The 559505-nt window shown below is 41.1% G+C and overlaps 16 protein-coding genes across 75 annotated transcripts; 8 read left to right on the top strand and 8 right to left on the bottom strand.

The window, feature by feature from the left end:
- Positions 1 to 1218: 1218 nt before the first annotated feature.
- sar1aa (secretion associated, Ras related GTPase 1Aa) lies at positions 1219 to 5890 on the bottom strand. Of its 2 annotated transcripts, none has more exons than XM_034212153.1 (7): positions 5784 to 5890; positions 4851 to 4923; positions 4541 to 4660; positions 4345 to 4410; positions 3400 to 3503; positions 3175 to 3306; positions 1219 to 3083 (listed from the first exon to the last, which is right to left on the bottom strand). In XM_034212153.1, exons 2-7 carry the CDS (start codon positions 4906 to 4908, stop codon positions 2967 to 2969), a joined length of 597 nt encoding a protein of 198 aa, XP_034068044.1. In that variant the 5' UTR covers positions 4909 to 4923; positions 5784 to 5890; the 3' UTR covers positions 1219 to 2966. The 2 variants fall into 2 exon arrangements, with proteins under 2 accessions (XP_034068044.1, XP_034068053.1); XM_034212162.1 differs by having other exon boundaries at positions 5798 to 5881.
- A 1328-nt stretch (positions 5891 to 7218) lies between these two features.
- On the bottom strand, positions 7219 to 11514 carry ppa1a (inorganic pyrophosphatase 1a). The gene is made up of 11 exons (XM_034214467.1): positions 11371 to 11514; positions 11124 to 11188; positions 10564 to 10617; positions 10334 to 10453; positions 10169 to 10255; positions 9955 to 10081; positions 9735 to 9862; positions 9315 to 9400; positions 9037 to 9106; positions 7552 to 7591; positions 7219 to 7458 (listed from the first exon to the last, which is right to left on the bottom strand). Exons 1-11 carry the CDS (start codon positions 11504 to 11506, stop codon positions 7430 to 7432), a joined length of 942 nt encoding a protein of 313 aa, XP_034070358.1. The 5' UTR covers positions 11507 to 11514; the 3' UTR covers positions 7219 to 7429.
- Positions 11515 to 13473: 1959 nt separating this feature from the next.
- On the bottom strand, positions 13474 to 17437 carry lrrc20 (leucine rich repeat containing 20). Of its 3 annotated transcripts, none has more exons than XM_034214241.1 (5): positions 17395 to 17437; positions 15117 to 15205; positions 14725 to 14874; positions 14072 to 14239; positions 13474 to 13986 (listed from the first exon to the last, which is right to left on the bottom strand). In XM_034214241.1, exons 2-5 carry the CDS (start codon positions 15184 to 15186, stop codon positions 13862 to 13864), a joined length of 513 nt encoding a protein of 170 aa, XP_034070132.1. In that variant the 5' UTR covers positions 15187 to 15205; positions 17395 to 17437; the 3' UTR covers positions 13474 to 13861. The 3 variants fall into 3 exon arrangements, with proteins under 3 accessions (XP_034070132.1, XP_034070117.1, XP_034070125.1); XM_034214226.1 differs by lacking the exon at positions 17395 to 17437 and adding an exon at positions 16285 to 16548; XM_034214234.1 differs by lacking the exon at positions 17395 to 17437 and adding an exon at positions 16285 to 16548 and having other exon boundaries at positions 15117 to 15199.
- Positions 17438 to 17944: 507 nt separating this feature from the next.
- Positions 17945 to 21604, bottom strand: ndr2 (nodal-related 2). The gene is made up of 3 exons (XM_034214479.1): positions 21331 to 21604; positions 18996 to 19780; positions 17945 to 18463 (listed from the first exon to the last, which is right to left on the bottom strand). Exons 1-3 carry the CDS (start codon positions 21593 to 21595, stop codon positions 18311 to 18313), a joined length of 1203 nt encoding a protein of 400 aa, XP_034070370.1. The 5' UTR covers positions 21596 to 21604; the 3' UTR covers positions 17945 to 18310.
- Positions 21605 to 22668: 1064 nt separating this feature from the next.
- Positions 22669 to 87109, top strand: pald1a (phosphatase domain containing paladin 1a). 9 transcript variants are annotated; one of them, XM_034212088.1, is made up of 21 exons: positions 22669 to 22868; positions 26425 to 26470; positions 33799 to 33987; positions 34175 to 34277; positions 35676 to 35855; positions 36276 to 36440; positions 36533 to 36693; positions 37268 to 37343; positions 38302 to 38450; positions 38589 to 38685; positions 39032 to 39136; positions 39478 to 39573; positions 39671 to 39805; positions 40067 to 40183; positions 40620 to 40799; positions 40904 to 41101; positions 41581 to 41721; positions 41844 to 41915; positions 49246 to 49386; positions 76588 to 76743; positions 85455 to 85604. In XM_034212088.1, exons 3-21 carry the CDS (start codon positions 33812 to 33814, stop codon positions 85602 to 85604), a joined length of 2598 nt encoding a protein of 865 aa, XP_034067979.1. In that variant the 5' UTR covers positions 22669 to 22868; positions 26425 to 26470; positions 33799 to 33811. The 9 variants fall into 9 exon arrangements, with proteins under 9 accessions (XP_034067979.1, XP_034068006.1, XP_034067988.1 ...); XM_034212106.1 differs by lacking the exon at positions 22669 to 22868 and adding an exon at positions 26068 to 26310; XM_034212115.1 differs by lacking the exon at positions 26425 to 26470.
- Positions 87110 to 102736: 15627 nt separating this feature from the next.
- On the top strand, positions 102737 to 160369 carry LOC117543637 (A disintegrin and metalloproteinase with thrombospondin motifs 14). The gene is given in 23 exon segments (XM_034212034.1): positions 102737 to 102815; positions 103244 to 103671; positions 122585 to 122741; positions 125882 to 126078; positions 136036 to 136119; positions 139701 to 139857; positions 142614 to 142719; positions 148110 to 148253; positions 148424 to 148556; positions 149028 to 149141; positions 149332 to 149480; positions 150626 to 150798; positions 151451 to 151584; positions 152359 to 152482; positions 152689 to 152769; positions 153805 to 153968; positions 154062 to 154227; positions 154793 to 154925; positions 155073 to 155280; positions 155906 to 156035; positions 157852 to 157959; positions 158104 to 158381; positions 158383 to 160369. Coding segments are annotated over 23 exon segments (3708 nt in total). The 3' UTR covers positions 158644 to 160369.
- Positions 160370 to 160581: 212 nt separating this feature from the next.
- On the bottom strand, positions 160582 to 167268 carry star2 (steroidogenic acute regulatory protein 2). 2 transcript variants are annotated; one of them, XM_034212045.1, is made up of 7 exons: positions 167193 to 167268; positions 166969 to 167076; positions 166761 to 166891; positions 166499 to 166657; positions 165349 to 165533; positions 164554 to 164647; positions 160582 to 160947 (listed from the first exon to the last, which is right to left on the bottom strand). In XM_034212045.1, exons 1-7 carry the CDS (start codon positions 167254 to 167256, stop codon positions 160843 to 160845), a joined length of 846 nt encoding a protein of 281 aa, XP_034067936.1. In that variant the 5' UTR covers positions 167257 to 167268; the 3' UTR covers positions 160582 to 160842. The 2 variants fall into 2 exon arrangements, with proteins under 2 accessions (XP_034067936.1, XP_034067945.1); XM_034212054.1 differs by lacking the exon at positions 164554 to 164647.
- A 15593-nt stretch (positions 167269 to 182861) lies between these two features.
- tbata (thymus, brain and testes associated) lies at positions 182862 to 196270 on the bottom strand. Of its 3 annotated transcripts, none has more exons than XM_034214433.1 (8): positions 195846 to 196270; positions 190562 to 190732; positions 190132 to 190220; positions 189805 to 189945; positions 189449 to 189530; positions 184766 to 184931; positions 184646 to 184686; positions 182862 to 184086 (listed from the first exon to the last, which is right to left on the bottom strand). In XM_034214433.1, the coding sequence occupies exons 1-8, from the start codon at positions 196030 to 196032 to the stop codon at positions 183995 to 183997; spliced, it is 969 nt and encodes a 322-aa protein (XP_034070324.1). In that variant the 5' UTR covers positions 196033 to 196270; the 3' UTR covers positions 182862 to 183994. The 3 variants fall into 3 exon arrangements, with proteins under 3 accessions (XP_034070324.1, XP_034070316.1, XP_034070332.1); XM_034214425.1 differs by having other exon boundaries at positions 183945 to 184440; XM_034214441.1 differs by lacking the exon at positions 195846 to 196270 and adding an exon at positions 191625 to 191641 and having other exon boundaries at positions 183945 to 184440.
- Positions 196271 to 201097: 4827 nt separating this feature from the next.
- LOC117543630 (pyroglutamylated RF-amide peptide receptor) lies at positions 201098 to 216515 on the top strand. Its single transcript, XM_034212021.1, has 6 exons — positions 201098 to 201509; positions 202736 to 202894; positions 208473 to 208534; positions 209898 to 210133; positions 213757 to 213854; positions 214390 to 216515. Exons 1-6 carry the CDS (start codon positions 201143 to 201145, stop codon positions 214782 to 214784), a joined length of 1317 nt encoding a protein of 438 aa, XP_034067912.1. The 5' UTR covers positions 201098 to 201142; the 3' UTR covers positions 214785 to 216515.
- On the bottom strand, positions 216506 to 246529 carry polr3a (polymerase (RNA) III (DNA directed) polypeptide A). Of its 2 annotated transcripts, none has more exons than XM_034212007.1 (31): positions 246490 to 246529; positions 244404 to 244539; positions 244099 to 244236; positions 242867 to 243038; positions 242613 to 242767; positions 241910 to 242149; positions 241325 to 241487; positions 240735 to 240871; positions 240558 to 240661; positions 240314 to 240455; positions 239298 to 239438; positions 238187 to 238256; positions 237779 to 237906; positions 237565 to 237703; positions 236165 to 236329; positions 235799 to 235971; positions 233395 to 233506; positions 230973 to 231091; positions 230343 to 230480; positions 229336 to 229506; positions 223606 to 223719; positions 221597 to 221683; positions 221417 to 221499; positions 220188 to 220358; positions 219871 to 219964; positions 219670 to 219762; positions 218589 to 218753; positions 218235 to 218399; positions 217614 to 217745; positions 217397 to 217529; positions 216506 to 217310 (listed from the first exon to the last, which is right to left on the bottom strand). In XM_034212007.1, exons 2-31 carry the CDS (start codon positions 244518 to 244520, stop codon positions 217162 to 217164), a joined length of 4110 nt encoding a protein of 1369 aa, XP_034067898.1. In that variant the 5' UTR covers positions 244521 to 244539; positions 246490 to 246529; the 3' UTR covers positions 216506 to 217161. The 2 variants fall into 2 exon arrangements, with proteins under 2 accessions (XP_034067898.1, XP_034067889.1); XM_034211998.1 differs by lacking the exon at positions 246490 to 246529 and adding an exon at positions 244999 to 245042.
- A 44568-nt stretch (positions 246530 to 291097) lies between these two features.
- LOC117543566 (zinc finger MIZ domain-containing protein 1-like) lies at positions 291098 to 406643 on the top strand. Of its 10 annotated transcripts, XM_034211923.1 has the most exons (25): positions 291098 to 291388; positions 320580 to 320678; positions 322753 to 322787; positions 361976 to 362095; positions 367853 to 367966; positions 371071 to 371176; positions 382724 to 382759; positions 391514 to 391649; positions 392047 to 392164; positions 392255 to 392469; positions 392583 to 392784; positions 393061 to 393336; positions 393429 to 393611; positions 393785 to 393862; positions 393977 to 394145; positions 394233 to 394371; positions 395138 to 395348; positions 395486 to 395591; positions 395689 to 395849; positions 395968 to 396035; positions 396130 to 396198; positions 396283 to 396527; positions 396659 to 396816; positions 402866 to 403156; positions 403239 to 406643. In XM_034211923.1, the coding sequence occupies exons 4-25, from the start codon at positions 362027 to 362029 to the stop codon at positions 403308 to 403310; spliced, it is 3222 nt and encodes a 1073-aa protein (XP_034067814.1). In that variant the 5' UTR covers positions 291098 to 291388; positions 320580 to 320678; positions 322753 to 322787; positions 361976 to 362026; the 3' UTR covers positions 403311 to 406643. The 10 variants fall into 10 exon arrangements, with proteins under 10 accessions (XP_034067814.1, XP_034067807.1, XP_034067831.1 ...); XM_034211916.1 differs by lacking the exon at positions 322753 to 322787; XM_034211940.1 differs by lacking the exon at positions 322753 to 322787 and having other exon boundaries at positions 291099 to 291388; positions 392050 to 392164.
- A 355-nt stretch (positions 406644 to 406998) lies between these two features.
- LOC117543549 (peptidyl-prolyl cis-trans isomerase A-like) lies at positions 406999 to 411229 on the top strand. The gene is made up of 6 exons (XM_034211915.1): positions 406999 to 407240; positions 407444 to 407474; positions 408218 to 408306; positions 408394 to 408490; positions 409944 to 410019; positions 410863 to 411229. The coding sequence occupies exons 1-6, from the start codon at positions 407088 to 407090 to the stop codon at positions 410996 to 410998; spliced, it is 582 nt and encodes a 193-aa protein (XP_034067806.1). The 5' UTR covers positions 406999 to 407087; the 3' UTR covers positions 410999 to 411229.
- Positions 411230 to 411913: 684 nt separating this feature from the next.
- LOC117543541 (zinc finger CCHC domain-containing protein 24-like) lies at positions 411914 to 433614 on the bottom strand. Its single transcript, XM_034211909.1, has 4 exons — positions 433157 to 433614; positions 431966 to 432166; positions 414129 to 414293; positions 411914 to 413022 (listed from the first exon to the last, which is right to left on the bottom strand). The coding sequence occupies exons 1-4, from the start codon at positions 433367 to 433369 to the stop codon at positions 412909 to 412911; spliced, it is 693 nt and encodes a 230-aa protein (XP_034067800.1). The 5' UTR covers positions 433370 to 433614; the 3' UTR covers positions 411914 to 412908.
- Positions 433615 to 434453: 839 nt separating this feature from the next.
- On the top strand, positions 434454 to 443633 carry anxa11b (annexin A11b). The gene is made up of 15 exons (XM_034211898.1): positions 434454 to 434605; positions 436999 to 437425; positions 437629 to 437666; positions 437852 to 437995; positions 438113 to 438200; positions 438291 to 438385; positions 438509 to 438622; positions 438830 to 438920; positions 439667 to 439746; positions 439873 to 439929; positions 440032 to 440125; positions 441046 to 441141; positions 441928 to 441986; positions 442117 to 442239; positions 442345 to 443633. Exons 2-15 carry the CDS (start codon positions 437008 to 437010, stop codon positions 442402 to 442404), a joined length of 1557 nt encoding a protein of 518 aa, XP_034067789.1. The 5' UTR covers positions 434454 to 434605; positions 436999 to 437007; the 3' UTR covers positions 442405 to 443633.
- Positions 443634 to 449982: 6349 nt separating this feature from the next.
- Positions 449983 to 480628, top strand: LOC117543498 (disks large homolog 5-like). Of its 6 annotated transcripts, none has more exons than XM_034211880.1 (33): positions 449983 to 450637; positions 455761 to 455829; positions 456669 to 456822; positions 457149 to 457292; positions 459924 to 460107; positions 461086 to 461342; positions 461669 to 461981; positions 462687 to 462917; positions 463888 to 464072; positions 464225 to 464350; positions 464618 to 464750; positions 464861 to 464985; positions 465156 to 465331; positions 465456 to 465559; positions 466614 to 466706; positions 466824 to 467792; positions 467887 to 468010; positions 468206 to 468350; positions 468790 to 468911; positions 469318 to 469401; positions 469497 to 469656; positions 470516 to 470678; positions 470754 to 470887; positions 471683 to 471847; positions 472093 to 472276; positions 472930 to 473078; positions 473267 to 473437; positions 473619 to 473815; positions 474142 to 474285; positions 474483 to 474610; positions 474886 to 474995; positions 476818 to 476927; positions 479587 to 480628. In XM_034211880.1, the coding sequence occupies exons 1-33, from the start codon at positions 450448 to 450450 to the stop codon at positions 479688 to 479690; spliced, it is 5847 nt and encodes a 1948-aa protein (XP_034067771.1). In that variant the 5' UTR covers positions 449983 to 450447; the 3' UTR covers positions 479691 to 480628. The 6 variants fall into 6 exon arrangements, with proteins under 6 accessions (XP_034067771.1, XP_034067763.1, XP_034067754.1 ...); XM_034211872.1 differs by having other exon boundaries at positions 456654 to 456822; XM_034211863.1 differs by having other exon boundaries at positions 449983 to 450745.
- A 608-nt stretch (positions 480629 to 481236) lies between these two features.
- Positions 481237 to 558890, top strand: LOC117543371 (calcium-activated potassium channel subunit alpha-1). Of its 31 annotated transcripts, none has more exons than XM_034211611.1 (34): positions 481237 to 482149; positions 493180 to 493323; positions 513756 to 513817; positions 518137 to 518230; positions 518334 to 518445; positions 523034 to 523109; positions 524641 to 524716; positions 524882 to 525052; positions 526685 to 526776; positions 529640 to 529750; positions 529852 to 529957; positions 530065 to 530147; positions 530476 to 530545; positions 530693 to 530848; positions 531087 to 531196; positions 531495 to 531563; positions 532026 to 532112; positions 532609 to 532685; positions 536176 to 536187; positions 536518 to 536526; positions 537584 to 537757; positions 540191 to 540223; positions 543429 to 543522; positions 548885 to 549008; positions 549392 to 549616; positions 550123 to 550315; positions 551219 to 551332; positions 551547 to 551639; positions 552591 to 552721; positions 553459 to 553653; positions 554294 to 554412; positions 554519 to 554740; positions 555901 to 555929; positions 556705 to 558890. In XM_034211611.1, the coding sequence occupies exons 1-34, from the start codon at positions 481919 to 481921 to the stop codon at positions 556854 to 556856; spliced, it is 3846 nt and encodes a 1281-aa protein (XP_034067502.1). In that variant the 5' UTR covers positions 481237 to 481918; the 3' UTR covers positions 556857 to 558890. The 31 variants fall into 31 exon arrangements, with proteins under 31 accessions (XP_034067502.1, XP_034067494.1, XP_034067507.1 ...); XM_034211603.1 differs by lacking the exon at positions 526685 to 526776 and adding an exon at positions 526508 to 526599 and having other exon boundaries at positions 481238 to 482149; XM_034211616.1 differs by lacking the exons at positions 526685 to 526776; positions 536518 to 536526 and adding an exon at positions 526508 to 526599 and having other exon boundaries at positions 481238 to 482149.
- The last annotated feature ends 615 nt before the right edge of the window (positions 558891 to 559505 follow it).

Genomic DNA, 559505 nt, shown 5'->3' with positions numbered 1-559505 from the left:
TTCAAAGAATGGATATGTGCCAGTTTACCTAAGTGCAATCGTACAGTCACAGTACAAGTCCTGGGGATATTTCCAGCAGTAAGAGCCTAAAAGTAATTTCTACACTGACAGGAAGCCAGTGAAGGACAGCAGGGATTTTGAGTAATGAGGTCACTTCTCATGGAGGGTGTTAAAAGCCTGGAAGCAGCCCTCTGTGATAACTGCTGTTGGTTGATATTGCAATAAAACAAATTATAATCAAGCCTGGAGATAAAAGCATCAACGACTAAGAATGAAAGTAACATTTTAGCCAAAAAGACTCCAACATTACTGAAGAGCCATCCTGACTGACTTTAAATATGTATTTAACGTTTAATCACAGTCAATGTTAACATATTTTTGTACTTTAATGTCAACGTGAAAAAAAACATACCAGTAACATAGAACTGGAATGTATCAGTATCTATCAAATGTTTGAGTTTTTCTTGCTATTTTAACCAATATACCAACATAATTATTCTGTGTTTATGGTTGTCCTTTGGAGAGATTTGTTTACACGATGACATTTTAGTCAAAAGGAAAACCTGATTAAATGCATTCCGTGACAGATTAAACATGAAAAGGTGAAACGGATGAATTATCTTTATAGTCTCTGTAACAAAGTGTTGGCGTTAAAGAGTGACTATAAGGTGGAACTTAAAGGTCACCTATTATGTAAAATTCACCTTTTCATGTCTGTGTTGAGAGATAGGGAAAGTTTCAGGAAAAAATATTCTCTCTTTTCGTCCTGATCCATTTATATAAAACCTGTCTGAAAATGAGCTCATCTGATTTTGGCCCCTTTGTGATGTCAGAATGTATTTGTTGGCTTGTGCAACCAAAGCAATAACAAACCAAGGTAACACCCGCCCACCTTATCACTTGAATCTCCTCCTAAAGCAACATTTTCTGTGTTTTTTCAAACCAATCACTTGGCAGAGGGGCGTGGCCAGCAGCAGCTCATTAGCATTTAAAGCTACAGACACAGAATCGGCACTTTTGAAACAGAGGGGTTTATGGGATGCTACAATGATCTGTTTGGTATTTTGAGCCAAACACCTCAGAGACATGTTTTGTATATATCTGAGACCTATAATATATTGTTGAAAAAGATAATAATAATAATAATAATATGGGACCTTTAAATGAAAATATACATATCTTAACAAGTGTTATAATACAAAATGACACATGGCCAGATGAGTCCAAAACAAGGTCTGTTTTATTACAACATGTAAACCACTCCTCACTATATATGCATGTATGCATTATGTCATTCAAACTATTTGCACAGATAATTGCAGCAAATATAATTTTGAATTAATCTGCTATAAATAAATCCAGTGCTTTGTTAGTGTCGGCTAATATGCAGCTACTGTACAAACATTTACATCTGTATTATACATCATTTACAGGAGTATAGCAACGGGTACAGAACACTGTTCAAAGGGAAAGCTGTTTGTTTACATGCATTCTATACACATTAAAGATTCCCAGTAAACAAAAAAGTTGTTCTTATTATCTTAGCCACAAACATCCCTGCATAAATAAATAAGCAGATCATTCAAAACGTTACTCTGTAAACATGATGCAGGAAACGGTTCATGCGAATCAAACGTTTGTTCCACATAATCCATTTCCAGCTTTTCATGTGGATACACATTTACACAGGGTGTTGTAAAGGTGTATGCATGTTTACAAAGACTCAAACATCCAGAATAAGAATATTAATTTAGCACGTTAGCAAATGCACTCTCATATCTTTTCAGATAGTCAAAAAGTACATTCCCTGCAGCACTGCTGAACCGCCTACATGCTGATTACATGCAGATCAACTGCTCAGGCTGTGGATTCAAAGGAATAAATAATAATAAATCGTTACAATTAATGGGCTCAAAATGACTTTCCTACTCTCAAATACAGGAGGAGTAAGATTGTCTCTGCGACAGTACACTTAATCATTCTACTTTATTGCTTCCAGACATTTTAAAGCAATATGTCATGACAGACTTAATCATATTAAAGCAAGGGTAGCCACGGAACGTCATAAAAGCTCGGTGTGAACGTTTTATCTTCGAGTCAAAGATAATGAAGACTTATCTCAGTCCGACTAACACATTTCAAATTAGCTGCCTTCAACATGTAGCGTCCCTCTGGGTCAACGCGTTTAGGAAAAGATGCAAAAAATAAACGAGCTATTTCCATCGAGAGAGTGAAAGTGAGAAGCACATTTTCACAGCACGCTCATCAGTGAGCTGTTCAGTTTGACTCTGTTGATTCCTCATCCTTGCCTTTATTTATGGCATGGGCTGTCTCTTCTGCTTTTGGGGGATTTGATGTTATTTTGGCTCAGTGCTCAGCGGGGAAGATATCTTTTGTTGAAGTCCAATCTCTCTCCCTGCTTATCCCAAAGTTATTAGCATACATCTTTGGCTATGTGCTTTGAAGGCAGTGGCTGCATATCATTAGTTGAAACATCCTAAAACTTCTGCTTTAATTAGTTATGTATTTTAGATTCTAAACACAACCATCTTAATCTGATAGCAGATGAGCATTAATCTACCAAACTCAATCACCACTGAGTCCTTAATACCAATCACTTCCTAATAAATACCATTAGATCTGTTGGTCTATTCCTCATTAAATAATGCAACACTAATGTGTCTGTATCTACATTCTTGCATAATGTATGTCTGCTAATTAACATGCCATAGAGTTCGACAACTCACATTAATAACAACACAGGTGGGACAGTTCACCGTGAGCCACTTTTAAAAGTTTTTGCATAGAAACCTTTAAATCCTGAATAAAGTATTATAACGAATAAGCATTTAACATGATCTAAGTTTGGGATGTGGTCTGATTGGCAAAGACACAAAGTCTTTGTCGTGCTTTGTGAAAAAAATGTGTCAAGAAAACCCCTCCTGGGTAAGCTTCAGTGCTGCGTGTCAGTCGATGTACTGTGATAACCATCTGAAACCTTCCCCGTAGCCTTGTCTCTTCAACACACTGCACATGAAAATCTCCAGCGGCCGCGCGTTCAGCTCCTTCATAGAGACACTTCCCTGTGGAGACACACATGAAGGAGGAAGACGTCCATCAGGACACAGGAGAGATCCTAGGATTTCTGAGAATTCAAATCTATGACACGCCTACCTTTCCAGTGACCTGACCATCAAGAGCAAAAGCCCCTCTCAGTGCTCCCTCACTGATGGCTTCAGGGCGGTCGATTTTGTTCCCCAGCACCAACACTGGAGCACTGGAGATGGTTTCGTCTCCGAGAAGAGCCTGGAGAAAAGAGAGCAGCACAATCAACGCCAGTGAACAGTTAGCAGACAGTCAGGTGGAACACAGCTTGGAAGCGTGAAGTTAAAATCTCACATCAAGCTCAGTCTTAGATTCTGAGAGCCTGTCGTGATCCGCACAGTCGACAAGAAAGACGACTCCATTCACGGCCGGCAGGTAGTTCTTCCACACTCTTCGAGCTGTCAGCAAAGACAAAACTGCTTGTGAAATAACTCTCCTTGCAGCAATTGAATACGTGAGTGAATGCCCTTCACAGCTTGTAATGCAGCACTGTCATTATGAACTGGTGGAATTGAGCTGTGTCCTTGTATTGCCTCTGTGTACCATCTTAAAGTGTATGAGGGTTATAAAGTGAATAGCTTTGAGTAAATGAACACACACAGAAGGTCTTTTTTATGATTTTTATATATTTCTATCTTGACTACGATACAGGGAAACTATTGGTTTACAATTTTACTGTAACATATCAGAAACAGTGATTAACCGTGTAAAATAATGTATTCATCAATATCATAATCTAATAGGTAAGTACATTCTTTTTTGTATGCAGCACTGGTTCAACCTCTGTACGCTTTATTTTAGGTTCAGTTATTCCATCAGAGCTGGTTTGAAAGCCTCAAAAGATCACATGTCAGAGCTGCAGGGGCTACAGACAGAGACACCCTGTGGCAGCCATGAGAACTGTGATTGGTCAACTTGCTTCTGTTTACTCCCAATTGTTTCTGATGGCCGTACAGATTATTGATAGTTAAGGCAACAATTGATTAAAAGACTCAGTAATCTTATGGTCTTTAACTGACAATAACTTGTATTATTTGATATTTCCACTACCTCACATTAATATAGTCAAGAGCTGGGACTAACAATAACAACATATACAAATTAATTCTAAAATGAATCTTAAATTACTATCAGAAAACCACCAGCTTTACGGTTTGATGTTATATTCCACCAAAATCTATTGGAGAGGTAAAATAGTACTATTTCTATATTGTGTGATCAAGTGTATGAAGATCTCACCTTGTACATGTCCGCCTAGATCAAATGTAGTAAATGTCATCCCACCAATTGACAGCTCTTCAGAAGCTTTAAGAAAAAGGAGATACAGATGTTATTACAGTGATTGTTACAGTGAGAACAAAATGGCTGTAAATTACAGTAAGACTCATTTTACAACATTGTCACATGGCTCACTACTATCTGAATGTCTCCTTACTTGGATGCAGGGTTGGCACGTGTTGGCCAAGCCGGTCATCTTTCAACATGTGTAGGAGCGTTGTTTTGCCAGCATTGTCCAGGCCCAGGAAAACCAGCTTCCCAGACTTTTTGTACAGACCTGGAAGAAATGACCCACAAATGTAAGCAATGAAATTCAACTCTACCCTGAAAGCAGCATTTTAGAAAGAAAGCCTCATGGTTATAGATAACATTGGTTTATGATTTAGGGTTGTATTGATCAAGCCCTTACTGTACTTTGCACTTTACCACCAATTGTAAACGTTTGCAAAACTGCAGACAGTACTTACCTAAGAACTGTAAAACATGACTAAACCCCCTGTAGATCCAGTCAAATAAAAACGACATCTTGACAGTGTTCGACTGAAACAAGAGAAAAGTCAGATTAGAATCGCATAACACTCCAAAAAAAATTAGATCTACTTTATCATTGAGGTATTTATTGATTTTGGTAGCTAATTCTTGAGTGCATAGTTTGCGATGCTGTATTAAAAACCCAATATTGTGAGGTTTTCTAAAATCATTGTGAGCATAAAACACAGTGTATTGTATGTTAGTAGTTAGTATACAGATATATTATTTTGTCCCGTGACAGCAGAAAAAGGCACAGGTGTGATTGATCACATTCATTAGGACAGTGCTCCATTAGGTAGGCCGGTCCCACCTGTGTTCTTCCTGGTAGAACAAGTCAACATGTCTGCCATGAGAACGGTATGTTTTCCCACACCATTACATCACACCGAGATAACGTTATATGACGACACAAAAGCTGCACTCACATAGGCTAAATGTAAGATTCACATGACTTCATATATCGTTCAGATCAAACTAAGCATCCAAACACCTGTGTTTATCGACATCCAAGTTAGCTAACTATAACCTACATTATTTAACAGCGATACTTTCCACTATATTATAAAATGGCATTTACAACCAGCAACAGTGTAATGTCCTAACTACCCTGAACACTGAATGAGTTAAAGACATGTGTGTTTGTATTTAGCTTATTTCAGTGTGCACGGTATTGACGCTTTTTAGCTAGGTAGCCATTAGCGTTAGCTTAACGTTAAACCTCTGGTCTGTTCTCCTGTGGGCCAGGTTGCCGTTCAGGGCACTAGAGACTCCTCGCAGAGCCACAGCGAACTGATGTCAAGCGCAAAATATGTTGTATTGTGTGTTAACATCTAAATAATGTTATTTTACTCTAACGTTAGCTGACTTACCCCTCAGTACTGACCGTAGTATTGGTGGTCTCCTTGGAAACAGTCAGAGTTCCGCTTCTGATTCTTCTTCCTCCTCTTCTTCTATGGTGTTTATGCGGTTGTTTGCAACCTTAGTTTTGGGTTTCTGCCATCTCCTGGTGTCAGGTAACTCCTACAGTGTCCAGCATGCTCTCTGGTGTGTTTTTCCCTATTATACATCCATGGTTTTTCCTTTAACAAAGATACATGTTCTAATGTTTCTGGTACTTGGTAGGCCTACTGATCACCAAAACCTGTTCGAAATGTATCTATAAGCTAATATTACAATATGTTTTTTAAGGCACAGTCGATATTGTCCTTTTCTTTACCTATTCATGATTGTCATTGATCCTCTTTTCTTTATCCTCTCAGATTTCTAATAACACCAACTATATTTTTGAATGGCACGTAAATGTCTTCCCGCTTATTTCCTGCCAATCTATTAATTTCCTTCCTTTGATTCTGATTTGTAGAGACTAATATATATTTAGTTTTTAACATCTTTTTTGGCTGGTTTGTCCTCTCTTTAATGCCAAGGAAAGCCTGAATGAGCAGGAATCCAAATTAATATTCTTAATACTTATATTGTGTTTATTATTAGTAATGTTGTATTGTAGTCATTCGTGGAGATTACTGGATGAGCCAGGCATGAAACCTTTAGATAAGAACAACATTTTAATACCACACTGTAAAAAAATAAGCCTACTGTTAAAAAAAGTGAAATGAAAATGTTACTTGTCTGAAAGGAAGTATGAGCAAAATCTACCTAAAGTATTACAAGTACTAGATGTAGAAACAACCCCTGTAACTTTTATATTATTATTATATATTATACTCATGCATACACAAATCAGGATGTTACTGTTGTCAGTTGAATTGGAGGTCATTTTTAGCACCACACTAACAAGTAACATGTAATGTAACTAGTTTACTTTTCAGAAAGACTCCATTCAAGCATTGAACCACATTTTACTTCAGGTACATTTAGAACTGAACACTTTGATCTCGGGTAGGAAATTAAAAAGAGCATCAGGCAATCACAGCAGGTATGATTTCAGGTATTGGTTGTAATACTGGCTGTAACCATTTGAGCTGTTGTTGCCATAGTTATTAACACAACTAAGGTCTCTAGTGCTTATTGAAGTGTAGTGTTTAATTGCAACCTACAGAAGCACCCGATGGTGTTTATCCACTTACAGCCACAGACTTACAAAAACATTTATTTATACTGTTAAGAGGCCAAAATTGCCAGCAGGCAGTATTGTGTTTTTTTTTTTTCAACAATCACAAGCAGAGCATTACTTATTGCTACTATCTATTTTAGATCCTTATTCTGTAGGTAACCGTACATCATGGTGACATCGACAATATGTAGAAGGTGCAATAAATACAAAATAAAATAGACAATATAGTGGGATTTATTGTGTCAAGCTTGAAACTAGATATTGAGTTACAAACACACAAAGCTTTTTTGACGTCATCAGAAATATGAACAAACAAAAAAGCAAGAAAATGTGACATGAAACATAAATTCAATCCATCCAGTTACCGCGCTGCTCTGTTGTGTTGAAATCAGATGAAGAAAGAAGTGAAGTAAGGAATGATGTTTTCTGCTCAGAAGTTTCCTCTTAGTTCTCATAGTAGAACCATTGGTCGACTGGAAAACATAAATAAAAGAAACGTATGCTATTTCCATCAAGTTAAAACATCGAGTATCTGCAATAAAACAAATAAACGTACAATCACCCACCTGAACTTGGAATGGGATCTTCAGCTCCAAAAGCACATGCCTGTAAAAGAAAGTAGTCATCAAAGAGTGTTATTTTGAGAAATGGATTTTTTTTTTTTGGATACATTTATGAAATCATTTTGTACGGAGCCCTGGAGGGTTCATAGAGAGAAAAATAAATAAAACGTGGCCACGTTTTACTTTCTCGTGCGCACGCTTTAGTAACTCGTGCGCACGAGTTACTAAAGCGTGCGCACGAGTTAATAAAGCGTGCGCACGAGTTAATAAAGCGTGGCCTCGTTTTATTTAAATTGAGGGATTCCTGTCCGTGACTCACAGTATCTGCTGCCCACAGCTGTTTTATAGAAGGAAAACCTCCTTCACTTTATGAAATCTCTGCAGCACCAGTGGCCTGTACTACGAAGCAGGATTTGCTATTTACACTATTCATTCATGAAGTATGACGCTGCGCTGTCAGCACGCGTCTCCATGTTTGTGATTGGTCAAATGTTGCTAACCCCGTCCCTTTCATGTGAACGCGCTCTCAGCCGGACAGAGAAACCCTGGTTGATTTACTGAGTTGATAACCAGCTTCGTAGGACCACTTATCGACATCGCGTTTGTTAGGGTTAGTTAAGCCGGGTAAATCGAACATGTCCAAGTCCAGGGTCTGTTGAACTGGCTTCGTCGTACAGGGCACTGGAGGCAGTAACGTGTAACTCAGCAGAATCTGAGAAGAGCAGCACCAGCTGCAAAGAGCTGTGCCTTTTACTGTTTACTGCACTGCGTTTCCCTTCATTAGAACCGCTGAATAGAGATCGAGGCTGCTACGTTTAACCACACACACCTATACACACATCGAACTACCAGAGTATTCTCCCTCGTTTTATGAAGGAGATGTCCTGTCACCGGGGCACATGATGTGTGTGTGTGCTCAGCTCCGCTCTGTGTGCGTGTTCGTGTGTATCCGACACCACCGGCATTTGTTTTCAAATTACCACGAACAGTACTTTAAACAAATCTGGTTCCCCATAGTTAAGTGTATTCCCAAGTGAAAGAAATGTGTTTAATCTTAATCTCGATGTGCTATAGTCCTGCCGGAGTGCACCGGAACAAACGATACTATCATAAACAAATGCCCCCCCCCCCCCACACACACACACACACACAAAACGAGGCCATGCTTTATTAACTCGTGCGCACGCTTTAGTAACTGGTGCGCACGCTTTAGTAACTCGTGCGCACGAGTTACTAAAGCGTGCGCACGAGAAAGTGAAACGTGGCCACGTTTTATTTATTTTTCTCTCTATGAACCCTCCAGGGCTCCGTAATTTTGGGTGTGTTTTTAGAGTTTCTTTTTTTCATTTTCAAGAAATCAAATGGTAACCATATTTAATAAAAATTGGCAAGCATTTAAGTATTTGTGGGTATTTTTGTTTTATCATATTTATATTAGAATGTCAGTAACGAAAGGAGGTGGTATACATTTGAAAATGACGAACTTACAGATTTAACCACGGCCTCTGCATCCCCAGCAGAGCAGCAGAACGGACTATCTGAGACACCGGTGTTCGTGCTGAATTCAAGGAATAAAAAGAAAGGAATTATTTACAGAAAGTCACAAAATCATTACTTTATCTGTAGTAAAAAGGTGTTAAACAGAGAGAGAGATTTGCTGCTACTTTAAAGATCAACAGATTGTCAAAATGTTCCGGTTGATGGATTTGTTGTTTAGTCTATTCATTGTAGCTCTACTTCATAGACTTTCTGCGTTAAGCACTCACCAGTTTAACTCTCCAGCGCTGGAATTCTTAGAAATCAGTGCCTTCCAAAACTCATGGGTGTCCTTGATTGTTTTAATGGCAAAGTCCTGGAAACATTTTTTTTTTTCTCACAACAATCAATAGACATCATTTCCCCCTCCCCCTTCAATATAACGGGTACAAATAAAATTGATGTGTGTAACCAAAGAGGTTGGGCTATAGAAAAAACATTTCATAACAATTTTGCCTCCGAAAATGTTTTACGTTTGTAAATTGTTTTCGGTTGTAAGTTTCTTATTAATTTGAGCACACCTGATACAGAAATAATGTTACATGTATTTAAACAACATACTGTTATCAGTCATTTAAATAAAAAAAACATTTATAACAGTTTTAAAACACAGCATACTGTAAGTACTGTGACAACTTAAAAAGGCGTACCCTGTCCTTGAACTCCCCGTTGAAAGCAAACTGGTTTTCAGGCTTCCCATCTGGGACTTTGTATCTTTTGAACCAATCAAAAGTTGCCTCCAGGTATCCAGGCTTAAGTCGTCTTACATCATCAATATCTGCAACAAATCGATAACAAAGCAAAACCCTGAATATTCAGAAAACCTTATTAAACTGCATATGTCCTTCTTTAATTGTTGGTTGTTCATACCGTTAAAGTCTGCAGACTCGGGGTCCTCAGTATTGATCACAATGACCTTCCAGTCTGTTTCGCCCTCATCGATCAAAGCCAGAGTTCCCAACACTTTCACTTTGATAATTTCTCCTCGAGAACACACCTGAGAATCAAAGGCACTCTTAATAAGAAACGCTACAAACGGTTCAATATAACTCTGTCTCTTCAAAGCCCCTAATGACAGTTGTACCTTATTTCCTATGTCACATATGTCAATAGGATCGTTGTCTCCACAGCATCCTGTGTCGCTGTCCTTGTGGTTGGGATCTTCCCATGTCTGTGATCAAAGAAAGCTCAGGTTAGAAGAGCGGCGATATGGTCGGTTTTCCTGTTGTCTGAACATCATCTTAGTTACCTGAGGAATAGCTCCATAGTTCCAGATGTAGCCTTTGTGAGGGAACACATTTGCTACATAACGGAGGTTCCCCTTCTTTATATCTTGTTTCAGTGGATTAAGAGGATCTTTGGTGGCAATCTGATTTTAGAAAAGAAAAGAGAACATTTAATATTAGTTCCACAACGACAACAAAGTATTAGGAGGGACTTAACATCAACTTAAGTGTACCCATTTGCAAATATGCATACCTCCATTTTTGCATTTGTCCATCTTGGAACCTCCACAACAGCATGGAAGATATTCTGCAGGATTATAAGTAATACTGTTACATCAGGACGAATCCTTCTAAATGTTTTAAATTCATTTCAATGCCATTTTTATAGTTATGTAGGGCCTACATAATTGTGATTATACGTATTGGCAAAGTGATCTTTTTTTTCAACAAGGCCCCAATGTCTGCCTGAACTAAAGTTACCTGAGGTCATTTAAGGTAGCACACTGATTATGGCCCCCAGGTGGCACTGGGAAGCCAACTGGCCATTACTGATTACTAATTACTACTAATTCAGAATAAAAGTTGAATTGTAAAATCTCAATATGACTCATTTTGGTCATCTGGGGTATAATGATACTTTTAAACTACAAATGGTACGTGTACAACATTTGACTTGCAACACAAGTTGATTTAATAAACATTTAAAGGCTACATTACAGCCCCAGCAACAGTTATATAATACAAATGCTACAAATACAGCTCTACTTTTTAAAATAAAAACCTGCAGCATTACGTTTGACACTGGATGCTCACCTCTACTTCATTTGCGTAGATGGGTATGTCATGGAAGGGAGAGATGTATTTTCCCTCAGAGTTTTCTAAGGAAAAGAGTAATGCATTTTTAGCAGAAATACAAATTCTGATGAGCTACAAATGGCCAGATCTCTTCATAAAGCTCTACTGGCTAATGCAGCCATAATAGTTTCCAGATAGCTGGCAACTATTACACTAAAAGTTTTCAACAACACAAATACTAGATGTATAAAAAAGCTGTTCTTACTGAAATACACTCTGTAGTCCAGGGTGTTGGGCCGGCCCCTCTCCTCGACAGTAACGCTCATTTCTGCTGCTGCTTTCAGAACACTGTGGTCTGCACTAATCCAGGAGTAAGAAGCTCCTGACTGACAGGCAGTCATTCAGCAGACATGCGCATAAACCAAGAGCCCTGGCATGCATGTGACACCAGGAAGTGTACGGGCCAGCTGACAGACATGAATGTTCCTGAATTCTTATCCCATCCATTATTGGCATCTGTAGCTAACAAGCGTGGAGAGAATTACTCAGAACAATCAGCAGCTAATCCTTAGTTGTTAGCACTTCTCCATGGCTACCACATATATTCTGCCGCCTGGATGTGAAGTTTCTTTACCTTCTCTGTGTGTAAAGTGATTTGTTTTTAATTTCCCTCCTGTAAGCTGTGGCTCTTGAGAGCTCTTTTCAGACATAAACAGATGGAGCTGACTGCTAGCTGTAAACCAATTAACAAGGCAGGATTAGGTGTTGTGCCTACGTTGTGACTTCTTGCTTCTGGAGTATCCCCGTAACTATTTGATAACATACTTGTGGGCCTATTTTTAGAAACATAATAAAAAATAATATTTACCTTTTTAAAAAACTGGAGAGATGGTATTTTGCTGGTTTTGAATTACATTTTTTACATCAGATAAAGTGCACATATTGGAGGTAATTTACATATCCGTTGTTACAGATCTTGGTAAATGAGAAATGTGTTAAAACATTCTAAACGCTCCGCAGTCTTTGCTGTAATTAACACTTTAAAATTGTGTCTGTACAGTTTTTTTCAGAGTGACACAATCATCACATTGCAGCCAGGCCTGAGAAACTACTAATTATGTTAATGTTTTGAAACCACATATACTCGAATCAATCATAATGTGTTACATTTAATTTTATTCAAGCTACTTTTTTTAATTTTTAAATCAATTATGAAAATAGTCTAAGTATAGTGTATATGTATTCCAATTATAGCTTATAATTGGAGACAATTTAATACATTTGTGTAACCAAAACCCACACAATCCAGTTCACAGAGAAGATGCCTCCTGCTTTAAGCATAATACAACTCCAAGGACTGTAGTTCTCCTCTGGTGTAGCCTATAGATGATTAAAGCTCAGAGTCAGAGGGCAACATGAACAATACAAGGTCACAGCAGAGGAGTCACATGACGCTGTAATCTTCCCACCTTGCTAAATATTTCTCTTGGCTTGAAGAGTAGTCATCCTCTACTTGCATTAGAATATGTTTATTTAATTGTCTTGTATGTACTCATTTCTGTATCCCTCTAATATCGTTATACTTCCTCCCTTATCCTTTTCTTTTGTGCCACAACACACTCAACACAGCGAGCCCAAACATCAGATTAAAGGTGATCCCGACTAGGCAGAGTTGCTATTTAAGGAATTCTTCAAAAGCCTAAGCAGAATACTTTAATACTGTGGATCAGGTCTGTCACCTGTAGCCTCTCTCAAAGATAGAGCTTGATCACTGTTTATCTACTTTTCGTTGAACTTAAATCAAGTCTGCGTTGCCTCCTGCCTACAACTTGATAAAATAGTGTCCGAATATTTGTATTGTCTCTTCAATTGATTTAGTTCCGTTTTATAAGTATAGATCCCTGTGAAGGAGACTACGGGGAGGAATGTATGAGCATGTTGTTGCTGTTTTCTTTATATCTCTACAAAGAGTGGAAATAGAAGTATTGTTATTTTTCCTGCCGTTATTTTGCCAAATGTCTGCCTTTTTTTCTTTAAAAAGACTAACTAGCTTCACAAAATGAGTTGTTTTGATTATTGTTATTATTTGTATTAAAGTATCTATCCATCGTATACGTTGTTATATCATTGTATGTGGATCATGTTTTGGACTGTTGGTTCCATCAAAATAAATAATGTACTGAATAATACTTCATTTTTTACCATTCTTTTTTCTTTTTTTTTTTACTATTTTTGGAAATTGGTTTATTTCCGGAAACAACTGCCAGATATATCAAAATTAAGTTTTAAATCAGGGAACACTTCCGTGATTTAACAACATTCATAAGTCTCAGAATCTGTCATCAATTGCACAATTATAATCAGTCTGTTTTCAGTGCATATTTTTAATTGAACAAACCTTTTATACTATAAAAAGTAATAAATATGTCCTTATTCAGAAGTAAACATGACAAATGGTGTATAAATATGGATTGATTTCATCTCCAAACATCAACTCCAGGTCTTTGTAGCTCACAGAGGAAAAAGTAAAGGCTTCTTGGTGTGGTCGCACTGATAAAGGTCAATCAAGGAGGACGCCATGTTTAATCGCACATCTCCCTTTGTTTCCTGTGAACCCATTGTGCTATATTCAGATCAATTTCATCAAGTATAATGTTTTTCATCTCCCAAGCCCAACAAAGCATCCAAATGAGGAAGTTAAAAGGCACGCAGCATGCAGTCCATAGGTGAGTAAATACTGTATGATCTATGACATATTAGGACTCTGTTTCAATATTGTTCAGAGATTGCAGAGCTGACTGAGTGTTCGAGTCCAAAGGGTTTGACTTGACGTTCAGCCACTTCATTGCTGGCATGTTGGACAACTTCTCCACTGGTATTTCTGTGGGACAAAAAAACACAGATAAAACGTAAGCTCAAACCATTTAATAATTACACAACTCATGGCTTTAATATATTTGTATTACCTGTGATGCTGTTTCCCTCCAGGTTAATCCTCTCCAGTGTGGCTATTTCAGTAAGCTTATCAGGGAAGATGGAGAAGCTGTTATAAGCCAGATTGATGCTGGTCAAATGCTCCATCTCTAAAAAGGCGTCGGGCAGTTTGGAGATGATATTTCCTCGCAGGTCAAGTTCTGCAAAATATTTGAAGACACAAGTAAATGAAGGGGTTGCTTGTCTGATCTCCTGTCACAAAATGAAGACACTCAGTCAATTTCTGAGTTTAACCAAAAAAATAACTAAGGGGTGAATTGTTATATCAAAATGTGATTCAACATGTATTCTTGCACTTGGACAACAACACTTTCTAGGAATTCAAGAATGGTTCCTTCCTGTTACATAAATAAAACTGGTAAGCTTAGGCTCGCTGCCTCTTTATTCCTAAAAAAGTTGCTACATAAAAAAGAAATAATGTTACACAAAATAACACTGCAAAATGGTTTGAAAATTGATAACAACTTCAACTTTATTCGTAGGATAACTGCCTAACAGTAGCAATGTCTATAAAGCTTTTAGAAATAATTTTCTGGAAGTTGTGAATAGATCCAGAATCTAAGAAGCAAAAATTACCCCCGTAAATTGAATCATGAATGAAATAGTTGTAGTGTATATCCATTACCTCTCAGTTGCGTGAAGTTTAAAAATAACTTGCTGGAAATGGACTTCATCTCATTTTCAGCCAGTAAGACAACGCGGATGTTGTCTGAGACGCCCTTCAGGACCCTGAACACACCATCGGGGAATGTAATGAGCTTGCAGTTTGACAGGTCTGCAGAGAAGAAGATGATGATTGTGAGAGTACGACAGATTTACACAGCAGGAGGATGGTAACAATCTATAATTTACACACACTATGGGGTTCAACGTTTTTGAAGCAGACAAATCTAAACCTCTGTCACCACCTGCTGGTGAAAATCCCAAAATAGGCATCCACTCAAATTGGGAATCAAAGCTGTTCATTTAAACAGCATAAAGACTGAGTGAGAGAAAGAGATATGTTAGGAGTCTTACCCAATGTATCGCCGCCATCCTCAACGATTGCATTAACCCTCCGGGCCACATTTGCGACTGCTTCAGCCATTTTTCTGCCGTAACTGTTCCTGAAGGAAATCATGCAACATTATACTTGCACTTTATGCATTGGATGTATGATGGACAAATTGTGATTACAGTAACTAATAATGACAGTTTATCATTCCAAATGAATCCAGCTTCATGCAGTTATATTAAGCGAGTATTATGATCGTGTCTTTATGTGACAGAATGTAGCCCTATTTCATCATGTCCATTTATCACTGTAGAATCTATTAACACACAAAAGTAAGTCAAAATCCTTTACTCTGAGAACATATTTTCTGTAAATCTACAATAATATTTCCTGAGAGCGATATCATATCATGCATGTAGCAATACAATAATGCAAACGTAGCCTACCCTTCATTGTACAAGCCTTTTTTTAATTCTGAGTTTTTCAAAAAGTGAAGTAAAGTTGAATAGAATAAATTGCATAGCATTACCAACTAATACTCTAATTCAGAGGTAAAGACTGTATTCAAGTAAAAGTGACTACTACAGTGTAAACATGCTCAGGTACAAGGCACAACAGTATTATCATTAAGTATTATAGTATCATCACAAATTATATTTTAAGTAGGCCTACCAATACATGCCTTTATTAGGCTTATCTTAACCCATGATAATATCACGTTTTATTGTGGTGTCAAATGTGTAACTTAAGCTGTCAGATACATTTAGGAGGGTAAACGTAGATTATTGCCCACAAACTGTAGAAGTAATGTAAACCAAGTAAACCTCGAAAGTGTAGGCTACTTACCTACAGAATGAAAGTAAAAACATTTAGTTACCAACACAATACAATTGGACCCTATGACATCTAATGAAAAAGCAGTATCTACTAGTCAGTGTAGTAGTTATACAAATGTAATGAAGATAGAAAGTATCCCGAACATGACACAGCCTACTTAAAAAGGAAGTATTTTCATATGACGTTATATAACCTTTCAATTAACTTGTGGCTGAATAATGCTATCTTTTGCAAACTGGACCTAGTCATGCACTACCTGACTGTGCGGGATGCAACTAGAATCTGTTTAGTTGTAAAATCACAGTTTGTTTCATTTCTCGTTCATTAAAGCCACACCAGGAAGAAGCCACTTACCCAGACTAGAAGAGCTACTGTTACTGAGCCTGGCAGCTGCCTCAGCTAGCTAGCGTTAGCCACAGCAGCTAGCCCTCAGTCTAATTTGGTGAGTGTGTATTTTTAGCCCCGGAAAGGGCAATTCACCTGGATGTTGCGCTATACGCTGGAAAAAGCTTTTATAAACCAAACCTCATATAGTGACGTTAAACACACATTGTAAAAGGCATTGTTGCTTTGACTTAACGTTAGTAACGTAAGGAATTTGCAAACTTGCTACTAGCAAACAGCCGGCAAGGAAATACTGTATTCATGAGTGTCAGTGCTGCTCTAATAGGGTGCAGCAGACATGTAGCCGAGGCATGACTGTGAATGCTGATAGGGGACACAATAAGCAACACATAAGAGCAATAACTCTGCTCAATTGCAGTCGTGGATATGAACTCAGTAGACCACATTGTTTTAAGTACTTTACGTTTGATTTATTTTAAAGTATTCTACTTGAGAATTTCCAGTTTCTGTTTGTAGCCTATTATAGTATACGCCCACGTATACCGGTAGGCCTACTCCTACATTCAAGTCAAGTCAAACTTTGTAAGATACATTGTATCTTGTATATTTCATTAAAACTTTAGTTACCAGTTACTTGAGGGATTTAGATGAAATATAAGAATAGTTGGATCCCTCTGTGAAATCCAGCAGTAAACATAATATTAAAAATATTAAAGTTAAACCACTATTAGCACAACATTGACACATTTTTGCTACATAGTGATGCATCAAAAATGAAGGCTGTAATTAAATAATATAACATAATTGAAAATAGATTACATTCTTAGAGTATGTATTGCTACTTTAACACAAACAATAATTCAAGATTATTACTTCCACCAATTATGAAGTAATAGTAACTAGTAATACCTATAAATAGTCATTATTACATTTTTCAGTTGGCCAATATTGCTATATTGTTAATTGTCACTTGTCACCATATTGAAAGAAAATCCTGCTTTTTTTTATGAGAATATTTTAGATTGAGGCATAACATGAAGAAAATGAATTAAAACTGAATTACAATTTTTCCTGAGATTAGGAAGATTAAGAAGATTAGAAAGGTAAATGTTGTCTTACCTCTGAATCCAGGTCAACAATTCCCAGGTTAGACCCCTGTTATTGTCATCATGACTCTGGCAAATTCCTGGTAAGTCAGTGTGTTTCCAAAGGATTTGAATACAATGTGCTCATTGGCTTTGGATGAATGGTTCAACATTCTAACCACTTAAAGCCACTTTACAGTATTTGCTGGAAATCCCTCTCCTATACAATGCCGTATTTTGCATGGCTATGACTTGCTGTTGATGACTGAAAAAACTAGAAATATCAACGTCTTCTGGAGTATGCATTGACACATAGTGACAGGTTAAAATAGCAGTGATGACAGGTATTGTTGATATCAGGCACCTCTGAGAAAGCCGTGCTTTTAGACTATGATATTGTATCCTAAAACATGATTTTTTTTCACGATACGTAAGAAATATATATTTTTCTACAAAACCCCTTTCTTCACTTAACAAATGAAGCAAGTTAGGTCTAAAAAAGCAACCGGATAAAATACATAATCCATGTGCAAAATGTACATAAATACAATTTCTTTAATATTTACAATAAATATACATTAATTTACAGTTACACAAATGGTAGTGTACAATAAAAACAGTGCTGAAATATTTAACTACATTGCCATTTCATGTTTACATAGAGGAAATTGATAAGGGAAATACAAATGTACATTACATTGTAACATCTGCACACAGCTGGAAGGCTGGATACTAATGAGTTTTTATTTCAGCACATCTTAAAATGACAATGACAAACCAGAGCTCACATCATAAATTAAAATCCCTTATCTGCACATTGATCAGCTACAATCTTACAGTGCACAGTGACAAATATCAAAGAGCTTTTTCCTTCTAGCTAAGTGTTTTCTTTCGTTTTGAGACATTGTCCGTTCAGCTTCACAGGTCATGTTCAGAGGTGGTTGTAGCTCTCACTGGCATCCACATTCTTCCACGATCATGTCTTCATGGTGTCGAAGGAGCATTTCTCCATTTTCATAGTACAGCATGCTTAATGGGCTCATTTTGGTCGGGGCACAGCAGGGGGATCCCACTTTGTCAGGGTGGTAATGTTTCAGTAAACTCTGGAAAAAGAAAACACAATTTAATTATATTATTCTGGTCTCAAAATAATGATTTTAACTTCATAAAGATACTAACTAATCGTTTTTATTCAGTTTAATTGTTCAGGTGTATACCTGTGAGGGTTTTGTGATGGCAGCTATCATTGTATAAGTCCCTTTTTATGACTGCAACTAATGGTTGTTTCCATTGTTAATTAAAACCAGAAAATGTTACAGCTCATCTTTTTTTTTAAATCTTACTGACGATACTGATCACTTACTGTTTTCTTGTCTTGTTGTCTAAAGCCTAATGCTGCACTTGTCTTGTCAGATTTACTGTTAATGTGACCTTCTAAACAGCAAAACCAGTTCCCCTTGATCTATCAGTTATCATTGCAAACACTGTAGGGCATGTAAGGGACATTTTCTGGGTGATCCAGTATCTCCCATTTCAGGTCCCAAAAGGGGGGAACATGTCAAAACAAGCAGTACACATCAATGTAAATCTGAGTCTAAGACAATGAATGAGAAATATTCATGGTAACACCAGCACCTGCATGTAAGCATGATTTGTTGGATTCAGGTGTTCTCCCAGGGGACCAGGGCAGGGACCCTCACAGCGGTAGGCATTATATCGTTTAGGAAAAACGATCCAGGACCCCCAGCCAATTTGATTAAAGTCTACATGCATTTCCACTCTGCGACAGAGAGATGTGTCACTCCCTCTTTTGGACGCCTGCAGGCTTCTCACAGACTGTTCTCTCTGGCCCCGTTTGCTCCTGCGCCTCTTTGGCCGGCGGGCCCTTTTGATTTCAGCAGGGGACAAGAACTTGGATTGTTCAGCTGTGTGACGTAAGCTCGCTTTGGCCTTCGGGTTTTCACCAGAGCCAGTTTGTGAGAATATGACCAACAGGGCCCGGTCACTCACGTCTGGCTCTCTTTTCAGGCTCGCCACAAACCCAGGCACATCAGGAAGCGCCAGGCCTGTCTTTGTTTTTAACACTCTCCTTCTTCTCAACACTCTTCTGTTTCGACTTTTCACTGTTGATTTTTTCCTCAGCCAGCTCAAGAGAGGTTTTGTAATGTTGAACACTTTCCAGTTCTGTGATGAAGTGACCAGTGATGATTCAGAGAGCAGGCCCACCAGCTGCTGCTCCTGGCAGCTTATGTGAGAATGGCACGCCTTGCCATGCTGGTGATAGACCTCCACCGTGATGTTGGAGATATTCTGTTGCCGAGGAAGCCGGATCCTCAGCTCTGCCGCCTGAATCTGCTTGTCAGATAGAAGCGGATGGAGGTCAAAGGTCGCAACCCAGCACTTCTCCCTGAGTGTCAAACCTGATGTAGAAAAAAAGAGAGAAAGATTTGCATAATTATCATAAGGTCATCATTAGCAGACTTTATACAACAATCCCACCGTCATTTGACAACACACAAATGAATGTGCCAGTGTGCAAAATCCACCTGTTGAAGATATAAAATACAACACAGGCACGTTTCATGATGAACGTTTTGAACTATTAAATGCTATATTTAAATAAAGGGCAGTGATTATCTCCTTCAGTTTAAGTATTTATAATAACTCAGGAAATCAGTTTTTAAATTGGTCTATTTATTCCAACTAGATCAACTGCAGCATTTATTTTGAAAATAATAAAATGAATACTTATTTCCCTAAACTGTTAATTCCAAGGTAGCCATCTTTGGTATTTAATTTAGTAGTTAATCTATTTTAATAGAGTAATAGATTAGATTAGATCAGATATACTTTATTGATTCCATTTTGGGAAATTGTTTGAAACTCTAATATCCCTTGTTATATAAGAAGTTTGGAATAAAAATATTTTGCATTACTTTCATTAACTTTCTACCATCAGTTTCTATAATTACTGCATTGTGGCCATTAATTACGGGATGTTATGCTATTTCTATATACCAATCCAACTCTTTTGTTTTGCAAAGTAAGTTGTAGGGAGAATAGCAAATGCTGAGTTTAATTCCCCTTGATAACCTGTACCATGACCTCGTGATTAATGCGTGTATTGATCGAGATTCAGCCAATCAAAGCTGCTTCTTAAAAAATAATCCAGTCATTGTTCTGCTGGAGGAGAACATGTGCTGCGCCCTCATCTGTAATGGGGCTCATTGTGATTCAATGAACAGGTGTGGTTCAAATTAATCTAAAGGATTAAAGAATTTTAAACATTTAACTTGTGTATTGTCCAGTGCATTGGCCAATTTAGCTAGACTGTTGATCAAAAGTGCCAACCACTTTCATTCATCCATTCAAACCAAACCCCGAGCCGAAACCAATCATTTAACACATCCCTATCCTGGCTTCTGCATATCCTCAGTCAAACAAATAGGTAATAACTCTAACACCTAGCAGCGATGTGAAATTAGATTCAGCAGCAGGGAGGGCTGTCCTCTGTTGGCTGTGCCATTAAATCCCGAGCTCTAATCTAATCAAGCCAAGTGTGAAAAAAGAACTGAGGGAAGTTGTTGATTTGACTTAACAAGAGATTTGTATAGGGGGATGTCTGGCGAGATATCTAATCAACATCACCTATTTAAGAAAAAAGAGGTTTGCTTTGAGAATTAGACAGAAAACCGGCCTTTTCACACGCTGATCCCTGCATGGTTATTCACCCCCCGAGTGGGATGTGGATTGAAAGCCTCAGAGGTCGTCTGGCTCGCAGCTTTGACAGGACAAACCTTGAGTTGAGCCAAAAAACACTAACATCCAGAGCGTCTTTAAGCCTATATAAGAAACATCTGATTTCTACCACATATACAAAACCCTAGGAAACACATTTTGTGTATACATGACCTATCATTTGATCTCCCTGATCCATGTTATGCCTGCACAATAATCAACCAAATCTTACTTTTAGCCATCACACTCTTCACGGTGTCCGCTTGCTTTGCTGCGTCTTGCTCCATAATATCCAAAGGCCTGGAAAAGTTAGCCTTGAAATTCCTGTAGAGGTGCATCATGTAGGTTGGCAGGTGAAACCCGGTTGTTCTATCCGTGAGGGGAAAACGCTGCAAAGGCCGCAAAAAAACGTCATCTCTGTTTCTTGGAATCCCCTGAGCCAGCAGCACCAGCAGAGATGCGTGCAGCGCGACGGCCAGAGCTCCCAATGAACGCATGTTTTGCGCCGGTTAATGACAAATTCCTCTACTCGGAGATTAGGGGTGTCTTATATACCCTCACCCACCCCCTTTCATGTTTAACAAGTAGCTGAGAACATTAAAGGAAATTGACATGCGTCCTCAAGACTTGTTACCTGACAGCTCATCATCCATTCTGTTGGTAATGAGGCGCCTGGGTGCGTGATGTTTACAAGGAGAGGGGCTCTTTGTTTGCGCCATGTTATTTGGGCTTCTGCAGCCTGATTCCCCATCCTTGGATTAATTGTTTCAGCTATTTGCCCTTACACTAATTGTTAGGCTTTAGTGAATACCGTCTGAAATGGACTATGCCAGAGAACGATTGGGCTGTTATGAGACACAGATTAATGAAACATCACAAACATTAATCAATTTTCAGGTACAATATGACCTTGTGAAGAAATAGAGACATCAGTATATTTATAATGTATATACAACAAGCCTATGGGGAAAGGTTTATACTTTTAGGTAACATGATGTACAATGTACATCACTTTATTTATCTCTATTCTAATTTACCGAGGCTTTACTAGCCCTTGCAGTATGCTAATATTGGAACACTGCATTGGTTTGAACAGAAATGGGAAGTAAGTACCTTTACTCAAGTACAATTTTTAGGTATTTGTACCTAACTTGAGTATTTCCATGTTATGCTACTTTGTACTTCTAGTCCCCAATCAGAGGTAAATCATGTACTTTTACTCCACTACATTTATTTTGTAACTTTAGTTACTTTACAGATTGGGATTAATGATATGAAATATAATCAACTCTTAAATCAGACTTTAGTTACACCTGGAATAAATTCACCAGCTACAAAGCCATTAAAACTAGCTGCACCTTTACCAGCTTTGATAACACTCTAATGCATCAATAATTATAATCAAAACATATAATATATATTATTCTGAAATTGACCAATCTGCAGAATGAGTACTTTTACTTTTGGTACTTTAAGTATATTGTGATGCTAATACTTTTGTACTTATCCTGAATAACATTTTCACAGAGCATCCGAGGATGACCGCAGACTGCGCATGCGCTGTCCCTTCTTGTATCCACATAGCGAAATCCTTTTCCTCGTACATTTTCCGAGAAAGGACCACACAAAAAAATCATTGGATTTTGTTTTTTTCAGTAGTATAAACAGACAGACGTGCTGCTCGGTTACTTCATCCACCCCGGACAAATACTGAAAACATGTTGTCTTAAAAGCCACACGCATTTTTGTTAACCACCGTGTGCTGAAATGGTGAGTAGCTTAAACGTTTACGACTTGTTGCAAGAGCCACGGCAGCCGAAAAGTTAACATTCATTAATATGAGTTAACATTTGTGCATGCTAGGACTCTCACAGTTTGTTTATACCTTTGTTTATTGTGTTATATTTAGTGAATATTTGCAGCTGAGCACTTTGCTAAGCGAAGAGTATCTTGAGAAGTGTTTGTGTGGTTGATGGGGGCATACATGTGCTTGGCACCCCCCACCCTCCATGCCTGTATTGTGCTCTGCATCTTGCCAATGATTTGTTCCCAGGAAGTCATCAATGATACAACGTTGGATCATCTATAACCCTCCATTTGTATCTTATATCAGGCATACTCAGAGACACACTCATTTTTTAGATACAAGTGTGGATATGTTTTTATTTTATTTTCAAACACACATTTCCTCACCAATGTGATGTATACACAGTTTTGGTATGCACCACATAACTATACTTTACCTTTGTTATTTGTAAAACATTCACAACCTAGTGCAAGCTATATGAATTTACCACTAATAATAAGGAATTTTATGGCAGCTTTTTATAAAACTGCCAAAACAACAACTTCCACACATGTATAACATTTTGCTATGCATGTTGATCCCAAACATGATTTTAAATGCTCCAAATATACAAAATAATAGCCAACAGATATGTTGTTATCCGCAGAAAAATATAAGATAAGATGGACCTTTATTTCAAATCAAATCAAATGTTATTTATATAGCACATTTATAAACGATTTTTGGTCGAGCCAATGTGCTGTACATATAATAAAAATAGCCTACAGTAGAGACACTTTACAGCAAATACAACAGCACAGATTGTTCATAATTTATCCCTGTGGGAACCTCAAAAGCACTTTTAGTGTGAATTTCCTTTGAATGCAATGCCAAAAAGGTATATTCTTCTTTGAATATGTTCTGTCACTGCAAAAATAATGCCTATAGACTTGGTCAAAGTTCATAATAAGTACCAAGACAGCCTCCCGTAAGGTGTTATGTGGAATATGAAAAGTCCACAGCACACAGTTAGACAAAACAGTATCTTCTTTGATGTATTGTAGTCCCGGCTGTTGTTTGGTTTAGCCTGGGCAGCTGGAATCTCTTCTGTTCATATCACCTTACCTCACATCCTGGGGGAAGACAGAAACTGGTTCTTGTCAACCCAGAGTAGAGATAAACCCGGGAACATCACAATTAATCAAGAGTGAGGGCATGACACTGAATGAATGATGAATGGACACCTGGATCATAAATGATTGAGCTATTCATGTTTGGCTTAATGATAAGAGGCTTAACTTCAAAATATTTCCTGGTATGGCTTATCTTTTATTAAACTATTCATGGGCAGTTGTTTGGGAATATTCAGAATCAGATACAGGTTTATTACCAGGTAGGTTGACGCGTACGAGGAATTTGATTTGGTATTGTGGTGCATACATAAAAGTAAAACAAAAATGTAAAACACAGATAGAAAACTATTTTCCACTGGAAGCGGAGGTTAAGTCAGATTTAGTTTTTTTTTCAGTCATGTTTAAACAGCAAATATAAAATATGTTTCTTCTTTTTTAAGTCCCATACAATTATTATAGTCTAAATTGTCAAACACCTGTTTAGAATTGAAGTAGTTGTCATGAAATAAGGCCAACATCTGCGACAGGAGAAATCTTGTTTTCTGTGTGCAATGGAAAAGTTTTACCACAAGGTGTCACAAGGTTGTTGCACACGAGTGGATATGTAATATCCCCAAATGTTGTTTCTTTGGGTGATCTCATTGTCATTTCATCTTCCTAGGAGCATTAGTGATGGTGGTGTACTTAAACTTGTCCCTATACTTAAAGAAAAATACAGATATAATCGAAAATAAGATTTAAAAATCGTAATGTATGATTTTCATACTACTGCTAGGAGCTGAACTATAGCCGAGGGGAAATATTTTCCTTATATCCTTCCTTCCTGTTACTTTTACAAGGCTTTCAGCAAATTGGCTTTTTTTGGGGTGAGACAGACACCAGACCTGAGAAGGATTAAGACAAGACAGGTGATATTAGCCGTATGCTCTTTTTTCCATTGAGGGCATTAAGCAGAAAGGAAGTGTTTCATAATCTGTCACAGAACATCCTTTTCCTGCAAATCTGCTTTATCGCCATCTAATAAAAAAAAACGGAAGGAAATAATAGGTTGGACTAAGATGATGTGTCACTTTGGAGCTTTATTTAATATCATTTTAAATATTTGTTGACATCTACTAGACTGCTTCTGGTCTCTTGATATTTGATTTTGATCTCACAAAATCCCACTAGAAAGGGCCAGTTTATGATTTCTCATTTTCCGGATTGATTCATGTTCTGCTGTTTGTGGGCCATGGGAGGGGTTTGTTTCACATTCATCGTGTTGCAAGAACATCAGAGACTTGGTGTGCGCTTCTGCAGCAGGAAGGAAGGAACAGGTGTGGCAGCTGTAGATTTAACATCCATATCTAAAAAAAAACACTCACCACTTTTGCAAATCAAGATTCAAAATACGCTTCATTTGGACGTTATCGTGTGACAGAATGTTGATTGCACATTCTTTTGTTAGAACATATTCTCACACGCAGCCAGTCAGACGATAAGATCGGTTTTCTGTTTACTTATTTTGATTAATAGTTGTTGTGATGTTCAGATTTTTGTGTGTTTTTCTTGCTTAATAACCCACAGGATGAAACGGGACACTTATTGCATGATGGGATGGTCTCACCTCAGGGTTGCGACTACAAGAAACAGAGCACACAGCCCTTTGCAGCTGAACCTCAAGCTTAAATCTAAGTGTTTGCCCAGCTGTAAGCCTGTTTGCCTTCAACATTGTATGTGTTAACCGCTAATGAATGGAGTAATTAGAGCATCGTAGTGAATTAGGCTTACGTGATGTCATCTGTGTGCAGTTGTTACTGATTGTCAGCCTGCTGGCAGCTCTACATTACATCAGTGATGGTCAACTGCTGCAGCTGATTGTAATCATTTCAATAAGTGAACGTTTCATTTATGTGTTTGAGACGGTTGTTAAAAGGTGAGTGGGAGGCATTGTGCTGCCAGGAGGCTCCGGTAGTGATTGGATGGTGAAATGCATGAGTAAGCCTCTGTGGGTCCGCCCCCACATCCTCTTTACACATACACACACAGTTGCGCACACAAATACTGGCATGCATGACAGCACCTCATGCACAAGGGATGCAGGCAAAAAAAGTTACACAAAAAAACAAGGGTGCATGCCATCACCCCTCTAAATCTCCGCAGACATAGAGCTGTGTCCCCCCTCCTCTGGCTTCTCTGCAGACTGTCTAGGATCTGTCCTCACTGGACACGTTCACTGACTCGCTCTTTAGTGACGCCTTTATGTTTTGAGACCGCCGCCTGCTGTAGTGTGATCAACGGGAGACTGCCTCAGGTCAGAGAGAGCGATGCCAGCAGGGATGTCTGACTGAGGCTGGTGCCTGCCAGAGAGCTGTTATTTTAGTTTATTTTTAACCCACTATTTTTGTCTTTTAACTGTGTTCCTCAGAGACTTGAGCATCTTTTGGATGGTGGACTGATCAGCTGAATGTCAGGTATAGTTGTGATACTTCTCTGTGGCTCATGGTTGCTATTACTTAGACTGAAATGTAAACTGCTACCATGTGCAATTAAAAAAAGGATCTAAATCCTTGAAGGAATATCAAAGCTACTTTCCTCTTTGCAGAGAGGTATCCTTTCATTTAGCACTAGTTCCACCAGTAACACTAGTCATGTTTGATGTCCACAGAGCTACATGGATTACATTCTTATGGCATGTGATGCCTGCTCTCTCCTCTGAAGTGTTTACCGGCTCTCATTCCTTTACAAGAGGACCAGCGCTTGTTTGACAGGATTCTGGCTTCCAACGCCGACTTAGAAAATGCTTCTGCTCAGTCGGGATGTATTTGCCTATACAGAAGTTTACCACTTCAGTCTGAGTGAAACATATATACTAAAATGTGTGTACACTCTGTCCAGGGAAAGGTTCTCTGAGGCAGTGACTAATACAAAATGCAGTCGGTGGGTGGTGCTGACAGAATATTGTGGTCAAGACGTTGGGGTTACAAAAAAATGTAAGCCACAGTACTTCAGCCTTGAAATCATAGGGGGATAAAATTGCCAACTTGGAAGAAATAAATTACAGACAGGGTTTTAAAGATAGATTTGCACACTCCTTTTAGCAGCTCAATGTCAAGCTGTGATGAAAACAAAAATGTAGAAGGCTAAAGGTCATTCATGTGATGTATGTCCTATTCACTGCAGTAGCATGGTTTGTTGTTGTGTCACTCACAGTCCCAGTAGCTGCTTTTACTCTGGGAAAAAAATAGCTTTTCAGTCAAATGTTTTCAAGTCAGTGTGTGCGATTTGTTTATCTGGACTATCTTTCTCTCACTGTGAAAGCTATTTGTGTGTAGTTTGATCAGATTTGGAACTTGCATCCTTGAACAATGCATCACATGGCTTCCTTTTTGTCACAATCTCCTTTTGAACAGACTGTTAGTGTTGGGCGATTTATTTTGGAGAGAAAAAACAAACATCAGAGCTCTAAGTTGACACACATTCACAATGAGGTCTTTGGAACAGTTGAAGGAAAACAATAAAAAGATTTTCTGCAGAGGAAGAACTGAGCTCATATCCGCGCCGCACTGATATATAGCTCAGGAACTAGCGATGTCCTGTGGAATCACGCCTGCATGTAACCCTTAACCTCATTGGTGGAATATGTGTACAGCTGCAGGGAGGAAGTTTCAGAGAGTACAACTAAGCATTTCCTATCAAGGTGTGCTGACACTTCCTCGCTCTGGGTTGTGTGACTGGGCTTAATTGAATGGTTTGGTGGTTCAGTATCCTGTGATGAGTGAGAAACTGAGACATTGTGTCATTGTTATAAATAAGACAAGGATTGGATTACACCAAACCTTGTATTGGCGTTTATTAGATTAGGTTCTTGAGTAACGCCGAACAGTCTTTTGCACATTCTTGCATAGGCAGTTTTCCGAAGCAACACAAGCTGATGTTTCTTATGTTGAATGCATTTCATTCTGTCCTTTTTTTTTTAATGCGGTTTTGTGCGGCCAGCAGGCTTTCAGACTTTAACATTGGCAGACTGATCAAGTGGCTACAGTGGAGACCAGAAAAACCCAGGATCCTTGAATAAGATGAGCAAAGTTGCCAAGGAAATTGCATTGGATTTGGACTTTATTTGTGGTCCATGCGGCCACGCTTGTGAATCTCTCCTCCATCTTGATATTGGAGGATGTGCTGAAAGATCGCCTGGGCAAAGTGATACCCATCTCCCTTGAACCCCTGCATCTCTTGTGAATGAAGAGTGCTCTGCATCCTTCCTCGGGGCCACCAACAGATGCATCCTGCAGCTGCACGCTCCTTCCTGTCTGCTCTCAGGCCCTTTTGTCTGAAGACGTTGCTAAAGCAAACTTGGGACACCGGCAGAATTTAAATGGGGCAGCCCTGAATGGAGCAAAGCTGGCTGGCTGGCAGGAGGTTCCAGTTTCCATGGTTGTTCTTTTCCCTGTGCAATCAGTGAATTTAAATATTAGTGCACTTGAATTGCTTCGACCAGCTGTTAAGGGCTTGGCTATCAGAAAAAAGCAAAGTTGAACTCAAGATCGGCTTGTTTTAGTTTGGTCCAGTTTCTCTTGTCGTTTTATTGGTTTCACATGCAGTGCGACACTTCTGTTGTTGACATGTGGGGTAAACAGCGTCTCTGATGAGTTGCCTTGATTGGATCTCCAGTAGGATGTTTATGACTGAGGGCTATTTCTACTCGGGCCTCCGCCCCGGCTGCCCGCCCGCCCGTTCACTAGAGCACGCCTGCCCATGCTGAAATCAGTGTTGCTGACAGGCTGAGCTTGGGTGAAGCAGAAACGTCCGTATCTGAGTGTGTGTGTGTGCCATGGCCACGCAGCAGAGGTGACAGGCTGTTAAGGTAAGTCCACGGAGGGTTTTTCTAATAGATCAGTTTCAGTGAGCAAGCTACTGTGTGTGCTGCAGCATTTACTTTGGACGTTAAACCAAACCTTCTTTCAGGATGTTTCCGCTTTGTTTAACTCTTACAAAGAGAACTACCACATGTGTTCAGAAATGGGAAGCTCTGGAGTGGATGAGGAGAATGGGAGAGTTTGAGTGTTTATAGCCTTCGACCGAGCCACATGAGCATGCATATTACCATGCATGACTGTGGTGGTGGCCGGGTAAAGGAAACCTACTGATTAAATGTCCTTAAAGTGACAGAGGGATACATAAGGAACGCACAGACTCTAAGCTCTGTTTTCAGTACCAATAGGAAGTCAACGAGACACAGATGTAATCTTTTATCTATAATGTTTCATTTTATACATAAACATGATACAACTGTTCATGATTGATACTTTTAAATCAGATCAGTTTTATTTTAATAGCTCAAAATGACACACTATTTTCTTAGGGCTTTACTGTCTGTATAGCATACAACACCCCCATCATTAGATTCTTGGTAAATTGAATAAGGAGAAACTACCCAAAAATACTATTTCAAAGCGGAAAAAGGGAAGAAACCTCAGGAAAAGCAATCCCTCCCAGAAAAACAGTTGTGCCCTCTCCTTTTGCAGAGGGTTAACAAACTAAGTTTAGTGGATAAATGTGTCTTCATTCACATTTTATTTTTACTGATTTTGTTGTTGTTGGAGGATCTGTCTGATCTGCTTGAAAGTTAACTAAATGACAGTCAGATTTTTATGAGCGAAAACAGATGAACTATATATTTTTGTTGAAGCTATAAATTGCAAAAAACAGTAAAAAATTACACATGTTCTCGTCATCACATGTTCTGACGGTTCAAGGTAACATATTGGAAACTTTTTGAGAAGCTGTAAACAGTGAATGTTTGGTATTTTTGTTTGATAAATGATAGATCTTCTGTTGACAGTTTAATAGTGATCATTCCTTTGTACTGCTTTGCTATACAGTACAAGAGTCAACTGTGTCGTCTTTGCGCGCAGCCTGTCCCTGTGGAAGGGAGCTGAACTTTGGCCATCTGGCAGCCAGATGTACCACTACTTCCTTTGGTCCCCTCCGTAGAGACTTGAGGCTCTTGCATGAATGTATTCCCAACATCATAGGAGGGAGGACGAGGAGGACGCTGTCTGAGAGCTGCAACTCCTGAAGTTTTTGCCCAATGCCAAGCGACTGGGCACTTTGAGCTCCCACAAGGGGTGTTTCCCACCGACTGGGGGTGGGCAAAAGGGCTTCAAAAGAGAAAGATTTCTTTTTGAATGTGATGCCAACTGCTCACACTCTTTTTCTCACACACCATGGCGGAAAACAAGCAGCAAAGAAAAGGATCTGGGAGTACAGATCGCTCCTCATCTCACACGTAAGATGTCAAATTTAAATGGATTGTGGCGGTGTGAAAGATAATTTTGGTGTTGTTTTTCTTCGGGAAGTCGCACAATCTTTGGAAAACAGAGATGCGTCTGGTATGTGGCGAGGACTCAAATAGATTTGGGCAGCTTCAGGGAGCACGGTATCCTCGAAAACCTTCCTTTTATGGGAATTGGTTAGAGATTCTACCTCTTTTTACACTGGGCTTTTTTAACTCTGCAGTTATTAGTAAGGTTGTTTTTTTAAAACCATGCCTGACAAAGTAACAAGCAAATCAATACATTGTAGCCTGTTGTGAGGAGAGAAGAGAATCTGTAGCGATTCAATAGGTCTGTGAGTGCAAGGTTGACCTGCCCACTCAGCTCCAGACGCAACAAAGAGGAGAGTAGCGGTGACTCACCCGGCACTTCTCTCCACTGAGCCTCTCTGCACAATGAGAGTCCGCTCTATTCAAAGCTGGAGATCTCACAGAGGTGCTTTGAGGCTGTCTGTCGCATCAAATACATTTTGATGTTGGATTGATTCTGAGCTTTTGGTCTGCAGCGTTACAGTATCTGTGAGTTTGTGTTTGTGGTGACATACAGTACTGTGTTTTCCTGTGTATTCCTTCTGTGTCTTCCTCTGTTTGTTTGCCCTGTGGCTGGAGGTTCCTGAGCAGCTACATGTTATAAGTGATGTTGAGGAGCAGTGTTACTTACTGATTGCTAGCATGCCGGAAGAGTCGTTTGTTTATCTGCAGAGCTCCCTGCAAAGCTCATTGTTTATTCAGAGGAGAGGAGGATTGCTTGAAGTCTGTGGCTGGCTCGCGTGGGGGTCTGAGTGCTCAGTATCAAGCTGTATGATTAAAATAAAAATACTGTCACACTCGACTCCAATCCCAAGGGTCTATAATGGAGTTGGTGAGATATGAAATGAATGATGGTTGTAATTTGAGTGCTGACAAAACCTTAAATGGGGACCATGAGTCATTGGATTAATGTCTGCATGTTCTATATTTCTCTAAAGACACATTTTTGATATTTTTTTAATTGCGCAATTCACATGTGTATGATGGCCCATGACCTAAACTCTTCGTCAGATATAAAAGCATCACTTGGGTCCAGTTTGATTGTGTAGAAAACAATATCTCAACATCTGGATAAGATACCTGTGTGCTGCTTACACATTTCAAACGTCATGAATGTGCATCATGAATGCAACAATATATTTTTTAAAAGGACAATATCAAATATTTGTTATCGCTCATTTACTGAGACAGACTTAAACGAGAAGATTAATACCACTCATGTCTGACCACTGAATATGAAGCTATTTGTTAGCTTAGCTTAGCTCAGACTGTAAACAGGGTAAGAGCTAGTCTTGCTCTGTCTAAATATAAAACAAATCTGCCTACTGACACCTGGGCTCCTTAAAAGGTCACTCAAAATATATATGTTTAATCTATAGAATGGTTGAAGTCATACAAATAAGTTTTTCCTCTTTATAACAACTTAAGCTAACCGGCTGCTAGCTGTAGATAATTAGCCCTTTCATGCATGAATTATGAAAGCCTCAGTCAGGATTTCATAGTGTTATTATTGCTCTTGGGGCATGAAAAACAAGATTTGAACTTTTTTTTTTTTATCTAGTTTTTTCAAATAGATTTTTATATGTCCACTCAGGTGGACAGTATGCGTTCAGGGTTTGAACTGAAGAGATGTACATTTTGAAAAAATTATAAATAAAGATGTGCAAACTTAAAATTACATTATAATAACATAAGTATATTGATTTACGGCCCAAAAAGATATTGCAGATGAAGTATTTTCAAGAATAGCCAGGGCCAGGGGCCAATTTGAGGCCCCACGCACAGTTATTTGATGAGTGCTAGTGGAGCCTCGCAGCGACAAAACCGTGCCGCGCCACCCTAATTGCGCCACTTAAGCACATAGGTGCGCCTTAGATGAGGCCCCCCACCGCAAGGTGTGGCCCCCTCCACAAGGTGAGGCCCCACACAGTCTGCATGATCTGCCTGTAGGGAGGGACGGCCCTGGGAACAACAACAGCAGCAGTACCAGTATGAATTGTAGTTGAAATATAGCCAGTGATGCATGACGTCCACTGTGGTGGACAGGTGGTTAATCACGATTTCCTGCAAACATAAAATCAATACTTTGATAATTTATGAATTATATGATTCCTTAGTTGTTACTTGATGTCACCACATGTTTTATACCTGCAGGGGACGCTTTCCATAAAAGGATTGGCAAGATATAGATGGGTGACTTGGTCCATGTGGCTTTCTGTCGTCCATCTTGGTTTAGAGACATGTATCATGCACTTACACTGACTTGGCACTGAGTGGCAGTGTATGGGATGATGCAATAGGGTCCTATGTAGTGGCTGATGGTGCAACTATGCAAAAAAAACAATGCATATACAAGAAAACACCTTTTGAATAGCTGTCCACTGTAGTGACCTCTATGCATGAACGGGTTAAGACTACAGATATGAAAGTGAGTTAGTGTATTACTATTACCCAAATTATTGTGGACTGACAGATAATAATAATAATAATAATACATTGCATTTCAAAGCGCTTTTCCAGGTGCTCAAAGACGCTTTACAGTGGTGATAAAACATGATAAAATAGAATTTAAAAGTTATTAAAACAAGATAAAATAACACTTAAAAGTTATTAAAACAGCAATACAGCATAATTCACAGATTAAAAGCCAGTCTGAAGAGGTGTGTTTTGGTCAGTGTTTTGAAAGTGGGGGGGTCGGTGCGGTCTCTGATGTGTTGTGGGAGGGAGTTCCAGAGGGTGGGGGCAGCGATGGAGAAGGCTCTATCCCCCCAGGTTCGGAGCTTGGTTTTCTTGGGGATAGAGAGGAGGTTCGCTTCTGATGAGCGAAGGCTGCGGGAAGGGGTGTAGTGGTGGATCAGGTCGGTGAGGTAGGGGGGGGGGCCTGGTTATTGAGAGCTTTGTGTGTTAGCAGAAGGATTTTGAAGTGTATTCGTTGACGAACAGGGAGCCAGTGCAGGTTTTGAAGGACGGGGGTGATGTGGTCTCTGGAGCGTGTGTGGGTGAGGAGGTGGGCAGCGCAGTTCTGGATGTATTGTAGTTTATTTAGGATTTTGGATGATGAACCATACAGGATGCTGTTGCAGTAGTCCTGTCTTGAAGTGACAAATGCATGATGGATGGACATGGACTGTTTCAAACCTTAAAATGGAAAAGAAAACTGTATTTCACTTGAAAACGTGTAAAAATGTACCTCCTCCATTATGCTGTAACAATGTAAATGTCCTCTGTGGGAGTAAAAAATGTATTCTGATTCTGATATTTAAAAAAAATTAAATATCAGTGGCAAATCAATGCTTTAAATAATTTCAGTGTGAGACATGTGAGTGTCGTCACTCCCCAAATATACTGTATGTGTTGCCTCTGTGTGCGGGGTTTTTCTGTGTGTGTGAGTGTGTTGGCTTCCTGTTTCTGAGTCCGCTGCGATGTCATTCACAGCTGCTTGTGGAGCATGGGTACAACTGCCAGCGCCGCACCACAGCCTGTTTCTCCAATTGAGTGTGTCCATGGCAACGGGATGGCCGACAGCAGGCAGTCTCTTAGCATGAGCCCCTTTCAGACAGTCAACATCCACAACAACAAGGCCAAGTCCATTATCACCAACAAAGTCGCACCTGTCGTCATCACGTAAGTCCCTCCCCGAATCCGCGTTGTCACAATTGGGTGTTAATCCTCTTTGATCACTGTGGAGACATCCCCCTGTGTTTGCCCCCGTTATCATCTCATTTGTCAATCCGGGCCTGGCAAATAGTAGCTGATAATTGAATTGACCTCCATTTACCATCCAGACCTGCTGTTGTTTGCTGTTTTACAGGTATAATTGCAGACAGGAATTTCAGATTCACAATGAGATCATCAAGACCAACTACAAACTGGGCCGGGTATCAGCCGCTCTGCCCGAGCACTACCTGGTGCAGGTAAGGACAATTTTTACCGCTCTGTTTCTGAAAGCGAAGATGTGGAGTCATCTCACTTGTCTTTGTGTCTGCTCTTTTCACATTCACATATCCGAATTGCAGAGTGGCACAGGACAATTGTCATGCGCTGTTTTATGATCAGGGGCAGCCATTGATACAGGAATGTTGTCACCCTGCTATCAGGGCTTTGATCTGCTCCGTCACCTCTGCTGTGTCTGTTCAGGCATGAAGTGTTTTGTCACTGTTAGTCCACCGCTTCTGTTTACATGTGTATTTAGTGTGTTGGCCAGTAGTTACATCAGTAGGACCATGTCTGCATTGATTGGACATGTTTTCTTATCCGTCTTGCTACACAGGAAAATGTGTTTTCCTGTAAGAAATAAATATGTCTATTACATTTTTTTTAAAATAATAATTTATCGAATCCCTTATCAACCCTTTTAAGTCATGTTTTCTTTGTGGGAAAGAAAGACATTTTTCCTTTTATATAGTCTTGAGTGATTGCTCTTTTTAAAATGTCTCTCTATAGTCGATATGGTGGTTAAGTAGAACAAAACATTAGAAATAATATTTGTTCTACTTAACCACCATATCGGCTATAGATATCAAAGATGTCTTTTATCACTATTCACTTAATATTGTGCTATAGAGTAATATTTAAGCAAAGGGCTTATTTTTCTATTTTTCTTTTTCAAATACCCTCCTGCATGCATATTTTAATGCAATACCCTATTGCATTAAAATATATTGCATTTTATAAGTAGTCATTTTGTGGTCTGTCTCTTTCAAGAAAGTGGTACAAGTAACTGTGAATGGAAGATTCAAATATAGGATTATTTGCCAGCACTTCTTTACCAATCCAGCCATTTAACCAACCTGCAACAGGATCCAAAAGCAGACAGGCTATTCAAAACCCAGTTATCAGTGATGTGTATTTGTGTTTATTCAGTTATGGCAACCTTGAGAATATTTGAATTGCTAGCACCTTTGAATCATTACTTTATTCTTGACACCAACAACTAAAGCTGAAGTCAATATTTTGGAGGGATTCTGACCTACTAATCTCTCAGAGATGCAGGTGACAGGGCGGAGGTTTAACCTGTTGAGACAACAGAGTAACCAGACTGTGTCTGATTTGTTATTTGCCAACAAAAAAAAGAAGGAAATAGATTTTGGCCACTTGTTGTTGTTTTCAGTTTGTGTAAAGGACTTAAGTAATGGGTGGAGAGGATGCAAGTCGTTTTCTCAAGTAAACACTATTTTCAGATTTATCCAACCACTTCAGTGTTGATATATTTGCTCTGCAGGATTTACAAATGCTAGTGCATACTCGAGTGGAAGCTGAAGAAATGTTGTGTATGAGTCATGTGCTAAGATGAAAAATGCATTGCTTTCCAGGGGGAGTATTTCATGGTCCAGGATGTGTTCAGCAAGGCAGATGTCCTCAATACCACGGGCAGCTACGGAGCGCCCAACTTCCGCCAAGTCAAGGGATCCTACCCTCTGTATGGGATGGGTCAGCCCAGCGTGAACGGCTTCAAACAAGTTCTCCAGACGCTGCAGGCGCAAGGACACGAGGTCACTGGTTTTTACTTTTATAAACACAAGCTCACATTAATTTGTTGACTGGTAGATTTTATGCCCTTAACTCTCCTGAGTCGGTGCCTGTGTAGCTCTGCCTGGCCTTATTTTGAGTAATGTTGTCAGTAAATATTTGAGGAGTCAAGTGCTCAGTGGAGCCTGTGGCTGAACTGCAGACCTGAGCAAACAGAAAGTTGCGGTGATGTGTACCAGTGGAAAATGAATCTCCGCTTACAGCAGCTACAAAACTCACTATAATTAATAAAAATGGACAGAAATGATACGTCAGACTTCCCTAACTCCTGATTTATGTGCTGCGTGTCATATGGCCACTGATTGTTTCCAGTTGCTCTTGGAAGTGTTACATTTTAGAAAGCCTTTATTTGATCTTTATCGTGTTGGGCTTTTTTCAAACAGGAGGTTATATTCTTCTGTGTAAGAGAAGAGCCGGTGGTTTTCCTGCACAAGGAAGACAACTTTGTGCCGTACACCCCCAGGAGGAAGGAAAACCTGCACGAGAACCTCCATGGCCTGGAAAAGGAAGAGCTGGTGGAGAGCCTGGAGCTCACTATCAGGAAGGAGGTGACATACTCAGCATCTGCATGAGTTTTTTTTTTTGGCAATAAAACAGTTTATAGCAGTATTAAAAACAGCCCTCTCTCCATTCCTTACAGCTCCACGACTTCTCCCAGCTTAACGAAAACATCTTCTACGTGTACAACGACATCGAGTACTTTAAAGACGAGCCCCAGAAGATCTCCATCATGAGCGAGGAGGACATCCATGTGACGGAAGAGGTCTATAAGAGGCCCATGTTCACCATGCCGACCTACAGGTTGTTTACATTGTTCCTTTATTGGCCCTTAGCTCCTCCGCTCACCCGTCAGTTAAAATGTGTGTGGCTGCCTGCAGTAGAATATACAAGGCGGTTTATAAATAGCGCCGCTTGTTTGTGCAGAGGCTGGTTGCCCTTCTTTTTCATAAAGAAAGGGGGGCGGTGAAAAAAGTTAAAGATTGCAGCATCCTGTTTGCAATCAGATTTGTAGCATCAGCTTTATTAAGATATCTACAGCTGCACATATTTCCAGAGCAAGAGAATATATAATCCCCCAAGGAGAGCGACTTGTTGCAGTCCAAAGAAAACAGCAGAATGTTTTATTATACATAGTTTAAATTGCAGGTGGTGTATATTTCAATGGGAACTTTAATGATCCCATGATTTTGATCTCTCCCTTCATCCCTTGTGGATTGTGAAATGAAGTTTCCCGTATGATTTGTGAGCACTAAATGAGGGAGCTCAGCTGTTGATTCTTACTTTAGGTCGGATGTGTGTTATGGCCTACACAAGGGCAATATTGACACAACACAGGCGCAGGTTCAACTCCCGGTACCAATCTGTTGTGTTGCAGGTACTACAGATTACCACTACCAATGGAGGGAGCCCCTTTGGAAGAAGACTTTGACGCGTTTGTTAACATACTCCGGGTAAGATCGCGTAAAAACGTCAATCATGATACACCAATTAAAACATCCTTTTTTGGTCCTGCTCCTCTTGAGAGGTTCTTGTTTTGATGTGCCGTTAAAGTAATTTATGACTGGAATATTGGAGAGCATCTGGAATTTCTCACTGAGGTAAGGAGAAGGTCACAGTTACTTTTTTTAATCCACATAAATCCTTTTGAATCTGGCCTCTCTGTGCCATTAATCACCAATAGCTGTGATGGGTAATACAAAAATGGCAGAAAACCTGCAGTATGGTCATCCGCTCTGTCTGGTTTCCGTCCTGCGCTACACTCACACAGGATGTTCCTTTTCGTTTTCTTTTGCCCTTTTTTGGACTCCCTGGCAGCAGCCGGTCCAGTTCCCTGTGGTTGGAAAGTGGCTCCTTTTTTAAACCAGTGTTTGGATCAGAGCTTCACCGAGTGGCCTTATTTTTCCTTTTACTTGTCCTTCGAGAAGTTTTTATGTTGAAAGATTTCTGGCATGGCAATCCTTCATATGTATTTTGTATATTATTATTATCTCATCAATTATAACTTTAAGGATGTTCCCTCACTATTTTGGTGGTTTAAACAGACTTTTAATGTAGACATACCTGAACTCTTATATTTCCATTGTGTTGCGTAGCATTTTTGTGACATTTACACCTCAGGAGAAAAACTATGCTAAATTATGTTAATAATTTGGCCTTTTTTTTTACGTCCCTTTTGGCGTTATGCCGACTTTCTTTCTCTCTTTTTTTTTTTCTTTCTTCATGTCCCTGTAGGGGCTCCGTAATGTTCTTTTCAATTACTTTATGTAGCAGGTTATATGTAACCATTTGGTCCTAAAAACGTCCTCTTTCCAGCCAGATTCAAGCCAGTTTAACCTCCCTAACAACCTTAATGATATACCACAGTGCATCTGAGTTAGTGACAGTATTCTGTATGTGCTCTGCTTCCAGGAAAGCCCCAGCCTGTCTCTGGGACACGATGCGTCCCGGCCGCTCCCCGCTCTGCTCTTCAGCTGCCAGGTGGGCGTCGGCAGGACCAACCTCGCCATGATCCTGGGCACGCTGGTCATGAACCGCCTGAGGGGTGACTCACAGCCGCAGTAAGAGCTTAACCATATTTGGAAAAAACTTAGAATGACATCACATAAAACCTCATCACAAATGTTTTGCTGCAGCATAATGGACATGTTCTAATGCCAGGTTAGATAGGAATTGACCTTGTTTGTCTCATTTTGCAGAGTTGAGAATACAGCAGCTTCAGAACCCAAACCACTGTTCAAGGTCATCGAGTCTCTGATCAACAAGCTGCCCAATGGACAGCAGGTCATGGAAGAGGTAAAGCAGAAAATCAACACCACCACAACAAAGAAATGAGGACAACGCATCTTCTGGTTCTTAACAACAAGTCTCACACTCCTCTTTTCAGTGATATACGAGACATCTTATGTTCGGCAGTTAAGCGATTGAAAGTCATTTGTAAATACATAGATTAAGGATATTCCAAAGGTGGAGGAGTGAAAGTTGGAAAACCTTATCAAATGCATGTTTATTTATATATCTTAAAACATTTCCGGAGAGGGTCTGTTAATTAAAGAGATTTAAAGGTAGAAAGTTGGTTATTTTCATTCTATTTCTCTTTTAATTAATTTGAAGTTGTTAATGTCTTGTTTTCATCTTACAGGTTGACCAGGCTATCAACCTGTGTTCAGAAATGCACAACATAAAAGAGGCAATATATGAAAACAAGAGTAAGCTGGAAGGAATCGGAGAAGATTATCAAATTCAGGTTAGTAATGATCCCTTTTCTTGTGATTTAGCATTGCCTACATCAACCAGGAATTTATTTTTTAAAGTACCTTTTGCAGTAGATGTTCATTGATTTCCAACTGCTCCTGCTGCTCCATTTATATGCTGCTGAATAAAGCCTGGGTGAAGTAGAATTATGATCATTACGTTGATGACGGAAAGAAGGCCTTATCAAGGTGGGCCCTTGAGCTGTTGAAGGACTTTAAAGAACACCATTTTCTCTCATCTGGAAATCATAGGGTTGCAACAAATAAAAAAGAGCCTTCATAGAAATAACAGTAGCAACTTTGAACAGATAATAACACTTGTGTTTGTTTTCAGGGAAGCAGTACCAAAGACTACTTTCTCTTCAGAACCATGCAGAGCTTGGAGCGCTACTTCTACTTGATTGTATTTAATGCATACCTTCATGAACAGGTACTATTTTTTTCCTAAATATCCTTATTGATATGAGTAACAAAATGTACAAGCCATTAAAATAATCTGAGTTGTAACTATATGTTGCATTTGGCAGTATCCTCTAGCCTTCATGTCCAACTTCAGCCATTGGATGTGCCGCCATGCGTGGCTCTACAGGTTACTGGCCTGCATGGACCTATCACAGCTGTCTGCTTCGGCCGAGCTGGTCACCAGAGGAGCTCGCGTCCTGGTGAGGAAATCAGGCGCACACATAGAAGATTTACTATTGATTATATCTGTGTCTCTTCTCTGAATCCAAAACCAATATTGTGCATTTATCTTCAGTGTTTCTGCATACAAATGCTACTGCTACTTAAATACTGATAGAGCTTGTCACATCTCAATCTTTACTTCTCAGATCTCTCACAGTCTTCCCACGCAGTTATGTAATCATCTGTATCTTCAAATGCACTATATTAAATGTGATGTATAACTGCTTGTTTGTGCACAGGTTGCTGATGAGTGTTTGGCTCCCGACGTGCTCAGCACAGTGAAGGAGATGAAGGCGGTCAACTTCAGACGAGTGCCCAAGATGCCGGTTTATGGAATGGCTCAGCCAACATCGGAGGTGCAGCATCTAATTTTATCATCACATTAATAGAAAAACTCTTATTTATTTGAGACTATATTGAATCAAACACATCCTTAACATCCTTTTGAGAGGTTTACTTGAAATGCTTGTCTTTCTAAGTGGATTGTTTTTTGGCTTATTAGGATCAAAACAAGTGAACACTGATGGAGGAGCACTAGCAAGAGATATTCTTTGATACAATGTGAAGAAATCAGGCTTTACAATTCCCATTTATCTCAGAAAACTGAAGCTTTGAACACACAAGTTTGTAAAATGCAACCTAGCATTCAGTAATATCCATTAGATTATAAATAGACCTAGGAGGAGAGACTCATCATGATTTTAACTTGCACGTTCACCTCAGGATACTGGAGCCGGACATTCAGCTCTAATCATAAACTTGCTGTGTGTGTGCGTGTGTGTGTGTGTGCAGGCTACCGGAGTAGTGTTGGCCCATCTGACGGATGAGAAAAGGAAGCACGGCCACGTGTTGTGGGTCAACCTGCAGGAGGAGCTGGTGCTGGAAGCAAACGGTCAGATCTTCACACCAAGGGAGCCCTCGTGCCTAGACCAGCACATTCCTGTCCCATCGTCTGACCCACAGCTGATAGAGGTACAGTGATGCTTTTTGGGAGCTTTTAAGGGCAGTTTCAATCGGAAATTGGCCTAGCAGAAGTGAAAATACTCAAATGTCCGATCCCCCCCCCCTGTGTGTAGAAACTGGAGACGTCTCTGAAGGAGGAGATCCTGCGAGCTCAGAAGTGGCTCGAGGTGACGCTGGAGCGGGAGAAACAGATGAAGATGTTTAAAAGTTGCCTGACGGTCCAGGAGATCTTCAACCAGCACAAGAGCTCCTACCAGGGCCTCGTCAGCAAACGCATCCCCCTGCCGGACTGCAGCCCCCCAAAGGAGGAGGTAATGATGTGAAGGAGGTGCATGATAATAACACGTGTGCTCACAAACATGCAGGCATGAGGAGCAGAAGTAGCTCATAGGTTCCCTTTAACGCTAAATAGATGTGACAATGAATAGGCTTTGTGCTCCCTCTAGTGGTGAATAATCTTAATGTGGGCCTTTTAAAATATGATGATGTACAGGTCAAGTTATTTTTCACAACAGCATATTATGTTTTCTTTTCTTTATTTGATGTATTAAGTTTAGATTTCTACTAGAATGGATGGGTTTGAGTCAAATCAATCAGTTTCAGTCATGTCAATGTATTCTATGTTCACACAAATACATTTAAGACTTTCAGTCATGAATGTACTTTTTAATATGTTGTAGCTTTGTATTGATTTCCCTATGAAACCTAGATAAATGTCAGCCAAATAAATGCTTTGCTAGAGTTTGTATGTGTTTTTTAATACATGAACTCTGTGTGTTCTCATCCTCAGGACTTTGATAAGCTGTTGGAGGCCATGAAGAGTGCCTTGGCTGAAGACTCACATTCAGCCTTCGTTTTTAACTGCTCCAACGGCAAAGGCAGGACCACGACCGCCATGGTCATCTCTGTTCTCACTCTGTGGCACTTTAATGTAAGACGCTTCATTGAGTTTTCCTCAGTATGTTAATACAGTTTTCCTTAAAACATCTTGAAGGAAAAAAATATGTTTTCATGGTCAACAGTAACATGAAAAACTGTTTTCGTGACCTGCAGGGTTTCCCAGATTTTGGTGATGATGAGTTTGTGAGTGTTCCTGACGCCAAGTACACAAAAGGAGAATTTGAGGTATGTACACAAAAAAACAACGCCTTCTCAAGCTTGAAACACGTATTAACAATTTACTGCTGACCTCAAAGACTGTTTCAGTCAACAAGTTAATTCCTATTGACGATAACCCATAAATGAATTGGTCAATCAACACCATTTTGGAAATCATCTTAGTCGTTTGTATTCAAATATTCCATTGTCCTTAATTTCACGATTTATTGCTATTCTTTTTCATACACGTTAGTGAATTTGATATCTTTGGCTTTAAATGAGGATCAAACCAATAAACGGCGTTATATTATAGTAGAAGCAGTAGTGTTAGTAGATTGTCCTGTATTATTTTGTAACTTCTCTGTTGATAAGGCTTGAATTTCTTTAGTTTACTCTTATTTCTTGTTTGTTCAACTTAAATGTGCATGCTGTTGCTGTGAGCTCAGTCATTAGAAATGAAAACTTTAATATTTTATTAACTTAGTGTGGCTGATAGGGGTGCAACGGTTCACAAACATTTCGGTTCGGTACGTACCTCGGTTTTTTGGTTACGGTTCGGTACGTTTTCGGTACAGCAGAAAAGATTATCACAAAACATAACATATTTTTTAAATTATTATTAAACTGTGAATAATGTATTCACCCAAATAAATACAAAATATAATAAAATAAACATTAAAGGGATAGTGGAAATCCGCAAATTTTGGGTTTAACTTGTGTATTTTTATAAAAAATAAGCATAATAAACAATTTTTTTTTATTTCATGCGCCTAGTTTCATTTTATTTTCAATTTTACTGCGCCCTCTCAATGAAACGAAATACTTCGGGAATCGTCGGGAATCTTCGGGTGATGACGAGAGCATAGGAAGACGGGCAAAAGCAATGGCGGACATTCAATAGCATTTGCATGTGAATAGCCGAGTATATTGCCATAAATATGATGATTGATTATCAGTAAAAAATTCTACGTGACACAACGACATTGGATTAACCTTGAGATGCGTTTTTATTCCGTTGAACACAACTTTTGATCACAAATCAAAAAAGGTAAGACGTAATTATTGTAATATTTTTGGAACCGGATGTTGTTTACTTTCTCTTTTCTGGCTGATAGCTATAGGAATTCGAGGTCTTACAGTGATGACATTACATGTGTGGAATCTGTGGAGTCTCAGCTTTAAATCGTATATCTTGTTTGTGCAGTTAAGATAGTAATAAGGGCATTTCTACCGTGTGCTGTGTGTAAAAAAGCGTTAGCATTAGTTAGCATTGTTTCGCTCAATGCTAATTCAAAGGCTTGGTATTACGCTTGTGTTTTTTCTAGCTAACAATTGTTCTTATTGTCAGTTAGCGGAGTTTCTTACCTTTAAAAGGGTATGAAACATTAATAGTTTCATAAATGTTAAGAAGCCCTGAGACATGTGAGAGAAAAAAAACTGTGGGAGGGGTCCACTGGGGGGACCTTCGGGATTAACTGGTTAACAATGATTAATATTTGTAAAGGCTACAGGTGATCTTAAGATGCGTGAGCTATGCTTAGGGACCTACCAGTCAAGATTATTTGTGCGTAGGGGTGCATCATCTGGCGCCTGGTCCTGGTCATCCTCGCCATTGCCCATGCCGTGAACCATCACCTCGGGCTCGAACAAATAAGGACGTAATGGTCCATCGTCTGGCTCAATATTGTCACCATCGTCGCTTACTGAACCGGATTCAGATTCAGTTCCTAAAACGACATTTTCGTAGGAAAGCCGAGAGGATGTTTCTGACTCGCTATCATCACTGGATACCTCGTACAATCCTTCTTCTTTGTCTGGTATATTTGCCCTTCCACGTTCATTCTGCATAGACACCATGGTTTGTTATCGTATCGTCTTCCTAAGTTTTCGTCACTTCCGGTTTGGCTCAGTCGAACATTTCGTTTCTAAAAAACTTCGGGGAAGCTGCAATAAAGTGCTTCTAACATGCGTAAGGCAATTATTATATTTTTTTAATCAGGTGTGATTGTTTTGGTACGTAATGATGCTTGTATATAAGTTAAAACGAAACTATTTGAGGTTCCATTTCCACTATCCCTTTAAGGTGCAGCATTTCGATGAACTGAAATAATCTGTAGGCTATTTGAACTTTACTGTACTCACAAAACATAAACTATTATTTTTGGGTTTTTAATTATTATTAAACTGTGAATATTCACTCAAATACAAAATAAAATAAACATTAAGGTGCTAACTGTACTGTAGCCTACTAGTACATAAGCAGCCAGTTTGACATTATGACTTGCTTGTCATTGTATTTTCATGTTTTTTAAAAAGAAAAATTAACTTGTCCACATTGCTTGCCGAAAGGGCAGATCTGCTGGCACTAACAATGTCTCCTGCTGTGGAGAACACCCTCTCGCTAGGGACAGAGGTAGCAGATACAGCCAGGTAGCGCTTTGCTAACATGGCAATAAGGATATATTTTGGCGTTTGTAATAGCTTTGGCTCGGTCTGAACTGTGGTGGAGGCTTAAATGCTAGCGGGAGTTGGGTTTGCACTTCAGTCTTTTTTCTTTTGGTACCGGTGATATTCACGTTCGGGTGATGCCTTTTCAAATGAGTGTGCAAGTTTGATGTATTGCCAGCCGCGTAACCAATTTTAGTTGAACAATGCCGACAAACAGCTTTGGTTCGGTCCACCTGTCTTTGTCCGTCATCCTTGTACGTAACTGCGAAACCAAAATGTTCCCAAACCGGAGACTTCAATGATGCTGGAGGATTTTCGAGCTCAACTTTATCTGCGTTCACCATTTCGACAGTTCCTCAAATTACTGACTACATTTGAACGCATCCCTCTGACCAGCTCTCATAGTATGCCTCTCGTCCAATGAAATGACTTGCTCGCTCTATGGCGCGTTGAACCCAATGTGAGCAAAGAAATTACTCTGAATGCTGCGACGCAGCACCTGATGCCCCGGCCACACGAGGACGAAAACGGCTAAACGCATAGGATTAACGCAAACGCAATCGCAAAAAAGCTTCCGTCCACACGCAATAGTCATCCGGATAGTGTCTGTCCACACGAGACAGCTCCGTTTAGCTCCAACCGCTGGAGAAGCTGCAGTACATATGCAGGAGCCTGTACGTGGCGCTGTAACTTCCTCCACAAAAGCCGCGAAGAAGCATGGTTGTCATGGTTGCCCTTCTGTTTATTCTCCGCGGTGGGGGCCGAGGGAAGCGGGCAGAGTTTCTCGCCAGTCAACGTGTATTAAAGTTTAAATCTTCCGACAAAATTATAAAAGTGCCGGTCAAAGGTCTTCTTTGTTATGTATTGAGCTTTAAAACAAATGAATAACGACTCTATATAATATAATAATAAAATACACGGAGCCTCTCTTTTTCCTCCCTCTCTTTGGACAGTGTCTGTTTCATGCAGCAGCTGATCCAGTAATGAGTGACCTGGCCGACAGTAAAAATAAACATATTTATAACTAGTTTAGGTAGTTTGAGAAGTGTCTCCGTCCTGTCAGATTAGACTTCACTCGCGTTTATGTCCATATCGAGAGAAAGATAAATAATCTGAATTCAGTGTGCTTTTTACTTTGACGTGGGGGTGAGCAGCAGAGGTGGGGAGAGGCGGGGCTATTGCCTCATCATTATCAGAAAATGATCGTATAGGGCGTACACACGGAGCCGTTGGACCCCCCAGAGCGTTGCGTATGCCGTTCTATCCACCTTGGGACCCGTTATCGTTTCCGCAGTCGTTTAGTGCCGTATTCGGTCGTCCTCGTGTGGCCGAACGGTCTATATGACACTAAACAGTAACGCAAACGACCGTTTTCGTCCTCGTGTGGCCGGGGCATGAGATTACTTCCAAGATGTTGTTCACGTTCTCAATTTTTTACGTTTAACGTTATATTCAACCGAAGGGCCCATACCGAATAATTTCGGTACGTATACCGTTACACCCCTAGTGGCTGAGAATGAGAGTTTTCTGAAACCTGTTGCTTTTTCTTGTACTCAGAGGAGATTATTAGCAGGGCAGCTATTGTAACGCTCAGTGTTCCCCCAGTACACCATACAACTTTATATTAAAGGGGAAATGTTCAGCGTTTTTTCCACTCTGCACCTGTGATTGAAAGCTTTGGCCAAACAAAGCGAGAAGCCAAAGCCTTTCTGCTCCGGTCTGAATAGTGTCTGTGAATTAGAGCCGCCTGGTGTTTTTCTTGGTTCAGAGTTGTGTCTGTGAATCTGTGTTTGGCCCCTGCTGGCCGTGTCCTCGGCTCCATAAAAATGGACACACACAGCCCTCTGCGGGCTCACAATGCCGCATGCCAATCACAGCAGAGCGGCCACCCGAGTTTCTGGGATACACAGAGTGGTCGCCGTGGAAACCTGGTCTGCCTCCAGTTTAACCTCTAATGGATTTGTGATGTTGCCACCCCCAGTGCATTATGTGCCAAAAGCGTGTTGCCATGGCTGTGAAGTCCAAAGCACCACGTGATGGGGTGGGGGGGGCTGCTGTGGTGTGATGTAATCCTCTCCTGGTGTGATGTTGTTGCATTGTCGATCCCAGTCATTGCCCTGGTTGATGGAGTATCTGCAGCACTGTTACAAAGTCCATAACGGGGCTTTAAATAATACTTATTTTAGTTGGTTACTAACTAGTGAAAAAGTTAAGGATTTCTATTGAAGTTTAAGATGTATTTTTTCTGAGGTCTTGGTAGAAACCAAATACAGAGATAAAAGAGAGATTGTTCTATAATACTTAAATTCATCAGGTAGTCAGGTGGACAGCTTCCAACAAAGACAATGTTGCTCTTTGCTGCTTGTCGTGTGAATAAACAACTGTTTGCCATCAACACATTTGCCATTTCAGCTTCAACATAAAATAATTGAGTGTTTGCAACTTGTTTCTGCTGCCTCCAAGTGGCCAGAAAAAAAAAGGGTTTTCAATCAATCCATCCGTTTGACTTTAGGCTTCATTCAAACAAATCAGGCGTTGTGGTAATCAGGTCAGTGTTGTGCAGATTTGTGGAAATGTCACATGAATGGCCTATTTGATTGACCCATTTGATTTGAATGCCTCATTGATTGCTCAATACATGATTGGCAATGGCAACAGCGTTACAAACACCGTGATACCTATATGTTCCCCACTGCCATAGCCCAAATTCAATACCCACATTCAGTTGAATTGAATGAATGGGAAGTTCTACTCAACCACTTACTCGTCCAGTTTATGTCAGGATTAGCCTTAATATGTTTGTTTTTTTATCTTTGTGTATTTGAAGCCCAAGACATTTTCTTAAAATCTTAAAAGTAAATGTCCTTATATCCCTTATTATTCATTTAAAACCATATACATTTAAAGTGCACACGAAATATACCGAAGAGTTAGGATTGTCAACAAACTTTTTTTTCATTGACTTATGTCGTATTAAATATTCAAAATGTAAAGGTTTTATGCCATAACCATTACAACAGTTATTAGGTCTGCATACTATCACCTGAAGAATATATCAAGGATTAACAAACTAATGTCGCAACAGGATTTAGAAAAACTTGTCCATGCTTTTATTTTCAGTACTCGACTACTGCAATAGTGTATTCACAGGGCTCACTAAAACATCTATCAGAAAGGTTCTGAGATTTCATTTCATTTCATTTTTATTTGTCCCGCTCATGGTACGCAAAACCAAATGTACAGTAATTGCCACAAAACATGAGATCATTACACTGGCTTCCAGTCTGCCAAATAATTGATTTTAAAATACTACTGCTAGTTTTTAAATCACTAAATGGCTTAGGACCGAGGTATATAGACGACCTCCTCCATCACTATGAACCATCCAGGAGTCTCAGGTCTTCTGGGTCGGGTCTGCTCTCTGTTCCGAGAATAACAACTAAACATGGAAAAGCAGCTTTTAGTTATTATGCCCCGACAATCTGGAACAAGCTGCCCGAATCGTGCACATCCACTGAAACACTTCCTATTTTTAAATCCCAACTAAAAACGCACCTATTTGCCGCTGCTTTTAATTGAGCTGCCCATACTCACACTACAGTATGCCTTTTTAGTCATGTATTCTGTACCTGCTGCTGTGTTTATTATTTAATTTATTTCATTATCTTTGCTTTTTATGCCTGTTTTTAAATGCCATTTAATAATGTATTTATGCTGTATTTGTTCTTAAATGTCTTTTGTTTTTATTTTGTAAAGCACTTTGAATCGCCACGTGCTGAAAAGTGCTATATAAATCAAATTGCCTTGCCTTATGCAATCTGAAAAAGGTTGTTTTTCAGAAGGACAGTGGTCAGGCTGCACTCTCATGCTGCAAGCCTGTAACACACAGCATAAGTTAATAAGGTTTTTTCCCTACAGGCATGTTCTGTCCTCTGATCCTCTCTTTGGTGTTCCTCCCTCGGTGCCTCCTGCTGCCCCTTCTGATCTTTGTTACCATCAGTATCCAAAGAAAACCGGCTGTAGAGGGACTAACAAGCAGGTCCAGTAAATTAGCCTGCCTCAGTAGACTGCCACACAGTGCTGATGGAAACATTCCCTGTGTTAGCTGGGTCACCACTGTTAATGAACGTGCTGATACATACTCACACCAATATCTCAGTTAGGTCATTAGGTAATCAACCCAGCAGAGCATTGCACAATAAACCGTTATCAAAAGAGCTCACAGGATGTACACTTGCCTGGTTGTTTTGAGCCGTTTTCACAGTACTTTGATGAATATAATTCTATCATAAGTGGAAAAATTATATATTTTGGCATGGCATGATGATGCCAGATGCTGCTGTTGCTTTAAGCCAAGGCAATAAGCAACTGCCTTTTGCCTATTGCATAGTTTCATACGTGAAGATAATACATCTCTTTAATAATTCACAAATGAATATAACATACAGTACAAGAATAGAAACAAACATTCTATGCAGGCCATGTAATTATACTTATATTGCATATTTATTAACTGTTAAAAACAACATTTCAAGTTTGATCTCCCCACATACAAAAGCAAGATCAATTAGAAACCTGCCAAAAGCGTAGACACATGGACATTTTACGATTTACAGGACCATTACGTTTTTCAGCTTTTTTCATTACATTTCGATTGGAGAGTTCAACAGATGTAAAAGAAACTTGAATCTTGTAATGTGCTTTCTTCGGAGTGTATAACTGGCAAACAATGGTGTTGCTGCACCTGCTTCTTCCCTACATCAATCACTACACTGACATTAGGTGTTAGGCTACGTGGGAGGCAGATGTACAAGTGTTGGTGATGTTTTTTGAAATAGTCATATCCCAACTTTTGAAACAATCTTGAAACCTTTGTAACACACTATAACAACGTGTGTCTGCTGCGCAGGTCGTGATGCAGCTGGTGCGTCTACTCCCTGATGGCCACAGGATGAAAAGGGAGGTGGACATGGCCCTGGACTCCGTCAGCGAGACCATGACCCCCATGCACTACCATCTGCGAGAAATCATCATCTGCACGTACAGACAGGTACAGAACATCTCCCTGGAGTATTCACCACCTGGTACATTCATAGGGAAAGCGATGAACAGATATTCAGCATGTGAACAAATATAATAGTGAACTTTCAGAGATCACGGTAGACAAAGAAAGTAGAGCATTTATAGATAAAAATACAAACTTCAGTGTCCATCTTTGTGATGAATATATAATGCAATGTGATGCATTCCTTTGAACTTTTCTAGATGATGTCTTAAATGTTTAATTAGAAGAATAACAAACACTGCATATTTATGAATCATCCCCCTTATAGTGTGACTCAATCAGCATGTTAATGAGGATTTGGGTGCAGTTACGCTTGAGCCCGATAGATGGCATCATGAACTTGTTGAGGTGTTTTTGTTGGATCCCAGAGACATGAATGAGGGAGATTCACTGAGCTTGGAAGTGATTGTGGTGCAACATAACTTATCTCTAAAACTCAATGGAATTCCTCTGGGTCTAAATTGTAAAGAGAGAGGGGGGGGGGGGGGGGGGGGAAAGGCAGGAGAAGACTTTAAGTTTTATTAAGTGTGCCTGCTGTACAAAGTATCACTGAATCTTTATTGGTTGAATCAGCTTTCTAATAGCTCATCCTGCTTTTACAACATTGCTGTTTCTTTAAGAATTTTCTAAGGACATTTCAGATTTTTAAATACATGTGTAATGCATGGAACTCACTCTAAGGCCTATACCAAAAAACCTCTTAAATCCCCCCAATTTCTGCTCTTCTTGCACAATTTCTTTGTCAAAACAGTAGACAGATTTGTCTTCTCCTGCCCAATGTTACCCCATTGTGACATAACTATAGTTTTTTTAATATAAAGTTTGAAAGCACTGAGAATGTTGAACAAAAGTATACTTGAGCTTTTCATTAAAGAGCTACAGTAATGAAAGCATACTGCAACAGCTCCTATACAGTAACACTTGGTACGTTTATACATAGATGTCTTAATTCAAGCTTTTATGTCTTTATAGCAAATAACATAAGGAGAGAAAAAGCTAGTATTTTGAATCTTTGCATGAGGGAAAAAAGAATGAATGGCATATCTAAAAGATTATCCAGGACAAAAGAGAACAAAATGAGTAGTGGGGCTTTGAAGACTTATCTGGACAAGGTCTCTCCTGATGCTGTGGCCTCTGCAGGACCACGGCTCTGTTTTAGCCATTTGTAATGCAGACTGTAATCATTGTGCCTCTGTGCACCGTCAGCCGTTCTCAGCGCGCTGGAGGCACCCGGTCCTGTCTCCACCGTATCAATGGGCCTCATTGTCCCAGGGACCTTGTCTTTCGCCTCGATTCTCTCTCCGTCTGTCACTCTCTGATGCCAGGCTCCAAGAAAAGGCTCGCGCTGGGCTCACTTTCAAATCAATCAAGTCATTTGTATGGTCATTGCATCTATTTTAACAAAAGTTTTAAAACAAATTAAAGTTTTCTTTTTTTAATATTCCTAGGTTAAAGTGCCTGAGCTTTATTCAAATTATTTAATTGATTTGAAGAATGGGTTCCTATGTTTGTATTTATGCCCATTTCTAACAGTAATAACAACATCGGTACACGTTTGTATCATGAACTCCGATGAGGACACAATGCAAGTTTTTTGCAATTCGATGGTTGGAGGCTGTAACACAAAAAGCAGCGTGTCGATGAGGAAACAGACGGCATTTAAAACCGTAACAAAAACAAAAACAGCTTGGAATGTGTTTTTACAAAGATGGAAATGTGAATGTTTGAAAGACCTCAAGGACACGCACATGTTTTGGTGACAATACTTTAACTTCTGAGATCTGTAAACAACATCGCTTATCCATTTTAAACAAACTCCACAGTTCTCAAGAGTTATTTGAAAGAGAAAAAAAATATGGTGAAAAAGGACATTATCATCCAAACAGTCTGTTGTAAACATCCGTTAAAGTCTACGGACTGAAGTTATGGTTCAAAATGAGCTTTTAACCATTTTAATTACAATAATGAACCTATTGGTTGTTTTTTTGTTTATTTGCCTCATTAGACTTCATCTTTGCGATGTTGTTGTTTCCATATTTACTTATCATAACCAATAGAAACAAAGGACCCACATTCGTAATAACCCAAAATGATGGTATAATCCTGCTATAGCGGACCCCCGGTTGGCACTTCAGTCCCCTTTCAGCCTTTTCCTTTCTGCTAGAACCGGCAGGCCAGGTGATAAACAAATCCAGATGTTGCTAGAACCCGGCAGGCCAGAGAGGGGGGAGAAAAAAGTTGGGGAAGAAGAGGGGGAAAAGTTTTACCCCCAAACTCCCTCCCTCTCTTCTCGTAGCCCTCCCTCTTCCATAGACCCTCCTCCCCTTAGACAGTGGTTGGAAAATGTGTCTTTGATAGAGAAAAAATATATTTACACTGGGACCCGAACCATCCACCAGCTCCCAGAAGGGCCTGGGAAGGGGGGAAGGTAGGGGGGTGGGGATGGGTTCTTCTTGAAGGGCCTGTAAATCCCTGCTGCCAACCAGGCGTGACCTCGCGTGGCAGATGCGTCCTCCAACATCAAGGCCTACGCACTGGAGAGGCTTTTTCTTCTCCTCCTCCTCCTCCTCCTCCTCCTCCTCCTCCTCCTCCTCCTCCTCCTCCTCCTCCTCCTCCTCCTCCTCCTCTTCCTCCTCCTCCTCTGGAATCAGCTGTGGGGGCCTTTCTTTCCAACATCAAGCTGATTTGAGACTGAAAATCGCCTTTAGCAATCTACACACTGGCATATACTTTGATATTTTTCGTCCCTTTCTTTGTGGGGCTTTACTGGTGTAAATGCGACACAGGCTGAATTTGTTGTGGAAGTGGAAATTATATCGAGTTCAGCAGGGAATCTGATATTCTTTTCAGCCGATACACCAACATCATCACAATCTCTCATATTTCACCTCCTACCCCTCTTGTTCTTAGTTTTTTTTCAAATAGGGGTGACCAGGGGCCTCATTTATAACGCCGTGCGTAGGATTCACGTGGGAAGGTTACGTAGTAGAAATCCAAAAAATAGGTACAGACATTTTCCGACATTTTCCGATTCACAAAACATTGCGTACCGGCGAGGAAAGTGCGTACGGCACTTCCTACGCCGGTTTCCCTTTATAAATCACAATCGACTCGAAATGCAGTGCAGCTTTTGCGGGCTTCACGTAAACCCATATTTGCCTATAAATAGTCAAAGAAACGCCCATTCATTCATTTTGACTGACTTCATGAAGAAGATCGCAGGAAATTACGACAGAACAGCTAAAAAAGACACCGTGGTTGCGTTCCAAAAATCAGCTCCTAAGTTCTAACCCTATCTCCTATTCCTTGACCTCTGAGTGAAACGTTAAGGGATAGTGGATAGGAGAATTCAAAAGGACTTAGGACTTATAAATGTGCGTCTGCTGCTGTGGAGAAACTATAGAAACTACAGTTTTCTATACAGCGGACTACAACATGGATGTTTAATAAGAACGAGGGACTCATCTAGAGACTCTGCACCGTGCTCTGATGCTGTTGCTTTATGCTTTATGAACGTGGACAACAGAGAAACATATTCTTCATGACCAAAGTTGGAATTGAAATAAAAAAGGAAAGTGAAACTTATGCTCGTCACCCTCTCCCTCCGGTCCACATTAATACAAATGATCCCAATACGTATGATTGTATGAACTATGAAAATATCTTAAAATCAATACAAATGTATTTATTATAAACGTTAGTCCTTAACATCTATCAGTGTGTATATCACCATTCAAACATCTTTTAAAAGTTGAACAAACCCCACACAGCTCAGTAAACACTGAAATGTTGACTTTATTTGATCATTTCAGTAAAAACTAATGTTCATATTTCTCTTTGATTATAATACTGATGAACGTTCAGAACAAAGCACTTTGGCAACTTACCACATACGTTTTAAAAATGCTTAATAAGCACCGTAACTTTCATGATATCATTTCTCCGTCATAATCGGTTGTTTCCGTGAACGGCCGACTGTTGAGTGACGGCAAATGCTGCGGCTGCAATGCATTGTGGGGCAGCATTTTCTCCTCTCCTTTCGGTAAGGGACGTCCAGTGGTTCCTAAGTTAAAGGAGGTTATAAAGGAAGTTTGAAACCTCCTTTCCTTTCATTTAGAGAATTGGAACGGCACTTATCATGGCTGCCACTGAGGGACTTCCGGGTCATTTCACTTGGTTAGGAAGGTTCCTAAGCTAAATGGACTATTGGAACGCAACCCGTGTCAGATTTTGGCTATTTTGGGGAGGTCGAGATAAATCATATTGTTTGGTGGATGCAGTTTGAACCAGAGTAGCAGCATGGAGGTCGGATCGTCACCAAAATAAATAAATAAGTGGTCCGAAAAAGGTTAATGACAAAAAGAATACACATCCTTCCTCAGACAGTGTGTTTGTACCGGGGACAGGAGACCCCACTTGATGAGAAACTGTAAGAAATGATCGGGGAATCCCTCCGGAGTGGAGTCATGACGACTGGATCTGAATTATGTTTTTGTATTTGGTGGTTTGTGTCCCAGCTGTCGATCAGCTGTGCGCAGCGTCTCCACTGCAGCCTGTGCATCTCAACCCCCCCCCCAGCAACTCTATATCCACCAGTTAAAGGAAATACAACTAATGTGTTGTGTTATATTAGCTGTACAATGTACCACATATGGTGTTCTTAGTTTCCATACCTCCTGTGTTTTACGAGCGACTTATCAAGTCTTGGCAAACGGCATAAAACACGATTAAACATGATAGTATAAAACCATGCTCGTATCTACAACCTATAGAAATGCAAAACGGCGTCAGTTTAGACGTAATTCTGTCCTCCTGCTTACCGCATCATTTATGAGAAAACATTTCATAACATTAACACAACATATTCGAGGTGGTTTTAAATAACATATCCGTGTTTATTTATTTCTCCAAGTTATGTTTTTGTGTGCACTGAGGAGTCTCAAACAGGCGTTTGTTAAATCATTTTAAGATTGTCTTTAATCAATGTTTGAAAACGAATTCTTCATATATGATAAATGAGAGGTAACATTTTGTTTATGGTATTATTTCCACATATTTCTCTCCATTCTTCCTTCTGCCAACGGTGTCGCAGTTTCTCGTCTCTCCCGTTTTTGTGCTTAGTGCGTACGCATGGGTCAGAGTTTGCGTGGAGGACCGCACATTTTCCCATCAAGTTAGTATTTTATAAATCGGAAACATTGCGTAGAAACTGGCGTATGCCATTTTTTTGAGCGTATATCCCTTTATAAATGAGGCCCCAGGTGTGCATCCAACAACCAGAACCATCCAGTAAAATAGACAGCTCCATCATACCTACCATTGCATTTTACACCACCAGGAAGTAAATAGCACGGCCTTATCTGATTCATCCTGACTTCTCACAGGCCTGTAGCGAAAATGTGATCACTGCAGATCGCTGTCTTCCAGCTAGTCCATCAAGAGAGTAGTAATAGCAAAGAGTGCTGAGTTGTAGAAGTAGAGATTGTCACAACCGACAAACTCAGAAACCCAACGCCTAATCCCTTGTGTACGTTGAGAGTTTCATCAACTTTACTGTCACCTCTGTTTTCAAAATTGAATGCTATTTCTCCCAGGTGGTGAGAAAACTGAATCACACTGAGCCAGAGTGAATGAGCTGCAAAATGTACTGTGTGTGTGTGTCCAAAGAAAGGCCCTCATGGTTTGGACGGGGCAGTGGAAAAATATTTTCAGAAAGGGGAGAATACTGTGAGCAGGTTTTGTTGAGGAAAGGTAGTTGACGTCTTGAGGGGGAGGTACCGCAGAGGGGGAACGACCCAGCACTGACAGCCAGATTAATTTGACTAACGAAGAAGAGCATTCTTAAACCTCACACTTTAATCTTAGCTACCTTCTAAGTATTCCCTTAGCTCGAGAGTCTATGTGTCAACACGTTTCTTCTCAATTAGGATGGTCACTTGACATAAGTGGTCCAATTACGAGGTGGAGTTGGTAACAGCCAAGAGAAATATTGGCAGGAAAATGAGCCCACCTGAAGGAGAGGCAGGTTCTTCTTCATGGCTCAAGTGCGTGTTGACTCCTGAAAAGAGGCTCTCATTAAGGTCCAGTGGGAGGGAGCAAAGTGGGAGAGCCAGAGGTTGTTGTTTTTATTCATCATTTCCAGCCTCTCACATGCCAATGGCAATAGCAGTATTTGCTGTGGCTGTCTACAAATGGCTTATTTTGACCGAATACCATCTGAGCAGGTGCAAGCAGCTGAGCTATGTGGACACCGTCTCTCTGTGCAATATTAGTCCAGGGAGTTGTTCCATGTATGTTTGTGTGAGTGTGTGTGTGTAGCAGTACGCGTAAAGGTAAATAAAGCGTCCCTGGGGACTTTCTTGGGGGGTGTGGTCAGCGGGAGGGGTTATACACAGCTGCTTCTAGTCAGCTGCTTTTCGACATCACGTTTATCTTAAGGCAAGTTTAAATGATTTCCAATCATATTCTAAAATGTAGTGAGAGTTTGATGTGCACGCTGATGTCTGACATGATGCTTAAATTCCTTGTAATGCTCATTCTTACCTCATATATTACGATATGATGATTGATATGCCTTGGTTATGAAGTGTGAAGAATAGGTTTCACATGCAGCAGATACCAATGGCCCCAAGATCCTTGTGACTATTGAAATGATCTTTACTTACGTTTCCTATTCTCTATTATCAGGCCAATCAGAGTCCTTTTCAAAATGATGATTCAACTGTATCAATGGACCCTAATATCCAGTGGAAGGTAAAGAGAGGGCAGGTTTTTTCTTCAAACCTGACGATTTCACTGATTAGCACATCGTCCCCCATAGCCGGGGACTAATCAGTGAAACCAACAGGTGCACTGCAATATTACAACAATTACACACACCCCTGAATCATAATCAAGTTCAGACTTCTTAGTGCTCTAACAAATGTTTAACAACCACGGCTGTGTTCAAAGTTTCAATGGCTTTGTCACTTTATACTGTAAAGCGGCACTTTGCTGCTATATACAGCTGTCTGAAGTGCTATTCACACAGTAGGCTTTTCAACAGCCCATGAGATTTAAAATAATATTCCCACCTAACTCTTAACAATCAGAACTTGTGTACTGCGTACTTTTGGTAAACAACTTTCAATTTGGATTTAGTCATAACCTGAAACCTCCATATCAATTCTTGCAGCCCTTTATCTATATTCCAGGTTTATGGTACAGCTAACTAAGAAGGGAAAATATATGCAATACAATTCAACAAAATAACTATCAATTGAGTCAACACTGAAACAATAACCTACATGAAAATAGAATTCATGCAAGACTGCGTTAGTAAGGCAAACATATTCACAAGTATTGAATATTCTTAGGCCAATTATAAAGCTTACCCACATGTAATATGCAGTATGTGGGAATCTGATTATAAAGTGTTGCTTCTTGCTTCATCTAAACAAATTGAAACTGCATCAAGTGATTTTCAGTTGCCTCATTTCACATTCAGCATGAAGCAACATCCCATAGGGTCTCCTGCTCTCACCAGCTGTTGTTTTTGAGTCCAGAATTCATATTCTTTTACATTTTTGTATCCAACTTGATCTACACATCTGTGGTCAAATGTGCCGGTGTGGTCAAATGGTGTTTTTTTCCTGTTACGAGCCACCTGTTAACATCAGCTTTCGTTTCACACCGGGCAGGTAGTGTTTTGAAACGTTGTGGGATCTGTTTATACGATACAGCAGGGTTTATGTTTATTCTCAGTCCAGCTCATAAAAACAATGAACAACAAGCTGCTGAGGGCTGTGAAAGCGCTGCAAGGTATCATTTAATTATAGGGAGCCATTAAATTCATGTTTTTAAAAGCATCACCGCTGCAACTTTATTCTGAAAATGTGAACAACGTGTCTAGGTCATTAGCATTAACTAGATACCTTGTTAACATTCTTCATAATTAACTCTTAATAGTAACCATGACACTTTTGAAATCCTTTTACAAACAAAAAAGCCTTTTTCTATCTGCAGCTTGACTTTGTCTGATATAATACATGTCTATAAAACAAATCTGTCTACTTTCATCTCATTACGTGTTTAACTTAACTCCAACACATTTTTACTTATTAATTTATTGATCAATCATGAGTTAAATGTCAACTATTTTTAATGAGCATAGAGCATTTATACAACAGCACATTCAATTCCAACAAATAACAAAAATACAAGGAAGTCTTGCATTCATACATTTGCTTATGAATTAAAAGCCTTTTATTACTGCATTTTTATTTCTAGTCGAGTAACTAGATGACAGCATAGATCGAAAATCACTTCCTGTGTAGTTTTATTTAATTAGTGTTTAATTATCTTGCATCATTATGTTGTCATTCATTAGAACTAACTGGCTAATCTCTGCCAAATGCCTGTACAGTTATTCATAAGTGTTTATTTCACACTTTCCATGCAAAGGATCAACCTCTCATGCTTCACTCTACATGCTGACCACTTTATAAAGATATGTGTTTTTTTTCTCCCCACCTATCCTCTTTTACCCTGAATAACTGAGCTGCCCCTTGCCCGCCCTTTGCTCTGACCTCCCTCATGGCCCCCACCCCCTCTTAACCACTGGCCCCACTGGTGCTTCAGACCTCACTGAGCACAGCACAGAAGGGTTGTCATTTTCTGCCCCCTCGCACTAAACCTGTCATTCCCCCAGCCCCAAAGACCAGAATAACTACCTCCAAAACCATGCATGAGTGTTTTAACATGCCCCCAGTAGCATGGTGTTCCACGTATCCTGTTGAGCCCGAAATCATTTCACCAGGAAAAGGTCCACCTTTTCTTGTCTAGGTTTTCACACTAGCTAGTCACGGGCACTGAACAAATAATTACGGGAATACAATCCCACCTGTGAAACCAGTTAAATGCCAACCATGTGCGATATGCAGGAGTCGTGACTGGGATGTGTTGCACTTTCACAAAGCCCCACCAGGGAAGCGGTGTTTCGTACGTGAGGACAGTTGAGCAACATATGAATCCGGTGTTAACGACGGGGTAACTGCTCCTTAAGTGCAAAAAACTCAGCAATGAACATTCAGAACCATGTTGTCAAATGAGTTTTTCACTGCCACAGAGACACCTCGCAACACAAAACCCTGGACCTAATGCGGCAACATTCTCAAAAATGTCTGACGAAAGTCAGCCACACCTAACATTCAAAGACACCCACATCTGCTATTACCCAGGTGTGAGTAATGAATCCCTCTTGATCATATATTCGAGGCATGTGGTTGATTGTTTATAATTAGCCTGGGTAATACCCCCTAAACGCTGTATAAGGGCAGGTGTTGTGTGTGCAAATACTCTGGCAAATTCCCAAGAATAGGAACGATGTACCAAAAAACTTCAGCAAGAGTGGAATTGAGATATTGTCAAATAATTAAAAGAAATATGTGATACTTCCTGTGCTTCATACTGCTGTTAGGGGAAATCCCAAACCCTCCCAGAGCAGTATGTGAGCTACTCGGCACACAATATCATTCTCCAAGGGTTTTTATTGTATATTTACAATATTATTTATTTTTTGAATAAAATAATCACTGTACTCTTAAAATTATAATAATCATTTTGATTATATGATATAGTTGCATTTTCCCTCAAATGTCACCCATTTGTTTCTTAACAAATATATAAATATAGATTTTCATATATTGCCTTCTGCATCAGGCCCATTGCTCTTCTTCTTTCTTGGAAATACTCGTTCTAATGACACAGGTTTGATATGTGCTGGTATCAAAACGGGTGCGTATAAATAGATTCATGGCCTTCACACATTCCAAAGATTGACAGGTGCTCAGGTGGTGAAACCCATATGTTGCGCTCTTTATGACTTGCCCTTAGACTGGCATATCCAGAGATCACACTGCGATAGAAATAAAGTCTAGAGTCATGCCATCAGACCTGGGAGGATAATGACAATTGGCAAAATGAAACAATATCTTGGATGGGCAGAGAGACAGCTTCTGCTATTTAAAGACAAATGACTCATAGTGCAAAACTCAGTTCAAGACCCTTGATTTGCTGCCCACATGTCGGATTGTTACAGTGAGTCAGGGACATCTCACTGTAAAAAAAAACTCGTCAAAGTACTGGCAGCAGCGGCTGCCAAACAAAAACCCTTAAATTAAAGTAAAATACTTTAACTGAAATAAAGTGAATAAGCCATTAATTTATGGGAATTGTCCTTAAAGACTTTACAGGAAAACACTGTATTTATCTGATTTATCTGCTCTTTTTACAGTCAATAACCTTTAATAAAAGTACAGCACTAAAACTTCTACGGGCAAAAAACCCGTAAAAAAATGGTCAAATGACTGGCAGCAGCGGCTGCCAAACAAAAACCATAAAAATACTTTAACTGAAATAAAGTGCAAAAGCAATTAGTATACAGAAATTGTCCTTAAAGATTTTAGAGGAAACGTTCCTCTCTTTTCAAAATCCATTGTCTTAAAACGTTACATTAAAATACCTTAAATAAAGTTCTGATGAGAAAAACAGTTTTTTACATTTTTTTTAATTAGATTTGTATGATCAAACACTAAAATAAATACAGAACCTAAAGTTCTAATGGGAGAATACTGTTATTTTACAGCTTTTTTCTAACATTTTCCAATCAAACAGGTTCAATAAAAAGACATCACAAAATGTTACTCTGAAAACTTAAAATATAAAAATATTTGTAGAATTATAGTACAACTAATGAATACAGCATTTAATATTTAAACATCATACTTATAAACAGTAAAAACTAAAAGTAAGTTGAATTTTTTAAGATTACTTTGAAACATTCTCAACTGAAAATAACAGAAATTACAAAATGGCGACATATGTTCACATTGTCAATTTGAAGGAGCAGTGTGCAGGATTTAGTACGTCTAACAATGGGGATGTAGGTTCCAACCAATGGATAACTTGTTCACTCACCCTCCTATCCCAAGTTTGTAGGAGAATTTATATTGGCTGCAAAAAACTTGAGGCCCAATCATGTTTCCTCTGTCCATTCTGCGCTACTGTAGACGTGGCAGTGCAACCAGAGGACAAACGGGTCAGAATCAGAAACGGGTTTATTGCCATAGGCAGGTTCACACGTAGGAGAAATTTGACTAGGTGTCGTACATACAAATAAAAAATCAAAAAAAGTACACAGATAGCGAACTATATTAAGAACACTGTAGTAAAAATATAGAAAGATAGAAATAAAATAAAGCAGTAATTTACATCGAAATAGAATGCAATACATTATAGAATATAAAATATGTGCAGTAAGCAATATTTAAACATTGCATTATTTACCATCCTGTGATCTCCATTATGTAATGCATAGAGTCTGCGTTGTGGCAAGGGGGGGTGGGCCTTGTTGAGGTGGCGAGAGGTTTTGGTCCTGATGGATAGAGGTTCTGGTCCTGATGGAGAGAGGTTCTGGTCCTGATGGAGAGAGGTTCTGGTCCTGATGGAGAGAGGTCCTGGTCCTGATGGAGAGAGGTCCTGGTCCTGATGGAGAGAGGTTCTGGTCCTGATGGAGAGAGGTTCTGGTCCTGATGGAGCGCAGCCTCCAGCCAGAGGGTTGTGTTGAAGGCAGAGCTGAAGTCCACAAACAGGATCCTGGCGTAAGTTCCTGCTGTGTCCAGGTGCTGGAGGAGGAAGTGAAGTGACAACTATTAGTAAACCATAATGATGGATGTTATTATCAGCAGCTGCCAATAGATCCCCTAAATCTTGTATGATGGACCTTTGGCACACACACACACACACACACACACACACACACACACACACACACACACACACACACACACACACACACACACACACACACACACACACACACACACACACCACACACACACACACACACACACACACACACACACACACACACACACACACACACACACACACACTATTGAGAGCATCCCAAGGGCATTGATTATTTCATATAGACAGGGTCAATTTTCACAAAATCAGAACCCCGAATGCATTTTGTGTTTATTTATGCTATACAACATTTCTAGGGGTATTAAGGGGTGCTGAATCCAAATCTGCTGTATACGAAGCTCCAAAATGCCTCTAAATTGAGAAATCCAACATGGCCGCCACCACCAGCTTGAAATCTATTTTAAGTATATCTTTTTAACTAAACAAGGTACAAACTTGAATTAAAAGTGCTTTTGTAAGTTCTCCTACATGGGCAATCTGATGCCATATTCAGATTTGAGATATAATGTGAATAAACTGCTTAGATCTCATATATATTGCAAAAATAGTAGTTTTTAACTATGAATAATTACTCGGCTATTATTATTATTATCAGGCTACTTTTACTTACGTTGTATATTGTTTTGAGGTTAAATGTTTCAAATGTGCTGTGATGGAACCTTTGCCTTCCCCACTATTGCCCCCCCCCCACAAAAACAAATAACCAAACCAAAAAGAGGAATCACAGAGCGCCCATTCAGCGGTGTATTAGCAGAAGACTGTTTCACACAGTCATCTGAACAATGTCCTGCAGCACAGAAAGCACAAGCTACAGACATGGCCTTCTTCATGTCCAGGACATCTAAAAAACCAATGCCTTCCTGGATATTGTACAATCAAAAGGCAAGCACAGTCAACCCAGAGAAAACAACAGTAGGCTACCTACCTATCATCCAGGCTCCTGCATCTGAACTCGATACACTGAACACAGTTGTCAAGCGAATGCTTCATATCTCCAAATCAATGGAACAACAGCATGTCATTCTGACAGTGGACGAGGCACTTTATCCGAAGTTGCTAGAACTGAAGTGGTCAGTAGAAGAATACAAGGACATGCTTATCCCTTGCCTTGGAGGCCTTCACATTGCCATGAACTTCCTGGGTGTGATCGGATAACACATGGTTGATTCTGGCCTGAGCGAGCTATGGGTCAAGTGTGATCTACTGGGAGCAAATGCTGCTCAGCATGTCATGGCAGGAAAGGGGTATGCACGTGCCATAAGGACCCACAAACTTACCCTACAGGCTCTTTGGCAGCTACTGCTCCCACGGCTTTACACATATCTGGATGAGGTTGATGTTTCACTGAGAGTTGAACTCTCAGATCTCTGCCAATCCGTAGATGCTGACCACATCTCGCAGATGGTCGACAAACTGACTACAGACAGATTCCAGCAGCCCATGAAAGAGTTTGCTGCATCGCTTGCAGTTGATGACCCGAATGCCGCATTCTGGTGGGACTACGTGTCAGCATCGTACTCTGCTTCACAAGAGCGCAACGTGATGGATTGTGGGATCTCCACCTGTATGCTTTCAAACGTATGCTGCCCTTCTTCTTCAGGTACGATCATATAAACGACGGCAGATGGGGTACTGTGTACCTGGCTGAGATGTCTGCTCTCCCACCAGAAATCCTCCTCGAGTTTCAGAAAGGCAACTTCGTGGTGAAATACAGTGATCGACGCTTCAATAAGGTTTCAGCGGATCAAAGTACTGAGTGGCTAAACGCTACAGGAAAAAAGAGTGGTGGTTTAGTGGGCATCACCAGGATAGCAACATCCCTCAGTAGATGGACATTGTCGTATAATCTGAGAACTACTAACGGCAGTCTACATTCCACCAACAAGTCTGTTTTAGCAAATATACTGACAAAACATGTCCAAACGCCTGCAGATGTGCCCCTTCAGGAACCCAGCTGCCTGGCTATTGATGGCCAAGCACTTGTAATGGCACTTGGGAAGCCGCCTGACACTACAATATTTGGCGACTATGCCAACAAGTTTGCTGAGACGGTGTTGAAGATGGGAGAGAAGTACCAGAGGGTTGATGTAGTCTTTGACAGGTACCGTGACGAATCCATCAAAACGGGCACAAGGAGGAAACGTAAACAGCGTCACCGACCAGTACGCAGAGAAATCGTTAATGACTCCGTTCCACTTCCAGCAGACTGGTCAAGCTTCATGGCACTGGAAGAGAACAAAGCAGATCTCGCTCGAATACTCTCAAACCATCTGATAGAACACAGCCCAGAAGATGAGCCTGTGGTTGTAGTATCGGGTGGGTTTGCTGAAGCAACCACTGTCAAGTCATCAGATCCAGATCTTGATGTCTCCTCTTTAATGGCTGACCACGAGGAGGCTGATACACGTCTGATTTTACACTGCATCCAATGGACACAATAATTGTGTCAGCGCGTGACACAGACGTGCTTCTTCTACTTTTAGCACACCATGACAGAATCGGATGTACCCATCTCTACATTAAAGCCGGGACATCAAAGGATCCAAAGTATTTTCCAGTACATGACATTCGCAAGTTATTATCTGATGATCAAGTGGACACACTCCTTGCCTTCCATGCCATCACTGGCTGTGATGGTGTGTCTCAGTTCAGCGGTCACGGAAAGAAAACAGCCTGGCAGGTGTTCGAGCAACATCACACCGATCTTACTGGCCTTGGGAAGGGCCCTCTCACTGAAGGTATTGTGACATCAACAGATAAATGTATCTGTAAGATGTATGGTGTGCCAGAGGTTGATACATGCAACAAAGCAAGAATGAAGTTGTTTTGCAAAGGTCGTCCACAAGAGACTCCACCAACCTCAGATGCAGTGAAGTTTCATATCATGCGTTCACACTATCAATCGACAATCTGGAACCAAGCTCACCTGCCACATCCTGATCTTCCTCCAGTGGATGAAATGGGATGGATGCACAAGGAAGGTCAGTTAGTGCCACGGCTACTGTCTTTGCCACCTATGCCTAAAGCCTGCAGGGAGTTCACTTCATGTGGGTGTACCAAGGGATGCCTCAGCCAACGCTGCAGCTGCAGGTATGTGTATAGAGGATTAACTGATCAATGTGTACAAGATCGTAAAAATATGATAGACTGGTTGAGAATATCAGCCTGCCAGACTGCATACTGCTGACTGTTTGTTGTTAACAGATTGTTGAAACCATAACCGGATAATTGTGAACCTATAACTGAGAAAAAAAGTAACAAAGGAACACAATAAGTGTAAGGATAACTGTAACGTGTATTCCAATGTACCTGTACTTGTACTGGTCATAATCTGTCTATTCTATTCTATTCAGAAAGAGTCACATGGAATGTATAGAGGCATGCAACAGCAGGAAACATGACAACACCTGCCGGAACACTGAAGAAGACGCTGCTTTTTAAAAGTGCCTGCCTTTTGGCAATTTCCCATAGGGTTTGATGTAAAAAAGGCAGTGTGAACAGGCCCACTCCTTCTTCTTCATTGCGTTAACACTGGATGGCCTGGAGACACTGATGAGGGACACAGGCTGGCGTCAGCAGCTTTCCACACAAAGCCATCACATCTTATCTTCCATAGTCCTCACTGTCCAATAGTCAAAAGAGTGAACATCACAGCTGTCATGTTAACCCTTTGTTACACAACATACAACCAACATGTGTCTAAAGTGACCCAAATTAGTTTTAATTGTAAATATCTTTGCAATAAATTACTTTAACCATTCAGGATTCCAGGTATTCCTGGATCAAAACCAATTTTAGTTTTAGTTTTTCCCTTTCTTACTTTTTGAATAAAAATCATGTTTTTATCACTACACTTCTAAGGCACAACATGGGTCAAACATTACCTGTATTATTTTGCTATGTTATTTCATGCACGGCTGAGTGTTTCTTTACTATACATCAGGGGTGCTCAAACTCTTTTATTAAAGGTCCACTTGTGAACTTCATACAAGGTCACTGGTAAATGACTTTACTGGCATTGATCCCCCCCCCCCGGAGCGGAGAAACAAAACTGAATATAGAAGCAGTTTCTTACTGCGCGCTATGCATGGGGCTCCGACATGTCGTTGCAGTAAATTAAAGGGTGTTTCATGTTGTCGTTGCTGTGGACCTTCTTAATCTACCTTCTTTGGGGGCCCCCCTTCTGGTCCATGCACTTGCCTGCCTTGCCTGTCGGCAAACGCCACCCCTGTATACACACACACACATTCAATACAGTATGGTGGCTTGAACTAGTGGGAGAAATGGCACAGTTTGTCTGTAGCCAATGCCTTGAACCTCTGCAAAAAAGGCATTAGAAGCATTAGAAAGTTAAGGTAAACTTGCGGTCTGCAATGCGTGTCACGCTCGCGCACACAAGTAAATATATATGCACGATCATTCTCACAACGCGTCAGACACAAGAAAATATACATTAATTTACATCAGAATCAGATTTTCTTTTTTATTTAGTATAATTTTTTTTTTTTATAATGGGGTTCGGTCCGGATTGATTTGCAGTTCGGTCCGGAGTTTGAGAAGCCCTGGGCTATAGCAAGACAAGATAGAAAGCAACACTCCCCGGGCGCCGTACATAATGCTAGCCCACTGCTCCTAACACTAGGATGGGTCAAATGCAGAGAAACCGTTTCGTTACATAGTACCTGTACTACGAAATGACAATAAGTTGAATCTTCTTCTTCTTCTTCTTCTTCTTCTTCTTTTTTTATTATAAACAACGGATCACATGACTATATGTGAGAGATGTTATTCATAGTGGTTAATTCAAAGAGAATCCAATGTTCAAATAGGGAAGGTTTAGCATGTTTGCCCAGGACTGTTAGCATGGTAACCCGTTTAGCATATTGGAAATTTATTAATGGAGATTTTGTCCTGTTTGTGATGCTAAATAGAGCAAGTCATTAAATTCCAGAGGACATTTCCAGTGGGATCCACGAATGTCTAATTTCCCTCCAGGGGCAAAGTATTGGACCACACTGGTCCAGTATGTGGCAACAAAACAGCATGGTTGCCCCGGCAGCAGCTTTGTGACTCCCTCACCAGGAAAAAAAGTCCACCATCAATACATTTGTTTTCCATTAACCCCCTGCATCAATACAAAAGGACATTTGTGGCCAAGAGTACACATTTTATTTGAAGTACTCTGGGGGGTTTTGATTTATTTGATGAGTTGTAGCTCGCAGTCATACCATTGTAATGTCCCAGTGTTGGGTTTGCATGCACAAGATATTTTGATAGCTCAGTAACTGATTGATTCACAGAATCTCCATGTGCTCTGTTGCCAGGCATGTGCATGTACATAATGTACCATAATGTGTGTGGTTAATGTGGGCAGATATTCCAGTCAGTAGGCTAAGTTGATGAGCCCTTTCTCGTCTTGTGGTTTTGTAATCTTTGCTCACCAGACACGTGATGCTTTTCGGCATGGGAATTGAGCCTTTTCTAGTCAATAGCCTATTGACTGTTGATTATACAGTGCAAGTTCCCCATGTTTTAGGGTTAATATAAATTAGATGAACCTTAGATGTAGGGTTAATCTAAATCTAGATGTTAGATTCTTCACTAGAGCTGTTAAATATGCATCTAAAATATGAAAGAAAAGTTAAAATCATTATTCTGATGGAGATCACACCCTAGACTTGTTATGAGAATGTATCTGAACTCTATGTCCAAACCAAGTTACATTTTCACATTATTTTCAAGCCCTTGGCTAGATAGATATATCACGATATACAGTATGCAGATTGCCGCAGCTTGCCCCTTAAATCCACCTCAACCTCGGCTTCTTGATTTAATCAGCGTAGTGTGGCTGAGCGACTGGAAAAAGACAGACAGAGGATTGGAATCTGTAGAAACCATTAACATAAAGGCATCTCCGTCCCCTCCTCTCACTGGCTGCTACATGGCTTCTCTGCTCCCTTTTTCCTTTTTTAAAAGAATGAGTTTTGGGCACCATCTTGATCCATAAAGATCAGTTCTGCAGCTTGAAGCCAGATGATATATAACTAAGATTGCTTTGTTACTGGCCAACCTGGCAGGCTGGGTGAGTGGATGGTTCTCAAAATAATGGCAGTGCATATAAAAAAAAGCATACACACAGTATGCTGGATCATTCAACCCAGAAGAATATATAAGAAATATGTTCATAAACTTCTCTCACATATTCAAGCATCTTGCGGATGAACACACATAGGAGGATTTTCTAACACTTGATAATATATATCACCTTTCTAATGGAAGCAACATTGTTTTAGGAAATTCAGTTTTATAGAAGCATACGCAATTAAAGACTAATGATAAAAGCTTTCACCTGCAAAGATGGATAGAGATTCAACAATACCAGGGCTAAAAATAAGCTTTTTAAAATGTTTTGAATTACCAGCTGTGAAAAATGCTGAAAATGAGCCAATTTGAAGTTGCATGGAAAATGAGAGCATTTTGGCTTAATCTGGTGTCCCATTTAGCATCCGTGTGAAGGCAGTACGGTTCTTTTGATGTGTTTGGAGACTGGATGTTATAAAGGCTGGTAAAAGCAGTCGGTGTTAATTAATGTTATTACCCAGATGTAAGTCCCGTATGTTGATATTATTATGTGGCAGGCGGCTAGCAAGACGCGTGGAAGAATTAATGATTCTTTTCATGTTTAGAGTAGGACTGTAAAATAATTGTGTTCATTTTGAGGGGGGAAAATAAAGTAGTTTCATGTTTTTGCCAAATGTTTGTGGTGTTCTTTGGCGTTGTTGACCTCTAGAAGCGCTATGGAGCCGTACTCATTGAGCGGCTTGCTGTTAAGCTTGTGCAAGAACATCAGAACGCACAAGCCACGAAAATGTGGGCGACGCAATATAAAATCTAGACAACAGTTTTTCAATTATTCCACCGATCAAAGACGAGGAAGAAGACTGCTGGCAAGTAAACATTGTTTACTAATAAAACAACAGGGTGCCTTAAGGATTCAATCACTTTTAAACATGCAGCATAACATCTTGGCAACATACCATAACATGCATGTTACTATTTGTGAGTGTTCAAAAGTTGCAGTTTAGCTTAAAGGGGACCTATCATGCAAAATGCACTTTTGTACGTCTTTTATACATGAATATGTGTCCCCGGTGTTCCAGGGAACTCACCAAGTGTCAGAAAACACAACCCTCTCTCTTTTCCTCCATACCCAAATCTCTAAAAAAGGGGCTGCAACGGATCTGATAAAAACTGATCCAGATTTGAACACTGTCCTGACGTCAGGACAGTGGCGCTACGGCTATTGGGCCAACTCTCCACCTATCAGGGGAATGTGGGGCAAGCGTTTGCTCCCGCTGCTGTAATTCAATGCAATCCCTCCCCGTCGAGGCAAGTGTTACCTTTGACCTTTGTTAATGTAGTTTAATTGTAGGATGTTTGGAAAGGATGAGAAGGTATTCTGTCTGCGCTTGTTTGTATTTGTTTTGGAGACGTGTGATCTGTTAAACTGTGATCGACTAGATGGCCTTGATCTGGGAGACGGAGATCGATTGCTCTTGTCTCCGCCCACATATCTGGGGGGTTTCGCGGTACTTTCCTCACTCGAGTAAAGTACCGGAGAATTAAACCTAACTTTGACTCTTGTCAAAATTCTTCCCTTTTATCAGGTATGTAGATAGTACAAAAACATAGCAAATTGGGCCAAACTATAACATAACATGTGTAAGGAGTGTTTTAAAGCGGTTGTGTGAAATAGTGAGTGTGTTATTATTACGTTTTATCAGCTTGGGCTGATGTGTGTGATAGCTGAGAATGTGTAGTAACGTCTACATGGTTACATGAACAAACTGCGTAGCGCGCATTTGCCGCCATCTTGTGTATTGTGTATGCACACAGTTATATGTAATATGTTGTTAATCATATAATCTTATCAATGATATTGTTGTAATTAAGAAGTTTCATGATTGAAATACAGTGTTAATAGCCAAGTTGTATGTGCTATTGAAAGGTGTTGCATTTGTTGACTCACTCGAGTAAAGTACCGGAGAATGAAACCTAACTTTGACTCTTGTCAAAATTCTTCCCTTTTATCAGGGGCGTAACACAAGCACTGTAATTCTCTCCGGTTAGTCCACCAGCAGATGACAAACACCCACCTCTCCGCCTCTTCCAAGGAACGAGGGGACTATGCGGCAGAGTTTCAGTTTTCTTTCGCCGGTCAAGATGTTCGTTAAAGTTTCAATCTTCCGGACAAAATTAGAAAAGTGCCGGTCAAAGGTCTTTGTTATTTATTGAGCTTTAAAACAAATGAATAACGACTCTATATAATCATATAATAAAACACGGAGGACGGAGATCTATTTTTCTCCCCCTCTTCTGACTTGATCAGAGCACGCGCCCCTCTCCTGCAGGGGGGCGTGGTCAGCTGCAGCTCACAGAATCAGCCCCCTGCAAAAACAGGGCTGGAGAACAGCAAATAGAGCGAAATGAGGCATGGCTAAAATGCATGATCTGTTTGGTATTTTGAAAACAGAAACTTATAAATATACCTTATATAGGTATGGCCCTATAATATATCATTTAAATATAGCATGATAGGTGTCCTTTAAGTGAACTGAGTATAAGTGAGGTTTAAAGGTCACCTATTGTGCAAAACCACTTTCTCATGTCTTTTATCATAAACATGTGTCCCCTCTGTGTAAAGAGATCTGAAAGTTTCAGGAAAAAAGATTCACTCACTTTTTGTCCTGATCCATTTCTATAAAAACCTGTCTGAAAATGAGCTGATCAGATTTTGGCCACTTTATGATGTCATAACGGTTTTTTGGCTTGTGTAACCATTAGCCAATCACCAACCAAGGTAACACCCCCCACCTTATCACCTGAATCTCCTCCTAGAGCACCATTGTGTTCTTTTTAACCAAATATCTCTCAGAGGGGCGTGGGGAGTGGCTCCTTATTTTCATCTGAAGTAACAGACAAAGAATCAGCACTTTTGAAACAGGGCTGAAACAGAGGGGATTATGGGATGCTACAATACACGATCTGTTTGGTATTTCAGCCAAACACTTCAGAGACATATTTTGTATATATCTGAGACCTATAATATATTTATGAAAAACAGTATAATAGGGGACCTTTAAACTAATGAGAGTTTAGCCAAGTTTGACAGTAAAGAGTTGAGCCTGAGCAGGGACTGTGATGCCCCAAATTGGGAGTTGTACGGTTCAATAACCTTTTTTGATGCCACTCCCGACATGTGGCATCAAAGAAAAAGCCAGAGTCTGAGTGAAGTTTGTCGCTAATGAAATCCATTGTAAGTATTTGTGAGCTTTTATGTGCAATTTAGACAAAGATCTACAGAAAGAAACTAATGGTAAAGGAAGAATTTGAATTGATATGATTTTACTTTTCAATTTAATTTATTCAAAAATATCTTGTATATAACATCTCTTTAATATGTTAGCTTTGGCATGAAAAGTAATCCTGGACGGAAAGTATTTTCGGTAATCCCAGCTGGGCCCTGGTTTGTAATGAACTTAACCTGAAAATGTATACTTGACTTTGAATTCTCTGTACATTGAGTGTAGGAGCCATGTGTAGGCTGCCTGTCCCTCTAGACAGGTCGGGGTTTGGTTTAGGATTTGGGTGGGAGGTGTTCTCGCAGGATCTGATGAATGGCTGCTTGTGCAAACCTGGGTGGGAAGGGCCAATATGGATTGGCCTTTTTACCTCCGCAACCCCATCAGATGGTAATTGGCACCATATGTCAAGCAGACGGTCCTCTCTATAATGTGCACTTCTCAGTTCAGTCCTCACCCACATGAGCCCACAGAAAGGCCGACCCTCAATCTGCTACCATTCAGGGAATAAACTTTGGTGCCCCCTCCAAAAGCCATGCATGACTTTTCTTTACAGATGAACCATTATTTTATAAAACACATCAGTAGAGTACATTTAAACACCTAGAACAAAATCATACAAGTGTGTGCTGATGTTAAGTTGGTGCAAAATATGTAAGGTCCAATATTTTCTCTTATACTGATGAAAAATACCCAAATTATTCTCATTGCATTTTATGTTGACCCAACGGTGACCTGCTACAAATAAACCCTTTATATAAATTAGCAATTTACATGTGGATGTCCTCCGTTATCTGTATTTTAATACAATAAACGATATCCCAGATCTGAGGAAAGACAAATTTGCCTTTTTTTAACACCAGTTGGCTTCTTAATTTCTTTCATTTATCAGTTGATTTATGAACAACTGCCTCCAATTCTAATTCAACATGTTCAGTCAGCTAAATGGCTTTAAGTAAGAGTGTGTAATGTAAACAGTGCCCGTCCCAACAACTATACTGATTATGTTTTTCTCACATTTTATGTAAGAGGCAAAATGATTTCTCAATAGGAAACTGATGCTGTCAATGTTTGTCGCACAAATGGAGAACGGTTTCTGAGAATTTCACTGCAGGACAGAAATCTTTGTTGCCCACACACCCTGGTGAGCATAATGTCAGGAATGTCAGTCATGTCAGTCAATCGCCCAAAAGCTGTTGATCGAATCACTGTCAGTCAGCGTGTGTGTGTGTGTGTGTTCAGATTTCAAATTAGACTGTTTGTATGAATGCACTTGTCATTGTTGCCTGTTCTTTGAGTGTGTGCTGTAATGACATCAGATTGCGCTGTTAACCCTTTTACATCAAGGACTTGAGATTTCCCAACATGTGGAACCCTTTTAAACCAAACCTTATGACACTCAGGATCCCTGTTTACACAAGATGTGGGCACGGGTCAGGCAGTCTCATAAGTGTCTGGTGTTTATCTTTAATACACCTCCACCTGTAGGCTGCAGGCTATGACGCTTATCCTGGGATTATTGGGAATTTTTGTCTGAACGTGGGCTGACGTGTTTCGATGAAATGGCTGGGATTGAAACAGTTGCCTGTGGTACTTTTTGCATAACTGACAAACAGATATCGAGTGAATTTAGGGTGTTTTGCAAAATACTATTGATATTTCTATTCAAAAAACTATTTTGTTTTATGGAAAGAGATGTTAGATAGAACTGAAGTTTTGATTTTGAAGTTTTGACCTCAGACCTTTTTCTCACTTACTTACCAAAAAGAAAAGTTTTGCTCTATAAGACAAAGTCAGTAACACCTTAAATACATCATTAGGTATATTTTAAGTATAGGGATATAACTATAAATATTTAAATGAATAGGTTGACATCTTAGTCAAAACACACATATGTGCGCTCCATATAAAGCCACAGGGCGATTAGCTTAGCACAAAGTCAGGCGGCAGAGGTAAAACAACAACTCTGACTGTTTTGTGACTAAATGTGCCTATTAGTAATTTTTAGGATTTTTAGTTAAAGGTGGGGTATGTAATTTATTTCAGAAACACTTTTTGTTATATTCCATGGAATGCACTTAACATTTAATAGCAATGAATATAGTAAATGCTTTGACAATAAATACATTAAAAAATGTCATCTGTGGAATCCGCAGTACTGTAAAAAGCACGACCAATCATTTTAGCCATCTCTAAAATAACTGGATGGCCTACCTGCCTGTCAGCCTTCCATCTCGTGCACAAACTTATCTCGTGGTCATGTGCACGTCCGTGTGTGTTGGAGGAGAGGCTCTGTAAGGAAGTAGCAGATTTTTCCCGGTTGTGTACTTTCAAATTCTAGCGCACTCGAGCTGGTTTCTCCAAAATTACCTACCCCACCTTTAAATCTTTTTGTCAAACTCCTACCAAAAAAATGGTCACTGCTGTCCAAGAAATAGTCCAGCATATATCCACCTGTTGAATTGAAACTTGTTGATTTAATAGTATGTTTTTTTTGCCCATCATCAAATTAGATGTAACATGTTAATTATTGAACTTTATAGATGCTACTATGTATTTAGATTCTTAAACCGATCAGTTAGCGGTTTCCCCTTGCTTTCAGTCTGATGGCTAAGCTAATCATTTCCAGCTTTGATCCAGTTTAACATTAAAAGGGTAGATATGAAATATTGCATTTTTACTTTTAACAGAAAGCTGTCGACTGTCCACTTCTCTCACTTTCACATTGTCCTTGCTCAGAGCTCTGCTCAGACACCCAGCATTCCTGGACTCTCAGCAGCGGTATGTGGTTTGTGTTTGGCCAGACTCTCATCTCACTCGGAGCCGAGGGGCGTTAATCATCACACCTTAGCGGTCGGCTGAATAATGCCTTTCACCTTTAAAAGCACACAAGGAATGACCACTCATCTCTTTACGAAAGGCCAGACAAGGATGCTGTAGTTCCCACTTTTATTTTCTCTTTACAAATTACAAAATGCTTATGCCTATAAAATCAGATGGTATGTTGATTCAAAAATGTAATCCAAGCAAATCCAAAGCTTTCAAGGCAAGTCTTTTAACATGGAATCAAAGTTTCCCAGTTTCTTCACCACGTCTTTTCTTTTTGAAGGAATTTCTGAGAGTACAACGAGAGGCTGCTCTACCACACATGGCGCAGTCACTTGATTTAGACAGACAGATGGCAGCCACAGAATTATGGTTCTGCAGATTGTAGAGGTGTGAATTATGTAATCGTTTCAAAGTGATCTGAACTGTGTGTTATGCGCTCAGTATGTGCGCTGACAGCTGCCAGGCTATGGCACTGTGTATTTCCAGGCTGGGGGATGAAATGCTGAAAGCCCCCTGGGGTCGCAGGGCGCACAGGGTAACCGGGTTCACCAGTGTTCACCTGCTCTGCCACTATAGTCAATATAAACTGAGAAAGTATAAGCTTTTTTCTTCTTCCCCTTCCTGTGAGGGTTGATAGACAACAGACAGCACATCCTTTGTTTGCATAGGTGTATTTTCTCCTCCGCTCTGCTGCAGATGCTTGGAAAACTGGGCTCCGACCACGTCTGTTTGGGAATGAACAGGAAACCCCACTCATTCCCCCTCTCTCTCTGTTGCGTCATTCAGCTCAGGAATGATCGTATTATGGAGCACTGTGCATATTTCAAATTACCCTGAGTGCTAGCCCACCTACTTGGTAAACTCTCATTATTCTCTGTGCAGCCCCCACAGTGTCCTTAATATACTTCCCTGATATGTGAGCAGATATTCAGTTTAATCCATCCAAAACAAGGCCAGTCATCAGGATGCAGACAACACACTGCTGGGGAGAAAGTGTCTGAATAAATGCTGACAGTTTTTTGAGCTACACTACACCTCAGCCCCGCTTGTTACTTTCCCTTAACCCCGATTGACATGTTATCGAGTCCTGCACAAACCCCACACTCGGCCACGCAGGCAGCTGGATGGCAGGCCTTTTCACTTAATTTCTGGAGTTGCTCAAGGCTCTAAAGCAATCAGAACAAAAAGGAGGAGGAAAAATAAAAAAGGGAAAACATCTTGACAAGACTCGCCACATTGATGAAAGCCTGTCTGAGTTTTCATCGGTGCTGCTCACAGTGGGTAATTGAAGAGCAACCCCAATAACCAGCCATACTCCTAGAGAAGTGGCACGGTATAGTGCCGTGGCAGAGCTGCTTCACCCCGACTTTCCATGAGCTACATTTTAGTTTGCAGAACACATTTTTTGTTGACTAGCATTTCATAATACTTTTGAATGACTGTGTTCACAAGCTTGACAAGCAGAGGAGCTTTCCCTTCCCTCCTGTTCTGTATACAGTGAATTAGTCCTGTGAGCGTGCTATTATCCTGTCTTGAATAATAATCAACGGGATTATAAACTCAACGGATAATTGCACTCTTCTAGTGTTTCTGACTATAGGGTGCTACCATGAATTCCAGTTATTTTGTGATTATCATAAGAATAGCTGTGTAACTATAGTGTTTAGTGATTCAAAAGAGTTAAAGGGTTTTGGGAGACAGAGGGAGTAAACAACTGATATATGTAATGATGTAATGTATATGGCTTTCCGACTCAGCTGATAATAGAGAAGAGATGAATGAATATGATAAGAGACCGTGTTCAAGACAAGGACAGGAATGAATGAGCAGGATAGATGTAATTCATCTCAAAAGGTGATTTCAACAAATGTCGCTGTTGAAAGGTAGTAATCACTTTAAGTTAATTCATGGTTTATTACCAAACAACACGTTCTCTGATGGATGGAGCAGAGGAAAATATTTTATGACATGTTTGGAGTCCACAAGGGACACAATTATGTTGAAAATCCAGGATAAAGTGCATTTTGCATTAAACTTCCCCTTTTTAAGATATATCTTTTCTCAAAATACAGATTTTACTAATAGTCTAAATCCTCTTTATGCATGGTTCCTCTATACAATAGAAACACTAGACATTAATTAAGATGCATATTGACATCAAGTAGCCTGAGAAAACTAACCAATATAATTACATGTTCAAATGTTTGGAGTTCTTTGTTGTGATTTTCAAATTAACATTCATTTTACAGAGCTAACTCATTTTACCAAAAAAATCCATCGGAGTTGATGTTTGGAACGACAAAACTCAGTTTTTATCCTCACGATCAAATGCAAGATTTGATTCCATTTGTTAAATAAATGAAGCATGCTGAGCAATGTGCTATGGCAGCTTGTCACTCCTTTGAAAAAATTATGTAAAACTTGCAAAGAGGAGGAAATGCTGTTTGGCCTCGGGCGACTTTGAAAGCTTCTCAGAAGTGTTAGCAATGCTGTCCCACGTCTACATATTCAGGCATTATTGACATTTAATTAAAAATGCGTAACCCCTGAGCTTTGTTTTTTAAATGACTGTTGCTTTTAAAATTATGCTTTTCAACATGGTTGGAGAGTGGCAATGTGAATTGGTATTGATTTTTTTTGTTTACTACTGGGCCTTCAGTTTAGAGGACACAGTTGGTGGAGCTGACGGCCACAGCCAGACCAAGATAAACAATGTTATGTTGGAGCCAAGCGGAAATAATGTCCATGCAGGCGGGGAGGGGGTGGGGGCATTGAGGGGATATAGGAGAAACACAGGGTAGGAATGGGGATGTTATATAAGATGAAAACACATCTGTTTGGCCATGTACTTCAGCACGTATGTCCTCCGCTTCCTCTCACAGTATGATTCACCTAGGAATAATACAAAAAATATATTGATTGTTGTCCATAATATAAGTACACATTAAGATAAAAAACACAACAATCAATATATACTAAATAATATATACAAAATAACAGTCACTTCAATATAAATATCTTTATTGCAGATTGTCCATAGCAGCGTAAAAAAAAGACGGCGAAAGCCTAGCTTTTCACATTACAAATCTAGAACACAGAAGCTTATTCTTATTCTTTATTATGAACCCCACTAGCACTAGCATGAGCATTGGCTATTCTTCCTACCGTAAGTTACTTAGGACTTTTGTTTCCATATGGGGGAAGGAAATTGATGTACTTTAAGAACTTTCTTTACCTCTTTTCTCAGATCAAAAGTGGTAAGACGGAGAAGGAGTGTCAGCAGCTGGTGCTGATGAGCCTGCAGTACCTGGAGCGCTACATTTACCTCATCCTCTTCAACACGTACCTGCATCTGGAGAAAAAAGACTCCTGGCAGCGCTCATTCACTCTCTGGATGGAACAGGTACATGATCTCTGCCCTAACTGTCTATTATACTCCATCCCACATTGATTTAAAAAAATAAATAAAAATATGTGAAACACTTTCATATATGTTGATATAATACAGACAAAAGAACTGGGAATATTATTGACAACTAAGCAGGAGATCAAATTAATAATGTGTCTTCTATTAAACCACAAATTGAATTAGCGTGTGCCGCAATTACAATTCAATCAGATAGAAGTGTCATATTGCTGCTGCTGGAGTTTCTTTAATTGCCCTTGAAAGAAAAAAGAGCTGTGCACGTTGGATCCTTCTGTATTAAATAAATCAGGAGTTTCATTGAGGTGCAAAAATATCTCCTGGTGCTCCAGGACTAATTTGACACCTTGTCCTTTGCTGCTGAACACGTTGAAGACTTGCTGATAATTCACCGCTTAATTAATTTAGTCACAGGAACAAACTGTTAATTCCCAAAAGCTCGAAGTGTTAATAACGTATTGGAAGACAAACACGTTTTTCTTTATTATTATTTTGTAATGAACCAGTTTACCAGAGTTTCATATGGATCTCCCAGCAAGAATGTACAAGTTGTTTCTGGTTCTATTGTGGCCTGGTTCTTCACACACTGAACTTCACAATGTCTCGGCTCTGTGTTTTTGTTGGTACATTAATCGCTTGGCCAGCTGTAACCCTACAGTAAAGTGGAGAATTGATGTGCATTCCAAACAAATGAGTAGTCAGTAAGTGGTACCCAAAGCGCGCACACACACACACACACACACACACACACACACACACACACACACACACACACACACACACACACACACACACACACACACACACACACACACACACACGCACACGCACACTGAAATTGTTGGTTGCAATATTTAAAACTCACATGGTGGTAGAAGTTTGGCAGGTTGACAGAATACATTGAGTTTGATAACATAAAACTGCAGCTCAACAGATTTACTTTAAATGTCATTGAATAATATCCATTATCTGGTTTTGTTTAATATTTGTGTGCATTTGGTTTTAATTAAAAGGTTTTTTCTGTCCCTTTGTTATGCAGACCTTAGCCCTGAGGCTAAGCAACATTTCTTTAACATGTGTTTTCTTTCATATCTTTATCATAGCAGCATCTTTGCGATGTGTTTTTTCTATAGGCTGAATGATGACATTTGGATGTTTGACGTCTCAAAATGACAAACTGGAGTCGGTAAAACTTTTGCTAAAAGCAGTTCTAGTTCACAAATGTTCTCATGTTATGTGCGAGGAGCCGGCGGCCTGGAGATATGGTGCCAAATGCCTGAAATATTTGAAAATCATTGGTTGGAAATCTCTTCCTTCTTTGTCCTTATTGAGGTGGAATAAACTCTCTAAAGAAAAATGGGAATTCCAAAATAGACTGGAACAATAGCTGTGAAAACAATTGTCACAGAAGTATGCACGGTCAATCAGGGCATATTCTTCCTGTTATGAATAGCAAATATATGCGGTGCACCAGAGTGACTCTAATGGACCAGTTATGCAGTGAGAAAATACAAGCGTGCACACAGGGTGCTCTACTGTAGGGCAGGCAACAGAAAACACTGTAATTACAAGATAGATTTAAATATCACTCTCATAATAAAAAGCAAGCCAATAAAATGCAATAAAAGCAGTGCATACAAACCAAACACTTGCCCATCTTCAAGAAATTGCTTTGAAACATGCAAATAATTAGGTCCACTTCTCTGACTTGTATGGCACTTGACGATATAAACGCCATGAAGGAAAGGTTCAGGCCATTAGCAGCCAGCGCTCCAATAGCCCTGAAGGGCCATTTACTAGCCATTATAGTTGAGATGTGCTCAGAGTATTTCAGGGCTAAATGTTCTTGTCCTCTCCATGAAATGATGAGACAGCCACTTCCAGTCAGCACTTCCGGCTCTTCAGTTGTTAAGAGGATATTATTGAGACAGGAAGTAAAAACTCCTTGCGTTTGGAGATGATGCTAAGCTGCATATAGCTATCTGTACGTTTGTGGGTGTTGATCCGATTTACTTTGCATGTTGTCACTTTGTATGGACACAAGAAAACACAGTGTCGATTGTCAAGCAATTTCACTATAATTGCGTTCTAACATCAAACTTTACATTATGTTCATTTGGAATTATAAATATTATGTTTGTCCAGATGAATCTTAGCTTACACATCCATTTGTATCTAGATAGATATCACAGCATTTTGAATTGTGTCCATATTTCAGTTTTCACTACTCCTCCCGACACATTTTGAGAAATAGTCTCCGAATTTGGTACAAAACATCCGTAGAACAAGCTGAAAAAATGTGTGTATGCTGTTGGTGTGTGAGAGAGAAATTCCCTCACTAAGGAACCTTTTGGAATGTAGCCCTTGCAGACCATTTACATGCTCAAAAACCTTTATAACACACGACAGGAAAACGGAAAACTTCAAAATGCATAATATTGCTGCTTTAAATTATGGTTTTCTTTAGTTTTGAGAATAGTGTGGGAGTTATGTTTGATTCTGTATGTAAGGGCAGAGGACCAATTGAAACCAATAGATTTGGAAATGTCTATGTTCTGTTTCAGATACATATTTGTTGTGGAAGAGTCTCTCATGGGAACAGAAACCAATCAGAAATAATAGCTCTTTAAAATGACACCTATTCTGACCCTAAGCCAATGACGGTGGTTGCCACAGCGACTGTCTCCCCTCTCAAAAACTGACCAGTTCAAGTCAATTTCTCAATTTTTTGGGGTTAACCTTTTGCTTGAATTGCTCCCTATTGCTTGTAGGAATAAATTGTATTTATTTGAATGGTTGGCAACATCTTTTGTGCTCAACAGTTTTGTTCCAACAGATCTCCTGTCAATCAAAAGTGTCTGCTCTGTGACAGGTTGACATGGTTTGTTTCCTTTCACTGCAGACAAACCACCACCTCTGCCCAACATTAAATAAATCTGTATGTAATTATAGAAGTAGACTTTTTATCATTGTGGACTTCAGCTGTATTGATTTGTTGAAATATTGTGAAAGTCATCTACAGGCATGTATATTATATATTCTTAATATTCATTTTCAGCAGCAGCAGTGGTTTTCACTGAATAGAAAGAAACACTCTGTACAGTGAAACCTGTCACTGCAGAGACACTTGTTTGATTGACAGCACATCTCCGGGAACACAGTGAAGTGTTGAGCACAAAAGATCTCCCCAAACATACCATTAAAATAAATAGAATTTCTTCCTACAGGCAAAATGTCCTACAGTTAACCCAACTTTTTTTTTTAATTAACTTGAACCTGTCAGATTCTGTGAGGGGGGGGACAGTCGCTGTGGTAACTACCGTCTTTGGCTTAGGGTCAGCATTAGGTGTCATTTTAATGAGCTCTGTATTCTGATTGAGAGATGGAACACATTTAGACATTACATTACATTTAGCTGAAGCTATTATCCAAAACGACAGAAAATGCACTAAACCAAAAGGATAAAAACAGAACAGCAAGAAACCTGCTGGTACATTAGTTTCAAATAAGCCAAACTATTTTGAAGTGCTGGTGCATTAGTTTCAAATGAGCTTAACCTTTTCAAGTACTACCATTTTCTTTTTTCTTTTTCTTTTGTTAGGCCTAATTACCAATGTGCGGTCGAAACAGGTGGATTTTCAGTCTGCAAAGGAAGACTTTCAGAAGTCCTGATATCTAAGAGTAGATTGTTCCATTTAAAAAAAGCAATATACAATTTTGAAAGGGCACCAAGCATGGAAATCATTCTGCCTGTTTTTGTTTATTTAATGCCACGTCTTTAAGAAATAGCCAAACATAAATATGGTGCCAGAAAGTTTGACCCACATGCTACAGTCAGTGTTGTGATGTGTTCAGTGGTTTCAGTTGAATCTGGCAGCGGCTCAACCAATCTGACCCTAGCAACCCTGAAGGCACAATCATTAGCCTATCACCATTGACCGCGGCAGGATCATTAATGACCCACTGCGACGCCAGGGGCGGCAGTTGGGGGGTCATCGCCAGCACTGGTGATGCATTTGAAGTCATGATTACACAACCTGCCAGATCTGAGCGGTACAGTCTGTCCTGCATCCTGTCCAGTGTGCATGTGTGTGTGCATGGACTCATTTGATCTCTGCAGCGACTAAAAGCAGGAGCACAGTGTTCCCAGTCATGCGGAGCAGCAGCCTGTGCCAGCTGATACAGAGCCTCTGACCCGTTTGGTCTGTTCAGTCTGATTGTTTGACCACAGTGGCTGTTGTGTTGTTTTACTGCAGGATCAAAACCATGCAGCAATACGTCTTTGAATTAAATGCTTAAAGCCACATGTGTGCACATTAAGTAAATATTGTCCCTAGCGTCATTAGCCCACGTTGCCTCGTGGCCATGTAGTGAGATCAGAGAAGAAACATCAGAGGAGCTATTGGAATTGAAATCCATGTTTGCTAATCCAAAACGTGGCCCTTTTTACACAATGGCCAGACTTGTGTACAGTGCATACCAGGGATGCCTGCAGGAGAGGTACCCTATCAGTCACTCCAGCTGTTTTTGATGTGTGGCACAGAGGCCTCCCTGTCCCCCTGCACAGGCCCGGTATGTGCTGCCTTTGAGATAGCCGACTGTGGGAAAGACCAGCGCCCCCTCGTTACGCTGCGCCTCCCCAGCCGCTGCAGCAGCTAATGAGTATTGGCGTTTGTGATCTCTTCAATTCAGCATTAAAGGCATCTCTCCAACTAGAAATGTTGTCACTGCACACAAATAACTTCAAGGCCTCGTGCGATTTACCATCAAAGATCTGATCTGTTCTAATTTGTGTACAGATATATCAATTTGCTGCTTTACCATATATTGTCACCACAGCAGCACCCTGGGTAAGAACATGCCCCCGACAGTGATGTTATTCATTTTATTCAAGCAAGTTTAAAGTGAAGACGAATTAAGGTTAAAACATTTTAAACAGGTAAACGTAAAGAATTAAGTAATAAACATTCAAATCATTCCTGTTACAATGTACAAGTGAGGGTTTCTGACATCATGCCAGTGGCGAACCGTGTCTATCACAACTGGACCTTCTGTAGACATTCACACCTGATTGGTTGAAAAATATCTGATTGGTTGCATTTCTTTTCCAACACAAAACCACTGAAATGCGTAGTTCATGGACCGAGAAAGACAAACAAATCAACGTAACACTGTAATATTACAGATCAACGACACAGATACGATTCTCATTTATTTATTTTATTTACATTTTATTTATATAATTGAGTTTGTTTTATCTGAGTGTTCCAGGGTATTCTCTGAATACCTTGAAGGCCCTGACGGTTCGCCACTGCATCATACCGGTACTCTGTTTTTAGTGTTAATTTGTAAATGTTAGCATGCTAATGTGTTACACTTAAATAGTGAGAAAGGTTTATAATAATACCTGCTAAACATAAGTATGTTTGCATCACTGTTTGTATGTTAGCATGCTGACATTAGCGTTAGCTCAAAGCATTAAGTAAACAGTAAGTAAATAATAAATGGCATGCATTTTTATAGCGCTTTTCCAGTCATAGAGACCCCTCAAAGCGCTTTAACATCAACAAGTTTAAGTGTGTGTATTTAGCGGTTGTAGAACTTTGAGGTTTAAAGGATTAATTAGTTGTGTAATCATATAATGGTCCTCACTTTAGATCTTGATGATCAGTATATTGTAAAGAGTCATAGTTTTACAAGAAAACTATTTATTTCGGCGGAAATCCAAGGTCGCATTAGCATGTCATGGCATTAGTGTATTACCACTGTGATGGATAATGTTTAAAATATACTGATCAAAAAGATGGATGGCATCGAAAAACATGTCGGGGTCACTTTCTTTTCAGTATTTAATAAACAAAAGAAAGATTTTATGCTGGAGTCTTCCTTTTATATGTGAACGCCCTCTGCTCTGTTCCTGAGAGATATCTTTCCCTCTCCATCTCAACCTCCCCAACATCCTGTTTTCACCATGTCACATTTGTCTCATGTTTTTTGAGACCGCTGTGCTGTGGAGTAGATGAGTCAGGTTAAATATCCTGGTTAATAGCTCCAGCCTTAGTGGGAGTCCCATTCACTGACTAATGGTTCAGCTGATCCCACTCAGTTGTTCCCAGAGAGCGGTCGTACTGTACAGCAGTCATGCTGGCAGCCATCCAGGAAAACATCAAAAGCAAACATGTTGTGCTGAAAGGTACATCAGTGCATGTGTTTGTGTTCATTAAACTGAACTAAGACGCCAAAATAAAAGCTGGATGATTATTTGATCTTAGTTAGACCGCTGACAGGACTGAGGCCAGCTTTAAACTTGTTACGTGATATCTGTTGTGCTTTTTGAATTTGCCTTGTCAGCAAGTAGCCAATCTGGAGCGCACTCTGCGGTGCCTTGTGTTTATTTCTGCACCAGGCTAGCCAGCTAAGCAATAATCATTGTTAGTGAAAGGGATATCTTGATACTATTATTCCTGTTCATTGTTCCATTATGTCCTTCTCAGCATTAAACATGACATGAAAGTGCATTTTAAAATGAACATAACCACGATCCTTTAGTGTAAAATTAAACATCCACCAATAATGCCCTTATTTAAACATTCCTTCACTTGCTGAATTTTCTCACAACATGTTTCAGACTTCTTGTCAGCCTGAGACGAAGAGAGGGAGGGTGAATTGGCAATTTGTCTGAGGCCACGTTACGCTGAGTCATGCCTTGAATGTCTTCTGGGTTCTTACAAACCAGCCAACAGCTGCTGTTTCCTTTTTAAATGGGTTGTGATGAGAAAGTCAATACACAGATCGATGGATTTGACCTTACACTGTATAAGTGTTTCATATGCTCTTCTATCAAATGTATTGTCTGGAAACACCAGGCAAGCAGGATTTCTCCATGTCCTGTCCTCCAGAGTAAACTGTGCAAGCTGTGGCACTTCTAATGGGGTATTCAATCTTTAAAGATTTTGCTGGGAAGTCAGTGTTCCAGACTTTTCCCCTCTATTTGTTTGTATTGTTTGGCTTTATGGCCAGATGTTTCTGGTTGTCCGTGGTGCTTCCCATCAGTCCTATGGTGTTTGAAAACCTGAGCAGAGCATTAGTCAGTGTGACATGCTCCGAACTCTCTCTCTCTCTGGAGGGAGGGACATCTTGCCGTTTCCACTCTCTCCTCATTCATTCAGCAATGACTGAAACAAAGACAAACAGAATAACATATACAGTTTCCATGGTGTTGTTCCCAAGTGGGCACAGAAGTACAATATTCAGGTAGTGTGGTAAATTTGTAGACGTAGTTCCCTATATTTCAGTGGTAAACACTTAACTTGGGTCGTACATATGGATGTTCTCATGAATATTCTTCAATTTTGTTTGTACATTCACTGCACCGCTGCTACCATAAAGACAAATTGTTGATTCTTAAGGTCGCTATGACACATGTACAAAACATGTGTACAGCTGCTCCTTAAATAACTCATAATGATGCAAATGTCCCTATTATGGGACTACTAAACAAGTATCTTTTGTAATCATATTATTTTATTGTGCAAACAACATGCTATGACACACTCTTCGTGCTTGCATCTGCAATAAAACAATTAACATGAACTATGGAAGAATATTTCTTGTACCCTACTGCTGAGGGATAATGTTATCGCTCCTGCTTATTGCAGCACAGGGTAACCTATGTATCCTGTGCAAATACTAAATGGCAATTGTCCTTTTTTTCTTTATATCCTACTTGTTTTTCTGAAAGTAAAATAAAATGCATTTCTTTAGATTTCTTATTGGAAAAGAGCTGTAGTTGGTCGACTTTTTGCCACTAAACTTAAATAGAGCTGTGATTCCACTGTTCAAGTGCTCTGTTGCAATTTCTAGATTAGCACCCCAACACCTTACGGGTGAAAGATTTTTGATTAAAAAAAATGAATGATAAACCATAGAACCAGACAGTAAAAATGCATCATGTGACCTACAAACCTGGCATGGTGGAGGGCGCTAATTTCATTCCCTGGGTGCTGCCAATACATGTATAGTATTTTAATCAAGGAAAACATTGGGGAATTGTGAGCAACTGATGTAACCAAATTGGAAGCATCAGAGCCCGATATTTCCAGATTTGATCAGTTATAGGTTTTTTTCCCCAAAATGCTAGATCCTACATTTTCCACGATGCAATTCAGTAGGATCTTTTGCTTAGTAAAAGTCTTTCTCCCCGGCATAACCAGTTTGTAATGCAAGTGTTCTGATTACTTGAACCTGAGCTGAGATGACCTTGATGAGATCTCCATGAACTCAACATTATTTCTGAGTCTTTAGAAAGCTTGCTCCGAACTCACAGAAGACAAACATTCATTTGTAAAGAAGTCATTTTTGTTACCAGTAGATCAAATTGATGTGTAAAATCAGAGGAGAGCTCCTGTACATAAAACTGGGTCACAATATCGTTGTTTTTTCACATGGTGTTGATATTTTTACTAAATTCAATGCTCTCAATACTTCTACCCCTTCTTGTTGTTTCCAAACCCTGCAGTAGCTTCCTTTTGTTCCACTGTAACAGCTGCACGTCTTGGAAACCATCAGATAACATGCTTTACCTCTGAAGAAGTGGTGGTCAGAGTGTTTGTGTGGCCATGACTAACAAATAAAAAAGCCTGGCTGGCTGTGCTGCCCGTTCATTAACATTTCGTGTGTTTCTGTGGTAGGTGGCCGCCAGAGCCGGAGTTTATGACATCCTCAACCAGCTGGGCTTCTCAGAGTTTGAAAACCCGAGGGACACGCCGCTGGCCAGGCTGCGCTGCCGCTGGCAACAGCAGAACATTCAGTCACTTCCTTTCCGAGGGGAGTTTGTCTGAGGGAGGATCACTGTGAACGCACCAAAACAGTACTGTGCTTTTCAGAATAAAAGACATTGACAATAGTATGCCTTTTATATTTACCCCTGTATCATGCATATATTCACCTTATCTATTGTTTGTTTTATTGTTTTTTTTTTCTATCAACCAAACCTGCAATGTTAAAAACATTTTAGCCATTTCAATTTTGAGTTTAGCAGAATGTTGCTCCTATATTAGAAGTTGATATTTGTGCCTTTGCCTTTTTTCTTAATAAATGGTAGACCATAGAGTTTCTATGTACTAATATTTAGTTATCTTTTTTCAAATGAAATAATTTTTTTTTTTAACATGTATTCACTTTTGAAGTTGAAACAGCCCTCAAAGACTCTTGTTGGAACAAGGAGAGTTAAATGCTGTTATGGTGGAGAGGAGCAAATTCCACTGTGTTGTCAGCCAACAATTTTGGTTGTAAGTCACTGTTTGCTGTCGTGTGACCTGATATCTTTCTTGAGCCCTGTCCTTTTTGTCGAAGCACAGCTGTCATCAGGGGCTGTGCAATTGTTCTATTCGAGGTTTTCCAATTTTGAGAGGGCTCCCTGTGTACATATGAAAGCTGTTATTTAAAAGTGTCTTTGAGTTTTCCTTTATCGGAGCTTTGCAAGTTTTTTTTAGCAAGAGCAAAACACCAGAAATGTGTCAATATAATTATTTGTATGTTTATATACTGTACACGTGTCATGATACAGGTACTAACAGTACATCGTGTCAGGATTTTAATGTTAGTTTCATTTTTACTTTACAGCTGTTAATGTGTCTATGTATTAACTTTTTTTATGACGTAAGAAGAGATATTGTCTTTTTATTCCACGCATTCTTCTTCCCTGTTCAAATCTGGCGCCTACATTAGCCATAATGCTACCTGACCACTGACCGTTTTCCCAGAGATTCATGTGTGTTATGCTTGGTAAATATTCCCTTTAACAACTGTAGCTCATTTAAGTGGCATCAATGGAATGAGACAACTGCTCAACGATTCACTGAATTCACAGGACAATAAGGTATAATTGCATTGCAAGCCAATCAGGGTAGCATTAGACCATCGTTTTCTTCACGTTCCAATTTTTGTTTAAAAGTCCTAAAACCTTTTTGTATTATTGTTTTGATATTGTTTAATGTGTGTTTGATTGTAAAGGAGCTCACAGTGTGCTTTAAAAAAACATGAATCTGGCCTTAAAACCAGAAAGATAAGCCAGAAAATAAATGTAAAACATATTTCTTCCAGATGCCTCTTATTAATACTTTTCTTTTGTCAATGTATCAAACATTTGCACTGTATATAATTGATTTAGACTAATTGAGCAATTTGCTAATGAAATGGAAATTGTGCAGGTTTTCATACCTTAACATAGTAGCTATGCTGTCAATTTAATGTTTTTTAAATAGAAGAAATGCATTTGCCATCTTTCACTGCATGTTCCGATTATTTTCTTTTTTGGGGGTTAAAATAAAAAAATTCAAATAGATTTAACAGCCTTTGCCTGTTTTTGTTATCATTTTATTATTGGCCTTATGGAAGAGTGGATGGATTTTCTGACCATGCACAAAACTGTCCACTAAGCAATGTTTCATTGAAGTTTCCGATACAGCAACGGAGCCAAATAATTGTCTCTTCCCTCCTTGGCTTCCTGTCTTTTTCCTTCTTATCTCGGCATCATCTTTTGCTCTAGATACGCACTGCTAAGAACCCGCTCGTATATCCGGGCGGCCTCTTTGTTTTATGTCAGCGCCAGCCTCAGAGATCAGACCAGGTTATGAGCATCAGGCAGCACGCCTTTACACTAAACAGATGATTCATTGTTGGGCTGAAATCTTAACATATTCCATATACAGTAATAAAGAGCTTAGGCAGATCAAAAGACTAATCTGAGTTACCTTTTGATGTGGACAGGTAGGGTCTTAATTAAAAAAAAAAATATGGTCAACCTCACAAGAATGGAAGGCTGTGTTGGGATTAAAAGCCACCGCACGGCACATCAGTGAAGCTCACTTGGCTTTGCTGGCCTGCTTTGAAAGGCTGATATCCCAGATCACTTCCCGTCTTGTAAGTGCATAGCAGGCTTATCTTTGGGAGCACGGAAGTTGTTAGGATTTTATCACACCACAGCCTATCCTGGATTATTGTAAATGGAAACCAAGTGGTCAGGATTGAAACGCTTCTTTTTATAGTTTGTTACACTTGTTTCCTTCCCACATCATCTCAGTTTATGGGGTTGCTTTATCCTTCTTTGTTAGGTGTCTGGGAGATTTATTAGATAAATGCTCTGCAACACACACTTGTATACTGTTTCTCCACCAACAGACAAATTGGTTAAAACAACATTGGGCTATGGAGAGGGGCTATTCAGTTGCAGCATGTGGCCAACTTGACTCCGGGTCAAGATAAGCTTAGGACATGAGGACCATGCTTGGATGATATAGCGGCCCCTTGCCTTTGAAATGCTTTCCAGACTCATTGAGATACTCCCCAATGTGAAACTCAAGCTAGCGGTTCTGAAGGATCCCGAGATTACGCTGGACAAAGAGTGGCATTGAGAGGTGAGCAGCGAGAGGGGATGTAATGAACTTCATGTTAAAAGCTTCCCTCTGGAGATGAGAGAGCTGCTCAGGAGAGGAGGCATGGTGCTGGTGTGAGGGGTGCATGTGTGCACCGCCGTCCTCTTTGATTGTTCTTGTGTGGATAAAGGCACCATTACAAACACCTCTGAGACTCATACATGCTCTCCGGGATTAAACATTATTAGCAATACGGTGAAAAATCTTTAAAGGGATGTTCTTAAATCTAATATACATCCCTAGGCCTCAATCGGCTGTGGGCAATAATAGGCAATTCCTGATAGGCCAGGTATTACACACCCGACTGAGCAAGATAATGAAAAGGCTCAACTAGCAGGATAGAAAATACTGATTGAATCGATAGAGCTTTTTAATGCTTTTTTTTTTTTTTACCTCCTCCAATTGGAGGAAAAGTATATCCAATCAAATATTCCTATTTCGAGGCCCTTGTATGAAGAAAACGTGATTAATTATTTTGTATGAGCTGAAGCTGATGAGGATAGCAGAGGCCCAATGCAGAGCCACTATGAGTGAGTCATAAAAGTTGCAATGCCTGAACTCTGGTTGTAAATAGGGGTTTGTGTCCAGACATTGTGACGGACAACCATTATGATGGCATGCTGTAGCAGGTGTCACAGATTGTTACCATGGAAACATCACTATTTTGGTGGTTGACCTTGAGGTCTTATAAATAGGTCTGTATTTATTTTTTGCCTAGCTTGCATTCCACTAACCTAAGGCCCTTGGTCTCTGGCTATTTGAACAGCATTGTTGAGGAAAAAAAGGAATACTCATTTAAAACTCGAAAACTTATAACTTCCTAAAGACCTCTGACTTAACTTGAACTTGCTCTGACAGACATTAGATTTGCCTTGGACTTGGACCCTCAAAAACCAACCCAGAGTCAGACTTATGACCACCCAGTTGTATATGTATTTAAGGTAAAACAAAAAGTGAATAACAATCTTGTATTGCACATCACATTTTGCAGCAGAGTCTTACAATCTATAAATCAATTTAAGTGGTGATTGTGTTCAATCAACACTGGTCACGGGGTTCTGACAGATATTGTCAAAAATATCTCCCCTGCAAAACCTGGTAGCCAACTGTAGGATACATCTTAATTTTTGTATGAATTACAACATTTGATTTTACCAAATGGTGATAATGGGTAAAATATGTTAAAGGGTGAGTGAAAAGTAAAAAAAGGATAACTTTTGTTGCTATAACATCTGTCTTGAACTCCAAAATCCAGGGTGAATATAATCTACAATTTGTGGATCAAGATGAGGCCTAAGGCTTTATGTTGTATATAAATGACCACATGGTGGCGATACTCCTGTGGGCCTATAACAATATATATTTAATTGTGTATTAGCCTAAAGTAAACAAGGCCACATTTACGAACAACTGGAGTAGATAGTATGAATGGTCGACAGCTCGGCTCGGTGTGTTGTATCCAATTTAAGAATCTTAAGTCCTAAAACTATTAACATCTACAAGACAGCCACACGTAAGTATGATTTGCCTTAAGTTTTATTGTATTTAAAAGTGTAAATATAAATATAGCAAGTAAGCTCAACACTATAATAAATATGTGTGCAAAACTAAAATCATAAACTTCCACAGCAAAGCACTTAACTTAGACTAGCGATTAGCGGGATGCTAACGTAACATCAACATATTTATTAAGGTGGTCAATTAGCGTTATGGTGTTTTTCATGATTTTTATTTAAACTTTAGAGGAAAATGTAGGTTACGTAAATAACTGTTGTTACTCCGTTTTCACGTTTGTGTTTTCTTTATTTAAATAATTGACAGTTAGCTCGTTATATCTCTCACAGGCTCCGCCCTCTACTGGACTCTATGGGTACTACCCTCTATGCAAGCATTCACCTACTGAGACTTCTATATAGTGGCGAAGTCCCTCCCCTTCCGGGGGAGCTCCATGGGACCTTATTTTGGAAAAATCATGTATTGAAGTCAATGGAGACGAGAGAGAAAGATTATCTTTTGATCCCGTTTGAATTGTGCCACGAATTACACATATGATGTTTGTCAATTTAAAAGATAATTTTGCAAGTCAAAACAATTAAAATGTGTCGTAAAACTGTGAAGTAACACATTTGTTTGTGTGAAACGCTCAATGAACTACAACTCTGGTCTTGCATACGTCACCAACACCAAGATGGCCGTCACGTTAGCACATTTCACCTCTTTCTTTCAGAATGAAGTGAAAAGTATTAAAAGAGGTGAAAATCACTACAAGTCTGGGCATGTTGAGAGCTGTACATACACATACAAGGGGAGTTAGTCGGTTCCGTAAGAGCCAGCATGCGGGACCGGCTTTACAAGGTTTCGGTGAGCAACACGAGTGTAATGTGTAACGGTAATGTACGCGACTCTGGGATTTGTAGTCTTTTTAGTTGCATATTTTTCATAGCCTTATATTTCAACAGTTTTAAGACAAACTGTGACTTTTTTGACATGGAAATTATTTTTTAAGATTGACAAACATCATATGATTCAACAATTCAAACGGGATCGAAAGATACGTTTTCTCTCTCCATTGACTTCAATACATTATTTTTTTGAAATGTGCCATGAATCACACATATGATGTTTGTCAATCTTAAAAAATAATTTCCATGTCAAAAAAGTCACAGTTTGTCGTAAAACTGTTGAAATATAAGACTATGAAAAATACGCAACTAGAAAGATTACAAATCCCAGAGTCGCGTAAGTGATGTCACAATTGTTTTCCTCCACTAAGAGATCGCTAAAATCAGCGCCATATAGATATAATCTATCTATATATAGATATAATCTATCTATATGGCGCTGGCTAAGATAAGATAACTTTAACAAGATGCCTGTGTGCTTAGTACCAGGTTGTTATCATACCAGCAATGGGTCTTGCTCGTTCTTTCGCTTCCCGTCTGATGAAAGGACCAGGAGTGGCTGGATCAAGTTAGCTACCTAGCTAGTAGCTAGCACGTTAGTTAGCATTACAGCCTTGTCATTTTTATTAGCCTTAATATGAAGTAACATTAAGTAACTGAAAATGTTAAACAGTAAGAGTAGTAATTTAAGCCCGGGGAAGAAATGCTAACTCTAGCATCGGTGAGCGCCGATCTTTTATACTTCATGCTATCTGCACAAATGATTGACATTAAACATTAAAAAGACCAGGCAGTTCAGAGAGAATCAAAGGCAGGCAGGCAGGAAGCTTTGCATGACATTCTTCTGGACGTATTTCATTGTGGTGATAGTGAGGGTAGTCAATCGTTTTGTTGACAAGACAGTAGTGACGGCCATCTTGGTGACGTGTGTTGTTTTGCGAGACCAGAGATGTAGTTCATTGAGCGTTTCACACAAACAAATGTGTTACTTCACAGTTTTACAACACATTTTTTTTTTTTTACTTGCAAAATTATCTTTTAAATTGACAAACATCATATGTGTAATTCGTGGCACAATTCAAATTCATTGACTGCAATACATATTTTTTTCTAAATAAGGTCCCATGGAGGTCCACCGGAAGGGGAAGGACTTCGCCACTCTATAGACGTAGCCGGCCCCGGGGCAGGCCTTCCTGAATACGTGCGCATCTCACCGTATAAAACGAGGCCTCACCTCCTGACTATCATCCCTTTCTCTTCAGCGAGCGGGCAACAACTGAAGCAGAGATAAGACGTTTGAAAGAAGAAGAAAGAGTTATCATACCTCCAGGAGACCAGGGCCTGTCCTTCGTGCCCTGGCTTAAATAGCGGGCGCCGATCCCCACCACCCCTTCGAGTGTTTGGGGGACCAGGATATGGCCGAGGCGGTGCCATTCACATTCGCCATTCCTTTCGGGTCCGGCGTCCATGGAAGTCCACCGCCCAGGGCTGTTCTCTCCCTGGATGAGAGCGGGTGTGTGGGCTACTCGTGCTAGAGATGCCCCCCGATCTGCTACTATATGGTTACGGCTCTGAGTCCGCACAAGTCTGCTGTGTTTTGCACAGTGGGTCAGGATTTACGAATCTCTGAGTCTGCTGTTGACTCGTGCATGACGACGAGTCTGCTGGATCTCTGGATCTGCTGTTATACGGTTACGGCTCTGAGTCCGCACAAGTCTGCTGTGTTTTGCACAGTGAGTCAGGATTTGCGAATCTCTGAGTCTGCTGTTGACTCGTGCCGGGAGCTGGAGGAGGGGCTGCAACATGTTACTGTTAATCTCTCCCCACTTTTGGCCACACCCCCTAAGTAAAATGTCTTCCCGGCCGCAGCTATGCTCGTGCACATGACGAGTATGGATCTGCTATGCTATTACGGTTAGGAGCCGTAACTTATGGCTCCTCTGAGTCCCCACAAGTCTGCAGGAAGTTTCACTGATCCGTGTCCCCTCCCCTGAGCCAAACGATAACTTCTGGAAGCTATCCTACTTGCTAAAGGGTAGGCAGATGGACTGGGGTACGTTGTAATGTTATTTTACATGTTATAAGGAGAGTAGCGAGTGACGCAATTTATAGTTTTAATTTGTACGTCACACCAGGTGTAGGACTCAAAGGACTCGGGTTAATGGAGAGGGGAGACTCGTCACGACCAGCTCATTTCTAGGATCCGGGTTAATGATCCGGATGAATCAGGACTTGCCCATCTCTAATTCACTCCAGTTTTGCAGCGTCCCACTGTACCACATGTCTATACACTGTACCACTGTATCACATGGACCACTGTGTTGTGGGTGTCCCACACCCACCTCTTTTTCTGGGCATGCAAGAGGTAAATCTGTCCTCCCGGGAGGAGATGTGTTTCCTCTCAGCAGAGATTCAGGCTCTGGTGCAGAAACAGGCTGTGTCTGTTGTGCACCCTCAGCACAGAGAAAAGGGTCTTTATTCCATGTACTTCCTGGTTCTCAGGAAGACAGGGGAATTCATACCTATTCTAGATCTCCGCGGCCTGAATCGCCACATTTCCTGCAGGAAATTCCGCATGTTAACTATGAAACAGTTACTGGGGCTTGTGCAGCCAGGTGATTGGTTCACCACCATCGACCTGAAAGATGCGTACTTTCATGTAGAAATTGCTCCAGAGCACAGAAAGTGTCTGCATTTTGCCTTCCAGGGGATAGCCTACGAGTACAACAGGCTGCCGTTCGGCTATTCCCTATCCACACGCACATTCAGCAAATGTGTGGCCACAGCGCTTCACGCCCACGGCATGAGTTTTCTTTTACTAGACGACCTCATAGTCATGGCTGGGTCCTGGGAACAGGCAATGTTTTGCACAGCACAATTGATCACACACCTAACCAAATTAGGTTTTGCGATCAATTGAAAAAAGAGCACCCCCATACCTCACCAACAGGCGTTGTAGTTGGGAGTGGTGCTCGATGCAGGTGCGCTACGTGCCACCCTGTCAGAGAGCAGAAGTGCATCCCTTCTCCGGGCGGTTCACAGGCTGCGACAGGCTGCGACAGTGACAGCTTTAACTGTCATGCAGACTTTGAGTCTCATGGCGGCTGCTCACATTGTGGTCCCGCTGGGGTTACTGCATATGCGCCGCCTGCAGAGGTGGTTCTCCAGCCTGCGTTTGGATCCCAAGAGGCACAAACGGCGGCTGGTGACCATCCCCCCCCAGTGGAGGGCAACCTCTGGTTTTGGGGGTCCCCGGATCACCTCCGGAGGGGGTCTCCACTGGGACGGATGACCTCCTACATCACAGTGTTCACGGACGCATCCAGAACAGGATGGGGAGGGACCTGCCTGAAGAGGGCTATAGGTGGGCGCTGGGCTCTAACAGAGTCTCGACACAGCAACCTCCTAGAGCTACGAGCGGTAGTGTTAGTCCTCCAGCATTTCATGCCCCTAATTCAAGGGAGACATGTAATGGTCAGGAGCGACAAAAGCACCACAGTGGCTTATATCAACAGGCAGGGCGGAGTCCGCTCCGCCACCTTGTTGACCACAGCGGAGAAGCTGTGGTTATGGGCTTCAGAGGTGGTGTTGTCTCTGAGAGCCCTCCATATCCCGGGACTGGAGTACAGGGGGGCCGACCTCATGTCGAGGGGCGGCCCCCTGCCAGGCGAATGGACGCTTCACCCGGAGGTGGTGAAGCAGATCTGTGCCAGTTCGGGAGAGTGGAAGTGGATCTGTTCGCCAGCCGGCGCAACAACCACTGTGCCCTGTGGTTCTCCATGGCCCTGAGCGACGACCCGCCCTTGGGGGTGGACGCGTTTGCACACGAGCCATGGCCAAGGAAGCTGCTATATGCCTTTCCACCGCTGCGTTTCTTTCTCCCTCTCCTGGGGAGAGTGAGGCGAGAACGTCTGTCAGTCATCCTAGTGGCTCTGGACCGCGTTGGGGCGCCGTGGTACTCAGAGATGACACAGATGAAGGTGGGCCAGCCCTGGGCGGTTCCCCAGTTCTGGGGGGCGATGTCTCAAGAGGCAGGTGCAATCGGGGCGTTACCCACTCTCGGACAACCTCTCCAGGCTTGGCTCCTGAGAGGGACAGGCTGAGACAGAGTGGATTGTCTGACAGTGTTATTCAGTCTATCCAGGCAGCTAGATCTGGATCCACCACAGCCTGTTACAGGCCAAAGTGGCTAGGATTCCAGCGATGGTGTGAGGAGCGGAGAATAGAGCCCCTATCTTGTGAGTTAGGCTCTATTTTATCCTTCTTACAGTTACTGGTGGACAGAGGGCTTGCGCATTCAACAGTGAAAGTGTATGCAGCAGCCATCTCGTCCTGCCATAAAGGGATTTGGCGGAAGGTCAAACTTTAGTCAACCACTGATGTCGCGGTTTTTACAGGGGGTCAGGAGGCTGCGCCCAGTAGTCCACACCTCCACCCCGCAGTGGGACCTGCCCCTAGTGCTCGAGGCTCTGGTCTCAGAACCATTTGAGCCTCTGGAGCTCTCCTCCCTAAAAGCACTGCCGTGGAAGACAGCTTTGCTTCTTGCCTTAACGTCAGCCAAAAAAGTGTCCGAGTTAACCACTCTGTCGGTGCACCCGAGCTGTTTACTGATTCGGGGTGACCGGAACGGCGCAACACTCAGACCGAACCCCTCCTTTGTGCCCAAGAGCCTAAGGAGGGTGTTCAGGTCGAGGGCTATTCAGTTAGGGGGTTTTAGTCTTCCCCCCCATGGTGGGAACAGGGAAGCTAAACTGCACCTCGTCTGCCCGGTGCGTGCGCTAGCATGTTATGTGGAGCGCACAGCTGCCCTTAGACGCACCGAACAGCTGTTCGTGTGCTTCGGGGGCTGGGTGATCGGGAAAGCTCTGTCCAAGAAACACCTGGCAGGCTGGCTCTGCGAGTGCATTGCACATGCCTACGGACAGGCAGGGAGTGCCTGCCCCACGGGGATTCGTGCACACTCCACACGGGCTGTAGCTGTGTCAATAGCCTTATTCAACGGTGTGAGTGTGGAGGATATACGCACAGCGGCGTCTTGGTCAACGCCAGGCCCCTTCATAAAGTTAAAGTTTTATCTCTTGGACATGTCTGGCTCTTTCTCCGCGTCTGTGCTTGCTGGGGAAACACAGGACTGGTGAGGAGGGGGGGGGGGGGGGGGCTGTGGGTCAGTAGGCATCTGACCCCGACGTAATGCGCCTTCGCTTTCCCGGGCCCTCTGAGGTCCCGGGATGGGCGAGGTGCGCACTGGCCAATTACGGGGGGTAGCCCTCCACACTTTAGTCCACACACATTCTGCACGGGGTCAGTGTTTGAGTGTGGGGCATGGGCACTTGCACTCTCCCTGTGATCCTTAGGGACTCGGAAGGGTGTGTGCACAGTGAGCCCATAGGGCTGGGGATTCTCCCCATCTGCCTATGGGCGGAGTGGGGGGGCCCCCAGCACTGTTTTTTGAGCACACTGCGAGGTAAGCGCAACAGAGTGTGCTCTGTCAGCCGCAGCCCAGAATGTGGGGCAGCAGCTGCTGACCAGGAAAGCCGGTCAGGGGCAGTAGGGTGGAATGATGTTGTTGGACGACAGTGCGCGTATACATCAGGGCTCCACCCACTGTACCCATAGAGTCCAGTAGAGGGCGGAGCCTGTGAGATATAATGTTGGGTTACGTATTGTAACCCTTGTTATATTACCACAGTCGGAGCCCTCAGGGCACTGTCCAGGGGCGGACTGGCCATCGGGACGTTCGGGACGAATCCCGATGGGCCGGTACTGAAGTGGGCCGGTCGGACGATGTGGGCCGGCCAGTCACCGGCAGGGCTCGACATTAAATGGCCCGCTGGCCCGGAAGCATTATTTAGACACCCCGGGCCAGCATAACGTAGCCTACTTTCCACTTGCCCACTCCTGCCACTAAAAATATTGCTTTACATTTTTTTTTTCTGTGGTATTGGTATTTTGACTAGCAATTTAGTTCACTTGTTTCGTTTATCAACGCTACAACATAGCGTTTTGTGAGTCGGTTGTCGTTGTTGGGTGAAAAGCAAACAGCTGTTTGAGAGTGACAGGGAACATGAGAAGAAGAGGGAGAGAAAGTTTCAGCTTGATGGATGGAGTTGGCTTCTAGTGGTACAGTGACGCATCCCAAAACCCTTTTATAATCTATCGATTAGATTTATGATTTGAAAATTATAAAAGTAGGGTAGACATGTGGAGATTATCCGGCTGAACAAAACGTGCTGACAAGTAAGTGAAGAGTAGACAATATAAAGGTATTGGCGAAATGTCCCAGCAGTTTAGGATAATGAAGATTCTAATCTAATCTAATTTACATAGCCATTACATGACAGGAAGGCAGAAAGTGCATTATACAAATAATAATACTCATAATAATAGCATCATTTTTTTAACAATGACCACAATATCATTATTTTAATAAACCAAATATGAACAATTGAGGAAAATGAGGAATAACTGATTATTCAAATGTTGTAGTACAAGTAGTAATGTAGTTAGTGCATAAATTATTATTGCAACAAATGTGTTCATTTTCTTCATTATTAGTCGATTTCTTTTAATGCTCCGGGCCAGTGGTTACAATGGTGGGGCCAGTGATAATACAAGTCCATTTTACCCTTTTGCGTGGTTGGCAGGGGTACAAATGGTAATAGATTGGTATGGGCTATCTTCACAACTTACATTTTAAAGGTTTATCAGAAAGATGGGTGTTTCAAATGCAAAATTCAGCCATCCACTTTAAATATATATCAATGTCTAAAATCAAGAAAGCCGTCTTTCCGGCAAAATTAGGGATGTATCTTTTAAGGACTATAACATCAGTTGGCTATAAACTATAGGTGGGGGATATCGACATATTAACACAGGCAAAAGTACATTTTCCATTTGACCTAAAGAAAAAAACATTGCTGAGAACATATCATCCTCTTTAAGGTCCCATGTCATGGCCATTTCTACTGATCATAATTCCATAGTTGAGGTTTAGTAGAATAGATTTACATTGTTCAATGTGCCAAAATGATATTGGTTTCTCATACAGCATCTCTGTATAGTATGTGTATTCACTCTCTGTCCTAAACGGCTTGTTGGAGCTCCTGCCCCCCCCCCCCCTCCCTATGAGCCCACTGTGCTCTGATTGGTCAGCTCGCCCACTCTGTTCTGATGAGTCCACCGTTACAGCGGAACATCAGTGATTATATGTTACAATGGCGTTAGCAACCAAAAAAGGACACCAGTAATGACAAACAGATGAGAATGCTGCGTGACTCGCTGCTGTGAGGAGGGGACAGTGTGAGCTGTATTACTGGTGTTGTTTGCTGCTTGGGGTCTGCGAGACAGCGAGACATCGCGAAACTCAGCCTGAGCACCATGGACGCGGGAAGGGGGGGTATTGAGCGGGCTGCAGCACCCCCATCTGCGAGGCTCCACTAGCACCCGCACCCCCAAACGCGGGGCACCTGTGTAACGGAGCTTACACACTGTGGCGTGCGTTGAAGCTTCAACGCTTCTGCCCATTCACTTTGAATGGGGTGACGTCACGCTTCACCGAACTGCATTGTGGGAGCAAAGCTCGCGTTGCTCGCTTCAAAAGTAGAGCAATGTTCTACTTTTGAAGCTTCGACGGAAGCGTCAGCCAATCGAATCATATGCCAGTACAAGCTCTAGCCAATCAAACCGCGTGCTTGTGTGTCCGGGGCGGGAGATTCATGTGATTGGTTGTTGGTCGAGCGTCAGACACGCATGCCGGCAAGCATGCCGGCAAGCTTCAACGCACGCCGCCGTGTGTAAGCTCCGCAAGCGCGCCACAGTTTCGCCGCCGAGAGAGAGTGTGTGTGTATGACAGGGCAGCGACAGGTATTTTCTGGGTTACGGCCCCTACACACGGCGGCGTGCGTTACCGCTTGGCGGTGGGCGTGTCTGAAGCTTGGGGATTTTTTACGAACAACGCGACCAACAACCAATCACATGAATGTCCCGCCCCGGACATGCAAAGCTCATGCTACATCCATGCTGGCTAAATATACTGTCTATGCTTGCTAGCTGTCCATTCAAACGAAGTACACTGGATATAAACTCCCCAAACAGGCGAAAACCTACCAGTTTCACCCACTGTCTCTGCCACCTCCCCCCATGCCTGGCTCCTCCGGTTTGTATCCCTGTATGTAAAGAGGGACTGGTGGTCATATAGTACCGCCATGATAATTTTCTCCTCCATTTTTTGACATATGGGAAATAACTGCTGTCTGGCTTTCCCAACATACACGCGGTTTGATTGGCTAGCGCTTGTAATGTCAGATTTGCATACGCGGGATTTGATTGGCTGACGCCTCCATCGAGGCGGCAAAAGTAGAACATTGCTCTACTTTTGCAGCAAGTACCGCGAGAGAAGCTACGCTTTGCTCCCACAATGCAGTTCGGCGAATCGTGACGTCACCCCATTCAAAGTGAATGGGCAGAAGCGTTGAAGCGGCAACGCACGCCGCCGTGTGTAGGGGCCGTTAGAGTTTTACTCGCTACAGGGTGTACTTTGAGGGTTTGTGACTTTGCAGACCGTTTACATGTAGAAAAAGCTACATAACACACAGGGGGATGGGTAAGTCTTAACCACATGTTTATTATTGTAACTATAGTGACAAAGGTCACCTTACTTTGAACACTGATTTAAATATTGAAACCATAATCTTCCCCTAAATCATAACTGAACCTTAATCATAGCGTCATCACATCTCATGTGTTTATTTTCCATCAGTGATTTGTTACAGTTTTAAAAGGCACAGAGAAATTATGATTTCCTATCAAACAGCAGTCAGATCTTTTATATTTTATGCTAGGGCATAGTCAAAGCAAATATTTTGTTTTTAGTAACATCTATCTCTTGGCAGGAAAGTGAATGTGTTTTTCCTAAAATGTAAAGCTATTCCTTTAGCATTACCCCAAATAAATATTAAAAACTATAGTGTTTGTGATATGAGAAAACAAACAGACATACAACTCTTTGGTGGATGTGAAAAAACAAAAAAATATTTTGAGACATATTACAGTGCTGTTGCAGCTGCATTTACAGTAAAGGCTCCCACACTCATTACAGTAATCACAATTCTAAGGAAGGTCAAGTGAGTCAAAATCCCTCCATTACCACGGGGTGGAGGACGATAATAACAACTTCTTTAAGTCGCTGGTTCTTAAGTTGGCAGACGTTTCTCTCTTCCTTCAAGCTGCCGGGCAGACTTGCAGCTGCTTTGCATCTCCCTGCATCTCGAGAGATGAACAGTCACATATTTTCTCAGCACGCTGGCATGGCTAGACCGCATTACAGCACACACTGAGGCTTCCACAACTCATGCACACTTCTTTAACTTCTCCCCATTGCTGGAAACAGGAGGGAAGACACTTTTTTTTCCTGCCGCTCTACCCTCAAAGACTGGCCCAACTACTGTATAGCAGATTAAAAAGTGTCAGTTTCATTCAGACGAGTACAGTTGAAAGTAGTTTGAAGCGTCTGTGGAGTAAGGAATGGAAAATAAAGTGTTTATTGTTGAATAAATCACATTTCTGTTAGGACTGGCTGTCTCAAGTGGATATTGTTCAGCTAAGTTAAAGTACTTAACAGTTGGGTTGTTTCTAAGAGTGTATTCAAGTTTTTATTTTACACCCCTGTTGTGAGGAACAACAAGTTCTAATGCGAGCACTGTAGTAGAAAATTGTTCTTGTGTGTGTATGTAACCACAGCCTGCAGTGAAGCGATTCATTTTTTAAAGGGAAAAAAATACTTATAATTGAATACTAGATGCCATATTGTGGATTGTCGCCCTGGCATTTTAGACACAAACGAAACAAAAACAACAAAAAACACTCCAAACAGTTTGCATGGAAAAATAGCATAAAACTTCTTACAAGGCCGTTAATGGTTTCCATCTCTTAATGCTGTGGTTAGTTTCCATGGCTTATTAATGCACAACTCTGGACCAGCATCCAATCCTCTCATTGCGGCCCTGGGGGGATCATGACTGCATAAAAACCCACACCTGCTCTACATTGACCATCCTGGGAGCATGGAGCTAATTAGCCACAGAATGAGAGTATGGCGCTGCATGGGGGAGGTCGCGCAAATCAACATAGCCCAGACACAGTCGAGGAACTGTGGAAGCAAAATAATGTCCTGTCTAGACACCTTTTCCCTAAAAAAAAGAAGTACCTTAAAGTCAAAACTCATTTCAACCCAACCCCCTTCTCTTCCTCTGAGAAGGATTCAAGAGTTGTTGGTTCAGTCTCTGCGTGGTCATGTCTAACAAAGTCTGGACTCCAGCAGGGTGAGCCGAGGCCAAAAAAAAAAGTCCTGGTTGCTTGAGTAGTCATCCAAAGTTTTAACAGGCTGTCATTCCTCTGATGAAATCTACTGGAGAGTTTTCACACCTTTTCAAACTCCAATGATGGTGTTGGATTTGTTCCCTTTCTGCAAATGGAACATATGCTCACAGTGACATCTGCAGGATTAGCCCAGATTATGAATATTTGAGATGAAAACGGCAACATGTCATTAATTAGGATCATGCAAGGCTTGCTTTTGTTTATACTAGACTGTATTCAATCGACATAGAACATGATTAGTTCGTAAAAATCACATTACCTTACCTTTGAAAGCACTTAATTTGGCTGTAAATGGATGGGTTGGATTTTTTTCATGTCTATGTTCAAATAAATATGTACGTTGCACAGTGTTTTGGTAGATTTAAATTGTCCTCCACTGGCTCATATAAAAAGTAAAAGCAGTGTAGGTGATCTTCCAAGTCTTTAGTGTACATTTCTCTCTTGATGTATTAACATTCACTAAGCTGCAGTTGACAGTATACATTAAGTGACACAAGTGGCAGTTTACTGAAAAAAAGACTTTGAAAACTCCCTTCACCTCCATTGTCTAAATGGCTTGGCTTCAAATATTATAGTCTATAATAGCACAAAACGAATACAAGGAATAATAACAGCTACCAATAACTGTTTAATTGCACTCATGAGCATTATTTTTAAGGTTCACTTGGGAAACAAAAATGCATTTGATCTCCTGTTTCTTCTTTAATATTGATTTGTTTTTAAGTAATGTTCTTAATATTTAATATTTAGGGATTTTGTCAAGTAAATTACATATCCCTTTGAGTTTTTTGACTGGGTTGTTGTTAGGTGTTATCAATATCTGTGATTCTCAACAAGTGTCTAATTCCCGTTTTCAAACCAACACGAGATAATAATGTATTTGATTTTCTCCAAACAAGTCAAAGTCACGTGCATTGGAACGTTTTGACCTCTGTCATTCCTGATTTATTGCAGCGTTATCACTGACGTGTTTGTGGCCTCATGTAAACATATATGAGTTATAACTATGCATCTGGCATACATTTCACCCGTTTTAAGAGGGACTTTGTGTAAGATATTAGCTGTGGAGGTGGACAGGATGATATAACGTCTCCAGTTACTTTTCGTTTCTTTTCGTTTTTGAGCTGAGAAAAAAATCGCTTGGCTTAATATGTGGTTGTCTGGTGGAGAGAAGGCGCTCCCACTGTTGGCTGGTAGTGGCTTCAAGTTGAGCAGTGGAGAGTCCCGCAGCCGAACCATTGGTGCGTAATGGTGCACGACTGGACGGCAGATGTTTCACCACCGGGACACTCTGTCTCTGCACACTTTATCTGAACTCTTCCGACTTTTTTTCTCAGCGTAGGCGTGCGTTAACTTGCACTCCTGCCTTTATAAAAAAAGTTATCTGGGGAAGGAAAGGGACGGAGACGGGTTGGGAAAAAAAGTGGGCTACCTCTTCAAACCGTCCTGGTTTTTACCGGGGAGAGTTGTCGTCATCAGCACCCCAGATATCCCCCCGTAACTCCCTAAATGGATGGGACAGTCTTGGTCTATGCAGTTCAGCACAGGCCAAAAGATTGGAAACAACTTTTGAGTATCCGTCAGTTTGGCGTCTAGAGGGAAACGCTCAGAAATGCCCGGCTGCTTCGCTGCAGCTCAACTCTGAGGACCTCTCCTGCATTTGCGCTTTTTGTTCACAAGGAAGGACTTTGCTCAAAGTTTACAACAGAAAGGAAAACTCAGCGCTGAAGTGGCAGCTTTCACACTATAGCCCTCGCTATGGATTGTACGTATTTATTGATGTGCTTTTCACTCTGTCAACTTTTTTTGGATCATATTTTCGCTGCAGAAACACATGGTGAGTTATCCACTTACTTTTTTTGCAATCTGTATCAATAATCTGTGCACTCAAAAGTCTAAATGTGGAGGGGCAATTATCTAAAATGATGGCCTAATTCCATTAATAGGTCCACATAATAAATCTGACAGCCTAACTGTTATGGATGAAGTCAATGCAGTGTGTTGAACTTGACTCCCCTTTTTGTCTGCAGAATTATTACTCATAGCCTTCTACTTCAGTGTTTTAAAGACAAACATCATTTCATTGTACAGCTTTTAAATGCTTAATATAAAAATAAGCATGTAATAGTGTTTAGTTCTGGCCTCTATAATTCAATATGCCTTTTTAGTCATTCAGCCAACTTTCCCTTATAGTCTTTTTTTTCCATAAGAGCTTGCCATAGGTCTGTGAATGTGATTCTCACTTGACACTATTTGTCCCATCAGAAAAACTCTCTGGAAAGTTAAGTGAATATGGTCTTATCGTGCCATTCAGCACAGACTCCCAGGGCCGGTACATTTCTCACGTGGTCTCTGCTGGAAGTGGAAGTAATGGTGATGGTGATGCTGATGCTGATGCCGCCTCAGCCTTCAGCAGCAGCAGCAGCAGGAGGGTGGCCCGCAGTGCCCCCGAGATGCCCCCGGTCACCCCCGCCTCTACGCAGCACTTGTTTTTCAATGTCACTGTGTTTGGAAAAGAACTGCACCTCCGCCTGAGGGCCAACAGGAGGCTGGTGGCCCCGGGGGCTTTTGTGGAATGGCATGAGGACTTTGTGGAAAAGGCCAAGGAACATATCCACAGGGACTGTGTTTTCACTGGAGACGTCAGCGACATGCCGGAGGCCTCTGTGGCTATCAGCAACTGTGACGGACTGGTAAGTCAATGCATACTTGAAATATTAGTCTGATTGAGATAGACGTAGCTGGGAGAAAATATGCTTTCCCTTCTTTTGCAGTGCCACTTAGAATTTGGAATATGTGCACCACATCTTCATATAAAACATTCTTTAAAGTCTTTCTTTTAATCTACCCTTCTTTGAAGGAACAACCATTTACACCTGTGATGGCTTAAGAGGGACTCCATGATTGTTGTTTGGTGTTTTAATGAGAGACTACTCAAACTCAAAGCCCTGCAGCATCATTTATATTGTCATCAGTATGCACAGTTTCTTTCAAACACTCGTATTCTTCCCAAAATATTTCTCTGTACACCAGCAAGCATATGTGGCAGTTTGCGTGTCCAGATCCTGCTCCATTGCTTAGGAGTTCCTCAGGCAGCAGATGATTGGGCTAGAATCGAGCCGGTCTAACTGATGAAAGAGCAGAAGAAAAACGCTTAAAAACTTGCAAGCTTGAAAGGTTGTTGATGAGACAGGAGCAGTAGGGTTGGGATATTGAATACAATGGATATAGAATCCGAGAAGTAAATCTGAATCCTTTCATTTTTCTTTCTCTACGAGATAAATAGCCGAGCACATATATTTGCCAATGCATAGCATGTTGCAAGACTACAAAACGGTTCCATTTAGGTTTTGTAAGTGCAAGAAGCCGCCAAACAAACATTGAGATTAATAACAATATTATCCATCATTTGGAGTTTCTGGCCTACTTACTAATATTAGCCCAATAGTCAGATGCTTTTTAGCTCTGTTTTTGGTCTCCACAAACTCCTGAGAAAAAAATGGCTCTATTTTGATTAAGAGCTATTTTTACTGAAGCTAGCTGTGGGTGTTTGAAGCCTGAAAACTGCTGCAGCTCGATCTGACAATGGTGTTAATGAGATCAGCAAGAGAGCCACAACCATAAAGTTGCCAGCTTTTAAACCTAAGCTATGAGAACAATATGCTAGAGTGCTCTGTAAAGCAAAGAGGAACGACAGTCAAGTGATACTTTTCTGCAGGTTAATCACAATGAGCAACCTCTTTCAAATTACACATAGAAATTTCACCCAAGTTATTATTGAATTATTGACCAGAGAAGCTTTAAGGGTCTTTAAAGTTGTTGTTAGTTTTGTAGGGGGTTTGCCTTTAGTGATAGTAGCAGAAGTCAAGAAAGTGGGAAAAGGAAGGACAGGGTAACATGAATTAAAGGAAGGTGGGACGGTTTGTATACTTTGCTAAGCCTTAGTACATAGGGCTATTAACATAAATGAGCTAGAACAGATCTCTGAAGAGCTTGGAGTTTAGTATTTTGTTGACCTGTATACCAAATGGCTTTTGAGGCTCTTTATTTAGCCTAAATTGAAATCAATTCCAAATTATTTGACACAATTCCAGCTCACTTCGTCTTCCAGAGCATTGTATGTCCCCACCATACCCACCAATCTATGTATTTGTCACCTTTTGTGCTCACTGTCGCTGATGGGACAGGGCAGAGCCATTTGGAGGTGAGCCGAGCCGCTAATGGATGTTTGCAGTCGAGCAAATTAGAGTGAACTTTCAAACCCTGCACGTGACATTTGAAGTGGCAGGTTGACCGAAGCAAGGCTACTCCTAAACTTTTCTGAGTCAGCTCTCTTTATGTTTCTGACAGAAATGACAAGTTAAGAATGGGGTTGACGATAACCCTCTGATCCTGGAGCTTTTGTACATGAGAAAGAAACACTTTGAGTTAGAAGTCCTTTTCTAAGTTATCACACACTCGACACCTCAAGGCAAAAAAAACGATGTATTTGAATGAAGTCTATTGTTTGCAAATAGAGTTTCCACAAGCCAACAATTTCATGCTTTCTGATGCATTTGAAAGGACAGCCAAGCATTTGATGTGGCATCAGCACAACACAATGAAAACAATAGACCTCTCAACACTTGTACTGTGTTTCGACATTGCTGTATTTTCTCGCCCTTCATACAGTAATTTCAGTGTCAACACAACAACCCATTCTGAAGCTGAGAATAACTAGATAAAAAACGTTGTCACAAAGTCATTTCTTTCTTTCTAAATGCAATGACAGTGGGTGGTGTAAAATGTTGTGCCGTGTTCTGTAATTACAATGTGAATTCTTGAAAGGCAACTGTTTGTTTATTGAAAGGCAACAGTATGTGACCTTCCAGGAATCAAGGCAAGAATGCTGCACAAGGCGTTATTATAAAGGTTGTGTTAGATATCGCTAGATCTAAAAAACAAAAAAGTTCAGATGTATCCGCTTAATGCACCTTATAAATTGAAGTGCCTGTCAAACCAAAGAAAAATGTATGCCTTTTAGTAAGCCAAACCTGTCATTCAAGGTATTTAAACCTACAAATAAATCAACAGTGATACATTTTCATTGTGAAGTATTTTTATACTCACACAGCCATCAAACCATTTTCTTGAGTTTTCTGAAAACAGTAGAACATGGTAATGCTTGCCTTCTCTAAAGACATACGATTTGATGTGAACAGCATGGTGTGAGGTTCAAGGCTGGCAATACAATTGTTTTATCTCTAACATCTTTTAACTGTACTTGTAATACAATCAGCATACAGAAACTGCAGTGTCATAATTCAGATTTTTAGAAATACCAATGAAAGAGGAGGGTCTTTATGCAGCACTCAGGTCATAAGATGAATGATTGATTACATGCAAATTCATAACATGCACCTTTTATTGTCATGGATATATGATTTCAGAATTGGAAGAGATCAGGTTAAAAATACCATACATATTTACCTACTCAAATAGTTTTGGCTGACGTGAAGCCTCCTTTATCCGGATTTCGGGCAATAAAGGCAACAAAGACAATATCGATGCAAGGAGACAGTAGATCAATGACCAGCAAATAATCAAAGAATGTAAATGTAAATCCCAGATAACATATAAGGCCCTTTTCTTCATTGTTAACTTAGCATATTGTACACCTGGGACAAATGTGGAAACAGCATCATGATACAGTCAAGGGTCTCAAAACATTTGGACTACAGATAAGACCAAAGTCTGAGATCCTTTTCTATACATTTGTACAGTAGGTAAGATAAGGTATGTTCTTCCTCTGAAGCACATGTTATCTGGTATTTCTGGAGTGTTGCTCCCTCATGGCCCTCAGTGTGTTGTGTCTCGTATAGTTTGATTGGATTTTATTTGATTCTTTCCTGTAAATTAAATATTTTCCAATTAATATTGGTGACATTGAGGTCTGAGTTTCTATTCAGTTTGTCGGTAATTGTGCCTTTTCAGATGTCAATTGTCAAAGCTTTTAGAATCAGGACATGTCAGCCTTCATGTGTGGGATGGCAGCAGTAATACATAGACAGATACTGCATTTGGAAAAATATGTTTTTCTTTTTTTTGTGATTTGGCTTTAGAATGAATAGTCTCCATGCATCAAAACAACATAAACATGTCTGTGCATGCAGGCGTGTTCTGGAGGCATTTGGAGATGAACAGAGTTTGCGGTGCCTGCTTGATGTCGAGAGACTTGAAGGAGTTTGATGAAAGAAGTGGTTTGTAAGGAGAAAGAGCATGCAGTGAGGTCACCACATACGGGACAAATCGCTTAGATAAACTGTGCCTAGACCTTTACGTGCCAACAGCAATTCATCTTTAAAATGTTTGATGTGTTTCCTTAAAGAGAACACACGCATGCTGTATTGAAAAATATGCATATCACAGTTGCCTAGAATTGTTTTGCATTCCTGCAAACAAAGTGTTCAGGGTGGAAGAACACACAAGCAGTCACAATGCCTAACCCTGCGATTTTAGCAACTATTTAAATACTTAAATTCTTCTTATATTACATGATAAGGTTTGTTATCAGTGTGTGCTCTAATCTGTTGACATTTTCACCAAGATGGGTCACGTATAGCCAGGCATGACATCATCATTAACAGATTACGGGTTCCTGCCATGTGCCAGGAGGTGCAAGATTTATGGTATTCCAAGCTCATGACAGATAAGACAGTCATACAGTAACGCTGCAAATGAATCTGATATCGTCTGGACTTATTTAGCCTCACAGCATTATTGTGTCACAGACTGTCAGCTGAGTTTGCAGATAAAGTGAATGAAAAATAACTCCAAAACAAAACACTTTCAGATGTACTCTCAAACAGTTTGTGTTTGATTGACCAACAAGTCAGCGTCTGCGCTATCTTCCCCTCCGACTGTAACTCCAGTTAGATCGCAACAGCTGTGCAAGCCAGGCGAGCATGAACTATTGTTGTGTAGCGATGAGTGATGGCTATGATTATTCCGGTGCTGCTCATGTGTTGGGTATTAGCGCAGATGACGGGCTGATTGAATTACATGTGTGATGGAAACACGAGTGCCGGGTGACCGCAGTAGGAAGAGTGCTATTTCTGTGTCCATCAGTTAAAAAGAGAGAGAGACACCTAGCAACAGTCAGCAGGCTTACTTTTTTCGGGGTGGTGGTGGGGCAGTTTTCCATCCAATTGGAGACGGAAAGTGCTTTTATAAATTGTTCTATTCATGCATGTTTGCAGAATTTCTGGTCCCAGTCCAGTATTCCAGTATCCTCTGGTGTTCCAGTTCTCCGCTGGCACCAAGGTAAAGGCACTAAATTAGGAGCTCCATCAGTGGAAGCCCAACGACTCAGCCAGTTATGTGATTTATTTCCTCTAAATCCAATCCCTATTTGTAGCAGTTACCGCATGTCTGTCTGAACATGTGTTAGTGTGTGTGCTTATTGAAATACATACTGTGATACAGGATACCTGCAAATACCCACACACACATCACAAATACCAACAACGAGAAGCAATCTATCTTTACTGCTACTACAACAACTACTTGTACTGTCTTGTTCAAGGACGATGACATAATGGAATGGTTATTTTATTGTTCATTATTTGGACTACTTTTTTTTTAAAGCTTAAAATGTCAGGAGGATTTATTATTTGATTGTTGTTAATCTTGTTTTGGTCTCTTTTTTGAAATAATGGTGTTGTAAGCCTGTTGGAGGCTGGGAAAAATGTTATTTATGCTTGACACAATGACAACCTTCATTACTTCCACTACATTTACTACTGCTGCTACTTCTACCAATACTACTACTAATTGATGCAAGAAAGAAAGGGAGAATTCGTCTTTCCAGGAAGACTGAGATAGCTCAAGCATTTATTTTTCTTAAGGTTTTCTTTGTCTCTCACTCACTGAGGAGGACGAGGTGCAAGGCCAGCCCGAAACTTAGTGATAGCCAAAAAGAAAAAGGTGTTAAAATGTGTAAAAATATGGGAGATTGAGATATGACTATGTATTATATGACCACTACTTCTAGACATTATTACTAGTACTTCTACTACTTCTGCTTTACGGCTACAACTGTTCATTCTTCTTCTAGTACTACTACCACTTCTTCTAGTGTCATTCTACTTCTACTAATGCTACAACAACCTCGTCTTGTAATAATAATACACCCATTGCTGCTGCTACACTGCCTCCCTCCTCCCATTCCTCCCCCTAATCCCTCTCCTAATAATAATAATAATAATAATAATAACAATAATAACATTAATTTTCCTTTTAAACAGTCTAGCTTTTCTTTTAAAACCAATTAACCGCTAACGGCAGCCATGTCATTTTCGACTTCTTTCAAGTAATTCAATGGAATGGCAAAATTATTATATTTTTCTAATCTTTGATATTAGTCTCATGCAGATGAGTGACGATAATTATAAGCCAAATTATCTCTTCATAATCCTTGCCGTGATCACCAGCTATGCTTGCCCTTTGTGGCCTTGCACAGTTAGATGTGAAAGCTGATGAAAAGGAACCAAGTAGTAATCCTCTGCTCCCGCAAGCTGTCTCATACGATTATTTCAAACCCGCAACTCTGTGTCCAGCACCACTCAGCATTGATTACCTCCTGGTTTACTGATCCTCTTGGTTGTAACACAGCATCACCATAACCTCGGCTATTTTATGAATTTTGGATTAAGGTCAGATTTCGCATTGATTTTGTGACTTCAATTTGTACAGATAACCGTGTGACGTTAGCATTCATACCTGGATCTCAATGCATGAAAGTGGATTACCTGTACTCTACCCTCTCTGTGTCTCGCTTTGGGATCAACAAAGAGCGTGCCTGGAACCGAAATTACATATTACTGAACAATGTGCCACAAATTACAGGTTAAGCTCCTGGAATGACGACTGGACTTTGATTTCCTTGCACGTTGCAGCTCAAGCAGGGCCTGAGGGACTTGTTCCATTTATATATTGTGTTTGTCGTTAATGCACCTTACGGGGTATCTGCGTTAAATCACACCAATTTAACACTAGCAGTGTGTTTATGACTGCGTTTTTCTAGTGATGGCTTTAAAACAAAAAAACTCATTATTATAATGATGAAACTTATTGACCTTGTATTTGCCAGCAAAAAATGCATGAGATTGAAGGGCAGTGTGCACACTAGATATTGAGAAGAAATATTAAGAGCATTACGTCAAGAAGGCACAAACTAAAGTCTAAAGTAGAATATTTCTTAAGTGGAGGTGCTTCTGCAGGAAGTGAGCAGCAAACAAGCAGATGGAAATATCACATTGTGGGCGCAGAATAAGACCTACAGTACTTTGGGCCTATACATAGCCGGATCAATCACAAATTATTGGCTGGCATGGATCCCACTTGTGCTTTTGAGTGTATGAGCAATCTGTTGCAGAAACCACAGTGTAGATGACAGAAGACCTGCATTGGTAAAACATGTTGACTCACACCTCTGACACGCCTTTGAATATCACTATAGGCTGAAAGAAACAAGCCTCCCAGGCTAAACACAGGTTGTTAGGCTGTATTCAGTCAGAAATGAACACCTGTGACACTACTCAGGCCTTTATGACGGTAGTACAAACTAGGTTTTTTAGATTGAAAAGAAATCGTAGGTTGGTTTGTTGAAACCACTTTACAATAAGACTACCCTTATAAAGGATTCATAAAGGGTTTATAATTAGGTTATGAATTAGGTTGTAAACACTTTATTAATTATTAAGAACCATTTATAAACCAGTTCTAACATGTTTTCATACATCAACACAGGCTCACTATTTGGCAAGATGACTAAGCCTTACATTGGCTACTTAGCGAGAATCAACTCAGTGAGCAACAGATACCAAGGATGCTGGCTGATGAAGAAGACGAAGTAAGCTAAGTAGCCAATATAAGGCTTAGCAGTACAGATAAATGTGGGCTCACTATTGGCAAGCAACCGGTCACAGTTGCCCTGTTTATCTCAGGTCTTATAAAAGCTTATTAATGATTTATAAAGTGATCACAAACTAATTAATAAATGAATTACAAACTATTCATAAACCCTTTATAGTCTTATTGTAAAGTGGTACCGGTTTGTTTTACTTACATTCATTGTAAATGTTCTTTTTTCAACTACTCTGTGTTCGCTCATCTGAAACCAAAGCTTTGTCTGTAAGCATATTCATGCCAACATATTTCTTTTAAATAGACACATTAACAGCGGCAACTTTTTTTCACACGGCACAGCTTTCGCCTCATTTGTTACTTGCCTCAGTGTGCATGCTGCTCTGAGCAGGTGTCAGACTCCAACTGCTATTTTGCACAGCTGAAAGAAGTCTCTCTGAAATTACATTTTCAAAGATGCTCTTACTGATGTGTGCATTGTAGTGCCCCGGTGAAGAGTTAGCTTTATTTGCTTTTTGTGCGTTGTCAGTCAAATTGCAGGATGCTTCACTGCCTCGAGTTTCTTTTGGGGAAATGTTTTCTCCACCGAAGTTGCAAATCTTCTAATAATCCCAGGTGTCTCACATCACATGGAGCAACCGGATGACGTATGCATCACTTCACTTGTTTTTTCCAAGAAAAGCTAATCATTCTGTATGTGTGCGTCACAGCGTGCAATCTGAAACAGAAAATTAAATGTTTTGTGATGGGTCATTAGGAGTTTTTTTTTGCACATGCTAATTGGTATCACTGAATCCCAAAAATGTTTTTTAATTAGTTCCGTGTGATGTGAAGGGAGATTTCGGCTTTGACTTTTGTTATTTATGACTCAAGGCACCGGTGAGGCGTAGACGCAGGATGTAATCTGACAAAGACAAAGTACGGTGTTAATGACCGATCAACTTGCATTACATCCCAAAAAATACAGATATGTTTATGTACAAGCCTTCTGCTGCCTTGGTTACTTTGCTTCCCTGGGTTTCGCCTCCCAGGCTACACATAGGCTTGCTAAACTGATTGAATGGTTGAATGACTTGTGAATATCCCTAATAGCAGAATTCAGAGTTACTGTTCTTTATGTGCTGGGCCTTTCCCTTAACGCTGTCTTGTGTTGTCTTTATGAATCAATATTGATTGATATACTTTAAGACCTGTTTGTAACACTGCTGAGGGCTGAAAATACCCCAATTGCGAAGTTTTACGATGAATGTTCTATTTAAAACTAAAGATGCTATTCTTATTTATATAAGAATAGTTTAGAGTGATAAGAAACTCAGAAAAGAGGCCAGTTTTCAGATTTCCAAATCCTTTCCATATCTTAATTTCCAGTGGAATGAAGCCACAAAGACATTAACTGAAAATCCAATAGTTTTTCGTCCCCTTGTAACTTCTGACAGCAAACCTACACCCTCTCAGACCCCAGCCTTCAGCATGCAGTGTACACATGTTTACATTTGGTTCCTCTGTAGGCCCTTCCAGATGCTGCTGCTCTCTCCCCTCACAGACCCGGCTTCTCTTTCCACCCTCTGCTGAAATAAGAGACCACAGAGGAAGTATTCGAGCATGTCTTACTTGGCATTTCCTGGTCAGGGGCTGGACAGATTCTTTCACTCCTCTTTGCCCTCACTGTCAAATGTCCAAACTTAAAGAGTTCACAGCGTTGGGGTTGTTAGTGCCGAGCAACAGCATGCTGAGGATTTTGAAGGGTGTTTTTTTTAGACACAATGTTCTATTTACTGCACTGTATTTAGATTTCTTTTTGCAGCTGTAAATACACACACTGTTGCCAACGTCTTGTTGGTGTGCCTGCTGTATGAGTATAATGATAGGCTGCATAGATGTATCTTTTTCTTAGGAATATGTGAAATGAAATAAACTGCACTGTGCAGTGTACTCAGGAAGAACAGTTTACTTATAAAGCTTAATGGAAACAACATTGGAAACAGAGAGAAGAAATATGTCAGCTATTTATATGTTCATTAGAGAATGTAACAGAGTATATACCTTGCCTTGGTCACACTTGGGATGTGTGTTCTTGCCTAATCAACTATTATAAACTGTAACTTTAAAATGTTTTGTATATATGTATTTTTCTATTGGACTAAGCTCTTGGTAGAGTGTGCAGGAAACATGAGGGAACAATGTTCTGTTAACATATGTTGTTGCACAATTTGAGCAGGGATAGTCTCTATCCTCTCATGACCCAAAGTCGAAATGAGGACACATTATGGATCGAAGTAAAAGTTCTTTACAAAATTGTCCGATATTAAATCCACATACAGTAAAGGCTTTAAAAATGAGCCAAGATTGTTTTTGGTAAACAACAAAACCCTTTGGTTAACTCTCATCTTGGTTGAATGTGTGATATTTCAACAACACAGCAAAGAAGGCCGTCTTTTAGCGTCCCACTCGCACTCTCACTTATTTAAGCAAGTTTGGTGTACAAGCATGAAACCTTGCAGCTTTTTCTGTCCACAAAAGCTGATACTTACACATCTAGCATGTTAAGGAGCAACATTATGATTCATGTGGAGTCCTGTCTCTGGCCACCTGAAGAGCGAAAGTCCAGTAATCACCCTTTTGTATCTGTTTTTGTCCTCAGCTGCTATATGCTTGACTATGTTCGCTAAATATTTAGTTTAGTGATGAGCATGTAGGCACAGGGGATCTAAACACTAAAAAGCATTTTTAGCATACGGCACAAGCGGCGGAGTAAGAAGTATTAGTGAACTTAAAGAGTAATGTTGCATGCCTGAAAGCTAAACAAATCACAGCAGTGTGGCTGGCTGCCATGCATTGTCTATGGGAAGCTGTGTCGGCCACTCTGAGCACAACAAACTGCAGCCGTTAAGCAACATCTGGGTAATCAACATACCCGGATAGTTTTACTTTTAGCAGCAAATGATGGCCATAGAACACATGCAGCCAATCAGTAAATAAAGTGAGAGACAGCAAGCGCATTTCGTGGCATCTGCAGGCAGTGGCAAGTACTTCCGGCATATGCCACAGAGGCCGCTACTCTGTGGTATCTGTGGCAAGTACTTCCGGCATATGCCACAGATGCCACAACTTGCCGAGGCATCTGCCGCTGCTCAATGGGAGTTGCCACAAAATGCCAGAGTAAGAGAAGGTTTACTGTAGCTGCCACTCGCCTTCCGTGGCAAATGCTGCCATTTAAACCCGTATTTATCGTGTAAAATGTCGCTGTTTAGGCATGACTTTATCGAACTGATCTGTACACAGGACTGATGATCTGTACACAGGGTTGGGTTGTAACCGTTGTAACCAGGTTGTAACGGAATATGTAACGGCGTTACGTAATCAGAATACAAAAATCAAGTAGCCTAACTGTATTCAGCTCGCGTTACATTTGAAAAACAACTAATCTGATTACAGTTACTTTCGTAAACCTGAAGTGAATACATTTTGGAATACGTATTGGAATTATTGGTGGAAAAGTTTCCTCACAAAATGTATCCTAATATTCATTACCGGCAGAACTGTGTGCACAGCGCAGCAGCATGTCTGTGAGGCCCCGCCCCCGCACACAGATGAGAGAGAGATCTCTTTTTAAATATATTGAAAGTTAGAAACGGAGATGGTTCGATAAAACGTGCAAGATAACGTTTATGTAGCATTTCTTTATTGTCGAAATGATGACATTTCATAACGGGATAAAATCAAAGTGAATGGCCTGCTGCTGCTGAAGGCATGGAGCAAATATAACTGTCCTTTGGCTCATTTATAAAGTAAACCTAGCATCTCACTAGCAGTGGCAACTGCAATCAGTTACAGCTGCCCTAAGTCTGTAGCCAAGTCTAATAACACCAGTGTACACCAGGGTTGCCAACTTTGGGTACCTGGCTGGAGTGAGATTTTGATATCATGGGTTTAATTACACATAGGCGCACGAAATGACTGCTATCGTGTCAGCAGCGGGACCTTAGTATATATATATAGGATATATATACAATATATACAAATAGACAATATTGGACACAGACTATAAAGGGCACAAAGTTTCATTCACTAATGAAAGTCAAACACATGTTTGTTTCCACTGTTTTATTGTGTGCCTGTCGCGATAAGCAATTAATTGACTTATCGTACGATAAATAAAAATGAACTCGATACATTTCCATTTACATGAGGATGTGACTAGCAGTTTGAAAGGATGTACTTGAATTATTATTATATATTATCCTTATGTCATTGGTCTAAAATAATACAACGGTGCCGACAATATTATCGTTTATCGCAATAATTTCCGGGAAAATGTATCCAATGTAGTGCCGTGAAAAGAGAGTCGGAGGCGGTGTATTAAGAATGGAGTTCCAATCTTTATTATCCATTACTTTCAGAGAGGTTAACACATGCACTGCTCTGCCTGATGAGCTAGCAGGAATGGCAGCTAAAGCTACAGGTGTTCCCCACTAAAGGGTCCGTGTGGCAACACAATAAGCAAGGTGAATTATGTCCAATAACGTGTCACCACACAAGCCCCCCCAGAATTCACACATAAACAAAATCAGCATGGCGGGGAGGAACGACACGCCGACCCCCACGACTCCTGAGCACGGGAGTCGGAAAAGTGACTCCCGCCTGTGCGGCCCCCGGAAGGGGAGGGACCGGAACAACAGGTCTTAAATCCGTGACAGGGGACGAGGCCGGGGGGCAGCCCCGTCGCGGAGGTCGAGCCAGCACCACAGGCTGGTCCAAGTCCAGGCGAGCAGCCTTCACCCGGTCCACCGAGACGTGCTCGGCCTTGCCACCCAGGTCGACCACCAGGTGCTTGTCCCCGTGCTCCAAGACCCAGAAAGGCCCATCATAAGGGGGCTGCAGGGGGCCTCTGTGCGCATCGTGCCGGATGAACACGTGCTCCGCCGAGCGGAGCTCTGCGGGAACCTGGGACACCTGAGTACCGTGCTGAGTAGTAGGGATCGGAGCAAAGGCCTCAGCGGCGTCACGCAGGAAAGCCCGCTGGGCCGACGCCGACCAGGGAGCCGATGCATTTGGGAGGAAATCTCCCGGAACTCTCAGCGGCTGACCGTAGACCATCTCCGCTGTAGAACACTGCAGATCTTCCTTAGGTGCGGTCCTCAGGCCCAACATCACCCAGGGCAGCTTGTCGACCCAGTTACCGTCCGTAAGGCCGGCCTTGAGGGCCGCCTTCATGGAGCGATGAAAGCGCTCGCAGAGGCCGTTAGCCTGAGGGTGGTAAGCGGTAGTCCTGTGCAGCTTAACCCCCAAACCGCCTGCCACAGCGTTCCAGAGCTCGGACGTGAACTGAGAGCCCCTGTCTGAGGAAATGTCTGACGGGGTGCCAAAACGACACACCCACGTTGCAATGAAGGCCCGGGCAACGTCTGCGGCTGATGTCGAAACGAGCGGAACCGCCTCCGGCCAACGGGTCTTTCTGTCCACCATGGTGAGGAGGTAGGAAAACCCCTGAGAGGAAGGCAACGGACCAACCAGGTCAATGTTGACGTGATCAAACCTCCTCTCAGGCACCAGGAAACGCTCCAACGGGGCCTTCGTGTGGCGGTGCACCTTAGCGCGTTGACAAGCCACGCACTCCCTGGCCCAAGTCCTCACGTCCCTTTTCAGTCCTTGCCAAACCAACTTCGCCGCTACCAAACGCACCGAAGGTTTAACGCCGGGGTGTGACAGTGCACAGCCTCGAATACAGGACGCCTCCAGCTGGCAGGGACGACAGGCCGCGCCAGGCCCGTAGAGACGTCACACAGGAGAGTAATGCCCGCGTCGCCGAACACCACGTCCTCCAAGCGCAGCCCCGCGCTCTCCACCTTCAGGGCCTGGACGCCGGAATCTGTGACCTGGTCTGCCGCCATGCGAGTATAGTCCAGGCCCAACTGGACGGCACCGATGACGACCCTGGAGAGGCAATCAGCAACCAGGTTCGATTTGCCAGCCACGTGCTTAATGTCCGTAGTGAACTCCGATATGTAGGACAGCTGCCGCTGCTGACGTGCCGACCAAGGCTCCGCCACTTTTGACATGGCGAAGGTGAGCGGCTTGTGGTCGACAAACGCCGTAAATTCACGGCCTTCCAGTATGAAACGGAAGTGCCGCACGGCCAAATAAAGTCCGAGGAGCTCCCGGTCAAAGGCGCTGTATTTGCGTTCTCTAGGCGTCAGCTGGTGGCTGAAAAAGGCGAGCGGCTGCCAAGCGCCCTCCACCCACTGCTCGTGCACTGCGCCGACCGCGTAGTCTGACGCGTCCGTGGTGATGGAGATGGGAGCCGTAGATGATGGGTGTGCCAGCAAAGCCGCCTGAGCCAACGCGGTCTTGACCTCAGCAAAAGCGCCGTCCGCCTCTGCTGTCCAGTCGATCTCCTGGACGGGGGTCTTGCCTTTCAACGCTTCATACAGCGGCCGCATGATGTGTGCGGCCCGGGCGATGAAACGGTGGTAGAAAGTCACCATCCCCAGAAACTCACGGAGCGACCGGGCTGTGAGCGGGCGAGGAAACGCCGCAACAGCCTCCACCTTCGCTGGCAGAGGTGTCGCACCGCCCTTGGTGACGCGGTGCCCCAGGAAATCGATGTCCGACACCCCGAACTGGCACTTTGCAGGATTGATGATTAATCCGTGTTCGTTGAGCCGTGTGAAAAGGGCTCGGAGGTGGGACAGGTGCTCCTGCACTGAAGCGCTGGCGACGAGTATGTCGTCGAGGTAAACAAACACAAACGACAGGTCCCGCAGCACCGAATCCATCAGGCGCTGGAACGTCTGAGCGGCATTCTTGAGTCCAAAAGGCATCCGCAGGAACTCAAAAAGTCCAAAAGGCTTTATCACTGCTGTCTTGGGAATGTCCAGGGGGTGCATGGGCACCTGGTGGTATCCACGCACCAGGTCCACCTTGGAAAACAACCCCGTACCGGCCAGATGCGCCGAAAAGTCCTGAATGTGCGGCACCGGATAGCGGTCAGGCGTAGTGGCGTCGTTGAGTCGGCGGTAATCCCCGCACGGGCGGAACCCGCCGTTCGATTTGGGAATGACGTGCAGGGGTAAACAAACACTGTCGGAGCGGCGGACAATGCCCAGGCGCTCCATGGTTGCGAACTCCGCCCTCGCTACAGCCAGCTTAGAAGGGTTCAACCGCCGGGCCCTGGCGTAGACAGGAGGCCCCCCGGTAGTGACGTGGTGTTCCACGCCATGCTTAGTGGTAAGCGCAGAGAAGGTGGGTAGCGACAGGTCTGGAAACTCGGCCAACAGTCTGAGAAACGTGTCTGCACCTGACAGCGAGCCTGACAGCCGCTGTGCTGCCAAGTGTGCACACGAGGGAAGAAAACGTTAAGGCATCAACTAAACGCCTATTCTTAACGTCCACTAAGAGTCCATGAGCACACAAAAAATCCGCTCCGAGGAGGGGAAAAGAAATGTCCGCTGTCACAAAATCCCAGCTGAAACGCTGTCCTCCGATGCACAAACACATAGGCCTCACGCCGTACGTGCGAATGGGACTGCCGTTAGCCGTCGTCAATCGCGGTCCGTGCCCCCCACGGGCGACGTCTTCACTCGACGCTGGAACTACGCTCCGTTGAGCGCCCGTGTCACACAGAAACAAGCTCCCCGAAACGCTGTCGCTGACGAAGAGGAGCCTGCACGTGCCGCCGACGCTCAGAGCCACTACTGAGCGCCGGCCCCTCCGTTTCCCGGGGGTTTGTAGCTGCACGGAGCGATGCATCTCTTCGCCCTTGTCCCGAAACGTGCGTGGTAAACGCACTCTCCGGCGTCTCCACGCCGGCTAGCCACAGCCGTGTCCGGCCTCCGCCACGCTTTCTTGACTGCTGGTGGGCCGCTGAGCGTCGCGGCTAACGTCTCTGCCCCGGGCTGTTGCGTAGCCAGGAAAAAACGATCCGCTTCCTCAGCCAAAGCACGGGGCTCCGTGACAGGCGTGTTGGCCAGCGCCGTCTGTACCCGGGGAGGCAAGTGACGCAGGAAAATCTCCGTGAATAAAATCCGGGGATCTTCCCCCCCTAGCAGATTTAGCATTTTCTCCATTAGCTTGGATGGCTTGCTGTCTCCTAGGCCTTGAATGTCAAGTATCTGGCGGGCCCTCTCCTTAGCAGATAAGCTAAATGTCTTAAGGAGAAGGGCCTTAATCGCCTCATATTTGCCATGATGTGGGGGGGCTGCGATGAATCCCACCAACCTGGACGACGTGGAGCTCCCCAGCGCTGCTACCACATGGTAGTATTTTAGGTCCCCGTCACGGACCTGTCGGCAGGCGAAATGTGCCTCCACGTGTGCGAACCATGCCTCCGCGGCGTGCTCCCAGAATTCCGGCAGCTTTATGAAAACATCGCGCTCAGCCATGTTCGTTAATTTTCCGGAAACTTTCTCGGAAAAGTCAGGGTCACCAGTGTAGTGCCGTGAAAAGAGAGTCGGAGGCGGTGTATTAAGAATGGAGTTCCAATCTTTATTATCCATTACTTTCAGAGAGGTTAACACATGCACTGCTCTGCCTGATGAGCTAGCAGGAATGGCAGCTAAAGCTACAGGTGTTCCCCACTAAAGGGTCCGTGTGGCAACACAATAAGCAAGGTGAATTATGTCCAATAACGTGTCACTTCACCAACAAAATTAATTATCGTGAGAGGCCTATATATGAAACACACACACACAAACAAATCTACAGACTTACTCCAAACTGCCAAACATATTAATTAACACACTCTCACTCTATTTTGGCCTAGTAGAACAATAAGCACCAGACTTTTACTTTTTTATAATTTCTTCTGGATCTTAGATCTGCGCATGCGCAATACGAGTATTTGTGTTGGGTAATCTATGGTAGGGCTAACCCATACAGTGGTGGGGCTCAAGTCAGTATTTGCAATGTAATTACATATTTCCCCTTGACAGTGAAACGCCACTCGTGAGGTTTAGATTATTTCCCTGTCTCAATCCAAATTGAACTGTATGAAATAAAAAGGCACATTTGTCTTGTAGTAAATAAAAAGGGCGACCTGGAGCCAATCCTGCAATTTCCCCACAGGTGAAAGAGTTAACGTGCTGAAAACCCAACCCCTGCAGGGGGGTCTGGGAGGATTCTCCCCCAGGAGATTTTTTGAAATACTAACATAAAATACACATTCTGGTACTCTCTTGAGAAGAAAAATAAATAAATCTATTACTACACGACATATTTAAAAAAATGAATGCCATTTTAGTTTTGTGTTACTTTGTTCTGAAAGCTGAACCTGCTGCTCCTCACAGAGAGAAGAGGGAAGAGACTGTGAATTACTTTACATTGTGGATAAGGGTGGATAGCCCGCATTGTTCTGTGTGTCAAGATGAAAGACAGCCCACACACCTATCAGTCATCAAACCGTGGGGTCTTATTTCATTACGTGTTGATTTCTATCAACACGTAATGTTGTATCGATGTAGATGTAGTACTACAGTAAAAGTATTCTCCGTCAGGACTTCCTGCAACAACACCTCGCCGTTATCTTGATTCTGATTGGCCAGAAGACATTATCAAATATGTTCTATTGAGAAGACGATCACTACGTGACAACAGTTTTCAAACCCGTTTCTAGTCTTCGCTATTTTTGTTTTTGGCGTGAGAATAGTTTGGGCAGTGTGAGAGCGTGAGATTGAGAGTGAAAGCGTGTGTCACATGCCAGATGCGTGAGAGTTGGCAACCCTGCCGTTGCTGTGTCAATACAGATATTTATTTGTTAATTATTTGTCTTTACTAGTCATACACCTGGTTTATCGTAGCAAGCAGTGGAAACTCCCCTCAAGAAGCGACAATTGCCAAGGGCGTTGCAACCCTCACTTGCCAATATTTCATCATAAATATAGCACGTTTGTTTATTTTAGCCAACCATGCTCCAAGTAAAATTGAATAGAAATGATAATGTATCATCTTTTTGAAAAATAGAGATCGCACATCAGTCCTGTGTACAGATCAGTTCGATAAAGTCATGCCTAAACAGCGACATTTTACACGATAAATACGGGTTTAAATAGCAGCATTTGCCACGGAAGGCGAGTGGCAGCTACCGTAAACCTTCTCCTACGTTACTCTGGCATCTTGTGGCAACTCCCGTTGAGCAGCGGCAGATGCCTCGGCAAGTTGTGGCATCAGTGGCATATGCCGGAAGTACTTGCCACAGATACCACAGAGTACTGGCATCTGTGGCAGACGCCGGAAGTACTTGCCACTGCCTGCAGATGCCACGAAATGAACCAGGCCCTACTGAATAAAGTACTGAACCTGTTGCATATTGACAGAAGGAACCATGAATTTCTCACCTCCTGAAACACATGAACACACCTCCCAGCGGCCAACATTTTTTACATTGGAAAGCTGCAGTTTGGTGCTGCTAATACAGGTGATAATTCTCCGTAGGTCCATTACTATAAGCAACCCCTTCCACATTGCAATTTGATACATTGCTATTTAAATATATATGGCTGCCATCTCTTTTTTTTGGTAGGGGGCAGTGTTCAAAATAAGTGATTCTCAGTGAAATGTCACCCATTAGGTGACTTGCAAACTCGTGGATGAGGTAATCAACGTCAACAAATTTGACCATTCAAATTTGTATAGACAGAAATAACTGTGAGAGAAAGGTAATGGTGTGACGTAATGGTTATTTTGGAACAATATGTGATTTAATTACATGTGTATTATGTATGGCTCTTCAAAGTTTGTGTTTACATTCAAAGCAGAGCTGGATGATGACTTCCCTATGAGTCCATTTCAATATTTATCTTCAGTTCAGTCACAGGTATACAACAAAGAGGAAGTTTACTTTATGGAAATGAGTGCATCCAAATGTTTGCCTTCTCTTAAAGTGTTCTGACCATGCCACTTAACACAGAGCTGTATCACTGCTCAGATACTGTAAAGGAGGATACAGGGAAAGCTTGTGCAGTTTATGAAAAAAAGCATCCTGCAAAGAAATCACTTTTTTCTTATGCCTTTGTCACATGGGATTTAAAGTGTCAACGCATGTGGTGTCATTACAGCATAACTACTGTCCTTTTGTGAATCATCTGTAAATGTCAACTCATGACAGCTGTCCCTCTGAATGAAAGAGCAGGGTATTCTCCTCTAGCAATGACATTCAACAAGCAGCCGGGGAGAAATCCACCGCAGAAGACGCAGGCATGACTATTTTATCCCAACCCATAATTCGGTGCTAATAAAAGAATGTTGAGCTTTGAATAAGGACCCTATGTACATTGTCCCTGCTGTATACTTTGAATGGAAACAGAAAGATCACGGTTGCTGTCTGTTGGGAGTTGAAAGAAGAGTTGTAAGAAATTGCACATCAGGCCAGTTGAGAGGAAGATAGTACTTAAAATAAATTGTAAAACTTTAATGCAGCGTTGTCGGAGCTCCAGCTGAGCTTTGAATTATTTGAACAAACAAACAACATAAAGCAGAATGGAGATATTGCCACTCATTATCTGTTGCAGTGTGAAATCATGGTGACACTCGAAAAATCTTTGCAAAGGTCTCGTTGGTGGAGGGCCCCAAATTGTGTCATTGCCCATATCCAGCCCTTCTCAAAATCTTTGAATTGATCAGACACACTGTAATTACTGGCTCCAGGGAAATTACCGTCCGTTTGAAGAAAGAAGGGAGCACTAATTTGAAAACCTCTTTTTCCAGGCAGGTCTGATCCGGACTGATAATGGGGAGTTTTTCATCGAGCCCCTCGAGAAAGGCCAACAGGACGTGGAAGTGAAGGGGCGGGTCCACGTGGTTTACCGCAGGTCCGCCATCAAGCGGGAGACGGGCCCTCGGAGGGAGGACCTTCACAATGAAGGTAGGCGAGGGGAAGGTCTGACGTCAGTGGAAACAGAAAGCACTGTGTGCGCCTGTGTGTGATTTGACTGTCTGGGAGCATGTGGGTGTGCACGTGTGAGTAGGTGCACACGTGTAAGCACAGCGGAGGCTCACTGTTGATTTGGTTGCATACCGGAGAATAGAATAAAACACCATTCTTTTAAGTGGTTTACCTGCATTTCAAGCCCCAGTGGTTTTAGCCCATTCAATAACAGTTAACTTTGAATGTGTTTCTTACCTGCTGATTCAGGCAGCCATTGGTTTTAGTTCATATCCATATGATGTGAAATTCTATTAGCATAATCCTCAAACCAACTTTGTGAAAATCAAGTATTTGAAATGTAGCAATGATACCCAAATGTAAACTATCCTTGCTTCTTTACTTTGCCTTCCTTTTTTGATGCATTATGTTTTCTGGGTTGTCTGACCGTACAGACATCCGTGTCTAATTCTTGTAAACACGGTATCTAAATAACACCTGCAAGAAATGTTCTTCAAGTTTGGCATAAACATCCACCCTTGGATACATTCCTTGAATGTGGTGGTCAAAGGTCACTGTGACCTCAGAGTATACATTTATGACCATAACTCACAAACCATTATGCTAATTTTAACAATTTCCCACAAAGTAAAGGACCCAATTCAAAATATATGCTTGTGTAGCTTCATGTGTGCTAGTTTCATAAACAGGCAAACGATTTGTAACACCATCACCATAACAACCAGGTAAAGGGTAAAACAATTAGTACTAGCTTTAACAAAAACATGGTTAATCTCACAAAAGTTTAGCACTAACCCTTATAATGACAACAACAAATGTAAAATTGAAAAGAAAAAAGGTATTCTGGTGCCTGCTGATTTATTTATCTTCTGAAGTTAAGTAAATGAAAGTGTGTACAATTGCACTTTAATCAGAAAAGCAAGATCACATTATTTGCATTTACAGGAAGTTGCAAACTGATTTGGTCACTTAACCCAACTTTTGGTACTGTCCTTAAACTCTGCAGCTTTTAAACTCCTATGACTGCTCTGTATTTATTAGGCAGATGTAGTGCTCCTAAAACCAGCTGGTAAAGTGAGGAATTCTGGGCTCCAGTGGTAGTAGTGGGGACAGGGGAGGATGGGGGAGCCAATGAGAGAGACCCAACCCGATGCCATCATGAATTCCTTTTCTATTCCTTCCTTTGTGCAACAATAGCTTGAGCATCTGGAGGATAAGTCTCACTCACTGATTCATTCAGTATCCCAGCATCTTTTCATTTTCCTCTTTGAGCTCAATTTTAAACAAGTCACTCTTTCACATTTTTCTAAACCTAATTCTATTTTACCACTCCCGTGAAATGCTTTTCATTATAACTTTATAGACTGCATTATTCTATAAATGTATGAATTTGCTTATAATAATAATAATAACTTGGATTTCTATAGCGCCTTTCATAATACCCAAGGTCGCTTTACAAGGAATAAAGTATAAACAAACATAACAAACATAACAAAACAAAAGGCAGTCAGACGAACAGTTAGACAAAACAAAAATAGATTTGGGGCCATTGGCAGACAGATGGGACTTGAGGGCCCTTTTGAAGGCGTCAAGTGTGGGGATGTTGCAGACCTCTGCAGGGAGAGCGTTCCAGAGAGTGGGGGCTGCCATACTGAAGGCTCTATCCCCGAAGGTTCACAGGTTGGTGCGGGGGGCCAGAGTCTGAAGACCGCAGGTTCCGGGGTAGGGCATGTGGGAAGAACAGCGAGCCAGCTAGCAACTAGCACCATTAGCTAGAAAGTTGCTGCCATTTTAACCTTTTCCATGACAGCTTCTATACCTGCGCAAAGCACTTTCAGTCGCCAGCCATCTCTGCCCACTGTTATTAATGGAAGAAAGCATTGATGGCTGCTGTTTGTAGCATTTTTTGAACAAATTCTCACTGTTATGAAATCTTTTTTTACACATGTTTTATTTGTCAGATTATTGTCCTGCTTAGAAAGCCAATGTCTCAAGTGAGCTCTCATTTTATTTTTCTCTCTCCATGCTAAATTGTGTGGTATTACTTAGCTGAACTGCGCTGGAAATAATTATTTTGTTTAAAGCTTTTAAAAAACAGTTTTTCAGTTATTGAACTCTTCTACAACTGGTATAAATGTGTTGCTCTTTCATTTGCATGTATCTGTTCACCTTTTAGTTATTTAGAATAAATTGCTTCTGAAAATACTTGCACAAGATAATGTTTCATGACTCTATTTGCATCTGGCAGGCTTGAACTACAAATGTCTTATAGATTATAATAATGTATAGCTTCAAGCAACATCACAAGCCTTTAAGATTCATGAGCCAAGTTTACTGGGTTGACACATTATTTCAATTTTGAATAAAAGTTCAGTGTTACTGAGGAATGTAACGGTTTGATTATTGTTTGCCAAGAGGCCATCCAAAATGAGAATTTCTACATAATATTGCTTCAGAGATGTGGCTTTTTTAATGAATATCTTCCAAAGAAAATTCTATTTATATGTTGAACCTGTGGATCATTGCATCTCACTTATTACTTTTCCCATCTGATGTTATTGACACTTCATTTCCAGCGATCTTGGCCATCTCACACTTTCTGCCCCATCCTGAATCTATGAAATCCAAGTTCACACATTTCCTTGTTTCTCTGACGAGCGTTTCAACTCTGATGAACCATTACAGACAGCATACTGTGTGCATGGATATCACCACGACAGAAAAACAGCTGAAGTGCTTTATGACATGGATTAATGTTGTTTGGAATTGGTGCGACTCAGCTGGGATTGGTGCTACTGTATGAATGCTCATATTATAGTTAGGCTTAATGTGGGGCTTTGAGGAAATACACTTATCACTCTGTAGGCCAACGATTTACGAGTCTGAGGGGAGTATTTTGACTAGAGATCAAGGGATTTAGAAAATATAAAGTCCTCAGGCCTGTAGATAACCCCAAAGGATTCCTCCTGCGCATCCTGAGACTCAAAGACAGAAGTTTGTTTTATTTCACAGACATAAATCACACCACAGAAGCTGAAGTTAGAGTAGACGTATCATAAATGCCTCGGATTCCAAAAGTCTGTTCACTGACTTGTTTATGTGCTGCTCATATTTTTCAGTGACAGACTTCGGGATTGCAGACCTTCCTGTGGCTCTGGATCTCGTCGAACATAAACTGTCTGAGTCCGAGCGAAAGAGGAGGCATGCGAAGAAAGACGACTACAACATAGAGGTGCTGCTGGCTGTGGACGACTCGGTGGTGCGTTTCCACGGCAAGGAGCACGTGCAGAATTACGTTCTCACTCTCATGAATATAGTAAGTCTATTGTGGCGTTTGTATAAGATACTGATCAAACTCTCACCAACGACTTTGTGTTTATGCCTATTCCCAACATGAAATATCCAGGCCAGCAACTAACCATCCAAACTTTCCTTTCAATCCAAACTTCATAGATATGTAAATCACTTTTTACATAAAATAAAGCAAGAAAAGCTGCAGAAAAATGACTGACACAATTAATCTGTTCTCAAAACTGTTGCAGCTCTATAAATATCCCTTCTTGATGTAAAAATGCTGCTTATTTTGGTGATCTTCTACCTATGGAAGTTTTCTTTCCTCTTATAGCTGTCTGAGATCAGACCTTGCTACACTGCTCTCTCCGGACGTTTATGGATTACTGATGAGAGGTGAAAAAATAATTCTCAGCTCATTCATTACGGGTTCCACCAGCTCCTACCACCATAATCTGCTTAATGGGACCAAATCCCTCAAGTCAGATTTTCACAGGGTGCTGGTTTCACTCTGTAACAGTTACCATTTGGACCCTGCATGGTGGTCTGATTAGCTGCCCTAGACCAATTAGAAAGTTGAGTGTGCGAGCCAGTCATGGAAACAAGCACCAGGAGTTCCAAGCTGCTGAAATAAAATTATGTGTTTATTTAATTGGGATATAATATACACATTCTATGACCAAATGTCTTTGGCAGGGAGAAATGTCTAATTTTAATGACCTTGACTGATTATAATTGTGAAGTGGCTGCAAAAGTGTAGTCATCAGTCCTTGGTGTGTAGTGCTCTCTGATAAGCACTTCAGATCTGGCAAGGAGGATCAGTTCATGGAAGACCTTTGGATGAAATTGTGTTATTAAGGGAGAGTAAAGTTCCAGGAATAAACGAGCAGTTTTAAACAAACGAGGGGTCAAAACTCTTTAGTTCCACTCGTAAGCCACAAGCTTGCTGTGTCTGAAAGAGCTCTGCCCACTCAAATCCCTCTGAATCCCTGCTCCGTGGCTGCAGAATGTGTAGTACCACCTGGAGAAACTCTCCCTGAGGGATTGATTACTGGACATCCTGTCTCCACAAAGCCAAGGTGACTGCTGAGGTGCCTGCCGCACAATGGCTGTGTTGTTTGAGCGTGGACCCAGTTTTGTCCACGTCGATGTGATGCTGTACACAAGCCAGGGACACCTAGCGCCTGTAGCTCACAGCTGCTACTCTCATTTTCAACCACAACAGTCCGATCCCAGCCCTCTGTGTGCTCCTCCTGGCCTTGTAATTATCCCAGTATAGGTGGGACTCTCCAAAAAGGAAAATATGCAATTTCAGTAATTACAAAAGTTATCATGGAACTTTTTATCATGCTATTATTTGATGCTCTTCTCATTTTTCAAAGGCATCTGTGTTTCAGGTCCAACACAAACATGTGTATATAGGTCAGAATATACCAGTCTAGGAATTTGAGCTTGTAACAAATCTGGGAGAATTTAAGGTCACTTGAGTGTTCTTTAGAGCATTTATTGACCTGAATGGGCTTCTGTGAATGGAATATTTGCTTAAATGCCTTGGGTGTAACCCCGCATCCCAGTGAAAATTTGGACTTAAGCCAAGATAGCATTTCTTCAGTGACAGAGATTTTGTTCTGTAAGGTCATACTTTTTAAGCGGAAAAAGCTAAGGGGCACATACCTGTTAGTGTATTAGCAAAAAGTAGCATTCTATTATTCAGTGTGCAATATCTGAATTTTAATGAGCAAGGACAAATATACAAAAAAAGACTGAAAGATTACATCTCTGGGTTTGGAGGCTGGAGAACCTCGCAGTTAAGATACAAATCAAAGTCAAAAACTGAATGTAGGTGTTGCTTTAGCTATCATATCTCTTTTTAAATCTAAAAATACAAGGCACGATTTTGACATAAAACTTCAGTAAAAAAGAAAATAAATTAAACTCAAACTGCTGCTTTGACATGAAAAATAACCTTTGCAATGTCTGCATGTCTAAGGGAGACCAACAAATCCATGATCGGTCTATTTTTACTATCATTGCACAACATTAAATATTCATTTTTGGTGCCGTTAGACGCTTTTATAGTCATTTTTGGGGTATACAAGCAGAGGAGCTATTTAGAAAGAAAGAGTTTTTTGTTACTTAGTGCTGGCCATTTCCTCAACTTTGTTTTTGTTCACATCATTCTAATATTGAAAAATATTTCTGAATTGTAGAATCCAGGATTGGGACAAGAATCTTATTTTTATACCAGAGCTTTTTGTCAGTATTCTTAAGAAAATAAGAAGCCACAGAGTCTTTAAAAGAAGGATGGCATACTTGTTGTTAAAACATTTAGGTTTAAATTCTTTATTAAAACATTTTGTTTCAAATCATCTTGAATAAAATGAATGGAAATACATTTTAGGCAGTTCCATTTATGCGCACTTCATCTCTTAAGTAAAATGGCCTCAGGGTATCAAAGCCTGCTTTTAAACCCAGTGACATAATTCTAGTGTGACAACCACGAGCTGTTCTCATAAGGTTGGGGCTAACTCTGTTGGTGAAAACCGGAAAGATATAATAATATTTTTAACAGTTTCTGAAGAGATATGGTGGTATCCAGGGAAAGCTTGCTTAAGAAAGAGATGGATAGATACCTGTCATGGACCAAACCAAAAGAAAGACTCATTAACACTGATAGGAAGGACATGACTCAGAGATCTCAGAAGGATTTTGATTGTAAAAAGTTAAGATCAGAAGTGGACAGATGGATGAGACACAAGGCACCGGGGGAAACAGGCTTGGTGTTTTTCTTCTATTTTATAAAGCCATATTAAAACATACACACACTTCCAAAGATGAGTCTTGGGCTCCAGGGGGGGAATTCGTTCCTTTGTTTTTTAGTTCTCAAATCTCTCAGTGTACCTTTTTAACTACTACATCAATAAGAAAAAAAGTTTGTTTCACTAAAATGATTGCCTATTACAGTTCTCAGTGGGGCTAGCATCTGGGAAAGTTATGTTTTAAAATATGTTTTTGTAGGAGGATGCAGATCCACAGAAGAGCTGATGTAGGAAGTAATTAAAGCCCTAGAGAATTGTTGAGATTTTTAGTTCAGATATTTTGAAAAGCCATTGTGTAACTTATGATACTAATAATTGATGTTCCATGCTGCTATATTTCAGCTAATGTTTTCCACTTATTGCAAAGTGCACAGGTTTTTTAAAGGTATTTATGGGCGAGAGGGCCTTTATTAGAGTTGAAAGGGGAAAACAGAGGGGTGGACATTGCCTGAAATGTTCTGCCAGTTTGGGATTGGAAAACCGTCTTACTCGGCAGTGGTAAACCACTGAGCTACCTGGCGGTACAGTTATGTTATCAGGCATAACAAAAGCATCAAAAATGCATTACAGGCTAATAGTGGTTATGTGTCACTCGGAAGCCCAATTGAGAAATGAAAGCAAAACTATAGGTTACTTACGTAACCCCAGTTCTTAGAGTAACATGAAGTGAGATGTCTCACTATGGGATGCGCCTCATCGCGGAGCAAACAGAAGCATCAATCTCATTACGCCAATCCTGATTGGCTAGTGATCTTGACGTCAACGTCAGGGAATCACCCCCTATAAGTAGCTTGCGCCACGACGCATGCATCATTCAAAATAAGCACCTCTTCTCGCTTCACCATAGCAAGGAGGGCCGTCTGGTGAGACATCTCACTTCATGTTACTCTGAGAACTGGGGTTACATAAGTAACCTATAGTTCTCATTCATAACACTCCGTTCGATGTCTCACTATGGGAAATTGTAGCTCCCGTATTGCCAGACGAGCTTATCTCGAAAATCACCAACCAACCAGAACTTAACAGGTAGAGTCCCGACTCAACAAGGTGCCCAGCACTGCTCGGGCCACACTTGGAGCGGAGACGTCTAGCCTGTAAAAGCGGACAAAAGTGAGCGGTGAGGACCAGCTCGCCGCTGCACAGATGTCTTGGATGGAAACACCCTTGAACAAAGCCCAGGATGTAGCCAGGCCCCGAGTCGAGTGAGCCCGCAGACCCGAAGGTGCTTGCAAACTCTGACTCGTATAGGCCAAAGCAATTGACTCCACAATCCAGTGGGAGAGCCGTTGCTTAGTAACAGGCTTGCCCTTGTGAGGGTTAGCCCAGGACACAAAGAGTTGGTCATTAAGACGAAGCTCCTTTGATCTGTCCATATATGTGCGTAAAGCACGGACTGGACACAACAGATCCTGCTGCTGTTCTCCGGAGGAAACCAGCGGCGGAGGAAATGCCTCAATGTCAATTGGGGTACACGAACCAACCACCTTTGGTGTAAAGGCAGGGTTGGGCTTCAACAACACTCTCGTTTGCCCTGGGGCGAACTGAGTGCATGAAGGATGTACAGACAGCGCATGAATATCACTGACCCGCTTGGTGGATGCCAGGGCCAGTAACAGCACTGTCTTGAGTGACAGATGTTTCATGTCAGCTCCTTCCAGGGGTTCAAATGGGGTCATTCTGAGCCCATTTAAAACCACTGCCAAGTCCCATAAGGGCACCAGTGACCTGGAGACAGGGAGGAGCCTGCAAGCTCCCTTCATAAAACGGCAGACCAAAGAATGTTGGCTAGCCGTCTTACCCTCAAAGCCCACATGGCATGCAGCAATAGCAGCCAGGTACACCTTGATCGTGGAGAAAGCTCTGTGTTTATCGATCAAGTCCTGTAGAAATGATAAAATCACCCCGACAGGACATTGAAAGAAGATGTGTCCTTCTTGAAGGCACCACTCATCAAACACCCTCCACTTACAGTCATAAAGAGACCTGGTGGAGGAAGCTCTCGCACTCTGAATAGTGTTTATCACCTTCTGAGGGAGTCCCACTGTATTCAGATTGTACCACTCACGGGTCAGGCCCATAGTGCCCCGTGCTTTGTGTGCCAGTGTGTGTGACTGGAGACAACGCAACCTCCCTTGGCGGTTCATACACGATACTGTGGTCGTGTTGTCTGTCCTCACGAGGACATGGTGTCCTCTGAGAGAAGGCAGAAAGCGTTTTAGGGTGGGGAACACCGCTAAAAGCTCCGGGTGATTTACGTGCCCGCTGGAGGTCTCTGCTCCAGAGACCCCTCACCGGGCGACCTTCGTAAATACCCTATCAGCCTGTCAGACATGCGTCCGTGGTGACCACCTTCCGTGAAAGGACAGCACCCGTAGGCACGTCCCGTACTAGAAAAGTCGGGTGCGGCCAGTGGCGTAGTGCCACTACGCATTTCATAATAACCAATACTCTCCGCACACCGTGGCGCGCAGGGTTTAGTTTTATTATGAGACCCATGTTGAGCAGGTGCTTTACGAGGACATTTGTCTGCGTAATCTGACTCTGCTCGGCGGGCATTATAGATAAAACCCTCCTTTCTAGGAGAGAGAGAATCTCTCTCTCCAGAATATGGGTTGACTCTCCCCGGGCTTGTGGATACAGATAGCCCGAGAAGCGAGGGGGGGTGACGGTGACTTGGAGTCTGTAGCTCCGTGTAACTGTCTTGAGAAACCCAAGCAGATGTCGTGAGCATCTCCCGCTGTATGCTCCTTAGAGCCAGCTGAGATGTCACGTCTCTTCCCCTCTGAGTCTCTATTTGTTGTGTTATGGGGCCCTCCAGTGTCTGAGCACTGTGGTGCCCCATTTCGACAATCCCCACCGACACAGCGCATGCGTGTGGCGGTGGTGCCCTTACGGCCCCAGCCGGCACTGCGCATGCGCGTGACGGTGGTGCCTTCACGACCCCAGCCGGCACTGCGCATGCGCCTGATGGTGGTGCCTTTACGGCTCCAGCCGGCACTGCGCATGCGCGTGACGGTGGTGCCTTCACGGCCCCAGCCGGCACTGCGCATGCGCGTGACGGTGGTGCCTTTACGGCCCCAGCCGGCACTGCGCATGCGCGTGACGGTGGTGCCTTCACGGCCCAGCCGGCACTGCGCATGCGCGTGACGGTGGTGCCTTCACGGCCCAGCCGGCACTGCGCATGCGCGTGACGGTGGTGCCTTCACGGCCCAGCCGGCACTGCGCATGCGCGTGACGGTGGTGCCTTTACGGCCCCAGCCGGCACTGCGCATGCGCGTGACGGTGGTGCCTTTACGGCCCCAGCCGGCACTGCGCATGCGCGTGACGGTGGTGCCTTCACAGACCCGTCAATTGTCCGCCCTTTGAGAGAGGCCGTAGCTGCTCTCAGAAGGGGAACAGTTGACGGACTGTTTATTGTTTTTACTGTTTTGCTTTTCATTTTTTCGAGCTGCGCCCTTGGCTCGAAGCCTGGATGCGTCAGCGGAAAATGTTTTATGACAGAAAAATCAATAAGTGTGTGACATGTGTTTATGCGGACTTGAGGATGGTGTTGAGGCATCTCTCGAGGCGGCGGGAACACATTTAGAGCTGGGGAACCGTAGACTTCCAGCTCTGTCACAGAGGGGAGAAGGAGGGGCTGTCACGCCGCTCGCTTCTTCTTCCTCGACTGCTGGCCGAAATTCTGGGTTGGCTGCGCCTGGGCTGCAGCCGGAACCGGAGATGTTCTAGGCCAGCTCGCCCTCGTCCCCTGCCTGGGCTGGGGACTCGGGGCGGACTGCGACCTCTGCGTTTCCGGTATTTTGAACCGAGCAGGGTTCGGGGCAGCTTGGATGAAGGGCTGCCGCTGCGAAGGCAGCGGCTGGGCCCTTCGAGGGAGGCAGAGGTGGAGGGCCTCGTCCTCCTTCTTTTTCGACTCGCATCTCCTCTGCATGGAGGCAAGAGCGGAGCCGAAAATCCCCTCTGGAACGATGGGCATGTCAAGCACATCTTCCTTTTCCCGGTCTGGGAGGTTGGTGAGGTTGAGCCATCTAGCTCTTTCCTGCACCACCATGATCCCCATTGTTTTGCCCGTGGCCTGGACGGCGCAGCGTTGGACACGGAGACAAATGTCTGTGACCGCGGCCAACTCGTCCAGAACGGCCGGTCCAGGATTACTCGACATATCCTCACAGAGCTCCGCTTGGTATGCGGTTAGCAGTGAGGAAACGTTCAGAGCCCTGGCGGACAACGCTGCGGCTCTGTAGGACCGTTTAGTCATGGTCGACTGGAAACGGTCCACCTTCGCTGGCAGCGTGGGGTTCCTGCTTGGTGACGGGCCCATCCTCGGTAGGAGGTGGGCTGCCACCAGCAGTTCCATCGGCGGTATGCGGAGCAGGCCGAGCCTCTCCATACCGTCGCAGTCTAGGGAGGAGGCACCCTGGATTGGGGCCTTGTTGCTAAAGGGTCGGTCCCTCCACGAGACCGACACCTCATCCAACATCTCCGGGAAGACCGGGAGGAGTTGCCTCCTGGTTCTCGTTGCTTGGGGAGAATGTTTCCCCTCGTAACGGGACCTGGCGGTCTCCTTGGCCATTTCGGGCCACGGGATGTCTAGCCTAGACGCAGCGCGCTGACACACGGCCTGCAGGTCCATGCTGGTGTGCTATCGCCCGGGAGAGCAGCCATCGCTCCCGGCTTTGCCGTTTGAGCCGATGACATGAAGATATCTTCTTCTTGCTCATCCGAATCAGACAAGAGGGACTCAGAGGTGTCCTGTTCGTCCTCCATGTAGTCTAATTCCAGGACATCCTCCGCGGGCGAGACCATGGTGAGGTCTCGCCGGGAGCTCCCGCCTGGTGAGGCGTGGGGCTCCGTTCCCGCGTCTCTTGCCGCCACCGGGTCCCGGCCTGACACGGCGTGGGATCCCGGTTCCGCAGCTGCCACTGTTAGTGAGCCCCAGACCGACACAGTGAGGGGCTCAGTCTCTGCGGCGGACGCCCCCGTGTCTTGATTGCCAAACGGCGAATCAGTGGACATGAGGGAGTCCTGTTCCAACAAGCTAGCTTGGTGTGCTAGCCGTCGGTGGAGGCTCTTTCGGATGAAACGGGCACAAGCCGGGGTTGTCGATAGCCTCCTGGGCGTGTTCCAGCCCGAGGCAGGACGAGCAGACCTGGTGTGAGTCTGTGCCTGCTATCTTCAACCCGCAGCCGCATGACCGAGCCTCCGAGTCCCTGACTTTGTGGTGTGAGGGGGAGAGGCGTCCATCTTGTTCGCCTTGTGGCGTGGAGAGGACCCGCTCGTAACAGGTACGTCGTTGAGAGAAAAGTGTTACCAACCCGTCCTTAATCCGGAGAAAAAGGGACGGTGTGGGTCCTTTGTTCTCAAAGAATATTTACTGGTGTGTCAATATACTTCTAATCCTTTTCTCCTCCGTGAGAGAGAAAAAGAAAAGCGTCCTCGCTACCGTGGTGTCGGTAGTAAGGGGAAGCTAGCTAGCAACAGGTGCGTAGCTAGCTTGAGAAAAATCAAAACCTTACCTTACTTTCCGGGGAAAGAAACGGCGAGGTCGATTTTAATACTAACTGGTGTTAGTATTACCGTCTTCTTGCGAAGCAGAAGGAGTAGCCGGCGAGCGCCCGTCGACCGAAATGTTTTGGATTTGGGTTCAGTCTGTGGACTGTTAAGCTTGTCCGGCTACTGTAGAGATGTGCTCTGAAGCGAGAAGAGGTGTTTGAATGACGCATGCGTCGTGGGGCAAGCTACTTATAGGGGGTGATTCCTTGACGTTGACGTCAAGATCACCAGCCAATCAGGATTGGCGTAATGAGATTGATGCTTCTGTTTGCTCCGCGATGAGGCGCATCCCATAGTGAGACATCGAACGGAGTGTTATGAATGAGAACAGTTTAATTCACAACATGGCAGAAACATTTTGAGAGTCTTTAGTCCTCAGGCATGTGTGTAAAATGAAAATCACATGAAATCAAAAATAGCTGATCTCCTGTTGGCCAGGGGAAAAAATAAATCGAAAATGTTTGGTATGTCCTTAAAGATGAGAGCAATTACACTTTATTTTGTGCTTGGGCCCTGCATATTGCACACATGATGAACAATATGATAAATTATACACAGATTTTGAATGAACTATTTTTCGAGGTTGTAACATAACATATCATTTTTATTTATGAGTGTGTCATAAGCAGTGTTGATCCACGTGCCTTAAAACACCCGTCGTAAACATGTGTTTCCTCTTAGTAACAAGTTCAGTTGAGAAATGTGTGGGTGCTTTGTGAAGCTAAATGTTAATTACAATCCATAACCAACTAAATGACTTTTAAAAATTCACTCTTTATTTTCCTCTTAACTTTATTTATAAACCGCAAAGCGAAGCAGTTGATTGACTTTACGGGGCCCTGGATGAGTGACGACATTTGGCGAAAACACACTCAAAAGGAAATTAGACTTGAATGGGATCCTAGCTTAGCCCTGGGTTAAATATTACATTCCACAGCATTATAATAAAAGCCATATAGCAGTCGACACATTTCAGGGTCAGGCTTCTTTGCCACTGCATAACAACACTGGTTTTATTGGATGGTTGTCAATGTCTTAATTTATGTCATCATGATGCCAATTTTGTAGTAAGAGAGGGAAAAAAAACATCTTCTTTGTTTGAATAGGCTGACGATGGATGCTTTACCTCAAACACTAAATGTTTAGAAAAGGCAACTTATAAGCATCAAGTGTGTTTTTACTTGCCACTAAGCAGATATCTGATCAAAAAAGTCTGACTTCCCAAAGAGAGGTGAATCAGTTATCTTTGTACTGTGTTTCTGATGAAGACTTAATTCATCCATGCAGCACAGACTACAAAGAGCGTGACTTGTTCTTCTGTGTGTTTTTGATTACGCCTGGTATAAAGCACACACAGTATCCGAGCCACATGGGCTCACTGTGTGCAGTTTGGTAATATCCGTAGACAGATATTTGACAACACTATTTATTTCCAACCTTTTGATGCCAGTTGATGCCTTTGATTTGCCCCCATAATTTTCTTCTTCAGTCCTTTTACAAATGTCAAAAACGATGAACCAAAATGGCCTGTAAATGGTCTGCAGGCTCTTAATTGTTATTGGTCACCTTATCCCTCAGGTCAGTGACAGAACATGTCTCTTTTCTTTCAGGTTGATGAAATCTACCATGATGAATCTTTGGGAACCAACATCAATGTTGTTCTTGTTCGCATGATAATGGTCGGGTACCGACAGGTGAGCTACGTCACACATCAATCATAAATGTACATTCCCAGTAGGTTATTAATAACTTACAGAAACATCACATGAAATAGTCTACCTTCCCATACTCTTCCCATCCGTCTCTATTCAATGGCTTTATCTTCTTTCTGTGACAAAAGATAGCTTAATACATTGAGGTCATGTTTATTTCTTATAACCAAAAAGAAACAGTTTTGCCTTTTTGCCCAGAGTTACATAAGAAGATCAATGCCACTCTCATGTATGTACAGCAGGTGTGTAGTTGGAGCCAACAGGCGGTTAGCTTAGCTTAACACAACAACTAATAAATGGAGTTAAAAATAGCTAGCTTGAATCTCCAAAGGCTAATATGGATACAACATATGAATTAGTTAGCTTTAGGGTTGCTGGTAGGCCGTTTTGTTTACTGTTAATTGGAGCCAGGCTAACTATTTCCCCATATTTCAAGAGTTTTGCCAAGCTAAGCTAACCAAAATAGCTGTTTCTCTGTTTTGAATGTGTGTGTGCTGCTGCTCATGTGGATTTATAGTGGATTTATAGTGACCAATTACTTTGAGTACTGCAAAAGCTGGTCTCTCTGTTTTTTGTGTGCTTGTTAATGCAGTTATTTTATCTGTCATAGCTCTCTACCAAAAAAATGTGTAATTGAGAGCCCTAACATAATTAGGGGAGTCTATCTGGGCATAGTTCAAATTTGACACCGAAAGAAAAAAAAGAGAGACAGAAAAAAGGGAAAGATCACATTTTGGATTTATTTTGGGGCCCTCTGGCTGGTTTGGGGCTCTTAGCAGCGTGTGATCTGATTATGCCTCAGGCCACTGTTTGATTGACAGATGAACACTTGTGAATAACACAACAGCAATTGCGTCAAACACTGAAGGGGATGCAAAAAAACATGTAAACACATTTTAACTCAGCGCCTAAGTTAAATTAGGGTTAGAGTTAGAGCCACTGCTCAGCACTGTATATTGCAAATTAGCCAGCAGGGATCTGAATGAGATCCATGATATTATGTGTTAGTAATAATAGATGCAGAGCTGAGAGCACACACATGTTGAGAAGTCACATCTGGCTTTTATTACTGTAATTAAATATTAATTAGATGCTGGCTGTTTTGACAACAGAAGAACTATAAAGCAGTATTTTCGAATTCATTTTTGGTATGTAGATGCACGTAGAGAATGGGTTTTACATAGAAGTTACAAAGATAAACAAACAAATGTATCCATATGAATGGATTTATTTGTCTGTTGCTATTGTATGAAACCTTTTATATATTGGGTTGTAGGCTGGATGCATAAATATAGTAAGGAGTCAAGATGGAAAATAAATTATGAGCAGCGTGACCAGGGCCGCCCCTGGCCAACTTGGGGCCCCAAGTGACATTGTGAGATGAGGCCCCGCCCCCCAACCGACAGGAGTGGAAGAAAAAAAATGTTTGGAAACAAAGTAGGCTACTTTGCAAATATAATTCCTGTTTATTATTATTATCAACACTTTTTTATGCAGTGAGGTAAATGGTTGTGCATGTATGTCGTTCAGTATGCGTTTACAGGTGAATACGTCTGCATTTCCTGCCAAATACTAGCCTCAAAAAGATTAAAATATAATTAATGCAAATAAACAACTTCTAATAATAATAATAATAATAATAATAATCATAATCAATTCAATAATATAAATACTATATTATTTTATTATAATATAGTTGTATAGTCAAGACAAAACATGCTTATGACATGCTCAAAAACTGATATTTCTTAAATCTGTATTCAAATGTAGTTCCCTCTGTCAGCAATGTATCAACAACTACACACACCTTTCTATCAGTATTTCTCTGTGTTGTGGTTGACATGATGATGACTGTTAGGAGTTAAGGGGAGAGGCTGAGCGTCACCATGACGATGACTGTTAGGAGTTAAGGGGAGAGGCTGAGCATCACCATGAAATGTGCAAATTGACATAAAAATGAATATAAGGGGGAAAAATGCTCCATGTTTTTTAGGCTGCAAACTTTAACTGTTATGTAAGCCAACTAGACAGACAGTGTATCACTCTTCCTTCTGTACATTAGCAGATAAAAGGCATCACATACTTGAATGAATGGTAAATAAAGAATGCTGGAAATAACTGCATCTCCATTAGCCTGTATGCTCTGCAGAGACTGCTTTCTTCATGTCGTGAATTGCAGCTGATGTTTTAATATGGCAATTGGCAATTTGACTTATACAACATTCGCAAGTTGTACATTTGACTCATACAATAACCCACCTTCGAGTGATGCTCTAGTTTCTTCAAGTTTAGTTGTTTTCCCCTCTTGCTTGCGCCGGACTGAAACTGTCTTTTCACCAACATCTCTTCACCTGCACTAGTGGCCGTATCAAAGCCGTGATTGGTCAGATGTCGATTCATTGCAACGGTGTCGGATTACAGACGTGCTCCCCTTGTCACCTCTCACTCTCGCGTGTCAGCCGGGGTTCGCGGAGAACTGAGTGGAGAACTGCGCACAGCAGCTGAGGCCCTCTGGGCGGGGCCCCCTGCGCAAGGCGGGGCCCCATGCAGCCTGCGTGATTGGCCTGTAGGGCGGCCCTGAGCGTGACTCCAGTGAGTTTATATCCTGTCGTGCATTTTAATCTACATTACTGAACGACTGCCTGGAGATTTGGCATTTTTCATATTAGTTCTCTTGTCTGGTTGCCAAAGCAGAGATATTGTTTACACAGCACCAATTAGATGAACTCAATGTGTTGAATGTGTCACAATGGCAGAAGAAAGACAAATGTTTTTCTGGACCTACCCTCTGGTATAAGCTATGTTGTTGTCACACTATTTCATCCTTGACTTGTTTTTAATTTGGCTGCATCTTCAGAACATAGAAAACTATTTCCACATTTTATGCTATTTCAGTTTCCAACAGCAGTTTCCACTTGGAAATCATTCGCCTGCAGTCGTTCTTCAAGGCCACAAATGGCTGTTTTTATGTTCAATGCATTTTCTGCGCTATTTGAGATATTTCCTGCTGAGTAAAAACATTACTATCTCTCTATGTCCATTAGGAAGATAAATGTGGACCCTATTTCACCTCCTATGCTGCTTAGCAGTATCACAAAAGATGGAAGTTTTTTATAACTCTCTATTATTCTACAATGGGTAGAAAAGGTAGAGTGACATTGAGCTGAAAAATATGTTATACTGACAGTAATTATATGAAATAATTGAGCCAACACATTTTCTCATATAACAAACGTCATGACTAATTAAACACAAGCTTTCATTAGAAGTAATACCTATAATCCCAATGTAAAAACCTGCAGTCTGTGAACTATTGCCCCAGCTTTTGCTTTGAGTCTGATCTTTTATCACGGTTAAGAGTACCTGAGAAGTAGCATGGGGTAACCTTTCATCATATTCAAAGTAAAAGTACATGCACATCCGAACAAATGTGCAATAGTGAGAAGTGTATTCCTTTCATCAAAAGAGCTGTGTGCTTTAGAGGGAATTGATCATTTGAGCAATTATTTATTTTCATAGTTGGAGTGGTAAAACTTTGTTCCTGCTCTTTGTATTTCTTGCAGTCTATAAGCCTGATTGAGCGTGGCAACCCATCCCGCAGCCTGGAGCAGGTTTGTCGGTGGGCCAACACGCAGCAGCGTCGGGACCCCGACGACGACGAGTACCACGACCACGCCATCTTCCTCACAAGGCAAGATTTTGGTCCCGCAGGTATGCAAGGTACTGTATTTTTCTCGATCGAGGACTGTGCAGACTGAGTGCTGATATCTGCTTCCATTCACAAAAGGGGTTGGCTTCAAGTCTTGCCCAGGTAAGGTCAAAGGAAACATAGACGCGAAGGCTGCAGATAAGGTCAAAAACCCAACTCTGCTTAGGGCAAGCTCGCAGGAAAATAAATACTCATTATCTTTCCAACACCTTGCTGACCTTGACATTGATGCCACCCTGGATATGAACAATTGAGATTAATTTTCTTCAAGAAGGTTTTTTTTGGCATGTAGAGAAAAACGGAAATGATTATTAGTTTCTGATTTATGTAAACTAACTGTTTTTTTTAATATTTAGTTGTGTGAAGTTCAGTGTGAACTCATCTCTACTTACTCCTAATACCCCATGTATGCAATCGTTTGGAGGAGTTTCTTAACATACATGTTCAGCGTTTGTCTCATGCTGTATTTCTTCTTTTCAGCCCTTCAAAACAATATTTGAAGCGAGCAGCAAAACTGCCAGAGAATCTTGGTCCCGAATGAACAAACATCCTCTGTGCTCAAGTTCAATATTTAGCATTGACCTGTGTGTATTTTTAACTTTTAAAGCTCACGTGTCATGTTTAGAGGATAATCTGAGGCTACCTGGTTTGCTTGTCACACCTCCAGATGTTGCCATAGCTGCTGTTGTGTTATGTTCATAACAAGCGCGGTTTCTATGGCACCTTGCGCTGTGTTGGGCTGGGTCCGACGCTGTGTCTCAGGGTCACGAGCAGACATCACACTCTCTTGTCAAAGTTTAGCTGTAAGATGATAGATTCTATATCCAAATACTGACATTGTGGCGTTGGGATAAGGAGATGATAAATCTGTTCAGTTTGTGGAGAAGCTGCAAAGCAAATAAACTGAATAAAGGTTTGTACACAGATAATGAAACAAATACACTGTGATCAATTCTTGTGAATGACGTCAAGTGTTTTTGAAATGCTCTCTTTGCCAAGGACTTAATTGCCCATCAGTTGCTTTAGTAGTTTATCAACCAGATGACAGAGAGCACCTCTCTCCTCACTCATGACATCAGCAGTAGAAACACATTTTTGACCCCTAGCTGTTGCTGCTGCACCTTAACGCTTCAATGTGCAAAGCCTCCCTTGATGGGAACCCATTCTGCATTGTATTGAGTTTCTTTTATCTGCCTTTCAGATAAAGGTCCACACTGCTTTCATGTTTTGCTTCATTGCAGCATCAAATATGCCTATTTTGTTGTCATTTAGAAAAAAGCAGCTGGATCAGAAACTGGCCTTCATAAACATCATCATATCACACTGTAGCAAAAAAAGAAAAGCTCTGCTATGGCTGACCAGCTGCAGACATTTCTCTTTTTCAACACCATCAAAATATCCTGATGCTTTTTAAGACTGTTCATCGCTGGCTGTCTGTCTGCTGAATTTCTGCTTTTTACCTGCATGCCAAAAAAAGGTCTTCAGACGGTCAGAAAGCATGAAAATTATCTGTAAAGCCGCCAAAAGGAGGCCAGAACAAGGGTGCTTCTGAACCAAACCAAAATGCTGAGCTGAATCGCTGCACACCTCTTGATCGGGTCATGTTTAATGTTTGTGCTTTGCTTAAAAGTTTGGTGAACTGTGTGAAAAGTTGTGATGCTGGGCTGGATGCCAGCTGGGTAATGATGACAGGCTTCTGAGCTTGCTGTTTACTTGGGGATTTTTTTAATGCACAGTGAAAAGGTGTTCATCCTAAAAGCTGTAAGACAGAAGCTTCACATCCTTCACAGCCCTATTGGAGTCTATGCTACATAATGCAGACTGTTAATTAGTGCCACGCTTATTCATGATGAGGCTGCCATTAAGGGTACATTCTTTATAAAGAAGTATTTTATAATAATTGAATGGCATCTTGACTTACTGCCAAAATCCTTCACTCTGTATAACTTCACATTGTACAGCTACCTCATTTAGTTCAACTTTAGTTTGAGAGCTTGTTGAAAAAGCCTTAACACAACCTTTTGTATCAGATTAAAGCAGTCCAACTTAAAGGTGGGGTAGGTAAGTTTCAGAAACCGGCTCGAGATACACTTTTTGTTATATTCCATGGAATGCTCTTAACATCCCGATAGCAATGAATATCTTAAGTGCTTTGACAAAAAATCCATAAAAAAATGTCATCTGTGGAAGCCGTAGTACTGTAAAAAGTACAACCAATCCGTTTAGCCAGGCAGGCTAAACGGATTGGATTGCCGCCCTGTCGGTCAGTCTTCCATCTCTAGCACGCACAAATGTATCTCGTGCACTCATTGGGCGTGCTGTCATTGGGCGTGCATTGCAGCAGTACTTCAATGACTCGCCAGCAACAGGCGGCCACTTTCACCAGTCTGCTGACGTCATGTGCGCGTTCATGTGTGTTGGAGGAGGTGCTCTGTAAGGAAGTCTGAAGGAAGGGGCGGATTCTTTTCGGCTGTGTACTTTCAAATTTTAGTGCACTCGAGCCGGTTTCTGAAACTTACCTACCCCACCTTTAATAGACAAGTGGGTTTATCATTGAAAGACGCATTCAAAGCCATCATCACAGCCTCTTGACATGTATTTGTTGTGTATGTAGCCTACCAAAGAACGATTAAAACCATCACAGTGCCTGCGATCACATCTCACATAGCTCCAATCTTCCACCATGATAAAAACACCCCACGAGAATGTCACAACCTTCATCCTGGTACTTGATTATTAGGGCTGTGTGGTCTTTTCTGTTGCCCAGGTTACGCTCCAGTGACAGGGATGTGCCACCCACTGAGGAGCTGCACTCTGAACCACGAGGACGGCTTCTCCTCCGCCTTTGTGGTTGCTCACGAAACCGGCCATGTGTGAGTAATGGAATAAGGATGAAAGGACCAGAAGGGTCTCGCTGCTCTAACTGCGTCCAATTATGGCGGTAGATATGCATGGTAGTCTGTAATCAAAGTTGGAGCCCTTTAAGGACGCTGTTGTTTGATGAAAATAAAGCATATGCTTGCCTCAGCATTAGCATTAGCATCAGTCAGTCAAGATGCTGTCAAAACAACTAACTTATTAAATGTATAAATATTCATATGAACTTGTGTACGTAGGTATGTACTTAAACTGCATGTTTAAACCATAGACTGTATATAGGCCTATAAAGGTTTGGTTTAAACCTATTGCCTGTTAGTCTAATGCAGGGGTGTCAAGCTCAATTTCATCGCGGGCGACATTAGCATTATTGTTGCACTCAAAGGGCCGGTTGTAACTATATAAAATATATATAAATATATCATATAGATAAAATAATGTATTATATTACATTATTGCCTCTGCATTGGATTATTATCGAATAGGGTAATAACTTCATAATTAACTATGTTTGAAAGTAGAAGTCTAGGGCAAATAATTGCAAGTCTCTTCAGTGCGCATGACACAAAATGAGATGCATTGTGGAACATGTAGTTTATGGGCAACGTGCTTCTGTAAAGCTGCATGTAACCGTATGATAAACCTATTATATTCTTTGCAAGCTCTTGGGCCTTGAGTTTCACACCCCTGGTCTAATGCAATTCCATATGTTAAGCCATGAAGTCTATTTTTATTATGCCTATAATACTAATTTGTTGTTGTTATAGAAATGATATGTTTAAGTATTAGGCCTAGGGCGATAGTAAGTGGTGTTGTACCGCATTTTGTTGAGTGATGATTCTTTTGTTTTGTCCCCTCCTGATATGATAGGAAACACCTTTCAATATAATGTAGTCCTACTGCACCAGGTAGTGTCCATGGATAGAGAATATAAATTAAATGAAAACCCTAAATTATTCACGTTTGCATATGAAATGCAATTCATGACTTCAACATGATTAAATCTTTCCTCAGTTCTGGTTCAGTCTTGCGCACAAGAGTCTCCGTGAATCATGAAATGCCCCTGCTTCAACTATCAGTAACTCCAAATGATCATATTGCCAACAATATAATCTACAAACTGTCAAGTTCCAAATTAAAGATGATTTGATAACTCATTCCCAAGCTGAAGTAAAACGAAACAGGGGCCTTGAGCAGGTGGAGGCTCAAAGTAATGCCTTGTCCATGTGAACTGCCATAGTTACTTAATTCGTGCAATCAAAACATAGGAAATATATAAATAAAGATAAACTGGAAACAGGAAGAAAACAGCTATGGCTTGCTCTGAACAAGGTAACACATTTCAACTACTAGCCACTTATCATCACATAACTGCCAAAAAACCCACAATGATCATTTGTAGACTTTAGATTAATCAAACAAGATACTACTTGTGCTAATGCGGACTAATGTGCTTCAGAAGTACAGGCTGATTTAGTTTATTGTGGACAGACTAGCTTTTTCCACTCTTTATGCTAAGCTAACTAGCTACATGCTGATAACTTTCAATTGACCGACAAGGAATTTGATTGATTTCCCCATTCTCACACTCCTGACAAGAAAGCATATGTGGATTCACCAGAGTATCAGACCATTTCTTGAAGTCCATTACTACATCACAGTATCTAGTTACAGCTCTGTGGCATCAGTTGAAGGTAGCAGCAGGGTGTATCCACTGTCTGTGAAGTGGTGGAGCTTCAGTTGGATTTATTAGCATCTTCTGCCTGTGCTCAAAAAGTACTTCATGTTGATCTTTTGGTCCATTTCACAGATTTTCTCTCCTCTTATTAGTCTCTAAGGCTTGTTAGCTAATGTCTGTGAACTGTGCGACCAAACATTGAGTAAGTGCCAGGCAGACTTGAATGACAATAAATCAGAGGGACAGGGCAGAAATCCAACCCGCTAGCAGGGGTAAATTGGACGGACTCCATGCTGAGCCTGTCAGTGAATGACTAACTCTGTGATTGATTGTGTGACTTTGACAAAACTGGATGACATTAACATTGTAATGGTGATGTGGTTCAGTGCTTTTAGAGAACTGAATTGTTTCCCTCAGGCTTACTGAGAGACACAGTTGAAATGCACATGTAATGTCAGCTTCACTGTAATATTAGATGGAAAATGTCCTCCACATAATTAATTTAATGTGAAGTTATTGGCCTATGGAAGGTAAGGGATCCAATCATTACAAAAGCATAAGATTTGATTAAAACATTTAATTTTCATTTTAAAAGAAACCAAACAAACAAAATAAAGTACAATTTAGTAAGTAACTTCACTTATTAATCATAATTCTTCTTATTTTTTAAACGATTATTGATATATAATAGGGGACCTTTTTTGGTTTCTAACCTCTCCCGAATTTGTCCTTAAATTCTTACTGTCTTTTACAAAAGTGTATATGTGCAAATAAACTAAATGAATCAGCATAATAATCAGATTGTATTCACATATTTTCCCCCCTTTCCTTCCGTTTAAATTATCACTACTATGCTAAACAGTAAGAAATAAAACGTTTTTTATGATGCATGTGAACAACAATCTGATTAAAATGTATTTTTAATAAAATGTAACCTTTATTAGTGCTAGTCTCAGCCAAACATGCCAAAATATTGAAATAGACTTAAAATAATGAGGAGAGAATGGTCATTAGCTTGAAAAATAACCAACGACCTATGAATCACGCCGGTTTTGCTTATTAAAGCCGTATTCTTCCTTAGAGAGAAATACATGTATGAAAGAAAAATGCCATATTTAATAATCCTATTATCCAGAAAGGATGTCTAAGATTTTTAAATGTAATGTGGTGCAATTAAATGAGAAATCTTTGCTGATTTAGAGTACTTTCTTTGGAATCCACTGCCTCCATCAGCCTGTTGGATGTTTTATCTGTAAGATTAGCACATAGAGGCACATAGAGGCAGCCATATCGGAGCAGCTGTTCATCTGAATAATCGTATTTAATTTGGAATGTTTCCCATTAAGAGGCATATATTTCATGGATCAAATCATCGCACAAACTCTGAGAGGGGTCTGCCTGCAGACCTCCACTCTCAGGACAGTTCCGGTGCAGACCTCCACTCTCAGGACACCTCCACTCTCAGGACAGTTCCGGTGCAGACCTCCACTCTCAGGACACCTCCACTCTCAGGACAGTTCCGGTGCAGACCTCCACTCTCAGGACACCTCCACTCTCAGGACAGGAAGTGCACGCTAAGAATTCCAAAATAAAATCACCACTATCAGTACAGTGCCACTTTCCAAACAGGAAATGCACGCAAATACAAAATAAAATCGGATCGTGACCATAGATCTTGACACTTATTATATACATATGTTGGACACAGGCCGTGGGGGGACACCCGAGGGCAATGTCCCCGGTAGAAACCGGGTGAAATAGCCAAAAAAAATTAAAATAATAAAACCGGGGAAAAGTGAAAAAAGTGTCCGAAAATAGGCACTCGTGAGGCGGGCAGAGTCCCCTGTCATCTCCCGTTACATTCCTCCATGGTGTCATTTGAGCAAAAAACTTTTACGAGAACCAGGCTGGGGGGGTCAAAAGGGCTTGACCAAGGCCGACCCAAAGTGCACGGTGGGCGGACTCATCACCTTCGTGATGAGTCTCCATTGTGATTTTAAAACTTCCATCAAACGAGTCCTTCGGTGGGCGGGGAAAAAAACGCGTCAGAATCGTCACTTCCTGTACTGACAGTGGAGGTGTCCTGAGAGTGGAGGTCTGCACCGGAACTGTCCTGAGAGTGGAGGTCTGCAGGCAGGCTCCCATGCAAACTCTACGCTTGAATTAATAAATGTAGCAAAACAACTCTTTCATTCCACATAAGAACATAGTTTTTCTCCCAATAAAATAAGCATATTCTAATGCATTGCTTTCAATAAAAAAGATTCTAAAGAAAAAAAGATTCTGAGGTACTTGAAGATCGTCTCAATAGATTTTAGAGACAATTCAAGCCAAGGTTCACATCCATAAGGAAATAGCGAAGAAGCAATAGCTTCATACACATAGAGCATTTAGTCTAATAAAACTTTTTTCTTTCTCCTCGAAATCAACTTTCGATAAGGTCAGAGTACTTCAGAGGTTTATATATAATAACGAGTACAAGAACCCACACACGTCAGGAAGAAAAGAAGGAAATCTACGATAAAAACGAAGCAAAATAAACACAATATCATAACTTATTTCTGCAGATGCATTGAGTGTCCTATTTATTCATTTATCAGGGATCACATAACAAAAACATGACTTTCAATACTTGAAGTTCTATGCATGAAACAGCATTGTATCATCCCGATCCATGGGCAGGTTTCCAAAAGCAAACCAGTACATCACATTTTACTAAGATGATTGCAACACTGCTCACTATCTAGTAGTCACATGCTGCATATGATATTTACAATACAGGTGTTTGATTAAGCAAAGATGGTTATTCATTTGACAATATTGATTGCATTCTTATTTGAAATTGGCCGATTTAACCAACATGATTTATGTGAACTCTGAGAAATCAGATCCCACAAGGAATGATTCATGACATATTACAGGATGTTATTTAATGAACTCCTGTATACATCATGTTAGTTATTGGTCAGTACAAAGAACAAAACAGATTCCCTCCTTTGTCACTGCCAGTAAGAAGAAAATATGAATTATTATGTTGGCATTTATTAACAGCTTCCCCTCAGCGGGCTGTGTCACTGCGTCAATGACTTATAACATAATGTTCAGACCTCAAGCTGAATTTTGAAAACAATTAATTAATAATAATAATAATGAAATGAAACAAGAGAATTATGATACTGTACCATCTTAAGCAATATCAAATTGATAAACAAAAATATTATTGACGTACAAATGATGACGTACAAATGATATATAAACAAATGATCTACCTAATTACACATCCCACCCCTTCTCCCAAAAAGACCTTGGAAATGTCAGCATGTTACGAGGGATTCAACCAACAGAACTGTTAGTGGTGGACTCTATGCAGCTAACAGACATCATATATTAAAATCTTCATCATGTACCTGAAGGTCTTTTTGTAAAAATAGACATTATGTAGTTTGGATTTCTTTCATCTACAGAACTTCTCGAAGCACAATATATTGATGCAGCTGCTAAACTTGATATAAAAAAAAGAGAGAATACAGTATAAATACATGGTTTTAGATAAGAACATATCTGATCAGTGAAAAAGTATTGAGGATTTGAGGCCAACTGACAGACAATACTTCATTCTATGGACCCACTTCTATCTGTACTCAATAAGTATAGTTTTGTTCCCTTTAACCTTGCTGTACAATAAACCTTCCCCCTCCCCCCCACTAGGCTCGGCATGGAGCATGACGGACAGGGGAATCGCTGTGCTGATGAGACCAGTATGGGCAGCATTATGGCGCCACTCGTCCAAGCAGCGTTCCACCGCTATCACTGGTCACGTTGCAGCAAGCAGGAGCTCAATCGATACATCCAGTATGTTCTGTGTCTCCCACTCCATCACTTCTTCACTGCACATATTGCTTTTTACGCTGCACAGTTTATGTGTGAAGCAGCCCTATGTAATTTTTTATTTTTTTTTTACTTACTCCATATCTCTCCAAAGGTCTCTATATATGACACTGTTGCTCTTGTCTTCTCTTCAGCTCATATGACTGCCTGCTGGATGATCCCTTCAAACACAAGTGGCCCAAGCTTCCTGAGCTCCCCGGAATAAATTATTCAATGGACGAGCAATGCCGCTTTGATTTTGGTGTTGGTTATAAAATGTGCACCGCTGTAAGTCCTTTATACCTGTGTCATCCCTAAATTATTGATTGATTGTTTTGATTTATGTACCCCTTTAATCAGCAGAAATCCCATGAAAGTCTATTACATGACCAGAAAAGCTGTGAATGCATTACAAGAGATAATGGTATGATACTACAATACAAATACCGACTATATAGACACATTAACTGTTTTGAGGTTTTACATTTAAGAGACAGTTGTGCTCCAATAGAAAGGCAGGAAACTTCTTCTCAGTGGAAGTCAACACGGACACCCAGTTTGTAATATATACATGTTGCAATACTCTCATGAATAGGCTGAATCACAATTGTGTAACCTCAGTCTGCAATTTAGGTGACCTTTATTTTAATGAAAACCTTTCATTTCTTTAAATTATTCAAACCAATGGAAATGTTCAAGGGCTGAGTCTGTTAACATTTCCAATAAGAATAACTGAAGCTCATAATCTCTGTTCTTTAGTTTCGAACCTACGATCCTTGCAAGCAATTGTGGTGCAGTCACCCCGACAATCAGTACTTTTGTAAAACCAAAAAAGGTCCTCCGGTGGATGGAACCGAGTGTGCCCCCGGAAAGGTGAGAAATATCTAAATCAGCTTTCAATTATTCTTTTATTTCCCTACAATGGAGCTCTCTGAAGAGGGGAAATTATGAGAAGTACTGAAATGGTTTCAAATGTCACTGATGATTAGTCTGGACTTTTTTTTGACGTTTCTGTCTTTATTTTCGAACGCTGGCTTTTCTCCCGTCTTTGTGATATTCTTAGTGGTGCTTCAAGGGCCATTGCATCTGGAGGTTCAGCCAGCAGCCTCAGGGCCACGACGGGAGTTGGGGTTCCTGGTCAGATTTCGGTTTCTGCTCCAGGACATGTGGAGGTGGAGTCCGCTCCCGCAGCAGACAATGCAACAACCCACCGTGAGTTCTGCTGAAAAAGAGAACGCACTGAAACGAAAATCAGCTACGTTTTCGGGGGCCAAATAGTTTATATGCTCCCGGTACGTTCATCCAACAGATGGTGGCGTGCTGTTAAAGTATGAATGCGGAGCTGGAGAGCAGAGGGAGTTTTTGATCCAGCGCTGGCTTTGATTAAGTTGGCTGAAACAAAAACTTTACTTCAAAGTGTTAAACCAGTCCGCTACTGTTTTGTATATATGCCAACCTGTTCGTGTTTATATTAATACTTGATGAAATCTTATTTTTGTTTTAGTTCACTCCAACTGATTATACAGCCTTAACCATTGTTATCCATGGTCGACTGTAAGTAGGCCTACGTGGGCGCATAATTATAACGGAAAGTTAGATTAGATTTTTACTAGAATCAAAGACAAATTATGAACGTTTTTAATCATTCAGTGTGAGTTATTCAGTTCACTGTGATCGGCAGGTTCCTGGTTTGTTTAATAGGCCACGGCAGAGCTGTTTTACACTAAGAAATGTGTCTCCTGTTTCAAAACAACCATAATATAAGGCAGACTCGCTTGTCCGAGACCAACTTTGTTAAACTTTCCCCTAGCAGATGTGCACGGATAGGCATCAGAACCAGTGATGTTCAGAAATGGTGAAATCATTACGCTAGGGGTGTATGATCAACATTACAATACCACAGTACAAACTAGCATTGCTCCCACACACAGTTGTGATTGCTATGGTTTATTCATAACCAGTATCAGATTGACTGACCATTCGAGTAGAATTATAATACAGTTTGACTTTTTAAAGTTTTGTCCAGTTTTCAGCTGCCTATACAATTCCCAAGAACCAAAGAATATTATCAATATTACGTCTCATAAGGACAATAAGTGATCATTACTGTAAAATGTATGACGTACGAGTAGAGAAAAATATATAGAATTAATTGAAAGGGTCACTGCAGGTATCTATCTTTTTATATATTTGTGCTTTGGAGCTGTTGTGCACATAATATTTGTTCCATCTCATAAAGCTCCCATAGTTTTCAAATCCAGCCAAACCTCCTGGACTCACACCAGGAAGGACAATCTTTGGATCTCTGGGCACATCATGATGAAAAACATCTTTATTTTCTTGTTGTCATCCATCAGGCCTGCCTATGGAGGTCGAGATTGTCCCGGTTCTGCTTTCGACTACAAGATGTGCAACATGGAGGAGTGTGCTGGCCCTTATGAAGACTTCCGAGCTCGGCAGTGCATCCAGAGGAGCAACAAATACCACAAAAACATCAAGCACACCTGGCTGCCGTACGAGCACCCAGATGGTAAGCCTGTACAGAGCGAAGCAGAGCTGGCTCTCTCTCTTTCGGAGGTTTGCTTTAGAGCCACAACAAGTGGACAGATTACATTTGCAGGAGGGACTGCTCTCACGCATATTTAGATTCAGGTCCTGCTGATGTCTTTCTCCGAGTCTCAAAGGTCCCCTATTATACTGTTTTTCATCAATATATTATAGGCCTCAGATATATACAAACTCGTCTCGAAATGTATTGTGTACATCCCATAATCCCCTCTGTTTCAGCCCTGTTTCAAAAGTGCTGATTCTCTGTCTGCTACTTTAGATGAAAATAAGGAGCCCCTCCCCTCTGAGAGATATTTGGTTAAAAAGAACACAATGGTGCTCTAGGAGGAGATTCAGGTGATAAGGGGGGGGGGGGGGGGGGGGGGGTTACCTTGGTTGGTGATTGGCTAACGGTTACACAAGCCAAAAAATCATAATCATATAGTGGACAAAATCCGATCAGCTCATTTTCAGACAGGTTTTTATATAAATGGATCAGGACAAAAAGTGAGCGAATCTTTTTTCCTGAAACTTGCAGAATCTCTTTACACAGAGGGACAGGGGAGTGGATTTTGTATAACAGGGGACCTTTAAGATTTTTGCAGGAACCAAGGTTTGTGTTTTTGTCTTTTCAGACGCCCGTAAGTGTGAGCTCAGCTGCAAGTCAAAGGAGACCGGAGAGGTGGTGTTCATGAACCAGGTGATGCATGATGGGACCCGCTGCAGCTACTCGGAGCCCTACAGCGTGTGCGCCCGAGGAGAGTGTCTGGTACGTAGAAACTCAAATGACATGCACTCAGACACACACCAACTTAGTGGCACATTAAAGGCCTTATAATACATTTGTATGAATGCAAAATACATTGTTTAAGATGCTTAGTAAAAACCATAAAATGAATATGAATTTATAAAACATGCAGTTCTGTCTTCTATACATGTTCTATGGCCAAGATCAGATTTCTAATGCATGAAATAATATATAAAGTTTAGATATTGAACTTGCCCTTATTGCCTTTACTAGAGTGTCTTTTTATGATTAAAATAGTGTCGTTTGATGAGTGCACACCTCAGAATGCTGCTCCAAACACACAGACAAGATTTTGTCTCAGAATTCCCCTTGGACATAAAGTGGAGACTTATATTGTTGCTGCTTGGCACGCTTCTTAAAACCCACCTCTTCTCCTTAGCGTTTTAACATTTGGCGTTTCAACATCTTTCAGAGTGTTGCTTTTTTGCATTTAAATTGTTTTTTGTTTTAACTTGTACTTGTTTTATGGTGTGTGAGCTGAGCTGTGTTACTTTTTTGTATGCTTTGTTGTATCTATTTGCCTGTACAGCACTTTGGTCTGGAGGTTTAAAGTGCTTTATAAATACAATTGTATTGTATTGTTATGTCTGGATGTGTTTCCAATTTCCATCATCTTAAACCTCCAAACACAGATGCGTACAGCGTTTGCACATGGCATCATTTTCCCTATGAAATATCTCAGTTTGCATGAAAGTGTTGCCCCTGTTTGATTGCTTTCGCCTTTCCCCCTCGCAGCATGTAGGCTGCGACAAGGAGGTCGGCTCTTACAAACAAGAGGACAAATGTGGAGTGTGTGAGGGGGACAACTCACACTGTCGCACCGTGAAGCTGACTCTCACTAAGACCCCCAAAAAGAACGGTAATTATCATCATTTACATTCAGAAAAAAACAATCCAGTAGCCTGAAACATATCTCCTCAATCCTCTGTGTTTGCCTGTCTTTAAACAAGGAAACAAAAGGTTCTGCTCCAAGTCTTGATTCAGAAATAATTGGCTGCTAATACAGAAAATGAGCCTGCTGTTTTAGGCTCCCTGCTAATCAGTGTCGTGTCTCTTTCTTATTAGGAATGCTGAAAATGTTCGATATCCCAATGGGAGCTCGCCACATTGTTATCGAAGAAAACGAAACTTCCCCTCATATAGTTGGTGAGTATGTTCTTTTTCGCCAAACCAGATTCTTAGTAACACAATTGGTTTGTGACAAGAACTCAATAATATAAAACCCAAGTTTTTCCAAGGGTTCTTTTATTTGTCTGTATGTGATTGTGTGTGTGTTTGATAACACATCAAATGTTTGTTATTACTGCGTCAGGGTGAGGCTGGCTGTACAATGTCATTACAGACCAGAGCGCAGGGTCAGCGAGTTCAATGTCTTTACTCTATACAAAAGGACATAAAGGTCCTGTCCACCCAAAACACGCAAAAACATGAACAGCTTCAGATTTTAAGATTTCTATCTTTGTCATTTTCTTTCACTAGTCCAAAAAAATGCATTCAAAAATGATATTTGGAAAACAGCACATTTTTTTACCAAAGTTTTGAAACAAAAGGCTCAGTCCAATAAAGGTGTTTATACAAAGAACAAAGAAATATAATTACAATTTGTTTTCCCAAGAAGCTGCTTTCTATATTATTCATTCCAACAGATTATCAGAGACATTTGTGTATTCATCACAGGTGCTATTCTAATGTAATAAAAGGAAGACAAGCTTTTAGATTTCAGCTGCACTGCTGCACTAATGGCTTTCATGAAGGCGTTTTGCATATTGGAGTACAAAGCAATGTGTGAAATGAGACTCCATAATGTTGAGAAATTGCAACCTTTCAACTTACAATAGCTCTCTGTATGGCCGACGATGGTGAGTCAGGATCTCGTGACATTCAGCCCTTTTCTCTCCGCTCTCCTCTGCTCCTTTCCTCTGGCTTTTATTAGCTCATGGGAATTAGAGATGACATACAACTTGGAGAAATTACTGTTGGCTAACCACAGCGGCAAACATCTCAAAATGCATACTTACACGTTCCCTGCTCAAGGGAAAATCTCAGAGTTGTTCTGCGGGGGAGAGATTGATCCCAAATGACTGTTTGATCGTGGAGATTTGTAACGAATGAAACTATAACTTCACCATGTGAACCCTCTCTTTCTCACAACACGTTATATCTTTCACTCATCATCAACAGCCGTGAAGAATCAAGTTACTGGAATCTTTATACTGAATTCAAAAAGTGAAGAAGCGGAAACAAAGACCTTCATCGAAAACGGTTTACAGTGGGAGTATTCCCTCGATGGTGAGAAGGAGACGGTGAAAACAACTGGTCCTCTGCATGAAGGCATCGTAGTGCTGGTGAGTGGGACTGGAACACGCTCATTCTTTTTCCCTTGAGCTTTTTTCTGAGTTTAATTGTTTTTCTAATAACTGTCCTTCACTTTGTTGCAGGTAATTCCTCAGGAAGAAGACACCAAGATTAGCCTGACGTATAAGTATATCATACATGAGGACCTGTTACCGCTTATCACCAACAACAATGTTCTCTTGGCTGAACTGGACACCTATGAGTGGGCACTGAAGAGCTGGTCTCAGTGCTCCAAACCCTGCGGGGGAGGTCAGTGAAAGCCTGTGTGGAAAATGAAGCGATTACAGCTGTGTATTTGGAGTATATGTGTGTTCAGAAAACAGAACACATAATGTTAATTCTGGAGTTCGTGAGGTTTTTTCACCATGTTATCGTCCAAAGTGGCGAAAAGTCTAATTAAGATCTATTCATCAATCTACTGTTGCAACAAAAATGGTTCCCAAATTGGGATTCATAAAGTACATCTTATCTTATTTTATTATCTTATTAATGGATTGATGAAAAATTATAGATTTCTCTGTTTATGCATTATATGTAAAATTATTTTTGTTTCTTTTGGACAGTCAAAAGAAATTCAAATAGAACTTTAGGCACTTGCAATGGGTATTTCTTTCACTTTTTTTCTAACATATTAAACAATAAACAGTATATGGAATACATATTGAAATGATCAATCGATAAGGCAAATAATAATTACTTGAGTACTAGATGATGAACGTTAAACATCTGGATTTCAGCTGTATGTAGGTAACTTATCTTCATGTATGTCTCACCTTGCTGTTAGATTAACTTTGTACACTTTTCCATCCTTCAGGCATACAGTACACAAAATATGGATGCAGGAGGAAGAGTGACAGTCGTTTGGTTCATCGAAACCTTTGCGAGACCAGCAAGAAGCCCAAACCCATCCGAAAACGCTGCAACGTCCAAGAGTGCAGCCAGCCCTTGTAAGTGCCCACCTGCTATAGATGCTTATATATTTGAATAGCTGGTGCAGCAATAACGTGGTAATAGTAATGTTACACTGACAAATATAAATAGGGAGAACATGTAATTGCTTGGATGATTTTCAAAAGATCCTGCTGTGTTGACAGGTGGGTGGTGGAAGAGTGGAGTCCCTGCAGTAAGACCTGCGGGAAGCTGGGCTACCAGACCAGGGGGGTGCAGTGCATGCAGGAGCTCCACAACGGCACCAACAGAGCGGTCCACAGCAAACACTGCACCGAGGACCGGCCGGACACCAGGAAGACCTGCAACCACACCACCTGCCCCGCCCAGTGGAGGACAGGGGCCTGGTCTCAGGTGAGCAAGTTCAACCTTAGTCTAGTTGCAAGGAAAGTGTTGACAAAGTGACTTTAAGCATTACTAAATCAAAGCTCACAAACTAATAATTATTCAACTAAAGCTACGATTTGATTTCAAGCATGAAGGGCTGATTTTTGGGGGGAGATTTGATTTGTTGCAATAATTCCACTTTGTAATTCATTTGTTTAACTTACCTAGGGATACAGTTAGCTCGGTAGAATTTATATTACTCATTTTTTAAAAGCTTGCATCAGCATAGCAACTAAAAACAAAAGCAATCTAGAGTTTTTTGACCATGATCCTATGCCAAGTCTTAAAATATATATGGATAAACGAACTGGATACAGTTTCTGGCATAACATTAAAAAGTGCCAAAAATGACTGAGGAATGAATAAAGGAATATAACTGTTGTTTTAACGGCATCATTATCTCCGCTCACAAGGGTGTTGTCCTTGCTCACATCCTGTCGGAAAAATATCACGGCATTCTTAATTTAGTCAGCTATTTAAATCATGACACATGCATCATTTTCCCGCACTAAAGTCAAATGTAAATCAGTTTCCTATCTCTCCGTGTGTGTGTGTGTGTGTGTGTGTGTGTGTGTGTGTTTGGGTGTGACAGTGTTCAGTCACCTGTGGGGAAGGCATTCAGCAAAGGCAGGTCGTTTGCAAGGCCAGCGACAACACCATTGGAGAATGTGAGGGCGAGAAGCCGGAGACCGTCCTCATTTGCAAACTCAATTCATGTCCAGGTGAGACGCGCATAATGTTCTCCGGCAACAAGATTCACCAATTTAGCAGTTTCCTGTCTGTGATACATACACTGTTGGACAAACTGCCTGTGCATGTTATAGTAATCTCCTTTTCATCATTAATGCTAATGGACTCTTTCTGAATAACCGAAAAAACATATGATTCCGCGTCAGGCACATTTAGTCTTAATAACATTGTGACGCCAGCTATACAAATATTATGTGAGGGATTACATCTTTCTAGATGGAACTGTATGATAAATCAATAATGTTTCAAATATATTCTAACGACAAGTTGTTATACTAGAGTGAAGACACTGGTACAGGGTGTCCGCGGGGTCTTGAAAAGTATTAAAAGTTGATAAATCAGTTTAGCGAAAATTAAGGCTATTAAAAAGTATTAAAAAGTATTAAAAAGTATTAAAAAGTATTAAAGGGCATTTTCCAAGGTATTACATTTTGTAGCTTGTTTTCAATAAGTATATAAATTGTCCAAAGAGGTTGTATTCTACAGTGTGCCTGAATGTAATCATTGCGTAGGTGTGTAGTGTGATTCTGTGTAGTTTATTTATGGCATCCCGTTGGATTTGACGTCATCTGAACAGGACATCGTACGCTCACTGCTTGATAGCGCGAAGGTCCGTTTACGCCGGTTGTTAAACAACATCGTTATGGGGAAATGCAAGTTTGCGTCCAAATGGTTGGAAGATAAGGAGGAAGGACAATCAATACTGTATATAGTCAATGTGAGGTAAAGTGTGTCGCCAATGTAACCGGTTAAAACTCGAAGTGGCGATGAGGTCTTAAAATGTATGGAAAGGGTCTTAAAAAAGGTTTTAAAATGTATTATATTTGACTTCAGGATTCCTGCATATACCCTGTGGTATGAGATAAACTAAAAAACCTTAGGATCCATTGGTACCAGAAATGTTATGCTAGCTTGTAGAAAGGAAGGAGCCTAAATTATGCTTGTCACTACCCCGATCTGCCGCCCTGCCCTATCTGCAGTGTGCATGTGCGAGATGGTCCGCCATATTTGACAACTACATACAGCAACCCAAGTAGGACACTTGACACAGTGGCTTTTGGCAAAACACAAAAAGAAAACTCGAGAGAGATGAGTTATTGTTATTACAACCTGACTTCACTATTATTTAACAACTCTTTTTATTGGGTTCTTTTATTTGGGGTTAAGTACATTGTCAGAATAAGTCAGAAATTGATTTAACTTCTGTTAGACAGCTATATGCCATACATTTTTGCATACATTCACAGTAAATATGTATTCAGTATGATAGCTGTCTAACAGAAGTTAAATTCATTGGTACCTAAAGTGGTACAAAATTGTATAAAATTCAAGGAATTGCTTATGAACATCGTAGATAATAGGGGACAGATGATGGAAAACGTTTATTTTCGTCAAATACTCTTCACTTTTTATCACCCCCTGGATAACCCTTGTTCCCTGCCCCTTTAAAAATGAAGGGACAGAAAGCTAAGAGGTTACAGACAAAGAAGCTTTTAGATACTTAATGGGAACAGTCTATACTCAAAGAAATGTCAACTTATTTTTCAAATCATTTCTGCACTAATGCCCTCCGTCAGTTCTCTTCAATGTTCCTCTGTCACAAACAGAAAGAAGAAGTACAGGTCGTGCCCTGTGGAGTTGTAAATAGATCCAATATTTATTATACGTTTCTAAAAAGATGTCTCCATCTCCTTTCAGCAGCAAGAGGTTGTCAAGAGCTTCTCTTTGATTCCATGGTTGCTTTTTTGTTAAGAATATTTTTTCGCACACATTTGTTCCCCACTCCAGGTCAGCCAGTGTCTCCTCTCACAGTTGAAACGATGGAAAACTTCACAATAAAAGATGAAGCAGTACACCAAAGGGCTCCTGAGAACCCAGTCCACAAAATCTCTTCAAGTAAGTCAATATGTAATTTCTTTCAGAAATGGATAACTCCCTATTAGAGCTTTTTACTTAAGTGATCCTAAAGTAAGAAATCTACTGTGAAATCTTATTTTCTTTCATTCATATCAGTAATATCCTCTCCTCTCTAACCACTAGATGAGCCGTGTCTGGGGGACAAATCGATTTTCTGTCAAATGGAGGTTCTTGCTCGATATTGTTCCATCCCTGGATATAATAAGCTTTGCTGTGAGTCTTGCAACAAGAAAGAACACTTCGCCACACATTCTCCAGACCGCCAAAACAGCCCAGTGGCCTCGGCTGAACCTGAGACCTCCGCTCCTTTTCACCCTGCGTCCCCCAAGGCTCCGCAGCCCGCCACCACCCAGAGCCCGCCGCAAACCACTAAAGCTGTCGGCAGACGGCTTCGCTCGACCCCCCCCGGTGCCAACCACCGCTGCAGCTTCTGAAGCCCCCCCGCCCACAGGTGCCGCTCCGCCCCGGGGACCCTCCAGCGACTCAGACCCGGGGCCTCTTCTACCTCCAGGGCCCACACGGCCCACAGCAGACTCCAGTGGAGGTGCCGCTAAAGAGCACAGTCCAAACAGCACTTTAGGCCCAGTTGCTGCCAGGTCAAGAAGGGACGCTTTAGGATCCGAGAGGGACTCGAGTCACAGAACCCTGTCAGCTCAGAAATGAACAGTGAGTGATGTTGTGAACATGCTGCTCAGTGAGACGCTCTCATACATCAGCTCGCCCTTCTGCAGCATCTGATAGACTTGCAGTCTTGCTGCAGATATTTTCTTTCTTTTTTTTTTTACAAAGGTTTTTTTTCTCCTACGCCAGTGAACATAGACCAGACCAGCGATGGTTACCTCATCAACACGTTGGCGGGATCTGTGTGCAGCGCCACTCACCCTCTGTGCTTCAAATATGAATAAAGAAGGAAAAAAAAGTTGTCAGGTGCTGAACTAAAACGACTACAAGATGTGTTCAAAATGTGATGACTGCATTGCTACATTCATGTTTTTATCTGTGTACAGTTGTGTAATCCTGTTTTTTCAAGTGCATTAGAACTACTATTGAACTTGTATTGTGAACATGTGAGGAGAGGTCAGAGGCCATGGTTTTGAAGGTACACGTGTCAGCTGTGAAGAACAGAGTGTGCCACTGAAATGATAATAGACCATGCCAGTGTGAAATTATAATCAATTAATACATTGCTATGCGATTAAGTCATTAAATTAGCATTTGCATGACACTCAATCTAAAGTAATTTAACAGATGACAGGGGAAGAATTTAAATTGCAAATGTTCTGAACTTCCCTTCACTAATGTCTGCCACGAATCAATATTAACAGCAAAATGCAGGTGTATCTTATTCCATTCCGCTACATGAAAAACAAAACAGTAGTAGTAGTAGTGATTTTATGTAGTGCGTTTAAAAAGAATTGCTAAAGGATGAGATAATCAAACAAAACAACACTTATTTTTCTGGACGAATAATATGGCTGGCATCTTCCTTTTAATGACTCCTGAATTTAAAAACAGTTTTCCCAGTTTAGAACAACATGTGGCACCTAAAATTCCATCCAACACTGTAGAGCAGAAACATGTGTCACTGTCTTTAGCAGACACTCCGTGCTCCTGTCGCTGTAGCACATTTTAATATTGCATTTTTTTTTTAAAGAAAAATGCTCTTATGCAAATGAGTGGCAACTAACCCTTGGCAAACAGCTAGGACTTTCTGGAGTCTTGTCGTCGCCATGAGGTTGCTAACAAACCTAACTAACTCTTCATAGATGCCAGGCATTTTTTTAATAAATCATTCAGATGCAAATAAATTGATAATGGCTCAAATGTAACTGATTATAATAAGACACCTGTTACATCTATAATTATTCCTATGGCACACTCCAGACTCAATAACCATCTCTCCTGGCAGGGAGCCTCATGGCTTCCTGTCCCCGGTGCTCTTTTTTTTCATGGTTTTGTTCCCAAATCCAACGTACTGGTGATTATCTTCACTGGTAAAAAATAAATCATGACTGTCTGCAAGCCAACCCCACTGTAGCATGCCCAGGTCTGCCTTTGGGAGTCAGTCACTTAACGCTTTAAAAAACTCATTGTTATCTTTTTGTAACTGATATATTTTTCAGATAATAATGTATATAGTGTAAATTTCAAGTTATGAAAAGAAATAAGCAACCAGGAATCGACCATAAAGTATGTTGAAAGCATATGTAAAAATAAGTCTACAGACTGGTTGGTCATACTGCTACACCATTCCTGCATTGCAGTTCATAACTTCATTATGTGTATTGTATAGTTATTGTATATACGTACGTGAATGAAAGCTTTAAATGTTAATATTTATTGAATTTTTAAGTGGTATGGAGAACAAAGTAAAACCTGTTTGAAAGAACTCAGATTCCTGTAATTTCCTTTTTCTTCTACATACTTTTTGTAGCTGTTCCTTGCTTTACTTTAGAGTTTGAACTACTGCACTATCTTAAGAAAGGTTTGTAAAAGCTACGGAACACAGGTCTCCTTGGTCTGAAAGGAGGCATCTGCCGTTCAGCGTTGCTATTAATGTTGTATTCCAAATATGTGTACAAGGTGGCGGATGAAAATGAATCAGGCAAAAAACACTTTATTAATGTTGTCCATTCAAGTGCAGGCACTCATTCAGTTAGTCGGTGTCAACAGACAATGGATGAATCCTAAGCAGGAAATGTTGAGGTTTGAGTGGCACACGCTGACATTATTTCCTATTATAAGCCAGCGGCACCAGTTACTTTCTGTCATGCTCTGGAGGCTGTCACTGTGCCTCCATCTCCCAACCGTCCCCAGAGAGTGATAGGAGTGCTCCTGCGGTGCGGTGTCACACAAGCTCAGCTAGCCCAGGGTGGCCCTCGCTGTGAGACGTCTGCGAAGGTGTCTGGTGAAATCCAGCTGTGCCCGGGGCAAAGCCTGATTGACAATGGACTTTGGCAGCCAGCCCTGAGAACAAAATAAACCATTGTGAGACCATTGAATTGTACTTTTTGACTGTCAGAGAATAATTGACAGCTACAAATATTAATCAATTACACATTTTGTTGTTGTCAGCACACACTGAAGAAAAGCAAAGCAGTAGGCTACCACAAACAAAACAGTAACGTCAAAAAGTATAATTAAAAAGAAGTAATACATAAAAATGAAAGAGGTAAAATATTGTTTCTAACATTTCCCCAAGCTTTCAACCACAGGGAAGGATCTGTATGTGAATGGAGTTAGCTTAGTTGTCACTCGTAAGACAGCAAGAGCTAACTGCTAAGACTGAGTGGCACCTCAAAAAAGCTACTGGACTTTGGGTTTCAATCGATGACATGTTTTACTTTTATAAAGTCAGAGGACACAAAACAGACAGATAAAAGAAAACCATTGTCAAAATTGAATCGGCAGATGGAGAGATGTTACTTTAAAATGTTGTATAAGGTATAGGATGATGACATCATTAGGGTTATTTTGTCAATTCACTGTTTTAAGGATAACAAATCTACTTTACCAATACATATTTACAGACCTAATGTAGGCTATAACATCTGGAATGTTACAATTGTCGAATTAAACGTTAAAGGTCCGATGTCATGCTTTTCCGGTTATTACCCGTCCCCTTGTGTGTTATCAAGGTTTTTATGCATAGTCACAAACCCTCAAAGTAAACCCTGTAGCGAGTAAAAATCGAACACAGAAAAGACCTGTCTATGCTGCCCCAGAACGCCTCGTTGGAGATTTCTCTTTTTCCATTGTTTTCTTCCTGGGTACAGTGACATGCCCATACCCAAATGGACTGAAATGGACCCATTGGACCAATCCGTGGAGCTCCTCACACACACACACACACACACACACACACACACACACACACACACACACACACACACACACACACACACACACACACACACACACACACACACACACACACACACACACCACACACACACGCGCGCGCACACACACGCGCACACACACACACACACACACACACACACACACACACACACACACTCTCAGCGGTGAAACTGTGACGCGCTGGGGGGATGCTAGTGGAATGGAATTATGATCAGTAGAAATGGCCATGACATGGGACCTTTAAATTAGGCATCTTCTCTAATCCACCAGTAATGGAAAGTAACTAAGTAGTCTACCATGGCTGAAGGTAACAAATTACATTAAGGGCATTACAGTCTAACCATCAAAAAGTTCTGATACTGTACACTGTGAGAATGCACAAAAGAAAGATGATCATTAGCTCTGCAGCATGAAATAACGCTGCTGGTGTGTTTACGGTCGCAGGAGGGCAGAGCAGAGCACCCAAGACGAGACACTCTGCACGCTGAGAGCACTCGAATTTTTTTTTTAAGTTTACGACTGTCGGTTGGGTGCAGTTGCCATTGGGGATGGCAGCTTTTTAATAGTATCCTTAAAACAATGCAAAAAGTATTATAATGCACGCGATAGTTGGTTAAGGTTACCATTAATGTACTGTATGCAGAGTTGAAAAGAGTTCCATCTATCTTATTTGAGCAGTGATTGAATGCACCACAAACCACCGAGCACTTTAAATGACACACCCACCCATGCTGTCTCTAGGCTAGCTAACATGCTAACCTGCTGAGCAAATTATACATGTAGTTCTGTAAAGACTTACTGCTGCTTTGATATTTATTCGATTTCAAGTAATCTTTCAGCTCAACATTGGTAGAAAATGTACCTGAAAAAGATTAAGGAGGATTTGCAGTTCTCAAGACTAGCACGCTCTTTACACAGGTGAGTACAACAACACACCTGTCCTGACGTAGGCTCACTGTGTAGGCTACAAAGCATGTTTTGCTAATCAAAGATATAAAAACAGAACTAATACTGTGCATCTTAATTTCTGTGTAATATATCTGTTTAAACCAAGCAGCTGTGGTGTTTATATTGTGTTGTCTGTATGATTTGGTGACTTTTTCTTCTGCTTTTATTCTGTAAGTAATGTTAGTTTATTTATTTCTGTGGCTTTATAATGGTTCTTACATCCGCCGCTGCTCATACATCTTTAATATTGAAATTGTTATTCATTTTTGTACAATTGTCTGAGTTCTGTCTATTTTTAATCCTACAGTGATGGGCAATTGTACATTTTTGATGTAAAACCGTGAAATCTAACAGAATTTTGTATATTGTGATAATAATAATTAGTTTTCTATTATTATTAGATTCTCTATAGGAGTCTATGAGCGGATTTTTTATAAATGTGACACAATGTTATACATTTCATTGGTGTCTGGCCATTTTGATTTAAGACCCTATATAAAAAGCGTTGTGTAGTTGGGACTCTGCCAACTTTCCCCTCTTAACTTTTAAGATGATGTAATAACAATCTATATTTGAGGTCAAAATACCTCTTGATCCTTAAAATACCAGTATTTTTCCACTGGAATTTTCACCTAAGTTAACAATATGAGAACTCTTTCCAACTCTTGAATCCACTAAGCACCAGCTCTATCTAATTCCACGAACTGGGCAGTTTATCTTCGTTATAAAATTAGCTCTTCAGTTCTCACTTGACCTGCTATTGTTGATTTAGTTTTCTGTCCATCGCCCTCCGCTTCTCTGATCTGGTTCCTCATCTCAGTTGCCAACAAACGTTGTTGTTATAATTTCCGCCAAGAGATTTTGCATGCAGTCGACTGTGAGTGTTTTTTGTGATAGTATTTGTGTGCGGCATAGTGTGACATCTGTCTGTTTGTCCTGGTCCGTTTTTGTTTGCCTGTCTATTCGTTCATTTAATGAACAGAATATGCATTGATGCATTAGGGCTTTACCAACATTGGTAATAGTTGGAACAGTGTGTGTAAATGGGTTTGTATTTGTCTGTGTAATATGGAAGATTTAGTGTTTAGCCAGCTGGAGCTTCGCAACCAGGGGCGGTTCTAGGGGGGGACAACAGGGGCCGGTGCCCCGTAAAAACTGACCTGTGGCCCCCCTGTGGCCCCCCTCCATAAAAAAGGTTACAATATTACGATTTATTGGAACTAAATTAAATCAGAGACCTGGATGTACAGTGGAGATTAAACTGTGCATTACCTTATATGCAAGCAAATACTGTTTATGTTTTTAATTCAATTGTCACTTAAAGTAAACAAATACTCTAAATTTTAAAAAAACTGAAACACAGGACTGTAACTTAAATTGACTAAAACAAATACCTTTACAAAAACAAATACCAATTACTGTATTTTATGTTTATGTAACCGTGGCCGTGCACACAACAGCTAAACTTTACTTTACTTTACACTGTCTTTGTCTTTGTAACCCGGTTTTATTGTGCCCCTCTCATGAAATAACCGGCCCCAGCCTGGCCCCCCCCAGTAAAATTGGTCTAGAACCAGCACTGTTTGCAACAATGTGAAGAAATGGAAAAAGCATCTTCAAGTTAATATACACAGTTGCACTCCCATCTGTGCAATATGTATTAACACTCTTATTGCAGTCAATGGATATTGTAAGTACTTGAGTCTGTATATAGTTTCTAATTATCTCTTACAATGGAACAGGCAGTACATATGAATTTACCTTGACGTCCATATTAAGAAGCCATGTGAAGCGGCTTTTTCCTGTTTCATCGCCCAAAGCCTGAATGATTATGCAGGTTGGTCCATCCTCAGCTCTGTAAGCATGCAAACAAAGTCAATAACTCTTTGTTTTCAATTAGGAGCGCCTCCTCGACTCAAAATGCGTTTTTTTGGCCTTGGTGTTTCTAGTGATGTTAAAGTCACTAATCATTAGTATTCAAACATGGTTTATTATAGATAATGGGATTACAGAAATTAATTAAATCGGTTGTGCTCATTACAGTTAAATGCTAATGCTTATGCTTGTTCTACTCGCTAATCATTACCATGGTGGTATTGTGTTTGTGAGCTATAAGGCATTTATCTCAAAGCTACATGTTGCCATCTGTACGAGCCTCAAAGAACTGCCTGCATTAAACTTGTTTATAGTGAAAACTGCAACATTTACTCAGCTGAGTACTTTACATATAATGGATATACAGATTTGCTTTTTTCCACCTTTTGTTCTATTCCTCTACCCTCACATTCATCAAAATCCTCTGACCCCCATCTGAATATTTGCCTTTTGCGGTGCTGAGCATTCCAGCTCAAATGTAAATGTTAGAACAAATAAAACTCTACGCTAGTTTATTACTGTAGAGTTGAAGACATTTTTATGCTTTCTACTGACATCTGGAAGACCGAGATTACTCTACTCCTATGCTGTATATTATGGGAGAAAGTTAAATCACATTCAAGTGAATTCCAACATGTAATGATTGATGCCAACTGAAATGGAGTCTGCGTATGATCCTACCTCACAAAGCCTGCCTGAGGTGGGAAGGACGCCAGCTGAATCGCTGCTCCTCCAAGATAAACGCTGGACTTCTGTTTGCGACTGTGTCTGACACTCAGGAAATCCCTTTGGCCAATACGATTTCCCGCTGTCTCGGCTGAAACCTCGTGAGTGATTATTGTTTCAGGCCCAACATGCTTCAGAACCTACAAGAGACACAAATATCACATTTAGTTTGCAAAACACTATGTGGACAGCAACAATTACAATGGGATGTGTGCATTGTTAGAATACTTTTATTTTTTCAAAGATATAGCATAAAGCCAAAGAATTATGGCTTAGAAAATAGAAATGTAGTCTATAAATAAAGCCCTTCAGATAACGTTTTAAATTAGGTACAGATCTTCAAACCTGTGATGCTTAAAGGTACCCTATTATACTGTTTTACATCAATATATTCTAGGTCTCAGATACAGTATATACAAAACATGTCTCTGAAGTGTTTGGCTCGAAATACCAAACAGATCATGCATTGTAGCATCCCATAACCCCCTCTGTTTCAGCCCAGTTTCAAAAGTACTGATTCTGTGTCTTTTACTTTAGATGAAAATAAGGAGCTACTCCACTCCCTCTGTGAGATATTTGGTTAAAAAGAACACAATGGTGCTCTAGGAGGAGATCCAGGCGATAAGGTGGGGGGGGGGGGGTTACCTTTGGTGGTTATTGGCTAATGTTTACACACGCCAAAAAATCGTTATGACATAAAGTGGCTAAAATCTGATCAGCTCATTTTCAGACCGGTTTTGATATAAATGGAGAATCCTTTTACACAGAGGGGACACATGTTTATGTATAGAATTCATGAAAAAGTGGATTTTGCTTAATAGGTGACCTTTAAATGGTACTGTTATGGTATTTTAGGTCATAGTTTCACAGTAGGGCAGGCAATATGGAGACAATACAATATCACACTATTTCTGATCAAATGCCTCTTGGATATTGCGACAATATTCCATGGTTTAGCATTGGTGCTTTACAAAATATTCACACTATGCATTTTTAGATGAATAACCAACAGTTATTATAGAAAGACGATATCTAGTCTCATATCACAAAATGTATATACTATTGACTATCACAGTTGATCAAATATTTAATGTCAGCGACTCACTTTGATCTGCTGTATGCTCGGGTTCCACTGGTGCATCTCCTCCACTCTGACAAACAGGAGGTCGTAGAGCTCCTCCACGCTGGCTTCCAGCACCGCCTCCAGCCTGAAGACCTTCCCGGCCCCCGCCACTACTTTGCTGCAAATAACTTCTCCTTCGCTCTACAAAGGAGCAACAAAACAAGCAGACATATTCAATCGTTACATGATGCACATGTATTAGATGTGGAGAAGAAACACAAAACTTGAATCCGATGGATGTTACCTCTGTGAACTCGACCTTCCATCCTTTTGTGTCTTCCAGCATGCAGAGAGCTTTCCTCATTGCTTCTTGGCCTTGTTTTACACAAAAGTCTTGATCTTCTTTCAAAGGCTTTACATCTTCGGGTCCAGGCGCTGTAAAATATTCTTCTTAGCAATCTCAAGAGAACACTGATAACAGAACTGACTTTTTTTGTTTGTATTTTTCTTACCATTATACTTGATTCCACCATGTGTGCTCATGTGAGGTTGGACCCGTCCCCATCTCTGCAGGTGTGTGAGCTCCTTGCCTATCACTGCCACAGCTGTGCGTTGAAGTCCTGCAGGATTGAACAGTTAAGAGAAACAAAAGCTCAGTTGTCCTTCCCAGAATGCAGTATTTGCGTGAAATGATATAAAGATAAACATCTTTTATCAGATTACTGTGAGTGACAACCTGCCAGACTCCTCAGATGGGGGTAGGAGATTCCACAGCAGAGCTTTACAACAGCAGGCAGCATGGTGTCAGTCTGTGGCAGTGACAGCAAAGCAGCTGTGTGTGTGTCTGCTCTTTATATGGCCCGTGAAGGTCTCCCCACAGAGATAAGGGCCAGAGAAGAAGATAAGACCTGGTCTGAAATCTGTTTGAAGGCCACACTTGACAGGAGTTTTATTTACTAAAACTCAGTATTAAAGGAAAGGGAGGAAGACCTATCAGTAACAGTTTTGGGAATTTTGAATCACCGTTATAAAACCTAAACCATGTGGGAGAAAAATACCTTCTTGGCATCTTACTTTTAAATGTGCATAATAAAGATTTTTCCATGTTACTTAACCATTTTTTCCTATATCTGGGAAATCCTGTTAAATGTTTTACCTTTTTGAAAAATAAAGTTATGGACATGTCATTGGAATAAAATATAATGCCTAAAACAATTAGTTTTCTACAGAGCCCTGGAGGGTTCATAGAGAGAAAAATAAATAAAACGTGGCCACGTTTTACTTTCTCGTGCGCACGCTTTAGTAACTAGTGCGCACGAGTTGCTAAAGCGTGCGCACGAGTTACTAAAGCGTGCGCACGAGTTACTAAAGCATGCGCACGAGTTACTAAAGCGTGCGCACGAGTTACTAAAGCGTGCGCACGAGTTAATAAAGCGTGCGCACGAGTTACTAAAGCGTGCGCACGAGTTACTAAAGCGTGCGCACGAGTTACTAAAGCGTGCGCACGAGTTACTAAAGCGTGCGCACGAGTTAATAAAGCATGGCCTCGTTTTGTGTGTGTGGGGGGGGGGGGCATTTGTTTATGATAGTATAGTTTGTTCCGGTGCACTCCGGCAGGACTATAGCACATCGAGATTAAGATTAAACACATTTCTTTCACTTGGGAATACACTTAACTATGGGGAACCAGATTTGTTTAAAGTACTGTTCGTGGTAATTTGAAAACAAATGCCGGTGGTGTCGGATACACACGAACACGCACACAGAGCGGAGCTGAGCACACACACACACATCATGCGCCCCGGTGACAGGACATCTCCTTCATAAAACGAGGGAGAATACTCTGGTAGTTCGATGTGTGTATAGGTGTGTGTGGTTAAACGTAGCAGCCTCGATCTCTATTCAGCGGTTCTAATGAAGGGAAACGCAGTGAAGTAAACAGTAAAAGGCACAGCTCTTTGCAGCTGGTGCTGCTCTTCTCAGATTCTGCTGAGTTTCATGTTACTGCCTCCAGTGCCCTGTACGACGAAGCCAGTTCAACAGACCCTGGACCTGGACATGTTCGATTTACCCGGCTTAACTAACCCTAACAAACGCGATGTCGATAAGTGGTCCTATGAAGCTGGTTATCAACTCAGTAAATCAACCAGGGTTTCTCTGTCCGGCTGAGAGCGCGTTCACGTGAAAGGGACGGGGTTAGCAACATTTGACCAATCACAAACATGGAGACGCGTGCTGACAGCGCAGCGTCATACTTCATGAATGAATAGTGTAAATAGCAAATCCTGCTTCGTAGTACAGGCCACTGGTGCCGCAGAGATTTCATAAAGTGAAGGAGGTTTTCCTTCTATAAAACAGCTGTGGGCAGCAGATACTGTGAGTCACGGACAGGAATCCCTCAATTTTAATAAAACGAGGCCACGCTTTATTAACTCGTGCGCACGCTTTAGTAACTCGTGCGCACGAGTTACTAAAGCGTGCGCACGAGAAAGTAAAACGTGGCCACGTTTTATTTATTTTTCTCTCTATGAACCCTCCAGGGCTCCGTAGTTTTCCCCCAAAAAACATTATAAACATCTTTTCACCTGTTTATGAACAAAACCACTTTTACTGGGTTTTTATTCATTTTCTTTTGAATCTGTAATCTCTGCAGAAAGCCTATAACCAAGGGACATAAACAAATATTTTTCATACAAAGTTGTCATTACTTCTAAGTAGTTGTGTGACACCGACTAATGTTATGTGTTTTCCGCCTGCTTGAGAGCACAATTAAGTGTTTTAGTGCTAAAATCTGGAGTCTATTAACATATCTCTATAGAAAGATGAAAATAGAATCCTGTCACCTCCCAGCGTTGTGTAGGATAAACACAATACACTAATGGCATGAAGGTGACAAGCCATGCAAGTGAGAGTAAATAGGAAAACCTTGGCAGCATGATTATTTCTCAACGGATGAGTCATCTTTAATCAATCATCCTCTGAATCCCCAAATTATTTTGAATGAGGTTTATATGAAAGAGACAACAAGCTGTAGCTCATTAGCAAAGGAAGTCCTTGCCCACCAATCAGGCAAAATGGTAATAAATGGATGTCAAAGATTGTATAATGAAACTAGAAACAGCATTGAGGCTCCACCACTCAGACATTTGTGCTATATGTGACGCATACATACGTGGGTGATCGAGGGAGAGGGGGAGGTTAATCCTCCAGCGTGACTTATTCTAATGACTTTTATTTTGTGGAGTGAAAAGCCAGGATTCAATATTCTCATGCAGGAATGTAAGGCCAGCGTGATTTGCATAAGTGGCTCATAGAGTTCGGAGACAATTATTTTTGCGTGAATAATAATGACTGGACCCAGCTTTATAGTTCAATTTTATTATAATGATATATGTTTCAATGTATCCGTCCATTCATTCCTGACTCTTTTTTTTTTTCAAAGTAAAGGCTGGTTACAATGTAATTTAATTGAATGTATTCAATAATTAATTAATTAATCTGTACTGTCTCTAGTACATGGTAGGGGCTCATCACTGCACCTGTGTGAATTATGACCCCAGACAGTATAGTTTTTCATAAATTCATTGATTCATTATTAACTCATTCATCTCATAGCATATCATTTTTTTAATGCCAGTAACAATTTCTGTGTAAAGAATCTTATGATTTCTAGGTACAATAAGGCTTTATGATTTCATTATTCCTATTTCCATTTTTCCATTCAACCATCCAACAGTCGTTGCTAGTTACCATGTCTTTGTGGATTACAATTACTGATACTATGGTTTATGTTTTTATTTAATTTCAATAATTCCCCATCTCTGAACTGATTCCTTTTCTTGGTAAACTGAGAATCTTCCATATGCCCGACTTCAGACAACTATATACTTTCAACTCCACCCGCTCACTTTAGAGGGGCTCCACCTCTCTCTCATCATATGATATGAGTGTGGTCTGTGTGTGTGACGAGTTGTTGGATCTGGAAAATATTTGGGAAAGAGCCCGGTGCCGCCCTCTCTTCCCAATGCTGCCTTGCAGCTGTCTCTTATCGCCCCGAGCCAACAGGTGTCCTTGTGAGAAGGATTTGTGACGTCAATGCTGACCAGGCCTCAAACTGAAGTCACCAGGGAAGAGCCATGGCAAGGACTTGTTTCATTGCCAAAATAGGCCTTCATTATGATTTGTGTGATAATTTGCAGTTTGAGCACAACATCTGAGCTATGTGTCAGAACACTAGGCGGCACAATCCTGGATATGCATCCATTGGATAACACCAAATGCTTCTGTGGCATTAAAGGCAACACTTAAAGGCCACTCTGAAACGTGCAGTTTTGCTTTATTGGGGGGGTCTGGGGGGGTCCGAAAACCAGTCAGTATCTGGTGTGACCACCATTTGCCTCACGCAGTGCAACACATCTCCTTCGCATAGAGTTGATCAGGTTGTTGTTTGTGGCCTGTGGAATGTTGGTCCACTCCTCTTCAATGGCTGTGCGAAGTTGCTGGATATTGGCAGGAACTGGAACACGCTGTCGTATACGCCGATCCAGAGCATCCCAAACATGCTCAATGGGTGACATGTCCGGTGAGTATGCTGGCCATGCAAGAACTGGGATGTTTTCAGCCTCCAGGAATTGTGTACAGATCCTTGCAACATGGGGCCGTGCATTATCATGCTGCAACACGAGGTGATGGTTGTGGATGAATGGCACAACAATGGGCCTCAGGATCTCGTCACGGTATCTCTGTGCATTCACAATGCCATCAATAAAATGCACCTGTGTTCGTCGTCCATAACATACGCCTGCCCATACCATAACCCCACCACCACCATGGGCCACTCGATTCACAACATTGACATCAGAAAACCACTCACCCACACGACGCCACACACGCTGTCTGCCATCTGCCCTGAACAGTGAAAACCGGGATTCATCCGTGAAGAGAACACCTCTCCAACGTGCCAGACGCCATCGAATGTGAGCATATGCCCACTCAAGTCGGTTACGACGACGAACCGGAGTCAGGTCGAGACCCCGATGAGGACGACGAGCATGCAGATGAGCTTCCCTGAGACGGTTTCTGACAGTTTGTGCAGAAATTCTTTGGTTATGCAAACCGATTGTTGCAGCAGCTGTCCGAGTGGCTGGTCTCAGACGATCTTGGAGGTGAACATGCTGGATGTGGAGGTCCTGGGCTGGTGTGGTTACACGTGGTCTGCGGTTGTGAGGCCAGTTGGATGTACTGCCAAATTCTCTGAAGCGCCTTTGGAGACGGCTTATGGTAGAGAAATGAACATTCAATTCACGGGCAACAGCTCTGGTGGACATTCCTGCTGTCAGCATGCCAATTGCACGCTCCCTCAAAACTTGCGACATCTGTGGCATTGTGCTGTGTGATAAAACTGAACATTTTAGAGTGGCCTTTTATTGTGGCCAGCCTAAGGCACACCTGTGCAATAATCATGCTGTCTAATCAGCATCTTGATATGCCACACCTGTGAGGTGGGATGGATTATCTCAGCAAAGGAGAAGTGCTCACTATCACAGATTTTTTTTCAGATTTGTGAACAATATTTGAGAGAAATGGTTATCTTGTGTATATAGAAAATGTTTTAGATCTTTGAGTTCATCTCATGAAAAATGGGAGCAAAAACAAAAGTGTTGCATTTATATTTTTGTTCAGTGTATAATGTGCCCACGGCACACACAAGCAAGCCACATAATCCACAAAAAAACATAACCATGACAAAGAAAGGACATATAAATGGTAGAAAGGTTTGTTGGTGCTACAGTAATTTTGGAAAGCAAAACAAGACAGAGAACAGCATCAGGAGAGTTTTCTGATGGTGTGATCCAAATATCCCCCCCTCAAACTTTACACCCCTGGCTCATTTTGGCATTACTGCGCATGTGATTTATTTACTCTTGTGTTTGACTTTGCAGCTACAGTTGGATGCATTTGCTTTTCAGTCTGTCTCTGAAGTAATTCTGGCAATTGCAATAGAACATTTGGGATAAGATAAATTGTGAAAAGCTGTTTGAAGGTGTTGGAAATAGAATATTGAAATTAAATGCATCAATGTCTCCAGAGAAAACACAGTGATTCCTCTGTGGGCTGAAATCCTGCCTGCGTTGACACTGACACAATGTGTTCAAACAGTCTCGGTATTGTTATGGTCTGTCTCATATGGCTTTGTCACAGTTGATGATAATTATTGTGTAACGTGAGCAAATGTGTTTCCTACTTCAGTTGAGGGTTTAATTAAACCACTCCAGAAATGATGATCAATGTATGATTGTGATGATGGCTAATATAACTGATGAGATTGCACATAGTGTAAAATGTAGTCCTGTGTTTTAATTGATTTCAAAATCGCCAAGATCAGTCATATAGCATTTCTTTTAACAATGGTGAAAACAGATGTGTAGAGCCACCATAAAAATCTCTAGCTGTAGCAGCTCTGGGAGGTGCATCGAGTTTAATGTTAGCATGATGACATGATCATGATGACAATGCTAACATTCTTATTTTAGGTTCAACATGTTTGCCATCTTAGTTTCATATTATTTTGTCATAAACTGAATTATTGTACAACGTAACTTTTGATCAGATGATTTTGCTAAATGTATCATTGCATCCCAAGACAAACGTGAATGATTAAACCAATTTCACGGCAAATAATTAAAAGGGCTAATAGGAAATCCATCCATGTCCTTTTGTGAAGACATTTTACTTAAACACAAAAATGTAAACCTTATGGCGCCAACGACTGTCATAAAAACAAGTTGGCATTTAATGTGTTATCAAAATAATGTTATAGTGAAAATGTTGACCTCAAAAGTTATTACATTTCAACCTCTTTGATTTAATGATGATTCTCTTTCCATTTAGTAGTTGTTGAGATGATTCAGTGTTGTTGCCAACACCAGAAATAAAAAAATATGATTTCCCCCTCTACAAACATCCCTATCGGATGAAGCACAATATGTTTTATAACTGATTGCAAAATGTAGAATTGGGTTTAATTGGTTTTGAAATATAATTTGAATTTAAAAGTCATAAAACGCCTCTCCAATCTTCCCTTTTAGTTTTGTCCCTGAAAGACCCAGATAATTGTAGGAGTGGTCATTGACTATATTTAATTAGGAAGTTCTGACGATAACGTCTTGCCTCATTCGACATCCTTGTTAAAAAAGTGATATCTTACCTCACATATCACTTTTGGTTCATTTATATAAAAGCCAAAGTGTTTGGGGAAGCAGGAGTCATTTTTTAACTTGTTTACATGATCAGGATTTGCGTATTTCTAATTAAAGCGTCAGACGTTTTGCATAATTTGCTATGAAGCATCAAGATTCTCTTTTAGATATAGTCTTGTATAGATATAGACTTCTGTGGTTTATGCTGGGTCCCTGGGAAGTGTTAGTGTGGTTCAGTGTTGAAGTGATTCATTTATATATTATATGATATTATCTAATTTTGAAGGATCTGAACATATTTACATAGTGACTATGAGCGACCCTAGACAAAGGGTTGGAGTGTATGCATGGAGTCTTAAATCAGATCCTGTTCAGGTTGTTTCTTGAAATAAATATTTTGGTATGTTACGCATTAAGTGCATTATGCATGTGATATCATAAGAGGCATATTACTCATGTGCTGGCTGCCTGTTCCTGAACTGAAACAGTTTTTTTATTTTATGTTCCAGATATTTGACAGTCTGTTGAAAACAGCAGCTTTGTTAAATATGCCATTGTTATGTTTGGTTTCACTATAAAACAGTTTTGGTATTATTATTATTATTATAATATTGCTATTGAAATTCCTATTACTGTCAAGATACCTTATTAAATGATGGTATCTAACCTCTGGACTAACTTTTTGATGTGGCTTTTGAGTTAATGAGCTCTACCATTTTAAACTTGTATTTAATCAAATGTGTTTTGAGGGAAAAGTAATGCTGCTCAGACGACATTATTTGAATTGAAGTCAGTCAGTTGTTCGACACTTTGTTGTCAAATATCGAAACAACTACAGGATACTTTACCATGAGCTTTTAGATTGATTAAGTGATACATTTATTTGCCATCAGGAGTGCTATGTTAATCATTTGGTTCTGCTATAAACAACACCGTAGGGCTGGGTTTACCCGTCCCTCTGACAGACCCATGCTCCCACAGAGCTTTAGCGGTCCCTCCTTGTGTTGTTTAGTCAACCACACTGTCACAACTATTTTTGTGCAAGAGAGGGGAAATATGTGGTATAATTTTGTTCTTGGCTATCACACAAGAAAATAAAGCTTATGTTTTATCGAGCCTCGCCTTTTATGAAATTTGCAAAAAATGAGGAAACCCTCTGGTTTTGAGTGACAGGATCCACTTCATGATAATTCAGGGACTCTGTGTTCTCAACTCCAATTTGAACCAGGAATGATGGCAATTACACACCCGTGGTTATGTGGTGCCAAATCCGGCCATGAGCTTGAAGGCTTTAGCACCTGGTGACATCCACTTAAAGTCCTGAATGCCTATTTAAAGGCCCAATTGTTGAATACGGCTCTAGGCACTTGGACTGAACATTTAAATACTTGAATAGATTATATAAAACTTTTAACAAATGCAAAGGCTTTCAAATATTTTACCCAAAATGGAAAGGACTGAGAGAGAGAGGCAAATTGCACCTTCGTCATACAGAATGATGCCGATATGGGTCATGCTATATTTATGAATTTAAGTTAAACTCGTTTTTTAGGCCAACTCTGTCTTCAAAGTCATATAAGTAGGCCCTTGGGCACCAGTGTTATCAACCCTTTACAAAGGAGGGAAGCTAATCTTGTCTGCTGGTCATTTAATGCAGTTAGTAAGGCTGGCTAATACACCAACCGCCAACAGCACCATTTGGTGCTAAGTGTGAAGAAAACTTCTGCAGCAATATAGAGGAAATGATGGAAGCTGGATCGTCTTTAGTCAAACACTGTTATTTATTGAGAGTATATGGCCGGAGAGATCACAAAGTATATCACAGTTTACATGTGAAACCACCTAGCGAACTCTGAAGACAAAGGCAGAAACACAGATTTATACAGAGAAAAAAGGAGGGACCTATATTCCCGCCTTTCCTACCATAATCATTACCAGACATCGGAACAAAGGCACCTTTGTATTGCAACTCCTCATGTGCCCAAACCCCTCACCCCCAGGAAGTCAGAGGACCTCTTGACCTTTGTCCTCCTCATATTCCAAGCAGGAGTATATGTGACTTAACGAAAAGCATATCTTTGTGATTAACAGTTTCTCAGAAACGCTGAGAAACTCAAGACACAAAGAGATCGGATTAAAATATTCTCTCACAGTTTCATTCTTTTTATCAATTTATGATAACCCATTAACATTAGTCTAAGAATATTTCAGTCAATACTTAAATCAATAAGCGTCTTCAGAGTTGTGTGGGCCCACATACATCAATAACATCAAAAAGTAAAACAAGATTGAAAACACTTCAATCACCATGATTGAACACAGTCAATCATAACAGAAAAATCATCTCTCTTCAGTGTTTGGCATCATTTGTCAAAAGCACAATAATAAACACAAATGAAATACAAAAATATAATAGGAAAATATATGTTTCAAAAATAAGATATTTTATCATTTATCACTCAGTTAATCTCATTCATCAAACACAAATTCAAAATCAGTTTACATCTCAAAGATTTACTTCAAGGCAATTACTTATTAAAAACACAATTAGAATTTAGGATTATAAGAAATCCAATTGAGGTATAAAATCAGAATCATGAGAGATCCAGCTAAATTTCCCAGTTAAGGTATAAATTCACAGTGATGAATCGATCAATCTGTAATCTGTAAAGTTGCAGTGTCCTCAATCTTTAACATTACTTTACGTTTACTTCATTACGCTTTAATCAAAAGACTATGGCATGATAACATAATTACATTACTTCAACTATCAATCATTATGTCATTTCAAAATCTGAAGGGAAAACTAAACAATTCTCAAAATGTTTAACAATCTGAAAAGGAAAAGTTAGGCAAATATTCAAAGACTTTTGTAAAACCTGGAAAGGAAGGTTTAAATGTTTGAAACTTGAAACATCATTGTAGGTCTTTCTGTGCATGGATATACATTGAAGAGTAGTGTTGTTAAACCTGATTGCTGGACAATTAAGGATATTAACATTATCTGTTATAATATTAGAAATATCTTATTGTTCAATACCTTTATAATCTGAAAATATCAATTTATTTATTTGTTTAGTGTGAAAGTGTAATCTGATCTGACAAAATATATTTATCACCACTATTTAACACATGTCTGTTCATCGGAAATATAAGAACAATCATTAATTGTACATCTGTAAACATCTGGTCATTCAATTCAACTGTTATCTTTGTACAAGAGCTGGAAGAACCTGTCCTCCTGACTCGTTCTCCTCCTCTCTTTATGACACAGAATGTCTGGTGTGTAAAGGCATCCTGATACTGTAGATTAGCACTGAGGTGCTGCTCAAAACTCTTCTTCATCAGAGCGCCATATTTCACCTCCCCAATTGCTCTGCTTTTGTGGCTCATTCAGTGAGCACTGTATAATCCCCAAGTGAAACGGAGGCTCATCTGCCTGTATTCCTTCTGCTATCTGCTTGAGAGCAGAGCCTATTCCATGTGGCACATCCAGATGCCCCCCCCCCCCCCGTGATGGGAGAGGTTATGAAAACATCTGCTCCTCCAAGAAACATGGAACCTTGTATGAAGCCTCTGAAGCCATCGCTCGTCCTGCAGAGTTGTCTGTTTGGCCCCCCCCCCCCCGAGCAGAAAGATGAAGAAGCATCCCATCTCATCAGAAAGTTGAAGATTAGAATCCTCTCATCTCGATCGACCTCGTGCCTCCTTGGGGGTGCTCTCTGCAGCCGGAGAGTGTGATCCTCTCTCTCTGACCCTTGGCCTTCAGAGCTGTCCTAGTTATTGGGTTAACACTTGATAGGGATGTTTTCCTGAGTGCAGACAACTCAAAGTAATGGATTAGCACATTATCATTCAATTACAAAAATAGGATAGGCCCCTCAGAATTATTTGGGAGCCTTCCTGACCCATGCACATGCATAAATGTAAGGTTTGTGTTAGTCATTTAACATGCAAGAATCATATACTCATCAGTCCAAAGCAGAGAAATGTTATTTTAAGTTAAATGTGAGCTAGTTCCTGTAGATATAACCCTTTCTCAATGATTCTAAATGTTATATTAATTCACCATTTACCGTTTAAACATATATTATGCAGGAAATGCACACCGTTGTTGAAAACACAAAGCATAGCTGATTTGGGAGGAAAAGCTTCAACCCCCTTAACATCTGAGTTACCACTGAAGGCATAGCATGAAAGATAGTGGGCGTCTGAGGGTGTCATTACTGAGAAATGTCAAACAAATTCAAAACCTTACATTTGAAAACAGGTTTGCATTCCTCCACTTAAGGTGACGTTATCATTGGAAACAATAAAAACGAACTATTTTGATGTAGAATCTATAAATTGAATCGTTAGAGCAGAACAAGATGGTTGTATTGTAGCCTGATTTCCGTGCAGCCTCTAGTTTCACCAGGTGGAAACATGGTCCATATAATGTGAATACATGCAGAAGTAGACAGTAAGAGGCCCCTGACATTAGGCCTATACTAAAAATAGTAGGGGCTTTTCACTCTGCATAGCAGTATGAATAGCCTTAAAAAACAAACAACCCACTCTGTGGTAACGAGAGTCATACTTCTGACCCATATGCCCCAAGTGAAGCCGTTAGTCTCATCTAACTGACCCAAGGGTTGGTGCTGGTGTGACAGTTCCAAGTGTTCAAAGCAGATGTCAAGCTTTCAGTTCATGGCTCGGTGGGGGGGGAGAAAACCCTTGTGAGACAGTATCAACGGCTGTAAAGTCCAGTTTGAGGATCGTCATTCTCTCTGGGAGCAGGAAATGGTGCCCATTCTCGGACCAGACCATTAATGTCATGTAGAGCAGCCATAGCATCTCTGTGACTGCACTCAGCCGGACTGCAGCAGAGCAGAACTGGGTGACTCTTAGTGAAGCCGTCCAAGGCCATAGACAAAATGGAACCACGTACTAACAAAAAAGACACAGGGTCATCAATGTCTCTCTTTACCATTGGCCTAATCATAAAACAAATTAGTGGGAAAAATGTGGAACACTAATCCATCATGTGAAATGTAGAGTTAATTTAAATAATTACTTATGGGTTGAAATCAAATTAACATTAACATTAGAACTAAAGTCAGTTAAAATTGGACATGCACGGATCAGTAATCAATACACCCTTTTCCCAGCTCTGTGATGAAAAGGATAACAAGCAGGGATGCAAACTTGTCACCTTTTGGCGAAATTCGCCGTTTTGAATCCAAAATAGGTCATTTGTGTCATTCATGTAGATCTGCAATACAAATATTATTGGGGTATGGGGGGGGTCTGGGAACCGGAGTAATCTGCAGCCGCGAGCTGTTATGTGCCATCATGACACGCATGGTGTACTTTTTTTATATTATAATGAATGCTCGAGTCTTCCTGCCCGTCGGCTCTGCTTTTGGATGTATAATAAGGCTCTGCTTTTCCGCTAAGATTGTCTAGCTTCAGCAGCTATATTACCTACGGATGCGTTCGTTAATATTAACTGTGTGGTCCGGAGTGACTGTGGCACAGACTGGACCGCTGGTGAACAATTGTTAGAACGGGGCGTTCAGGTGTTCAGAGCAGAGCTCCCTGTCGGAGCGGCAGAGCGTGAAGTGAACTGAAAAATGTTTCTGGCTAACGTTAGCTTTAGTACTCAGATCTTGTTCTTGAGCAAAAGTAGAAGTACCAGAGTGTCGGAATACTATGTTACAGTAAAAGTACTGCATTCAAAATGTTACTCAAGTAAAAGTATAAAAGTATTCTCATCAAAATATAGTGGAAATAGCGACAGTAAAGGTAGTCGTTGTGCAGATTGGTCCATTTCAGAATAATATATATGATGTGTTTGATCATGAGTGTTCTCAAAGCTGGTAAAGGTGCAGCTAGTTCGAATGACTTTGTATACTGCAGGGTAGCTTGCGGATTTACTCCAGGTGGAACTAAAGTCTGATTTAACACTTGATTATATTTCACATCATTCATCCAGATCTGTAAAGTAACTAAAAGGTATTAAATACATGTAGTGGAGTAGAAGTACACCATGTACCTCTGAACTGTAGTGGAGTAGAAGAACAAAGTAGCAAAGCATTTAAATACTTAAATAAAGTACAAGTATCTCAAAATTGTGCCCAAGTATAGTACTTGTTGAGTTTATGAACTTAGTTACTTAACACCAGTGGCTATACAGATAGAAAGACTAAGCCTTGCAGAGGCATGAAAATACATTTTCAAAATGCTCAACAGTGCTGCCAAAATTATAAACTGACTGCTACACAACCAAAATAAATGCTTCCGTATATTTCTACCAGATGTAGCGTTTCTGTTGTTATTACCACTGCTGCTTTTAGTTGTTCTGACTGCTAAAATCATCTGTTATTCCTCATTTTAAAACCGATATTCCGTGGGGTCGGGGGGCTCGGATCCTTATCACCTTTTTTCTTTCATACCTGATACCCTGACATACCCTGACAAGACTAGGTACATTACAGGAGTGTTAAAACACCCAAACATGCACACGTATCTTATTTTAGTAGAGATGAGAGGACAAGGTCTAATGTTGTGACCGAAATTATCAAGTCAAAGCTTCAGTATTCTATCTTATGTAGCACATTTAATTCAATAATTAATCTTGAATTACTAATAACTCTAAAGAAGGCAAAAGTGGATAAGGCAAATACTCATCCAAAGTGTGTGTGTGTGTGTGTGTGTGTGTGTGTGTGTGTGTGTGTGTGTGTGTGTGTGTGTGTGTGTGTGTGTGTGTGTGTGTGTGTGTGTGTGTGTGTGTGTGTGTGTGTGTGTGTGTGTGTGTGTGTGTGTGTGTGTGTGTGTGTGTGTGTGTGTGTGTGTGTGTGTGTGTGTGTGCACGCACGTGTAGCTTGTCTGCTCAAGGTTTAAAACCAGCGGTGCGAATGTTTATGAGAAACAATTCGTAGCTTAGACTGAACTCGAAGGAAACTGGACTAAAAATGTTTTTAAGAAATCAAAACAGCTGGGTGAATACTCTCTTTATGGTATTTAAATTGGGCCCACTAGAATCCCTTCATGGATTTGTAATACTGATCTCTGTCTGTTCAGATTTGGAAGTCTCATGATTTATTGTGTGGGCTTGTGAAGGAGAGGCCCAGGGAAAACAACATCTATCTTGGAACTGCAATTACTTATCTTAAAGAGATTGCAACATTTTACTCCTTTTAAAAATTGCTCAATTCATTTAAACACATTTATTATGTACACAATAAAAACCTCAACAAATATATTGATCCTGGCTTAACCAGCGACCTTTACTCTATTGTTCATAAGCTCAGTAGTTTAACAACTATTAGAATTGTAGTAATGTCTGTAGACCAATTGTACTAGAAATAATTTGAAACAGTTTAATAAAGAATGTTAAACTATATTTAAAACTGTAATTGAACTTCAACTTATATCAATTATCCTATTCCAGTGGCCAGTTGGAACAGACAATCAACAAAGTTTTCATTTTTCAGCAAAAGGTTTCAATCACAATTATGTCTGAGTCTAGTTCTGTCTTATCTGCTTTGTTTCGGAATGTGTTCAATACATTACGTTTTTTTTTAAATTCATTATTACCATACAATACATAGATTTAAGAATAAATGAAACAAATAATACAACATTGACATATTTGAGCAGACAGATTTTTTTTTTGCAACCCTGATTTCCTCAGGCCGGTATTTATGAGCAGTGATGCCTCTGAGGGTCTCGGTTGTAAGACAGATGCAGGACATAAGAACACTCTTTTGCTATTTATTTTCCTTTTGCAGCACATTTATATTACAATGTATAATTTTGCTTTACATCATTTATTTATTTTTCTCAAGTCATTTACTTTTGGTGAGATAACTAAAGTTTAGTTCATTTTACCCTGGCTATGGACTGATTTGTTGTTAGTTGTTACAAAACATACACAAGACGGCGGGTAGACAAACCAATATAGAAACAATTAGACAAACAAACATGAACTCGCAACAAACATCAGCGTGACTGCGATGCTCATCCAACTTAATTTAATCCGAATTAGGGAGATTCCAGTGGGGGTAGGGAAATATCTGTTTAATATGAGTGCCTTCTTACTCATATATACTTGTACAAGTGCTAAGAACGGAATCTGTTGAAGAGCAATAACTAATTTATTCTCAATCAACAACCCACTATGCTAATTTAGTGGTGCTTTGCCCGTCCCGTCCGGAGAGCAGAGACTTTTAATTTATCCAGTACCCTTTCTTCCAACAATAGCCAAATTCAACAACCCATCTGTTAAAACACAGCGCTATGTCACATACTCGCGTACCACCCTTCCCATTAATGACCAATTAACCTATTCTGATGTGTGCATCCTGGGAAAGCGCCCAGTTTCTACAGCAAGTAGGAAACTGCGGCGTGCCAGGCGACGCACGCACTTAGTTGTCTGCCCCAGTCTTGCCAGCAAAATAGTAGAAGACGGTCGTAGACAAAAATAAATGCTTTTAGACCGTTTTGTTTAGTTCCAAATCGGCAATGGTGTGAGGAAAATATATATGACACTCTGTGCTTTTTTTTTTTCTCTTTGCCTGCGGCTCCCCGCAGTGGGGGTTGTAATCACACACACACCCGTGCAGCAGCAACAGGCAGATTCGAGGCGAGTTGATTTAACCAGCTGACCGCTGAAATCTCCAGAATTCGGCGATTCGTTTCAATACAAATCTATCACATTGGTCCTAATGCAGAAGTACACTTTACTGATGCTCTCTTTAAGGTCTCTCCGAATATTTGCTGTGTGTGATTTGTCTGGTAATTTAATTCCAAGAAACACACACAGAGGACATCAGTCAAAATCGGTATTCCTAGGTTATTATTACCCCCAAATATTCTTATTGTTTTTTACATGAGCTGTGCTTGCTCTGAGGGCACATGCCCCAGCAGCAATCACAGGGAAAATCGGCCAGGACAGAATCCCCATTGGACACCGATTCCCCAGGTTATTATTAAAACCCCCAAATGTAAAGATTAGAGAAACCAAAAAAAAAATGCAGCCGCTCAGTTTCACAGGTAATTTTATGATACCGTCAATCACAGATTCTGGTAAGGCAATGTCCAAATATAGATTTGAAATTACACTTACCAGTTCTGAAGATATTTTGGTATCCTGTTGTGACGCAAATTTGTGAAGAAAACTTCTGCAGCAATATAGAGGAAATGATGGAAGCTGGATCGTCTTTAGTCAAACACTGTTATTTATTGAGAGTATACGGCCGGAGAGATCACAAAGTATATCACAGTTTACATGTGAAACCACCTAGCGAACTCTGAAGACAAAGGCAGAAACACAGATCTATACAGAGAAAAGAGGAGGGACCTATATTCCCGCCTTTCCTACCATAATCATTACCAGACATCGGAACAAAGGCACCTTTGTATTGCAACTCCTCATGTGCCCAAACCCCTCACCCCCAGGAAGTCAGAGGACCTCTTGACCTTTGTCCTCCTCATATTCCAAGCTGGAGTATATGCGACTTAACGAAAAGTACATCTTTGTGATCAACAGTTTCTCAGAAACGCTGAGAAACTCAAGACACAAAGAGATCGGATTAAAATATTCTCTCACACTAAGTATGTTGCATTTTAGGAACTTAGAGGACTTTCTCTGACCAAGGTGAAACGATGTGTGTATTGTGTTCCTTTTTTCACACTTAAAGCCAGGAATATACTTACTATCAACGTTCAAGTTTTATATCCCTACACTGAACAGGTTACACTTGATCCACCTGACAACTGATATATAATTAAAACAAATCAAACCTACAGCATTATGTAATACTATCTCCCCTATCGTACAGTATATTCGTTATTCATTTGTAAAATAAGTCTGAAACTTCTCAATAAAGCAGCTCGCATTCTGAGAAACATCAGCAAAACAAAAACAAATACGCAAAGGAAAACATAATTCACCAAGATAACACTAAACAAGCTAACCACTCAATTCTCATAATAATGAAACCATAATACAGAACACTACAATAAAAGATTGAGAAAACAAAAACTATACTGCGTTCAGAAGTGGATGATCTTGAAAATTATTCTCAGTATTACCAGATGATGATACAATTATGAAACATCCTCCACAGTACTATGTTACACTATCCTTCCTATTGTACAGTATGTTGTATAATTAAATTACAAAATACATCTGGAGAACTCATTACATTGTCCATGGTTTCAAGTAACAAAGCAAAAATGAAAAATGAGAGCCTATTATATATTTTTCCATAAACATAAAAACAAAGAAACCAAACAATACTCATTATAAGGAAACCAGAATTAAGTTATCAGTACGGTGAAAATCAGGAAACTAAACACTCCCTGTGTGCTCAAGTGGAGGATCTTGAAGATTATTTTGAGTTTCAGCGTGGACTTCAAGGACCTCTGCTTCTCCAATCCTCTCTGGAAAATAATATTTAAGTCAAGAGTCACACAAAGCCAGTATTTTCATTAACCACATCTGTTCTCTTTAGAAATAAAAGAAAAAGGGTATCGAATACAAAAAAATACTGTACGTTGCAATACAGTTTTATATCATATTGTCAAGCGCATTTCCTTTAATATTGCATTTAAATAGCATACTTAACAGTCTTCTGTTAAAAAATAAAATATTCTAAGAAGTACGAATCATGGAAGACACAACAGATAATTTCAGTGGAGGATAATTGCACTTTTCAAACAGGAAGATTTGAAAAAGGAGGACTTTGATGACTTCCAGGACCTCCTGCAGTGCCTGTAAGATGACTGCCACTGAGTCTATGTTGCATCAGAGTAGAGAAAGAACTGTCATTTAATGCAAGGACACACGCAAACTCAGTTAGTGGTTCAGCTTTATTTAAATGTTGAAGCATATGGCAAGACACATGCATTAAGAAGACTACAGCAGATAGGAGAGAGAGAAGAAAATGTTCCAGTACAATAAATCTCAACAACCTATGAAAAAGAATAAGAAAGTAGTCACCTGGTTTCTCCACGCTGAAGGTTTGGTTCCTTCTGTATGAGCTGTGGAGGTGAATAAACAATGTTAAACATGCTGAGCTTTGAAAGAAATAACCACCAGAACCTTTGAGATCCTCCTGACCTCGTTCTCTGAGGTTTTCTCCACGACTGATCACACGATGGACCGTACACCACCGGAGATGCACCAGGATGAAAAGCCTGGAGCTGCTGGAAGCTCCTTTGTGGGTGGGCCGAGAGGTCGACTCCGTCCAGAGCCTGCCTGATCATCCCCATCACCAGGTCCTTCTCTGAGGGTACGCCACATCACATAATGCCAGGAAATATCCATTGAGAGGTTTAGTGACTCTTCCATCAGCAGAGCAATTAAACACTCTATTATGGTTAATGTAATTTACTGTGTTAACTCGTGAATAAAAATTAAAGTGGACCTATTATGCTATATTTGAACCTATACAAAACATGTCAGTGAAGTTTTTTGCTTAAAATACCAAACAGATCACCCATTGTAGCCATGCCTCATACCCCTCTATTCCAGCCCTGTTCCAAAAAGACTGATTCTGTGACTGTAGCTTTAAACGGAAGAGCTGCTGTTAGCCACGCCCCTTTGTAGCGTTGCAGCTTTCCCCTGCTAAGAGAGTTTTCTACTGGGAGAAACTCAGCTAAGTGCTGCCGTGATTAAATGCCATTATGTTCCAAACCACTTCAAGCATTATTTCTGAAACAGTATGGAGCTCAAACGTTTCTCTCTCGCAGGGTCTACTGACATTACGTTACACATATTCTCTCCAGTGCAGCGTTAGCTCTGAGTGTTAGCGATGCTTGCTAATGTAAAAACAGACCATATTACTCCCAAAACACGCCGCGCATTGTTTCTGATACAGCACCAGGGTCGGCTCTAGAACAAATCGAATGGGGGGGAAATCATTTACCAAGGGGGGGCACACACTGCCGTCAACAACCAACACACAAACACCAACGCAACTTCAATTTAAAACAACATGCTGTAAAGTCTATTGTCTTTCACACACATTGCAGGGGTGTAGTGCTATTGTATAGCGCACCTATGACTTGTGCAGACATGCACGGTTGTGGCACGACCACCAAAACAGAAACATATGGACATAGGCCACCATATAAAAGTGTGCAAATGTATTTAGTATCCTATCCATGTGAACATGTTTTAGGTGGGGGTGGACCTAACCTCCTCTAGGAGGGTCTGGGGGCATGCTCCTCCGGGAAGATTATTTTTTAAATATTGAAGTTAAAAGCATCAATCTGGTGCACTTTGAGAGCAACATGAAGAGATCTATGGATAGCCTATCTCTCAGCATCCATATGAAACAGAACTGTACACAGATTTACTTTTTCTGTATGGATATTTTTACTAATCACTCCCCTTTTCAACTGTATTCTTGTGTTACTGTCCTATAGTATTTCATACCTGTTTTTCATTTATTCTCTTATTTTTTAATAACTATAATGATCATATAAAAGGTGTTCCTCGCAAATACTTGTTTACATAAATGGTGACCAAACCGTTTGAGACCCACTGAGATAACCTACACTGAAGTGAACTATCTAAACACTGAGAGAGTCCTTACCTCACTGAGCTGACGTTATAAGATCCTCTCAGTCTGACAGGAGAGGACTCTCCTCCACCTTGGTGTAGAAACAGCTCTTTATATCCGTTAGCATAGCTAGCTAACCAGATGCTAACAACAATATTCCACATTACCGCTCGCGCACTCACAAAATGTGCTCGTGCCACACACACACAGAACCGAGCTTGAATGAAACACAGAGACCCAGAAGTAGGCTACTTGTAGTACTGTACTGTATATTGTATTATTTTCGATGGCTTTACTGTATAATCAGTTTAACAGATCGCCACTGGGCTTTCATCTAAACACACAGCCACGTAATGATAACAAAACAAAGGTCGGGGGTCATTGGTCAAGCAACACACACCAATCAGAGAGCAGCAGTGAGCACACCTCAGGCTGTGTTTTATATTTGTATTCTTTATTTCTGATGTATTTCACACAAAAAACCTTTAAGGGAAACGTTTTCACTTATATGATTTAAAAAAAAAAAAACCTGCAAAGTGGCAAGGCTTGCCCACCCTGCGTTGGGGGGGCACAGTGATTCATTTGGGGGAGGCATGGCCCGCAAATGACCCCCCATGACGCCGACCCTGTACAGCACATAGTTCGACATTCTTTCTTAAGTGTTTACCGCTAGAACAGTGCCATTATATGTACTATAACAAGTGCCTCCTGCAGACATTCAGAATTTTCAAAAGCTAAAAAGACACCAGAGCCTGTTTTGGATATTGTTACTATGCAAGGACAAGTACTTGAAGTGGTTACCTGTTACAAATACCTAGGTATCTGGCTTGATGATTGTCTTACTTTTAAACTTCAGGTAATTCATCTGCTTAAAAAGCTGAGGGTTAGACTAGGTTTCTTTTTCAGAAACAAGTCCTGTTTCTCTTTTGAAGCCAGGAAAAGGCTAGTCACTGTGACCTTTTTACCTGTGCTATGGTGATTTGATCTATATGAATGCACCTGCCCATTGCCTGAACAAGTTAGATGCCGCCTATCACAGTGCCCTGAGATTTGTTACTAACTGTAAAGCACTTACTCATCACTGTACCCTGTATGCCAAGGCAGGTCTGCCTTCACTAACTGTACGGAGGCTCAGTCATTGGTACATGTTCATCTATAAAGCCATGTTGGGTAAACTACCTTTTTATATCTCTCTGCTCTCTGATCTCTCGACGAATTGAAAGTACGTATTGCCTGAGATCTCATGATGTTGTTTTATTAAATGTGCCAAGTGCTAGGACTGTCTTAGGGAAGAAAGCTTTTAGTTGTGCAGCTCCACTAAATTGGAACAGTCTGCAAACATGTTTAAAACTGAGCACTTTGGTTCCCCTGCATCATTTTAAAACTCGGCTGGGTGACATGCTGTTTGATACTCATGGTACCTGTCACTGTAAATAGAGTTTGTAAACTGTACCCTGTACATTATGTTGTATGTCATCCTTATTGTTGTTCTGTTGTTTTTATGTTACATGTGTAACTAATATCCTGCAGGTCACCCTTGAATAAGAGATCTTTTGATCTCAAGGGGCTTCACCTGGTTAAATAAAGGCTACAAACAAACATCCTACTGAATACACAGACACACAGCTGCGAGAGGGGATTCAGCTTGAACTATATGGGTAAGCAGGAAAAGAGAGAGGGTTGTATTTTCTGAAACTTTGTGAGTCTCCTTACACACCGGGGACACATATTTATGTATAAAAGACATTAAAAAAAAGCATTTTGCATAATAGGTCCCCTTTAAGTTAAAATACAGTAATAATTGGAAAAGACAAAGATTATCTTCACAAACTAGGGCCGGGACTTTAACGCGTTAATTAAGATTAATTAATTACACAAAAATTAACGCGTTAAAAAAAATTAACGCATTTTAATCGCACTTATTTTTGCACCGCGGAACGTTTCTCACTGGATGAGTTTCAGGCGTACCGATTATACTGGAGCACCAACTAACGTTCATGACTTCAGACAACAACAAACCACAGTGAACAACAGTGGGATATGTTGTTTTAAAAAACGGACGGATGGAAGCGTCGATAAGAGCACGGTTGTGTGCAAATTATGCAAAAAGGAATTCGCATATCACCGCAGCACATCAAGCCTCAAGTACCACCTCAATGCAAAACATATAGCAGCTAGCTTGATGTAAACAAGACGAAAGTCTTTCTCTGGTCTGCATCCCCTTAACAATTGTATGTTTTGAGTTGTACTGTACTGTACCCAATATACAAGCTGTTAATAAACTTTTCAATCAATCAATCAATAGCGTGGAAGCTAGCGTGGACGTTAGCCTCTTTTATCGCGTTCACACCAAAAAGAGCCGGTACTAAAATTAATTCATGAGAACCTTTTTACCCCCACGAAAGTCCCTGCTAGAGAGCAGAGAGCTGCTAGAGAGCAGGGACTTTCGCACGGCTCTCTTGTGAGAAAAGAGCTATATTTCTGATTGGCTGGGCGGATTGCAAACCACGCCCCGTAAAACTCCCAAAAAGTTTTGTGAATTTTATTATCCTCGCATTAGCATTATTAGCATTAGCCCAGCGCAGAAACGCAGAGAGACTAACTTATGGCAACACAAAATAAAACATGGGAGCGGTGGAGATGAGGAGGTGTCGGCGTTTTGGCGATTTACTCGGAAGGCTGCTGGGACTCCCAGCAGCTTCTACTGAAGCCAGTCCCCAACTCCGGGGACTTTGGGCGGCAGTATACGACGTGAAGTGGTTTGCTGCCTGCCAGTAAACCCAATGCAGAAGAAGAAGAAGTGACGTCAGCGACTTCATTTGCCTAATCCCCAGGTTCAAAGAGTTCTCATGAACTAAATTCTCATGAACCTTTGTGGGAAAAGTACTGCGGTGTGAATGCGCCTAATGGTATACTAAAATCCATGTGAAAAAAATTGCTTCTCACTGTTCTCAGGTCAAATATTTATATGTGATTAAAAATGCGATTAATTTCGATTAATTAATTACAAAGCCTCTAATTAATTAGATTAATTTTTTTAATCGAGTCCCGGCCCTATCACAAACATAAACTTTTTTAAGATTACATTCACATGTAGATCCACAACTTAATTAACTGAGTGCGTCATTACACACTATGCCCTTATCTACTAATCTGCTAATTTGACCTTTTAAAAAAATATATGTAAAATATGATCAATTTACTTGTAGTGTACAGACTATACTAAGCATTTGTACCTCTTTGTCCTGCAAGCAGAAGCCACTGCTGGACCGTGGACAGGGAGTCTGTCTGCAGGATCTGACAGAGCAGCTCAAACACCTGAAACAGAGCAGTATCATTTTATATTCAAGTGATTACTAGTGATTTTTTCACAAGCCAGGTGACAAGCCTGTGTTCGGAGCTATTTTCTAACAACCTTGGCCTAAGGCTATGTGCTATAACTATTATCTATGGTTTTGGATACCTCCTTTTGATCTGTGGCTAACCCTACTTCTCCCAGAGGAAAGTATTATTACATTGCTATGCCCCATTTTATCCCCAAACTACCCCTAATGACACTTTTGACAGGAAGAACATCAAGGGAGTATTTCACCATGAGTTCTTGATCATGGAGAGGCTGAGGATACATCATGCGCTGGGAATGGGTTCTGCGTTGGTAAGAGTTAGTGGATGGAGGGACAATTCTCCCGGTTTCAGCTGAATATTGGGTCTTTCGGCGGACAAATTCTTCCTCCTGCAATACATCCTCAAAATCATCCTGCTCTTCACCGGAAACATCAAATACCAATGCTTGACCAATTATAATATGGCATTGCTTGAAATGGCAAACAAATCATAATTTTCTGAATAAGATGAAATCATGCAGTGTGTTCAAAAGTGTTGAGGTGCCAGATTACAACAATAACAGCAATACACATACCGGTTTTTTGTCTTTTCCCGCTTCGGAAGACAAGCTGACTTTTGCAGCAAGGTCTTTAAGTTCATCCCTCCAGGCCTCTGAAAATTGTGCTGTGAAAAAAAGAGGGAAATTATTGGAGCTAAATTGTAATATTTGAAGGCAGAGCTTTGATTTTGATATACTTTATTAATCCCCCCGTGGGGAAATTGTTTCTCTGCATTTGACCCATCCTAGTGTTAGGAGCAGTGTGTTGCCATTTTTTAACGGTGCCCGGGGAGCAGTGTATAGGAACGGTGCCTTGCTCAGGGACACCTCGGTAGCACTTGGTCTTGCCGGGACTTGAACTGGTGACCTTCCAGTTGCAGTTCCAAGTCTCTATCGACTTTGCCACCACCGCCCAGCTTTTTAAAAAGTAATGAGAAAATGTAGGCGGCGTGTGTGAGTGAAATACCTGATTTGATTTTGTTACTACTGACTACATTAAGGTTGTGTGCGAGTGGAAAATCAAGTGATGGACCAGTGGCTTTCTTGAAGACGTGGCTTTTGAGAAGTGGATGAGGAAATAATGATGAGGTGACAAACCAATCATCTCTCACCATGCAAACAGGTCTACCATTGAGTCCTGTGGGAAAGAGAGAGGCACAATATTCACAGTTCACACACATAACGTAAAGTGCTTCAAAAGTGTGAGACTGTCAAAGGCAACTCCCTGCTGAGAGTTTTGACTACATAAGGACCTCAGGGTGTAGAAAAGGCCCCAAAGTTATAGTTATTGATATATATATAATTTTATTATACAGAGTTGATACCTGTTAAGTTGTGCCTTCATAGTGGGGAGGGGCTAACCCACGTGTTTTGGGTGACGTCACACATCAGAGGGTAACGTGCGTCAGTAGGCCTAGTTGCAGGAAAGTTATGCCGTCTTAAATGTCGTATTGTGTGCTTAAATGAACGTGCACAGTGCTGCCTGTTATGTTGTTCTACACTTTATTATTGTGATAACTTCTGTGCCGATGTGGCTTAATGCAGTCTCCGTGCTCATGTGATCTGTGCATGCTGCGTGCATGTGAGTGCAAGTGAGTCGGCACTCCTGTCTCAAAGTTAGGGGTATATACACCGTGTTGAGTGGCACAGGTCCATTATTAATGTAATAGGATGTAGTTTATGTGGATACATGTTTATGTGGCGTTAAAGGTGAGATATTATGTGTTTACAGTTAATGTATTGCTCCGCTACTCGGCTACCGAAAGTAGTATTGTGAAACGTAGCGTTTCACAATAAGAGCATCGGCTGCCGCTTTCCGTCAACCGGAAGTGGAACGTTACTCTTTAGCGGTAGCTTAACTTTGAATCTCTGCGTGTCCCTGGTAAAGAGTGTTTGACATATGTTAAAGTGTTTATGATTATAAGAGAAGGGAGACATGCTGTATTATAAATCCGTGTATCTACCGTCCAATTGTTTTTCTTTATTAAACACGTAAACGGAAGAGCGTCTGAGAGGCCTTTTTGCCTTACCAACTGGTCAAATGGTCATTGGAGCGAGGGGCGGGGCGAAACTCACGGAAGTGCTTTCAAAACAAAAGCACTCGTTTGCTAAAATCACACTTTGAATCGCTACAGTATCCTGCTGAAGGACCGGTGATTATTATAAACACGGGGAAATTAGCGATCACAACGAAAACGTCCAAGACAGATATTGAGCCCAGAAAATTGATTTTATTAAGGGCTGTAAATATAATAAGCCTATGTCTAAAATTGACAACATTGTTAGGAGATTTAAACTATACAGCGGTTCTGCACTGCGGTCACTCAGCCGCCTCTCGCGTTTGTTTTTTCAAATCAGCTGCTCTTCATTTTTTCTGCTATATTTGACGAGTGATACAAATATTTGTTAACACAAGTTCTTAAGGAAACTGACACTGTTGGACTCGGTTCTAGTTTGACTTCTACCAGAAATAAAAGGAAGTACTTTTACTGTGTAGGCTACTTTGTGAGTAATCCTCTGTCAAAGTACCCTCCATAGTAGCCTATAATGCATGTTTTTCTGCTATCTTTGATGAATGATAAAAATATAATTTTGCCATTAGTTCTTAATGAAATTGATACTGTTTGACTTTGTATTAGTTAGCCTACTACTTACAATACATTGAAGTACTTTTACTGTGTATTTTTTGAGAAATACTCCGTCAAAGTCCCCTGCTGAGAACAAAATCAAGCCACTTCTGCTAAGTTTGATGAGGGAATTCTTTTTTGTTGCCATTAGTTCTTCGTGAGATTGTACTAGTGAAACTACCCCCACAAGTAGCTACTATGAAGTACTTACTGTGTACTTTTCCAACAATCCTCTGTCAATGTCCCCTCCTGAGTACAAGAATGCATGTTTCTCTGCTATTTTGAATAAGCGTTAAAAAACCTTTCTTCATGAGCCTGATATTGTTGGACAGAGTATTTTAAGAATATGGTAGACGGCACACTGACACACTCTGTCACTCTTGTTGCCTTCTTATGATGCTGCTGTCTTTTAATATATGATTATTCCGCCGCCGCTAGTTCGTACCTCGCAGATTCTTCAGTCTCATCCTTCCATCAGTCCCAGTCAACGCATCAGCCTCCAGCACACTTCCAGTGTCTGACTCCATATGATATTGTCCTGATGCTGTAAGGGTGATGCCCCATGGTGATGCCCCATGATCACACAATGACCCCTCTAGAGTCTGAGTGCCAAGGACCTCATATTATGTATGTCATTAATGTTACATCACCCATTATAACAATTTGCTTTCCTTTTTTCTCTTCTCTTAACTAAATAGTCCTGTCTATAAGTATAACCCAATGTAAAGTCCTTTTCCTGCATCATTTTAAGGCTTCAAAACAGGCATTTTTACTGTATGTGTTTGGAGAAATGACACAATCAATGGCCCAGAATTGTACTTTATAAACTCTGAATCTTGTGGTGCTTGAAAAAATACACACTGGCTAAGCCGGCCAGGTTATATATATGCCTTTTTTGGAGCCCTTTTTTGCAATATTTATAAAATGTCATTAGTTATTTAAACAAACCACTATCTGAGGATAACACAAGCAACCATAAAACACCCTTTACTTGAGAGCTATTGAAGCCCATGAATAATGTATCCTTTCAAAAATATTTTCATCTGCTGTATTAATAAAGTTGCCACGTGTTTTCAAATTCAAGTTAAGGCACTATCTGTGCAGAACATTACAAATATTCTTCATTTGCAGTATTTTATTTTAAAAGTGTTCAGAAAGACTGCATCAATGATATGCTATACATCTATATATCTATATAATATAAATATTGTTAACTTCAACCAAAGTCAATTTAAATAGTGGGCAAAATGGGTTAATTGCCATGCATGTGGTGTTTGATATAGTTTATGTTGAATTTCAACTACTTTAGGCAGAAAAACGTATATTGACTACAACTTTTTTTGCAATTTAGGCTACTATAATTTTGAAAAGTTTTCGTGAGAAATCATTTCAGAGTAAACTTTCTTTTCATTTTATATTTAAATTCAAAATGTTGGCACATTTTTATTATTTTTTTAAAATTATGAATCCATTTATTGTGTTTCCTTGTGGCTGGGGAAGATATCCAGCAGTTCAACATGCAAATGTTCTATTACAAGTAAGTATAAGTATAACATGGAGAAGGAAATAAAATACGTTCCACGACTGATGGAAGAATCTGCGAGGAATGAACTAGGAGTAGAGAAATAGTCCTTAAAAGACAGCATTGTCATAAGAAGCCAACAAGAGTCAGGGTGTGTCACTTTGCTGAAGGCCAGTCTCTAAAGACTTTCCAATGTGTAAAAATGCTGCTGCCAGAGTACTGACTGGAAGTATTGCTGATAATATGTCCAGCATATCCTCTTAAAATACTCTGTCCAACAATATCAGTCTCATGAAGAAAGGTTTTTTTTAACGCTTATTCAAAATAGCAGAGAAACATGCATTCTTGTTCTCAGGAGGGGACATTGACAGAGGATTGTTGGAAAAGTACACAGTAAGTACTTCATAGTACTTCTGGGGGTAGTTTCACTAGTACTGAGTCCAACAGGATCAATCTCACGAATAACTAATGGAAACAAAAAATAATTCCCTCATCAAACTTAGCAGAAGTGGCTAGATGTTGTTCTCAGCAGGGGACTTTGACAGAGTATTCCTCAAACAATACATAGTAAAAGTACTTCAATGTATTGTTAGTAGTAGGCTAACTAATACAAAGTCAAACAGTATACATTTCATTAAGAACTAATGGTAACATTATATTGTTATCATTCATCAAAGATAGCAGAAAAACATGCATTATGTAGCCTACTAAGGAGGGGACTCTGACAGAGGATTACTCACAAAGTACACAGCAAAAGTAATTCATTTTATTTCTGGTAGAAGTCAAACTAGAACCGAGTCCAACAGTGTCAGTTTCCTTAAGAACATGTGGTAAAACATATTTGCATCACTCGTCAAATATAGCAGGAATGAAGAGCAGCTGATTTGAAAAAACTCGAGAGGCGGCGGAGTTAACCGCAGTGCAGAATCGCTGTAGCCTATAGTTTAAATCTCCTAACAACGTTGTCCATTTTAGACAGAGGCTTATTATATTTACAGCCCTTAATAACATCCATTTTCTGGGCTCAATATGTGTCTTGGCCGTTTTCGTTGTGATCGCTAAATTCACCTTGTTTCCCTTTGTTTATAATATTATCACCGCTTTGTTTTGAAATCACTTCCGTGAGTTTGGCCCCGCCCCTCGCTCCAATGACCATTAGACCATTTAGTAAGGTAAAAAGCAAAAAGGCCTCTCAAACGCTCTTCCGTTTACGTGTTTAAGAAAAACAACTGGACGGTAGATACACGGATTAACAACACATATATGTATCACCTTTAACACCTTTGTATACCCTTTTTAAAGGGGATGACATATTGTATGTCTCAGCAGCTGGTCTATCTGTGTGTTCAGTGGGTTTATCAGAGTATGGAGCCTCGATGTCTACATCTACATTCAAAGTTCCAGGTAAATCAGTTCTAATTACTTTGTTACACTCTTATATAAATTCCTTTTTTAGGTTTTTTTTTGTAAAACATTTGAAAATTCATTGAATAGACTGGCTTGAAATTCAGTTCGGAAATCCATAGTAACCAGATGATTAATCCTACTGACTTTGTTCCTTTATGCCACCAGCAGGTCGACATTTCTGGTTGTTAGAGTAATATTTGTGAACTTTCATTATGCATCACCATCAGGTCAAATATTACATTTGTCATAAAGTCTACTTAGCCTAGCTTTGTGTTTAGTGCTTATAAGCAAATGTCAACTGCTAAAAATGCTAAAGTAAGCAGCTTTAATAACAAACGACTCTTCATTCGAGCAGATTACTAATAGGTGTCAGGAGAATACCATAATATGCTACATAATTGCTGAATTGAATTGTGCATTATGATAATGTGCACATAAACACAGTTCCTATACATTGTAAATTGTCTTTCCTTTATCCAATTTGATTAACCTAGATTGGAACAGGAGCGATCTGCTGACTTTATTCAGGTTTCTCAGGCAAATAACAATTCATTTTCAAAACACCAACTGATGTCCGTTCTGCACAAATGAGAAAACTCATCCATTGTCTCTAAGAGGGGAGCATATGGCAAAGCATGATTCAACCTCCAAATAAATTGCTGTAAGAAGAGAGAAATAATAAGGCACACTCTCACCTTGAATATGTCTGACCCTGTGTGGATGAGGGTTGTGCCGGGAGAAGAATGAGTGATGACTCAAAGCACCAAAGTGCGGACTGCTTTTTGTCAGCATCTTGGTGAATTCAGGAGTAAATGACACCTGATTTGTTTGACTCCTTTCTCCGGTCGTCCCACAGGAGTCTGTTCTCTGTGCCATCGACATATCTTGAACGGTCAGCTGGAAGTTTTGTCTAAATCTGTCTTTAGTGCTGAAAACTAAAACCTAACTAGACACTTACATTTAATTTGCTCCAAAGACAATTTTGCATTTAGAATTAGACCAAGACATTTTGGTTTTTGTGTTCTACCAGGTTGAAGTAATTCTATTTTTAGAAGAAAATACATTTGAATAATCACTTTACCTCAGAAAACATCCTGCAGCTCGAAACCTTTGGTGTTTCATGAACTGTGTTGCTTTTGTTGCTAAGAAACCCTAAACAAAAGACAATGGCACAATGGGAAACAGGCATTCCAGTTCATTTAAACTGGATTTTCAAATGCAAAGCAGCAGAAATAAGCTATTATGTGATAGTTAATTAAATAAACATTATTTGATTAAAGCCTACTTTAGCTGTCAATGTGAACTTCCTGATTGAGTCACCTAACACCTCACAATGCTGTATGTGTAAATTAACCATAGACTGTATATACAAATTAACCCATTTTGTGCTGCAAATATTGTGGCTTATGAGTGTGAATTTACTTTGATGAACCTAATGATTAATTCCACTAATGATAATGCTGCGTCTCGCTTGTGTCATTCATAGTTCTCAGTTACATTACATGTTACTTGTTAGACGCTTTTATCCAAAGCGACTTACATACTCAATACTGTGGGCAATCCCCACAGGAGGTGAAGTGTCTTGCCCAGGGACACAACGACATGCTGACTGCAGTGGGAATCGAACTTGCTATCCTCTGATTCGAAGATCAGCGCATTGATCCACTGCGCCACACGCCTCCCTGTTACTCAGTAGATAATTGTAAAATGTTGATTCTTTACTTTTTATGAGGTAAGCTGCATACTGTACTGTATTGCAATATGTATGATTATTTTCTATCAATTTACTGTATGATCCAAAGCAGTTGGAGTTCATTATTTTTTTCCCCAGGAGAATGTCTGCATGCATTTTTCCGAGTAAATAGGATCTGAAAAGTAAGGGGCTTAACTAAGAGTGAAAACGAACAATGATTTTGTTTTTTTCAAACCACATGTTGGACTGACTGTTGAGAAGAATTGATACGGCCTATCCAAAACAATTAATCACTTGGCTAAAGGGGAGTTGATAAATGCCAGACAGCAACAATGTTTGAATCATACCAGACACATGGAGCAAGAACTCCTCCACATCTGCTGGGAGATAATGTTGACAGGAGTTCTGAGAACAATTTGCTGCTGGTGATAGCAGCAGATCTTAACATTGAAATATGTAAAATGTTATTTATGCTTCTGGGTTTGACTACACATTAGGAAAACATCAAGACTGCTGATTGTTTTTCCTTGCATAAAAACAATAAAAATGAATATAAAATGACAGTTTATGCCAAGTGAAAAGTGCCTCTCATGGTCTTGTTGTTACAGCAGTTACCAAGCAACCAATGTGAGTTTGTTGTCAAGAAAATGTTGGACTTTAATTGCACTATTGGGCAACTTTCGGTATTCAAACATTATCAAAAATATTTGTGTCTAAGACTTGAATAAAAAATGAAATTATAATCTGAGACGCTGTGGGCCCGATGGTGCCCTAAACGCAAAGGCTTACAATTTAATAAATACTGTGTTGGTTATTTGTGAACATTAGTAGTCATAAGTAATCTGAATCTGCTCTTTTGAGTTATGAGATATGATTTTACAGGGCAAACAATAATAACAGTTGGAGGCTGTGATATGTGTAAATAATAAATGATAGTTTTACTAAAGCAAGCTTTGTCTTAAAGCAATCATGGTAAACATAATGGTGCATGGTTCTGACTCAACCTTGCATCGTTTTGATTAAAAAAAAAGTCTGATACCCGGGGTCTTCCCCAAAGTAATATAAAGTTGACCCTGTGTATTCCAGCTGTTTTGCTGCATACTCTGTCACTGATCAATACCAACGTTTTATCGCCTTTGGGACTGTTTACTACTCTGTTGTTTTTATTTTTTAGACATGCTGTTACATCAGTTTGGTCCTGGGCTCTTCAACTATTGGATGGATTGCTATGAAATTGGCCACAGGCATTCATATTTCCCTCAGGAGGAATTGTGATAATTGGTGCCCCGATAACTTTTCACCTAGAGCTAAATACACACAGACACCGAAAATTGGATTGGTAGATTTTGACCACATAGCCCAAATACCACTAAAATGTATCTATAGCATTTACCCATAGAGGACAAATGCACACAATACATAGTGTTTCAAATCAGAGTGAAGAACCTGACAATTAGTCAGAACACAAAACAGCTGAATGAGCTCATCAGTTTTCTCTTGTAGCAAGAGAACATTTGTGATTTCCCTGCAGTTCTGTCTAAATAAAACACAATACAGGTTGAATGATTTTGGGCTCATCAGTCTCTGTGAACCATTTTTCTTTTACCCAGTTCTCTAAAGCCACATCTGCAAAATGTTATGTGTTTCTTACTTTTAACTAAATTGCTGTCAAGTTTAGGAAACTGCAAGATTGACAGCAATAGGAAAAGCCAGGGATCACAAAGGTATTATTCTCTATGAACATGAATGAAGCCACCGAGCCTTTCAGTCTAAAGGGGTCTTTCAAAAGACTAACATTGGCAAAAAACTGTAAGCACTTAACACCATTGATTTTCTCCTTTCACAATTCAATCCAATTTATTATGCCATAGTTAAGAATACGTCTTCACATTAGACCGTGTTGTTTAAAATGAGTGTAATCTGACAACAGATTATGAGCCTTTTGGGTTGCAGGTACTTTAAGGCTAATTTGAAAGCTTTACTTTCTATCAAAGAGTAATCTTTTTTTCCCCCCCTAATTTTGGTGCCCTTGTTCGTCCACACCCATCTTTAAACTGAGCCTTCATTTTGATCTTGATTAAACAAAAAAAATATGAACCTGGAAACGTTTTCAAAATGGTAGAACCTGCTGCAGTAGCTGTCTCCAGGTCGACATTTTCCCATGAGGACACACAATCTGTCATGGGTGGTTATAAAGTTTGGCACACTGTGTCGACAATCTGATATCTGTAATTGACATGTACGCTGAGGCGAAATGAGGAGTATTAAGGTGGGAAGGTGACGAAACAGGGGCAGGAAACTCAGCAGTTGGGGGTGGGGATGAATGATAGAAGAGGCTTTTATGCAGATTGATCGTACAGAGCCAGATTCATGGGTGGGTGGAGCAGAGGATGGAGCAGTTCCCACCATGTAACAACGCCTTGAGGACCTCACACAATATGTTTATACAGCATAGATTGAAATCAGAGGCAGCATAAAAATACCATCACATTGCTCCATTTTAGTGTTAGCAGAGTAAGCTCAACGTTCCTTGCTATTAGCATCCAAATAAATCAATAAGTGTTGCGGAGAAATAACAAAACATCCGAAACAGCACTACTTCATTTAACGAGCACTCCCATTGGAGGCGTGGCTTTATTTTTTAACTTTAACCTTGCCTGTTATTGGCTGTCAGCCATGCACAACAAAATCACAACACAGATTGGTAGCACATTTACATGAATGTTAACACTACGTTTTTAAGAAAGGAAATGGTGGGTTGAGTTACATTAATGTGCATCTAGATAAAAAAAATGCAAATAACGTGGTGTCACTGGAAAGTGCACTGTAGAAATAATGCTCTACTGTAACCTATAACTGTATTGAAACATATTGTACAATATGTAAAAGCTTTGGACATCAAACAAAATATGCTGAGAGCATTAACTCGGGTGCTGCATTGTGACATTTTGTTAAAGAAAAACATTTGATCATTAAAGATATTTTTGGTTGTAGGGGTTTTAAACGGCACATTTGGGGATTTTCTAGTGCATTTTAAATTATTCCACTGTAATATTGTTCTTTTTTTCATCATTGGTAAATTGTGCTCTACATTTATTTGTTTACTTTACTTGTACGTGTTTCTTGATTCCTGTTTTCTATTTCTGAATAATTTCTTAAAAACTTTCTGGGAGGACATTTATCATTTGGTTCTTATTACAGGACAAGTCTTTTAGAAAGATATTGGATTTGGTGGTTAATTTCTAGAGGAATTTCCTTGAAATAAAATCAAATGTAAACCAAATTAAATATTCATTATATGCAACCATTTTCTTTGTACATACAAAGAAAATGGTTGCAAATAATGAATATTTAATTATGCATGTCACTACTACATGTCCAACTGTCCTGAACCCCTGACAAAAGACTGGTTGCATCCGCTTGTATAATAACACTTAATGAAGTCGAAATATATAACAATTGAATCCTGTCTCTCTTTGAAACCTAATTAGTGCAAAGCTCATTTTTTCCCCTAGGGAAATTAGGATATGGCCCCTTAATTAGAGATTAAATGAATAAATCTATGACAACAAAGAAGTCAAATAATTAAATTTTATCTGCAGACTCACTATATTTTAAGCTGGGACCCACAGATGGTCATGTGACTGTGTCCCACATTGGAAACACACATCATTTTAAGTGTGTGTTTCATTGTTCATTTGTAAGAGAAATACTGTGCTATTTCCAGCTGAAAAGTGAACTAATTGGACTATAAAGCATAACAATTGCCCCATGTCTACACCTCGTTTGTCATTTGGATTTATTATAGCTCTGCAATAAAGGTGTTTGTAAAGTGTAATGGTTTCTTTTTTTATTACACAGGATGTTGTTTACATGGTTATAACATGTCTTGTTGTATACATTGAAAGACTCGCCCACAATGTGCCTTGTTCAAGCCAATACAGCCTCTTTTTTTTTTTAATTGCATTTATAGTAAACAGTGAAATACCATTTTAATGATTTGCATAATGCATTTCCCGTTTGTGTACCATAAAAAGATTCAACGCTAAAAGTAATCATATCATTACCGACCATAAAGGATAATATATTCACACACACACACACACACACACACACACACACACACACACACACACACACACACACTTCACAGAGCCACAGCAGCATGTGGAGCTACAGGATGAAGGAGGCAGCTTCCGGACGCATTTGTGGGTTATTGAAAAGCTTTCGGCTGTGCACCATCAGTGTTTTTTGTCCTGCCTTGAAGCAAGTTGTTCTCGGGGTTGATGAAGACTAAGAATGGCCGCATCTTCAACAGATTCCGGGCAAGGCTCCACCAAGATAACTCCAGAAGTGTTGCAGGAGATGCTCCAGCTGTACAACCTGAGTCGCCAGGAGTTTATCAACACTTACAACATCCAGCCGCTCGTCTACATCCCAGAGTTACCGTACAGCGCCAAGACCACCTTTGTGATCATGTACATGCTCATCTTCCTGCTGGCTCTGGCTGGGAATAGTTTTGTGATCTACATAGTTTTGAAGAAGCGTGCGATCCAGACTGCCACGGATATTTTCATCTGTTCTCTGGCGGTCAGCGACCTGCTCATCACTTTCTTCTGCATCCCTTTCACTTTGCTGCAGAACATCTCCTCTGAATGGTTCGGAGGTGAGTTTGAAAACTTTCACACTTTTAAACACAATGATGATAATTAGAGTAGCCTAATTAAGACGCATCAGACCAATACGCGTATCCACTCTTGGAAATCAACTTAATTGAAAGTGGACGAATGCACCATCAGGTTTTACAACGACGCACCTGCGTCGCAAATTAGCTGGATTCGAATTGAAACCAAACACAGCGTGTCTGTACGACAAACAAACAGAGTAAATCGAGCTAATTGCTTTGGTCAGCACACAGGCTCAGATCCCTTGGAGGAATGGAGCTGGCCACAGCAGGAGATAATGGATTTAGATGACAAATTATGTGTCCTCAATGATGAAAGAGAAATACATAAAAACAGACCATGCAGGTGACTATTTAGCCCAGGAACCGTGTAAGTGATGTGGAAGATATATTCAAACAGGTGGGAACTGAAGTAACTAATATATAAGTACATTCACTCGCTTCCATTTTATGCTACTTTGTACTTCTACTCCACTACAATTCAGAGGTAAATCATGTAGTCTACTTTTACTCCACTACATTTATTTGTATAACTTTAGTTACTTTACAGCTTTGGATTCATAATGTGAAATACAATTTAAAAAATACTTTAGTTACACCTGGAGTAAATTCACAAGCTACCCCGCAGTATACAACGTCATTAAAACTATAGCTGCACCTTTACATGCTTTGATAAGACTGAAGGTGCTGTCACAGTACAATCCAATACATTGTTGCTGACAATAAACAACACTTCTCCTACAGCATTGACCTAAAATGTTTGATTCATAACACCTGGGGATTATCAGATTACAGATGTAATATATTTTCTTAATTGGATTTCATTACATTTTACAGTTGGCATTATGTGATACCAACAAGGACCCTTTATCGAAGTCTAGAGACATTGAGCGTATCATAGCAATAGTAGGCCAGCTCAAAGCATGTGCTCCCATTAAAATGCATTCACAATTAGTTGAAGGTGAATCACTGTAGACATAACATGTGGGTCTTACTACAGTGCACAGTTTCTCCTGGGTTTCTGCTCAGAGCTTCATTATCGAAGGCAAATATGTGTGTTCAAGATACGATCGTTGTGTCATTTCATCGATGACCCAACAGGAAGATGAAAAGATCGAGGGGGAGCTCGCCTCAAGTCTCTGATAAAACAACACCACACAATGTTTTTGGCTGCTTCACTGAACTTCATGTCTGTTTCTTTCTTGCAGGTGTTCTGGTTTGCAAGACAGTTCCCTTTGTACAGACTACAGCCATAGTGACAGGCATCCTCACTATGACTTGTATTGCCATTGAGAGATACCAGGGCATTGTCTTCCCGCTGAAAATGAGGAGACAGTACTCATCCAAAAGAGCATACAAGATGCTAGGTATTACATGTGTGCACGGCTGCCGTATTGTGCTTTATTGATGTTTGTGTGTGTTCAGACACCCTTTTCTGTCAGTAAGAAAAAGACTGCCATTATTTCAAAGATAGTGTGTTAACCCAACATGCCCTAAGCTAAATTGGATGATCCAACTTTCTGGCATGGGGTTTGAAATAGAGACGCTAAGACTTTACCCAAAAAAACAAGCAAGGAAAATGTATCCAAACAAAACCCAGAACATCTCTCTAGTGCAGTGTTTCTCAAACTGTTTCATACCAAGGACCACTTAACCAATAAATAAACACTCGCGGACCACCTAACTCCACAAATGTAAAAAAACACATCATTTTTCTAGAACAGATTACAAATCGCCTGAAAATGGTACAAACAAGTGGCAACATGTGTGATGAAGGTGTTGCGCTGGGCTATTTCATGCAATCGAACGTGAAACTTAAGCTCGCTCCATTGCGGAGATATTCCCGCGAGTGTGCGGAAAACTTAAATATATTTATTTATTTCAAATATGAAATGTTACCAATATACTCACGGACCACTAGGGGGCGCTCACGGCGCGGACCACACTTTGAGAAGCACTGCTCTAGTGCAGAAGGATTAACCTGTTCTAGCTTTTATCCCTGGCAAGGAGGGGGCAGTGAAGCAGCAGACAAGAAATTACACAACAACAACAGAAAGTTTGGAAAGCGCTGCTGAAAATCCATGATTACAACAGTAACATATCATTAAAAAAGTTTTTTTAAGGGCTTATATTTCAGATAAATTATTAACAAAACACTGAAAAGATGTCTACTCACACAGTTTTCTATTTGGAAACAAAGTAATGTGGAAGATTATTTCAGACTTAATTGGCAGCTTTAGCGTGTCACATGCATGAAAGAGGAACTAAATGTACAGCAGCTGTGGCTAATGTTATGTGTTGCTCTCATTGAACCCGCAGAGGTGCCCAATACGTCGACCGCGGGGGCAATGCTGGTAGATCGCGAGTCATTCATAAAATAAAATAAATCCAGCTCCGTTAAAATAGACAAAACAGGTTTTGATCCTTTCTCCCTTGGCCTCTCTGCCACTTAATTCAGGAGTTTACTTGATTGACAGAAAAAGCGACCTATCGCTTTCCAGTCTGTTAACCCAGAATGCAAAGCGATACAAAATCAGTCAAGTGCCGGTGTTGCAGTATAACTTGAGTCATGACAACTGGCGACATTCTATTATTTTCGTCATAGGAATCCGGGGCGTGTACATTGAGGACCCATTGTTGACTTACCATGTCGATCGCCTCGTTTGTCGTTTACGTTCATCTTTTGCTATATCTGCCTTCCTAAGATCACTTTGATGCACATTCAGTATTCGTATGTGAGGTTGTGGGTGAGAGGTGGATATCGTGACGCTTACAGGGAGGTATCGAACATTACAACGTAGGTGACTGTGTGGATGCCTGTTCAAAATATTGCAAACTTGAATAAATCATTTAAATTATATATTTGTGTCCGACTTTCATTTGTACATCGTTCTTAATGTGATGTATAGTAGCTTTGATAGCTGTCCATACCTTCAGACAGCCTAAAAGTAAAACACAAGTTGTTTATTCACAGCCCGAACGCTCATCGACATGACTGGATCACTCATGACAAGTTGTGATCAGCTCCGATTAAATTGTGATATGAAATACCTGTATCCCTCTCATCACAACAAGACTCTACACTGTGCAGGAAAAACAATTACATACATGAAAATAACCACGATGCATGGGAATGAAACACACAAACTATCTTCCGTGGCTATACTGATATGTCACAGTAACGTAAACTACAGAAAAGTAAGTCCAGCGGGGCACACGTTGAATACATATAATACAGTAGTTCTATTATGCCTTTAATCCTATACGTTTAACCCATAAGAACCCGGACCCATTTCTACTTTTGGGGAAATTAAGGGGGACGTCATTTAGACTAAATAGACCACCTAGAACACATTTCTGACAAGTAACCCCCCCTAGTGTCAAATATCTGAAATGTGACATATATGTCACATTGGGCTTTAATGGTAAAGTAACTCTTATTTATAACTTCATTAATGAGGATGATTTTTTGGTTTACATTTGTTTGAACATACTTTGAATTGAATAATAAAGAATATGTTAACTAAATATAATTGAATCAGCTAAATTAACTGAGCAGATCATAATCATATGTGTAATTGTGCATATATGTCACTCCGGGTTTACTGTGAATGTTTAGGGTTAATGTCCCGATGTGACATCAGTGTCACAGCAATATTTATGGCATTTGTTTCATATCAATTTCATCAATAAATGTTTCTACAACAGGTTATATGTAATCAGAATCAGAAAAGAGCCGAAGACAGCTTAATGTTTAACAAATGTTGTAATGTCATGTAAGCATTTTTATTCTTAAATGGCTTGAATGTTAACTTTAGCAACAAAAAACCTTTCCAAATGGAGCTAGTTCTGTCACATGTGTTAGCCTGGCACATGGACATCTTGGACATGTTGTTATGGGAACACAAAAGCAAATGACAAGGACCATAACCCACCAGACTGTTCAGTGTGTGTCACTTAGGGACTTCATGAGATAAAAAAGGCTAAAGCTGTATAAGGAACTTTCCAGAACATTTAAAGTGCATGTGACACCTGTGTCTAAGCAATTCTGTCTGCCTTCCGTGTTGCACCATGAGGACCCACTGATATAAAATGTTTAACTGTCTAAGTTGCAACCATGCATTTTTTGGAGGGCTAAGCGCCAGCTTGACATATTTTTGGCTTCATTTATAGAAGGAAAGACAACAGTGATAGTTATGTTTCAGAATAACATTTATTGGAAATTGTTAGAACACTCTCACTGGTCACCGGCTTGAGCTTCAATCTCAGGATCCATGTATTTGTGATCAAAAGTAGGCTAATATAAAAGTAGTGTAAGACAAGTCATTACATTTCAGAGACAGTAATATTGTAATGTAACGTAGCCTATTACTTAAAAAAGACAGTAATAAGTAATGGACTGTATTACATTTTGGAAGTAACTTGCCCAACACTGCAGATGATCCAGTCATCTCGATGCTGCTTTCGGGCTGTGAATAAACAACTTGTGTTTTACTTTTAGGCTGTCTGAAGCTATGGACAGCTATCAAAGCTACTATACATCACATTAAGAACGATGTACAAATGAAAGTCGGACACATACGGAAGAGGATTAGGGCCACATAAAAACAATTTTTGTGAGGATTTGAAAAAAAAAAATTTTTTTTTTTTTTTGGGAGAAAAAAAGTCAGAATTCTGACTTTAATCTCAGAATTCTGACTTTAATCTCAGAATTCTGACTTTTTTCTCAGAACAAAAAAATAATATTTTTTTTGGGAGAAAAAAGTCAGAAATACCGGTAACTGTAGAACCAGCTTCACTACGATTTACACATTGCAGATGGTTGTAAAATGACTTATTATGGTTTCCTCTTGGACCCCTCTGGCGCGCAGAAATGCACTCACGTCCTCCATTGTTGCCTACTGCAATGTGTAAATCGCAGTGAAGCTGGTTCTACAGTTACCGGTATTTCTGAGAAAAAAGTCAGAATTCTGAGATTAAAGTCAGAATTCTGATCTTTTTTCTCCCAAAAAAAAAATGTTTTTTTGTTCTGAGAAAAAAGTCAGAATTCTGAGATTAAAGTCAGAATTCTGAGATTAAAGTCAGAATTCTGACTTTTTTCTCCCAAAAAAAAAAAAGTTTTTTTGTTCTGAGATTAAAGTCAGAATTCTGACTTTTTTCTCAGAACAAAAAAAAAATTTTTTTTTTTTCAAATCCTCACAAATTTTTTTTTTATGTGGCCCTAATCCTCTTCCGTAGACACAAATATATAATTTAAATGATTTATTCAAGTTTGCAATATTTTGAACAGGCATCCACACAGTCACCTACTCTGTAATGTTCGATACCTCCCTGTACGCGTCACGATATCCACCTCTCACCCACAACCTCACATACGAGTACTGAATGTGCATCAAAGTGATTTTAGGAAGGCAGATATAGCCAAAGATGAACGTAAACGACAAACGAGGCGATCGACATGGTAAATCAACAATGGGTCCTCAATGTACACGCCCCGGATTCCTATGACGAAAATAATAGAATGTCGCCAGTTGTCATGACTCAAGTTATACTGCAACACCGGGAAAACTCTAATTAAGTTAAAGAGACAAACAAGAGACAAACAAGAAAATGAGTGCGGGACCGAGCAAAAAGCTAAAAACATACCACTTCCACCCAGAATGGGAGGAAGAATATTTTGTTGTGATGTCACATTCAAAGGTTATTTGCCTTTTGTAAAGCGAGCCTCGCTCTGCCAAAGAAAGGTAACGTGGAGAGGCATTATCGGAGTGTTCACAAGGCATATGACAGCGACTTCCCTCCGAGTAGCGAGTTGAGAAAGAGAAAGGTCATGTATTATTGCTACAAAAACATTATCTCGCAGTCTTAGTGTCGCCAACTCGTTTCTAACATGCAAAAAGACAAAAAAAAATGCGTCTATGGTCGGTGTATTTTCGATCTTTCTAATCCAGACGAGATCTCTCTCTCTCCCCCGTCTGTGTGCGAGGGGGGCGGGGCAGTTTACACACACGCAGCTGCTACATGCAGCAACACACGGCTGGGATGGCGGAGAGAAGCGCTCCAAGGTGTGGTTAAATGTTACCCGTCTTGAGGTGGACAATGCTCGTTGTCAAGAGTGTTTAGCATGTAAGGGCGGTAACACGAGCAATTTATCTAAACATTTAGCAAAGGTGCTCCACATTCAGACGGAGGAATGCACCGGGTTCGACTGTCTTTCTAGTAGCTCTGTAGCCCCATCCACGAGTAACGTTTCCACGTCAGGTGTTATGTATGCTAGCAGCAACACACAGAGTTAACTCAATTATACAAACACGAGTTAATGATTAGAGGAAACTGAGTTATTTATTTTGTTAAAGTTTCAGCTATTCTGTTTACAGTTCTGTCATCAGTTTATTTAATACCATTTGTTAAAACACTGTTGTTTCTTTTGATGTGAAATATTATTTATTTAATTTAAATAAAAAGCAATGTTAATTTTGTTTACAATTTGTTTAGTTAATAATAGATGTATTTTTGAATCAAGTAGGCCTATTCATCTTTATTGTCTTCATTGTTAGTTTCCACATGCCTAAAACAACCTCAAGCTACATCTAAAAGTTGATGGCTAAATAAGAGCGTTTGAGAAATTGTACAAGGCATACAGTAATAGTCGATTAATCGTTTCATTAATCGATAGATTAATCGATTATCAAATTAGTTGTTTGTCGCAGCCCTATTGTAGTTATCCCATGTATAAATAAAACGTGTTATTCAGCAACCCTTGCAATTTGGGATTTTATTTTTGGTTGGTAGACCTCGGTGAGCTGGTCATTTCAAAAGTAGCTCACCAGCCAAAAATGTGTGGGCACCCCTGCCTCACAGTATCAACATGTTGAAATATTGAAAAAAAAATGTATATGCTGATTGCATCTATTTCCAAATGTTTTATTTTTCTGTATCCCACAGGACTGGTTTGGCTCGCTTCAGTAATTGTGGGTTCACCAATGCTGTTTGTGCAACAGCTAGAGGTAAGTGGGTGGCACTCAAAGCAATCTATCACAAAATGTAACCAATTCCTTTGTATTTTAAAAGAAAAAATGGAAAAAAGAACAGCAATCATGATGACTGTCCTCTCCAGCACCACAGATGCTTTGCTTCTGGGAAGCATTACTTATGCAGACCAAAAAACATTAAAAAAGACACCTATTGATTGTGATTAACTTTTTAAGCTGAGCTGCAGTTTTTTACTCATTTAAAACACTAACTGCTCTAATCTTTCAGGCATACAATTAATACCGTACATGAAAATATGTATTAACATGCAGTGGGAGCTGTATCCGCCCGTGACCTGCACCCTTCACCGTTATTTAACTTTCGGGTGGAAGTTTAATTCGTAATTGTTAGTTTTGCCCAGTGAAACTTTGTTTATTGATTTATTCAGAATTTTGTCTTGGGCACTCCTTGGTACTAAAATGATATCTGTCTGAATTATTGCCATGCATGTTCTCTTGTTTCTCGAGGTTAAAACAGTAGTAAAGGTCAGTACAGTGGGATGATCCTTATGTGGGTGTTTAGGATTGCTCTGCCAACTTCTTGCAGCTTCTCTGCAGAAGCATCATCTGTGGATTGTTATCCGACTGGACATTACGCGCAAATTGACTGCCAAAATAATATCAAACCGATTAAAAAAAAATATATATCAGAAACTCATAGTTGAGTAGCTACTAAATATTTCTTTTTATTATATGGTATGATTAATTTGACTAAACTAAAGTTGTGTACATCAGTCGTGTACTATTACAAGTTCTTATATGATAGTCTTATAGGGATATTAAACAAGGACATGCTAGAATGGGGTCTTTCCATTTTTACTTTGATTTATCTTATTTTAAGTTAATAATGATACATATTATCTTAGTCTCAGAAAGGATAGAGTAGGAATATTACGTTGATAATATAAATGTTTTTTAAAAGTTTCAAAATTTGAGAACTAGTGTTTTGATACTTGTGACAATTTCTGCACTGAGTTTATGAGGTATTGTTCTTATTATATTAGTCAGTGACATGGGAAGAGCAACAAAGCTCTGCCCCTATTCTGTCAGTAGAAAGAATACCTTAATACCTTAGGGAAGCCGATCAAAGCCCCTTCAATAAAAAGGTTTTCAGCTGCTCTGCTCAGGACAGCTGGAGGATTAGCAGTGACTGCTGTCAGTAGAGAATTGGGCACTTCAAAATTGAGAAATGATGGTGTGAAAAACAGTAAGAAAATGAATATGTAAATAAACAGCAATCTAAGAGTTACCACCTATATACCACCCTGTCAGTCAGATCAACTTTATCTGCCTCGCTCATTCCTCCAGGACTAACAACCTTTCTTACTCTGTCTCAAAGGTGAAGTACGACTTCCTGTATGATCACTACCACGTGTGCTGTCAGGAGAGTTGGCGCTCTCACACTCACAGGCAGGTGTACACCACCTTCATCATGGTAGCGCTGTTCCTGCTCCCGTTGGCGGCCATGCTTTTCCTCTACACGCGTATTGGCATCGAATTGTGGATCCGCAAGAGGGTCGGCGATTCCTCCGTCCTCAACACCATGAACCACAGGGAGATGGTTAAGATCACAAGGTGGGTGTTAAGTTAAAAACATTCTACTTTTGGTTATTCAAATGACTATTTTGAGTGTAAAAGAGCTCAGAGGAAATTATGGAATTATTATTTCAAGACTCTGTTGAATACTCAATTCAAAATGGTCAATTCGGACATTGTACTATGTTTAACAGACCGTTGCTATGGATGCTCTGACCATAGACTCTGAAGGACCACGTCCAATCATATCGTACCATACCCCAAAAAGCAGTTTGAGGTTTTTTTTTTCAAACCTGAACTTTAATACATGGAGAGCATGACTGTTTGGATCCATGAACCCTCTATGGTACGCACTATGATGCCATTTGGGGGAAAAAAAATGTGGAGTGTTTTTTTGTCATAGACCAAATAAACATAATCTAAAGACATTTTAAATAAATAATTATTTGGGGGTACTTTTTGGGGTGCGTTGACTTGAGGCAACACTGTACCATAATGGTAAGTTATGAAAAAAGAGAGTTATTGTTTCAAATTTGAACAACATTTATTTAAAAACACATGGAAAATACTAAATAGCCTCAACAGGTTAAATTGCATGCCAATTAAAATGTGAAAATCGTTATTTTTTATATTTTAACAAGATTACATGTCTGAATGTTGCCTGCAGGCCACATTGTACCATTGTGAAACAACCTTCAGGAATAAATACGCGAAGAGCCTAGGCATCTTTCATTAAACAGGCCAATGGTCAGTGTGGTCTTGATGCACAGGTGTTGATGGCACTGATGAGGAAGAACCTCTGTGCTTCTTCTCAGCCAGGTCTCTGTCAACATTATGAGATGGTCTCCCCCTCTTCTTCAAGAGTTTCCTCTCGTTGCAAAGGCAACTTGCAACTTCAACTTTGAATTTCAGCAGGCTGTACACTTCTTTCTTGGGGATGCCGCAGTCCTTGCACTCCCTGCGGTACAAGAGCCACGCATTCACTAGAGTGAAATCCATCATGTGCAACACGATCTTGTGATACCACTTCCTTGACCTTTGTTCTGTAGAGAGCAATCAGCGAGTCTAGAAGATCCACTCCTCCCATACTTTTATTGTATGCATGCACGACACTTGGGCCGGTAACCTGCAATGTTTCTTTATTTTTCTTATCCCACCTTTGCACACAGATCGTTGGGTTAGCTTTAACATCAAATGTATCTTGGTTCAATTGTAGAGATCTATGATGAATGGTATGCTTTTTAACAGTTTATACCTAAACACACATGTTTACCCCAATATCATGGTGAATCCATAATGGTACGGTGTTGCCTCAAGGCAACATTTGCATTTTAACAAGTTTCCATTATTAGCAAATTAAGTATATTAAACTATTAAAAATTAAGGTTTACTCACCTATTATTGTGAATAAAAAAAATTCCAGACAAGAAGGAAATGACGTTTTTAGACACATTTATTGGAGAGAAATGGCTGAGCTGATCCTTGTGGAAAAGGCGGCAAACAGGGTCTTCAAATTGGCCGCCAGAGAGTCATGGGACAAATTCAAACACTACCATTGGTTCCTTATGGTCCTGCCTCTTTTTTAAAGAGGCAACATCATACCATAGAGAGGGTTAAAGGAAAAATTGCACCCAGTGAATGAAAGATTAACAGAACAAGAACAGCACTGAAAAAAGCAGAAGAGGAAGAAATGCCCATGGTTGAAGGCGTCAGGCATGAAGTACAAGGTTAACTGATCTGTTGCCATTTTTTAAAGTTTTTTTTATCCCTTTGCCTTCCTGACACTAAAGCTGTTTACCTCCAGCTACTAAAAATAAACCAACAGCTCCTGACCAGACAATCAGGGTGGTTCTCTATGGGGCCAGGCTGTCTGGCTTCCAATGTGAAACACAAATGACAGTGTGAAGAGCACAGCTGTCTCAGTCTTCACAGGCTGGTAATGTCTGTGACCCGGCAGGCTGTGAGATGTGATGGCAGCCAGAGGAGCATCTGGGCTCCGAGCATTAAAGGAGTCAAAATAATAGTTTCTTTAGTAAGTAGCCGTGTTAGAAGCAGGGTTATGTACAGTACGCCGGACATTATTTTGATATAGACACCCCAAAGGGTACATCGATGGCTATTCCCATGCTGTAATATATCTTAGTATTTAAGTTTACAAGCATCTTTTTGTTCATTCAATGTGTTGCTAATATTTAACCATTTTAAACCACTCAAAAATTGGTTAAAATTGTCATAAACTCCTCCAAAAGATACAAAATAATACACTTAGACCTTGAGGAACACCGTAGAAAGTTCACGCTATGGTTTGGTTCATTTTTCAGCAATTAGAAGGAAAACAATTCTGCTGTGGAAAGTTTTAAGAAAGCTACTTATTTTCATTATTTATATATAATAATAATAATAATAATACATTACATTTATAAAGCGCTTTTCCTGGTGCTCAAAGTGCTTATATGACAGCCATTTATCCTCTGAATGCAGTTTGAGGTTGTGAAATCGATGCTGTGATTTCCCCAGAGCTACACACAGGTCATTCAATAGATTAAGGTCAAAAAAGATCATTAGCCTTAAAAGCGGAGACTGCTACAAAGAGTATCTGTCTGTGGCTCTGGTAAAGACAGTTTATTGATTGGGTATGCCTGGGGTTCTTTTGGATGTTAAGGAAAATATATATGTTGTAGGTTGTTACCAACTAATGTTTACATCCCGTAGTAAATCAAGAAGGAGCTAAATTCTCAAGGTGGATCGATTGGAGTTTAAATTGTTACCAAAAGTCCTTATAACTTGTCAGTCTACGGAGACTTGAAGTAGGGAAAGATTGTGATGATGCTGAATAAATGATGGTTATGTTTAGGGAAGAAGAAGAAAGTCAAACACGGACACTCTGTACATCCATTGCTACTTTATAATGTTCTACTAAGTGTAGAGTAAACATCTTTAGTTTTAGACTGTTGGAAGCAATTGTAATGATGTACTTATTGTAAGTCGCTTTGGATAAAAGCGTCAGCTAAATGCAATGTAATGTAATGTAATGTAATGGGAATGTTCTGGATAGACAAACAGGGATTTAAAATGTCATGTTAGCACGTTAATGTCAACAGGTAAAGGGCAACACACACATACACAGCATCTTGCCATTAAAGCACATTACCTATTAAAAAAAGCTGTGATTGTATCTTGATTTATTCCCTATACTGCTAATGCCAGATATTTAATTAAATGCTACAACTCAAAACAGCAAATGTGGTTTGTAATTAAAGTCCACTTTTAACTCAAAACGTGTTTTGCTTCTTTGCTGGAAGTTTAACAATAGAAAGTTATGTATGTTCACGTTCACCTGCTGAAAGAGGAACATTTCTGCTTTTTTTTACGTTGAAGACTCAACATGATGTGGACAATTGGAACCTCAGGGGCATAAACATCGGATATGGACTCTCCAGTGTCGCAGAACATATCTGAAATGAAAAATGAAAAACAAATTGCATATATGAATGGGTGTCATTTAGAGATTGCTGCGGGTTATTCAGGTGCCAGGGTCCTTACATTTTACATGCTGATCAGTGGCGCATTTTAATGGAAGAGTGCTGTTATAGGTGTAAGTCATTTTACTTCAATTATTTCTTGCTATAACAAGTCAACATGTCTGCTGTGATTTTCTGCAGGAAAAAGAAACGAGCGGTAAAAATGATGATCACCATCGTCCTGCTTTTCACCATTTGCTGGGCCCCATTCCACACGGTCCACATGTTGTTTGAATACAGTGAGTAGGACGTTTCAATGTGATAAGGAAATAGGAACACAAATTGCTTAACGGTCACCTATTATGCAAAATCCACTTCTTCGTGTCTCTTCTTCATCAACATGTGTCCCCTCTGTGTAAAGAGATTCTGAACGTTTCAGGAACAAAGATTCCCTCTCTTTTTGTACTGATCCATTTCTATAAAAACCTGTCTGAAAATGAGCTGATCAGATTTTGGCCACTTTATGATGTCATAACGATGTTTTGGCTTGTGTAACCATTAGCCAATCAGCAACCACCTTATCACCTGAATCTCCTCCTAAAGCACCATTGTGTTCTTTTTAACCAAATATCTCTGAGGTCTCAGGTATATACAAACATGTCTCTGAAGTGTTTGGCTCCAAATACCAAACACTTCAGAGACATGTTTGTATATACCTGAGACCTATAATATATTGATGAAAAACAGTATAATAGGGGACCTTTAAATGCAAATCCTATCTGTCTGTGAAGCTTTACAGTTTGTGTTCAACCATGTCTGTGTTTCATTCACCAGATGACTTGGAGAACAAATATGATGGAGTTACAGTCAGTATGATACTCGCCATCGTTCAGGCCATGGGGTTCTTCAACAGCTTCAACAACCCCATCGTGTACGCCTTCATGAACGAGAACTTCAAGAAGAGCTGCGTCTCCACCCTGTCCCACTGCATCAAGAAGCCTGACCAGCAGATCGCAGCGGTGGCGCCCAAACTGACCGTGCAGTTCATCAAACCTCAGAGCAGAGAAGCCTTCCTGAGGACAGATGAAGGCGATAGCTCCAAGCAGAACTTGGCAGCGAAAGGACCTTCAAGTTCCTCTCTTCGAGAGAGCTTGATGGAAATAATCGGGGAAAAAGATCTCGACCATCCAACAGATCTCCCGGCAAATGGCTCCTCTGAAGTCAAATGAGAACTGGCTCAAAGTTCTGGTGAGCGACCGTTGAACACCATGAGTCAGATGTGGTTTCATGCCTCACAGTTATGGTTCGAAGACCCAAAAACGTCCAATAGCTTGGGAAAGGTGCAAGAGGCAATAGAATATTCTTTTTGTTGTGGTGGAGAAAAAGTAGGAAGGAATACCAATGACAGCAATTTTGCGATAAAGAGGACTGTCCTTGGAGCCATCCGTACCAGCGGTCTGACAATGAAATTGTCATTTTTTTTCTAAATGGAGATAAATGTCTAAAGTCTGCAGGAAATTCATCCCCTCTTAGTGGGAACTTATTCAGTGATATGTTGGAGGGAACCACAATGTTATCCCATGTTATGGTACACAGGGAACTGTTGAGAAAACTGCAAATAAAGCACTCACTTTACTGAGCCATATGCCTTTTAGCCGTGCAGGATGCTCAGAGACACTGCTCTCACTTATCTTTCAGTTGAACAATTTATAATTGAATGTAATGTTCTCCTATATGAGCAGTTGGGGTCAATAGACTGCCCTGAAAACACAGCCCTTGTACAGTTCTCTTTAAAATGTGCCCCTTAATCACCATTAAGGATTTAGTCAGCCATAACGTTTTATAGTTAACTGGAGAATAAAACAGATGTATTTATATGTGCATTGAAATTGTGCAACCTTATACGACACGTATTTAATTTGATCAGAATCTCCTATCACTTTATACAATCTTTTTGAACAAATTCAAACAAAAAGCATAAATAATATGCCCTGAAAGGATTGTGGCATTACACAGACACAGGGACACAATTCGTTTTTATGTTGTTTGCTCAATGGTGCTGTGGAATACTTTTGTATTGTTGATATATATAAATGTAACTTAAGTGAATGTTATCACTTTGGTGTGTCTCCAAAGTTAGCTACACGTCCTGTGATGATTTGTTTGGTAACAACAGCTTGGCTTTTAGCTTCTATACAGGGCTCTATGCAGATCGTCTTATTAAAGCTGTCGCTTTGTTTTTAAATGCAGATCGCTAGACTAGAATGCCAGTAGCTTTAGTTCTTGGCTTGTGTCACACAAGTCCTTGAACAACTGTGTCAGTGGCATTTTATACCGTGTGCTCAGTCTCTTATGCAAGAAACTAATTTATTAGATGACTTATTGTAACTTGTTTCTTTCTTTGCGGCATAAATAAAAATGGGGTATTTTAATATTATATTTATTTTAAATAAAGGACTGTATGAACATGACTTGAGTAGGGAGGGGGTGAACCCTAATGTTTCACTGTTTAATAAACCAAGGCATTCCCCGGGGCAATTAGTATTTTGAATTGTATTTGTTGTGACATTTCGACATACACTACAATATTTTTGCTGATATTTTGAAATAGTATACCATTACTTTTTCCCCCCCGATATATTATAGGCTATTTTTCCCTGAAATGTTCAACATACTGTAACATGGTTTTTTCGGCATATTTTTTGACACATACTATAAACATTTGGACGAAATACTATACTTCTACTTCTACTATATATTTCAGACATACAAATAAATCTTTTTTTATATTTGAAACTTTGTTAGCAAACATTGAGTCAATGTCCGGTAATGATCTGACCTCACCGAACCTCACAGGGTTACAACAGTGTCTTGAAACGTTATGTTACTAGCTTTAGAACTAGATTGGTAAACAACTATTCCTGATCACTTGATCCACAAATAAAAATACTTTCCCATGATTCTGTTTATTTTATTGGATTATATACATTATTTAATTACTTGGATTCACACAGGATGAAACATTTATACTCCAATTAACTGCTGCCTATCGAATATTCTGTGAAAAATATTAGTTTTTTAGAAAAGGAAACCTGTAAGGTTACATCTCTGAAAACAAGCATTTTATTATACAATGCCAACATAAATGCCAAACCAGAAGAGACCAAATCTTCTTTATGATTAAGAGGTACACTTTTTGTCTGCTGCACACTTGTTCAGAGGCATTACATTGAAAGATCATGTGATTTTCATAACATCTTAATAAACACAGGAAACACACAAGTAAAGAAAAGAAAGCCAAAAAGTTACATCAAATCTACAGTTAACTGAAAGAAGCAATTTCACTGCCTCTTACATGCTTACAAATGTGTTGTGTAAATGCAATGCTGACTCCTCACAGTCTGTGGCAACTTGGACAATATCCTTCCCCTCAAAAGAGACTTCATAATCATATTTTCTGAAGATCTCCACAGAGGAAATGTCAAATCTTTGCCAGGCACTTCTGTATTTGCTGAAGATAATCTCAAGATGTCTGTAGACAGCAGGAGGAGGGGGGGGGGGGGGACAAACAACTTCAAAACATCTTTGCTGCTTCTTTCCCCACTGCTATGTGATCAGCGGTATATGGAAGTCTGCATTGTCAAAGAGGAGAGGCCTTTTGACTGGAGAGGGATCCTTCTCAGCCTTGTGGAGCAGTTTGAACAGTCCTGTTCCGATGTTCATTGGGATCCCCATGATGATACACTCAGACACACCTGAAACAAGAACACAGGAAATATCAAGACCTACGACAACAAAGAGTGAAGCTCTATTTCCACACAGAGATGAAGCATGTCTTTACCACAGACTGAGTCCTTTTGTCCGAAGTACGCGGCATCGAAGAGATGATCAGCTGTTTTCTCGAAGGAGGCCAGCATGAGGACACTCTCCTTCATTTTGGCTAAACCAAACCTGGTGATTCCCAGTATCTCCCCCTGAATGGATAGAAAAACAGATTGCACACATTTGAAAAGGCTTCTTACACTAGGAAGATATATCAGTATTTGGACTGGTCATACCTTGTAGGACATGAGATCTCCTAGAAGCATGACGTGGCGCCGGTCAATGCTCATTCCATGGTTCGACATAGTGTACTGAATCTCATTTATGATGGTGGATCTGGCCGCCTCAATACCCAAAGTCTTCTCCACCTAGAATGAATACAAATGCAAATATAAGCTTGTAAGCACAAGATAAATGACCCCAGTCAGTTTAGTGAAGGCCATTTAACATTCTGCTTCAAAGACTGACTCGACCATTTACATAGAGATGAGGATACGCTTTTAAAATGCATCTTTTTTTTTATCTCATACATTCCGAGCCACAAACTTCCATCCACAAGAATACGGATTATTACACCGGTCTTACACCGCAAAGATAGAATATCAGCAGCCGCATCAGCCAAACATTCTGCCTCAGACTTTAAGAGGTTATTTATTTCATTTATCAGTAGAGCCACTGAGCGAGGCAGCCCCAGGAGAAAGTGTTAGCTCAGCTTTGCTTTGCAGGCTACATGTTTTTGTTTATATTCCATTTTTCATCTGACAGGGAAACAGAATAGCAATGAGCAGGAGGGCAGATGTGGAACCAAACAAAGGACTCTTAACCACCTCTGGCTCTACATCTCTGTTTGCAGATACCTCATATGTGTTGTTTGAAGTAGTCTTGCTTCCTTTCACTCCATGCGTTGCCATGACAGCCCTCAGGTTGTCCCCCTCCACCAGGAGCTTGTACATGGTCTTGGTGCTCTGTTCGTCGATGTGAATCACAGCTCGGGAAACTTCAGGTATCCCTTGAACCACCACCTTTCCAATTGAGAAATAAAAAACATGAACTCTACTTTTCAACACATTTAGGAGCACCACGTGAATTAAGATCCAGCACAAAACATAAATAAGCCTTCAGTGTGTGGAGTGAGTACTAATCAGGGCTTTGGAAACTGATTTCTAGGTCAAGAAATCTAATTGAGAATGTGGAGAAAAGCAGATTATCACCTTAGGAAGTTCCCCTTTTAATTGCTGCAGCACGTAGTACATGGAGCTTTTGTTGTTTTCTCGCGGAGACACACACACCACCGCCTCGCCGTGCACAGCGATGTCTCCCGGCTTCACCCGGAGTTTGGACATGCAGATGGAGTAACGCACTGTTTCTGCATTTACCTGGAAGAAAAACACGAGAAATCTGAGGCAAAGCATCCATTTGTTATTCTTTAAACAAAACACAAAAGCACTTTGGATAATGTGACACTCCAAAACAGAAAGCCATCAAACAGTGAGAGGAAGAAAGACTTTGGTGCTTCATCACAGGCTCTTTGTTTTAACTCCAAAATCAATACAATTGAAATGTGTCTTTAGGGTGACTTATAAAATCTGTCCAGGGACTACAGATGAAAAATAGCCTCTTGAATAACTCTGGCACATTTACAGAAATGTTGATTAATGTGCACTGTCCCTGTTGATAGGGTTCACTATTCTCTCTCTGGACCCAAATGATTGTGTCACTATGACAACAGTATTCAAAAATAAATGAATACCCACATAAAAAGGTGCATTTCCCCTTGTAAATGTGTCCTCCCCCTTGTGTTTCCATAGATATCCAATTGTTCCTTCAAGAGATCCCCCTTAGGTGGCCCCGAAAGAGTAGAATTGTCAGGAGACATCAAGCATGTCCCCTGGTGAGGTATATGTCCTGTTTAACTTTAAAATATGTATCTGTGGCATGCTCAGATGTAGAAGTGAACAAATACATCTTGAAAAGTTGCGAAAACCAACCCTGCAATATCAGTTACACTCCAATATCTATATTTGGATTGTCAACATTTTCTTATTCAATAACTTAACTCAATTTCCAAATGTTATCATCTTAACAATAACAACATGGTTCATTACTGGAGAATAAAAGGTCTAGCAGGGCGAGTTGTGATGTCTCCATGGTCCCAGATTAAGCAATTACTGTGGTAAACACTGTAATCATGGGTAGATAAACTCGAGCTGTTTTTAATCAGTGTGGAAGTGGGCATGTATTTGGAATATTGTGACACTGTGCTACTAAAAATAAAAAGATAATGGGTGGTACCTCCAGGCGCAGCAGCCTTATTCTCTCAAGGGACAGTTTCACCAGGATGAAGCAGTCGTCGGGTAGAAAAACCTCTTCTATGTACTCCGAAATCTAAACAGAACAGGAAGAGACCGTGGCTTCATTACAGCACTTCAACATGTTCGCACACGATGACCTGTGGACAAAATGGTGTATAAAATATGCATGCGGTTGGAATACCTCTCCTAGAAGTGTTTTCTCGATTCTCCCCTTCACCAGCCGGGCAAAATCAGCGTCTTCGTCCACATCCAAATGAGCCGTGATTATAGGGGTGCTGAGTGGTGAGGAGAGGACTAAATTAGGGATGTGTATACATTACTGTGACACAGAGATGATGCTGTAGCCCCGCACAGCTTATTCTGCTAAGTGCCCTAATTCAGTTTCTAAACCATTGACTGAAGAAGGAACTGCTTAATTAAAATTGGCTTAAAGCAGCAGGAAATGTCAGACAAAAGATCTGCTTCCTCTCTCTTCTCTGCCGTTATTATCTCTCAAACCTGATGTTCTTTGATGCATTGATGATCTCTTTGATGCGAGGCACCCCCAGAGTGATGTTCATGGACGCCACACCGGCGAAGTGGAAGGTCTTCAGGGTCATCTGAGTGCCGGGCTCTCCGATGCTCTGGGCACAAAGAGCTCCCACCGCGGAGCCCGGCTCCATCTGAGCTCTGCACGGGGGAAAAAACACAAGAAAAGGAAACGTTACCAAAGCTAATGAATGAACTGTGTGAATGCACATTAATCATAGAATATCTTTTAATTGTAAAACACATTTTTTGATTTAACTAAGAAATCAGATTTTTAAAACTTTAACAAAAAGAATTATCAAGTGAAAATGTGGTTTCAAATGTAGCATTAGCAGTGTCAGCACAGTTTAACATAGCAATGGCTTTCTCTCAACAACTACAGGAGGGTTTGACATTAGATCCGTGTAAAATCCTCCATGGTTACCAAAGAAACCATCTGGAAGCCTGGTGACGTTAGTGATCAAATTATTTCCCGTCAGGACCTTGAAGGTTGACATTTGTGGTGGAATGGAAGGATGGTCGCTGATTTTGATACAGACCTTTAAGGATGATTGAACAGCTTTCGGGAAATGTTTCCAGCATAATTTGTAACGTTGAATTTGGGGTGGATTTGATTATAAGAAGAAGAAGAAGAAGAAGAATTGGGAGGGATGAAACCCTCTTTAATGGTCACACATGCAGAAATGTGTGCTCTGCTTTTAACCCACCCTAGTACCAGGAGTCTAGCACTAGGAGCAGTAGGCAGCTATTGTACAGCGCCCAGGGAGCAATGGGAGTGAGGGGGGAAGGGGTTGTCCGGTGCCTTGCTCAAGGGCACCAAGGCAGGGCAGGAGGTGAACTGGGACCTCTCCAAGTAGCAGTCCACACTCCATATTTAGGTCTGGTCGGGACTTGAACCGGCGACTCTACGGCTCACAGTCCAAGCCCCTACTGACTGAGCCACTGCCGGACCTGTAGCTAAACTATACTGTACTAAATACTGTTGTAACTTTAATCAAACCCACATCTTTATTCTTGACCACTTTATGCAGTGACTGGCAAGGTGTGCGCAGTGAGAAAATAAGCAGCGTTTTAGTCTTTGCAGTCTATTTCAGTCACTGTAAAAGCGTCACTTTTAATGCGTTCCAGGAAAAACTGACTGGAAATGTTTGCCATTAACTTCTTATTTCAATGAACCACAGAAAACAGGAGTCTTGTACCTCATGTACTTGTTCCTGCAGGTTTCAAGGAACTTCTCCAGCTGGGTGGGGGTTATGCGGTCCAGCTGATAAAGCACTTTTGGCTGCACAACAAAGGTGGGAAGACAAGCAATGAAATACAGATGTAGTTGAAGGACATTGCTGTATTAAACACATTCACTAACAGTGTGTGATGCCAACCTCGCTGGTGCCATTGTCGTTGATGCCGTATTTGTCTCTGGTCTTTTTGATCCGTTCTGAGATGTTCTTCACAAATTTCCTTATCTCCTACAGTTCAGGGAAGACAATTCAGCAATTTCAGAGGATAATCTCTCAATAAAAACAATTACCCAAGTGTGTGCTGCTTGAAACGATACACTGTCATGCAGTTGTTAGAAATGACAGTAAATCAAATGCAAACACCCAGTAGTTCACATTGAACCATCTCTTTAAAAATAAAACATCAGCAGTGTTTTAAAGCGAGCACTCAAAGCTTACAAATCAGCAGAAAAAAGGCAACAGTGGGGTAATTAAATTATTATCAATCTGTTTGAGTTCTTGTTGACACGCCATTCCTCGGGTCGTTAAAGCACACTCCATCATGCTCGGTCACTATACCTCCAGGTACTTCTTTGAGCCTGTGTCAGTTAACTCCTTCACGAAAGGGGGGAAAGGTTCACATGAATTACTCCCAGCTCACAATTATCTGCATGTAACTGACTTTGACTTCACATGATTAAATGTTGACGCTAAGAATTTAACCCAAGGCAACCGTTTTTCTAAAGGCCGCCTAATAACCTTTCACAAGCCGTCCTCATTAAAGCACACGGTCAAAAGCAAACACTTTAATTTATGTTGTTGTGCTTATGAATGTTTGCTGACCGAGGGAGGTGTAATGATTATTTCTCTGCTTCGTCTACTAGAGATGTAATGATCCATCTTAGCTAAATGAAGTATCGATTTAAAATCAATAATCTATTATCATTGTGAAATGTGGCACTTTATAGTGAACAGAAGGTTTATTTTGAGTCTTTCAAATACCGTTTTTAAATAGACAAATCCTATTTAAATTGCTTTTGGGAGTTGATATAAATGTAACTGAATCTGTTAAAAGACATGATAGACAGCAGCCCCGAATTAAATTGAAATATTTGTCAACCTTTATAGTTCCAGAAAATAGTATTTTTAAAAGAATCGTTAAAATACTATATTATGATGAAACTTGTGCTTAATCCAGTCATCACTTCAGAAAACAAATATACAAAAAAAACCTAAAAAGGACCGGTAAAAAACCTAAAAAGCACATGAGTTGAAGGTTGCATCACTGTTAGGATACACCCGACATCCTGTGCCCTTGTACAATAAACCCTGTAAGATTTATTCTAACAACATTGATTCTTTATTGTCAATTCCTTAAGTATCCTTGTGTTGTATTTGCTGAAATAATTGTTGTGTTTCCTGCAGCAGGAAGGTCTTCTTTTGCATGGCATGTTTATCGAGGAACAGGAAATGCTATATTATCACAATATTTTCTAAAACAGCAAGCAAGATTAATCAATCCTTGTGAATTTAAAAGCATAACATCACAGCTTTATCCTTAATTCCTGCACACTGAAAGTTCAACATGTTAAAGTTCTCCTTTCACTTTATGAGTGACTGCTCTGGAGGAAGCACATTGTGCTAAAGGTATTCATCATTATCTTCTCTAAGGAGGTAGTCATCTCGGCATTGTACATTTTTAAGTGAATCGGTCAAAAACCTTCACTTAGAATAGATGGTTTAGAATCACTAAATGGAAAAGAAAACCTCGGAGAATTGTTGATGCAGATGCAAATCTTTGATTGAATTTCTTAACTTTCTCACAAATGTTGAACATTTGCGCATTTCCTCATGAAGTCGTAAGCTTAGAATATTAAGATTGCTGAAATAAACATTTGGGAGATTGTTTATCATTGAAATAAGCTGTGAGCTCTAACAAAGAGTGCTTTGTATTTCTAACGTTCCTGCTACTCTACACTTCTAAGAAGGGAACCACTTTACCTTGGGAGTTTAGCTACTTTCATTTGGCAAACTGTGTGTCCAATTAACCGCTTATCCACGATGGAAGTGAAGGTGAACAGAATTCTAAAGTTTAGATCACTGAGTGCTTTTCAGAAATATAAAAGAAAAATAGAACTTTGAAAGAGAGCACACTACTGTGATGAGGTTACCTCCAGGAAGACGTCTTTGCAGCACAGGAAGTCGGTTCTCTTCATGATGGCGTCAGCTGTGAGGACCAACTCGTTCTGACTGAGCGCGGGCTCCTTTGGACACGCATAGATTGCCTGAGGGGAACAGCAGGGGGTCGTTAGGAGGAAAATGCACTCAACAGTTCCTGATAGCTTCCCCACTCGAGCTCTTGAAAGCATCGGAGACCACTCCGACTCCCAGCACAATCTCTTGGTTATGAGTGTGTGTTACGAGTTGCAGTAGTTCTGATTACATCTTCAAATAATCATTATGATCTCAATTCACTGGAGCTGTTTTCTTTAAAAAGGTATATAGGCAGGGGTGCACATAACTGGTACGCAAGGTATGCATGCGCGGCAAAAATCTGAATTGCGTAACGTCACACCTTTGCGTACCTCAAAACATCTAAACAAAACATATATTTAGTCTACACGTGTTTCTTGTCAACAGTCAATGGAGTAAACTACGAGACATGTAAAAAAAAAACAAAGACATTAAGCAGCTACGTTGCCGTTTCGCTCCCTGCAAAAACTCTTCGAACTGGGTGCCGGCCGAGCCGCGCAGGACATAACCGACGGACCTGTGAAGCTTACAGGAAGCAGAGGCTTAGATCACCGGACGACAGAGTTGGTCGCCGTGTGCACAGACAGGGTTAACGTCGGTATGAACAACAGAATTGTGCCTAAACTCTGCCAACTGGCTGCAGTGGGAGACTCCCCTGTGCACACTCTGTGCCCCGCGCACACACTGGAGAACTGCGCAAAATCAGCTGATCACAACGTTCACGCTCTGTGGTCAATCTGCTGCAGTTCTATTTACAACAAAGTGGAGTAAAACACACAGTTGCAAACTTACTCAGGGTGTTAAAGGAAGAGTTTGAAATCAGACAGAGGTGGAAGAAGTACTCAGATATTGTACTTGAGTAAAAGTAGAAGTACCAGAGTGTTACTCTGTTACAATAAAAGTCCTGCATTCAAAATGTTACTCAAGTAAAATTAGAAATGTATTATCATCAAAATATAGTTAAAGTACAAAAAGTAAAAGTAGTCATTGTGCAGATTGGTCCATTTCAGAATAATATATATGATATGTTTTGTAATGATTGATCATTAAAGTGTTCTCAAAGCTGGTAAAGGTGCAGCTAATTTTACAAATTAGATCAAAGTCAAGTACAAATATCTCAAAATTGTACTTAAGTAGAGTACTTGAAGTGTACTTAGTAACTTCCCACATCTGAAATCAGATATGACTTCAAGTCATGTGATAATTTCTTAGTATTTGATCCTTCCACTTGGCCTCAGGAAATGCAACAACTTCACAGTTTTGGCAACAAGTTTTGGAGAAAGCAAATCGGAGGCTTAAAAAGTGACAGGGAGGTGCATTTGCATCATCTAGCATGCAAGAAGTGTAAATAGAGGACAGTGAAGGAGACACTGAGGAGGACCACGCTTCGTGTGGGGTGAGTACCAAACGCTGTCTCCTGGTACTCATCTGAGTAACTCTCTAAAAAAGTTATGTGCACCCCTGTATATAGGGCTACAAGCAGTGGCGACTGGTCATTAGGGGCAGATGGGGCACAGCCCCACCTAGTGTCAGCAGAAAGTATTAAAAATAATGATTACAAAAAAAATATATATATATAAAATATATTTGAAGATCATGTTTAATCATCTGATTCGTCTGTACATTGCTGTTTTAGTATGTGTTATTCTAATTAGTGTCTACAGTGTGTGCCTATTGAGCTGTTTAGAGCCATGTGGGACAAAACCCGATCCTGCCCCTCCCTCTCACTGTCTAAGTGAACGGTGACTGTAAAAACTACACTGCGCATGCTCAGAGTATTTTCCTATTTAATGTGTGTGGCAAAAAAATAATGACCATAGGGGCACTGAGCTGCCATCCCCACCATACGTCATCTCACATCATTCAGAGCTGATTGGCTGTAAGTACGTGTGCCGCGAAAAGTGTGGTGTATGAACAGGAGACGAGAGACGCGTCCTAAAACCAGGAAGTAAGCTGCGCATGGCTTCCCTCCACAAAAAAAGCAATGAGATTTTTTTATAGGATTTTAGAAAATAGCTCGAAATAAGATCTGTGGGAAACGTACCTGTTAGATAAATGTACGTTTTGTTCAGCCGGATAATATCCACATGTCTACCCTACTTTTATCATTTTTTAATCATAAATCTATCGATTAGATTTATGATTTTTGAAACTACAAGAAGATAAGGAGGACTTTTACAAAAAAGTAATAGAGATTTGTGTCCAGAAGGATAGGCAAATGGACTTCATCTTCAAGTCAAAGTAAGACCACCATTTTATTGAAAATGGGATCTTACTAAGAGAGAACAATTCAATATTTAAATGATAATAATTTTTTTTGGGTATCCTTTTGTTGAACTGTGTTTAAAATTAATCGAAGCATCAGACTAAAAATGCTTTTGAAAATAATATTATATTTAGATTTAGGTCCAAATATAATATTTGTAAACCTGAAGAGTCAGAGCCAGTGCCTCACCAGCCATGAACCTTATTGCAGGAGCTTATATATAGACATCTACGTTTTTTGTGCCCCACCACTTTTGTACATATAAAAACGCCACTGGCTACAAGTGCTTGTACCATTACATGCAACCCAGTCTCACTAGTCATGAAATGTAATCTATTGATTCGTGTTCACCAACACGATTTTCTCATTTTTTTTGTGTCACACAGAACGATTTTAAAAGCAATGTATTTATATTGGTAGTATGTTTCGTGCCTGCTCCAAATAATAACAAATTAGAAGGAATTTTTTTTTAAATAAATAAAGATTTCAGTATTCTGAGCCCCATTTCTTTTCCTCACCGACTGCAAAAGAAGTCCGACATTATACAATTTAAAATAAAAACAATAATCGTGGCTTGATATTGAGTAAGAAAATGTTTTTATGAACCACACAGCTTCCGGTCTTCCAAGACCCGACCGGACAAAAAGACGTGGTGCAGGCACGAAACATACTACCAATAGAAATACATTGCTTTTAAAATCGTTCTGTGTGACACGAAAACAATTGGAAAATCGTGTGGGTAAACACGAATCAATAGATTACATTTATTTCGTGACTATAACACGAAATTCTGGGGTTGTTACATGTCATCAAGGATAGATGGATGGTAACTGCCTTACTATAAATGGATACATTATAGACAGATGGAGGACAGACAGAAATGCATACACATTTAGGCCTGTCGCGATAATCGATAAATTGACTTATCGTACGATAAATCAAAATGGACTCGATAACTTTTCTGAGCTCGATAAATTGCCCTTTACATGCTTGTTTGTTTACATAAGGATGTGACCAGCATTTTAGCCAGGAGCGCTGTGGCTGCCGGCCCGGTGCGCTGTGAGGGGCGGGGCTCACACACAGCCCATGACACAGCCAGGTCAGGACACTCCGCGTGCAGCAGTCAAATGAATAATATAGAGACAAGCAGGAGACAACGTGTGACTTACTCGAGGGGAATTTGAAGTTAAATGTAATTGGTTGCAAAACCTAATACCACATCTCCGGTGTGGGAATATTTTTGGATTTAAGCCAAATCAACGAGGCGAACCTACGGACTTGAATGAGCCGGGCGGTGTGTCGCATTTGTTTTAAAAAGGTAGCAACAAAAGCTAGCAATACGACCAACCTTAAACTGCACCTGAAAAACAACCTACCCATTCCGTTTTCCCAGCTGGGAGCAAACACGGCAGCTGGAGATGGAGAGCCCCCACCTTCCCTACAGTTTGCAATCAAAGATGCATTTGCCCGACAATGCAAACATGTTGGTGTTCCTAGCTCGAAATCTTTGAAATACAGATTTGGATATGGCCTGTTGAGGCATCTGGGTCTTTGTATGGACAGTGGACTGTACACTTGACTGTTGTTTTAAGGAGGTTTTTTTTGCTTGTGACATATATATATATGAGAGAGAGCTCTGTTTTCCAGCCTGAGTCTATTTAATTGATTGTGTTGGTTGTGTGTGATTTTAATGAATTTGTTATAATTAAATGTATTTGTTTTATTTATTATATATAATTTATATATTTGAATATTATTTCACATTTCATTTTTAATGTTGAATGTTCAATACAAAGTTCTGTTTGAAAGGATGTACTTGAATTATTATTATCTATTATCATTATGTCAGTGGTCTAAAATGGTCTTACAACGGTGCCGACAATATTATCGTTTATCGCAATGATTTCTGGGAAAATGTATCGTCCAACAAAATGTATTATCGTGACAGGCCTATACACACTCATTTATTATTCTTTTATTGTACAACACAAGTAGCATTGTGTCAGAAGTAGGGTTGCAAAATTCCAGGAATTTTCAAAGATGGAAACTTTCCATGGGAATAAACTGGGAATTTTCAAAATTGAAGGTTGGCTCTTCATAGGGAACTTAAATATAGTTGCTATATTTTAGCATAATCTTGACTAAAACAAACAGATGCCATTCAAGTACACTTGAATATCCATGCCATAGCACACTGCATGGCTATTGAGACCACACCCCCTACAGGCACTGTGCATTCCTCCATCACATGCACAGATGAGTAATATTTAACTCAACATTCCTGTTTACATTCTTCAATGAAACAAATAATTGTTCAATAAAATAATTAAAACTTGTTCTGTTCTACTTTAAAAAAAAGAAAAAAATCTGTTGAAATGTCATGTTTTTTGTTTAATTTTGCATCGAATATTTCCAAAAATCCCCAGCTTAACTTCCCATGGAAACTTTCCGCCCCTTTGCAACCCTAGTCTGAAGTATGCTCCGTATAGAAATGGCTTGTCAATAACAAAATGACATGCAGCAGATGGCTTTCCTTCAGAGCTCATCATTAGAGCCATGTGGGACAAAACATAACCTTGCCATTCATTACCTCTCACTGCGGTAAACACAGGTGTCTTTTGACACTGATTGCTGACTGAAAGTCACACAGAAACACAAGGGAACTACAGTATATCTTCCTGAATAGTTATAAAAGGCCAAGTTCTTACATATAAATGGGTGTTCACTTTAAGCTTTTTTAACAGCTTTCTGTTGTATTTTTTATAACTGTTTATAATTGAACGTATGGGTTTTATACTGCCTTGTTTAAAACTTTTACTGATGTAAATAAACCCAAACAGCTCCATACAACATTTATAACACAGTTTGTAATAGTCTGCTGTGAAGCCCAGGAGTTTATATAATGATATAATCGTTTAAAGATCCTGACCATTTGTGTTGCCTGGGGTCTGAAATGATGAAAGGTTTTTCAGTAAAAAAAGAAACATGAGAATGTTTTAGACTCCAACCGTGACCTTCTGGTTTTGAGAAGCCCCATAGACTTTTATGTTTTATTACAAATAAAACAGACTAATCATTCAAAGTGAAGTAGTTTGCAGAGCACATTCATCGACCATGATCTCGAGATACAGACATATGAGATCAAACGAAAAATGAATGAAGGACCATTGTTAGCGTTTTATGTCTGCACCATGAACAGGGATTAATGTCAAGGTTATGTGAGAAAACATGTATGGGTTTGCGCATGTGTTTGTGTACAGTTTGTGGGGGTGTGTGTGCAGGGAGGCAGGGACGCATCAGACGTGGAGGATCTAAGGTTGAGGAAGATAAGAAACAGCAGATGAAAGAGATGAAAATGCCAAGTCGAGCGAGGAAAGCTCACCCGGATGTTGTCTAGGACTCTCTGAAACTCCAGCGGCTCGTCTTTCCCCTCCATGTCGGTTGGGTCGAGACCATCGCCGCCATAAATAAACTGGATGATGTCGCCGGTGGAGCTGCGTACCGTCAGGTCGTACTGTGAGCACAGATCCTCCAGGGACTTCACCAGACGCCTCTGTCCAAGCACAGGCAGGAACACAAAAATAAATCATGGTGACATATCCCAGAGACATGAAAGAAAGGCACCATCTGCACCGACGTACAAGTATATTTACATTTCAGACAAACGTGTGAAAATAAACGAGATGCAAACTTCTTCTAAAAGTGTTCAAGCATTCTGTTATCTTATTTGCATGTTTGGAGACAAACCTGGATTCATTGAATGAAAATGCAAAATATTCACAAACTCCAGCTTCCAGGTGTGCTGCTTTTCAGTGTTTTGTATTATTTTAAATGTAATATCTTTGGGTTTTGGACAGCTGGATAGACCATTATTCTTTGGAGGTCATTCCTTTTTTAAATTTAGACCAACATTGGTAAAATGGTTATGACCGCAGTGATGATCGCATACAAAACGTATGTTTAGAGCCAATTAATGCTATCTTGGCTCAACACTACAAGTGGCCCCTTTCACATTGTTTTATTTAAGACCCTGAAGACAGCTTGTGCATCTTGTGATTGCCATTTTCCTCTATTTTTGCTACTTTCCAATACTACAGACTAAATGGTAAGACAATATTACCATGGCAATGTAAGATGAATACAACCATAAGTTCCAGCCCAATGACTCATTTTAATTGTCAAGAACCCTTTTTCTTTTCACAAATATACTTGCATCACATAACAGTTATGAATATATGTTGGAGAAGTGAATTACGCCCCACTATTTACCGCCCCCATACATACGCTTGTAATACGTTTTTGCGAGACATTTCTTTTATTCAAAGAATCATTTGTGAATAGGTGCTACTACTTGCAGGATTTAATTGGAAATAAATCATCAGGCGTTACCTGCATATATCCGGTCTCTGCAGTCTTCACAGCAGTGTCCACCAGACCCTCTCGGCCAGCCATGGTGTGGAAGAAAAACTCTGTGGGGGTCAGGCCGGAGTAGAAGCTGTCGGCCACAAAGCCTTTAGCAGCAGGCAGCTGTGGAGAAATGATTGTGAAGCCTTAATATTCCAGAAAATGGTAAGTGTATCTACAGTTGTTATTTCTCTTATCCAGTTTCCATACATTTTGTTTTTACTCTTCTAAATTACAGAGAAACAAAAAGTATAAATAGAGACAAAACAGTGATTACTGTCAGTGCACTGAGGATTTTTGATTTAGCCAATCAGTGGCTGTGATTATATAATAACAAACCAAACTACCAAAAGAAAAATCAATGTCAAGGCCCTTCAAAGCCTGTGTGAGAGCTGGAAGAGGCCCCCTGTTGTTGTAATCACATTTCAGAATATTAATAATTCAATGGAAAAAACACATAACAAAGCCTCAAATAACAGCCATTCATTCAAAGAAAAAAAGAAACCATTGTATATAACAGCAGAATAATTCAGAATACAACGTCTATAACACCTTTGAGTATCAATCATAGGTATCAATTAGCACAGTCATTTAAATAAAGAAATTGGATCTTACTTTGGAGTGCTTTTCAAAGTGAGGTAGGGAGCGATTCTCAAAACCGTCAGGGACTCGAGAGCCACTTATGGCCTGCTGGCCCACACAGGCAATCATCTGAGAGATATTAATGAAAGACCCTGAACGTATACAGAGAGGAAATGTTACATATAGAACACAAACAAATGAATAATAATCTAAATAAGAGTAACAGAACACAGGCAGATATTCCTAGTTATGCATCTACTTGCACAAAAGACTATTGTTGACATTGCACATGTTTACCTCAGTTTTCAAGAGCCTCTTGGCCCCTTTATGGGTCACGTCTTTGTTTAAATCACAGGATTGGAACATGTAGGAGAATAATGCGCTCGCTTGTGAATAGACTACAGCAAAGGACACACTGTTTGGCCTTTAATAGAAAACAGTTTTCCCTGATGAAGAGCTCTTTAACTCTACACTGTTGTTTTCCCTCAGCCACAGCTAAAAGGGATACATATTTTATTGCAGCTCATTACTTTGAATCTTACATAAAGGACACAGTCATCTGAATAAAGACTTGTTTTAATATTCTAATACCCACTGCTCACTGAAAATGTTTTGGATAAACCTCCCTGTGGATATTTCTCAAAATAAATTCAGTGTTTACATTATTAAGAGGCTGAGCATTATTCTGCTGGGAGTTTGTTATTAGAGAAACAAGGCTTTGACAGGTTAAGAGTTTCCTTTCTTCATTGACTGAAGAAAGGTTTCTTCTTCAGGTTTGGTCTACCTATGTTGTAAATGTATTATCTTTTCGATTTACACACGGCATCTATTGCACGTCTGTCCGTCCTGGGAGAGGGATCCTTCCTCTGTTGCTCTCCCTGAGGTTTCTCCCATTTTCCCCTTTAAACTGTGGGGTTTTCTCTAGAAGTTTTGCCTTGTACGATGTGAGGGTCTAAGGACAGTAGGGCTGTCCCGAATACCATTTTTCGGGCTCCGGATATTCGGTAGTAATCAGCAGCGAATATTCGGCCCGCGCGAACCACTTCAACACGTGTATTTCGGTGTATTCACGGGATTCATTTTGTTATTCTACAGTATTGTTGTTTTATAGTTATTTGTTAATGTAACCCAATTTGTGTTCTTTGAAATTGAAAAGGATATCGCATTGTGTTTGTTACTTTCGTTGCAGTTGTATATGTCTTAAGTGTAATTTGGCTTGGCTTCCTATTTATGGACATGCTTTTATTTTTGAAGGAAAGTTAGCGCAGTTGACAGGAAGTTGTTTTGCTTTGGAAACAACGTGATGGAGATTAACGGAGAAAAGTCATATCTACATATAAAGACGAAGAAAGTAAACAATAACGTTTATGGTTAAGTGTTAGCACCCCCCGAAGAGGAACAAGCTCTTACGTTGATATTGGAGATTTCAATAAATTCAATTTGAAAAAAAACACGGGGGAAAAACGAACAAAACAAATAACTAAATTTAAACCCGAATAGTACTCCAACGAACAAATATTCGGGTACAGCCCTAAAGGACAGAAGGTGTCGTATTGTCATACTGATATTCTGTACAAACTGTGAAGTCCACTAGGACAAATGTAACATTTGTGATATTGGGCTATATAAATAAACATTGATTGATTGATTGATTGATTGACTGATACTGAAAGAATTTGATCCAAAGAATCCTAAAAGATAGACTGGGGGAATTTGAAAGGATGTGGGGTCCAATGGTGTCATTCATAAGGGGGACGGTCGGCTGAGATGCATTACACAAACAATCGTTTTTTTTAATGGCTTGGGTGGCACTGCTCGGGGAGGGAAGGGTGGGGGGGTAGTCTGGGCTCATTGGCACCCTTTAAGTTTATTTATTTGTATTATATATACTATTTTGTATGTTCTTTCCCAGAATTCTATTCTATGTATAGAATAGAATCGGAGGGATGAAACCCTCTTTAATGGTCACACATGCAGAGCACACAGTGAAATGTGTTCTGTTTTTAACCCATCCTAGTACCAGGAGTCTAGTACTAGGAGCAGTGGGCAGCTATTGCACAGCGCATGGGGAGCAATGAGAGTGAGGGGGGAAGGGGGATGTCCGGTGTCTTGCTCAAGGGCACCACGGCAGGGCAGGAGGTGAACTGGGACCTCTTCAAGTAGCAGTCCACACTCCATATTTAGGTCTGGTCGAGGATTTGAACCGGCGAACCTACGGCTCTCAGTCCAAGCCCCTACTGACTGAGCCACTGCCGGACAATGTATGTCATTAAGTATGGTATTCCTGTCATGTTTTTTCTTTATTATTGCTTGTTGGCTGTTCTGTTTGTCTTGTCTATGTTGAAAAAGAGAAGCATGATTTCCACCCCAAAGAAGTCTGTACTATTGCTTACACTTGTGTGCTTCTTCTCAATCAAAGTACTTGAAACAAGAGTTTCCTTTCTAGGCAGCTTACCTTTGGAGCCGCAGAGAGCCATGACCAGAGGGCTGTTGCTCTTGTCGAGCTCCCTGAGGCAGGCGCTGCCCGCTCGGTCTCTGATGACGGACAGCTCTTTCAAAATGAGAGCCTATTGAGAAGGACACACAATTAATCATCTTTGTTGGCTGAAAAACTAAAACTTTTATCAAGCCATCATAAATTAAGATCAACAAACAGACAAAAAACTGTGTTGTGAATTATGATTGGAGCCTTTAGAACAGGCTCTACAAATGTTTCCCTTCAGACAGATACTTCCTGTCTTTTCATGTCTGCTAGTGAAAGCATCAGTGTTTGGGTTGATCAAGGGTCGGCCTTCAGACACTAAAGCATTTTCCATTGGCAAGTAGACAAGGTCGAACCGATTATAACTTGTTTTAATGAACAAGTTTATTTATTTTGTATTATCAGTGTCATAGCACCTGTTGCTTTTTAGGAAAGTGTTTGTTCAGTGTTCATACAGTGAAATACATAACATTTTGTAAATGTTTTTTAAAAAATAGCAGGGGGAGAGAAGAGGAAAGTCAGAAGTGTTGACAAGCAGGGGAGGCATTTTTTTTACGATAAATGGCAATCAAATCAATGATATATAATAGATAATATAATATAATAGACCCTCCGGTATCATTCGTTTGGAATACGCAAATTAGTCATTCGAGACAAATTTCCACTGCAAAAGACTTTGAGAAAAACATTATATTAAAAGATTTTTTTCACAACTCTTTTGGGTTCAATCTTTAAAGCAACTTCCGCCCCAATAGAAAATACCAAGAATGTAATCATTTTCAGGATTTTAACCCTTTAAATGTCATTTTGAATACATGAAACCGCTGTTTTTTTCATGATGAAAAAAAAGCACACTTAGTCCTGTCTCATTCTCACACACAATCACTCACACCCAGGTTTAATGTTTAATATGTACGAGTGTGTATGAGTTTGAGAATGAGACAGGACTAAGTGTGCTCTCATGGCGTTTTGTTTTTCATTTGTGCCGTTTCATGTGTCTTAGAGGTAAACAGATGTATGATCTTGACCCAGCTTGACCTCGATGTTTTGAATTGTTTGGAACTTCAAAGTCCTTTGATAATGTCTCTTTAGCAAACAGACATACACAGTGATACATACACTCCTTCAAGTAAATAAAAACACCTGGCTGCAAAGCCAAAGCTTCAAATATGTGTAGTTTGGCTGGCTGGTCATTTCATTCCTGTGATACGCAACAACCAGTAAGATGAAGAGGAGCTTCTCTGTGGGACAAGAGGTCTCATGCAGCCCGTAACTTCAGCTGCAGGACTCATCAACAGAAACACCCTGAGAAGGAGAATCTGGTGTGGATCTGGCTGAACTGTGCTTGAAAGGAGTCAGCACAAAGATAATACACTTTTTTACACCCCCCCAACATTTATTATATGGAAAATAACTGCCTTTTTGTGCATGTTTTTCATAGAAAACGCTAATTCATGTTTTCAAACTGGCAGTTAAAGGGTTAAAATCCTGAACATAATTTAACATTTGGTATTTTTGATCAGGACTGAAGTTGATTGAAAGCCCCAAAAAGTAAAAAAAAATATTAATCTGTTCATTAATCATTTTAGAGCAGTTTTTGGAAGTGGACATTTTTGTCCCGAATGACTAATGTGTGAGTTTTTTGTTTAATCTGATTTTGTGCAAAAACTAATAATGCAAACAAATCAATTTTGTTGCTAATCTTTGACATATCCAAGTCTGTTGTAAAAAAAAAAAAAGAGCCAGTCCCCAGATATGTATTTATGGAAAATAGCTAATTTTCTCTGTTTCCATCAGTCTTTTGCAGTGGACATTTTTGTCTCGAATGGTCAATAAGCGTAGTCGATTTGTTACACAGTGAATTAAAGACCGATTTGGAATTCCAAAATAGATTGAGAAAATAGCCTTGTTACAAAAAATCAAGCCATTTGCACAAACATAACCAAAGTTATTGCAAAATTAAAAGTGAAAAATGACCCATATGGACAAAAACGTCCACAGTGATACCGGAGGGTTAAGATAGCGAGCTGATGTCCAAAATGTGTTGACATGGGTCCCAAAAGAGCACAGGCGTCTCTTATCCAAAGAAGAAGTGTGAATTGGGCTTGGTGGACTAAAAGGGGGCAGCTCTACAGTCTTGTTGGCATCTCCATTATTAGCCAGTGACCATGCTCAGCCTTTGCTGAAAGGATATTATGAAACTGCCTGGCCAACGATTCATATCTAATTCACTTAGAAATGTTCACCGGTAATTTGTCAAACCTCTGATGACTCAGCCCTGGTGTGAGCATTCAACAATTGCCATGGGGTGAGAGGCTATCGGTGGCAAATAAACGTGTTGAATTGATGATTTTAATTGTGATGAATATACACCTACCTCCAGAGTCTCCTCTGCTGTGCAGCCGGGCTGCTGCTGCAGTTTGCCCGTGGATAGGGCCTGGATGTATTCGTCACACTTCTTGTACCCATCATCCAGCAGGTCCTGTTTGGCCTTCAGCAGACCCTGGCCAGGTGTCACATCACCAATACCAATAGAGAAGCCTCGGTTGGCTAAAGAAAAAACAACAACAAAATCAACTGAAGTTACAATCAATATCTCTATAGATTACCCAGTTTGCAGGATCATTTAGTCTTGAAAATGTATTAATCAACTTATATGTACCAATAGGTTTATTTCTGTTGATACTGATATATATCAATTCAAATATCAGAGAGAGTTGTTATAACCCTGGAGGCCACCTACAGAGATACGCCGGAGTGAGTCTGGCCAGGCGGGACATGGCGTTCGCCGCCTCCAGCTGTCCCCAGTCTCTCAGCAGGATGTAGAAGATGTTCTTCTTGGAGCCAGACCCCAAGGTACCCTTGTCCAGGCTGCCACACATTAGCTCACTGTTGTGGATCACCACGACTAAAAATGTGACAAGAGAATGTGACAGGAATTGTAGTCATTAAGTCCCAGAATAGAAAGACAGGACCATGGTGAATAAATCACAGCGTGATGCTCGCCCTGAGACACCTGGTGCCGTGTGAAGCGGCTGATGAAGCTGAAAGACATTCAGACTGGCAGAATTATTCATGGAGGTCATTTCAGGAGAAGTTATTTTGGGATATTTAAAAAATTATATTTTCAGTAAATGATATGGTTTAGCTCATGGAAAAAGTAGCTTGGCTTTCTCAGGTAAGGCAAGGAAAGGCAAGTTTATTTATATAGCACCTTTCAACACAAGGCCATTCAAAGTGCTTTACAACAATGAACGACATTAAGAATATGGCATTTAAAAACAGTCATTAAAAATCAACGATAATCAAATGAAGAAATACATGGATACAAGTTAAGAAGAAAATGTTTCCTTTTCATTTACTGTCTCCTAGAGAAAATCTATAATGCAATACTATTATCAATATATTATTCCTAAATTGATTATTCCATTAGAACTGATCAAAAACTATCCAAGTTGTTACTTGACATGAGGACACACTTTTCTTTACATTAACGCATCTCTTTCTAACACATCTCAATGCACTGAACATTCTTCTGTTTGTTTGATATGGGATTTTGCATTCATTTTTCAAACCAAATATGTTTGTATTGTTATGTTGCTTTCAATTATATCCCCAATCGCTTCTCCTCTGAAACTTCATTAATAAGGTTGTTGATTGTTTATAAAGTAAGCTCTTGGATGTACATCATTGTATTGTGATTATACAAAAAAACACCAAGATGGCTGTTATTTATTGTTAAAAACTAATTCCGGCTTTACTCAGGTGTCTCTAAACCTCTTGTATATTAATAAATCGGATTAACCGACTGAAAACTGTGATAATAAAATAATCACATATAATAAAGTCAGACTGAAGCACTCCTTTGTGCATCAGTCAATCCTCACAGTAAATACAGAGCTGAATCCCAGATCAAATGCACGCTAAAGGGTCTTTGAGCATGCTTTCTCTCAGCGATTGTGCTGTTATGTTAAATGTTTGTTTTTCATGTATTGTGTCTTGATATTTGTCTATGTTGATGTTATACATATAGCTGCATTACAGACTTGATCTGACCATTTAAGTATTATCGTATAATACATTTCATCACTTAGCCAAATAACACATTTTAATTTGAAATGTTTAGAGCAGATTCTGACTCACATGAGTCGTTGTAACAGAGATCCTCTCCCTTGCCGCAGTACTGCTTGCCCCTGGTCCGCAGGTTGGCCTTCACTGGACATTCCTTATTGGGCTTCAGAATGAGGCTGAAGATCTGCTTGCCCGTCCACAGAGCCATGGGCTGATGGACACACAGCAAAGTGTTAGTGCCGGGTCAAAGACATGGAGTTATGTAACAAGCCCACCAGTGTAGTACCTTCATGATAGCAGGGCGGGGGAGAGTGATTTTTACTTTCTCGTCATGCCCCACGAGCATCGATGCCACAAGCTGGCAGGTCTTTGATCTCTCAAAGAAGGTGTCCTTCAGCGTCAAGAGGTAGGCCCCTAGGAGGTAGAAATAAGCTAATAAATTAATGGGAATTAAATAGTGGTTTTTCGTATTTTCTGGCTTAAGTGCACCCCCATTAGGTACAAATGGTTATTGAATGCCTACGGATTACTCAAATATTCAAAGGAAAAAAAGAATGAACATTTTCTTATACCATCATAGCCAGTTTGCCCTTGTTGCAGTGATAAATGATCCTCCACCTGTATCTCAAAGCAGCAGGACTCACATCACATAAAGAGCACAGAGAGAAAGAGTGTACCACGTCAGCGCACTGACCTGTCAGAAAGTCCTGAATAGCAGCAATCAGAGGTTCGCCATTTCTTGGAGTGACAAAATTTGCTTTCGTCTGGAAGAAAGATAAAAACATGGGTTTAATCGCTGAATGTAAACACTCATATTTGAGACTTTTTAAGACCACTTTGAATAGAATGTAAGCCCTATTTCACAGCAAGACAGTATGAAGGAAAATTGCTATGAAAGAAGAAATACGTCCCATAATACTTACAAAATAAATGTATTCATGTTGAACATAAGAACAATGACTGAACATAACAGCATAACAGTACACAGAACTGTGTTAGCGTGTTAGACAAAAAGTGTGTATGTGTGTGTGTCTCTGTCGGTGTGTGTGTCTCTGTATGTGTGAGGGTGTGTGTGTGACAAGAGATATCTTCTGAGCTCTGCTGCCTTGGCTACAATCTTTCATCGTTGCTGTTGTAGGATTGGTGTTTAACTACAGTATGGTATTTAGCGTCCACAACACCTCTGTTTTTAGGGTTGACGTAGAGCCAAACGTCCCCCGATGTTGTTGTGGGAGCTGCTGCACTAGCTAACGCTACATTTGCAAAAAAGAACGCTAATTCTTTTTGCAAACGGTGCAGCGGGCTTCAAACACATTTCCCTCCACTGGTTTCAACCAAGCACTAAATTCGATGTTTTCCAACCAAATACGGTTGAACTTACACTTCCCCATATTTATTTGTAGCCTAAGTAGATTAGAAGCTGAAGCTTGGTTGCTAGGTTACTGGGGGAAACAAAGTTAGTGATTACTGGTTCCATGTTGATTTATTTCAATACAAATTGTTGGGGGGAACTGAAAGGCTATTACCGTACTGGTTACTTTGCAGCCCGGACATTTTCCCCAAAACACATTTAGACGTGATCGCAACACAGAAGTAGGCTACCTTTCAAATCCGATCATTTTTAAGACCTTCTAAAATCATATTTAAGACCTTTCTTATTTTTTTGATCATATTTAAGACTTTTTAAGGCCTTAAATTCTGAATATCAAATTTAAGACTTTTTAACGACTTTTTAAGACCCCGCAGGAACCCTCTGTTAGGTGACGTGTGTGTTGTGAATGGAGCCGCGTGGTGATGAAACGTACCCCCATCAGGACGAGGGCCTCGGCTTTGGCTTCTTCAGTCTGAGGTAGATGAAGGTTCATCTCATCACCGTCAAAATCGGCATTGTACGGGGTGCACACGCACTCGTTGAACCGAAACGTCCTGTGAGGTTTGATTCTGGCCTGGGAGGTTGGGGACAGTAAAAATAGAGACATTCATAATGAAGACTTACTGCATGTGTAACCCGGCGTCTTCTTTAGCAGTGAAATTATTCTTAATATTGTGAACATGTTCAACATATCTTGGCCCATTCCATCCATTTGTTTTAAATACTGTACAGCTTTTTTCATTTTTTAAAACAGATGTTTATAAATTCATACTTCTTACTTAGACATATTACATTACATGTTACTTATTAGACGCTTTTATCCAAAGCGACTTACATACTCAATACTGTGGGCAATCCCCACAGGAGCAATTTGGGGTGAAGTGTCTCAGGGACACAACGACATGCTGAGTGCAGTGGGGTTTGCACCTGTGCTCCCCTGATCCGAACACCAACGCACAACCCCCTGCACCACGCGCCTCCCTACATATAGAAGCAGTTTCAGGCACCGCCGATAATTACTAAAGTTCTATTTTCTTAACTGCCAAAAATACCTGTCAAGCCTGCCAGCCTAATTAATCTGAAGTAGATAATCATTTTTGTTCAGTAGATAATTGTAAAAGATGCTTCAATTATACTGTTGCTAACATTATAGGGCATTTTAATTTATAGTGTTTATGCCAGCAACTGTAGAAAATTAAACATTTCACAGATAAATGTAGCAGCTTTTAGCTTTGCACTGACCTTAAATAACTGTTTTGGCAAGTTAACTGTGGAGGATTCATCATGAGTTATCAAGAAAAAGAAAACAAGCACTGACGCTATTTTAGACAGAAGAGGAGAATGGTAACGACCCTGATAATAGCATAAATGTTAAGTGATGAAAGCACGGTGTACTGAAACAAGGTTGTTTTTTTTCTTTCATTTGTTCTTTTAAAAAACCAAGCTTACGATGTGGGCCATGATGCTGAGTTTGTGCAGGGAAGGCTGTCGATTGAAGAGGACGATGTCTCCATCGATCATGTGTCTTTCCACCACATCTCCGAACCTCAGCTCCTGAGCTATCTTCTCACGGTTTCCATACTTTAAAAACCTGGCAGAAGATACAAATACAAAAATATATATTTGTTTTAAAATGTGAACTACGTCAGGTAAGGAATGTTTTTTAATTTGCCAAAGACGTAGCCAGCCTTACCTTTTCATCTGTGTGCTACGATTCTGGATGAAGTTGGCTCCGGGATGAACTTCAGGCCCGTTGCGGACCAGTTTCCTCAATAGCTCCAGATTGGCTTTGTTCACCTATAATAAAGAATCACATTTAGATGACTTTAGTCCTGGCATGGAAGTGGTTGTTTAGTGTAGGGAGGCTTACCTTCTCTGGGTATGTCAGGATTTTAGCCACGTGCACAGGGACGGCCACCTCATCTATCCTCAGGTTTGGGTCGGGAGAAATGACGGTTCTGCCAGAGAAGTCCACTCTTTTTCCCGAGAGGTTTCCTCTGAATCGACCTGAATTTTTCACAGTAAATGAATCAGTTAGTCTGCAATTTCAAATGTGCAGTTCCTTTTCTACACCGAGTTGCACACGCAGAGTACGAAATACATACCTGCTAAGTGCCACATTTCTGTAAAGTACTTCTTGGGTTGTTAAACCCATTATACCGACATAAAAAGCTCACTCAAATGTGAGTGCAAGAGTGAGAAAGCTAGGATAGGTACCCACATCTGCTCTGCTTTATGTGTTACACTGTACCCGACTACTTTAATCTCTTTAAAAAATTGACAAATCTGAAACAAAATGTTCAGGTTCAACTTTTGGCATTACCAAGTGTTTTTTATTTACTTGATAATGGCATTTAGTGTGAAGAGTTGAATAAATACACTGTGTCCACATTACAGAGTTTATTTAAAACATTAAAAATTGGCAAAATAAGATCTCACATGTTTTTATATTCACTTTACCTTGCTTTCCCTTGAGTCTCTGCACAAAGCCTCGGGTCCATTTCTTCGGTGCCATGTTGAGGGGAATGCCCGAGAGCTCGCTGTTGATGTACAGCGCACACTGCAGCTGGAGGAAGTCCCAGTCCTCCATGATCATCTGGGTCTTCGCCCCTGTCATACGGTGCTAAATGATCAAATACTTTGTTAATGAGGACCGTCTACAATGAAATGATGAAAGGTTATTACTGCATTCAGGACGTTTTTTGTTGTAAAGATCATAATGGGTTAGCTTTGTTATAATGTGTTAGTCCATTTTACAAACAATAAAACTCTAAATAAAAAACTAGGTTTGAAGTCATAGAAAATAGATTTCTACACTTAAAGACAATATTAGACCCAGAGTTCGGCCGCCGGATTTATATTTCAGAGGCTGTGTGCTCAGCAAAAAAACAAGATGGTTTTTTTCTCTTTGCTAAAAGCCACCACAGCTCAATACTTTGAAATGAGGTCAATCATCTAGTGTCTTCTGTCTTCAAAACTAGAGGCTAAAGTCCTACAAGTCCCTGCAGACATCCAGCCCTATCATCTTCAATAACAGATACCAACCTTTTTGATGACATCGTTGAGGAAGATTATCTCTGTGAGCTTCATGGTGAGGTCGTCCTCGTTGGTGCCGGACTTCAGGTCGCTGACCACAGAGGGCCGGATGCAGAGGGGGGGCACCAGGAGGCGGGTGAGAATGAGGTCCGCGGGTTTCCCTGCCTCAGGGTTCATCAGCAGCAGGGGAATGTCTTCTTGGGGGATCCTCTTGAACATGTTCAGCACCACCAGAGGGTTCAGGTTTTCCTGAAGAGGAAATAATAATCAAGGCAAAATACAGGAATGTGCAGGACCTCCATATAGGGCTCAGTGTTGCTTGAAATGCTTTTGATGACACTAAAAGACTTATTTCTAAACAGTTGTTTGAGTAATATACCAATGATTTATAAAAACACGTTTTCATTTTAGTAAATTACTGGAATGTAATGGAACATTTTTTGCTTTAAAAGCGACCTTTGGTCCCCTGAAAGGCGCTATATACATTTAAGTTATTATTTTATTATTAATAAATCAATACTTGGTGTTAAACATTTGCTTTTCCTGATTTACATGATGAAATATATTATCGACAAATAATAGAATAAGAATATAACCAACAAGTAGAATCACTAAATTCAACAGTAGGTAAAAAACATCAAGGTTTGACACTGCTGTAACCTTTCACCCTCTGCATGGGAACACTAATGAGACCAACTGTGAAACATTGTACCTGTGCTCTGGTCAGCAGAGGTTCCACCACTTTGTTGTGCTCAATGGCAGTGTCGAAGGACTGCAGGAAATCTGTCACAAAGACATCCACCACCTTCTTGTTGGTTTTGTACTTCTCATGGATGATCTTTAGCAGGCCACACTTTTTCACTGGTCCTGAAAAGTATAAGAGACACACGACTCAGCTTCTCCAATTATTGAATCAGAATGAAACGTATGTGGCAAAAAGTAAAACTAAACAATTTCTCTTATTACCATTGAAAGCAGCACAACTCATACAGATCGTCTTTTTGCGGCATTTATCAGAGATCTTCTTCTTCAACCCTCGTTTCTGGAGATAGGCCAGGTTGGGCCTTTTTAACATATCCATGAACAGCAGTTTGTCCTCTTTTGTCAGCATTATGCTCGAGCATGTCTTGCAGATCATCTGGAAACATGACAAATTACAATGATCACAATGAGGGTGGTAAAACATTGTCTCACATAGGTGCTTGAATCATTTACAGAAATGTACAAACTATTATTATTGGAGAGGTATAAACATATTTGCTTGTTTTCATATTTCACATATTTACTTGAGATAAATGGTAAATGAAATGAATTTATTTAGCGCTTATTTGATCCCTGATTTCACTACAACAAGTTAGCATTCGCCCATTGACACACATTCATATAGAGGCAGGGGCTGCTGTACAAGGTGTCACCTGCTCAGGGGAGAGTAACATTCACACACCATTGGCCATGCCATCACGAGCAATTAGGGGTTCATTCTCTTGCCCAATGGCACTTTGAAATGTTATCTGCAGCAGCTGGGCTCAAACCACCAACCCTACAGCTGACCCAATGCCACAAGATTAGCTCAGTAACTTTGCCAAAAACAATCCATTTCCTACAGTTATAATTGTGATACTCTAGTGACATCTAGAGGAAATATACAATAATAATACATTACATTTATAAAGCGCTTTTCCTGGTGCTCAAAGCGCTTACAAGCAAGTAAAACAAAATAACAACAAAAGTACTAAGCTAGGTGGAATAAGGGCGATATATATATATTTCTGTTTGCTTTATTCCCGATGGAGGTATCTTTAACTTTGGTTGTATCAATGCTTCTTCTTGCAGTGTGGAACATAGGCTCTCTGAATGTTGGTCTCACTATTGTTTAAGCTGACCAAATAATACAGCCTTGCACAAATGTGTAAGTGCCCAAGTTGTAAACAAAATAAATACTATATACACCGTCTAAAAACTCTCCTGTTTGTTTGTTGTCAGAAGGCTTAAAGAAAAATGAACGGCCCATTAGTCATGAAACTTGGTAAAATGGTGAGGCAGGGACCGAGGAAGAACCCATTAGATTTGAGTAGATCTGGATCACATGGCGCAAACACAACATATTTACTTTTGGTTAACTTTTCGAGAAAGGGCAATTGTCCTTGGCTGAGGTCTGCGCTCTTAAAGTGCTGTATTTGATTAGACTGTGAACTCACCTGTAAGATTCCTATGATGGCTTTAAAATAGCCGACATGAAAACATGGCAGCTCCAGATCCAGGTAGCCATAATGTCCCAAGCAGTCTGCCAGATTCTTCCCACATGTCAAACACGGTCTGTCTTTCTCACTGGTGCCCTGCAAAAACACATGAGCAGAGGGATGAGCCTATAGCGTGATGTTGGCCTAAGGTACGTGGTAAATATTTGAAATGAGTGACAACAGTGACATGTTTTGCATGTTGGTGTATTGACAATGATTATCTTCTTTCCCTGCAAACAAGAGAGTTTCTGAGCAAGTCATACCATACGATGGTCCAACACTCCATAGGCCAGTGGAGTGTGTTTGGTGTCTTGGCTGTACAGATTCTTACTGACCACCTGGATGTGGGCCTGCTTCCGCATCTGTTCAGCAGATTTCATGCCAAAGCAAATGTGGCTTCTGCAAATAAGCACAAAAAGTAACGATTAAGCAAGGAATATCTCACAGTGCAAGATCAGCTGCATTTAAACCTTGACAAACTGTTGATACATTGTTGCATGAGAAGTGAACAGGAACAGATTCTAACAACATTTATTGAATGCAAATTGTGGTTAATGCATGTTTACCGTTGATTTAACACTTAAATACGTTCATAATTACAACATGTGCTCAATCGTCACATTTTAACTGAGTTTGACAGAATGGCACGTTGTCTTTTCCACAATGCATTCGTGAGCTGGCGTTAACTTGTTTATCAGAACAACTAGCTAACGGCGATAAACGTAATTATAAGTATCCTTTTAATATTAACCCAACTTTAAGTTAACACTGTCAATATAAGCTTCATAGCAAACTGTCTGACACTGGCTAACAGGTGAGCTAGTTAGCTAGCAGTGTTTCTCAGTCTGTTTGACTTACATTTTTTTGGCCACATCTGTCTCTCTGAACTGTTCCTTCACCATTTTGGCAACTTCTCCAAACCAAGCTACAGCGAAACTACTGTAATTGTTATGTTGTCCTCATTCCAGCAGGCCAGGCTTTACTGCAACCAGCACGCTGTCATATCATTTTCATATGTTGTGAAAATGCTAGCAGTCAGCATCATGCAATGTGTTGATAGCATGCGTAACACTGCCTTCAGGGTTCATCTGAAATCTAGCGACTTTAATCGTAAATGGTGAAAAAGCACATTTTATACTGAGTTTAGTGCTATGAAATTGTTCTTTATTTTCATTAAGAGATAACTTAGAGTACGTTTATTCTAAAATCTATGATTTTAAGCCCATAAAAATGCTTGTTTATGATTGATTTTCTTGAAGTATGCATATTACAAGAAGTGCCTGAAAGCAGCACACGCGTCTGGACAACAACAGCAAGAAAAAGAAGGCACGGGAGCACGAGCACGATCAGCCTCAAATCAGTGCTGACACCTAGCGGCTAACATTTGTAAACACTTGTAATGGGAATGGTGAATAGGTTTTATCTACTAAAAGTCAATGAAATTATACTAACTGAAATAACTTACAGGAAGTTATTTAGTTTAGTAAAATGTGAATTTATTGTTAATTTAAAGGAATAGTTTGACATTTCAAAATATTTGCTCGCTTACTTTTTGCAATATCCAAGATAAGGAGATAGTTTCCGTTTGTAAATGGCAAAATAATAAATAAATAAATACAAATAAACACAATGTCTTTTTATTTATGATTTTTCTTAAACAATTGTAGCCTATCTATATTTTGGCAGTGTTCTCACCCCAGGAAATGTTCCTCATTCATATATTTAAACAAAATGTAACTGTGTTGTTTTGATTCTTTGACAATTCAACAAAAGAAGACCATTTTCTTTCTATACTGAATAAGATGGCAAAAGAGTGGATATTTTTCGGCTACCTAAATATTATAATAGTATTAAAGAACGTTCTTTCAATTAACTCATCAGAAGCCAACCTCCTGTCTATCCCCCCACAAACCAAGCACCGAAACTGGGGGGACAGAGCTTTCTCCATCGCTGCCCCCTCCCTCTGGAACTCACTCCCATTAAACATCAGAGACTGCACCGACCCCCCCACCTTCAAAACACACCTCTTCAGACTGTCTTTTAATGTGGGAATAATGTTGTGTTGCTGTTTTAATATTTTAATTCAACTTTTTACATTTCATTTCCTTTTTATCACCGCATCGCATTTGCGGCTCAGTTGAGGCCCCCTCCACGAGATGAGGGCGTGAGACCCCACCCAGTCTGTGTGATCTGCGTGTAGGGAGGGGCGTCCCGGTTCTATACTATAACTATATTATGTCAAGAGTTACATTTAGGTGCACAATGGCTCTTGCAAACTCTTTGATCAAACACGCTAACGCTAGCTACGTAAATATGACGCTCTATGTATAAAAACAAAACAAAACTTACCTTCTTATTTCTTTCTCCACTTAAATGAACTTTATTTCTTCTTGTTCGTTCTCTCTATGTCTGGTCATATATCAATCTGTTCCACGTAGCGCGCCCCCTAGAGGCCTGAAGCACTTCCGGAATGTTTTTTTTTGTAATGTCTTTTTTTTTTGTAACGTTATTCGGTTGTATGTGCTTTTGACTTTGCATATCGTTTTTGTATTTGCAGTGTTTTTCTGTTGCGTTTGTTTTCGGGGTTTGTGTGTTGTAGGTTTAGCTTGCATCATTTCTGTAAATGCAGCGTTTTTCTGTTGTATGTGTTTTCAGGGTTTGTTGGTTTTTCATTTCATTATTTGCAGGTGTTTCCTGCTTATGTGTGTGTTTTTGGCCGTTGTTTAGCGTTTGCACCTGCCGGCCACCGTAAAGTTGGCATCAGGAAAGCAAATAAATGCCTATATGCATGTTATCATACATTTGTGTGCCTATATTTGCATTCATATTATTCAGTGGTGAAGTTGAACTAATGTATGGAGGACGGAACATGACTTAAGTATAAATAAATAAATGTATGAAGAAATACAGGAATAAATAAATAAATACGTAAATAAATAAAGGAATAAATAAATACAGGAATAAATAAATGACGAAATAAATACAGAAATAAATAAATGTTGAAATGAATACACAAATAAATAAATAAAAGAATAAATGCATAAATAAATATTTATTTATTTATTTACGTATTTATTTATTTATTCCTGTATTTCTTCATACATTTATTTATTTATACTTAAGTCATGTTCCGTCCTCCATACTAATGAGGTGGTTAGTCTGAAATCCTGCCTCTAGATGGCACCAAATGCATTTCTAACAGGTGGTAATGTAAAGACATAGGAGGTGCAGAGACTAAACAAACCTGTTATACATGTCTTGTTTGATACATATGAGAGGGAGCACTGAGGGAGACTGATGACTTCCTGATGAGTTTCCTTCCACAACGCTGCTTGAGCTGATGAATTGTTCCATCAACTGATAACCACCAACAGGGAAAATTGCCTGCATGAATCTGATTTTCCAATGTTTTACTCTGCTGCCACTTGCATCACGAAGGGCCTTTAATTATACCTCTAATAACACATTTACCATGGTCTGGGATTCCTGAATCAGTCTCTCAAGGCAAGGCATCCCCAAAGAGCTATGTCTCTCTAAATGTTAACATCTGGGGACATATAATGTTTTTTACACACACATTGAAATCCCTTTTGGAGGAATTTAATACCTCAGATCACTTTGGATGAAGAACACTTGGTGTCTCTCAGGACTGTGTATCCAGGGATTTGATCACTGTCCTTACGCATCAATACTCATTGATTCAGAGAAATGATCTAAGGAAAATTATGCAAAACTCACCTTTGCTCACTTGTATGTACTGAAGCTCTGACGGTATGTGATGAACCACTGACAATTTCCACCAAATATGAATATGAATTGATGCATTTATCTCCAGATTGTTAACTAATCAAGAAGTCCATTAAGCCAGAAAATAGTTCCCAGAGCCCAACATGACATCCTTCAATTGATTGTATTGTTTGACCTACAATTAATCTAAAAGTACTCAATTTACAGTGAAATAAAAAAGACACAACATGTCTAATGCTCTCATTTGAGAAGCTGGCACAAGGGAATATTTGGCATGCTAGCTTAATAAATGTTTAATCAATCATACAAATTGTTTATTCTGTTAATTGACAAATCGATAACTAATGGTTTCAGCACTAGCCTGCAGAATAAATAAATGATTAGAAACCCTTCAGAGCCGGGAGGAGTGCTGCTCTCTGCCTCTCATCTGATGAGTGTGGGTCTGTTTAAATACTCAAGTGCAACCCAGTGTTTACTCATCATACCATTTACATTATGCAACACGTATTTGTAGATCAATGTGACCACCATCTTTGTGTAATTAACATGAGTAATTACTGTGCTTAATTTACAGAGCCACCCAAGGTTCATAATGGGGCTGCAAAACATTGACCCATGACAATTGATTGATCCCTCCCTCCTTTAAAACCATGCCCCTGCTAATGACTTGATAGTGTATAGCTAGGGTGGCTAATACTGTTTTTCGCTCTCCATATCCAGATTGGATGATCCCTCCCCCCTCTTCCTCCTCCTCCTCCTCTACCATGTTTTCTGCAATGGTGTCAGCTCCTCGCTTAGAGGCCCCTCTCCCTTTTTGCTCTGTGTGTGTGTTTGTCTGCATGCATGTTGTGCGTACTGCTCGGTAATCAGCCACACATACTCGCCTTTGGTGGCTGGAGACTGATTCAATATTCCACCGGGTAATTTATGCAGAACTAATTCTCTACAGGAATGGAAGGGCTTGGAGGAAGGCAGAAAGAGAGAGGAAGAAATCTGTGGTGAAATAATTATCCCCGGTGTCACTGCAGCTACATTTTGTGAAGTTGATGTCAATAAAATATTGAACTACACAATCCATTTCAATTTCACCTCAAAAAGATGCTGCAGAGGGTCGGGCGGCTGCAGGAATAAGGGGCACTGTGCACGTGGAAAAAAGCTTGCACATCAACACACACAGGTTTCTGTTTAAGCGCACAGCGAGGCGGTGGCTGGCGACGTGTGCTGCTTACAGACTGGCTGGGAAGCACATCATTGCCTTCAGTCATTTAACTTGTCAAAACAGCAGGGCTCTGTGTCTCGTCACATTTGGATTTAGTGGGTTTGAATTACTGGAAATAAAGTGAAAGAGGATGAGATGAAAAATGAAATGAGGGGAGCTTCCCAGGAGAGCCATTGGGAGCACAGTATAGATTATGGTCATTTGTGAGGAACGGGTTTGTAATAAGAGCTCAGCGTCAGAGTGCATTTGTGTGTATGGGTATGTGTTCTGAGGGCGGGGGTGGAGATGGGCTTCATTGTATTCTTCTCACAACTTGTTTTGATCAGCACAATGCATATTGAGTTGTATACCATCGGTCTCACAAGAGCAATAATGTTTGATCTATGAGATGTTCTTGGTTTTCAATCAGCTTTTTTTACAAAACAAAGAGAGAATACAGGTTGTGGAATATCACATGATACACATTGTTCACTTTGAAGGCTTTAGAATTTATTTTGAGAATAATAGATCACTCAAAGGATAATTACTCAACCTTTTTTTATTATGTCTTAAAACGAAACTCATGTGTCCCTATGCCCGTTAAACTTGTTCTTGCCTCGTACCAAAAATACATTTTCCTTACACATTTTTAGTGGAGGACATGGGTGACAAAATAAATCCTAACAGTCTTCGTTGGGAGTTCATCAAAAGGCAATCGGCTTTCAGGCTGATGACAATTCCAATATTTATGGTGTTCCCGACGATTCGAATATTCGTGCCAAGACTTCATCCTCTGTGAACTGGCCATTGTTTACCAGTGGTTTAGAATTCACTAGAATAGAGTTGGAGGTTCCCAAACATATTGTTTCACAAGTAGACACTCAGCTGTTTAATTTCTTTTGGCTGGTAGTTATTGGATTATTTGATGGAATTTTAGCCAATGCTTTCCGCCTCTTTTGTCCTCCACACAGACTTTTAACTTGCATGCCACCAAATCCCGCTCAAATGTAAATGTTCAATTCGCCTCTGACCACAAATCGTAACCAGAACGCTTCTGATACAAAACTCTTGTCAGGCTGCCTAGAGATGCTGCATTGTTGTGCAAATATTGTTGAGAGAGAATAAGCCAAATCTAATATGAGTATTCTGCGGTCTGTTTGACAAATCAATCTTCCAAACGTGTTTTTTGGCGCAACATTCACTATAAATGTGCTAACCACACTGTGATAAACACAAACAAACAAAGAAGACATGTGTAAAGGAAAGTTAAGAAAGGGTATAGCTTTGCCACCACCTTGCCTCATCCTTGTGACACCGAGAAAAACCTTAAGCGTTAAAGATAGCATAGACCTAAGAAGAAGGCTATCCTTAACATTCCAGCTAAGAGAATTCCAGCTCAATGTGAAACATAAATACCTTGTTTGAATAATATATGTAACTGACTTATGATCTGACAAACATATTGAATAATCATACGTCAGTCTGTTTTTCAAGTATGTGAAATAATACTCTTAGACTTAGAGTAGTCCCTGACAGTTTTAAAAGCATCATGACTTTGATTGATCCCTGAGTGCATGTATGGCTGCTGTAGAAATATACATAGTGATTTATGTTAAACATAAAATATTTTCATCATGTCACCACAAAGTCCCTATATGCCAATCTGGTTGACTGTGAACATTTAAAGATTTAAACAGTTATAGTTTTACAAATCCATACACGTGTAAGGGTGTGCATCACTTGGTATTCATAAAGGTGTAACAATGTGGTAGAATCTGCTTAACAGACACATAAGTCGACATGCTGAGGAATAATGTTCTCGTTTCTCTCACTCTCTCCGCGGACACCCCGGCGCTCCCCTCCCAGACATCTCATTATTTTGCATCTTCGTCACTCTTATTAAAGCCATATATCTTAACTTGAGGCCAGTGCCCATTGAGTGGAATACATACATGTAAAAACATTAGCAACGTGTGTGAAACCGCGCTCTGTCCTGCACTCAGGAGAGCCATGTGCAAAATGAATAATTTATCCAAATGAATTATAATACCAGCATCTCCCCAGCAAGCTTTTGTCTGAGTAAAATTCCTCCTCACAATTCAGTTCATACAGTTTGCCTTGCATAAACTAGATACCTCTCTGGACAGATTTGCATAGAAACACCCTGCAATATGGTGAAAAGGGAGCAATTAGGATTCATGACGGCACCTCCCCTCCGGATGCTCTGCTGCCATGTGAGACGGCAGCAGCTGATTGAAATGGAGGAGCATGGCCTTGTTCATGCGCCTCTGTCTTCCTCCTTTTTCTGTCCTCCTGAGGGGGAAGCAGGGTCGACTCCAGCCTCCAGGTCCGACCCTCTCTCTCTCTTCCTCCATCAACCTTTCTCATTGTCGTCCTCCTCCGAAGTACAGATTAGCAGTGGCTCAGGGCTGGTTGGAACTTTTGTAAGGGAGCCTGAGGGAAGGAACCTCTCAACCAGTGGGTTAACAACATCATCAAACACACTGTGATTAGTAGCTAACGGATGCAGCGGGTCACATTGTGCAGTTGTTTGAAACAGGTGATGAAGTCCTTGCTGTTGGTGTTGGGCTGCTCGGAGCATGTGGGAGGTGTTAGACACAAACGAGGCTTCCAGCAAGCAGAACCATGAACAGATGGTGCTGGAAAATGAGGCACCTCTGATAAGCATTGAAACCCCCTTCAATGACCAACGATACACTTCGCTCTCTCCTCATAACAGCACTGTGTTTTTCCCTCCTGCACTCTATTTCCTCTGAAAATAAACCTCTTCTGTGATTGTTTAAAAGCACTTGATATTACTCATACTAGTCTCTTGTTTTTAAAATCAAACTCAAAGCTGCTGGAGGACGTCTGACATATTTTCCAAACAGTAGGAACGCAGCGTGCTCTGGGTCATCTGCCATCATGAGTTTTTGTTCACCTGGATGGAGCCAGCAGATGGCAGGGTTCGGTCTGGGCCCTTTAGGGGAAAGACAGCAGAAAGCCAAGAAAACAGTCACTTTTCTTGAAGCACTCACTGTGCTCCTTTAATCCATCACAGAAAAATGGCAGCATTATATAAGAAGATCTATTTACAGTTATTTTATTTTACTGTATGTGGACTATTCAACAGTGCCGAGTGCAACTGTTATGGAAATCTTTCCAGTTCTTTGTCATGATGAAGGTATTCATCACAGAGCTATCCAGTCGTTTTAGGGCATAATGTGCACTCATTTCAGCCAAGTTTAAGAGAGAAAAAAGGTGTGAGTCCTCTGAGAATTGATGGACAGTTTGTACTTTGTAGGCTTATAGCTTACTTGATAGGGTTGATAACAGAGAGGATCTAAATAATAGTACTCTAAAATTATATAAAATCATGGTTGATTTATATATCACACTATGTGTTAGCCACCTCTCTGAATAACCAGCACCTTACCGTGGTGGAGAGGTTTGTGTGCCCTGATGGACCTGGGGGGGCTGTGTTGTCTGGAACCTTGTGTTCCTGGTAGGGTCTCCCATGGCAAATTGGTCTCAGGCAAGGGGCCAGACTAAGATTGGTTCAAAGACCTCATGAAAGACGACACACAGAAGTGAGGATACTCGGCCCGGAGGAAGCCCGGGGTCCCCTTCTTGAGCCAGGCCCAGAAGGAGGACTCGTCGGCGAGCGTCTGGTGGCCGGGCTTGCCACGGAGCCCAGCCGGGCACAGCCTGAAAAGGCAACGTGGGCAACACCTCTGCTTCTCCGTCCCGCGGGCCCACCACCTACGGGAAACAGCGATGGGGTCGGGTGCGCTGCCAGAAGGGTGGCAGTGAAAGCAGAGGGTCTCGACGGACCAGACCCAGGCGAAGCTGGCTTTGGGGACGTGGAATGTCACCTCTCTGGGGGGGAAGGAGCTGGAGCTTGTGCGGGGGAGGTGGAGCGTTACCAGTTGGATCTGGTTGGGCTCACCTCTATGCACAGCGTAGGCTCTGGAACCTTACTTCTGGATAGGGGTTGGACTCTATTCTTCTCTGGAGTTGCCCAAGGTGTGAGGAGCCGGGCGGGTGTGGGGATACTCACAAGCCCCCGGTTGGGTGCTTCGTTGTTGGAGTTTACCCCAGTGGACGAGAGGGTTGCCTCCCTACGCCTGCGGGTTATGGGGGGGAAAACTCTGACTGTTGTGTGTGCTTATGCACCAAACAGCAGTTCAGAGTATTCGGCTTTCTTGGAGACCCTGAAAAGAGTCCTGTATGGGACTTTTTCTCTTTAATCTTGCTGGGAGACTTCAATGCACATGTGGGCAATGATGGAGACACTTGGAGGGGCGTGATTGGGAGGAACAGCCCCCTGATCCGAACCAGAGTGGTGGTTTGTTACTGGACTTATGTGCTAGTCATGGATTGGCCATAACAAACACCATGTTCGAACATAAGGATGCTCATAAGTGTACGTGGTACCAGAGCACCCTAGACACCGGTGGTCAGGGCAGCCATCCGACTGAAGAAGGAGGCCTTCAGGGATATGTTATCCCGGGGGAGTCCCGAGGCAGGTTCAAGGTACCGACAGGCCCGAAGGGCAGCAGCCGAGGCAAAGCAGCGGGTGTGGGAGAAGTTAGGAGAAGCCATGGATAAGGACTTTCGGGCGGCACCAAAGTTGTTAAAAAAAACTGTCCGACACCTCAGGAGGGGGAAGCAGGGAACCATCCAAGCTGTGTACAGTAAGGATGGGACGCTGTTGACCTCAACTGATGGAGTGTTAGGGAGTTGGAAGGAACACTTTGAGGAACTCCTGAACCCGACAACTCCGCCCTCTGTGGTAGAGGCAGAGCTGGAGTATGACGGGGGATCAACACCAATCTCCCGGGGGGAGGTCACTGAGGTAGTCAAACACCTCCACAGTGGCAAAGCCCCGGGGGTGGATGAGATCCGCCCAGAAATGCTGAAGGCTCTTGGTGTTGAGGGACTGTCATGGTTGACACATCTCATCAACGTTGCGTGGAAGTCGGAAACTGTACCGAAGGAGTGACAGACCGGGGTGGTGGTTCCCCTTTTCAAAAAGGGGGATCAGAGGGTGTGTGCCAATTATAGAGGCATCACACTACTCAGCCTTCCCAGGAAAGTTTACTCTAAGGTACTCGAAAGGAGGGTCAGGGCGTTTGTCGAACCTCAGATTGAGGAGGAACAATGCGGATTCCGTCCTGGTCGTGGAACGACGGATCAGCTTTTTACCCTCGCAAGGATCCTGGAGGGAAGTACGCTTATCCGGTCTACATGTGTTTTGTAGATTTGGAGTAGGCGTATGACCGGGTTCCCAGGGAGTTACTGTGGGAGGTGATGCAGGATTATGGGGTGAGGGGGTCTCTACCCAGGGCTATCCAATCTCTGTACTCCCAAAGCGAGAGCTGTGTCCGGTTCCTCTGCAGTAAGTCAGACCCATTTCCGGTGAGGGTTGGCCTTCGCCAGAACTGCGCTTTGTCACCAATCCTGTTTGTAATCTCCTCTCACTCATCCCTGAAACTGGCCCTCCCGCTGTACTTCTCGGAGACTTCAACCTCCAGACGGGGAAGATAGACGAAACTAACATCTATGTTAACCGCCTTTGCTTTCTCACTGTCTCAGTCCCCACCGACTCATAAAGCTGGCAATGTCCTTGATCTCATATTCTCAAGGAACTGCTCTACTTCTAACCTCTCTGTAAACCCGCTCCACACATCCGATCACTTCTTCATTTCATTCTCTCTATCCCTTTCCAAACATAACAAACTAATCTCTTCCCATCCTGCACTTGTCCGCCGTAACCTTCGCTCCCTCTCCCCCTCTACCTTTGCCTCGTCGGTGCTCTCAGCCCTCCCTTCCTCTGATTCGTTCCATCTCCTGCCTCCAAACTCTGCTGCAGAAACTCTCCTCTCTACTCTCTCATCCACTCTGGACTCGCTCTGTCCTCTCACATCTCGGCAGGCTCGTCAGTCCCCTCCTGCTCCCTGACTAAATGATGCACTGCGTGCTAATATAACCGTCCTTAGGGCAGCAGAGCGGAAATGGTGGAAATCCAAACACCGTAACGACCTCCTAACCTATCAAGCTCTCCTCTCCTCTTTCTCTGCTTCGATCTCTCAGGCAAAAAGCACTTTCTTTCAAGATAAGATCCAATCTTCCTATTCCAATCCTAAAAAACTATTTTCCATCTTCTCCACCCTCTTGGACCCTCCAAAAGCTCCTCCCCCCTCCTCACTTCTGTCAAGCGACTTTGTTACCCACTTTGAAAAACAGGTTGATGATATTCGCTCTTCTTTTTCTGACTCACCTTTACTCACCGCTGGGTCACCAGACCCTCCTTCCACCAACACACTTACCTCCTTTTACCCTCTCTCTCCAAGTGAGGTTCTTACCCTCATTACCTCTGCCCGCCCTACCACCTGTCCTCTGGACCCTATCCCTTCAAACCTCCTTCAGACTATCGCTCCTGATATTTTACCGTTTCTCACCCATTTCATCAACACTTCTCTAACTTCTGGTCACTTTCCAAACAGTCTCAAGGAGGCAAGAGTAAACCCTCTCCTAAAGAAACCCACTCTCAACACGTCTGATGTTATAAACTACAGGCCTGTCTCTCTCCTCCCGTTCCTATCTAAATCACTTGAACGCGCTGTCTTTAAACAACTCTCCTGTTATCTCAATCAGAACAACCTTCTGGATCCGCACCAGTCTGGTTTCAAGGCAGGTCACTCCACAGAAACTGCTCTCATTGCTGTCACGGAGGAACTGCACACTGCCAAAACTGCATCCCTCTCCTCTGTCATCATCCTATTGGACCTGTCTGCCGCATTCGACACGGTGAATCATCAGATCCTCCTTCGCACTCTCCAAAAACTTGGAGTTTCAGGCTCTGCACTTTCCCTCCTCACCTCATACCTGAAAGACCGTACCTACAGGGTGACTTGGAGAGGGTCTGAGTCCGACCCTTGTCAATTAACTACGGGGGTCCCTCAGGGCTCTGTTCTTGGTCCCCTCCTCTTCTCCGTGTACACAAACTCGCTCGGATCAGTCATTAGCCCGCATGGTTTTTCTTACCTCTGCTACGCTGATGACACCCAATTAATTCTGTCCTTTCCCCGCTCAGAGACCCAGGTCGTTGCACGCATCTCTGCTTGTCTAGCTGACATCTCTCAGTGGATGTCTGCTCACCACCTCAAGCTCAACCTTGACAAGACTGAGCTGCTCTTCCTCCCGGGAAAAGATTGTCCCACTCTTGACCTAACAATCAACATCGGCACCTCAGTTGTTTCCCCGACTCAGACTGCAAGGAATCTGGGTGTGACCCTAGATAACAACCTGTCCTTCACTGCAAACATCGCTGCTACAACCCGTTGCTGCAGATACACGCTTTACAACATCAGGAAGATACGTCCCCAGCTGACTCAGAAAGCGACTCAGGTTCTGGTCCAGGCTCTCGTCATCTCACGCCTAGACTACTGCAACTCCCTCCTGGCTGGTCTACCTGCATGTGCTATCCGACCTCTGCAGCTCATCCAGAATGCAGCGGCTCGTCTGGTCTTCAACTTTCCTAAATTCTCCCACACCACTCCGCTCCTCCGCTCCCTTCACTGGCTTCCGGTAACTGCTAGAATCCACTTCAAGACACTGGTACTTGCTTACCATGCTGCGAATGGATCTGGCCCTTCCTACATCCAGGACATGGTTAAACCGTACACCCAGCACGTGCACTACGCTCTGCATCAGCCAAACGACTCGTTGCGCCCTCGCTGCGAGGGGGACCCAAGTTCCCATCGGCGAAAACACGTGGGTTTGCTGTCCTGGCTCCAAGATGGTGGAATGAGCTCCCCATTGACATCAGGACGGCAGATAGCTTGCACATCTTCCGGCGCAAACTGAAAGCTCATCTCTTTCGACTCCACTTCGAGCATTAGAACTATTAACGAAGCACTTTTATACTAATAAAGGACTGGCTTACCTAAAGCCAGTTGAGTAGCACTTGAAATGTTTGGCTCTATGAAACCTGATGTACTTATATGATTCTGTTTTCTTCAAGGTTGTGTCTTCCTGGTCGAATGTACTTATTGTAAGTCGCTTTGGATAAAAGCGTCAGCTAAATGCAATGTAATGTAATGTAATGTAATGTAATATTCATGGATCAGCACCTCCAAATCTGAGGCCATGGTTCTCAGCAGAAAACTGATGGACTGTCCACTCCAAGTAGGGAATGAGTCCCTACCCCAAGTGAAGGAGTTCAAGAATCTCGGGGTCTTGTTCTTGTTCTGGAGAATCGGAGCAGCGGGAGCGGTACTGCAGTCGCTTTACCGCACCGTTGTGACGAAAAGAGAGCCGAGCCAGAAGGCAAAGCTCTCTGTCTACCGGGCCATTTTCGTTCCTACCCTCACCTATTGTCATGAAGGATGGGTCATGACCGAAAGAACGAGATTGCGGATACAAGCGGCCGAGATGGGTTTTCTCCGCAGGGTGGCTGGTGTCTCCCTTAGGGATAAGGTGAGAAGTCCAGTCATCCGGGAAGGACTCGGAGTTGAACCGCTCCTCCTTTGCGTCGAAAGGTGCCAGTTGAGGTGGTTCGGGCACCTAGTAAGGATGCCACCTGGGCGCTTCCCTAGGGAGGTGTTCCAGGCACGTCCAGCTGGGAGGAGGCCGAGGGGTAGACCTAGGACCAGGTGGAGGGATTATATCTCTTCGCTGGCCTGGGAGCGCCTTGGAACCCCCCAGTCAGAGCTGGTTGATGTGGCCAGGGAAAGGAAAGTTTGGGGCTCTCTGCTGGAACTGCTACCTCCGCGACTCGACCACGGATAAGCGGGAGAAAATGGATGGATGGATGGACTATGTGTAAGGCCACTATTGTTACAGCAATAGTTATTTTTGAAACCATGAGTCATTGACTTGATTCAAAAGTAGGCTTCTCTTTTGGCGATGTTAGCTGTTTTTTTCTGCGTAAACTAATGCTAACACTCAAACTGGCGCTAAATAAAGATTGAGACTAAAGAAGTGCTGCAACAATGCATTTATCTGTTTACATCATGTTAGACTGAATATCTTTAGGTTTAAAACAATGCATTTAAACATATCCCCCTCAGATTTGGACACGTTTTATTACTTGTATCATTTAATGTGATAATATCATCTTTCAATTCTTCAGATTTCTGTCTGTCTGTGTGTAGTTGTCAGCTCTTCAAATCAAATCCGTGACAGTGGTATTAGCATGCAAGGTTTTGCGATGCATTGTCACTGCACATTTGTCCAGTATTTATAGTTAAAACATAAATCTGTAGAAATCTGAAACTTTGTTCATTTACTGATAAAGAAAGAACAGCACAGTTCAAATCAATGGTGTACAATGTGTTTATTCTATAATTGGTTGAATAATGTATCCAATAAATGAACAAGTATTGCATGTTCATTTGTGTGAATGAGCATCATGAAACAGCCAAATCAGTTATGCTTATGAGAATAAAATGTTAAAATGTTCTTGTGATTTCCTGCCCACCTAAAAAGCTTTATTCAGAGATGTAAAAGATTTATCGAACATGTTATTTTGGCTCTGCAAAAATGTGAGATGAATACAGCACTCTTTACAGCCAGCACTGTGGTTGACTTCATTCAGCAGACTATGGCTTGTGTTTCATTCCAGTCGTGTTTGCTTCCCTCCTGAGCTCCTGTCTCCTGCAGCAATCTGTCTGAAAAATGCATACATAACATCCTGTGAAAATAGCTTTCTGCAGGGACTCCACTAAAAATCCGCGCTGCATCAAATGTTCCTGTCATTCTCCGCTAGGCTGAGTTGATGGCACAACATTTGCATACTGCACAATCTGAGAGATCAGAGCTGCATGAAACTGTATGTGTGTGTGTCGACTATAACGGTGTGTATCAATGCCCATCCCTGTTATCACCTTGTTTTTCATCTACAGGGGCAATTAATCGCAAATAAATGTGGTTTTAAACTGTTAATACCTTTGTTGAAACTAGTTTATTCTAAAGAAATAGTCCTGGCAGGCTGACAGTGAGATGTGTGGATTATTCAGTGTAACCAAGTAGTTGTTTATGGAAAAGCACATTGCTGTTGAGTTTTTGAAAGCCCTTCAGCTTTATTGCATTAGCATTGGCAGAACATTCTCAAAATCTCTGCACCGAAAGCCAAGGCTATTTGCATGCCTGGATACCACAAGTATAGGAGACAATATGTGTTTATAATTTGGGAAGTGACCCTTAAAATATATCACTGGGTAGGCCATTTTATGTGATTGACGAAATAAAAGCCTGCATATTTATCAGAAACGTAATAATACAAGCTCTAATTAAATATTTTTGTTCTAATTCCACCAGAGGAAAAAAACAACAACAACAACGCAACTGCTGAATCTTTATGCCATTGGCCAAAAAGACAATTAAGGTTGAGAGGAGGGTTATTTCATTACAGAGTCCTTTCCCTGGTGGAACAGGAGTGTGGTAGATTCGATTCTCTGGCTGTGATTACCCAGCCCTCGGCTATGAGATAGATGACTATGAATCAATTGTTTTCAAGGGGACTCTCACTGGGGTGCTGTAGTAGTTAAAGACGAGAGGGAGTCTACTGAAAAAGCAGCTGGCCTTGCTTAAACAGACCAGGTAGTCTCATCGACTGCATGCAGCACCTTAAATATTCATACATACTTAAGGGAGAAATGAAACCAGTCGCGGTGCTCAAACAAACGCCCCCTTTGCCTCGATATCTGCCATGGTTAAATGAGCAGTCACCATGACTGGATGGGAAATGTTTAGTCTTGCTCTGTGTCATCCTATCAGGCTTTAATATGTGCCCAAGACAATACTAATCACGCCAGGCTGCTCTCATTATGGCTTTACATAAGGTCTGCTGTAAAACACAAGGTGTGGCAGCAGGGATTAAAGTGTTGGGGTACTTCATATACAGTGTCATGTAATTGAGAGCCATGCTTTGGAGGCATTTTTGTGTGATTTAGAAGTGTTTGACATTCTTGAAAGGTGCTTTTATAGGCAGACCTACAAGTGGATTTTACCAGTAGAATGACTCTATAGATCTGATGCTCAGACTTGACCCATCTATTCTCTTGACATATCCCTACTCTGTGTTACCCAGCTGATTACGGCATGTTTTTTTTTCTTTCTCTGCAGTCTTGGAATGGATCTGATCGACTTCAGAAGACCTGCATGCTACAGGCCCCCTCCCCTGCCGCCACAAGCACCAACCCACCTCCTCCAGTTAAGTTATTTTCTCTGACACATTCAATACCACCCAACACTATTGACCTGACATATTGATGTGAAGGGGCATGGCTGCTAAGAGGCATCTGGCCGCAGCATATTGAACAAGCAGTCTGTTAGAGGAGAGGATTTTCAAGAGAGAAACTGTAGGACAAATAAAAAGCAGCATGATGGATTTCATTTCAGAGTCAGACAACACAAGATGTAACACTTGCAGTAGGTCAGGAAGTCAGTCAGTATGTGAGTTTTAACAAGAGGTGGCGCTAGCTCACCAGTCAACGTGTTCAAATCAGGCCTCAAAGCTGACACACTCAATAGCATCAGTGTGTTACGATGACACAGAGTGAATGAAAACATGGGCCGCTACACTGGGTGCAGTGAGAAATTACATATTTTCCCCCTTGCTGACGTACAGAGGCTGACACGGAAATTAGCCATACCACCCCCTACACACACAGACAGACAGACAGACAGACAGACAGACACCCACACCCACACCACACACACACACACACACACACACACACACACACACACACACACACACACACACACACACACACACACACACACACACACACACACACACCACACACACACACACACACACACACACAATCCCATCATGCTCTCTCCCTCCCCCATCCCCTTGAGGAATAAAAGGGGATTATGTCAATGCAATACAATTGTATGAGTGGAGGTAATGAACTCTTCCTTTTAACCATTCATTTGTTTATTAAAGTATTTATTTTATGCCTTTTATCTGTATATATTATTCCGGAACATTCAGATTCAAGGAGAGGCACATAAATTTGAGATCAAAAAGCTTTTCTGCTGAGAAGAAAAAAGGATTTTAGACTGAATGATGTATTGGAGGTTAATTTACAGTAAAGTATTTTAATTGTCCGTACACATTGCCCACATATTTTCCACTCCAACGATAAGACAGCCGCTCCTTGTTTAGAGTTGGCCTTTTTCCATTTAGGTCAGTGGTCTCCAGTCCATTTCATGTTCTGTTGCCTCTACAGTGTCTAAATTGCCCAGCAGGCAGGTGCCATTAGAGCAGTTTGTTTGCAAGGTAAGCAGCTATGAGAAGTGACAGCAGTAGAATTACTAATGCACTTTGGCTGTCATTTCTCTCTGAAAGCCCCTGCAGGGAGGGCCTTATTAAATTGATATTCAACCTCCTGCATGTTGTGTGCCCAGGCCTCATTAGCATAGGGTTTAGATGACACAGAGAGAGGGATGGCATTAGTGTTGTAGGAAGCAGTTAGACACTGTGCTGTAACTAATTTTCCAATTATAATGGGTGCCTACAATGTAGCGTATTAATGATTCAAATCACATTATTACCAGGGCATGTATGTTTAGGAATCAAGAGAGAATGTGTGAGGAAAAAGGAGGCTTTTCACACAGTGGTGGTTCACAGGAAATGTCAGTGCACATTAAAAGGGATCAAAACAAGAGTAAGCTTTGTGCAAGCCATGTGACAAATAGAAATAGAAAGAAAGAATACAAAATAGCATCCGTCAATTTTGAAAATGTATTATGCAGCACAGGTGAGACACTTATGCAAAGGTTGCAGTGAAGGCACAGTCAAACTAGAAAGGTAGCCTAGCTAAATTCTGTGTATTGTCATGACATAAAGGTGCCCTCTGCAGTCAGGCTAAATGAATGACAAAATGAAATATGGGGAAACACAGCACCACATCTTTTTCACAGTACAATGACCAATTTGAACCTCTAATGCTTAACAGACAAATTATACTTACTTCCCTCACCAATCAGAGCAGACTGGGCTCTGGTTTCAGACAGAGGGTGAAAAGAGGTGCTGCAGCAAAAGCAGTAGGAGACAAATAAAGAACCTTTTTAAACATTAAAGCATGTAGTAGAACCACACAACAGAAATATGATGCCACTAATCAGCTATATTGTAATCCTCTGTGTGAGATGTAGCAGTTGGGAAATTGTTGTCTGTTTATGAAAAAACAAACATCATATTCACTTACTTTATTATAAGCACTTTTCACTAAAATCTTTATTAGAGTTTATGCTGATTTTTCAACTTAAAGAAAGGGAGTCCCCCTTTCATGCCCCTCTATTTGTACTATCCAAAAATATAACTAAAAAACAATCTTAATAAAAGAATAATCTGAACCAGCTTTGTTTATTGAATGTGGGCGTATCGCTTCCCCTAGTCAATGAACACGTAAGTCCTTTAACTTGAAGCTTGTCGTACAGCCTTGCAGTACAGTAATGCAAAGGGGAACCCATTGCTCACTGACCTGCCTTTAACCTCGTAGCTGTTTCAGCAGCCACACGCTGGGACAAGCTGTCCATCAAGTGTGCATTGAGTGAGGACAAATGCAGTCTGACCCAAGCTGCTTCCATCAGGATGGACATATTGCAGGTAAGAGTGATGTTGTTGACAGAAGATTTAGTGATCTGTTTATCCAGTTTCCTAGCAGCAAGGATGTACAGATTAGAGGATTTACAACAAACAGAAGCAGATAAAGTACACACTTGGGGCGATCATTTGCATTATGATTTGATATTTCATGTATGAGCTTGCATTCTGTTAGTTTTGTTGATGTTTGTTATGTTGCGTGACATGTAAATAGTCTTTTTGACAGCATCCTTCTTCAAACACATCCATTCAATCCTTAAAGAATCCTGAGCGGTCCCTCCAGCATTAGCTGCGTGTTAACATCACAAAACTGTGGTGAAGGCGTGGTTAGCGCTGAGCAAATATTTAAAGTCACTGCTAAAGACATCATCACCATTGCAAATAAATGAATTGAATTCTGCTTATAGCCTCCCCCTTCCTTTCACCTAAATGGATATTTGATCCCTGGGGAACACCAAGTGCTTTGCAATCTGCGGCAGCTTCCTGGTGGCGCTTCCCCATCTCTCTGAGAAGCAAGCACTGACTTTGAAGACTGTGAAGCTGATGATAAATATGCTAATATGTCTGGAGGTGACTCGACGTAGCAGATAACGCTGTGAGGGGAAAGTGCCACCCGTCGTTTAATATATGGAGAGAAGGAAGGAGAGAGAGGCAGGGAGGGTGGAGGAGGAGGCATCACTCTGCTGATAAGGCGTAACAAGGATAAACAATGGGAGTAAAAGAGCACTTAAATTGTTGTTTTGTCTGATCCAGGGCAGTGATCTGTGGATATATGACTGCACTGTGATGTCATAAACTTCATGTGATTTGTGTCTTTGGTGTCTATAGCAATATAGCATTTTGTGCTCAACCTTTTTTGACACCTTTGATAAAGCTTTGTCAAATGAGTATTCTTTTTTTACATTACCTTTTTATATAATGTTGGCCATCATTTCTATCTGTTGTGAAAACATTGTAATCACCAAAATAACTGTTGGAATTTTGGAACATGTTGACATTGCTAAACAAGGCGAGCATTAAACAGATGCTTTCACAAATTGTATATAAGCCAACAGTTTAGTGAAATCATCTAGAACAAGTAAAAAAAGACATTGAGCATCCCGAAAAGTAAGTATTCATTTGAGTAATTAGACGGAACCTACCATTTTGCCAAACATGAATTTCAATAATTTACTTTTTTTTTCGCAGAACCCTGCGGGAAATCGGATAAATTAAAGAAGAAAGAACAAATCTAAGCTTACCAGACCTTTGCAACTAATAATTTCAGCTTGAAGCTAGCGACTTGAAGCTACGTTAGCTTCTATTAGCATAACAGCTAATTGGGGGTTGAGCTGCAGTGTGGGGAATGTAGGCACCAGGTTTTGACAGTGAAGAATCATTTATGGAGTAAAGAAGACAACATTTTTCTGCTTCTCTAAATGTTTAGACTCTTTGTCATGGGTCCGACTTGTCATAGGAGTGCAATGCTAAAGCTGCTCTTATAACCCCCCCTGTCGAAAATCACTGAACCACAAAACTATGTTTTTATTAACTATTGAGCGCAAAGAATATAAAACTAGATCATTCCTAAAGTCATATAAGCGTGACATCAGCTCTCAGACTGGCATGCATTATTTAAGAGTGTAAGTAAACCTGATAATAGCATATTTTGAAATAGAAAACTTTGACATGAGGCCTAGAGAAGTACATGTGCCAGTTAATGGCATTCTGCAATTCTTACGTGTTATGCCTCTGGGCTTTTTTTGCTATTCTGTGTGCTCTGTTTACTACTGTGAGTGAGACCTTATACCTGGCTTTCTTCTAATGTCCTTATGTCTGTTCTCCTTATGTCTGTATTGCGGGACGTGCCGTGCTGCCTTCTCTGAGTCTGAACACAGGTTTGATACCCTGAAGGTGACAGCGGCAGATCTGTGGCTGGTGTCGAAGGCAACATCAGGGTTGTCAGAAAGCATCTTTGAGCAGCTCAGACATATTTAGGATACAGAAAAACTGGTAAACACTCAAAATTCTCTGCACATTTCTGTATAAAATGTTTGGTATGAAGTTAGAAAAACTGCCTATTTTGGTGTAAACAAAAATACTGTCATCCATATTGCAGAGAGAGCTCATATCCCTTATCAGCTTGTGTATCTCGAGGCGGTCTGTGATATTAATGCCTCATGAGCAGCTTTCCACTTCAACTGTGTGTGGACAAGCTGTAGGTGTCACTGTCGACGTGGCTTTGAGCTCCACCAGCCGTGGCTGTTGGAGTCCAGAGCGCCACCCAGCCCCCTTTGTAGGAGACGTCGTAAGTCAGATGTTCAGAATGCATGGGGCATTGTCTGCCTGGATGTTCGATGGGCTGGCAGCAAAAGGTGACATCTGGTGACTAATGTGCTCAGATGTGAATGCTGCTCCCTCAGTTCTCTGGGCAGCAGCTGCTCCGCAAAGGCATAAATGAGACAGGGAAAGGGAGAGAGAGACAGCCAGGGAGAGATAGGGGAAGAGGGGGTGGTCGCCGGGACCGAGGTGGGGGGTAGGGCTCCGGGTTTGAGGAGCATGTTTGTATGTGAGATGGTGTGCATGTTCCCCACGCCAGCCGTCTGAATCCGAAGGGGTGTGTTTTGGGGGGTTGGGTATGTCATGGGAAAATCAATGACTTTCTGTCTGATTTTCAAGGAGGTGAAACACGCGTCCTCCCCCCTTCGCTCCATGCTACCTCCCAATGTCCGCCATACCACAAAGAGACCACACAGATTTACCAGAGCCTGTTTTGATCTGCTTTGTGTTTCCTGCAGCCGAGTGCCTTCTAGTCACTGTGTTGAGTCACAGCATCTCCTAGTATACTCACTGCATGTGTGTTCGAGTCATAAGCCTCATCATAAAGAGGTAAAGGATGTGATAGCTGCTGGGAAAGTGACACATTTCAACTGGACACCTCACAGAAATGACAAAAATACATATTTCTCCTCTTACCTGTAGTGCTATTTGTTAGTCTTGATAATTTGTCTACTACTGAAGAATCTAAAAAACGTGTCCTCCCACTAACAACTTCTGAGAAATCTCCTATCGTCAGTCAACAAGATTTTGGAAATGCTGAAAGTGCTATTCCATTTATCTTCATTACATGTAAACAGTAGAAAAGGATTTCTCATTGCCCTGACATATAACACCAAAACTATCTACAGGGCCAGACAGCTCTGAGGTTGAGTAATAAAATACGTTCTGACAAGTTTGTTGAATGGCCCCTTTAAAGAAACTCAAAGAAATGTTTCAAAGGGATACACACCACAGATAAAAACAACAACATCCTAGTAACAAGACCTCACCGCATCCATCACTCTGCAGAGATTTCCCATGATCCAATTGGATTTGTATTGGGGTTAAACAAATCAACCACTGTAACGGTTTCATCCTTCTCCCTGTCAATGAAGCATCCATCTTTGTTGAGCTGCATCAAGTAGCATCACTACTCAAAACAGTGTTTGGATGACGGACAGCTGTATGAGACGAGTTTTCCTTTTGGTATCCATGTGTATGTTTGCCTGTGTTTGTGTGTGCTTCGACCCCAGAGGTCCCTTTAGCGTAAGGGTCCTCATGACCTCTGGGATCTTTCACTGTTCATAATTAAGACAGGACTCTCTACCTCTACTCTGGAAATAAAGGGTTAAAACATGGGAAAGGGAACAAGATATAAAAGCTATAAAAAGAAAAAAAATGACAAAAATTATAACTGATGTTCTGTTTTGATACAAGATCAGTTTGTTATTTCTGCATTGCTGATATTGCGGCACACGTTTACGTCGTTTCTGTCCCATAATCTTGCCAAAATGATTTGTATCCTTTCTTTAGCGAGGGGATCACACCCTCAAACATGTGGTCATTTGTGGCATTCATATGGACATGCTGCTTCTTTAGAAGACACTTGAGCCCCACTTAAAAGGCGTCATGGGCTGCTTTCGATTAGAGAGGCGGTAGGCTGCTTTAGATTTGATGAACAAGAAGTGCATATGCATTCCTCAAAGAATGTTAATGAAACACATTCCTTCCAGTTTCTCATGGAAACCAGCCTGGATTTAGGGATAAGGAGGTAGAGAGAAATGGGGTCCCCTTTATTCCCCTCCTCAGGAAGAAAAGAAAAGCTTACAAGATGCAGGAGGGAATGACTCTTCTGAGGAAAAGGGAAGGAAAATTGTGTGGGATGAGAGTGTATTGAGAGGTTGTCAATGTGTGATCTAGTGGGGTGTCGCAGGTCATCTTGAATAGTGTATTTGTTGTGACAATAAGGAAAATATAAAGAGTAGTATAAGAAAACCCTGAAAAAGAGTAGTCACTCAAATAACACAGCAACCTCCTTATCATAGGCTAATTACAATATATAGATACAAAGTGGTTCTAGCATTAAGTGCATTTGCAGCTACCTCTTTAATTGTGTTGTATTGCCTTGCCAATTAAAGTCTCACAACAAGGAAGCCTAAAAGACGTATTAATGGCTGCTCCAACACTTTATGCCACTCTCTTCTTCAGTGTTACTGTCATTGATGTGTTTTTGTGTAATTGATGTTTTGCTAACCCTTTGTCCCTGTCACTTGGTGGTAAAGGGTCAGGTGTTGCTCCTAATGGGCTCCAACATGACGTGTGGAGCCTTGAGTGACATGTGCAGGCTTGTGCTTTTACTTGATTCAAAACTGTCATTGTACAAGTGTATCAATACAGTTTTATTGACCATTAGATAGACGCATAGAAAATCCTGTTTCTGTTTTGAAATATCTTAAAATTATAAGATCTATATTATATCTTTTGTCAAGTTAAAACGTACCATTTCTAAATGTTTTAAGCCTAGAGAAATGTGTAATTTAAATCTAGTTAATGATCCGTGTCATATTATCTTTGCACATGTATCAGCATTGTGGTTCTCAGAAATGATTAATTCAATGTATTATTACATTACATTTTAAGCCACACTTTTACTCTTAGGCAATTTTACCTAAATGTTTTAATTGGATGAGGGAAATTAATTATCAGAATTATGGATCTTAAGTTTTCAGAGAAACACCATAAACGACTGCTACCACCCCACGCTACTTCATGACAGCTCCAAACTCCATCTCTTGTTATTGTTTGATTTTGAGACCCCTTGGGCCAGCAAATATAACATATTGTACCTTAAAAAGTTGTTTCAAAAACTGCAATTTTTTTACTTTGTTGGGTGCCGACTTGACTCCTGAACAACATCTGCAAATCAATTCAAAGGAAGAACTGACAGTCTGCTGCTCGTCAAAGTGGCCGGCACACATCGTATTTTGCCGTTGGAGACATGTTAAGATTAGAATAACAAGGCATTTACTATCTAGACGGGAAATATATGAGAGACTCCCTTCATGTATGTGAACTGCAGTACCTCTCTCAATTAGAACATCATTAATTCGTCTGAGTTTGCTTTAGAGAGAATCTTTTCAGTCATTAAATATTGTTAGTCATGCATTTCAAGTTGTGCCTCCAAGCCAAAGTCAGAATTTAAATGGAGTCTCTCTCTCTCTCTCTCTTTCTCTCGCACACGCACACTCACACTCGCGCACACACACACACAAATGTACACTGTCTCTCTATCAGTTCTATGTAAATGCTTTCTGTATATGTCCGTATGCACGACAGGGGTTTCGGTAGAACCAAATTGAGGATTATTCAGCCACACCTGCTATGAATTTCCTTTTCAATATATGTACGCATCATGTTTGAATAATGGCGCCGGTATTTGGAATGAAAAAACTGCTCTGCATTCATTTTGCTGAACACAGAAGAAGTGTGTTTTCATTACAGAGGCTTCTATCCCATTGCAAATGAAACACTTTGCCAATTAATGAATAATGCTACTGGTAAAAAAAAAAAACACTATTGACAAATACGATGTTATACCAGGATTATTGACCCAGTCTGATTATTTTCTTTCCATATCACTGACCTCTTCTTTGTGCTGAATATACAGTCAAGACATAATGTGCTGCTTTAACACATCAATCATGTGATCATTTATACAGTGTGTCCGGATCATAATTCTATTTACCGGGGGTACTGTAATGCTGTATTGATTGCCAAACCATTAGCATTTATACAACCATCAATAGTGAAAAGTACTTATCCTTCTGCTCTATGCTTTACTGTGCCAATGCCATGTGGTAGCAGCTATAAATGGCCATGTTATTGAAAATTCCTTTTTCCTTTCAGTGCAGAGAGGGGAAGAGGCCGACCAGATCTCTATTAGCAGACTGGGATTTTCTCCCATGTGTCACTGTGAGTGTAATTGCAATGTCACACTTCAAGGACTTCATGTGGGTGGACTGGTGGTCTACCACAAGAGAGAGGACTGTAGTCAAAATACCAATTAATGAAGGCCAGAGAAATATGACCTGAACTGCTTCAGGTCTGTACCTACCAATGGCTGAGCCTGTCGATTGAAATTGTATCCCATCAGCCCTTGGTCGTGGGTCAGCGCTCTGTGTCCGTGCTGGCAGATTACACTTTCCTCTCGCTGGATCCTGGCTCATGCCCTTGAGCGCACATTGGAGTTCATCCTATACTTACTTCAGAATGATGAATTCACAACTTTAGACAGAAAATGAACTCCAACTCTTCAGAAAATCCTCTGTAATATCATCAAGCAAACCACCAAGTCAAGCTTTTTGACTGTTACTGAGGTCACTCAAGGAAATACATTCCTCTGCTACTACTACTTCAGCTCTTTGCACAGGGACAAACATACCACTTATAGTGAAGCTGCCCAAAGAGTACAGTATGTGTCTTCTGATGGTCAGCTGCACCATTATATTGGTCTTGTAGTTTAGGACTGTAAAAGGTGTCGTAGTCTTGGAGTGTGTGGGCACATCCCAACCTTTGTGAGCATACAATTTTGCCCTTACAGTTCCACTGATTATCTTTTTATTGTTCTGGTTTTACATCACATTTTCAATCTTTAGTCCAGCCCCCCTTGCCCTTATTAATTCCAGAAGCAAAACGAAACAGATGTTTTCAATTTAAAAGCTCTGATCATCCTTCTGCACGCTACAGTATATGCCCAGTGCCAAATGGCAGACTGAAAGAGTTAGTGGCTATAGATGTTTAACACACTTATATAACACGGTTATTTTTTCTCAGGGGTTGGTGGAGACCAATTCAGAGCTAAAATGGGATCAAAATTGGAAATTACATTCAATAGGTCAGTAGAAAGTCATGAAGAAATAATAATGGTGTCTGCTGGATGTGTACTGTGACTAGAAAAACATTACTGTGGTTTGTGTGTCTGTTATGGCTTCTTCTATTGTTGCAAAAGGCTCATGGTTTCATAATATTCTTGTAGAATTATTTTAGTATTATTGTGTGTTGTGCGCCAAACCATTTGTCAAAATAGCAGGTAGTTAAATCTGCAAATGTAGGAAATACACAATGCTTTCGATATTATGAGTTACACCAAATTACGATTAAGACAAGCAAATGCAACATTCACCTAAAGATGTCACAGGTTATTATCATACATTTTTTTCTTATTTATCCAAGATGACACCTACTTAAACTGAACTTTACAAGCCAATTATCCAATGTATTTACCAATTAGCCCAATTGTACATTTAGCACTCACTGATGTGACTTACGGTGGAACCGAGATGAAAAAAACATTTGTTAACAAAGACTCTGGTTTCTGTTTCTGACAGCTGGGTCTCATTATGACATGAAATCAGAGCCTCCTCAGGGTCCACTGTGCGGACTCTCGCACTGCCCAGTTATCAAAACACAGCGAGGATTCCACTTAAGCCTCGACGCTGGCTGCGTTTCAAGTCAAGACGTGTAAAATAAATGGATATAAAATGTAAAAATAGTGGGAGGTGTTGAAACCTTTTCCACTGTAGCCTACAACAGTAATTATACAGGTTATAAAAGGAACAGGATAATAAAAGGTGAGGCGTACATTCACACTTACAACCATTATAACGCTTTTATTGCGCAATGCTTCCTTGACATTTCAATGTGATTTATTTTATCATAATAATCATGTGCAAATACACTTAATACATGTCCCCTGAGATCACAACACATAAATTAAGGGCAAACAGCACGTGTCCTAAACAAACAAGGTTACAGATTCTGTAATGCTGTGGATTTCTCTGCACAAATCCACATATCCAGGTCGTGGCTGCGACTCACAAGAATGCGCCATCCCATGATTATGTCTAATTAAATTAAATGTCACTTACAGGCAGCATGGAGTATTTCTACCACACACACGCTATGCTGCAGTGACTGCACCAGTATGGCGGCAGCATCTGAAAATACAAACTAGAAAGCTTCTTTAATGATGTTGAGACAAAGAGGATTCCACTTCATCAGAGCAAAAAATAAGCTTGTCTCTGCTTTGCGAGATGCTGAATATTTCATGACACCACGGGCCGACCCCGGGTCATCCTGTGTAGAGGCCAAGATACTCAGACATATAAATGATGCATTGACAACAGCTATAACTGTGCACGACATTAAGGGGCCTCTTGGAGTGACTCGTCGAGTGTGTGTGTTTGTGAGAAAGCAACGGGGACTTTTCTTTGGAGGATTATCCACGATTGGATGATTCATTGAGGCCAGTGACAATCCGAGTGTGTGGGATGAGAACTGGTGCTATCTTTACCCTTCCCTCCACCTCTGCCCATCCCTCACTCTCCTCTATTTATGGAGCACTGCAGTGTATATGGCGCTTCAGTACTGGACTGCAGCCCACGGGGGACCCTTCTCCATCTGTACAATCTGCACCTTTTCGGCACAGAGGCAGCATGAGAGAAGAAAGGGATATGGCTGTTTCACCCTCCCAATTGGTGGCAAATGACTACAAACACTCACATGTACAACACAAATTCAAATGTGCACACAGAGTATAAAATGACGCCCGACTCCCAGCGTCTTTGTTTTCTTCCCCTAGCAGAAAGCTCTGCAGCCGTGAGACAAATTGCTGCGTTACATTAGCACTACAGTGAAGGATGAAAGTGCACCGAGCAAGGCAAACAAGCATCCCATTACAACCGCCACTTAGCAACAAACACATCTATTACAGCGGCTGAGCAAGGCTGGAGGTGAGCCTGAACACACCTCCGACAAGCTGCAATCCAGGGCAATGAGATTCAGGATGCACTACACTGGGAATTTCAACAAGAATGAGGAAAAAATCAAACAAATGGCCCTCCCACTTTCTCTCAACGCTGAGGAATCAAGGGCCACAGCCGCTGTTTACATACTTGAAAGAAAGAGTCTCTTCATCAGATGATATTTTATGATTTTTTTTTGCAGCCCTGCTGAAACTGGGAGCAGCCCCTTTTCCACCATCATTTGTAACTACGGACATGACATCACTTCCATAGAGACGTGGCTGCTCTATTCATCGGTTCCACTGTATCATAGTGATTAATGGAGATCTTAATACACTGACCTGATACAGCTAGCCTTTTTTCTTTTCTCTTTGTGTGCCACCACCATATTTTTTACCTCCTCGTTTCCCCCCACAGGTTCATCCCCAGGGCTGCACCTTACACTCTGATGTGTGTCATATCATTTCTCAGACAAAAACGCATAATTCCCTTTTTAACCACACTAATTACTGTGGTGCAAATCCTGACTGCTGTTGTCATGGTAATTGCCTTTCGGGGGGTTATGGCGCCACTAAAGCTCAAGTGAGTGAGAGTGAGAGAAAATGAGCAGAAGTGAGGGGAAGATTGCGAAGGAGACACACACTGCTCATTGTGTGCCAACATATTTCATGTTTCATCTTGTTTCATGGCGTGTACTATTGGCAGTTTACCTTGACTCTAAATGATCTGACCACGGTGCTGCTCCGCGTCAATGCCAGAAAATGAATTTGATCTGGGTGAGTGGGGATAAGTGTTCTTTCAGCACTGAGCCGAGTGCCAAGAGGTCCCAGAGCTGAGACTCACTCTCCGCCATTTATCCACTGCATTAAATGGATGTATTGAGTTCAAGGAGGGGTCAGTGAAATATAGGGGACAACATATGTCAAACAATACATATAGGAAGAGAAAAGTAGGATCATAAAAAAGCCTTTTATCAATTGGTAAACAGGGCTCCCGGCAGGGGGAAAAAAAGAGAAAAATCCTCACGGATTGAAGCGCTTGATCATCATTATGGAACAGCAAGAGACACCTCTGACAGTTGGCACCAACGTAACGCTGAAATGAGGATAGTTTAGCTTCTCCAAGGTCTTAAGGTTTGGATCATCATTGCGTGTGAGCATATTTCTGTGTGTGTGTGTGTGTGTGTGTGTGTGTTTGGGTTGACGCAGTGCCCTTAGGATGTCCTTGTGTGGTGTCAGGTGTCCTGCTGGACCTCAAGCATGAATGGCTTTCTGCTGTTCACACTTGTTATTTAGACACTTCATCAAAATGCTTCTTCTAATGTCACTTTAATTAACTGCTGTCGTCCCTGTTTTTTTATGTTTGGTAAGTTTGTCGTTTTATGCTCATTGGTCATGTGTCTCTTCTTCTGTCATTATACACAAACTTCAGAAATATGACCCAAAAATGTAATAGGATTAAATAGAATTGTTCCAAATTGTTGGAAAATTGATAAAAGAAACTGTGCGTATATGTTGTATTCATGACATTGAAGCATGACAGAATACAATTAATATATTTTCCCACTTACCTCTACTCATATCTTGGTTGTTTTGTTTTGCAGTTTCGCCCCTTTAACAAAAGTTGTTTTCATGATTGGTAAGGAGATGTTTTTTTACCTCTCAGTGAAGGACACTGCGAATAAAAACTGAATTCTAACACACATGACAGTAATAGCTGCTATTGATGCACACACACACACACACACACACACACACACACACACACACACACACACACACACACACACACACACACACACACACACACACACACACACACACACACACACACACACACACACACACACACACACACACACACACACACACACACACACACACACACACACACACACACACACAGAGGCTAATTCAATGTTCCAGCCCCTGTTTGTTTAGTCATGGACAAACAAAGGGCTGTGCCAGCAGCTTGTTGGTGTGAATGAGATTTATTTCACAGAGTTTGAAAGGAATTGTCAAGAATTTATTTAAAAATCAATTATGTGCACAGTAGATCTACTCTGCGATAACACCCGCACACACATACAGTACACACACTCGGCTCTAATACATCCATCCATCTTCTCCCGCTTATCCGTGGTCGGGTCGCGGGGGTAGCAGTTCCAGCAGAGAGCCCCAAACTTTCCTATCCCTGGCCACATCAACCAGCTCTGACTGGAGGATCCCAAGGCGCTCCCAGGCCAGCGAAGAGATATAATCCCTCCACCTGGTCCTAGGTCTACCCCTTGGTCTCTTCCTAACTAGGTGCCCGAACCACCTCAACTAGCTCCTTTCGACGCGAAGGAGGAGCGGTTCAACTCCGAGTCCCTGCCGGATGACCGAACTTCTCACCTTATCCCTAAGGGAGACACCAGCCACCCTGCGGAGAAAACCCATCTCGACCGCTTGTATCCGTGATCTCGTTCTTTCGGTCATGACCCATCCTTCATGACCATAGGTGAGGGTAGGAACGAAAATGGCCAGGTAGACAGAGAGCTTTGCCTTCTGGCTCAGCTCCCTTGTCGTCACAACGGTGCGGTAAAGCGACTGCAGTACCGCTCCCGCTGCACCGATTCTCCGGCCCATCTCACGCTCCATTGTTCCCTCACTCGAGAACAAGACCCCGAGATACTTGAACTCCTTCACTTGGGGTAAGGACTCATTCCCTACTTGGAGTGGACAGTCCATCGGTTTCCTGCTGAGAACCATGGCCTCAGATTTGGAGGTGCTGATCCTCATCCCAGCCGCTTCACACTCGGTTGCTAACCGATTCAGTGAGTGCTGAAGGTCGCAGACCGATGAAGCCATTAGAACCACATCATCTGCAAAAAGCAGTGGTGCAATCCTTAGTCCACCGAACTGCAGACCCCCTCCCCCATGACTACGCCTCGAAATCCGATCCATGTATATTACAAACAGGATTGGTGACAAAGCGCAGCCCTGGCGGAGGCCAACCCTCACCGGAAATGGGTCCGACTTACTGCCGAGGACTCGGACACAGCTCTCGCTTTGGGAGTACAGAGATTGAATGGTCCTGAGTAGAGACCCCCTCACCCCATACTCCCGCAGCACCTCCCACAGTAACTCCCTGGGAACTCGGTCATACGCCTTCTCCAAGTCTACAAAACACATGTAGACCGGATAAGCGTACTCCCAGGCCCCCTCCAGGATCCTTGCGAGAGTAAAAAGCTGATCCATCGTTCCACGACCAGGACGGAATCCGCATTGTTCCTCCTCAATCTGAGGTTCGACAATCGGCCTGACCCTCCTTTCGAGTACCTTAGAGTAAACTTTCCCGGGGAGGCTGAGTAGTGTGATGCCTCTGTAATGTTGCACTCTGAATCTCGTTATACTCTGTGTATAAATGACAATAAAAGGCTTTAACTTTAACTGGCACACACCCTCTGATCCCCCTTTTTGAAAAGGGTAACCACCACCCCGGTCTGCCACTCCTTCGGTACTGTTTCCGACTTCCACGCAACGTTGATGAGACGTGTCAACCATGACAGTCCCTCAACACCCAGAGCCTTCAGCATTTCTGGGCAGATCTCATCCACCCCCGGGGCTTTGCCACTGTGGAGTTGTTTGACGACCTCAGTGACCTCCCCCCGGGAGATTGGTGTTGATCCCCCGTCATACTCCAGCTCTGCCTCTAACATAGAGGGCGGAGTTGTCGGGTTCAGGAGTTCCTCAAAGTGTTCCTTCCAACGCCCTAACACTCCATCAGTTGAGGTCAACAACGTCCCATCCTTACTGTACACAGCTTGGATGGTTCCCTGCTTCCCCCTCCTGAGGTGTCGGACAGTTTTCCAGAACAACTTTGGTGCCGTCCGAAAGTCCTTTTCCATGTCTTCTCCGAACTCCTCCCACACCCGCTGCTTTGCCTCGGCCACGGCTGAGGCTGCTGCCCTTCGGGCCTGTCGGTACCTTGCAACTGCCTCGGGAGTCCCCCGGGATAACAAATCCCTGAAGGCCTCCTTCTTCAGTCGGACGGCTTCCCTGACCACCGGTGTCCACCAGGAGGTTCGAGGGGTGCCGCCCCTTGAGGCACCTAAGACCTTGAGACCACAGCTCCCCGCCGCGGCTTCGGCAATAGAGGCTTTGAACACCGACCACTCTGGTTCAATGTCCCCAACCTCCACAGGAATGCTCGAAAAGCTCCGCCGGAGGTGTGAGTTGAAGGCCTCCTGAACTTGGGCCTCCTCCAGACGTCCCCAGTTCACCCGAACTACACGTTTGGGCTTACCAGGTCTATCCAGAGGCTTCCCCCGCCACTCGACCCAACTCACCACCAGATGGTGATCAGTTGACAACTCCGCCCCTCTCTTTACCCGAGTGTCCAAAACATACGGCCTCAGGTCCGATGATACGATAACGAAATCGATCATGGACCTTCTGCCTAGGGTGCTCTGGTACCACGTACACTTATGAGCATCCTTATGTTCGAACATGGTGTTTGTTATGGCCAATCCATGACTAGCACAGAAGTCCAGTAACAAACCACCACTCCGGTTCAGATCAGGGGGAACGTTCCTCCCAATCACGCCCCTCCAAGTGTCTCCATCATTGCCCACATGTGCAGTTGAAGTCTCCCAGCAAGATTAAAGAGTCCCCTTCAGGAGCCCCATACAGGACTCTTTCCAGGGTCTCCAAGAAGGCTGTATACTCTGAACTGCTGTTTGGTGCATAAGCACATACAACAGTCAGAGTTTTCCCCCCCATAACCCGCAGGCGTAGGGAGGCAACCCTCACGTCCACTGGGGTAAACTACAACAACGAAGCACCCAACCGGGGATTTGTGAGTATCCCCACACCCGCCCGGCGCCTCACACCTTGAGCAACTCCGGAGAAGAATAGAGTCCAACCCCTATCCAGAAGTAAGGTTCCAGAGGCGACGCTGTGCGTAGAGGCGAGCCCAACCAGATCCAGCTGGTAACGCTCCACCTCCCGCACAAGCTCCGGCTCCTCCCCCCCAGAGAGGTGACGTTCCACGTCCCCAAAGCCAGCTTCTGTCGCCCAGGTCTGGTCCGTCGAGACCCTCTGCTTTCACTGCCACCCTTCTGGCAGTGCACCCGACCCCATCGCTGTTTCCCGTAGGTGGTGGGCCCGCGGGACGGAGAAGCGGAGGTGTTGCCCACGTTACCTTTTCGGGTTGTGCCCGGCCGGGCTCCGTGGCAAGCCCGGCCACCAGACGCTCGCTGACGAGTCCTCCTTCTGGGCCTGGCTCCAGAAGGGGACCCCGGGCTTCCTCCGGGCCGGGTATCCTCACTTCTTTGTTGTTCTTTCATGAGGTCTTTTGAACCAATCTTAGTCTGGCCCCTTGCCTGAGACCAATTTGCCATGGGAGACCCTACCAGGAACACAAGGTTCCAGACAACACAGCCCCCAGGTTCATCAGGGCACACAAACCTCTCTACCACGGTAAGGTGCTGGTTCTTCAGAGAGGGGCTCTAATACAGAATAATCTTTCATGACTGGCGCAACTTCAGCTAAATCACTGCAATTCTTTTTCATGCCAGATGCTGCATGATGTAATAATATGTTCTTAGAAATAGCATTCATCTTATCAATAACATGGTGTGCTGTAGAGTTTGAAAATGAAAGTCGAACATTGTATGACATTTTAGATCATAAAATAAGTAATCATAAGATTTGCAGAATGATGTTTGATGTTGAATTGTTACAAAGTACATATAATCCCTTATTAAGAGGGCATGCTTGAACAGAAAACTATTATAAACTGCAAAGTTAACATATTATCTTCCACCCTAAGGCAAATCACTGCTAAACTTTCTGGGACTAAACTAAAACTGTTCTTTTACCTATGTAGTTCCTTAATTAAATCAAGTGTTCTACATTTTGACATGTAGGCTTTTATCTTATTTGATTACGACACATTTTAGATGATCTATTATGAGCACTGTTGAGAAAGCTTTCAAATACTGGCAGAAATGTGTCTACATTCATGTGGAAGTTAAATGTTACGCTTTAATGTTTTGCAGATATACTCTGCCTTTCCAAGCGATGCCTGAAATGAAGAAAATACTTGATCACCTTCAATATATATTAAATACCATTAAAAACTAAACACATAATGGCAAAATTCAAGCAATGTGCATACATACTTTATATTATACGTCATAAATGCCTATAACACTGCATCTGTTATTCTCATTTCAAATTAAGATTACATGACATTTCGTCAGGGGTTCATCTACAGGTAATCTGTCAAAACAGAATAATCACTACTGTTACTCTATTCATATGTGAAATTCTATAAATGCATTTAGACCTTGTGAATGTTTCGACAATGTGTCATAAATTGAGGCCAAGAGGAGTTTCAGTCCTCACAACTGCCGGAGCTATCTCTCGCTCCGTGTTTTTCAGATTAATTCAAAGCATCCCACTGCCTGAGAAATGACAACACTGCAGAGAGAGCCTGAAGTTTCCCTTTGATGGACTCAGCGGTCTATCTCTGCCGTGGACTTCAGTGGGGGAATTGTGACCCCCAGGTCATTTCGGCAGGGCCTTATCAGCACGGGCCAAATGCAAGGAGTCAGATAGAAGGACTATAAGGAGATGATTTGTGGACAGTCTGGCACACTAATGGTGCTAACGCTGCATGCTGTCCACATTGTGGCTGAAGAATATATGGTGGGATGGTGGACTCACATCCAATTTGATCAGGCTGCAATGGAAAACATAGAAGACAAATCCTGCTGAATATTAAAAGGATTTTCATATTTACTCACCTGAGACGGAATAACAAATTAGCACAATGATCAAGTGTTGGAAAACAGGATTTCAAGGGTACCACAAAGATAAATGTCAGCTTAAAGTTTATACAGTACAATGCAACCTTTTAGTCTGTGATCCTAGTGAGCAGAGAAATCCACTGGGTGCGACCTTTAGAGGTAGAGGATCCTCAGCCCGACCTTACTCCTGGAATCAGTGGCAGAAAACCTATATCCTCTTAAGAGGAGGGAGTCACATCAAATAATAGATATATGAAATCCATCTTGTTTCTGAACTCGTGTCTTTTGTAGGCAACAGATCAATGTAAAAGCTTCTGTTTGAGTTGCCCACAGTGACACAAAAATCAGAGAAAAAAAGATTTTTTGAAACACACAATGAAAATGCATACCACAGCAACATTATTGGAGCTGAAGTGGACGACTGAAAAGGCAAAGATCCATGGGAATAATCGTTACGGAGGACTTCATGTTGACTGTATAGTTAACCTTCTGTTCAACTGTGTATAACTGCCTTACATTTTCAATGTAGGTCTTTACAGGTGCTACCTGTTAAGTTGTAGTTTAAATAGAGGTGGAATAAATCTGCAGAGCAGCGTTTCAAACATCATAAAAGTCGAGACGCCAGAGAAATGCATTACTGGATAAGCTCTCAAGCATTTTCATAAACTGAGGGATTTGAAAATGCTTTTTGACTTTTGGTACTGATAGTGTTAAAGGTGGGGTAGGTACTTCACTTCAGAAATACTTTTTGTTATATTCCATGGAATGCTCTTAACATCCCGATAGCAATGAATACATTAAATGCTTTGATAATAAATACATTTAAAAAAAAATCATCTGTGGAAGCCGTGGCGCTGTAAAAAGCACGACCAATCATCTGAGCCGGCCCGGCTACTATAACTGGATGGCCTACCTGCCTGTCAGCCTTCCATCTGTGCACACATTTATCTCGTGCCCTCATTGGTCATGTGCGCGTTCGTGTGTGTTGGAGGATGTGCTCTGTAAGGAAGTGGCAGATTTTTTTCGGCTGCATACTTTCAGATTCTAGCGCACTCGAGCTGGTTTCTACATTCTTACCTACCCCACCTTAAGGCATGTTCATACAGACCACAATGTGAAACTTCACCACGCAAATGTGACCGCAGTTTATGCTTTTTTGTCTAAAGCCTTTATTTCTCCAAACTTTGGCTGTCATGTGCGAGCAAAACACAAACCAACGTGTCTTTGTTTGTGTGTGTGTTTATGGGACAGCTCAGATTACAGAACTGCTAATGTCAGCATGATATCATGCTCACAATGATGGTGATAACATGTTGACATTCAGCAGATATAATGTTTACCAAGGTCACCATGTTCTTTTGGTGCCATTCCAACTAAACGTTATCCCTAAAACAAAGACATATTGCTCCAGAACTCTGCCTGAAACAAACAGCAACTATTATTCATAATGACATATTCTGACCTTCATAGTTTTTCCGTACTTTGGTTTAGGAAAAAACGTTTGATGATAATAAGTCATGTGCGGTTGTTATTTGCAGAAAGTGATTGGATTTTTGGAGCAATGGACTTTGGCGGTGTTTGTTTTCTGATTACGGGTCCAGTGGGACATGTTTCGTACTATTGGGTTTTTTCAGGGTAAATGGGCAATTTTAAGATTTGACGCATCACTATAATATAATGATGTATAATGTAAGGATTTAAAAGATGCTAAAATCATGTCAAAATCCAATGTCACACATAATGAGTGTACTTAACCTTAAAGGTAGGGTAGGTAATTTTGGAGAAACCAGCTCGAGTGCGCTAGAATTTGAAAATACACAACCGGAAAAAATCTGCCACTTCCTTACAGAGCCCCTCCTCCAACACACACGAACGCGCACATGACCAATGAGGGCAGGAGATAAGTTTGTGCACAGATGGAAGGCTGACAGGCAGGTAGGCCATCCAGTTATTTTAGCCGGGCCGGCTAAAATGATTGTTCGTGCTTTTTACAGCGCCACGGCTTCCACAGATGAATTTTTTTAATGTATTTATTATCAAAGCATTTCATGTATTCATTGCTATCGGGATGTTAAGAGCATTCCATGGAATATAACAAAAAGTGTATCTCGAGCCGGTTTCTCAAACGTACCTACCCCACCTTTAAGCTATTAATTATTCCAGATCTCATACAATTCTAGAATCGAAGCATCCTAAAAGGTTCCATGACAACCTGGCATGGCACTTGGCAAACCGAGGATGAAGGTTTACATCATAAGCACCTCAGACAGGGTTTAAGGTCAGCTGCCTGTTCACCATGCTGCCATCCATCTGTAAGGTATCTTTTTGGGCTTCTTGCCTCAGGCTCTTAAACTCCTTGTAAACTCTTTCACAACAACACAAACAAGGTCTCCAACATCACTTATCTCAACCATCCTTCTGCTCTACACAATGCACTGTAAACACTGAGCTATTTACTTATTCCCTTGTGGCCTCTGTGAAATCACACATAAACACAAAGCCCTGTCGTTTAGTGCAATATCTTTAAACAGCAAAGGTCTGTTGGAGATGTCTTTATTATCTGCTATTGCTCATCCAGTGCAGAATACCAGAATAGGCGTTATAATGAAAGCTTTAGCGCAAGTTCAATAAGGAAGACCTAACTCGAGTCACTCACATGTCACTCTATGGCTCCCTTCCCCCCTCATTAAATATGAGGGCGTCACCCCTCAGCAGCCAATCGCTGCACATGCTAAATGCCTTAAATGCCTGCTCTTCCTCCCTGTCAGTTGTCATTGCAGATGATCACAGGCAACCCGCCTCCACCCCTCTCGCCTCCTGTCTCCTTCAGGACAAAGCTAAACCTTCCTCCTTCAGACCGGTCTCACCTACTCATCACCACCACCAGTGTCTAGACCCCGGGGATTTCATCGGAGCGGTGCTTTCCCTCCTGAATGATTATCCTGCAAACCGGGGCCTAATCGCCAAACACCATTACATTCTCCTGTTGTATTATCATGGCAATCATTCATATGACGTGTAAACAATAAATATGTAATTCTTACATCACGTCTCTCCAGTTTGAACTGTAATATGTGACAACTGCACAACAAAGCAGTCATAGTTTGTATCTGTTTTCTTTATTTGATTGTTTTTTATTGCAATATCTCTCAAAAAAACGGCATACTTTATTGTATGTTTCTCATGCTTATTCTTGTGCTTTTATCTCTTTCTAAAATACAGTAAATTGCATCAGTGTGGGGGCTACAACTGAATTGTGCTTCTCTATCTTGCACTGTTTACATGATAATAAAGCTGCCCTTGACCTTGATGCTGAAAGCATTTGACCCGGTAAAAACAGTGGAGGAAATATAGCAGACAAACCACTCACTGAAAACACAAGCAAGCCTTAAACACACATTATATCTAAGCTGCACATTATTGTATAGGTTTTTTCACAAATTCCCTGACATTTTGACTGTCATCTGTATTCAAGTCATAACAAGCGTTCTTTTTGAAGCAGTCATATGCATAATGACAATTCAGATGCTCTCCTGATAAAGTCCTTGTATTTAAACAGTCATTTATTGTTAAACGCGGTTCTTTTATCCACTCTATGCTAATTTCAATGCTTATTAATACTGTAGATTGTATCTCCAAAGAGACCCAAAAATACAATTTGGAATTGTGCTTTTATTTCTAGGAGGATTAAATGATTGTGTGCACACATGCAGGAGTGTGCTTTTATTTGCTGCATGATAAGTGCATGTTTGTAGTGGAATCGCAAAGCTATGCAGACAAGTGCCTGAGCGCCTGGTTGCTCTCTCTTTCGACATGTCAGGTGCCGTGTTTACGCAGCCTGTTGCCCGGCAACCCCTGCCAAACAGACTGGTGGATGAGGGACACTGTGAAGCAACAGAAGTACATGTTGTCATGAGGGCGTCTGTACAAGAGTGTGTGTTTGCATGAGTCTGTTAGCAGGTACTGCTGCCCTCAATGGGGCTTAACAGGTTGTTACAACTTTCCCATGTTTAACCCCCCATTGTCTAATATGGCAATGACTGATTCTATGGATAATTAATTAAGAGAGGGGCATCAAAAGGTCACATGGTTTAGTAGTATTTTTAGATGCTCTTGTTCCATAATGTACTTATAAAGTAGTTGAGGGATAAATAAAATCTAGGCTGTTGCAAGGTCAGATCTTTTTGTGGGGTCTTTGAGGATTTACAAACTATGGCATATTATTTAAAAGGTTATACATTGAATCTCTTGTGCACTTTTCCTCAAGAGTCATATTCCTCAGATTGACTTGCCGTTTTCCAGAGGTGGAAAAATCTATTTGTTTTGTAGCGATTAATTATACTCATTTTCATAACTGCACAGGGAAGAAGAACACTTTGGGCTTTAAAATAAAGGAGGGTTGCTGCATTATGATATGAGGCAATTGATATTCATTAGGAAATGAAGACCAACACCCTTGATGATTTATTGTTATTTTCAAAAACCTGGCACAAACCACAACGAAAACTCAACCTTCAATTTCAAAATGTTATCTCTGTCACTTTTTTTTAAAGGTCATCAAGTAACAAACAAAAAAAGAAAAACTAAACACATGGTATATCCTCCCTTTAAAAAAAAACAACAGTTATTGCATCTTCTATTGCTAGTCCTACTTTGTTGTTTGCTAGTCTCTCTTTTTCATTCCTGTGAGTAAATGGCCCAACTCTGGTGTGAACGTCGGGCAGCTAAAGTGGACAGGCCAGCCGAAAAATGTTTTAGTGCTTCAAAACATCAGAGGAAAACCCCACCTTGAGTGTTTTGCACCAACAACAAAAAAGCGGCATCCGGAAAGGAGTTATCAGTGCACCATAATGCAATAAAGCACCATGTTTTTACGTAAAATGCAACAGTTACAGCAAAAAGTAGAAATACGGAGAAACTGTAATCGCTGAAAACCTGTTGATATCATGGCACGCAAGGTTATGTTATATGTAGATATCTGTCATTTTGATGTAAAATTATCACAAGAGGGAATCACTAAACTAAGCTCCTTTGATGAAAAATAACCGAAGAGATCCAACCTGACCTTAAAAAACCATGTGACATTTCCCAGTTGAGGAGTTGGAACCCATCCTCTATGATAACGGAAAGAAGAGCATCTTACTTAAATGTCAAGCGCTGGATGGACTAGCTCTGATATTGTTGAGGAACTGCCATCCTGGTAAGGTGCGCTTCTTTTTTTATGAGCGAATCTGAAACCACAATGCAATTTACTGTGGTATCTCATTAAGCCCTATAATGTCTTGCTAATAATTAAACACTCACATTTAGTAGAAAATTATTCGGGGAGATCACAAGCCTGGGATTCTGACAAACACAGTATGCTTTGACTATAATTGACTTTTCACTCTGCCCTGGAGTTACAGAAGAATAATGGGGCTGGAAATAGCTAGTTAACCTCCTGTCAGGTAATACATAAAAGGAAAACAAAAAAGTCTCCGCAGTAGTGCATTATACCTACACTTTCTCCTCTGAGAGGGAACAGAGGGATGTCAAGGTGGGAATTGTTACACTAAGTGATTTTATTAAGTGGAACACCCACTGTGAGCTCAATCTGCCACGCAGAGATTGTTTGAGGCAAATTATACATAATTCCCAGTGCATGACAAAACATCTATAACCCACACATACAGTACAGCAGTGCAGCTGCCATTAAGATAACAAATAACGAAGAAAAAATAAGTGGTTTTTATTTTGTATTAAGTATATGGTGAAAAGAATAGCTGATCAATTGTTGCAAAGAAATAGAAGTTGAGTATATTGTGTTAAAAAACAGATATTAAACTTTTTTACCGAGAAAGTAAAGATTTACTAAAGAAAATATTGTAAAGATGGATGTAATATTACATGTTTTTTAATGGTACAGTATATTTTTCTTGGGTACGCAGCAAGGTAAAGTATTCTTTAAGTATTTATAAGTTAATGAGAATGTTTGTACAAAATGTAATTTGTTCAACATGTTTTAATTTTGATGAATCATTTAATAATATAAGTAAATTCGTAAGTGACAACCATTTTGTTGTTTTCCTATTAGTTAGTCTAAAGGCAGACAATTAAGAAAGTGTGAAACAATTACTCTTTAGACAATTTATAAACCAACAGTGCTGCTTTATTCTGCTCTATATTTTATAAAATGTTATTCAGTGCATGCAAAATTGATTAAGAGAGCACTCTACGGAGATTTCGCACATTAAATTCACTTTTTTAAGTTTTCAAAACATGGGACTTTAACAATGAAGAGCACTGTTTCCTACCAACAGTCAACTTGTTTTAAATCCAACCATGATTCCCTAACCTTAACCACATCTTTATTATTGTATAAAAATGAAGGTCCCTAAACCATAATGAAGGAACCATTTTAATCCATGCAACAATGTTTCTTTAACCTTTACTAAGCGTCTGTTTTACCGAAAGATCATGCTCTTCCCTCTAACCCTCACCACATCATTATAAGCCCTAACCAGAGCATTGTCACAATATAAAACCAATTTATTTTTCATCAGTGATTTGAGAAAGTGTTGGATCTTTTTTTTATGTTTGAAGGACTTGTTGAAAAGCCTTAAACACCAGGAGTGTGCCGTTTGAAAAACCTCAATTTTAACCAAAACCTGTGCCCCAACATTATGGACGTGTAATATTAAATCAGTGGAGTTATCTTTAAGCGATTAGACGACATGCGGAAAATCAAGCAACTGCTTTGTTCAATGTTAAAATAACTGGACGGAAATCATCCTGCTGCTCTATTATGCGACTGTCAATTAAATAATGGTGGGCTAATAGTGGCAAAAATATTGTTTGTCCTTCGTCAAAATGTTCTTGTTTACAGCTTTTTATACATCAAGGACATTCTGCTTTTCTCAATTTCATACAGTTAATTGACAATATCCTGGTAACTTTTCAATGTTAACCTTGGCATTTTTCACAATTTATTCTGTATGCTGAACAACTACTCTATTGTAAAAATAATAATAATACATTCACTTATTATAAATGACATTTATAAGTAGCCGCATAGCTCTATTCTATCTAACAAGCATTATTCGTGCCTCTCAGTGAACTCCAGTCAGCTTTGTTATATGTCAGGGTGCTGCAGTGATCATGTTATTCCTCTCAGTATATAGCAGCAAAGGAAACATGTTGTCAACCCCCTTGCCTCTTTCTCTCTCTGCTGTCTCCCTCTGTCTCTCCCACTTCTTCATTGCCCATAGCCTGAGGGAACAGTTGGCTTTCTGAATGCTCTCCCCCCTTTGTGAGCACACATTGATTGGCTCTCCGCTCCCCCAAAAGCAGAGCAGCATGGGGTGCCGGCAGCCAGCTTTCTGCTGGTGCTGCTCAAAAAGAAGTCTGCAGGAGAAAAAAAAACAAGGGGAGGAAATCATCAGGAGGCTTCACCGCAACCTGTCTAGGTATGTCTGTTCCCTTTTCCTGCCTGCCTCTCCCACTGTAATGAGAATCAATGGGGTTTAACACATTTCCCTCTTGTCTTTTTGTCAAATATAGAGCAATAGTCATCTCCTGTTTGCAGAGCCCTTGAGGAGGGACACACATGAACCTAAGGGTCTTGGTAAGATGAAAGAACAAAAGCTGTCGTCTGCAGCTATAATTTAAGTCACATTTTCATGTTTCAGCAAAACAAGAAAGTGGAGCAAAATATGCCAGCACAGCTCTTGGACATCGCAGTAAGTAGACCCTTGAGAGGCCACCAGCACTATCTCTCTCCATATTTTCGGACATACCACAGAGCAGCATGAGCTCTCTGTCCACAGCAGAGGAAAGTGTGCACTGTGAACACATTTGGACTGGAAGACAGCCAGCGGTTGGTTGGTTGGTTGGTTGTGGAGGATGTGGGCTGGTTCTCTGGAGCCTGGCGGTTGTCCATTCATAAACCAGGTGGGAACTGTAAATGAAAACACAGACATTTCTCCTGCCTACACTTTTCAAAGATCACATTGTGCTGTTTTATGTAAGGAGCAGCAGGATATATGGGTCCAGCATCAATGATATATAACTCTCAGAGAGGGTTTTGATTCATGTGGTAAATACATTCAAATATTTATGAAATTGAAAATGTATCAAATGTATTCAGATTTAACTCACAAAAGCAGACAGCATCATTTGTTTCCGCGTCTACATGACTAACTAATATGGTGTCCATTCATCTTCCATCTGGCCGACAACCTAGACTACAAGACAATATGAGCTTGTTATACTGAATATGTATATATACTGAATATATATATATACTGAAAATATACTGAAATGTAACAAAAAGAAAGGAAGTTTCATTGTGATGCTTTTCTCTTGGTGAAATACAGGCAGGGAGACACTCTGGATGAGTCATAAATTAACCCTGTCGACTGAAGATGACGTTTATTTGTTGCATCCTGTGTGTGTTCAGGTTTACAAAACATGTGATTAAGGTTGGGGGAGATTGTGGTTCATGTAAATTAGAGAACCAACCAATGGTGTCACAAAGGGATGTATCAGAGAAGGTTGCAATATTATGTTGTGGCTCGACACCTCAGGCAGATAAATGTCTTTAATGCCCCGGCCACACGAGGACGAAAACGGCTAAACGCATAGGATTAACGCAAACGCAATCGCAAAAAACCTTCCGTCCACACGCAATAGTCATCCGGATAGTGTCTGTCCACACGAGACAGCTCCGTTTAGCTCCAACCGCTGGAGAAGCTGCAGTACATATGCAGGAGCCTGTACGTGGCGCTGTAACTTCCTCCACAAAAGCAGCGAAGAAGCATGGTTGTCATGGTTGCCCTTCTGTTTATTCTCCGCGGTGGGGGCCGAGGGAACCGGGCAGAGTTTTTCGCCAGTCAACGTGTATTAAAGTTTAAATCTTCCGACAAAATTATAAAAGTGCCGGTCAAAGGTCTTCTTTGTTATTTATTGAGCTTTAAAACAAATGAATAACGAATCTATATAATATAATAATAAAATACACGGAGCCTCTCTTTTTCCTCCCTCTCTTCGGATAGCGCCAGTGTCTGTTTCATGCAGCAGCTGATCCAGTAATGAGTGACCCGGCCGACAGTACAAATAAACATATTTATAACTAGTTTAGGTAGTTTGAGAGGTGTCTCCGTCCTGTCAGATTAGACTTCACTCGCGTTTATGTCCATATCGAGAGAAAGATAAATAATCTGAATTCAGTGTGCAGTTTACTTTGACGCGGGGGTGAGCAGCAGAGGTGGGGAGAGGCGGGGCTATTGCCTCATCATTATCAGAAAATGATCGTATAGGGCGTACACATGGAGCCGTTGGACCCCCCAGAGCGTTGCGTATGCCGTTCTATCCACCTTGGGACCCGTTATCGTTTCCGCTGTCGTTTAGTGCCGTATTCGGTCGTCCTCCGTGTGGCCGAACTGTCTATATGACACTAAACAGTAACGCAAACGACCGTTTTCGTCCTCGTGTGGCCGGGGCATAAAGCACTGGTAAATTTTCAGGTTTTGGGCTTTCTTGCTTCCATAACATCTTAAATATCTTTTTGTTTTTCATTCTACTCTGTAACTGTGGATTTCTCCTTAACCGTTCCATCAGTAACCAATGAAACAATGTCTTAATAAACATGCACACATCAGCACTAACTCTCTTTTTGCTGCCATGTCCTGTTTGTTTGCAAAGCCGTCCTATATGTATGTAAGCCGCTACTGCTTCAACTGCTTTTAATAACTGCTTGTCCTTTTGCAACCTTTAAACGACATGCCCTGTTTTTTCTTTGCTCTGATGTATTTCAGGAAGCCTTTTTAAACTGCAAGCCCTGTTTTGGTTTCTGCTTCGATGTATTTTAAGAAGACTTTTGTAACACCTGGGTCAGGGACTGTAGATGAAAGATAGCCTTATGGCTAATTATGCCTTTGTTTTTTTTTACCATGTGGTTTATTAATTTGCACTGTCAATGACTAAACTCATACTTTCAAACAATCTATTAAGATGGCAATCTTCCATATTTCTAAGAAGTGCTTTGACTTTATGATTAAGTTGCCACAAGTGGGAGGAACTGAGGGAAACGGCAGAGATGGCATTTTCTAGGTTTATCCCTAAGATAAACCTTCCAGATAGTTATATTTACATTGTTAAGAGACAAATACAAGTACAACTCTAAGATCTGCTCAACATTTCACAGTTTTGTTCTCAGACTCCTTGACCCAGTTGTGAAAAGGAAAACTCCGATCTATATTTGGGGCGGTGTGTCTCGCGCTGGCAGATGTCAAACCGTTTTGAAAGAGAAGGTGTCACAACACGGTGATCACAGGTCTGACAAAGTGATCCGTTCCAAAACAACCCTGTAGAACAGTCGTGGAGTTCATCATGGTCAATTATTCTGTAAAAAATGTGACAAGTATTGAGAAATGTCAATTATCATGTCAGTTTTCTTCCTGTCATGAAGTCCATCACATGCTAAAATGTTTATGGCTCTACTGACAATTTCACTATACATGACATTCCCCTGAAGAATACTGCTGGTTCTTCCTGCTGAGTGTAACAATCTGAAGTGACCTGAGACAAATTGGTGAATGCTGGGAGCTATTTCAAGCTACTAATAGGAGACAAATTAGGAAGTCTTATCAGCGAGATCACCAAAAAAGTGGCTGTATGGAAGAAAAAAAAGATCTAAACTCCTCCAACCTCTTACATTTAATTTAGAGGATATGATTACAATGTTTAAATGTTGCCTCATCCTCAAAATCGATTTGGGCTTTAAAAAGTTTTAATTATAAGGACAAATTAGAATAAAAACTGATTTTGCTTTAAAGTAACTTGGCTGATTAAACGTTAATTGGAACAAATCGTTACTAATTTAAGTATAATTTGAGTTTATATCTGTTTGCCAGTTTCTTCTTTGTTTCCCGTACCTTAAACATAGTTGCCTTTCGTTTAGATGTAAGCTGTTTTTGTTGCACCTTGCAACAATCCCCCATTGACCGTGCAGGGCTTTATTGCTTTATTTAATGAACAGCTCAATAAAATCAATGAGGCTTTGGTATCCTGTAATCAAAAGTTTGTTCCTGCCTACTGATGCAACTGCTGTGAGTCACAATTCCCTACATTTTTTTCAATCTCCGTTAGAGGGAAATGTTCCCATTAGCCAATTTAGGGATGGCTTACAAGGCTGAAATCAATGCTTCCTGTCACCTTTTAGCAGGACAAATGGCGTCTATTGTTCCAGCATATCCCTCCCCCTAACTTAGACAGCTGGGGTGGATACACAGGCCAGAAAGCAGGGGCTCGGAGGACTCCCCAGCAGAGTGGATCACTTAGGATGACTTCTACTGTAAGAGTAAAAGCTTCAGAGCGAGAAAACTCCACTCTGACCTTAATCACAACCAACTTTAGAGAGTCAATCACAGCAGGCAGGGTGGTGTGTTTCTAACTTCTGACATGGGGTGCTTCCAGAGACAGGCCACAGTGGCAGCATCAGGTCGTGTGTGTGTGTGTGTGTGTGTGTGTGTGTGTGTGTGTGTGTGTGTGTGTGTGTGTGTGTGTGTGTGTGTGTGTGTGTGTGTGTGTGTGTGTGTGTGTGTGTGTGTGTGTGTGTGTGTGTGGACTGGAGTCTGGATGCTGCTTGGCACAGTCATGGCTCCTTGACGTCAGCGCTCAGCCCAGACTGCTGCTGCTGCTGCTGCTGATGCCGCTGCTGCTCTCAAACATGTCTTTGTTATTCAGGGCTTTCCATCAGAGAGCGGCGAACTGCAAAACACGGAGGGTAGTAGTCTGCTCCGAGGAGGATCATGGGAAGGCAGAGCGCAGGCGTGAACATGCTCTAACCACTGTATGGCTTTAATAGGCTGGAATGAGAGCGTGTGCGTGTTTGTTGTTGTTTAATAGGCTATTAAAAGCATTATAGCTTATGTTAACTTTGTAATTACTTGATTTGACAGTAAGCTGACAACCTGTATTACATATTGAAATCACAGTTCATTTGAATAAAGATTCATGATTCTAAATATCCTGTTTTTTTAATATCAGTATTTCATGATATTGTTATATTTCTTTAGAATGTTTTTGAAGTTTGAAATGTTTTGCAAAGATTAAATATATTTTTTTACAATATTATTTTTTTATTAGTTGTAGTTTTATTTGATTTCAAGTTTTTCGAGTTTTTAAAAAGAAATTCATATTTGTTTATGATATGACTACTGACATGTACAAGTGTTGAATAATACATAGCAGATCTCTCTTCAATACTTTGTTAAATTATGTTAAATTATGTATCTTTAAATTGCAATAAATAACCATAATGCGTCGTTAAGTTAATTGAATCAATAAAGAGACACCAAATAAAAATACCCAGCATGCCTTATTTACATTTTAATGTGTGAGCCCACTTGTCCCCACTGTTTACTCGCCTTTTAAAATCCCACCAAATAAAGAAGAATGTGCTACCAGCTACAGACCCGGATGGTTCCTCCACACAGGGAGCGGGTCTCAGTCAGCAGATGGCCGCAGAGCTGAGCCTCAGTCCGGCTCCCGGCTCTCTCCTCATGGCTTCTCCGCAGAAAAATCCGCGACACATTTTGTCAGCAGCCACCGAGCATGGGTCCCTTTGGTAATAGAATAGCCAATGTAATTTGACACTTCAACTTACTGCGCTCTCTCCGAGTCTATTCAGTTACTCACCCACTGACGTTGAGCCCATTCTCAGTGGCCGTGAGGGGGGAAGATATTTAAAAACAAGAGCCGAAAATTACCGAGGACTTTCTCCGCTTTGTAACCCGGTGAGTAACTGCAAACTTGCCTGTTCTCCGGTGTGGCGCTACGAGGCTCTTGTCTCGGGAAAGGTTTTGTTTCCACTTTGGCTCAGATTGTTTCTCAACAATAGAGTGACCACTTGAACTGGCAGTGAGGAGCACGTCGGAGCCCGTGGTAATAAACGGCAGCTTTATATTTACTATCACGCTGCTGTGTGCCGTCGGGATTGAACCGGCGGGCTGTTAAGCAGGTTGTGCATTTCGTTAGTAACAGATGCCGCGTTGATCTCCAAAGCGTTGGGGCTTGGAGGCTACATTGTAGCAGCCTGTATGCGTTTTGCTTGCAGAATGAATCATGCCGCGGCTTGTGTGTTTTTGCGTGTGTGTGTGTGTGTGTGTGTGTGTGTGCGTAAGATAGCTCTTGCTTTTTACCTTTTTGGATGTGCACAAAGCACATGGTTTGTCTAATGTGTGTTTAACGCTGCTACATGAAGGCTGCAGGAAGACAGTGGGCATTACAAGAAGACAGCGGTCTCTGCAGCTGCAGCGTGGATTGTTCAATAAATGTCATGTTAAATGTTTATTTCTGAAGTTTGTTAACAGCAGCCCATGTGCAAACTATTGAATATCAGTGTATTTATGTCACAGTCTGGAGTTATCTTGCTGCTGTAGCTTCACTAGGGTTTGACAAGTTGACTCCCCAAATTCCTGCTGTCTGAATATGGAACCAGTTGGGGATTGAGGGGCCTCTCATGTAGACCTGGACTCATTTCCACTTGCTGTACATCTGTCCAGGAAGCAAAAGGCATAATCAAGTGAAAAAAAAGTAAGCTGCTGCCTGATCTGCCTCCTAGCCATTGACAGTGAAAGAGAGGGAGTGTGTTTCTGTTGTGTACACATGCACTGTACTTCTGCTTCTACAAAATCTTGGGAACAAACAAACAAACACGTGCAGATGTTTATCATCTTTCTCTGGTGAGATGTCCAGGAGGGCCCTTCCTGTTTGTGTTATGTTGCTGAAAAGTTCATTCTCCTCTCGTTTGCTTTAAAGGCTGCTGCAGCATCCACATTAGTCCCTAACAGCAGGCAGCCTGTTTAGACCCAGCCGCTGAGGGTCATGTAAAACTTCTGCGGTGACACCAGTTATTGAGCAGCCTTGGTTGCTTGTTTACATTTTCATGTCATATAATCCTAGGGTCTTGTTGGGTTGCTGCCTGCAGCCTTCTGAACTGAAGAAAACTTTCAGAAACGGTCTCGATGTGATGTCAAATGTACAAGCTGCCTTTGTTTTTGCACCTGATAATTGTTCTTTACTCAAAATCCTGACTGAAACAGGTCTCAATGTATTCACAAGCACTTGATGGCACATTTTTAAAGCTGTTTGAGTGGGGAAACTCCAACTTATACTTCATGGATTAGGGTGATGTCAGAAGGAGAAGGAGGTTTTTCTGCCTTTTCTCCTCCCTTCCATGCACCCCAGCTCTGTGGGGCCCCCAGGTTGGGCTCCTGAATAACCATGGGGCAGACCCCACCAGGCTGACCTTCTTCTATTCAAGTTGAGGATGTTGAAACACCAGCCGTCAAACAAAAGACACATTGAAACAGAGATCTGCAACCCAGCACGTGTGTCTGGGCGCTGAAGTAGACCATTTATTAACTCTAAGTTTCCTCCTGACCAATGAGAAGCGTCAGCACACAGAGAGGCAGAATTTAAACTGTAAATGGACGCCGAGCTGCTTCTGACACAGATCAGTGAAAAAACCACTAAAAATAGATGCAAAAACAAAGCTTTTTATTTTTAAAGCAAATAGCGCCGTATATCCTTATAAAGCAAATCTGTGTTTGTCTGGACTGCAGCCAGTCTGTGTGGCTCTGTGGATTGACAATGGCAACACGTTTTCAGTGCAGGGTGGGAGTTGTTCTCCTCTCACCTTTCCCCCCCAGCCTGCGAGGTGAGAGTAAAAGCGGAAGCTGGAAATGGCTGTGCCACATGGGAAATTATTCAACTCTCAGATCAGAGAGGACACACAAGAGGCCTCATTACTCCAGCAGTAAGCCGGACAACCTGTGAGGAGAGCTGATGTGTCTCTCACACACCTCTCATCTTCTGAAATATTATCTGTATACTGCATCCCATGCTGCTTTTGTCTTGAAAAGATTCCCTGAACACAACACAGTGTCAATTGGCAAATAGTTATGAGATAAATGCTGTTATGTGAAATATTTTATTAAATTTCCTGTATCAAACCCTCTCCAAATGGTTAGTATCCTTTTACCAACAATGTGTGCTTAAGCAGCGCTGGTAAAAGGGCTGTTAGATGGCGGATAATGTCCTACTGTTATTGATTCTTCTTGGGAATTCCACTCGCAGCGAGCAGCTCCTGCGTACGGAGAGCCCTCTTAAGCACTCTAACAGGAAAAAGGCGACCGAGTAAGAAAGCGACTGCTCTTCCTCTGCGGTCAGAGCCTGTGGGAGGTTTGTGGAGGTTTCGCTCAAGGTCCTTTTTGTGTTGTCTTTGCTCGGGAGAATAAACTCCTGGGATGAATCACTGTGTTGGTATGGCTATTTTCAATGAGTGAGGAGAGAGCAGGGCAAGTGTGGCGCTCGCCGAACAGAAATTGTGTCAGTGGGCGGTTGTAGTAGCTTAATCATGAGGTTTAGTTTGGTGTCAAACAACATTCGGTGTTAATAATCTTAGAAATGTATTACGTGAAGGAAAACCCCAACTCTTTCAAGGGTTATTTTAAAGAATGCAATATATTTGGCAGTGAGATTGTGGTGGAAACTAACTAAGAGTGTTTATCCAAGAAATGTAGTGCTATTTTACACCAAACTCCAGCATATTTTAGAGTGAGATATTGAGGTTTCTAACATTTGTATTAAAACTATAGTTGGTGGTTATTCTGCAGATAAAGATTCAACATGAAAAATATATGATAATGGTAAATATGTTACTCTTTTATGTATTGAACATAGGGCTGCTCGATTATGGCAAAAATCATAATCACGATTATTTTGGTCAATAATTGATATCACGATTATTAAATACAATTGTTCATTGACTTTGAAAACATCCATTTATTGAACTTTAAAACAAATACAAATAATAATTTGAACAGTATCTTTTTAACTGTTGATTACCCTGAACGTATAATTCAACTGATAAACCAATACTAAAATAAATGATATCATTTAAATTTAAATACATAATATCAAAATAATGAATACCAATAATCAAGATCAAGCTACTAAACATATATTAATATGATAAATAAAAATAAATTAGACCAAAATCAATTAGATCAAATATGTTGCAGTGCACAACCTAGCAAAGCAAAATAATCGTTTTTTTCGATTATGTTGTTTTCGTAATTGTGGTAGGCCAAAATCGTAATTGCGATTAAAATACGATTAATTGCACAGCCCTAATTGAACATTTGTTTCCAAACATTTTTGACTTATGATCCTTTGGTAAGGACAAGTAAATCCTGCACACTGTTGAATACTTGTAAAGGTACCGAAAACATTCCAATATTTCCATGAAGCTTAAGTAGATTTTATGAAAGTCAGTCAGAATGAAATGATATAATGGTAAAAAAAAAACACTGGTTAACCTACCTGACAGAAAACCGTATCTTAAATTAGCTCCACTTTCATTCACAGCATGCAGAATTGTTGCTTACGCAAGTCATTTAATGTACTTAAGCATGTTTCTCTGTAATTTGACCTGTAGTGTAGTATTTTTACATTGTGGTAATGCTAGTTTTATTCCAGTAGGCATCTGAATACTTTGTCCACCACCCAAAATAACTAAGAAAGCATTTCGTCAACATACCACCGAAATCTTCCCGCATGTGTTGTTCTGCATTCCTCATGTGTGTGTTTGTAATGATTTGCGACACTCCACCTTGGTGACACAGAGCTGCAGTAACATGTGTACTTTCTGAGCAAGATACCCACCGAGGGGGTTTTATGACGGAGGGAATGTCCAGACTGTACCTGTCAGATTGACTGTTGACTGTTAACATGAAGCTTCTATTTTCAAAACACAGCTCAGGGAAAGGGAATCTGTGTCTGTCTGTCTGTGTGTGTTTGCATTCATGCAGGAGCGAGATACAGAGCGAGGGATGGGAGAGGTGCTGGGAGTGACGCCAGACCACACATCATTTAATCATGTTAGAGTGTGCAACCACTTTGTGCATATTTTTGGTTGCATTGGTGATAGGAGTTGTTATTGTACAAACTGTACGCACAGAGAGAGAGAGAGAGGGCTTGACAGGAGGGATGAGGGTTTGACGAGGAGAATAAATACAACCCTTATTTGAGGTTTCGAGATTTGTCAAAAATGATTGATTTCAGATTTAGGACCAAAATATGATAATACAAGTCAGATTTGTGTTTCTGCAGCTTGTTGAGAAATGTGAAGCAACAACATTTGAGACACAGAGTTGAGCCTGTGGAAGGATGACCATTGTGCATATTAGCAATGGATTTGAACGTGTCCTTCTGGCTTAATCCCACTGTTGACTCGCCTGCTAAGTACTGAGTGTGTTATTTTTGCTCTTTTTAGGGAGCCCCTCTCTGCATAATCTCACTTAATCTAATCTATCCCCCTTCATAATAGACTGGGAATGATGTGACTTTATAGAAAAAGCTTTAGTGTAGATCCATACCAAACAGACTTGTGTGCCGGTTACTTCCCATACCCCTCTGGCAAAGCTCTTGTGAAAATGCAAGTGACCTCTGCGCCCCTTGTTAGTCTGAACAATAGGCCTGCCTCCTCTTACAGCTGCAGCCATGCTGGAGGGGAAGTTAGCCGGAACAGAAAACACACATCTCGTGATTAATAGGTCTAAATACTGTATTTCTGGCTCGATCCCACGCCTGCTTGGTACACCACTTTATTTCAAATATCAATTATGTGAAAGATTGAGGGCTGCAATAAATGTCGTGTCTAGAAAATGCCAAAAATACCCGTTATGATTTCCCAAATCTCAAGGTTATGTCTTTTTAAATGTTTTGTTTTGTCTGAACAACAGTACAAAACCCGAATATATCAAGTGTACTATCATTATTGGCAAAGAAAGCATTAAGCATTAACATGTAGGGTGCTGAAAGCAAATGTTTGCCATTTTTGCTGAAAAATATTCAATCGGCATTTATTGGCTAATTATTGCAATTCTAGCAGGATTTGTTGCTAAAAGACACTAACTTAGTTCTGGACGATATATGTCATGAGACAATTAGTTCAATAATCAATTGTTCGTTTTATAGTCTTGGGTTCCAGCTGCTAAAAACTGAGGATTTGCCGCTTTTATTTGTTATATTTGGAGAATTTAAGGTCATTTGGGATTGTTCTCTCAATAAATGTTGACAAAACAACTTATTAACGGCATCACTGTGGCTCTGAGAGACTCTGAATGTTTTTGACATAACAATTTAATTGCACAATTGAATTCATAATGAAAATATGTAATAGTCTCAACTATCTGCTGAATTCCTGTGATTTAAATAGTTTTGCTCACATTTGCTGTCAGGTTTCCTGAATATCTGGATGACATGCAGGTTAAATAAGACATTAAAATACAATTAAAAAGCAGTGATATTCAGCAGTTAATACAGGGTGAGTTCAGGAGTGACATGATAGTTGTGAGAAAGAAAAACCTAGATCCAATCTGTGAGTCTTAACCCTACGATGGATATAATTGGAGCTTTCGAGGCCCCCAGCAGTCGCAGACTCATGCATGTTGAATGTGACATGCTGTGAAAAACATACGCAGATGATGTCAGAGCGCAGCACCGCAGTGTTAAGTGTAAATGAAAGGCTCTGAATCATGAATAACATCCGGCTTCTCCTAAGTCTCAGCTTCTATAAATTAAACAAGGTCCAACCCAGGGACCTTGAAGGGTATAGCATCACGGGATAGTGTTGCATGGAAGCTATATTTCCCTCTTCAAATTTCAACATAGACTGAGAAACTAGCAGCTGCTCTGGAAATGAGAAAACATCTCAAGAGGTGTAATCTCACTATAAAGAAATGGGTGCGGAAAAGACTCCTGGGGGGCTCTGTTGAAGCATCACAACGTCTAGTACTGGCTCCAGAGTTTTTTTTAAAATGTATTTAGGAGAGAGATCCACACATCTGATGAGTAATGAAGGTGATTCTGAGCAAGTGGTGGAATTACATTCAACAGAGCCTGCGGGGGTCTATATCTCATTGTTCTCTGACAGGGAAAATTAACTGGGATTTACTAATACACAGGGAACATCCTTCCCCCCCCATTCTCTGTCGCTCTCAAAGAAAAGGTCTGAGGGTAATCTCTTTCCCCAGCTACACCCCGCCACCCCCTCTCCTCCTCCAGATACTTCCAAACCCCCTTCCCCTCCACACCAAACACAAATGTCAAATGCTTTCAAGTTTGCTATCAAGATGTAAAACACAAGTAGATAAAATCCCCGATGTGTTGCACAGTTTGTCATTCGTCATGTCGACACATGAATTGCCTATTTAAATATTGTTTTGCATTTCACCTGTTTTCCCTTTTGCATTGTCACTGACTATCATGACCTAAAGTGACATTGGCTTATCTTTTATTCTCACAGTCATTGATTCTAAATGATGGTGCATTCATTTACCTTGGTTTTGAAATGCATTTAGTTCACCAACTTCATTTTTACTGCACTTGAAAACTAAGTATGACTCTGGTTATGATTTTAGACAACCCAAAAGTCATAATGCTTCAACTGCGTGTGATCTCATTGCAGTTGATTGACAGAGTGTACGAAAACAACCCTAAAAACTGTCATCACATTTTCTCTCCATGTGGATTCGCTGCATTTCTGTTTTGTATTTCTGAACATTGAATGCCCTTGGGGTAAAACACAAGTTATTTGATTTGCTCATTTAATTATGAGAATTTTGCAATATTTTCTGTCTTGTGTCAATTCATACATGAATGGATTTGGCTGATGTAGTATTTAATACTGATTAGGTCATTGACATTCTTGTAAAAAGAGCAATCTTTCATTTAAAAATAAGCAGTTATTCAAGCGTTGATGTTGATAAGAAAGAAGATTAGACTGAGCATTGTTTTCAGGGCTTTGCATGTAAAACGGTGCCAGATTTACAATTTGAACTCATTGATTTACACTTGCCTATTCATTTTTGTTCCAAGTTTTGAAGTGTGTGATACAAACTGTTTTCTGAACAGCCTCAATGGTTTGAAAGAAAATGGCAAGTTTGTAGAGTAGCTGTGAGAGTTACAGGACAACAACAAAAACTCAACATTTTTTGGATTATTTACTTAGTAATTTTGCCTAGAACATTTCAAAAGATAGTGTGAATCACCTTCACACATTCCTAGCAGAAAGTATGATGGCATCTGTTTACTGAAGTTCGGATTTCTTACTTATCTCACCTGCTCAAACAAAGCAGTTTAACTGATGATGAAGCCCAGAGAGCAGAAAGGCCACGCCCTCAGCCGTGTGTCAGCTTACACCTGGGATCTAACACGGTGTCTGTGTGCGGTCGGTTACCCAGGTGCAAGCCATGCATCACAGACCGGAGCTGATACACTGACGTGACAGCTGTGGGCAGTGAAAGAAGACCATGACAGGAGTCTCAGCACTTGATATGGGTGGAATACATTAACCCTTTAGCATTCGACTGATGCTTTTTGAGTCAAAAATCACACCGCTTTTTGTTCTGCGTTTTACTCTTTCTAACCACAGCAGTGTTTCTGATGTCCATCTTGGAAACATGTCCGTTAATCTGTGTTGAAATCATAAGATTAACCTACGTTTTGTTATGTGTTGTAATTAGTAAATCGGGATCAGAGCAATATTGATTTAAAGATGAATAAATTAAACCTAACACCATACCTTATAATCCTTAAAGTAAGACCTTTTCTTCAGTGTGAACGTAATGCAGGTGATTTCTGTCTGTAGTGTAAACAGGAACTGCTAGTAGTTGAAGCAGCATGATATTTTATTGTGTTTTTGCCAACTTTTAAACGAATATAGACATAAAAAATAGGTGTAGCCCGCAGCAAACATGGCTCCATATCAACATAAAACCTCATGTTTACATCACCCAAAGCATGATGGAATTGTAATGCCAAGGCATATACATAAAAAGAAAAAATAAGAAACAGGAAAAGACAATCGGGAGAGCAACATCCAAAATAATAAAATACAAAAAACTTCCCCCAAATGAACACTTATTATAAATGTGTTTTAAACCATACTATGCAAAGAACACTGCATCAAAATGGTTTAACATACCAGGAACACTGACCCTCTTGTCTATTATTTTGTGTACAGACATGAGCTTTGTGTTTAATTCATGTTCACATTTCCTCCAATACTTTTGACATGTCAAATAAGAGTATTTCTGTAGCCTTACTTATTCTAAATATAATAATATGTTACATGCTCAGGGTTCAGTGGGTTAACAGCTAGCTACATGAGTATGTGTGTCTCTGGATGACCTGGGTTTTCAGGATATGAATCATGTGTTTGTATATCGGCACAGTGTGTAAAATGATGGCCCTTAGCCACGTGCAGTGCTGTCCCAGCGGTGCCTTTAAATAACTCTTCTGTAAACACGTCTTGTCTGTTTCCTTATGTTCCCCCGTCCGGTGGCTGTCCAGACACAAGAGATCGTTTCACTCACTAATAGTAATCGCAGATATCATAACAACTACAGCTGAGGATGAATACTCATTAATCAGGATTTGTTGTCTGGACGTAAACACGCAGCAAGACACATATGCAGACACACTTCACACTCTTATTTATAGCTGCAGATTGCATAAGTCTTTTTTTTCTAACAACAGGGCACTCTCACTTTGTCGGTATCAAACCGAGAGGAGCTGACCAGATTCTTTTTACACATACATATTGCACCCCTGCTTCTTCTTGGCAAACAGTATGTGGCCCGACGGGTCCCACGGCTTACAAAAATGTTGACGGCGACCGCTATTTTTGACCATCTGCTCTATAAGGAGGGCATGTTTGAGTCACAGACGCTGTGGTGTGAGGCCGCGCTCGTGATGTGCCTGGCATGTGGAGGGAGGGAGGGAAAGAGAGAGAGGGAAAGAGAGAGAGAGAGATAGAGAGATGGCTCACCCGAGGGCCCAGCATCCTTCGTGTCACCATGGACGAAAACAGTGCGCGCCTGGTTTCACTAATGTGTTGTACATTAGCATGAAGTGCGATGGAGGTGGAGGGGGTGTGTGCGTGAGGGGGAAGGGAGGGTTGATCCTCCTCATATTGGATGGAGAACAAGAGGGAAGATATCCTTGTGCTTGAGTTATGGTGTAAACATCGCCAGTCAGATGAAATAGTCTGAGGTCAGAAAGTGTCTGTCTCATTACACCTCTCTGTCTCCTCGCTCTCTCGTGTGTGTGTTGTGTGTTGTGTGTGTGTGTGTGTTGTGTGGTGTGTGTTGTGGTGTGTGTGTTGTGTGTGGTGTGTGTGTGTGTTGTGTGTGTGTGTGTGGTGTGGTGTGTGTGTGTGTGTGTGTGTGTGTTGTGTGTGTGTAGTGTGTGTGTGTGTGGTGTGTGTGGTGTGTGTGTGTGTGTGTGTGTGTGGTGTGTGTGTGTTGTGTGTGTGTGTGTGTGTGTGTGTGTGTGTGTGTTGTTTGTGTGTGTAGTGTGTGTGTTGTGTGTGTTGTGTGTGGGGGTTGTGTGTTATATTTGTGAGGTAGGAATGTGAACCTAATCTTGGCTGGCCGGGGGGGTTGAGCACACTGATTTTCTCTTGGAGAATTACCCCTATGTGTGGCCACTTCTCACACAGTTTATGACTTTTTCTGACCAGAGAATCTGAAACAGTTCATTTCATATGGCCACTATTCTTATTTACATGTAATGCTTATTCTTATCATTCTGTTATTTTTAATATATTTCTTGAACAGCATGTGCATTTAATCCTCCTGATTGTTGTCGTCTGCCTTAAAAGTCCCTTGTACAAAACTCTTCACCCACTGGATCTAACATCATTTCAAATACACTTGAGTATCTTTTCAAGTGCAGCAACCAGCTTTATGTGTCCTTTTTTCTCAAAATACTGACACTCATAACATTTTGAAACTGCTAGATGAAAAAGGTAGAAATATGTTCACTTCACTGGCAAATGTGTTTACTTGTTTTATTGAGTGTCATTCCGTTACAGGATTCAGATTGATTTGATGTTTTTTTGAAACAATATTTGGTAGTACAAAGAGACCAAAAGCATATTTAAAAAGAAAAGTACTCAAGTTGCAGATTTATGATTATTGTTTCAGCCCTATTTGAAAGCATCCATCCTTAAAATCGACTCTTTAGTGTACTGCAGCTGACTTTTGAGAACCTCAAATGGCACGTCCACAAGGACCAGCTTTATTCAGAAAACATGCCTTCTATCAAGACCTTGCTTCTTCACCCATTGATAAATCCATGATACTTTGTGGCTCTGTTGTTGTTCTTATGAATTTGTATGGCATCAGCTGGTTTTAAGGAGCAAATTGAAAAAGCAAATCACTCAAGGGTGCTAGCCTGCATCCTCTTTGTGTGGCATTGGCAGACTCTTGCTTTGGAGGAGGGAGTTGGAGAGGATCATGTGAGCTGTAATTATATTTATGTAGGGTCCCATTCTATCTGTCACAGTAAATCTTGCTTGACTTGTCATATTGTAAATCATTACAGCAGATTAAATGCTGGTTACGAACTCAAAAGGCCGGGGCAGCGCTCCTTTTTTTGTCCCTGTGATCGCTGTCTGAATTTGACAAGCTAGTTGTGTTTATATTAGCCGTACAGTGATTCCTAGATGTTTTCAATACATTTTAATTGGGAGTAAAATGGGTAATGTCATCAGCGTTTGCTTTGAAGAAAGAAAAAAACCTTTTCAAAAGAGCGGGCAGGCTTCCAAGAGGGGAATAATGGCCCTGAAAAGCTTTCGTGTTTCGCAAGCCATCCTCCACTTTTTGTTTTCTTATTGGTCTTTGATCAAAGACGAGCAGCGATGGAAAGTTGTACTCTTTTTCTGGCAAGTGGCATTTTTAAAAGTAGTGCAGTGAAAAGAAAAAATGAATTTATCTTAATCAGCTGTTCAATGCTGGAACAAGAAAGACTCCTGGTGGCTGATAGAAAAGAGCGATCACAAAAACATTCTTTCCAAACTTGCTTGCAGCTGACATTATTCACACACATCTGAATCATTTGTTCATTCATTAGTTAGTGGCACTGATCGTTACTCCCAAATCACTAAAAAGATTAGTTCAGTATGAATGAACTATTCCCACGACAACAACATTGTGCCGGGGTACATTTGTTCTCCCCCTCGTACATTTCCGGCAGTTAAATCAACTTAAATCAAGTTGTTATACATGCGTTTTGCCACCTTGGGCACACAGACAGGGTGCATGTCTGAGAGCAGTTGCTTCATTTGTCTGGGAAATCGCTTGTTTGGAGAAGCCCTGAATGTTGCATCCCTTGATTTGTATGTGGATCACATCAACGCAAATAAAGCCTCAAACATTTCCCTAATGTTCATTGCAGCAAAATCACATTTCAGCCTTTATTTATGCTACTGTCTATACCTGAAGACATCATTTCGTCCCCAATCCATTATAGACGCTCTAACCTGGTATATATCATGGATTTGACTTCTGAATTCTAAGAGGGGAAGTATGAATTATTTGTGTCATTACTTTTGCTGCTGATAGGAAATGTTTTGCATAATAAACAGCCAAGACGTGAAGTGAAAAATTAATGAGCAATATATAGTTTATGATGCTGATGAGTAAAAAAAAACTCACTATTCTCTATGGAGTGATTGTGAACCATCAATTTTCATTGCGTCATTGTTCAGCTACTGAGTGTTTGTTTTCAGTAATCTCCACAGTTTGTATTGTTATGTTAATTTACTCCACAAGAGTCTCACTGCAGTCTGAAAATCTAAGAATAATGAGGATGAAGAAGCCAGGATATTGGAGAGGACTAGTCTATACTTTGCTGAACTCCTGAAGCTCCTTATTTTTTAATATTTAGCTCCAGTCAGTTAAAATCTGAAAAAGTTTTTCACTTTCACGAAAACTTGGAAAGAGAAAGAGGGATTGAGAGAGAGGGAGGGGGTGCTGCTTCACGGGTGAAAGCCCTCGCACATGAATATTTAATGGTTGCATTTTAACCAGAGTCATAAAATCCAAGAGGATGTGGCTGAAAAGAGAACAGTGAGGAGTGTGCAAAGTAGGCTACATTGTTTCTTTATAGTCTGAGCTGAATGCCTGAAAGTCGTGTAGCTCTTTTCTGGCTGCACAGTGAATCAAATATGTGGATTGGGTCAGGATAATTTAAAGCCCGGGCCACGTTTAGCGATGTGTTGCAGCCTGTTTTTGCAGGGTAAGCAGCTTGTTCTACAGCAGGAGGAAGAAATCTTGGACCTTAAGGGGCTAAATTGAAAATGTTTCATTTTGACACTTCCTCAATGCACTCAGGAAAATGGATTTGATACACTTAATCCATTTGGCCAGTTGACCACATTTAGAGGCAACATCTATTCAATACACATCCATTTGAGCTTATTATAGTTAGAGCCAAAAAAAGGATTTTTTAATATGCAATCTCTCCTTCTTCGTCTTCTTCTTCTAGTCATGCATTTTTAAAATTCTGTTCAGCCCTCTGCTGAGCCAGACTCGCAGCAGACAGACACTGAGCTGATTGTTAAGTTTGATAAAGCTCTGTATTTGTGTGTTGCGGGGTTATTTTCGCGTGTGTGTAAGCTTTAGTTCACCGAGGTAATCATTTGTCATCCAATATTGAATCTGCTTAAATGGACTCATAAATTGCAATCACTTAACTCCCAACTATTACGTTTAATATTGCTTTGCGCTAAAGGTCAGCCGGCAGTGGATCAGGTTCCAGGAACCCAGATAATTCAGCTGCCTTTTTATGAGTCTTTTTAAGCTCCGGCAAAATCAACTGCCAGGCAAACTGACTGTACAGTACTTAACAGCAGCAGCAGCGGATACGCAGCCGCTACTGTTTATGTTTTCTCTCCTTAGATATCCTTAATGCAGTGTTTTAAAGTGTGTGTGTAGTTGGCAGCTCGCAGATAAACCACAGTGGATGCCCTTAAGGGAAACAAAATAGTAGGCTCTCCCGAATGAAAGGTCCAAAGTGCAGTTGTCCACTCTGCACGGCAACAATGGAGCGGTTGTGCAAACGCAGCCATCAGCGGCGCTGGCAAGCCTGGCAAACCAGCTTATCAGGAGGCAGGGTGCACTGAGCAGTGGGTGGGGGTGGCGGTAAGTGGAGGTTAGAGTGCATGTGTGTGTGCCTGTGTGTGGCTCTGTGGTGTTGAGTGGTACACAACCTCTCAGTTCATTCGGAAGCTGTGTGCTCGCTGCGGAGACACAGCTGGGTAATGCCCCGCGCATGACCCCTTTGTGTTCACATTTTATTGACCGCTCACATTGTGAATTTATATTTGCATGTGTGTGTTTAAGTAAGACATCAAGCCAAAGCTGCTAACCAAACCCTAGTAAAGAAGTACTACTTTGTTTTCTTGTATATTAGTATTAGGCTGAAATCTATATCACAACAAGAATAAAATATATTGTTTGGAATTTAGTTTTCTGCTTTCTTAGTTGTCACCTCTGATGGGTATTTAGAGGTTATAAAGACCAGATAAAGCGCTATAGAAATACAGTCCATTTATCAAATAGCATGAATTAAGCTATTAAAGCTAATGCAAGCACAATTTGAGCGTTTTGCATGAACTAACATTATAATCTATTGACTTCTCAGCTAATCTTTTAGCTTAACGTGGCTCTGAAAAGTTTGTAGCTTGCTCTTTTTCCATTAGAATCCATTGTCACGGCCATTATCCTTGAAGTAAGAAAGTATAAACTGAATTCTGTGAGTATTTGACATTTAAAAGATATATTTTCAGCAGGGTTTTACTTTCACACCTGTCATAATACACAGCAGATGTTAAATGGAAAGGTCCAGTGGATAAGCCTGGCGATAAATATCAAAGTGTCAATATTTACATTACTTTTCTTGTAATACATTTACTACCGTTTGCCTTTTTTGTGTGAAAACTCCACACGGTAAACCAAATGAATCCCCGCTCCTCTCTCAGACTCTGATTTTTAAGTGCAGTGCATTTTGTTGGTGGCAGATATATTTTTCTTCCTGAGAGCTGTTTGAGGTGTTGGAGGAATGCGTTGTGTGCTCAGAGACTTAACTCACTCGCAAGATAGTCTGTAGTGCTTTCACTGCATTTCCTTTGGGACACAACACTTGTATATAAAAAAAGGAAGTCTCAAGGTGCCTGTGTAAGGCTTTAGATGTGATTTAGGGTTGGTAAATATTTAGAGAGCAAACATTTTGATACCAGCAGGGATTATAGTTGAGGGAAACATGTTTTTCTAAGAATGTAAATGTCAGCATATTGCAAGGCATAATGCTCAATTTTCTCTATTTTAATGCCAGTCTCCAAAAAACAGCAGTTTAGCAACTCAAATCCCGCCGAGGAAATCTGATTGTTTTTCCGAGTCCAGCTTATTTTGATGTAGCTCGCCCACTGAAACTCATTTTCTTTGTTCGAAAACCATCCAATTCATCAGCAGGGATTGTTGCCGCCTACAAACAAGCAACATATTTGTTCCGCTTCTTCACCTTGTTGGCTTTGTAGAGAGAAGGTGCCAAGGGTGGGTGTTAAACATGTCAAGTGCTATCTGCCTTATTTACTTGGTCTCTGAATATTCATGGGCCTTGATACTGGTGTCAGCCTTCAGCCAGCCGTGCAGAGAACCAGCAGAGAATCAAACAAGCTTGATCTGTCGACATGCAACTCCTTCCATCCTTCGCAGAGATCCTCTTCCCTGTCACATCAACGTTTGTTTTCTAATAAGGTGCTGATTTCGCCTGAAGCTAACAATCGTTTCCTGTTCCAATTTGCGTGGCATGCAAGAGGACGCCATGCTGATTCTGTCTCCGAGGCGTTCAGGGACGAGTCGGTGGAGGCACCCCTGCGTAGGGAGGCGGAGGGAGGAGAGCCGGTATAACCCTGTGTTCTGCAATCATGCCCATTTACTCCCCCCTGACACCTCCGGGGACACGCTCTGACCTCTGCAGGGATCTCGCTCACTCTTTACTCTCACTCATGCGTTTCCTCTCTGCAAATTCCTTGTGCATTACGAGAGCTTTCGTAAGGCCCTCGTCGCCGCTCGGCCTCGTCTACACTGCCGTGACTGCGGTGTGGGGTCAGACTCACTTAGCAAGGCTGCGGAGATTGCAGTGGTTGTCTCATTAAATATATGTTTCCTGTGTTAACACGAGAAGCCCATGCTCTTTGTTGTGCCTTAGCTCAGATGAAAGACACCCTCTACAGGCTGTTCTCTTTCAGCGTGACACTGTCAACATGGGTAATGCTGTGGATGAATCATTTTCAGGGTGTACCAATGAGATTTTGGCAGTGTTCGAAGAAAAAACAAGGTCTTGCTTACCATGCTGCGAATGGATCTGGCCCTTCCTACATCCAGGACATGGTTAAACCGTACACCCCAGCGCGTGCACTACGCTCTGCATCAGCCAAACGACTCGCTGCGCCCTCGCTGCGAAGGGGACCCAAGTTCCCATCAGCAAAAACACGTGGGTTTGCTGTCCTGGCTCCAAGATGGTGGAATGAGCTCCCCATTGACATCAGGACAGCAGATAGCTTGCACATCTTCCGGCGCAAACTGAAAACTCATCTCTTTCGACTCCACTTCGAGCGATAGAACTATTAACAAAGCACTTATATACTAATAAAGGACTGGCTTACCTAAAGCCAGTGGAGTAGCACTTGAAATGTTTGGCTCTATGAAACCTGATGTACTTATATGATTCTGTTTTCTTCAAGGTTGTGTCTTCCTGGTCGAATGTACTTATTGTAAGTCGCTTTGGACAAAAGCGTCAGCTAAATGCAATGTAATGTAATGTGTTAAATACTCCACTTCAAGGCATGCATTCAAAACTGTACCTGACTGTAATTCATTGAATTTATTTTTAAACGTTAAAGCCAGGTTCAACACAGAGCATTTTTAATATATAAGAGCAGGTCAAAATAGAGCAAATTTTTTACCAATAAAAATGTATAACGTTTTTAAGATCTTATATTGAGTGTAAACTACTCCACTTAAATAATCACTATCAACTGTAGCTTTGGATTTGTCAAGTTTAACCCTCCGAAATATGGTTGATCAATGAAATTAAAAAGATAATCTACCCAGATAATGTAGCCTAGTAGTTGTACTAAATAAATATACTTTGTTACTTTCCAGCTCTGGATTTGTCTAAGGATGAGCAATCCAAGTCTGAGTTGAAGCTCTGAGTCCTGAAACATTGGTGTTTGGCCTCAGTAGAAGGAATGTCATCTCCCTGTTGATCGGTATTGATTGGTTGGGCTGGATTGGCCTCTTGAATGGAAGTTTTTTTCACAAAATTCCTCATTGTTTCCTCAGTGCACTGTGAGGGCTGAGAACGATTGCATCAGTAGCCCTTTGGAGCGTGCGGCAGCAAGCTGAAACATTTCCTGCGGGGGTCCAAAAAAGAAGGGGTTTTCTAGCCTCAGTGTTTTACCTCTTAATGAGACTGGAGGAAAGTTGACCTACCGAGTAATTGTGACAAGCATAGCCTTGGGAGGGGGGAGCTGAGTGTTGTCCTGCCCCCTTTTCACTGTGCTAGTTTAAAAAAAAAATTGAACTCACTGCACCTGCGGTTTGTATAGACATGAATCTTTTCCCAGACAAAAACGAGGAATTCACTGCAGCTTGGTAGGATCTCCCCGTGGTGTGTGGATGACACGGTCTGCTGTGTTGCTGCCACCGCCGCTACTGCTTTGGCTTTGGATGGGGGCAGCTTGAGTGTAATGATGAAATGGAAAAGTTCCAGCGCAGTGAACACTTGCACGCAGAAGGTAATTGGAGATTGCCACCAAAGAACTGCTTTCAATTCGGATCCACAGTAAAGACGGACTGCAAAGTTTGATTATGTTTGCTGTTAGCCAAATTCCGTCTGTATTGAAGTGAGATGGGATTCTGTTCAGACATTGTGCAAGATGGGAAGGTGAGAAGACAACAACTTGGGCTGTTTTATTATAAAAGCAGCATCCACATTATTTCAGTTTGATTCAATCTCAAGTTTTCACTGTTGAGGTGTTTTCAAACACAAGGACACGCACACCACGAGCCTGCACAAATGGGTTCTGGCATCCTATTCTTAATTCATGAGACCTGAGTGTTGTGTATTAAATGATTGACAGGTCACGGGTTGCCTGGGAAACGCACATTAGTGTAGCACTGTTGATCGCTTTGAGAGCAGGTGTTTGAGGCTTATGTTAGACTCGTTTGATTAAGGAAAGACTGCAGATTGGTGGTTCTTTAGCCACTTCAAGCCTGATTTGACACTGGAGGATCAGAGTGTGTTCAATGGAAAGCAGATGAATGATTGATAAGAGAAGCAAAGCTGCTTCAAGTCCCGCTCCTAGGACATTAATAATGAAGGACACTTTGAGCGCTTCAGATTTCATCATCCTTCTTGATTTAGCAATACCACCTTTTTTGTGTTTTGTCATTTATCATTTGAAAGTATCATTTTTATTATATTTAATTCTATATTTGTTCTCATTTCTATCCACATGTGCTTTTCACAATTTGTGAATAATAAAGGTGGGAATGAGGAATATTTGTCAAAAAGGCTAAATATTTCAAGGGATTTGTATGATATGCTTAGGTGGAAAGTGGACGTGCGTGCTAAAGAGTTTGCCACTAAAAGATGTTAGTGAACAAATGAGGAGACATGTTCACAAAGAACGTGAAACAAATGGAAAGAAAGTTATAGTATACAAAAACCTAACACCTGACGAAGGTAACGAAGTCTTAAAATTAGTAAAAAAGTAAACAGTTATCGGAGAGCATGAGAGACGTGAGGTGGCTGATATCAGTCAACAGACTTGCGGTCAGAGCTGTGGTTTCATGGAGCTGCTATGTGAAAACTAAAACATGCCCCATGATTAACTGTGAGGAGGACGAGACTTTACAGCACCTCCTCATGGACTGCTACAGAGCCCAGGAGGTGTGGTCGCTCCTACGGGGCATCGGGTTAGACTTCAATGTAGAATATATCTCAATCATGTATTGTATTCTGGATGAGGGGATGGACAATAAACACAGGGACCTTTTTCAGCTGGTAATTTGTATCACATGTATGAAAATCTGGAAGACAAGGTGCAAAATGATACTAAATCAGACGATCATAAACGGTGGCACCATCGTGAAACAAATACTTACTGAACTAAGGAGAAGAAAAACCCTGGACAAATCCCAGACTCAGCCATGGGGCATTTTGAGTCTGTGACCGAACTGAGTCTCATTGGAATATAAACGTGCTCTCTTTATGTTATTTATATATTTATTCATTGTTTATTATTAATGTAACTTATGTATATCATGTACTGCCCAAATAATATAAAATAAAGTTTTGAAAAAAAAAGGAAATCCATTATTTTTCTCAAAGGTTTGACAGTTGCACTTTTAGTTACATCATTTCATGCACCTTGTTGCAATGGCTTAATAGTACTCAACTGGAGAATTAATGTCAAGAATATTCATATATCAACAGATCTCCTTGTGGATGGAAAAGCACATGTATTCACATTTAGTTTTGTCAGTTTTCTGGAATGTCAGTCATATTTAGAACCACATTTGGATGGAAACCACTGATACCTTCCATTTTTATTTAGCTCATGCTCAATTGTTCAGCAGTAACTGGCTCATTTTGCTCCACAAGCTTTTGCTCATGGTGGTGCTCAAAGTTTCACTGTTAACTTTTGAGTTATGAGTGCCAGAGGTGCCAAAACACATAAAAGAGATTGGAAGAGGAAAAAGGAAGATGAGGATATGTTTTTGGCAGTGTTGTTGCTGTGTGAAGATGCCTCTCCTGTCTGCAGTATAGATCCTGCTGCTCTGTGTGTGTCTGTCAGGCTCCATGTCATCCTGCCATTGTTCAGGCAAGAAATCAGCACAAGCTCCCATTGTTCTCCACACAAATCTGCAGCTACAGGCTGTTGAGCCCAGTATCTCTATACTCTGTCATGTTTGTAAAATAGAGTGTCATCCCAGCTATGATAAGAGGTCGCCGCGGGTTCTGCCACCTCTATTGTCTCCTAGTGGTGCGGAAGTTACAACAGCATTTAATCCTTCAAACTTTCCATAATTGCTTAAGACTTAATCTTATTGAGGCTTCAAGTGCCATTGTAGCAAAAATAAGCATTTCTGCAGAGTGGATGCACAAGTGTCATCCCTCCCTCCATAAATCATAACCGGCTCTTGACAGTAAAGGAAGACATGTCTCAAAGTGGATCAAAGTAATTCCTCCCTGTCTAAACAGAGCAACATGATGACATGGTCCCAGTTACAAACTCTGCAATTTTGGAGGAGGAGAGTCACTTCCTCCGACTTACAGTATGGGAAGAATTCTGACTGAAAAGACGTCCTGACAATTGTTTCCTAAACTGTGTTGGTCTGACTTCATGCTAAGAGGGCAGCGAGGATCATCAAGTGTTCATTGAGTGCAAGTGGACTTCTCTTGTATAGTTTCTTCTATGTGGTTTTACTTTGTGAGGTTCCTAACTTAGCACTTTCACTTTGCCTCTCCTTCTCTTCACCCTGGCCAGGCTGTGCGTCGCACTCAATGGCAACGCAGCACGGCTCCTTGACAGTCTACAGCAAGTAACCTTTAGTTCAGAAGGAAAAATCGTTTTTCTCTGTAAGACTTTCACTCTTGTGCCAAATGCACTTCTTGTCCCTGGCAATATTCCCTTTTACACTGTAGTCATGAAACACCCTCGCATTGAGCGAAACAAATGATTGGGTTTACGCTAATCCCTGCTTGATGTTATTAACTCTTGGAGAAGTGCAATGGTATACATAGTGTATATGTTGGATGCCCTTTTGACTCACAGTAATGCAGAAAGACGTGTTATTTTTCTGTCCAAGGTTGTGGAAGTGAAAGTCTGATCATTTTCTCTATAGACAATGTTATGCTTGCAGTTCAAGCTCTCTCCCGAGGCTTTGTCAGGCCTTCCCAGTTGAATCATCAGTAGAAATAACATTTGGTTCTTTGATTAAAAAAAGACCAACATACAAGGCTGTGGACAGACAACTTCTAGTCAATCAACTGGCACTCATATAAGGACAATATTTACTTCCAGCAAATCCTGAGGGAAATATCTGGTTACTTAGCAGATCATTATTTTTTCCAATAAATGTAAAAGTGTGATGTTTTGCATCTTTAAATTGGCTATACAACAAGAAAATCAAATACACATTGACATGTGTTTATTGTCTATCTAGTCTAAGTGTAAAATAACGATAGATTACTGAGATTTGTTTTTCATTTTTACACAATGCATTTATGATCACACATTGAATGTTATCATGCTGTGTGGTATATTAGTATTTATGGAATGTGGCTCATTTGTTTATTTTGGGTATTTACATACTCATAATTCAAGATAAGTGCTTTGAACAGCTTGAATGTGATCACCATTTGATTGAATTCTTAATTTGTCCTTGATTGATGCAGAGCGCGTAAGAACATATGGCTCTGTTGTCTGTAATGGCCTGCAGGGTTCTGATGTTTTGCTCCAATAAGCTGCCAGACATTGTTCAGCCAGCGTTGTCCTTTGCTTTGACACATGAAGAGACCGCAGATGAGAATCACCTGTCTGCGGCGAGCCCCTGGAAGCAGAGCCCATCTCCGTTCAAGGCAGGTTGTCACTGCGGCTATTAAGACTAACAGCGGGAGCCGGTGATAAGCACAGTTAGCTGAATTCATGACCCGAGCGGCTGCAGCGGCGACATCATTTTCACTTGTGTGTTGTTCTGATGCGTTTAATTTGTATCTTATCCGGCGCTGTGACACCAGAGAGTGCCAGAAAGAGAGAGGGAAATAGAAAAGGAGTGATGGAGCCGTGGGGGAAATATTGATTGGTAGAATCCGTGATGAAAGCAATGCACCAACAGAGGTACATCATATTCCCTCATTTGACACAGATACAGTCCTCTGTGAGGTGCTGATTGCACAAATCCATCTATTTTTTGTCACTAATAGTTTCCTGTCTTATGCTGATGCTCTTGTTCAAACAAATGATACAAAACAATGTCTTGGTGACTTTGGATAATAGCACACCTCGTTGTGAACACTTTTCACGGGACTACTTTTTACTCAAGAAATAGTTCTTGAAATTAAACCCTTTTACTGAGATGTCAATTGTTTAACCCCTGTATTGCATTATTACATTACATGTCACTTGTCACATACTTAATGCTGTGAGCAATCCCCACAGGAGCAATTTGGGGTGAAGTGTCTTGCCCAGGGACACAACGACATGCTGACTGCAGTGGGGTTTGAACCTGTGACCCCCTGCCCCTAACCCACTGCTCCGAACCCACTGCACCACACACCCTCGTATACCGTATGATAAATAAACTGAATCTATTTGAGTTGTAGACAAAGCAATACATTTTTGGACCCTTTTTTGACAATTTATAGACCAAACTAACAATTAATCTAGACTATTTTTGTTGCAGCCCTATTGGGCACGCAAATAAATATCCCAGGAAAAGGTTGATAAGACAAACCACTTCTTTACTGGTTGTTCTTTGGCCATATTTACTGTACAACCCTACTTCTAGGTAGATTTTCACTGAGCTAGTTCCCCTCTCCTGCCCCCCCCTCTCTCTGCCACCACATGGCCGGTATTAGCCGATTTCCTAGAGATCACTGGAGGATGCCACGGAGCACTTGTGTTCCTCTTCTCCCTCTCGTTGGCTCTGCGTAGAGTGGCCTGCTTAATGCATTGTAATGGTTGACCATTATTTACGCAGGGGATAAACAAAGAGAAGCGAGGAATTGATGGAGTAATCCACTCTCGTAGTCATTAAGCATTGAGATGGAGGAGCTGGTGGGAGCAGCCTCCTCCTTATGCCTCTTGAGTCGAGCAGCTAATGGAAATGGGACTCATTAAGACACCTTATACTCCGACGCACCCAAGATCATGAGCAATTGCTAATTGATTGTCGTTAGCGCGCTCGCAATGAGACGCTCTGCCTGTTTTCTCATTTGTTATGAACGGCTTTGTTTTCTTCCCCAGTCTCCTTCACTTCATTATTGATGTTGCTGTTTTTCTTTCTCTGCTCCCCTTTTGCCTCTGCAAGGGAGTCATCCTAACACTGTTATACCTGGTACGCTGCAGCAATCACAATCCTGAGGAGCACCACATGGGCAATTCTCTATTCAAGTATTTCCTATAATTAGAAGGTAGCAGTGTTTTAAAAATCAATATCCTTAGACCCGCTAATGACTGCATAAAACACACTGGTGTAAAAGGGTGTATGTAGACAATGTGCCTTCATGGTCATGGTTGAATAGCAGAGAGAGGCAGATCTTCCTGTGATGCTTTGCTTATTGTCTCTGGAAATTCCTTCCTCTTTCCTCTGGAACCGGCAGATTGTGTTCATCTCAGCCTTTAATCATTTTTCCCTCCCAATAGTAATGTGATCTCTTTCCCCCCCTGGATTCCTCTGTGTATATGTCTGCTCCCCACCTTTCTTCCCTCTCATTGCTTTTTCTTTTTCCTTATTACGAGAAGGAGGAGGAAAAGATAAGGGAGTGAGATGAAGAGAAAAGGGCTGAAAATGCAAATATGGGACCGTGGTTCTTTCTTGTGACAGATCAGGCCTCATTACACCCACCTCTCCTTTTGCAATTGGCTCTGGAAGATCTCCCCCCTATATTTCACTCTCATGCCTGTCTCCATTACATTACGAAGTCTTTTACCTCTCGTAAACCCTACTCTGCTCCGGGGGCGGTGAAAAGGCAGGTGACCAAAGACGGCATTAAGGTTTGCTTTGCAGATGAAGCACGACAGAGTATAGGTGTGGTGCATCATTTTTATGTCTGTGGTCAGACGGTGCAGCATTTCTTTGCTTTAGCGCTCCACCAGCATCCTACACCTCTATCTCCATCTCCCTCGTGGGAGTTGCTACCACCTTCTCGCTCTGATAGGGAAAGACTGGAAACAAAGGAATACAAACACAGGCGCCCTCTTGGGCTGCCTCGCTTTTGAAACAAGATATACTGTAGAGAGATGAGGAGGAGGAGAAATAACATTGTAGCCATCAATTCATGTAAGCCTCACAGAAGCACCAGCACACTCCGTTTGAACTAGAAAAACACAGGTATTTAAAGTGAAATTCTGGTTTCAAACAACTTGGGTCTTGTTTTCATGGTATTTGCCATCATTGCTTATAGAACTAATAAGATGATTAGCTCTTTCAGTGAGCCCCACCTCCATTTAAATAAGTCTTAATTCAATGAAATCCTTTTTACAGACTGACTTCCTGGTTCAAAATTGACCCACATTATTAACTGGTGTTGTGCACTCGCAACTTTCCTTTGCAAGGAATGATTATTGCTTACATTTTTAACGCCCTCACTTTCAGTTTAAGTGGTTTTACATATTTTTCAAGAAATGTTTTCCGTCTGGTTGTCATTTATTGTCCTGTTGGTCTTTGTTTTAGCATTTTGTTCGCTGCATTCCCAGGTCTTAGTAGTCATTAATGTGTTAGAAAGACATTCCCAAACTACAAAAAGAAAACCCAAGTTGTGACAAACCTTTAAATTGATTCTCAATAAAAAAGAGATGCCTCTTTGGGATAATTTAATTTAATTGTTTCATTTGTTTAGGCGACCCACAATACAAACAAGTGATGCTAGAGGGCAAACACATTGGGAAGTTGTGCTCAGCAGGGAGTAAATTACCTGAATTTGCATGAATAAGACGCATAATTGGTAGTTGCTGGGATGCTGATCTGGTGGCACACAACATGCATACGGCTGCACTGTTGTGTGTGTGTGTGTGTGTGTGTGTGTGTGTGTGTGTGTGTGTGTGTGTGTGTGTGTGTGTGTGTGTGTGTGTGTGTGTGTGTGTGTGTGTGTGTGTGTGTGTGTGTGGTGTGTGTGTGTGTGTGTGTGTGTGTGTGTGTGTGTGTGTGTGTGTGTGTGTGTGTGTGTGTGTGTGTGTGTGTGTGTGTGTGTGTGTGTAATTACAGCAGCGGTGGTTAACAAGGCGCCAGCATTTGTGTTAATCAGTAGAGAGTGAAGACTGGGGAGCTAACTGAGCTGGTGCCTCATGTGCTCTAAATGTATCACGCTAAAAACCATTATCTCTAAACCTGTAATCATCACTAAAGCACTCATTCAGGGCATTGCATACACTGTGTGTTTACGGCTTTGCCACACAACTACATGTGAGTCTGTCTCATGTAATCGTTTCATATGGTTGTCCTCTGAGACCAGCGCCACGTGTGTTGGGAGAAGGTTCAATCCCTCCCCTGCTAACCTGGATTTGTACATATACAGTATGTACAGTACATAGATGCATTAAAACCTAACAGCTGCAAATTACAAGATAATACTTGATAAAGGGATTTACTTGCACTAACCCGAGTTTACATGATTCATTTATTTACTGGGTTACTCGTATATGGGAAACGCTTGTATTTGTAATGCCACATAACACGGCATTTCTTTTTTTTGACGATTGTTTTGTTGATTTTGTGTTAGATTCATGTATTTTCTTACACCATGGGACATGCTACAAAATCCCAGTTAGCATCAATTTGGTGATTTGTAGGTTAAGACATATCTTTGTGAAAATCAGGAGAAAAAACTGACACATTTGTGCTAATATGTGCTAATGGCCTTCTCTACATTGCATTTTACAGTCAGATTAATAACTGAAATAGTCCTAAGCATGTTACTGTGTAATGAAACTGATAACTAGTTGCAGCCCGTCTGCACAAAACATGCACTTGAGAATTAATGAGTTATTGACCTTTAACTTTATTTCCAGTAAAATAATCCAATTTAAAGTTTAGCATGACAGTTACAAGTGTCACGTTATGAGTGTGTATGTAAACACAGGCTTTGAGGGGGAGATGATTGCCATCGTGTTTTTACACAGCCCTGTTTTTATCTTCTTAAAATGAAAACTAGCTTCTCTGCAGAAAATCATTAGAAACGGCGAGCTTGTCATTCCTACATTTTGCTGTTCCAGCATTCCTCCTTTTGACTTTAAGTGTCTTTGTCGGGTGTCTTTTTGAAAAGCAGAGAAGCGTATCTTGGTTGATCTTGCATGTCTTGAGCATATCGACAACAGGAAGCAGCCGAAAGGAGGCGTTGTGATTTCTGTGTCAATGTAACACGGAGTGGAAGTGGAGCACTGTGGAGGGGGTGAATGGGAGGTCAGCAGTTTCAGAGATTGTATTAACTGAGATTTAAAATTCTTCCTTTTCACACATTGCTCTGCTTATGTCTGCTTTTTAAAACTACGGACTGTTGCCACATATCTGAAAAGGAAATCAAATGTATCACCCGACCAATATTAATGTCACTCAGTCAGCGAACAGAATATCAAACACCACCCATGCAAAGTAGCTTCATTTTCAGAGCCGTTTCCCCTTTTTTAATTGAAGGCTCTTTAATCCCTTTCCTGTTTCATTTGTTCACCTGCTTAATGTCCAATGTGCATTCAAAACCTTCTGTATTTACCAGTTAAAATGCAAATGTGGGCCGCAGGGAATAATAACCCCAAAGAGCCGGCTCGGTAGACGGGCAGCCTGTGGCTCTCGAGAGCTTTTTCCCACCGCGCTGAGAGCAGAGCCAGGTGAGAGTCTCCCCCCAAGTGTCCCTCGCCTGCCATTGTCCAGGCTTAGCGGGTCGCGTCCAGATCCCACCACCCTTTTGACTCACCCGCGGGTTTCACGGCCACTTTGCACGGAATGACTGTTATTCACACAGCCAATAAAACCCCGTGCTGACTGGGGAGGAATGAGTCTGTCCAGCCCCGGTGGCTTCAGCGACAGCAGGGATTTTGACTCCATGAGGACCCAATTAAACCTGGGAGGGCCTCTCTGAAGGAATAATAACAATGATAAATGCACCTCTGTGGTCAGCTTAAGAGAGTCCGGGAGAAATGTTTTATTGTGCTGGCCTGTCTTGACACAATTTGCTCCGAGCTTCTGTTGTTTTGCAGCATCAGGAGGTTTAAAATCTTACCTAGTGAAAGCTTTTTTTGCTAGGTGAAGCCTGGTGTCATTTTTTAAAACATCCTGATGACTGCGCTTTATGCAACATCAAACTCTCACTGTGCTTGCTTTGAATTGGCTTAGGATGTTGTGACTCCCGGCCAAAAAAAGTGTGTGTGTGTGTGATAAAGTGTGTGTGTGTGTGGTTGTGTGTGTGTGTGTGTGGTGTGTGTGTGTGTGTGTGTGTGGTGTGTGTTGTGTGTGGTGTGTGTGTGTGTGTGTGTGTGGGTGTGTGATGTGTGTGTGTGGTGCTGGTGTGTAGTGTGTGTGTGTGTGTGTGTGTAGTGTGGTGTGATGTGTGTGTGTGTGTGTGTGTGTGTGTGTGGTGTTGTGTGTGTGTGTGTGTGTGTGTCGCTGCACTGGCTGTGTGTGTGAATGTGCGTGTGCTAGTGTGCTGTGTGTGCTGTGTGTGTGTGTGTGTGTTGAGTGTGTGGTGTGTGTGTGTGTGTGTGTGTGTGTGTGTGTGTGTGTGTGTGTGTCGTGTGTGTGTGTGCTGTGTGTGTGTGTGTGTGTGTGTGTGTGTGTGAGTTGTGTGGGTGTTGTCCTGTGTGTGTGGTGGTGTGATGAAAAGATCTATCCCAATTGTGGTTAATTATTATGACTGTTTAACTCATTTGTCAATCAAAATTGTTGGATATTTTCACGGTAATAGATTCTCAATGTGCAGATTCTCAAATTAGTTAAAATACATCTTTGTAATAAATATGTCGAACAAATAGGCAACTTAAAGGTTGTCATTTTAGCTCTTGGAACGTGAACAATTAGTAATACCATCTTAATAAGAAAAGCATTATTAGTCATATTGATCATATTTCAGAATCCAATTGAAGTGAGAAACCTCTTTGTACTGACATGTATTTTTAGATCATCAATAACTATGAGTTTGTTTTGTATATTTAAAAAGAGGCTTTTTTTCCTCTGTTAGGTGGTAATTTGAAGAAAAACTCCATTAATTAGATAACAGGCGTCTGTATTTCAGATTTGCACTTTGCCAGCAGTTTGTCAATTACTGCTTGTGGTTTCATACTGCCAGTCAGTCTTTGTCTGGGCGCCCAGCCTCCTCCTCACTGCGCTGCAGAGCCGTGTTATTGTACTTAAACAAATCAATTCTGTTGCAGTTGAGCTTTTTTCCTCCATCCCCCGTCATTATGAACTGTTTGCAGTGCAGAGCACATTGATTTTACACTGCCCTGCAAAAGCTCTTGATGAATAGCACAGAGGTATCTGGGGAGAATCTGGCTTTAAAAAGGAGGCACCCAGCATCAACCCCCCCCATCCTCGTCTCTCTCGACCCATTGAGCCCCCAGCGCTCCTCCACTTTCTCTTTTCAGAGAGCGGCACTTCCAACAGGGGAGAAATGCTGCCTGAAAAATCTTCTAATGATTAAAAAAAAACAGCATTACAAAAAAGTGCACAAGGGGCCGCCTTCTCCTGCTGAATGTGAAAATACACCTTGTGGGTAGACAGTTTTTATATTTGGAGCATTAGCCTTGTCCTGTCAACCAAAGCATGAGCTCAGGAGAAGCTCTGGCTTGGGATAGAAATGGCTAGCATGCTGTGTGTCACTACGCTTCCTGAAAGTGATACACTAACGGGATACAGCTACAGACTTTTAAGTTGGAGGGGTAAAGGAAAATGGCATTTGTACCTTCCTAACACACTCCACTTATATCAAAAAGCTAGACACATTTGCATTCTTTCTTTCACCATCCAAGTCAACATTTAAGGTATTAACTTGTTCTTTGTCATGCTATTTTATCAAAGAGGAGCTTGAGGAAATATTGAGTGCATGACATGGACAAAGAAAAGGCCAATTGTTTGTTTATATTCAACCCTTCTAACCTATGATGAGTATTCCGTAAGCATTGCCTTAACCTACACCCTTCATTCAAAGAGGGGTCGAGGACTTATTTATACTCACACGGGAAGACATGAATTCAACAAAACATCACATTTCTAGTGAAACAGAAGTTAGAGAGTGTATTGTTTTTGTACAAATCTTTCAAATTGGATTGGACAGCTGTTAGTGGGCTTAAAATCTAGCACGATAAGGAGCTACGGACTCACGCAAAGTTGCAGATTGATGAATGAATGTCATGCAATAACTGAAATTGATTGGTACTATCTTACGTAGGCACACATCTTATTGTGTTTTGATATAAAGAATACAACACTTTTTTTGTTGCATATATTGTTAAATAACTGCAGATTTTGACGGGAGTTGTGAATATAAAGATATTTGTTTTCATCTCGATGTTTAGTTGTGTGGAAGAATTTGCCATTGGGGATCATTTGAGTTTCTACATTCAGTTGTCATAGTTAAGCGTTGTTAGAAGCTCAGAAGAGGCTTGCATTAGTTATGGAAAGATAACACATAGGATCCAGCCTATGCTTGTAATTACAACTACTCACTAAGATTAATTCACTACGGAAAATTAAGTCTGTGTGCTTACTTGCTTGGGCGATCATAGATAAGATTATAAACTGTGTGGCCCCTATGAAATGTTGTCTTTATATGTGATATTCTATTAAGCACTAACTGGCTTATATGTTATGGTTTCTCGCACATTGGTTATCACCTTTTGAACTTCAGCGATAACTAATATGGTCATTTTAAAGGGTCTGAATGTCAGTGGGCATATGCGCGTGCCCAGCCAGCCCAGGCTAAGTGCAAAGCTGTGGTGAAGGCCTCTTTTAATAGGCTTATCTGTCAATCGGGAGTAAATTGTGAACGCTCTGCGTGGATGTTTATGATACCGTACTGATCATCAGTTGCTCTTTTTGATTCGTCCTTCATGGGCACGAGAGCATGAAGGAGCTTATCCGTGCAGGGAAGAAGTGTATCACGTTAAGCAAGGCGCAGATGGAAGCCACTCGGAGCCCAGAGGAATCTGCGAGAAGCAAAATCATCGAGTGGGCTTGAATTTTTGGGGAGAAAAAAAAAAATGCAAATGTGATCATTCAGTGTTTGGAGATTGGTGGATAATGCAGCGGTGATTGATGTATTTTCTTTTCCTCCTCTGATTTCTCTCAGGGGCAGAAGACGTGAGGCGCTGAAGTGTTTGTCCTCCTGGTGTGTGAATGGGTGGGGGGGTCCTGCGTGGTGGAGAATCAAGGATTGAAGTCATCACAGGTGAGTTTCTTTTTGTTTTCTTGTATGGTTGGACCTGTAGAGCCCAGCAGGTGTCTGGGGTAAAAAGTTGGTGTTACTACTATTGAAGAATACATGTATGCTCTCAAATTATTGTCAGTGTAGCTTAAAAAATCTGGAGGTACAAGTTGTTAGCGGCAGGCTAGCAGCTTTATTTTGGCCTGAATGTTAATAATATAAGGGTGTTGCATTTATTAAATTGCATAATCTATTAAAAGTGCTGTTGGGTTATTCGGTGTCAAATCAGATTATCGTTTACATTTTTGATTTTGTTTGATCGTTATTTCAATGCCCGCTGACAACAAATAAGTGATATTAAATATTTTTACAACATTTTGATAATTTCATCTATTTTTTGCCATGTATGATCATCTTGCACCCAAGATGTGGTTAAATATCTAAAGAAATATAACTTTCAGAGAAAATACTGTATATGTGTTTAGGGTGCTGACAAAATATCACATACTATCTAATAAACTCATTTATAAGAGCTAGTGTGGCTAATTTGTTTGCTAGAGCTTGCGGAGGGGCCCTCTGAGTGGTTGCTTTTGGCGCAGACGGTTTTATTAGAAAGTGCAGGTTATACCAATGTTGTTTATCTTTATGTTCTGTAAATCTGAGAGCAAGAATGAAACATTTGTATGAAATCATTTAATAATTTGAGAGCATGATGAGCTATTAACATTTGTGTTAAAGTCCCTGAGACTCAAAGGCTTTGTAAGGACTTTTTATTACCCGAGATGACTCTTGGTCTCAAATTAAACAAAGCTTGTTGCTGGAAACAGATATCTGCCTCGCATGTCACTACAGTTGATTTAAAGACTACAACTTTGTTTGCTCGGATATGCTCTGTCCTCCGCTGTGCTTGAAAGTCTTTGGTAAACATTTGATGGTGGGCAGCAGTTTGTGTGTGGCCAGCGTCAGCTCACCTTGCAAAGCATAAGGAATTCATTAGGAGCTCCTGGGGGGGCTCTGAGTAACAAAGTGCAGATATGTTGCGTGTGTTTATGTCTTTTGCTGGCATCCAAGTCCATAGGCAGTCTGATGAAAGTACACACACACACACACACACACACACACACACACACACACACACACACACACGCACACGCACACAGAAACAGAAGGTCATGGCTATCCTCTTTACCAGCAATCCACCAGTTCATCCTTATGCAATATGTGGCTCAGTTCTGTTAAAAGGGAGAATTATGTGGTGGAAAGGGAATGTAATTGGTTCGTCCACTGTATTATACAATACAGCTAGGGCTTCATGGATTAGGAATTGGGACATCCCACACACACACACACACACACACACACACACACACACACACACACACACACACACACACACACACACACACACACACACACACACACACACACACACACACACACATATACACACACACATATACACACACTGAATATATAAGAGTGGTTAATCTTGATTAGAGCAGTGTGAATGCTGAAAAATATGGTGCCCAGACAAACATCTGCCCGCCACACAGCTGAGTGGGATAAACCAAAGTGATTATTGTGGAAATGTCAGGCGAGGTAGACAGTGAGAGCAAATGCACGAGGGGGGGGGGGGGGGATACGACATAAACAGGGACATGACATCAGGGCTTCACAGTCAGTTCTCAGATTTTCCCCTCTCACTGTTGACGTAAGGCTGCCTTTGCAGAGGGAAGATCTAGCTGGGTTTGATGGAGAGGCTGCAGTGAAAGAAATAGCGACAGACTCAAGAAGAGAAGTGTGATCTCAGAGGAGGATAGCCTTATATGATCACCAGAGATTAAGTGTGTAGGATTGTATCTAATGAGTATTGCTTAATCTATAGAATGTCGGAAAATAATTAGTAAAAACGGAATATTACACCTTCTTTGCTCGGTCCTTAACAAAAAGAAAACCTGTTTTTTATATGTTTTGTTTAATCTTTCCATTTCACTTAAATTGTTATTTACATTTTATCAAGGTTTTGTATGTTAATTTGCCAATTGATTAACCAACCAGGTCTTTAAGCACTGAACAGTTTTTGCTCGTTTAATTTCAGTTGGCTGATGTCTGAAGGTTGCAGGGCTGGTCAGGGTAAGCCCTAATGAATAATTGCTTTCCTCTGTGAAATGTGAGGGGTGCAGACATTCTGTTAACCTCGCTTAAAGGGGAAGAAAGGGGGAGGAAGAAAAAAAATCCCCTTCCTGTCAGTGGTCTTTCTTCCTCTCTGTTCTTGTGAGATCTGGAACTGATAAGCGTGAGGCCTCTGGTAACTGAACAGGAAGGACAGAGGGCCCGGCCCCTGAGCCCCTGCCTCTGCACACATGTCCACCTCCCCTGCACCGGGAAACAAAGAGAGCACGGCCCGCCACTTAACTTCAAGTTTCAAGCTTATTTGAAGGATTATTATCACTTGTTGGGCTGAAATCTAGTTCTGAAGCGAATTTCTGTTGAATATAATAACAGAGAGGCATTTTAAACAAACGGTCTTATGCTAAATGAATGCTTCGTAGCAGCTTCACACCCATGCGCAATCACAACTCCCTTGTTCAAGCGACCAGTGTTGAGTCAAGTGGAAGTACTTTATTAAACAAGCACATGGCAGTGAGGGTTTAACATTCAACCCGAACACCCAGCGGTCTGAATGACAAGCTGTTAAACTGATAACTGTGATAGGACCGTTGTTTCTATTCTTAGATGTTTCCTGAAGCAGGTGCTTTAACCGGGGGAAGCCACAGGACAAAATGTAACATAGAGTGAAGTTTCAAACCCAAAGAGTGACTTTTGTTTGGATAAGTGGTTGAGCAGAGGTTTGATAAACGCGTTTTTATGAACTCCAAGGTGTATGACGAGTGCACTTTGCTCTTCAAACAAAAGTTCTTAGGAACTACTTTGAGGTTGTCGTGCAAACAGAGCAACATGTGTGAAGTATTTACTGCCTGAATACAGACATTAAAGACACGCTAGGCGTAAGATCAAGGTTATAAACAACAGATTCTCAGACGTTTGTGAAAAACAAAGTGGCTGTAATCTTTGTAATGAAAATCTCCTAGGGTATACTACCAGGATATTTTTTAATATGTAAACATGTCTGTTTGGTAATAGAAGTATTCGTAAAAGTACTTTTTTTTTTTTTTTACTTTTCCATTTTTATTTTGCTATTAAAATCACATAAGCCAGAAGGTGTATGTAAACGATTGTTTTCCTTAAGAATGTCTCACATACATTTTTGTTGTTTATGCTTAATTCCTGGCTCATTACTTTTTTTTGAATAATTATCTTATATTGCCTTGTTTGTTGTCTGCACTTCATGTCACCATGGTCTTGAATTAATAAAACTAAAACTAGCCAATCAACATTTGGGATGGTACTTAATCTTGCATTTTTGGGCCCTTTTGTAGATGAACTCTCTTGACAGGATATAAATCACATTTTTACATTACATTGCATTTAGCTGACACTTTTATCCAAAGCAACTTACAATAAGTGCATTCCACCAAGAAGATACAAACTTGAAGAAAACAGAATCATATAAGTACATCAGGTTTCATAGAGCCAAAACATTTCAAGTGCTCCTCAACTAGCTTTAGATAAGCCAGTCCTTTATTAGTATATAAGTGCTTTGTTAGTAATTGTATTGCTCGAAGTGGAGTCGAAAGAGATGAGTTTTCAGTCTGGAAGGTGTGTAAGCTTTCTGCTGTCCTGATGTCAATGGGGAGCTCATTCCACCATCTTGGAGCCAGGATAGCAAACCCACGTGTTTTTGCAGATGGGAACTTGGGTGCCCCTCGCAGTGAGGGTGCAGCGAGCTGTTTGGCTGACGCAGAGCGGAGTGCACGTGCTGGGGTGTATGGTCTAACCATGTCCTGGATGTAGGAAGGGCCTATATGACGTGTAGAAGTTGCTACTATATAAAACAAATACCAAGCACATCATCAGAATAAACAGCTTGGGAATTAAACTGAACACCTCATACTGATGTGAACAGTGAACAACTATCCATGGATTTAGCCCTTGAAGCTTTTGTGTCACCATGACCGAGATGGTGCAGACTATTAACTCAAGGCTTCATTATTGATGTGTAGCAAGTGAATGGAAAGATGATTGCTTTTACACTACTGGCTTAGTAACAGGGAATGACAAGATAGCACTCAAGCCAGGTTGACTTCCTGCTTCCATCTATGATCTTATCAGTCTGGCTTTTCCTCTGTGCTGTACACTCATGTGGAATTTCCTTATAATCACCTTTTAACAATGCCTACCTATAGCAACTTTGGGAATCAAAGGCATATCTTTTTCAGAGCTTAGACTGTGGCGGAGATGTTCCGGGGTGGTATCCTTCCCATGAGAGAATGCGAGATAACGTACCAGGGTGACAGCTGAATTATTAGCCCATTAGTCACCGGAGAGAGAAAGTGGTGGAAGAACATGGCATCCGTCAAGAAAGTGCCTCTTTTTGGGAGATAGCCTCTCCCTAAACGCCACCCAGGAATCTTGTATGTCTCTCCCACTGATGTAGGAGCCGGAGGGCCGGGGTCAGGGAGCAGAGCTGGAGCTATACCGGTGCTCTATTAGCTCATCATGACCCATAGGAACAGAGCAGCATAACACCGAGGCAGAACTCTGTGTACCGGACTAAAAATAAACGTGGCGTCAACCCATCCTTCACATAGTCGCTTACGAATGAAGACGCACATGCTCATGCTTGTATAATGCGTGCACCTGCCTTCAAAGGCGATCGCAACCACCGGTGGTAGTCGAGGACATGTCAGAACATGTGTGATTGACAGGGTGAATCAGCGGTACAACATGTATATGTTCACGGACAGATGTTCTTCGCAGCCTGCACTGATAATCTCACTTCACGTACAGCAGGAGGAAGCCATTAAGTAACACTTGGCTCCGAGATGAACTTCCCCACTGCTTTGTGTGTGACCCTATTGAATCTCCGAGCCTCCTTTACATATAATGCTCCTTTGTATCGGCTATCTGTCCTGCTCTACTCAAACAAAGACACTGCACTAAAAAGAGTATTGAACAAAGTGTGTAGCACTTGCTTCCTTTGATGCAAAATCAAAGCTGATATCCCTTTTGACTTGCCTTCCACGGATAACTTGTCAATTTCCTGCTCATGATGAATAGCCTGAATATGCCACGCTTCATAAGCCAACATATTAATTAATGGCATGGTGCAAATTGTTTTAAGAACACTTGGCATTGAGATGCTGTCGGCTTTTGAATGGTCTACCTCAATACGACCACATTAAGAAGCTTTTTTCCTGCTTGATGCTGCCATATTATGCATTTCTCTGTCTGTGAAAGCAGTAACTGTGATCTCATTAGGTCTGATACACTCTTGTTAGAGAATATAACCAAGAACCAACAAGCTTGACTTGACTCCACACAGCTTCTGCTAAATGTAAAATGTCTAATGAAATGATTATAGTAGCAACGCAGCAGGGCCCTGAAATTAGCCCATCAGCTGGTCTGACTGCCATTAAACAGGCCCAGTTTGCACATTTATTTACAGCAGGAAGACAAATATAAGCCCAGATCCTATTCCGTGTACAAGTTCATTGAGTTTTTGTACTGTCAGTTTATTTTACATTAAACGTCATCTTTTGTACAACTCATAGGGAGGTATTATTCTATGCAACGGTATTTAAAGGAGTTACATTTGTCCTAATGACAATGTAAAAGCAATGCAACATTGTGATGATGAGAGATTCGTACCAATCTTCTCATTAACTGTTATGAAGAAACAAATAGTCTAAAATGTCTAACTAAGTTAGCTTCATTTACTTATCATTGATATTATGTACTTCAGTAAAATGAACTGCAAATGATCCACAGCTCTTTGATATTTAGAGAAAATTCAACCAAAATCATGTTTTACTATAACAAATAATCACATTTTGTAACAAAGTATGAGATTTATTTCAAATGCACTAATATGAAATAATGGAGATCTTACCAATTCATCTTTTCAAGCTCTTGTTGGATTGCGTGTCATACAATGAAGTCAGATCTTGTTTGAAAGCCCAGGAATTTGCGGCAGACAGGCTGATACTCATCCATTTGAGATACTCTTGGTAATTTTTTGGTATCAAAGAAGATGATGATGATACTGATGCTAATCCCAGTGAAAGGGATGATTGAGTCATCAAGGCAAAACAGCTGTTTTATGTGCAGCTCCCCCCCATCCCACCCCAAACTAATGGCTGATGATGACGGTAGCAGAGTGTAAGTGAGTGCAATTGACAGTGGAGTTGGAGCTTCCTCTGGGAGGAGGGAGAACGAATGAATGTGAGCGCAGGCAGCAGGGTGGCCATGAAACATTCATGCACCTGGGGACTCTTTGCGTAAGGAGAGCAAGCTGAGCCAGTAATGAAGAGCAGAGCACTTTTAATGGCTCTGTTTGTCCTTTTTTATGAGATTAGCTATGCTCTGGCTCCTTAAATAAATTGCATTACAAGTCTAATTTCATACAGTGATAACTTAAAGGTACAGCCTGCTGCAGTGCCTTATTACATTTTGGAATAATTTAATTATGGTTAGCTTAACTGATAATTGGTACCACAGGTGTGCGGCTGGTTATAGCTCGGAGCTGGACAGCAGAAGGTGAGTTATTCCCAGCCCTCGGACCCTCTGCCCCGGGCTGTTGACATGACAACGCAGCGCCAAATGTGGACATCCCCAGTCCCAGTTGTGCCGATTGGAACAGTTGTCCCTCCTTAACTCACCCCGCTTAGCTCGTGTATGGACAGAAAAGGCGAGAGAGGAGGTGCAGAGGAATGGCAAGATGAAGAGCAGAAGAAGGGAGAAGCAATATTTAGACAGCTGCACGTGTATCGCTGTCAAAGGAAGGGGGGGGAGGGACGGGGGAGTATTTCTGTGTCCTCAGCTAGGCCTCAGACAAACTCCCGCTGCAGTATTGATGTCACTGCACCCTCCTGACAGCAGATTGTAAATCACAAGTCGCAGTCATCTATAGATTTACAAACACCTGCTACCTCTGTTCCTATATCATTGTAGCATGTGTATCTGTCCAAACTGAGGATACTTGTTCACACATGTTTCACGGTTAACCTATCTGAAGGCTCACTGTGGCTGTTCCCAGTACAGTAACGGTGGTTGTGAGAGACTGCTGCTCACATGTCTGCCGTCCTGTGCCTTGAGGTGGTGGACGGCAGCTGACTGCTCTGATTCACTGGGAACTCGACTCGTGCGTTGTGTGCCTCACAATGGACTGACTCATGCGAGGTCCACACGGCGCTTGTTCAGTGTCTATCTTTCAGACGTTTCACTGGAACTTTCTGTTTGACTTCTTTGTTGCCTATGTGTTTTGATTGAGACAGTAGTCTTTTCTTATGACTTTGCGTTCCCCCCGCATTGTTCCCTTCTTTTTTTTATCCAGTGGGAATGGTCAGTTTCCCTGCCCTTGCCGTACTATGTTTTCTTGTTGCTGTTCACTATCAAACGCATGCAAAGAATATGGACCGCCAGTTGATTGCTAGAAGCTTCTTTTTACCTGATATGCACCCAGATAGCACTCCCCCACTCCACATGGTTCCCCCTTCAAACTAAATGACCCGTCTTCCAAGTATATACTGCCAGTTGTCTTAGGCCACGTTAAGGGCAATGAAATTCAAACCATGTCTAGTTTGAAGAATTGATGTTCCACTTAAAAGCTCATCAGATGCCAAAACATTTGCGTTAATGTTGTATAGCAATGGTTACTAAGGTTCTTTAAGGATAGGAGAAGAGTGTTGCAGGATTATTTTATTTCTATTCCTTTTTCTGACTTAATCAACTATTATGATTAAAAAAACAAGGCACATTATACATAAACTACCTTTTCTGTCACATGTTCAATGTCTGTATCAACAGTCTTCTCTTTTAAATGAATGAGTAGGCTTTTGTTTGAAAATCCAACATTTGTAAAAAACATAAGGATGACGTTTTTACTGACAGTGCTTTGTGCTTCCTTTTGAAAATGTTTTCTGTTTTCATCAGCGCTGAGTAACCAGTTGTCTTTGTGCTCTTCAATAAACCGTTTTTTGCTTGACGACAGCATTCAGAGACACAGCATTAAATCTGTACCTGCGGTCACCCTCGCTCCCCTATCACATAATAACATGTGCAACACCGTCCCTCACAGCAGCACTAATTGCTGCTGGATATTAGAGCGAGGTCTCCTAAGATACTGACCTTGCTTTAGCCAATCACAAACAGAGCGTGTTACAGGGCAGAGCTGTGATCAGAAGAGTCCCCGGAGCACGAACAGGGGGAATTAATTATTCAGACTGGCTGCTCGCACGTTTTGCTGGACACCACATTTAATGACATCTATAATGGCATCTTTGTGAGAGATTAATGGTGATAGAGTATCAAAGCAGAAAATGCACAAAAGTCCAGCCAGACAGCTCTCTGCGTGCCAGATACAAACACAAAGGGAAACGATGGGTGCGAGCACTTTATGGCAGCATCCAGATTTTTCCTTTTTGTTCTCAAATTCATCACCTAGGATATTCCACAGCCTTCCTTGACTCTCATTCCCAACCTGGAACATTTTGTTTCAAACTGACATGCATGGCCCTATGGTAATGAGATTTGCTTAAATATTTATTGTACGAGGAAATGAAGAGGTAAAAAGATTAGAGCCCTTTCCTTACAATATTTACATCACTGCCACCACTGTTTAGGTTCTGCAGCTCGGGGGAAAGCCTGAGTTCTGTAATGATCAGTAGTCGTGTTTCCACTGACCTTTTACGAGACAGGAAAGCACTTCGATGGATTGAGAATGTTTTTGTGGTAGTTAGGAAAAAGGGAAACTTGGTATATTCTTTATTCAGGATGACAATTCTAATACAGTGGTCATTGAGCTGACGGAACATTTATGTCCTATAAATGTTTTATTCGTGAAATGATCAACTACAGCAACAAAAAAGTACTTTTATTTAAGAGAAGGCAAGTGTTTCTGCCAGTATAAAGCACGCTTTCTCAATCTGTGTGCGACTTCAAGATGAAAAAGCTATACCGATCCAATTTCGGATCGGTAAGTCTTCAAAATATATTTCATAGTACATACATAGATACATAGATGTATCGATATATATATATATATATATGAAACATGTAGCAGGGAAGAAGGTTAATACATAACAACTGTGAAGCACTGCAGCTCATATTTGTTGTAAATAGCTTAGCAACAGCAAGGTTACTGACTCTGGTTGCATCTACATTATGCTAATGTGATGAGAGCAGGAAGCCAATGGAGGCTAGTTGCACCGGATCGCTACGGGGACACAAATGCAAGACTCATCATGCAAATTAGCAGGATGGCTGATAGCTCGAAAAGTTTAATGAGAGATAAGCAGCCAGATCCGAACCACAACTCCAGTCTGATTAGACATCGAGAGCTCTTCTTTGATATTTCTCTCCAACCAAAATGTTAATATCACGACCCTGAGCAGACACAATCTGGCCTGTGTGTTTCCAGTCACATGGGCCTGAAGTAAGAGGGACTCAGCGTGTCTTTCCTGGCATTTCCTGAGGCTTCGTAAACATACAACACACTCTCTGCCTTTCTTTCTCTCTGTCACACATGCACACAGGATGTCCTCATTACACAGATAGTATAATGTCTAATGCTCTTCTTTATTTGTATAGAAAGGCAAGTGATTTACAGGGAGTAGGTAAAACATCTTACTATATCAATGTGAAACGATAAGGCTAAATAATATAGCTTCTGTTCATCTGCAACTCTTTATTATTATTTCCTGTCTTGCAAATCATTTTCCAAATCTGATGTTTAATCTCATTTATGATTTCCTGATTAAGGGTTAAATAAACAGGGTTACAAACCGTTGTTAGTGTAATACATATGTGTGTTATGAATTAGAATGGAAAAGAAAAGCAGAAGCATGTGTGACTTAATTGTGCACTTCTCCTTTTTAATCTTCTCACACTCACCCATAAACATATTTACAATGAATAAGCTAAATACGGGTTAAAGCTCTACACCCAGTAGGAAAACTACTTCCCCTACAATCTACTTCTAATGCGTTTAGCTTGCTAAAAATCATATTTTAGCAATTACGGCAGCGTTGCTAAAGCCATTAAGGGATATTGTTTGTGTGCGAGTATAGCGCTGGACTCTGCCAGAGGATGGCCATGCATTAAATCATTATTCGATTTAACCAGTTGAAATGTGTGTGTGCGCACTGGTTCATCTAATTGATTTCGAGTGTTAAAGTGCAGGGTTCAATGAATACTCTAATCAAAACCTTAGAGGCTTCTGCTAAATGGTAAAGAATGATTTAATGTGTCTCAGGCTATTTTTTAAAGCCCGGAGCTTTAAGTGGATTCTCTTGCGTGTTTTATCTTTGTGATGTAGCCTATTGAGAGAGTGCAAATACATATTGACAAAAACATTTTTAAATCTTAAGCTGTCGAGTTTGAAATCAATTAAATACACTGAAATCAGGAGCTTTAAACTCACAATTCTTCTTCCAGATGCATTAAGAAGTGTCAATATTCCTTATCACTATCTACTGTTTTTTACCCATTCTTCACCATCTAACACAATTTCATGGTGCTGATACAGAATCTAAAAATTCAATAGCTGAGCATGTATACTGGGATTATAACTTGGATTCTCTGTGGGGGATGTAGGTCAGCTGAAAGGCTCTATTTCCTCAAATATTGTAATCCCCATTTGTTCTGCTTTTTTCACCAGAAACACAGCTTTAGGGTCTTTGTCAGACGACACTGCCCTGGGCAGGACAGTAGCTTTAAATGCTGTTGTCTTGTTTTCAGAAGATTTATCTACTTGTGTTTGCTCTTGGAAATTGGCAAATCAATTTGAAATTATTTTCTTTGGTTGCCCTATTTGTTATTATTTTAAAGATGTTAAAGGGCATCTTTAGGCTTTATTTTGGGTGGAAGAGAGAGGGGTTTGACATTCAACAAAGCTCTCAAAGCCAGAATTGACTGTGGGACGTTGCTGTTATATGACATGAAATGTAACCACTCGGATACTGAGGCGCTTTACCGCCCTTATTTCTAATGAGTTGTACCAAATACTGGAAAACACAGCCTCTTGTTTCCTCTACTTTCAACTTGAACCTTTGCTCCTTGAGTTGTCCACTCTGCTCTGCTGAAGTACAAGACAGCCGTCATGTTTATAGTTGAACTGGGAAGGGGGTCAGCAGGATATACCCATTTAACCTTGCTATAAGCCCTGCACAGAAAAGGAAGTCATTCATTTAGTCTCAAGTGATAAAGCATGGTTGAATAGTTAAATCAGTCTGCCTTTTCATTCATAAAAAAGACATCATCACTTCCCCACAGCGGTACCACTAATTCCAAACTAATTTCGTGCCTGTTTGTCTGGCTTGAAGAAATAGTCTTGTGAAACCATGCATGAACATGAAAAATGGATTTGTTTATATATCATTCCAGTATAATGTTTTTTTTTTTTTTGTGGACAAAACCCAATGTACCTTGTACGAGACAAAAGGGAAAGATTACTCTACTCGCTCCTGTGTTGTCTAAACCTGATAACAAGTATGGCACAAGACAAGGCTGTCCATTGTGGAGAGGGTTTTTTTCCACAAAAGTCATTATACTGAATCAATGCTCCCTCGAGAAACAGCCGGCTCAAACGCCCCACACAGAGATGGAAGAGTGCGTCAAAATATGTTGCAGCCCGAGGCTTCTTTTTGATGGTTCAGCAGGCCAAGGTACATACCGCACACCTGCAATTATGTGGATGTTTTCAGCTTGCAGAATTCATCTAATGTCCGGCATAACTCTCTGAAAAGTGACAAAAACACACAATAAAATCTTTAAAGAAATGTAAGGGTTGGTTCACCTCCTCAAGCATATTTTACACTTACTTGAAGGTTTTGAGATGAATAGAGGTGGATATATTTGTTTGCCAATCAGAGAACTGAAAAAAAAAAATGCACCAGTGAAATATCTTTCTAGAGACGGTGTCTGAGTGGATGATACACAGAACGTATTGTCAATATTTTAAGTTACTAGTTCTAAAAATGAGTTGTATAACAAAACGTAAGCAAATAAAGCCAAAAACTGTCTCCATGACTATTAGGGATAGATTTGCATCTCTTAAGCAGTCTGAGTTAGGCAAATCAAGTGTATATCTTCCAAGTTAAAATGTCAGTACAAATGAAAGAAAATACATGCAGCAGCTCAGCAAGGAGTCACTGTCTGAGGAAACACAAAGGGGGAATACAACTAAAAGACTGACTTCAAACTCAGTGATGAAACCTCAATTAACTTTAACTAAACTTTTGAATGTTTTTTGCAGGCAAGAGGAGGACTGTGGAGTGTGTTCTCCTTCACTACTATTGGAGATGCTTAGTTAGGGGACAGTATGAAGAAGATACGTTATAAATTCAACTGATAACACTTTCAGTGCAATTATAATAATGCATTGTATTTATATTGCAACATTTATGTGCAAAGTGCCCCTCAGAAAAAGAAAAAAAACTAGACAAAATAAAACCTTCACATGTGTGTTGAGGCACCAAAACAAGCGAAGTTGTTAAGAGTAAGACATAATATTCAGAATAATAAAAGCCAGACGAGCCATGTCAAAAACTATACAAGCAATACAATGACATCAATCAAATAGAACAATAGCATAAACAAAGAAGTCTGATAAAATGTGGTGTTATTAGCTGTTTTGTTGGTCACATAAACTCATCATCATAGGTGATACAGTACAGTGGTACAGAATTGAGCTAAAACAATGTAAGCCTATCCTTTAAGTGACACAGATATGCGTTTTGTTCTCCGGGGAATCAATCCTTTAAAATAGCGAAGGCCTGACATGAGGAGATAGATGCGCATGTATTCTTGTATCCTCCATTCATTAAATCATGTCTGCCGGTCTGCTTTGTCATCAGCCTGCAGCCTGTCTGGGGGCGTTCCACATGACAGCAGCATGTGTACGTATGGACAGCACATTTAGCCTCTCTGTCTTTTACACCCAGGGGTCAGATAACGTCTCATTTAAAAAAGAAAGTCAGAAGGTCGTGTCGGGGGGGCGAAAATAAAGTATTTCTTCGGATATAAAGGACATATCTGGATGCTCTGAAAAATCTCCATCTGTTTGCATGACTGCGTGGGAACATGGAGCTGTGTGGTGGTGGACCTGCTCGAGGGGGTTATAGAGGCAAGTTGGGGGGGGAGGCAGGAGAGGGTTGTTTCTGTAAATAGCCCCACTCTGCATTAAGGACCGGCATGCTGTGCAGTCCCTGACCTCCCAACCAAGCCGCCGCTCACATTTCCTCACAGCGCGGGAGGCTGTGGAATGTCAGCCGCTGACTGTTTCTCCACTTTATCCAGGTCAGATCTGATCAACTCTCACCAGTGAAGAACTGCGCTCGTGACCCTGGCGCCACCCTCGCTGCCAGCCAGTGTCAATAATGAACACAAGCAGCTCCGCGGAGGGCCCGCTGTTATGAAATCATCCCGCCCTCATTTGGATTTTTCGAAACATCTATACTCGGATAAATTGTCAGATCAAAACAAAGTGTCGACTCATTAGACTTCCGCCTTTCTCCACATTTAGCTGTTAACAGAGAGTTTGCCCTCGCGCGTATGTTCGGTGGATGTGTGTGTGTCCCGGGGAAGTGAGGTCATTGATTCGGTACTTGGACACTGATTATGTGTTGGCCTAGAAATGGGCTATAATCGGTGTCTCTCATACCAAAACAGCTTTTCATAAGTGGCAGTTATTTCAAGGTCAGGACAACATTTGTGTTCCATTGCCACGTATGCATACAGACTTTATTTATCTCTTTCTCTGTTTCAACAGATTGCTTTTTCTAGAATCTGTTCAATCTCGTGAGGTTGCTCATTTTAGCATACATTACAACTGGGGGGAAAAAAAGACTCTGATATCATGTTCATCTCTGTTTATAGAGACCAGAATGTGCCAAATCTGCAGGCATGCCCTGTTCTGTCCTTAATAGGGGATTTGATGCACTCACTTGAATGCCATTTGAGCCAATAATGTAAATATCCGTGGTCTTTGAACAAGCCAAGACGTGATCTAATCTGTCTCTGACTCTCCAGCAAACTCTCCTGCAACACGTGTAAAAAGGGAGTTTTCATCATGACGATGTTGGAGTAAATATTGCGCTCAAAGCTGGGAGTTAACTGTCAGCTAGCATCATCACAACTCACTCTCTCTGTCTCTCTTCATGGCTTTAAGCGAGTGCTGTATTAGATTCTGCAGTGGATTTGTCCTGAGACGCCCTCAGGATGAAGCCTTGATGTTGTTTTGTAAATGTAGCTCGGTGTAGATTTAGCCCTGTTTACAGTATGAGCTACTATTAGCTTGAAGAACTCTCTGGAACTATCTGTGCTCTCTGAATGCTGGTTGTATGAGGTCAAAAGGGCATGTTTGTGTTCTTCCTGTTCTCTTCCTTGGCAAGCGTGGGTCAAGAATAAACATTGGGAGCGTGCTGGTATGAATGGAGTTCTCTTCTTTTTTTTAAGTGGCTGTATTCCCTCATGTGCTCTTGTGTGCTCTCCTTTTCATAATAACACCAGGAAGAACTCAAAATCTCAGTTTGCATATCATCTCTGGTTTGCATGAAAACAGCATCGCATTCGCTCCACCTCCCCTCCTTGTGTCCCACGTGAACGATCCTCAGCGTGTTTAAATGAGCCCTCGCCATGTTTGCATTTGTTTAGGCAGAGAGGCAGAAACCAACATGCAGGCACAGACCAAATCCTATCAAAAAATGACATCAGCCGCAACAGCTGCAGGCTGTGGCACTGGGAGGAGAGGAGGGAGAGAAAGAGAAGAGAAGAGAGAGAGAGGGAGGAGAACAATTGACCAGAAGCGACACGGGAAAGAGAGGTGACCTGATTGCTCAGCTGGCCAAGAGCACGGGAAGGAAGCAGCAGGAAAGGCTGGTCCCCTCAGTCTGGCCTGGCTCTGCTGCTTCTCCTCGGTCCCTCCGTGGCTTTCCTCTCCTCCCTTTCCCCCCCTCCTCCTCCTTCCCGCACTGCTGCCTGTCACGGCTCACTACATCGGAACAAAATGATCAGCTCTCACCTCCTCATGAACACGGGTCATCATGGTAGCCATGCAAAGGCTGGGCCCTTTGTATTAGATAGGGATCACTGATATCTGGGCGGAGGAGGTGCTGCAGACAGCTGGAGAAGTCAATATTGTTCTGCTCTTTTACAGCACGTATATGTTAGGTTGTTAAAGTTATATTATTTCATTTATTAGCCGTGGCCCTGAGGACACTATTAATTTCATATTTTCGCTCTAAAGGAATTATTGGATGTGTTGAGTGTGTTTTTGATTCTCCACAAGGAAACACATCAAGTGGTTCTTTCTCAGTTCCTGTAGCTCATAATGTAATTAATTATAATCATCGTAATAGCTTCTCAGATCAAATACCCAAGAGCGGTCCTAACAAAATAATCCATTCCTCTGAAAAACAAACACCCAAACTCTCTCTCACACACACCCTCTCTCTCTCCCTCCCTCTGCGGTGGCTTTGGCTTGGCGAGAGAGCAGTCAGTTGGATTGGGGGGGGAAAAAACATCAGAAAACAGAAGGACCTGCACATTTGCATACCTTTTTAGCATGTGGCTGAAGGAGCCTTTATTAAATTCAACCCCCCTTTGGGGTGGGCTCGACCATGAGGGGGGGAGGGGCACAGGGGCTGAAAGGGAGGGAAAGGAGGGGTGGTCTCATCTTGGAGACAGGAGGCACCATCTGAGCCAGCAGACAAACAATGTTTCCTGACACGAGAACAAGGTGGCAGCAACGGCAAAGTGTTTTCAGCAGACCATCACTGCTGTCTCTGTCTGGGCCTAGAGGAGGGGGGGGGGGGGTTGTTTCGGTCCGGAGCCAGAAACAAACTAGCCTGGAGAAGTGCGTCTCTGTGGGCACAAATAAGTGGTGCTGAATTGATAGCTAATAAATCAATTAGATGGCAATCAACCAGCAATTCTGATAATTAGTTATTCATTTAAATCATTCCTAAGCAACATATTTGTTTACGCTTACAGCTTCTTAAAAGTGATGATCTGATGTTAAGCTGCTTTTTAAAGAAATGAACATTAAAGACATGTTGGAAATTACGATGGCCATTTTTCACTCATGTTTTTTTTTATATATAGACTACGTTTGAATGCTGACCCTAAAGTCGTCACATTCCTTAAACCTCTTTAATGTATGAATTATATGGATACAAAGACATAACACACATTTTACCATTTGGTTTGATGCTGTAATTTGCTACATATTTCCTTTTAGTGTTTAAGAGGTCACAGAAATCTTGAGTGCGCACTACAGGATGCCTATTAGCAAAGTGTGCACTTTGTCCCAAATGTAGGAAAGCAAGAAATTCGATAAAAGCACAAAATGGTGTGTGTGTGTGTGTGTGTGTGTGTGTGTGTGTGTGTGTGTGTGTGTGTGTGTGGTGTGTGTGTGTGTGTGTGGTGTGTGTGTGTGTGTGTGTGTGTGTGGTGTGTGTGTGTGTGTGTGTGTGTGTGTGTGTGGTGTGTGTGTGTGTGTGTGTGTGTGTGTGTGTTGTGTGGTGTGTGTGTGTGTGTGTGTGTGTGTGTGTGTGTGTGTGTGTGTGTGTGTGTGTGTGTGTGTGTGTGTGTGTGTTGTGTGTGTGTGTGTGGTGTGTGTGTGTGTGTGTGTGTGTGTGTGTGTGTGTGTGTGTGTGTGTGTGTGTGTGTGTGTGTGTGTTGTGATATCTGAGGTGAAGCGGGGCAAGCCCAACAATCAGTAAGTATATGTTCAAGCAAGACACAGCAGCCTGTGGTTGTGCTGTACCTGAGAAGCTGAGATAATGAATCATTGCGGTGAAGTGAGGCTTCTCCACTGTCAGAAAGGGGCGAGCCGTTAGCACGCTACGCTAGTTAGCCCGCTAGCTCCCCTAATGAGTCAACATTACAAGTTGTCCTTGACAAATTATCATCAATAGGTCTCTGCTGCTTGCCTCGTCACAGCAGTTATGTTGTTGGCAGGGTTTTTTTCCTTTTTTGTTTTTAATTGATACATATAGGCTGTAGGAGCAATGATTCATGTCCGCTCTAACATGTTAGCAGCACCATAAGTCACATTTTCAAATTCAAGTGAATACATATGTCAATATATACGTATATTTATACGTTTACCGGTCACGAAGAAAGAACATATTCACTTCACTTTTTTAAATAAACAAGTGTATAACTTGTGAGTTATTTAATGTGAGCTACTACTGACTTTTCAAAAAAGTTTAACACTGAGCAATACCAACTTTTTCCATGTCTCACTTTACCTTAGCCTGTGACAGAGAATCGTGAGATCAATACAACTTTACTTAACATAGCTAACATTGTTTGACTCCTCCAAAAAGTTGAGGGAACACATGGCCATGCACAACACTTTGTGCTAACCAAAAAATACCCTCGCTCGTTTTTGTTTTTGTAAGCCCCACCTTAGCATTTGGCACACCCAAGGCAAGGGGGATGGGAGAAGGAGTATGAAGTGAAGAAATATCACAGATGTTAGTCTGCATGAACCCCTTCCCCTTTACAGCCTTCCTGCTCAATCTGGCCTCTTTAGCCTGCGTTTTTTTTTCTCCCTTAGCTCTCAGAAGACAAATGACTTCTTCTAACCTAATTTCAGTTGCAGCATGAGAGGGTCTGCCTCGACGGCTGCCGGTCAATACAGTTTGAGTAGACACTGTGCAGATTCAAGCCTATCTGGAGCCCAGTTGGCTAAAGCAACATAACTCAATAGGATTTTTTGTTGAAATTCGACTTCTATTTTCTCACATTCACTTTTTTTTTTGTGTGCCCTTGCTTATTCATGCTAGAGAAAGCTTTTTACACCACATGCTGCCGGGCCAGTTGTCTGCTTGAAGAGTGCATTGGAAACAGCAGGGTTAGGGTTTCAACCTATTGTGTGTGTGTGTGTGTGTGTGTGTGTGTGTGTGTGTGTGTGTGTGTGTGTGTGTGTGTGTGTGTGTGTGTGTGTGTGTGTGTGTGTGTGTGTGTGTGTGTGTGTGTGTGTGTGTGTGTGTGTGTGTGTGTGTGTGTGTGTGTGTGTGTGTGTGTGTGTGTGTGTGTGTGTGTGTGTGTGTGTGTGTGGTGTGTGTGTGTGGTGTGTGTGTGTGTGTGTGTGTGTGTGTGTGTGTGGTGTGTGTGGTGTGTGTGTGTGTGTGTGTGTGTGTGTGTGTGTGTGTGTGTGTGTGTGTGTGTGTGTGTGTGTGTGTGTGTGTGTCGTGTGTTGTGTGTGTGTGTGTGGTGTGTGTGTGGTGTGTGTGTGTGCTTGCGACCGGGGTCCCCAGTTGCTGGTGGCAGCAGCGGCGGTGGTGCTGTCACTCATCAAACCATTCAGTGGGTCAACTTGTACTGTCATCCACATAATCTTGCCGTGTTTCAGTTTAAATTAGGAAAGTCGTCTTGACCTCATCACAGCCCACAACTGGACCTGTTGAGATGCTCTGTGCCGATAAAGGGCAGGAAGTGGCAGAGTGTCTTTGATTATTTGGCCTTTCTCTATTCCCCTCGGGAAATGTCTCTGCTTCAAGCCCGGCAGTCTTTTCCATAACCGGGAGGTACCTTTTGATTGGTTCCTGATGTGTGGACAGAAGTCGTCTCTCGGGGTCCACAGCAATTTATCTAGAGAATATTAAATGACCTAATGGCCATATTATCTGCCCAGAACTAAACCGAAGGAATCTCTGTGTTTGTAAGGTGTCGAGATGTCGAGCCACCGTTCTGTCTCCCTTGTCTGAGATGCAATTTACTGTGCTGTGAAAGTGTATACTCTGCAATCGAGCAGACAAGTAGAGGGATATAGTTATTGAATTTCAATGAGCTGGATATTTTCCTCATTTACCAGGATTTTAATGAAAAGGTTTTTCATTGTGGAGTGATTTTGTCTTCAGGATACAATTGAGCTGAGCAGTGCTGTAGTAAAGACTGTGCTGCATTGACGCTGGCCTCTCTTAGCTCCCTCTCTCTTCCCCCAACAGGAACTGGCTAATTTCCTGAACTTGATATACCATTCGGTCGACACGGAGGGAAACATCTGAGAGAGGGGATCTCAGAGAGTTCTCCACTTTAAAAAGCCTAATGAGTGTTCAAATCTCTGGGTCAACGCTTTTTAATGTTTGAAAGGTGACGCAGGAGTTTTTCTCGCTGACTTTGGAGGAACATTAAAAGGAAAAGTGAGCAGTCAGGAAATGAAAGTTTTGCAGGGTAAAGAGGAAGAACAGCTCTCACTTTTTTTCCTCCTGCTCAGTCGTTGCGTCATTAGCGGAGTCATTCACAGATTTCCTCCATCTGCTCTCACAATGTCAGAAGGCATCGGATCACCTGCGCAGCCTTCTGTGTGTAGTTTTCAATCATTACTTCAAAGAATCCAATGCTTGTCTTGGCTTAGATTATGGAGACAAGTGATTGTGTCTGTTTCTCCAGCCTTGGTAGTGCTCTGTGTCAAAGGTCACAACCTTAGCTGGAGGTCATTTATCCTGCTCCTGGTTGGCAATATGACCCTCTCTCCTGACAGACTGACCCACCCCAACCCCCCTTTCTCTCTCGCTTTCCTTTCCTGATGACCCTACAAAGTGGCTAACACGTGTAACTTCCTCCATTGATTTAGATGGACTCTTGACCGCGGCGTGATTTGCACCGATCCCCTCCACTAACTGAAAAGCTTTCGTCATCTTCTTCCGCGGTGTCGTTTCTTCTAGCAGATCTTTTGTTTGGCTTTCAAACGGTGGTGGCTGGTGCAATAAAAAAAAAAGGAATAATTTCCAGACAAAGCACTTGTCTGCCTGTGTACAGATCAAGCATTAAACTTGTGCAGAGTATTACTTGAGCCTATTGATCGGAGTCCTCTGCAGTAGAGAGGGCAGTGTGCAAAATCAATGCTTTATTTTCTCCTAGGCTTGCCTGGTTAATGCTTGTTTTTGTCAGTGAAAATGAGAGGAAAACAAGGGAGAAACCATTTACTTCCACTGTATTCAATCCTTTCCCTTTACTGTAGTGGCAAAGTCAGGGTTGGGCTTTGACATCTCTGTGGCCCACATACTTTTTCCACTCCTTATCTCTATCCTATTCACAAGTCTTGAAAGTTGTTGGTGGGGGCTGTCATGCATGGGTTTCTTGCAGTATTTGTATTGTGAGGTTATGTGTGTAACTGTACAGTAAAGTGTGTGTGTTTGTGCTGGCTAGTTGGCTCATGATTACAATGATGATATTTGTTCAGTTTTATTCTCTTTTTTTTCATGTTTCCAAATATGCCTACCTGCAATTAAAGGTGGGGTAGGTAAGTTTGAGAAACCGGCTCGAGATACACTTTTTGTTATATTCCATGGAATGCTCTTAACATCCCGATAACAATGAATATCTTAAGTTCTTTGACAAAAAATCCATCAAAAAATGTCATCTGTGGAAGCCGTAGTACTGTAAAAAGCACGACCAATCATTTTAGCCGGCCCGGCTAAAATAACTGGATGGCCTACCTGCCTGTCAGCTTTCCATCTGTGCACAAACTTATCTTGCGCCCTCATTGGTCATGTGCGTGTTCGTGTGTGTTGGAGGAGGGGCTCTGTAAGGAAGTGGCAGGTTGTGTATTTTCAAATTCTAGCGCACTCGAGCTGGTTTCTCTAAAATTACCTACCCCACCTTTAAGTACTTTTATTTCATTATTGATTATTTGACTCATTTCTTGATCTTTAAAATTAGATCTGACTTTTTGTCTGACCAAAAGTCAAAAATATAAAGCATTCAGTTTACAATGATCTAAAACAGAGGAAAAACTATGAATTCACACATTTGAATAGCTTCTATCGGAGAAATTGTTCACATTATTAATTCAAATATTACTTAAACAACCTCACTTTGATATAAGCCAGATCAAAGTGCAAATGGATTTTCTAAATAAATCAAAAAAAGACTTCAAACATAAAATGCTTCTGTAATTGCAACTTAAGAGCTTTAGCTTCTGGATATGAAGTATGGGAAGATGAATAAAAGCCTCATCCCTTGTCTGGATGTGAGAGGAAGCCTTGGTTAGACATGAAGTCCGAGAGAGGATGCAGTAACACAAAGAGGGGTCAGTGAACGGTAACATGGCTAGTGACAGGCTGCCTACATGTGGGGTGGTTTTCGCTAACGAGAAGCCATTGTGCCCTCGGTGAAGGTTAACTCTCTGATTCAGGGAGGCAGGAAGTGTTAGCTGCCTCCCCTGCACTTTTCCCATCCGTGGCCTCTGCCAAGCCTCAGTAGAACAATCCAGCCCCTGTGACTAAGAGGGAGGAAGGGAAAGAGAGAGAGGGAGAGTGAAAGAGTAAGAGGGAGAACCAGGGAGGAAGAGGAGGGGGGGTTAAAAGAAGAAAAATAGTAGAGAGGTCCAATTTTGCAGGGTAACATCAGGCTCCTACGTTATGCAAGTGTTCCCTTTTTGCTTGCCTCACCCGGGGTTTTTATACAGATTGCATGAAGCATGATGGTAACGCAGAACATTCGGCCTGTCCACTCTTCACCAAAACAGCCTCCATTTAAGGCGACTCGGACATATTTTTTCCTCTACAATTGGAGCTGCAAAGTGGCCAGCTGTAGCCAGTATTAAGCTCTGCACACTCTCACAAACACACACAAAGCCCGACATCGATATCACAAAAAGCACTCAGAGACAAACACCCACACAGAAAACAGATATCTCAAAAAATGCACACACAGAAAAACACACAGAGAAAATAGATCTCTCAGAATGTGCACACCCACACTCATAATAAGTCACAACACCTCATACGGAATCAACGATCGCATCTTTGTTAAATTATCCAGGAAATAGTTTGTGGGGCCTTGATAACACAGGTGTTTATATGGTAATACCTTCAGGAGGCTGGATAAGAATGAAACAATAAAGTCATTAGGGTGTTACAAGAAGAAATGAAACCAGGCTCCTTTACACACTGCAACACGGCACACACACACATTCTGAACTAGAAGAGGCTGAGCTCTTATACTCAAATTCATTAAATGAAAGCCTGTGTCAGCCGCCTTAATGACCCTTGGTGTGTGTGTGAACCTGTGCCAAGTTGTCCATGGAAGAGCAATTTATCTCCACTAGTGTTGTGGTTACATGGAAGATAAAAGAGAATAGAATAGTTTACACAAGATAGAAGAGACCGTTCTTAGGAAGGTGGTCTCACCTAAGCCATTAAAATCACTCCACTTAGAGGCTTTAATCTCAAGTGTGTGTGGTACTGAGTTTACTTAAGTAATCGCTGATATGAGGTGAGCCCCCGTGCCCCACTCCTCATGCGGTTCTCTTATTGACATAAGACTTATTTCCCATCTGTCAACATTTCATATCCTCTTTCGTCTGCTATATTTCTCCCCATCCTCGCAGGCAGCAACCTTTGCGAAGCTCACTCTGACCTGAGGTGGTGTGAGATGTCTTACATGCATCTGTAGGTGTTTCTAAGCTCAGTTACATGCCCATAGACAACTTTGTGGAGTCATGTTGCTCCTCTAGAGTTTCCTTCACCTAGTTTGACTTCTATCATGTTTCATGTTGCCATATTTGTTGACATTGCTGGTCCCAAAAGTCCTTGTCTGGCCCTTCTTGCTCTAATACCTTAGCACGTCATGTAGGTTGTCAACAAGTTGACGTTGGTTTGGGTTCAACATAGTCTGACTCATCTCTCGGCCAAATCACAGCAGGTCATATCGGCTAATCTGACACAGTGGCCATCTGGATAGACATAAATGTTGGTCTGATCCCAGCTTAATGTCAATAGTAACTTGAACACATTTTTCGTTGCTGGAAAAATAAATCACCTTATTTCCCGTTACTGTCCAACACTGCTCTGGACAAATGGAGCCATGTATTCAAGACTGGGAAAACACGGATACATTTGATGTGTTTGTCCATGTGAGGAGCAGAAAAGAGCGACAGAGTGTGAACAAAGATGTCTCTCCACAAAGGTGCCCTCTCTCATCTGATCCCGACACATCTCTCCTACAAAGGCAGGGCTGTGCGCAGCATGCAGACGCTGCTAGCCTGCCTCTGTAGGTAAATAATGAATAGGTCACACCTGGTGGTCTCTTACAGTCCCTCTCCAGTGGCTGTTTGTTTGGGAACTGTGTGTGTGTGTGTGTGTGTGTCGAGGTCTAACATAAATAAAAATTCTCCTGCAGTCTTCATTTGTGTTGTGTTTTCTTTAACCTTTATCTGCATAGTGTCCTCTTGTTTCACACTCTGAAGTGCTTTAACAGTGTTTCTGATTTTCGTGTTTGTGTAGCAGTGACATTGAGACCAAATAGTTAGCATTAGCAGAGCCTGTGTGTTGGTCGTATAATAATTCCTTACATTTATTATAGCGCTTTATCAATGACTCAAAGCGCTTTACATATACACACATTACATATATATGATACATGCAATGGTCAGATACTGTGGACAATACCCACAGGAGCAAGTTCAGGTGAAGTGTCTTGCCCAAGGACACACCGGCTTTACAGACGCAGCAGCGGCGGGTTTCACCCCTTGATCTGATGATCATTGCACAGCGCACTGCGCCACACCGTCCATCTTCACGCCTCGAAGACATCGAGGCGCTTTTACAGGTACACATTGGTATTATACATGTACTGTGGACATTACCCACAGGAGCAAATCCGGGTGAAGTGTCTTGCCCAAGGACACAACGGCCTGACGCAGTGGCGGCAGGAGCGGGTTTCGAACTGGAGTTCCCCAGCACTCCCCCTTGATCTGATGATCGGATGCACAGACCACTGCGCCACCCGACCCTGTCCATCTGAACCCGTATATGTCCATGTAAAGATGCGGTCAGTGTACAAAGTGACAAATGACTGGCTTACATCTCTACAGGCAGCTCAAATAGAGACTGCACTTAGATGTCCATCATGAAGACAGAATGATTTCATAACAGATGTCTCTAATGCCTTGGGACCACAAATAGCTTAAAGCTAATTCAATATAATTATTTGTGATCACTTCAAAAGATGAAAGGGCTCGCTTAAAAGATTCTCAAATACCCAGTTGGGATGTTAGGCATCATCAGTCATGCCAGCAGTCTCCCTCTCTATCAAGAAGGCTTGTCTCATTAAAAATCCATGTACTGCATTGAGTGGAAGTATTTCAATCGTACAAGCTTTCTATACAAATTCCTCGTGCTGCTTTACAATCCACAGGTAATGAGCAGCTACACAAAGTGGATTTTTCACATTTGTGCGACATTTGACGAAAGGTCTAAGTTGCTGCTTCAATCTATCTATCTAAATTGATTATATCTGATAGAGATTAGATAAATCGATTAATATTTGTCAAAAAAAGTAAAGGGTAGTGTAAAAACAGTGAAATAAAACAGAGAAAAAAGCTGAAAATCCTCCCATCTGATATGCTATTATCATTTATTGATCTACAACTTCAATTTTTTCCAGCTTCTGTTTTGCTGTCAGTGTCACTCAGACTACTGACGTCTTCAGAGCCCCCTCAGCATTGTAAACGTCAATTCTTTAGAAGGAGTTTATTTATTCAAGAAGAAACTCTTCCAGAAGAGGTAGATATGACTGCTTCAGCCCGGCTTATCAGCATTGGGGCCGTGTGTGGCAGAGATAGCGTGCGCGAGTGCGTCATGGAGACTGTGTGATTGGAGCCGGATCCAGGAGTCAAACAGTGTTTTATCTCTTGTATATCAATCACGGTGCACTGTGGCCCCTGCGCACACGAGCACCGGAGCTCACCGCATTGTTTGTTATAGCAACAAACCTGCTCTGAAGTGGAATTGTGGTGCCCTTGTTTTTTCATATTTGTTTCACAAAGGTTAGCGCCTTGTTGTCAGGGAAGTGGGAACACAGAGTCCCCAGACTGTAGGTTCACAAAGATACAGCAAGAATATAAATCATAGGAATGCTATTGACAGCAGCTCCTCCAGTCAATAGTCCTAAACGGGTTTGTGTTAACACAGACGCAACACGCTGCACTCTGAGAAATGCACTCCACGGCACGCTGCAAGATAAACTCTTGTCATGAAGGAATTAGAGTAACTATCTGCTTTGTGTGTTTTTCCTTGCGAGCGAACAACACAGCGAATCAAAATAATGTTTACTGGGCTGCAAAAGAGAAGAGGTGGAAGTGGAGAACAACATCATGTTTCCTGTCTAGTGATTTGTAAAAACTCTTGAATTAATTTTGGCCTGGAAAGCTGGCTCTGCTTCCAGGGAGTTTTCCCTGGAAGCAGTGGAAAGGAGATTCCTGCCCCGCGAGTTCTTTCCATTCTTTCCACTATGTGTGTGTTTGCAAATGCTCACACACATTCACAGAATCACAAACGTGCACCTATTTCACAGTAAGTTGTTATTCTCCCAAGATATACCTTATACAAGTGGATAGTTGAACAATTATTCAGTTTTACTACAACTTAAGTCATATTGTTACCATTAAAGCCATATTTCTTTTTGTTTATGATAACATTAAGGCTACAATGAAGTCTGACAGAGCAAAAAGACAAATAGTGGCTTGATGATGAAACGGGTTGCAACGTAATGCACTGTATTTGCAAGTTAACGCAAAAGCAAGCATCCTAAATGTCATTGCTTCAGTTTACATAACTGCGCTTTGTACAGTATACTGCATCTGCAATTACTGCGAGGATTACATGTTATAATTAATTATGAGTGCAAAGAGTCGTGTAAAAAAGGTTTATGGCTGCTCAAACATCTGTAAGTCAAATAAAATCAACAGGCAATGAGCCCACACTCTTACTTTTCATTTGCTCTTCTTATACTTTTTGTTTTGCTTTGTGTGATCAAGATACGAAATCATTCGCCCGGGGCACTTCTCCATTGTTCTGATGCTTCTCCCTACAACACTCAAGTTCACAGAGGCCAGAAAGAAAAACTACTTTTCCAAGTTTAGTTGTTGAACATAATATTGAATCTTGCGCACTGGTGTTGACTTGTGTCCCAGCAGACCAATTTAATCTGTGATTCAGCTCGTACAGCGCATCCAGAAAAAGGAATCATGTTATTAAGCCCCCTTAATGAAACAGTCAGGGTGGACTGTTCGTATCGTCTTGCACAAAAAAAAGCTCATCTAAATGGAAAACACATTGTCTTCATTATTTGCAAGTGTTGAATGAAGGCAGTTGCCATGGTTACGGCCGTAGGAGGCTGAAGCCTGGTTTGAGGCCAGAGGGGCTACAGGAACAAAGTGGCTGCTAATGGTGAGATTGTACAAATGGCTCTCTGAGAGGGTTATATATCGCTGGCATTTTCATGTTGGCTAACACAGTCGCAGCGCAGCAAACGATCAGTTTCACATCATATCCTCGCGTCAGCGTTGGCTCTGCTTAATGAAACAAGATAAATCTCACCAAGCTGTTTGCTTTTTCTCTGCACAGTCTACCAAATATTCTTAGAAATCCATTTCTAAATGCCCATTCTTTGTTGTTTTCCGACGCATCCGCTTTTAAAGAGCCGTGAAGAAACTTCCAGTGTACACCAATCAAAATGCAGATTGTCTACACAGCATGGTGTCCACCCAGGAGAATTACAGCTGAATACTAAGCAGGAGAAAGCGCTCCGTTTTGACTGCTGTTTATGCTTCTGAGACAGGAAGAAGGAGGCAAAATGAGAGGGAGAAACGGCAGCGCTTAATTCATTTTCTCATCTGAATGTAGGTTAAATTACCTTTAAATCCCACACAGAATTGCACATTGCAGGTAAATTAGTCACTTGGCAGCTGATAATAGGCAGGAAAGACGCGCCAGGAATCAGGGACAGGGTGCCTTTTTAGAGAGAGAGAGAGAGAGACCCCCATCATGTGGGACCTTTCTGCCCTCCGATTCATGTCCGCTAATAATTGGTTTACCTGATACGACGCCTTGTGTTTGGATGGTGGCTGCGCAGCGGTGAAACAAATTACCAGGGGGTTGACCTTTGGCCGTGCGGTGCTGACCCCGGCCAGGGAGGCTGCATGACAGGAGCACAAGCAAAACAGGCCAATCTTTATGTTACCAGTTCAAATAGAATTGGACATTGACTCTTACAGACCAGTGAATGCCAGTTTGGTTAACACTTAATACCGTTTCCTACATTTATATACATGTATTTCCACCTAGCAAATCACACATTATAATGAAATTGGTTATCGTGCTTTCCATAACAATGGCAGTCCATCAAAAGAATGTGAAATGATATGCAAATTGCTGTAATATTAATGCAACAGCCTAATGCAGGAGTCTTACTAACTCTCTCTACTTAATGTGTTTGGTTTCATTAATAGAGAACAGGCTGGCACTTAACGATACTGTAGATAGTGTTGATAAAAAATAGTTATGTCATTTATGTATTGTTTTCGCCCTGAGTAGTGTCTGCAGGTGTTCTGGTGTTATTCAGAGCATGTTTGAATAGTTGTAACATCAGATTTCTGATCGCCAACATGAATACAAGCAAGCAATTGAGTTCTGGTGTTTGCCAGTGCTTTAAAGCTCCTCTTTATGCAAGACTCCCCATTGTAAATGCTTCAAGGTTCTGCTCACTACAGGCAGCTTGCTGTGTCTTGTTTGTGCAAGGCTTAGTTTACCCTCGCAAACAGGTTGTTCACACGTTTGAAAAGAGCTCTGTTGCCGGCCCTAAAGCCGTTTCATGTCTTTGTTTATCTGAGAAGAGAAGAGTTCTCAAGCCTTAACACTTGTTTGTCCTTCCTGGGCTCAGACATTTCTCAGTGGAGGAGTGAGCGAGACTCTTTTCTCCTGGTGTTCTCTGCAAAGTGTTCATTTCATGTGATGAAAGAGATCCAGGCCTGACATCTACAATATCTATCTTTCTGCAGATGAAGACTAGATATACACCCAATTTGAATTTAAATCCCAGGGAATTGTCTGCGGCCTGCAAGGCACGTAGTACTGTTTCACACAGGCGCCGCTCGATATTATAACACAATTTGTATGTTAAAAAGGGTGTGTGTGTGTGTGTGTGTGTCAACCAGTGGAGGATGTGTCGCTGACAGGGCAGCCTCTCTGGCCATTGTGTCGGGCAGGGGAGGCTGCTTGCTTTCAATCCATTATTGACTAATCTCATTAGTCGAGGATCCTAACGCTGAATGAGCCGCAGAAACTGACTTCTCTCCCTCCCTCCCTCTCATCCACATACACCAATCACGTGCGCAAACACATTCACGTGCACACATATTAAGGCCCTCTGCCACAGAGAAGAGGGAGTCACTTGTAATTATGGACAGCAGTTTTTGAAAGAAGGACGTTTTTTTTATTGCCCTAATTAATCATTTTAATTAAATGACTGCCTATCTGAGCTTTCTACTGGATTAGCTAATTATATGCTCAGCACTTTCGACTAGTGTCCTTACGTATGTGCGCGCGCTGCCCTCGCCTTTGTCCCGCGGCTGCCTGTACTGTATCAGCCTGTTTTCGGTCATGGGTTGCTCTCACCTGTGTGTCTGCCAAAACAACTGCTTTGCATGTGCGCTCGCTTCCTGACAGCGTAAACTTTGCAGTCATGGAAAAGGAGATGCAAAGTGTCGATTTGATTTGCACAAAGCATTATTAATACTTGCAGATCACGCAGCACCTGCACATCTTTGTTGTTGTTTTGCGTGTGATTATCGCCAGCCAGGTGAATGAGACCGCACGTGTGTGTGTGTGTGTGTGTGTGTGTGTGTGTGTGTGTGTGTGTGTGGTGTGTGTGTGTGTGTGTGTGTGTGTGTGTGTGTGTGTGTGTGTGTGTGTGTGTGTGTGTGTGTGTGTGTGTGTGTGTGTGTGTGTGTGTGTGTGTGTGTGTGTGTGTGTGTGTGTGTGTGTGTGGTTGTGTGTGTGTGTGTGGTGTGTGTGTGTGTGTGTGTGTGTGTGTGTGTGTGTGTGTGTGTGTGTGTGTGTGTGTGTGGTGTGTGTGTGTGTGTGTGTGTGTGAAAACAAACAGAGTTTCTCAGCTTTTTTTCCCCACTTCTTGCAGCATTTATTTCCTCCTCCTCTCTGATCCAGCGAGTCTCAGTGTCTCGCTGCCTCTCACACATCCCCTCTCTGTCTGTCTGTTTATGTGTGTGTGTGTCGTACTCTTCGAGAAATGCTACTGCAGGCAGCATTGTTTATGTTCACCTGTCAAACTACCTCAACTTCCCTGATGGATGATGTGGAGCTCTGTTGTTTGCCAACAGCTAGAGAGGGGTTGCAGCTAAATAACACCCATGAACATACAAGATGGGAATATTATACAAAGGCATCGATCCACAGGTAGAAAGGTCCTCTCTTCAAACGACGGAGAATGGTCTCAGTCGCCAAGAGAAGGCCATATTCCTTTTCAGCTTCTCAAATGTGACACTTTGAAGCTTTTCTCCACTTTCTATATGCAATTGTATACGGAATTGAACTACTAGTGTACTCATGCAACACAGTCTCACGGCATTTCGTGTTCACCAACACGATTTTTAATCTATTGATTCGTGTTCACCAACACGATTTGCCCCTTTTTTTCGTGTTGCACAGCACGATTTTAAAAGCAATGTATTTCTACTGCCTGCAGCACGTCTTTTTCTCCGGTCGGGTCGTGGGAGACCGGAAGCTGTGTGGTTCATAAAAACATGTTCTTACTCAATATCGAGCCACAATTATTGCTTTTATTTTAAATCGTATAATTTCTGACTTTTGTTGCCGTCTGTGAGGAAAATAAATGGGGCTCAGAGCCTCAGAATACGGAAATCTGTATTTTTTTATATTTGTTTCCTTCTAATTCGTTAATCTTTTCAAAATAACACACTGTTATTTACTCACCAATAACACACAATTATCCTTGCTTTTATTTATTGGTTTAATTCCATAATCTCGGGCTTTTTTGGCGTCCGTCAGGAACTGAATTTCAAAATAAAAATAACCGGAAACAGACGTAGGCCTATAAGGGACATTTCGAGCATCATTGCGATTGTCAACATTTCTGAGTTTAGGATGGCCGAAGACACTACACTACCCATAATCCCCAGCTATCGTTTAGGACTACAGTCCCCGTAAGGTTACGCAGAGCGTCAAACAGCTGTGTGAAATGGAACGAAACCACGCCAGACTATCCAAAACTGGAATCGAACGCCCCCCCAGAACTACACATGCTGGCTATTGTGTTTCACAAAATGTTCTATGGGACGTCTCTACTGAACGTTTTCGTTTTTCCCACAATTAGAAGTTGTCAGTATTAAACACATTGGTGTTATCAAATGTAAAACATATAATTAATAAATGGGTGAAAATCGCTTGTGTCCATAATGCGCAGCATTAATACCCACATGACAGCTCATTGTTACTTTGTAATTCTACTCCACTACAATTCAGAGGTTAACCTGGTATTTTTACTCCACTGCATTTATTTGAGTTACTTTGCAGATTCTGATTAATTATGTGAAATATAAACAACCCTTAAATCAGACTTTAGTTACACCTGAGTAAAATTCAGGTAAGGTGATTGTCAAGTGCCAACAATCAGGAGAGATATTTGATAGTTGGTGCTTGAGAAGACTAAACATGTATCTGCAATTGACATGAATGGAAACGAGTAATAAAGTATATTCATTACTCGTTATTCTCTACTAATAGTTAATTAAAGACTGTATATTATGGCTATTTTGCACATCCCTTTCAAGATTTTCAAAGGTTTATTGACATATCATATACACAACTACGGTGTAATTATGCAATGAATGAAACACTTGGGTCACAGGTTCCTCAACAAGACATCTATCAATATGTGTGTACCTCCACCATCAAACTGTCATATTCTGCACATTTCTTATTCTATCTACATACATAAGAGTATAATTCATATGTATAATATCAGTTAAAAATAAGTGCTTCAACATAGTTAACATTGCAGGAAAGCAATATATTAGACGTTAAGTACTTTGTCAGGCTTAATATTTATCTGTAGATAGATACCCCCAAAGTTTTTTTCTTATTTAAAAGAAGACCTTAATCTGTTATTTAATGTTTAAATAAAGGTTAATTCGTTTTTTCTGTTTTGCACCTCCTCCTATTAATATCTTTGTACATTCTGCACTAAACTGTTTTATTGTAGAGATCACTTATAGTATCTTCTTGATTTTTTACATTCTATATTTATACTTTCCCCCTATGAAAGTATGTACTCTTAATATTTTTTTAATCAAATATAACAATAATTCAATAACGTGCTTTAACCACTAGGAGGTGCACACAAGGTACACACAACCATAATAACTTTGTATTATAAATGTAGGACACTTATGTTTTCGTACAACATCTGAAGATGTGTAGTTTTATTCGTGCTTTCACATAATTTTACAGCATATTGCTATACTATTTCAGACTCAGTATTTGCATTCTTACATTCAAAGAAAATCAGTAATATCTTTAAAAACTACAGTCCTTTTATATCAGCTGTGCACCGTTATGGTGTAAATATAACCTATCTGTGAATTAGATCAAATGTAAAAGTCAGCCGAATTAGTGTTGATACTGCAAGGAGACGTATTGTGTGAAGAGAAATTGAAGATGTTGTTTAATTGTTGAATATATTTATGATCCACGTCAAGTATTCAGTTTCGGCGGCATTTTCTCAGTTTTTCCAAAGGTCTTCTCATCAGGGCTCTATAAATAAAGAACTACGGCAGATCTGTAATATACAATGCAGCCGAACCGTGTATTACAATGCCGTTATGTGATGACTTTCAAAGAGAAAAGCAAGAGCGCTCGGAATTAAGTATTATTTTATTCTTTTAAAATGTTTTCCGGATTTCATATCATATAAACACCAAATCCCAGCATGCATTGCGGCTAAAACATCCAATAAGCGAGCTTGAAACCATAGCTGAGGATCTTGGGTAATCGCTCGAAATGCCTACGTCTGTTTCCGGTTATTTTTATTTTGAATTCTGTGGCTTGATATTGAGTAAGAACATGTTTTTATGAACCACACAGCTTCCGGTCTCCCACGACCCGACCGGAGAAAAAGACGTGCTGCAGGCAGTAGAAATACATTGCTTTTAAAATCGTGCTGTGCAACACGAAAAAAAGGGGCAAATCGTGTTGGTGAACACGAATCAATAGATTAAAAATCGTGTTGGTGAACACGAAATGCCGTGAGACTGGGTTGACTCATGACATGGTGAAATAAACCTCTCTCGCTCAACATTGCGTTATTTAATAGTGATATGTCGGTTTGGGTGTTAAAATAAGCTTTAAGCACCCTTTGAAGACACATAATGGTATAAATAAACAGCCCTTCACATTATAAAGTATTTGTGCAAGCTATTTCTATTCTTTAGCGTGTAAGAAAGAGATAATGTGATGTTTTTGTGTATATATGTGTGTGAAAGGACGGGGCTGTTATTGCTCCATTTGACAGCATAAGTCTTGAATTGCATAACGCCTCTTCTGTCCTGGCATTCAATATTCATTTGATGTTATTTTTAGCCTGCTGTAAGATTATATAAAATGAGACATACTGTTCTACAAACAGTGTGATCCGCATCGCTGAGACTACTTGCATGCTCTTTGGCTTGCCTTCAGCTTTTTTTGGTTCTGTAGCGACTTAACACAGAGCCTCACACAGCATGAGGGGTGAAATAATATACATGAAATGTGTCCTCTACTAGGATGTTCACAGGAAATTAAATAAATATCCTCACTGTTTGATTGAGGAGTCTGCTAAGTCTACTCCCCTGGAGAATCTCCTTTCTCTCCCCAGACACATTGGTATTCTTCACAGTGAGATGAGAGGCTTCCCGATTCATTTACACAATGGCAATCAAAACATGGCAGCCCGCAATCTCCGGCAAATTAGAGCACTGTAAGCGGCGAGAAGTGGACACTATCAGAGGCCTGAGGAGGGGGGGGATGGGGCTGCTTGGGATTCATCACATGCTTGTATCCCCCCCAATGGCTCCACGAGGAAGATTTGTGACAGATATACGGCTGCCTGTGCTACCTAACCTCTACCTAACCCCCACCCCTCCTTTACATACAGACACACTCTGCCCCATCACGGACGGTGGTGTATTGGGGGGGGGGGGAGCCGAAGAGGCCGAAGCTCTGCAGTCAAAAGCGTCCCCTCCCCGGATCAAGCGTCCGCCTGTCTGGTAATGTGTTGTCATTGACCAATTAGGAAATCCAGATCAAACAGGCGCAGGCAACGGCCCCTCGCTGCCCCTTCTCTAAGCACTCCTCTCTTTTTAATTGAGCACATTTGTGGAATGAGAGGCTTCTCCCTGGAGGGGCCGATGGCTGCAGATACGAGCAAGCTGTTAACACAGGATCAGGCCGCTCAGCAAGGTTATCAAACAATCTGCTGACAGATAAAAAAAATATAGCCTTATGAGGCATGCCAGTGAGAGGAGCCCAATGCATGAGATGATTGTTTTCAGAGGATGAGCTATGTGAGAGTTTGGACACAAGTTAATCAAAGAGATGAAATTCCATGTCCTTTGTTTTGAGATATTCATTTAGTTGAGCACTACTGACATTCATAACTTCAAAACATAATAAGTCATTATTACAACCCCTGAGTGTATTACATTAATCAATGGCTAATATCTTATTGCCTATGAATTTAACTTTTATATCATTTGTAAGAGAATTTAATAGATTTATTATTTCAAAAGTACTATATTCTCACTTTAATACATTGCAAAATGAATCCTAACATAGCACTTATACATGAATAAGTGTATACATTCATGTATAAGTGCTAGCATAAGTGAATGTTAGCACTTATACATAAGTGTATAAGTGCTAGCATAAGTGTAAATACATACAAACTATGTATATATTATGCAAACGTATAATAAAATGTTTCTGATGCTTCGATTAATATAAATGTAAAAAAAAAAAAAAATCTTTAAAAGGAGATAAAAAAAAAAAGACGTTGCTGTGTATCCAAGAAGTGAGAATAATATGCATTTCAGAATATCACGATCAAATAATAAAGAAGTAATTCATCCATCAACATGTTTTGGTTATGGTTAACTCAATAGGTTAGATATATGGACTCAATATCTTTACATTTTAAACTTGAAACAATTAGAAAAAGTATCTATAGATCAAAACGATAATGGATCGATTAATAGATAGTGACAGTAAGCCAAGATATAGACGCTCTTCTCATGACATTTTTAAATAGAGATGTTAGCGAGGTCCTTATGAGTACTGGCAGTTTGACGGTATGTCTTCACAGCGTCTTGGGTGAAACAGAAAGCTCATGTTGCCGTCCATCAGTGCCTGGGCAGGTTGAGCTCATGCACTATTTAAAATCTCTCTCTCTCACTCTCTGCCTCTCTCCTCCCATTCACTCAAAGTCACAAAAGGCCAAAGGTCACTGGCACCTCCATCCCCCTACCCCCCTGACCAATGACCCCATCAAACACACACACAAGCCGGTAAACACACACACACACACACACACAACTGCCCATGACTTATCACCGCTGCCCACACACCGTACACACTTTCAAGGCAACAAACACGCACACCCTCGTGTTCTGCTCTCAGCCTTCTTTGAATTCCTTCCCATGTATCTTGCAGCTCGCCTGTCACTCCTCCCCCCAGCGCTATCAGTCTCTCTCTCTCCCAGATATCATAATGGCTCCTCTTGGGTAGCGGCTGCGTCTGCGGCTCTCGCTATTTCAAAGTTTTTAGCTAGCCGGATTAAGCGTGGTATGTGGAAAATGAACAGCCACTCACAGGAGGGACACATGAGCTGAATGCATAATAAACCAAGAGACTGGCAGGGAAAAAAGAAAGCAGAGAAAGAAAGGGGAGGGGGGGTAAAGAAAAACATTCGCTCATAAGTTGTCTGAAGCAGTGTCAGCACCTACATGGCAACAATATCACTCACCGAAAAGGGAATAAAAAGCCTCTGTGACTTTCCCCTGTGCTCACCATCAAAGCCCATTTTAAGACAAAGTGTTTCCCGGGGCTGAGGGGTTGTCGTAACGGCTTTCTTTGTGAGACATTTATTGTGTGTTCACCTCATACTGCCAGCAGTCAGTGCAGGTTTACAGTTTGGCTCACTGGTTTCATCATCATCATCATCATCACATGCCTCCCAAATTCCTGGAGGATTGTGGGGCATAGAGAAGCTTGGCAGTGAGCCTCATAGAGCATCACAGAGAGCGAGGCTAGCTGTTAGCTCCACGCTGCTCTGGTTCTTTCGGAGGCGACACGCAGTCATGTGGCTCATCTGTGCTGCCTGCAGCGCCCCGGGGGAATCGACCCCCCCCCCCCCCCCCCCCTCACTCCTCTCCCCTGCTATTAACGTAAGGATGGGAGGAAATTAAAAGAGTATCTGTTTGGCGGAGACGGTAGAGGGCAAACAGGAGAGGGAGCAACAACTATGATGCTCTGCATGTTTGCATGTGGGATGTAGGACCACCTTTCTCCCTTTGCTTGCTCTGGTAGTCAACCGAGGTGGAGGGCGGGTGGGGGCTTGGTGGTGAACAGAGACTGGCCCCCATCTGCCTTTGTCCTTTTCCTTTTTTTTTATCGCGGGCGGCGATCTGCCTCTGAGACTTGGTGAAACGTTACACTTGGTTAGAGAGGAGATATTGCTTAGGCCCCTCTATGATCCCCAACCCTCTGTTTTCTTCTTCTTCTGCTGCTGGGTGAGGGGGGGGGTGTGTGTAGCAGCAGCAATGGTGGGGGCTCGACCCACCCCACCCTCCTGGCCCCACCACCATGCTCCCTTTGCTTTTCTAATCACGCTGCAGATGTGCCTGATGGCTGAACAATCTCTGTGTACTGAACGTGGGGCTCCCGCAGGAATCCAGGAGGCTTGCTTATGTGAGCTGTCATGCAAAAAAGAGTGAGAGGGCAGAAAGGGAGGGAGGGAGGAAGGAAAGTGAATGTGGGTCTGCGTGAGAGAGAGAGGGAGTGGAGTGAGTTAGAGGGAGAATGGGAGATGGAGAAAGACAGAAGGGATAGACGGAGAGATCAGTGAACAGCGACAAACGCAGCGGGGCTCCTTGGATTGAGTGTGTGTGTGTGTGTGTGTTTGTGTGTGTGTGTGTGTGTGTGTGTGAGTGAGTGAGTGAGTGGCACAACTGCGAGCCCACCCTTGCTCATGGTTGCCACTGGAGCTGCAGACCAAACCACATTAGATAAAAAGAAATCCATTCCCAAGCCTGCTAAGGAGCCATGTGGGGAGGTGTGAGAGAGTGTGTGCACTCGAGTGGCTGTGTGTCCATATGTGTGTGCAGCAGAGACATGGGGGGGAAGGGTGGCGGAGGTGATGGAGAAGGGCTGAGGGGAGGGGAGGTAGAGCAGGGAGGTGGGACAGGCAGGAGGCAGCTCATATTATCCTCCGTGCCAGCTCTGGATGGAGCCTGCCGAGGATTATGGCACATTCTGGAGAGCAACAATGGAAGCAGCGCCGATTCGTACACATTTCCTTCCTCTCTGCTTTTTCCTCCGTCGAACAAACACAGCTTTGTCCCGCTGCCTGCCTGGCCACTTACCAGGCAGAGAACCAGGCGGACACCTGGAGTCCTGGAGCTGCCCTCTCAAAACTAAACACCCCCTCCCTCAGAGCAAGAAAACGGCGTCCCCACAACGTTGAGATAATTAAAGGGGAGCTTTCACATGGGCCTCGGCCGACAGTCGCAAGTAAATAAGGCATATCTGGGAATCAAAGCTCATTAAAATCACAAGGGTGAAGAGATGCTTCCTCCTCCTCCTCCTCCTCCCTCATCTTTATCGCCCTTAAGCAAGTGCTGCAAACAGCCAAGCCCTAGTCAATGGTGGCGCAGATTAGCCCTTTATTGCCTAATTCACCTACAATAGAAGACACAGGGGGACGCAATCACCTTGAGCAGCATGTCTCAACGTGTCCCCGCGAGGTGCCGGAGTGATGCTGATTTCTGCGCTTAGGCCACCTTGTACCATTTTAATAGTGTCAGCAGTACTTTGAGCTTTCGATTAGCAAGGTGTGTGTGTGTGTGTGTGTGTGTGTGTGTGTGTGTGTGTGTGTGTGTGTGTGTGTGTGTGTGTGTGTGTGTGTGTGTGTGTGTGGTGTGTGTGTGTGTGTGTGTGTGTGTGTGTGTGTGTGTGTGTGTGTGTGTGTGTGTGTGTGTGTGTGTGTGTGTGTGTGTGTGTGTGTGTGTGTTGTGTGTGTGTGTGTGTGTGTGTGTGTGTGTGTGTGTGTGTGTGTTTCACACAGCTATGCAGAGGTGTAACACCCGGCATGTAGTGTTGTTGTAAAGCACATTAAGAGTGACTGAGGGTGTTGTTATGGTATCATGATGCCAGTCCAGCACTCAAGGGAAGGTGAGAAGATTTGTGTGTGTGTACATGTGTGTGTGTGTTCTCAGTATGGTGGCCAGTGTGGCTTGCTGTCTTTGTACTTCCTACAGCCCCACTCCAGCTCTCTGTGTGTTTGATACTTCAGAAGTCTCTTTTTAGGCGGGAAATGTGTCTTTATTCAAACACTGCACCTGCATCTGCCTTCAAGCAGTTGTTTGTTTAAAAAATGAACCTACCTTTCAAAAAAGTATTTTCTTTTCTGTTACTTTACCTCGATATTTGGAGTTCAGTCCAGTTTGACGATAGAAGTGTGTGTCTCTGTAACGGGTAAGAGGGGTTTTTGTCTTCCTAATCCTGGGAAAAACATGCAATTTACCCACTTGTGATGTCACAGTTGAAACAACACAGTTTCAAATCTGTCTAATTTCTTGTCCTGTTGGACCACATACTCAGATCTTAGAAAATGTTTTGCTGATCACAATATTATCATAACCAATGGCCGAAAGAACTTAAATAAGTTCCATGTTGTAATAAACGGCAAATGTCCTTCTAACAGCACTGTGTCTGTCCCTAAAGTAGCCTGACTGTTTTGGTTCACAAGCCATTTATATGAATAAATTAAATCTGTTTACTACTTCCCTGCGCCTTGACAGCTCAGCTGAGAGTCTGTGTAAAGCGGCGAGGGTTCGTGATCCATTTGTTCTGCTGTGATGGTGGGATAAAGCTAATCATTGTCTACTCTTCTCCCCCCTCAGACTGTTTTCATCCTGCAGAGCAGAGGCACACAACTCGTCTACGTTACATTAACAGACTAGAATTTCTCTTTGAAGATGCATGGTTGGGTTTTGGGTGTCTAAAATGTTTAGATTGTGACAGTTCAAAAAGCAATCCCTCTTACTTACAGGGAAATAATGTTCTGCCTTAGTGTCTGTATTCAACTTAACTCAGCCTCCTCCAGATCCCGCTGTTGCACAGTTTTGTCATCAAATTAAATCTGCAACCCTTTTTCAAGGTACACTTATGTAACATGAACATGTAATGAGACAGACATGGACCGTGCGTGACAGGAGACAATCCTGTCCTCTGCGGGGTGCCATGTGGAAACAAAGCTTTTGAAGTGGTGGTACTGAGGGAAGAAAAACATTGTTTTACCCTAGAGGTGGGCTGTGAAAAGCCCATTTGAAGAGCTATGCCTCATCTGTCACTGGGCAATGGAGGAGGCAGCCATGCAGAAGCCCCCTGATTATAAAGAGATAATTTCATCCAATCCTCCGGTGGTGCTCCATCACCTTGCCGCCATCCTCCACTGCCTTTCATATTTGTTCCCAGCCTGCATCTCCTCACCCATTTCGTTTTATTACAGCTCCCACTCAATACATATATTTGAGCTCCCCCTTGAATAGGGTAGGAAAGCGGCTCTCCCTCCTCCCCTCCCACTTCCCATCCCACCCCCCCTCATGTGTCTTTTGTTGTGCAGGAATCCGCAGCTCTCAACTTGTTGTGTTACGCCTTCCGTGCAATTTAGTAAATTAACATCAAGTAATGCTTGTATCAGCGGTTTCCCTTCACACATTCAGGATCTGTGGAGTGAATCTCTGCAAATAAGTTCACATTAGGTAAAGGCGCAGAGAAAAGAATAAATGATAGCATCTGTGAGATCATCTAAAGCCCGTACAGTAAATGGGAGGGGGGGATCTCATAATTGCATCTGTTGTCATATCTCCACCAGTTTAATCTTTAATCTGGCTCTTGTTAGTCATTAAGGATGCAAGAAAAGAATAGGGTTTGATTAAGTGAATATCTGAAAATTAAATTACTGAATTTATCTTGTACTTTTTATCTCGGAAAGAAAATAAATGCAAATATGTGGAGCCAGGCTTAACAGAGCGGGGAGGTCAGAAGTATCATCGCAATGTGTGTTTAACAGAAAAAAAGCCGGGGTGGTGAATGGCAGCCCAACCTCTTTCTTTCCCCTCATTTTAACTCACTGTTGGAGGTAAGAGGGATGACACAGAGAGAAAAAAAGAGAGAGTGAAGGGAAGGGCAGGAGGGGAGAGAAACGGAGAGAGCAGGTCGACTCGCTCATCAATAACCACAAGGTCAGACAGGCAGTGCCGGGCTGAGTGGGCCCTGTTAGGAAGCAGCAGCTGAGGATTTGTAGAGCTTGTAAAGGCTTAAAGCAACACCGCTCCGCCTTCTTTGTGCCACTAGCCAGGCTTTGAAGGGCCAGGGAGACACCTGCTGGTGGCTGAGGGGCACGATGATCCTTAGCCACCCCTCGCTGAGGATCAGCTCACTATCAGCCTGCAATGACGGGGGACTGGGGGGGGGAGGTGGGGGGTGTTATAGCAGCAAACACCAAAGGGATGTAATGAAAGTCAGTGCAACGCTTAGGGTGGTGCTTGTTGTCATGTTTGACATTGAGGATGTCTTCATTGAAAAAAAAGGAAAGCACTTCTATTATATGCTTGTAGTGCTTGTTTTCTCTTAACCCATATAGTCTCTATAAATCATGTATTTGTTGATTTCTTATATCTGTATTTACCCCCCCAAAAATCCTGCCAAGTCACAAGGTAACTCCAGCCCCTCACGTCTAAACATTGTCTAGTATGAGGCTTAAAAAATGTCAACACGTTAACATCTACGAAGAGACTCAGAGTGAAAAATTCCTCTGGTGTCTTTTTTCATAAGCGTTCTAATTTATGGAGAGGAATGCACTAGTGTGCCCTTCTCTCCTCTCAAGTACAGGCATGAGCAGCTCCAATAGGTAGCATAAAAGCTCTTTAGCTGTCTAGTGGAGTAGATTACTGGCCCTACCGTTAAATCCAGCTAGAGACCTCTAAGTGAGCATTATCAGTATGGTGCAGCCTCTCTCTTTCTCTCTCTGCTTTGCTCTCTCCCCCTCATCTCACCGGTACTTTGTGCAGAGACATTTCTCACCATGTGATGGTAATGGAGAAAGATGGCGTGAGGGTGGGAGGGGTTTGAGTGATAGGGGCGAGTGTTTGAGTGAGAGATGATGCGCCGCAGGAGGAAATGTCCCTGCACTAGCAAGAAGGCCGAGACAGGATGAGATAAAGGAGGAGTGAGGGGAGGAGAAGATGGAGGTGAAGATGGAGGTAAAGATGGATAAGCTCCCCCACCCCGCCATCCATATATGCGCTTGTTAATTCCTCCATTTGAAGCTGCAGGTCACCATGAGTTATGGGCCGACACCCTGAGTGTAGATATTTATTTGATGTTGAATGCAACATTAAATCAGACCCCCGCGGCGAAATTGATAACCTTTAATGTAGCTTGTAATACTTTCTTAACTTGTGATAATGTTGTGTAGTATGTCAGATCACTGCCCCATTGTTTGCATTCAGTGACAAATTATTCCTCTGGAAAAAAAAAAAGAGAGGGAGAAAGAGGTTGTCCATAAGCCGCTGCTCCAAAATCAATAGTGCGCTGTAAGGGGTTTTGTTAGAGGAACTCTCATGTAGCTGGCTGGAGAGCGGTGGGGGGGGGGGAGAGAGAAATGAAATGTAGAGCATGTCTGGGCCCAGCGTACAGATAATTGTTAACCAAAGATTACATAATGGCTAAGAAATGTAAACAGAGAACCACATGCCAAGTTAATGTTCTCACAGGCCAGGCTGGAAGGGTTTCATGCAGCTTTCTCAGGCAGACGTTTCAAAATGTGTGTGTGTTCCTCAGACATCCTCTCTAAGCCATCCAGTGTGTCCTCTCCAAAGGTGTGTGGCAGTGTTCGGGGGCAACTGCCAGGGCTTGTTAAGGGTGTCACAGGAGCTGAGAGGAATGTCATCCTTTGGTCCCTCTGAGGTGCTTGTCACCTGCCAAATCAATATCTCCCTGCTCAGTTCACAGCCACACACACACACACATATGTACACGCTAAACTGCAATATCCTGGTGGTGATGCGAAGAGGCAAGCTTTAACACGTGTCTCTGTTTCTGTTGCAGAACGCTTCAGTTTAATGGCTGGCAGGTAGAGGCCGAAGAGGGACAATCAACATGAACTCCATTCCGTCTATGGACAGACACATACAGCAGACAAATGACCGTCTGCTGTGCATCAAACAGGTGAGAGTGTTGGGACTGTCTGTTTTACACTGTGTGAGCATAAGCCACAGAAGGTTCATGTATGCTACCTGTCACCTGTCTGACAGCTGGAAAGTAACAAGGTACATTTACACTAATATTGTTAAGTAAAATGAGGTAGTTTTTAGCATTTTCATTTTGGTAAACGTTTTATGCATAATAATGTTAATTAAGGAAAAAATATAATTGATTTCAGATTTAGTTATAGGCTCATTCTATATGCAGTCCCTTGGCAGGTACACAAAGAACCATCAACCGAAAATAATAATTTACATAAAACACAACGCGTACAGTCAATCAGTAATTATTTAGAGAAATCTACAAGCACACATGTAAATATCAGCACAACTATGGAATTCCAATTAAGATATCTGAATCATGGCCAAATTAATGTCAAGTATGGTTGGTCAAAATCTAATTCTTTGTACCATGGGAAAAAGACTGAAAGTTTCAAGACTTGCTAGAAGTCTATTTTAAGACAAATTGTTAAATAAAATCGTCTGAGACTGTTGAAGAAAAGGTTATTTTCCTTAGGGTCTCAGAGCAGGAAAACTCTTATCCAAAGTGTTACCTTTACAGTGACAATGACATATAAGTGTACGAAGAAGTATAAAGCAACATGAGACTAGAGATTAGTTTATTAGCCTGTAAGAAGATTACAGGCTAATAAACTAATCTAAACATAATGAAACTTTAAATTCAATTGCAACACCGAGCAGTGGCTCAGTCAGTAGGGGATTGGACTGTGAGCCGTAGGGTCGCCGGTTCAAGTCCCCGACCAGACCTAAAAATGGAGGGTGGACTGCTACTTGGAGAGGTCCCAGTTCACCTCCTGCCCTGCCGTGGTGCCCTTGAGCAAGGCGCCGGACATCCCCCTTCCCCCCCCCACTCTCATTGCTCCCCGGGCGCTGTACAATAGCTGCCCACTGCTCCTAGTACTAGACTCCTGGTACTAGGATTGGTTAAAAGCAGAGAACAAATTTCACTGTGTGCTCTGCATGTGTGACCATTAAAGAGGATTTCATCCCTCCCAATATATTTATATATATATATATACTGTACACTGTTTACCACTGTGCAAAAATAACGTGTTATATATATAACACGTTATTTTTGCACAGTGGTAAACAGTGCAAAAAAAATGGGGCTTTTGTCAGTGTAACGTTTAGTTGAGGAAGAAGGCATGGTGGCAAAAGAATTACGTGTAGGCCTAATTACCGTATTTTTTTCTAAGTTGCCTACACAAATGGATTTTGTAAAGATACATTTACCCCATTTGAACCTTTTATGCAGAGAGTCATTTCCATATTTCTTTGTTCCTCTATTTGTTTGGCTGGTAGAAAGGTTCTAACTCTCTGATTTCCTTTTCTAAGTGTATGCTTGTACACACGCTTACAGCGACAGCCATAAGGCACCCTAGTCTCCATGTTGGGCCACAGCTAAGTGACTAATCTGTTCAGTCTCACTATCAGGACTGTGGTGTGACTCGGGTTACTGACCGGGGTCAAAGAGCAGAGGCTCCCCTCCCTCCCCCATCATCACCCTCCACCACCGTTGACTCCCAGCGAGTGCTTTTGTTCTCCTCTCCCCACCGTTTACTGCGGGACGAATCTCTGGCAGAATGAAACCGACATACTTGAGTAACCCCGGGCTACAGGGCTCTCTCTTTGATCTCTTTTCTTAACTGACGGCCCGTTTTGTTTCAGGACTCTGTGCTGAGGTCCACCTCCTGAAAAGTACATCAGAAATGCCTTTGGGACTATGTATGGGGCTCAACCTTAAACACAAGTGTGGACGTGGCAAATTGTTTTACCCTCTGCGGGGAGTTCCCTGCTATTACGGAGAGAGAGACAGGGTGAGGCAGATAGCAAGACAGGGCGAGTGTTGAGGGAGCAAACAGAGGGAAGCCCCTATGTGTAGAGCCAAGCTTTGATATCCTTAAGTAATAAGGTAGACAGAGGCACACACTCTCTGTCTGCATGCTGGATACCTTCTTCACAGCAGGGTATTAAATATTCAATATCCCCTCCTCCTTTACTTGTATGGGAGGTGAAATTGGATGAATGTCCTGTATTCCTAATAGCTAATGAATTATTCTGTAAAGTAATTTCACAGAACAGGGAAAGAGACTTGCATCTGTCTAACATAACAAAACATGTTAACAATTCAAATGTTGCCGGGGTTAAATGTATTAACCCCCGCAAGGCAAAAATTTAAACAAACACGTCCCAATGTTAGCGGCCGGGGAACCAGCACATGGGTAAACATGCCAATTAGAGAGATCCATGGCATACAAGGAGGCCTCCAGTCCATCTAATAAATGGTTAAGCGCCGGGTCATTTCAAACCAACCAGTAAGAGCCAGCACCCTGCTAATAGAGGCAGCTTTGTGCACAGACAATCAGGGTTTGGAAGGCCTGCATAATAAATACCATTTATGTCCTGCCAATTAGACTAGCAGTGAGCCCATTCAGCCGGCCGTCTATTCTCCTCCCCGCACACAAAGATGATCATCAGGGGAGATCAGAACAATTAACTCACTATCTTCTCCCCCTGCTCCCCATTGTCCAATATCCAAGCCATTAAAATAATTAAGGAAATATTGTAAACCAATCCAGCTGTTTGCTTTAATTGAAAGTGTGCACATGCTGAAAATGTGGCATCTCGTAGGCAATGCGGACGTAGAGCAGGAATATAAATGAAGCCTGCTCCATTGTGTTGTTGTTTTCTGGAAGATGTGACATGTCTGTCTGAATACTCCCAGCCAGTGCAGCGGACAGGGGAACAAATTGATTGTGTTGCTCGAATGATAAATTACTGCCGAGCGTGATGATAAAGTAGAGGAAATTGGAGTCTGTCAGCATGATTGAATCCCAGGTTGAAAGTTGAATCAGAAATCATTACAGTGGTAATTTTTAAATTGCCGTCCTGTTGTGAAATTGCAATAATATGATTTATAAACAATAACATAACCTTAACTGATCATAAACTATGGAAACATGGTGGTTTATCACCCCAGTACACTAATTCAGATACCTAAAAGGACTTTACATCTGATGTCTTGTTTACTTTTTTGACATTAATGTTAGGAAATAGATTACCGCTTACTACTAACTTAACAATTGTGGTTAATTGGTGGTTAAGCAAAGCAAATTATTTTTATTAAAGAAGGAATCAACAGATTAATCCATACAGAAATAGTAGTAGTTGAAATATGTAAAAGGTAAACAATACAGATAGTGTTCTACGTCATGATGCATAAGGTGGTGCTAAATACCTCAAAGGAACATACAACCTTTAACAGCTAAATAAATATGTTCGCTTGTTCAACCTCCAAAAAGACTAGGATTTAGAAAAAGATACACAATAACAGTTATCTGATTTCGTCTGCAAACACACAGTTTCTCAATGGCAGTTTGTTTTTCTCCAGCGTCCCAGAATTGCTCCGTTGTGAACACTTTGGGGAAGATGGGCTCGGTGATACTGCTGGTATCTATTTCAGAGACAGTACATTTCCTCTCGCTGTGGGGAAGCCAGTTTCCTGTCAGACTCTCCACTCAGTGGTTCGTACAGGGCTTTGGCAGAAACTATGAACTCTCCTCTCGCTGCAGGAGCACTTCCTCAAACTGTAAGCGTCAATATTTCAAGATAAACTGGAAGACAGCCCTCTCTTTGCTGCTGCTGCTGCTGCTGCACTGCTGCTGCTGCTGCTGCTGCTGCTGCTGCTGCTGCTGCTGCTGCTGCCGCTGCCGCCGCTGCCGCTGCTGCTGCTGCACTGGCTATGCAGCTGTTTTTGTCTGCGACGGCTTTCCTTTCAGGGATAATTGTCTCCATTAATATGTGTTCAGTGCTCTGGGGCGGCGCTGAATAACAACAGCGGCGTAACCAAAAGCTGTGATTTTGAAAAGGGAAAGGGGAGTCTTTGCCAGTTCACGTGCGCTGTCACATTCAGTTTAGCTGCAGATGTGCAGATCAAGTCGTTTCCAGACGTGACTACAGAGGATGATTGTATCTGAAGAAAGCTGTATTCTCAGGACGCTGCGAGTCTTTTGTTTCCCCTCGAACTGAGACGAGCCTTTGCTGGAGTGTAAATGTTGTAGGTTCGTACTCACCCAGGGGGATGAGGACAAGGGGGGGAGTGAGGGGTCTCTTGGCCACTAGTTTAGGTTTGATTGGTGGGTTTTGGCCGGAGTAAGGGGAACATCTGTGGCGTGGCAGTGCCAAGCTCTCCATGTGACAGCCACACTGGTGGGACCAATTGTTCTGAGTGCAAAGAACAGTAATCACTTCAAGCCCAAGTGTTGGTGCCGTGCCCCCCCCCCCCTCCCCTCTACATACTCTCCCTCCACCCCCTTTCCATGCTTGGTGCTCTGATTGCGTGTGTTGTCTAGCTTCCATTCCCATCTAAATGTAGCATCTGTGGATGTGTGTGTTTCTCCAGGAGACTTAATCCACTAGTAGAATTTACATGCTCAGTAACTCCTCCACTTCTTATCCTCAGTTCACAAAAACAAAGACATGAAAGGCAAGCAAGGAACAGTCTCTGACAGAACATAAAATAAACAAATATTGTTTCATCCTTGTCCAACGCTGGCTTGTAGAATGAATATGAAATCAGGCCTATCAAATCCTGACCTCTGCTGCCCCCTAAGGAGCAGACACGAAAAAGGCATTGATAGTCACTTCCTCTTCTTCTATTCTCCCAGACAGTGATAGCTTAAGCATGTTAACAATTGCATCCATTCACTTTAAGCTGACAAACCTCTCTGTTTACCTTTGATGCCATGGAGTGGGAGTCCATTTGTTCCTGGTTTGAACAAGTGCACTAAAAAGGCTTGTGCATATTATGCATATTATATCCAAAGCTTAAAGATTACTGAAGAGTGGAGGTGGTGTGTCTCCTATTTATAAAGTGATTTATATTGAGATTTGAAAGCTTTTAGAGGAAAATGTACTAACAGTGAGTCCAGGTCAATTTTTCAGTTTATTTTGCTGCTTCACTGCAAGACACACAACAGGGTTAGTGAGTGGGCTGCTGGCTCCAGTTGGGGAATGAAAGCCATAAAGGGTTACCTGTAGGTCAAGGAGCCTGTTGTTAGATAAAGTCACAGCACAGCTCAGGGCCGGCTGGAGAAATAAGGGCTTCCTCGGCTATTCATGCAGCCATACAGGGATATTTATTGCACCCGTGTCGAGGCGTTGCTACAGAAACCTGGGGAGAGGAAAGTGGAGGCATGAGTCTAATGGGGACATGCTCCTTCAGCCATGCGCCAATACTTTAAATCTGAAACAAAAGTACGCTAAAGTTTAATAAAATCAATTTTTGAAAATGTGGTGTCCTGTGTTTTTAATTATTGATAAAAAATGTATCCATGTACTTTTCGACTCTTATCTAGCATACTCAGTCAGTTATTCCATATTTAAAAACTATTCATTATTAAAATAAATTGATGGATTGGAGATGAGCAATCCTTTTAATAATTAAAATGAGTACTTTATGCCTGATTATGTGTTTTAATATGAATAAATCGCCATGTCACAACTTTCAATTAGGCAGGCCAGGACCAATATGTAAACTTGTATTCAGTGCCTTCTCATGCCTTGCTTTACTTATCATATGTTTCACCAAGTTATGAATACATACAAAATATAAATGATCTGTATTCTGTTTCTTAGTGACCTTTGCACATTGTTTGACTTTGACTAACATATTACCACCTCTCCCTTGTTTCCTCTCCAGCACTTACAAAATCCAGCAAATTTCCACACAGCAGCGACAGAGTTGCTGGACTGGTGTGGTGACCCCCGAGCCTTCCAGCGCCCCTTCGAGCAAAGCCTGATGGGATGCCTAACGGTAAGTCCCGAGTCATGAACACCCTCTGCAGTACTGTACTCCAAAGTTCAAGGACAATGAAAAGGCAGCTAAAACAAATGCTGCATTGGCTCTTTCCATTACTCCCTCAGGGTTACGAGGGAACTAATGTTTAGTTGCCTGATCTTTACTGAGGTCGCTGAAAAATAAAGAGTTTTTCACTCTGTAAAAACTACTGGCATTCAGTCACCTCTCAGTGACTTCAGTTACAGTTTGAAATTGGCACACTGGAGCAGGAAAAGGAGAGCAATAGCATCCTCAAACCACAAAGCAATCAGTGCTTATAGGGAAATACAGTTACAAAGCCCTTAATTCCCTTACTTAAATGCTTAGGGGCTTTTGATTAATTGAATAATTAGTATCCCGTGGCAATTGAAAAAGACTCTGCTGCTTTGAGATGTATACTGTAAACAAAGAATGAGTTTGACTAAAGTGCATCAGAGTATTTTGATTTAGTCAGACACAATCATATACTATATACTTTACACATATAAACATTAACTTGTAGCCTGAATAGTCCTTCTCGTGTGTGTACCATTTATCCTCTTTTGGCTTAAAAGGTTGCTCTAAAAATGTTGTTACCTTATTCTTTTTTGAGGCAAGTAAAATGGATTACAATGTGCAAATACAATTATTTTCAAACCATTCCCAATTCATTACTCAGCTGCCAAAACAATGTTAGGAAAATGCTACCTATTTATATGCAAACAAGATAAAAGGCTAACCGCTGTAGCAACAAATGGAGGCTGTCTATCTAGCCATATCTTCAACTGTTTTTGGTACAATTGTATTTTAAACGTATTGAACATCCAGATAGACAACAGTTGTGTTGCAAAACTACAATATCTTAAACCAGTGCCTACAGCTAACGTCTGTTTGGGTATCTATAATTGTGTGAAGATATAGGATGTAACTGTCAAATGGAAAGGTAGATAAGTGTTTGAAAATGTGTCTATAGAGGATGGTGCTTTTTCTTTTTGTGGCCATGGCTGTTAGTCACCATTGGAATCCATTGTAATGGCATTCAAGCCAAGCTGACTTTAGCCGTTGTCTAACACAAACAAGTAAACAACAATTATTTAAAGAATAACCTCTTATGGATTGTTACCCAATGAAAAGATGACACTCTATCCTATTGATATTTGTTTGAAGAGATACTGAACAGATATTCAGGCAGAACAATGGACGGCTGAGGATATGTCACTCACCTGTCACCTTGGGCCATTCTGTGCTTTAACACGCTTATTTCCATAACGCCTCCAGCAGTAGATAAGAGATACGTATAACTCCTATTGGGTTCAATTAGTAACCTCTTGGAGCAAGCATGGCTACAGCAAGCCAAGGAACCCGAGAGATTTGTACTTGAGCACCACAATGAAACCACTCTGACACATCCCTCCATTCAAGTGAGTGTTTGTGTTACTGCTTTAATGTGCAGCAGCAGGTGCCTTTCCCTCCATTTCCCCAATTCAATTTGTTTCCTGCCGTGAAAATCTCAAGGCTTTTCCTTTTAGTTTATGGCTTGGATAGGCCTTAGCGTGAACCAAACTGGGAGGCAGCGCAGATAATCTAATGTTATTCTAAAATGACCTAGTCTTAGAGTGTAATGGTAAACACTTCATCCTGTCGCCTGTGTGATTGTCACTGTTGCCTTAACAGTGGTTTTATGTAATCTCAGACAGGTGGCTACACAGACAAAACAATCATCTACTTCTACAAATATTTTAATATTGTGTCATCAAGAAAATGTGGTTTCGTGACAATCGACAGTCTGATAATGGGGTAAGCAAGTCATTTGCTTAACCGTAACCCTAACCTTAAAAATAAGAATGAATTGACTTTTTTGTAATGTTTGTATTTACTTCCCAATTTCTAAGACATAAAAACACGAGAATAATTATTTATTTTTTTACTGAGAGTTTCACAGAGTATACAATATAAAGTTTGAGTGACTTCTGTATGGAAGACAATCCTACACCACAACTCAACTAACTGTGTACAATTAAAGTCCTGAAATTAGAACCACTTATTGTAACTTCTTACACTAGAATTACCATTTAGCAAAATGTCCCTCGCAACTTTAGATTCTAATTAGACAGATAGGCCAGATATACATACTCTGTTTTGGTGTCGCGTCAGGACTATACTTACAGGAGATAATGATATGGTGCAGGGAGCAATGTTCAGCTGTGCTACCTCGGGGCTTGTCTTGAACTTGGGATCGTGGCTATGAAAACCAGGCAGGCAGAAGAATCCGTCTGTAGTGAGGCATGTTGGTCCACACAGGCCTCAGTATGTCTTAAAGGTTTAAACGTCTTGAGCGGGTCTCTTTGAGCTGATAATGGCAATGGTAAATCAAAGCAACATGTGCCACATAAGGGTAATTTACATCACCTCTTGTGGCATGTGATGTTTCTCTTAATGTTTCCTCACAGTGGGCATCGCGGCACCAGAGGCCACATGTCGTCCACCAACTCATATGGAAATGATAAACTTGCAGTGACTTTATCTTATGGGTGGAACGGGATCTTTGATGCTGCCGAACTTCACTCTTATATAACATTTAGGGTGTCAGGACAAAATGTTGAGTCCTTTGATGAGTTTTACTACTATCATGGTGTTTTGAAATGTCTTTTAAGTCATCTATAGATTCTATGGTGTATCTATGAAATCTGGATTTAATACCAATTTCAATCAAATTAGGTAAAAAGACAATTCAGCCATTAAGATTAAAGGAAGCTGTGGGTTCGGATCTGGTAGTTCCCTAATATTCTAAAATATAACTTGCATTCAAGTTAATATGTCAGGCACAATTATTCCATGATGGTCTGTCATTGTGTATTTAAATGCAGACGTTATGTTAAAAAATGTTGGTTCTGAATATCGAATACCAAGTTTAAAGGATTGTTTACTCTTTGAAAAATAATGGTGTTTTCAGCTCTTTCTACAAGTCTCTGATTTTTATCTGAAGGTTGAATTATGATTCTTCTTTCTAGGAATAGTATAGAAGGATACAAACGAACCTCACCTCATAATAGAATGTAATATATGACTTTGTCCTGACTGCATGCTGTGTTTGTGTTCAGGTGGTCAGCCGGGTAGCAGCGCAGCAAGGCTACGACTTGGACCTGGGCTACCGGCTCCTGGCCGTGTGCGCTGCCAACAGGGACAAGTTCACTCCAAAATCAGCAGGTACGAACAGAGTTTTCTCAACTGCCTTCTCAGGCCATCTGGCCATGCTGGCCTTTTTGAGCCCAAAGTTCCTGCCTGCATTCTTGGCAGAATTTCATAGTACCACTACCCACCCACCTCCACTACTTTAGGATCCTGACACTCCAGAAAAGCACTGTACTGTTAGACAGCCTTCTAAATGGTCTCATGATCATAGATTATTTTCCAGCGCTCTACATGATACCTTTTATTGTTTTATTGCCCTCTTATATCTATAAACTTTGACTTCTTCATGTCCGATCTCACCTCCATACTTGTTCCCATCATAAACTACAGCTCGATTTGTTTTTTTCTCTTGAGTTTTAAGACAAAGTGCGTACAGCAGAATACTCAATTTGTCACAGGCAACAAAACTACTTTATCAGTGACCATGAGTTCCTGTTTTCACACAGCACCATCATCTCGGTACAGTGATGGATTATTGGGACAGATGTATACTGCTAAATGTTATCAAGCTGGCGAAAAAAGCATGCTGAAGTACGAAGGGGATGAAGATGTATCGGCTGTCAGCAGCTTGGAAGATAACCGGAATATTTTGTTCTCCTTTACAGTTTTTGATTTGTGGTTTCCACCTGTCTTAGGTTATGAGGAAAGCGAGGTTGTGCAGTTGCCTCAGTGTGTTCGGCCTCTGCGCTGAGCCGCCCTAAGTGGAGTAGGACATGAAAGTCAGAGCCACATATTGTTTGAATTTTCACTTGCATTTGCCTTTTCTGATTTACGGCGTCCATCTTTCACAAGTGGTAATACGAAGCTTAAAATCCTGCAATGCCACTCCTATGTCGGCCTCGAGATGGGAATCATTCTTTGCTTGCAATTAACTTACAATGCCAAATGTTCTAATTCTACTTAATGCTAAATCAAATCTCAGGCCCTACTTTATGGGCTTGGATAAGATTGCCAATTGATTCTCTGTCTGAATAATTTCCTGCTACAGTAGTCATTTGGAAAACCGGCAAGTACTCCAGTCTAGGCAGTATCCCATAGTGCATTTCATGGACAATTATGTACCTGTATATGCATGAATATTTTTAGAGGCCTGTAAGAAGAGAGTCAATGAAAAGACTCTGAGGAGACATTCTCCAGAAGCTCTTTAGAGTGGAGGCCCCGGTCGAGGAGGTTGTTAAGGCGGAGAGAAAGCCCTCTCCGGCAGCCCAGGGAGACGGCTCTTAAACAACACTCCCACCGGGCCCCAGGGGCAGGACCCACTTCGCAGCATCCTGCGGGGCCGTTGCCCAGTGACGGGGGAAGGGAGGGAGTCACATGACGGGGATGGCGGCGGCAGGTCAGCCATCCAACACCAGAGACAGAAGAGTTAGTGTCTGCCGTTCACCAAGGAACACATCTGAGAGGCTGTAAAAGTGAATCCAGCATCCCATTAATGATGTTCATTGAGTAGCCTAATAATTAATGTAGCCAAATCTGACAGTTTTTACTGGATGTGATCCAAGTTTTTTTTAATTCAAATTCTCAGCTCAGTCATCAATACGCTTAGTCTGCCATTTGTTGCATAACAGTCTTTTGTATTGTTCTGGATACAGCCAGCTTGAAACAGTTCCACCTTATGTTGGTTCTTTATCTCTACTAACAAAGGTACTTGAATAGCGCAAAGCCTGGGACTTTTATCCAAAGGAAAAAGCTTTAAAAAAGTGAAAAAGGTGCATTTGAAGCCAACTCTTTATTCTCATAACCAAAGGCCTGCCCAGTCATATTGTGCATCTTGTAATCTGCTCTGAAAATCTATGTCCATAATGGGTGGGGAGGGGGCAAGATCTCTGGTAATTACAAGAGGGGCTGCCACAGAGGACAGAGGGCTGAGCGCTAATAAGTAAATCAGATTTGGTGTCCCATTTTAACCAGGCCTAACTTGACTTGGCTCTGACGTGGCGGAGCTATTATATTTCTGTTATGTCATCGAAATTCCTCTCTTGAGCATGGGAGAAAATTGCAGGGGAAATTGGGCTGTAGGGAGGGCAGAGCTGATTTCAGCTGTAGAAAATCAATGCTCACAGTCCACTTACAGCGGAAACAGGTTGTAGCTTTGACAAATAGTTTTGACCAACACTTTAGAGACATGATATCATTAATTTAATTGTAAGAAAAAGCTTGGAAAGGCAAAAATAGACTGATAATCCTGATGACAACAGCGGTATTCACTCGCCTGAGGAAAACTTCATTATAACCGCTTATTGAAGTGAGCAGTTTAGATGTTGACTCATCAAACAATGTGTTTTAATGGAATCTGTAGTCTTTAATAGATGTGCTCAGTTGTAGTCCTTTGCCTTTTTGCAGGCGGCTCTCAATGCTCGGGAAGAGCTGGGGGAGGGGCGACTGTCTGCTCGTAGTGACCTCTTTGTGAATGAGATTAGCCTGCTCTATTAATCTGTGATTACTTGGACTGTTTTACCGCAGGGCAAAGCCATGCACGTAGAGCCTTGGTGACATCAAAGCACGGAGATCACTTGTTCGGTGTGGATCATCTCATCAAGGCCTCCCCTCTCTCCCTCTCCATCACAGGGTACATTACAAGCCCTCTAAAGGCATCTCTCTACTGTGTCACACCCCTCCCGCAGGATGGTTCAGTCTGGTTAGAGAGCGCAGACAAAACGCCTAATCACGGTTTTTCCTCCAAGAGGGTCAGAGTGGCACATTCCCAATAGTTTGCGCCTCAGCAAGCTCTTGGAATTCCTCTGCTCTAAAGAGTGAAAGGAGGCACCAACTTATAAGAGAGGGGGGGACCAGTCCAAGTTTTTCACTTCATTCTCTGGTGTAACAAACGCCTGGTAAAGCAGCTATTCAGCAGATAATTAGTTGGGCTTCAGCTCTCGCTCTGTCAGCATGGTTTGTCTCCACGCTTGTTTTACACATGCAAGGCTGTTTTCAAGTTTGATCAAAAGACATTGTGGGTTGTAGTTAACAGTGTCAGCACGATGATAAAAAACACATCTCAGCAACACAGTTTTTATGCTTTGTGTCATCTTTTCTTGTTGGTTGGATTGAGGGGGTATTCACAGTGTGGGACTAGGAGGGGATGTTTTGTATGCAGGCAGTCGTAGATCAACATTAGGCAGTGTGAACAACTGCTTCTTAGATTAGAAATCGAAGAATCTATCTAGGAAAAAAAACATGACAGCTGGCAAAGTGAAGTCAGTTTTATCTATGTGTAAAATCTCAAGTTTGTCTCCGGAGGGCCTTAAAACATGCAGACATGCCACAGGTGTAGGAGTATAATTACAGTATGGAGAAACAGAATTACAAGAAAGTACTTTAATAGAAAGTACAAACCATTTGTTAAAATCAATCAGAATTGTAGACATAAACATGATTTAAAATGAAGACTTAAAGGAAAAGTAACATTGTCTGCTAGCTATTCATTTAATTTCAAATTAAACTATGGTAATTCTGAAGACAGTAAAGTTGCAAAATATCTAATTTGTTACAAAAAAAGATCATTAAGATAAATATGTTTATACTTTAAACTTGAAATGGTTGTATTTTTGTATTCAAATCTTACGTATATTCGCTTTAAACTGTAGTTTGAAGTGCTGATCATACACCGGCCTTCCAGTAAAGTGGTGCTGAAGACTTAGTGGTCAGACGTGTTGTCATTAAGCTGTGGAGAAGTCTCTGATTGTACGTACAATACAGAGGTCAGATACACACACAGGAATAAAGGGCTGTAATTTCTCTTCCCAGAGATTCCCATGCAAAAATGTTTTTTTTTTAACTTTCTGTCCATCTCTCCACCCTGTGTGCTCCAACATATAGTTTGTGGCTGTTCCTAAATAGAGAATAACACAATGTTGGTGGTCGAGTTTGACTGTCAGCAGCTGTTGAGAAATAGACAACCTTTAGTTAATTAGATTTAAACGCATATTTCAGACTTTATTTTCCAAGTATGGGAGCCTTACTTTAGATGGTGAGGAGGCTGTTGTGGTTTCCTAAGTGGTGTCTGCTATTATTTTTGTCAAAGAACATCATTGTAGGTCTGCTTTATCTCTGAGAAAAAGTCCAACACAAAAGCAGATTTTCTGAATTAGAAAAACGATATTTATGATGTAATGCTTAATGTTATCTCTTTAACTATCTTAGATTAATATTATGATATGGTTTTCTTTGTTTTCTACCTGTTGAGCTTAAATTGTTCTTCCTAAATTCCTCTTTGACTTTTTTAAAGAAATATATATATACTGTAGTGTTGTCACGATACCAACATTTTGGTTTCGATACCGATACCAAGTCAAGAATTGCGATTCCGATTCTTTTTCGATACTTTTCTTAAAAAAAGGGAAACAGTCTTAAATGTAATTATTGTGCTTTATTTCACACCATAACCATAACACAAACTTTTAAACAATGAGAACAATAAACAAAATAAATGACAATAATTCGTATTAAATAAAATTAAGCATCATGTCAAACAACTTTTTTGTTTTATAAAATATAATTTTTTTTATTTTATTAACATGTAATAGTACAGTAATATAAATAATTATTGACAAAATGTATATTGCAGATGTTAGCCACATTGGTAAGTTAGCTAAAAAGATAGCCATATTAGACAGTTATCATTGCCAAATAATTGCCTCGTCAAACTACGAAAACGTTCGTTTGTCACAAAATAAATTACACTTGTTTGACTTAGATGTGAGGGCATGGGCTTGAGCATGATGTAATTATGTTATCTATCACATTCGCTAACCTGTCTGTCTTTAAATTCTTTAAACAGCTCTGGATGCCGGTCGGCGGGTGCTTAGCCAAGTCTGATGTGTTGGCTCCCTTGGTTTGCAGGGATCTAAAACATGTCTCACAGACAGGCCTCGTGGTGTCCGTAGGCTTGCCCTCACTGTCAGAGATATAGCTCAAATACTTCCAAATTTCGCTTCTGGCGTCTTTTTTGTCAACAAGCCGAGGGGCAGCGGCAGTTGCACTCCCACTTGCAGCCATGCTTCTCTTTTTTCACATGCTCTAGCAGCTAGCGCTTGGCCGAATGCACGAGAGAGGGGAGGGACTTAGAGCGTGCTTGAGAGGGGCGGGACTGCAGGCACGGCTGCAGTGCAGGGAGTGGAAGCAGAGCGCTGAACACACACGGCTCTTATTAAAACAGCGCTTTCTCACCGGAGTACTTTTCCCCGTCATTCTTAAAGTACCGATACTAATGAAACGGAGGAATCGTACCGTTTTTAACGGCAGGGTATCGCGGTACCTTTCAAGTATCGGTACACCGTGCAACACTAATATACTGTAAGCGATATAGCTAAGTTTGGTGCATTAAACATAACACATTTTAAGCTGTATTCTGCATCACACAATTTACATTTCTCTTAAATCTCATGCAATAATAAGTAAGAAACTTTGGAAACTTAAGTCGTCTCCTTTTAGTAAAAAAAAACAGTTACATGGATTGGAAAAAGCTTGGCTGCCCCAGTTTATGAAGACGGACCCGTGTCAGAGTTTACAACGTTAAAGGCTCATTATTTATGATATGAGTGTCACAGAAGCTGTAAATCTCCACTGTGTCCACTTCGGACCATCAGTGTGTTTTACACTATATGATCACTGTAGGCTATGTGAAGTGTTCCAGCTATGATGGATGTGTTGACTTGCAGTAGGAGTTCAGGGCAGTAAGTCACCTGCCGTGCACTTAGATGATAGTAAATACCAGGAGAGCAAATACGGACAGGAGATAAGAGCTTTAGAGCCCGTACGTCCTCCTCTGTTGTCGCCGTTAATATGTCAGCAGCAGCAGGAGGTGATTGGAAACATCTTGTAATTTAAAGTGCAACAAAATCAGATGTTTGCATATCAGAATTAATTAACATAGCAGGTTGCATCTCTAATGAAATGCACATTTTTGTATATTAGCCGCAGATCGGTTGACATCTGAATGCACTCTCACTGGTGTGTGTGTGTGTGCGTGCGCGCGCGTGTGCGTGCGTGCGTGCGCGTGCGTGCGTGCGCGCGCGAGTATTTGTATTTGCATGTGACAATAGATGCTTGAGACTGCCTCGGGTGTTGTGTCTACCCACAGTTTGCATGTTTTATGTGTGTGTAATTATTTATCCACAAGCTTACTGTGGCTCATGTGTGCTGAAAGACAAATGTTGTCTAATTGGCCCCTCCCTCTCTGATTCCAACCCTGTGCGCATCAGGAAGCCACAATACCCAGCCTCCTCCCCCTCCTCGTCTTTCCTCCATGCCCCTTAATTACAATGACTAGTTTGATGGATTAAGTCGACTGTATGCAAAGACCAGGTTTGGTGTCTGAAATCACTGCTCAATGTGCCCACCTAAACAGTTTCTATCACCAATTTTCCGGAGATTGCACTGCATCTCCCCTCGTAACAAATGTTGCTTTAAATGAATTGATTGAGGCTTCTTTTACTCGTTGCTCTGGACGAGGGCCAAGATACAGGCTGTCTAGCACATTAGGCACCACCCCCCTTTGCAGGTTTGAAATGTGAGCTGCCTGCATTTTTTTCCCTCTCCTCTCCTCCCTCCCTCCTCCCCTCCCCTCCCCTCCCCTGCCACCCTCCCTCTCTCCCCTCCCTCTCTCCCTTCTGGCGAAGTGGCTGTGGCTGCTTCTGTGTGATGTGTGTATTGGGAGAGCAAGCAATGGATCACTAGACAGAAAAAGAAGATACATCAATAACTGCTGCATACATCCGAGGTGAGGAGATAAGCATTTGGTTCTCTTTCTCTCTCTCTCTCTCTCTCTCTCTCTCTCTCTCTCTCTCTCTCTCTCTCTCTCTCTTTCTCTCTCTCTCTCTCTCTCTCTCTCTCACTATCTGCCCCCCCCCCTCTTTCTCTCCCCTGTGTCTCCCCCCTCACCCCCACCCCCCTCTCTGTCTTTAACCCTTCACTGCTGCAGAAGCCGGCTCCTAATTTTTGCTAGATTATTTGTGACGATAAGTACCTTTCTTCTTCTCTGACCACACTGGGTCCTCCTCTGCTCCTCGTTGCTGTATGAAGTTTCCCTTTTCTTTTCTTTTTTACAGTTTATCCCTATTTTCTCTCTCATTGTCTCTGGGGTATTTGTTGCTTGAGTGCAAACAAACCGGTGGCAAGTACAGCAGGAGCCCATTAGCAATGACTCCATCTGTGATTGGTTTTGCCTGCGAAACGGAGAGAGCAGCCATGAATAATTGATGTGTATTGTGCAGTCAGTCACTGGACACGCAGGGAGAGAGGAGAAGAAAACAGAGAGGAGCTGCTGCCCTGAGACACTGAGGGAAACGTGGGGGGAGAAGGGGGGGAGGAGGAGAGGAAGAATGTAGGAAGGTGGGAGGGATAGAGAGACACAGAGAAAGAGCTTTAAAATAGCTGCTGGCTTCAGTAGTGCAGAGATTAAGGCTGCCCTGTATCGCCTTTGTTCTGCTGTTGCAGATATGTGCTCAGAAGTGTTTGGAGACACACGAGTTCCCCTTTTTCTCTGTGCAGTGAAGAGTGAGCAATAAGCAGGGACATTGCTGGAGTTAGTCTGGTTGAAATGCGGGTGGCATTTTAGACATGGAGGGGAGGGCGGAGGGGGAGTTTTCGCCGCTGTGAATAGGACAGAGCTGCGAGCTGTCAAAAGGAGGAGACAACAGTTAAAGAGGGTTGTGTTTGCAGGGGATGTTTTCACTGACAAGAGGGAAAGGTGGATCTGCTACTGCTGCTAAGGGTACCTTCACGTTATTTCACCCCTGAGAGAGGCAGATAGAGGGCTGAGTCCTGCTTTGGTGGGTGCTGCAGGGCACCCTGCCACGTCTTAAACTAACGGAATGGGGTCTGACAGTATGACGAGTGCCTCGCAGCGCCCGCGTGATAGAGTTGCAACAGCTGACTGCTGCATTTGACCCACTTACAGCTCACACAGGAGGGGTCAAAATGGCCTTGATTATCTCTCTGAGTCGCGCTGACCTACTTGAGGCGGCGTTTTTCCACGAGGCTCTTGGCAGTTTATCACACCCACTCCCCTCTGTGCCACACAGCACAAGCAGAGAAACACACTGATTTTCTCCCTATGTAGTAATTCACTGGTTTCAGATCAGTGTTCCGATCGTGTGTGGTGCACTGAGTTTTTGAAAAGGAGCAACAGGTTTTAGTTTTCAGACATTAGACTGCATTGAAATGCTAATGCACCCGTTTGTGTATGTTTGAATCAAAGAAATACTTCTATCTGTCTTTGAGCATCAGCTACCTCCGGCTGTATGCTTGAAAGATGGTTTTGAAAGGTTTGTATATTACCCTTTTATTCACAGCAGTTACAATGGACTTAAATGATAAAAAGTGGTATCAAAACAAGGTTAACACTTGTCTGCACATAGCTGCGTAAACTACTTCTGTGTCACTCTTTTACCTCATAGCTCCACATATCTGTCAGAAGTATCATTTTGTGTGATTTATTAGGGAAGTGCTTTGTTATAGTCTTTACTGAACAAACATACATTGCTGTCTCTAAAGGAACAACCTACTAGATTTTGCGCAGAGTCTTCCTATAAAGAGAGAAAGTCAGCTGGGTCTCGTTTTTTTTCTTCTCTTTTTGGCTTCACTTGACAATTCTTCTGGCATGGTGTTTTTGTTATTGTTCCCTCTATCTTATCCACTAAGAAGGGTTTTGTTTAACTGCACAGTAAAGTCCTGGTTTAGGCAATTATTCAATTATGCTTTACCCTTAATATGTGTGAGTAGGATGGCTGCCAACATGCTAAGACAGGAGAGGTTTGTCAACAGGCGGTGTTCTTAAAGAGATGTCTGGCTAGCTGTACAGCACATTTCAAACTATTCATTACTGTTGTTTTGTCAGCTTTGATGAATCTCTTCTCTGTATTGGAGATGTTCTTTTATCTACTAAGTTGAGGAATTGCAGTGACCTCTTTCTTTGGTTTGATGATATGAATCATCCGTTGATAACATTTCGCGTATTTGAAGATCATGTCGACTTTTTGTTGTTTTTTTATGTGTCGTTTTCTTTTTTATGACAGAACTTCCAACTATGAGAAATTTTCACAGGATGCAGTCTGTTCAAACTTCTACATATTCACCGCTCCAATCAAAATCAAAATAGTTTTTTGATCACATTTGAAAACAAATTTTAGAATAAGAAGTAGCAATACAACCTGCCAACCCGTAAAATAGATCATGAATAATGATATTTATTCATCTCAACAAACTCTAGATAGTGAACAATTACAGTGTACTTAATTGGAATATACTTGTCATTCAATATTTGACACAAAAATCTGACCACGTGTTATGTGATCTCTGAAAATCACAACCAGAGTTTTAAACTTGCATTGAAATACCAATGTGTAAGCGTAGGTGGAGTTTCCTGCTCACATCAAAGGGGAACACAAGCGCATCCGCCTACTTGTTATTCTCTCTGTAAGTCCTTTAAAGAACAAACAACAGCATCCAGAGGCAGACTTCAGTGGGTGAGCTGTTATTTGATCTTAATTTATGATCAATCGCATAGGTGCAAAGTAATCATCAGTCGGTGTGGATCAGGTATCAGAGTGCAGAGCAGTGGAAATACTTAACTTGATCTCTATCTACAGCAGTGAGTTAGCTTCTGCAGAAAGGGAGTAAAGTCTTTCACACAATCCTTTAAGTGTGGTTAAGAAAGCAGTGAAAAGATGCTTTCAGAGGTCAAATAAGAGAAATCTTTAACTGGAGAGGAACCAGAAAATAATGCTGAGACAGTAATAAGAGATTACAAATAACGCTATTGGACGATGCTAAAGCTTCCCATTAAAGAGGCATTAAGTAATCTATGACCTTTATCAACCTTTATAGCTGTAGAGCCAGGCCCGGTTCTACGGGGGTGCATAAGGGTGCATTGCACCCTTAGTTGAGTCGTTATGCACCCTCATTTGAAAAATGTAGTAGTAATAATAATAAGAATAATAAGAATAATAAAAAGAAGAATTTAGTTGAAATAAAATAAATTGTAATAGTGGTTAAATAACATTGTCTGCTGCATTTATTTGGTCAATTTAAACGGTAAGTAACGTTATTATTATGTCAGGTGTGCCTGACCTGTGCCGCTGCGCGTTCGTCATCTGCAAGGTGCTTACACAGCAGTCAATGATGGACATCAGAAAATTGTTAAAACAACCAGCCCTTATCGCCAGCAGTAACACTGCATCTACTGCAGGTAATAACAGTTCAGATCATGGGGACATTACGTTACCCGCGGCCACTGTCGTGGACAATAACGCCGGCTTTGCCCGCCTCGCCCACGGAGGCGGAGCAGCCGCTGCCGTCTTCGTTGCCCCAAACACCGCCACCCCTCAGCAGCCCGCAAGTGCCAGAGGACCTCGGCAAAACAGAGCCTGCCCAGGTATATTTAAAAAAGTACCCAACTCGCCTGTAGGCTACTCATTTTGAAGCTCATGGTTTCAAAACAGAGATTGGCTGGAATATTCATGTAAAAAAGATGCCATCTTCTGCTGTGCATGTAGACATTTCGGTTCAAGTCAGTCAGATGCCTTCACCACAACTGGCTACAACAACTGGTGCCATGCTCTTATAGGCTACGTGATAAGGGACTGGGAAGGCATGAATCAAGCAAAGAGCACATAGATCTCTTAATTTTGCTCTCAAAGTGTACCAAATTGATGCTTTTAACTTCAATATTTAAAAAAAATTCTAGAGGGGTCCACTCCCCACTTATAAAAATAGCACTTTACCACTGCACCCTCTCTAATCTCAGATGCAACCTGAGTCATTTTGTTCTGGAACCGGGCCTGTGTAGAGCAGAGATTTCAGTAATACTTCTTACACATGGGGCACAATCCACATCTACACACATCTTTGTCTATCATAAAATGTTGATATTCCTGGGATATTCCAAATTCTCAAGTTGGGAAGTTGTTCTTCAGACTTTGGTGGGTTCATGGGCTTCAAGTCTGTTGTGACAATAAAGAAGACGCGTTTAACGAGTTATTGTTTCAACTTGAGGGGACATTCCTTTGAGTTTAACCAGTTTGGAACTCATTTTCTCAAATTATTTTGACACCAAGTGGATGCAGCACAAGTGCCCTATGATTCAACATTAGTTAAAGTGATACATCATCATTTTTAATCTGCCTGTGATTCGCACCACAAAAATGTGATAATACTACACCCTTCTACTAAGTCTCATTCAAATCAGATTGGTAGTATTTCCATAATCCTGCTGACAGACAAATAAACTAACCAAGCCCAAAATATAACATCATTTTTGTTGTGTTTGTAGCAGGAATGTCATGTCACTTAATATCATCGTAATATTGTACCACAACAAAGTATTATCTATTCAAAGTGTTTTTGCAATTCCGTCATATTCTCATTTGAAGTATAGTATTTCCAATCATTCTCTCCTTTTCCTATAGGTCTTTAGACAGTGTGTGAAGTTATGACCTGATATATCTCTCTCATAGGTTGTGTCTGGATAAGGGAGCGTCTAATTATCAAATGTTTGTCATTAAGTGAATATCGTAGACATGTTTGTAAAGTACAGTAAAATGTCAAATTTGAACCCTACAGAAACCAGCTGCTGCAGGAGGTGTCAGTCTGACTCAGGTACTTGCTGTGTGTCGCACAGGAAACTCATTGGCTGAATCCAAACTACCATCCTCATCACAGTCCTTACAGTATGTCCTCACACAGCGCGTGTCGACATACTGTACATGGAATGACATCAGATGTGCTTTTTTTTGGTTGGTCATTTAGAAAAAGCTCCATGGCTGCTGTTGTGTTGTCTGTCGGAGTTTTGAAGCATGTCACACATGTAGTTTTATCATCTTGCCTGCGTCACAGTTCACACTTTCGTTTTGTTCGCAGCTGTTCATCGAAGCCTTTTACAATATACTTTTATGCTTTGTTCTTCTTGGTGATTTTTATGTTAATTTATCCCCTACACACTTCTGAGACATAGTATTAATAGCAGTTGTGAACATATCTTATACCAGAGTTAGAATAAAGTGATGAAACGTTAATGATAGCTGTAAGGAAACTAGGAAAACTAGCACACATGATAATATAACAAATAAGAGATTATATAGAAGAAATACAGTTTCAGTCCTGGGCATATATAGAAGGGCAAAATTAAATGATACACGATATGTGTAATTAATATATATTTTAATATTATTTGTATACAAAATAACAGAAGATTAACTGAGAATAACAACGTATACAATAAAATATAATTTTAAAAAAAACATCTACGGTATCAAATGCATTATCTGCTGCTATAAAATAGATTTTAAGATGAATTAAAACATTATTAGAAATGCAGGAATTCAGTTTAAAGTAATGAGATGAATACGCCAAAATAGAAAAAAAATAACTTTCTCTGCAAAATGTTATTTTCTTAATTCTGTCATTAAAACATATGTGTAAGAAACAATTAGCATAAGATCAATCTCAGTTTGGCCTAAAATGGATATAGTTGTATTGTTTTTGTTTGGCCTGAGTGTTTATCACACTAAGGCTTTTTATCCAAATGCTGCGCTGTTGCACATATGGACGCCTCTAATGAGGCTTGAGGGGTGCCGGGCCCCAACCCAGGCTCCTCCAGTGTCTGCTCCTACTGTACTTCTGAGGGGAGGCTTTGACCCCAGGCCCACTGAGAAAAGGTTGCAGGTGAATCAGCCACCAGCGTATGCCGGCGTGACACTGCCGGCCCTGCCCAGCACCCTGAGGTGGGCACTAGTCCGGGCACATCTGCTCCGTGCCTAATTAGTATCATTGTAGACGAGGGCTTAAGGCTGGGCCTTGGTTAATAGCAGCCTGTTGCTCGGGGAAACAGTCTGGCTCCTGTAAGCAGCTTCTTTGCCGGTCTGCTCGTCTGATAATCTGGTGCACGGTTAAACACACACTCTGTGCTGGTGTCTGGACCCTCAGTGTGGTCAAGTGATAGGGTTGTCACTTTTACTAGTCGATAAAGAGTCCTTTCCCTGGCACTAGGCACTACTTTTACATGTTTGAGCTCCTTAATAAATATATGCACGCATTACATTTTAAGATATTATTTTCATTTGTTTCCACCCATGTCTGTACTGTAGGAATACCAGTTTGTAAAATCTTGAAACTTGAGTAATTAACAGTGAATCATATGAACCACATGAAGTGTAGTTTTATAGAACTTGTGAAAACTTGCTATATAAAACAAGAAAACAACAACATTAGTAACATTTTAAAAATAGACAAAAGAACAAAACATCACGTCTGCTTTAAGTAAGTTGATAATGGTGGTAATGAATTCCCCATTTTTCAATTAAAAATGCATTTCCATTCCAGATATTTATTTGATTGTTATGTTTTTCACAACTTAAGTTAAATAAATGAGAGAAATGGTAGGAAAGAAAATGTCAACACAATGGCATGCTTTACTAAAAGTTAGCGTTTAAGTATACTGCATAACCACTGCTGTTGTTCTTTGAGGAAACTTGACCTCAGACACTTTAACACATTGTTAGCAGGCCTGAGGTCCTGAATTAAGACATAAAGATGTAGGTTTGGATGGAGTTGTGCTCCCAATCAGCTTAGGGTGGCATGGCGTGACATACAATAACTGATTGAATGTTGGTCGAGGGAGATGTTTGGCTTAAATGCACAAGGACTTAATTCTCACCAGGGGGTAAAACTCTATGGATTTCCACCTCCGTGCTTCAGAGGGACCATGAATAGCATGCCCTGTTTTTGATGAAGAGATTTGTTGCATGTGCCAAGAGAGATTATCTTTTAAAACATTGGCCTGCTTTGGCGAAGTTTGGTTCCGGAATAACCATGACCAAAATATGTCAGTCAGAGTAATGAGATCTGCATAAATTCTGTGTATGGTGGCGTATATTGCATCATGTTGGTATTCAGTTAATTCTAAAGATATACAGTATACAGATTTTGATCTTTAACATGTGATCACGGGTTTCATTCAAATGTGTTTGACCTTTTTTGAAGATTAAAAAAAAGGAATCCTGCATTTTTCTATGTATATAGATAGAAATGAGCATCAAAAAGTGGTAAGCTGGATATATAAATACAAACGTCCTTACAAAAACAGAAGTGAGAAGTTAAGAGGAACTAAGAGACATATTTTCTATCATCTCAGGAATGCAGTCTTAAGACGTATTTAATGTTGCAAAAAGTTAGGTCATAAAACAGCAACCCAGAATCTGCAGAATTTTATTTTTCTTCACGTTGCCTCTACATGGTCACATATGCTTGTGGCTTCGCTAAAACCTTTTTGGCACAAGTCCAAGTGTCCCCCCGTCCCCCAGTTCTCCTTGCCGGATGGACATGGCACGACATTGCGGCCATGTGGCCAGCAGGAGGCTGTATTTAAGCCGGGGCAGCTCTGAAATGGGCCATAAAACCTAGCCAGCATGTCTGGCTCCCCATGAGGCAGCAGGGCTAAGTACTCATTGACAAGACTCCAATATCCCTGACTTCCCAGAGAGAGAGCGGCAGAGGAAATAATACAAGGAGAAAAAAAGCAGCAGACAAAGATGAGGTGCAGACAGGAGGCGGGTGTCTCTCCTATATAGACAGACTGTTTTATAACTGTTAGCACTAATGCTTTCAATCCACAACATGTAGCTGCTTCTCATACTTTCCCACTGCTACACACTCACTGCCATTGTAATCTTTTTTTATTTGTTTTTCAGCTCATTTTCACTTAATGAGATAGCTCCTTGACTGCGTATTTAAAGGACCTCAGGGAATATGCCACATTTTGAAACCACATGGCAGCCATGACATTTACATCTTCCCGCTTCACACATCCTTCCCACTTCATCGGCTTTCTGAAAACATCACTCACCCTGAATTATGTCACGAAATGCCTCAAACAACTTCAAGATCTTAGTAGCTAATGAAGTCAGTTTACAGACTCGTTTTTACGACAGCCAGTTCACACTCGCTTCCGTGCCGCAGCGTAGCAGAGTTGAGAGGGTGACCAGAGAGGCAAAATGTGTACCATGTGTTCAAGGCGGTGTATTTATCGCACAATAGAAGAACAAGTAACAGTTCTGGTCTGTCAGGGGATGACAGGGTATAACCTGTCCTACCAGCCCCTCAAAAGACTGCATGATGAACGAGTCGCTTCCATTTCATTATCAAATTGGCAATGATGAATAATTGGTGGCATCTGTGGGAAGACAAAAGCGAGTTTCGATTGCTGCCAGGCGGGCATCCATGGCTCTGTGGCGACTGTGGCGGATGGCGAGAGGGAGATGATTTACGATTCAGCCGGTATTTTACACAGGACAATTTGGCAACGGCTGTAAGTCACAGCAACCCGTTTTCATGAGGTTTTCCATACATTTTTAGGTAAATCCCAGATTCCAGGAAGCCTACACAAGCGAGAAATTATTTGGCTTAAACTAAACATGGCTGTTTTGCATGGCCTCTTAGGTGCTTTTCAGTAACCAGGGATACTAGGGCTCCCTAGACTCTCTCTTATTTTAATTGACTTTGGCCTGCAGGAGGCTTGTGTCCATTCAAACCGTTCTGGGCAGAGAGAGAGAGAGAGAGAGAGAGAGAGAGAGAGAGAGAGAGTAGAGAGGAGGGAGGGAGGGAGGGAGGAACAGAATGTGAATAGAGCTCCCTCAGAAACTAAAGAGTGCAGCCCACTAGAGCCGTTCTTGTTAGTTTGCTCATGGTCTTTGTTCTTTTCTCAGCCCTTCTGGCTAAATGTCTTTAAACAAGCCGTTTGGGGGCTGTGATTCTCTCCGACAGGTTTATTGCAAAAATTGGATTGCGATGTTATAGTTAGTTTGGGAATAAGTAAGGAAGTGCTGCTGATAATGTGAGAGTGATGTGATGACTGGATATATGCTGTATGTCTGTGTGGATGTGAGTGTCCGAGCCATGTGGGCCGATGCCAGGTGGGAGTGCAGGGTGGACAAGGGAGCAGGTGTCTATTAGATACAGACCAGAGAGGGAGGGGAGGGAGGGATGAGGATCATAAGAGCTCTTGGCATCTGCCTTACCTGCTGCCTCCACTACGGTCCCCCTGCTAGTAAAGGGAGGGAAAGAAGGAGGGGAAAAAGTATTGGAAAATGTTCTGGAGAAGGCAGCAAGTGAAGGAGTAACCTTTTAATGGCGAAATATCATGTTGTGTTTCTAGGGTTATCCTCTCCCACAGGTAGCTGTTGCAGCACAAAATTACATTTATTTTATTCAAGCATGCACATTAACAATATACATGTGAATGGAATTGTATTTTTTTTAAGTTAAAAAAATTAACATGTTTTCATAGCATATATAAAAATGTATTTATAATTTACGTAGGGGTTTTACCGTAGATACCCGGAGAATACCTTTGGGTTTATTGTGGTGATACACTGCTACAATAAACAGATTTATTGTTAATTAGCCTATAGTCGCATGTTATTTGTGATACGAAGGACATTGGGATAAACTCTCTTGACTGAAAATACTTGTTTTACGACTTCCTTATCATGTATTCACACAAAACTTGAAAAGACAAACAGGTCAAACTGACCAGTCACAGTTCTTCCATTTCCTATGTGGCATATAGCTACCATAGCCCCAATGTTACATTCTTTGAGATGGTCTAGCATGAATGAACAGTCTAGATAATGAGCCTTTGCATGTAGCTCTATTAAAGATTGTTCATCAAACTTAAAGTAAAAATGATTTTGTTTCCAGAAAGAGCAATTATTTCCTTCAGCAGCACAAATGAAATATTTCTCATAGACACAGATATCTCAAAACGCTAGCAAAACACAACAACTAATCGCCAAAGGCACCATGTCATTTGGGTGAAGTGACCCTTTAATCCCGAGGCCCTTTTCTTTTGCTAGAGCAGAAAGAGGCAAAATGGAGGCATTTAATCAGCACAGTTTATCTCTGTTCCTGCTGTCTGAATTTGTGGGGAAAGTTGGGGTGGGGGAGAATTATCATTGGAAAGAGCATTGAACAACTGTCAGGGATGCAGTCCATGTCGTTTGTCATGTCTCCCCGGGGCATTATGACGGAGAGTGAAGCTGGAAGCTGCGGGCCCTGCCACTGAACCACCCATCTCTTCCCAGCAGATGCATTTACCGCCCTTCAGTGTAGCTGACCATCAGGCCGCACAGCTGAGCACCAGAATATCAATACGGCTCAGAATCAGCCGGGCTCCTGGGACTATACACAAGGCAAACAGGATAGGCTTCTCTCCTTATGGAAGACAGAGACTCATAGTCACCAGGGAGACAATGTAAACGGAGCTAAAAGATGCTCTGTAGCACCAAATGGCACTTTGGTTCAACAGTCTTGGTGATTTGGAAGCGCTACACCTGAAACTATTGTATCCACTTTTTGCTCTTGTGGCACAGATGAGTCTATTAAAGGGTCGTCTGAGCGAGGAAGGAAGAAAAACAGTAATCCTTTTGTGTTCGTCATCCGCTCTGTCCTGAGAGATGCTTAGGTGAAGGAGGGAGAGACTGTGAGGAGTGAGGTGTTCCTCCTCCTGTCATATGAAACCTGAAGTTTATCCTCTGAGTCAATGATAGAGTGCCTCTCCTTTAAACAGGTTGGTGCTCAGCAGAGGTGATAATTTAGTGTGGTGATAAGCCCTTTATCTAATGGTGGGGTAAAGTAATTCCTTTTTAAGTGGCAGCACTGGTGTTTTTCTTTCTCTCTGCTGTTTTTCCTCTACTTCTCTTAGATATGTTTTGTAATTTTGCTGCTTGTCTGCGGCTGTTGATATCGGCCTCGGTGTGAAACGACGAAACCTTCCCCGCAGCCAGACGGCCTCTCATTGCCACAGTTAGGGGATAAGTTGTGGAGACATGTTTATCAACATAGAAGAAGTGCAAGTTACCCCTTGTTGGAGGAGAATAATGGGACCTAATTGAGCTGTAACATGCTGGCTGATCGCCAGGCCCTTGAATTGAAAACTCAATCCATCAGAAAGGGGTCCGGGGAGAGGGAGGGTGCTGTTGAAACACTGGAGGACGTTCTAACATAGATGTGAAACTCGTAAACCTATTAGCCGCACTTGGACGCGGTTCCATTTAATTAAAGCTAACCTACAAATCTGTGCATCTACCTGCCAGTGTGATGTTTTTCAGGAGAACAGCACCTGAGAGGCCTTTCCTGTCGACCAAAGCGCAGCCGATGTAAAGTCAGATCAATCCTCAGGAGGAGCAACACAGCCTGTCTCCTGGCACCTGCCTTGCCAAGAACAGGAGGCAGGGGGGAGGGGGGGAGGAAGAGAGAGAAAAAGAGAGGGAGCATGGGTGGGAAGGAGGAAAAACCCAGCTGCCTCTGTGCCTGAGCCCCGTGCTGCTTTTAAAGGAGTGGGAGGTAGGGGAGGGAGAGGAGAGGGAGAGGCAGAGAGACTGCTGGCACCATCTGTACATGTCTTTTGTATTCCAGCCCTCATCTTTACACAGAGCGAGGCTGGTGTGCTCAGTGTTCAAATGAAAGGAGAGGACGTGCCTTTTGGGGTGCGATGCTCTGAGAGGAGAACGTGTGTGTGTGTGTGTGTGTGTGTGTGTGTGTGTGTGTGTGTGTGTGTGTGTGTGTGTGTGTGTGTGTGTGTGTGTGTGTGTGTGTGTGTGGTGTGTGTGTGTGTGTGTGTGTGTGTGTGTGTGTGTGTGTGTGTGTGTGTGTGTGTGTGTGTGTGTGTGTGTGTGTGTGTGTGTGTGTGTGTGTGTGTGTGTGTGTGTGTGTGTGTGTGTGTGTGTGTGTGTGTGTGTGTGTGTGTGTGTGTGTGTGTGTGTGTTGAAATTCAGTTTTGTCCTTCAGAAATTCGGCGCCACTCAGAGGACGTCTCATGTCCTATTTATTCTTACCTCTATGCTGTAAGCCAGTGTGGTGTCTCTCCTTATGTGTGTGTCAGTAGGCTCTGTTTGCAAGCACTCATGTGTTGTCAAATCTCTGGGTTGCCATGTTTGTGATGGGAGTCAGAAGCTTTTGTTTGTTCCTTCCTCCCATCAGCCCCATTAGCCTGATGCTTCCTCTCTCACTGACTCACTCAACTTTTTTTTATCTCTCTTCCTCTCTGTCACTGTCTCTCTCCCCCCTCTGTGTAATATGTGCTGTGGCGGCCCGTCCTTGCATGTGGCAGCAGGGTGGATCTGCCTGCGAGGACTGTCTGCTGTCATATTGACGTGGCTTTTGCGCGAACCACAGCTAAAATCACCATGTTCTCTGTATCTCTCCCCCCCCCCCCCCACCTCCCTTCCCCTCGCTCGTCGCTCCTTAGTCTCTGTAGAAGTGCTGTGAATCATAAGAGGAGGTGGTTGCCCTGCTCTTTGATTGAATCCACATTCCCTTTTTCCTCTGACGCCACAGAGAGAAGCTAGAAGGAGGCAGGGAGAGGGAGAGAAAAAGCGAAAGTGAGTCTTTTGTAGTTGGCACAGTACAAAACATGCACTGCAGATGAAAAGCATATGATTCGATCAAACACACTCTGTGGTGGCTACCTAGCCGAGTGGTAGGTAGGAAGGAGGAAAGGAGGAGAGGAGGAGGAGGAGAGGAGGAGGAGGAGAGGAGGGAAGGGCTGGAGTCCATTTGCGGGCCCAGAGTGAACCCTAGTGGCCAGGAGATGCAGTGACATACTGGATTTAAAGCTGATCTTTAGTATTGCAGCATAAAGAAGCCCAAACATGACATTATCTATTGTTATTTGTATCAACTGCTGTAGAGCTTATTTGCATGTTGAAATGTTACACGGTGAGCTGCTCCTCAACTAGCAAAATTGTATCTCTCACTTTACTTGTTTTACTTTAAAAATGATTCATGTCGATTTCTAGTAAATTACAGTGAACTAAATCACCACTAGTGGGGTGGTGCACTACACAAACTAAAATATGGCGGACTGTAAACGGGCAGCTAATGTGTACCTTGCTGTTAGCATCAACATTGATAAGTAATACATTTAACTTCTACACTACAATAAACATGAACCTGTCAAAAATAATCAAATAATGAGTTCATCTAAATAAAATTAAAATAACATTGTTTAATCAGTAGATTATTTAAAAAAAGGGCCTACATTTTTATATTTGTTTGAAATGTTTTTGGTATTTATTTTAGTGTGTACTGTACATGTTTCTGTTTTTTTGTTCTGTTATTTTGCGCAGACAGCTGTCCCCAATTTGTCAGTGTATTTTGCACAAAGATACACATCATTTTGTCAGTCAGGCTTGTTTTCAGAAGCTTCTGTTCTTAAGTTGTTGTTTTGTCTGCCCTCGTTTCCTCACATAATCACTTCTTGCAGGTTTTTGCAGCGCTTGCAGTAGAGGGCTGTTACCTCTGCAGTTATTTTTCACAGGATTTCACTAATGCACTCTTCCTCTGCTCTCCTTCCAGCTCTTCTGTCCTCGTGGTGTGAGGAACTTGGACGCCTCCTCCTCCTCCGTCACCAGAAGAGCAGGCAGAACGAGCCTCCGGGAAAAGTGCCCATGCAGCCCCCCATGAGCTCCATGAAGCCCGGCCTCTCACACGGGTCAGTGTTCACACTGCTGCGCTTTTTGGCTTGAGTATGAGGTGTGTTTATATGTATGTGTTAGCTGTGTGAACAGACAGACCAGGCCCTTGGGGAAAGCCCTTCCTCTCCACATGAAGCCCGGTGTTCCTCATGGATCAGTGGAGAGACAAACTGCCAGACTAACTGCTTGTCGCACAGTCAATTGGGAATAAATACATCACAACCTCTAAAACATTTAGTTAATAATTACAACACAATGTATTTTCATTGCAAGAGGAAGAAAATGCTTTTATTTTATAATCCTAACAATCTTTATTGTTCCCTGTGCCTGTACTTTTGTACACGGCTAATATTTGTGCAGTGACGCAAGGCACATTTTGTTCAGCTTACATGATGTTTGTTTATCCATCCTCAGCAGAGATGGGTCTTTCCCCTACGACTCAGTTCCCTGGCAACAGAACACCAATCAGCCTCCAGGTTCGTTGTCGGTGGTTACCACCGTCTGGGGCGTGACCAACACGTCGCAAAGCCAGGTGAGATCCCTTACATGTCCAACAAAGGACGAGGTTTCTTGTTAAAGCACACAACATTTACACGAGTATATCTCTCTGTATGTCCAACAGGTGTTGGGGAACCCCATGGTGAACAACAACAACATGAACCCTGGGGGCAACCCAATGGGATCGGGTATGTCTGGGAACAATCCCGGGATGAACTCCCCTCAGTTCTCCGGTCCTCAACAGCAGTTCCCCAACAAAGGCAACTCCAACCAGGGCTACATGCAGCAGGGCATGTACGGACGACCCAACTACCCTGGAGGAGGGGGCTTTGGTGGCAAGTAAGTGGACAGAGGCTTTGCGCCGGTTGTTGCATTGATAGAAATTGCTTACAGAGAAGTTATTCTGATAGTTAAAACTCTCTGAGCTCATATTGTGTTCCTCTTTGTCATAGTTACCCTGGAGGGCCTAACGGTGGACCCGGAGGAATGGGCATGCCTCCACACTCCCGCCCTCAGTCAGACTTCACCCAGCCTGCCGCTGCTGCCGCCGCCGCCGCAGTTGCTGCCGCTGCCGCCACGGCAACCGCCACGGCCACAGCGACAGTAGCTGCCATGCAGGAAACCCAGAACAAGGACATGAGTCAATATGGACCGGTAGGACATGACAAACAACTGATAGTCCCTCAATTACTTTTAATAGTAGCAGTAGTACTAGAACAGGAAGCAAATAGAAGTGAATTTAGGGTTATTTGTGAATAAGGATAAATCTACGTGTGTGAATAATTTGCTGAAATATAACTTTTGCTAGATAGTTCTTTTAGCTATAACAAATGCTGAGCCTGTTGGTCATTTGTGACATTTAACTAGCAACATTTTTCCACTTTGACAGTCAACCTGCAGTTGGATGATTGAACCCATTTTATCTTCCAGATGAGTTCCTCTTTCCAGATGGGACCAAACCAGGCGTACAGCAGCCAGTTCATGAACCAGCAAGGACCCCGCGGCCCTCCGTCCATGCCTGGGAACATGGGCGGTGGCATGAACCCATCCAACATGAGCGGGCCCCCCATGGGAATGAACCAGCCCAGGGGCCAAGGCATGGGGCCTTTCAATGCCCACGGCCAAAGGATGCCCCAGCAAGGCTATGCAGGACCCCGGCCTCAGGGCATGGGTATACAGGGCATGAAAAGGCCGTACCCAGGGGAGGTGAGTCGATGTGAATTCAACACGTTCACCTTCACGTTTTAGCTTGTTTGCTGTATGATGAATGTATGTGTTTGTCATCCCTGCATCCACAGCCAAACTATGGTGGGCAGCAGTATGGACAAAACGGCCAGTTCCCTACCCAGCAGGGACCATACCCCACACCCAACCCCTCGAGGCCGATGTCATCCCCCACTTACCCCGGCCAGAGGATGCCAGGACAGCAGCTGCAGGGTCAATACCCGCCCCCCAGTGGTGTCATGGGCCAATACTATAAGGTGCAGTCATGGTTAATTGTAAAGTATAGTAAATGTTCTGGGAAAATATATAAATCCTATCCACCAGACTGTCCAACAACAAAATACAAACTAAATTATGTTATTAATCACATATTGGAGGTTATTTTGGAGGTGGAAAAACAAATTTTTGTATTTGTTTTATCAAATTGCAGCAAGAGCCACCTTTTAATGGCCAAACAAATAACTTCTCTGGGAGTGGATATCAGTACAGCCAGGGTAATATGAATGGGGTAAGTTCATGTTTTTACTCATTTAGTTTTATCACATTATTATATCATACACCTGGTTGTGATTCTCACAGTCCCATAAACATTGGATCAACTAATCGATTGTTTTCCCTATAGCCTCCCAGACCGGTGGGTAACTACCCTCACTCCCCAGTGCCAGGCAACCCCACCCCTCCAATGACCCCAGGAAGTAACATCCCTCCATACCTGTCGCCAAACCAGGACGTGAAACCACCCTTCCCTCCGGACATCAAGCCAAATATCAACGCTCTCCCTCCCCCTCCAGGTCAGTAACTGGAAACATTTAATTGTGTCATTTATTCCTTTAAAACCTCATGATAATCTAACTGTGGCTCTTCTTCAACTAATGTAGCCAACCAGGAGGAGCTGCGGCTGACGTTCCCAGTGCGGGACGGAGTAGTCCTTGAGCCCTTCAGGCTAGAGCACAACCTGGCTGTCAGCAACCACGTCTTCCACTTACGGCCCTCGGTACACCAGACGCTCATGTGGAGGTAAGATATCACACACTGAATCAACACACAATATTAATAGATATTCGGTGAGAAAAAAAGTTGTCTTTTTGTTCTGGGGCAATTTTATGTTTCCTATATCTCTGGAAACTGTTGGAAATGTATATAGTTAAGAAATAGTCTGGCTCTTACCTTTCCAAACAGAACAAGGAGAGAGAAGGTGCAATCCAATTTAAATAGTTGTTAAAGTGGTTATTGGGATTAGGTGGAAATACAAATGTTAAATCCCTGATTAAGTTGCTGGCTGTTGACTAACAGTCTGCATGATACCTGATTTTGAAGAATCTCTATTTCTTTCATTGTTCTTTTTGGCATCTCTGAACATCTGGTTGTCAGTCAACAGAAAAACTAAGCTTTCAATAATAAGCTTGAGTTTCATCCATGAGTATTTCATTCCTCTTAACCTTTAGCAAGAAGATTGAACAGATTGTGCATCCATACTGAATAAACCACCACTATTCCCGGCGATCTTAGAGAAGGTCATTCATGTCTCAATTTTCTCTGACTTAGATTATTGTCATTATCTACTCCCCTCTCAAAAAAAAGTCACTCTCCTGTCTGGAGCTTCAACAGCCTCAAAAAAATCTAGTAGTGAAGATTCATTCTGATGCCAAATGATAACATCATCCTAGATGTAGCCTCCCATCACTGGCAGTCTGTTTGTTTTATAATTGATTGGGACGAAATATCTCTGTTTATTACTCTGTTACACTTCCAAATGAACATCTATATTTTCTTCTCTATGCAGATCGGACCTGGAGCTGCAGTTTAAGTGCTACCACCATGAAGACCGTCAGATGAACACCAACTGGCCGGCATCAGTCCAAGTCAGCGTAAATGCCACACCACTCACCATCGAGCGGGGCGACAACAAGACCTCCCATAAACCCCTGCACTTGAAACACGTATGCCAACCAGGAAGGAACACGATCCAGATCACAGTAACTGCCTGCTGTTGTGTGAGTACACTCTACAGATTGAAATAATAATATTTAATGCTACAGCTTAGAATAAAAGTAAAAAAAATGATCAATCCAGTTTCATTATTTTGGGTGTTTTGGGTGTGGGATAGTAACAATTGTGTTTTCTCTTGCAGTCGCACTTGTTTGTGCTGCAGCTTGTCCACAGGCCATCAGTCCGCTCTGTCCTCCAGGGCTTACTGAAGAAGAGGCTTCTGCCTGCAGAGCACTGCATCACCAAAGGTATCACCAAAGAACACAGTCACATTTTGCACCCTATGTCCTGATCATTCTCAGAGTCTTTGCTTACGCACCATATTTCTCTCCTACTGCTGTAAAGTTAAGAGGAACTTCAGCAGCGTAGCAGCGTCATCGGGGAACCCGACGCTCAACGGAGAAGACGGCGTGGAGCAAACAGCTATTAAAGTTTCCCTCAAATGTCCAATCACCTTCCGGCGAATACAGCTTCCAGCAAGAGGACATGACTGCAAACACGTTCAGGTAAACACCTCGGGGATAAACAAACACACTAGGAGTCAGAAAGCTGATGGCTAAAGGGAAAAGTCATTTTAAAATAGTGGCATGGATAAAAAATGAAACTCTTTTTCTCTTCTTGCAGTGTTTCGATTTGGAATCATATTTACAACTGAACTGTGAGCGGGGTACATGGCGATGTCCTGTATGCAAGTAAGTTTAATAAGCTTTAACAGATAACAGTATTTACCCTGTGTAGAGCTTGTCTCTCTTAACATTTTAAACCCTGTCTTTCTTCTCTCCTCAGTAAAACAGCGTTGTTAGAGGGACTCGAAGTTGACCAGTATATGTGGGGAATCTTAAACGCGATCCAAAAGTAAGTTGAAAACAAATATACTATCCATATAATGACTTCTATCTTCGTGTCTAGATCTTAACCTTTTAATCTGTATTTAACCAGCTCGGAGTTTGAGGAGGTGACCATCGACCCGACGTGTAGTTGGCGGCCGGTGGCGATTAAATCTGATATCCACATCAAGGAGGATCCGGATGGACCGCTGGCCAAAAGGTTTAAGACTATGAGCCCCAGCCAAATGATCATGCCCAATGTGATGGAGATGATAGCTCAGCTCGGCCCGGGACCGACACCGTACCCGTTATTATCTTCCCAGCAAGGCGGCAACAACAGTGAATACGGCAGCCAAGGTATGACATAAATATGAAGTATTAATAAGATAAAGACTAAAAATATGTCTTCCTCAACAGGAGTTTAAGAAGAAGTGTAAGAAATGTACTGTACTGACTATATATTTACTGTTTTTTTTTTTGTGTGCTAGGCAACAGTTACCATGGGAGCTTTGACTTCCCCCACGGCGCCCCTGGTGGTACATCGATGAACGACTTCATGCACGGCCCCCAGCTGTCTCACCCCCCCGACATGCCCAACAGCCTGATGAGCCAGGACAAGCCGCTCTCACACAACATGCCCGACTCGGTGAGTTTTCCCCTCTCTCTGTCTTTTTTATCCATATTAGATTTTTGAAGATGTCACTGTTTCTCATGTTTTTGCTTCCATGTTTGTCTGATAAACTATTTCTAAACTATTATACTTTATATATAAAAAACGGAAGCTAAATTTAAACCAGCTGTAACTCAAGATGGATGTACATATAAATGTGTCAATGATAATTCTTCAATAATATAATAATACTAGAGAATGCAATTCCTGAAAAATTGCTAGTGAGAATGCTTTATGCTGAAAAGCTGACACTGAACTGCTATGCTGAAATGTAATGTGTAAGAAGAAAGTGAAGAATTTAGATTGAAATGATACATGAACACTGGGAGCTTGAATGTCTGATAAGAAAAGAAAGTAAAAAGGCTTGGAAAAGCAGAAGAATATTTGAACTGCAAACTTTTTAACTAACTTGATGGCGAGTGATCTGTCGCCATGGCAACGGCATTTGATGACACCCCATAATACGCTTAGATGTGTTGATGGCTGCATCGTTACCAAACCTGTGAAGTTTTGGGCCGTTTGGCGCATTTTAACTTCAGAAGTTATGAGAAAATCGTGTTTCATGGCGAGCATTGTGTTGCCATGGCAACAGCATTTGAATAAATGTCAAAACTATCACGTAGATGTCTTCACGGCTGGATTATTAGCACACATGTGAAGTTTGAGCACTTATTGACCATTTTCATACAGTAGGAGTTATAGCAATATCGTGTTTTAAGGCAAGGCAAGGCAAGTTTATTTATATAGCACTTTTCAACACAAGGCAATTCAAAGTGCTTTACAAAAAATGAAAGACATTAAGAAAATGGCATTTAAAATCAGTCATTAAAAAGAAAAGCTAATAAAATAAACATTAAAAGAAAAAATACATGGATAAAAGTTACAGTGCAGTCTAAGATGTGAATAGTTCAATTAAAAGCAGCGGCAAAAAGAAAAGTCTTCAGCCTGGATTTAAAAGTAGTAAGAGTTCAAACGCAGCACTGAGATCTAATAATACTAACACTGAAGTTCTGCCACTGTCTGTGTTTAAGTGGATGTCATTGAAGACCTTTACAAGAGCAGTCTCAGTGCTGTGGTTTGGACGAAAGCCTGACTGGAACACATCCAAACAGTTATTTAAATGCAATAAGTTATTCAACTGTTGAAAAACAACTTTTTCAATGATTTTACCTAGAAATGGGAGGTTTGATATGGGCCTGTAATTGTTCATTACTGAAGATTATTCTTTTTTAAGAGCGGTTTAATGACTGCAGTTTTCAGGGCCTGTGGGAAAAAAAAGAGTGAAGAGATTTGTTTACTATATGAAGTAGATCTGAGGCCATGCAAGGAAAAACATCTTTGAAAAATCCTGTTGGAATAATATCAAGGCAGCAGGAGGAGGATTTCAGAAGTTGAATAATGTCCTCTAGGTTTTTATCATTAATCTGATGGAATTGTGTCATGATGTCTGAATTGATATTAGGTGGACATAGGGACAACATATTTGCTGTACCTGATACAGAGGCACTGACTGCTTGTCTGATTTTCTGAATTTTGTCAGTGAAGAAGGAGGCAAAATCATTGCACGCCCTGGTGGATAGAAATTCAGAGGCTACTGACACTGGGGGGTTAGTTAGTCTGTCGACGGTAGCAAACAAGGCACGTGCGTTTTTGTTTTTGGCAATGATTTCAGAGAAGAAAGACTGTCGGGCAAATTTCAATTCCAAATTATAAAGGCCATGTCTCTCTTTATAGATTTCAAAGTGAACCTGGAGATTTGTTTTTCGCCACCTGCGTTCAGCTTTTCGACACTCTTTTTTCTGTTCTCACGGTCATGGCCTTTCTCCATGGAGATATTTTCTTCCCAGTCACTTCCTTTACCTTAGTTGGAGCAATGGCATCTATAACATTTTTAATCTTTGAATTAAAATGATCTACTAGCTCATTTACTGAGATGTTAGCAGGGGCAAGTGTGGAAGAAAAATTCTGAGTAAACATTTCCCTAGTATTTTTAGTTAAATATCGCTTTGTGGTTACCTCTTTTTGAACATTTTTGTGAACAGAAATAGAGCTCTCAAAGAAAACACAGGAATGGTCAGAGAGTGCAACATCAGTCACCACAACCTTAGAGATATTCAGACCCTTTGAGATAATTAAGTCCAGAGTGTGCCCCTTATTGTGCGTGGGCTCCGTCACATGCTGAGTCAGTCCATAGTTATCAAGAACACAAAACAGTTCTTTAGCCCCTCTGTCCTGGAGGTTGTCAACATGGATGTTAAAATCACCAACAATGACTAGACGGTCAAAGTCAATTAGGGTTGGGAACCGAAACTCGGTTCCAGATGAGAACCGATAAGAAAATGCCGGGTACCGGGTACCCATACAAAATACACAATTTCGGTTCTGCTTAACGGTTCCTAAACGCGGTAGACCCTGTATTCCAGCGGGTCCGTCTGCACCGCGGTGCTGCGGTGACCCGGTGGAATACAGGGCGGACCTGGAGAATCACAGAACGGCCGGTCGTCAGCGGGCCGTTGACGGCCGGCTCGGTACGCTGACGGCCGGCACCGCCCTTCATTTTTTTAAACGGCATCATATAAATTGCGCTGACAGGCGACAGAGGTCCACAGTTGCCCCGCAGCGATGCTCCCCCGCCCTCCCGTAGACATTTCACGAGCTCAGTCACTTCATAACACCAAAGATAGGTCGCGGTAAACTCTCTGAAGTGAGGCTCCACTACACTAAAAAAGAAAAAGAAAAGGCAAAGTGTCATGCCTGTTAATAGCTTGCCACAGGCATAGCTCAGTTAAAATAAAGCACAGCTATTGTGCAATACATTTGTATTGCATGTATATTTTTTAGTAACAATTTCAGTTAAAGCTTTTAAGAATAAATATATTTTTGTTATCTAAACGTTTGACCTCTTTATTTTACAATTTTGGAATCGAAACGGGGAATCGATAAGAACCGGAATCGATAAGCAGAACCGGAATCGAAATCGGAATCGATACATTTCAAACGATACCCATCCCTAAAGTCAATACACACTATAGACAGCAGTTCGGTAAAATCATCAAAAAAGCTTGCACAGTATTTGGGGGGTCTATAGATATTTAGGAACAGAGCTCGAGAGGAGCATTTCAGCTGAAGGGCCACATATTCAAAAGAAGCAAAGTTGCCATAAGATGTCTTCCTGCATTGAATGGAATCATTGAACAGAATAGCAACTCCACCCCCTTTCTTTTGCATTCTTTCCTGACTCATAAAACTAAAGTTCGGAGGGGTTGATTCGATAAGAACAGCTGCACTGTTATTTTGTTCAATCCAAGTTTCTGTTAAAAACATAAAATCGAGATTGTGCTCAGTGATAAAATCATTGATTAAAAATGTTTTACCTGTCAAAGACCTGACATTTAATAAAGCTAGTTTAAGTTCGTTAAACACACTATCAGTCAGGTTTTTTGTGACAAGCTGTGGCTGACATGGAATCACTGCTAAATTTGATAAACTCACACAAACGTTTGAGCGCTTCCTGTATCTAAGATGATTCACTGCTCTTAATCTATTACCTATCAACACAGATATCGGCAAAGCTACAGGCAGGCAGGGTCCCGGCATGTCCTTGAAAGAGTTGAGAGTGCCATACGCCCTTGAGCCTGGACCCAGCAAATATCAGTTTGCCGCGTTTTGTACACACACATCCCTATCAGGCTTTGAAGGGGAGGGAGGACCCACCACCCTGCTCCTCTCATCATAGGAGGGCAGGGTGAGGGCTACACTGTAGAAAGGGGGGTTTGGAAATCTGCTTCCATCTTCCTTGTATTGTTTTGGTTTGGATGATTGTGGTAGGCATGGTGATGAAGCCGGGGGAGATGGTGCGCGTCTCTGCTTAGGTGATTCTGGTGGGCGTCGTTGAGGGGCGGGGGTAAAGGACATGCTGCCAATCCTGCGTATCGCCTTTGTGCGGTCATCGAACTCCAGGGGGGAGGGCGAGGGTGAAAGGGTGAGCGGAGAGTAGAGAGAGCTGGGGGATGAATGAAGAGTATCCTCAAAGGCGTTGACAGGGGGGGTGACGGGCAGTGGAGACTACTCAATTTGTGTCACAGGTCTCCCATAATCAGAACATTCCTCAGGCGGGTGCAGTGATACTTCTTCAGGGTTTTCTGAGCGATGTGTTGTGTCTTTCTCCTGTTTTGATTCCTCTTGTTGCTTGTCCTTGGCAGAGGGAACAGATTGATGACGCAGGCAGTTGAATATGTTAGAGATAAACAATTTCACTCCTGACTTGTTCAGGCAAACTCCATTTGCCTTATAAAGATGTCTGCGATCCCAGAAAAAGTTAAAATTGTCAATAAAATTGACAGAATGGTCAGTACAGGCAGGTGTTCAGTGCAAGCAATCTGCTGAATCTCTCCACTCCTCTTCTGACTGGCGGTAGAGGGCCACTGATGAACACCTCCGCATTTAGAGAGCTGACAGTTTCCAACAGACATTTAAAGTCTTTTTTCAGCACTTCTGACTGTTGTTTCACAACATAATTTGTTCCAATATGTAGTACCACATTCTTCACAGTCGGATGTTCAGCCCCAATATGCAGGATATTAAGGCGAGGGATGTGTTGCCATGGCAACAGCTTTTGAGGAAAACTCATTAATGACACATAGATATGTTGAGGGCTGGACCATTAACCATCATCTGAAGTCTGGTGCTGTTTTGACCATTTTCATAGGAGTTACGATAACATCGTGTTTTATGGCGAGGGATGCGTTTCCATGGAAACGGCATATGGTGAGATGTCAGATTTGACGTAGACCTGTTGAGGCATGAACCGGTGATACAGGTGAAGATTGGGGACAATCGGACCATGTCCATTGGAGTTACAGCGACATCGTGTTTTATGGCGAGGGATGCGTTGCCATAGTAACATCACATTACCTAACATCAGATTTGATATAGAGCTGTTCAGGGCTACAGTGTTAACCATCATGTGATGTTTGGTGGCGTTCTGAGCATGTCAGTTGGAGTTATGACATCATCACACAGGTGTTTGTGTTTTGACGTTATCAAACACCTGTGCTTGAGCCCAGAGATCAAAGGTTTCCATGGTGATGTGCATTAATCAGTGAGAGGAGAGCCTTTCCATTGATCTGAATGAGAGATAAACCTCTTACATGTGAACGTTTTTTTTAAAGAACCGTAGCAGCTATCGATGAAATGTCAACGCGTGAAGCATGTCAGGACCCTGACGAGCGTCTCAGTCTGCTTTTTGTGTACTTTTGGGTCAATAATGTGGCCTTTTTGGCAGATTAACTAAAGGTGTGTGGCAGCTGCTGCGAGGAAAGATCAGGCTGAATTTACAATGGGCCTCAATGGAGACATGTTGATAGTTTTTGTCACTTCATGCCCTCAAGAGGCATTTTGTTTTGTTTTTTTGCTTATTTTTTTTTGTTTTTTGAGCTAAGAGATGTTGTCCTACGTTTTTCATGACAAATTATGTCCCAGGAGTGTAGGGTTTGGGAATTATGGCAGGTTTAAAAATATATATATGAAGGCGAATTTCAAGCTGTCCCCCACTCTACCTGTGACATCACGCACTCTATCCTTAACGAGCTGCGCAATACACACTAATGTTAAAATCTGAAGAAGGCCTCTTTACCAAGGTCTGAACAATGTTTAATATCTCTAAAAGTATGAATCTGATGTAAAAGTTGTGCAATACAAATAATGTCAGAAAGATGTGTAACATTTTTAAGTTGGAATGAGGTTTCACTTTTTTTTTACAAGTGTGTCCACATTAGTATTACTCGTTTTACTTAATTAGAAGATCTGAGTACTTCATCCAACACCAGAGTGGTATCATTCTTGTTATGTAACTTTCAGAAAGAAAGCTTTTCTAGTATTGCTAGTATTTCCAACGAACACTAGAAACCTTTTGAATTCACTCACAAATACAGCATGTCATGAAAATGTGTGGAGCCTTTTTTTAGACCATATTAGTAACTATCGGTAACAACCCTGGTCTGATTATTTGCCCATCTCTCCACAGATACCTCACTCTGTAGGCAATGACCATTCGCATGGTCCTCTGCAGAGCTTACATGCATCTCCACATCCTGGGAGCCAATCAGGGCAGCAGCTACACCACAACGGTCCTCCTCAGCCGTCACGACAAGCTCCGCCTCCTCAGCAACATCAGCAACATCAGCAACATCAGCAACATCAACAACATCAGCAACCGCCCGGCCCCAACAACCATCCCCACGGCGACCTGTCCTTTAACCCCTCGAGTAGTTTGGACAGCCAAGGAGTGTCGGACATGCCCGAGCCTTCTTTAGACGTGAGTCCTGACACACAGCAGAAAATATCCGTATTTAATAGTTTGTGTATTCAATGACTAACCAATTTCTCCTTCCTTACAGCTTCTTCCAGAGCTTGCTAACCCAGAGGAGCTGTTGTCGTACCTGGACCCCCCCCGACCTTCCCAGCAATAGCAACGATGACCTTCTATCGCTCTTCGAAAACAACTGAGGCAAATCAGACACAAACTTTTCTGACTGCCTGCAGTTTCCCCCGAGAACACCGGGCGGTCGCTCAGTACTTGATAAACACAAAGATGCACTCCCTTTCACTTCTTCCTCTTGTACAGTTTTCATTGGCCAGCACAGATTGACTGAAAGAGGTTCAAACTCCAAGAAACAGTGGGATGTGAGGGGGGGGTTCCTCTCACAATGTGGCGATACTTTTGAACTGTGCAGCTATACTCAGTTGGTTTTTTTACGCCACACACAGGTGTATGTGTGCACATTAGGATCGTGTTGTAGCATTTTTTTATCCATGTTTTGTGTCCTTTTGAGAAGAAAAAGGAATTCACTGTATAAAACAGAAAAATAACTGAAAAAACCTGCGCTATCTGGCCAGTGTGCGCTAAATCCATTTTGTTATTCCAAACTGAGAGGCCACAGCTTCCTGGTGTCACAACTCCATTCCCTGACTGGTCTTGTTAGCCGCACTGTTTGTCCACCACACATCATTTAAAAGCACAAGAGATTTTGGCAATGCAAAAATAAAAATCAGTCTTTACAAAAATAAAAAAGGTCACTAAGATCAGCCCTATCTGTCCTTATTTTTTAAATGTTTTGGTCAAAAGGGTTTTGGGGAATGATTGGCTTTGTCTACAATTGTGATATATACATATTTTTGTCACCCTAAGGGATGACAGCTGGAAGGTTTTTGGCCCCACTAAAACAGAAACAACGTTTATATTGCATACCAAGAATACCTTCTACATATTGTACAGTTATCATCCTCCTGTGCAGAGGAGTGACTTTAATGGAAATAAAAGAGAGATCAGGGTTCCTGTAAAGATTCTGCTGCGTTTATCGCTACCTGCTACGACTCCTTCCATGCCGTCTGCTTTGCATTTTTGCAACATTGCATCTCTCTCCCTGTTAAATGATATGCTGTTAAAGTAGTCTACAAAGTGCATGTGTGCCAAGCCCTTGTCTAGTGATGTTCCAAGTGGTTAAAAAAAAAGATAGTGTGGTTTTTATCAGTTGCTGTTTCCATGGCTCTTTTTGTTTGTACATTTGTTTTTGATTTCTGTCAGATTTAGTATGATTTATTTAACACTAACATTGAAGGGATAATGCTGATAACAGCGATACATTCATCATGTATTTGCTGGATATAATGTATTATGTTTGTTTATTTTCTTGTTTTTGTTGCTGCAAAATTAAACTATCCATAAATCGTTTGGGAAACTGCTCAAAATCACCAAAGGTAGAGGGATGAGGATAAGGAGGTTTGTGTTTGCTTGGTCCTGTGTGTGACTGTGAGTGTGTGCATGTGTGAGTGTGAGACTATGTGAGTGTGTTTTTTATTTTATTGGTGTGAAGGGAGGAAATATTGATTTCAAAGATATAGGGGAGGGAAAAAAGCAGTTTATCCATCAATGCTGTTCAAGAAGTGATTTTTAAAGCAGTATTGGTGCAGACCTTTTGCCACATTTGTTTTCAAATTCACTTTGGAGAAGAGTGCTGTTCAGTATGCAAATGTATTATTTTTTAAGAAAAGCTATTGTACTGTAAATATCATTGTGAATATTTTTGTATCATCTTGATAATGTTTGTCCTTTGATCATTAGTCGTCCGACCTAACAACGTATGCTCCCAGACTCCCACCTAACCACTGACTTTGTTTGTAACCAGCGTACGACATCTCTCTCGCATCCTTGTTGTGAGGAAGCCAGTCTAAATGTCTCATAAGCTATTTCCTGCAGGTCGCGTCCCATTTTGATGTGTCCCGTCTTCCCTGCATCAGCTCACGGTGATTGTGTAGCATCATTTCAGTTTTCAGATGTCAAGCTTGCAATATTTTATTTCACGCTCAGATGTATTCGGTTGAAAAGTTTGCGTATTCATGAATTTCTGTTAACATTTGATCAGTGATACAAAACAGTAATGTTTTTTTTTTTTTTAAAAAGACGTGGTATCAGCTGGCTTTCAGTGTAATTAGTGGGCTATGTGAATATCATAATTGTTGCTAATTGTCAATACACAGTGGTATTTTAAAGATATATCACAACCATATTTTAAAGAAATCCACAATATTGTTTATATTTTTGTTAAAGAAAATGTGGCTTTTTTAAAAGGCACCAGACCATATACATTTGTATCCCCATATTTTGTTTTTTGGTAAATTATTTTGTATTGGTTTTTCTTATTGATCTGTAAGGCTAGAAATCCAATTTATTTCAACTGTAGCATTGTGCTGATATAACCACCCTGGTTTAATGTAAACATTATTTTAAATGTCATTTATAAAATATTATTTTTACCAGTTCAGCACACTGACATGTTGTTTCATATTTATGTCACAAAGACACATCGAATAATCCCCCTTGAAATTATACACTACCCCATTTTCATCTTTCGTTATCTGAATTGAAACTTTTTGTTCATTCCCATGAAAGTCTTCATCATTTCACATTTTGTTCTCACTTCCAAGTGAGCCAATTTGATCTATAAGGCAGCACCCCAAATCTGTTGATGCACAATCACTATAAAAGGGCCATTACTCTTGGGGAATTGTTTAAAAAAATAAAAATGAATACAAAATACAGAGAGGAAGGGCACGTGCATCATTCTGGCCGGGAAAGGATGTCGAGGGCAAGGCTAGATCAAACGTCCCAAGGATGACTGTATATATGTAAATGATTATAGAGACATGTGAACAGAAATGTATTCATGTTCCCTGGGAATGTGCATTGTTTCTTCAGAATAATAAAAAGCTTGCAACCCCTCTACTGGAAGTGGCTAAATATGGAAAATGAAACTTGTTGGTGAATGTTTGTGGGTATCTTTCAGCATTTTGTTCTCCCTCTGTAATATACTTTCACCTCTTATGTCAGGGGACTGGGACAGCTATGTTTTATATGTAATATTTAGCCTAAGTGTTCTAGTCTGTCACCTGCATACACTGAGGTGCTAAAGCTAAAAAAGGAAGTAAAAACAAGGTTACAAGTAAATTATTTCGCTGGGGTGGGAGGAAGGTGGTGGGAGGGACTGGTCCAAAAGATTGTAACCAAATCCATAGTTTGTACAATTTTTTGATATCATAAGAAGTTGGAAAAATGACACAATCTAAGGTTATTCATGCAATGTGGCCATTGTCTCTATTGTGTACATTGTATGTACAATCATTTCATATTCTAAACTGGTCAGAAAATAAAGGAACTAATTGTGATTTGTAGTCTTGCAGAACTGTATGTAGTTAGATGATGTGACAACCTAATATTTATCTAATAAATATGTATTCAGATGATACATGTATGTCACTGTGGTCTTGTCTTTTGTGCAGTTGCATCATAGTTTAGACAAGAGGCTTGCCTAAAAACAATATAAACGGATTCAAAATGCGAAGGATAAAAAACATAGATAAACAAAAGTTAAAAATGTAATTAAGAGTAGGCATACATGTATAATAGCATAATATATTAGCTGAATTAATGCACACACCCAAACATACCAAATGTAATCCTATCAGAAATGTACAGTCGATATGGTAGCAGAGCAATAAATTAATAAATAATTGACATTTCAAAAGTCCCCTAATGCAATGCATGCTCTGTATCACGTTTAATCTCGCGAGAGTTTCCCGTCTCAGCTTGCAGTTTATATATTTCCGGTTGCGTGAGAAACACTTCCTTGCTTTTCACATGTAAGCGTGACATTTGCTCATTGCCTAGCTGAGCCTCAATAACTTGGAAAATGTTACTTTTAACAAACAGAATAAAAGTATGTTCTCTCGCGTGTACCTTCGCGCGCATGTACAGCACCGGCCCTGCAGCTGCCAACAAAAACCCCACGGTGTACTTTGACATTGCTGCAGACAACCAGCTTGTCGGCAGAGTAACCTTCGAGGTGAGACACTTCTACTCTCCTTTAGGTCATGTTTGCACTGAATGAAAAATAAACTAACCGCTGTTGTACACCTGAAATATGTACCGTTTCCGGTTAGTAACGTTAACATAGATAGTATGTATTGTAGTTAGTCGCTGCGGCTCTAGTTTTCCAGAGAACAACGTGTCCACATTTGACCCTGAGGCATTCTGTTTTCTTTGCAGTTGAACGCAGACGTTGTGCCAAGAACTGCAGGTCAGTACACGAGTCTCCTTTCCTGAAAACACTAAATACAAACACGCATACTCAAGTGCATCTGAAAGTCAAACCATCTTTTTTCATGTTTATTATTACATATTATCACATTAGGTGATAATTTATTTGAATATTCCTCATAAACTAAAGGAGGAAGTATTTGTTTTGAGAATATTCTCCTTCTGTGCACCAATAATATTATTCCGATCACACATGAGTTATTTGGGTGGGATTTAAGTTACAGAAAATTCTGCTATTTGAAACTGATATGATGATTCAAGCATGGCTGTCTGTCTTAAAGTAAAAACCTATTCATTGTTATTTATCTTTGAATTTATTTATGCATGTATAATCACCACTAACACACTTACACTCATTTGTGATTTCCTTTGTGATACCAGACATGCCTGGAGTCTGAATGACAAGAGCTTGGCATGGTTTGAATATTATTAATATATATATATATATATACATACATACATATATTAATAATATTAATATTATTCATGGTATTATATTATTAGTATATTATTACTTCTGCACATACACAGCCTGTGTGTACCTAAACACTGAGATACCCAGCCATAATAAAAAGAAATAACCTGTACCCAACCCAAGTACAGATTAGTTGTTCCTTTTCAAATAAGAGGGACTATCATACATTCAAATTCAAACTAACACTTGAGGGAAGCACTGACCTGTGTTGATTGTGAGATAGAATTTGACTCAAATCTTTCTCGTAGAGAACTTCAGAGCGCTTTGCACAGGGGAACAGGGCTTTGGTTACAAGGGATCGATTTTCCACAGGGTGATCCCTCGCTTCATGTGCCAGGTAAGCTTTTGTCTTTTCCTTTTGTTGTCCTTTTGTTGTCCCGCAGGCATGGTGTTACAGTGCAATGACAGCAGTGTTATATTTCAGGGTGGAGATTTTACTAACCACAATGGAACCGGAGGGAAGTCTATTTATGGATTGAAGTTTTCTGATGAGAACTTCAAGCTGAAGCACACTGGACCTGGTAAATATCTTATTCTGTTTGTACACAAAAGAAGATATACACAGTGTATTTATGTATGTCGATGTAGAAAGTTGGCTAACGTGATGAATTATCTTCAAGTATCAGTTGAAATCACAGAATTATGCAGAATCTGTTTTCCTTCACATACTGTCAGCTACTGTTCTATTCATCCAAACTCTGTACTCAGTATTATCTGTGTTGCAACAAACCTCAAAGTGTTGCACAAACTGCAGCATTACGTCTTAATCACTGCACAATATATTGAGATTATGGGATACACAGAAACGTGCACATGTACTAAATCTCACTCTTAAGAAGCTGCAGTATTTTGGCAGGTAAATTAGTCTTCTCTATATTTTGCATTTATTTACATTAATCTAGATAATATGAATGCATATTTTGTTATGTAAAAGCCATTAAACATTATGCAAGAGGGTAACTCGGAATGTTTGTCTAACTCATTTTCACCAGCAGGTGGCAGCATTATGCAAATAGTGTTGATGTGTTGTGAACGGTTGTGAATCATCTTGGTTTATGTTTTAGATCAGGGGTCACCAACCTTTTTTAGGATGAGGGCTACTTTCAAAAAATAAAACAAGTCGAGGGCTACTTTTACTCCTCTTTTTTTTGTTTTTTGCAGTGTATATATTTAGCACATTTTTACATTATTATATGCTTACCTTTAACCTTTGTGTGCTGTTTGGGTCTGTGGGACCCGTTTTCAGTGTTTACTAAAAGAACATGTATTCCATTTAATTATTTCAACCTGCTTTATTTGGGGGGTGGACCTCACATCCTCTAGGGGGGGCCTCACATCCTCTAGGGGGGACCTCACCTCCTCTAGGGGGGTCCGGGGGCATGCAAATGTTGAAGTGAAATGCATCAATCTAAGCACAAAATGAATTTATGGATATAGCTCTCAACACTCAGATGAAAGGGAGCTGTATACTTTTCAATACTCCTATCATCGTTAGAATATTATTACAACCAATAACAAATCATTTAAACTTGTTTATTCTTATCTTATGTTACCTAGTTAGCATTCTTTCTTTTTATTTATGCATATTTTACTGATCACTCCCCTTTTAAACAGTTTTTTTTACTGTCCTATAGTACACATTGGAATGATTTCTTACTTTATCTATATTAAATAGATAAAAGTGTGCTCTCCCTAGCTCTCTCGCTCTCTCTCCCTCTCTCTCTCTCTCTCCCCCTAGCTCCCTCCCTCGCTCGCTCTCTCTCTCTCACTCACAGAGGCTGTGTGCTCCTCCGTGGCGATGACGGCTTGCGTTGGCTACCCCTGTTTTAGATGATAATGAAATCTGTTCTCCAGTTCAACATGGGCATTTTGACTTGACAGGAAAAGTAAATCTGTTAAGATGACTGTTTTGTTACTTAAAGCTAAATGCACAACATGTTTTAAGATAAATACTTTTTAATTGATGCATTGTAGGTATCTTGTCTATGGCCAATGCTGGACCCAACACCAATGGATCCCAGTTCTTCATCTGCACCTCTAAAACAGAATGGTATGTGTTGACACACAACATCATGAGTCTTGATGCTACTGTATTTATTTATTTTTTACAGCATTTCACCGTCATTGGCTTTATTTGAAGTCATTCATTTGTATAGAGCTCTGATCATTTGCTGAAAACTGAAGATCTTGTGCAATTGGGAAAACCAAACAAAAGCAGACGCATCAATACTCAACATAAAGTAAAAAGAATTATACTGGGGTGATACTTATCCTATTTAAACAGTGCCAGTTTCACCAAGCAACTCTCAGCTCATATTTTCAAAGGTTTAATTAGTATTAAAGCCTCCATGGATCTTCATTTTCACTGCCTCTTTAAATGGACATAACTTTAATGACTATGGAAATGTAAAAAAAAAACATGACAATTAATTCACCTAAAGTCTGTGAGTGCTTCTGGGGCAGTGTGCAATTTGGACACTGCAAACTTGACACATATTGTAAAATTTGACTTGGAGTCCCAAGAAGAGAAACTACCCTGGGACAATTTGAAAAATATATTTTGTATACCATCCAACAATACAATTCTGCTGCCTTTTGGATGACTTGTGTTATTGCAGCCTCTAGGAGATATGTAGTTAGTGATTCCCAGTTATATTTAAAATGCTGTTCTAGAGGTTTTTTCCCCAGACCTTCTGGGTGGATGCTGTGAATTCATGTAATGTTTTGACAGGAGGAGCAGAAAGAAGATTTGAATGATGGCCTAAAATAGCAGAATTCTTGCAGGAATAGTGCATCACCCAACACAAAGTCATGAGTCAAAGCCTGCTGGGTACATCAGGGATTGTCTCTCAGTGCGGGGCAGTGATAATACAGCTCTTCTTTCTTCATTTAGGCTGGACGGCAGGCATGTTGTCTTTGGCAGCGTGAAGGAGGGACTGGACGTGATCAAGAAAGTGGAGGCTTTCGGTTCCCAGTCTGGGCAAACCTCCAAGAGGATCACTATCGCAGACTGCGGAGAGCTGGAGTAGACTCGTGGACACGGTCCTAGTCTCATCTCAGTCTCATGCTGTAATTTCTACGCAAGGGTCCGAGTGAAAGAGGCTCCTTCTTCAGGCATGGCACACAGAGCTTCCTCTCAGGATAAAGATCATCGGTTTCTTATCCTGTGTTAGGCTTCTTCGGGTGACACATTTAACTGTGACATGTGAAAAAAAAAATGTGAAAAGGCAAAACAATAAAACAATTTTTTCTAAATATAAGCTTGTTCTTGCCATCTGTTTTTCTACTACACATCCTTAGTAGTAGTAAAGTATTACACAACGCTCTAAACCTGCAATAACTTTTTTAATAGCAATAACTGTCCGAAGCTGTTTTAATGGAAGGTGTGTCCGTTTATTGGGGGAATGTTTGATCACCAGATGAAGAATGAGATCAGTCCCTCGCCTCTTCTGTTTTTCTCATCAGCCTCGGATGACTAATGATCCCATTCCGCTAAGTATTTACTCTGCCGACATCTGTCCAGAAGAATTAAGGTCCAAGATGTCAAATTGCTTCTGCACAGGGGAATGTTTCCTTTTGTGGGGGTCAGTGTGGAATCGCTGCGTTTTGGATCACAGCGTACTGGAGGCCCTGCCAGTGGTGGTATATGAGAGGGTGACGATGAAGCCAGATCTGATCTCGCTTTGCCATAAGTAAATTCTACCAGATGTTGGAACAAATATTAAGATGGAGATTGTGATGTTATGTGTGTATTACATTTTTAACATCTGGATAAGTCGATGTTCAGTTTGAGTTAGATTTTTATCACAAACAGCCCTGTGTGGACTTTCCCATTATATCCTCCCCAAAACCTCCCCACCCTAAATCCACACGGGTATATTCAAAACTATTTCATATGCTCAAAATGTTACAAGCAGAAACAGATTTGCTATAGATACCAGGAACATGTTTAAATACATTTTAATACAAAAACATTTTACAAGATCAATCTCATGGGTCGAATTAAGGCACATTGAACGGTGTTACATATTAAACGGTTACAGATTACTGCTCCATATTTAATACAAAAAGCCTCTAAATCACATGAAACTTCCCACTAAATCCTTCATGATCTTTGGTATGTTCACATTGTTTTTTTCTCATGTAACATGTGAGACTTTGTGACCTCTGACCTACAAAACAGCACTTTGGTGAGTCTTTCTAAGCACAACTGCTGTAATTCATTATATTTTTTAAAGGAAGCACATTTTTCTCTATTGCATTGCTGTAATATGTGAAATCACAGACTCCCTAAAAGGTGTATTCAGAAATACAAGCACATATTAATAAAAGATACTTGTTAGTTGGCTAATATATATTCCTTCACAAAGTGTAATAATCATCAAACAGTAATGGCTTAAAAATATATTCAAAATGTATGTACCCTCCAGTACTGATAATACAGATAATAATAATAATAATAATAATGCAGATACATACAAATACTGCATTTCCCTCTTAATAAAGACTTGTTGCATATTTTATACAGAAAACATAATTTCACTTTCTGGAATATACAAACATGTAAAAGAGAATCTTCTTAATCTGGAAACTACACCTTTTTCCTACACTTTGGACATGAGTGACAAGAGACAGAGAGCTAAGTTTCCTAATTCACAGTTGGTAAGATTCATAGTTAAGACTTTAAAATGAATATTCACATGATAATAAGAGTAAGTTGGAACCACCCAGCAAATGCAATGTACTTGTCTCCACTGAGAGACAATGTAAAAAAATGTAGCCTCTTATATTGAGAGTCACAGTGTCATAGAGGATAATTAATGACAATAAAACGTTAGATGCATAACAGTACAATAACACTTATTATTATCATGTCATTTTAGCAATAGAACTGTCCCTTTTTCTTAAAAGGTTGTGTATGTAAGGCGAGTAAAGTGTGTTATTGCACGCGGCGGCAGTAGTAGCCGAGGACTTTGCATTTTTCACACAGGTGTTGGGGGTGCTCCTTGCTCTGGTCCGATACATCCAACCCGTCTGGTTTCTCCAGAGGACGCTGGAACAAACAAACAAATAGTTACTCACACAGAAAGATTTGACGTCCTACTTTGGGCAATTACTCACAAATCATAGAATTTAAATCATCATCACAGCAGACACCAAAATGCATAATTAATACTTTTTTAAATGTACTTTTGCTGGGGGAGTTTGAACTTGATACTTGGCTAAGACTGTGTTTACAGGCACACATCTCCACATTCCAATTCCTTTCCCTTTTTTTTTACTTTAGTTTATTAATATAATTTTGATTGCAATGTTTTGTTTAGCGCTTTATAATTGATAATAAGGTTATAGACTATAATAATGGTTTGTTAAAAGTGGCTATGATTTTTGAAGAAAAGTCACCTTTATATGCAAAAACGTTTTGATGGGCGATTCAGATTAGCTGATATCTGCATTTAACCTTTAAGTTTGTCCAGGAGTTACTGTTTATATAATATTTCACGCCATGCCTTTATAAATTGACACATGGCTTTTGGCCCATGAATAGATGTTTCCATCAAGCTTAGTAACTGAATACAGCACACTATATAACTCAATCTTTTTGGTTAAACTCTTTGGTGTTTTGCTGTCATGCCAGAAAGGAAAATAATTGTAAAGTTTACAGTATTGTTTTTCACATTTGATATTTTCAAGTTTTTTACGGCATACAAACTCATCACACTATAACAAGAAACAATTGTTGTTCTACTTGTGTTCCACGTTTATTAAGTTGCATAAGATAGTGATAAAAATCAAACAATATAATTGATTTAAAACATATTCCGGTATTTTGCCTGCAACAGTATGCCTGTTCTACAGTTTCACAGGATTTGATTTCCACGGGTACACTGGTTACTCTTGGGCGTTGAGAAACATAAAGCAGCTCTCAGCTTCAAGGGTCAAACTACAAGGAAATAAAGTGTAACAATGCAGTCACAGCACAAATTGGTTTTCTGCCATGTTGAGTGCAGTGATGCAGCCTTCCTGTGAGGACTCAACTGAAAACAGCGAGAAGGGCTCGTTCAAAATGTTTTGAGTGTGTACCACTTCATCTTGGGGGCCCCTTGTTACTGAAGGGCCCCCAAGCAGCCTTTGTCTGTCTGTAGGATATACTGTTACCTGCTTATGAGGGTAAACGTTGATGTGGCACTTGATACATTCTTGTCCCATGTTGGCCCAGGAGTTCCCACTCATCCACTTCCTCTTGCATTTAGGGCATTTATATTCCCCGAAACACCTCTTCTTTCCCTGGTACGGGGTCAGGCCCTCACCTTTGGGTCGAGCCTGAACAGAAACACAGAGCAGAAAACAGTTCTCATATTACTGACCTTGTGTGCAACCCGCTTGAAGCGTCCTCTTGAAACCCTTAAAAACAAGACATTTCAACAGCTTTGCAAACTTTTTGGCTTTTACATCTCACCACCTTCCACTGGAGGATACTTGCCAACCTATTTGTTTTCTTTGGACGGCAGCCAATTCAAAGCTCTGCGTGATTAGAACGGGAAGTGATAGCAGCCCTGTTGGTGGTCAAGAGAGTGGAGTTTTTTTTCTTCTGGATTGAGATGATTATTTAAGGTCAATGTAAGTTAAAAAAAACTCATATGCTTTGATGCTTGATTATTACGGCTCTGGAAGAGTGAGCACTACATTTCAAAGGAACTTTTCTTATCTTATCTAAACTATAGAAAGGCAGTGTAGAAATCCAGAAGACCCCAAGAAAAACTGTAAAAGTTTACTTTTTCTTGCAAGTGGGGTTATATTGTAATGTTTAAGTATAATCTATTTGTTGGAAAGAGAAGGGGAGTCTCATATTTCCCATTAGAAATGAACTCGCTCCATCCAGCTGTGTTCCCGGGGGACCATGAAGGAGGCCCCAGCCTGTGGGGGGACCAATAGGAGAGGCCTCTCTGCTATAGGACAAATACCTCAGGCCCTCAGTCATCCCTCCCAGCTGGCTGCGACCCACCAATCAGGACACAAAGATCTTAGCAGGGAGGAAATAAAACCCAGATGAACTCTGCACTTGTATAACATAACAAAATACTAAACCCATCACAAGAAAATAATCTCGACAAGACTGGTTTAAATTAAAATCACCTCGCCCGAAAAGTAGGCCAAGTCAAAATTAAGACTGAATCCGCAGCACCAGAGGAGCTAAACGTCAAACCTTTGTTTTGATTTCCCAGCAGGAACATATGTCAGGTTCAAAACTTCTCACAGATCATTTTATTCATTTCCAGGCTACGTGTGTTTAAGAAAATACGTCTGACTGTGAAGGTCACTGTGAAGCATTCTGAGGCCTTGTGTTTGCTTCATGTAGCCACCATGAGGCACTGTGGGAGGTCACTTTTGATGGCAAGTCTCTTTCCCAAGCGCCTACAGAGCATCATCTTCCTGAGGGAGGAAACAGCTTTCATTCCGCAGAACAAGCAAAACAAACTCTACCTAAAGTTTGGAGCCCACAGGTCAGCAGAGGGCATGGCACAGTCCGGAGTTTCCACCGGTCCCATCAAAGATGTGACACTGACAACCGACAAATGAAAATCACACTGGTGACCTGACAGTGCCTGCATGCTCTTATGGAAAGCATTGATGGAAAGCAGGAACGTTTGAGTGAATGCAGAAAAAGGCACAAATCCATCATCAAGCCTTCTGAACTCTAGAATGACTAGTTAAAAAAATAAAAATCATAATTACACAAGGCTGTTTCCCTGGAAAAGGTGCAACACGCTTGGGGCTAGAAATGGAAAATATATTTAAAAGTGGGGTAGGTAAGTTTGAGAAACCGGCTCGAGATATACTTTTTGTTATATTCCATGGAATGCTCTTAACATCCCGACTGTAAAAAGCACGACCAATCATTTTAGCCGGCCCGGCTAAACTGGATGGCCTACCTGCCTGTCAGCCTTCCATCTGTGCACAAATTTATCTCGTGCCCTCATTGGTCATGTGCACTAGGGGTGGGCGATACCACAAAATCTGGATTCGATCCGATACCAAGTATTTCAGGCCAATATTGCCGATACCGATATCGATACCGATACTTTTTTTAATGAAAAGCGTCTTATGTACTTTCATATAGGGGAGAGCTGCATGACATGATTTTTGAGCTGAAATCATCATAACTAGACTAAATCTGAATTCATTTTCATGAATAAAGACAGGACAGTTTTTATAGACAAATACACGTTTTACTTTTGCAAATTTAAAGTGCAAACATGAAAAATAACAATACAAAGTGGCCAAAGTAGCGAACTGTCTTCTTGCACACATCACAGTTCGCTAAGTTTTAATGGCCAGTTGTGAAATTGCTCCACACAACGCTGCTCTTTCTCTCAGCCATCATGCGCGTGTGTGTGTTGCACTCGCGAGTCGCTGGCTGCTGCTGTCCTGCCCTGCTGGCTGCTGTCAGTCAGCTTGATAATCGGCGTTCAGGCAGGGAGCCTCGAGGAGAAGAGGACAGCAGTGGAGAGAGAAGAAAAGAGCATACACTTGTGTTCGTCTGCACATAGTTTTTTGAAGAAATTGACGAGTAGAGGAGACGAGAAAAAAAGTATAACAGTATCGATCCTATTGGCTCTAGTATCGATATTTTGAAACGTAACGTAATATCGGAGGTATCGATATTTTGGAATCGATCCGCCCACCCCTAATGTGCACGTTCGTTCGTGTGTGTTGGAGAAGGGGCTCTGTAAGGAAGTGGCAGATTTTTTCCGGTTGTGTATTTTCAAATTCTAGCGCACTCGAGCTGGTTTCTCCAAAATTACCTACCCCACCTTTAAGCTAGTTTATAAATTAACAGCTATGCTAGCAACTCTGCGATGTAGCCTACTGAGGAACTCCGGTGTTTTGATTGAAATGCTAACATCAGTATGCTAACATTCTTACAATGACAATGATAGCATGCTAATGTGTATCAGTTATGTCAACCCAGTCTCACAAAAAAACGTGTAATAACTACGTTGGTCCACAACGTAGGACGTAGTATTTCTACAAAAACGCCTCTGAAATTGTAAGATCCCTACGTTTTTTTTCACCATTCATTCCAATGGCTGGCGTCTATGTCACGTGATCTTCACATTTCTCCCTGCAGAAAAAAGAAACATGGCCGAACTTCGTTTTATTCTCGGTGTAAAATGCCTATTTTAAAGTTAGTTTGGCCATTAAAATGTGTTTTGATATCATTTGATGCGAGAAATATGAGTTCTCATTCATAACACTCCGTTCGATGTCTCACTATGGGATGCGCCTCATCGCGGAGCAAACAGAAGCATCAATCTCATTACGCCAATCCTGATTGGCTGGTGATCTTGACGTCAGCGTCAGGGAATTCACCCCCTATAAGTAGCTTGCGCCACGACGCATGCATCATTCAAACACCTCTTCTCGCTTCAGAGCACATCTCTACAGTAGCCGGACAAGCTTAACGGTCCACAGACTGAACCCAAATATAACCATTTCGGGCGACGGGCGCTCGCCGGCTACTCCTTCTGCTTCGCAAGAAGACGGTAATACTAACGCCAGTTAGTATTAAAATCGACCTCGCCGTTTCTTTCCCCGGAAAGTAAGGTAAGATTTAGATTTTTCTCAAGCTAGCTACGCACCTGTTGCTAGCTAGCTTCCCCTTACTACCGACACCACGGTAGCGAGGACGCTTTTCTTTTTCTCTCTCACGGAGGAGAAAAGGATTAGAAGTATATTGACACACCAGTCAATATTCTTTGAGAACAAAAGGACCCACACCGTCCCTTTTTCTCCGGATTAAGGACGGGTTGGTAACACTTTTTCTCTCAACGATGTACCTGTTACGAGCGGGTCCTCTCCACGCCACGAGGCGAACAAGATGGACGCCTATCCCCCTCTCCCCTCAGTCAGGGACTCAGAGGCTCGGTCATGCGGCTGCGGGTTGAAGATAGCAGGCACAGACTCACACCAGGTCTGCTCGTCCTGCCTCGGGCTAGAACACGCCCAGGAGGCTATCGACAACCCCGGCTCGTGCGGGCATTGTGCCCGTTTCATCCGAAAGAGCCTCCACCAACGGCTAGCACACCAAGCTAGCTTGTTGGAACAGGACTCCCTCATGTCCACTGATTCGCCGTTTGGCAATCAAGACACGGGGGCGTCCGCCGCAGAGACTGAGCCCCTCACTGTGTCGGTCTGGGGCTCACTAACAGCGGCAGCTGCGGAACCGGGATCCCACGCCATGTCAGGCCGGGACCCGGTGGCGGCAAGAGACACGGGAACGGAGCCCCACGCCTCACCAGGCGGGAGCTCCCGGCGAGACCTCACCATGGTCTCGCCCGCGGAGGATGTCCTGGAATTAGACTACATGGAGGACGAAGAGGACACCTCTGAGTTCCTCCTGTCTGATTCGGATGAGCAAGAAGAAGATATCTTCATGTCATCGGCTCAAACGGCATAGCCGGGAGCGATGGCTGCTCTCCCGGGCGATAGCACACCAGCTTCGCTCTGTCTGAGCATGGACCTGCAGGCCGCGTGTCAGCGCACTGCGTCCAGGCTAGACATCCCGTGGCCCGAAATGGCCAAGGAGACCGCCAGGTCCCGTTACGAGGGGAAACATTCTCCCCAAGCAACGAGGACAAGGAGGCAACTCCTCCCGGTCTTCCCGGAGATGATGGATGAGGTGTCGGTCTCGTGGAGGGACCGACCCTTTAGCAACAAGGCCCCAATCCAGGGTGCCTCCTCCCTAGACTGCGACGGTATGGAGAGGCTCGGCCTGCTCCGCATACTGCCGATGGAACTGCTGGTGGCAGCCCACCTCCTACCGAGGATGGGCCCGTCACCAAGATGGAACCCCACGCTGCCAGCGAATATGGACCGTTTCCAGTCGACCATGACTGAACGGTCCTACAGAGCCGCAGCGTTGTCCGCCAGGGCTCTGAACGTTTCCTCACTGCTAACCGCATACCAAGCGGAGCTCTGTGAGGATATGTTGAGTAATCCTGGACCGGCCGTTCTGGACGAGTTGGCCGCGGTCACAGACATTTGTCTCCGTATCCAACGCTGCGCCGTCCAGGCCACGGGCAAAACAATGGGGATCATGGTGGTGCAGGAAAGAGCTAGATGGCTCAACCTCACCAACCTCCCAGACCGGGAAAAGGAGGATGTGCTTGACATGCCCATCGTTCCCGAGGGGATTTTCGGCTCCGCTCTTGCCTCCATGCAGAGGAGATGCGAGTCGAAAAAGAAGGAGGACGAGGCCCTCCACCTCTGCCTTCCTCGAAGGGCCCAGCCGCTGCCTTCGCAGCGGCAGCCCTTCGTCCAAGCTGCCCCGAACCCTGCTCGGTTCAAAATAACGAAAACGCAGAGGTCGCAGTCCGCCCCGAGTCCCCAGCCCAGGCAGGGGACGAGGGCGAGCTGGCCTAGAAAATCTCCGGTTCCGGCTGCAGCCCAGGCGCAGCCAACCCAGAATTTCGGCCAGCAGTCGAGGAAGAAGAAGCGAGCGGCGTGACAGCCCCTCCTTCTCCCCTCTGTGACAGAGCTGGAAGTCTACGGTTCCCCAGCTCTAAATGTGTTCCCGCCGCCTCGAGAGATGCCTCAACACCATCCTCAAGTCCGCATTAAACACATGTCACACACTTATTGATTTTCTGTCATAAAACATTTTCCGCTAACGCATCCAGGCTTCGAGCCAAGGGCGCAGCTCGAAAAAATGAAAAGAAAAACAATAAAAACAATAAACAGTCCGTCAACTGTTCCCCTTCTGAGAGCAGCTACGGCATCTCTCAAAGGGCGGACAATTGACGGGTCTGTGAAGGCACCACCGTCACGCGCATGCGCAGTGTCGGCTGGGGCTGTAAAGGCACCACCGTCACGCGCATGCGCAGTGCCGGCTGGGGTCGTGAAGGCACCACCGTCACGCACATGCGCAGTGCCGGCTGGAGCTGTAAAGGCACCACTGTCACGCGCATGCGCAGTGCCAGCTGGGGTTGTGAAGGCACCACCGTCACGCGCATGCGCAGTGCCGGCTGGAGCCGTAAGGGCACCACCGCCACACGCATGCGTTGTGTCGGTGGGGATTGTCGAAATGGGGCACCACAGTGCTCAGACACTGAGGGCCCCATAACACAACAAATAGAGACTCAGAGGGGAAGAGACGTGACATCTCAGCTGGCTCTAAGGAGCATACAGCGGGAGATGCTCACAACATCTGCTTGGGTTTCTCAAGACAGTTACACGGAGCTACAGACTCCAAGTCACCGTCACCCCCCCCCTCACTTCTCAGGCATTCTGCATTCGCAGGCCCGAGGAGAGTCAGCCCATATTCTGGAGAGAGAGATTCTCTCACTCCTAGAAAAGAGGGCTATATCTATTGTACCCGCCGAGCAGAGTCAGGGCGGCTTCTATTCCAAGTACTTCCTCGTTCCCAAATGGGGAGGGAATGGAATTCGGCCAATACTTGATTTGAGGGCTCTGAACAAATATCTAAAAAGATATAAGTTCAGAATGCTCACTCACACATCTCTGCTGCGGCTCGTGCGACAAGATGACTGGTTTACATCAGTCGACCTGAAAGATGCGTATTTTCACATCCCAGTATATTACCCACACAGGAAATATCTGAGATTCGCATTTCAGGGGATCTGTTATGAATACAGAGTACTCCCCTTCGGTCTGTCTCTCAGTCCAAGGGTGTTTGTACGATGTACGGAAGCCGCGATAGCCCCGTTAAGACAACAGGGTATTCGCCTGGCGACCTACCTGGACGACTGGCTGCTTCTCGCACAGTCGGAGCAGGAGGCTGTTACGCAGACAAATGTCCTCGTAAAGTACCTGCTCAACCTGGGTTTCATAATAAACACAGAGAAGAGCATGTTGTGCCCCGCGCAGACTATACTCTTCCTGGGTTTACGCCTGAACTCGGTGCCCTTTTCAGCTCGCTTGTCAGCGGAAAGAGTGAAAGCTTTCAGAGCTTGTCTCGCTCTTTTCCAGCTGCGCAAACATGTTCTCTTCAGATCATGCCTGCGATTTCTGGGGATCATGGCGTCAGCCATCCTGGTCGTACGACTGGGACGCTTACACATGAGGGAGTTTCAGCGCTGGGTGGCCGCCCTAAAACTAAACCATGCACGCGCGGAGAGTGATGGTTACTGTGAAATGCGTAATGGCACTGCGCCACTGGCTGCACCCGACTTTTCTAGTACGGGGTGTGCCTATGGGTGCTGTCCTTTCACGGAAAGTGGTCACCACGGACGCATGTCTGACAGGTTGGGGAGGTATTTATGAAGGTCGCCCGGTGAGGGGTCTCTGGAGCAGAGACCTCCAGCGGGCGCACATAAATTACCTGGAGCCTTTTAGCGGTGTTTCTCACCCTAAAACGCTTTCTGCCTTTCCTCAGGGGACATCACGTCCTCGTGAGGACGGACAATACGACCACAATATCGTATATTAACCGCCAAGGGGGTTTGCGTTCTCTCCAGTTACACACACTGGCGCGCAAACTGATCCTATGGAGCGGTAGACGTCTCCTCTCTCTGAGAGCGACGCACGTACCGGGAGTGATGAACCTCGGGGCAGATCTACTGTCCAGAGGTATACCACTTTATGCAGACTGGACTCTACATCCAAGGATTGTGAGCCAGCTGTGGGTGCGTTACGGCAGAGCCGCGGTGGATCTGTTCGCATCGAAAGACAATGCTCAGTGTCAGCTGTTCTTTTCGATGCGCGATCTAAATGCACCGTTAGGCGTGGATGCACTCGCGCACGATTGGCCCCCGGGCCTTCTGTACGCGTTCCCACCCCTGGCTCTGATACCCCCAACTCTGGCCAGAGTGAGAGAGCAACGCCACACACTTATCCTGATAGCTCCGCACTGGCCAGCTATGTACTGGCTAGCGGAGATATATCAGCTGCTGTGCGGGCAGCCATGGCAGCTCCCACTACGCAGGGACATACTGTCCCAAGCGGGGGGGGGCGATCTTTCACCCACACCCAGAGTGCTTGGCTCTATGGGCCTGGCCCGTGAGTGGTACAATCTGAATACAGTGTGACATGAAGCTGACCCTGGCAGCTGCCAAGCGAGCCAGTGGCACTCATGCGCTATCTGTACAGTCTTCATGCACTCAGTTCGCCCCAGGGCAAACAGTGTGGTTGAAGCCCAACCCTGCCTTTATCTTAAGGCGGTTGGTTCAGGTACCACATTTGACATTGAGGCATCCTCCCCGCCACTGTATTCCTCCGGGGAACAGCGGCCGGATTTGCCGTGTCCAGCCCGTGCTTTACGCACGTACAGGGACAGATCAAGGGTGCTTCGTCATAATGACCAACCCCTTGTGTCCTGGGCTAACCCTTATAAGGGCAAGCCTGTTACTAAGCAACGGCTCTCCCACTGGTTTGTGGAAGCAATTGCTTTGGGGCTCATACGAGTCAGAGTTCGCAGGCACCCTCGGGTCCGCGAGCTCTTTCGACTCAGGGTCTGGCTGCATCCTGGGCTCTGTCCAGGATGTCTCCCATCCAAGACATTGGTGCAGCGGCGAGCTGGTCCTCGCCGCTCACTTTTGTCCGCCTCTTAACAGGCTGGACGTTCTGCTCCCAGTGTGACTCAAGCAGTGCTGGGCACCTGGATGAGTCAGAGCTCTACCTGTTCTGGTTGGTTTGGTGATTTTCGAGATAAGCTCGTCTGACAATACGGGAGCTACAATTTCCCATAGTGAGACATCGAACGGAGTGTTATGAATGAGAACTATAGGTTACTTACGTAACCCCAGTTCTCAGAGTAACATGAAGTGAGATGTCTCACCAGACGGCCCTCCTTGCTATGGTGAAGCGAGAAGAGGTGCTTATTTTGAATGACGCATGTGTCGTGGCGCAAGCTACTTATAGGGGGTGAATTCCCTGACGCTGACGTCAAGATCACCAGCCAATCAGGATTGGCGTAATGAGATTGATGCTTCTGTTTGCTCCGCGATGAGGCGCATCCCATAGTGAGACATCTCACTTCATGTTACTCTGAGAACTGGGGTTACGTAAGTAACCTATAGTTTTTATTTCAGATTATGTGTGCAGTGGATGCACATGATCTTTAGTTTGCTAGTTATTACGAAGATTACTTCAGGAAATTGTGTCTATACAACGTTTTCATTGTCACCAAGGTGGTTGCTAGGGATGCTGCTATCGATATTATTTCTGTTATACGTTATTTTCCCCTGTGCAATTCTCCATTTACTCAACAATAACACATAATTATCCTTGTGTTTATTTATTTAACTGTCCTGAGAGTGGAGGTCTGCAGGCACAGGCAGGCTCCCATGGTCAGGACCGAGGGTCGGAGCAGCTCATTTGCTTTACAGAATATTACACCCGGAAGTAAGTATTCTCTCCGCTTCGCTTGACAAACCCCGTGATAGTCCTCAAGCTCTGTGATTGGAGAGTGTGCCGAGCGTCGAACAGCACTTGAAATGGGATGGAACCACGGCAGACTGTCCAAAACTGGATTTGAACGGATCCCCACCCCGTCCCCCCCTCCCCCACCCCGTCCCCAGAACTACACATGCTGGCTATTAGTGTTTCGCAACCTTCGCAACATGCTCTATGGCACTCCTCTACTGGGAGTTATAGTTTTAAAAGACGTTTTCGTATTTCCCATAATAAGAAGTGGCCAGTATTAAACTGTGTCCATCCCTGGAGGTTTAGGGGATAGGAAACACTAAAATGTAAAACATATAATTAATAAATGGGTGAAAATTGCTTGTGTCCATAATGGGAAGCATTACTCACATGCCAGCTAAGGTCAGAAGAGCTTTATTTAACAGCTGGTCTTATGTCTGTGACCCCTCCTGTTGTTTATTGATGAGCCTGAAACATGCACTTGTCAAGGTTCAGAGGCACATTTTGCAAATATGGCAGTAGCCATCGATCATCTTAAGATAAGATATAATTTATAGATCCCAAGTCGGAAACATTTGCGTTACATCAGCATGTGTAACAGTTGTAAATATGCAGTGGTGTTTATTTGTAAATCATTTAGTATAATCACACAAATTCTGTGTTTTATATTGAATAATTCTGTGTTCTATATTTATTGATTGTTCAATACCTGACAAGGCCGGAGATGAAACATTTTGGTCGCAGATTCCTCAACAGTGCATTACAAGACATCTGATCAATATGTCACCATTAAACTGTCGTATTCTGCACATTTCTTATACTATCTACATACATCTTATATAAGAGTATAATACATTATGTATAATATCAGTTAAAATAAGTGCTTCAACATAGTTAACATTGCTGGAGGTATACACAAAGTTGTTCATTCATTGCATAACTACACCGTTTGTGTATATGATATGTCAATAAACCTTAGAAAATCCTGAAATCTTGAAAGGGATGTGCAAAATAGTCATTATATACAGTGTTTAATTAACTATTAGTAGAGAATAACGAGTAATGAATATACTTTATAGGGATCCTATTAATATCTAATAATAAAAATAATGAAATTCAATAACATGCTTTAACCACTAGGTGTCCCTTTATATCAGCTGTGCACCTTTATGGTGTAAATACAGCCTATCTACCGATTGGATCAAATATAAAAGTCAGCCGAATTAGTGTTGATACTGCAAGGAGACGTATTGTGTGAAAATAAATTTAAGATGTTGTTTAATGGCTGATATATTTATGATCCACGTCACGTTTTCAGTGTGGGCGGCAGTTCCTCATGTTTGTCTAGAAGTCTTCTCATCAGGGCTCTATACATAGAGAACTACGGCAGATATGTAATATGTAATGCAGCCGAACCGTGTATTACAATGCCGTTATGTGATGACCTCCAAAGAGAAAAGCAAGCACACTCGGAATAAAGTGTTTTCGGTCTGTTTCCGGTATTTGTTTATGACGATGTGCTGTGAGATGTGAGACTGGAATTGCACAGGGGAAAATAACGTATCTATGCCACAATTTTAGAAGCGGATTTTGTTAAACTAATACGTTTGCGCTGTTGACCAACACTATACATTTACGGGGAAGGGGGTAGCAATCAAGATTACACCATTAAACTGTTACACAACATAACAGAAATAATATCGATAGCAGCATCCCTAGCAACCACCTTGGTGACAATGAAAACGTTGTATAGACACAATTTCCTGAAGTAATCTTCGTAGTAACTAGCAAACTAAAGATCATGTACATCCACTGCACACATAATCTGAAGTAACAACTCATATTTCTCGCATCAAATTACATCAAAACGCATTTTAATGGCCAAACTAATTTTAAAATAGGCATTTTACACCGAGAATAAAACGAAGTTCGGCCATGTTTTTTTTTTCTGCAGGGAGAAATGTGAAGATCACGTGACATAGACGCCAGCCATTGGAATGAATGGTGAAAAAAAACGTAGGGATCTTACAATTTCAGAGGCGTTTTTGTAGAAATACTACGTCCTACGTTGTGGACCAACGTGGGTATTACACTTTTTTTTATGAGACTGGGTTGGTTATGTTCAAACTCTTTTTTTGGCGAGCTAGAATGCTAACATTAGCTTATTAGCACTAAACACAAAGAGCAGCTTTGGCTGACCTGAATATAACATAGACTAGTATTTGTTCGTAACCCAAACCAATAAATATGAAATTATTTGTGATCTGATGTTGGTGTTACATGAAAAGTTTAGGGAATGTCTACCAAAGTGGATGTAAATCCATTCAAGAGATGTTGAGACGTTTCAGTCTGGACCAAATTGGTGGAACGATCAAAACTGCTATGGGGCCAAGCCGCTAGCATAGCTACAATCATGAAGCCAGAATATCTTAGCCTTGGTAATAAACACATTTTGACTAGAATTTCCCATTGTTTGGCCCCCTTTTCTTTGGCACACTGTAAAAAAATTAAAAAGGTTCAGCAACAGACTCTTCACATTTCAGGGAAGATCTTTGCAGCCTGGAACCATGTGTAATAAACTTTTACTTTAGGATAAATAGATGTTAAATTAATTTATTATGTGCATTACAACTCATCCCATCCAAAAGCCATAACTCCAGTTGCCCCAGAGTACGCAGAGCGATGTAAAGCCAGATTTTAGGGCTGCAGCAGATAAGCTTGATCCCTGCAGCCTGGTGAGAGAGGCCCAGGAGGTTGGCTGCCTCCCTCTGCCATCATCTGGAAACCATCAGGATAAACAATGGACTACTCCAAATCCTTACCCCCCTCCTCCTCCTCTTCCTCCTTTCTCTCTCCCTCATTCACTCTCTCCTCCACTTCCATAGCCCTATGAGACACTCATCCTGGAGAACACAGCAACACCAAGCCTATTGGATACCATGTGGTCAATTACTCCACACTAACAAACCGCAGTGCTCTCTGTCCCTCGCTGGGTTTAATTTGTATCAGACCCCCCCAGTGCTTCAGGGAGAAGCCCAGCTGTTACCAAAGCAAAACAACACATTACTGCCTGGACTGAAGTCCACAGCAACAAGTTTCCTGAGGTTTAAAGACTCCTGTTAACTTAACTTTCATTATCTTGGGAAGTTAATTATCTCCAGGAGGGTTTAAAGGAACCGATTGATGACCTTCCCATTTTGAGTATCAGAAAGGCTGAATTAATTAGCTGAACATAATCAGGAGTAACAGACATGGGGAAAGGGAAACACTTTTCAAAATAAAAGCACATGTGCAATAGTACAAGGCCCGAAGCCGTCAGTCCATAGTGACGAAGTTACCTTCGTCACACTGAGCATCTGATGATTTAAAAAGTGGTTAAAGGAGACTAAGGATACTTTTGGAGATAAAAGACTCAGGAAGCTGTCTGTGTCATGATTTGACAGATACAACTGTAACGTTACGATAAGATAATGCAGAATTCATCATCGTCAGAATACACTCGTTTATTTGAATAATATAAATATTGGTTAAATGTGAAAGTGTTATCAGGATATCCAACCCTGCATCTTTATCTGAAGTATTTATTTAACATACATTTGATTATGGTTATTTATTTATTTTCTCTAAGAAGCTATACTCCATACAGTCTTTCTGCAAATCTTGCACATCTGAAATACTGAATGGCTTAACCTTCCCCCTCTCCAATACAAATATGATTGGATGCAAACAACTGGAGGCTAAACAGGTTTTCTATTTCTCTACATGGCTCTCCAGATTTTCAATCTTGCATCAGTTCCATTGTTAAGAGCATGCTGCTGAGCCCTTAAACTAGCAGAATGATTTCCTCACACATTTGTTCACAGTTATAATTTTTCTTCTCAGCATCTATTTCACGCACACATTGCTGCTTTCATACAAGGAGGTATATGGACCAATTTGACTGAGCATCGGCCCTGGTTCAGGGTAAGTGTACAACATACACAGCTGTAAACTGGTGTTATATTTCACAAAAGCTTAAGTGACAGGGGCAGGTGGGCTGGCAAGGAAACAAGAAACGCAACAGAGAAGTATACCCAAATTCAGTTAAAAACACAGCTGAGAGCAACAAGTAGAAACAAATCTTTTGACTGCGTAATTCTGTCAAAATGATTCTCAGGTTAGTTTTATGTCATTGGCATGTTCAATTTGTGCAAAACAACATTAATAGCAAACAATTCTGCCAACTCTAACCATCGAAGAAGACTGTTATAAGATTCAAGGTTCGGAACACTACTAAATGGTCCATGTGCAATTTGAACTTTGAACTGCAATAATAACTTCAATTTTGACTGGTAACAAGGAAATGTAGTTGTTATTAGTATATTTAGAGGAACACTTTACACTTAACCCCCATTTCCCTTTCCTTCCACCCTGTTATCGACATTGACCCAACCCCCCCCAGGATGACAAAAGTTATTTATCTTGAAAAAATGCAACTACTTTAAAGCTGAGCTCTGCAGCCATCTTTTCCTATATGCTTCTTATAGCTTTGAGTATATGACAGACACTGTTTATCAGAGGGAGTCTATCTACCCCACATACCAGGGTTTCTTCTATCTTGCTCATCCTCCCCAGCAGAGGATCTGGCCAAAAGCAACAGACAGCCTACTGAGGACAGATAAGACGTTTATCAGCAGTGAAAACAAAAGGAACAAAGCAACAAAGTAATCAGAGTGTTGCTTGAGATTCACCGGTTACACATCCTGCATTGAACTGTCCGCTCCACCTGAAGTTTACATTGTTGGAATATGAAAAATAGTATTTTAACCAAGATATCAGCACTAAAAAAATACTGATCTTTTAGTATCGACAAAACAAAAAACACTATGTTTGTTAATTAGCAGGATTCAGAGGGCCTGTTGCCTTTCAACAGAGACATGCTAACAGTTTCCCCCCGTTTTCAGTCTATGCTAAGCCAACCATATTTTGTCTGTTCAAATTGACTGATATGAGAATGGTATCATCTTCTTATCTAGCTCTAGGTAAGAATATGAATTTCCATATTTAAGCTTTTCCTTGCAAGTGATATTACAAGATTAACATTTATTCAGTGTTTTGGTGTTAGATGACATATGCAGACTAGTGGAGTTGTTTCCTGCTCGCCTGATAAGAATAAATAAAACTGAGGGATGTACTGAATACTGCGGCATATTTATTCCACAAGGAATGGTTTAACATTTTGAATTAATAGTAGGATCAGAAGGTTTATATTTTTGCATATCCCAAACTAAATACAAAACTATTGCCAGTTGCCAAATTTGCTGGGCAAACAGAGTGGGAACAGTAGAAAAAGTAGCGTGACTTCTTCCAAAGTTCACAAACAAACAATCTAGTCTGTTTAATGTGTAGAAAAACAGAATCGTAAAACACCAAATCGTAATTTATAAAAATAACTTTTCCTTTAAGGATAAGCAACACAATAGAGTTACTGTAAGGATATTGAATCATGGGATACACTTAAGAAATTAAACTAAAAAATATCTGCCAAATATAAATAAAGACATCCGTTTGAATGTTATTATCAAATGCTCCTCTTTCCAAAGTAATTATCAAAGCAGCCTTTTCCTTTCCATTCAGAACTGATTAAACTGTGAAGACATACACCCACTTCCTGTGCTACCCACTGTTGTTACAAAAACTCGTTCTGGATGTAGACGTCTCTGGGCAGCTGCTGGCCCTTTAAACGAGTGTCGGACGCTCCTCTGCACAGACAGAGACGGGGACGGAGATGACTGCAGCCGAGCAGAGCTGAGTGAACAATGCAGCCTGACTTCCTGACCTTTGGTTCCACAGCCCCTCTGCAGAAAAACAATGCTCTCCTTATTTAGCCCAGGCTCTTCCCACCATACACCCATGTACTGTCAGCACACTGTCACTAGTGTATTCTCCTTACAGTAACTGGGTTCAGCTACTTAATTGGCAGGGGGTCATTAAAATGTTGTGACCCTGGGTTAACGGGTAAAAGGTGTTAAACTCGCACCACATTTGGTCACTTGGTTTAACACGAAAAGGCTTTGCAATCAAATGGGTACAGAGGAAAGGGGATCTTCAGATGGAGTTAATGGCAAGTTGGAAATAAATAGATCTTTCTGCAATCCAACAGTAGCGCGGCACGATATCAGTATAAAATGTGATGACTGTTAAATATTGCAACAACAATATTAGGCTATAGATAAACCAATATTAAAGTGTACTCAGTTCTGCCTATTTGCTGCTTTAAGTGCACTGCTAAAATATAACTAATTGAACATGTTTTATTTAACAATGCACTCAACACAGACAACATCATAAATGTATTCGTAATGTGTTTGTTTCTACTGATACTCTCTTTCAAGTAACTCAAAAGATCCAGCGCAATACTACAGAGTCTTCCAATGTGTTTATATCACAAGTTGACATCGCGATAAAATATATTTGACAGCCCTACCCAACAAAGACATCAAAAGTGTACCATCAGTGTGTATTTCACTTGAAGCTAAAAATGCCTCGGATTCCAGCCAACCAGAATAAAAAGCAGTTTGTTCATTAGTCACAGCTTTAACAGAACTGAAGAGGCCTTTTGTCATGACAACGGCTCAGTAATCAACTGTACGGTTCTGAAATATTAGTAACACATCAGAGCCAGACAGCAGAAATGGTTTCCAGATTTTGCACATTTAAGGGGCGTGGCTGCAAAGAGGAGTAATCCTTTGACGTCTTAACCCTCTGTTAAAGAACAGTTAACTTAACTCTTTACTTTGCTGTCAACAGGATGTTTACTACTTACATGCAGAGCACAGCGGGGATAGCATAGCTAATATCTTTCAATAACTCAAATGCATGTACTCCACCTCAATTGGCACTTTTCATTATTTTTCCTCACCTAAGGCTTCCATAGAGGTACCATATGTTTCTTTATCAAAGAAGCAGACCTGTAGAGTTGACATGGGCCCCATTCCACCCAGAGTGAGGCTGTTAAAGGCCCCGCACACCCACTTCCTGTGTGCTTCTTCTCTCATCTTACTGAGCCGTGACATTCTTTCATTCCTGTCCACTGCAGCTCCATTGCAAACCAGTCGGCTATGGAAGCAACATACAGGCCATAGAAAGTCACTGTTGCTAATAAGAAGTGTTTTACAACTCCATACAAAACAGCTTTTAAATGGGAATTTGAATTGATTAATGCCTCTTTATCCTTTATTTGAAAGAAACATACTGTTCAAGGATGTACTTGGTTTTCCTTCTGGTCAGGTTATAGCTCAAAGAGGCCCTAATGACTGACATATACACAAAAATAAGTGTACATTTTTAAGTAAAACAAACTGTGATGAAACTGGTTGGTCTCAAACTTTTTCTTCGTACATATTTCTGAAAAACCAACGGACCAGCAGTAACACACTTTCTACAGGTGTGCATGTACAAATGTAGAGAGCTATAAGCTCACTGCAAATACTTTTCTCCACATTCCTCACATTCCTCCGCTTTCTATGTTCCCTGCTGAACTGCACCAATCGAAAAAATAGGTGACAAGCTCTCAGAGCCTAGACCATGTTAGAAAGAGAACAAAATGTGGTAGTGACAGGACAGATTTGAGGACATAGACATATTCTTGCCAAATTTCTACTTTGTGTTAAGTTAAAGGAATCTCTTTGGGAATGCTCTCATTCAATTGCTGCATGTTGAGAAAATTGGTACCACTCATACAGAACATGTAGGATAGCTGGTGGTGTCCGAAGCCGGGTAGCTTTGCTTAGGACAGAGCAAGGCTATATCCCCCCCCCTTTTTCAGGTTTTAATGCTAAACTAAGTTTACAGGTTCCAGCAACATATTGACAGTATAGCCGCCAGACCCATTAAACTCTGCTGATTAAGCGTATATTTCCAAAAAGGACTAACTATTGCTTTGAGTTCATATGAAATTCAACACACTGCCTATGATGCAATTAAATAATATTGAATGATAATTACCATTCTAAAGCTATTAGTAAATCTTTGATGAACAATGCATTATATTTAAGTTCGATGTTAACCCCCATTTGAGAAATGTGCAACCCTTAAATAGTTGTACAGCTTGGATTTTCAGCTAATTGAATTTCTACTTTTTGCTCGGCTGCTTCTTGGTCGCATCCTGTCCATCACTCATGGGATTATTTCCATTACACCTAACAAATGTCAGGCATTTCCCTCTGAACATGATCAATGGGGAACCGCAGCTGCACATAAAGCAGTGGTAATATTTCTCTCGTGTTTGGAGGAGAGGTCGTGCCTAGTTCCACAGAGAAACCTATCATCTTTCATTAAGGCCTGCTCCTAGATCCAATCTGGCATCTGCTGCTCATTACCAACATGCGGTGGTACATCTAACTCAAATATGTGCTGAGGAATCTATTTCACACTGAAAAGATAATACAAAAACATCATTTTATAACTTGGACTTTATAGTTCTAATAATACTACTAAAAACTTTGAAGAGGAAGATGGTAGATTTATTCACCTCACCAGACCGAACATCATATATTGTTTGATACATTTGATAAACAGCTCAAACTGCAGTTTCTGCACCTGACTGACAGCAGCACTGACTGGCTCACCTGAGGGCAGTCTTTGATGTAGTGGCCTTTGTTGAAGCAAAGGTGGCACAGGTAGTTGGGCGGCGGCCTTTTGCTGGGTTTACGTGACTCCGGGGACAGGGAGAGGTCGGAGAAATGGTCCGCCAGAGAGCTCAGGCCGTCCACGATATTGTTGAGGGACTCGTAGGGCGAGGAGCTCTTGTAGAAATTGTTGTTCAAGGCCTGCCAGAGAAAAAGAAGATCATTGTGGTGACTACAATGAAAGAGCATTTCAAGAAGCGTGTCAGTCCATCCCCCTGATTGATTCTCCTGTCTGTGCCTCTGACAGTAGCCAACTTTATTTAAATCCTGCAGATGTGCTGCCTTTACTGCATCTACACTGTGGGCCAATAGTGTCCGTTTCCTTGTCAGAACAAAATGTCTTTGTTGTGCGTTCTTTTGACTTGTTCTTTTGGCACAGCACAATCAGCATCATTGTGTCTCTAGAGGAGACGGGTGCTATGGCACCGCAGGCCGGGGCAAGCATGTAGAACAGCCTGCAGACACTAGCTTTTTGGCACCACAGAAAGCTAATTGTGATCAGATGTACATTGCAGTGCTGTCCATGAGACATGAAACCTCTGCATGTCTGTGGCATGTGTGCACTGAAATGTCTTTAGACTTGTTTATTTTAAAGTTAAACAGCAAATTATGACTTTTCATGCCGATATTTTACTTAAAACCTCCTTTTGATTCATCTCTATTTTCCCTCTTTTGCTAAATGTGTTGGTATTAAATTAAACAGCACCAGCCCCCCCAGAGTGCACAGCATACTCCTCTGAGTGAGCAGAGGCCGGCCAGGGTGAACTGTAACATTTTTAAAAGCTTGTGAGAGGTCTTTCTCAACCTGCCATTCCCCCTGCAGCTGCACACTGACACCAGAACAGTCTGAACACACTCAGGCACTATACCAGGGTACAAAACGCATATTCATGTACCCACTCACCACAGTGTGACCCAATGGAGGCATGCAGGTGAGGTTTACTGTATGGGTAACACAAATAACCTGGAGTGAAAAATGTGGGTAGAATATTCAACTTAGAGAGCTTTTTGACATGCAGCAAAACAAAGATGATTAATGAGTGCATGGATTTTTCAACAGTGCATGAATTATGTAGCCTATATATGCAAAGAGTTGATAATTAGCACGATATGACATGACATGAATTATACCTCACTCCTCAGCTGGAAGAAGTTGTTGAGATAATTGGCGCTCAGATCAGCTGCGGTGCGCTTGGAGATGTGCATGTCCTGAGAAGAAGTGTCCGATTCGGCTTTGAACGCATCAAAAGTGCTGTTCTGAGTGTCTTGCAAAGACATGTAGACCCAGTTGAGCAGCTGCGCAGGTTGGTACACAGAAGCACCGGTCTCTATAGCAGACATCATTTTTGCTTTTTGGAGGACTGCACCTCTTGGAACAGTGCCGTCAGAACCACCGGATTTTCTGGGTCACACAACTTCTCATCCCCCTTGCTCCGGCTCTTAGAGGTGCGATCCTTGTGTTCACCTGGGGAGCCCTGAAGGACCCCAGTAACCGGACAACTGTCACGGGGGAGAGCGCAGTGGAAGCGTGAAGCGCAAAAGCGTGAATGCCAGTAGGAAGCGTCAGGCAGCGCAGCAGCCAGGACTGTGGGCTGGGTCACAGCGGAGAGGAGGTCCATAAAGAGTTTGCATCTTTCACTTTTTTAATTATTCATCCACAGTAGCCTACTGGGTTGGTAGCCTGTTTCTGAGAGGGACGATACTGTAGCTAGGCCTATGATCTCATAAGCTTTATAATGGAAAGGGGACATGTGTTATTTGTTTGAAACCCATGTATTTCATTACACAACGTTGTACTTGTTATCCTTTTTTTAAGTCATGTCCTTTTTCCTGACACTTCTCTCTTTACTGTTTACAACTACCATCTATCATTTAAAAAAGAAGTTATTTTTTAATTAAATGAAGGACATGCCTTTTGTAAAATAAGAAAATTCCTCATGGCATGGTCCTCAGGTATACTGACAATAAAACACACATAAGGAACACTGACTTTCAGGTTTTGTATTTTAACACTTTTATTGGACTAGAAGGACAACATTATGAATGGTGCAATGCACAACTTGACAAGTAGACTGCTGCCATCTAGTGTTTCTTTTTTGATACACAATTCAAATCTTACAACCATCTTAGCTCATCAAATACATAACGATTTCATATTTAAAGTAGTAGGCTAAGTTTTGAGTAGCCTAATATACATGTTGTTGTTGTTGTTGTTTTTTGCAGGAAATACAATGGCCAAACTTTTTTCTTTACAATGTTCACATGCAAAATATCAAATATAATATGGAAAAATCAAGTTTCACAATAGATTTGTTTTAAACTAAACTCAATTATCCACATGATGTATCCACGGAAACAAATCCAATATTCGTCTTGTCATATGATCCAATGTCATCTGTGGTGAAAATGGCGATTTAGGCCCACAGCTCGCTGACTCAACGCCAGGCTGTGGATAATAACAGAGTTAAGGTTATTACTGCAGGACGGAACAATGCTGAGGACCCACCCACCTCCGGGATTCCACTCTCTCCACTGCTCTGCTGCTCGTCTCTTCCTCAATCTGAAGTCCGTGGCCGATAAGTAAGTAAATCTTTGTTATTAACTGTAAACACCCGCTAAATATCTGTACTGCACTGCGTTTCATGCGACAGCGAAGTAGCCTACAACATTACTTGGATAGCGTTAAAGGCGTAGGAGCCTATGTGGATTACTGAGGATTGTAGGAAATTAGCTTGCATCACAGTTGGTGTGGGGTTGCTCAACACCAGCTAACAACGTTTCCTCGTCGTAAAAGTCTTAACATGGCGAACGTAAATGTTATACTGTAGCTAACGTAGTATTTGTTTGCACCATGGATGTATAAAGAGAACCATGATAAATGCAAAACGTTGTCTTGGAGTATCTTGTCACGCTAACGGACCGCAGGATACTATTCGACATCAATGACGATGTTAGCGTAACGTTCAATGTTAAGTTAAATATCATTGCGTAGGCCTTTTATACTTTATTATTGACAGCTGCGGAAGTTACCTATTGTAAAATATTAGCGTTGCAGAAGCTTTAGTTGGCGAATTTTGTAAATACAGGCCTTTGATAACATTGCTTTTTAATGGTGCGCTGTGCTCGTAAAAACAAGCAGGAAGTGTAACTACTCAATGGCCATACTGGTGCTTTAAGGTAGGCCTGTAGGAAATACAAAAAAGGGAGATTTCAGTGCTTTTTTCGCACCCTGACCACATTAGACCAGGTCCTGATCTAAAACCACTAGACCTAGACTCATCAAATCTGGACTGGATTATCCCAGAGACTCTAAAGATTCTTTATAACCCAGTTTGAGATTTGTGAAACCTTTATTCTATTTGTGAAAATACAAGAAGGAATAAAGGCTTGCCCAGCTGGGAGGTTCACTCTCTGATTCTGATCCTGGCCTGCTGCAGCAACCTCAGCCTTCCACCTGTGTTTGTATTTTCACAAATAGAATAAAGGTTTCAAATTGTGTTATAAAGAATCTTTAGACTCTCTGGGATAATCCAGTCCAGTCCAGATTTGATGAGTCTAGGTCTGGTGGTTTCAGATCAGGACCTGGTCTAATGGTCAGGATGCGAAAAAAGTCTCCCTTTTTGTATTTTCACAAATAGAATAAAAGGTTTCACAAATCTGAAACTGTGTTATAAAGAATAAATCGGCTATGCAGAGGATTGTTCGCTCAGCGCTGTAAATTAAATGTCCCTTAACTTTCCCCTTAACTGCCGAATCGGATGCTCTGAATCGGAAGCCAACTTCAGCGTCGTCCAAAGGAGAGGACTGGAAAGGGAGTGTCAACAAAAAACCGCCCTTCATGAAGTCACTACTTTCAGTGTGATTATGTCCGCCTTAAAAACGATATGATGTATCTTTTGAATTCAGAATAATTACATCTGAACTTTTACCAGCACTACGTAACCGACATGTATTGTTCCTGTAATACTATAAACATGTCTTGTTTACAGAGGGAAAATGTTGAGTATTTGTAACATTTAATCATATTTACACAGTAATGAGAACTACTGAGATGACCCTGAACAGGTCTCACTGCAGTGTTTTTTTCTCCGAATCTGTCGTCTTGTGCATGTAAACCAAGTGTATTTACATTCTGTTAAATTATCAATAATTGTAGCCAATTTTATCTTTGATTAGTATTTTTGCTTAGTTATGGGGTGACACAGGCACCTAAACAGCTATGGTATTCCCACTACAACTCTCAATTATACAGGGTTCTCTTTTGGTGTTTTTTCGAGAAAGGGAAGGAAACCAACTCTGTTTAAAAAAAAAAAATGAGCACACTTTGTGCCATCACCACATGTTAAGGATTTAGGCAGATGTAAGTAGTGAGTCTCTGCTGTCTTAATGGGTATGTGGTCACAAAGCTGTCAAGATTTATCTGCAAGAATGACCAGTGACGTCCTTGCCTGAAGTTGCAGTTCATTCATTAACTTATCAGAGGAAGGTAGGAAGTGTAGGTGGAAGGTAAAACATTTTATTAGGACCGAGGCACAGTGAGGGGTTGGGTATCAGTTCATCATTTTTAGACCACTGTTTCAAAACCTGGTAGGCTACTAATAGTACATGACTGTTTTTGTTTTTTTGGACAACATTACATTACATTTTTGCTGATATTGGATTGATTTTATATTTGTTTTACTAAATTCAAAGAAAAGTTTGAAAGGAACGCGTCAATTTGGAGCAACACTAGCATTAGCTTTTTTCAGTCTGTTTTGATTGCTGAACACATAAATCTATTTTAGTATACCTCAACAATGGAATTATGATCAGTAGAAATAGCCATGACACAGGACCTTTTTAAAACCGATATTTCTCCAGAAATTCCAAGAAAATCATGTGTTTTTTGTTTTAACGGGTGCTGCAGTCAAAAAGACTCACATAGCCATCATACAACACATCGACAATGATGCATCATTATTTTGTCATTTTAGGTTCTGAAGATGAGCTACCCAGGATACCCTCAGTCCGGTGGATACCCACCCCAAGCAGGGGGCTACCCACCACAAGCAGGGGGCTACCCTCCTCAACCAGGAGCATATCCACCCCAAGCAGGCGGTTACCCTCCAGCGGCAGGCGGCTACCCCCCAGCAGCGGGCGGCTACCCCCCACAGGCAGGAGGATACCCACCCCAAGCAGGCGGTTACCCTCCTGCAGCAGGTGGCTACCCCCCACAGGCAGGAGGATACCCACCTCAGGCTGGTGGTTACCCCCAAGCAGCAGGTGGATACCCTCCATCAGCAGGGGGCTACCCTGCCCAGGCCGGGGGTTACCCTGCCCAGGCCGGGGGCTACCCTGCCCAGGCTGGAGGATACCAACCACCACCCCAAGCAGGAGGCTATCCTTCCATGCCTCCATCAGGTGAGCCTCCAAGATATTTTTGAATGTTGAGGACTTACATGAAGTATTTCTCTCCTCACATAAATATATGTCTATATGGCTGAAACAAATAATATCAATGCCATCTATTAGTTTAAAAAAAACCTATTATATGCATTATACAAAGTCAGAATTGTCCTTTAAGTAAATAGTGTTTTGATTTTATGTCAATATTTTCCTTGCAGGTGGAGGCTGGGGTGCAGCACCAGGCGGCCATGGAGCGGTATATACATTCCTATCTCACTCTTTACCTCTGACCGGCCATATTACTAATAACATATGGACTGACTTCAGCTAAATCTTCTGTTTGCTCAAATCACCTTATCTCCTACGTAAACCCTATTTGCTCTATAGAGTTTGTAACCAAGCACCTAACACTTAACACTAACAGTTGTCCTCTGTTTGCAGCCGGGAGGGGCTCAGCAGGGATATCCAGGGGGCCCGGCTCCGGGCCAGCCCATGCCAAATTACCCAGGAGCCCCTGCGACTAACCCCTCAATGCCTGGATATGGAAGTGGAGCTCCGTCCCAACCTCACGCACCTGCCATTTCTGTAAGATGCCTTTGTTGTCACTGTAGGACTTCTCTAAAACTATGTTCCAATGCACATACAGGCAGATACTGTGCAGTATCTTATATGTTTCTTATCTTTTTTTGTATTTATAAATAGAAAGGATACAGGGGTTCTTTAAAAGACTTTAAAGGGGCTGATCCACTGAGTGATGTTGAGGTGCTCCGGAAAGCTATGAAGGGTTTTGGTAAGTAAATGGGGTTTATTTGGATATGCTAAACCCAACATGGTTATTTTTCCCTCAACATGAATTGATCCTGAATAATGTTTTTAACAGGCACTGATGAAAAAGCCATCCTTGAACTTCTGGGAAGTCGTACCAGCAAGCAGAGGGTTCCAATGGTAGCAGCCTATAAAACAACTTATGGGAAGGTAAGTTTTCTAACATTTAAGATTTTTTTAAATTGAAATGAATCACTTTAATCTGTTCCTTCTCATTGACCCTGTAAATCTGTCTAAACCGAACCCTGCTCTTACGGGATTTTCTTTTCTTAGGATCTTCTCCACGATCTGAAGTCTGAGCTTACTGGAAACTTTGAGAAGCTGGTTCTCGCTATGGTGAAGAGTCCGAATCACTTTGATGCAACTGAACTCAGGGAGGCAATACAGGTTGGAAACTCAAGTTATTTTCTTAGCAGATCCTCCATTTTGTTTGTGTTGTGAGAGAAGGAGAGGAGAATTAAAGCAAACAAATCTTCTGAATGCAAGTGAATATCAGAGAAGTTGAAACATGAGTCTGATAACCACTAAATGTTCAAACTCTCTAAAGCAGGTTGTGTGTTCATGTCTTACTGAGGCGTTTCTATATTTTGACAGGGCGCAGGAACTGATGAGTCTTGTCTGATTGAGATCCTTTCATCACGCTCCAATGCAGATATTCTTGAAATCAACAACATTTACAAAGCTGGTGAGTTTATATTCTTGATTATAAATGTTGTGTTGTATGATCATGATATTCAAACTCTGAACAGCAACTTACACATTAAGAATGTTTAGCCAGTGCCTCCTTTCTTTATTCAATACAAAAACATCGCTGTACTCATAGACTATACCCACCAGTATTGATCACACACCTACTCACCCGCCCACCCTCTACTTCAGCTGCTATAAAACAAGTACACACAGAAACAAGACACCACTAGATCTACAAAACTACAAACTAAAAGAAGCCCATTAGAAAACATCAACAGGTTATTTACAAAAATGCTTAGCCAACTAACATGAGTTAACACAGAACATTAAAAAGGAATGCTTATGATCTCTTTATGGCGTCATCAATTATAAATATATTTAAAATTAGGATGGATCAAAGACAAAAAATATGTAAAGAATTTGACTATCAATTTGAGGTATACAGATATCTATCATATTAATTTCTTATACCTATTCTCTAATCTTTATTTAAAATACAACACAGGCCCTTAATACGTCAATTGTCAAACTACTTAAAGTTTTTTTGTATTTATTTATTTGAAAATCAGTTTAAAAATTATATGAAATATTAGTAGGCATATTAAAAATGTTTATTTTTATTGTAGCCTGTACAATTACCCTTCTATTTGTACATGGAACATTATTTAAAGAAGTAGGGTCTCACTGAATTGCAAATATTATGCAAATGTATTTCCCTAAAAAGCCACACCTTCCTTTCAGAGTACGGGAAGAAACTGGAGGACGCCATCATCAGCGACACCTCCGGTCATTTCCGCAGACTCCTGGTTTCTCTCTGTCAGGTAGTTTCTTCATGCTCATTCATTTTAAGCTCTCTCAAAACGAATTTGAAACTTCGAGTGTTGATACTAACAATGTATTCCTCCTTCGCAATGTATTTTTAACACAACATGCCATACTCTAACTAGGGCAATCGAGACGAGAGGGAGACTGTTGATGTCGCCTTGGCCAAACAGGATGCTCAGGTACCGGTTTTCAGTTGGTTTGTGCTTCTAACATTTATGGAGAGTAATTAGCAAGTCCGATCTTGTTTCTTTTTTATTTATGTGTGTCTGTGTTGTGGACAGAAACTGTATGCTGCAGGGGAAAATAAAGTTGGAACTGATGAGTCTCAGTTTAATGCCATCCTGTGCGCTCGCAGTAAGCCTCACCTTAGAGCAGGTAAGTCATTTACTGTCTTTATTGAGCATACAGTGATTCCCGCAGAAATGAAATATACTTTGGGGGAACGACTCGGGGTGGGGTGGGGACGGGTGCGTGAAAAAAAATCTCCTCAGAAATCTCTCAAAAATTTAGGAGCGGGGCTAGTCCTGGTGGGCTACCCAGGCTGAGTGACAAGGTGGCATCCAGGAAACTGAAATTTGCAGGTCACTGCCATCGACACCAGGAACTTCCAGCTGGCAAGTTAGTACTCTGGGAGCCATCACACGGGCACCGACCAAGAGGGCGCCCCACGCCAACATACGTGGAGGTGCTGAGGAAGGATGTGGGGGTGGAAAGCTCCACAGAGCTGGCCGGGTGTATGGAGGACCGTGAGGATTGGCGAACCCGTTGGCAAACTCGTCTAAGGACGACCTAGTAGTAGTAGTCCTTGATTGGCTCAAGTTCACACCTTTTTAGGGGCGGGGCTAGTGATGTTGTCCCGGGGATGCTTAGGAGTTGATAAAGGAGATAATCCCACTGACGTCATCATTTGATTCCAAAAGTGGGTCTGGACTCGCGCCCATAGAGGCTGTTTACCAATATAATGGCTCCCCCCAAAGTATAATTTATGGGTGGCTCCCCCCAAAGTATAATTTATGGTTTTTTAAGTTTTTTTTACTCACTGAGCACTCATTGCCACCAATGCAAATGCAAATGAGTGCTCACTGAGTAAAAAAACAAAAAAAACACACAAATTATACTTTGGGGGGAGCCATTATACTTTGGGGGCCCCCCAAAGTATTAACATGCTGTGGGAATCACTGGCATATATATATGACTGATGTTTTTCCAGTGCCATAAACACACATTTTGACCTTTTTTACACATGTTTTAATATTATGATTAACTCTCACGCCTGTGATTCTGGTTTTTATTAGTCTTCCACGAGTACCAGCAGATGTCTGGGAGAGACATTGAGAAAAGCGTCTGCAGGGAAATGTCTGGCAATGTGGAGTCTGGCATGGTGGCTGTGGGTACGTTCTTTGGGTCTCTTTTTCCAAACTGAAGTAGCTTTCCAAACCTGTTGAAGCTTTAAGTATATATTGAAGGCATTCGTCAAGATGTTTGTTTAGAAGGGCTTTCCTGATAAAAAATATCTTACTGGTGCAAACAGGCGCCTGTTTGACCTAGATACCTTATTGATACTTGATGATGGTCAAAAGCAAACTCTCTAAAAATAGAACATGTTTATAGCTGCATCAGAAAACACTTATTGATAGACAATCATTTTGGGGTGTTTGTAAAGGGCACAGGGTCAGATTGATAACTATAGAGTTACCATTTTACTAAGCATTTTAGTTATTTAATTTAGGCAACACCTACAATTATTTGGCACCCAATTACAGGAAACAAATAGTATCTTCAAAGGGATTTTGAGCTTTGTCCAAATATGTTATGTCTTAAATGTCGTGTGGATTAAATGAAGAAGTGCACAGAATTGTTTTACACATAGAAAATGCAAATGTGGAATTAGTTTTTCTGTTTGTGCTGTTATTTATTATTAAAAAAAGTGGCAGAGAAAAAAAACCTGTTGGCAGTGGCAATAACATAAAACAGATAAATAAAGATACAGCCACCTTTCTTATTATAGTGTAGTTACGATTTAGCTGCATTATATGTGAATGTTATAATGCTGTAAGCCTCAAGCAATCTGCTTTTTTACAATGTCTTGTATGTATTTCCCTTTGTAAAACAATAGTGCAACATTTTATGCAGATTTATCCAAGACGCATTTGTTTACATCTTCTCCTTTTTCCTAGTGAAATGCATCAGGAACACCCCTGCCTACTTTGCAGAAAGGCTTCACAAGGCCATGCAGGTAAAGCTGTTTTCTATAATCTCATTTTATTCTAATAATCACAAACCAACTGCCTCTTGCAGTGACACTGTTGTTGGTAATATTCTACTGCTACAGTAAATGAAAGTGTCACACTGTGATGTGTTAACAGGGAGCAGGGACCAAGGACACAACCCTGATCCGTATCATGGTGTCTCGCTCTGAGATTGACATGTTGGACATCAGACAGGCGTATGTGAGGACTTATGGAAAATCCCTGTACACCCACATCTCAGTAAGTCCTACAAACCAACTTATTTTGACAAAACACAGCAACACCTTTTCCTTTTCATAATGTCTGATCATTTAAAATTCACACTTTCTTTGTTTCGCTTCTCAGGGTGATACCTCCGGCGATTACCAGAAGCTGCTGTTGAAGCTGTGTGGAGGCACGGACTAAAGGAAATGAAGATAATCCTTCATAGGGACAAAATAAATGTCCCCACTGAAACAATGTTATAGGAGCTTATATCACCTCTGATGCATGCAGTCAATCAATATTAGTTTTGTATTCTCTTCAGTGGCATGATTTTCTTTTTTCTACAGTATTGTAGTATAAGATTGCCAAATAGTCTTTTTTTTTTTTATAAAGACACCATAGATAGCTTTGACATTTTTGGGTTGAAGTCCTAAATAAAAAGTGGGTGCCTGAAAATCACACAATAGAAATTAACTATATTATAGTATTTAAATTGTCCATTAAACGGCTTGACTGGTTTTATTAGAGAAAGGAAAAATATATTTTCAGAAAATCTAAAGATACAGAATGAGGCAAATTTCTGGTTTATTTAACAAAGTACATATACAAGAATTATCAAAGCCATTTATACATGCATTGATTCTTTGTAACTATGGTATCACGCCAATCATTTCAACTGTGTACAAGTTTATATTATATGCCAGGTTGTCGGAGACTATTATACAAGATTTATCAAATTATGCATGACTGAATCTCACATAGAGTAGATGTAATCATTTAATGCTTATTCAACTAGCCAAAATTAAATTCTGGTTTATTTTATAAAATGTAAGAAATAACAATCTGCATTCTTATTTTTTCTCTATACTGCTGCTTGCAAGTCTATGCAATTCAGCTTTTGACTTTATATCTTCTATATCAGCTTTACAAAACTCTTCTGTAAACCTTTCCAAACATTGTTAAACATTTACAGACAAGGTTGCCTTTTTCCTGAATGCTGAAAAGCCAAAGCCTAAAGACAGATCCTGTCGTGCCTTTTGTCAGGGCCGCCGTATAAACTTCAGTTGGTCGATGTTTAACTGTGGTTAATCTTTAAAAAAACTAACTATAATCATCCTTGCACAACTGCAGAAATGCCATACTTACATTACTTAATGGTCAATGTTTTGTTTACTTTTTTCAAAGTGCCCTTTACAGGTTTGTATGTTTTACTACCAGTAGAGGGCTCTTGATTCACATGAAATGTAATTTTTTTTGTTTGGCTTGAACTGAATATCTGTTGCACTAACTCTACTCTGCAATGATCGCTGTTACATGTTAAATGGTATAAATTGAATGGATGCTATGTAAGTTTTCCAACATTTTAGTCCCAGACTGTTGAGACTTAAAACAGCCACTTTTAATTTCATTAAAACAAAAGCATAATAACATTTTGGCATATCTGGATTTTCTTTGGGAAATGGAATCATGTGTTTTGCATCAAACATTGACTGGATTTTTTGCTCCGAGCCGACGCACAATGAGACATTTGCATTTCAAAGACAGCCTCATTTTAACCACCTTGGTCTGTACCAGTGAGGCGCCCCCCATCCTCAGAGCATCACAAGCTGCACGTTTTGTAAAAGGTGCGAGTAATGTGGCTTACATAAGTGAAGTCTCTGTGCGTGTGCCTTGCTGTTTAATCTGAGAGGGGGAGAACATGCCCAGGTTTGCTTTGCAGCACAAGTGATATGGCACAAAGAGCTTTTCTCAGGGCTATAAATAGGGTCCATATTGGAGACACGGATGTCCTAAAGTCTTTCTGGTTTGCTTGCTTGCCTCAGAGGGGTTGTGCTGGGGAGACAAATGACCTCACCAAGCCTCACTTCTTCTACACCTTTCTCATTTAGCTACTTATCACACACTCAAAATGAAAAGCCCGCACCAGAACAAAGAGGGATGAATATTTGATGTTTGTGTATTTTCTCTCTAGCCCAGACTGTGTGCCGTGATACCTCCTGAAATATATAGGTCAAGAGGAAATCAGTGGGGCCTCCCATTTGGCTTTCACTTTTAGAGACAAAACAGAACACTTTCCTGATCCTTGATTTTTACAAAAAGTGCTTTAATTATTTACATGTGGACTTGATGCACCCTTTCTGGGACTTGATCACACTTGGATACACACGCATGCGAGGGATGCATGCATATGTTTTATTGGAGATTTCAGATGTGCGTATGGGAGTCGTGTCAATCGACAGTGTCTGTCTACATCATTGAGCTGTGAAGGTCAGCCTTTGAATGAGCCTTCACACTTCTGGAGCTTTCTCTTACTCTAAATGACAATATATAGGATTTTGGTAGGACGTTTTGGGTGACTAAATGAATGATGAAATAGTTTTTTTTAATACCAAATTGTATGGAAATATACAATTCTTGTTTGATATGGTAATTTTGTAGAAAACTCCTAATACAAGAATGAACATGAAATACCTAAAGGAAGTATCTCGTCAACTATTTCACAGATGGATTCAACCGTAATCTGAATAAAAAAATCCAATTTTATTGAGATTAGTCCACGTTTTACCTTAATGCACATCACCACCACTGGCCTCTAATGTTAATACTGTCTCATAGACAATCAGTATAAGTAAGCCTTGACTAAATTGTTGATTTGCAGTGGATTTTTTTTCTGCAGTTAGGGGACATTTGGTTTCCAGGGACATAATCCTGCTTTAAACTTCATGAGTGCATATAAACAAATTACAAAACCAAAGGATTAGATGAACAACACATAATGAGATGTAGCAGCAGATATCAGTAGCAGCCTGCAGAACTACAACATACTCAGTTTGAGGTTCATCCTCCAATATTTGATCAAATATGCCTTAACAACCTGAACAACCGGCTGCTTTTAATAGTGTTTGCAGTCAGTTAAAACAAAAGCAGCACACTTTCTGTCAAAAGTAATTTACTACCCTATAAATGACTTCCACTTATGTGTTTTCATTGCATGAGGTTTTAAGAGTGTAAAGACTCTGACACACCAAGCAGTCACCAGATAACTCGCCGATGCCGACTGTTGCGTCGCCGTGTTCTCCTGCATCTTGGCCATGTGTCGCACTGGAACACACCGCAAATAATTCAGCCGAGCACGTACGAAATGCGCATGCGTGAGTGGCAATAACTCTCCTTACCAGCAGGCGGCGGTAGTGTGTATTCGTCATTCAAAAGAGGCAACAACCGGAAGACAGAGAAGAAGAACAGACTGCGTGATATAAACAAACAACAAATAGCGTGTGCTTTCCATTTTCACTCTCGTCCATCGAAAACATGTTTCGTGCGGTACTGGAGCTATCAGCCATTGGAGTGTTGCTTGTGGAAGACATTCTCAAGCAACCGTTTCGCTTCTCATGCACTGATTCGCTAGCTGAACAGCCAATCAGAGTGATTTCTTTGTCCGACTGCCTGTGGCCGACGCACGGCCGATTCAACAGGTTGAATCGGCCGTGCGTCGACCATGAAAGGCCAAATAAGGCGTGTCACGGCTTTATATATACAGTCTATGTGCGGGACACACCAAATTGAGTTTGGGCGACAGGGCACGCACGCTTCGTCGTCCGACTAACGAAAACGGCCGATTTCGGCCTGGTGTGTCAGGGCCTTAAGAGCCTCTGATTTCAATCCAATGTGAGTGTTTCAGGAGTTAACATAATTCCTAAACATACCAGCTAGTTTTCTTGGTGAGCGCCAAATGGATTTCCCATGCTGAAAAATAAATAATTTGAGTTTTTACGTAACCAATTGCATTGTGAAAGCTGTGCTAAACTTAAGTGGGGAAATGTATAGGCACACTGTGTACCGTATTAAGCTTTAAAGCCAGACCCGGTATGCTCTGGCTAGCTCCAGATGAGAGTCACAATCCTCATAAAGGCAATACACCGAATCCCCTCAATAATAAAGACCATAGTCAGCAATTATGGTGAACAAGCTCTAATTATAGCTCCACTTTCAGCATTTCTGCCGTTCAGCTGTCTGTACTGAGACTAGATAAACACATATAATCTTATACGTGACTTCATTGTCTGCATTTAGAGCATTTCAGTCTTAAGGATATCAGTCTTAAGTGACGTCGGCCTCTTTAGAGATCTGATGGATTATGTGGAGCAGAAGAAAGCTCACAGAGCTGGGCAGATGTGTCAGGGGAAATCCAGATGAGGAACAGGCAACTATACTTACGCATCAGGAGCTATACAATATTCTTGAGATAAACAAATTATGAAAAAAAAGCGTCGGATTTCGCTTTTATTAAGAGCATATTCAGAACCATATAATTCATGTGTTGTGTCAATAACACAATTCACTGAATATTCTGATGTCATATAAACGCACATTTCCTCTCATATAATCACCAACTGACAGAAAACACAGAAATTGATGAACAGTTTTGCTGTTGTGTTTTTGAGAGCAGTGTTTCTCAATCATTTTGACATGTGAACCCCTCAGTAGAGATTATGGCCTTAGTGTTGCATGAATTGTGATAAATTTAACTAAACTGAGAGTTGTAAGAAGTAATGAGGTAATAGGCATTAATCATCCAAATGCATACTCAAGTACTTCAATACTACACTTTTACTCCACACAAGTTTATAGGGAAACATGGTACTTTTTACTCCACTGCATTTAATGACTTTACAGATTCATATTTTAATACAAAACCATATAGGCTACATATGATTAGATTATTTTATCATATTATATTATTTTATGGCTTTATTATTTTTGAATATTGAATATCAAATAGTTAAAATGTGCTTCACCTAGCCCAAGTACAACATTAAAATGTGACTTAGGAAAAACATATCAGTAACATAAAATCCATAAATAATAAAATAAAGCAAAAATATATTATGATGTTCACATTGAACATCATAATATATTTTTGCTTTATTTTATTATTAAAGACACTCTTTTAGTAATAAATACTAATACCACCGTGTATGAATATTTCGTTTTAAGTAAAAGCCCTGCATTTAAAACATTGCTTAAATATCAAAGTATAACCATTAAAATATGAATTACCAACAAGAAAAACGTACTTATTATGCAACATGACCTATTTCAAAATAATATATCAAAAATATTAGAGTGGCGAAGTCCCTCCCCTTCCGGGGGAGCTCCATGGGACCTTATTTCGAAGTCAATGGAGAGAGAAAGATTATCTTTCGATCCCGTTTGAATTGTGCCACGAATTACACATGATGTTTGTCAATTTAAAAGATAATTTTGCAAGTCAAAAAAATTAAAATGTGTCGTAAAACTGCGAAGTAACACATTTTGTTGTGTGAAACGCTTAATGAACTACATCTCTGGTCTCGCAGACTCTCACAACAACACACGTCACCAAGATGGCCGTCACTACTGTCTTGTCAAAAAAAGTGATTGACTACCCTCACTATCAACACGTCCAGAAGAATGTCATGCAAAGCTGCCTGCATGCCTGCCTTCCTTTGATTCTCTCTGAACTGCCTGATCTGTTTAATGCAGTGGCGAGCCGTCAGGGCCCTCTAGGCCCTCTGTGAGGGCCTAAGATATTCTAACAAATAATATTTGAAAACATTAAAAAAATAACATTTTTTTAAAAATATTTTTTTGTTGTTACATTTTTCATTAATTTTACCAAAATAACTTGATTTAATTGTATTTAAAATAATATTTCCAAAGAAATAAATCCTTTGAATCTGCCTGTTCAGTTTCTGTTGGAATGTGAACGGTTAAATGCCGTCTCTGCGAGTTATGTGAAGACGGGAGAGCTTGTTGGTCCCTCTCTACATGGGGGGCCCGCTATAGTAATTCAATGAGAGAGTAATGTCAAATGACAGTACAATTGACCAATCATATCTTCCCTCTAAATGGGCGGGCTTTATTTTTCGCGGACTTTATGACAAGTTCCGCCCGCTGTGAGGTCTATGCAAGTGGTGCAGTGACGCGTCCTAAACCCCGGAAGTAAGCTTCGCTCGGATTCCCTCGACAGAAAGCAGTGGGATTTCTCCATAGGATTTTGGAAAATAGCTCGAAATAAGGTCTGTGGAAAACGAACCTGTTAGATAAATGCACGTTTTGTTCAGCCGGATAATATCCACATGTCTACCCTACTTTTATTATTTTCGAATCATAAATCTAATCGATAGATTTATGATCGATAGATTTATGATTAGCATAAGTTCGTTCACGATGGCTCACTTCAGTGATAGTGATGACATCGTTGTGAAATTATTAACCGAGTCATTTTCAAGATTGAGTGGCAAAGGATCAGCTGAAGCAAGTGCTTCATCCAAAAGGACAGGAGGATGGACTTTATGTTTAAGTGATTTGATCATCAAAGGTAGGCCTAAGTCATTTTCAATGTGGGCCGCCGTGCCAACTTAATTCATTTGTAATTATTACTTGGCTGTGGGTGCCCTGTCATGATAGGTGTTTATATAAATGGTGTTGTTTTGTGTGGTAGAGGGTCGCTGTCATTGATGCGTTTTGCATCCCGGGCCGCTGTTTTGATATTCCGCTGAAGTATACGTGGGACGTAATATCTCTTCTTTGTTTTCGAGGGAAGGGGAGTCAGAGGGCTAGGTATAAAAGTCACGGCTCGCCACTGGTTTAATGTTTAATGTCAACCATTTGTGCAGATAGCATGAAGTCGAACAGATCGCCGATGCTAATGTAGCGTTAGCGTTAGCATTTATCCCCCGGGCGTATTATAGAATGATCACACCGGTGTGACAGTACTCTTCAAATGGTTCACGAAATATCACTACTACTCTTACTGTTTAACATTGTGGGTTACTTGATGTTACTTCATGTTAATGATAATACAAATGACAAGGCTAAGACTGTAATGCTAACTAACGTGCTTGCTACTAGCAAACTTGATCCAGCCAGCCACTCCTGGTCCTTTTATCAGACGGGAAGCGAAAGAACGAGCAAGACCCATTGCTGGTATGATAACAACCTGGTACTAAGCACACAGGCATCTTGTTAAAGTTATCTTATCTTAGCTATCTCTTATATTTAGCGGAGGAAAACAATTGTGACATCAGTTATGACATCACTTACGCGACTCTGGGATTTGTAGTCTTTCTAGTTGCGTATTTTTCAATAGTCTTATATTTCAACAGTTTTAGACAAACTGTGACCTTTTTGACATGGAAATGATTTTTTAAGATTGACAAACATCATATGTGTAATTCGTGGCACAAATCAAACGGGATCAGAAGATACGTTTTCTCTCTCCATTGACTTCAATACATATTTTTCAGAAATAAGGTCCCATGGACCGGAAGTAGATGGGCGTGACTTTACCACTCTATTGTTTTATCATAATTATAATTAATGCATTAAAGTGTGCATCAATTTCATTTTGCTGCTAAATAATTGTTTTACTACAATGCTAGTATATAATAATAATAATGTATAAATTGATTCATATTTTGTATAAATAATCTTAATCTCCATAGTTACTCAACCTATGTGTGTACAAATGTGCCATAAGGGTAATGCTATGAAACATTTTTGGAAAAAGTGCAATATTTTCCCCCTGAAATGTTGTGGAGTAGGCTAGAACATAAAGCAACATAGTAAAACAAAGGAATTACTAAACCAAAATACAAGCACCAACATTTTTTTCTAAAATATAGAACTTTTAAACAAAATTATCTCTGCGCCAAAGTGGTGTATTTTATATGGTTTTAAGCGACAGGGAACCAGGTGCGTCTAAAACAAGCCCCGCCTACTTTTACCTTAAATGTCCATTGCACGGAAATATGATTGGCACAGCGCTACAGCTGCTTGAACGGTGAGACATGGCGGAGTTTGTTGCCTAACACACAGAGAGCGAGGGCTCTTAGGGAGTTTTAAACACTTTCCAACATGTCGAAATAACTTGTTTTCAGGACAACAATGTCTTCGAAACGTGTGCGGAGTGGAGCTTAAAGAGGCAGAGCCGTCTTTTTTGTCGGGAAGGACGGAGCGGCGGTAGGGAAAATGTGTTGTCATTTTCGTGCAGTCAACAGCCTTGGGCAACAAATATGGCTACTTCTTGTGTATCCTTCAATTCGGGTTGAAAACCGTCCCGACTAGGCCGAAGGGGGTAGTTTCGGGGAGTTACGACAGTAGCAAGAAGTGAAGTTGACTAGGCATTAGAAACGTAAAGAAGCTGGATTTGTCCCGAAGCTGATTTCGCTGGTTAAACCGACGCGGAGCTAAACAGAGATGGAGCCCAAGCATAAAGAGTTGTTGGAGAAATGTTACCAGAACTTGGTGGAGTCGATAACAGATGCGGACCGAGTTGTGGATGTTTTGGATCACTGCGGGACCCTCAGCCAGTCTGAACGCTACGAGCTGGGACACAACTGCTCCTCCAACGCGGAAAAAGTGGACCTTCTCCTGAAGATACTGATAAGTAAGGAGAGAGACCATTTCGCAGAGTTTTGCACGGCCCTGGAGAAGACGCACCCTCACCTGCACTCGGTGCTGCTCAATGGCTCCGGACCAGTGGATCACACCACTGGTAAGAAGCTATGTATGTGGTGCATAACAATGAAGCAGTGCGTTGTCGTGCTGAAAAGTAAATGATATAGAATGGAAGCATGCACGCTATGCTTGTTGTGTTTTTATGGTGTGTCAAAGGGAATTGTGTCCTGTACATTTTGGTTTGGATCCTGCTCTGGGTATGATCTAACCGACATTAGGAGTATTGACCATATGACAACTTGATGAAGGGCAGGACTTTTCCTTTGGGCAAGAATACAGAGTGAGGGAGAGAGAGGGCTTCACAATCATGTGACCTGATGCTTATTTACACTCACACTACTGTGCTTGTTTCCCTTTTCCATGTCACTAAAAGCACAGCCTGCCAGCTCTTTGTGAAATAATTTAATGGACCTAAAAAGACTCAAACAATCAATGTAGTGACTGCATGGCTGCCTGAAGTTATGTGTGTTTGAATCAATAACCCACTGTCACCGTCAAATGAATGAGTGAAGAATGAAATGTGTGTTAATGCAAACAGTCACTGACTTTAGAGTGAGATATATAAAGTAGGCTATTGAACTTTTCATTTGTGTCTTAGTACAAAACCAAACAGTTATTTTCCTTATCTTTGCCCAGCATTATCTATTACTGTTTTATATTGAACAATGCCCATCCCACATCTTCTAAATGCTTTTCAGGTTGCAGCAAATTATTTGTATTAACTGATACACTGCTGGATCGTTTGCTCTATTACATGTAAACAAATAGTGATCACTTTTCCCTCACAAAATTAGTTGCTTTTTAATGTTCTATATTTTTATTGATAATTTGTAATCTGTACTTTTTATAACTGGAAACGGTTTTGCATTTATTTTGCTCAATAACCAATTGAAACTATGTGGATCAGCTGTTTGATTAGCCATCTTCCTATTTCAGCAGTATACTGTAAGCACTTTGTAGTCATCCAACAATTTCATAGTCTGCTGAGTTTCCACTTTTGTGGGTGCACCATCAATTATAGAAAAGGATATATTACACATTAACATCAGATTGAATGGTCTAACATACTACACATTCCACCTACAAAGCTCATTATTACCCTCATCTGATCTACTCCGATTTAGCTATTTTTCTTTGCATGAGGACATTTTTCAGATGATGCATTTCTCAGTCTCTTTCTGGGATATACAGTCTTCTCTGCAGCAAATGCAGAGTTGTACGAGTGGATTTTGTGCTGTTCGCTCAGAAAAATACAACATTCGCTACTCTGTTATGAGGACGTCTAAAAATATATATTGTCCTCCTCAATTTTTCATCAAATTCAGTGTAAGACAATTTGGATATATGTGCCAGAATGTATGTGTATATATGCAATAATGCAAGTGCATGCTACTTGCTCTACACCTCTACCTTTTGCATTTCAAAGGAAATATTTGCATGAGTTACTTTGTTCGCTTTCACCTATCATGTAATACTCGGTGTGCTGATTGAGGTTTTAATTATGCATTTATTCTGTCCTCATTATTTATAAGAGTAAGAACGCTGCAGAGTGAGTCTATTTATCTAAGCTGTTTCATTTTTGCACCACATTTTACAATTGTGCACTAAGGTTTAAAACGGAGTACTGATGTAGAGGGTTGTAAACGAACATGTTTAGTGCTCGTCTTCCTCGTCTGCTCTAGTCTGCAGTTCCCTGTTGGTAGTCACGGGCTGAGCTGCTTTTTGCTACTGGGCAGACAGGTTCCTCCACTGCTCAGGCTAGAGCAGGGCCTTCCCAAGGAGAACTGTAGCTTGTTACAGGCTATGCTTTTAAATAATGTGCATCGTCAGCAGCCTGATCTCCCCAGACGCCTTGAGTCCCAGAGGGCGAGAGAACTAGATCATCGAAATCAAAACAATGTTAATGAGTGAGAGCTGCATCATTCAACCCCAGCAGGTGAAATCCAAATGTTAGATGCTACCTGTAGCCATCGAAAGACCTGGCTGCAACATTTTCTCTGATGTGAATGCAATGCACATGAATAGGTGTTTTTTTTTAATAGTATGTTTACATAACCATAGCTTCAGGGCTTGACATACGAGGTCTTTGGTTTACAGCATGTTGAAGAACAATAACCTGATTGCAGTAAATTGCAAGGGTGTGTATCGTGGCTGACGTGTTCGCTTGGCTGTGCTGCAAAATAATACTGGAGTTCAAATGTCTTTTTATATAGAAAACAAGAGCTAGCTTATGTTGTTAAAGGAAATCTAAAGTCTTTGATAGATAATGCTAGTTGAGAAGTCAGAGGGTAACCAAATGTCTGAAAGTGTACAAATGCATGACATGAGTTGAACACGTTAAAGTTGTAAAAGCACATTAATGGTCGCTGACCTCTAGGCACCCAGGTAGTTCACATGGTAAAGCAGGCACCCTGTGAACTAAGGCGGAGACCTTTCAAATGCTTCCCGGGAACATTGTCCACTCTTTCTTCCTTTCTCTCTATCTAATAAAGGCAAAAGGCCTTAGAGAAAAATCATTATAGTAAATCATTAGTTTGCACGCTTTACTTGGTCATATTTTCTGCAGATGAACATTAACAAGTTTAGATAACTTTTCTTGTTGAAAAAATACAGATTTTTAAATGGTCAGCACCCACGAGATAAAGGGGCAATATATAAGAAAATATTACTTATTACATGTATAAAAAGTGTATTTCTTTAGGTTTTTAAACCCAAAATATTTTTGACTTACTGTAGAGTTTCAGACCCGAGTCAAAACATGCATTTATTTTCATGCAAAAAGCACCGTAATTTAGTTTTTTTCCTAATTCATTATCACATTATCACACAGAGTTCTAAATGTGATTTTTATGAGTCAGCACTCACTGTTTGTGCTCAAGTTTTCAGCCTTGCAAGATTTTCTTTTGCGTGGGTCAGAATATATATATATATATATATATATATATACATACATACATATATATCATTAGCTGTGACTTCAGAAAAGAGATCAACCTAAATAAGATCCTTGAGTGGCGAGGGTCAGACCACAGCGAGGTCCACATGACTTCCACACGGGCAGAAAAGTGAGTGAGTGAGCTATGACACAGTGAACCTTGCCCATTGAGACAGTCTCTGCTCAAACAGAGTCATGGGAAACTTAAGCTTGAGCGAGAACAAAGAGAGCTTGATCCATGGGATGCCACGGTTCCTGAGGCACATCAGTCTTCTTCTTTTTCTTTCAGTCCTTTGCTGGGAAAAAGAGGGGTGAGCCATGTTAGCTGGGCTCCTTCCAGTCTTAATCAAACTCATAGTCTCCTTTTTAGCTAGTGGGAACTTGCCAGCCAGGGATTGATTTAGAGTACTGGGACGTGGGTAAATAGAAGCGTTTGTCATGCTAGCACTCCCGAGTCGAGCACTAGACTTTACATCGGGGGCTGGAGTTGCTGGTTAAACTAAACTATAAGCTCTTCATCCCACAGCCAAGTTACATCTCAGTAAATGTGCACTGCTGTTTGATCAAAGCTTGAACAGTATGTTAAATATCACGAGCATCTTATAAATCCAGTTTTCTTTTTTTCGGACTAAGTGTTAACAGTTGGGAGAAGTGTTGAAACGACTCAACAAGGGACACACAGATAGACTATCCATCCATCTTCTCCCGCTTATCCGTGGTCGGGTCGCGGGGGTAGCAGTTCCAGCAGAGAGCCCCAAACTTTCTTTTCCCTGGCGACATCAACCAGCTCTGACTGGGGGATCCCAAGGCGCTCCCAGGCCAGCGAAGAGATATAATCCCTCCACCTGGTCCTAGGTCTACCCCTTGGTCTCTTCCCAGCTGGACGTGCCTGGAACACCTCCCTAGGGAGGCGCCCAGGTGGCATCCTAACTAGGTGCCCGAACCACCTCAACTGGCTCCTTTCGACGTGAAGGAGGAGCGGTTCAACTCCGAGTCCCTCCCGGATGACCGAACTTCTCACCTTATCCCTAAGGGAGACACCAGCCACCCTGCGGAGAAAACCCATCTCGGCCGCTTGTATCCGCGATCTCGTTCTTTCGGTCATGACCCATCCTTCATGACCATAGGTGAGGGTAGGAACGAAAATGGCCCGGTAGACAGAGAGCTTTGCCTTCTGGCTCAGCTCCCTTTTCGTCACAACGGTGCGGTAAAGCGACTGCAATACCGCTCCCGCTGCTCCGATTCTCCGGCCCATCTCACGCTCCATTCCCTCACTCGAGAACAAGACCCCGAGATACTTGAACTCCTTCACAGACTACACATTTGAAAATCCTTTAATTGTTTAATTCAGTCAAACATTCTCGTTTATAGGACAAACTTCACTTTGAGCCCTTGTAATTTGTGATGGATATATTGTAATGTTTGCTTACATATATAGGTTTAAACTATTAACCACTATGTGTATGTAGTTAACATTTTTTAGCCCGACCAATATTGGATTTTTGAGTCAGATATCGATATCAGAGACTTTACTATATACATCTGATAACGATACTTCTGTCAGTTTTCTATTTACATTTAGTTTTTTACAATAACAGTTAACATAAACATTTTCGTATTGGGGTTTCGTTAAAATGGTTAAGAAATATGACAATGATATTGTACTGAGTGCAATCGGAATGATCTAAAGTATTCTCCTCCATAATACTCAGTGTTGTACTGAGACGTCCTCTCCGAACAGTTAATTATGAATCACTGTAGGCTATAAAAGAAGGGGCTTTCACAGGGGGGAACTGTGTGATGTTGTCAGAGGAGATAAAAGGAGAAGCTCTGAGGCTGCAGCCTCTTTGGGGCCCGGGCTAGTCAGTATTCAAGCTCCCTGCCCAACTGATAATTAGCCACACTCTGCTGTCAGCCCCCGGGCCCGTCATCCCAAGTTGGGGAAAGTCCCACCTTATTATGTCTCCAGCTGGTCTTTTTTCAGGAAAGGCCCCTAAATGTAACCCAAGCTCCACGGCCTTGATGTACCATACAATGCTGGAGATAATAATCTGACTATAATGCAGACATGGTCGAGTACACTCACAAGTGACTTTAATGTTTGGTTCTCCTCGCAGGTTCCACTTACAGCATCCTGTCCACCATGCCGTCGGACTCGGAAAGCAGCAGCTCTCTCAGCAGCTTGGGTGAGTGTGGTGCTTGTGCTGGGGTTCGGCTGGAGAAATGGCAAAAAATAAAAGCATTATCTTCCTGGAAAGAAAGAAACAAGTAGGCTCTACGGTTTCTCAGAAAATATTTGTCAAGTAATAGTCTTTGGTTGCTGCCTGTTTAGACTCTGAGCGCATGCAAGTGATTACACAGATGTGAGAAGGATTTAGAAAACCTCTACCCCCTAAACACACACACGTGCACAAACACACTCACAGGCCTGTTTCATTCTCTGAAGGAAAGAGGATTTGACTGTTCAATGCCACCAGAAGGGAAACGGAGCTCTTATCTTTTATCATTTGGGGGATTTGTTCTGCAATATATTCACATACTGAGGTTAATGAGTACAACAATGAGGTGGATACATATTAAACTGATTTTGGCTGCAAACATGTGAGAAATGTTATGGAAGTAATACAGTGAGATTAATATGGTTTCTTGTAAGGACGTGCAGACGATTGTTTAAATAGCTGCGGTAAAAAGCTCTTCCTTGTGATTGGTTACTATTTAGACCAAGTTAGTTCAGTCTGAGACTATTGAGCCATTACACTAGTCTTTCTTCCTTGTTTCGTTTTCAGTTAAAAGACTAGAAAGGGAAAGCAGACTAGAGTTTTTTTGAAAGCAGACATCAGTTGTACACTTTTCATTCAGCCTCTTATTTTACTCGTATGTTGAGGTTATGTCCTCGTTTACAATAAAGCAAAGTTGGCTTTTAAAAGAATTGGATGGAGCTGCACTAATGCCCCCATCGTTTGAGCTTTGTGAACGGCCCATGCCTCCAGTGACATGCTGACTCCCACAGGTACTCCCGGTCCAGCCTCCTCCCCTCCGCCCGCTCACATGGACAGCCACCAGGTGAACGAGAAGATGGAGACGGTTCTGTTCCAGCTCAGACATGTGACCCGCGAGAGGGACGAACTGCGTAAACGTCTGGCGCTCTCGTCACCTGGAACCACCTTCGATGACTGCAGGTACTGTTCTGATCTCATGCACTTTACTGCCTGTTTTCCAAAACAAACATTTACAGAAAGCGCAGTGATCATGCGTAGGCACTCCATGAATAGAGGCATTTTGCTTTGTGCTTTTCGTCAACAAAAACAAGTAAAGTTGAACAAAATGCTCAATTCTGTCAAACAAGGGGTGATCATACCATTTTAATGCTACCTCTCTTCCCTTGTGTTTTCACGAGCACAAGGTTTTGAAGTTGTTTATCTCACTCACGCTTCTCTCATCCTCTCATGCGACGAGATTCTAATGCATCACAATGTTGTCCCCTTTTTCCGTCTTGGTGAGACAGACCAAACTCAAAAGCAGGTCATGACTACGAGCGGCTGAAGCTGCAGTGCATGAAAGCCATGGCGGACCTGCAGTCCCTGCAGAACCAGCACAGCACCACCCTGAAGAGGTGCGAGGAGGCTGTGAAGAAAGCCGACTTCTACCAGTGAGTGGAAAGCTCTGCTACACGGCCTTTGTTTGTAAATGTTTTAACAGCCGGAGCCTTTGTGCTGTATGCATTTGCGCTCAGCCTGCAGGCTTTAGCTGGTATTCATTTCTTCCTCGGACATATTCACAGCAGATTGCATAGAACAGATTTGACTTTTGCGAGAGTAATAGGGATGAAGCCTTTATACCACTCCAAAAGCTGATAAGTTAAGCCTTGAAAAATCCTTGCAGCCTTTCATCAATCTAATTTCGTCTTTATGATTTGTTTTAGAAAAAGACTATGTTTTTATTGTCTTCTTAGCAGCATAAATCTTGAGTCGTCTTTTTGGACCAAAGGTTGAGAGTAGAGCCTAAATTACTTCTCTATAAATACTGCCCTCCTTGAAGAGTTCATGCTCTGTAATCATCATCTGAACCCTGTGTGAGCGGCACGGCATCTGTGCCATGAGGATAATACTGCGGACACAGCATTTGTTGTCCCATGAAATAAGCTGTGAAGGGGAGACTGGTCCATTTGTATGATTTAACGGTGCCATACTGTCCCCAAAGTGTAGGGAGCCGACATCTGGCCCCAAATGCAAACAGCCAGATGAAGGATTATTGCCATCTTTAAGCCTCTCCTTCTGGACCCTGTTTGCACACCAGAGACAGTCTTTATGTATTACTGTCCCGTATGCCTCTGCACTTCTCCTTTCACGAAAACACATCCTCTGTGAATTGGAAATCACATTAATGCCCAACCAGTGCATTGTACTAAGATCAATATGTCATTTAACACGAAGACTACCATAATCTCTCAGGACTTTATTGCTTCTGAGCTGAGATTCCTGTTCATATCGGCAACAAGTTAATAAGCATATCTGAAGTTGCAAGACCTGAAAAGAAGAGTCTTGAGTATGAGTGAATATCTAAAAGGTTGTTGGCATGGACTAGAGTAGAACACATAAAAACAATAAGCAATATGTACTGAACAGGGGAAATAGTTTCCCAGCAGCAGAAAAGGTATAGTGTTGTCTCCTAGTATTTCTAAAATGATGATTTTAATTGAAAATAAATTACAGTTAAAGGAATGGTCTCATGACACTCATTTAAAAAAAATTATCATCCGATAAAACAGACCAGTCTCTGCCAGTCTCTTTTTTTTTTTTTTAATCCGATGACATTATCAGTGATTTTAAACTGATTAATTACCGAAATAACATCAACACTGTGGGCGGCGCCATTTTACCGGACGTGACGTAAACCATGCGTTTGGTTTCGAGGACACGTTGATGTTCATGTTATTTACTGTAGTTACTCTCTTCAAATATGCCTCATTGTATCGCGAAACATTGCCACAATTCTGATAGGAACAATCCACGGAATGCTCGGTTCTATCTGTTGCCAAAAGGTAAGCGTAGGAAGTACGTTCGGAGGCAGTGGCTAGCGAAATGTGGCCAGCCCGAACCGAAAGATCCACAGGCGCATGTATGCAGCGAACATTTCAAGTTTCCGGACGACTACTCTGAGAGTATGATAAAACATAACATGGGATTTATTGAACAACCATTACTTAATGGAGATGCAGTACCATCGGTCTTTCTGGTGTCATCACCGACCAGGACACCAGTTCGGCCAGTTGAGAAATCGCCCTCTGCAAGTGTGAAGCGACGGAGGACCAGAAGTAGTGCTCGGAGTAAGAATAAGGTATGTTATGGCGCATTTCCATTGCAGCGGGTAGCCCCGTTTAAACGTCCTTTATCGTCCAGGCCAGGCCAGTTTTTGGTGGCCTTTCCATATAGCGTAGTACCGGCTAGTGGGTATTTCCCCCCAGGTTTCCGGCCCCATAAAATCGTGGTTCTAGGGCCAGGGACAACGAGGCTGAGTATGCTAAACTAGAGAGGGAATCGCTAGCAAGGGTGGTACTACATGCATACATATCTAGTAATCAAAATCATTGTATCTACTAAGTAGTACTAAGTAGGCTCGAACCTGTATGGCTGAATTCCCCCTTCCAATCTCTTCATATTGCTCAAAACTTCGCCATGTTTTCGTGTGTTTACCATAGACTGTATATGGTGTTTACAAAGTGAACGCATGGATGACGTCACGACCATCACGTGACTACTGAAAATGGGCAAAATGGCAGCGGCCTGACGGAATATACAGGTTTTGATAAAAAAGAGCTATAAAATCATTATTTACCGGGGAATATCGCTGATTTCTTCAGGGTATGGTTTAAACATAATGTTTCACTAAATTTTGATTAATTATCTAATGAGTGGAGCATTCCTTTAACAACACATTTCATAAACAGTGAATAATTTGAGTAGTTTATCAAGCTACAATGCCGCATATTCCAGCTCCTCTGTGGTTTTATATGAAGCTTTACACTGTTTTATATCATTGTAAATAGTTGGGTTTTGGACTGTTGCAGCAACATGAAGATATAACTTTCGCTCTGGGAATCTGATGAAAATGAAAAGTTTTAAAGTAAAAAATCCATCCAAAAAATCTTATGTGAAAGAATCCCTAGTTAAGTATTAGTTCTGTGATTCATGGCATTGCTGTATTTCCGCTTGTAACGGTGATTTTAAACCCGGGTGACAGTGCCCACAGTCTGACGGTGCTTGCTGTGGTTCCTCCTCAGCACGCTGCACAGCCGTCTGGACAGCGAGCATGCTCAGCTGAAAGATGAGCTGGAGGCGATGAGACAGGACAACATCCAGCTGGTGAGGGAGCACAACCACGTGAAGCAGGCCTGCGAGGAGCTGAGGAGGCTGCACGACGACGGCCAGAGGGAGGTGGCAGAAATGAGGATGCTGCACCAGCAGGTACAACAGGGACTGGCAATCTACATGTATGCTTACACGGCTAATGAGAATAAAGAAATCTGCAAACTTTCTACACATCCTGTAGTATGCACACACTCTCTGACTGCCCTTCAGATTCAATCATTAACATCCTGACATAAATCTATTCTCTCTTGGTGACCATTACTCCAAAGACCACAACATCACTCAGAGAAATGGGGTCAAACAAGCTCTACCTCTCATGTCTGCATCGATCAAAACATTCTATCAAATTAGACGAATGACTTGACCCGCATCTCTTGCTATTTCACCGCCGGACTTATTGTCTGACAGCAGTCAGAAGGTTGGATCATTAAATGTTTGAAATACCTTACATAACCATGGGGAATGTCTTGCATGGTTTTTTGATAACCAGGATACATGTCTCATTGTCCTCAGAGCTCATGTCAGCATTACGGAAACTCATGTTCAACGCCAGTCAAATTAGCTTGGTGATATCAGTCCAATGACAACCTTTTATTGTTTAGTTGTTAGATGCCAGTGACATACCGCACACTCTATTGTCTCATTTGTAAAACATGCCTTTTGTATTGTACGCCATAGTAAAATATAGAAAAAACACATTGACACAGCATTATGGCATGGTCCTGGCAGAGGCCTGTGCTCTCCGAGTGCCATTTTTATATTTGTATTCAGAGCACCAAGACGTTGCAGAGAGTTGCATGCAGTATTACCGTACTTTTCTGAAGCAGCAGTGAAGGGTTGCATTTCTGTTAGTGATGTCCATAAAAGTCAAGCTTTACAGAATCTCTCTTTCTAAGTCTTGCTCTGGTCCACTACCTCAACACACAGTCAAGGGCTGAAGCTTTGCTTTAGTTCAAGTTTATTCAGTATTAAGTTAATTTTTCTGGACGTTATTAACATATATTATGGTTTCATTATTTACATTTTAGTTAACCTTTTTAACTCAGTAAGGCATCTGAATTATGTAATTTCCAGGTGATGAGAGAGGGGTCATCTGATGTCCTCAGCAAGCTTTACGACACTACTGCGACCAAGTTGGAGACCGTGAAGATTGAGTACGAGGCTCTGAGGAAGCGCTATAACGATAACACGGCGGGTCACAACGCAGACCTGAGTCGCCTGGATCAGGCCGAGGAGGAGAACCACCGGCTGCAGAAACAGCTGGACATGCTGCTGAAGCAGAGAGACGCAGCCATCCACTATCAGCAGCAGTGCTCCTCCTCTATGAGAAGGTAAAGCCGGAAATATAACCGGACACACAAAGCTCACACAGACTGAGCAGCTGTAAAATGTTTAATGATTAACAGCAAGCGCAGCATACTTTGCTTCTAACTTACCCCTTGAATGTTATGCCAAGGTCAACACGGCACACTGCTTAAAATATTCTTAATCCAAGGCTGTTGAAGCTTTGCAGATGGGCACACGCTTTCCCTTTGATTGTTGCCTTTATGATGCTAAGTTGGCAAGCGTGGTCACTCTTTTTGCCTGTGTTTTTTATTTGTTATGTTTTAGTTTTTGTGGATTAATAAAGACCCAATGCATTCTTTTTGTTCCACAGGTTTGACAACACGCAGCAAGAGCTGTCCAAGGCCTCCTCCCAGAACAAGGAGCTGCAGCGGGAGATGGAGCGGCTGCAGTCAGAGGCGACCCGGCTGAAGACGCAGCAGCTCAAGGCGGCCAAAGACGGCGAGAAATACAAAGAGGAGCGGGACTCTGTGATCAACGAGTACCGGCTGATCATGAGCGAGCGGGATCAGGTGATCAAAGAGGTAGACAGGCTTCAGACTGGCCTGGAGATGGCAGAAGCCAAGCTGAAGAACACTTCCTCAGAGAGACGGGTGGCCAGCGAGGAGCTGGAGGCTCTCAGACAGGTAACAGCGGATCAAGGGCTCCTTTAAGGGTATACTTCAAAAGCAAATATATTTTCTAGAAGTTGGAGGTTATTTTAAATTAGAGACTGGGAGAGCAGTTACTGTTTGGATCATGGATTTGTTGATCATATCTGTAAAAGTAATTAATATAATGTGTGATTCAAACTTAAAATGGTAATGCTGTGTTTGTCAAAAATATTGACAAAGAATTACTTATTGCATTATGTGTGTGTCCCAATCCACTGTAGTTAAGCTGGTTACAGCTGCTATCATTTTTAATTTTGGCAACACCCAGAGCTTATTTAACTCGTAAAAGCAATAGTGTCAACACTGGTATTAAAAGGCAACAGCTCAAAAAAGGACGACACACATTGATGTTTTTTAAAAAGCGAAAAGGGATGTGCTTCAAGAGGGAAAATAGTCTTTGTAACCCTCCACTTTCCCCCTATAGGAAGCTTGTGGTGGTAGCACAATTTGTTCAGTGAGATGAGATAAGATTATATTTTATTGATTCCAAAGCGGGAGATTTCAGTGTTTCAGCTGCCCAAGAAACAATCCTAAGTAGGAACAGACAAGTAGGAGAGTGAATACCAAAATAAATCATATTTATAAGAAAAACCTTAGAAATCTAAATAAAAGATGAGCACAAAATATAAATGTTTTACTCGTTTGATCTCCATCTTATTCTATTTGGGTGATATGAAGGAGCTGGCCTCAGCGCTGGTGGACAGGGACCGGGCCATCTGTGAGAAGAACGAGCTGCTGGAGAAATACTGCCACGAGGTGAAGGACAAGGCCGAGGCCCAGAAAGAGCTGAGCCAGGCCTGCAAGGACATGGAGACGGTACGAGAGGAGAGGGACGTGGCCCGCAAGGAGAGGACGGAGGCCATCATCCAGAGGGACCAGCTGCTGCGAGAGTATTACCAGGCCAGACAGGTAGCCAGACAGACGGGAGATTTATCATTACAAATGGAGGGATTGATTTATTCCCCCAACAATAATCCCTTCATCCCATCCCGTAAAGTAATAATAAATGTTTATTTAGGAGCTGGCATGTTTCCACACATTGATTTTCACCCATCACAGTTTGTTTCAAAGGGGTCTGTCTGATGAATGGAAATGAAGGTCCGGAGACTCCTGCATTAGGAAATTAGCAGCAATTACAGTGAAAAGGCTCTCAGACTTTGAAGTGCACAAGAGAACTGCACTGCATCAGAAAGGGATAATTAAGCCAAACTACAGTAAGGTCTAATGGAATTAATTTAGCTATGGACTTAATTAATGCTCTCACTATGCTTGGCAGTCTCTCTGCTGCACAGTTATTTACAGAGAGAACATTTACTACATATACACCAGCAGACACCGAGTGAGACTCACACTCATTATACTATATTTGACCTACTTTAAACCACAGTAGCTAATCCAATCTATGACTGTTACACCTCAAGCAAACTTTCTAGTGTGGGAGGGGGGGGGTTGCGTTTTAGCTCACATCAGTTTATTTGAGGTGTTTATGGTTAAACATGATGATGAATTTAATCTTTGAAGGCTTACAGCAGATGTTTTGAACAGTTCAAAGAAAAATTGCAACATTCATTTCATAAATTATCCACCTGGAGGATGTTGCAGCAAAAGTTGAGCCAGCTTCCTTTTTTCCCACCAGACAACTCTTGTTTTGTCTTTTTGTACTGGAGCCTGTGCTTAAGAACCCCTGCTGAGCCAGACCTGTTGTCTCATTTAAATGAATGAGAACGCTGCATTTCCTAGTTCCAAGTGCTAATGTCGGATTGAACACAGCCTCAAGTTTCTCATAAATATAAATATCCTCCTTTTGAGTTGTGTCTAAAGTACCAAAATCACCTTGACATTTGCCTCAATCAACTTGACATTTCTTTCCACTCTCCAGAAAGAAGACTCTGCCACTCTGGACATGGAACGATCCAACAAGGAGATCGATATTCTGAGGAAGCAGTACGAGGCCATCTCTCAGGAGCTGAAGGAGGCCGTGCAGGAGGCCGAGGTAGCCAAGTGCCGACGGGACTGGGCATTTCAGGAGAGGGACAAGATAGTGGCAGAGAGGGAGAGCATACGGTGAGGAGCGGGTTCAGAAGCTGTCTGTTTGATTATGTGGAAATATGTCTTGTTTACGTTACATGTTGGCGAAGAGAGGCTCGGATGAAAATGTATTTGTTTACACTTTGTCTGTCGCCGATTTGTGTGAACATTTGTGAATCTGTCATCAGCACGCTATGTGACAACCTGAGGCGAGAGAGGGACCGAGCTGTGAGTGATCTGGCAGATGCTCTGAGGAATCTGGATGACACCAGGAAGCAGAAGAACGACGCTGCGCGGGAACTCAAAGAACTAAAGTGAGTCATGATTCCTCCACGCTTCTTTACAACTATTTGACAGACTTATCTCATGTTCTGCCCTATTTTTAGGTTCAAACCTTGAATGTTATTCACTTAGTTTATTTTGTGTCAGAGTCTGTGCTCCTTGTGTTTTGGGGATCCAGAATGATCTCATCCAAGATCGATTGTGCCCCCCGGTGGAGGAAGTGTGTCACTGACTGAGCAAAAGAACTCCTATCGGTGACTGTACTTACTTAAGAGCTACACATGTTGTGTGTCCTGCAGGGAAAAGATGGAAGATCAGTTGGAAAGGGAAGCGAGGTTTCGTCAGCTGATGGCTCACAGTTCACATGATTCAGCCATTGACACAGACTCGATGGAGTGGGAGACGGAAGTTGTAGAATTTGAAAAGCACAGAGTAAGAACCACTGTGAATGTTATCATCTTAACATTTATATAAAATAATTTAACTTTCTGTGAACCAAATTGTAATGCTCTCAATCTATGCTTTTTTTCTTTCTTATTCAGGACATGGATTTGAAAGCACTTGGGTTTGATATTGCTGAAGGGGTGAATGATCCTTATTTACCAGGAGATTGTGGCATATTTGTCAGTAAGGTGGATAAAGGAAGTATGGCTGAAGGAAGATTAAGGTAAATGCCTCACTACTTTGACAACTTGGTAATTAAAGCACATTTTTAAGCGTTAAAATGTTTCTTCGTTTATCGTAATAAAATATTTATTATCCCGTATTGCATTTAGTGTCCTTGTTTTATTTTGAGGATTTAATAATTCAACCATTGCTCTGGATCTGTCTGTGCAGAGTGAACGATTGGTTGTTGAAAATAAATGACGTGGACCTGACCAATAAAGATAGGAAGCAAGTGATTAAAGTGGTGGTGAGCGGCGAGGGAGTGATTAATATGGTGGTCCGCAGAAGGAAGAGTCTGGGAGGACGGATCATCACTCCAATCCAGATAAACCTGGCAGGAAACAAAGGTAAAATAAAGGACTAATTATTAAGTAAGCCTCCCCATTTTCATACTGCTGTTTTTTTTGTTTTACTTTTTAGAAAGATGGACACATAACATGTAATATGATTTTTTTTTTCCTAACCTCTCAGACAGCGGCATAGGTCTGGAAAGTGGAGTGTTTGTTGCCACTTTGGCCCCAAGCAGTCCAGCTGCCAGAGACTGCGCTCTTACTGCCGGGGATAGACTGTTAGCTGTGAGTGCTATACAGAAAATATATGAATTATTCATGATCAAAGATTTGATGGCATGAGACAGGTTTTGAGATGTTGGCTTTTAGTGCCATCTACTGACCACACTCGTGTTTAATGTCTCAATTAATTAACCTACAAAAAAGTCAAACTTTGAAGGGCACACCATGAAATGACCTTCAAAGAATGTAGTCTTAGCAGTTTGGTGACAGGAAATGTATGTTTATTAATATGTGTGTGCTACAAGGCAATTCGGTGTGTATTTCTGTAAATCAAATCTGCACCAACGTTTTATCTCGTGTCAAATCATGGAGAATACAATTATTTTGCTGTGTATCAAATTTGAATGTTCATCAGCAGCCAGAGTCCTGCGACCCGCAAAAAAGGTGATTCGCGGGTGGTATTTCTTCAAACGCTTTTTTCCGGGTTCGGTTCTGGGTAAAACAAAGATGGGTCGGGTCGCGAGTATTGCATAATTAATATATTAAAATAATAATAATTTTGTTTAATGTTTAAAATCCTCAGACCTCTCCCCCGCGGGACCGCGCATAATCATAACATCTGCAGCGCATCAATCTGCTGCTGAGCGTGCCACATTCAAAATGACTGAGGTGAAGCTCTAGCGGAGAATACAGCATTTTCAATAACACTTCCTCAAGAGCGAAATCCAACGTCTGGGAGGCTTCTGGTGTCATCCTAGATGGAGAAAAGAACCAACATCCCACGCTTTTTGAGACAAATATGCAACTGCGTGTGTTAATAATTGCACGTTTTCACTGCTCATATATAGGCTATGCGGGTTCGGGTCGGGTTGCGGATCTTGTGCCGGCGGGTCGGGTCGCGGAACTAATTGGCAATATGTGCGGGTAGCGGGGCGGGTTCAGTATTGCACGTCGCGGGTGCGAGTCTTGAAAATCAGACCCGTGCAGGACTCTATCAGCAGCACACTCAATAATGAAACACATATACTATGTGTGCTTTCATCTCTCATTTTAATTGGAGGAAGACATACTTGGTAAACTGTAGTTTTTCTAACTTTATTTTGTTCATCCACTGCAGATCAATGGCATTGCACTTGATAACAAGTCACTCTCTGAATGTGAGACTCTGCTGAGAAACTGCCGTGATTTTCTCAGCATCTCCCTCATGAAGGTGAAGCTCTCAGACCCACATACACTTGTACTCACACTTTTTTACAGTATATATTTTTTGCCACTGAAAAAACAAGTATAATGAGATAAGTGTTTATTGACCTCCCCTCCTCCACAGTTCCTCCCACAGAGCTGTTCCGGCCAGAGTTTATTTGAAGGTTTGAGAGACTCAGAAAAGATCTCTCGTCTTCAGTCCTGTGAGATCCACGCCAGGACCTGCAGGAACTCCAAGCACAACTGCTCTAAGCACAACTGCTCCACACAGACAGACATTTGCAGCTGTGACTTGGGCAGCAGAGGGGATGAAGTGTGTAAGGATGCATGTGACTCTCCAGACAGTAGCGACAGCAGCTCTCACTGCCTCCAGAAGCCTTTTCCCAGCAGCTCTGTGCACTCCCGCTCCCTTTCCAGCTCCCACAGTCCCTCAGAGCCCCACCCAGACTTCTGCTACAGGAGGCCGGAGCTCCACCATCGCCCCTTCACCTTCACCCCCGTGCCCTCCGACTGCAGCTCTCCTCAGACGGCTGTGGACCGAGTGCAGAGCTCAGCAGGGAAGCCCAGCGGAGGCACGTGGCCCAAAGTCATAGCGGTAGCTTCTATTACTGAATGTGCCCAGCTCTCCATCTACAAAAAAGTCAAACAAAGGAAGTCCATCTTCGATGTGCAGGGTTTCAGGAGACCCGAGCCGTCCCCAAAACTGGACTACACGTCTCTTTCTCAGATACCCAAGCACTCCCCGCAGAGCTCGATATCTGAGGCCCCTCCCACCCCGCCAGCCAGGAGCGACTCGTTCAGGTTCAAACATCGCCAGCAGAACAGCTCGGCGTCAGACTCCACCATCACCACTGCCACTCCACCTGAATCCCCAGCCCAAGCTACAAGTCCACAGGACGGGGGGGAGGCAGGTAACCAGCTCTACTACACCAACGCTCCTCCAGGAGAGACCACGAGCGGCGCCAAAAAAACTCCTGACAACGAAGGGAGTCGTCGCAGAGCAGAGGAGCGGCAGAAGAGGAGGTACCGGCCAAAATCGGCGCCTGCACTGCGGCCAAGAGTTACTCCATTACACATCCCTCTTCCCATGCAGGTAGCTAAGATACTGCTCTTACCTGTTCTGATATTATTGTTGTGTGTGTTTTCTACATGTTACAGACTTGTCCCTGCTTGATTGTTTCTTGCAGATGCAGAGTTTCTCTAACGACGAGCACTCCCCAGAGCCAATAGACTTGTTGCGCTTCTCTCCCAGGCGAACTAATCGGTACAGCATGTCCTTTGCACCCCCCAGCTACGGCAGCGTCCCATCATGTAAGTCTCCTGAACAACTTCAATGTTTTGATTTGCTTTTGCACCTAGGAAACACATCCTTGCATTTGTCTTTTGTTCATGCTAGATAGAAGACGCACATAAACGGGAGAGGTAGGAATGGAAATGTACGGGTTTCTTCTCAATGACATCAGTATCGAGTCAGACATCGTGATCTTGTTCTGTGTGTTCCTCCAGATCCAGCACAACGAGGTTTAGCCCCATGTCCAGCTGTGACGGCTGTGATAAAGAACCCGGTGTACACTGCTTGGAGCCATGAGATCCAGAACAACAACCCTCCTCCAGCCCCCAGCTCGGGAGTCCACCTACATCCACACACAAGGTGTTAACATCTCCTCGTTGTTCTTTGTTTATAGAAATAGGCCCTTTTTCACAGCAAACGTTTCAACTTGTCACAGTCGGAAGATCTCATGATATCCCTACTCTTATTGACATACCACAACTTGTTCTGTTTTCTCTGTTTATTATTATTATTATTATTATTATTATTATTAAATGATATCTTGGGACCAAAAACAGGACACTTGTGGATGTTACTTTGGGATCCGGGAGCTTGTTATTTTTCTGACATTTTATTTTATAGATTTCTTTGAGTGTTTTACTGAAAGTAATCATTGGTTGCAGTCTTAGGATTTTTTTTTTCACAGTGTTTACCCAATCACAGATCTCATGAACAGATGGCATGTGTCAAATAACATCTTGCTCCGGGTTGAACGATTGACCACAGGGGAACTGACTGAGGCCTTTTTCTACACTTTTAGCCCCCAGCATCAGGTTCGCCACAGCCTGGACCTCAGCCACAAGCGCACTGGGGACTCGACTGAAACGAGCGTCAGCCAACCAGCGCACAGCACAAACTCCCTGCCATCCAGCGCCAGACTGAGTATGCATGAAGTCCCAAATTTAGGCAAAAAGTATCTTGTATAATAATGTCTGTGAATGAACTGTCATTTTCAAAACAGAAACAAATGTATGTGGCTTTCAGGGAAACTGTTACAATAGTGTTAGACCTCATTTAGCAACTTAATTGACCACAAGATGGATCACACTGACTCAGCTAAGGAGATGACAGTGACTTATCGGCCACATCAAAGAGCATCATTGAAGTAATTTATCAGAGCAGTCGAGCGCAACTTCGGAAAAAACAGATCCCCAACATCAATAAGTCATATCCTGGGTGTAACTCTGTAACTGCATGGCTTGTTAACTAAATAGGCAAGTGGGGTTGTTTTTTCTCCCTGTGAATTTTAGTAAGCTTTTATCAACTGTCCTCTGTTTCTGGTCTTTAGGCTCCTTCAATACTTTACAGTTCAGGACAGAACGCATAAAAATCCCTCCAACTCGGTATCCCCGCTCCACTGGTTCTGAAAGAGGTACGGTTTAGTTATGAAGCTCCATCATTTCAAAACGAGTGTCACTGGCGTAAACAACAAGTCTGAATTCATACTTTTCTCCTCTGCCACCCCAGGCTCCCTCTCACATTCAGAGTGTAGCAGCCCAACGCCTCCAATGTCCCCTGTCAACCTGGAGACATCGTCTTTCATCAGCAGCCAATCGCAGAGCTCCATCTCCACCCAGCCCAGGATATCAGTCAGCCCCGCTCCAGCTGGTGACAGGCAGAAGGAAGGGTAGGTAGGCCCCTCGTCCGGGTCGTTACGCTGCGATCGTTCAGCAGAACACGACGTGTTTTCCACCATTTGTCTGTACTTCTGTCTGCTTCATTGTGATAAAGTGCTCTGAAAGCAGTAAACAATGCTGTGAGGCTCCATCCTCATATCATTAGAACTCCTACTCACCATCTATCATTATGTTCTCATCTCTTTTCCCCTTTGCATCTGTTCATTATAACCTGAAATACTCCTCTCCTTCTTTGGGTGATTATTCTCTTTCCTCTCTCCGTTTCCTTCTCAGATTTGTTTCTTATAACACTCTCTCTGTCAGACTTCCACTGGCAGTTCAGCCCAAGTTCCTCTCTTTAAGAAGCTTGAGGTTTGTCCTGCTTGCAGCACATACAGTATATGCACTACCTGTAAGGCTGTGAAAGCACAGATATCAAGACCTTCTGTGTACACACTGCAGATATCTAATGTTGCGTCAGTGATGCTAGAATTTAATAGCCATAACAAAAAGCTAATGGATCTGTATCCCTTAAGTCCTCATCTTTTCCCTGCTTATTTATTCAGAATGCTGTTGAATTTTGTATGATTGCATGACAAGAGTTGGATTCTGAAATGCACTTGCCAAGTCGCACACATATCCTATTGTTAAGTCTTTTTTTAACCCCGATGTTCCCAATGCATCTTTGCTTTAAAGTAAAACACAGTTCAGAGAGCTACATTTCATTGAAAAGTTAAATTACAGCTGCTCCTGTGGATTTGTAGTTTAAATGATATTATCTTCATATCATTTAGAGTTGCCTGTTCCATCCTGCCAGGAGTAGTTTCCCAGAGGTGTCGGAACATGATACTTCTATTTTTCCCCCTCAAGGCCGTACTTGGAGGAGCCGCGCAATGTGACTGTTCAGAAGGGAGCAGAACCTCTGGGGATCTCCATAGTGAGTGGAGATAACGGGGGAGTGTTTGTGTCCAAAGTGACAGCAGGCAGCATCGCACATCAAGCTCGCTTAGAGTACGGAGACCAACTCCTTGAGGTAAAGCAGCCACTGCACTACAACTTTATATTTAGCTGTTGTTTTCTGTGTCTGATGAATCTCTGTTTCTTCCAGTTCAATGGAATCAACCTTCGCAATGCCAACGAGCAGCAGGCGCGGCTTGTGATCGGGCAGCAGTGTGACACAGTCACCATTTTGGCTCAGTATAATCCTCACATGTTTCAGCTGGGCAACCACTCTCGTTCAGGGTAAGAAGGCGAGGAGGCAGGAACGCCACAGCAATACATTAGACGGATAACTTATGACTCGTACATTTTCGTTCCATATTCATTCAACCATTCTGGCAAAAAAAAGCCTGTGTGCACAGTGCCAGTTGTGTCAGTATAATGTGAGAACATAAATGGAATATTTATGGTACTATTCAAACAGTGAATACATGAACACATACCAATGTGTCAACAGAAAACATGATATTATAAAAATGCAAACATTCATATAACACACTGCAGGGCCAAATAAAAAAATCTAATCAAACAAGATCAAGTGAGAAATGCAAGCGCTAAATGGAGAGTAAATATTCAAAACAACATTCTTCACATAATGTACAGCTTGTGTGTCTTCTCTTTTAAAAGGATAGTTTGAAATAGGGTTTTATGAGATACTTATGCATCAGTCAGTGTAAAACCTACAGTAACGTTCTGAGAAACAAACAGGAGGGCAGAGAGACTGCTGTTATTAGTGCATCAGTGAACCATGTTTTAGCCACCTAAAAAAATGTGTAAAGTAAATATCAGTTTAATTGAACCCTGAATCTAGAGTATTTCAACAAACTAACAGATGTAGGCAGTGTTTGTCAAAAGAGTCTTCAAACTTTGAAGATGGCATAGATAACTTTTCAGTTAGCCATCAGAAAAGGGGGTCTGACAGGGGGGTTTGACTACTGTCTTTTAGATCATCATCTTATATCAGAAACTCAATGAATATCTTTTATTTTATTACCTTTTGCTCAGAGTAAAAAAGACTTTGACTCCTGTTGTCCGTAGTTCTCGTATGGAGTCCATCAGCAACCAGCCGACCCCCCAGGACAGCGGAGCCACCACCCCCGACAATCACTCCATCGTCGACACACTGAGTGAGCAGGACGAAGGCACCATGACGCCGCCGTCCAAACAAACCACTCCCGCCACCAGCCCACAAAGCTCCTTCAGGTAGGACTGGGACATATTTGTGTTGCCACCAAAACTGCTTTTTCTTGTTAAGTGTATTCTGTCCCACATTTGTCATATCCAGTTTGTATTTCACTATTTGTTTTTTTTCCTGTTCAATACAAATGTCAATGTGTTATTGCTGGAGCCATGAATACAGACTTTAAGCTATTGGTAGAAATGTTGGTGGTGTTAGAGTGAAAAAAATAATAATTCAAAACTTGACTGACTGAACGTTTTTTCTTCAGGCTTCCTGGTTCCGGTACGCGGCGGGCTGCCGAGCCTCGGCTGGTGAGGCTGAAGAGGATCCAGGTGGAGATGGGAGTTCAGGTCTGTGGAGGAAACCTTTACGGCGTCTTTGTGGAGAGTCTGGATGATGACAGCCCTGCCAAGTGTCCTGATGGCCTGCTGCCTGGAGACTTGATACTCGAGGTACTTGCAATGAAATCACTTTAATTAATTAAGGAAGTCATGTGCACAGTAAAAATGATTCACAGGACAGAACGGGCTTCCAATGACACACCTAGAAATTTGTCTCACTGAATTTGTCTCACTGAATGAGTACACCCTGTTGTTTGTTTTTTGTTTGTGCTATTGCCGAGCCAATCACTTTCTTTCCTTCCTTTCTAAAACACATCAATAACAAAAGAAGACTCCATAATTATATGATGAGGAGAAAGGGGACAATGCAGTACAAGAAACAACACACATGCTAAATATAAATGTTGTTGAAAGTGAAAACAAAGAAGCTTAATTTTTCCTATTTGCATCCACATTCTGAGGGGCTTTCTACCTAGCTACTCATAGTTTCATCCAAAGTAACTACTTCAATGCCAGACCTTGAAATTATGACAGGATTCACTGTGACCTGACAAAAGCACTCTACAGTTATGCATTTCAAGTTCAAGATCTCCTCTATGTTTAGCAGATGTGATTTCACATAAGTGTGTGTGTGAGGTATTATATTCCATAAATGTTCCGGTGCATTGTTTGTATTGCTTTTTACTGAAAATGATGAGTCATTCTGTGTTGGCAGCCTAGTGCAGTGTTCTTTTGTCAATTATATAATTGATGTTTTCAAACAGTACAATGGCATCAGCATGAAGAACAAAACTAAAGAGGAGGCTTACCTGGAAATGTTAAAACCAGCTGAAACAATAACATTCAAGGTCCAGAACTGTGTGGACAACCTCTCTGCGATCAAAGAGGCCCCGGGAGATGGATTTTTCACAAGGTAAAAACCACTTTTTATCAGTCAATTCAAACTTGGAGCAAATCAAGTTTCAGACATAAGGGCTAAATCTTGTAAGCTATTCTCTGTTCAAAATCTTCTGTGAAATTGTCTCTCAATCTCTTATGTCTTTGTTCAAAGCTCAGACAAATGTACTCACCATAACTGCTTCGTTGTTCATCTCTCATCAGAGCACTTTATGAGAGGGTGGCAGAGGCAGAGCAGGAACTGAGCTTTAAGAAAGATGACATCCTCTATGTTGAAGATACGCTACCAAATGGTAATTTTGGCTACTGGATGGCCTGGCAACTGGACGAAAATGCACAGAAGCTCGTAAAGGGGCAGATCCCAAGTAAATACATGTAAGTCCAGTTTACTTTTCTTATATCATTAGAGTTAATTTAATACTACTTTCTAGACTGGAGTTTCGAGTTTTCTGATCCTTCGTTGTTATGTCAATGAGCACTTTGTTCACCACGCGTTACGGTCATGAAGAGGGGAGTGACTGCAGTTGAGTTAAATGTGCTTCTCTATCTCAATAAGGATGGACCAGGATTTCTACAAGAGGCACGGCATGGCCGATATGAAAGACGATAACGGCACCAACAAGTCTCTGTCGGCCGCGGCACGGAGATCCTTCTTCCGCCGCAGGCTGAAGCACAAACGCAGCGGATCCAAGGACGGGAAGGAGCTGATGGTTCTGGACGCAATAAGCACAGATTCTTTACCCATCACAGAAGGTTAGAAATCACTTAAAAGGTTGTTTAAAAGTGAGGCTTTGGACCAGACAGACTGACCTGGAAGCGGAATGCAATGCAAATATTTTCTGGATACTATGGTTTTTCTGATATTTTCGACCTAGTATACCATGACTTTTCAAAAATATTATACCATGTGTTTTAACTCAAAATGTAGTTCTCAGATATGAACGTTTATTAAAAAGCATGCTGGGTTAACAAAACATTTCCCAAGGTACATAAATGTGTAGCTGAGATCATAACAATGGCAGCTGTATCTCTATGCAGTCTTGAGTATTTTGTAATGAATTGTTTTGTATCCTGCCCAGAAGGAGTGAGCCTGATGTACCAGCGGGTTCAGAGGGTGGAGTGCTCTTTCCCCAGACCCGTGCTGATCCTGGGTCCGTTAGTGGAGTCCAGTAAGGACATGTTGGTGAAGGAGGCTCCTGCTCAGTTCTGTCGCTGTCTGCCTGGTGGGTAATCTGTTATTAGAGTTTATTTATTCATGAAGGATTTTGGGTTTTCATCCGGTTTATATCATCGATGATCTGCAGAGTGGGATTTCACTACTACTTTTAGAACATGTAAATATTATTAATTTGAAAGTAAGGTACGAACAAATCGGAGTGAAATATTACCTTTTTTCAATTTGATTTTTCTCCACTTCCAGAGATCATGAAGGCATCTCAGCAGGCGATAGAGCGCGGAGTAAAGGATTGTGTTTTCATCGACTACAAACGGAGAAGTGGCCATTTCGATGTGACAACTGTAGCATCAATAAAAGAGATAACAGAGAAGGTACATTCATTTAACTGTGGATCAAATCAGTGCCGCTGTCTTCAAACTATAGACTGCAGATAGAAGCTTAGTGTATGTCAATCTAAATGTGTGCTTCAATATTCAGATTTATTTGTCTATAATGGTTTTTGATTAGTCCAAATGAACTTTGATAAATAAAAGTGCAACCTAATGTTGGATGTTACTTATAAGAAACCCTTGTTAAGAAAGAGAAACAGATTCACCCCCCCCTCCATTTCTCATGCAGTTTTTTGCTTTAATTTTCTCTCTCATAGGACTGTCACTGTTTACTTGACATTGTCCCTCACGCCATCGAGCGTCTTCACAGCGTTCACATCTACCCAATCGTCATATTCATTCGCTACAAAAATGCCAAACAGATAAAGTGAGTAATCCCATGATTCTATATATTCATGTTTGTTTCCGTTGCTTTTGGCTTTCTTGTTCTGAGACATGTCAAGTGTATGTCAAGCGTGCCTTTGCTTTGATGCTTCTGCTGTTTACCCGTTTCCAGTTTAAAGTTCAGATCCTTCAACGACACACTGAGAGAATCATTCATCAAAGGTTTTTTTCTTCTGGAGCCTATTTATGAGAATATGTTGTTTTGGAAAATGGATTTTATAGAAATCCAGGCTTTATATGATATCAAAATATGAATTCACATGAACATATACAAGTGTCAGTTGCATCTAATTCAATTACTTTTTTTTTTTTTTTTTTTAGATTGTCGACTTTCCAACATGCTTTATTATCAAAATGTTTACGTATAAGACTGTTTCTTAGAACGACAAAGCTTTTTTTCTATAAATAAAACTCATATCTCATGTGGTTGCAAGTTATTACAGGAAATAAAATGTTTCACTTAATTTTCTATCTTTACAGAAACTCAGGAAATGTAACTCAGCAGTGGTCGTCCTCTTGCTTTCATAATCATATTTATCCTGCAGATGCAACACAAGCTAATTGATCAATCTGATTTAATCACAGTGTCATTAGGTCAGATCCCGAGGTTTTGATAGGATGATTGTGATATTTCAAAGATCCCCTCTGCTTTTTTCATTTGTAATCGCATGGCAAGATTAAATCTCCTGAACCCTCTGCACGGTACTTCATACACATGCAAACACACACAAATAAAGATGCATTCAGGTCTGGCAGAAACAGGCTTCCTCTGCCACACGTGTACACACCCACGGTGGTGCAGCGGGCGAACATGGTAGAGATTGATTCCTGCTAAGCTTTCGTTGTCATCAGCTGAGTGCCAGCTGTCCAGGGAGAGCTCACAGGTCCTGTGGCTCCGCTCTGTGGCGTGGGCGGCTAAAACACTCTCCTCCCCCGCCCGTAGCAGACGACACAAACACACCTCCCACTGCCTGTCTGCTGCAGAGACTGACAGAACTTAGTCTTTTGTATGTGTTTTTATCCTCTGGGAGGCACCGGCAGACCAATATGTTGAACACTGAGCGCCCGGGAGAGATGGGAGTGGGTTTCTAGCTTCGATCAGGGGCTCCCACTGGATATAGACTGGAGACTGAGAAGCCACATGACTTATCTTAAGACTATGGGGATATGGAGTGAACCAGTGCAGTGGAAGAGTTTGCCATATGTCATCAAAGCTCTGTATGCTTAATCATGCAGGATTTCCCTTTTTATATAATATCTATGGTAATTTTGGCCCAGTGCAGTTTTACTTCATCAAATGGTATTTTTAATTTGATGAGATGTTTTACTTAAATATGATTAAGCACTTATAAGCTTGTTATGGTAGTTATTCCTCACTTATTCTCATATCTAGATCTCATTCATTGACGTGCTTAAAATCCGTATATACACTTATTATTCAGATGATCATAAAACAATATAATATTTTAACCTACATGATCCAAGCATAGTACCGGAGTATGCAGTAGTCATATCCTGCAGTTACACTTTAAGGTTGTTGCAGTGCGCATTATAAATGAAGTGACATATTTAGCATGGATCAGATCTTGGTGCTAATGTGTTTAGGCTTGCGTTGCGTTACAATAAATGCAAAGGGAGATTTGTAGGAGTGAAAAGAGCAAACACCTATTTGCAAGAAGATGTACTGGTTTTGACAAATGCTAATTCCTCCCACACCTTGGTATTGCATCTTGTTTTGATTCTGTGATTGAAGTGTGAAGTGATAGTTTTGAGGATGCTGACAGGTGCTGATGTTGTCTCCTCAGAGAGCAGAAGGACCCTCTGTACCTGCGGGATAAACTCTCACAGAAACATTCCAAGGAGCAGTTTGAGGCGGCACAGAAAATAGAGCAGGAGTACAGCCGCTTCTTCACAGGTTGGTGGAAATAACTTGTTATCCCTTTTTAAGGCTATAAATGGCATGGATACAGGAATAATGGTAATAACAACACCTAATTTAAGTGTGATTGCAGGACAGAACACCAGTGTGTAAATACAAGTTCATCTTTTTAACCCTTATGTCACAGCAGATTATTAAATTGTAATTTTCTGAATGATTTAAGTGATACAAAAGAAGAATAAAATGCCTCCATTTTATGCTGTGGCAACAGAAATATCAGCACCAGACCTCCAAAACCAAAAAAAATGAAGGTGAAATGAGTCAGTTACATTGCAAGGGTGTCTTTTACCAACAAAAAAAAGACAAAACATTTGCAAATGATCTAAAAACCCAGTTAAAGTTATGAATTAAAAATAAAGTTATTTATAATGGTCTAGTTCAGTGGTTCTCAAACTTTTTCTGTCAGGCCCCCCCTTTGGAGAAAAAAAAGTCGGGCCCCCCCAACACAAATAGTCAGGCTCATTGGCGGTGCCAGAGATTTCTTTTGGGGGTGCTGCTTGACGTTTCATAGAAGGTGCTCAAACATTTAGGGTTTCCCATTCATGTACCAGTCGCTACAGTGGAATTTTCTACTGCAACACTCCCCACGCATATACACTGTCACAACCTTAAGGAGAACCCAAATGCAGCACTCAAGAAACCAAGGAGAATTGGTAATAAACTTTATTGGAGATTCCACTGGATCTGAGGAATACCAACCGAGCAGTTTAAGGCACCGGAGGACAGCGGGCAGAAGGTGAGTCAGGGACAGGCAGAGAGTCAGGGAGTAAGCGAGGCGGTCAGCGTAGATACAGGCAGGGTCGGATTACAGGCCAGACAGGATAGTCGGGGGACAGGCAGGATCAGGGAACAGGCAGAGCAGGCAGATCGAGGACAGGCAGGGTCGGAACCGGGTAGGCAATCTAGTATCAAACGTGGGAAAGACAAGCATGAGGCAAAGTACAATCTGGCAAAGAGTGTGTGTAAGGTGCGGGTTTAAATACTGGCAGAAGCTAATGGGTACAGAAGAGAAAGAGTGAGCTAACGAGTGGGTGTGGAAAACAGGTGACAGGTGAATGGAAAACTACTGGTGAATGATGGAGCAGACTATGACATACACAGTACGACAGTTACAATGAAGGCTCGATAATCAGCTCACGGCATATAGGTGTAAGCAGGGGTCAAGTGCTATTTTTACAGGTGGTGTGTGTCCGGGGGCAAGCTCCCCCGGGAAGATTTATTTTTAAATATTGAAGTTAAATGTATCAATCTGGTGCACTTTGAGAGCAACATGAAGAGATCTATGGATACATCTCTCAACACTCATATGAAACAGAACTGTAAACAGATTTACTTTTTCTTTATGGATATTTTACAAATCACCCTTTTAAACTTTATTCTTTTTTTACTGTCTTATAGTATTTCATAGCTGTTTTTCATGTATTCTCCTTATATCTGTTAGCGTAGCTCGCTAGCACCAGAAGCTAACAACAACGATTTCCAGTACTGGTGCGCTCTCTCTCTCGCGCACATAAAATGGCTCGTTACACACACACACACACACAGAGCCAAGCTTTAATGAAACACAGAGACCCAGACGTAATAGTACTGCATCATATTATTTTCGAATCAACAATTTTTCAAATTATGATTTATTTATTTTTATATAACCATTTTTCCTCCTGGTCTCTCGCACCCCCCACTTTGAGAACCACTGGTCTAGTTGAACACATGTGAGTGTCCAGCAGCACTGGAGGTAATCTGAGGTTTTTGGAGCACAGTATCTCTGTGGTCTTTTTATGAGATAAAGTTTTGGAATCTGGAGCAGCAGCCAGTCTGACACACCGACTGTCCGGCTGATTAATGACTCTATGGAAGGAGGAGATTTATAGCGAACTTTGGAAATGAACACATACTGCTGCCAATCCTTTCCAACAGCAAGAGGTCGCCTTCACAACTCTGCACATGAGCCATAACAACCAGCGCTGTAATTGTCTCCTGTAATAAATCTAAGTATCTTGTTGTGTGAAGGAGCTGCAAGATGTCCAGCACTGAAATACATTTGCTACTCAGTCTTGTTTCTCCATGAGAACATACTTTTTTTTTTTTTATAGATCTGATATTGTTATTATATATTAAATGTAATCATGGTCTTAATGCAATTCAAACATTGAATTCCTCACTGATCTGACATTTTACAGCCTTCGGGATTTAAAAGGAACTTACATTTGTTTACACATGAAAGTCTTGGAGACTGTATATGCAAAATAAGTTGTATAAAGCCTTGTATGGCTCCAGAGAGAGCTGAGTCTGAAATCTGAGACATAGCCTCAAGAGACAACACTTTAGGCAGCATCAGTTAGAGCTATAATATAAAAAGACTCTGGGTGTGTAAAGAAGTGTTGCCCCATTTCTGCCTGAGGCTATAAGCTGAAGACTACATTTCAAAAAATTCTCGGTGTTTCCTAATGTAGGTGCCAGGTTTTGCAAGGAAGTTGGTGGCAGATGTAATGCAATGTAATAATTACTTGATATACAATAACAATTGCTAGGTGCAGTGCTAGAAGTTCATATACAAAAAGCTAAGCTAATCTGACAGAAATGCCTAACACTTCTCATGTAAATCTCCCCCCCCTCCCCCCTCACTGTGTTGCAGGCGTTGTCCAAGGAGGCAGCGTCTCCTACATTTGCACTCAGGTCCTGACCATCGTGGAGCAGGAGCAGAGTAAAGTACTGTGGATTCCAGGTGGAGCACCATAGTCTCGACTGTCACTGCACGTCACTCCGAGCAGAAGAGATGGGGTGTTTTTTTATTATGGGGTACACGGTGAATCGGTACAGCTAACATGGTTAACTCCAATGCTTTTTCACATATAGCAATATGAGCACTGATGATCATGTCATATTCCCACTACAATAGTGATGTACTGTACTACAGATAGATTTGTTTACACTAGTATTTAATACTTGAATGTTTTATTTTCCCTTACATCTAGTAGCACTCCTTTTAATCCCACTTTGTCCCATGAATATGTCGGACCACAGGAAGTATGCATTGATGAAAAATGAAGACTTTATTCTTGAAGTGAAGATAAGAGTGGACCACTGTGTTCCCGTCTCTATATTTATATTTTCCTGCCATCTAATTTATCTAATCAAAGATGTTGGTTATGAACTTTTGTTATACAAATGTAGTTGTTTAGTTAATAGGAAGGATGATATTTTCCAATTAATGTTCTTATTTATCGAGAAATTGAGGCAAATTTGCTTCTTACCTACATGATGCTGCAGTCTTGTTATATTTTTGCTCTCTGGTGGCATTGTCTTTTTTCCATTCATCATTTCAGTCCAAAAAGTAATGTTGTGCCAAGCTAAACATATGTGCTACTCACCATCCATTGTTGGATTTATTAACACTACAACTTGTATTACACAGCAGGTATTTTCTTTGTTTGTCCCAGTTTGTTTTCTACTGGCATTGCCAATACCGTTCCTCTTTGTCAAGTGGATTTTAAAGAAGGGATATTTTATTTGTGGTTCATGGTTGGCTGTCAACTTTACACATTTACATACACCTCTTGGATTTTTCACGTTTTCAGCATTTCATGTTCAAGTTGGATGAAACACTAGGTCTTCTCCTCATGAAGGTTAATACTTCTATACAATATTAAAAACAGAGTACATTTATTGGAATGCAAGTTGTCTGTGTTTTCCATTTAAATATTGTGTGGGTAACCATTTTTATCATTTGAATTTGTATAGTTTTATTCTAGCTTTTGGTAGATTTAACAGGTTTATGATAGTTTGGACCTCGACGATCAATTCTCCTTTTATCCACTAGGGTGAGTAAACTGCCACTGTTTAAGTAGATGCCACTGTTTAATCACTTGTTTAATAACCGTCTGTGGTGGATATAGTTTCACATTGTTTATATTCTAAATTGATGAACAGATGTGATTCTCCTTTTTTAATGTTAGAGCTGACCATCATTGGATATGCTCCTGCCTTGAAGTATTAAGTCAATAGGCTACTTTTAAGGAGGATGTGTTTTTAAAATTCCTTAATACACAATTGTGTGTTGATCCTCTGCTACAAATCGGTTGTAGTACTGTTTACAGTTCTTCTGGTAAATGTGTCCATTTAGAACAAAGAAAACGAGGTAAAAGAGTCTTGGTGTCATTCGTTTTACAAACTGAAAGTCCCCACTAATACTTTCAAAGCAACAAGGCTGTAACCACTCATTTCTAATCATGAACAATTTATGAAGCGGTCACTAAATAACAGACATCCAGATAAGCATCGACGTCTGCTACTGATGGCTCCTCCCCCACTACCTGTAAATCTGCGATGCCATCTCCCGACAAATGGATGTGACAGGCGGCAGCAGGAGCCCGGAGAGCGACAATGACTATTTCCGCTGCTCAATACAAGAAACCCTCGTTGTTTCAACCGATTTACATTAAAGGATATCGATAAACAGCGACCTTTCTAAGGCGAGGAGGAGCGCATTCAACAGTGCGCGGTGCGTAGCTCAAGTAGCGGACCTGCTGAAAGCTGCGCTGCTGAACAAGGTGGAGTGAGTGGATCCATCGCCTGGCAGGGAAAGCGTCTCTCTTTTAGTTGTGCTTATTCAGTTTTATCCATCGGGACAGTAAGGGAAATTGTGCATTGTTACGGTGTTTCGCAAGAAAATTAGATTTTTACGCTCGGATCAGACCGCAATTCCAGCTATGAACGCGCATCGTGAGCCGCACATCTGATATCCTGATTTCAAAAGAAGTTTGTATTACTGTGCGTGTGTCTGCTATCGACTCAACTTTTACGGCCTTGCTTGGTGAAGGCAGATGAAAAGGCAGAGGAGCGGAAGGTGGTTGACTTAACATGGCTGAGCCGCTGGGGCATCAGTGGGCGCTGGCTGGAGCTCCGAAGAGCGTCTGAATCCCGTTTGAGTGGATTGTTGGGGGCTGGCAGGTGACCAGTGGCCCATAATGTCCAAGAGGGAGAAATTCAACCAGGATCCTTCAATCCAAATCTCCAAGATGAATGTCATCATCCCCTTCTCACCAGATGTGCCCTGTGACAGCAACGGCCAGCGGATGTGGTGGGCTTTCCTCGCCTCCTCCATGGTCACTTTCTTTGGGGGTCTCTTCATAATCCTGCTGTGGAGAACTCTCAAATACCTGTGGACTGTGTGCTGCCACTGTAACGCCAAAAAGAAGGTACGCCAGGTCATTTAATAAACCACCACACCCCAACAAAATGACTACATTATAAGCCTATATGGGTTGTGCCTGTGCGTGTCCAGCCAGTTTAATGAAACGGGCTCGTACATACATATGTGTCAAGGCCCAATCCACAGAGTATGTGCATGAATAATCAACTGCTACTCCCAGTTTAATGTGTCATAGTAACAGACACCATTTTACTAGTTGAGTTTACTGAGCAACATCTTTAAGTGCAGCTGACACTTGTTGGTGTACCACTCTCTATTTCTTCCATCAGGTTGATTGGAAAATGATTACACATAAGCACGATACAACATTACATTATTATAAACTGCTTTTTGCCCTTCTGTAACTAAAGTGTTTGTTAGGATATACAAATTGTCTTTTGTTTGAATTTAAAAGCTCCCTCTACGTAGAAAATGCATCATAGCATAAATAGTATTCAGTTGGGATTTAATAATTCTTCTTAAATCTCAGTACTTTTAAGAAATCCTTTTTAAAGTATATTTTCAGATTTGGGATTATGTGGAACATTTTAAAGGATTGGTTCACCCAAATAAAAACAAACAAGCACATATTTCACCAACTAATATCTCCTCTTGCGTTAATCATTGCAAACTATTTAGATTTTCTTTACCCAGGTTTTGAGATATTTCCCTCTTGATATTTTTGCCTCCCCTTAAGTATACTCGGGGAACAAGAAATGTCATTAGTGCTGCCGTAAGCAGTACAAATAACAAATAAATTACAAAAATCAATGAGTTATTATTAAAGAAACACTTTTCCTGTTATTCAGGATAACCAGCAGACCATCTGTGAACATTTTTGTCCTGGAACTATTTTAATTAGTTCCTATGAAAACGTATCACTGTTTGTTCTGTGTAGTAACAGGGACACTGTCTGGGATGAGCTGTTACTGTTGAATCTTAATGTAATGTTACAATTCTGTCATCACAAAGCAAATCCCATTCACAGCACCATCATAGGGGGTGGATACACATTTAATTCGGTAGTTTGGAATAACTCACCCTTTTTAAGATTTAAAAACATATGAAGCAGAAACTATACGATTTTAAAGGTTGAAAAGTTAGATATTTTCATGACCATGAATGGTTGTCACGCAAAGCATAGTTTCCCATGGTATATGTCCCCATCAATTTAGTTTGAGGTCTTGCTGCTTGAAAGCTTCAAGGGAATCATGTAGCACCATTTGTTTGACACAAATAGTCCGAATAGTTTTGCCCATTCAGGAAACACAGAGCACGTCAGCTGTCATACATTGTTGGACGGCCAACAGACATTCTCATATCTGTGTGGAGGCTAACTCTCCTGCCACACTGTCATCCCCATAAATCATTTTCATAACATTTAAGGCACACTGCCACTAGATTTTCTGTTTCACAATAGTCCCTACCCCATCTGCCCTAAGCCGGCTGCAGCATTTGGAAAACACATATCTGGAATGTTTATCAACCTGTATCTCAAAGGACAAAGATGGACAAGCTGATAACATACGCCAGAGATAGAGCAGTTTATCTTTTGACCTGATGTGTGTGCATTCATCTCTCAAAAAGGGAGGGTGGACAAGGGAAAATGGCAAAGGCTGCATGCAGGGTGGTGCTGACCTTTTGAAGGGAGACGTGTCGTTTATGTGCTTTGGTTGAAGCTGGTAACAATTAGGGCCGCAACTAATGGCGACTTTCATCAGTGATTGATCTGCTGTTATGCTTTTGGTTATTAGTTCATTACTTAGCCTCATCACAAACTCCCAGAGCCAAAGGTAATGTCCTTAGATAGCTTTTTTACCCTAACACAAATTCCAAACGCATGATAAACAAGTTGTTTTGATAAACTGAGAAATAAGCAGCACATCTTCACATCCAAGAAGCTTTTTTTTGTTTACTTATATAGATGATTGAAAGCTAATATTGATTTGAGAAGATCCATCAGCGTTATCCAAGTTGTATTATGTGCAGAAATATCTCAGTGAAAACAGGATCAGAATGAGGTTGTTGCTTTCAGAGTCCACAGTCGAACACCCTCAAATGTGAATACAAGAGCACATTCAGATACTTTGTTTTTGCTCAGACTGTGCCAAGCTGGTGACTCCACCAACCTGTTGTGCTCCTCTGTGGGAGTCAGCCAGGGACGGGTCATCCTTTCACTGCAAATCTTCCCCTCTCTGCTTTTTCTCTCCCGGCATTCATTTGGTAACTAAGCCCTGTCTTCTTCTCACCTTCTTTTTCTCATCGAAAAATCAACCTTCCTCCAAAGTGTCAGAAATGCAGTGTCAGGCGCATACGGTATGTGCCATATGAATCAGTGTTTTTGTTGCTAAGCAACTAGCAAGCAAAGGATTTCATTATAAGAGTAAATCTCGCTCTTATGCAGTTGTCTAGGCTGTGAGATGTGACAGGTTGTGTTGGAGGAACACCCCCCCCCCCCCCCCCGGTCTGTGCATGTCATTAACAGCCCAAACATGGAGCCTTCAGCGGAGCGCACATTGTTATTGTTCATAGATGGGAGGTGATAATCAGTTTCCTCCTTTTCTGTTTTCCATTTTGTTTTCCCTCTCTGTGGGGCGTTCGCTGCCCCCGTTCTGCTCTCTTCTAAGTTCTCACAGCTCTCATGTCTCTGAGACTGAGCCTGTTTCTCTGCGGCTCTGCCTCCCCAGTCAGACGGTAATCGATGAAACTCGTCGTTTGCGGGGTTCTGATGGATGCTGGCTATTATCTGTCTGGGAGGAAGGAGGAAACTGTTCATTGTAAATGGCACGGTATACGGAGGGAGGATGACAAGCTGTGGCAGCTTCTCATTCATTCCTCTGACTCACAGTCAGCAAGTTTTGTTGAAGGGATCGGTTTTATTGTTGGTTCAATATGTGTTCAGAAGAGCTGCTGGAGGTTTCAGACACCATATATCCAGCAGTGGATGTGTACGTAGAGTATATGTGCCACTGGCTGTTTGTTCAAGGTATTGAAAAAGGCCTCTCAACTATTTTCAGCCTCTAGGTTCTGGCTATGTCAGCTGATCGACCACTTTAATCCAGCCAGAACAACTTTTAGATGAATTGCCACTACATTTGCTTAAAAAATGTATCTTTCCCAAGGGGATGTATTGAATAAATGTTTGAAATGTTCCTCTAGCACCATCATCAGGTAGACATCAAGTGAAATGTCCCGACAACTATAGCAGTAAAATACTGATATTCATAGTCCTTGGATCAAATTTATATTGTTTTCATTTGAATACTCGTTTAATTCACATTTTTCCTATTTTCATATTTGGGCATGTATTTTGTATGTTGTAGGCCTAGGCATGCTACATTGATAATGTGGGAGTGGTCTCTCTTCTAGAAGCTTTCTACTGCGTGATGATATTGTTTGATTCATATCTAAAAAGGCACGTTATGCATCGCTCACTCTGAGAGCCATGTGCATCTTGTTGCAGTGACTCAGTGTCCTTAGATATGATGGGTGGCGGATGATTGGAGAATTCACATTTCGAGTCATCTCTCACGCTGCTTTGAAGTGCCATCTGAAATATTGTAATTATGAGATGAGTGCTCAGGATCGAACAGTGGTAATTACGGGTCAGAAAGTTGGAATAGCTGAGAGGCACTTTACTGTGTGTCTCTCACACACACAAAGACATACACACACACAAAATGGCAACAAGTCAAGAAGGGTGAATATACATGCTGCACAGAATTAACTACACCAGCTATCATAGATAATTTTTTTAAACTAGAGCATTTATTCACCATTTCTGGAACACAAACTGGCACTCTGCTGCACTACTTAATACAAAATACAAGAGCCTGATTTAGCTAGTGTCCATTTGACTTTATTTTCAGGCAGGAGAGCTTTAACACATTATACTTCAATATGAGTTTATAAGAAACGGCACTTGAAGGGGGCATCATTTATTTAACGTGCAGACCTCTGATCCTTCAACAATATCTCTGCAATGAAGCTTGTCAGTCCTCCTTGTAAAGAAAGCATATATATTCCATGTTAAGTCCTTTTTATATTTGCTGTGTAATTAGTATGGCTAGTATTAGCTACTCACATTGCATAATATACAGCATGCTGCAGCTTGGCTGTCATTGCACCATCTGGGATCCAACAGGTCTCAGATTATCACAAATGTTAAACCCATCAGTGCCAGAGACTGCTCTGCTCATTCAGTAAGACAATACATGCAGTAGATTATGTTATAAAACAAGTTTTATAGCAAATGTGTATGTCTTTTATATAGGTACAATCTTTTGAAAATCTAATTTAACTTAACTTGAACTTTTTTCATTGATTTTTGCAGCAACTTTTAACGCTTTTTGCTGTTTTCAACTATTTCAAATAGTGTGTGTTGATGTTCATCAACAGGTGGGTCATTTATACATAACAGATATTATTCATGTCCAGTTTTAGCTTCTTATACCACATAACAATCTGAGTTCAGCTGCTCACTGAGGCTTCTCTGCTTTTTGCCATTTATAATGATGTAGATTTTCACCAAATATTTGTTGCTTTTCATTCAGTAATTCAATGATTGGAAAGACTTGGGGGCAAGTGCAATATTAAAGGTCACCTATTATCTAAAATCCACTTTTTCACGTATTTTATACATAAACACGTGTCCCCTCTGTGTAAAGAGATTCTGAAAGTTTCAGGAAAAAAGATTCACTTACTTTTTGTCCTGATCCATTTATATAAAAACCTGTCTGAAAATGAGCTGATCAGATTTAGGCCACTTTATGATGTCATAACGATTTTTTGGCTTGTGTAACCATTAGCCAATAACCAACCAAGGTAACCCCCGCCCACCTTATCACCTGAATCTCCTCTTAGAGCACCATTAGGCGCGTTCACACCGCAGTACTTTTCCCACTTTAGTTCCGATATAGTTCCGAAATGTTGCGTTCACACCAAAAAGAGCCGGAACTAAAATTAGTTCATGAGAACCTTTTTACCCCCTTCTCCGTCCCTGCTAGAGAGCAGGGACTTTCGTGGGAGAAAAAGGTTCCTATGTCTGATTGGCTGGGCGGATTGCAAACCACGCCCCGTAAAACTCCCAAAACGTTTTGTGAAGCCGCCATTTTATTATCCTCGCATTAGCATTATTAGCATTAGCATTAGCCCATCGCAGAAACGCAGAGAGACTAACTTATGGCAACACAAAATAAAACATGGGAGCGGTGGAGATGAGGAGGTGTCGGCGTTCTGGCGATTTACTCGGAAGGCTTCAGTAGAAGCTGCTGGGAGTCCCAGCAGCTTCTACTGAAGCCAGTCCCCAACTCCGGGGACTTCCGACCGGGGACTTTGGGCGGCAGTATACGCCGTGAAGTGGTTTGCGGCCTGCCAGTAAACCCAAAGCAGAAGAAGAAGAAGTGACGTCAGCGGCTTCATTTGCCTAATCCACCCCCAGGGACTTATTCCGGTGTGAACGCGATCTGCACTTAGTTCATGAGAATTTATCCAATCTTTATTCCAGACTCAAGGTCCATATCACATACAAAAAGACAAAACACACATCAATAAATAAGATAAAAAGCTAAACACAAAACAGATAAAAACAAACAGATAAAAACATAAACTCAGTCCAATCACAGCGAGCCACACATGCTCACTGTCTGTATAGGCTATTGCGCCAATGTCTCCAAATCATGGAAGAGAACCGGGTAGAACTCTTCACAGGGTTAATTAAAATTGAGATAACATAATTGTCCGAGTCTTCTAGGCGACACATGAATTTGTACATGAATTTTCTTAAAAGGGCTTGACAGGTAGTTACCCCCAAGTTAACAAACAGCTGGCTGGCACTGTGCCATCTCGGTACCCTCAGCAGCAACGAGCATCATTGTATGCAACTCTTAGTTTGTGTATGCTTCTAGCCTTGTAGTTACTCCACAGGTGAGCCGTGTACAATGGTGTACAGAAAGCTTTAAAAAGTGATACCTTGACATCTACAGAGCACTTGTGAAACTTCCGCATTAATATGTTTGCCTGGGCATACAGTATGCAGCGCTGTCTATGGATGTCTTTGTCATCTGTGAGATCATCAGAAATATAATGACCAAGGTACTTCATCTCACTGCACACAAGAAGAATGTTGCTACTGAGAATAAAATGAGGAAATACAGCCTTTTTATCCTCTTTACTTCGCACAATCATGATGCTACTCTTCTTGGCGTTATACTTAATATTAAAATCAATGCCATACTGGGAACAAGTCCTCAGAAGCTGTTGTAAGCCAGCACTGCATGGGGAGAAGATGATTAAATCATCAGCATGGTGGTTGACAACAGTAGCTCCGATGACACAGCCAGTTTTACACAAGTTCAGTTTCCTAGACAGATCATCCAGGTACAGATTAAACAACAAAGGAGATAAAATCCCACCTTGCTTGACCCCATTACCAACATAAAAAGAGTAAAGAGTTCTCATGAACTAAGTTCTCATGAACCTTTGTGGGAAAAGTACTGCGGTGTGAATGCGCCTATTGTGTTCTTTTTAACCAAATATCTCTCAGAGGGGCGTGGGGAGTGGCTCCTTATTTTTCATCTAAAGTAAAATACAGAGAATCAGCACTTCTGAAAGTTTTTTGGGATTATGGGATGCTACAATTATCTGTTTGGTATTTGGAGCCAAACACTTCAGAGACATGTTTTGTATATATCTGAGACCTATAATATATTGATGAAAAACAGTATAATAGGGGACCTTTTTAAATACAGTCTTTCTTCACACAGCGGCCGGGCCATAGATCGGATATAAGATATATTTTAGGAATTTTTCCCTTCTCTGACAACGTCTTGATTTATTATTAATTAGATTTTTTTATTAATATATTTTTAAATAATGTATTCACTTTTGCAGATATTGTGTCACAAGCCACATGTTCTATTCTAGCTTAATGTACTTTCTGTTTGAAAAATGGTAATTGCGTATCCTGAGAATAGGCCAGCAGTGGTGATCAATGACCTCTGGTGTCAGGGGGACTAGATTTAGGACAGATAGTGAAACCTATATTTGGAGGCTGACTATTGATCAAAGTGACACAGAGGGGATGTGCTGCCTGAAAGGGCGTAATGACTACTTTCTCTTGGGTGTCCTGCTATTAAAAATTAAGCCCGTCTATTTTCATCTACTTCAAATAGAGATCAGTGGAGTGAATGTGTAGAAAAGGAACTCCAACTTTTATAGGAGTCGTTATACCCCTCTTGATTTCAGCTGAATTACCGCTTTTCTTAGAGGAAGTGATTACATTGATTAGATAGATTTAAATGTAAAAAACACAGCACTTCATCTTCAAACTGAAGGTACCTTCCTGCAATCTAACCTTAAGGTGACCCGACCATTTTTAAGAATAATTGGACTGAAGCATGCCATGAATATCGAATCATTTATCTTTTGATCTTTGGAAAATATCATGGTCAATGTGCTTTCAGTGTACAGTTTTTTTTAAATTGGTCATTAATGTGCCAGGAGACGACAGCGTGGCGCCAATTAGGCCTCCTTCATGGTTTCCCTCCAAACATCCTGTGTATGGAACAGGGAAATGCTTTGTTTCCAAGTCCAGTTTTTGAGTTGTGTTGAAAAGCCAGAGAAGACTTTCTATGAGTTGTTGTGTTAGTGCAAGTGTTTTGGAGAGAAAACAAAGAATCCTAAACACTTTTGGTGCTAACCATTAAATAATTAGTTTACCAATATCATATAAAACACTTTCACATTACACAATGAGGCACTTATTTAAGATTTAAGAGATTTACATTTGTCTTATTAGACGATAAAGCCTATTGAAAAGGAAGAAAAAAAAGACTAAAATAAATACAAATAAGAAGCACTAAAATCAAGGGAAAATAAATAAAATAAGAAATCCATATCAACAGGAAGAATGTCTCTCAACAACAACTTAGATACATAACCCCCATCTCCACCAAGACTAAATTAATTACTGTATAAAGAGTTTTAATTATCATTTGAGTTAAACATTTGATTGGTTGGAAATGTTTCTGAAGTACTATTTCCCCATCTTTTGTAGAAACACTTGCTCCGTCATCTGAGAAAAACGAAATGTTTCCACTAAGCTGCGTCTCATTTCATTAAGTGGCTTATTTTACCAATTTGAATTTCATGGCCATAAATATAACGAGCCTAAACTCTCAATTTGTTATTGATTTTGACTACCCCATGAATGCATAAGAGGATGCAATATATTATTATTGAGCAGAGTGCATATCAATGTCAATATCAATATGCATACTGACATGTTTTCATTATTAAATGAGCAATCCTAAGCACTAGTCCTCCTACTTTATTATTCCTTTAATACCCAGTGACTTACCCCATATATGTTTAGTGTGGGACACAGTGTAAAATAACTGCTGCCAAAGGGCCTGTTTTACCACTTTATTAGAGGAAAAGATGCCACACTCTTGAGTGCAATTCACAAATAAACGATAGAAAACACTGCCTGAAAACAGCTGATACCTGTTGCCTCTCGTTTCTTAATTGCAGTTTCACAGAATCTTACATTTCTGTTTCTTGTTGGTAGAATTAGCTGCTAAGTGAGCTGGACATGTTATTTCACTGTGATCAGGTTAGTGCTGTAGGACGTGTAACACGGTCTGCTGGTGGTCCTGCTTCTCTCTGACTAATGGCTCTGAACGTGATTACATTTCTTAGTGCAGCCAGCTAATAATGATGGAGACGGTTGAAATGTGTGGCGTGTGGGGGGGCACCATTATTGTAAACGATGCTGACATATTTTCTTATATTAAAAGCTGTAAAGTACATACTAGTATACGAGTACTGTTTCCATTGAAGACTTGATCATTTTGTCTCGACTATATTTCTGAGGGGAAGAATTTAACTTTTACTCTAGTCCATTAGCTAATTATATCATGCTCTATGCAGGCAGTAGTTGTCATGCATTATTCTGTAAAATCAAAGATAAGGGCCATACCGTTGCACAAGGCGATATGTGGACTGAGAGCTGTGAAAGTTTTAAATAATGACTGTAACTTTTGGTTTTAGTCTTCTCATGAAATGCCGTGCCAATCACAAACAATTTAGAATATCTTTTTCAGAATTACGTTACTTACCGACCTTTCTTGTATTCTCAGACCATTCATTCATTAATCGCCTTATTACAGTGGTGCGTCAACCCCCTTCAGCAAAACAAAGATTTCTGGTGGATTGGAAGCGCGCGCAACACATGTTGTAACTTTTTTGTTGTAACTTTGAAACATGAAAGGGCATTGACTTCTCCCTGCCTCCGAGAGAGTGATGTGTGACACCATTAAGGTGCAGGAGGGTAAAGAGTCTGAGTCGTGTTAGCCTCGTGGATGTGGGGTGTTTCATCACGGAGCAGGGCTAACCTCTGCATCCTGTCTCGATTTCCTGCTCTGTGAATCATGCCAGTCCCAGCAGACAGACACACAGAGACAGACAGGTGGACAGACAGGCAGGCAGGAAGCCAGGCAGCCCACTCAGTGGAGCAGAAACACCAGGAGCTCAGTGGCTGCCATGGATACACTCCTGGAGTCTCTGCTCCGCTCACTCTGTATGTTTACTGTATGCATGTGTGCATGCATGTGCGTGGGATAATTTTGGAAGCATGGAGCCTGGTCACTAAAACAAAAAGGAGCTGAGATTTGTAGGCGTTGAGCAGTTGCTCATGTTGTTTTTTTACAAAGCTGTCAATCAAACAAAACACGTAGGTAGTACATTTCTCTTCACAAGGTTCATTTGTACTCTGCTACTTTATGTCAACTTAAAACCAGATCAGAAATTCAGTAATCAACAATAAATTAAATAAAAATTATGAATATGGCCAGTTAGTGCTCCTAACTGGCCCAGACCCACATCGTGTCGGCTTTTAAGGGTTTGAGTGTCGTTCAGCGCCTTCTTTTGATTTGTCACTTTTTTTTCACATGCAAATGTAACATTTCAGGAATTTTTTTGTTTAAAGCTTCACAACCAGTTTTATTTTTAGCGCTGATTAAATTCAACAATTAATTAAAAATGTAAAATATAATGGAAATGTTGTGGCAAACACTGTGGCTGTTATAAACTACAGGGAAAACAATAATATTGTGAACAGAGTGATAGAGTATTTAGCAGCTAAAGAGCCAGATATTTTTTTAAGAGTTGATGGAGTCCAAAATAGAAGTAAAAGGAGAATGATTACTGGACTCACATTTATCAAGTGTCCGGAAACATGACTCCAAATCATTTTAATGTTGCTCCATGTCTGCTAACACGTTAGCCATAAGGTGATATTAATATAAGTCATAATGCTATCTGCTACTTGCTTCCTGCTAAGAAAAGAAGTGTGGCTTCTTTCATTTCAATATTGCACTCACCGTTGTAACATGTGCTAACTGAAAAAACATTTTGAGTTAGAGCAATAAGTTACATTTTGTGTGCAGCATCAATTATATGATATAACATTGTATTTAGTCAATGCACTCTGGCTCCTATAGACACAAGCTATTGCTTTCAATTTCACTTGGATAACATTTTAAGCTGTTGTCACACACGGGACTCAATGCTTCTGCATTTGTGGACATCTCCAACATAATTTGACAAAGAAGACACTAACCTTTACTATAACACCCATGTGCCTCTACAGAACGTAATGGTTCCTTCTGTCTTTATTTGTCTTCACGATGGGGCCTGGATGCGTGACGGGCAGCATCTTGGTTTGAAAAACTATGTTGATAAAAAGTAGGCAAATAAAACATTTATCTTGCAACAAACTGCCATTGTGGAAGCACTCGTCTTTTCCTGTGGTAGAGGAGATTCCCAAGAAAAATACTGGGAATGATCCACCAGAATATGAAAAAAGGCCGTTGTATGTACTGTAGTTTATTGTATAAGCAAGATACTATTCAATGCTAATATTAACATTTATTTTGAAGATAGCGATTGTTTGATTTGCAGACTTTCTAAACAAATAATTTCTTGTCTCTGCATCACATGTTTCACTGCTAACCTCTGCATCCCCTCTCCTCCCAGACGGTCCATCGGATCACCACAGGCGATGGCATCAAGCGTGTTGATAAGGAAGACCCGGCGGCCAGCGAGGTGGGCTGGATGACCTCGGTCAAAGACTGGGCCGGGGTCATGATATCAGCTCAGACACTGACAGGAAGAGTCCTGGTGAGTTCACACTCAACATTTTTCTTTACAATGAATAGAGGACTTACAGTTGCAAGAAAAAGTATGTTAACCCTTTGGAATTACCTGGATTTCTGCATAAGTTGGTCATAAAATGTGTTCTGATCTTCATCTAATAGACAAACACAGTCTGCTTAAACTAATACCACACAAACAATTATATGTTTTCATGTTTTTATTGAACACACCATGTAAACATTCACAGTGCAGGGTGGAAAAAGTATGTGAACCCCTAGGCTAAAGACTTCTTCAAGAGCTAATTGGAGTCAGGAGTCAGCCAACCTGGAGTCCAATCAATGAGACGAGATTGGAGGTGTTGGTTAAAGCTGCCCTGCCCTATAAAAAATACACACCAGTTTTGAATTTGCTATTCTTAAGATGTGGACCATGCCTCGCACAAAAGAGCTCTCAGAAGACCTACGATTAAGAATTGTTGACTTGCATAAAGCTGGAAAGGGTTACAAAAGTATCTCTAAAAGCCTTGATGTTCATCAGTCCACAGTAAGACAAATTGTCTATGAATGGAGAAAGTTCAGCACTGTTGCTACTCTCCCTAGGAGTGGCCGTCCTGTAAAGATGACTGCAAGAGCACAGCGTAGAATGCTCAATGAGGTGAAGAAGAATCCTAGAGTGTCAGCTAGAGACTTAAAGAAATCTCTGGCACATGCTAACATCTCTGTTGACGAATCTACGATACGTAAAACACTGAACAAGAATGGAGTTCATGGGAGGACACCACGGAGGAAGCCACTGCTGTCCAGAAAAAACATTGCTGCACGTTTGAAGTTTGCAAAAGAGCACCTGGATGTTCCACAGCACTACTGGCAAAAATATTCTGTGGACAGATGAAACCAAAGTTGAGTTGTTTGGAAGGAACACACAACGCTATGTGTGGAGAATCCAAAGGGTTCACATACTTTTTCTTGCAGCTGTATATTTACTTCCAAACTGAATTAAACCTTGCACAAAATGTAATTATATTGAAAATCGAAATTGTGTTGAACCTCCTCATACTTTGTAAAAGGGTCTTGTGAAAATGATTTGTTGTGTAGAAACTTTGCTGAGTAGAAACTTGCGTCTTGTATCAACCATTTAGCTTGAATGTCCCTGGGATTTATTACTGCTTGGCTAACGCATAAATATAGGCTATTGTTTTGAAGTGCATATCTTGGCAGCTTATCACTCAGACTGAGAGGCAGACACATCAAAACAAAGGAGTGAATTAAGGTCATACAACCCCATAATGCCCTCAGACAGCAGCAGAGAGAAAGTGATCCAGATGTCTGCAGGAGGGAGGGACATGTACAGTTTACCCATAGCATTTGGTCAGTGGTTGCCATGGAGCCTGGTGTGTCCGTTGACAGCGTCATGTGGACTGCAAATGCCTCTCCGACTATATTATACACTTCCATATCAGATCCTTATTATGTTGTCCCGCCCAATGGCACAGTTTCATTATGATGGACATTCTGCTATCCTCTTTGCTTCTTATATTAAAACAGTGTTTGATGATTTGGATGTGAGTGCTTGGCAATGCAAGGTAGGTCTGAGGAGTGATGAAATGTAAAAGGCACGAGTGGGAGAACCATGCCAAGGCTTGCCGCAGTGCTCGGGTTGAACCCACTTTCACCCACCCAGACGTGGTGCAACGTCTCCATTTGGCTCAGCATGTGGATGTTGTTAATCATGAATTCTGGGTTGGCAGCCACATTCAAGCATAATGGGTTAATGTGACATTTTATCTTAATTCATGTTTATTGGACAAACAAGGAAGGATATGATGAGCATCAAACCCTTAAGTTGTAGATTCAAACTATTATTTTTAAAGATCTCTCACTGTGACAAACTGTTTATAGTGCTTTAGTCATATATGCATCATGTTTGTCTGATAAATGTCCATCTTTTAATTTTTTTTAAACCCAGGGAAATGAAACATGTGTTTGTTGTTTTGGGATGATGTGTGTAACCGTAAGCTTTCTGCAATGAGGTGATTAATACCGGAACATTTTGGTCTCAGTTTGAGCTAAAAACAGCACGTTTTCTTCATCTTCCTCTAAATGTCATATGAAACTGTGATGACTCAGGCTGATCTCAGGTTGTCCCCACGGCGTCTTCTTCTCGTCCTGAGCCCAGGCGCCAGTGATGCTCAACACTGACAGCAGCATATTGCTAAGAGCAGAAGCGTAACATCGGCTCTTCCCGTGCTTCCTTGTTCTTCCCTTTGAACCAACAACGCCCCCCTCAATGTGCAGCTCTAGTGCCCCGTCTGAATGATGGCTTGACACAGAACTGTTTAGCGAGCGCATGTCTGTAACCATGGCAACTGCAGCTTACCTTAACACGGCAGATGTGTGTGATTTCTATGTCAGGCTGTTTAGGGGGCATATTAAAACCTATTTACAGGTAATCTGAGACTGAAGTTTACCAGGGAGTAAGATGATGGGTTAGTTTTAGTGAATAGCAGTGTGTGTGTGTGTTTTTATGTCATGCATCTAGCTGTGTGTGTTTGTTGAGCTGTTATTCCCACATCCTCACCCACGTTGTTGTTCAAAACAGGCAGCCTGTTTCTCTTGAAATATTCTAAAACTGATTTTTACTCCAGGATATTAATGTCCACCTGTTTGATACACATAGTTTTCATTAATTAAGTCCAGTAGAGGGCGTTATGTTGTTTTTAGGGAGGAGTAGTACATTCCAGAAATCATAGTTTTTTTCGATGATTCACTTTGTCCATGTTCATCCAAGCAAAATGTATTTTGACCAATTAAACCTAAAAAAGTGTAAATCTGTGTGCAGTCAAGGAGGGATAAATATTCCCCTTAAAGACACATTGAGACAGCTCCATGATGACTGCAGGATTGTTTGCACTTGTGAGACGTGAAATGCTTTCCGCTGTGAAATCACCAGTTGAAAAACATTACGCGATGAAAAAATATACTCGTAAATCATGCATTTCTGTTAAAGGTTTCCATTTAATTAACTCAGGATGTGACAAAGGTTAAGAAGCTGGTAAAGGTTTGAAGAACACGACACAAACCTTTCTTTAGCTTCTTAGTTATATTGCATTAAATAAATGTCTCTCGCCTCTTGTAATCTGGCTTTTTCAAACTGAAATGTTAAGGTTTACCCCGAGCAATTGCAGACTTACATGTGTTAACCAAATGTAATTCTCGCTGCCTGCCGAGCTGTTTACCTCTGTTGGATGTTGAGCGATAAACAGGTGCAGGCGGCCTGTCGTAGACCCAGCGGCCTGATGTTCATTTGCCTGGCTGGCTTTCCATCTCAGCAGATTGTAAAAGATCAAACTTCGCCTTTAGGGCTATTTGATTAGCAGGCAGGACACTTCCTGATGACCTTTAAGTCTGTAAAGGTTTATCTGCTGGAGATCTGCGCTCCACTCCTTGTGCACTCACATAAAAAGGCGAGCCTCGTGTTTATTCTCTAATTTCTGAACAACAGTAAGTGAGGATATGATTTCCCCCAGATTGGGGACACGTTAGGATCCCATCTGTCTCTTTATGCATTATTACATTTCCCCTCCCCCCTGGTCATTTTCACATCATACAAGACCACCCTCCCTATTTGTGAAATATGTCATCCTATTACTGTTTGCTCACGTCAAAACAAACAGACCTGGCTTTAGGGGCTGAACAGGTGGCAGCAGATTACGTGCGCCAAGAAACCCAGCGGCTCTCCTGTAATGTCATGCGTCTATTTCCTGATCCAGTCACACTCTCCTCAAGGATGTTCTCATGGAGGAATTGTAGGACGGGGGGTGTGTGATGGAGCGTCTAAGGTTAGAGTATTCTGGGGGAAAATGTGATTTTGCTTAAATGATGGGATCCTGCTGAGTGACATTTAGCCCACATGCGCTCGCTTCTGGAGGTCCACGGGGGTCCTGGGATGTCGCAAAGCTATTATTCTGGCCAGAAGAAAGGCTTTCTATAAATGGAAGCTCAGAGCTGCCCTCTGGCACCGTTCACTTTGCACCCCATAAACCCAATCTCAGTCACAGGTGGAACAGCTTCGGGGATTTTTTGTGAGAATTGGTTGAGTTGTCTCTAATGACACCACATGCCTGGAAAGGTTAGGCTACTTAGCAATGCTATCTCTTCACACTGTATGTGAGTGGATCCATACATATTGGGGTTTGTTTTCATGAAAAAAAAAAAATGCAATTCCAAATAACGTTTTATTCCCTTTTTGTCCAAAGGTTTTCAATACACAGCAAATATCTGTACATGGTATACATGTAGAGTTTTAATTTTATCTGAAAAATCTAATTAATGGTACCTTCCATTTTAAACCAATAGTATTGGTTATAAAAAAACAAGAATGTCCTGTGGTTCTTCTTTTTTCCTACTTTCCTAAATATGTTTTGGTTTTGGCCCTAAGAGTTCCCACCATGCTTTGGGTGATGTATATTATTGTTGCCACTGAGTCTGCCAGTAAGCTATAAGCCACACCTACTGGTGTCGTATTTATTTGATTTAGTCTAACCCTAACCCCTCTGCGACATGGAAAGTGATGCTACATCAGACACTAGATGTTCCAAGGTGTTTTCCTTATCCCCATTTGTTTGATTGGTTGCGTCACCACTATACCGTATATTTTCTATAGCCGGAGGGTATAATGGCAGTTGTTGTTTTTGGCTCAATCCTGGAACTTTACATGTTCAATTGTTTGCGAGAGGTGTCTACTAAGCAACCTCTACCTCATCTTTACCAGCTGCCAAACAAAGAGTGCTGCAGATTCAGAGTCGTCTAGGATTACTGAGGTCAACATGTGGAGGGAGTTCTATTGGATGTCTCGGCCGCTCTCTAGATTTGATGTCACCCCGGTAGCAGCCTCAAGGAGCTCTGACCAGATTTATAGGTGGGCCAGAAGGGCACTTTCATCAGGCGGACAAACTCACCTCATATTTGCATTTGCGCCACTACATGGAAAAGCTTTTTGCCTGATGAGGGAGAGAAAGAGTAAACACTTTACTGGGGACTTGCTGTGTTTTCTGGCACAACAGAAATGTCCAATGTGCCATTCAGAAGTGATGGAAGCACTTTCAGCTTAGTGCTTTCTTATTATCATACTTTTCTCTCAGTGTATAGCTCAGCATATATACTCAGAGAGTATTTACTCTATGTGCCCTTTTCTTGACATTCCCTGTTAACACTTGGCTTCAGATTAGGACATCAGTGTTGTTGTATGTAATTGATATGCTACCGCCATGCCTGTGGCCTTGCGACAGAGACAGGAGGCTGTTGGACACCTGTGGACTCTGGTGCCAGCGGGGATCGTGTGTTACTTTCACCGCGCCCAGCACAACAGAGCGAACAACGTGGGAGCGTCACTCTGCTCTCCGCCCGTCGCTCAGTCTGCCGCTATTTTCGGGTGACAGCAGCTGCCAGGCCTGTTTTGTCAGGGCCTCGCTGAAGGAAACAATGCCATGTGTGACCAAAGTTAAATTAGGGTTTTAGTTTATCCCAGTCAAAACAATGAACATCTCAATCTCAAGTCATTTTTGTCTGTGATTTTGAATATGATGAACATACTTTTCTTTAAAAAAATGAAAAATCTACAAGTGTGGTGAGGATATGTCAATGTCTTTCTAAAGTAATCACCTCAGTTCAATCATTTTCAAAAAATTAGGGTTTTTAATTTGAACAGGAATGAATGAGGAAGATCAGTGGAGTAAAAGTAATAATTAAACTTGATGGCAATGTTTATCTGTTGGGCAGTACAGACATATATGTCCCTCTCAGGATGAATCTTATTGAATTTGGTCACATGTTTTTAATATGACGATAGACTTGTAAACTTAGACATTGGTGCCAATTAGCAAATGTTAGCATGTTAACAAAATAAATGCTGAACATGGTTAACATTATAAAGCACCTCTATGCCTGAACACAGCATCACAAAGTCGCTAACATGGCTGCAGATTGTTAGTTTTACTTTTTGAGATGGACCCTGGAGAATAAACAGTAGCTCATTTGCATTTCTTTCCCATTTCCTCCACTTTTAATGAACATTATAATTTCCAAGCTGTAGAGGTCCCAAGAGGACCTTGTTTGTTTAAATTCAGCAGGAAACATACCTTGTGTCTGCTGATAATTGGTCTGCCCTTTTCAGATATCCAAGTACTTTTAGCTAGGATGACCTTAGCTGACATCCTGCCGGTCCCTTAGTACTAAGGACTAGGCTGTCTTATTTACTGGCTTGTTCTCATGGTGTCTGTCTAGAGTTATAGCATCATTAGTATATGCCCTCCGTGCATCACACACACAAATGTTAGTGTCGCTTTGACATATTTATTTGAAGGTATCTTGACCCATGGCCATCTGTGTCTGAGTCTACAGATTGAGAGTTGCTTGATCTTTAACTCTCTGCTCCCGTGGGGCCAAATTCTTGTGGCAAATGGTTTTTAGACACGAATAAGTACCAGGTGTGATAACGATATCCCCCATGGGCAGTGGGAGAAGGATTTTCTAAATTGGAACTTCTCTATGCTTGGCAGCCACTGTACATATTCAGCAGGATCTCATTTGGCACAAACAATCGGTTGAGTATAATTAGTTTTGTGGAGCAGCCTCAAACTCAGACAGCAGGACAAACTATGGAGAGGAGACTTGCGATAACATCCGTCCCTGTCCCAAACATTCCAATTTTATTAGCAGTATGATGATAAGTCACGAATTTGGCTCCTCAGATTTCATTAACAATCATTAGCCCCACAATGACCCGGCAGCCGCTGCTTTATTGGAGCTCACAGAGTCTTCAAAACTCATCAAAATCTCTCACAGGAAAGGCAGACATAAAGGAGGTGCAAATGAGGTAGCTCTTGATTTCTGCAGCTGGCACTTCAAGTTCAGTTTAATGAATTAAAATGGCCACTTAGAGAACATTTATATATGTCGAGGTTTGAAGATATTGCAAACTGGCCACATGACAAGCTCTAACTTTGAGAGTGCACTTTAAGTTCAGCGCTCAATTTATTACAACCAAATCATGTCTGATTGGAGAATTTGAACACAATTGAATACATGATTATGTCTGAAACCATATTCTCCACCTGCTGCTGGGCTCACACCTCATGCATCCCGTCTACAGTTACAAATACGTGCAGCTGCTACAGTCACCGTATGTCCAGCTTCCCAGATGCACAACATGATTTACATTTTCACACACAACAGGAATTTCCATTGTAAGGGCAGGGCGTCTTCTCTCTCCATCTCTCAGTGGGAACCCCTCCTCTCTGAGGAGCTGGGTGAGTCATCGCTTCTGCTCCAATCAAAGCCTGTCCGCTCATCGATAGACATCAGACCATTTTTATCCTATTTTAAGAAAAACATCCATTTCCTTGTATCACATTTTTGTGTCAGTGTCCCTTATGTGTCAGCTTATTCCTTTTGTTTTAAAGACAAGTGAGTTACAACCTCATATTTCAGCTTCGACAGACTGCGAGAGGCTGGGGGGAGACACATCTATCCCTCCCATCCTAAGCTCTTTACGCCTCACTGTGAGAGTGGTTGGGCTGCTTCCAGGACGGCTTAAATCATGGCTTAGTGTCTGTGGGATTTGGGGTTCTACGCGGCATGTTTTGTACGTTAATAGCTGAATAATGGCGCAAACTGTAGAGTGTCAGCTCTTATTTATAACAGAGCCAAACATGCTGTTTTGGTCTAATGAGAGTCGATGGATCAATCCTCTCACATGAAACGGATACGAAAGGGAAAACTGAATCCCAAATAGACTTTCAAGTCAAGCATGACAGAGTTCCACAAGGCTTGACCCAAAAATGTTTCCAGGATCACGGCATTGTTGTCGCAGCTTAGCGAGGGTGTCGTCAGCGCTCATACAGCAGATCGCTCACCATATACAGGGACGGATGTCAAACAAACACAGGATCAGGTTTCAGACGGCGGGTAGTTACAGTGCAACCTATACAACCTGAAACACAAACTGAGCACTTGTGTGGAGCTGCCAATAAGAGTTTAAAGGAGGATCCAGTTTCTAAAGTCTTTAGCCTCCATTGTTTTTTTTATATCTGTGCAATCTGGCTAATGGACAGAGTCCAGATATCAAACTACTGTCAGCAAAGTATGAGATTATCTAGTGACATGTAGCAACTGTAATGATAACACTCCTATAACGATACTACCATATATATATGATTGTATCAAAGCACGTTGTTGGTCTCATACTGTAAGGGAAAAGGGGATTACAATTTATTTTCAAATAGCATGTACTTTATCACGGCACACTGAGCATTGAGGCAGTAAACAAAATGGCAAGAAATACAATATCGCTTTCCGTTCAGCACCACTACCACTGCACAAAAACTAAACCAGCTTTTTGTTTGCCAAACAGATTTGATATTTCTCTTTACAACACTGGCCTTTAATACTTGTGTATACTGTATTATTATACTTTAATGATTTGTGCCTCAGAGTATAATATCGGAGAGGCTTACAAAAGTGTGTCTTAAAGAACAAACCACATGAAACAATTTGTCATTCTCCAGATATTTAGAAAGAACATTTGAATTAATAGGTGGCTTGAATTGACTGAGTATCTTTTCGTGCATTTTCGTGCTGCTGTGATAAATATTGTCAGCGAAGGAGGAAGAAATGTTTGAACAGGAGTCACTTCAGACTCCAAACATACTTGGTGAAAATGCCCTTATTTGTACAATAATTGGGTTAGCAACATGGAATATTCATTCAAACAGAAAAAAGACTGCTATCTTGTGTAAACAGTTTAAAGGTGATCTGAAGTGTGACTCACTGCTTTCATAGCCCTACTTCAATTTTCGACCTTGCCCCCATCTGCTGCTGTGGAGTCTTTAGAAAAACCCAGCACATGTTTTATCAGCATAGCATATTGCAGTACCCGCATTTCAAAGAAAAATGTGAATCTAATCATGCGCTCACAAGCCCCTGAACCTGTTTCCCAGTTAGTCCTGTCTTTTCTTCACTTTTGGATTCCCAGTAGAGACCTGCTGTTACACCAGTTCACTGAGCAGCACTTATTAGACTGTGTTGATGTTGGGGGAAGGAGTGAATCAGTAATGTGTGAGTGGCTGAAGAGACCCTGAAGGCTCTTCCTCCGGCAAACCTCAATTCTCAGGAGTAAACTGCTTATAGCTGACAACAACAGTCATTTACCTCTGTGTGTCCTACTACGTGTGTCCGCTGAACGAGTTGGAGAATATTACACATGAGTTTATTTTTTACATTAAAGTATGTTTTTTTCTTTTTCTTTGAAATAATCATATATTTCAACAGTCATTTAGGACACATGCAACATAAAGGGCCTGTATTATTTATATTTAGTCATAAATCAATGTGCATCAAGCTGCCACACATTTTAATTTGGACAGCAGCTGTTGGGAAAGTTCACCAGGTTATTTTTGACCTGCTGTTTCAACACCAGTGTGTTTGCTAAAACGATGTTAATAACTTTAATGCCATCAACATACTCTCTTTGTGTCGATGGGTGTAAAAGTATATGAAAATACTTTTTAACAACATGTGATTATATTTAAAAGATAAAGATTTTTAAAAAAATATTATGATTTATAAACTGTGCAAACCCTTAAAGTAGTACTTAAGAGTATTTAAATGGTAAATAAAAGGTATATTCTAAATGTCGTTAAGCAGTCAAACTGACACCATCCACACAAGTTTGGGATGCTAGGTGTTTCGTAAAGGAAATAGCAAAGGTAAGAAAGCAGCACAGATGTTGTATCTCAAATTGTACTCCTTAGACATTTGTAGTTTCCATACTGGCTTTGTCCCTCGTGTGCAATGTACGTCTCGGCTGCTGACGTCCGCAAACACGTCTGTTAGCTTCCTTGTTCTCGGTCCCTGTGCACATTGCAGCTGAATGCAGTAACGTTGCAATTATTACTTCAGGCAGACTCTGTAGCTCCAAGCAGAAATTAAAACTTATTATGAGCTAACAGCAACTGCGGTACCAGGATCTTTCTTCTTGTGTCTCCCATAATTACCCAAAAAGCGTGAATAGTATACATGTAGGCAATGTGAAATAAACAAGGGCTCATTTAAATAAAATCTACTCAAAAAACATAGCTCCAATTGTGGCCCAACGATAATTTACTGACTCGTGGGGATAATATTCCAGATTGTCCGACTAGTCACAACACAAACCTCAAACAAACCTCCCGGCAACCCTTTGTTGCACTATGATGAAGTCAAGTGAAATGATGGCAAAATAAAATGTCATTGGTGGTTTTCATAAATCATCCTCTGTTTAAAGCTTGTGACATCCACACAGGAGACCTTAGCCAAGCAGTTTGCCGTGTATCATCCTACAGAGTCAGGCAGGAAATCTGTTTTTGATTGCATTAAGCTTTATAATATGAATTCCCCTTTTAGGTGTATAGTCGTAGGCCTATATGGTTTTGTTTGTCTTGGTCTTTAAGATTTAAATACCACGTTTAAAATAAGTGGTCCCACTTTAACATGGCAGTCTTTTGGATTAAATTGGCTTTGTTCAGCGAATCCCTAAATAAATCAAACCAGGGGTCGTTGTGGTAGTGTATGTCTGGGGCTTTAAAGGTTTCTTAAATGTCAGACAAGACATACATTTTCTAATTTTAGGTAAATCTAGCCTTTGGTTCCCTGCAGAGAAGGATTTGGCTGTGATGATGTTATTACTAGGGCTGTCAAGTTAACGCGTTAATAACGCGTTAACGCCAAAAAAAATTAACGCCACTAATTATTTTAACGCGATTAACGCATGTGTATTTTTTTTCCTCGGCCGCCCCGTAGTTTCAGAGCGCATCGAGTTTAAAATACCATCTACAAGCTAATGCTGACAGCCCCGCTCCTGCCGCCCGCTTGTGGCAGACCACACTTCCACGCTCACCGGCAGGCACCGACTGGCTATTGGGAGGACCGGGAGGGTGTGTGTATGTGTGGCCCGAGCGAGCGAGAGAGGGTGTCCTTACGTGCATTGTTGTTGTTAGCATCTGGTGCTAGCTAGCTGCGCTAACGGATATGGAGCTGTTGATTGCAGCGTCCAGGCAGCTCCCGTTCGTATTGAATGAGAGAGGTTCCAGGTTGAATTGAGGCGAATATTTTTAATGTTCAGAGGTTGTTGTGTTTAATATTCATGAGAATATTTGTCATTGTTCAAATGATAATAAATATTAGCTAGCATATTTGTCCACTCATATGTTGATAAGAGTATTAAAAACTTGAAAAATATTCCTCTAAGGTACATTTAGAACAGATCAAAAATGTGCGATTAATTTGCGATTAATCGCGATTAACTATGGACAATCATGCGATTAATCGTGATTAAATATTTTAATCGACTGACAGCCCTAGTTATTACTGAATATCAGGTCTATCCCTCTGGACCTGCCGTAATGCTGGTAGTGATCCCTAATGATGAGGAAGCAGCTGCAAGCGGCTCCACGGGAAGCCTAGTAGACAAAGAAATAATCGGCTTCAATTGACAAGATGAGAGAGAAATCCCTTAAACCCACCGGTTTTACTCTTGAGTGTGAACGTCGCATAGAGTTAAGCCATTGATGTAGCCATGCTTAGGGTACTGTAGTGTCTGCAATGTAAACATCATGAGGAATATTCTGAGCGTTAGTACAAGCCTGAATATTAATCTCCATGTAGGACTTGCCATTGATTCCCATGAAAGTGTACGTTCTAAAATGACTATTTGATTCATATTGTGTGTTGCACTTTAATGTCTCCCCATGTAGAATGTAACCAGTGTATAATTTAGCAGTTCAGCAGCTGCTGAGATGCACTGCTCATGGAAGCAAATTAAATAAAACCAGTCGTGCCTGATTGCTGCAATTTGTGTAAAACCTATTGCTCAATCATGGAGTAAAAATGACTCCTTCCAAACGTACGCCTTGCTCTTGAGAGGTTATCATTATTTTGATGTTAATAAACAGTAGTGACCTTAAGGTTAGAGTGCCCTTCTGATAAGCACCACTGAGGTACCCTTTATGGCTCTTAACCCAACTGCCTCCCATCAGACTGGGGTTGTGCTGGGCAGCTTCCATGCATGTGCATTGTTGTCAGTGAACGCCTCCTAAAGTAGTAGAGTAAATGTATGTTTAAAAAAACAACACCATACAATACAATTAATATATCTTACTATGCCTGTTATAAATACCTAGGTATCTGGCTTGATGATTGTCTTACTTTTAAACTTCATGTCAATAACCTGCTTAAAAAGCTGAGGGTTAGACTAGGTTTCTTTTTCAGAAACAAGTCCTGTTTCTCGCTTGAGGACAGCTAGTCACTGTGACCTTTTTACCTGTGCTGGACTATGGTGATCTGGTCTATATGAATGCACCTGCCTATTGCCTGAACAAGTTAGATGCCGCCTATCACAGCGCACTGAGATTTGTCACTAATTGTAAAGCACTTACTCATCACTGTACCCTGTATACCAAGGCAGGTTTGCCATCACTTACTGTAAAGAGGCTCAGTCATTGGTTCACGTTTATTTATAAAGCTTTGTTGGGTAAACTCCCGTATTATATCTGCTCTCTGATCACACAGAGAGTTGCAAGCAGCTATTGTCTGAGATCGCATGATGTAGTATTGTTAGATGTGCCAAGAGCAAGGACTGTCTTAGGTAAGACAGCTTTTATGTGCGCAGCGCCACTTGCTTGGAACAATCTTCAGCTAAAATTGAAACTGAGCAATTGTATTCCTCTGAATGTTTTTAAAGCAAGTCCAAGTGAAATGCTCTTTGAAACTATGGGTATTTGTAAATGTTGATAAGTATGTAAATGTAGCTTGTAAATATGTTGTATGATATCCTCTATTGTTTTATGTTGTTTTATGTTTCATGTGGAACCTAATTGCTGCAGGTCTCCCTTGAAAAAGAGATCTATGATCTCAAGGGGCAATCTTAAAGGTTTGAAATGAAATGAAAATAAATCACAGAGCAAAAGACACCTCTTATAACTCCATAACATGCCTGGGGAAAAAAAGTTTTCTTTAGTATCAAAGTCATCTATTGACAGCTGTAAGTATGTACACCAATTCTTAAACTGTTAATAAATAATAGAAAGTACTTTTAATAGTAAAACATTTGTCAATATGTAATAAACAAATCGAGGCAAAAAAATGTAATACTTCCTGTTTGCATCCCCAAACACATTATCCTCCTAATTTGGGTGAAACAATCATTAAATATAATGGGAGTGACAAATATATAAGTAAGCTTTTTTCATGTTTCACAATCAATATTTACTGACGCTCAGAATGTTCCTTCGAAATCGGCGTCACAACGTGTTTGTTTATCAGATGCCAAAACACTGTAGAGGTTTATTATACAATGAGGGAGGATTTTACAACCCCTGAAAGATATCACAGTCATAATTATTTTATTACTTTATTTTTCCAAGCAACAGTTGGCCAGTAGAAACCCAGCCGTAACTGTCAAACTAAAAGGGATATACTTGCTTTTATATGATTTGCCATAACAGTTAAATGATTTATAATATTTATTCTTGTAAACGGCCCATATAAATAAATAAATAATAAAATAAACTTAAATAAATCTTTCTCTTTTTCCTTATTCTTCTTTTAATTTGTTTATGAGTAACATAAGGCTAACATGTATTCATTAGGAAGATGTTTCAAGTGTGTTTGACCTCTGACCCCATTCATCATCTCTGATGGTTAGAAGTGAAAACGATACTGGAGGACACTTGAGGGCAGAAAGGTGAGAAGAAGAATTTCAGGGGGTGTAAAGTTACAATTTGAGTTATGTCAGACTGGTTGGTTATATCGCAGGAGAGATTCATTGTGGTTTCTCTGTGGTTTGTTCCAGGAAGGAAAGACATCCAGCAGTACCCACATCAGTGTGATTTTTCTATTTCTTTCCTCTGGCAGCATGTGGGTTTTATGGACATAAATGTGTTCTTGCTTAAAACTATCTTCTTTGATTTGTGTCTTATGAACGCTGCCAAAATGATGATTAGAAACTGCCCAACACGGACAGTAACGACATAAAATCAAGAAATAAAATACATTAAGCATGCTTGGCATTAAAGATGGTACTTGGTGCTAAAAATGGGAGGCGTGTGGCGCAGTGGGTTGTGCGTTGGTGTTCGGATCAGGGGGTCACAGGCTCAACCCCCACTGCAGTCAGCATGTCGTTGTGTCCCTGGGCAAGACACTTCACCCCAAACTGCTCCGGTGGGGATTGCCCACAGTATTGAGTATGTAAGTCGCTTTGGATAAAAGCGTCTAATAAGTGTCATGTAATGTAATGTAAAAATGAAAGTTAAGAACATAAAAAAACAAGTTAATGTCTTTATTTTGTAGGCTCAATGGAGGTTTTATGTGCTCTCTATCCTCTTCCAGTTATGAGACAACAACCCTGCCATTCAACATGGTCTCTTGGTCACTCAGCTGATCAGTGTAATGTCTTTGATAAACCGAGGGATGAAGATATATCTCTGGCATGGTCACTGATCCTGCAGCTTGCAACACATTGAACTTGTGCAGCTCAGTGTCCTTCAGCTTTGCTCAGAAGTGAATCATTAGATTGATAAAACAGCTTGGGCATTATGAGAATGATGAGCTACCTTCTTACCACACACACGTCTGGGGATTATATCATATTTATCAATCTTCTGCTGCTGTCGTCAGTGACTGCAGCCCATTATGCGTTCTGATTATTATCTTATCTGAAGATGAGTAATGTGACGAATTCTGCCAAAGATACTTTGTTTCATTTTGATCTTAAGCATTTATCTATTCCAAAACAGTACTCCTTCCTCCTTTAACTAATAGCCTATACGTTTCGATCAAAGTTGCATGTCACAAATAAAATACAATCTACAAATCTAATTAATTTCCAGCACACATTATATTGGCGTTCACAATGAAACCCTAAAAAGGCTCCCCACTTGAGTCTGATCCCAATCTCTTTTTACAGCAGGTGTGTCGTCATCGCTTGTTGAAATTATCTGATTATGACCTTTAAACTGTGAATGTCTGTTTGTCTTTCCTTCCTCTGACCTTGTCAAACACACTCGAGTGACACGGAATAGATCAGCTGTGATTCTCAACATTTAATCATGATTTCTTGTTCAGGCGGATGAAGTTATAGGCCGCTTGTGAAACTCATGCTGTGTAGGTTATACTAAAATGATGCTTGAGGAGGGACCCAGGTGCCTGGAGACCCGTCCAATATTAGTATGCATGTTGCCAAAAGCATGGGACACATGCAGAGTCGGCCAGTGAAATCAGGTCTGAGCTGAAAGGATGCGCAGTTGTGTCTTAAAGGCCCAATCTGTGTTGTTTTACCATATCATTTACAGGTAGTGCTTATATTTGCATGTATATTTGACATTTTGATGTTAAATAAGCATTTTGACATTATTAGCAGATCACAATCTTATAATTTGGATCTGTTTTGATGCTTCGTTCACACGCAAGACTGATGTTCTACCTTCAGAAATCAGTTTAAAGTTGTTACATGACAAGTAACAAACCTCTTGATATGTGTATAGCTTTAAGATTGTGCTGCCAAATGACATGCCACAAGGTTTATACTCAAAAAGGGCCATTGGGATTATTTGTCTCTGCTGATTAGATTTAACAATCATCTGATTGACATTCATCAACATCAAATCGAGCAATATAATCAGGGCTCTTTTTTTAGCCGTAATTGTGCAGCCCTTCAGGCTTGACAAAAGCTCTGCATGTACTCAAGTGCTCCAAATAGACAGTTAAGAACCTCATGGCATCAGAAGGTCACAATGAGTTCATCATCCATCATGGTGCTTCAGCAGCAAATAATGGAAATATGGAAAGAACAACAATAGCTTAAGACCAGAGAGCCAACGTTGCATCACACGTCACAGATGTCCTGTCAGCTGCAGCGGAGCAGGATGTCAGCAGTACATGTTTCAAATGTTCATTCAGAGTCTGAGTTTATCAGGGCTGCAGTCCATCACGGTTATGGCTTGTGTCGTAAAAAAATGCTAATTTGCTGTTGTCACCCCAGGTGAAGGATACTCTGTCCAGGAGTAAACTAAGTTAGCAAGGCCAGACTTTAAGACCAAGGTGTCCCCTACTCCTCAAGGCCTATCCGCTCTTACAGATGTTCTGAATCTCACAATATATTTATATTTTGTAATGATTGTGTGTTAAAGTTAATGAGTTTTTGATTTGCTTCTTTGCAGTACGAGTCACAGCCAATCCAACAATTGAATAATTCAATTGCTGAGTGAGTCCTATGAATGTACAAATGGCTGCCGTGTAGTTTTTCATACATGCTTTCTGTAAAGAAGTTCACTAGTATGACCTGAAACTCTCAATTGATTAAAATTGAGAACCCTGATCTGTTCCTAAAAACGTTTTCAAGTTCTGAAAAAGAAATCTGAAAAAGAAGAATAGATGTCCATTTATGCTGCGATTCTTCCACAGTCTGTAATTGAGCTATTAAACCTGAGGATGGCACATTGATTATTTTCTTCCCTTCTATTGTGCCGTTCTGTATTTTTGTGAGTGTCTATATGTACACCATGCCTTGTTGATCAATGTGGCATTTGAGGACAGACAGATGGACTGGCTGGAATTCACCAGGATATTCCTCAGGTCATTTTATTTAGAAAGGCAGCACTGTGTGCCTGGGAAGCTGCTGGGGGCCACACACGCACCCAAGAGGAACACCGGGTCAGGGACTTTACGCTCCTATGAACATTTAAGTCTCACACAATTAAAGGGAGAGCTCCATGAACTGGATGTGACCTGTGTGGAAATGGAGGGTTGACCGACACAAAGAGGGGCTGTTAACCGCAAATACAAATCTCTGGCATCCCACCATTAGAGCTTTGATCCCGCAGTGACTGCAGGCTTTCAGGGAATACTGAAAAAACGGACCCCTGGTCCTTCTAAATCCTGTTTTTAGATACTGCAGCTCACGTAGTAACACAACCAACCACTGAAGAATTTGTAAAACATGTTTCTAACACAACTGAATCTCAATGAGCCCTCATCAAATATGATTATTTTTACTGGACCACTGCGGTAGATGAATATTATTCAATGCTCTTAATACAGATACAACTAAAGCAGCCTTGGTTGCCATTGCTTAATATTGAAAATACGTAATTTGCCTCGATGCCAGGAGTGTCATTTTACTCTGAATGATCAGAGAGGGTGGCAGAACACTGGAGTTAGCTCCCTACAGTAAAATATCTCTTACTGTGGGAGCTGACTTTCTGTTTCTTTGGCAGGCTATTCATGCTTGTTGATGTTGAGTCATACTTCGGAAAGAGTGGAGGAGCATGAGTGGGTTTTCCGTTGTTTTGTAGGTTGACTTCTGAATGCTTGAGACCTGAAGGTGCACTCTGCAGGGCTGTGACAACATTGGTGGATTATAATCTGTTATGAAAGTTGGCCTTGAAGATTCTTTTCAACATAAAATGTATGATTATAAATACTTTCGTAAAATGTTTAGAATTGTTTAGTTTTTTTCTGAGAAGGACTGGAGACTTCTTAGAAAGTTATTTAGAGAACACAATTGTTTTCACAGATTTCACAAATAAATGTATACTTGACTTGGACTTGATCAATGTGAACATGACTTCACTACTTAAAGATTTATTTGAGAATTAAGAGCAAAAGCACTCAAGTTATTTTCATTTATGTTTGTAGGAGAATCACCAATTAGTTTGAAAGTACTTTATGATCTGCACAATACCACACACACTCCCACTCCCCTGCATTAGTAAAAGAAAAGCATTCAACTTGAATATACATTTGATAAATGATTTGATCAACACAGTTTTTAATGAAACATGTTCAAATGCAGCTGGATTATTATTGAAGACTATGTCCAATTTCAGTCCCCATGTTTGTAAGATTTGTCTTGAACCGCCATCAGAATATTTGACACGCGACATGGACTTGTTTTGAATGACTTGTCTCTAATTATTTTACATATCACTTGACACTTGGAATTTTCTCAAGTTACTTGTGACTTTCCCTGATATTTGATAAAAAACGTTTATTTTATTCCACAGTGGTGTCTATAAAGTAGTTTATTTCCTGGTCTTTTGACAGAAAAGTATTCTTACCACTACCTTTCTCTCCTATCTTTTAATTGGCGACAGTATGAAGTGAAGAGCATAAGATGTAGTTAGTTAAGAGAAGGAAGATGCAAATTGGAGTATGTCTGGGCAGCTCTCGTGGTCGTCATGCAGAAGGCATGTGCTGTCGTCGTTCCTCTCTGAGTCCGAGCAGCTGCAGCCATCTGCTAGTAAATGGCTGAGGGTGGCTCAAGATACAGATGTGATGCCTCATTATCTGCTGAATGAGATGAATGATGAATCCTGGCACCGGCTGTCCCTGACAAACCCAGTCATGATTGCCCCCCCTTTGTTCCAGCCCCATGTGTCTTATTTACTGAATCTTTCTCTGCCAGCGACATTAGCATTTCTAGGGTTGCACCAACATTGTTTCAAGTTTCTAAACTGGGCTGGTCAGAGGCATAAAGAGATTTCCTGGCTTTCAAAGAGGAAGGGTCGATTAAAAATGCATGCGGGTGCTTTTTGTCATTACGGAGCCATCAGTTGACGATACAATTTCACATCATGGAAATGAATTAGGCTGAGCTCATTCATTATGGATGCCCATCGGTTTCTTGTTCAGGATGGCCTTTGTGTCATTTCTAAATAGATGAAAGCCAGGTAGGGTTGCAGATAACCCTGTAGTGTATTTCAGGATGAAAAACATTGGTTCTGCTGTCTGGAAGAAACCTTTCTGTGTGAGTCAGTGTCTTTCTGGGTCCCGCATTAGCACTGACGTTTACAAGGGGAAATTAGGACACTTATTCTGCATCAGTATTAATGAGCTGCTTCCTTTTTTGACTTCAAATCATTATTTATGTACAATTAACTCCAGACTCCAAAGACTTAAAACCGGCGTGTTTTTTTTAACCCAAATGGCAGTGGTTTAGTTACGTGTAGCCTACTTTCTAATAAGTATGCTCCAGTTAGGTAACAGGGATTTTGTCCCCTGCCCCTCCAGCTTTGATAATCTTCCACTTTCTTCTCCGCTTGACTAACACAACATGACAGCATTCACTTGTGAATTTAACTGTGATGCTGAGTGACAGCAGCGTTGCATCAGGGGAGACCACAGGTTGTTTTCCTACAGGTAACATTGATTGTAACCACATGCTCTGTTTTCCTCCTAGAAATCAATATACTGAATTTTCCAAGTTTTTCTATTTGTATTTAACTTGTGGTCTGATTTGTTGTTGTATTCTCTCAAGTTTTCCCTCTACCAGTCTCAGAGCTCCCACCTGATTAGTTTACTAACACCCATGGATCTCATATTTGTTTTTGCAATGATTTTATTTAATGTAACTTCCTTTTGAACGTCTCCACACACTCCAGGCTTCATTTTATTCAACAGCATGTCCTCTTGTAAAGGCAGGGTGATTGAGTCAAAGTGATGCCCCTGTTTGATTCTCATGCTGCTCCACCGTGGCTGCTAGAAGCTCGGGGCTCAGCGGATCCTTCCTTGTTTGTGTCTGTGAAAGCTGAAGCCATTTCTGTCACCTCGCCCACTCTTCCACTGCCTATTTACATGATGAGCTGAGCTCTTGTGTATTTATTTACACTGTCATATATACAGTACTGATGAGTCTGTTTGTGACACTGTTGCTCCAAACTGTGACTCTTTTTTATTTGATATATATAACACAATTATGAGTGCCTGAGAAGACATATTTACGTCTGTCGATGCTCATTTATAGGCATTACATATTTGCTGATTACCTTGAAACACATTTTTCTAATTTAAAAATATCTAAATCTGCGAATAAAGATAATTTTCATCTCTTGATGAATTTGTAATTAGTGATCCATCATTATGTCTGGTTAAGGGGAACAATTCACGTAATATAATTTAGTTTTGCTTAAAATAAAACAAAGAAAAAAGAATTCGGCAACAGATGAATCGTCTACTACTGAGTATTATCAAATAATAATGTGTTGAAATACATTTTAATTTGTCATATTCTGTGCTTCTCAACACTTTTTGAGTTCTTACTTAACTTTCATTGCCATTATTTATTTGTATTTCTCCCTGATTTTTGTATTTATTTTTGAAATATAGCCTTTATCATCAATACCTGAACATGTATTTTGCATTTTGTTGTTGCAAACTCCTCCACACTTTACACATCACTTTTAATATTAGAATACATTTATATTTCCAGCCGAAAGCTTTTGAAGCATAAATCTGGTGCCCTCCTTTTGCCCTTTCCTGTACTAGAGAGCCAATCATCTGAAGAAATAACATCTACTGTCTTTTTCTGAACTAGATTGAGTCGTGTTCTAACAACTGAGTAAAATGCTCATATTTTCTTTTTTCCAGGTGGTGCTCGTCTTTGCTCTCAGCATTGGGGCCCTTGTTATATACTTCATTGATTCTTCTGAGTGAGTATTTGTTCCCTTTAATCATTGTACTTAATTATGTTGCTACTTTAGCTTATATGACACAATTGACCCTGTTTAACCTGCTCCACCGCGGAATATTTGAGAAATCAAGAAGCTCAGAAGTGGTCTTGAGTTATTAAGTCTTCCTGTCCTTAAGTATCAAACAAAAGAACAATCTCGACTTCGAGGCGAGGGAACAGGAAGTGCAAAAATGCTAACTCATTTTCAGGATGTAGTATTCATTCCCAAAGCTCTCTGTTACGGTCTTCTGAAATGATGATGCTTCAGTTAGAATGATTAGATTGGTTGAAGGTAAAATTGTATGAGTTTCAGACATTTATGATTTAGAATACCCTCAGAGGACCCAGTCATTAACTGTTTGCTCCACTCTCATAAATCCTCATATAGTGCATATACTACATACCTCCCTAATTATACTGAGTGCTTTGTGCTCTGTATATGGTATTTCAAAGCATGTTCTTGCTGGCTGTTTTTATCCAATCCCCTTCCAGGTTAACTGCTCTGAGCTTACTGAAGGTCTCTGCTGACAAACAGCCAGAGCTCACTGATGAAATTCGCTTAATCTCTGTACAAAAGGATCAGACTATCAAACAGCCAGGAAAGACCCAAGTTCCTGTTCAAAACCAATCACCGTCGCTCATCGAACTGGAGGAAGTAGAGGACCCCATTAGTGTACTGTAACTGCAGCCTGCTGGTGTTTGAACAGGAAGTGTCATTAACAAGTAGAGCTAAATACACAGGATAGAAGCTTTTATCAAGCCAAAGGGAGTCACCGCTGGGAGTAATGTTAAGAGAAAAAGGCTGTAAACTTTGTAAAATGGCTCATGTCCTGGCGGCATGTTGTTGTTATTTCATAAGACTGCATACAGCTAAGGGCTTGGCTTCTCTGATGTGGTTTGTGAGCATGCTCTCATTTTATTAACTGGACCAGGTAGAGTTACATCCTCACCAATGCCTTCTGTGGCCTCCTCTTCTCACCACATCGCTTGTAGCGGCGTCCGATACCCTTTTCACCTGATGAAGGGTGACCTACGACCTCTGTCTTTAACCTCTCACGCATAAGTAAGGGCTTTGTTAAATACACAATGAGGTATGATGCAGCAGCACCTGTTCGATGACTTATATTCATATTCATACACCAGGCTCTTTGTCCCAGTTCAATTCAGTGTCGTCCAGGGCTTTCTATTATTCTGATGTGTTTGTTCACTACCTGTCAACCCAACAACCCGTGAACTTAAAGAAAGAGCTGCCAGTTAGCTGCTTTCTTCCATGCTTGTAAGTGGCAGCACCCTGTAACAGATACAGCCTTTGCTGTAATTAGTCCTGCGGGCTGCTGTGGCCGTCGTATGATGGGCGGGACAACCTGGCTGCAAGTGACACAGAGAGACGTCAACAAAGCAAGACCCTCTAAGTTTCAGTACAGTTAGAGCTACAGGCAGCACAGAGATAATGAAGCTGTAGCTGTGTCTAACTTTTCAACCTGTGCTTCCACGTAGTCTCGTTTGATTTGTAGGACACACTGTCCTTTGTTGTTTCATCAATGTTAAAGCAGAGCTGGGTGTCAAAAGTCAGCAGTGATACTGAGCAATCTGAGTATTTAAAAGTGGTGTTGAAATCTTAGTCAGACTCTTCTTAAGGATATATTTTCTTGCTTCATTTTCATTCATTGATTTCTTTAGCCACTGGCGGGCAAAACAACGAGAACACATTAAGCTTACAAACCTACAGCCTGGCAATTTGTATTTATATCTTGTAGTTCACTTATAACAGATGTATTGTCATCAAACACGTTATTATTCATCGTAGAGGTTTATTATGCCTCATGGAGAAAAAGATAATTACAGTTTAACACAGTTAAAACAAAACGTGGTCCGGGTGATCTTTCACTTTCAGTGGATTCAGCTTTTATTGACCATCAAGGTTGTAAATCACGTGCGGTGCCATCAGCCAACATGAAGGTCTCCTCGTCCTGTTTGATCTGAGTCTTTATTGAATGAGGAAGAGAGGGACTTTGAGCAGGGATCCATAACAGGCTTAGTCCTTTTCCAAACCAGGTCTACTGGAACTCAATTATTTAGCAGTCAGGTCGGCCTACTATATGGTCTGTCACCCTGCTATGGCAGAGATTTGGCGGGCCGACGTGTCATTACAGTGAATGAGAGCAGAACCATCCAACCGGGCTTTAAAGAAGACAGAGTAATTATCCATGCGCAAGACAATTAAAATTAAGAGGCAAGATTTAATAATATAATTAATACTTTTTCAACTGAAGCGTTAATTAAATTATATATACGAGGAAATCCTGATACACACAATTACAACGTCTAAAATAATAATAACAACAATATTTTTAAGAAGACGATTTTGTCTTACATCACAATAAAAAAAACAACAGTGTATAGCTGAATATATTTCAATATTATTATTTTTTATTGACTTACCAGAAAACATGCTATATTGTGATATGATTATTGAGAATGTGAAATAATCTATATCAGTATAAAAAATATTAGCCATATAACCTAACCCTGAATTGATTGTAATAGTTAAGTCAAATGTTCCTCCTGGGTTTAACAAATGTTGGACAAATCATAGCAAGCTTCCTAAAGAGATGCTAAGATGCTACTAGAAGAGGAATAGTTGCCAAATATTTATTAGAGTACAGTAAAAACATTGAGTTTTCTCTACATCATCAGTTACATGATGTGCATCGTGGTGATGTGGATTGTTTTGCTTTTAAGATGCAATGACAAAGATCTTAAATTGTCTTGTGTTGGCTAAATACAAAGTATTTTTATAAATACTGCCCGGATTAGCCTCAGGACGAGATATGAGGACGGTTTGAGTCTCCCTCATCACATCACTGACCTGAGTGTCAGTACAGTACATCAGATCGGTTCAGAATAATCCCAGAGTTTTTTTTTAATGTTATCTCATTCCAACTCTAACACCACAGAGTTTTATCAAACTGAATTTATTAAATTATTTTACATAACAAAAGCTATTTGCTTTAATCCGAACCGTATTAAAAATGTGGTGTGTGTTAGTGGAGCTGGTGAGTGAGAGTTTACAGATTTGCAGAGGTATGAAATAAACTGAATGTATGAGACGGATCTGATTTCAAACCTTCATTTGATTAAATAATAAAAACGTTACGTAAGTTACCAAACAAGTTTAACAAAGCAATATATGTTAGTGTTGCCCATCATTAGGGGTTGGATATGTCCATGAATATTAAAGACTTAACCAAAGAGTCACTTTTCCCTCTCAGATTCATTTGTATAATTATTTAGAGGACTGATGACATATTATCCTATAATTCACACATACAAATATGAAAAAATCACAATGTATTCCTGATTTACTGTATGTTTTTTTATGCTTTCCTATCCTGTTAATCATTATTTCCCAAATAACCTAAAAACAAGAGTAGATTTTCACAATTCAGAAGACGGCACAATTTAATGTTCTGATTTGATAAACAACTGAAACATTTAGTCAATTAGCAGAATTGATTCACATTCATTTACTGGCCACTAATTGATCAACTCACAAGAAACCAGTCCATCATAAAAGTCTTCATTCTAACTCAACTATTCATATAATTGATTAATAATTCAATATGAATCAAATATATGTTCCCCGTAACTGTCACCCCCTTGTTTTTTGCATTTAGTTGTTAATAATATTTTGGAAAAAAAACATTTAATCTTTTGTATCCACCTACTAACCTTTTACAGTCACATTTACTTGGTTAATTATTTCTCTTTATTTGAATTCTTTGTGCCAGATACAAGCTTTCTGAGGGTGAGACTTCACTGCATTGCTAGCATTTGCTATGGCTGCTTGATTCATAAAAGAAGACATGCACCCTGCATGCATTTAACCCTTAAACTACTGCTTTTGCTCTGCATTTCCATCATGTTTGATTTAATTTCTTCCTGAAATGTTGTCTATGAGATCGGGAAATGGCACCATTTTCATTATGTGATATAGCACCTGGAATATGACAGATTTTGTTGCAGTTATTTAAGGGTTAATCAGGCATCTCTACAAGATTTTGCTTGAGTGACAATAAATGCATGTCCTTTCTCTGCAGAAAAAACATTGGAAAAATACCAACTATTGCACTTCTTTCAATAATTCAGTTCCTCTTCTTTGGAAAAGAGCAAGTGAAGAATGCATCTTTTATGCTTTATTTTTGAATAAATATATGCATTTTACCACCCCTTTCCTCACTTCTCCACCACTATGTGTAACATATTAATATACATTGTGTTTCTCTCTCTGTGTTTTAGTCCTATCGAGTCGTGTCAGAACTTCTACAAAGACTTCACGCTGCAGATCGACATGGCGTTCAACGTGTTCTTCTTGCTGTACTTCGGCCTCCGGGTAAGTAAATCTAAAGTTGTGAACATTCAAAATTGTTCCCATCTTTATTTACTCTTGTCAGTGTACCGTGTGAATCTTACCTCTAACCCTTTATCTCCCTCAGTTCATTGCTGCCAACGACAAGCTGTGGTTCTGGTTGGAGGTGAACTCGGTGGTGGACTTCTTCACAGTTCCTCCGGTGTTTGTGTCGGTGTATCTGAACAGGAGCTGGCTGGGTAAGGATGCTGATAAACAGGCCTACAGTGGATCTCTGGGCCTTTTATTTCCAGGGAGGCTGTGCTGCCTCCTGGTGGATACAACGGGTCTAACAGCTGTCAGTGAACGCACCAGATAATCTCAGCACACCACTAAAACTACAAAAAGAGAACCACCAAGTATTTCACGGCACAGCTGCAATATCAGCCACATAAGTTTGATCCTTTTGTCACAGATGTAACTTTTGTTGGATGTTGCATGACACAGTCCAAACAATCCTCACTATTATTATACATTAAAATTAAATGTTTCTCCAGCATGAAAACTATAAAGCATGGCGATTAAGAAGCATTATTTGCTTTACTCGTCAAACTAATGCTTGATCGCATGACAACACTATCAAATATGATATGGCTGTCATCTGGTGTGCCTTTTTAATGTTCACTTATGCAAGTTGATTTTAATGGAGATGTAATCCCTTCCATGTCTTTGGTCATGTGTTGTAGGCAGTGGCCTTTGTTCCACAGGTTTTGTTCACATGCCCTTCACCTCTCCAGCACACCTGCACTAACACTCGGATGAATTCAAGATATGATTGATTGAAATACCCCAATGGATAAAAATGGTAATAGGCTTTGTAGAGGGGTTGAATAGAAGCCAATCTCCTAAATGTGTGAAACTCATCACTCAGAAAGGTCTGTGAGGAATTACAGGATTAAGGGGGAGCTTTTTTTTGCTGCATTACAGGTTTTTATAGCTGCGTTTTCTTCTCCTGTCAGCCGAGGTACAAGCCTGCCGTATTGCTAACACCAGCAATGAACACCCTCTGCTTTAGAGTCAATATGTCTGCTTGATAGGTACAGTTGCATAACGTGTAGGAGTGTTTCCCCCAGGCTGATGTACTGTGATTTTTGGTGTGAAAACAATAAAAGTAGAACTAGCTAGTGCTGGTACCTGGTGCCATCTAGTGGACATAGGAGAGTATAACAGTATTGTCTTGATTTTGGCAGCAGTGAAGATTGGCCATGTCATTGTCGTTTGAATTACAATGATAGTTACTATACATTGTTCCTGGCCATTATATTGCTTTCTGTAGCAAAAGGTGCTTACTTTCAAGTTAATGGATACTTGATGTTTTAATTTTTTTATTGATTTAATCTCCTCATCGCTGCATTCAGTTTTGTTATTAGGTCAATCTCTGTGTTTTCCTATGGACAATGTATATGCAACATTTTAACATGTGTGCTTTTTTGTTCCGATTTCGTCTTTTTTTATATAATTCAAATGCATATTGGCTCTGGGATCCATGCACCCTGCACAGTTCTCTTATTTTCACTTCATGCAGACTGCACAAAACAACATGCGCCACTTACCCAATACTTTATTTTGTATTGTGTCCAAAAGAGTATTATATTTTATTGATTCGAACACATTTTTGTTATTCAAGTTAGGATGAAGCAGAAAGAATAAACGGACATTTCCGGTTGTTTTTAGAACAGGAAAACATTTTTTGTCAGAAATAATCTCGGTCAATATGGTCAGGGAGCGGTAGGTCGTGCAGGATTAGTGACTTATTTACTGTTTAGTTGAACTGAGGTCGAACAAAGGTCACGCCCAGCTCAGCAGCATCTGTTCGCAGCTGTCCGACTCCCTCTTCTGATCAAACTCCACATTTCACCGGGCGCTCTGCCAGTCGGCCAATCCTGCTGTCTGAACATGTCACGCCGTATGTGCTAATATTCTCTCGTGCTAACATTGTTAACATTGATGCATGGGGTAGGGTGAGAGCAGTACGCACATTGTTGATGTTGCGTAGAAGATGGGGAAACAACATGCAGTTGCTTCATGCGCAATAATACTTTTTTACTGCAAAATCTGAACTCGGTAGAGTTTATTCGGCCGTGCTTCAGGGGTAAAATACAAGCAGAACATTTATCTCTGACTGTGAAAATAATCAAGTGCAAATATTATGAGACAAACGGATCATAACTCTTCCAGATAAGATATTAATCTCTTCACGCCCACTCTTTTTCTCTGAGCTGAAGTTTAAAACTCTTAAAAAGAGGCTCTTTGGGTTCAACTAACACTAAATCTCACAGTTCATATTAAAGAGGGATTTAAAAAAGCATGTTATAAATAAAACAACATGAAACAGCTCAGATTAATGGAGGGCCTGAAAGATTAACATAACTGTGTGTAGTAAAAACAAAATGTCCATTCTGCCAATCATATTATGTTGTGAATCTTTTGGGGGTCCTGACCTCCAGGTGGGGAATCACTGCTCTAGGCTCTGCCAGCAGCTCATATTATACCTTACTTAAACACTGTATCTCTTTTATCTATAATTAGTACTAAGTAGCATACATGTTTCCCTAAACTGTAGGACCTGGGAACTAAAGAGTTCATATCTGAGACAGTTTACTTTATGAAAAACTGCATATGAATCCAAAAACGTTACCCCTTTCTAATTACTATAGTTTAATTAAGGGCATTTGTGTTTGTACATCAGTGAGACATGCTGTATATAAAAAAAATTGGTTACACATTTCTGATTAAATGGACTTTGAGGATATAGATTTACATCAGCTGTTGTGTTTCCTCTCTTTGCTGTGACATTTTTCATGCTGCGCATTTAGGTGTAACGTTGACTACAATAGCGGTTATTACATCATCTGTGATTAATTTAGGGATTATTGCAGAAGCACTAAATCCATAGAAAAACACAAAGATTGCCAAAGCTTGTCATTTGTCCATAAACAGCTTTGCTGGTCGTTCACATGACTTGTTTCCTGCTATAAAGGCGAGCCATGCTGTTCTTGTCCAAGATTAGAGAATGACATTTGGTTTGTCGGGAGCAGTCGCGGGGTTATAGGAATTGTGGAGCGAGCTGTTGGACCGACTCGCTGTCTGGCCTCTTCCTTTCCCTGGATGAATCCTAAAGGAGCTTACACTCTAATATCCTGATGGGAAAAGGGTTTGCTTTAAGCTCGCTGGACACGCCTGATCACAGCGAGGATGCTATAGGTCTGAGGTAAAACAAATATAAAGGCTTCTTCATAAAGACTCCTTTGACCTGTTGGATGGACACGTCATGAACGCTCCTGTATCTTTTCACTTTTTTTGGAGGAGGATCATATAATTATTTTTCATGAAAGCTGGCAACGTGAATGCAGAATAGCAAAGATGTGGATGTGAAGCAGATTTTGGACTCTTTTTTTATTGTCTACCCAAAGTAACTTGCAGACATGATTCCTACAAAGATGTTAACGTACAGGGGGCCCGATGGAGGCACACACTCTCAGACGGTTTCTCACACAAGAAGGCGAAAGAAATCGACCAGCGAGCTCTTCCAGAAGGGCTACAGGGTCAGGACGACCCACGGGCAGGTCAGCGTGGACGAGGACGGCATCTGCCACAGCCTCAGTTCATGCTTCCATGTAATCTCCTACTGGGGTAAGACCTGCAGAACGTGTGAATGAGGGGAATCTCCCATAAAGCTGAGGGCTCTGGACTCCAGCTGGATCCGGTTCAGGATCAGGATTTGCTCTGTATTATGCCCCCCCATCTGGCAAACGCTCACTTGAAATGAAAAACGAGTTCTGGCCAGGCACACGATGATTCACGTCATTCCCTAAAAGATTATGTATTTATATTTCTCAGGCTACATTTTTTCCCGTAACGTCTTTGTGTCATTTGGCATTTACACTCACAATCAATGCCAGCAGGGAAATGTCCCCCCCCGATTGAAGCAAGCAGAGATGGATTTCACTTGGCTTGAGTTGGCTTTTAATTGTTAATGCAGCCCCGACGACACTGCAGTGGCTTTTTTCTAACTTGAGTCACATCTATGAGTCATTTGGCTTTTAAACTCCTATGTTAGGTTTCATTTAGTTAAGTGCATTGTACTTAACAATAACAAGCAAAAGTGTTATTTTACTTTATGAGGTATGTTTTAATTGGAGATTGTGATATCTGTTAATAATCCAATTTTTTTCGACAAACTGGTAAACTGCTTATGATAAGGTTGTGATTTAAGGTATATAGCTTAAATGATGGTATGATAGAGTCAATCAGTGATCATGTACAGGAGCTCTGGCTGGTGTGTCACTGTTGTTGTTGTTGTTGTTTGTGTTTAGCCGTCCTTGAACTCTTGGCAAGAGGCACAAGCTTTTTTTCCCCCATAAATACCCTCAAATTTAGGTTTTGACGTCACGTTTAATCATTGAGTTTGCTGCGACAGCGTCCACCTGTCTTTAATCCAGGTTTCTATCTCGTCCATGATCAGAGTTTTCCCAGCAGGAATGAGTTTGTCAGGTAGATGCTGGTGCTCTGCGAGGCTCCTTAGATTAAAAATACCGGTGTCAGTTTGTGAAGCGAGATTTTTTTACCTATTTCACAACGTTTATTTTATGACACAGTGAGGCTCAGTGTTGCTTGGTTAGTCGGAGTTTACCTTTTTATCAAAATGAGTTCAATGAAGTGGATAAACATGGATGAAGCTCTGAAAGGTATGGTGTTCTCGGTAAACCACCGTCGAAATGCGTTGGATGTTGTTCAAATTGTTGTTGATCATCTCTGATAACTGCTTTGTGGTCTTTTTTCTCACAGGCTTGAGGTTTTTAAGGGCCTTAAGATTGATACAGTTCTCAGAAATTTTACAGTTTTTGAATATACTAAAGACAAGGTGAGTTTACTTAAATTATTCATATTTTTCCCATTGTAGCAAACTGTTTATAATGTGTAAATATTGCATGGAACGTGATATGGATGTTTGCATGGATAGGTTTGTTTTTTTGAAGGGGGAACTTAAGCTCTGTTGCAATGTTTTTCCTGAAAATGTGCATGATCATTAGGTTTGGTAAATTGATATAAAGTTTACTCCTCAGTAATTACGCGTACTCGTATGACGGAGTCTTAAGCGAGATAGCTTTCTGTTTGTCTCCTCGCTGTTCAGAATTAAAGCTTTTTGCACAGATGTCAGGCAAAGTTTACAGCGTAACAAAATGCTTAAGAATAATCTCCTCTCTCATTCATTCAGATGAAGGTAAAAACAGAACACAAAGTAGGAGAGGACAGAGGTCACTTCCACATTAAGACTCGGGCCGTTTCTCAATGTCGAGTAGAGCTGCTGCAGAGCCACTATTTCAAGTATACTACGTCATCGAGTGGCGCCGAAGGACTGTTTAAATGCTGTTTTAGGCCCAATCCCAAACCACGCCCTACACCCTACCCCTACGCCCTACTCCTACACCCTACCCCTACACACTACCCCTCTGTGACGGAGTGAACTCCGTGGAGTGACACATGAGGCTCCCTCCTGTCAGATGGAGGGAGTAAATACAGCGGCAAGCTTTGGGACGGCCTCCCCTCTCTCCGGCAGAAACAGGAAATGCCGTAACTGTATGTAACAACGGTTTCAAATCAGCATCTCTTAGACAAAACATTAAAATGAATAACTAAAATAAAACTCCAAACATCTTTAATTGTGTTCGCTCTTTTAGTTTTAAACCTGATGTTTATAAGCTTCTTAGTTTTTGCAACAATCTGTAAATATACACAACTTTATAATAAAATGCACACATTTACCTTTTTCTAGACTAAACACAGGTATGATCCTAAGTTAAAAAAAGATAAGGTTATCATGAGGTTGTTAACATCGCAATTCATCAGTGGATGTTGGCTGGAACTACTTGTAAACAGCGTGTTTCCTGACGGACACACACAGCGTTGAGACCGGTCAGGTAGAGACCGGTCTCCAGTCAGCACCGATGCAGACTCGCTGTTTGATGGCTTGATAACCCACTCCCCTTCCACACCGCTCCACACTCGTTGGTTTGGAACAGCACTTAATGTGAGGGGGGGTAGTGTGTAGGGCGTGGTTTGGGATTGGGCCTAAATGCCCAGCATTCGGCGCCACTCGATGACGTAGTATACTTGAAATAGTGGCTCTGCAGCAGCTCTACTCGACATTGAGAAACGGCCATGGTCTTTATTATTTTAAGAATAGCACACATGAAAATCTCACATTCATAGTGAGGAGAACATTTCCCTAAATGCATGGGTATTTTTAATAACATAAACAATCATAGCAGGGAGCTAGTATGCTAGGTTTTTGTTGAATCCAGTTTTTTATCAATTTTTTAATCGAACACAATGTACTCAACAAGGCAAATATCAAATAATGAATAACTTTTGTTCCGCTCTTTTTGAAATAGCAACTCGATAAAGCTGGTAAACCTGTGTTCAATCTTCATAAGCACGTGGCTAACTGCGGCAGGATTCATTCACTTGGTAAGTTAGTGGGAGCCATTGAGTTAATGGGAAAGCATTTTGGTGTTGTTGGTAATGGCTGCTCAAGTAGTATAATTGCAATGTCGAGATTCTCTATTTCTGTGTTCTCTATTGACTTCTTTTGGGTTATTTGGTTGTTGTTCAAATCTCAACCTTTTTTCCCAGGTGGAAAACTCAGGGGATCCATGGGAAAACTTCCAGAATTCCCAAGCACTTTCCTACTGGGAATGTGTCTACTTACTCATGGTTACTATGTCCACTGTGGGCTATGGAGATGTTTATGCAAAAACCACCCTGGGCCGCCTCTTTATGGTCTTCTTCATCCTTGGCGGTTTGGTAAAAATCCCTCTCATTACTTCTTCCTGCTTAGAATCCTCCATGCAACCAATCCTCACACCCGACAGGTGTTGTTCAGGACGCCCGTCACCTGTTGTTTACATAGGGGTGTTTTGTGGCTCTCCACTTTACCACAGTATGTTGCATGTCATCTATTGTATCAGTTGTCTGCAGTATTGCAGCATTACATTAGGAAGAATGCTGGAGTTCTATTCTGTTGTTTATTAATTAATATATGACATGTAATATTGAAGAATGTGTTATTAACTTTAAAAGTATTGCGGTTTCAGGTAGCTCCACCCTCCTGCCTCCCCTCCCTCTTTCCAACAAACACATTGTCTCAGCGATGATTTCTCATGACCTAGCTGGATGGATGTATAGCAGTATTAGCTTATTATGCTAACAAGTATTTAAAAGCTATTATAGGTAATACATTGCATCAGGTGAAGATTTGTAAAAGGATGAACTAAATCCTTAATGTTACAGAAAAAATCCGTACCTGTAGCCGAAGATATTTTAGAGAACATCTGACAGTACAAACAAAATGATGGTGTAAAGCTAAACATGGGTCGAATCATCAGAATTATATTTTAAATAATGGAAAACTTTTGAAGGTATCACATTTTGCAGGGAGAAGTTGATGGATATGTGTTTGAATTTATATAATATTGAATCTTATTGAACAGTGCAGCAGGCTTTAATTATAATATTAACCTTCGTGTTAAATTACACAGAATCTTAAATTAAGAGCTGGAAGAAATGTTTACGAAATATATTAGTTACTGTCTGAAAGTCTGGTAAAACAACATTTTTGGAATTTTAAGAAACCTAACTAAAATATATTCAGTGTTAAACTACTGTAGATTCATTTTATTGTGGTTTGAGCCTACATGAACTAAACAGGATAACCTTTTGCTCAGAAACACAGAGGCATGATGATTCAACATTTTTATTTAGCTCTTAGTCAAATCTGTAAAATAGAACTTGATTCCCTTTTAACCACAGTCAGAGCAGTTTTGTAGAGTTAATGTCTTCCATCCATAGGGCTGTGCTTTTCAAATCAACCTGACAAGTGTTTGTTGGACGAAACATGGCACATAAGGCTTTTTCTTAATTTTTCTATTTTTCTATCGCAGATTGACATACCACTCATCAGCTGTCATTTTTCTCCTATATTCTGCCAATATACGTAAATATTGGCCTTATGATTTCCTTTTTCACATTCATGCTTTTCTCGACATTTGGAATGTAACTGATTGAACTTAAGGCTTCATTCAGACGGCTAATTTGAATGAGCTTTTTTTCTTCTTTTTTCTGGATAAATACTAATACTTCTCCTGCACACAGTAGAGTTCCTCTTTGAGACAGATTTCTTTTAAAGTAGAAAAAGAGGACCTGCTCTTCTTTGCCTATCTTTTTTTTAGTCTCTTCTTCTGTCTCCTATCTTCTCCTTAGGCCATGTTTGCGAGCTACGTCCCTGAAATCATAGAGTTAATAGGAAACCGCAAGAAATATGGTGGTTCCTATAGTGCTGTTAATGGGAGAAAGTAAGTATTAAAGGAGGCTCTACTGCCTCCGCCGCAGTAGAACCTTCTCTGCATGCCTTTTTCTTTTTCTTTTTCATGCATGTAGGCCATGTTTGCTCGCTACGTGCCAGAAATTGCTGCTCTCATCCTTAATCGGAAGAAATATGGAGGGAGTTATAACTCGACCAGAGGCAGAAAGTAAGTCAAACAAATGAAAAAAACAGCTAACTTTTATTGGTGTGGTTGTGTGACTAAAGTGGCTCTCTCATAGACATTATGAAACTGTAATTTGAGATGTAATGATCTCAATTAGCACTAAAGTCACACTGTGACTGAAGAACTTGGCCATGATTAATGTGTAGACTTCAATTCACTGTTTTGCTGCTGCTTTTATGTGTCCAAGCTGTCATTGCTGTATGTCATGGACGACTGTCTGCTTTTACATTGCAAAGATATCTCTATCCCAACAAGTTATTTTTGTCTGTTATTGAATTATAAAGGCTCTCTTTTAAGGTAAACTGGATACTTTTGACCTGATTTTGAACAATCGAAAAAAGTTACATTATCAATAGAACATGTTTGATATAGGGAAAAGCATTTCAAAGACTAAACTCTGATTAGGCGTTTCTTTGAGTAACTTGTATCGCCAGACACATTCATTTCGTTTTTTTGAGACCTCAAAAGAGACAATCATGACTTAAGGATGGATATTTTTGCTGCGTAATCATGTACATATTGTTATTGTCATGTTTAAAGATGGCACATGTCGGGTTTTCTATCTATGAAACAGTTGGAAAAATATTTACTATATATATTATTTTTACATATATTTTTCAATAACTTGAGCAGTCATTTTTGACACTGATTAAACTTTTAACCAGCCATTGGTTTAAAAGTTTAAAAAAATAAATGTAGATAAAATAATTATCAACATATTAAAGAATGATATTTTACTGTGCATGAAAAACAACTTTATTTCAGAACAAAATTAGGCTGGTGTGATCACCCCCATCGCACCAGTTCACAGGTGTATCACAATTCCTGTTCCTAAGAAAATCCTACATGATTTGTGGTGTCCTTCTTGTAATGATGCTGCTTATTGTCAATGTACATTTGTGCCAAATTTGTGTTTGTAAGTCAAGTGTTTGCAGTCATCACATCAAAGGAACATACAGATTAATAGTTAGCTAAATTAATACCTTACCCTAGTACACTTTAGTACACTTTAGTGAATTTAGAGGTACTGTAATTAGGGATTTTTCTTTTTAAGAAATTCAACTTAAATGTGGTGAATTTATGAAAAACGCTATTTTTAAACAAAGTTATTGAGATTGATGAAGCCACAATAACACATTTATGATGTTGAATTTCATAATTTTTTAATGAAGTGATTCAAAATCATAGAGTCCTGTATGCCATTGCTTGCTTCATGCCGATCTCTGGAATTTTGTTTTTCTGTCTTGGAAACATTTGTGCTGCTATGCTTGTTTTTTGTCATGCTTTGCTTCTGAACATTCTTGGCCTTTATCTTCAGTCTGACCTACACCCGCAGGACTAAATAACATTTATCTTGAGTTTATAGTAATAGTTGACATTTTGGTGAACACACATTTTAACTTTCTTGCTGAAAGTAGGGTGATAAGATCGATACAACTGTCATGTCTGTAGAATAACCAGGAAACTAGAGCCAGGAAGCCATTAGCTTAGCTTAGCAAGTAAATCACCATTTAAATACAACTTGTCATTTGTACATGTATTTTTGTTTAAAGTTTAAAATAACATACAATGTGTTGATTTATGAGATTCAAAGATGGTATGTCATGTGAACCAGAATATCTGTTTTCCCCTGCTAGACTAATATAAACTAGCTTAGTTTAGCTTAGCACAGATGTGAAAGTAGCATCAATCATCTTATCCAACTTGGCAAAAAAAGTGAATTTCTCAAAAAGTCTTACTATTCCTTTAACACATAATACACGTTAGTGTCCAAAGATCTGCCGCTGTTTCTAAAGATAGTGAGATTCTGCTTGATGCCTCCAAATAAACAACTGCTTGTTGTAGCATGCTTTTGTGCTTGTTCACTCGTTTGGAAGAAGTCAGACTTGGTTTGGGAAACTCTCTTAAACCAAATCATTGCTTCTTTTGTTAAAACAAATATTTTCTTGTGTATCGTGTACAATTTTGTATTTGTTATTTTGTCTACTTTTTTTATTATTGGTGAATTGAAAATGTTTCAACGAACTTACAACGTACTAGTAGATTTGAAACGATTTGTTTGTTTGTGTTTGGTGAGAATTACTCACTCGAATATCTGTCTGACAGTAGACTCATTATTTTATCAGCTTACATAGTAGCGAAAATCTAAAGTGTTGCAACATTTTAAAAGTCTGGAGATGTATGTTTGATTGTAGCTCCTTACATTTTTATATTAATGCATCATTATTTTTTCTATTTCCCTCTCCTCCATCATGTCTACTTGATGTCATCAGCATCAATACACTAAATGTGTACTCATCAATTTTCCTTTACAAATTAGCCAAACAACTGGTGAACATATGTATATATTGTACATTGAAGCCAACAATGTTTATCACACAAATCTGAAATAATGTTCTTAGTAACAATACATATAGACATGTGTTACTACTATACATAAAGTAATACACATAAACTGGGTTCCTTGCATAAAGGATCTGTGATAATGTGGGAATTGAGATAAACTGTGTGCTGATTTTATAATCTCCATCTAAGTAAACTCTGATCCTTTATAATCTCATACTGAAATCCACAGTGCTCTCTGACCTTCTCATTCAGCCCTCTCTCGTCACGACAGGAACATGAAACATCCTTCCTGTAACATCGTTTTTATTATTTCAATTCAATCACCTAAATACAAACGGTAGTGATTATTTTTCCATTACATCTCTCTCATCTTAGATTTACCTTTTGATTCCAGGACAAAGATGAAGCTGAAACATCAATGTGTCTGTCTGTCTTTGTTTGTTAAATGTTATTCTGACTACATTTTAGTTTCATTATGATTCTGCCACTCATTTTCCAGGCACATCGTGGTCTGTGGTCATATAACACTTGAGAGTGTGTCCAACTTTCTAAAAGACTTCCTACACAAGGACAGGGATGATGTCAATGTAGAAATTGTTTTTCTTCATAAGTAAGTACAACACAGAACATTTCCTTACTCATGAAAAAAATCTTCTGGAGATAGGAAATGATATTCCTCCTCAGATTTGAGTGTTTATTTTTGTATCTCAGTATTTCCCCTAATCTTGAGCTGGAAGCCTTGTTCAAGCGTCATTTCACTCAAGTGGAGTTTTACCAAGGATCTGTTCTGAACCCACACGACCTGGCCAGAGTTAAGGTAAGTGACAGATCATACTTTGTCCTCTGTGGCTCAGAGGGAAACTGTGCTGTCTTTAAAGGTTATACTTACTGATGTGTGTTTGCTGTGTGTGATCTTTATTCCAGATCGAATCAGCTGATGCCTGTTTAATCTTAGCCAACAAATACTGTGCTGACCCCGATGCTGAGGATGCATCCAACATCATGAGGTAAACCCTGTGATTAAGTTATTTTATTGGGTTTAAGGAGAACAATTCAATCAGAAATGTATAAGTAAACATGTTCAATGATAAAGCCTAAAGAGAGAAAATATGAATCTGTTACAGCAGTGTTATTTTATTAGACTCGAACAGTTTTAAATCTATAGGCATAAATGATTGCCAGCTCTGGATTTAGTTAATAATATAAATGATAAAAAATTGTTTTTCTAATTTGTAGGATGTTGTTATGTTTAAGAATGATACCACATACCAGGAAGTTAGGAAAACTGTTTAGAAATGTTCTGATTTTGTTTTTGTCATTTCTGTCATACATCAGAGTAATATCCATCAAGAACTACCATCCAAAGATCAGAATAATCACTCAAATGTTGCAGTACCACAATAAGGTTGGTAAAATATGTTGCTTTTACTTATGTTATATTCATATTTGATCATGTTTGGGTGTTATATATGTTGGATCTTTTTATTGTTTAACCTTTTGTCCGCCTACATTTTAAATGTTGGAACAAGTGTATACATGTTTCTGTGTTCAGGCCCACCTTTTGAACATCCCAAGCTGGAACTGGAAGGAGGGAGACGATGCTATCTGCCTTGCGGAGCTGAAGCTGGGCTTCATCGCTCAGAGCTGCCTGGCTCAGGGCCTCTCCACCATGCTGGCCAACCTCTTCTCCATGAGGTCCTTCATCAAGGTAGCCACAGCTAATATTCAGCCATCTGTGATCACTGGATTGAGTTCAGAAGTAAAGTTGGCCATGAAAAAGTTGTAGTAGAAATATATAATAATAATTGTCCCAGATGAGGCTCATGTTCAACAACTGGTGACTGGGTGGGGAGGAACGTGTAAAACATATAAATAAATGTTTTAATTAAATAAAACATTGTACATGGTACAAGCTGTTTGTATTTTGTGTTAAATCTTTGTTATAGATTGAGGAGGACACATGGCAGAAGTATTACCTAGAAGGAGTGGCCAATGAGATGTACACCGAGTACCTGTCGAGTGCCTTCGTTGGCATGTCCTTCCCTGTCATTTGCGAGTAAGTACACAGAAACAAAGATTTGAAATGCTTTGTGGTCTTCTCTTCTGATTCCCTCTACCTATTATGTTTTGCGATTGGCACTGTTTGGCCTCCATACATGTATGAGCAATTTCTCTTAAAATCCTTGAATGGCCATATTTTCATTATGATAAACACCTGCATTTGTACGTTTTAGCTTTTAATAAATCAGACCTTAAGTAGAAAAAGGTGGCACTAAATGCTAAGACGATTTTTTGCAAAACTACAAATATTTACCGTGCGTTAAGTCTAATTATATTGTTATTCTCTTTTGCAGACTCTGCTATGTGAAGCTAAAGCTGCTACTGATAGCTATAGAGTACAAGTCTGATCAAAGGGAGTGCAGGTAAGTGGATGTGTTCACAGTGTTTGGTTAAAGTCATTACAATTCATGGATGCAAAAACCTCAACACGCAGGTGTGTTTGCTGTCGGCATTTACCTTCAGTGATGAAGCTACTTTGAATCAGCTCCTCTGTTTGACTGCAAACACAAGCCGCTTTACAAAATGTGCTAAATTGGTTTGTTCACAGACATCAGAGGCATTTTGATAACATCCTGACAAATTCATGAGAAAAGTGGCCGTTGGTTTCTTTAAACACAGCTGAAGCTTTGTGTTTAGTGGTTTTTATACTGCAAATGTTCTACTCTTTTATGTGTCACTGCTATCTGCTTTCATCAACTTAATTTAATAAAGAAGCTATCGTGCCAAATGAGCGGGGAAATGGATCCTGCCAGCGTGTCACTGCTCAGTACATTCTGTGATCTTAACTTTCTGTTGTGACAACTTTGGTCTATAAATCCTTGCAGCACCCTGATAAACCCTGGAAACCACGTGAAAATGCAGGAGGGGACATTGGGCTTCTTCATTGCCAGTGATGCGAAAGAAGTAAAGAGGTAATACATTGGACCTGAGTCTAAAAGTAAAACTACACAGTGTTGTAAACCTTACAATATGCTACTTAGCTTAACATGTTGATAGCTGGTTGTTGTTAGCTAGCAATTTGTTAGCTGAAGTCACAAGGAAAAGTGTTGTTGCTAGCTAGGATGATGTACCAGAGGAGGATTTCTTTGGTGGGGTTGCATTTTACCAGTTCGTACAATATGACTATAAGCTTGACATGTTGTTAGCTTTTTGTAAGCTAATGATTTTTGCAACAAGTATAGGATTTATTGCTTGCGAGAATCAAGTAGCAGAGGAGGTTTGTTTGGTTAGTCTGGTGGGTTGGACCACATGCTACCAGTGCTTGCAACTTACTACATAACTTAATACGTTTTACTTTAAACACATTCCAACTCATGCCTAAAACACTTTCGAGACTTATTTTAGAAAACCAGGGATCACAAATGTTTTGTTATCTGCTACCATTTTAATAAGGGACTTCTTCCACAGGGCCCTGTTTTACTGCAAAGCCTGCCACGATGACATTAGTGATCCCAAAAGGATAAAGAAATGTGGATGCAAGAAATGTAAGTGACTGCATTAAAAAAACATTGTATTGTTTAACTTCAGTAACATTTCTTCACAGCACTGAGTTAGCATCAATCTAGCAGTGTGATGATGTATTTACATGACCTACATAGCCATGTGTCCAAACCAATTAGTTCCTGCATTAATTATTAACGTCCTGTTACTTGTGCATGAACAAAGGTAATTGGATTTCTTTCTGCAGCCAAAACACACAGGTGCAGTCCAAGTTTCCCTTGTAATGCTGCGCTTTTGGACCTCTATATACAACCCAGTCTCACGGCATTTCGTGTTCACCAACACGATTTTTAATCTATTGATTCGTGTTCACCAACACGATTTGTCCCTTTTTTTCGTGTTGCACAGCACGATTTTAAAAGCAATGTATTTCTACTGCCTGCAGCACGTCTTTTTCTCCGGTCGGGTCGAGGAAGACCGGAAGCTGTGTGGTTCATAAAAACATGTTCTTACTCAATATCAAGCCACAATTATTGCTTTTATTTGAAATCGTATAATTTCAGACTTTTGTTGCCGTCTGTGAGGAAAATAAATGGGGCTCAGAGCCTCAGGATGCTGAAATCTGTATTTTTTAAAATATTTTTTTCCTTCTAATTTGTTATTCTTTTCAAAATAACACACTGTTATTTACTCACCAATAACACACAATTATCTTTGCTTTTATTTATTGGTTTAATTCCATAATCTCTGGCTTTTTTGGCGTCCGTCAGGAACTGAATTTCAAAATAAAAATAACCGGAAACAGATGTAGGCATTTCGAGTGATTACCCAAGATCCTCAGCTATGGTTTTAAGCTCGCTTATTGGATGTTTTAGCCGCAATGCATGCTGGGATTTAGTGTTTATATGATATGAAATCCGGAAAACATTTTAAAAGAATAAAATAATACTTAATTCTGAGCGCTCTTGCTTTTCTCTTTGAAAGTCATCACATAACGGCATTGTAATACACGGTTCGGCTGCATTACATATTACAGATCTGCCGTAGTTCTTTATTTATAGAGCCCTGATGAGAAGACCTTTGGAAAAACTGAGAAAATGCCGCCGAAACTGAATACTTGACGTGGATCATAAATATATTCAACAATTAAACAACATCTTCAATTTCTCTTCACACAATACGTCTCCTTGCAGTATCAACACTAATTCGGCTGACTTTTACATTTGATCTAATTCACAGATAGGTTATATTTAAACCATAACGGTGCACAGCTGATATAAAAGGACTGTAGTTTTTAAAAATATTACTGATTTTCTTTGAATGTAAGAATGTAAGAATGTAAATACTGAGTCTGAAATAGTATAGCAATATGCTGTAAAATTATGTGAAAGCATGCATAAAACTACACAACTTCAGATGTTGTACGAAAACATAAGTCCTACACTAATAATACAAAGTTATTATGGTTGTGTGTACCTTGTGTGCACCTCCTAGTGGTTAAAGCACGTTATTGAATTATTGTGTTATATTTGATTAAAAAAATATTAAGAGTAGCCTACATACTTTCATAGGGGGAAAGTATAAATATAGAATATAAAAAATCAAGAAGATACTATAAGTGATCTCTACAATAAAACAGTTTAGTGCAGGATGTACAAAGATATTAATAGGAGTAGGTGCAAAACAGAAAAACGAATTAACCTTTATTTAAACATTAAATAACAGATTAAGGTCTTCTTTTAAATAAGAAAAAAACTTTGAGGGTATCTATCTACAGATAAATATTAAGCCTGACAAAGTACTTAACGTCTAATATATTGCTTTCCTGCAATGTTAACTATGTTGAAGCACTTATTTTAACTGATATTATACATATGAATTATACTCTTATGTATGTAGATAGAATAAGAAATGTGCAGAATATGACAGTTTAATGGTGGAGGTACACACATATTGATAGATGTCTTGTAATGCACTGTTGAGGAACCTGTGACCCAAGTGTTTCATTCATTGCATAACTACACCGTAGTTGTGTATATGATATGTTAATAAACCTTTGAAAATCTTGAAAGGGATGTGCAAAATAGCCATAATATACAGTCTTTAATTAACTATTAGTATATAATAACGAGTAATGAATATACTTTATTACTCGTTTCCATTCATGTCAATTGCAGATACATGTTTAGTCTTCTCAAGCACCAACTATCAAATATCTCTCCTGATTGTTGGCACTTGACAATCACCTTACCTGAATTGTACTCAGGTGTAACTAAAGTCTGATTTAAGGGTTGTTTATATTTCACATAATTAATCAGAATCTGCAAAGTAACTCAAATAAATGCAGTGGAGTAAAAATACCAGGTCAACCTCTGAATTGTAGTGGAGTAGAATTACAAAGTAACAATGAGCTGTCATGTGGGTATATATAGCGATTTTCACCCATTTATTAATTATATGTTTTACATTTGATAACACCAATGTGTTTAATACTGGCAACTTCTAATTGTGGGAAAAACGAAAACGTTCAGTAGAGACGTCCCATAGAACATTTTGCGAAACACAATAGCCAGCATGTGTAGTTCTGGGGGGGCGTTCGATTCTAGTTTTGGATAGTCTGGCGTGGTTTCGTTCCATTTCACACAGCTGTTTGACGCTCTGCGTAACCTTACGGGGACTGTAGTCCTAAACGATAGCTGGGGATTATGGGTAGTGTAGTGTCTTCGGCCATCCTAAACTCAGAAATGTTGACAATCGCAATGATGCTCGAAATGTCCCTTATAGGCCTACGTCTGTTTCCGGTTATTTTTATTTTGAAATTCAGTTCCTGACGGACGCCAAAAAAGCCCGAGATTATGGAATTAAACCAATAAATAAAAGCAAGGATAATTGTGTGTTATTGGTGAGTAAATAACAGTGTGTTATTTTGAAAAGAAAAACGAATTAGAAGGAAAAAAATATAAAAAAATACAGATTTCCGTATCCTGAGGCTCTGAGCCCCATTTATTTTCCTCACAGACGGCAACAAAAGTCAGAAATTATACGATTTAAAATAAAAGCAATAATTGTGGCTTGATATTGAGTAAGATCATGTTTTTATGAACCACACAGCTTCCAGTCTCCCACGACCCGACCCGAGAAAAAGACGTGCTGCAGGCAGTAGAAATACATTGCTTTTAAAATCGTGCTGTGCAACACGAAAAAAAGGGGCAAATCGTGTTGGTGAACACGAATCAATAGATTAAAAATCGTGTTGGTGAACACGAATCAATAGATTAAAAATCGTGTTGGTGAACACGAAATGCCGTGAGACTGGGTTGCTATATAACATTAACATTTGCTGTCATTAATAAGTCAGTTCAGCATAATTTAGAAAACACAGCTTTCCACAAGTAATAATGTGGTCAGGTTTGTGATTTATCCTGTGCGATTTTGGTGAACTGATCAGTCAAGTATTTATTTATTTTTCGTGTGTCTGGTTGATGATTAATCTTTTTAGCATATTCTCTTCCTTATGATTCCCACCTCTCATAGATACACAGAAAAGTAAGAAACAAGCTAGTTTACTTCTCTCAAACCACCCGTGAAAACAGTTTTAATATGCATTTTGTCTGTTTGCATGTGTAGGTGTATGCTATGTTTTATTCTGCATAATAGCTGTTCCAGTTCATTGATAACTTAGTGATGTTAACAGGCATTCAGAGAGACTGTTAACACCACAGGTACCTGGATGGATTGTGTGTCTTGAAACGTTTTGTTGCGCTCTCTCTCTCTTGGATTTAGCACAGTTACCATTTACACCTAATCTTAACATGTGCTGTATTTTCTTCCTGCTGCTTGGGAACTTGACACTTTCCTTAAAAATTCACTTTATAGTGATATATTGTGAGTAGTGTGGATTTATTTCCCCTCCGAAAACACAGCCTGCTACCCCGACTGAAGCAATATGTTTACTGTGTACTGTAAATGTTGCATGTAAAATGGTTGATGCTGCCTGGATCCCTCTGCCTATTGACATGTGCACGTCACATTCAAATCGAGGAAAACATAACAAATACAAAAAATATACTTTTAGATAAAAATATTATAACAATTGTATTGAAAGACCCAGAGAGACAATGACACAGCTGACTATGCAATACCTAAAATACTAATGTATTTAGTTTAGCATCCCTAAACAAAGCATGACAAATGATGTCATGCCTGTTTAAGATAGGCATACTTCTTCTTACCACCAGATGTCCCCACAGTCCTTTGAACAATGCAACTTCCCTGCAAGAAGAGCAAAGCTAAAAAATCACCAGCATGGGAAAATAGTACCATTTACTGTAGTGATACAACCATTGTATTATCTGAAACATACCCCAAAACAGTGTCATTCACTGAGGTGTTTTGGGCAAAAAACAATGTCATGGGGTATGTGCAACTTGAGAATGTCAAACGGATCATGGTCTTTTCAAACAAGTGTTGGACCTTGTATTTGTTTTTATTCTTTTTGGATTTCTAATTCCAGAAACAATGTCACATTTACTTTGACCTTTTGTTGGAGAAATGTCTGTTTAACTTCTCAGTTTGATAAAGAAAGCATTACAATTATTTAAGGTGTGTCAACAAGATGGAACTCATAGAAGTTCTTGTCTCTTCTGTTCCTAAGCAAATAAGTCATGACCTCCCCTTCCCCCATGTCACTTTTCCCCCCTAAACCACATGATTTTAAGACTTCATTATTTCCCCAACTAATCCTAGAAATCCCCCAAAATCGAATACACCACAAAGAGTGGAAACAAATTCAAATTGTGACATTTGCACGCTGTTACGACCCTGTGCATCCCAGCAGCAGCCTTCCTCTGTGTCCTGTCTTGCCTTTGTCCACTCTTCCTCCAGAACGACCCTCTACATTAACCTGCTCTTCCTCTCCTCTCGTCTGAACCCGTGACTGTAGCCAAGACGGCCGCCTACAAGAAAATCAGACTGGCATGTTGTTTTGATTGCAGCCGCTCAGAGCGGGACTGCTCTTGCATGCCAGTTAATGTGCGTTGTAACATGGACTCCCCTCGACGCGACATCCCACTCTCTGCTGTCTCTGTTAATGATTGCTCAGCCACTTTACGTGCCTGTAAGTTGTCGCCATGACATGTGCTCTTCAGTGTCTGTAACATGCACTGTGTTATCCGTGCAATGTGTCTTTAGCTTGTGTGCTGTCTAGCTCTAGCAGCTTCGTCGTCACTGTCATGGATAAAGATGTTGCTTATGAGTCTTTAGCTTTATGATTTCAGTCAGTTCGTGTTCCTCCCTCCTTTCGAAGTGACTTTTAGCTGTTGTGAAGCATGCCAGTGTACTGTGTTGCTGTTGTTTTGTCAGAGAATGTGGATTCAAATGGACTTATAGTTTAAATCCCCTCAGTCATAGTGAATTTTTCCAGTGTGAAAAAAATTAGCTTCTGAAAGATAATATCCTTCTCCTCCAGACACACACCTATTGAGAAGACATTGTGCTTTGCATTCCCGCCACAAATCTCTTGGGAACCCTGTTGAAGAATTCAAATGCATTTCTTCAGATTATTTGTTTTAATAGGAGTGCACAAGAGCTATAATGATGTCACTGGAGAGGGTAACTAATTATTTTTAGAATAACCCAAATAACATTTTAGTCATACCAAATATTTCCCTACTGTACCCTCCAGGAATGGGTGGACAGGATAGTATTTTAGATATTTATTATAAACGCCACTGACAATTAATTTAAAAATGAAGAGGCAGGCTTAAGAGCGCCCGAGGGGATGTTCTGAGGGTAGCAGTACATATTGAGGTTAATGTACTGGTTTTATTCAATTAAGATCAAAAGCTTGAACAACCACTGAGGGTGACATTTCTTAAATATATTCAGTTCTCAAACCAGGCCCACGTTCATTGCCAGCAAAGAAGAGATTGTAGTTATGAGCTTTAAAGGCGTGGAATTTTCAAGATATTTATTGAATTTTACAAAATGATGAACGGGATATGCAATAGAAAAGATCTGTATTGTATTGGACTGCAGGAGGAATAACAGGCAATAGAGTAGTGCTGGATCATATGATCTCAGAGAAACAAACTGAGTTGAGCAGCATATCAATTCTTAAGTGTGATCCCCTGCGGCATGTTAAATTGTTCTGATATATCGCAGAAGGCATGAAGAATGTGTTCCAGTTTGTAGAGCGTTGATACAATTGGCTGGAAAACATTGCAGACTGTCATACAGTTTTAGTGATTATCTCTAGATCAAAGACCATTCTGTTGTGGTTGAACGTCTCAGGGCGTTCCCCCCCCCCCCCAAACATGTCTTCCAGGGGTGTGTGCTGTGAGCATCGCCTGGCTAGCTGAGCTCCAGCCGAGCTCCCGAGTCGCTGTCGACACGGAGGGAGAGCCGTGTGGAGAGAGGCCTTATGCAGCCTGACATGGAAATTATGTTTGCATTTTCATTTTTGGAGTGCTACCGGTTGTCATGAAACTCAGCCCGACAGTTCCTAACCACCAGGCAGCCGAGTGCCCCCGCCCCTCTCCTCCTCTCTCGTTGTGGGACAGATGCTAGCCTGTTAGTCCTGTGACTCTGCTCGCGCCCTCCGATTGCAGGCGACAGATGCCAGGACCAGCAAGGTCCCCGTTTGAACATTGCTGTCAATGTCCTGCCTTAAGCTCAATGCATGACCTTTATTGTAAGCAAGGGGTTGAAATAAGGTACTAATGAGAATGTGTGGGACTCACGGCTCCAAAAAAGTGACTCACAGAAACTTCCGTGCACCAGTGCAGGTTGTGTCAGGCAGGGCAGAGGAACGGGAAACAGCTTTTGGGCAAGAAAAGGAAACATAAACAAGTAATATAGACTTCAAAACAAGAGAACATTATAGTAATGTGACATATTTTAGGAACCTCCCGACTAAATGTTATTTAAATGTAAGCACAGGTGAATTTCACATCTAAAGACATCTACACATCCAAGTAAAATAAATGCGCATTTATTTTCCCAGTTAAAATATATTATTATATGAGCTGTACCATGGACATGCATTAGTTTGAAATATATTAATTGAATGCTGCTAAAACAAGTGCAATGTGTAATCTTGAGCAGAAAGATAATTCATTGATATCAACCAACAGAATCTGCAATTATTTTGATAATTGATTAATTGTTTTAAGTTTAAGAACCAGACATCTTTTCAGCTTTGAAAATTGTGGTGATGGACTTTTTCTTGGCTTGAATGCAACTATGACTAATTTCAATACTATATTAATTAACACAATATAGCAGATAGCCTTAACTTTGTTTAACAGAGACACTAACTGTGCTGCCTCAAATGCTCCGTAGGTACACTGAAACACTGCAAATGATCATGTTCCTAACTGACCCGTGTGTTTTCTCTCATTGCTTTGTCCGTGTTGTCTTCAAGGCACCACACTGTTTTAAATGTGCCTCAAAGAGAAATCTGCAGCCTTCTGTTGTCATTTATAATTTGCTTTCATTACAATCTGATCTTCCCTCTAACCTTTCATCTCTGTCTCTGCATTTTTCTCAGCTAAAAATAGCTATAATGGATATATCAAGTCAAGTAAGTTTTGATTTTCATTCTCTATTTTGTCATTTGTTTTCTTTAATCCTTCCACTTGTGCTTTCTCAGCTATCATCACTTTAACTGTCTCTAACCAGCTGTTTTTCACTGTTTGCTGCTCATCACTGCAGTCTGTCATCATCCATCATTTCGTTTTATATGCAAAGCATCAGGGAAATATTTGATTGGTTTGTGTTGGGTATCAGTTACAGCTCAGCAGTAGATGGTGCTACTGCTTCACTGTGCGTGGGGATGGATCAATCAGATGGAAATACAACATTTAGAGCAAATGTGTGCAAGGATTTATAATGTAGATCCATGTTATAAAATAGACAGGATGAATATGACTTAAGAGTTTAATATTTCTCTTAGCCACTAGAGTGAACCATGTGGCCCATCCACTTCAACATGATCAGTGATCCAGTGCAAATCTGCCACAGTGCGTTGTCCTGGGGAAGTGTTAGGCATGTTTGACATGGGGCAGATGAAAAGTGGAGGTCTGGAGCAGGGAGGATAATCTGCCCGACAGCTGACTGTTGAAATAATCATCTCTATTCTCCCATTTGAGCTCCTAGACATTTTTTGTGGTACAATTTTCTTCTGTTTCCTTTTTATTCCTATTTTATCATGCCATCTTTACCACCAGTGGAGTTGTAAGCGACCACATTTCAAATGGATACTGAATGAATTTGTCCCTCATCCAGCATAAACTGCACACAGCAGCCAGTGGTAGTTGATTCACATTGTCACCTCCTTGTTCTTATGGCATAACAATAGCTGGAACACCTAAAAAGCATATTTATTAATTCATGTTTATTATAAATATCAAAGTAAATGTCAAGTCCAACATTTCATTGGTGGCTAGACCAAGTGGTTAAGTGGTGTTTAATAAAAATGAGCTTTTTTAATTATTCAGCCATTAGCATTCTTATGCCAGAAAGAATTACCCCTGAAAACCAGTGATTGTGCTTTAATTATGATAAGAGTCTAAACATGTTTTATTAACATACACACTGCAGGTCTTACTGAAGTCAGTTTAAATCAAATCCTATCTTTAGGTTAATGCGAGGAGTTAAAGTGTTGGTTCACACAGAGCAAGGCTTTATGACCTTCCGCTTGTGGTATCTACTCATGCAGATTATATTCAATTTTATGCATCTGTGTTTTGAAATATCTGTCCGTAGGATGAATGCCTCCACCTAACACAACGGAGGTTAAATGTATTTGTAGTGCTCACAACATTACAAAAGGATTTCAGAAGAATGAACATGTCTTACTCTGGAATAATTGACATAATGTACTGTGACTTCTTCAGCAGGAAGTAGTTCCAATGAAAGCTATTGAGCGTAAGGCCTTAGCTTTATTCTAATATTTTGTTTCAATGTTGTGCTACATATTTAATTAATTTACCTCCATGTTATAAGGATTGATGCACGAGTCTCAGAACACAAACTCAAAGCCTTGGCTCATAAAATGAATGCCATCGACATAGCAATATAGCACTAGAGGTCAGGGAGACATTTTTTTTGGGTTAACTGCCCTTTAAAAAAAAAGCAGAGAATCAATCTATCTGCATTGTACAGATCCTGATTGTGCCTCCTCTTCATTTAGCAGTTAACAACGGTCCCCGAATCCTGTCGGCAGATTATCACTACAACTCCGCTAAACTGAACCACAGCTCAGCCAGCGTGGTCTGTAGGGGGCCCCGTAGCGGAGTCGCTGTTGTGTCCGTCCCGTTGGTAAACAACCGCAAGGGAAGCCTGCTGCCCCCCGCCAAGCCCCCCGCTCTGAGACTGGGCATCACAGGCTCTGGGGACCTGAGCCGGCTACCGAGGGCACGTAGCCTTCCGGTGAAATACAGATACCACCCCAGTCACTCCAATAACGGCACGCTCAGTCGCAGGCACTGTAAGGGCCACCCTCCCCTCGGCGTGTTTGGCAGGCCTGTACTCAACAACAGCACCGAAGCATGTGCTTGCCAGGCTGGAGTGGTTGCATGTGTAGCATTCCTTACTAATGACCCAGTGTGTGCAGCTGTCAGCTGTGAAACATTAAATATTGAACAGGCCAAGAAGAGATGTGAAGGGCCAGTGTGTTGGAGCATCCATCTCTACTGGAAGCCCCCCCTATAACTCATCATTTTCCATTATAATGTTGCTCTTAGAAATGCTAGCCGCGCTGGAAATCATGCGTTCATCTGCAGAAGAGCATGATTGTTTGGACTTTACTCCTTTTGTCGAAAGCCAGTCTAGTTTTTCTTCGTCCTTGACAGCTTGAACTATCATTAAAAAATACCCAAGCGTGTTTTCCATGACGTGTAACAAGCTATTCCCACTATTAACGATGGCTGTTAAAATGCGATTAGCGAAAACACTTCTCGCTGCTTGTGTTTATTTTACCAGCGACTGCCAGAGAGAGGGGTTGTTTTCTTCAGCTGTGGTATTAGCTTGTGAAAATATTTGCCTGATTACTTTACTCGAGGGTAAAACTTGTAATTTGTCCCCTATGAAGGGCTCAGTGCAGTTTCCTGTAGTGATAAAGACAATGTCCAAGGGGCCCCTCAGCTGTACATAAATCACTCTGGCACGAGGACCAACATGATTATATGAGCCCAGGGTGTCACTCCCAAGATGAAGACCAGCAATCCAGACTGGATTGAGTATTGGCACAAAACGAGCTTTATTTATAAAGCTGGGCGCATGATGTTTATAGGTTATTATCTTAATTAAATGAGAATGTGAATGATTAGTATGAGGAGGAGCTAACCAAGTCTATGCCTGAGGAAATTTGTGCTAACAAGGGATTGAAAAATGAAAGTATCCTATTACCCTTTGAGGTATTTGTGGAACTTCATTATCTGGTTTACAGATGGTGTGTGTGTGTGTTTGAATAAAACCTCTCAGAGCAACCGGCATGATGGTTGATGATGGCACTATTGCATGTTTGCATCTCCATACACATTCATGCAATGTCTGCTGTCCTCATCATGCAAACATTGGACTGTTGCATTCAAGTTAACGGGTCCTGTCCACTCCATCGTCTTCACCCAACCTCTGTCCACTCCATGTCTCTGTAACCCTATAATCTCTTTGAATTCACTGACCTCCAATTGTGCCGTCTTGTTATTTTTAGCTGTCACTGATTTTTGATTCATTCCGATTCCTACTTCTGATAATTTGCTTCTAATACTGTCTTTTTATTACAGTCGAAGAGGACCAACAGTTGGCGTTATCGCCGAAGAAAAAGCAACGTAATGGAGGCATGAGAAATTCTCCAAACTCCTCACCTAAGATAATGAGGTAGGCCATTTCTGGTTTTGTTAATTGTTCTATTTTGTATAATTTAATAACCAATTGTACACAACACTGAATAACTATCACCAAGTTGTTTTGGCAAAATTGTTGAACAGCTGCTTATATGTACCTTCACCAAACACTACAAATGTTAGTACAAATATATTTTCTTTTCAGCCTGTTTTTTGTTGCCACCAACTACTGTGAATAACAGCTGGCTCTTAAGCTGGTAAACACTCCACCATGTTACGAGCTAATCGCTGTCTGCTGTTTGATGCTGTGCAGGTATATCGTACAGTTGGTTTATAAGACTGTGGCTGCTGTGGCTGAAAGCAAGGTCCTGTTTTATTGCAAACATGTAAGACTTGCTCTATGCTGCGAGGTTTCCAAATGACACCCACAGACTGCAGCTCTTAAACCGGCCTGGCACTAATGACAGCGGCAGGCAGTCAGAGAGGCTCTAAAGGACAGATAGCCCAGGGCTATTCGTCTATTGTTGGATCCCTCTGAGCTCTCCTCAGCACGTTAGGCCACAGATGATATGTATCATCACAATGAAAGGAGAATTCAAATGCTACCTTGCTTTTATCTTGTCCCGTAAAATTAAATTGGAGCTTATTGATTTTGACTGGAGATTACGCTGTTATTCAACAAGAAGCCATTACAAGGATGATAATAGTCATTGTCATTAAGTGCCATGTTACAAGGAAGCAAGGCACCAGGGAAGTCTTGCAGCCTGATGTATACAAAGTAGAATAATAGAGATGAAATTGAATTAAAACTGACAGATGACTTTATGCTCCCATTGCTAATATAGCTGCTATTCATTTAACATTCAGAAATAAATCCATAAATGTATGTGTTATTATATATAATTGAGGTTGTATTATATATATAAAAATGAGTGTTTTCTGCACTATTTAGCATTTTCCTTTGATCTATGGCCTCCGTTTCTTCTGGTGGGCGTTTGCCATTGTTTGATTGTTTGATTTGGTTCAAAGTTGTGTCAAAGTGGATTTGCTCCAGGTGATATCCAGTCTCTTGGGTAACAAAACTAGGCTTTTCTAAAGCAATAGCCATCAGCAAAATATCAGCCCACCAAAACCAATCCATCTACTTGCCATGCAAATACGCCGCTCAGCACAGGTGGATGTGTTATTTTATCCAGCGCGTCTGCTGCCTGCGCGCTGGAGAGGGATTCACTGCGGGAGCCTTAGGGTGACTTCACTGCAACAAGCCGAGAAAAAAACATCTGGGTGTATACTATATCAAATGTGTTTTTACAGGACCTGCGGTCTCAAGGCCTTTGTAAATAAGTAATGATCAACAGATTGGCTGAGGGTTTTGAAGAGCCAGCCTTTGTCAGTTTGCATGATGGGAAGGATTTTCAAAGACTTTGCCTGCCCTCACTACTTGTGCTGCTTTGCAGTGGTGCTGGAATAGGACATTTACATAATATGCATGTTTAGCTTCTACTTTGTGTCTCTCTCAGCTGTCATTACACTCCTCTGGAAGACACCTGGCTTTATGTTGTTTGGTCATGACGTGTGAAGTCTTGTCAAATGTGTCATCTTTACCGCTAAGGCAGTGAATTATGCTGCTGATGGTTTTCTATGTTTAGAAGTGCGCTTCCAGAGAAGACACTCGCAGACACTTCTGCTCTGTGTAATGAAAAGTAGCGCACTAAATAAGAAGGCAATCATCTGGAGAAGCAGAACTGTCTCCTGTTTCCAGATGTATCAGCAAACTAACGCATCCTGTCTGCAACTTAGCAATGACGACCTCACTGAAATTAACACCATTTCCACAGGCTCCTTGATGGGTCATAAGACACATCTAATTGTGGGATGTCACAACGCGTTGGGTCACATCGCACCACGACATACACGTCATGTCTGCTACAGGACTGCTGAGGCAATTGGCAGTGCAGGATAGTGACAGGCCGACATGGCTGACAGTGAGCGATAGCTATCCTGGCAGAGCTCTGCCTCACCAGTCATCTTCCACAAGGACAAACTGAAGTGACAGCGGCTCCACTGAGTGAGTGGTGAAACATTCGACTTCTGATGAAATATTTAGCCGGGGTGTAAAACCACTAAATGCTTTCACTCTTATTGGAACTTCAGACTCGAGTAGAAGCGGTGATGTTGAGTGCAACAAGAGTTATGGACGAGGATTGTCATGGATAAGCAGTGCTAAATGTATCGATTTGTTGATTCACTGGAGATTTATTCACAACATAATTTATCAAGCTGCTTTATATCATTTTAAATGTAATATGTTTGGGCAGCAATTTGAAGATGCCACGTTGTGCTCTGAGAAGTTTTTATGGATTGTTATCACAGCTATTCAATATTCTATAGACTTATAATCATAATATTAACTGTTCACTCATGTCCAATCAATGTTTAGTGTACAGTTTCAAGGTATACATTACATTACATTACATTGCATTTAGCTGACGCTTTTATCCAAAGCGACTTACAATAAGTACATTCGACAAGGAAGACACAACCTTGAAGAAAACAGAATCATATAAGTACATCAGGTTTCATAGAGCCAAACATTTCAAGTGCTACTCAACTGGCTTTAGATAAGCCAGCCCTTTTATTAGTATAAAAGTGCTTCGTTAATAGTTCTAACGCTCGAAGTGGAGTCGAAAGAGATGAGTTTTCAGTTTGCGCCGGAAGATGTGCAAGCTATCTGCCGTCCTGATGTCAATGGGGAGCTCATTCCACCATTTTGGAGCCAGGATAGCAAACCCACGTGTTTTCGCCGATGGGAACTTGGGTCCCCCTCGCAGCGAGGGCGCAACGAGTCGTTTGGCTGATGCAGAGCGTAGTGCACGCGCTGGGGTGTACGGTTTAACCATGTCCTGGATGTAGGAAGGGCCAGATCCATTCGCAGCATGGTAAGCAAGTACCAGTGTCTTGAAGTGGATTCTAGCAGTTACCGGAAGCCAGTGAAGGGAGCGGAGGAGCGGAGTGGTGTGGGAGAATTTAGGAAGGTTGAAGACCAGACGAGCCGCTGCATTCTGGATGAGCTGCAGAGGTCGGATGGCACATGCAGGTAGACCAGCCAGGAGGGAGTTGCAGTAGTCTAGGCGTGAGATGACGAGAGCCTGGACCATACATATCACTAGGTAATATTTATCATATAGGTCCAGTATATTTGATTGAACATTAACATATTTTTAGATCTTATACTTTTAATATAATATTTTACATTCATCCATAGATTTTAATGTGCACACTGTCCTTTTAAACTACAATTGCTTTGACAGATGTGAGCTTGAGAGGTGGAAAAAGGCAGAAAGGACATTTGCTTCTCCAACTACTTCCATTCTTGAAAGGACATCCAGGTCTAGCCTAGGGGTAAATGCAGTAAGCCCAAGGCGGGCTTTTTTGGCGGCAGTCTGTTGGAGCCCGAGGGATGGTAGTTTCAGCGGACACTTTCATGCATACTTAACTGTTACTTAAAGCAGCATTCTTTTAAAGTACTCACATGGATTAAACAGGAGCTCTTCTTATGGGGAGAAGTATTTAAAAGGTTTTGGACAGAGACAGAAGGCTTCTGTCTGAGTTGCAGAAGATAACCTCTTCAACTGTGATCTGAATCTGACAGTCAATTTAGTGCAAAGGGAATTGTGTTGGGCACACAGCCTGTGGTTAGCTTTGTTGCTATTGTAGCGGATGATGTTCGACCAAATTGAGGCTTTTCTTTATTACCAAACAGTCCAAATAAATGACTTTTGGTGGCATCTTACTGCGATTTAGCGACAGTATTTGTTATGATTTTACAAAATGATGTTGTCTTATTTGAGCAAAATGTATGTATTACATGTCACATCAGTTAATTACGAAGTTGTGCATAAACACACACAATATTTCATGGTGTGTTGCATAGGGCCCATTTACTGTAGTTGTAAATGTGTGATATGATTCTACAGTATGTGTGTGTTTATCCTGTGCTCTGCCTCTCTTATAGTGCATGCTGGGATAAGCAACAGCCCATGAACAGTGATATCAATGTTGGTGTATGAACATGCATGATTTATGTTAGGAAAAGACAATGCATATCTTTTTTTTTGAATACATGTTGTATAGCCTACCTACATTTGTTTTATTTAAAATAATTGTTTTGGGTTGTTTCTTTAGCTTATTTGATTGTATGTTTGATGTTTTTCTTCTTGTGGGTGGGGCTTGAGAAGTAGAAGGGGTGACCATGGGCGTATACAGTCCCATGGTCCCATTATATTTTAAATATATTTTAAAAATCATATCACTGAACAAGCGTGGTGAACAGCAGGTACTCGTGTTGAGACCACTTTAGTGGTCAGTGTTAGGTAGGATAAGCTCACCGCAGCGCTCAGTGAAATGAGTTTATGTAGTTCTGATGTTTTGTTTAAACATTAATACCCTTCACATGGAACTGCAAATATGATTGGGCAAATTGCTGAAATATTTAAAGTCTGGTCTGTTAAAGCTTTTATAACGCAGCACACAACGTCAAAAGCTGTATGTAGTAAGGGGGCGTAATTGCATCTCCGTGCTCATGCCAGTCAGCGCAGTGTTTTGCTGCCATCCTCTTCCGCCTGGCTGCCGCTGCTGATGTCACTCTGCTTGATGACATGGCAGTTGTGTTGGCATTTCTGCAGATGGGCTCTGACAGGAATGAGTAAAGAGGGGAAGAAAGCTACTTTTTTTTAATTCAACCTCATATTTCTTTTTGTAGAAAATCTTTCATCAGTATTATTATTTACGCAGGCTTGTGGATTATATTCTCAGGTTAATCATCTAAGAATTAAGCTTTATAAGTCAAACTACAATACATCCAGAACTGCGCTGCCCACCTCCTCACCCACACCCGCTCCAGAGACCACATCACCCCTGTCCTTCAAAACCTGCACTGGCTCCCTGTCCGTCAATGAATACACTTCAAAATCCTTCTGCTAACACACAAAGTTCTCAATAACCAGGCCCCCCCCCCTCTACCTCACCGACCTGATCCACCACTGCACCCCCTCCCGCAGCCTTCGTTCATCAGAAGCGAACCTCCTCTCTATCCCCACACGAACCAAGCTCCGAACCTGGGGGGACAGAGTCTTCTCCATCGCTGCCCCCACCCTCTGGAACTCCCTTCCACAACACATCAGAGACTGCACCGACCCCCCCACTTTCAAAACACTGACCAAAACACACCTGGCTTTTCATTTGTGAATTATGCTGTGTTGCTGTTTTTATATTTATTTATTTTTTATTTCTATTCTTTATTCTATTTTATTAAATGCCAAGAACTAGTTGATTTAATTTGTGTTTATGGTGATGGTATTTTTTCATTCCCTCTCCCCATGTTTTTGTTTGATTAGACATGACCCGCTTGTCATCCCGGGGAACGATCAGATGGAGAGCATGGACGAGAACATAAAGAAATACGACTCCACAGGGATGTTTCACTGGTGCCCGTCCAAAGACATCGAGAAGGTCATCTTGGTGGGTTCTGCTCTTTTACTGGGCACACGTCATTTGTCCCTGACACTCTTCTACCCGGTGACAGATGTGTCATGTCACAAAGTACCATCAGAGGTTGACAGGGCACTTAAACACTCTGTAATGAGGTGTTTGACATGTCATTTGCTATATGGGCTCCCTGTACATAGAACATTTCTTGTCCTAATACATATGCCATTTTTCAAATTACTTTCATAGTCAATTGCAGTCATGAACTGCATAATATATTTGACAGCTTAAATAGGCAACTGATAGAAGAGAAAGCACTAACATTTGCTAAAAAAGACACTTCATGTCACATTTATGTCGTATACATATATAATGATATATATGTTTTAAACCGTGTGTTCTTCTTTCCCTCTCAGACCCGGAGCGAGGCAGCCATGACGGTTCTGAGCGGCCATGTGGTCGTGTGCATATTCGGAGATGTGAAGTCAGCATTGATCGGTCTCCGAAACTTCGTCATGCCTCTGAGAGCGAGCAACTTCCACTACCATGAGCTGAAGCACATTGTGTTTGTCGGCTCCCTGGAGTATCTGAAGCGGGAGTGGGAAACTCTTCACAATTTTCCAAAGGTCTCCATTTTACCTGTGAGTATAACCAAACACCCAGATAGAATAAACATCTGGAATGAAATATGTTGAATACTAGGCGGATTAGCATGAAATTAATTACAGATATATATATACACCAAACAATGTATTCTGGTGGCTCTATACCGTAATCCCCTGACTTTTCCACTAGGGCTGCCATGATGTGGACATTTGTGATTATAAGTGAAATATCTCCTAACTTTTAGGTGGTGTGCAATGACATTTTTCCCACAGTGATCCTTCAGTTTTTCCTGCAAAATCAAAATGTATTCTTTGCATTAAGAAAATATATGCTTAAGCAACTCAACGCTTTATTTAGGTTTGAAAAATGATGGTTTGGACTAAATCTTTAAAATGTCAAAGCTAACTTAGAGCTCAAGTCAGGACCACTTTTTCCCTCCCAAAAAAGATGAAAGCTGTACTTTAAAGTTGCTGCATTTTCATTCACCTCTTGGTGTCATACAGGTGAGATTACAAATTCTCTCCTTCACTTCCTCTCAAAGGGCACGCCGTTGAGTCGGGCAGATCTGAGGGCTGTAAACATCAACCTCTGCGACATGTGTGTCATTCTGTCAGCCAATCAGAACAATATTGACGATGCATCACTTCAGGACAAGGAATGCATCTTGGCGTCACTCAACATCAAATCCATGCTGTTTGACGACAGCATTGGGGTCTTGCAGGCTAATTCCCAAGGTAAGGAGCGCCCTATCATAGTTCACTGCACCGCCTGGAAGGGACAGGGTCCTGGCACACAGAATATCCCTCACTGGGTGCTGCCTGGCTGACCTGGTGTCAGTGCATTTGACAGTAAACCCTAGTGACTGTTCCTCAGGTTACTGTAACAACTGGTTTCTTCACAAACCTAATTGGTGGCAACAAGCACAGTTGGCTAAAATGCCTCACCTGGCTTTTATTTATTTTTCACTTCATGGGACTGTTTGTAAAAGGAACATAATGTGTATAATTTATGAATATTGCATGTTACAGCTTTCAAAACAGCAACTGAAGCACTCAGTTAGCTTGAGATGGCCATCAATAATGGTCATTCTGCGACACTGAGAAATGCTTTTAGAAACCTTTTGACCTGAGGTAAAAAAAAAAAACCCTGCCAATTTCATTATTTCTCTAATACATGTATGACCTCGCATTTGCCTTAGTCAGCAGTAAGTGATGGATGTCAAAACACGGCCTGTGTATTATACATACAGCATCACTGATTTAATGTGCTTACTTGTCACTCTGAGGAAAGCAAGGAATGTCAATTTGAATTCAATCTTGCGGCGCTTATTTTCTATTTCCTGGCTCTTTACTCTCTATACTTTTTTGTGTGTGTGTAAAAGGTTTCCGTGTCCATGCACACACAATTTAAGGGAAACAAAATGAGCAGTACGTCACATCTATTATGGATAGACTAATATTGGACCTTGTCAAGTATACTGTAACATCGCACTCAGCAACTTTATGCCATAGCAGTGGCCGGGAACGGATGGAAAAGCCCCGGCGTATTAGTTTTGCTGATACGCCGGTTTGTAGCCTCTGATGAAGTATTGAATATTGCATTAACAGATGTGCTTTATATTATGTGTGTCCATTTAGGTTTTACACCACCCGGGATGGATAGATCCTCTCCTGAAAACAGCCCAGTCCATGGATTAGTGAGGCAGACTTCCGTCACAACGGGAGCAAATATTCCCATCATAACAGAGCTAGGTATGCTTGCTGCTGTTCTCTCCTGTCAGCTGATTGATATGCTAGCTCTACTGTTGCCTGTTGAATAGTTGTAAACAGATCTGAGAACACAATTTCTGCAATTAGAGGCTGTCCACACTTGACTAACCGTACTAAAAGTGAAGGTTTTTTTACTGCTTTTTTTTGTCCCTTGTTGACATGCTCCAGTAACTGTTTTTCCTCAACACTTGTCTAGCACCATTAGCAAAGCCAGGCAAAAAACTGCCTGTGATTTCATTCAGTCAGGATAAAAGCAGTGGGACCAGCATACAAATGATAACTGAGCTTGGTAAGAAGTGCCTCTGTCCTGTTCTGCAGTGTTGTTACTGCTGCTGCCTCCATATCAGCTTCCTTTTGATTTCTCTCGCTGCACTAGAGGCTCAGTCCATTCCCATGGCATCACTTTGAGCACATTTTCCCCTTGGTTGTGGTTGGAATTGCCTGTCTTGTTTTGGCCCCCTTATCTCAAAGCAACATTTTTCCTTTAGATTTTTCTAAGAATTACAAGGCCTTTGATCCCTCAGAAGTCCTTGTAGCTGTTCTTATAGCATCTTCTGTCGGATCACATTCTCTGGCCCGCGCACTTACTTTCATCTCTGCACTGTCGATATGACTGACATTTATTCCTGTCCTCGCAGAAGTAGCAGTTCTCCAACTAAATTTTACATCGTTACTTTCTTCATTCTTCTGCATGTGTTTTTATCCTCAAAGACGTCTTCAAAGAAGGTTCTCGGGCACTGAGATACTTTCATTGGTTTTGACATGCTAGTACAACTAATTGGACTTTCTGTCTTGGATTTACAAGACAAACAATGGCATATTGGTGTTTCTGATACTGACTATATGAGGACTTTGAGTCAAGGCCTGAATCTTCGACAATATGCATGGTGTCATGAGTGTGCATGTCCTGGATATGGAATGTAGCAAAGGCAAGTTAGCTACAAGGCTGAACTTAAATGCCAGACATGGTTTAATTTAAAACAATTTTGTCCAAATTACGAACTAAGGAGAATTTTTGGAACCATACACAGATTTATGATACAGTCCATATCTGCAGCTTCTGACTGTGTTGCACAACCACTTTACTTCTGTTTCTTCCTCTTCACGTGAATCAAGTGCCTGCTTCTTAAGCACAAGATCCATCCTTTAAAATCACAAAACTTTTCCATGAGATCTGGTTTGTAAAACAGAGAAAAGCATGAACAAATTGTTAATAAAATGTTCATGTTTATCTCCATAGTGAACGACTCAAACGTTCAGTTCCTGGACCAAGATGACGATGACGACCCTGACACAGAGTTATACCTCACCCAGCCGTTTGCCTGTGGGACAGCCTTCGCCGTCAGTGTGTTGGATTCCCTAATGAGTGCTGTAAGTCGAAAATGATTTAGCAGGCAGTATTAGTTTTTGATAGTTTATTGTGCAGTGACATATGATATCCGTAAATGATCTGAAATATGCCAGAAATCTTGTTTTTATATCAGCCCCTCCCCAAAATGTGGGAACTCTTTTCTCCTCTCACGTTAAACAATAGTTGACAAGACTGGGTTTGATGGCTTGACTTGTCTCCCTTTCAGTTTGAGTGAGGTTAGAACAAAGCTGCCTTCAAGTGCGCTCCAGTGTAGACAAAGGTAATGCTACCTAATGGACAGCCCTCATCCATCATCTGAGTCAATAGCGCTGTCAGCAGCCAAGGGAGATGTCACTGTGCCGTACAAGCAGGGGGAGACAAGAGACCGGGGTACAGACACTTGCCCTTTTTTAAATTAACAAAGCCGTAACTGAATGTAATTTAAAAGATAGCAACTTCATTGGGGAAAGTATATCTTCAGTCTTTTCATGCAGTTTCTACATAAATGTCAGTTTTTTTTGCTGTAAGAAATGCCTGGACAGCCTGAATGTGTGGACTTCCTGTGTTGAGTGATGGGTATTTGGGTAACCTGCAGTAATTGGATTCTCCTTCTCTTCACTGGGTGTAGAGCGATGTGACACATCGGGGCACGGTTAGATAGCATCATCGGGCCTGGCCGGCACTCTGAGAAGGTTCAATTGTGACTGTGGTGGCGTTTGCTGAAGGATTTATCCCCTCTCTACCTTCATTCCTTTAGACATACTTCAATGACAATATCCTCACCTTGATCCGGACGTTGGTAACAGGCGGGGCGACGCCGGAGCTGGAGGGGCTGCTGGCAGAGGAGAATGCGCTGCGAGGCGGCTACAGCACGCCACAGACGCTGGCGAACAGGGACAGGTGTCGCGTGGCACAGCTGGCCCTGTACGACGGGCCCTTCGCCGACCTGGGGGTAAGAGACTGGTCTGTGTCCCCCCTGGACTCAGCACATCTCTGTCTGCTTGTGTTGTGGAGTGAAAGGGATTGTATGTCCAAAAATAGGTGAGTTTAATCCATTCTAGTCATCCTCAATTAAGGGTATGAGCATTGAATAAAAACATCCCAATATTTCTTACTCATACAGTATGAGCCTTATAAATATGATGTTTTCCAATCAATAGAAAAAAGAAAGAAGTCTAGGCACATGCATGTGATAAAGATAATTTCACTTTTTATATATTTACTAATATGCAGTATTTTACCAAGCTTTCAATTATTCCCTTTAGGAATAGGTCTGCACTTTCAATACAGCTTGACGTTGGTCAATAATGGAAATATATCAGAGTTTTACTAAAAAAAATTGTGGACTCTACTGTGTCATTTGTTGTTGTTTTGAATGCTGCTGTGGACAAGCCAGTAGGATTATCTTAAAATGTTACACGTGACTTAAATCTACCTCTATCAAATGAACAATGATCAGTTCAGGACTTATTTTCTATGCTAGAGGTTTATAAATTCTTTGTAATTGATGATTATGATGTATTTATTTTTGCTTTTGTGAAAATATAGACTGTACTGTATATATTTAGGATTTTTTTGTCATTGTTTTGCAGGATGGGGGTTGTTACGGTGATCTGTTTTGCAAAGCCCTGAAAACCTACAACATGTTGTGCTTTGGCATTTATCGGTTACGGGACGCACACCTAAACCAACAAAGCCAATGTACCAAACGGTGAGTATGGACCTTATGTGTCCTAGCATTGAGATTTAAAACAGCCTTTGTTTCCACCTTTGCTAAATTTAGAACCGGTCTGCCATCTGCTCCTTTCCCCTTCCAGGTATGTCATAACGAATCCTCCCTATGCGTTTGAGCTGGTGCCCTCAGACCTGATATTCTGCCTGATGCAGTTTGACCACAACGCGGGCCAGTCTCGGACCAGCCTCTCCCACTCTTCCCATTCGTCCCATTCGTCCAGCAAAAAGAGCTCCTCCGTCCACTCTATACCGACCACCAACCGCACCAACCGCGTCAAGAGTAGGGACTCACGAGACAAACAAAAGTATGTGCCTGCCACCCGTTACTGTCCTAACTGTCCTTTTGCAAAGTGACAGTAACATGTGTTGGTGTTCATGTGTGTATTTGTGTCTTACTGTGTTTGTATGTATTACTTGTATGTTTAAGTGTGCGTTTAACCCCATTCAGAACAGTGTGGTTGGGCCTTCCCAATGACATAGGGCAGAGAAGGCCCCCCCAAAGGGCTTCTGTCTTTCCGAGGGGCTGCCAATTTGTCCATACACTTATGCCAAGAACTGCAGTACCTGAGTAATTCTGTCATTCCTGAGTAGCAAGGGGATTTTTCTTTTTAACAATGTATCTTTTTTTCTCTTGCTCAAGGCCAAATCAACAAAAATGCAGTAGTGAAAGCAGCCTTAGAAACCAATCCAAAAGCCCTTTGCAGTTAAAAGCAATCTGAATAAACAATTTGTTTAAGGTACACTTTGAGACAAACATTTTGCTCGGTCTAAACTTGTTTTCTATAGTTACATTGAAGCTGAACCTTATTGTACTTGAATCACACTTGTAATACGTCTTCAATAAGTACATTAGGCTATGTTATACTGAACATCACATCCTCAGATCCACAGATTTCTTCAAATGCCGTTGCCATGGCAACACAATGCTCGCCATGAAACGGCGGTTTTCTCATAACTGAAAGTGAAAATGCTCCAAACGGCCCAAATCTTCACAGGTTTGGTAACGATGCAGCCATCAACATATCTAAGCGTATGGGATGTCATCAAATGCCGTTGGCATGGCGATAGATCATTCGCCATCAAGTTAGTTCAAAAGTTTGCAGTTCAATTATTCTGCTGCTTTTCCAAACCTTTTTACTTTATTTTCTTCTCTCATCACACATTCAAGCCCCCAGTGTTCATGTATCATTTCAATCTAAATTCTTCACTTTCTTACACATTACATTTCAGCATAGCAGTTTAGCGGCAGCTTTTCAGCATAAAGCATTCCCACTAGAAATTTCTTCAGGAATTGCATTCTCTAGTTTTTGTTAGTTGTTGGTCTCCCCTACGGTTTAACCTTCTTCTCATCCATATATAATGAGCATCTGCTGTTTTTACACCCCTGTGCAGTATATGTTATTAATGTTCATATTAGTGTTTTCCCTTTAGCTTACATTAGGTGTACTACTTTCTTTTTTCAAAGTGCAACAAGGATGAGTAGAGTGGGCCAAGGTATGGAAGTGAATGATTATGCATGATGTTAAATAATGCATTGAACACGGTTATGTCCTTGCTGACATTTTGCCCTCTGACAGAAAGCCAAGTAGTTTAGTGTTTCCAAATGACTGCATCAGGACCGCATGGCTATAACCTAAGCAGTACATCTCACTGTCGGTTGGACTGCAGAATGTGTGGTTGCAACTGAATGGTTTGATGTTCTTTCACTTTATTCTGTATCATGTTTGATTTTTTATTATTGGCAACTACTTGCACATGTGTTTACGTACTGCAGCACCACTGCCTTAAGTCATGTTGATGAAAATGCATGACCATGGACTTGCCAAGTGGATGAATCACCAGCAATATATTATGCCATATTCATTTCTTCCTATAAGAAAAGAAAGTTGCATCAAGCCAAAAGCCTGAAGCCCATCAAAAAGATAAAACCCTTGCCAGTATGAAATGTAAATGAAAAGTATTAACTCATATTGTGGTACAGTGAAGTTTGAAAACATATTGTATTTAACAGGTGACCTGCATGTCTGCTGACCCAACAAAAAAGCATGCTTCAAAGGCACTAGAATACAAAATGTTTGAAAAAGTTGAAACTGGGACAATGGGACGTCATTAAAATACATCTAAAAGCATATTTTTATTAGGCCAAATTTCCAAAACTCAATGAAAACAAGAAGTTATTTGAATATACATTGTTTGTGCACATGAACAAGAACTGAAATTGTAGTCTATGAAGCATTAACTGTCCCTATGTGATTTTGTTTTTCCTCAGAAAAGACATGGTTTACAGATGAGCCGGAGGATACCCACCTGAGGACCATACAGATCAAGCCTGTGAATACGCTCTCCATCAACCAAGTCATTCAGTTTAAATCCACAAGCAGCTTGATTCCACCCATCAGAGAAGCGGAGGACGAGTGCTGAGATCTGGCCCTGCGCTGACATCTGGACGCTCGACTCATCGTGTGGGAGTCAGACTCAGTTCATCTTCTCATCTGCAAATTAAATATCAGTTCAGTTTAGGTGAGACGAACACAAATCGCTTCCCTCATTCACCCCTGCAGCTTATTGTACGATCAGATTTAGAATCATACACATCAAGACAATCATCAGTCAAATGCCGCCACCACTCAACCATTAGCTTGCACAGCTAATCTTTAGTGGTGACCAGACTCCATTACTTTTTATGTTCCATTTTGGGGAATGAGGGTCATTCGAAGGAAACAGCAATGTAAAAATGACTTCTGCTACTATAAGAGGTGATTATTATAACTGGATCAAGTTTTGCAATTGTAAAAGTTGCCTTTTTAGCTGTTGATGAACAACTACTATTACTGCATTGACTTTACCCAGTGTTGCAGAGTTCTTCTTTACAGTATGTTCAAATGTGTATTTTACATCCAGCTGCAATCCCACCACAATGGCATTGTTAGTGACTGACTCTCAGTGATTCTTTTGCCATTTGGAGCTAATTCACAACATTTGTGACAGTTAAGATGGCCAGTGTCCATGTGTAAATGGCATTTGGCTCCAGCCTTATCTCTATCCATTTATATACGTCTTATCTTTGCATTTGAGTCGTTTGTCATAACTGTTTTCATGTCGCTGTTTGGTTGCAATGTCCAAAACCCAGAAATCGTATGTAAAGCTTTTAAGTATCTGCAAGGTTTCTTCAGGGGTAAATCTTCTATCTATTTCTTTTTTTTGTTGTAACTAGCGCCAAATATGATAGAGCTGTTTTGTTGACATTAGAATATAACCAAAAATCTCAGACCGTTTATAATACAGTGACAGAGATATTAATTTACTTTAGGGAAAAAAGCTAAATACTATGGTAAAGCATGACACCATATAAGTCTGTAGATGATAAAGCCTCATATCGCAGTGGGCATCTTTAAGTCCTCCTTTGGCAGTAAGCACTGCCTGACACAGGATTGTCTTGGAGGCCATTCAGTGCTTATGTCCTCCATGACCAATCTTAATGCCAAAATCCGACATGGTCATGCTTTCTGTAGATGCATTAAAAAAACAGCTATATCATACATAATTTATTTGGCTATATGAGTGTTCCGATTGATGTTGGGGATCAATTACATATCTGATATTTTCATAAAATGAAGCACAGATCCATTTGTTTCATTTTGTACAAGCACGTGTTGAGAGCTTAGGGTGTTTATTAATCTTGTCTTGTCTTATTTCAATTGTAAAACACAGCTATATTGGCACTGTTGTCACTTTACTACAAAATCAATGAAAGGGAAAGAAAGAAACTTCCCAAGCTCAATCCACAGGATGCATTGCAGTCTAGGCTAAGATTCATGTTGGATGTGCAAAGAGTTTATCAAATGTTTTAGTGGCACAGAAAATCCATCCCTCAGTGCCAGTAATGTGCCGGGCAGTGCTGAAGCCAACGGAGGACTCCAGAAGACCCACTACTGCGAAAAGAGGCTTTGAAATTCAATCTCAATGTATTATTGTCACGAAACTGAGAAATGTACCTTTCTCTTTGCTGAGTTTTTTTATGTAGTGTTTGAAATTCTTAATATGTCTCTGTAATTCCCTGGAGATAACTGTAGTAAATAATTTGAAGTCTTAAAACTATTTTTAAATTATCCATCATCAATAGCAGCGCCTGATAGCAATTCATTTTATGTTCTTTTCAAAGAAATCTGTAAAGCTTAATGTAAAAATATTTCTTTCTAGTGTGTTCTTGTTTGACAGTACCTGTGGGGTGGAGAGACATTCAACATTGCAGTCTAGTTTGTATAATTTTGTCAATTTCTTTTTAGCACATTGACTTGTGGATACAATGACAGTGCTAAGTTGATATTTCTGACCATGTCATAACACCCAATAATGATTACAGTTTATTGTCTTGTACAAATAGGCTTGTACATAAAATTGTACATGATTTCATTTTGTATTTTCACAAATTAAAAGCTGATGTATTGTGTTCTACGTGGTGTCATGTTATTTATTTGCCCTATACCAGAGATGGCAAAAGTACACACATCCTTTACTCAAGTAGAAGTACAGATACTCGTGTTTAAAAATACTCTGGTAAAAGTAGTACTGACTAAACTTCTTTACTCAAGTAAAAGTAAAGAAGTATGGGCTTCGAAATGTACTTAAGTAAAAAGTACCCACAACTACCAACAGTTTTAAAGAGTAACTGACCTCACTTTATATTAATAGAACAATAATGTTATTGTTAGCTAATGAATGTTTCGATGCTGAACAACGGCAACATGACAATTTTCAAATCAAATCAAGTTTTATTTATATAGCACATTTATAAAGAGTTTTGGTCGAGCCAAAGTGCTGTATAATAAAAAATAGCCTACAGTATAGAGACACTTTACAGCAAATACAACAGCACAGATTGTTCAGAATATCAGTATGAGAAAAACGACACCCTCTGTCCTTAGACCCTCACATCGTACAAGGAAAAACTTCCAGAGAAAACCCACAGTTTAAAGGGAAAAAATGGGAGAAACCTCAGGGAGAGCAACAGAGGAGGGATCCCTCTCCCAGGACGGACAGACGTGCAATAGATGCCGTGTGTAAATCGAA

Source organism: Gymnodraco acuticeps, unplaced genomic scaffold (assembly GCF_902827175.1).
Source record: "Gymnodraco acuticeps unplaced genomic scaffold, fGymAcu1.1, whole genome shotgun sequence".
In the NCBI taxonomy this organism is placed as follows: Eukaryota; Metazoa; Chordata; class Actinopteri; order Perciformes; family Bathydraconidae; genus Gymnodraco; species Gymnodraco acuticeps.
The sequence above is the reverse complement of the archived record's forward strand: the minus strand, read 5'-3'. Positions and strand labels throughout refer to the sequence as shown.

Excerpts from the sequence above, each read along its gene's own strand:
- ppa1a (XM_034214467.1), bottom strand. The coding sequence starts at position 11,506 with ATGACTGCCTGTCAGTCAGGAGCTTCTTACTCCTGGATTAGTGCAGAC. Across the intron at positions 10,082-10,168 it reads TATGTGACATAGGAAATAAG|GTGTGTTCTCGAGGAGAAAT; the intron begins GTACAACTGTCA and ends TTTGATTCTCAG. Across the intron at positions 7,459-7,551 it reads AGATCCCATTCCAAGTTCAG|TCGACCAATGGTTCTACTAT; the intron begins GTGGGTGATTGT and ends TATGTTTTCCAG.
- LOC117543549 (XM_034211915.1), top strand. The coding sequence starts at position 407,088 with ATGTTACTTTTAACAAACAGAATAAAAGTATGTTCTCTCGCGTGTACC. Across the intron at positions 408,491-409,943 it reads GCTGAAGCACACTGGACCTG|GTATCTTGTCTATGGCCAAT; the intron begins GTAAATATCTTA and ends GATGCATTGTAG. Across the intron at positions 410,020-410,862 it reads TGCACCTCTAAAACAGAATG|GCTGGACGGCAGGCATGTTG; the intron begins GTATGTGTTGAC and ends TTCTTCATTTAG.
- LOC117543498 (XM_034211848.1), top strand. The coding sequence starts at position 450,448 with ATGGAGCCCAAGCATAAAGAGTTGTTGGAGAAATGTTACCAGAACTTG. Across the intron at positions 460,108-461,085 it reads TGAGGATGCTGCACCAGCAG|GTGATGAGAGAGGGGTCATC; the intron begins GTACAACAGGGA and ends TGTAATTTCCAG. Across the intron at positions 472,277-472,929 it reads CTGGAGACTTGATACTCGAG|TACAATGGCATCAGCATGAA; the intron begins GTACTTGCAATG and ends GTTTTCAAACAG.
- LOC117543541 (XM_034211909.1), bottom strand. The coding sequence starts at position 433,369 with ATGATGTCTGCTATAGAGACCGGTGCTTCTGTGTACCAACCTGCGCAG. Across the intron at positions 432,167-433,156 it reads TCTTCCAGCTGAGGAGTGAG|GCCTTGAACAACAATTTCTA; the intron begins GTATAATTCATG and ends TTTCTCTGGCAG. Across the intron at positions 413,023-414,128 it reads ACGTTTACCCTCATAAGCAG|CGTCCTCTGGAGAAACCAGA; the intron begins GTAACAGTATAT and ends TGTTTGTTCCAG.
- tbata (XM_034214425.1), bottom strand. The coding sequence starts at position 196,032 with ATGTCGATGGCACAGAGAACAGACTCCTGTGGGACGACCGGAGAAAGG. Across the intron at positions 190,733-195,845 it reads CAGGGTCAGACATATTCAAG|GACTCAATGGTAGACCTGTT; the intron begins GTGAGAGTGTGC and ends TCTTTCCCACAG. Across the intron at positions 189,946-190,131 it reads CGGGAAAAGACAAAAAACCG|GAGGAAGAATTTGTCCGCCG; the intron begins GTATGTGTATTG and ends GATGTATTGCAG.
- LOC117543371 (XM_034211611.1), top strand. The coding sequence starts at position 481,919 with ATGTCCAAGAGGGAGAAATTCAACCAGGATCCTTCAATCCAAATCTCC. Across the intron at positions 531,564-532,025 it reads TCTGATCAAAGGGAGTGCAG|CACCCTGATAAACCCTGGAA; the intron begins GTAAGTGGATGT and ends AAATCCTTGCAG. Across the intron at positions 537,758-540,190 it reads CTCAGCCACTTTACGTGCCT|CTAAAAATAGCTATAATGGA; the intron begins GTAAGTTGTCGC and ends CATTTTTCTCAG.
- polr3a (XM_034211998.1), bottom strand. The coding sequence starts at position 245,042 with ATGGTGAAGGAACAGTTCAGAGAGACAGATGTGGCCAAAAAAAT. Across the intron at positions 240,872-241,324 it reads GAGACTCAAGGGAAAGCAAG|GTCGATTCAGAGGAAACCTC; the intron begins GTAAAGTGAATA and ends TGAAAAATTCAG. Across the intron at positions 220,359-221,416 it reads TGCAGGAACAAGTACATGAG|AGCTCAGATGGAGCCGGGCT; the intron begins GTACAAGACTCC and ends TCCCCCGTGCAG.
- sar1aa (XM_034212153.1), bottom strand. The coding sequence starts at position 4,908 with ATGTCGTTTTTATTTGACTGGATCTACAGGGGGTTTAGTCATGTTTTA. Across the intron at positions 3,504-4,344 it reads TCTAGGCGGACATGTACAAG|CTCGAAGAGTGTGGAAGAAC; the intron begins GTGAGATCTTCA and ends CTTTGCTGACAG. Across the intron at positions 3,084-3,174 it reads ATGGTCAGGTCACTGGAAAG|GGAAGTGTCTCTATGAAGGA; the intron begins GTAGGCGTGTCA and ends GTGTCTCCACAG.
- ndr2 (XM_034214479.1), bottom strand. The coding sequence starts at position 21,595 with ATGCGTTCATTGGGAGCTCTGGCCGTCGCGCTGCACGCATCTCTGCTG. Across the intron at positions 19,781-21,330 it reads GAAGAGTGTGATGGCTAAAA|GTTTGACACTCAGGGAGAAG; the intron begins GTAAGATTTGGT and ends TTTCTACATCAG. Across the intron at positions 18,464-18,995 it reads CAAATCATGCTTACATGCAG|AGTTTACTGAAACATTACCA; the intron begins GTGCTGGTGTTA and ends TTCTTTTTCCAG.
- pald1a (XM_034212079.1), top strand. The coding sequence starts at position 30,227 with ATGGCGGAAAACAAGCAGCAAAGAAAAGGATCTGGGAGTACAGATCGC. Across the intron at positions 33,988-34,174 it reads GTCGCACCTGTCGTCATCAC|GTATAATTGCAGACAGGAAT; the intron begins GTAAGTCCCTCC and ends GCTGTTTTACAG. Across the intron at positions 36,694-37,267 it reads TTCACCATGCCGACCTACAG|GTACTACAGATTACCACTAC; the intron begins GTTGTTTACATT and ends GTTGTGTTGCAG.
- lrrc20 (XM_034214241.1), bottom strand. The coding sequence starts at position 15,186 with ATGGCTGAAGCAGTCGCAAATGTGGCCCGGAGGGTTAATGCAATCGTT. Across the intron at positions 14,875-15,116 it reads GGATGGCGGCGATACATTGG|ACCTGTCAAACTGCAAGCTC; the intron begins GTAAGACTCCTA and ends TCTTCTCTGCAG. Across the intron at positions 13,987-14,071 it reads GGAGGGAAACAGCATCACAG|AAATACCAGTGGAGAAGTTG; the intron begins GTAATACAAATA and ends TTTGTCCCACAG.
- LOC117543630 (XM_034212021.1), top strand. The coding sequence starts at position 201,143 with ATGGCCGCATCTTCAACAGATTCCGGGCAAGGCTCCACCAAGATAACT. Across the intron at positions 201,510-202,735 it reads CTCCTCTGAATGGTTCGGAG|GTGTTCTGGTTTGCAAGACA; the intron begins GTGAGTTTGAAA and ends TCTTTCTTGCAG. Across the intron at positions 208,535-209,897 it reads TGTTTGTGCAACAGCTAGAG|GTGAAGTACGACTTCCTGTA; the intron begins GTAAGTGGGTGG and ends TCTGTCTCAAAG.
- star2 (XM_034212045.1), bottom strand. The coding sequence starts at position 167,256 with ATGCTGCCTGCTGTTGTAAAGCTCTGCTGTGGAATCTCCTACCCCCAT. Across the intron at positions 167,077-167,192 it reads CCATCTGAGGAGTCTGGCAG|GACTTCAACGCACAGCTGTG; the intron begins GTTGTCACTCAC and ends TCAATCCTGCAG. Across the intron at positions 166,892-166,968 it reads TGGTGGAATCAAGTATAATG|CGCCTGGACCCGAAGATGTA; the intron begins GTAAGAAAAATA and ends AATATTTTACAG.
- anxa11b (XM_034211898.1), top strand. The coding sequence starts at position 437,008 with ATGAGCTACCCAGGATACCCTCAGTCCGGTGGATACCCACCCCAAGCA. Across the intron at positions 438,201-438,290 it reads GAAAGCTATGAAGGGTTTTG|GCACTGATGAAAAAGCCATC; the intron begins GTAAGTAAATGG and ends TGTTTTTAACAG. Across the intron at positions 441,987-442,116 it reads GGCTTCACAAGGCCATGCAG|GGAGCAGGGACCAAGGACAC; the intron begins GTAAAGCTGTTT and ends ATGTGTTAACAG.
- LOC117543566 (XM_034211916.1), top strand. The coding sequence starts at position 362,027 with ATGAACTCCATTCCGTCTATGGACAGACACATACAGCAGACAAATGAC. Across the intron at positions 382,760-391,513 it reads GAGGTGTCAGTCTGACTCAG|CTCTTCTGTCCTCGTGGTGT; the intron begins GTACTTGCTGTG and ends CTCTCCTTCCAG. Across the intron at positions 392,785-393,060 it reads ACATGAGTCAATATGGACCG|ATGAGTTCCTCTTTCCAGAT; the intron begins GTAGGACATGAC and ends TTTATCTTCCAG.